This window comes from Heptranchias perlo, chromosome 33 (assembly GCF_035084215.1).
Source record: "Heptranchias perlo isolate sHepPer1 chromosome 33, sHepPer1.hap1, whole genome shotgun sequence".
Lineage (NCBI taxonomy): Eukaryota > Metazoa > Chordata > Chondrichthyes > Hexanchiformes > Hexanchidae > Heptranchias > Heptranchias perlo.
In genome coordinates, this window is record NC_090357.1 from 2,220,866 (window position 1) to 2,797,581 (window position 576,716).

The 576,716-nt window shown below is 45.3% G+C and overlaps 1 protein-coding gene and 1 long non-coding RNA gene across 3 annotated transcripts; one reads left to right on the forward strand and one right to left on the reverse strand.

The window, feature by feature from the left end:
- Positions 1–36,800: 36,800 nt before the first annotated feature.
- nectin1b (nectin cell adhesion molecule 1b) lies at positions 36,801–407,203 on the reverse strand. 2 transcript variants are annotated; one of them, XM_067970850.1, is made up of 9 exons: positions 406,700–407,203; positions 308,395–308,745; positions 296,789–297,091; positions 295,852–295,969; positions 284,416–284,567; positions 90,166–90,313; positions 81,562–81,646; positions 55,357–55,467; positions 36,801–37,340 (listed from the first exon to the last, which is right to left on the reverse strand). In XM_067970850.1, the coding sequence occupies exons 1-9, from the start codon at positions 406,800–406,802 to the stop codon at positions 37,125–37,127; spliced, it is 1,587 nt and encodes a 528-aa protein (XP_067826951.1). In that variant the 5' UTR covers positions 406,803–407,203; the 3' UTR covers positions 36,801–37,124. The 2 variants fall into 2 exon arrangements, with proteins under 2 accessions (XP_067826951.1, XP_067826952.1); XM_067970851.1 differs by lacking the exons at positions 36,801–37,340; positions 55,357–55,467; positions 81,562–81,646; positions 90,166–90,313 and adding an exon at positions 223,968–232,693.
- Positions 407,204–434,755: 27,552 nt separating this feature from the next.
- On the forward strand, positions 434,756–477,583 carry LOC137301281 (uncharacterized). Its single transcript, XR_010958255.1, has 3 exons — positions 434,756–434,922; positions 437,854–437,993; positions 477,481–477,583. It is a non-coding gene; the product is annotated as an uncharacterized lncRNA (long non-coding RNA).
- The last annotated feature ends 99,133 nt before the right edge of the window (positions 477,584–576,716 follow it).

A 576,716-nucleotide genomic window follows, 5' to 3' on the forward strand; every position in this document is an offset into this window, starting at 1 on the left:
CACCAGAATGATACTGGGGTTAAATTACGAGGACAGGTTTCATAGACTAGGCTTGTATTCCCTTGAATATAGAAGATTAAGGAGTGATCCGATTGAGGGGTTTAAGATGATTAAAGGATTTGATAGGGTAGATAGAGAGAAACTATTTCCTCTGGTGGGGGGAGTCCAGAACAAGGGGGCATAACCTTAAAATTAGAGCCAGGCCGTTCAGGGGTGATGTCAGGAAGCATTTCTTCACACAAAGGGGAGTGAGAATCTGGAACTCTCTCCCCCAAAAAGCTGTTGAGGCTGGGGGTCAATTGAAAATTTCAAAACTGAGATTGATCGATTTTTGTTAGGCGAGGGTATTAACGGTTACAGATCCAAGGCGGGTAAATGGAGTTGAGACACAGATCAGCTAATTGAATGGCGGAACAGGCTCGAGGGGCTGAATGGCCTAACTCCAATGTTCCTTTGTTCCGAGAAGCAGCAGGTCAGTCGGCATCTGCAAATTTTTCCGGTGAAATGCCTCATCAGAACTGAAAACGGAATATTGAGCAAACATTTTAGTAGAGTTAAGAAAAGAAGGTGGGGAGGATGAAACAGCAGATTACAATCATAGGGAGGCAGATAATGGGCTGAATGACCTGCAAACCAGCTAATGGATTGAATGACCTCCGAAACTGCTTAATAGAGATACAGGAAATTGTTAGATGTTAGAAAAGATCATCTCAGTGAGGCAATGAAGAGACAAAAGATGAGACTGAGCCTGAGTAGCGAAACTAACTCGCTCTTTCCCTTCCTCGGCTTCTCTCTTCATCTTTGGTAATGGGCTTTAGGCAACAACAGCAACAACTTGCATTTATACAGTGCCTTTAACGTAGTAAAACATCCCAAGGTGCTTCACAGGAGCAATTATCAAACCAAATTTGACACCAAGCCACATAAGGAGATATTAGGACAGGTGACCAAAAGCTTGGTCAAAGAGGTAGGTTTTAAGGAGTCTCTTAAAGGAGGAGAGAGAGATAGAGAGGCAGAGAGGTTTAGGGAGGGAATTCTAGAGATTAGGGCCGAGGCAGCTGAAGGCACGGCCGCCAATGGTGGAGTGATTAAAATCGGGGATGGGCAAAAGGCAAGAATTGGAGGGGGGCAGAGATCTCGGAGGATTGTAAGCAGAAACCTGTTGCAAACCCACTGACTCCCACAACTACCTAGAGAATGCTTCTTCTCACTCCACTTCTCGTAAAGACTCCAATCCCCTTTTTCCCCGTTTCCCCGTATTCTGATGTCTCCACTTTCAGCACTAGGGTTTCTGAAATGCCCTCCCTTTCTCTTCATCCGAGGATTTGGCCTCCAGAGTGGTTGGCAGGGATCCTGTGCTGCTACAAAACCCAAGAAAACACAAATGGGAAATAAACCAGAAAATACACATCAAGTCTGCCAGTGTCTGAAATAGAAAAGTGTATGGAGATGCATCACAAGAGACCTCTCAGAACCAAAGCAAAATACTGCAGATGCTGGAAATCTGAAATAAAAATAGAAAATGCTGGAGAAGCTCAGCAGGTCAGGCAGTATCTGTGGAGAAAGAAACAGAGTTAACGCTTCAGGTCGAAGACCTTTCGTCAGAACTGGAAGAAGTTAGAGATTTAACAGTTTTAAAGCAAGTACAGAGCCAGGGAAAGGGGCTTGGGAGGGGAGGGAAGAACAAATGGGAAGGTCTGTAATAGGGTGGAGAGCAGGAATGATTAAATGACAAAAGGGATGATGGCGCAAGGCAAATGGAGGTGATAATGGGACAAGTGAAGAAACAAAAGATGGGCCCAGAAGAGGTGTGAATGGTTACAGAGCGTCCAAGAGAAAATGGGAGCGGTGATTCAGATCTAAATTTGTTAAACTCAATGTTAAGGCCAGAAGGCTGGAAAGTGCCTAGTCGAAAGATGAGGTGATGTTTCTTGAGCTTCTTTGGAACAGTGTAAGAGGCCGAGGACAGGCAGACCAGAGTGGGAGTGGGATAAAGAATGAAAGTGGGAAGCGACCGGAAGCTCAGGGTCACGCTTGCGGACTGGAGGGGTTCAGAACCTTTGACAAAGAGTGCCACTTGAAACGTCTTTTCTGTCAGGTGCTGATACATCATAGAATCAGAGAAAATTTACGGCACAGAAGGAGGCCATTCGGCCCATCGTGTCTGCGCCGGCCGAAAATGAGCCATCCAGCCTAATCCCACTTTCCAGCACTTCGTCTGCGGCCCTGCAGGTTACAGCACTTCAGGTGCACGTCCAGCTACTTTTTAAATGAGTTCAGGGTTTCTGCCTCTATCACCCTCTCAGGCAGTGAGTTCCAGACCCCCACCACCCTCTGGGTAAAAAACTTTCCTCAGCTCCCCTTTAATCCTTCTACCAATCACTTTGAATCTATGCCCCCTGGTTATTGACCCCTCTGCTAAGGGAAATAGGTCCTCCCTATCCACTCTATCTAGGCCCCTCATAATTTTATACACCTCAATTAAATCTCCCCTCAGCCTCCTTTGTTCCAAAGAAAACAACCCCAGCCTATCCAATCTGTCCTCATAGCTAAAAATTTTCCAGTCCTGGCAACATCCTCATAAATCTCTGCACCCTCTCCAGTGCAATTACATCCTTCCTGTAATGTGGTGACCAGAACTGTACACAGTACTCAAGCTGTGGCCTAACCAGTGTTTTATACAGTTCCAGCATAACCTCCCTGCTCTTATATTCTATGCCTCGTCTAATAAAGGAAAGTATTCCATATGCCTTCTTAACCACCTTATCTTCTGTTCTGCTACCTTCGGGGATCTGTGGACATGCACTCCAAGGTCCCTCACTTCCGCTAAACTTTTCAGTACCCTCCCATTTATTGTGTATTCCCTTGCCTTGTTGCCCTCCCCAAATGCATTGCATCACACTTCTCCAGATTGAATTCCATTTGCCACTTTTCTGCCCACCTGACCAGGCCGTTGATATCTTCTTGCAGTCCACAGCTTTCCTCCTCACTATTAACCACATGGCCAATTTTTGTATCATCTGCAAACTTCTTAATCATGCCCCCTACGTTTAAGTCCAAATCATTAATATATATCACAAAAAGCAAGGGACCTAGAACTGAGCCCTGCGAAATCCCACTGGAAACAGCCTTCCAGTCACAAAAACACCCATCGACCATTACCCTTTGCTTCATGCCACTGAACCAATTTTGGATCCAACTTGCCACTCTCCCTTGGATCCCATGGGTTTTTACTTTTTTGACCGGTCTGCCATGTGGGACCTTGTCAAAAGCCATGCTAAAATCCATGTAGACTACATCAAATGCACTACCCTTATCGACCCTCCTTGTTACCGCCTCAAAAAATTCTATCAAGTTGGTCAGACAAGACCTTCCCTTAACAAATCCATGCTGACTGTCCTTGATTACTCTGTGCCTTTCTAAGTGATGGTTTATCCTTTCCCTCAGAATTGATTCTAATAATTTCCCACCACCGAAGTTAGACTGACTGGCCTGTAATTACTCGGTCTATCCATCTCTCCCTTTTTAAACAATGGTACAACGTTAGCAGTCCTCCATTCTTCCGGCACCGCGCCTGTATCCAGTGAGGATTGGGAAATGATGGTCAGAGCCTTTGCTATTTCCTCCCTTCTTTTAACAGCCTGGGATACATTTCATCCGGCCCTGGTGATTTATCTACTTTCAAAGATGCTAATCCCCTTAAGACTTCCTCTCTCACTAAGTTTATCCCAGCCAATATTTCACCCTCCTCTTAACTACAATCTCTGCGTCATCCCCCTCCTTTGTGGAGACAGACGCAAAGTATTCATTAAGAACCATACCCACATCTTCCGCCTCCACATAGTTTACCTTTTGGTCTCTAATAGGCCCTACTCTTTCCTTAGATCTGCAGTATATTTCCAGCGTTGTGTGTGTTTGGTTTCCTCACAGGAGGCGGGCAGACAGCAGTCATCCTTTCCTTATCAGCATTTTACAGAGAGGCATCACTCCCATGGAGTAACTCGAAGGAAGTGACAGTAAAGTTCCCTATCACACAGCTCTGCAGGCCCCTCTGAGTCACCAGCCCCAGAGACAGTTGCCTTAATGTATTTTCCAGAGTTGTTTCAATGACACTGATAAACTCTCCTTCATTCTAAACAAGGTGAAGTACACACACTAACCAGATAAAGCTGCGACTGCGGTAGTGATGTGACACCAGGCAGTTTGTTGGTGATTGATTTATAGTGGATATTCCAGCAGGTTGTGTTATTTGATAGCCCAAGAAATGTTGAACAGTTTTAGGTTAAAACGCTCACAGTGTCATTTTTCTACTCATTCTGTTAAACGACAGCTCTGTGTTGGCGATCAGCTCCCCCCCCCTTACCCCAGTGGGGCTGAATTTCCTGCCCCCTGGGATATCCTGCATCGTTCCAACCTTCTCCTGTGGTGATGATCATGGGGCTTGATTCCTGGTCCTCTCCTTTTACCAGGGTTTTCCACTGGGTAATGCTCATCCCAGTGAGTGGCACTCAAGTTCTTGAATGCTGTGAGTTACAAAATTGAGACCTGCAGGAGCTTGAGTGACAATAATGAGAGGAGATGAGCTGCTAATTTTTAAGGTGTCTGTCTAATTGATTGAATTTTCTATCATCTCAGTGAGAGGCTGTTTGTTCTTAATTTGCCATTGTAATGAATGCAGAATGTGAGGTACATCACTTACAATGTCCTCATTAACTCTCCCACTTGAAGGCCTCAATATTAACCCCCTTGCCCAGTGAGAATGGTGCGTGGGAGGGGGGTTAAGATTTGGCAGAATCCACGTACCAGCCTGAGGTCCTGTTTAACAGGTCGATGTTTAAGGGGCTGTCTGAGGGGACTCTTCACTGACCTAACCCCTGCGACATCCTGTGATTATTTACTTATTTATTAAAGCAGATGATAAGTGATGGACCTGCTGGAAGTAATTGCAATGTAAATAATTCCTCTTCAACAGGTTTCAGTTAAGACGCGAGTTGATCACTGCTCTCTATCCTACAGTTCTGGGATGTAACTGGTCTCTTCAGGCTAATGAAATTTGAAACTGCAAAGCAATTCCCTTATATAACTGTGGAACTCGAGAATGTTATATTATAGTCAATTGCCATAATAGTGGGTCCTTGTAACCTAAAGATTATTCTCATTGCTTGTAACTGGACCTCAAATCGAGAATTTTCTGTTAGAAAGTGTAACGGTAACAGTTACAAAGAGCGAGGGTCAGAAACAGTTGGAAACATCAGTGAGTATCAGAAACAACTGGAAACACGTGAGAACCAGGAACAGCTGGAAACACCAGTGAAGATCATAACAGCTAGAAACATCAGTGAGGGTCAGAAACAGCTGGAAACACCAGCACAAATCATAAACATCTGGAAACACCAGCAAACACGGGCTACAGGCAGCATCAGGCTCAACTTCACATGGTGTCTGTCAGCTGATTCAGTGGCACTCCCACGGTTTGTGACTTTGGGAATTGGGTCCTTCAGTCCAATCATTCTCTGCTGCCCAGCTCCCACTGATCGTTTCCAGCTGTTATCAATTCTCGCTGATCATTCCAGCTGTTATCAATTCACGCTGATGTTTCCAGCTCTTATCAATTGTCGCTGATGTTTCCAACTGTTATCAATTGTCACTGATGTTTCCAGCTGTTATCAATTCTCACTGATGTTTCCAGCTGTTATCAATTTTCACTGATGTTTCCAGCTGTTTATAATTTCTCACAGCTGTGATGATCTTTGCTCCCTCATTCCTAAGTGACATTATTTCTTGAGTCTTAAATAATTCTTCAACAATTTATCTCTGATTTTCAACCTGTAATCTGCCCCAAGAATGTTCCGGAATCTCACTCTCAGAATAGCTCCCATCCCTGCTGTACCAGAGTGGCATTCCCAGTTCCAATACCAGCCATCCTTGTGATATCTCGGACTGAGACTGCCAATCACTGAGACTGTGCCCGGCTCACTTCACTTGGCAACGCACCCAGCCCGCAGAAGGAGGAGACTTTAATAATCCCACCTGAGCTGGAATTGGTCCAGGTCTGGGAGGTAAAAGGTCAGTGTTATGACTACCCATGATATGCACTGCCTCTTTTACAAGCTTTATTTGATCCAGCTAAAGAACTTAAATTTATACTGCACCTTTCACATCCTCAGGTCATCGCTGAGCGATTCACGAACAATGAATTACTTTTGAAATGTAGTCACTGTTGTTTCATAGAACCTTACAACAGTGATTACACTTCAAAAGCACCTCAGTTGCTGTAAAGCGCTTTGGGACGTCCTGAGGTGGTGAAAGGCGCTATAGAAATGCAAGTCTTTCTTTCAAATACGGAAGCCATTTTGTGTAAAGGAGGATCCCACAAACACAATCTCATGGCATCAGGTCAAACATGGGCAAGGAAACCTCCTGCTGATTACCACCTACCGTCCTCCCTCAGCTGATGAATCAGTCCTCCTCCATGTTGAACACCACTTGGAGGAAGCACTGAGGGTAGCAAGGGCACAAAATGTACTCTGGGTGGGGGACTTCAATGTCCATCACCAAGAGTGGCTCGGTAGCACCACTACTGACCGAGCTGGCCGAGTCCTGAAGGACATAGCTGCCAGACTGGGCCTGCAGCAGGTGGTGAGCGAACCAACACGAGGGAAAAACTTACTTGACCTCGTCCTCACCAATCTACCTGTCGCAAATGCATCTGTCCATGACAGTATTGGTAGGAGTGACCACCGCACAGTCCTCGTGGAGATGAAATCCCGTCTTCACACTGAGGACACCATCCAACGTGTTGTGTGGCACTACCACCGTGCTAAATGGGATAGATTCAGAACGATCTAGCAGCTCAAAATTGGGCATCCATGAGGCGCTGTGGGCCATCAGCAGCAGCAGAATTGTATTCCAGCACAATCTGTAACCTCGTGGCCCGGCATATTCCTCACTCTACCATTACCAACAAGCCAGGGGATCAACCCTGGTTCAATGAGGAGTGTAGAAGAGCATGCCAGGAGCAGCGCCAGGCGTACCTAAAAATGAGGTGCCAACCTGGTGAAGCTACAACTCAGGACTACATGCATGCTAAACAGCGGAAGCAACATGCTATAGACAGAGCTAAGCGATTCCACAACCAACGGATCAGATCAAAGCTCTGCAGTCCTGCCACATCCAGTCGTGAATGGTGGTGGACAATTAAACAACTAACGGGAGGAGGAGGCTCTGCAAACATCCCCATTCTCAATGATGGCGGAGTCCAGCACGTGAGTGCAAAAGACAAGGCTGAAGCGTTTGCAACCATCTTCAGCCAGAAGTGCCGAGTGGATAATCCATCTCAGCCTCCTCCCGATATCCCCACCATCACAGAAGCCAGTCTTCGGCCAATTCGATTCACTCCACGTGATATCAAGAAACGGCTGAGTGCACTGGATACAGCAAAGGCTATGGGCCCTGACAACATCCCAGCTGTAGTGCTGAAGACTTGTGCTCCAGAACTAGCTGCGCCTCTAGCCAAGCTGTTCCAGTACAGCTACAACACTGGCATCCACCCGACAATGTGGAAAATTGCCCAGGTATGTCCTGTCCACAAAAAGCAGGACAAATCCAATCCGGCCAATTACCGCCCCATCAGTCTACTCTCAATCATCAGCAAAGTGATGGAAGGTGTCGTCGACAGTGCTATCAAGCGGCACTTACTCACCAATAACCTGCTCACCGATGCTCAGTTTGGGTTCCGCCAGGACCACTCGGCTCCAGACCTCATCACAGCCTTGGTCCAAACATGGACAAAAGAGCTGAATTCCAGAGGTGAGGTGAGAGTGACTGCCCTTGACATCAAGGCAGCATTTGACCGAGTGTGGCACCAAGGAGCCCTAGTAAAATTGAAGTCAATGGGAATCAGGGGGAAAACTCTCCAGTGGCTGGAGTCATACCTAGCACAAAGGAAGATGGTAGTGGTTGTTGGAGGCCAATCATCTCAGCCCCAGGGCATTGCTGCAGGAGTTCCTCAGGGCAGTGTCCTAGGCCCAACCATCTTCAGCTGCTTCATCAATGACCTTCCCTCCATCATAAGGTCAGAAATGGGGATGTTCGCTGATGACTGCACAGTGTTCAGTTCCATTCGCAACCCCTCAGATAATGAAGCAGTCCGAGCCTGCATGCAGCAAGACCTGGACAACATCCAGGCTTGGGCTGATAAGTGGCAAGTAACATTCGCGCCAGATAAGTGCCAGGCAATGACCATCTCCAACAAGAGAGAGTCTAACCACCTCCCCTTGACATTCAACGGCATTACCATCGCCGAATCCCCCACCATCAACATCCTGGGGGTCACCATTGACCAGAAACTTAACTGGACCAGCCATATAAATACTGTGGCTACGAGAGCAGGTCAGAGGCTGGGTATTCTGCGGCGAGTGACTCACCTCCTGACTCCCCAAAGCCTTTCCACCATTTACAAGGCACAAGTCAGGAGTGTGATGGAATACTCTCCACTTGCCTGGATGAGTGCAGCTCCAACAACACTCAAGAAGCTCGACACCATCCAAGATAAAGCAGCCCGCTTGATTGGCACCCCATCCACCACCCTAAACATTCACTCCCTTCACCACCGGCGCACTGTGGCTGCAGTGTGCACCATCCACAGGATGCACTGCAGCAACTCCCAAACCCGCGACCTCTACCACCTAGAAGGACAAGGGCAGCAGGCGCATGGGAACAACACCACCTGCACGTTCCCCTCCAAGTCACACACCATCCCGACTTGGAAATATATCGCCGTTCCTTCATTGTCGCTGGCTCAAAATCCTGGAACTCCCTTCCTAACAGCACTGTGGGAGAACCGTCACCACACGGACTGCAGCGGTTCAAGAAGGCGGCTCACCACCACCTTCTCAAGGGCAATTAGGGATGGGCAATAAATGCCGGCCTTGCCAGCGACGCCCACATCCCGTGAACGAATAAAAAAAAAACAATGTGACCAATGACAAGTTAATCTATTTTTGATGTTGGTTGAGGGATAAATATTGGCCAGGACACCAGGGAGAACTCCCCTGCTCCTCTTCAAATAGTGGCCGTGGGATCTTATACATCCACTCGCAGACGGGACCTCGATTCAACATCTCATCTGAAAGACGGCACCTCCCTCAGTCCTGCACTAGGAGTGTCGGCCTGGATTATGGGCTCAAAGCCTGGAGTGGGACTTGAACCCACTCAGAGGAGAGAGTGCTGCCCACTGAGCCAGAGGAGAGAGTGCTGCCCACTGAGCCAGAGGAGAGAGTGCTGCCCACTGAGCCAGAGGAGAGAGTGCTGCCCACTGAGCCAGAGGAGAGAGTGCTGCCCACTGAGCCAGAGGAGAGAGTGCTGCCCACTGAGCCAGAGGAGAGAGTGCTGCCCACTGAGCCAGAGGAGAGAGTGCTGCCCACTGAGCCAGAGGGGAGCGTGCTGCCCACTGAGCCAGAGGAGAGAGTGCTGCCCACTGAGCCAGAGGAGAGAGTGCTGCCCACTGAGCCATGGCTGACACTGCACCTCAGAAGTGTCTGACCCTGAAACTTAGTGTTGAATTTTAAATTTTAAAAATCATGATTGTGTTTCCCATTAGTTGAGGCACTGCTGCATAAATTACTTCACAACATGAAGCTTGGAACAGATTCCTATTATTGGTCTGTTTTCTCCCTATAAGTTCAGTAATTAATGTTCAGTAATTGCTGATTCCAAAGTAACCAAGCAAATTGTATATATTCCTTCAAGAATTATTAAGAACATCTAGGGGCTGCTCCATATTAAACACAGGAACATAATAACAGGAGAGGCCATTCAGTCCCTGGAGCCTGTTCTGCCATTCAATTAGATCATGACTGATCTGTATCTTGACTCTATCCGCCTTGGATCTGTAACCATTGATATCCTCGCCTAACAAAAATCTGTCAAACTCAGTGCTGAAATTTTCAATTGACCGGGGAGGGAGCCGATTTCATTGTTGGCTGAGGTTTCTCTTGGATTTGGCCTTGGTTTGTCCTGGGCTGGGTTTCTTTTGGGTGTGACATTTCGATTTGACCTTAGTTTCTCTAGTGTTTGGCCTGGAATTCTCGGGTTTGGTCTGAGTCTGTCTCAGGCTGATTGAAAGTATGACCACTCCTAGTTACATAGAATTTGACAGCATAGAAACAGGCCATTCGGCCCAACAGGTCTATGCCGGTGTTTATGCTCCACACGAGCCTCCTCCCTCCCTACTTCATCTCACCCTATCAGCATATCCTTCTATTCCTTTCTCCCTCATGTGTTTATCGAGCTTCCCCTTAAATGAATCTACACTATTCACCTCAACCACTCCTTGTGGGAGCGAGTTCCACATTCTCACCACTCTCTGGGTAATGAAGTTTTTCCTGAGTTCCCGATTGGATTTATTGGATTTATGACCCCTAGTTTTGGTCCTCCCCACAAGTGGAAACATCGCCACATCTACCCTATCAAACCCTTCATAATTTTAAAGACTTTTATTAGGTCACCTCTCAGCTTTCTGCACTGGAGAGGGTACAGAGGAGATTTACGAGGAAGTTGCCAGGGCTGGAGAATTTTAGCTACGAGAAAAGGCTGGGATTGTTTTCTTTGGAACAAAGGAGGCTGAGGGGAGATTTAATCGAGGTATATAAATGTATGAGGGGACTTGATAGAGTGGGTAGGGAGGACCTAGTTCCTTTAGCAGAGGGGTCAGTGACCAGGGGGCATAGATTTAAAGTAATTGGTAGAAGGATTAGAGGGGAGCTGAGGAGAATTTTTTTCACCCAGAGGGTGGTGGGGGTCTGGAACTCACTGCCTGAAAGGGTGGTAGAGGCAGAAACCCTCAATTCGTTTAAAAAGTTCCTGGATGTTCACATTAAGCGCTGTAACCTACAGGGCTATGGACCAAGTGCTGGAGAGTGGGATTAAGCTGGATAGCTCTTTTTCGGCCAGCACGGACACGATGGGCCGAATGGCCTCTTTCTGTGTCGTAACTTTCTATGGTTCTCTTTTTTAGAGAAAAGAACCCCAACCTGATTCTCGGACAATATTGAGAAATGTATCTTATGACCGCAGATGTTAAGCTGGGACTCAGCTCGCACCAGTTGTGGTGTTAATGGGGTGTGATACTCTTGTCAATATTTTGTTCAGTAATGACAACCATATCTCCTCTCCCTTGGGCAGCTTTTCTTACTGGCTGCGTTAAATATGTAAAGATTCAATCAATGGACCACCCCAATGCCTGTGTGAATGACACAGAACAAATTGCTGCAGTTTATCTAAGAATGAATAAATATATTGGCCCTGAAATTCCTGGAGCGGGACTTCCGGCCGTCAGTCTTTCCCAGCTTTGACCCCCGTCCCAAATCCTGGTCACGGGGTCATTTGCAAAAAAAGGGGCAGGCACCCCCACCGTTTACAGCTGTTCACTGGCGTTGGGCCTGTAGGGGAGGGAGAGAGACTGGGAGATTGCAGCCGCACCCTTGTGGCTGAAGATAATTTGGATGGCACAGTTGTCCCTTTCCATTGCGACTGGACGCTCGGTGAAGCCAACACCAAGCTCCATCGGTACAGCAAAAAAAGCAGCGCTGAAGAAGGGCTCCAGAAAAAGCACTGTCCAAACCCACCAAGAAAGGCGACAAAAAGTGCGAGAGGACGAGGAAGGAGAGTTGCTCGATCTACGTCTGCAAGGTGGTAAAGCAGGCTCACCCCCGACACCAGCATCTCATCCAAGGCCACGAGCATCGGGATCTCCTTTGTGAACGAGATTTTTAAGCGCATCGTGGGTGAAGTTTCCTGTCTGGCCCCGGTACAAGAGCTTGACCATCAGATCCCGGAGATCCAGACCGCAGTACGCCCGCAGCTGCCCCGGGCAGTTGGTCAAGCTCGGGCCGTCGGACAAAGGCGGTGACCCCAGTACACCAGCTCTAAGTAAAACTAGGCAATGTACTGAAAGAAAAAATGCTCCTGCTTCACGTGAGCCTGGTCTCAGAAATGGCAGATTTCATCCACCAGTCCCGTCTCGGTCAAAGAGATTGGGGCAGAAGGGGCAGAATTTCTTTCTGTTCAAATAAAGGGGCGGAATCTCGGCAGAACCGGATACTTCCCCAAATTCCGAACCCTCCTGCATTGTGGTTCCCCCCTTCCAAGCCCAGGAATTTCAGGGCCATCAATCGTGCTGAATGATTTCTGTGAAGTGTTGCTGGAAGGGGAGCCTCTGCGATCCTGTCGGTCACATGTTGGCTGGCTGGTGACGCTCTGGCTGGTGACGCTCTGGCTGGTGACGCTCTGGCTGGTGACGCTCTGGATGGTGACGCTCTGGATGGTGACGCACTGGATGGTGACGCACTGGATGGTGACGCACTGGATGGTGACGCACTGGATGGTGACACTCTGGATGGTGACGCTCTGGATGGTGACGCTCTGGATGGTGACGCACTGGATGGTGACGCACTGGATGGTGACGCACTGGATGGTGACGCTCTGGATGGTGACGCTCTGGATGGAGATGCACTGGATGATGACGCTCTGGATGTTGACGCTCTGGATGGTAACTCTCTGATTCTGGGCTGAAGGTGATCAATGTGCTGACCCAATGCAGTGAGAGCTCTCTGCTTTATTTACATTTTGTTACATAATTGTGGCCACATTGACCTGGCAGAATGTTCCAGCTCACGGTTATAGTGAACAAAACTCTGTGTGTCTTTAGTTCCCCCCGTGGGTCAGGGAGGGAGAGGTAAAACCAGCCAAAGGTTCCTGCCCCTGATCACTATCCAGTGACTGCGTGTGAACATCAGGATCGGGCTGCACCGTGATGCTGTACGGTTGAATAGCCTGTCCAGGATCACACTTGAAGAACGGGACTGGGGTGGGGGCAGTTGGTACCTGTGGAACTGGTACCCCTGCAAGAATCAGCACTGTCGGGAGGGGAGAGACCTGACAAAAAATCCCAAACTTTTAACTGGCAAATGTGACTTTGAATTCCTAGTTAAATGAATCTGACATCAGAATTAGGGAATTAGCTCTGGCATTCCATTAAAAATTTCATCATTATGTTAATTCTGAGACAAGGAGATGAGAGGACGGAGTTTGACTTTGAAGTTCCTTCAGTAAGAGAGGCAGAAGTGAGCTCTTACTCTGCTCACCTTCAAAGGCCTTAAAACCAGCGACACAAAGCATGACGTGTATTAAACATGTTTATAAATAAAGTTTAATTAGTTTTATTAATTTATTTCATGCTCGTTCTCTTGTTTTTGCTTCAAGATTTAGTTAATTTAATTCCTCTCGACATTCTACTTAATTTTTTGTGTAGAATAATTTTAAACATTATTTGGGGCATTGATCACAGGCATCTGTTGGGGAGCAGGGGCTGGGGTCACAGGTTGGGGGTCAGAGGTTGGGAGTCATGAGTTGAGGAACAAGGGTTGGGGGGTCACGGATTGGGGAGCAGGGACTGGGGGCTAGGGGTTGGGGTCACCGCTTGGGGGTTTAGGGAGCAGGGGGTTGGGGGACATGGGTTGGGGGACATGGGTTGGAGAGCAGGGGTTCAGGGTCATGGGTTGGAGAGCAGGGGTTGGGGGACATGGGTTGGGGGACATGGGTTGGGGAGCAGGGGTTGGGGGGCATGGGTTGGAGAGCAGGGGTTGGGGGGCATGGGTTGGGGGACATGGGTTGGGGAGCAGGGGTTGGGGGGCATGGGTTGGAGAGCAGGGGTTGGGGGACATGGGTTGGGGGGCATGGGTTGGGGGACATGGGTTGGGGGACATGGGTTGGGGAGCAGGGGTTGGGGGGCATGGGTTGGGGGACATGGGTTGGGGGACATGGGTTGGGGAGCAGGGGTTGGGGGGCATGGGTTGGAGAGCAGGGGTTGGGGGACATGGGTTGGAGAGCAGGGGTTGGGGGACATGGGTTGGGGAGTTAATTTATAAGCTGAAATGTACAGTGCTCTGGTCAGGTCGCAACTTGAATACTGTATTCAGTTCCGATCACTGAGACGTAAGGGAAATATCCACAGCCCTGACAGCGGTGCAGAGACAGGCCATAAGGCTAGTTCTGGGTGTAACGGGGACTGATTTATGAGGAAAGACTAAATAAACATGGACTCTTCAGCTTGGCTAGCAAAAATCCATTGATCTCAGATTTAAAATTATTAGTTGAGCTAGCATCTACTGCTTTTTTTGGGAGAGAGTTCCATCCTTTGCGTGGAGAAGTGTTTCCAAACTTCTCTCCTGAATGGCCTGGCTCTGATTTTAAGGTTATGGCCCCTTGTCCTGGACTCCCACATCAGTGGAAAAAGTTTCTCTCTCTCTCTACCCTATCAATTCCTTTCAAAATCCTAAAAACCTCAATCAAATCACCCCTTAACCTTCGATATTCCAGGGAATACGAGCCTTGTTTATGAAATCTCTCCTCATAATCTGACCCTTGGAGCCCTGGTAATGTTCTGGTGAATCTGTGCTGCACTCCTTTCAAGGCCATTATATCCTTTCTAAGGTGCAGTGCCCAGAACTGTACACAGTGCTCCAGATGTGGTCTAACCAGGGTTTTGTACAGCTGTAGCAAAACTTCTTCCCCTTTATATTCTAGTCCTCTAGTTAAAAAGACTAACATTCCATTAGCCTTTTTGATTATATTTTGTACCTGACCATTACATCTCAGTCATCTGTGTACATGGACCCCTAAATCTCTTTGGACCTCCATTATTCCGAGCTTTTCACCGTCTAAAAAATACTCGGATCTATTCTTTTTTGGTCCAAAATGGATGACCTCACACTTACCTGCGTTGAAATCCATCTGCCACAGTTTTGCCCATTCATTTAATCTATTAATGTCTCTTTGTAATGTTACGCTCCCATCTACACTACTTACTCTGCCACCAATCTTTGGATCTACGGCTCTCTATTGTGTTATTTAATGTCATTGATAAATATAGTGACTAGTTGAGGCCCAGCACAGATCCTTGTGGGACCCCACTAGTCACTTCCTTTCAATTCGAGTACCTGCCAATTATCCCTACTCTCTGTCTTCTACCGCCTAACCAATCTCCTAACCTTCAGTTCCATGAGCTTTACTTCTAGCTAATAGTCTCTTATATGGAACCTTATTGAATGCCTTCTGGAAGTCCATATAAACTACATTAAACTACATCCATATACATTCCCCTGTCTACTACTTTAGTCACTTGCTCAAAAAATTCAATTAGGTTCATTAGACATGACCTACCCTTTACAAATCCATGTTGGCTCTCTCAAATCAGCTCAAATTTCTCTAAGTCACTCTTTCCTTAATTATAGATTCCAATAACTTTCCCACAACAGATAATTTCCTGGTTTCTCTCTCTCAATTTTCTTAAATAATGGAGTTACATTTGCAATTTTCCAATCTAGAGGGACAATTCCTGAATCGAGAGAGTTTTGGAAGATTATGGCTAAAGCATCTGCAATTTCCTCACCAATTCCTGTAAAACCCTGGGGTGGAAACCATCAGGTCCTGGGGATTTATCAAGTCTTTAGTGCCATTATTTTTTCTAATACTGTTTTCTTGCTTACGTTAACTGAACAGAAAAGGTTAATCCTGTGCACCATTTCAAGTTAGCTCACGATTACAGCACAAGGAGATAAGGGTACAAACTGGTGAAAGGTGTGTTCAGGACTGATATCAAGAAGCATGTATTCATACATTGAGTGATCAATGCCTGCAGCGGTCTGTTGGCCTCCCATCCTTCACCCTCTCTCACCCGTATTCTATCCCACACAAAGTGCCATTCTCCCCCGTCCTTGTTGAACCTACTTTGGCTCCCAATCCCCCACATTTAAAATTCTTGCTCTTGTCTTTAAAGCCCTTCAAAGTCTAACCTCTCCCTATCTCCGTAACCTCCTCCAGCACCACAACTACCCCCACCTCCAAATTCTCTGACTCTGACCTCTTGTGCAACCCCCTTCCCTTTGTTGCTGGGTCTCAGTCTCTGGAATTCCTTCCCAACACCCTTCTACCTCTCCATCTCCAAAATCCTTCTTGAAACCCACTTCTGACCAAGTATTGGTTCCCATCTTCTGATCTCCCCTTCTTCTGCTCAGCGTCCATTGTCCCATGCCTCTGTGAAGCGCCTTGGGATGCTTTTCTATTTTAAAGGTGTTATATAAATACAAGTTGTTGTTATAGTGGGGGCAAAAATTCTCGAGTGATCCAAGAGGCAGTTCGATGGTGTGGTGGAGGGATTGTAGGTTTCTATGGAAGGATGGGCTGGATGGGCCTAACCTCTATTATCTTTGTGATCTTTAATGCAGCAACGCAAGTTAATAACACACTAACCAGGTCAATTACTGTAGGGTGATGCTAGCTTAATCTTAATAACACACTAACCAGGTCAATCACTGGAGGGCGAGGTATCGTTTACCGTGATGCAGCAACTGATGCATTGTATTTAGCTTTAGCGGTGGGTCACTGTTTTTTATCTTTAATAATAAAACCTTGTTGAATGTCGCTTTTGAGCCACTAGTTAACATGTGACCATTCCAAATGTTGGTGTCGCTTTCTAGCAATCCCATTGGTTGAGAACGATCATGGGCGGGTGCTTTTCCAGAGTTAACACTGTGCAGGTTCCTTTTCAGGAGCCGTGTCCTCCTTTACCTGTCTCTCCTGTTCAGGGCACTTTGAGCTCAGAATCCTCCTCCCAGTAACAGGAGGCCCATGTCTTGTGATATTGGCCTTGAACCAGCAGTGATGAAAGTAGATCTTTATGACTGATTGCTAATTATCTCCGAGTTTATTTTGGTTTGTGTTAGATTTGAAACTCCAATTCCAATTTATGGAATGTAGATACTAGAGTATGACAAACATTGGAACTCTTAATTAAAGAGATCAGTGTAGAGTGACAATATTTATATAACACGGTTGATATCTGTACAGAGGAGCATTGTTTACTCGAGTGTATTATAAATGAATGTATCGGACTCGATAGATTGGCAGTTTGGGCTGTCTCATCGCTTTGAATGTGCAAGATGAGGGACCCTCTCTTCTGTTGATGTTAGGGTTTTTTGGGGTATTACTATGACTCCTCCCTCTGTCCTTTTTGTAACGGTGTCAGCTGTGGCTCAGTGAGTATCCCTCTAACCTCTGAGACAGAAGGTTGTGGGTTCAAGTCCCACTTGAGACAAAATCTAGGCTGACACTCCAGTGCAGTACTCGAGGGAGTTCTGCACTGTCGGAGATACCATCTTTGTGATGTTAAACCGAGGCCCCGTCTGCCCTCTCAGGTGGGCATCAAAGATCCCATGCCACTATTTCAAAGAAGAGCAGGGGAGTTCTCCCTGGTATCCTGGCCAATATTTGTCACTAGAACAGATTATCTGGTCATTATCACATTGTGGGATCTTGCTTGGGCACATTCGCTGCCACATTTCCTACATTACAACAGTAACTACACTTCATTGGCTGTAAAGCACGTCCTGAGGTCATGAAAGGCACTATATCAATACAAGTCTTTCTTTTTACTTCCTCTTATGTTTGTGTTTAACGTTTGGACTCACCAATCTTTCAAAATCTCATTAAGGGATATTTTGTCCATGCCTCTGTATCCTGTTGGCCTGAGTTTTGCAGTGTCCTGGGGATGCTGGCTTGTTGTGGGTAGCCCAATGCTGTTTTATGAACCTTGCGCTAAAACTTTCCATTGTGTTCCCCTGAAGCGTAATTTGTGCGCCATTTTGAAATATTCACCAGGCCCAGAATAAGTTGTGCTTGATAACAGAAGGCTCTGGTTGTTACGGTAGTAAATGATCTGATAAGGCGATGAGGAGTGCAAATTACTGGGGTTCATTTTGAGAAGAACAGAATACAAAAGCAGGGAGGTAATGATAAATTTATATAGAGCCTTGGTTAGACCACACCTGAAGTACTGTGTGCGGTTCTGGTCCCTGAACTACAAAAAGGATATTGGAGCATTGGAGAAAAGTGCACCAAAGATTTACGAGTATGTTACCAGAATTATGGAGGGGTTCGAAAGGGTGGATGTGGAGAAACTGTTTCCACTTCTGGATGAGTCCAGAACAAGGGGGAGTGACTATAAGATAATCACTAACAGATCAATAATTTAGGAGGAATTTCTTTACAACAACAACAACTTCTTACATTTATATGGCGCCTTTAACGTAGTAAAATGTCCCAAGGCGCTTCACAGGAACGATTATCAAACAAAATTTTGAGACTGAGCCACATAAGGAGATATTAGGACAGGTGACCAAAAGCTTGGTCAATGAGGTAGGTTTTAAGGAGCGACTTAAAGGAGGAGAGAGAGGTAGAGAGACGGAGAGGTTTAGGGAGGGAATTCCAGAGCTTAGGGCCGAGGCAGCTCGAGGCACGGCCGCCAATGGTGGAGCGATTAAAATCGGGGATGTGCAAGAGGCCAGTATTGGAGGAGGGCAGAGATCTCGGAGGGTTGTAGGGCTGGAGGAGGTTACAGAGATAGGGAGGGGGGCCGAGGATGTTGCCTCCCTCTGTATTCTCATAGACACAAGGTCTGCCCACAGCCTTGCTTTTTAGCCAAGCGCGTGAAGTTTTGCAGGATGCGATACATGATTATGATTTGGTCTAGTAATCGTATTTTTTACAGAGGGATTTGAAAACAAGGATGAGAATTTTAAAATCGAGGCGTTCCCGGACTAGGGGCTAATGTAGGTCGGCGAGCACAGGGGGTGATGGGTGAGCGGGACTTGGTGCGAGTTGGGACTTGGTACACAGAGAGCGGTGAGAATATGGAACTTGCTGCCATATGGAGTGGTTAAAGCAGAGAGCATTGATACATTTAAGGGGAGGCTTGGTGCATACACGATGAAGGGGCCAGGATGGGAAGAGATAATTAGCATGGGAGGAGGCTCGTGTGGAGTATAAACACTGGCATAGGCCAGAATGGCCTGTTTCTGTGCTGTAGATTCTATGTAATTCCACGTAATCTAACTTTCCGATGGGTGATTTTACTGAGCATTGGTGGTAAATCCATGCAACAGTGCCGAGGAGATCGTATTTATTGGGTTTGTTTCCTTTGGAAGTAGGACAACTTTGGAGTCGGACTGGCCCAAGGTGACAGGTCTGGTGATGGGGATTGGAGCCGAGTTGATCCTTTGGGTGAGGCCAGTAACCCGATATCTGGGGCTGCCTGGTCCACAGACCTCCAGGGCCACTGATGACTGACCAGGTAAAATGACTTACTGATGAGACCTGGATAACATCTCACCCTGTTTCTGGCAGGGGAGGTACTGCCCACTTGGGATGGAAGTTATGCTACAGTTGTATAAAGACCCCATCTGGAGACTGTGTTCAGTTCTGGGCCCCGCCCCTCAGGACGGATATATCGGCCTTGGAGGGGGTGCAGTGCAGATTCACCAGAGTGATACTAGGGCTAAAAGGGTTAAATTATGAGGCCAGGTTGCATAGACTAGGCTTGTATTCCCTTTAATATAGAAGATTAAGGGGTGATGTAATTGAGGTGTTTAAATTAACTAAACGAATTTGATAGAAACTATTTCCTCTGATGGGAGATGCCAGAACAAGGGGGCATAACCTTAAAATTAGAGCTAGGCCATTCAGGGGTGATGTTAGAAAGCACTTCTTCACACAAAGGGTAAATGTGAGTCTAGACAGTGAGTGTCATTGGGCTATTTGACCACATGAGGCATCGCAGTCAAGTGAGAGCCTGTCCTTGCCCGGCAGTCCAGCAGGAATTATTGGGAATTATTGGATGTCGGTCTGGAGAGGGGTATCTAGCTGTTCCTATGCGTATCCATGCATAGCCTGGGCGCACTTTGAGAAGACTTAAAAATGTATGAGCACAGTGATGCTTTTCTGAGGAGGTGTTACTATGGAGACAGTGGCTGTCAGAAAGGATTGCTATGGAGACACTGAGGCATTCAAAGATGTTTCTATGGCGACACTGAAGTGTGAATAGGTGCTCCTATGGGTTTTAGAATTATTAACTTGTGTGAGATTAACCAATCATCAGCATCAATCAAGACACAAATGTATCTGCAGCATTTGTTAACCCTCTCCGATCAAAACTAGTAAATAACAGGGGCAGCAGTCCCGCAGCAAGCCTGCCGGGCAGCCTCGCAATTCTTTTAGACGTTAATCCGAGGCCCAGTCTGCCCCCTCAGGTGGACGTAAAAGATCCCACGGCCACTATTTCAAAGAACAGCCGGGGAGTTCTCCCCGGTGTCCTGGCCAATATTTGTCCCTCAACCAACATCAGTAAAAACAGATTATCTGATCATTATCACATTGCTGTTTGTGGGATCTTGCTGTGCGCAAATTGGCCGCCATGTTTCCAACATTACAACAATGACCACACTTCAAAAGTACTTTATTGGCTGTAAAGCACTTTGGGACGTCCTGAGATCATGTAAGGTGCTATAGAAATGCAAGTCTTTTCCAACCCAAAAATATTCCTTGGATAATGTTCAAAGGGACCAGCTCCTAAATCAACTGAGCGTGTGCAGTTGGTACAGTGCGTGGTGGGGAAAATGGTTGTACGTTGGGATATTTCAGCTGGAGACTAGGAATTCTGATCTATTTAGGAGAAGTGAGGACGTGTAACTCATGGGACATTTCCTAACTCCAATATTTAGACCCTTTTGCCCTGCAGTGCCCTCTCCCGTGCACAGCCCCGATCAGGGTCTGCTTGGTCAGGTGAGCAGTGCTTTCTACAGCCAGTCACCCTGTACTGAGCTCCGAGATAATCACAGCGACAGCTCGATATCACCAGGCATCGAGAGATGGAGCCAACAGCAACTAAATGAGGATGTTTTGAGATGACAATTTAATTTAAGATAATTGATTGGTGAGAATATTGAGGCTTTTCATCGGTTGAGTGGCTTCTTAATTGGGAGCAGTTCAGAGTGGCTGACACTCTGTTAACCAGTATGGATGATGATTTGGATCAACTCACTCTACGGCTGCACAACAGGTGTTGCATTGCTGCAGCAGGACTCGGTCTCAGGCTATCGACCAGCAGCTCATTGCTTGATCCATTCTTGTAGAGTCTAAATAAACAATCTCAACTGAGCAGCACAAATGGGTGGAATTTCAGCATGTGGTCTGGTCAGATCCACACGTCAGTGGGCGGTCTGGTGCACCGTCTCTCGAACAGTCTGGGCAGACGCCCTTGACCGTGTTCAGTCTGTGGGAGCAGAGTCTGCGTCTGAAACTCAGTCAGTCTGTGTCCAATGATCTAACGATTTACTAAATTCAACCTCGAGTATTGTGGCTTGTATCATCGCCAATGAGAAACACAAGTGTGCCCACTGAGACCCGGCAATGGGCATTCTCTCAGGCGTCACTAAAAGTAAAATATTAAAAATATACAGCACACCCTGGGAACAAGCAAACACTGACTAGCAGTTTAAAAGGAGCCTGACAAGTCAAGAAACAGCCCTGAATTTAGGCTTGAGACATGGATTGAAGGGGAGATTTTCTAAGTATTCGCCCACAGGGGTTTTCCTTACCCTCCAGGATGATCCTGGAAAAATGGGTGTTTTTGCCAGAGGAGAGCAAAGGGCGGTAGAGCCAGATGTGGTCAAGCCAGATGGCTGAGTCTGTGGCAGTGCCTGGAGCACTGAGTCTGCATCCCCCAGACCGAAGATTATAGAATGACACAGCACAGGAGGCCATTCGGCCCATCGTGCCTGTGCCGGCTCTTTGAAAGAGCTATCCAATTAGTCCCACTCCCCCTGCTCTTTTCCATAGCCCTGCAAATTTTCCCCTTCAAGTATTTATCCAATTCCCTTTTGAAAGTTATTATTGAATCTGCTTCCACCGCCCTTTCAGGCAGAACATTCCAGATCATAACAACTCTCATCTCATCTCCCCCATGGAATTTTTGCCAATTACCTTAAATCTGTGTCCTCTGGTTACCGACCCTCCTGCCAATGGAAAAAGTTTCCCCCAACCCCTCTATCAAAACCCTTCATGATTTTGAACACCTCTATTAAATCTCCCCTTAACCTTCTCTGCTCTAAGGAGAACATAGGAACAGGAGTAGGCCATTCAGCCCCTCGTGCCTGCTCTGCCATTTGATAAGATCATGGCTGGTCTGTGATCTAACTCCATGTACCTGCCTTTGGCCCATATCCCTTAATACCTTTGGTTGCCAAAAAGCTATCTATCTCAGATTTAAATTTAGCAATTGGGCTAGTATCAATTGCCGTTTGCGGAAGAGAGTTCCAAACTTCTATCACCCTTTGTGTGTAGAAATGTTTCTAATCTCGCTCCTGAAAGGTCTGGCTCTAATTTTTAGACTCTGTCCCCTACTCCTAGAATCCCCAACCAGCGGAAATAGTTTCTCTCTATCCACCCTATCTGTTCCCCTTAATATCTTATAAACTTCGATCAGATCACCCCTTAACCTTCGAAACTCCAATCTTTGTGTCATCGGCAAACTTAGATATGAGACTTTCTATGCCTTCATCTAAGTCGTTAGTAAATATTGTGACTAATTGAGGCCCCAAGACAGATCCCTGCGGGACTCCACTAGTCACATCCTGCCAATGTGAGTACCTACCCATTATCCCTACTCTCTGTCGCCTTTCGCTCAGTAACAAGTCCGTACTTTTCCCTCGATTCCATGGGCTTCTATCTTAGCTAACAGTCTCTTATGTGAGACCTTATCAAATGCCTTCTGGAAGTCCATATAAATAACATCCATTGACATTCCCCTGTCCACTACTTTAGTCACCTCTTCAAAAAATTCCATCAGGTTTGTCAGGCACGACCTACCTTTCACAAATCCATGCTGGCTCTTTCTGATTAACTGAAAATTCTCGAGGTGTTCAGTCACCCTATCCTTAATTATAGACTCCAGCATTTTCCCCACAACAGATGTTAGGCTAACTGGTCTATAATTCCATGGTTTCCCTCTTTCCCCTTTCTTAAAAAGCGGAGTGACATGTGCAATTTTCCAATCTAGAGGGACAGTTCCTTAATCTAGAGAACTTTGAAAGATTATAGTTAGGGCATCTGCAATGTGCTCACCTACTTCCTTTAAAACCCTGGGATGGAAACCATCTGGTCCTGGGGATTTGTCACTTTTTAGTGCTATTATTTTCTTCATTACTTCATTCAGAACAATCCCAGCTTCTCCAGTCTCTCCACATAACTGAAGTCCCACATCCCTGATAACGCAGTATACCGATCCCCGTGTAAGACAGTATACTGACCCATGTGTAACACAGTATACAGACCCCACTGTAACACAGGGTACAGATCCCACTGTAACACAGTATACAGATTCCCCTGTAACACAGTATACAGACTCCCCTGTATCACAGTATACAGACCCTCTTGTAACACAGTATACAGACTCCCCTGTATCGCAGTATACAGACTCCCCTGTATCGCAGTATACAGACTCCCCTGTTTCACAGTATACAGACTCCCCTGTTTCACAGTATACAGACTCCCCTGTTTCACAGTATACAGACTCCCCTGTTTCACAGTATACAGACTCCCCTGTTTCACAGTATACAGACTCCCCTGTTTCACAGTATACAGACTCCCGTTTCACAGTATACAGACTCCCCTGTTTCACAGTATACAGACTCCCCTGTATCGCAGTATACAGACTCCCCTGTTTCACAGTATACAGACTCCCCTGTTTCACAGTATACAGACTCCCCTGTTTCACAGTATACAGACTCCCCTGTATCACAGTATACAGACTCCCCTATAACACAGTATACAGACCCCCCCCAGTAACACAGTGTACCAGGACCCCTGTAACACAGTATACAGACCCCCCCCAGTAACACAGTGTACCAGGACCCCTGTAACACAGTATACAGACCCCTTGGAACACAGTATACAGACCCGTCTTTAACACAGTGTATGGGACCCCTGTAACACAATATACTGACCCCCTGTAACACAGTACGCAGGCCCCCCTAAGAGACCATACAGGACCCCGCTGTGACACAGTATACAGGCCCACTGTAACACATTACACAGACCACGCTGTAACACAGTATACAGACATGCCTGTAACACAGTATTCAGATCCCCCTGTAACACAGAATACAGATGCTCCTGTAACACAGTATACAGACCCCTCTGTAACACAGTATACAAATCCCCCCCTGTAACACAGTATACAGACCCCTTGGAATACAGTACATAGACTCCTTGGAACACTGTATACAAACCCCCTGTAACACAGTATACAGTCCCCTCTTTAACACAGTGTATGGGACCCCTGTAACACAATATTCTGACCCCTGTAATACAGTATGCACGCCCCTCTGTAACAGAACATACAGGACTCTGCTGTGACAGAGTATACAGGTCCACTGTAACACAGTATACTTACTCTCCTGTAACACAGTATACAGACATGCCTGTGACACAGTATTCAGATCCCCCTGTAACACAGAATACAGATGCCCCTGTAACACAGAATACAAACCCCTCTGTAACACAGCATACAGACCCCCCGTAACACTGTATTGAGACCCCCCCCGTAACACTGTATACAGACCCCCCCGTAACACTGTATACAGACCCCCCCGTAACACTGTATACAGACCCCCCCGTAACACTGTATACAGACCCCCCCGTAACACTGTATACAGACCCCCCCGTAACACTGTATACAGACCCCCCCGTAACACTGTATACAGACCCCCCCGTAACACTGTATACAGACCCCCCCGTAACACTGTATACAGACCCCCCCGTAACACTGTATACAGACCCCCCCGTAACACTGTATACAGACCCCCCCGTAACACTGTATACAGACCCCCCCGTAACACTGTATACAGACCCCCCCGTAACACTGTATACAGACCCCCCCGTAACACTGTATACAGAACACCTGTAACAGTGTACAGACCCCCTCTGTAACACAGTATACAGACCCCCACCGTAACACAGTGCAGAGGCTCCCTGTAAGACAGTATACAGACTCCCTGCAACACAGTATATAGGATCCCTGTGTCACAGAATACAGACCCCCCTGTAACACAGTATACAGACCCCCCAAAGCATAATATACATACGCCGCTGTAGCACAGTATACAGAACCCTTGTAACACAGTATAGAGAACACCTGTAACACAGCATACAGACCCCCTGTAACATAGTATACAGACCCCCCCGTAACACAGAATATTTACCCACCTGTAGCACAGTATACAGACCCTCCTGTTACACAGTATACAGATCCGCCAGTAACACAGTTCACAGACCTCCCTGTAACACGGTATACAGACTCCCCCCGGTAACTTGGTATACAGACCCCCCCCCCCCGTAACACGGTATACAGACCCCCCCGTAACACGGTATACAGACCCCCCGGTAACACAGTATACAGACCCCCCTAAAGCATAATATACAGACCCCACTGTAACACAGTATACAGGATCTCTATGAGATAAAATAGACCCCCCCCCCCACCTGTAACGCAGTACACAGACCCCCCCGTAACACAGTGTAGAGGCCCCTTGTAACACAGTATATATACCTACCTGTAGCACAGTATACAGACCCTCTTGTAGCACAGTATACAGACCCTCTTGTAGCACAGTATACAGACAGGCCTGTTACACAGTATACAGACTCGCCGGTAACACAATATACAGATCCCCCCCTGTAACACAATATACAGATCCCCCCCTGTAACACAGTATACAGATCCCCCCCTGTAACACAGTATACAGACCCCCCTGTAACACAATATACAGATCCCCCCCTGTAACACAATATACAGATCCCCCCCTGTAACACAGTATACAGATCCCCCCCTGTAACACAGTATACAGACCCCCCTGTAACACAGTATACAGACCCCCCTGTAACACAGTATACAGACCCCCCTGTAACACAGTATACAGACCCCCCTGTAACACAGTACACAGACCTCCCTGTAACACAGTACACAGACCCCCCTGTAACACAGTACACAGACCCCCCTGTAACACAGTATACAGACCCCCCTGTAACACAGTACACAGACCTCCCTGTAACACAGTACACAGACCCCCCTGTAACACAGTACACAGACCCCCCTGTAACACAGTACACAGACCCCCCTGTAACACAGTACACAGACCCCCCTGTAACACAGTACACAGACCCCCCTGTAACACAGTACACAGACCCCCCTGTAACACAGTACACAGACCCCCCTGTAACACAGTACACAGACCCCCCTGTAACACAGTACACAGACCCCCCTGTAACACAGTACACAGACCCCCCTGTAACACAGTACACAGACCCCCCTGTAACACTGTACACAGACCCCCCTGTAACACTGTACACAGACCCCCCGTAACACTGTACACAGACCCCCCGTAACACTGTACACAGACCCCCCGTAACACTGTACACAGACCCCCCGTAACACTGTACACAGACCCCCCGTAACACTGTACACAGACCCCCCGTAACACTGTACACAGACCCCCCGTAACACTGTACACAGACCCCCCGTAACACTGTATACAGAGCACCTGTAACAGTGTACAGACCCCCTCTGTAACACAGTATACAGACCCCACTGAAGCATAATATACATACGCTGCTGTAGCACAGTATACAGAACCCTTGTAACATAGTATACAGAACCCCTGTAACACAGTATACAGACCCCACCCATAACACAGAATATTTACCCACCTGTAGCACAGTATACAGGATCCCTGTAACACAGTATACTGACCCCACTGTAGCACAGTATACAGACCCTCTTGTTACACAGTATACAGATCCGCCAGTAACACGGTACACAGACCCCCCTGCAACACGGTACACAGACACCCCCGTAACACGGTATACAGACCCCCCCCGTAACACGGTATACAGACCCCCCCGTAACACGGTATACAGACCCCCCCGTAACACGGTATACAGACCCTCCCGTAACACGGTATACAGACCCCCCCCGTAACACGGTATACAGACCCTCCCGTAACACGGTATACAGACCCTCCCGTAACACGGTATACGAGACCCCTTGGTAACACAGTACACAGAACCCAGCTGTAACACGGTATACAGACTCCCATTCAATACAGAGTTTTCAAGATTTCTTGCCTGGAATATCCAGCACCTCTTGTAATAACAGCAACAACAACTTGCATTTATATAGCACCTTTAACGTAGTATAATTTACCAAGGTGTTTCACAGGAGTGTAATCAGACAAAATTTGACACCGAGTCACATAAGGAGATATTAGGACAGCTAATCAAAGACTTGGTCAAAGAGGTAGGTTTTAAGGAGCTTCTTAAAGGAGGAGAGAGAGGCGGAGAGGTTTAGGGAGGGAATTAATGCAGTGCTCAAGGCACCTCTGTAACCAGGTTTCCAGGATCTCCTATAACTTGTTTAGTTTGGTAACCTCTCTGGTACATACGCTCCCTGTGCCACATTATAAAAGCCTCTGATAGTATTTCCTGGAATCAGTATTCATGTCGTAGTTAATTTCATGTACATTAGGGGGGTAAGGGTGATGAGATCAATTTTATAAATAACAGTAATTTTTCTGGTGTGTCAAAACTATCAGGAATTAGTAGAAAGAGACGGTGAAATTCCCTCAAAGGAAAGGTCATTTCAGTCTAGCTGTCGATTGTTAGACAGTAGTCTTGAGCCTGGTGGTAAAATCTATTTACAAACATAGGCCTCCTGGTCGACATCTTCCCGAGATTTTTGATCTGCAGTGAACGTGTTTCGAGTTGAAGAGAATTAATGAAGAAGTGAGAGACTGCACCGTTAAAGATCGTCCACAAATATGGCTCATCCGTGGGTCGTCTTAATGTCAATAAGTTTGTCAACTGACCCACAGGGTCAAGGATGATAATGTAATTAGAAATGTGAGTTATCTAGTAATAACACAGAGAAAGGGAGAATCACTGAGACAGAGAGTGAGTGAGGCCGAGACGGAGGGTGAGTGAGGCCGAGTCGGAGGGTGAGTGAGGCCGAGTCGGAGGGTGAGTGAGGCCGAGTCGGAGGGTGAGTGAGGCCGAGTCGGAGGGTGAGTGAGGCCGAGTCGGAGGGTGAGTGAGGCCGAGTCGGAGGGTGAGTGAGGCCGAGTCGGAGGGTGAGTGAGGCCGAGTCGGAGGGTGAGTGAGGCCGAGTCGGAGGGTGAGTGAGGCCGAGTCGGAGGGTGAGTGAGGCCGAGTCGGAGGGTGAGTGAGGCCGAGTCGGAGGGTGAGTGAGGCCGAGTCGGAGGGTGAGTGAGGCCGAGTCGGAGGGTGAGTGAGGCCGAGTCGGAGGGTGAGTGAGGCCGAGTCGGAGGGTGAGTGAGGCCGAGTCGGAGGGTGAGTGAGGCCGAGTCGGAGGGTGAGTGAGGCCGAGTCGGAGGGTGAGTGAGGCCGAGTCGGAGGGTGAGTGAGGCCGAGTCGGAGGGTGAGTGAGGCCGAGACGGAGGGTGAGTGAGGCCGAGACGGAGGGTGAGTGAGGCCGAGACGGAGGGTGAGTGAGGCCGAGACGGAGGGTGAGTGAGGCCGAGACGGAGGGTGAGTGAGGCCGAGACGGAGGGTGAGTGAGGCCGAGACGGAGGGTGAGTGAGGCCGAGTCGGAGGGTGAGGGAGGCCAAGACGGAGGCAGAGGGTGAGGCTGAGGCAGAGGGTGAGGCTGAGGCAGAGGGTGAGGCTGATGCAGAGGGTGAGGCTGAGTGAGGCAGAGACTGATTGTGATTGTGGTTGAGTTTTTTTTTTCACAATTGATTTCACTATTCGTTTGAAAAATGCAAAAACATTTCTGCACCAAAATGTAAAGTCTGCGATAAGCCGAGTCTTATTCCCAATGAATTGAAAGCAGACTGAAAGAACAGTTGAGTTTGGATTTGTCTTTGTACTTCTACAAAAAAATTCATCATTCAAAATTTACAGAATTAATTTTACATGACAGGAGACATGCATTCAAAAGGTGTAAAAGACAGTGAATACTCAAAGAATGAAAACACATTTGCAGTACATGAGATTGAGAACAGTGTGACACCGGTTTGAACTGTTGCACCTTACAGGTCTGGTAAAAGGGGCCCAGTCTCCTTCAAACAATCAGACTGAACAAAACAAGAAAGAAATGGAATTGTTTTCAACATCTAATAATGTGAATAAAGAAGATGTTACATCAAGTGATCAATAACCAGGGTATTATGTGATCAATAACTATGTTGTATGATCCATAACATTGTTATATGATCAATAATATGATAAATAACCAAATTATGTTATTAGTAACCATGCTGTATGGTTACTATGTTTTACGATCAATAACCAGGGCATTATATCAATAAATGGTCAATGTTGTATGTTGTATGACCATATATGATCAATTACCATGCTGTATGTTATGGTCAATAACCGCGCTGTTTGATCACTAACCCTGTTGTTTGATCACTAACCGGTGGTTAACTGAATTTTTGTTAGAAGCAAGTGCCAGGGACAGTTTAATTCTGCAGTGAGAGAGACTAGTGCACCTTCTGACACTGTGTATCACACTAACTGCAGCAGTGAGAGACTAGTGCACCTTCTGACACTGTGTATCACACTAACTGCAGCAGTGAGAGAGACTAGTGCACCTTCTGACACTGTGTATCACACTAACTGCAGCAGTGAGAGACTAGTGCACCTTCTGACACTGTGTATCACACTAACTGCAGCAGTGAGAGAGACTAGTGCACCTTCTGACACTGTGTATCACACTGACTGCAGCAGTGAGAGACTAGTGCACCTTCTGACACTGTGTATCACACTAACTGCAGCAGTGAGAGAGACTAGTGCACCTTCTGACACTGTATCACACTAACTGCAGCAGTGAGAGACTAGTGCACCTTCTGACACTGTGTATCACACTAACTGCAGCAGTGAGAGAGACTAGTGCACCGTCTGACACTGTATCACACTAACTGCAGCAGTGAGAGACTAGTGCACCTTCTGACACTGTGTATCACACTAACTGCAGCAGTGAGAGAGACTAGTGCACCGTCTGACACTGTGTATCACACTAACTGCAGCAGTGAGAGAGACTAGTGCACCGTCTGACACTGTATCACACTAACTGCAGCAGTGAGAGACTAGTGCACCTTCTGACACTGTGTATCACACTAACTGCAGCAGTGAGAGAGACTAGTGCACCGTCTGACACTGTATCACACTAACTGCAGCAGTGAGAGACTAGTGCACCTTCTGACACTGTGTATCACACTAACTGCAGCAGTGAGAGAGACTAGTGCACCTTCTGACACTGTATCACACTAACTGCAGCAGTGAGAGAGACTAGTGCACCTTCTGACACTGTGTATCACACTAACTGCAGCAGTGAGAGAGACTAGTGCACCTTCTGACACTGTGTATCACACTGACTGCAGCAGTGAGAGAGACTAGTGCACCTTCTGACACTGTGTATCACACTAACTGCAGCAGTGAGAGAGACTAGTGCACCTTCTGACACTGTGTATCACACTAACTGCAGCAGTGAGAGACTAGTGCACCTTCTGACACTGTGTATCACACTAACTGCAGCAGTGAGAGAGACTAGTGCACCTTCTGACACTGTGTATCACACTGACTGCAGCAGTGAGAGACTAGTGCACCTTCTGACACTGTGTATCACACTAACTGCAGCAGTGAGAGAGACTAGTGCACCTTCTGACACTGTGTATCACACTAACTGCAGCAGTGAGAGAGACTAGTGCACCGTCTGACACTGTATCACACTAACTGCAGCAGTGAGAGACTAGTGCACCTTCTGACACTGTGTATCACACTAACTGCAGCAGTGAGAGAGACTAGTGCACCGTCTGACACTGTGTATCACACTAACTGCAGCAGTGAGAGAGACTAGTGCACCGTCTGACACTGTATCACACTAACTGCAGCAGTGAGAGACTAGTGCACCTTCTGACACTGTGTATCACACTAACTGCAGCAGTGAGAGAGACTAGTGCACCGTCTGACACTGTATCACACTAACTGCAGCAGTGAGAGACTAGTGCACCTTCTGACACTGTGTATCACACTAACTGCAGCAGTGAGAGAGACTAGTGCACCGTCTGACACTGTATCACACTAACTGCAGCAGTGAGAGACTAGTGCACCTTCTGACACTGTGTATCACACTAACTGCAGCAGTGAGAGAGACTAGTGCACCTTCTGACACTGTGTATCACACTAACTGCAGCAGTGAGAGAGACTAGTGCACCTTCTGACACTGTGTATCACACTAACTGCAGCAGTGAGAGAGACTAGTGCACCGTCTGACACTGTGGGCTCGATTTTACCACCCGCTATCGGGTGCGTTCTCGGCGGGGGGGGGGGGCCCCGAAAATCGGGAAATCCAGGAGCGGGACCGGATCCCGCCTCGATCCCGCCCACTTCCGGGTTCCCCGCTGACGCGCCGGCGTGCGCGCACAGCCCCCGCTGGTGGGAATCCCGCAGGCAATTAAAGCCAGCGGGATGCCACCTGACCATATTTATTTAGGTATTTCAGGTCATTAACTGACCTGATTAAGGGACTGTGTGGGATTTTTGAACAACATGGGACTGTTTCCCACACTGGGGGAAACACTCCCAGCTCGAATGGACGTGTGGCAGCTGCAAAGGTCCATTTGACAGGTCGGGGGGGGGGGTGGAGACCCTCAGCCATTGCAGGAGGCCACTCTGTCACTTGGGACAAAGTTTGGCCTCCACCACCCTCCTCCTGACAATCAAAGTCACCAACCTGCACACTTACCCCGGGGTCCGGAGACATGTACCTACCTTGCGGACCCCCTCAGATGTACATCTTGCGGATGGGGGCCGTCGTAGCTGCAGTCATGACCTCCTCGGAGGGCGAACAGCATCACCAGCCTCACCAGCCACCCCGTCCACCTCTGACACGTGGAGCTCCACAACAGAGTACTGTGACACATCCACCTGTACAGCAGGAGGGAGGGCTACCGCAGAGAGAGGTGCGTCGCAGAGGGCACTACCCTCGCCACAGGGTCCACAGACCGAGGCTCAGCTTCCTGGACCTCTCTGAGCACCAGTGCACACGGAGGCTCAGAGTCACTCGACATGTAGCCGTGGACATCTGCAGCCTCTTTCATGCCGAGCTCCTCCCGGCTGGCCCGAGCACCATCTTCTTACCTGTCGCTGTCAAAGTCACCACTGCCCTCCCGAACTTCTCCTCCGCATCCTTCCAGGGTGCAACCGGGGACATCGCCGATGTCTCTCAGTCGTCTGCGCAGAAGAGCCCTGCAAATACACCTACACCCACTCTGCAGTGACACAATGGGTGGCATCAGTGGTGGGTCCTCATAGTGATACCCAGGAGCGGGCATTATTGCACAAACCGGACAGGATTCGCGAAGACATGGCAGTAATGGTGCCAATATAATGTGTGATGTGAGTTGTTCTGAAATTCAATATAAGTAACAACCATGACAAACCCTTAAACACCCTTGTGCATTCCCTTCATGCTCACGACACGTTTGCCTTACGCTGCCTACTGCACGTATGTGATGCATGCCCTGTGGCTGCAGCACAGGTAGTGGCAGGTTGAGTGAGGCTGGCCGTGAAAGAGATGCACGAGAGGGTGCATATGGGATAGAGCCATGAGATTGTATGAGGATTGGGTTGCGTGTTAGTGGCGGGATGAGTACTGGCGAGGTGAGTAGGTGCAGGTAAGATGAGGATGAGGTTTGAGTGGGTATGAGGGGTGATGTGACAGAATAGTGTTGGCAGTGCCGAAGGAGATGTGGGGTGGGGTCACTGATGTGGCAGACGGAGTGTAGGGGAAGGACTACGTGTACTCACTGTGGCTGACCTACTGAGGTCATTGGAGCGCCTCCTGCACTGTATGCAGGTGGGCGATATGTTGGTGGTGCAGGTAACCCCCTCTGCCACCTCGAGCCAGGCCTTCCTGGTGGCGGAGGCGGGCTGCTTCCTCCCGCCCGCCGGGGGGAAGATCTCTGTCCTACCCCTCCTCCTCACCCCATGTATTGATACCTGGAGTGAGGCATCATTAAACTGGGAGCAGCCTTCCCCCTGGGCTGCTCCATGAAGTTATCTTTGCTACTGGTTGCAGCATCTGTCAGTGGAGGACTGCCCCTTTAAATAGAGCGCCTACAGCTGACAGATCTTACTGCGCATGTGCAGCCCGCCCGACGCCCAGATCAGCAGCGGGGAACCCGCAGGAGCAGGTAAGTGGATCCAATTAGTGGGTTGCCTGCTACGATCGCGTGGGAAACCCACTAATTTCACCGGGCGTGTTACCCACGCGCCCGCTTGCCCATCCGCCGGGAACCCGCAGCCCTGCTAAAATCGGGCCCTGTGTATAACACTAACTGCAGCAGTGAGAGAGACTAGTGCACCGTCTGACACTGTGTATCACACTAACTGCAGCAGTGAGAGACTAGTGCACCTTCTGACACTGTGTATCACACTAACTGCAGCAGTGAGAGAGACTAGTGCACCTCCTGACACTGTGTATCACACTAACTGCAGCAGTGAGAGACTAGTGCACCTTCTGACACTGTGTATCACACTAACTGCAGCAGTGAGAGAGACTAGTGCACCGTCTGACACTGTGTATCACACTGACTGCAGCAGTGAGAGAGACTAGTGCACCTTCTGACACTGTGTATCACACTAACTGCAGCAGTGAGAGAGACTAGTGCACCGTCTGACACTGTGTATCACACTAACTGCAGCAGTGAGACGAGTGCATCTCCTGCGACATTGGCCATCCAGGTACAGGGTAAATTTCCAACATACAAACAGTAAATGCTGCAGACGTGCGGCAGGTCAACCTGTGCCTACAACAGAAGAATGTCTTGGGTCTGATTTTTCATCACTTTTCTCTCATTCAGACACCGATCAGCCTAATTGTGCAATTGCAGCTTTTCATTTTCTTTCTACTCTCCTCTTTGAACCAGTTCAATGTTGATTTTTGAGCGTTCCATGAGTTGCAGATGGAAGTTTTCCTTTCCAATATCTGCAGCTCAGACGTGTAATAATTCAGTCCACAATCCAACCGGGATGTAAGAATGGACAGCAATCGGAGGGGAAGATACTGGGAATGCAGGATCTCTGGTCTCACTGAGCTGTTCGTTGCTGTAGTGTGGTCGTGTTTTATTTACTGTAACCGAAGGGCTCTCTCGGAGACTAATGTTTGCTGCAGGACCCCTCGAGGAAATACACAAGAGCATGAGTAAAGTCAGAAATGATAAAAGCCACTAGGCCCATCAAACACATCCTACTGGTACAGTAAATGTGTCACAGCGTCTCATGGTCTTGTGAATAACCCAATGTTCATCCCTTCTTTTTGCCAAACTTTCCTTGCTCTTTGAATATTTTCTTCCTGATATCTGTTCTAGATTTATTATATGCTTTGCTCCTCCTTTTTTTGGTGTATGTTCGGGATGGAGTCTGGTAATGTGAAGTACGTTCTCTGCCCATCGTTTATGGCTGAACATTAGGTTTGTTTTAAGATGTGAGCGCGAGTATTTTATCTCACCCTTTGTTTGTGTTTTTACTGAATTTGAAAACCTGCACTACAATAAGAAACAGCCAGAATCCATCAGGAGAGAGAAATTTTACATTATTGACACAAACCCGTGGCATTTTTCCTGTTCATAAAGCTTACATTTGACATAGTGCTTAGATATTGAAAACATGTTTCAGTGGAATGTGGCAGTTCAGGAATTATATATCATAGTGCAATAAGAGGAATTGGGAATTCTATCCAAAGGGAACGGGAAGGGATTTGGTCCATTGGAATTCTATCCCAATGGAGAGAATGGGAAAGGGTTGGGTCCACTGAATTGTATTCTATTGGAGTGAATGGGAAGGGATGTGGTTCACTGGGATCCTACTCTAAGGGAATGAATGGGAAAGGTTTGGGATATTGGGATTCTATACTAAGGGACAGGAGTCCTACACTAGGGACCTGGTTGCCATTTTTCCGCTTTCTCATTTTGTACATACCCAAGATGTTAAAAATAAAACAGTGCAATCGTTGTGTAGCTGAAGGACGGCTGATCTCACTAAGAAGAAAAAGAAGCAGTTCCAATGAATATACATCTCCAGGCTGCTTCACTCCGATTATCAGTCAATGTCTGTGCGCTTCTGACAATACCAGCAATCTACCTCTCCACCAGATTGGTTAAAAATAATCCAGGTACTCCTGAATTCTCTCTATAACAAATGACATTTTGAAACCCAGCCTTTGTTTAAAATAAAAATGCAGTAAACTATAAACTGTCGTATCCACAAATTCTATGTAGAGAATATTTTCATCATTAAAATAGTTCTTGACCAAGTGCTGCTACATCACCACCCAAAGACCTCGGGCTCAATCTCTGGTCTGCGTTGCATTCACTGATTAACTGGAGCGTGGGGCTACAAATAGCCTCAGTGGCCTGAGGTTGGGAGGAGGGGAAAGTCGGCCAGGGCTCCTGCTCCTGAGGACTGTCCAGCAACTCCTGCTGTATGTGTGGGCGTCAGGTGAGGGCAGGATTGGGGTTAGCTTTGATGGCCCCATGTTGAATGTCCTACTGACACTTTTTACCGTCTAGCCTCGTGCATGTGGAAGGGCTAATTGGGTGAGGTACCAGAGGCAGGAGATACCTATGGAACCTGTAACCCAGCAAGAGTCCGTGTCTTCAGACAAGGAGGGGAGAAAATTGTAGAAGAATTATTAAATTAGTTCCTGTTTGTCCATCACTAGTGACCGGTAGGAGTCACTTTACCACCTGCAGATTACATCACACCCCAATTCACAGGTCATGAAAGAAACGCATTAAGTTATATAGTCAGCTGTTACTTCATCTCATATTTCCCTTTTCCCCAGATCTCCTGTCCTCTTCATCCCTTCCCTTCTGCTCTTCTCCCCTCAGTTCTTCAGGCATTGCCTCTTCTAATCCCAACTGGGTCTCCAACACTTCGCCTCCTCCAGATACCAAGGCTGCTCTATTCCGGCCTGAGGATATTGATGACATTTGTTAATTTCTTTAACTGATCTGTTTCTAACACAAGAAAGTTTTATTCCACTAACTGATTACAGAAGGCTTCAGTTTTCAGACCGAACTCTTCTTTAGAAATTGTTAAAGGACCAATTGCATCTAATCTTTAGGCTGTTTCACCTTCCGATTCCCAGCCCCTCCCCCCACTTCCTCCTTCTGCAGAGACAGTCTGGATTGTCACCGTCAATGCAGCTTTGTGACTGAGTGAAGAGGAGGCTCCTGCAGGACAGGCCGAGATAGGTGTTGCTAACCTTTCCCCCACCTCCCAGCAGCCTCACCCCTCCCTGGGGATGGCCAATTCCACAAGTACGAAATACCCCATTCACCGAAATACCCCATTCACCGAAATACCCCATTCACCGAAATACCCCATTCACCGGTCTGGGTCTCTACAAGATCAATCTTAAAATGGAGGCTTTGCAACCAATCACTGCTCACAAACAAAAGCAGAAAAGCACCAATCGGAGAAGGGGCTGTCAGGGGGGGCGTACATGCCCCTTAGACCCGTCCCTCTGCAAATCAAGAGCTCACAATCAGACAGAGAACTTTGCTGGTTATTGATCAGCCAGTGTTAAAGGGGTGGTGTTGACAAAAAATACCTGGCTTGCAAGCAGAAATTCCTGCATGTAAACAAAGACCCAAGCCTAGTGCATCAAACACAGCAGCAGCAGCAGCAGCATTGTATACCTACCGTCACTTGCACAAGAACAATATCAAACGCCACTAACAACTTTCAACATTTCCCCCCTCCCTCATCTCCAGCCCCCCACCCCCCCGCCGGTTTACATGCAGCAGTGTCTTGTCTCGCAAGCTGACACTCCTGATAGTGTCAGTCCAAAAGCACTATCACAAGGCCTCGGGCAGGAGAGGTCTATGTGTGCTTGTGTTCACGTTTGACGCGAATACTACTCATGAAGGCAAAGTCACGGTGTTAACCCTTTTGAAACCAGCGTGGTAGAACTGTTCCCCGTTGTGTGCCACATGCGGTGTGAGAGAGGTGAAACAAAGCTTCAGTCCCATTGGTTAACAAAGGGTTAAGCAGCTTTACGGCCAAAGTCTGAAGGAGGGGTTTTGAGATGCTGAGGACTGGGCTCAGTTTCTGTGTCCTCACGGTCACTGTCAGTCAGTGACGGTCATTTACACATACTGTTCTTTGGGGTAAATGTACGGTGCCCGGGAGCCAGGCTGGGGGTGTCTGTGAGGGGCATCAGGACGGTGGGGTGGGTCCGGGGATCTATACGATAACTGATTATAAATAGGGTGCAGTTGCTCCAAGTAGTCGTCATGGTAACTGTGCTGGCCGCTCACGTATTCATCCTCATCTGACAGTTCTTCATAGCGATTCCCGTTGTACTGTGGAGATAAAGAAAGGCCGGTCAGACTTCAGAACCAGCACACCGACAACTATGTGTCTGCTTCGAGAAATCGAGCAACATTTCTCAACAGAAATCCATTAATACAATTGTTTCTTAGATTAGCCAGATTTCCCCCTCATCTCGTCTGAGGGTTGCTGGCTCTCGCTGAGATACAGATCCACAGGTGACAGACGCCCTCTGGTACCTCGCTCAAATGTCTAGTCTTCATGTGAGAACCTGATTCTGTCCTTGGGATTGGTTTACATTGGGCTTCACAGGAATGAGCAGCTCATCCGAACTATGCTGCTGTCTCCATGGCCTCGCCCCCTCCCTATCTCTGTAACCTGCTCCAGCCCTACAACCCTCCGAGATATCTACATTCCTCCAATTCTGGCCTCCTGCGCCTCCCCAATTTTAATCGCTTCCCCATTGGCGGCCGTGCCTTCAGCTGCCTCGGCCCTAAGCTCTGGAATTCCCTCTCTAAGCCTCTCTGCCTCACTTCCTCTCTCCCCTCCTTTAAGATGCTCCTTAAAACCTACCTCTTTGGCCAAGCTTTTGGTCACCTGTCCTAATATCTCCTTATGTGGCTCGGTGTCAAAGTTTGTTTGATAATCGTTGCTGTGAAGCGCCTTGGGATGTTTTACTATGTTAAAGGCGCTATATAAATGCAAGTTGTTGTTGCTGATTTAAGCAGTGGGTCAGAGAGAAAATTCTACTATAGCAAAAAGGAGACTGAATTTTTTTGTCTTGCTCACGGATGAAGCTGAGTTAGTGTCTGGGGTGGAGCAAGATCTGTGGGTGTAATTCTCCTTTAATTACTCCTTCAGGACAGAGACTGATTCTCATTTATTCACCTGAGACAGCCCAACTCCTGCCTGCATGCAAAGTGTGGGGAAGAAATTACAATCATTAGCCCATCATCTCAGGTCTAATACAAAGGATTAATTCCCTCTGCAAACCTCCTTAAATTCACTGAGAGCTTTTTTCTTGCCGCTCACATTTGTGAGTTGGGCACGATATTAATCTCATTGATCAATGGGCTTCCCCTCAGAAAACACTGGCAAGGTATTTCATAAAGAAATGGCTTTCACAGATCTTTCTCCTCCTGAAGGCGCTGACTCCTGCAAGGATGGGGTCCATGGGCACTGGTTCCCTGGAGTGTCATCTCTATACCCCAAATATTCCATTTCCCTAGTGTACCTCTGTAAACCACTGTTCCCCAGCATTTCTCCTCTGCATCCAGTTGTTCCCTGGCACAGCTCCTCTGTATCCAGCTGTGCCTCAGCACATCTCTTCTGTATCCCACTGTTCCCCAGCATATCACCTCTGTATCCAGCTGTGCCCCAGCACATCTCCTCTGTATCCCTGTTCCCCAGCATTTGGTCTATATCCAGCTGTTCCCCTGGCACATCTCTTTTGTATCTCACTGTGCCCCTGCATATCTCCTCTGTATCCTGCTGTGCCCCACCAGATCTCCTCTGTATCCCTGTTCCCAACATATCACCTCTGTATTCCACTGTTCCCCAGCACATCTCCTCTGTATCCCACTGTTACCCAGCATATCACCTCTGTATCCAGCTGTTTTCTAGGTGCCATCCAAGGGCACGTTCTTGCCCATTTATTGGGAGAAGCCAATGTCCAGTCACAAGGCAGCTCTGATGCACCTTCTGGTAACCAATCAAGCTTGACAGTATGACATCTGTCTGCTTTCCTGACTGGCAGGTGCATGGCACCAGGAGAAGGTTGGGGGGGGGGGAGATAGCAGAAAATAACTGGTCAATGGGGGATTGAGTGATGAAGAATGGGCACTGCTGATGTCTATGCTTCTCCAACACTGAATCCTTCTCCTTCTCATTGTCTATGATTTACTGATGTAAACAATCTTACAACACCAAGTTATAGTCCAACAATTTTATTTGAAAATCACAAGCTTTCGGAGGCTTCCTCCTTCGTCAGGTGAATGTCAGGAAAAGCTTGTGATTTTCAAATAAAATTGTTGGACTATAACTTGGTGTTGTAAGATTGATTACATTTGTCAACCCCAGTCCATCACCGGCATTTCCACATTATGATTTACTGACTGAGAGGGTGGATGAGAGAGTTGCTCCCAGACCCCAGTTGTTGATAGTGCAGGAGAGGGCTGCGGGCACCCACAAGTCCTGTACTTGGCACTGTAGTTGGCATGGCCATGGTGGGGGCCTCTCTCTGGGGTAATTGTGGTCAACCAGCCAAGTTCCACCATTCTGTGGATTAGTTCACTGCAATACCAATGTCAGCAAACCAGCCAATTAATGGCTGATCTTAAATATTACAGACCGATCAATCAAAGGCAGGGAATTAGACAATTAGTTCCAACATCTAGAATCAACAGCAAGAGTTAGGTGAACACATGGTATGATAATTGCCCAACGATCTCCTGCCTGGAGTTAGTTTTTGCAACACATTTTAACTACAGCACTATATATATTTTATGAGGCATTTGCTTCCAGGCTAATGGGTGAGAAGTCAAAGGTCATGCAACGTTCAGGTGAGGTTTGAGGATTACAAAGACTGAGTATCCCTTTAAGGGTCTTTGCAGATAGCATCTTGAAACCATTCCAAGTAAACTTTGCAGACAAGCTATTTTAACATAATCCCTGCATTCTCTGCGTTCCATTTCTGTTGGGGATCGACTTTTTCTTATTTTGAAGTAAAAACTGAAAATTTTGGATAGCTGGTCGATCCACACTGTTAGCGTCTCGGGGACGAGCTGCTCAGTTCATACAATTACATTGAATTTACAGCACAGAAACAGGCCATTCGGCCCAATTGGTCCATGCTGGTGTTTATGCTCCACACGAGCCTCCTCCCTCCCCTCTTCATCTAACCCCTATCACCATATCCTTCTATTCCTTTCTCCCTCATGTGTTTATCCAGCTTCCCCTTAAATGTATCTATGCTATTCGCCTCAACTACTCCTTGTGGGAGTGAGTTCCACATTCTCACCACTCTCTGGGTAAAGAAGTTTCTTCTGAATTCCCTATTGGGTTTATTAGTGACTATCTTATATTTATGGCCCCTTGTTTTGGTCTCCCCCACAAGTGGAAACATCTTCTCTACATCTACCCTATCAAACCCCTTCATAATTTTAAAGACCTCTATCAGGTCACCCCTCATCTTCTCAAAGAGAATAGAGCCCCAGCCTGTTCAGTCTTTCCTGATAGTTATAACCCCTCAGTTCTGGCATCATCCCTGTAAATCTTTTTGCACCTGATGAAGGGCCGTGCCTGGGATGTTTCAGAGACTGACTGACCTGCAATGAGTGTCCAACATCTCCGGTTTTCATTGATGGTTTCTCTCATTATCTCTCCCTAATTCTGGTATTGCCCTTCACCAAGAAGTCACCAACTATATCACCGGGCTGTGGCGCAGCTGCCTGGCACTGACCACAGGGGGACCTCTCTTCTCATGGTCTGGGACACCAGAGGGGCAGGTGCAGGGCAGTGCCGTCTTCTGCAAAGACATCGTGCAGCCACCAGGCTGGCACATCAGTCAGCCATGGACTCAGAGTATCGTAGTCGGTGCAGCACAGGAGGAGGCCATTGGGTCCATTGTGCCCGTGCAGGCTCTTTGATAGAGCTAGCCAATTAGTTCCATTCCCCCGCTCTTTCCCCATAGCCCTGTAAATATTTTCCCGTCAAGTATTTATCTAATTCCCTTTGAAAGTTATTATTGAATCTTCTTCCACCGCCCTTTCAGGCAGCTCATTCCAGATCATTACAACTCGCTGCGTAAAAAATGTTTCCTCATGTCGCCTCTGGCTCTTTTGCCGATTACCTTAAATCTGTGTCCTCTGGTTACTGACCCTTCTGCCACTGGAATCAGTTTCTCCTTATTTACTCTATCAAAACCGTTCATGATTTTGAACACCTCGATCAAATCTTCCCTTAACCTTCTCTGCTCTAGGAAGAACAATCCCAGCTTCTCCAGTCTCTCCACATAACTGAAGTCCTCTGTAACTGAAACTCTGGTTCAATTCCTTGCAGGCAAGTTACAATGCTGACCTGAGGGGAATGGTGCCATGGTGCCACCTCAGGCAGCACCACCTTCACCAGCTGCCATCAAACATGCCCTGTTCTGTCACTTGCCTGCATCCTGGATTCCCTTTCCCTAGTCCCCTGGTAGAGGTGCTTTCTGAGGCTTTCAGAATTTTTTTTGCCTTAGTGTGATATGCTCCTTTAATTGTCCACATCCCTTTAAATTTAACTTGCCTATAATTTTTCTGCTCCCACCACCAGTACGCTCCCTAGACTTATCCTAATCTGCCCTTGAAGCTACGCTGAAGGAGCTGACACAGGAAGATTGGGTATAAATAGCCCACATCATTTTAGAGAGTATAAAACCTGCCAATATCCACACTGGAGTAAGTCATGCTGAAAGAGTGTATCAGTCACTCACACAGTGCAAGGATGGGAAATGTCCTTAAAGGGATAAAAGAGCTTTTTTGCCCCCTCTGGAACTTGTTGAGAATGCTGCATTAGGTTAAAATAGAGTTCTGTCTGTCTGTCTATACTGAGATTGACCATCACGGTGAGAGTGAGCTGTGTGTATTTCCACAGTCGCTGATTATCGGTCTATAGGACCTGCGATCAGGGGATCAATAAGGACAGTCATTATTCCTTTCCCCAGAGATCCAACATCTTGTTTTGTCCCATGACCTACCTGAAATTCGCACAACTCACCCAACAAAGTGTGAATGGGTCTGAGTGACAATCAGCTCCTGAACTCACCCAACAAAGTGTGAATGGGGGTAATTCTGACTGTGTGACGGTGTAAAACGGCTGATCGTGAATCGGCAGCCTGTTTTACATCTCTCCCCGATTCTATTTCCAATGATAAATCGGGCTGCCGATTCGCTGTCACCTGTTTTACACCATCGCACAAAGTCAGAATCGAGCCCAACGAGTCTGAGCTACAGGCAGCTCTGAAACCCACCACCTTTTGGGAGGAACCTCTGGACCTGAACAGCTTTAGAGAAAGGAGAATTCAGTTTTTAGCAGTTTAGAATCATCATTCTGCACAGACCACTTAAACCAGGAATACAATTCTTTAGGTAATCCTGCTACACGTATTTATAGAAACACTTGGATTAATTCTGCAGCATGCCATGCTTAGGTGCAGCTGGTCAGAGCAGCAACCAGTGCAGTACGTTTAAACATCCCTTTTTTAAATCAAAAGCATTCAGGTGGTCCCCTTAAAGGTGTGAATAATTATTGGAATTTTTTTTCCATAAACGGGAACATGCACTATGAGGTCAATTAGTGATGGAGCCATTCCGCAAAGTGGACGGTGTGGTGGTGACATTACTTTGAGGGGACGAGATGGGGGAGTGCAGAAGTGTACCTGGAGGTCAAAGGTCTGAGGGAAAGTCCTACAAAGGCATGCTTTAGCGTAAGTTAGGCTGGATAGTTGCGTACTCGACAAGCTCTCCGCCAGCGTGAATGGAAGTCCGAGGGCTGGGGTGTGAAGAGGCCAGAGCGGCTGTGTCGAGCTCGGCATATTGGATGTCACAGTCCTTGCTGCCAGGAGTCTAGAGTCGAGAGTTACAGGAGGCAGAGAGAGGGTTCACGTCAAGAGAGGAAAGACAAGAGAGGAAACAAAAACAGATCGAGAGTCAGTAACGGAGAAAAATTTTTTAAAAAAAGAACTGATGCAGAAACAAAAATAAAATCTGCGAAACAGTAAAAATAATTAGTACAACCAGAGCTGGCAGAGGTCCAGGTTAGAGATAACCTTAACTAACAGGAGGTCACTCCCTCTGTTAAATCTGATAGCCAACATATTAAAACATGACAATTGGCTTATAAGTTAGAAACTACAAGGGCGCAATTCTCTGAATGCCAGTCACCCCGTGTGCCAGTTCTACATATTGTGGTCCACAGGCTGACTGCTTACGATTTTCTGTCCGTCAACTTAATGACTGGATAATCTTATGGAAAGAACTTGCATTTCTATAGCGCCTTTCACGACCTCAGGATGTCCTAAAGCAATTTACAGCCAATGAAGTACTTTTGAAGTGTAGCCACTGTTGTAATGCAAGAAACGTGGCAGCCAATTTATGCACAGCAAGATCCCACAAACAGCAATGTGATAATGACCAGATAATCTGTTTTAGTGATGTTGGTTGAGGGATAAATATTGGCCCCAGGACACCGAGGAGAACTCCCCTGCTCTTCTTCGAATAGTGTCGTGGGATCTTTTACATCCACCTGAGGAGGCAGACGGGGTTCCCGGTTTAAAGCCTCATCTGAAAGACGGCACCTCCGACAGTGCAGCACTCCCTCAGTACTGCCCTGGGAGTGTCCGCTTAGATTATGTGCTCAAGTCTCTGGAGTGGGACTTGAACCCACCACCTTCTGAGAGTGCTACCAACTGAGCCAAGGCTGGCATCTTGCACGTGATATCCTGATACATGCTGTCAGGGGCGAAGCTGCCCAGCAGGAGCTCTGTGTCAGGGATGGGAACTCGGAAAATCTACCCTCGGACTCCCAAATGTCGATGCCAAAGTTACAACGCTCGGCAATGATGTAGTTGGTGAAGGGGTAGGAAGCGTGTAACTGAGCCACATGGACCGGGAACTCCCAGCTACGACTCCTGGCTGCACTGAATTAGCTGCTCTCAGCTGGGGTTGGGGAGGGCACTACAATGAACCTCAGCAAACCCCCCCTCCACTCTGAGCAAGGTGAGGGGGGGGGGGGAAATCGGCCAGGCTCCTGTTCCTGATCACTATCCAACAACTCCTCGTGTGTGTGGACAGCAGATGAGGACAAGTTTGGGCTGTTATGGGTGAGATACCAGAGGGTGGCAGGTAATCATGGAACTTACACACCAGTAAAACTCAGCACCCGTTGAACTGTATCCCCAGAGTCAGTGCTCATGAAACCCGTACGCCAGTGAGAGTCAGTGCCCATGGAACCTGTACCCCAGCGAGAGTCAGTGCCCGTGGAACCTGCACCCCAGTGAGAGTCAGTGCCCATGGAACCTGTACCCCAGTGAGAGTCAGTGCCCGTGGAACCTGTACCCCAGTGAGAGTCAGTGCCCGTGGAACCTGTACCCCAGTGAGAGTCAGTGCCCATGGAACCTGTACCCCAGCGAGAGTCAGTGCCCGTGGAACCTGTACCCCAGTGAGAGTCAGTGCCCGTGGAACCTGTACCCCAGTGAGAGTCAGTGCCCATGGAACCTGAACCCCAGTGAGAGTCAGTGCCATGGAACCCATTCTCCAGTGAGAGTCAGCGCTCGTGGAACTTGTACCCCAGTGAGAGTCAGTGCCCGTGGAACTGTACCCCAGTGAGCGTCAGTGCACATGGAACCCATTCTCCAGTGAAAGTCAGTGCCCGTGGAACTTGTACCCCAGTGAGAGTCAGTGCCCGTGGAACTGTACCCCAGTGAGCGTCAGTGCCATGGAACCCATTCTCCAGTGAGAGTCAGTGCCCGTGGAACTGTACCCCAGTGAGAGTCAGTGCCTGTGGAACTGTACCCCAGTGAGAGTCAGTGCCTGTGGAACTGTACCCCAGTGAGAGTCAGTGCCCGTGGAACCTGTACCCCAGGGAGAGTCAGTGCCCGTGGAACCTGTACCCCAGTGAGAGTCAGTGCCCATGGAACCTGTACCCCAGTGAGAGTCAGTGCCCATGGAACCTGTACCCCAGGGAGAGTCAGTGCCCATGGAACCTGTACCCCAGTGAGAGTCAGTGCCCGTGGAACCCGTACCCCAGTGAGAGTCAGTGCCCGTGGAACTGTACCCCAGTGAGAGTCAGTGCCCATGTAACCTGTACCCCAGTGAGAGTCAGTGCCCGTGGAACCTGTACCCCAGTGAGAGTCAGTGCCCGTGGAACTGTACCCCAGTGAGAGTCAGTGTCTGTGGAACTGTACCCCAGTGAGAGTCAGTGTCTGTGGAACTGTACCCCAGTGAGAGTCAGTGCCTGTGGAACCTGTACCCCAGTGAGAGTCAGTGCCCGTGGAACTGTACCCCAGTGAGAGTCAGTGTCTGTGGAACTGTACCCCAGTGAGAGTCAGTGTCTGTGGAACTGTACTCCAGTGAGAGTCAGTGCCCGTGGAACTGTACCCCAGTGAGAGTCAGTGCCTGTGGAACTGTACCCCAGTGAGAGTCAGTGCCTGTGGAACTGTAGTGTACCCCAGTGAGAGTCAGTGCCTGTGGAACTGTACCCCAGTGAGAGTCAGTGTCTGTGGAACTGTCCCCTAGTGAGAGTCAGTGCCCGTGGAACTGTACCCCAGTGAGAGTCAGTGTCTGTGGAACTGTACCCCAGTGAGAGTCAGCGCTCGTGGAACTGTACCCCAGGGAGAGTCAGTGTCAGTGGAACTGTACCCCAGTGAGAGTCAGTGTCCATGGAACCTGTACCCCAGTGAGCATCAGTGCCCATGGAACCCATTCTCCAGTGAGAGTCAGTGCCCGTGGAACTGTACCCCAGTGAGAGTCAGTGCCCATGGAACCTGTACCCCAGTGAGAGTCAGTGCCCGTGGAACCTGTACCCCAGTGAGAGTCAGTGCCCATGGAACCTGTTCCCCAGTGAGAGTCAGCGCCCGCGGAACTTGTACCCCAGTGAGAGTCAGTGCCTGTGGAACCTGTACCCCAGTGAGAGTCAGTGCCCGTGGAACCTGTACCCCAGTGAGCGTCAGTGCACATGGAACCCATTCTCCAGTGAGAGTCAGTGCCCGTGGAACTGTACCCCAGTGAGAGTCAGTGCCCGTGGAACTGTACCCCAGTGAGAGTCAGTGCCCGTGGAACTGTACCCCAGTGAGAGTCAGTGCCCGTGGAACTGTACCCCAGTGAGAGTCAGTGCCCGTGGAACTGTACCCCAGTGAGAGTCAGTGCCTGTGGAACTGTACCCCAGGGAGAGTCAGTGTCTGTGGAACTGTACCCTAGTGAGAGTCAGTGCCCGTGGAACTGTACCCCAGTGAGAGTCAGTGTCTGTGGAACTGTACCCCAGTGAGAGTCAGCGCTCGTGGAACTGTACCCCAGGGAGAGTCAGTGTCTGTGGAACTGTACCCCAGTGAGAGTCAGTGCCCGTGGAACTGTACCCTAGTGAGAGTCAGTGCCCGTGGAACTGTACCCCAGTGAGAGTCAGTGCCTGTGGAAGTGTACCCTAGTGAGAGTCAGTGCCCGTGGAACTGTACCCCAGTGAGAGTCAGTGTCTGTGGAACTGTACCCCAGGGAGAGTCAGTGTCTGTGGAACTGTACCCTAGTGAGAGTCAGTGCCCGTGGAACTGTACCCCAGTGAGAGTCAGTGTCTGTGGAACTGTACCCCAGGGAGAGTCAGTGTCTGTGGAACTGTACCCCAGTGAGAGTCAGTGTCTGTGGAACTGTACCCCAATGAGAGTCAGTGTGTGTGGAACTGTACCCCAGTGAGAGTCAGTGTCTGTGGAACTGTACCCCAGTGAGAGTCAGCGCTCGTGGAACTGTACCCCAGGGAGAGTCAGTGTCTGTGGAACTGTACCCTAGTGAGAGTCAGTGCCCGTGGAACTGTACCCTAGTGAGAGTCAGTGCCCGTGGAACTGTACCCCAGTGAGAGTCAGTGCCTGTGGAAGTGTACCCTAGTGAGAGTCAGTGCCCGTGGAACTGTACCCCAGGGAGAGTCAGTGTCTGTGGAACTGTACCCCAGTGAGAGTCAGTGTGTGTGGAACTGTACCCCAGTGAGAGTCAGTGTGTGTGGAACTGTACCCCAGGGAGAGTCAGTGTCTGTGGAACTGTACCCCAGTGAGAGTAATCACCTATGGAAATTTACTCCATTGTAAAGGTTGTAACCATGGCGAGCTGGGGGAGGGGTTAATATAAACAGCTTCAGATAAGGAATTATTAAAGGTCTCACTAGTGGCTTAATGTGATAGTGGGCCCCACAGGCAGGGTGGCCCAGGTTCATCCCTGGTCTGTGCTGTCACCTGGCTCCGAAATTGAGGCCCAATAACTGACCTCAGTGGAAGGAGGGGCAGAATCAGCCAGTGTTTCTGCTCCTGATCATCATTTAGTGACGCCAGCTGGAAAGAGTGAGTGTGAGCTCGTCAGTGAAAGAATAGCAAGGAGAAAGAATGAGAGCGGAGAGTGACAAGATCACAAGGATCGGGGGAGGGGGGGGGGGGGGTCAGTGACACTGGGGGAGGTTTTCACTGGTTCCGCTGGGCAATATCACCCCGAAAACTTACCGACCTGTCCCCCCGGCTCCTGATCCAGCTGGAGTGCTGCCCCTCTTAGTCTGCAAATCGGGGTCCTACGATGCACATTGGGAGACAACTTGGCTCGTTCCGCCCAGTCTCACCCGAAGGTGACCAAAAAATACTCAATTATTTCTGTGCGACGCCAGGAGGAGCAGGAATTTCCCTGCAAGAATAATATGGGGGATCGGTACCCCCCCCCCCCCCACAACTGATCGCCCCCCCTCGAGATCGCCACCTCCCCCCTCTGATCGCCATCCCCCCCCCCCCCCTATGATCGCCACGTCCCCTCCCCCCCCTATGATTGCCACGCCCCCTCCCTTGGACCTATCAATTTGGTGCCCGATACTGCACCAGCCCAGGGCCGGCGAGCTCCAGCGAGACCCCAAATTCTCACCTGCAGCCCACTGGCAGCACAGGAACGAGGCACAGTAATCGGGTGACTGGCTGATAGCTAAAATCTACCCCATTGTGTTGAATATCATTTTACACTGGTTGGGAGTGACGGCCCCTTCAAGACGTTAGACTTTAATTTTGTTGTCTGATCTTTTTTTTTTAACCGGATTAATTTGAATGGGCTCAGACCGTGTCATTGTGCAGTGTGTCTCAGACCTCTGCCAGTATCCAGTGAGCACTCACTGATTCTAACATACTGACCCAGTCAGACTCCTCCTACTGTACATCCAATAACTAAAGCCAACCTGGTCCTCTCAGACACATTTCTTCAACATGTGCAACACCATCAAGGAATTGGCGTGACAGTGTTAATGGGTCTAATCAAATCATGGCATAATACTGCTCATAAGGAGGCCATTCAGCCCATCTCACCTGTGCCAGCTCTTCGAAAGAGTTATCCAATTAGTCCCACTCCTCCCGCTCTTTCCCCGTAGCCCTGCACATCTTTCCCCTTCAAGTATTTATCCAATTCCCTTTTGAAAGTTATTATTGAATCTGCTTCCACCGCCCTTTCAGGCAGTGAATTCCAGATCAGAACAACTCGCTGCGTAAAAAAAACTTCTCCTCATCTGCTCCCTGGTTCTTTTGCCTCGTCTAATTAATGGCCATGAAGAAACGTAATTTTGAATGAACTTTTGATGGTTCCCCCGGTGCGTTTCTCCTCTTTGCACAGGGTGTCGGGGACGAGCCGCACCCTCTGAGGTACGGCACGAACAAAATGCAGTTCAGAGCTGTTTCTACACTGCCTCATCCAGATGCTTACGTCCTAACACCCAAAGAGCAGCGGCCTCTGCACCGAGATGGCACCACTGTTAGGGTCTAAACCCCCCCCCCCACTCTGTCGGGGCTGGATTTACACCCAGTTCCAGCAGGGACAGGACAGGTTTCCACCAATGCTTTGATATTTGGTCTCCATCAGACACCCCCTCTTTCTGGGCCAGATGGGAATCCTGGTCACACAGGTAGAGGGACAAGAGGGTAAATCTTCATCTTTACCTGTCCCGGCAGTCTTTGGTGCCTGTAGTTATGGTGTGTGCTCCCTGTGAGGGAGCACTGTACCGGGAGCACGAGGGGTGAAAACTGACTTTCGTGCTCTGACTGCCACCAGTGCTCAGCGAAAACCTCAAAAGTCCGTTCCTCTCATAAATTCATAAATGTGGATATTTGTTTTACTCAAAATATTTCACAGCAGTTACCCCTCCCCCTCCCCTCCCCCTCCCCTCCATTAACAGCAGTTTCTAAGAGCAGTTCAACATCTGAATGAAATATTTTTTCTAAAGTTACAACTTACATATTTAACATGAGAGAAAGTGATATAAATGCTGAGACCATTTCATGACCCTTCACTCCCCACCCCCCCCCACCACCCCCCATTCCCATCGGTCTATCAGGCCAGTGGCGATCCCATTGTAATTGGTCACTTCTTAGTTAGAGAGAAAGAACTTGCATTTGCATTGTGCCTTTCACATCTCACCTTGCTGGTCCCAGGCAGTCCCAAGGTCTGGGTTCCCTGAGAGTAATCATTGCTGGCTAAACCTCTCCGCCTCTCTCTCCTCCTTTAAGACACTCCTTAAAACCTACCTCTTTGACCAAGCTTTTAGAGACCTGTCCTGATATCTCCTTATGTGGCTCAGTGTTAATTTTTGTCTGATAATCGCTCCTGTGAAGTGCCTTGGGATGTTTTACTACATTAAAGGCGCTATATAAATGCATGATGCGGAGATGCCGGTGATGGACTGGGGTGGACAAATGTAAGGAGTCTTACAACACCAGGTTATAGTCCAACAGCTTTAGTTGAAATCACAAGCTTTCAGAGCTTTCCTCCTTCGTCAGGTGAGTGTGCTCCGAAAGCTTGTGATTTCAAATAAAGCTGTTGGACTATAACCTGGTGTTGTAAGACTCCTTACATATATAAATGCAAGTTGTTGTTATCGTTGAGTCTTACTGAGACTGATATGCTGATAGGGTTAGATGAAGAGGGCGGGAGGAGGCTCAGATGGAGCATAAACATAGGGACAGGAGGGTAAGACCAATTGGCCGAATGGCCTGTTTCTGTGCTGTAAGTTCTATGAGACAAACCTTCACCCATTGAGCTATGGGGATTGTACCGGGGATGGTGGGTACAGAACTCCACCTGGTTTCACACAATGGCACTGTGCTGAGCTGGTGCCCATTGCACTTTGCCCTTGCTCCATGTGGCACATTGTGTAAACCACGCAGGCTCCATATTTTGTACCCAGTGAGTTCTAGGCACAGGCTCTCACCAGGCAGGGGAAGAAGGTGTTTCAATCACAAGAGGTGGTGAAGCAAATTGGGATTTAAAAAACATTTTTTTTTATTCGTTCATGGGATGTGGGCGTCACTGACAAGGCCGACATTTATTGCCCATCCCTAATTGCCCTAGAGAAGGTGGTGGTGAGCCGCCTTCTTGAATCGCTGCAGTCATTGTGGTGAAGGTTCTCCCACAGTGCTGTTAGGAAGGGAGTTCCAGGATTTTGACCCAGGAACGATGAAGGAACGGCGATATATTTCCAAGTCGGGATGGTGTGTGACTTGGAGGGGAATGTGCAGGTGGTGTTGTTCCCATGTGTCTGCTGCCCTTGTCCTTCTAGGTGGTAGAGGTCGTGGGTTTGGGAGGTGCTGTCGAAGAAGCCTTGGCGAGTTGCTGCAGTGCATCCTGTGGATGGTACACACTGCAGCCACGGTGCGCCAGTGGTGAAGGGAGTGAATGTTTAGGGTGGTGGATGGGGTGCCAATCAAGCGGGCTGCTTTGTCCTGGATGGTGTCGAGCTTCTTGGGTGTTGTTGGAGCTGCACTCATCCAGGTAAGTGGAGAGTATTCCATCACACTCCTGACTTGTCCCTTGTAGATGGTGGAAAGGCTTTGGGGAGTCAGGAGGTGAGTCACTCGCCACAGAATACCCAGCCTCTGACCTGCTCTCGTAGCCACAGTATTTATATGGCTGGTCCAGTTAAGTTTCTGGTCAGTGGTGACCCCCAAAATGTTGATGGTGGGGGATTCGGTGATGGTAATGCCATTGAATGTTAAGGGGAGGTGGTTAGACTCTCTCTTGTTGGAGATGGTCATTGCCTGGCACTTGTCTGGCGCGAATGTTATTTGCCACTTATCAGCCCAAGCCTGGATGTTGTCCAGGTCTTGCTGCATGCGGGCTCGGACTGCTTCATTATTTGAGAGGTTGCGAATGGAACTGAACACTGTGCAATCATCAGCGAACATCCCCATTTCTGACCTTATGATGGAGGGAAGATCGTTGATGAAGCAGCTGAAGATGGTTGGGCCTAGGACACTGTCCTGAGGAACTCCTGCAGCAATGTCCTGGGGCTGAGATGATTGGCCTCCAACAACCACTACCATCTTTCGTTGTGCTTCCTTTCTGCCCCCCAATATCCAGCCCCATTTGCCGGATTCATTCCGGGGGTTGATCCTGCCAGAACTGTCTGCCCTCTGCCATTGTTCACTTCTGACCCCATCAGTGAGTGTTGGCAAGGTGTCCAACCATGGGGTATCTTAATAGCTGAGCCTAGCCTGTCTCCACTCCACAACCACACGCTCACTTTCTAGGCAGAGGGTCACTGGACGGCGGTCAAGAACAGGGGACCTGGCTCATTTTGCCCTCAGGATCCCATTCCAGGAACTTGAACCCATAATCCAGGCCGACACTCCCAGTGCAGTACTGAGGGAGTGCTGCACTGTCGGAGGAGCCATCTTTTGGATGGGACATTAAACCGAGGCCCCGTCTGCCCTCTCAGGTGGACGTAAAAGATCCCATGGCCACTATTTCGAAGAAGAGCAGGGGGAGTTCTTCCCGGTGTCCTGGCCAATATTTATCCCTCAACCATCATCACTAAAAAACAGATTATCTGGTCATTATCACATTGCTATTTGTGGGATCTTGCTGTGCGCAAATTGGCTGTCGTGTTTCCTACATTACAACAGTGACTACACTTCAAAAAGTACTTCATTGGCTGTAAAGCACTTTGGGACGTCCTGAGGTTGTGAAAGGCGCTATATAAATGGAAGTTCTTTCTTTCTTTCTAAGGGGCACTGAGTCCAATTGAAGCAGGTCACTTCCTGGCTGTGCTGAGTCTGGGTGGGAGAGGGTAAGAGACAATAGGAGACAATTCATCACAACAAGGTTATGTTGTACAGATTGTTACCAATCTACTGTGATGACTACAGTCGTGTGAGAGAACTTATTTCGAGCTGGGTTCGTTGGGCTGAGGAATTTGTTCCATGAATGTTGTTATTTTTCATTGTTAAAGATCTGAGGAGGATTTTTAAATAGGATCCTGTCTGTTTTGAACCAAATTTGCTCTAATCACTGGGAAAGGAGTCACTGTTGAATAGACATTAAGGAGTTTGATAAAACGACTATATTGATTCCCGGGACATTCACAGCTGATGAGAATGGATTTGGCACAGTGAAGACTGTAACAGTCGGGGTGAGGACGAGCAGATTACAACGTAAACAACACCCACTTTCCTCACAGCTCACACCTGACTGTCCAATCAGCTCCTTCAGCAGTTATGTGATGGTCAGAATGCAAAACAGCTGGAGTTAAACTGACCAATGGAAAGGGAACTCTAGTGTGTTTTACTAATTTTCTGCCAGCTTTGATCATTAATATTATTGTAAAGGTGGCAAAACTAGGGGACTCCTCCCCTCCCTCAATCTCCCCTCCCTCAATCTCCCCTCCCTCAGTCTCCCCTTTCTCCTCCAATCTACAGGACTATAAAAACCCAAGCTTGGTAGCAGCGAGCCACTGCTCCCTGATTGACCTCATCTTCTTTCCTACTCTTTCCAACTGTGGTGGTGTGCTGCTGTGAGGACCTGATCCATCGCCCAGGATCTCAATAAAACAATCTAACACTGTTAGAAGAGGGGGAGGTTGTGCTCTGTATTGTGTTGTATCCTAACTCACACCAAGTCCCGTACACCCATCACCCCCTGTGCTCGCTGATCTACATTGGCCCCCAGTCCGGCAACGCCTCGATTTTAAAATTCTCATCCTTGTTTTCAAATCCCACCATGGCCTCGCCCCTCCCTATCTCTGTAACCTCCTCCAGCCCTACAACCCTCCGAGATCTCTGCCCTCCTCTAATTCTGGCCTCTTGCACATCCCCAATTTTAATCGCTCCACCATTGGCGGCCGTGCCTTCAGCTGCCTAGGACCTAAGCTCTGGAATTCCCTCCCTAAACCTCTCCGCCTCTCTCTCCTCATTTAAGATGCTCCTTAAAACCTACCTCTTTGACCAAGTCTTTGGTCACCTGTACTAATATCTCCTTATGTGGCTCGGTGTCAAATTTTGTTTGATAATCGATCCTGTGAAGTGCCTTGGGACGTTTTACTATGTTAAAGGCGCTATATAAATGCAGGTTGTTGTTGTTTGTATCTTATTGTACTTTGCTGCTGACTGACTGCTGCCTGGCACCTATCGAGGTGAGATCAACTGTCTCCCTTTGTGAGATGTATTAGTGTCTCAGTTGGATTGGGCTGGGTTCGGGCAAGTTTCGACATGGTGTCCGTCACTCATCTACGGGCTCACATTGGTTCATTGTTTCACCTGCACTGGAAAAACAGGTTTCTTAAAGTGGAGGGTTTTCTTTTTCTGGATTCCATTCCCTGCTCTGGGGAGACTTTCTGAGAATTCCTGCCCGCTTGTTCCAGTCCTGCGCGATCTCCCTCATCCCTCAGCCAAGTGGCCATTCATCACGTGCGAGTGTTGAGGGGGGGTATTAGACCCTGTGGGGATCTCGGCCCAGTCCGACCTGGTCCTCACCACCAGCAGGAGGCACTGAGGAGTGTGTCCCCTGGCTGCGTTTCCCCATCCTTCCCAGGGGGGTACAGAGGCCGGTTGTAGCCCCACAACTGCGGACCTGCCTGAGGTCAGCGATCTCAGCACAGACCTTCTGGGGACTGGGCGGGGACCTTTACTGACTGGTCAATAGATTTTATGCCACCGGGTGATGTCACATTGCTTTCTGCTGGCAGTCTTAAATGCGGCTGGAATTAGATGTGTTCACCCAGGCCAGGCATTTTATCGAGAGAGTTTGCCAGAAACAAGCTTTTGTTTCTTATTAGTTTTCTGTTAATGATCATTGTGCATTTCAGTGCAGAGGCCCAGTTGGAAGCTGGCAGTGTAAAATCACCTTGTGTCAAAACTCTTCTAATGATCTTGTTAACATTGGCGGCCAGGCAGGTAGGAACATGTCCTGTTTGTACCAGTCAAATGTAAACAATAGTTAGCATTAGGGACTTCATGTGGGAGGAGTGTCTGTGTGTTATCAGGACATCGCCCAGGGCCTGAAGGTTTTCTTCAGAGACATCACGTTCACACCTAAATCACAGGCTTATTCCCCATTTACAGATTACAAAGATCAGAGGGAATCAGAGAGTTTACCAATAGGAAAGAGAATGAGCAAAGGGGGACAGACAGAGAGAGAGAGAGACAGACAGAGAGTGTGAGAGAGGGTCAGAGAGAGAGAGAGGGTCAGAGAGAGAGAGGGTCAGAGAGACAGAGAGAGAGGGACAGAGAGAGAGGGACAGAGAGAGAGAGGGACAGAGAGAGAGAAGGACAGAGAGAGAGAAGGACAGAGAGAGAGAAGGACAGAGAGAGAGAAGGACAGAGAGAGAGAAGGACAGAGAGAGAGAGGGACAGAGAGAGAGACAGAGAGGGACAGAGAGAGAGAGCGAGAAACAGAGAGAGAGAGACACACAGAGACAGGGACAGAGAGAGAGAGAGAAAGAGGGACAGGGACAGAGAGAGAGAGAGAAAGAGGGACAGGGACAGAGAGAGAGAGAGAAAGAGGGACAGGGACAGAGAGAGAGAGAAAGGGGAAGAGAGAAAGAGAGAGACAGGGACAGAGAGAGACAGGGACAGAGAGAGACAGGGACAGAGAGAGAGAGGGAAACACAGAGAGTAAAAAGAGTGAGAGGACAGACAGAGATGGAATATGATCGAGACAGAGAGTGACTAAGTGAAAGAAAATGATAAACAGAAACAACTGCGACACTGAGAATGAGGTGAGGTCACAGCTTGTCAGGAATTTATCATTTGCAAATGATAAATTCCGCTGTGGTTTGGTCAGAGGGTGGGGGGAATGGGTTTGCCGCTGTGATTGATTGTGATCTGGTGAAGACCTTTACATGAATGGATTATCGTCACTGGAACTCAGACAGTCCAGATTACAATCAGGCAGCACTTTGGAGCTGCTGAAAGTGGCCCTGGTCACAGGAGTTCTTTGTAACTTTGCAATGAAGGGATCAAATCCAAGCTGTACGGGGCTGGGAAATGGTAAAATGGTTGAGGTTAGTGTGGAGTGGGGGTCTCACCGATTTCTCTGAGTAGGGAGAGGATTCTGGAGCGGCCATGTCGTAATACTGTGTCTGGAGTGGTATCTTCTGTACATCCTCCTCCTCCTTAGTGCTGTCCAGATGCACCACCTGCAGATAACGAGTGCCATGTTAGGAGAGAGAGAGACAAAACTAACTGCAAATCAGTGTGTGGGAGCAGCTCCACAACGACACGACCACAGTATTAACACTGCCTGGAGCGGCACACGGTCCCAGACTTATCCTACTGCACACTGGGGCAGGGGCCAGGGTGGGATCGTCACACTGTCCCTTGCCCACTGAGTGTGTGTGTGTGTGTGTGTGTGTGTAGGGATGGGTTGTTGTGTGGGGGGGGGGGGGTGTGAGTGAATGAGTGTGTGAGTAAGTGTATGTGAGTCTGAGTGAGTGAGTCTGTGTGTGAGTCTGAGTGTCTGTGTGAGTGTCTGTGTGAGTGTCTGTGTGAGTGTGTGTGTGAGTGTGTGTGTGAGTGAGTGTGTGAGTGTGTGTGTGAGTGAGTGTGTAGGTGTGTATATATTAGTGAGTGTGTGTGAGTTTGTAGATGTGTGTGTTAGTGAGTGTATGAGTGAATGTGTGAGTGAGTGAGTGAGTCTGTGAGTGGGTGTGTGAATGAGTGTGTAGGTGTGTGTGTGAGTAAGTGAGCCTGAGTGTGTGAGTATGTGAGTGATTGTGTGTGTGTGTGAGTGTGCAAGTGATTGTGTGTGAGTGTACAAATGATTGTGTGTGTGTGAGTGTGCGAGTGATTGTGTGTGTGTGAGTGTGCGAGTGATTGTGTGTGTGTGAGTGTGCAAATGATTGTGTGTGTGAGTGTGCAAGTGATTGTGTGTGTGTGAGTGTGCGAGTGATTGAGTGTGTGAGTGAGTCTGTGTGCCTCACCCCCAGTGTTTCCTGTGTTTTGTTCAGACTGGTCCCCATGTACCCTGTAGGTTTGAGGGGAGTCCGTGTGCTGGAGCTGGTTCCTGTCTCCCACTGTCTCTCATTCCCTGCAGTTACAAGGTGGCTCCATTGGTCCAGCACTTGCTTCTCAGGCTCTGCATCTCTAGGCAAGAAAAGTTTGGGCAGAAGGATGTGTGTGAGATGGAGTTAATGCAGCGATTCCCTCACAGTGAGGGAGCTCTGACTTCTATTTGGTGCCATGGGACAGAAGGAAGAGTTCATGTGTGTGTCTGAGCACTAAACTCACTGTTTCTGCCTCCCTTTCTCCAGAACAAAATCCGTTTAAATCAGTGCCTTGCGGGCATCATTAAACAGGATATCGCTCTGACCAGCAAGTTTTAATTTTTCAGTAAGTAAAAAGTCTCCTGTGTGGTTTCTGTAACTGAAATGTTCACAAGACTGAAGGAATCCAATTTCGCAAATTAATTACTGCAAATAAAAGCTACCTGCAAATAATAGCAAATGAGCTGTACGATCATCTCCATCAGGCCGGTATTTGGCCTCAGTGTCCCGGGTTAGGAAAGAGAAAACCAGTCAGGGATCCTGCACCCGACTGCTGTCCAACAACTCAAGCTAGAAAGTCTGTGTGTGTGTGTGTATTTTTGTGTGTATGTGTTTGTATGTGTGTGTGTATGTGTTTGTATGTGTATGTGTGTATTTGTGTATTTTTGTGTGTATGTGTGTATTTTTGCGTGTGTATTTGTATATATGTGTGTGTGTATATGTTTGTGTGTATGTGTGTGTGTTTGTGTGTGTATTTTTGTGTGTGTATATATTTGTGTGCATGTATGTTTGTGTGTGTATGTTTGTGTGTGTGTATTTGTGTGTGCGTATGTGTTTTTGTGTGCGTATGTGTTTGTGCATGTATTTGTGTGTGTGTATTTTTGTGTGTGTGTGTGTGTTTTTTTGTATATGTATATGTGTATGTATATGCGTGTGTGTGTGTTTTTGTGTGTATTTTTGTGTATGTATATGTGTATGTATATGCGTGTGTGTGTGTTTTTGTGTGTATTTTTGTGTATGTATATGTGTATGTATATGTGTGTGTGCATGTGTATGTATATGTGTATGTATATGTGTGTGTGTGTGTGTGTGTGTAAGTTGACTGAGGACAGGATGTCTCGTGTGTGATGCTCCCCACCCTAGTTGTTCAATGTCCTGGTGACCCTCATTCCCTGGGCTCACACTACAGCAATAACTGACATTTATAAAGCACTTTAACGTAGCAAAATGGCCCAAGGTGCTTCACAGGAGTGAATTTAAAAAAAAATGGATGATCAGCCAAAGAAGGAGATGTTAGAACATGTGATCAAAAGCTTAGTCAAAGAGATGGGTTTTATGGAGTGTCTTAAAAGAAGAGAGTTGGAGAGGCAGCGAGGTTTAGGGAGGGAATTCCAGAGCTTAGGGCCTTGACAGCTGAAGGCATGGCCGCCAATGGTGGAAGGAAGAAAATTGGAGATGCACAAGAGGCCAGAATTGGAGGAAGGTAGAGTTTGGGGGGAGTGTGGGGCTGGAGACGGTCACAGAGACAAAGGGCATGATTTTGACCCTGAGCCGGGAAGAGGGCGGGAGGGTCGAATTGCAGACGGGAAACCCGGAAGTACGTGTTTCTCAGACGTCCTTATGATTTTGACGTAAGGGTGTCCTTTTTTTTTGCATCGGTTTGCCGTCCGACTGGCTGGCCTGATTGACAGGCTGGTTACAATCGGACGGGAGAGCAGCCAGGGAGAGGGCGTGTTCACGTTAATCTGCAGGTAAGTCTTTGCTTGTATGGGGGGATGGAGGGACATGGATGGGCACGGGGGGCACTGGTGGGCATGGAGCTGGGGTCAGTCTTGGGGGGAGGGATTGGAGGTCAGTCACGGGGTTGGGGGGGGGGGGTCGGGATTGAGGGTCACCGCGGGGGCCCGCAATCATTGGGGGGAGGGAATCGGGGGTCATCGCGGGGGGGGCGCGCGATCATTGGGGGGGGGGGAATCGGGGGTTATCGCGGTGGGGCGCGATCATTGGGGGGGGGAATCGGGGGTCGTCGCGGTGGGGAATCGGGGGTCGTCGCGGTGGGGAATCGGGGGTCGTCGCGGTGGGGAATCGGGGGTCGTCGCGGTGGGGAATCGGGGGTCGTCGCGGTGGGGCCGCGATCGTTGGGGGGGGTTGGGGGTCATTCCGGAGGGGGGGGGCCACGATTGTTTGGGGGGTCGGGGTTCATCATGGGGGGGGGGCCGTGATTGTTGGGGGGGTGGAGATCGCGGGGGGGGGGGGGGGGGGGGCCTCCACGATCGTTGGGGGGGTCGCTGCAGGTAGGCTTTTTGGGCCTGGGGGAAGCACTCCTGCTCCTCTGGACCCACAACCTGTGTCACAAAGGCACCGACCCGTTAGTTTCGGGCCTTCTCGCCCCCTTTCCCGTGTCGTAAAAGAGAAGGCCCAGGAATTCCGGCCCGCAGGGGTTGAAACTGGAAACTCTGGAAAAATGGAGGCCCGCAGCCTCCTTGAAAGGTTTTAATCACCAACCCACCTCCTGGGAGTGGGCTGGTCACCCGTCCCTCATCCCGCCCCGGTGAAAACTGGAAATGGGCGGGTTGGAGGTGTGTCCAAAATGGTTGTGATTTTGAATGCTCCCTGCCCCCAACCCACTCGTTTCTCCCTTTTAAAATCGTGCCCGAGGAGTGACAATGCCATGAAGGGATTTAAATACAAGGAAGATCATTTTAAATGTGAAATGTTGGGGAACCAGGAGCCGATGTGGGTCAGTGAGGATGGGGGTGACGAGTGAGTGGGACCTGGTGCAGGATGGGCAGTAGGAGCTTCGGATGAGCTGAAGTTTATGGAGAATGGAGGATGGGAGACCGGCCAGGAGGGTTGAGTCTGGAGGTAACAAAGGCATGGATGAGGGTTTCAGCAGCAGATGGACTGAGGTCGGGGTGGAGACGGGCGACGTGATGGAGGTGGAAGTAGGCGGTCTTGGTGATGGAGAGGAGATGGGGTCAGAAGCTCATCTCAAGGGTCAAATAGGATGCTGAGGTTGTGAACTGTCTGGTTCAACCTGAGACAGCGGCCGGGGAGGGGACGTGGAATCGTCTGTCAGGGTATGGAGTTTGTGGCGGGGGTCGAAGACAATGGCTACAGTCTTTAACTGGAGGAAGTTGTGACTCATCCAGTCGGAAAAGCAGTCTGACAACACAGTTATTGAAGTGCCACAACAGCATCCGAGTATTACAGAACCACACCAGTACCAAGTAATGACATTACCATATCAGTAGCCAGTTAATACAGCACAAACCCAGTAACCAACTATTACAATAGCACACATGTTCCCAGTTAGTAGAGCACCACATGCATTCCCAATTATTACAGTACCACACATGATCCCACTTATTACAGTTCCACACACATTCCCTGTTATTACAGTTCCCCACACATTCCCTATTACAGTTCTACACACATTCCCAGTTAGCACATTACCACTCACATTCCCAGTTATTATAGTATCACATACGTTCTCAGTTATTACAGTACCACACACATTCCCAGTCATTACAGTTCCACACACATTTCCTGTCATTACAGTTTCACACACATTCCCAGTTAGTACAGTACCACACACATTTGCAGCCATTGCAGTACTACACACATTCCCAGTTATTACAGTTCCACGAACATGTTCCCATTTATTACAGTTCCACACACATTCTCAGTTATTACAATACTACACACATTCCCAGTTAGTACAGTTCTACACACATTCCCAGTTAGCACATTACCACTCACATTCCCAGTTATTACAGTATCACATACGTTCTCAGTTATTACAGTACCACACACATTCTCAGTTATTACAGTACCACACACATTCCCAGTCATTACACTACCACATACATTCCCAGTTATTACAGTACCACACACATCCCCAGTTATTACAGTTCCACACACATTCCCTGTCATTACAGTTTCACACACATTCCCAGTTAGTACAGTACCACACACATTCGCAGCTATTGCAGTATTACACACATTCCCAGTTATTATAGTTTCACACACATTACCTGTTATTACAGTTCCACACACATGTTCCCAATTATTACAGTTCCACACACTCCCTGTTATTACAGTTCCACACACATTCCCTATTACAGTTCCACACACATGTTCCCATTTATTACAGTTCCACACACATTCTCAGTTATTACAATACTACACACATCCCCAGTTAGTACAGTGCCACACACATTCGCAGCTATTGCAGTACTACACACATTCCCAGTTATTATAGTTTCACACACATTCCCAGATAGTACAGTTCCACACACATTCACAGTTAGTACAGTTCCACACACATTCCCAGTTATTACAGTTCCACACACATTCCCAGTTAATACAGTTCCACACACATTCCCAGTTAATACAGTTCCACACACATTCCCAGTTATTACAGTACTATACACATTCCCAGTTATTACAGTGCCACACACATTCGCAGCTATTATAGTATCACACACATTCCCAGTTATTACAGTTCCACACACATTCCCAGTTATTACAGTTCCACACACATTCCCAGTTATTACAGTTCCACACACATTCCCAGTTATTACAGTTCCACACACATTCCCAGCTATTATAGTACCACACACATTCCCAGCTATTATAGTATCACACACGTTCTCAGCTATTACAGTACCACACACATTCCCAGTTATTACAGTAACACACACATTCCCAGCTATTACAGTTCCACACAGATTCCCAGTTAGTACAGTGCCATGCACATTCCCAGCTATTACAGTACCACACATGTTCTCAGCTATTACAGTACCACACAGATTCCCAGTTAGTACAGTGCCATGCACATTCCCAGCTATTACAGTACAACACATATTCCTAGTTAGTACAGTTCCACACACATTCCCAGTTAGTACAGTTCCACACACATTCCCAATTAGTACAGTTCCACACACATTCCCAGTTATTACAGTTCCAGACACATTCCCAGTTATTACAGTTACACACACATTCCCAGTTATTACAATAACACAACATTCCCTGTTATTACAGTACCACACATGTTCCCATTTATTACAGTTCCACACACATTCCCAGTTAATACAGTTCCACACACATTCCCAGTTATTACAGTACTATACACATTCCCAGTTATTACAGTGCCACACACATTCGCAGCTATTATAGTATCACACACATTCCCAGTTATTACAGTTCCACACACATTCCCAGTTATTACAGTTCCACACACATTCCCAGTTATTACAGTTCCACACACATTCCCAGCTATTATAGTACCACACACATTCCCAGCTATTATAGTATCACACACGTTCTCAGCTATTACAGCACCACACACATTCCCAGTTATTACAGTAACACACACATTCCCAGCTATTACAGTTCCACACAGATTCCCAGTTATTACAGTACCACACACATTCCCAGTTATTACAGTGCTACACATGTTCCCAGTTATTACAGTACCACACACATTCCCAGTTATTATGGTACTACAAATGCTCCCAGTTATTACAGTAACACAACATTCCCAGTTATTACAGTACCACACACATTCCCAGTTGTTACAGTTCCACTCACATTCCCTGTCATTATAGTTCCACACACATTCCCAGTTAGTACAGTTCCACACACATTTGCAACTATTGCAGTACTACACACATTGCCAGTCATTACAGTACCACAGACATTCCCAGTTATTACAGTGCTACATGTGTTCCCAGTTATTAGAGTACCACACACATTCCGAGTTATTACAGTACTACAAATGCTCCCAGTTATTACAGTACCACACACATTCCCAGTTGTTACAGTTCCACTCACATTCCCTGTCATTATAGTTCCACACACATTCCCAGTTATTACAGTGCTACACATGTTCCCAGTTATTACAGTACCACACACATTCCCAGTTATTATGGTACTACAAATGCTCCCAGTTATTACAGTAACACAACATTCCCAGTTATTACAGTACCACACACATTCCCAGTTGTTACAGTTCCACTCACATTCCCTGTCATTATAGTTCCACACACATTTGCAACTATTGCAGTACTACACACATTGCCAGTCATTACAGTACCACAGACATTCCCAGTTATTACAGTGCTACATGTGTTCCCAGTTATTAGAGTACCACACACAATCCGAGTTATTACAGTACTACAAATGCTCCCAGTTATTACAGTACCACACACATTCACAGTTATTACGGTAAAACAACATTCCCAGTTATTACGGTAAAACAACATTCCCAATTATTACAGTACCACATACATTCCCTGTTATTACAGTACCATACATGGTCCCGGTTATTACAGTTCCACACACATTCCCAGTTATTACAAGAACACAACATTCCCTGTTTTTGCAGTACTACACATATTCCCAGTTATTACAGTTCCACACACATTCCCAGCTATTACAGTACCACACACATCCCCAGTTATTACAGTTTCACACACATTTCCAGTTAGTACAGTACCACACACATTCGCAGCTATTGCAGTATTACACACATTCCCAATTATTACAGTTCCACACACATTCCCTGTTATTACAGTTCCACACACATTCCCTATTACAGTTCCACACACATTCCCAGTTATTATAGTACCACAAACATTCCCAGTTATCACAGTAACACACACATTCCCAGTTATTACAGTTCCACATGCATTCCCAGCAATTACAGTACCACACAGATTCCCAGTTATTACAGTACCACTCACATTCCCAGTTATTACTGTACCGCACACATTCCCAGCTATTATAGTAGCACACACATTCCCAGCTATTATAGTATCACACACGTTCTCAGCTATTACAGTAACACACACATTCCCAGTTATTACAGTAACACACATATTCCCAGTTATTACAGTTCCACACACATTCCCAGCTATTACAGTACCACACAGATTCCCAGTTAGTACAGTACCATGCACATTCCCAGCTATTACAGTACAACACATATTCCCAGTTATTACAGTACCACACACATTCCCAGTTATTACAGTACCACACACATTCCCAGTTAGTACAGTTCCACACACATTCCCAGTTAGTACAGTTCCACACACATTCCCAGTTATTACAGTTCTACACACATTCCCAGTTATTACAGTACCACACACATTCCCACTTATTACAATACTACACACATTCCCAGTTAGTACAGTACCACACACATTTGCGGCTATTGCAGTACTACACACATTCCCAGTTACTACAGTTCCACACACAATTCCCAGTTATTACAGTTCCACACACATTCCCAGTTATTACAGTACCACACACGTTCCCAGCTATTACAGTACCACACACGTTCCCAGTTATTACAGTGCTACACATGTTCACAGTTATTACAGTACCACACACATTCCCAGTTATTACGGTATTACAAATGCTCCCAGTTATTACAGTACCACACACATTCCCAGTTATTACAGTAACACAACATTCCCAGTTATTACGGTACCACACACATTCCCAGTTATTACAGTTCCACACACATTCCCTGTCATTACAGTTCCACACACATTCGCAGCTATTGCAGTACTACACACATTCCCAGTTATTACAGTTGCACACACATTCCCAGCTATTACAGTACCACACACGTTCCTTGTTATTACAGTGCTACACATGTTCCCAGTTATTACAGTACCACACACATTCCCAGTTATTACAGTAACACACACACATTCCCAGTTATTACAGTAACACAACATTCCCTGTCATTATAGTTCTACACACATTCCCAGTTAGTACAGTTCCACACACATTTGCAACTATTGCAGTACGACACACATTGCCAGTCATTACAGTACCACACACATTCCCAGTTATTACAGTGCTACATGTGTTCCCAGTTATTAGAGTACCACACACATTCCGAGTTATTACGGTACTGCAAATGCTCCCAGTTATTACAGTACCACACACATTCCCAGTTAGTACGGTAAAACAACATTCCCAATTATTACAGTACCACATACATTCCCTGTTATTACAGTACCATACATGGTCCCAGTTATTACAGTTCCACACACATTCCCAGTTATTACAAGAACACAACATTCCCTGTATTGCAGTACTACACATATTCCCAGTTATTACAGTTCCACACATATTTGCAGCTATTGCAGTACTACACACATTCCCAGTTATTACAGTTCCATACACATTCCCTGTTATTACAGTTCGACACACATTCCCAGTTATTACAGTACCATACACATTGCCAGTTATTACAGTTCCACACACATTCCCAGTTATTACAATAACACAACATTCCCAGTTACTACAGTTCCACACACATTCCCAGTTATTACAGTTCCACACACATTCCCAGCTATTACAGTACCACACACGTTCCCAGTTATTACAGTGCTACACATGTTCCCAGTTATTACAGTACCACACATGTTCCCAGTTATTACAGTGCTACACACGTTCCCAGTTATTACAGTGCTACACATGTTCCCAGTTATTACAGTACCACACATGTTCCCAGTTATTACAGTACCACACATGTTCCCAGTTATTACAGTGCTACACATGTTCCCAGTTATTACAGTACCACATACTTTCCCAGTTATTACAGTAACACAACATTCCCAGTTATTATAGTACCACACACATTCCCAGTTATTACAGTAACACAACATTCCCTGTCATTATAGTTCCACACACATTCCCAGTTAGTACAGTTCCACACACATTTGCAACTATTGCAGTACTACACACATTGGCAGTCATTACAGTACCACACGCATTCCCAGTTATTAGTGCTACATGTGTTTCCAGTTATTAGAGTACCACACACATTCTGAGTTATTACGGTACTACAAATGCTCCCAGTTATTACAGTACCACACACATTCCCAGTTATTATGGTAAAACAACATTCCCAATTATTACAGTACCACATACATTCCCTGTTATTACAGTTCCACACACATTCCCAGTTATTACAAGAACACAACATTCCCTGTTATTGCAGTACTACACACATTCCCAGTTATTACAGTTCCATACACATTCCCTGTTATTACAGTTCGACACACATTCCCAGTTATTACAGTACCATACACATTGCCAGTTATTACAGTTCCACACACATTCCCAGTTATTACAATAACACAACATTCCCAGTTACTACAGTTCCACACACATTCCCAGTTATTACAGTTCCACACACATTCCCAGCTATTACAGTACCACACACGTTCCCAGTTATTACAGTGCTACACATGTTCCCAGTTATTACAGTACCACACATGTTCCCAGTTATTACAGTGCTACACACGTTCCCAGTTATTACAGTGCTACACATGTTCCCAGTTATTACAGTACCACACATGTTCCCAGTTATTACAGTACCACACATGTTCCCAGTTATTACAGTGCTACACATGTTCCCAGTTATTACAGTACCACATACTTTCCCAGTTATTACAGTAACACAACATTCCCAGTTATTATAGTACCACACACATTCCCAGTTATTACAGTAACACAACATTCCCTGTCATTATAGTTCCACACACATTCCCAGTTAGTACAGTTCCACACACATTTGCAACTATTGCAGTACTACACACATTGGCAGTCATTACAGTACCACACGCATTCCCAGTTATTACAGTGCTACATGTGTTTCCAGTTATTAGAGTACCACACACATTCCGAGTTATTACGGTACTACAAATGCTCCCAGTTATTACAGTACCACACACATTCCCAGTTATTATGGTAAAACAACATTCCCAATTATTACAGTACCACATACATTCCCTGTTATTACAGTTCCACACACATTCCCAGTTATTACAAGAACACAACATTCCCTGTTATTGCAGTACTACACATATTCCCAGTTATTACAGTTCCACACACATTCCCAGTTATTACAAGAACACAACATTCCCTGTTATTGCAGTACTACACATATTCCCAGTTATTACAGTTCCACACACATTCCCAGTTATTACAAGAACACAACATTCCCTGTTATTGCAGTACTACACATATTCCCAGTTATTACAGTTCCACACACATTTGCAGCTATTGTAGTACTACACACATTCCCAGTTATTACAGTTCCATACACATTCCCTGTTATTACAGTTTGACACACATTCCCAGTTATTACAGTACCACACATGTTCCCAGTTATTACAGTACTACACATGCTCCCAGTTATTACAGTACCATACACGTTCCCAGTTATTACAGTACCATACACATTCCCAGTTATACAGTTCCATACATGTTCCCAGTTATTACAGTTCCACACACATTCCCAGTTATAAAATAACACAACAGTCCCTGTTATTACAGTACCACACATGTTCCCATTTATTACAGTACCACACACATCCCAAGTTATTACAGTGCCACACTAACATTCAGTTATTACAGTACCACACCAGCATCCAGTTATTACAGTACTACACCAGTATTCAGTTATTACAGTACCACACCAGTATATGATTATTACAATGCTACACCAGTATCCAGTTATTACAATACCGCACTTGTTTATTGTTATTATAGCACCACACCAGTATCCAGTTATTACAATACCGCACCAATATGTGGTTATTACAATGCTACATGAGTATGCAGTTATTACAGTACCACACCAGTATCGAGTTATTACAGTACCACACCAGTACACGGTTATTACAATGCTACACCAGTATCCAGTTATTACAGTACCACACTAGTATGCGGTTATTACAATGCTACACCAGTACACGATTATTACAATGCTACACCAGTACACGATTATTACAATGCTACACCAGTACACGATTATTACAATGCCACACCAGTACACGATTATCACAATGCTATACCAGTATCCACTTATTACAGTACCACACCAGTATCCAATTACAGTACCACACCAGTATGCAATTATTACACTACCACGCCAGTACACAAGTATTACAGTACCACACCAGTATCCAGTTATTACAATAGCAGACCAGTACACAAACATTACAGTACCACACCAGTATCCAGCTGTTGCAGTACCACCCCAGTATGTGGTTATTACAGTACTGCACAATATCCAGTTATTACAGTACCACACCAGTATGCGGTTATTACAGTACCACACCAGTATGCGGTTATTACAGTACTGCACAATATCCAGTTATTACAGTACCACACCAATATGCAATTATTACAGTACCACACCAGTATCCAGTTATTACAATAGCAGACCAGTACACAAGCATTACAGTATCACACCAGTATCCAGTTATTACAGTACCACACCAATATGCAATTATTACAGTACCACACCAGTATTCAGTTATTACAATAGCAGACCAGTACACAAGCATTACAGTATCACACCAGTATCCAGTTATTACAGTACCACACCAGTACTGCTGCTGTTATTGGCTTGTACAGAGTACAATTGATTCTGTAAGATCATGGCCTGCTGACGATCAGAAGTGAACAGCCCAACATGGCCGAGTTGGTAACCAGATCACCACAAACAGGGCTGCCCACAACTCCCGCCCTCAGCGCCTGGTACCTGGTAACTTTAACCACATACCCACAACGCTAGGGAAATACAAATCTGGCTGTTTCTTCACGGTGCTTTAGGACTCAGCTCAATCACTGCTACTACCATGGTAACAGTGCTGAGCCATTGGGGAGAATTTCACTGCGTTCTCAGTGTAGTGACACCGTAAACTCATTCTTTATGGGCAAGTTTATGATTTCGATACAAAACAGCACCCAAGGGAAATCAATTGTTTATCTCACAATAGATAATGGCTCATTTGTAGTGTTTGAGATTGGAATTAATGACTCCTGGAGTGCGAAAGGCTGTGGGCCTGATTGTTCCTTATTTTCATTAATGCAACAAAGTCTAGGGAGAGATCTGTTAAGGTCAAACTCTGCAATGGCTCTGTGGTTTATAAGCACCACCTATTGTGGTTCTGAGCCTCACAGATCAAGAGGATCTAGATTTGATTCCTGGCTGTGCTGAGTCTGCTGGTCTTACTTAGGACAGCACTAGTGGCAATCCCATTAGATTTGGCGCCCCTGGGCTAGGGAGTAGGAAGAAACCCAGCTCCAGTTCCCACTGCCAACCCCCATCCCGTGCCCCTGCTGAAATATGCAAACGTATCTCCAAACTCGACTTTTTTTTTTATTCGTTCACGGGATGTGGGCGTCGCTGGCAAGGCCGGCATTTATTGCCCATCCCTAATTGCCCTCGAGAAGGTGGTGGTGAGCCGACTATTCCAATGCTCTCCTGGCCGGCCTCCCATCTTCCTCTCTTCCCTAAAAGACATACTTGCTCTCGAGGCAGTACAAAGAAGGTTCACTCGGTTAATCCCGGGGACGAGGGGGCGGACGTATGAGGAGAGGTTGAGTAGATTGGGACTCTACTCATTGGAGTTCAGAAGAATAAGAGGCGATCTTATTGAAACATATAAGATTGTGAAGGGGCTTGATCGGGTGGATGCAGTGAGGATGTTCCCAAGGATGGGTGAAACTAGAACTAGGGGGCATAATCTTAGAATAAGGGGCTGCTCTTTCAAAACTGAGATGAGGAGAAACTTCTTCACTCAGAGGGTAGTAGGTCTGTGGAATTTGCTGCCCCAGGAAGCTGTGGAAGCTACATCATTAAATCAATTTAAAACAGAAATCGACAGTTTCCTAGAAGTAAAGGGAATTAGGGGTTACGGGGAGCGGGCAGGAAATTGGACATGAATTTAGATTTGAGGTTAGGATCAGATCAGCCATGATCTTATTGAATGGCGGAGCAGGCTCGAGGGGCCAATTGGCCTACTCCTGCTCCTATTTCTCATGTTCTTATGTTCCACCCTCCATGAACTTCAGCTCATCCAAAACTCTGCTGCCCGTATCCTCACTCGCACCGAGTCCCGTTCACCCATCACCCCCCTGTGCTCGCTGACCGACATTGGCTCCCGGTCCGGCAACGCCTCGATTTTAAAATTCTCATCCTTGTTTTCAAATCCCTCCGTGGCCTCGCCCTCCTCCCTATCTCTGTAACCTCCTCCAGCCCTACAACCCTCCGAGATCTCTGCGCTCCTCCAATTCTGGCCTCTTGTGCATCCCCCGATTTTAATCACTCCACCATTGGTGGCCGTGCCTTCAGCTGCCTCAGTCCTAAGCTCTGGAATTCCCTCCCTAAACCTCTCCGCCTCTCTCTCCTCCTTTAAGATGCACCTTAAAACCTACCTCTTTGACCAAATGTTTGGTCACCTGTCCTAGTGTCTCCTTATGTGGCTCGGTGTCAATTTTTTGTTTGATAATCGCTCCCGTGAAGCACCTTGGGATGTAAAGGCGCTATATAAATGCAAGTTGTTGTTATGGACCTCAGGAGAGGACAGTTTTGAGCTCGGCTGTGATGTCCCCCATGGCTGAGTAGTTACCAAATGGCAGCGAGTCAGCACCTCCAGGAGAAACGAGGAAAAGAAACCTTTCTTGCAAGTACGTTAGCTGCCTCCAGTGACTGTATCATTGATTTCAGGCCAATGAATCTAATCAGCAGCTATTCTAATTCCCCACCTCTATTTTAAACAAGACACTTACCAGCAATTTGCTACAATTGAGGCCGGTAATTTAATTACCTGTAGTGCAGCAATTAAACGTCACAGCCACAATGCTACCACACGAGACTCCCAGTCTGGACCTGAACTACTGGTCGTTCTCTCTCTACCTCTCTTTCTGGCTCCCTTCCTCTTCCCAAAAAATTGATACAACTGCAACCAAATTCAGTTTGTGGAAATTTCACATTGTAAATCCCATGACCTTTCATTATCCTGTGTCTCACTGTCTGTGGCAGTCACTGTATCACTGAACAGTGCTGAACCTCGAGAAATCTGCTGTCAACATTGTAAATTACTCACAAGTGTGAGGAAAGACATTATCTTCTTCAAATCTATTACTTCACAATTAGAGATTTCGTTCATCTCAGTCACTGTGCAGACAGAGTAAAGAGTCCTTGCTGTGAGAGGGGATGTAGTGTGCACAGGGACTGTAGTGAGGTGTGAGAGGGGTTGTAGTGTGCATGGGGACAGTAGTGAGGTGTGAGAGGGGTTATGGTGTGCATAGGGACAGTAGTGAGGTGTGAGAGGGGTTATGGTGTGCATAGGGACAGTAGTGAGGTGTGAGGGGTTGTAGTGTGCATGGGGACAGTAGTGAGGTGTGAGGGGTTGTAGTGTGCATGGGGACAGTAGTGAGGTGTGAGGGGTTGTAGTGTGCATGGGGACAGTAGTGAGGTGTGAGAGGGGTTATGGTGTGCATAGGGACAGTAGTGAGGTGTGAGGGGTTGTAGTGTGCATGGGGACAGTAGTGAGGTGATAACAAGATTCAGAGCGTCAACTGATAATAGTGAACAGGATTCAGAGCCACACTGATAATAGTGAACCCTGACCCTCACGCAGAGCCAGATTCAAAACAGTGAGCAGAATTCAGAGCCACACTGGCACTGGGATGAAAAGAACATTCACTGATAGATTCTTCAGCCCAGATCAATACAACAGCTTTGCCATTTCCAACTACACAGTTTTCAGTGAAATAACAGGTCACTTTATCCAGTATATGAGGCACAGTTAGTTCTTATCAGACTCTGCGCTTGAGACACACGGAGACCAAATGAACAGCAGCTGGCTCAAATGGAGCATGTTTTCTCATTTACGACTCTTTCTGGTGCAAATCAATTTTCCTGACACAGAAGTAAAACATATCTCCTTGTGCCTGCGGTCTCTCCCTTTGTTTACTGTCTCTAACATACACGGAGCCTCCCACTGCAAGTCCTCTGACAGTGCTTGATCATTTGAACCCACTCTATCTTCCATTCAGAGCTGTCGAGTGAGATGTTGCAGACCTGTGGGGACAACACGGTGTCTGTCGTTCTGAGACATGGCGTTACAGAGAGAGACTGAGAGAAGCCCAGGAACGTCAGAGCAGGAAAGAGAGAAAAATAGACAAAAAATTCATCGGCTGCTCTTGTCCAGTGGCCAGACACTGGGGGAGCGCCCAGACACTGGGGGAGCGTCCAGACACAGGTACTGCCCAGACTTCCCAGACACTGGGGGTGTGCCCAGACACTGGGGGAGTGCCCAGACACTGAGGGAGTGCTCAGTCTGCCCAGACACTGAGGTAGTCCACAAAAAGCAGGACAAATCCAATCCGGCCAATTACCACCCCGTCAGTCTACTCTCAATCATCAGCAAAGTGATGGAAGGTGTCGTCGACAGTGCTATCAAGCGGCACTTACTCACCAATAACCTGCTCACTGATGCTCAGTTTGGGTTCCGCCAGAACCACTCGGCTCCAGACCTCATTACAGCCTTGGTCCAAACATGGACAAAAGAGCTGAATTCCAGAGGGGAGGTGAGAGTGACTGCCCTTGACATCAAGGCAGCATTTGACCGAGTGTGGCACCAAGGAGCCCTAGTAAAATTAATGACTTAGATGATGGCACAGTAAGTCTCAAAATTGAAGTCAATGGGAATCAGGGGGAAAACTCTCCAGTGGCTGGAGTCATACCTAGCACAAAGGAAGATGGTAGTTGTTGTTGGAGGCCAATCATCTCAGCCCCAGGACATTGCTGCAGGAGTTCCTCAAGGCAGTGTCCTAGGCCCAACCATCTTCAGCTGCTTCATCAATGACCTTCCCTCCATCATAAGGTCAGAAATGGGGATGTTTGCTGATGATTGCACAGTGTTCAGTTCCATTCGCAACCCCTCAGATACTTCACATCTTTCTCAGTGAGCTCCCCCTCCACTCCCTCCACTCCCCCCACTTCCCCATCCACCACCATATACATCCTGCCCGAGACTGAAAACTCACTGTGATGTACATCCAGGCTTGGGCTGATAAGTGGCAAGTAACATTCGCGCCAAACAAGTGCCAGGCAATGACCATCTCCAACAAGAGAGAGTCTAACCACCTCCCATTGACATTCAACGGCATTACCATCGCCGAATCCCCCACCATCAACATTCTGGGGGTCACCATTGACCAGAAACTTAACTGGACCAGCCATATAAATACTGTGGCTACGAGAGCAGGTCAGAGGCTGGGTATTCTGTGGCGAGTGACTTACCTCCTGACTCCCCAAAGCCTTTCCACCATCTACAAGGCACAAGTCAGGAGTGTGATGGAATACTCTCCACTTGCTTGGATGAGTGCAGCTCCAACAACACTCAAGAAGCTCGACACCATCCAGGACAAAGCAGCCCGCTTGATTGGCACCCCATCCACCGTCCTAAACATTCACTCCCTTCACCACCGGCGCACTGTGGCTGCAGTGTGTACCATCCACAGGATGCACTGCAGCAACTCGCCAAGGCTTCTTCGACAGCACCTCCCAAACCCACAACCTCTACCACCTAGAAGGACAAGAGCAGCAGGTACATGGGAACAACACCACCTGCACGTTCCCCTCCAAATCACACACCATCCTGACTTGGAAATATATCGCCGTTCCTTCATCGTCACTGGGTCAAAATCCTGGAACTCCCTTCCTAACAGCACTGTGGGAGAACCTTCACCACACGGACTGCAGCGGTTCAAGAAGGCGGCTCACCACCACCTTCTCAAGGGCAATTAGGGATGGGCAATAAATGCCGGCCTCGCCAGCGACGCCCACATCCCATGAACGAATAATAAAAAAACAGAGGGAGTGCCCAGACACTGCGGGAGTGCCCAGTCTGCCCAGACACTGAGGGAGTCCCTGATCCTCCAGCTCAGGAGCCGAGGGTAAAATATCATCCCTCCTTTCAGATAAATGCTTGAGTTGGTGAAGGCAGATGTCTGAGAGTGTGATGCGGCCTCTCTCCCTCGGGAGCGGGCGATACTTCACATCTTTCTCAGTGAGCTCCCCCTCCACTCCCCCCCCATCCCCATCCGCCACCATATACATCCTGTCCGAGACTGAAATCTCAATGTGATGTACACTCAGTTTGATGGATACCCAGTGCGATCTATACTCAGTGCGATCTATACTCAGTGCGATCTATACTCAGTGCGATGTTCGCCCAGTGCGATGTATGTTCAGCGTGGTGGACGCTCAGTGCGATATACACTCAGTGCAATGTACGCTCAGCGTGATGGACACCCAGTGCAATATACACTCAGTGGGGTGGACACCGCGTGCGATATACACCCAGTGCAATGTATGCTCAGCGTGATGGCCACCCAGTGTGATGATGGACACCCAATGCGATATACACTCAGTGGGGTGTACACTCAGTGCGATATACTCCCAGTGCGATATACTCCCAGTGCGATATACTCCCAGTGCGATGTACGCCCAGCGTGATGGACACCCAGCGTGATGGACACCTAGTGCGATATACACCCTGTGGGATGTACACTCAGTGTGATGGACACCCAGTGCGACGTACGCCCAGTGTGATGTACGTCAGTGCAATGTACACCCGCACCCAGAGACACCATCCCCATCAAAAATTCCCAACACACCTGCCAACAGAAATAACTGACAGCAGATGGAGATAAAGATAGACTTGTATTTATATAGCACTGTCACACCTCAGGATGTCCCAAAGCGTTTTACAGCCAATAAAGTACTTTTTGAAGTGTAGTCACTGTTATAATGTAGGAAATGCAGCAGCCAAGGGCACAGCAAGATCCCACTAACAGCAATGGGATAATGACCAGAGAATCTGTTTTACTGATGTTGCTTGAGGGATAAGTATTAGCCAGGACCCCGGGGAGCGCTCCCCCCGCTCTTCGAAATAGTGCAAACAGAAAGGTGAACAGATAAAACAACCTGTGTTGGAAATTCAGTTGGAAAATGTCGCGTGTTCTGTTTAAGTGAGAAGGAGATGTAAACATTGCTCAGTAGCTGGAACAGCCTCTGCAGGGAAATGTCTCCCTGTGACAATATTGTTCCATTAATCCTGCAAACATTACAATCAGAGGCTGTTTCCGGGCGGCTGCATTCTGCAGGGCTGATACTTTATTTAGCAGCGAGTGAAGCTTTCTGTCCGAGGTAATATCTGTTGCTGTGATTTATTTTGTTATTTCACATTACCAATCTTCCTCATCTTTTTACAGTCCCTCTGATCGAGCCTTGTTCATTTTCCACCCATCTACCTCCAGCTGGGAGGCAGGCAGCATGAAGTCAGTTCCCTGTGCTGGTCAGTCAGGCTGAACTCAGCTACTTTTCCCGCTGGAGACAGGATTCTGGATCATTCTATTGCTCCCACCATCAGATTATTTTCATAAGATGGTGGTAACTGCCAACGCCCAGTGGTGAGGAGTATATCAGAGTGCCAGTTCCATGTGACGGAGAATGAGTCAGGTGTAACCGGGGGGGCAAAGCTGGTTACAGCAGTGAGTAGATGAGCCATTTGGACCAGGAAGTGGTGTCAGCCATGGCTCAGTGGGCAGCACTCTTCCCTCTGAGTCAGAAGATCATGAGTTCATGTCCCACTCCAGAGACTTGTGCCTATAATCCAGGCTGACACTCCCAGCGCTATACTGAGGGAGTGCTGCACTGTCAGAGATGCCGTCTTTTGGATGAGACATTACACCAAAGCCTTGTCTGCCCTCTCAGGTGGACGTAAAAGATCCCATAGGACTATTTTGAAGAAGAGCAGGGGAGTTCTCCCTGGTGTCCTGGGGCTGAAATTTATCCCTCAACCAAGATCACTAAAACAGATTATCTGGTCATTATCATTATTTGTGGGATCTTGCTGTGCGCAAATTGGCTGCCGGGTTTTCTACATCACAACAGTGACTACACTTCAATAGTACTTAATTGCCTGAAAAATGCTTTGGGACATACTGAGGTCATGAAAGGCGCTATATAAATGCAAGTCTCTCTTTTACCCAGGTTCACCACCTGGTCTGTGCTGAGTTAGCTGGTTTTAGCCTGTTGTCATTAGGGTTGTGTAATTGGCTTTGAATTCGTCAATAAGGCAGCTAGAGTGTTTTGCTGGCAGAGACACAGGTTCTGACCTGCTCCTTGGCTGCAGAATGGCTCACTACCTGAATAGAGGAGATAAAAAATATTTCAAAGGAGAGTTTGCTCAAATTAAAGCACAGCACTGTTGGAAGATCCTAGAAAGCTTAGAAACACAACATAACCCAACGCAACTCAACACAACAGAACTCAACTCAACACAACGCAACTCAACACAATTCAAGTTATCACAATGCAACTCAACAAACATAACCGCAACTCAACACGACAAAACCGCAACTCAACACGACGCAACAGAACTCAAAACAACGCAACTCAACACGACGCAACACAACACAATTCAACTCATCACAACGCAACTGAACACAACGCAATGCAACTCAACACAACACAATTCAACTCAACTCAACTCAACTCGATGCAACGCAACTAAACAGCGGAAGCAACATGCTATGGACAGAGCAAAGCGATTCCACACCCAATGGATTAGAACAAAGCTCTGCAGTCCTGCCACATCCAGTCGTGAATGGTGGTGGACAATGAAACAACTAACGGGAGGAGGAGGCTCTGCAAACATCCCCATCCTCAATGATGGCGGAGTCCAGCACGTGAGTGCAAAAGACAAGACTGAAGCGTTTGCAACCATCTTCAGCCAGAAGTGCCGAGTGGATGATCCATCTCCGCCTCCTCCCAATATCCCCACCATCACAGAAGCCAGTCTTCAGCCAATTCGATTCACTCCACGTGATATCAAGAAACGGCTGAGTGCACTGGATACAGCAAAGGCTATGGGCCCCGACAACATCCCGGCTGTAGTGCTGAAGACTTGTGCTCCAGAACTAGCTGCGCCTCTAGCCAAACTGTTCCAGTACAGCTACAACACTGGCATCCACCCGACAATGTGGAAAATTGCCCAGGTATGTCCTGTCCACAAAAAGCAGGACAAATCCAATCCGGCCAATTACTGTCTCATCAGTCTACTCTCAATCATCAGCAAAGTGATGGAAGGTATCGTCGACAGTGCTATCAAGCGGCACTTACTCACCAATAACCAGCTCATCGATGCTCAGTTTGGGTTCCGCCAGGACCACTCGGCTCCTGACCTCATTACAGCCTTGGTCCAAACATGGACAAAAGAGCTGAATTCCAGAGGTGAGGTGAGAGTGAATGCCCTTGACATCAAGGCAGCATTTGACCGAGTGTGGCACCAAGGAACCCTCGTAAAATTGAAGTCAATGGGAATCAGGGGGAAATCTCTCCAGTGGCTGGAGTCATACCTAGCACAAAGGAAGATGGTAGTGGTTGTTGGAGGCCAAGCATCTCAGCCCCAGGGCATTGCTGCAGGAGTTCCTCAGGGCAGTGTCCTAGATCCAACCATCTTCAGCTGCTTCATCAATGACCTTCCCTCCATCATAAGATCAGAAATGGGGATGTTTGCTGATGATTGTAGAGTGTTCAGTTCCATTTGCAACCCCTCAAACAATGAAGCAGTCCGAGCCCGCATGCAGCAAGACCTGGACAACAGTCAGGCTTGGGCTGATAAGTTGTAAGTAACATTCACGCCAGATAAGTGCCAGGCAATGACCATCTCCAACAAGAGAGTCTAACCACCTCCCCTTGACATTCAATGGCATTATCAACGCCGAATCCCCCACCATCAACATCTTGGGGGTCACCATTGACCAGAAACTTAACTGGACCAGCCATATAAATACTGTGGCTACAACAGCAGGTCAGAGGCTGGGTATTCTGCAGCGAGTGACCCACCTCCTGACTCCCCAAAGTCTTTCCACCATCTACAAGGCACAAGTCAGGAGTGTGATGGAATACTCTCCACTTGCCTGGATGAGTGCAGCTCCAACAACACTCAAGAAGCTCGACACCATCCAGGACAAAGCAGCCCGCTTGATTGGCACCCCATCCGCCACCCTAAACACTCACTTCCCTTCACCACCGGCGCACAGTGGCTGCAGTGTGCACCATCCACAGGATGCACTGCAGCAACTCGCCAAGGCTTCTTCGACAGCACCTCCCAAACCCGCGACCTCTACCACCTAGAAGGACAAGAGCAGCAAGTACATGGGAACAACACCACCTGCACGTTCCCCTCCAAGTCACACACCATCCCGACTTGGAAATATATCGCCGTTCCTTCATCGTCGCTGGGTCAAAATCCTGGAACTCCCCTCCTAACAGCACTGTGGGAGAACCTTCACCACACGGACTGCAGCGGTTCAAGAAGGCGGCTCACCACCACCTTCTCAATGGCAATTAGGGATGGGCAATGAATGCCGGCCTCGCCAGCAACGCCCACATCCCATGAAGAAATGAAAAAAAACTCAACACAACACAACGCAACGCAACAGAACTCAATACAACTCAACTCAACAGAACTCAACACAACTCAACTTATAAGAACATAAGAAATAGGAGCAGGAGTAGGCCAATCGGCCCCTTGAGCCTGCTCCGCCATTCAATAAGATCATGGCTGATCTGATCCTAACCTCAAATCTAAATTCATGTCCAATTTCCTGCCGTAACCCCGAATTCCCTTTACTTCTAGGAAACTGTCTATTTCTGTTTTAAATTTATTTAATGATGTAGCTTCCACAGCTTCCTGGGGCAGCAAATTCCACAGACCTACTACCCTCTGAGTGAAGAAGTTTCTCCTCATCTCAGTTTTGAAAGAGCAGTCCCTTATTCTAAGATTATGCCCCCTAGTTCTAGTTTCACCCATCCTTGGGAACATCCTTACCACATCCACCCGAACAAGCCCCTTCACAATCTTATATGTTTCAATAAGATCGCCTCTCATTCTTCTGAACTCCAATGAGTAGAGTCCCAATCTACTCAACCTCTCCTCATACGTCCGCCCCCTCATCCCCGGGATTAACCAAGTGAACCTTCTTTGTACTGCCTCGAGAGCAAGTATGTCTTTTCTTAAGTACGGAGACCAAAACTGTATGCAGTATTCCAGGTGCGGTCTCACCAATACCTTATATAACTGCAGCAATACCTCCCTGTTTCTATATTCTATCCCCCGAGCAATAAAATCCAACATTCCGTTGGCCTTCTTGATCACCTGCTGCACCTGCATACTAACTTTTTGATTTTCTTGCACTAGGACCCCCAGATCCCTTTGTACTGCAGTACTTTCCAGTTTCTTGCCATTAAGATAATAACTTGCTCTCTGATTTTTCCTGCCAAAGTGCATAACCTCACATTTTCCAATATTGTATTGCATCTGCCAAATCTCCGCCCACTCACCCAGCCTGTCGATATCCCCTTTGTAGGTTTTTTATGTCCTCCTCACTCTCTACTTTCCCTCCCATCTTTGTATCATCTGCAAACTTTGATATGTTATCTTAACACAACTCTGCATGGATGAGTAATGAAGGAGTGTTATGTTCAAAGCAGATAGAGGCAACGTGGGGGCAGGGATTCATGGAGTTCATAGCCGAAAGTTCTGCTCTCAAACCGACGAGTGAAAGAAACCAGTGAGAGTCAGCGTCCACTGAACTGTACCCCAAACAAAATCAGCACCTGTGGAACTGTACCCAGTGAGAGTCAGAGTCCGTGGAACTGTACCCAGTGAGAGTCAGAGTCCGTGGAACTGTACTCCAGTGAGAGTTAGCAACTGTGGAACTGTACCCCAGTGAGAGTCAGTGCCTGCATAACCGTACCCCAGTGAAATTCAGTGACTGTGGAACTATATCCCAATGGGAGTCAGCACCTGTGGAACTGTACCCCAGAGAGAGTCAGCGTCCGTGGAATTGTACCCCAGTGAGAGTCAATGCCTGTCGAATTGTACCCCAGGGAGTGACAGCACCTTCAGTAGAGGACGGGGAAGAATTGGGAAAAATCAAAAGGAATAGTAACTATTTTGGCCGACATGTTGCTGCTCACTGACTGCCCTGTTTCTGTTTATCCTGCTGATTATTCTGACGCAGGTTTGATGCTTGTAGTTCTGTTTGTAACAAATTATTCACACTTAGCGATTTGACAAAAGCCCAGAAGGTTTACGACCCATGTCATAAATTATAAAACATTGCTTTATTAAACATTTATAGGTATTTTATGGGCAAGTTTCCTGAGTCATTAATACAGCACACCACATATACCTCAACTGTGCTGGAGACAGGCCGGACTGTGCAGTTGCATTCACCTTCAGAGCACCTGCTATGAATCAAAACACAAGCGATTCCCGAGTCCTGCAGCCTGGAGCAGGAAGTGGTGAAATAACAGAGAAAATAAAATATACCAGGTCCTGGAGAGTTACCACTGCTAAAGAGAGAACCTGAATTTATGTAGCAACTTTCACAACCTCAGGACATCCCAAAGCACTTTACAGCCAATGAATTACTCTTGAAGTGCAGTCACTGTTGTAATGTAGGGAAATGCGGCAGCCAATTTGTGCACAGCAAGATCCCACAAACAGCAAAGTGATAATGGCCAGATATTCTGTTTTTTAGTGATGTTGGTTGAGGGATAAATATTGGTCAGAAGATCAGAGAGAACTCCCTTGCTCTTCTTTGAATAGTGGCCGTGGGATCTTTTACTTCTACCTGAGATGGCAGAGGGGGCCTCGGTTTAACGTCTCATCCGAAAGACGGCACCTCCGACATTGCAGCACTCCCTCAGTACAGCACTGGGATCGTCAGCCTAGATTTTGTGCTCAAGACTCTGGAGTGGGGGGGCTCGAACCCACGATCTTCTGACTCACCCACTGAGCCAGGGTGTCCACAACCTCTCATTTAATCAGAGTCTTGTTTAAAAAAAAAATTTCACCTGAAGTAGCACGGGGAGGCTGGAGAGGCCACTTATGTAGAATGGACAAAGAACAATCAGGACATGTCCAAGGAAACCAAGCGGACAGTGAGAGTAACAAGGGAAGCCTTTAAATCTACCAACTACTCCAAGTGGTTTCTGCAGGCTGCCTGTGCCCGACCAGCTAAACGGCCCTCTGAAATATTTCTCTTTCAGTGGCTGACTGACCTATCCTGTGCTCTAAGACCTTATGTCAGATTTCCAGCACTCAGATTTTCTTTGTGTTGAATTTGTGTTCATTTTTGTTGGGTAAGGGTATTACGGGATAGGGAACCAAGGTGGGTAGATGGAGTTAAGATACAGATCAGCCATGGTCTAATTGAATGGTGGGACAGGCTCGAGGGGCTGAATGGCCTCCTCCTGTTCGCATGTTCCCATTTCCCCAGTTGCGCCCACTTCCCTTCTCCGCGCATCAGCGGTCTGCCCCAAGCCCGGCAGCCGGTGGGCTGAAACGGCCCCGGCGGGTTTGGGAGAGGGGTGGGGGCTCCTCTGATTCTCCCTCCTCCTCGTGCGGATGGTGCCTCAGGTTGAGACTGATAACTCGTGCCTGTATTCTACCCCCTTTGTGGCACAGCAACAACCACTCACGCTTCAATAAACTGCTGGCTCTCTGCGGCCTGTGAATGAAGCATACACAGATATAGAATCATACAGCACAGAAGGAGGCCATTCGGCCCATTGTGCCCGTGCCAGCTCTCTCAAAAAGCTATCCAATTATTTCCTCTCCTCCCTGCTCTTGCCCCAGAGCTCTGAAAATTTTTCCTTTTTAATTATTTATCCAATTCCCTTTTGAAAATTACTACTGAATCTGCTTCCACCGCCCTTTCAGGCAGCGCATTCCAGATCAGAACAACTCGCTGCGTAAAAAAAATTCTCCTCATCTCCCCTCTGGCTCTTTTGTCAATTATTTCAAATCTGTGTCCTCTGGTTACCGACCCTCCTGTCACTGGAATCAGTTTCTCCTTATTTATTCTATCAAAAGCCCTCATATTTTGAACACCTCCATCAAATCTCCCCATAACCGTCTCTGTTCTAAGGAGAACAACCCCAGCTTCTCCAGTCTCTCCACATAACTGAAGTCCCTGATCCCTGGGACCATTCTAGTAAATCTCCTCTGCACCCTCTCCAAGGCCTTGAGGTCCTTCCTAAAGTGTGGTGCCCAGAATTGGACACAATAACAAGTGTTACAGCTGGCTTCAGTGCTGCAATACCAAGGCAGAGGTTGCACAAATAACTCGCCCACGAAAGTCATCATTCCTCTGATTGTCCCACGTAGTCTCTTACGCCCTGGTGATCCGTTGGAAGTTTCCTGTCCCCCCCCCCCCCCCTACACCCCCACCCCCACCGCTCCCCCCTCCCCCAATCTGCTGGTTACTTGGACACGGCTTGCATTCCCCGAGGGAGAAGGCTTGACCAGTTACCAGCTTTAAATTGTTGTTTACCTGGATGTCGTCTGCTGTCAGGTGACTCTTCATCTCAGGCTTCTTTTCGGGAGGTGGAGGTTTATGGGATGGCGGCAAATCGATCCTGTTTGTGGCAGAAACAGACATTTCAGTTCAGGGGTTCAGCGGCTGTGGAAAGTCCCGAGCATTAGGAGTACGTTAAATGATTTCACACTTCACTTCATGAAACCGCCACCCTACTTTAACTTTCAAAAGGGAATTGGATAAATACTTGATAAAGTAAAACTTGCAGGGCTTTGGGGAAAGAGGAGGGAAGTGGGACTAATTGGATAGCTCTTTCAAAGAGCAAGTACAGGCACAATGGGCCGAATGGCCGCCTCCTTTGCTGTATCGTTCTATGATTGTACATTTGGTTTTATTTTTACCCTTCCCTCCTCTGCCCTCTTCTCCTGAGGACCCTCACTCTCGCTGGGGTCTAGCTCCAGCAGTCTCTCCCACCTCCTACTCCTGCCCATTTGACACGGGTAAACCTAGTTAATTTAATAAACTTCCATTCATTACTGTTAATCCTGTATGGCTGCTGTTTGTACTGAATTAATTGCTGAAATTGCCATTCAATGCCAAGAATCCCACGTCAATGCTGTTGTACCTCAACAGCCCGTGAGATGTTCCCAGAGACACAGATTGAGGATTGTAATAAATTGAACATTCCTAATGTGCTTGCAGCTGGATACTTGAATATGATCCAAGTGAATAGCCTGGGCCAAATGGGATTCATCCGGAGCATTTAGCGAACTCGAGGATGTGCCGGCAGGACCACTGGCAAAAATATTTAGGGATTTGTATGGGGGAGGGCACCATAGGATGGATGTGGGGGCATGAGGAGAACAACAGACTAGTTGGTGTCACTTCAGTACCATTGATCGTGAAGGACAAGTGGAACATTTAGGGAGATGTAAACGGTCGTCAATAGACAACTTGGATTTATGAAAGGGGAGTCAAGCCAGACCAATTTAATAGAATTTTTCGATACAGTTACAAAGAGTATGGATGAGGGTGATAATGTGGATGTGATATACATGGATTTCAGCAAAGTTTTTGATAAGATGCCGCATGGAAAACTAGCATAGAAAATGAGAAGACATGATGGCTGGGCTAATAATACAAAGCCTTACAGTGGGTGATAGGGTACAGGGTCTGTGTGAGTGGCAAGGGCTCTGAGCAGAGGGGGTGGGGAGTGGGGTAGAGGAGGGGTGAGGAGTGGGGTACAGGAGGGCTCTGAGTGGAGGGGTTGGGGAGTGGGGAACAGGAGGGCTCTGAGAAGAGGGGGCAGGGAGTGGGGTACAGGAGGGCTCTGAGAAGAGGGGGCAGGGAGTGGGGTACAGGAGGGCTCTGAGTGGAGGGGGGGGGAGTGGGGTACAGGAGGGCTCTGAGAAGAGGGAGCGGGGGGTGGGGTACAGGAGGGCTCTGAGTGGAGGGGGTGGGGAGTGGGGTACAGGAGGGCTCTGAGTGGAGGGGGGGGGAGTGGGGTACAGGAGGGCTCTGAGAAGAGGGAGCGGGGGGTGGGGTACAGGAGGGCTCTGAGTGGAGGGGGTGGGGAGTGGGGTACAGGAGGGCTCTGGATGGAGGGGTGAGGAGTGGGGTACAGGAGGGTTCTGGACGGAGGGGGCGGGGAGTGGGGTACAGGAGGGCTCTGGATGGAGGGGGCGGGGAGTGGGGTACAGGAGGGCTCTGAGAGGAGGGGGTGGGGAGTGGGGTACAGGAGGGCTCTGGATGGAGTGGGCGGGGAGTGGGGTACAGGAGGGCTCTGGATGGAGGGGTTGGGGAGTGGGGTACAGGAGGGCTCTGAGAGGAGGGGGTGGGGAGTGGGGTACAGGAGGGCTCTGGGTGGAGGGGGCGGGGAGTGGGGTACAGGAGGGCTCTGGATGGAGGGGGCGGGGAGTGGGGTACAGGAGGGCTCTGGATGGGGTACAGAATCGGAGGAGCGCAGAGATCTCAATGGGTTGTAGGGCTGGACAAGGTTACAGCACCATTCACTCATGTTTACTGTTTGGTTACAATTATCCCCCCTCGAGGAGCTGACCGTGAGAGGCTCCTAAAAGTTCCCAATGAGTCACTGTTGAAATAACAGAGGATCTGTTAGCTCTGTTCACTGGTTCTCAATCAGTAATGATTGCCATCAGGTATCTTTCACTCTGCGCTGTGCTCCCAGACGGAACAGACACCTTCCCGACTCAATCGTTTCTTAAAGTTTCCAGTTCATCGCAGCAAAGAGAAAGAGCCTCCGCCAGAGAGGCAATCACATCTCAGCTCTGTGGAGAGAGTCGGCAAACTCTTTGTAATTTAGTTAGCAATCGCTGTCCTCAGGATACAGATATGATAGTGTTACACACGGCCTCAGGACCACGGCGGCAGTCCTATCCCAGCTCTCTATCGGAAGGGTGATACATCAGAGTGATGGTAAAACTGATTCCTTTCAGATTACCAGCTGCCCTCCGCCGATAGAAACAAGCAACAGCACCAACGATTTATCAAGAGCAAGGAGCATGAAATTGATTCTTAACTTCTAATAAGTCAGCTTTAATTTGAAAGTATACTGGAAAAGAGTTACAAATAGTCTTCTCCAAGCTGTTTGGGAAAAGTGTAAGAAACTGTAGGACCTGGCGTTAACTCTCACAGTCCGGTCATTAAGTAATACAGATTATTGTGCCCACAGGAAACTCGGACAGACAGGAAATCACAGTGAATGAAACTTGCCTGTAGGCATTCAGTTAAATAAAGAGACACAGAACTTAAAAGATTCTCACTGGGCAGCAATAACTGGGCACCAATAACGGAAAACATGAGCGTAAATGATTTTGGGCATAATTTACTTACATTTTAAATTCCGCAATCTTTGGTGCTAGTTTGGATGATTCGGCCCAGTTTGCATTGATCTAACGAGCAGAAACTCGACCCCAAAATGTTTACAAAATAGATCAAATTAGCACCGACACATCTGTATCCGCAGACAGACATCGGGCTCCGAGCTCCTCATCTCTAACAAATTGGGAGTTCCCGTGGATCATCATGGAGCTCGGTATAATCCCCAACTCGGGTTCTCTTCAGAATATATTAATTGATTGTGATTTTGTCTGAAGGCAACTGCACCTGCCTGAACTGTACCCCTCTACACATTAAAGTACTAGTGTCATCCAGCTCCTCACCTGTAAGGTCGTACCTGCTCAGAAAGGTGCTCAGGATATCAGTGAGGTTCCAGCTGTCTGCGTTTACCTGTGTCTGCGTTTACCTGTGTCTGCGTTTACCTGTGTCTGCGTTTACCTGTGTCTGTGTATATGTTTGTGTTTATTTGTGCCTGTGTTTATTTGTGCCTGTGTTTATCTGTGTCTACCTTTATCTGTGCCTGTGTTTATCTGTGCCTGTGTTTATCTGTGCCTGTGTTTATCTGTGCCTGTGGTTATCTGTGTCTGTGTATATGTTTGTGTTTATCTGTGTCTGTGTTTATTTGTGCCTGTGTTTATCTGTGTCTGCATTTGTGTTTATCTGTGTCTACATTCATCTGTGTATGCATTTATCTGTTTCTGTGCTTATCTGTGTATGCGTTTATCTGCATCTGCGTTTGCGTATAAGTTTCTGTGTTTATCTGTGTCTGTGGTTTATCTGTGTCTGTGTTCATCTGTGTCTGCATATATGTTTCTGTGCTAATCGCTATGTCTGTGTTTATCTATGTATGCTGTGAATCACCACGGAGTCAAACAAGGTGAAATACGTGTGTTCCCAAACACTCTGCTCATAATGAGAGCCATGCACCGTGTCTGTCTAAGCTTTTTATTTCTATAATTAAAAAATATCAAATGAAGACAATCGGCAATTGAGGAAGATTAGCGCATAGAAGCGATTAATTACAAACTTCACCGGGCAACGATTCAGATCCCAACCCACGTTCCAAAATCTCTCAGCATCCTGTGACTCTACACAATACTATAAACCCTCTCGTAACTAAACGCACACGTTTGCTCTCGTTATATCACAGCGCTGTCTCTGGGCTCGTAGTATAACTCGGCTGGTATGCAGACACCTCAGGAAACTCCCTCGAGAGGTGAGTTTCACTCCCCTCATCCTGGGGCAAAGTGTCACTAGACTGACACCTGTCAGTCCCGCCCTGCGCCTGGACGTGCTGACCTCCGTCTGACCCTGCCGATGGTCTGCAGCCGGCAGTGGTGGTGAATACATTAGTACCGGTCACAGTGTAAACAGGTTGAGTTCGGACGCAGGTGGACATCCCACACCGTGGAATTACACAGAATGTACAGCACAGGAACAGGCCATTCGGCCCAACGGGTCTGTGCTGGTGTTAATGCTCCACACGAGCCTCCTCCCTCCCTACTTCATCTAACCCGATCACCATATCCTTCTATTCCTTTCTCCCTCATGTGTTTATCGAGCTTCCCCTTAAATCCATCTACACTATTCACCTCGACCACTCCTTGTGGGAGGGAGTTCCACATTCTCACCACCCTCTGGGGAAAGAAGTTTCTCCTCAATCCCTTATTGGATCCCTCGGTGACTACCTTCTCTACGTCCACCCAATCAAATCCATTCATAATATTAAAGGCCTCTATCAGGTCACCCCTCAGTCTGTTCAGCCTTTCCTGATAAGGATATCCTCAGTTCTGGTACCATCGTTCTGGAAGCATGGCCTCAATTTAAAGGGACATTACACCCACTGCCGCCCGAGGACAGTCTGCACAGCCACACGAATCTGGGAATTCCTTGTGGATCCGGACCGGAGCGTCGGTGGATAAGGCGGGGCGGGGCGGGGGAGAGGGGGGGGAGGTCCTGATTTCATCAGGTGAATGAGTTGCTGGTATCCTGGCTTCTTGGAGTTCCCCATTTTATGCATTCCTAATAATTTACATACTGCCCACGACCTCCAGTGACCCGAGGCCCTGAGCTGTCAGCTCCTCCCGGGGGCCTCGCATCTCAAATGGTCCCTCAAACATTTCCAGGTCACATGTACTGTACCATGTACCGAGATTGGTCCAATGGAGAAATATTAAACAGGACACTTTGAATATTGTGTCGGGTTCCGGTCACCAAGGCACAAGGAAAAATTCAAGCCCTGGAATTGTGCAGAGAAGGGTCACGAGGTTAATCCCTAGTGTCAGAGGGACTGGGTCATAAGGAAAGGTTAAAATTTTCATCCAAGTTTTCAAATCCCTCCATGGCCTCGCCCCTCCCTATCTCTGTAACCTCCTCCAGTTCTACAACCCTCCGAGATCTCTGCGCTCCTCCAATTCTGGTCTCTTGATCATCCCTGATTTTAATCGCTCCACCATTGGCGGCCGTGCCTTCAGCTGCCTCGGCCCTAAGCTCTGGAATTCCCTCCCTAAACCTCTCCGCCTCTCTCTCCTCCTTTAAGAAGCTCCTCAAAACCTCCCTCTTTGACCTGTCCTAATATCTCCTTATGTGGCTCAATGTCAAAAGTGTCAAACCTCCTGTGAAGCTCCTCGGGACGTTTTACTGCGTTAAAGGCACTGTATAAATGCAAGTTGTAGTTGTTGTTAGAAAAACAGACTCTGCAAACTCCGAAGGAGGCGATTGAAAGGGGTCCTTCCAGAGCTATATAGGGCACTGAGGTTAATCTGGAGCACTGTTTGCTCAGGATATGGGGTTAGGGATGGAAAATCACGGGCTGTGTTTCCTGAGATTTGCTCCCAGTGATGTCGCTCCCAGTTAGGAGCATTAAATCGAGGAATCAACCTGATAACACAAACTACAAAAAGGCAAGTTCAGGACTGATGTCAGGAAGCACTTCTTCATATTGAGGTGACCTGTATCATACCATGATGCTCTGTATCATCGTGATGTTCTGTGTCACATCGTGATGCTCTGTATCATGCCGTGATGCGCTGTATCATAGCATGATGTGCTGTATCATACCGTGATGCTCTGTGTCATACCGTGATGCGCTGTATCATCGTGATGCTCTGTATTATACCATGATGCGCTGTATCATCGTGATGCTCTGTATCATACCGTGATGCTCTGTATTATACCGTGATGTGCTGTATCATACCGTGATGCGCTGTATCATCGTGATGCTCTGTATTATACCGTGATGTGCTGTATCATCGTGATGCTCTGTATCATACCGTGATGCTCTGTATTATACCGTGATGTGCTGTATCATACCGTGATGCACTGTATCATCGTGATGCTCTGTATTATACCATGATGTGCTGTATCATCGTGATGCTCTGTATCATACCGTGATGTGCTGTATCATACCGTGATGCGCTGTATTATACCGTGATGCCCTGTATCATACCGTGATGCTCTGTACCATGCTGTGATGTGCTGTATTATGCCGTGATGCGCTGTATCATACCGTGATGCTCTGTATCATGCTGTGATGTGCTGTATCATGCCGTGATGCGCTGTATCATGCCGTGATGCCCTGTATCATACCGTGATGCCCTGTATCATACCGTGATGCGCTGTATTATGCCGTGATGCCCTGTATTATACCGTGATGCGCTGTACCTTGATGCATTGTATAATATACTATGTTGTGTTCTCCCTGATGTTGTTTAAAATTCCTACAAACGCAGTGTGAAATGTAATGTTCACTCACAGAGCAGGCACATCCAAACCCAACTAATGTGAAAAGGAGGCAGTATTCACACTGTGTTGTGTTACCGTGTGACTCGATGCAGTATCAAATTCACAAAGCAGTTAATAAAAACTTTCATCCATGGAAATTCAGAATGAGTAAGAAGATATACTGATTGATTCGGGGACATTTTAATAAGATCTAAACAGTTCTAATTTAATGTGCTAAATTCATCAGGAAGGGCCTGCGGCAGTAAGAAATGAAGAGCACCTTTAGTGAGTGAGTGAAAGAGATAGAGAGAGAGAGAGAGATAGATAGTAAGTAAGTACTCGGTCAGTACTGCGTGCTCGGTTAGTACTCGGTCAGTACTGTGTGCTCGGTTAGTACTCGGTCAGTACTGCGTGCTCGGTCAGTACTCCGTGCTCGGTCAGTACTCCGTGCTCGATCAGCACTCTGTGCTCGGTTAGTACTCAGTGCTCAGTCAGTACTTGGTCAATACTCCCGTGCTCGGTCAGTAGTCAGTACTCGGTACTCAGTCAGTACTCAGTACTCGGTCAGTACTCAGTACTCTGTGCTCGGTCAGTAGTCAGTACTCAGTCAGTACTCAGTACTCTGTGCTCAGTCAGTAGTCAGTACTCAGTACTCGGTCAGTACTCAGTACTCGGTCAGTACTCGGTACTCGGTACTCGGTCAGTACTCGGTACTCGGTCAGTACTCAGTACTCGGTCAGTACTCGGTACTCGGTCAGTACTCGGTACTCGGTCAGTACTCCGTACTCGGTACTCGGTCAGTACTCGGTACTCGGTCAGTACTCGGTACTCGGTACTCGGTCAGTACTCAGTACTCGGTACTCGGTCAGTACTCGGTCAGTACTCTGTACTCGGTCAGTACTCGGTACTCAGTACTCGGTCAGTACTCAGTACTCTGTACTCGGTCAGTACTCGGTACTCGGTACTCGGTCAGTACTCGGTACTCGGTACTCGGTCAGTACTCGGTACTTGGTACTCGGTCAGTACTCAGTACTCTGTACTCGGTCAGTACTCGGTACTCGGTCAGTACTCGGTACTCGGTCAGTACTCGGTACTCGGTCAGTACTCAGTACTTGGTACTCGGTCAGTACTCAGTACTCTGTACTCGGTCAGTACTCGGTACTCGGTCAGTACTCAGTACTCGGTACTCGGTCAGTACTCGGTACTCGGTCAGTACTCAGTGCTCGGTACTCGGTCAGTACTCGGTACTCGGTCAGTACTCGGTACTCGGTACTCGGTCAGTACTCAGTACTCGGTACTCGGTCAGTACTCGGTACTCGGTCAGTACTCAGTGCTCGGTACTCGGTCAGTACTCGGTACTCGGTCAGTACTCGGTACTCGGTACTCGGTCAGTACTCAGTACTCGGTACTCGGTCAGTACTCGGTCAGTACTCTGTACTCGGTCAGTACTCGGTACTCAGTACTCGGTCAGTACTCAGTACTCTGTACTCGGTCAGTACTCGGTACTCGGTCAGTACTCGGTACTCGGTCAGTACTCAGTACTCTGTACTCGGTCAGTACTCGGTACTCGGTCAGTACTCGGTACTCGGTCAGTACTCAGTACTTGGTACTCGGTCAGTACTCAGTACTTTGTACTCGGTCAGTACTCGGTACTCGGTCAGTACTCAGTACTCGGTACTCGGTCAGTACTCTGTACTCGGTCAGTACTCTGTACTCGGTACTCGGTCAGTACTCAGTACTCGGTCAGTACTCTGTACTCGGTACTCGGTCAGTACTCAGTATTCGGTCAGTACTCAGTACTCTGTACTCGGTCAGTACTCTGTACTCGGTACTCGGTCAGTACTCAGTACTCGGTCAGTACTCTGTACTCGGTCAGTACTCTGTACTCGGTACTCGGTCAGTACTCAGTACTCGGTCAGTACTCAGTACTCGGTCAGTACTCTGTACTCGGTCAGTACTCAGTACTCTGTACTCGGTCAGTACTCAGTACTCTGTACTCGGTCAGTACTCAGTACTCTGTACTCGGTCAGTACTCACAGGTCATTATCCGTGTCTGCTCGACTCTTCTGTTGCCGTCGATAAATGAAGAACACCGTCACTATGGCGCTGATGATGATAACGGCGGCGATGATTCCTCCCAGAATTCCTATTACACTTCCGGGTGCTCCCTGGGGCAGTGGCTTATCTGCAAATAGGAAACAAAGGAAGGGATTAAACTGTGTTTCTCTAAATCCCTGGGGAATAACTGGGAATTGTGTCAGGATTTCACGATCTGTTGTTGGATGTACCATCCGATGGTTAATGTGAATCCTGGGGGGAATTCTACTGTCACTCTCTGAATCTTCGACCTCTCCCTGATCTCCACACAATTCACAAACTGCTGCTAACTGAGCATCTCCCCTCCTCTCCTCTCCCCTCCTCTCCTCTCCCCTCCTCTCCTCTCCCCACACCTTTCTCTGCCTTCCTGTCTCCTCCTCTCCTGATTCTTGCTGGGATTTGAAACACAGGTGTCCATCACCCCCTAGTGGCCAGACAGTGAATATCAGCCCGGTATTTGACCGTGAGGGGCATCACAGCCCAGCTCAATCCCCCTTTTCCACCGATGCCGCACACACGGGTAATTTCCAGCAAGGTGGGGGGGTGTCACTGGATCGTGATCAGGAGCAGAAACCCAGGCTGATTTATCCCTCTTTAGTTCAGTGATGCTGAGAACAATTGTGGCCCCTAATCCTGCCCCAGCTGAGATCAGCTAACTCAGGTATTGGACCTGCTTATAAAAACATAGAAACATAGAAAATAGGAACAAGAGTAGGCCATTCGGCCCTTCGGGCCTGCTCCGCCATTCAAAATGATCATGACTGATCCTCTAACTCAGTACCCTGTTCCCGCTTTTCCCCCATATCCCTTGATCCCTTTAGCATTAAGAAATATATCTATCACCTTCTTGAATACATCTAATGACTTGGCCTCCACTGCCTTCTGTGGTGGAGAATTCCACAGGTTCACCACCCTCTGAAGAAATTTCTCCTCATCTCGGTTCTAAATGGCATACCCCGTATCCTGAGACTGTGACCCCTGGTTCTGGACTCCCCAGCCATCGGGAACATCCTCCCTGCATCTAGTCTGTCTAGTCCTGTTAGAATTTTATATGTTTTGATGAGATCACCTCATTCTTCTAAACTCTAGTGAATACAGGCCTAGTCGACCCAATCTCTCCTCATACGTCAGTCCTGCCATCCCAGGAATCAGTCTGGTAAACCTTTGTTGCACTCCCTCCATGGCAAGGACATCCTTCCTCAGATAAGGAGACCAAAACTGCACACAATACTCCAGATGTGGTCTCCTGTATAACTGCAGTAAGACATCCCTGCTCCTGTACTCAAATCCTCTTGCAATGAACACCAACATACCATTCGCCTTCCTAACTGCTTGCTGTACCTGAATGCTCGCTTTCAGCAACTGGTGTACAAGGACACCCAGGTCTCGTTGCACCTCCCCTTTTCCCAATCTATCACCATTCAGATAATAATCTGCCTTTCTGTTTTTACAACCAAAGTGGATAACCTCACATTTATCCACGTTATACTGCATTTGCCATGTTCTTGCCCACTCACCCAACTTGTCTAAATCACATTGGAGCCTCTTTGCATCCTCCTCACAGCTCACATTCCACCCCAGCTTTGTGTCGACAGCAAACTTGGAAATGTTACATTTAGCTCCCTCATCCAAATCATTGATATATATTATGAATAGCTGGGGCCCAAGCACTGATCCCTGCGGTACCCCACTAGACACTGCCTGCCACCCAGAAAAAGACCCGTTTATTCCTACTCTCTGTTTCCTGTCTGTCAACCAATTCTCAATCCATGCCAGTATATTCCCCCCAATCCTATGTGCTTTAATTTTGCACACTAACCTCTTGTGTGGGACCTGATCAAAAGCCTTCTGAAAATCCAAATACACCACATCCACTGGTTCTCCCCTATCTATTCTACTAGTTACATCCTCAAAAAACTCCAGTAGATTTGTTAAGCATGATTTCCCTTTCATAAACCCATGCTGACTTTGTCCAATCCCGTTAATGCCCTCCAAGTGTTCTGTTATCACATCCTTTATAATAGACTCTAGCATTTTCCCCACTACTGATGTTAGGCTAACTGGTCTGTAATTCCCTGTGTTTTCTCTCCCTCCTTTTTTAAATAGTGGGGTTACATTTGCCACCCTCCAATCTGTAGGAACTGTTCCAGAGTCTATAGAATTTTGGAAGATGATCACTAATGCATCCACTATTTCCAGGGCCACTTCCATTAGTACTCTGGGATGTAGTTTATCAGGCCCTCAGGATTTGTCAGCCTTTAGCCCCATTAATTTCCCCAGCACTATTTTTTTTACTAATACTGGTTTCCTTCAGTTCCTCCCTCTCACTAGACCCTTGGTTCCCTAACATTTCTGGGAGGTTATTTGTGTCCTCCTTTGTGAAGACAGAACCAAAGTATGTGTTTAATTGTTCTGCCATTTCTTTGTTCCCCATTATAATTTCCCCCATTTCTGACTGTAAGGGACCTACATTTGTCTTCACTAATCTTTTTTTCTTGACATATTTATAGAAGCTTTTACAGTCAGTTTTTATGTTCCCTGCTAGTTTACTCTCATACTCTATTTTTCCCCTCTTAATCAAACTCTTTGTCCTCTTTTGCTGAATTCTGAACTGCTCCCAATCCTCAGGCTTGCCACTTTTTCTGGCAATTTTATATGTCTTCTCTTTGGATCTGATACAATCCCTAATTTCTTTTATAAGCCACGGTTGAGCCACTATTCCTGTTTTATTTTTGAGCCAGACAGGAATGAATAATTGTTGTAATTCCTGCACACGTTCTTTAAATATTAGCCATTACCTATCCACCGTCATCCCTTTCAGTAAAGTTCCCCAATCTATCATCGCCAACTCGCACCTCATACTTTCGTAATTTCCTTTATTTAGATTCAGGACCCTGGTTTCGGATTCAACTACTTCACTCTCCATCTTAATGAGGAATTCTATCATGTTATGATCGCTCTTCCCTAAGGGACCCCGCACAACAAGATTGTTAATTAATCCTTTCTCATTGCACAATACCCAGTCTAGGATCGCCTGTTCTCTAGTTGGTTCCTCAACGCATTGGTCTGGAAAACCATCACGTACACACTCCAGGAATTCCTCCCCCACAGTATTATTGCTAATTTAAAAAAAATTTTTTTTATTCGTTCACGGGATGTGGGCGTCGCTGGCAAGGCCGGCATTTATTGCCCATCCCTAATTGCCCTTGAGAAGGTGGTGGTGAGCCGCCTTCTTGAACCGCTGCAGTCCGTGTGGTGACGGTTCTCCCACAGTGCTGTTAGGAAGGGAGTTCCAGGATTTTGACCCAGCGACACTGAAGGAACGGCGATATATTTCCAAGTCGGGATGGTGTGTGACTTGGAGGGGAACGTGCAGGTGGTGTTGTTCCCATGCGCCTGCTGCCCTTGTCCTTCTAGGTGGTAGAGGTCGCGGGTTTGGGAGGTGCTGTCGAAGAAGCCTTGGCGAGTTGCTGCAGTGCATCCTGTGGATGGTGCACACTGCAGCCACAGTGCGCCGGTGGTGAAGGGAGTGAATGTTTAGGGTGGTGGATGGGGTGCCAATCATGCGGGCTGCTTTATCTTGGATGGTGTCGAGCTTCTTGAGTGTTGTTGGAGCTGCACTCATCCAGGCAAGTGGAGAGTATTCCATCACACTCCTGACTTGTGCCTTGTAGATGGTGGAAAGGCTTTGGGGAGTCAGGAGGTGAGTCACTCGCCGCAGAATACCCAGCCTCTGACCTGCTCCCGTAGCCACAGTATTTATATGGCTGGTCCAGTTAAGTTTCTGGTCAATGGTGACCCCCAGGATGTTGATGGTGGGGGATTCGGCGATGGTAATGCCGTTGAATGTTAAGGGGAGGTGGTTAGACTCTCTCTTGTTGGAGATGGTCATTGCCTGGCACTTATCTGGCGCGAATGTTACTTGCCACTTATCAGCCCAAGCCTGGATGTTGTCCAGGTCTTGCTGCATGCGGGCTCGGACTGCTTCATTATCTGAGGGGTTGCGAATGGAACTGAACACTGTGCAGTCATCAGCGAACATCCCCATTTCTGACCTTATGATGGAGGGAAGGTCATTGATGAAGCAGCTGAAGATGGTTGGGCCTAGGACACTGCCCTGAGGAACTCCTGCAGCAATGCCCTGGGGCTGAGATGCTTGGCCTCCAACAACCACTACCATCTTCCTTTGTGCTAGGTATGACTCCAGCCACTGGAGAGTTTTCCCCCTGATTCCCATTGACTTCAATTTTACTAGGGCTCCTTGGTGCCACACTCGGTCAAATGCTGCCTTGATGTCAAGGGCAGTCACTCTCACCTCACCTCTGGAATTCAGCTCTTTTGTCCATGTTTGGACCAAGGCTGTAATGAGGTCTGGAGCGGAGTGGTCCTGGCGGAACCCAAACTGAGCATCGGTGAGCAGGTTATTGGTGAGTAAGTGCCGCTTGATAGCACTGTCGACGACACCTTCCATCACTTTGCTGATAATTGAGAGCAGACTGATGGGGCGGTAATTGGCCGGATTGGATTTGTCCTGCTTTTTGTGGACAGGACATACCTGGGCAATTTTCCACATTGTCGGGTAGATGCCAGTGTTGTAGCTGTACTGGAACAGCTTGGCTAGAGGCGCAGCTAGTTCTGGAGCACAAGTCTTCAGCACTACAGCTGGGATGTTGTCGGGGCCCATAGCCTTTGCTGTATCCAGTGCACTCAGCCGTTTCTTGATATCACGTGGAGTGAATCGAATTGGCCGAAGACTGGCTTCCGTGATGGTGGGGATATCGGGAGGAGGCTGAGATGGATCATCCACTCGGCACTTCTGGCTGAAGATGGTTGTGTAAATTAAAGTCACCCATGATTATAGTTGTACCCTTCTTGCATGCATCTCTAATTTCCTGTTTAATGCCCTCCCCTACATCTCCACTACTGTTTGGGGGCCGATAGACAACCCCCACCAACGTTTTCTGCCCCTTGGTGTTTCTTAGCTCCACCCATACAGATTCCACATCGTGATTTTCCTACTTTTTAGTCTCTTTATGCTGGGCAGGGGTCATTTACCAATCGGGGACTAGCAACTGCATGTGTGGCTGTGTGTGTGTGTGTGTGTGTGTGTGTGTGTGTGCGTGTGTGTGTGTGGCTGTGTGTATGTGTGTGTGGCTGTGTGTGTGTGTGGCTGTGTGTGTGTGTGGCTGTGTGTGTGTGTGTGTGGCTGTGTGTGTGTTTGGCTGTATGTGCGCGTGTGTGTAGCTGTGTGTGTGTGTTTGGCTGTGTGTGTTTGGCTGTGTGTGTGTAGCTGTGTGTGTGTGTGTGTGTGTGGCTGTGTGTGTTTGGCTGTGCGTGTGTGTGTGTGGCTGTGCGTGTGTGTGTTTGGCTGTGTGCGTGGCTGTGCGCGTGTGTGTGTGGCTGTGCGTGTGTGTGTTTGGCTGTGCGTGTGTGTGTTTGGCTGTGCGTGTGTGTGTGGCTGTGTGCGTGGCTGTGTGTGTGGCTGTGCGTGTGTGTGTGCGTTTTGCTGTGTGTGTGCGTGTGTGTGGCTGTGCGTGTGTGTGTTTGGCTGTGCGTGTGTGTGTTTGGCTGTGCGTGTGTGTGTGGCTGTGTGTGTGGCTGTGCGTGTGTGTGCGTTTTGCTGTGTGTGTGCGTGTGTGTGTGCGTTTTGCTGTGTGTGTGCGTGTGTGTGTGTGGCTGTGTGCGTGTGTGGCTGTGTGTGAGAGACTGTGCGCGCATTTCCTTGTTCTGTAAGGCACATTCCCCTGACGTAAATTGCTGTTAAAGTTAAGGACAAAGGTGCTGAATTGGCAGTGAATGACTGACTGATGCTGGGAGCTGCCGGAGTAGATGGTATCTGCCCTCCACAGCCCGATTCTCTGTGTATATTGAGGTCAGGCCTCTGCCCAATCTTGCTTTACGCGTGTTACTGATGCTGGTGCTTATCATGAGAGAGAAGGTAAGGACGCTGTGGTACATGCTCCCAGACCTCGATTTTATGGGTCAGTAAAACCAATCAAAGGCTTCTACTGCTTCGCCCACACAGCTGAGCTCCGGATAAATTGGAGGGAGACGAATGAGGATGATCAGAGTCTGAATGAAAAGCCACACTGATTTCCTTTATAAAGACCACCGAGTACCGCAGTCTGATTCAATTGATTTCATTCTGTGAACAGTGTCAAATCTAAAATCTAAAATGTAATCGAATCTGTTCAAACCAGCAGTGACCGTGTGAGAGCTACAATCTCACTCTAAGTATCATCTTGGTGTCAGCGTCACTCCCAGCACAGCTCCCCTGACGGCCGACTAGATAAATTATATACATAGCATTACATTGAATTTACAGCACAGAAACAGGCCATTCGGCCCGACTGGTCTGTGCCGGTGTTTATGTTCCAAACGAGCCTCCTCCCTCCCTACTTCATCTCACCCTATCAGCATATCCTTCTATTCCTTTCTCCCTCATTTACTGATCTGGCTTCCCCTTAAATGCATCTATTCTATTCACCTCAATCACTCCTTGTGGGAGTGAGTTCCACATTCTCACCACTCTCTGGGTAATGAAGTTTCTCTTGAATTCCTTATTGGATTTATTAGTGACTATCTTATATTTATGGTCCCTAGTTTTGGACTCCTCCAGAAGTGGAAATATCTTCTCTACGACTGCCCTATCGAACCCCTTCATAATTTTAAGGACCTCTATCAGGTCATCCCTCAGCCTCCTCTTTTCTAGATAAAAGAGCCCCAGCCTGTTCAGCCTCTCCTGATAGTTATGACCTCTCAGTTCTGGTATCATCCTTGTAAATCTCTTTTGCACCTTCTCCAGTGCCTCAATATCCTTTTTGTAATATGGAGGCCAGAACTGTGCACAGTGCTCCAAATGAGTTCTGGGCACACCTGAGAGGGCAGTTGGGGTCTTGCCCTGAGCATACACAGCAAGATGGTAGACAAAATGTACCAGGCTGGAGGTAAGTACCTGGTTGCCTGGTCCCGCTCAGCCACCAGAGGTATGGTGGAGTGGGATGTTCTGTTGAGTTAAGGTTATCCATTAAAAAGCAGACAATGGGTGTGCCCAATGTGTGACCTCACTGATCTATTACAGAGAGCCTCTGAATAATCACTGCTTCCATTTTGAGGTTGAGGATTTGAAATGGCTTTGAAAGCAATAAGGAGAGGATTTCATTACTTCAAGTAAAAGAAACCTTTCTAATTGGAAAGCAGTGCTGCAGTGGGGGAGAATGGATAAAAGAGACAGATCAATTAAACCAAATCACAATAATTGGTTGCTTATGCGAGACCTACATCTGAAGAACAGATTATCCCAATTTATAATCCAATTAGCAGATGTCTTACATTCAACAGTATTAAGTAAGCGGCACGGAGAACAAAATCATCCAATTATTAAGATCAAAATTGGGGGGGGGGGCCAACTGGAAACCATTGGTTATGGTTAGGATTTTAGGACTGTTTATGTAAAAGATCCCATGGCCACTATTTTGAAGAAGAGCAGGGGAGTTCTCCCCGGTGTCCTGGCAAATATTTATCCCTCAACCAACATCACTAAAACAGATTACCTGGTCGTTTATCACATCGCTGTTTGTGGGATCTTGCTGTGCGCAAATTGGCTGCCGCATTTCCTACATTACAACAGTGACTACACCTCAAAAGTACCTCATTGGCTGTAAAGTGTTTTGGGGTGTCCGGAGGTTGTGAAAGGTGATATATAAATGCTTTCTTTCATGTGGACTGGAGAACCTTGACCGTGTTTGCTGGGGTTTCAGGCAGGCTGATACACAATTACATCGAATTACACAGAACGTACAGCACACAAACAGGCCATTCGGCCCAACGGGTCTATCCTGGTGTTCATGCTCCACACGAGTCTCCTCCCTCCCTACTTCATCTCACCCTATCAGCAGATCCTTCTATTCCTTTCTCCCTCATGTGTTTATCCAGCTTCCCCTTAAATGCATCCATGCTATTCACCTCAACCACTCCTTGTGGTAGTGAGTTCCACATTCTCACCACTCTCTGGATAAAGAAGTTTCTCCTGAATTCCCTATTGGATTTATTGGTGACTATCATATATTTATGGCCCCTAGTTTTGGATTCCCCACAAGTGGAAACACCTTCTCTGTGCTTGTGGCTGTGCATTCTCACCCGCAGTTGGTCTCTCTTTCACATTTACTGAATTTGGTGTGTGTCGAGGTGCCACTTGGTTGTAGCATTACTGACTCTCAGATCAGGATACACGGAGAACTACGGACTAAAGCTCCATCCACACTGCTTTAAGCCCACTCTCAGAGCCAGTGTCAAATTTTCCATCTTCCCATTAGCCATTTGTGTGGAGTGTCAGTAACGCTGTTGTTTTATGTCAATTTGTGGGCAGTTTGCTATGAAGACCTATTGCCATTTACCCAAACTCATCACATAGGACCTCGAGCAGCCAGCAGCGAGGGAGACATTCTCGCAATCATTGTGGGCTGGACCAGCCCGCAGGTCACTCTGTGGTAACCAGCTCATTCACCCAAAGTCCGAATGTCTCTCAGTCGATGATAGCATGGGTCATGGGAAAACTGACACTGGCCTGAAGGAAAATATGTGGACACGGGAGGCCTTCAGCGAGACTGAACAGTTCTGCTTTCCTGCAGTCAATTCCACCCAGAACAACCAGCCATCTCCACCTCTTCCATCCGAGTCAATAGCTGGATAGAGAAAAAGCATAAGGTGTTCCTCGAGGTGAGGGTGGACAATGTCGCGAATGGGAGATCTGTCCCCTGCACACAGGGACTGCTCTGCTTATACTGCTCAGCAGTCCTTTCACACCTCACAACGTAGTTTAATGCTAAACTCGGAAAAATATCCCTTGATGACCAAGTGTCCTGTCTCAGGACGGTTATTTTAGAATGTGTAATTTTTTAAAATTTTTATTTTTTATTCGTTCACGGGATGTGGGCGTCGCTGGCAAGGCCGGCATTTATTGCCCATCCCTAATTGCCCTCGAGAAGGTGGTGGTGAGCCGCCTTCTTGAACCGCTGCAGTCCGTGTGGTGACGGTTCTCCCACAGTGCTGTTAGGAAGGGAGTTCCAGGATTTTGACCCAGCGACAATGAGGGAACGGCGATATATTTCCAAGTCGGGATGGTGTGTGACTTGGAGGGGAACGTGCAGGTGGTGTTGTTCCCATGCGCCTGCTGCCCTTGTCCTTCTAGGTGGTAGAGGTCGCGGGTTTGGGAGGTGCTGTCGAAGAAGCCTTAATAAAAATAAACTGCATTAACCTTAGAGTGATATTCCTGGTCAAACCATTTGTGAGTCTCTTTCCATTTGTGAGACAATTCTGTTTCTTTTAAACAATATTGGTCTCTTCATCCCTCAGTGCTTTCCAAAGACGCTTCTTCCACTATCTGTAAAATTTTCAAGTATCTTTTCCCTGAGCTGATAACAGCAACAAGAACAGTCTTTACACAAAAAACGGTTATATCAAAAAAAATCATAATGCCAGCTTGGTTCAGTGGTCGCACTCTCGCCTCTGTTTCAGGTCGTGGGTTCGAGTCCCACTCCGGGGCTCAAGCTCATAATCTGGGCTGACACTCTAGTGTAGTATTGAGGGACTGCTGCATTGTCAGAGGGGCTGTATTGAGGGAGCGCTGCACTGTCGGAGGGGCTGTATTGAGGGAGCGCTGCACTGTCGGAGGGGCTGTATTGAGGGAGCGTTGCACTGTTGGAGGGGCAGTATTGAGGGAGCGCTGCATTGTCATAGGGGCAGTATTGAGGGAGCGTTGCACTGTTGGAGGGGCAGTATTGAGGGAGTGCTGTATTGTCATAGGGGCAGTATTGAGGGAGTGCTACACTGTTGGAGGGGCTGTATTGAGGGAGTGCTGCACTGTCGGAGGGGCAGTATTGAGGGAGCGTTGCACTGTTGGAGGGGAAGTATTGAGGGAGTGCTGTATTGTCATAGGGGCAGTATTGAGGGAGTGCTGCATTGTCATAGGGGCAGTATTGAGGGAGCGCCGCACTGTTGGAGGGGCAGTATTGAGGGAGTGCTGCATTGCTGGAGTTGTCATCCTTTGAGTGAGATGTTAAACCAAGGTGCCGTCTGCTTATTCTGGTGTTTATCAGGGTCATTAAAGATCACCTGTATTGGTCAAAGATCTTCCAGTGTCCTGACCGACATCCCTCTCTCAACGATCACTGACTGATCATCCATCTCACTGCTGATTGTGGGACCTGGCTGTGTGCAAATTGCCTCCTGCATTTGCTACAAAACTACAGTGAGTGCACTTCAAAGTAACTCATTGTATGTGAAGTGCCTTGAAATGTTTCAGAGACATGTATTCAGGTGTTGTATAAATCTTTCTTTTTATTCATACAGATAGACACCCACGAATGGGTTTATTAATACAGAATCACAAACTCCATTAAAGATCATCAATTATTTTTAAAAAGACATCTGTTAAATTGGTACAAAGAGATAAACATTCTCCCACTCACAATTACAGACACAGACCGGTAAGTGATTCTTAAAATCAGCCTCACAAGAGGTGGTTGTCATAGTACCACCAGAATTATGGAACAAGAAAATACCATTCAGTCTATTAAAGGCATTCCTCCCACAGCCCCTGCACACTCTCTCCCATCATGGACTCTACCCACCCATTTCATCTCCTCCCACAGCCCCTGCACACTCTACCCCATCATGGACTCCACCCACCCATTTCATCTCCTCCTGTAGCGTTTTTCATCTGTCCCAATTTTTATTTCCATTGAAGTCAATGGGGAGAGATGTAAAACTGGCTGCTGACTCGTTATCACCCGTTTAACACCATCGCACAAAGACAAGATCTAATCCCCTGACTCCGTACAGTTACACAGTGAGTGACCCTTACTCTGAATAAACAGCGACTCTGTACAGTTACACAGTGAGTGACCCTTACCCTGAATAAACAGCGACTCTGTACAGTTACACAGTGAGTGATCCTTACCCTGAACAAACAGGGACTCTGTACAGTTACACAGTGAGTGACCCTCACCCTGAATAAACAGCGACTCTGTACAGTTACACAGTGAGTGACCCTTACCCTGAATAAACAGGGACTCTGTACAGTTACACAGTGAGTGATCCTTACCCTGAATAAACAGCGACTCTGTACAGTTACACAGTGAGTGACTATTGTCCTGCTGAATAAACAGTGACTCTGTACAGTTATAGCGAGTAATCCTTACTCTGCTGAATAAACAACTACTTCATACAATTACAGTCTTACACTGCTGGTTAATCAGCAACTCCATGTAGTACAGTTAATACAGAATGTTTAATGGGGACACTTCAGGAGTTATTTCCTAATCTTTGCAGTGATGGGACCAATAACTGTCAAGCAAAAACTTTTCGATTAGGGACCCTGCCCCTAAAGTACACTTAATTTTACTCTGTAAATTGCTGCGAATATCCAAATAACCTAATCTTGTGATTATTGTGTTCTGAAAGTGTTTTGAATGAGTTTAATATATTGCTCTGGTTTCCACAATCTAGATCCAAATTAAAGGAGTTTTGGTTTGGCATGTGTTTAATCTGTTTTTCAGACTTCTGGTTAGTGGGATTAACACTTTACTGGGTTTTGCTGGCGCACAGTTTAAAGTTTAATTTATAATTCCCAATCAAGCACTAATCCCTCTGCTCAAAATGAAGCAGTTCAGAGTTGCTTAATCCCTCACAGATTGAAGCTCCGGTCTTCCTGTTCTGAACAGCCCAGTACGCCCCGCGCTGTGGAGACAGGAGGAGCTGGATTCGGAACGGTGAGAATGTGGCAGAGCTGAGCAAGATACAGTGAAGGGAACGAGGGGATCGCATCCCCCAGGCTGATGGATCATAATAGTGAGCGAGAACAAGCTGAGAGGAGAAGAGTTAATGAGAGCTCAGCTGACAGAGATTGCAATGCTCTCCCCGCTGAAACAGGCCACATACACCGAGCAAACACTCCTGTCCCCCCACGCTTAGAGCTCATATCATTGTTTGCTAATCACAGCCTTTGCAGTGAACGATCCTTGTTAAATATGCCCGCAATGTAATTAAGGACCCGGAAAGAAGCATTTCGGACCAACAGAACATGGGCTGAAGCAAAGTTGCCCCTGTTTGAGTTGGCCCCTTCCAGACGGGTGTTTCAATGATAGCCCAGTGTTCTGTGGACAAAAGCAGCATCTCATTAATACTCAGGCCACGTTTCCTTATTGCGCTATTGCCGACACAAAGCATTAGCATCCCTTGGGGCGGGAGAACGACAGGCCCACAGTCCCTCTACACGCCGACTGAAACAGCTACAAATATTTACAAGAGCGATTTATCGAGGGAGCGTACAAGCGATCGGAACAAAGAGATGTCACCAACAGCAAAAAGACAACGGGGGTGGAAACTGGATAGCTTTCTTTTATTCTTTCTGCCTCTTTTCTCTCTCCCTCCCCTGAAGGTGCTGATCCTGATGGGCACCAGGTGACCTCACACAACTCATCCGGGGGTGGGGGCATTCTTTATGCATGAGCCTAGAGAGTGACTGTCAGCAGGATATTCAACTGTACTGGCTTCATACCTGATCCCTACGGTTTGCTCAGTGGATATCTGCTCACATACCAGTAGGACTCACTGAATAAGGCTCTGGAGCGGGAACCCCGGCTCCTTGCTATTCTCTAACCAAAGGGCACTGAGGCCAATCAGTGCAGCCCGATCTCCGCCTCGACTGAGCTCAGCTCAGCTCAACACGGACTGGGGGTCAAACCTGGAAACTTCCTGTTCCGTGGGGATAAACTCACCGAACCCTCGAGGGTCCGAGAAATCTTTTTTTTAATCTTAATTTTTCAAAATAAACGCTTTCCTTCCATCAAACAGAAAAGTTTCCAATAATTAAAATTAAAAATAACATCTAGAACCATTGAGGAAAATGAACATACCCTAATTCATGTAAATCTGGCAGTGAATTCGATTGCAACCTGTTCTGAATACTGCCAGAGCCTTGGTCAGTGACAGCCGGTTACAGCTGCATGTGACCCTATACAAGAGACCATGAGCCCTGTCCTTGAACACCAGGTTGCTACTGCCCACATCCATTCCCTTCAGTGCCCTTTGGGCTCCCATCAAAGATGAGACAACTTCATTCAGTAAGGTGAACTGATGATGTGAATGTTGCCAGGACTTCATGGACAGTGAAATAGTCCCCTTGGTCAGTCCGCAGTTAAAGAAAGAAAGACTCGCATTTATATAGCGCCTTTCACGACCTCAGGACGTCCCGAAGCGCTTTACAGCCTAGGAAGTATTTTGGAAGTGTAGTCGCTGTTGTAATGTAGGAAACGCGGCAGCCAATTTGCGCACAGCAAGATCCCACAAACAGCAATGAGATAAATTACCAGATAATCCGTTTTAGGTTTCGGTTGAGGGATAAATATTGGCCCCAGGACACCGGGGAGAACTCCCCTGCTCTTCTTCGAATAGTGCCATGGGATCTTTTACATCCACCCGAAAGGGAAGATGGGGTGGTCTTGGTTTAACATCTAATCCAACAGATGGCACCTCCGACAGTGCAGCACTCCCTCGGTACTGCGCTCCTGTTACTGTTTATCCAGGTAGATGGCCCTCCTGCGATGCAGCCTGACACTTAAGTCCCCATCAGACCACAATCTCCCGCCCTCCTGAGTCAACAACAATATCTTGCATTTATATAGCACCTTTAACGTAGTAAAACGTCCCAAGGCGCTTCACAGGACCAATTACCAAACAAAATTTGACACCAAGTCACATAAGGAGATATTAGGACAGGTGACTAAAAGCTTGGTCAAAGAGGTAGGTTTAAGGAGCGTCTTAAAGGAGGAGAGAGAGGCGGAGAGGTTTAGGGAGGGAATTCCAGAGCTTCGGGCCGAGGCAGCTGAAGGCACGGCCGCCAATGGTGGAGCGATTAAATTCGGGGGTCCGCAAGAGGCCAGAATTGGAGGAGCGCAGAGATCTCGGAGGGAAGTAGGGCTGGAGGAGGTTACAGAGATAGGGAGGGGCGAGGCCATGGAAGGATTTGAAAACAAGGATGAGAATTTTAAAATCGAGGCGTTCCCGGGTCAGGAGCCAATGTAGGTCAGCGAGCACAGGGGGTGATGGGTGACGGGACATGGTGCGAGTTAGGATACGGGCAGCAGAGTTTTGGATGTCAAGGTCTAAACTGGCTTTTCAATGAGAGAAAACACTGGGAAATTATACAGCCAGGGGGACAGAGAGAGAGATAAAAGTGTGAAAGGGAAACAAAGAAAATAAAGAGACGGGAGAAGATTACTCAAAAGTCACTCGTCAGTCCCTTGTGGCCAGTGTGACAGACACAGCCTGGGGCTCATGTTATAATTTTACTGTGAGTCAATACCTCAGGTTTGTGACTGAAAATCTCACACATGGGACTTGTCCAGCTCTGTTCTGGCCTCCGGCTTCAATCGTTATAATTTAGCACAGAGTAATAAGGCTGCAAAAGGCTGGGAGTGTTGTACTTAGTCAGTTAAATGGTCCTGTTTGGATGCCAGGGCCCTGTCCTTTGAGAGGAAGAGCTTGTGAAGCCAGGCGGAGCAGTTCTATTTATAGAGGAGGCGTTTTGTGCTGAGTGCTGTCGCCTGAGTGATCATCAGAGCCCCAGTGTTCAGGGGGAAAGTTCACTGATTCTCTGTCGATCTATTACTCACACTCAGACACTGGGCTCATACGCCCTTCACATTTAGCCTTCAGCTAGTAGAGGAACGATTCGCAAACTGCTGGGTCTGTTCATCTCTTTCAGACCCTTAATGACACCGTGAGACCCCCTCAAAATCACAGCTCGTTCCCTCACACCCTTTCCACCTTAAGACAAAACTTGCAGATTCTCATTCCTGCCAGATTCAGGTGATGTAAACTGTGCTGCGATTAAACACCGGCTCAGTCCTCAAGCTGTTCCGTTTAGATCTTCCTTAATTTTTTGTTCAAGAACGGGAGAAATGTTCGTTTCCCACAGCCATCTATAAACAGGGGACGTGTGACGATGTTTTGATAGCGACAAAAGTAAAAATAGCAGCCATGCACATCACAGCTCTGAGTCTGACCCTTTCTCACTCAGCGAACAAGCTGCTCCATCAGTTCACACGTTGCCAGTTTGTTAATCTGGCTGCAGAGTCCGCAATACCTGTGCAACATTTTTACGCAGGGAGTTGTTACGATCTGGAATGCGCTGCCTGAAAGGGCGGTGGAAGCAGATTCAACAGTAACTTTCAGAAGGAATTGGATAAATACTTGAAGGGGAAAAATTGCTGGGCTACGGGGGAAGAGCAGGGGAGTGGGGCTAATTGGAAAGCTCTTTCAAAGAGCCGGCACAAGCATGATGGGCCGAATGGCCTCCTTCTGTGCTGTATGATTCTAAAATAGTTCCTTGGCAATTGCAAAAAGCCGGCCTTAGTGACCAGGTTCTGGAGGTATTTGGAAAATTAACGTTGGAGAAACATGCGCAGATTTGTTATGTGGAGAGACTGGAGAAGCTGGGATTGTTCTCCTTAGAGCAGAGAAGGTTAAGGGGAGATTTAATAGAGGTGTTCGAAATCATGAAGGGTTTTGATAGGGTAAATAAGGAGAAACTGTTTCCACTGGCAGGAGGGTCGGTAACCAGAGGACACAGATTTAAGGCAAAAAAGACAGGGGGGAGATGAGAAGAATTTCTTTACGATCTGGAATGCGCTGCCTGAAAGGGCGGTAGAAGCAGATTCAATAATAACTTTCAAAAGGGAATTGGATAAATACTTGAAGGGCGGGGGGGAGGGCAGGGGGAATTCTGATGAAAGGTCATCGACCTGAAATGTTAACTCCGTTTCTTTCTCCACAGATGCTGCCCGACCTGCTGAGTGTTTCAGCATTTTCTGTTCCCATCAAACACTCCCAGGGCAGGTACAGCAAAGGTTAGATACAGAGTAAAGCTCCCTCTACACTGTCCCATCAAACACTCCCAGGGCAGGTACAGCAAAGGTTAGATACAGAGTAAAGCTCCCTCTACACTGTCCCATCAAACACTCCCAGGGCAGGTACAGCACAGGTTAGATACAGAGTAAAGCTCCCTCTACACTGTCCCATCAAACACTCCCAGGGCAGGTACAGCACAGGTTAGATACAGAATAAAGCTCCCTCTACACTGTCCCATCAAACACTCCCAGGGCAGGTGCAGCACGGGTTAGATACAGAGTAAAGCTCCCTCTACAATGTCCCATCAAACACTCCCAGGGCAGGTACAGCACGGGTTAGATACAGAGTAAAGCTCCCTCTACACTGTCTCATCAAACATGATGGAGTCAGTATCTGGGAGTGGGACAGACTGTGCCAGGTCAGTAATTGTGTGTCCAGTGTCTACCTGTCTCTCTTCCGCTTTCTCTCAATGTCTGTTTCTATCTCTCTTGCTGTTGCTCTATCTGTCTCTCTCTACCTGTCTTTCTCTCCAACTCTATCTCTGCTTCTACTTTTGTCTGTCTCTCTATCACTGTCTCCCTCTCTAACTCTCTCACTCCATCTCTCTCTATTTCTCTCCATCTATCGCTGTCTCTCTATTTCTGTCTCTCTATCTCTACGTCGCCATCTCTGTCTCACTCCGTCTCTATCTCTGTCTCTCTCTCTCTCCGAACAATTACAGGCAGAGTTCGGTACTGAGCCACTCTGCTCCCTGTTGGCATTTGGCCTTTTTCATTTCCATCTAGTATTAATTTCTTTTGCTTCTTTTCCACTTGTGGGAATGAGTTGGAACAATAAATACTGAGACCTCGTGATAGAATTGAATGGAATAAAATTACACAGAGAGGCTGCAGCCTGTGTATAATAGGATCAAGATGCAAACACACGCATAATTGAACAAAATCTTTTTCTAAATTAAGTTGTTTTCTTGCGAATGCCATCGAGCAGTCCTATTCATCTCAATTTACAAACAATCTGTCCACACAAGTCTCTGCAGGCCAGGGCTGCTGGCTCCAGGCAGCTGCTGAGGAGACCATTTTTTCTCTGCTGTTTATTTAACATATTATTTAGACCTAAATTTTCACTGATCCTCTCAAATCAGGTTCCTGGATCTAGTGTAGGAGTGTCCCTGGGCCCGGTGCATACGACTTTTTGCATTTTATTCATATTGCCGTGTGCATCTACCACGTCTCTCTCACACGCGCACACACACATAGACATACGCGTACACGTAGATACACGCACAGACACACACAAACAGATGCACGCATGGACACTCTCACAGAAATACGTGCACACACACACACAGGCATGTACACACAGACACACGCACGTACACACACATAGACACATGCACACAGACACACAAGACACGTGTACACACACGCACACACAGTGCTTGCAATGCTCGGTAGTCTGTCCTGGTTAAGGGGCTACGAATCTCCTGAGGCAGCGGCGAGGCTCTCCATTACTACCCGTCGAACTTGTTTTACCCTCTGTTTCTATACAGCATCAAGGAGAAGCCAGAGGCTGGACTTCCAAACAAGGACACTTCATTTACATAAGTCTTTGTTGCCTCAGGCTCTGGTGTCCAGCTCTGACGATGGCAAATGCTATCCACGCACAGGTACAGATATCGGCTCAGCCTCTACACCAGGTGGTGCTGATCTAGGAATCTCTCTCTGTGACATCCTTTCTCGTTTTTAAATGAACTATTATCCATCAAAAGTTCAGCGTGACGAGATCAAAACCCTTTCCCCAGCTCGAAACAATTCCACAAATAAACAATAAGGAATTAAATATCAAAAGTTTTTCCCTTCATAGTCCATCCAGATCTTGTCACAACTCCGTATGATCTGGATTCACCCTCGGTTCTGGGGCAGATATCCCAATCTACCTGCACTGATTTTTCACCCTTTCTTTACCTTTACCAGGAGAGTCCGAGAGGTGAGCGCAGTGTAAAAGGAGAGTCCGAGAGCTGAGCGTAGTGTAAAAGGAGAGTCCGAGAGGTGAACGCGGTGTAAAAGGAGAGTCCGAGAGGTGAGCTCAGTGTAAAAGGAGAGTCCGAGAGGTGAGCGCAGTGTAAAAGGAGAGTCCGAGAGGTGAGCGCAGTGTAACTCGAAGGCAAGTCATGGCAGCACAGCTCGCACCCGTGATTTGCTCCTCCTGCACTATGTGGGAAGTCATGGACACGACAGGTGTCCCTGGCGACCATGTGTGCAGGAAGTGTGTCCAGCTGCAGCTACTGGCTAACCGCATTTCGGAGCTGGAGCTGTGGGTGGATTCACTGTGGAGCATCCGTGATGCTGAGATTATCGTGGATAGCACGTTCAGTGAGGTGGTCACACCGCTGGTAAAGATTACGCAGGCAGAAAGGAAATGGGTGACTGCCAAACAGAGTAAAAGGACTAGGCAGGTAGAGCAGGAGTCCCCTGGGGCCATCTCCCCCTCAAACAGATATACCGCTTTGGATACTGTTGGGGGAGATGGCTTATCAGGGGAAAGCAGCAAGAGCTAAGTTTGTGGCACCACGGGTGGCTCTGCTGCACAGGAGGGGAGGAATAAGAGTGGCAGGGCTATAGTGATTGGGGATTCAATTGTAAGGGGAACAGATAGGCGTTTCTGTGGCTGCAAACGTGACTCCAGGATGGTATGTTGCCTCCCTGGGGGTCAACGATGTCACTGATTAAACCTTCCCCAACAGCACTAGCAAACACCCCCGCGAGGACATCGGTCCCGGTCCTGCTTGGGTGTAACCCGTCCCGCTTGTACAGGTCCCACCTTCCCCAGAACTGGTCCCAATGTCCCAGGAATTTAAATCCCTCCCTCCTACATCAGGAAGGCTGCAGGGCATTCTGGAGGGGGAGGGTGAACAGCCAGTAGTCGTGGTCCATATCGGTACCAATGACATAGGTTAAAAAAAAGGGATGAGGTCCTGCAAGGTGAATTTAAGGAGTTAAGAGATAAATTAAAAAGCAGGACCTCAAAGGTAGTAATCCAGTGCCACATGCTAGTGAGTATAGGAACAGGAGAATAGACAGGATGAATGCGTGGCTGCAGGGATGGTGTAGGAGGGAGGGATTTAGATTCCTGGGACATTGGGACCAGTTCTGGGGAAGGTGGGACCTGAACAAGCGGGACGGGTTACACCTGAGCAGGACCGGGACCAATGTCCTCGCGGGGGTGTTTGCTAGTGCTGTTGGGGAAGGTTTAAACTAGAATGGCAGGGGGATGGGAACCTGAGCGGGGAGTCAGAGGAGGGGGAAACAAAAGACAGAAAGGGAAGAAGCAATAGTAGAAGGCAGAGAAAACAAGGGTGAAAAACAAATAGGGCCATAGCGCAAAATAAAACTATGATGATTAGCAATCTTAAAAAGACAAGTGGGGGATGAATTCCTGGAGTGTGTACGTGATGGTTTTCTAGACCAATACGTTGAGGAACCACCTGGAGAACAGGCGATCCTAGACTGGGTATTGTGCAATGAGAAAGGATTAATTAACAATCTTGTTGTGCGGGGTCCCTTAGGGAAGAGCAACCATAACATGATAGAATTCCTCATTAAGATGGAGAGTGAAGTAGTTGAATCCGAAACTAGGGTCCTGAATCTAAATAAAGTACGAAAGTATGAGGTGCGAGTTGGCGATGATAGATTGGGGAACTTTACTGAAAGGGATGACAGTGGATAGGCAATGGCTAATATTTAAAGAACGTGTGCAGGAATCGCAACAATTATTCATTCCTGTCTGGCACAAAAATAAAACAGGAAAAGTGGCTCAACCGTGGCTCACAAAAGAAATTAGGGATAGTATTAGATCCAAAGAGGAGACGTATAAAATTGCCAGGAAAAGCAGAAAGCCTGAGGATTGGGAACAGTTTAGAATTCAGCAAAAGAGAACAAAGAGATTGATTAAGAGGGGAAAATAGAATATGAGAGTAAACTAGCAGGGAACATAAAAACTGACTTTAAAAGCTTCTATAAATATGTCAAGAGAAAAAGATTAGTGAAGACAAATGTAGGTCCCTTACAGTCAGAATTGGGGGAAATTATAATGGGGAACAAAGAAATGGCAGAACAATTAAACACATACTTTGGCTCTGTCTTCACAAAGGAGTTCACAAGCTTTCGGAGGCTTCCTCCTTCCTCAGGTGAATGCTGTGGAAAAGGAGGAAGCCTCCGAAAGCTTGTGAATTTCAAATAAAATTGCTGGACTATAACTTGGTGTTGTAAAATTGTTTACAATTGTCGACCCCAGTCCATCACCGGCATCTCCACATCTTCACAAAGGAGGACACAAATAACCTCCCAGAAATGTTAGGGAACCAAGGGTCGAGTGCAAGGGAGGAACTGAAGGAAATCAGTATTAGTAAAAAAAAATAGTGCTGGGGAAATTAATGGGGCTAAAGGCTGACAAATCCCCAGGTCCTGATAATCTACATCCCAGAGTACTAAAGGAAGTGGCCCTGGAATTAGTGGATGCATTGGTGATCATCTTCCAAAATTCTATAGACTCTGGAACAGTTCCTACAGATTGGAGGGTGGCAAATGTAACCCCACTATTTAAAAAAGGAGGGAGAAAAAAACAGGGAATTACAGACCAGTTAGCCTAACATCAGTAGTGGGGAAAATGCTAGAGTCTGTTATAAAAGATGTGATAACAGAACACTTGGAAGGCATTAACGGGACTGGATAAAGTCAGCATGGGTTTATGAAAGGGAAATCGTGCTTAACAAATCTACTGGAGTTTTTTGAGGAGGTAACTAGTAGAACAGATAGGGGAGAACCAGTGGATGTGGTGTACTTGGATTTTCAGAAGGCTTTTGATAAGATCCCACACAAGAGGTTAGTGTGCAAAATTAAAGCACATGGGATTGGGGGGAATATACTGGCATGGATTGAGAATTGCTTGACAAACAGGAAACAGAGAGTAGGAATAAATTGGTGGTCGGCAGTGACTAGTGGGGTACCGCAGGGATCAGTACTTGGGCCCCAGCTATTCACAATATATATCAATGATTTGGATGAGGGAACTAAATGTAACACTTCCAAGTTTGCAGACGACACAAAACTGGGGTGGAATGTGAGCTGTGAGGGGGATGCAAAGAGGCTCCAATGTGATTTGGACAAGTTGGGTGAATGGGCAAGAACATGGCAGATGCAGTATAACGTGGATAAATGTGAGGTTATCCACTTTGGTTGTAAAAACAGAAAGGCAGATTATTATCTGAATGGTGATAGATTGGGAAAAGGGGAGGTGCAACGAGACCTGGGTGTCCTTGTACACCAGTCGCTGAAAGCGAGCATTCAGGTGCAGCAAGCAGTTAGGAAGGCGAATGGTATGTTGGCCTTCATTGCAAGAGGATTTGAGTACAGGAGCAGGGATGTCTTACTGCAGTTATACAGGAGACCACATCTGGAGTATTGTGCGCAGTTTTGGTCTCCTTATCTGAGGAAGGATGTCCTTGCCATGGAGGGAGTGCAACAAAGGTTTACCAGACTGATTCCTGGGATGGCAGGACTGACGTATGAGGAGAGATTGGGTCGACTAGGCCTGTATTCACTAGAGTTTAGAAGAATGAGAGGTGATCTAATCAAAACATATAAAATTCTAACAGGACTAGACAGACTAGATGCAGGGAGGATGTTCCCGATGGCTGGGGAGTCCAGAACCAGGGGTCACAGTCTCAGGATACGGGGTATGCCATTTAGAACCGAGATGAGGAGAAATTTCTTCACTCAGAGGGTGGTGAACCTGTGGAATTCTCTACCACAGAAGGCAGTGGAGGCCAAGTCATTAGATGTATTCAAGAAGGAGATAGATATATTTCTTAATGCTAAAGGGATCAAGGGATATGGGGAAAAAGCAGGAACAGGGTACTGAGTTAGACGATCAGCCATGATCATTTTGAATGGCGGAGCAGGCCCAAGGGGCCGAATGGCCTACTCTTGCTCCTATTTTCTATGTTTCTATGATCTAACTGAATGGCGGAACAGGCTCGAAGGGCTGAATGGCCTACTCCTGTTCCTATGTTCCTTTGCTGTGTCTGTACTTGGCTTGAGATAGGCTGTCTAAGTATGAGTTCATTGTACCTGTGAGGTAGGATTTACGCCGCTCTCTTGCACCTGCCTTGGATGGCAATGATTTCTCATCAACACCTGTGCACCTTCTGTAAGAAGCTCATGGGATCTGATGGTTACCTGTCCTTCGAGGTTTGCTATCTTCCACCTTCACTCATAACCTATCAGCAAGCCACACCACGTCTCCCTCCATTAAAGGTTTAAGATCTCTGGCTCTACTGTTACAGTAATGAGTTTGCAGTCACAGTCTGTCAGAGTTTCTTTGGCAGTCAGTTTTGGTTTCAGTAAATTTCCTGTTGGAAGAAGTTCTTTTTGTTTTCGTTCACCAGCCTGTGCACAGGCCTCTGTCCCATTCCCAGTCTAACAGAGCAGGGCCTCTGTCCCATTCCCAGTCTAACAGAACTGGGCCTCTGTCCCATTCCCAGTCTAACAGAACTGGGCCTCTGTCCCATTCCCAGTCTAACAGAGCAGGGCCTCTGTCCCATTCCCAGTCTAACAGAGCAGGGCCTCTGTCCCATTCCCAGTCCAACAGAGCAGGGCCTCTGTCCCATTCCCAGTCTAACAGAGCAGGGCCTCTGTCCCATTCCCAGTCCAACAGAGCAGGGCCTCTGTCCCATTCCCAGTCTAACAGAGCAGGGCCTCTGTCCCATTCCCAGTCTAACAGAGCAGGGCCTCTGTCCCATTCCCAGTCTAACAGAGCAGGGCCTCTGCCCCATTCCCAGTCTAACAGAGCAGGGCCTCTGCCCCATTCCCAGTCTAACAGAGCAGGGCCTCTGCCCCATTCCCAGTCTAACAGAACTGGGCCTCTGTCCCATTCCCAGTCTAATAGAGCAGGGCCTCTGTCCCATTCCCAGTCTTACAGTTCAGGATTCAACCAACCAGAGACTGATGCTCCTGGTGCCTGTGGGACGTGCAGCCTTTGTGCACTACACAAGTTTTGAAGAATGCAGCAAAAATATAACAGCCTCAGTCCGTCTAATATCCACATTAAAAAAATTAAATGCTGCTTTTTTGGATGAGATTTTAAACCGAGGCCCTATCTGCCCTCTCAGGTAGACAAAAGATCCCATGGCACTATTTCAAAGAAGAGCAGGGGGAGTTCTCCCCGGTGTCCTGGCCAATATTTATCCCTCAACCAACATCACTAAAACAGATTATCTGGTCATTATCTCATTGCTGTTTGTGGGATCTTGCTGTGCGCAAATTGGCTGCCGCGTTTCCTACATTACAACAGTGACTACACTTCAAAAACACTTCATTGGTTGTAAAGCACTTTGGGACGTCCTGAGGTCGTGAAAGGCGCTATATAAATGCAAGTTCTTTCTTTCTTTTTATCCTTTTCTGCCCCTTATCCCCACCTGAAGGCACTGATCAGGTGAGGTTCTGCTCCAACACTTTACACAGGTGGCAGTTCCTCACACGTGGGCCGAGACAGTATGTACTGGCTGGATATTCAACCGGGGGGGGGGGGTATCACAACAAGAACAACAACTACTTGCCTTTAATGTCCCAGGGTGCTTCACAGGAGCGATTATCAGATAAAATTTGACACCGAGCCACATTAGGAGATATTAGGACAGGCGATCAAAAGCTTGGTCATAGAGGTAGGTTTTAAGGACCGTCTTAAAGGAGGAGAGAGAGGCGGAGGGGTTTAGGGAGGGAATTCCAGAGCTTAGGGCCCAGGCAGCTGAAGGCACGGCCGCCAATGGTGGAGCGAAGGAAATTGGGGATGGTCAAGGGGCCAGAATTGGAGGAGCCAGTGCCCACTCTCTCTCTCTCTCTCTAGCCCGAGTCACCAGCAGTGACCCTGGATGATCTTTCACCTCCCCTCCCCTGAGACAGCGATGGCTGAGATCAACAGGCTTAGCACGGACTGGTGATCACCCTGTTCCTCGCGGTCTGTGTGGGGCTTTAGTACGACATCAGCCCGTCTTTAGGTACTTAGTTAGCACTAACATCCTTTTATATCTATAAAAGATCAGAGGGTAATGATGTAAAAAGGGTTTATTCTGCCGCAGGCTTGGGTTCTGCAGGCAGCGAGTCAGTGCTGGGGCGCTCGATAACTGTCCTGTTAGTGCTCAAATGTAGCTCCATCATCAGGTTACACATTTGTGTGACAGGAGAAGCTGTAAGTGTTGTGTTATTAACCTGCACAATGAGGGTGGACAATCCATCAGATCCATTCACTCCCCTGACTGTCACCTCAGCTCTGCCTCTGACAGGCTGGAATCCATCTACTCCTTTCAGGCTGTTCCTCCTGCTCTTCCTCGATGGAAAGTCAGTGGGCGGCTGCAGTAAAGGTATAGAAACCAGACTGCCGTAAAACACACAGGGACACACACAAACTGACACGCACACACACACAGTGAGGCACGCAAATACACATGCATACACACGCGGGCACACACAAATACACAGAAACACATGCAAACACACAGACGTGCAAATAGATAGGGACACACAAACACACATGGACATACGCAAACACAAAGGGACACACACAAACACAGAGACACACACAAACACAGAGACACACACAAACACAGAGACACACACAAACACAGAGACACACAAGCACATGTGGATACATGCAAACATACAGGGACATACACAAACACGTGGACACACGGAAACACACAGGGACACACAAGCACACGTGGACACATGCAAACATACAGGGACACACACAAACACGTGGACACACAGGGACACACGGAAACACACAGGGACACACGGAAACACATGGACACACAAACAGACAGGGTCACATGGAAACACACAGGGACACATACAAACACACGCCGACATACAGAGACACATGCACACACACAGACACATGCAAACAGATACGGAAACACGCAAGTAATTAACTTTCAAAGAACTGAAGGGTTGTGAGTTTTTAGCTGGGTTCCTCTCCTGGGGCGGGGGGGAGGGGGGAGTGGGAGGGGACAGATCATGGTGGTCTTTACCACCTTGGTTTCTGAAACCCCCGGGAGGCCTGGCCTCCAAGTCATGGCTGGTAATGAGAACGGAGCTGGTTTCTGACCATACACAGAGCTCGCAGTAACACGTTCAACCGATCCGTTCACACCTGAGCTGTGTCCCGTCTCTCAGCCGGGCAACATCGTCTTTCAACATTCCCACAATCCTCACTGCCAACTCCGGCAGCTGAAAGGAACAGCAGGAGATTCCAGAACAGATTGCCAACATCTGGGCGAAGCAGCGGCCGATTGTGCACAGGATCAATCTCGTAACTCGTTCCACGCAAACAAACGGGACCGTCACACACAGCGAAGTCCGGGGGGGGTGGGGGCGACTTTTATTCCTGGACCTGCGGTGGCATTTCCAGCAAGACTTTAAATGAACCTCCCAGGACCCAGAGCGGAGCCTCTGCAGACCATTAATCTTCCAGGACCGGCATTTCTTCACAGTTAGTCTGCTGGGAACTCCACTCGTGCTTCTGTAGAATTTTGACATTTCGGGACTTAAAGGGAGGGTCGATGCACACTGTTAAATTAACCTTCCAGGACCCTAACCACAGATCCTGCCCCGTTTAACATTTCATCAGCGCATTTTACAGCTCGACAACAAGAGATCAGTATGGGCTGAAGGATTAGCAGGTCGGGTCAGGGGTCGGGGGCACAGGTTTCATTCCTAATGCTGTATTAGAGCCTGCACCTCCCCCCATCGGGCTGTGTGAAACTCCAGCCGTGTATGTAAACAGTGTGACACGACTGTAGGTTTACGATACAAAGTCTAGCTCTGGATCAACAACAACAACTTGCATTTATATAGCGCCTTTAACATAGTAAAGACGTCCCGAGGCGCTTCACGGGAGCGTAAATCAGACAAGAATTTGACACTGAGCCACATAAGGAGATATTAGGACAGGGAGGTGGGTTTTAAGGAGTGTCTTAAAGGAGCAGGTAGAGAGGCGGAGAGGTTTAGGGAGGGAATTCCAGAGCTTAGGGCCTAGTCAGCTGAAGGCACGGCCGCCAATGGTGGAGCGAAGGAAATCGGGGATGAATAAGGGCGACAACGTTCCAGCCTAGTCTGTGTGAAAGAACACGTGACCCATCTACAGAGTTGATTGTGTTGCTGTTCACAGTTAAAGTGTCTGCCTGGAGAATTGGTGTGTGCAATGGGACCCTAAACACAATCGAACATCAGGAGGCGAGGGCAGCTGTTATCCTTCACACTGACAGCAGCACAGCCAGACAGCTGCCCAGAGTTAATGACCTGTGCTCACTCAGCTACAGCAAAGTACTGGTCTGTTCTCTCGGTGTGTAATCCAATCTAAAGTACAAGGGCTGAGGCAGGGTGTTGTGGCTGCTCTTTCCAAGTGGGAATAATTCTGCATTGATCAGCTCGCTCTGCAGATGTGTGAGAGAGTTTGGGAGAGCATGGGAGGCTCCCACTCAGTGACAGTGTGACAGTGTGCAGTCTACAGCTGCTCTGTACGGTTTAAAAACTGAATCAGTCACCGTGCAGTGAGGTGGTTCTTTCATCGATTCTGGCCATTCCAATATCCCGGGGTGAGCAGGAATCCACGAGGACTCACGATCAGTGCCACTACTGTCATCACCAAGAGCTGCACAGAACATCTCTGGGCTCACACACTGCCCAGTGTCCAGTACAAGCCCCTCACAGTGTCTACTGACCTTTAACAGAGGTCAGACTCTCTGCTCCAATGTGTCACTGAGCAGCAGCAATGTTCATACTCTAATCCTACACCTGTAGAGACCAGACATTCAGGTGTTGACACCAAGTATCGCTGGTGAATGGGGATGTGAGGGAGCCTGTGGTGAGTTGGGTTTACTGGTGAATGGGAATGTGAGTGAGCCTGTGGTGAGTTGGGTTTACTGGTGAATGGGGATGTGAGGGAGCCTGTGGTGAGTTGGGTTTACTGGTGAATGGGAATGTGAGGGAGTCTGTGGTGAGTTGGGTTTACTGGTGAATGGGGATGTGAGGGAGCCTGTGGTGAGTTGGGTTTACTGGTGAATGGGAATGTGAGGGAGCCTGTGGTGAGTTGGGTTTACTGGTGAATGGGAATGTGAAGGAGTCTGTGGTGAATTGGGTTTACTGGTGAATGGGAATGTGAGGGAGCCTGTGGTGAGTTGGGTTTACTGGTGAATGGGAATGTGAGGGAGTCTGTGGTGAATTGGGTTTACTGGTGAATGGGAATGAGGGGCTTATCTCTCTGTCGCTAATCTCAGGGCGGTGAGGTTAACTATAGAGGCCTCGATTGCTGCCCTGCTCTCGATCACCCGTATCAACGTCTCGCCTGTGTCACAACAGCTGCACTCCTCTAATTCTGGCCTCTTGTGCAGCCCCCACTTTCTTTCCCCACTATTGGCGGCCGTGCCTTCGGCTGCCCGGGCCCTGAGCTCTGGAATTCCCTCCCTAAACCTCTCTCTCCTCCTTTAAGACGCTCCTTAAAATCTACCTCTATGACCAAGCTTTCGACCACCTGTCCTGATATCTCTGTGTGGCTCGGTGTCAATTTTATGTCTGATTACGCTCCTGTGAAGTGTCTTGGGAAGTTGTTACTACGTTAAAAAGGCGCTGTAAAAATGCAAGTTGTTGTTATGATGTTACTGAAGATTCTCACACAATGTAATGAAGCAGCTGCAGCTCATTTCAGTGCAGTTAACACTTTGAAATATTGCAATTTCAGACGGTCGGCGGTCACTATGAAATGGAGCAGATAAGCGTGAAACACCTACATCTTTCTCACTGGCGTCACTCACCCACACAACACTGGTGGCTGCAGCCCGTCAGTAATAGAGTGAATTCTAAGTGTTTCTCACACTCCGCCTCTGCGCAATCTGTCCCTAAACTGTGCTGCAATCTGGCTCCTTCCCATGATTAAAAGATCTCTTTATCCAGGGACCTGCACACTGAGCCCATTAGAGAAAGCAAAGGGACTTTACAATGCAATTGCAAAACAGGTTCTGCTCTCGAGCACACAGAAATCAATCTGCCGAGTCTGACAGGACTGGGAGCAGCATGCGGTGTGTGTGACACTGCCTGCGTCGCAATCTCCACGTCATAATGACCATCTATTGTCACTTATCTAACTGCAGTGCATAAACCCGCACTCATAACCACTGTCCGGTCCATAATCTCCGCTTTCCCATCCCAGTGTTAATCTAACAGGTTAGTGCGTTCGTATGTTAATATCGCAGACGCCACTTTACAACAGCAACTTGCATTTATATAGCGCCTTTAACGTAGTAAAATGTCCCAAGGTGCTTCACAGGAGTGTAATCGGACATAAATTGATACCGAGCCAAAGAAGGAGACATTCGGAGAGATTGGTCAATGTGGGAGATTTTAAGGAGCGCCTTAAAGGGGGAGAGGTGGAGAGGTTTAGGGAGGGAATTCCATTTACACCGTATAAGAATGAAATTGTAGAGTAAACCTTGTGGGATTGCTGGAGTTTATCTTGCAGTAAACATTAGGAAATAATGCAGCAGCTTTTTTTGAACAGAGTAACACCACCATCAAAATAGCGGACAGTTAACGTGTGCCTGTATTGCCACTAACGAAAGCACACCCAGTGTTACTATACACAGTACAGGACTGTACACAGGGTGTGTTACTATACACAGTACAGGACTGTACACAGGGTGTGTTACTATACACACAGTACAGGACTGTACACAGGGTGTGTTACTATACACACAGTACAGTACTGTACACAGGGTGTGTTCCTATACACACAGTCCAGTACTGTACACAGGGTGTGTTCCTATACACACAGTCCAGTACCGTACACACGGTGTGTTCCTATACACACAGTACACTACTGTACACAGGGTGTGTTCCTATACACACAGTGTGTTACTATACACACAGTCCAGTACTATACACACAGTCCAGTACTGTACACAGGGTGTGTTACCATACACACAGTCCAGTACTGTACACACGGTGTGTTCCTATACACACAGTCCAGTACTATACACAGGGTGTGTTACTATACACACAGTACACTACTGTACACAGGGTGTGTTCCTATACACACAGTGTGTTACTATACACACAGTCCAGTACTGTACACACAGTGTGTTCCTATACACACAGTCCAGTACTGTACACACAGTGTGTTACTATACACACAGTCCAGTACTGTACACACAGTGTGTTCCTATACACACAGTCCAGTACTGTACACACGGTGTGTTCCTATACACACAGTCCAGTACTATACACATGCTACAGCCCGTTTTCTACCTGCCGTCAGTGACAGACTCTCTATTATGGGGCAAACCAGGATGCTGAAATTAGGTTCCTGAGCGTTTGCTGTGAGCAATCCCAGGGCTCAGTCCATGCAAGGCCCTCCCTTCAGGATCTATTGACCCCTCCCACCCCCCATGTCAGGAACTCTCTTGCACAATTGGTCCATCCGATTGCAGAATTTACCCAGGTGATATCGCGTGATACACAACCTGCTGTTCAGAGAGGTACAGAGATCGCACGGTGACGGTATCTCACTGTGCAATTCTCCGAAATCCCAGAGGAACACTGTGCACATTAGGAATCCAGAGCATCTTAATCTAAAATGTTGCTAGGCAGCAAATCAGTCTGAATATTCCTTAATCTCCTGCTGCAAACCGAGCCCTTTATCATTCTAAACATTTGTTCAGAACTCACATCAATCTTATCCTTGTTTGTATAAATCAGCATTTTAAATACTTGGAAACAACTCCGGGCTCCAATAGCTCCTCCTGCCACACACACACGGACCAGATTCCATCCCCCCCCCTCTGTCCCGAGACACCTGAGCACCCCGGGTTATGGAGGGCAAAGTTCAACCAGGGTCCTGCTCCTGATCACCACCCACTGACCCCGCCGGGAAGTTCGAATGTGTGAGGACTGCGTCAGCTCATCTGTGACATTCCCACTGGTAAAATGCCCTGCTGACATTCCCTGTCTCGCCTCACATGCTGGGCTGGTCACCTGGGATGAGGTTGCGGCTCCCATGAAATGGACTCCAGCAAAGAAGCCAGCACCTCCAAGAGAGAAGGGGAGCTGCGGTGCAGTGGGCAGCACTCTCGCCTCGGAGTCTGAAGGTCGTGGGTTCAAGCCCCACTCCAGAGACTTAAGCACAAAATCCAGGCTGACACTCCCAGGGCAGTACTGAGGGAGCGCTGCACTGTCAGAGGTGCCATCTCTCGGATGAGATGTTAAACTGAGGCCCCGTCTGCCCTCTCAGGTGGGTGTAAAAGATCCCACGGCCACTGTTTCGAAGAAGAGCAGGGGAGTTCTCCCCAGTATCCTGGGCCAATATTTATCCCACAACTAACACCAAAAAACAGATTATCTGGTCACTATCACATTATTGTTTGCGGGATCTTGCTGTGCACAAATTGGCTGCCGCGTTACAACAGTGACGACACGTCAAAAAAAAGTACTTAATTGGCTATAAAGCGCTTTGGGACGTCCTGAGGTCATGAAAGGCTCTCTAGAAATGAAAGTTCTTTCTTTCAAAGAAATTGACAAGAGCTGTAGGGGAGATTTTCAATTTTCCACTTCATTGCTCCCAGTACATGATGAGTTTCAGGACTCAGCACATCATCAGGGAACCAGGGAGTAGCCTGTTTGTTGTTTGTTAATTGGACCCTCAGACGACCACTTAAACACCAGCAGAAGGACAGCCGGGGGTGAGAAAATGCCGGTTGACCAATCGAAGTTCAGGATGGTCATTACCTGGTCATTTATGTGGCGTGCGAGTCACCTACCACTGGTCAGCCCAGGTCTGGATGTTGTCCAGATCCTGCTGTAAGCGGCTTGGGCTCCTTTATTATCAGAGGAGCTGAACACTGGAATCATCAACAAGCAGCCCCACTCCTGACCTTGTGACGGAGGGAAGGTCCTTGATGAAGCAGCTGGAGATAGCTGGGCCTTGGATGCTGCCCTGAGGAATTCGTGAAGTGATGTCCTGGGGCTGTGATAATTGGCCTCCAACAACCACAACCATCTTCCTTTGTGTCAGGTATGACTCCAGACACTGGAGGGTTTTCTCTTTCATCTCCAGTTCTGTTTGGGCTCCTTGGTGCCACACTTGGTTTGAATGCTGCAATTGACATTTTATCACAACTTCTTCAGAGTAAAATGCGAGTGGACGATCCAGAGCTCAGTCTGTGGTGAGTCAGCTGACCTCAGTCTGGGCGACGGCAGAGATTAAAACTGAGCTCAGTGTCCATCGGTTAGGGGGGGGAATATCACTGTCCAGTGACCATGCTGGTAAGTGAATGCAGATATCCGTAAGGACAGGATTGGGTTCGATTCTCCTGCTGATTACCACCTACTGCCCTCCCTCGGCTGATGAATCAGTCCTCCTCCATGTTGAACACCACTTGGAGGAAGCACTGAGGGTAGCAAGGGCACAGAATGTACTCTGGGTGGGGGACTTCAATGTCCATCACCAAGAGTGGCTCGGTAGCACCACTACTGATCGAGCTGGCCGAGTCCTGAAGGACATAGCTGACAGACTGGGCCTGCGGCAGGTGGTGAGCGAACCAACACGAGGGAAAAACTTACTTGACCTCGTCCTCACCAATCTACCTGTTGCAAATGCATCTGTCCATGACAGTATTGGTAGGAGTGACCACTGCACAGTCCTTGTGAAGAAGAAGTCCCGTCTTCACACTGAGGACACCATCCAACGTGTTGTGTGGCACTACCACCGTGCTAAATGGGATAGATTCAGAACAGATCTAGCAGCTCAAAACTGGGCATCTTTGAGGCACTGTGGGCCATCAGCAGCAGCAGAATTGTATTCCAGCACAATCTGTAACCTCATGGCCCGGCATATTCCTCACTCTACCATTACCAACAAGCCAGGGGATCAACCCTGGTTCAATGAGGAGTGTAGAAGAGCATGCCAGGAGCAGCAGCAGGCGTATTTAAAAATGAGGTGCCAACCTGGTGAAGCTACAACTCAGGACTACATGCATGCTAAACAGCGGAAGCAACATGCTATAGACAGGGCTAAACGATTCCACAACCAACGGATCAGATCAAAGCTCTGCAATCCTGCCACATCCAGTCCTGAAAGGTGGTGGACAATTAAACAACTAACGGGAGGAGGAGACTCTGCAAACATCCCATCCTCAATGATGGCGGAGTCCAGCACGTGAGTGCAAAAGACAAGGTTGAAGCGTTTGCAACCATCTTCAGCCAGAAGTGCCGAGTGGATGATCCATCTCGGCCTCCTCCCGATATCCCCACCATCACAGAAGCCAGTCTTCAGCCAATTCGATTCACTCCACGTGATATCAAGAAACGGCTGAGTGCACTGGATACAGCAAAGGCTATTTGCCCCGACGACATCCCAGCTGTAGTGCTGAAGACTTGTGCTCCAGAACTAGCTGCGCCTCTAGCCAAGCTGTTCCAGTACAGCTACAACACTGGAGTGGTAAGTAGTTTTTCTTTCCTTTTTTTTCTCTTGACATTGCAGTTGTTGTTAAGCTAACTTAAGGGTTAAGTCATGGCAGGAGATCCCAGAGCCGTGTCATGTTCCTCTTGTGAGATGTGGGAATTCAGGGCTCCTTCCTGTATCCCTGATTCCTTCACCTGCGGGAAGTGTGTCCAGCTGCAGCTATTGTTTGACCGCTTGACGGCTCTGGAGCTGCGGATGGACTCACTTTGGAGCATCCGCGATGCTGAGAAAGTCGTGGATAGCACGTTCAGTGAGTTGGTCACACCGCAGATAAAAATTACTGAGGGAGATAGTGAATGGGTGACCAACAGACAGAGGAAGAGTAGGAAGGCAGTGCAGGGGTCCCCTGCGGTCATCTCCCTCCAAAACAGGTATACCGTTTTGGATACTGTTGGGGGAGATGGCTCACCAGGGGAAGGTGGCAGTGGCCAGGTTCATGGCACCGTGGCTGGCTCTGCTGCACAGGAGGGCAGGAAAAAGAGTGGCAGAGCTATAGTGATAGGGGACTCGATTGTAAGGGGAATAGACAGGCGTTTCTGCGGACGCAACCGAGACTCCAGGATGGTATGTTGCCTCCCTGGTGCAAGGGTCAAGGATGTCTCGGAGCGGCTGCAGGACATTCTGGAGGGGGAGGGTGAACAGCCAGTTGTCGTGGTGCATATAGGCACCAACGATATAGGTAAAAAACAGGATGAGGTCCTACAAGCTGAATTTAGGGAGTTAGGAGTTAAACTAAAGAGTAGGACCTCAAAGGTAGTAATCTCAGGATTGCTACCAGTGCCACGGGCAAGTCAGAGTAGGAATGACAGGATAGCTAAGATGAATACGTGGCTTGAGAGATGGTGCAAGAGGGAGGGATTCAAATTCCTGGGCCATTGGAACCGGTTCTGGGGGAGGTGGGACCAGTACAAATTGGACGGTCTGCATCTGGGCAGGACTGGAACCAATGTCCTAGGGGGAGTGTTTGCCAGTGCTGTTGGGGAGGGTTTAAACTAATGTGGCAGGGGGATGGGATCCGATGCAGGAAGTCAGTGGGAAATAAAATGGTGACAGAAACAAAAGGCAGTAAGGGAGAGTGTACAGAACATGACCGGACAGATGGTCTGAGAAAGCAGGGCAAAGACCAAGGGAAGTCTAGATTAAACTGCATTTATTTCAATGCAAGAAGTCTGATGGGCAAGGCAGATGAACTCAGGGCATGGATGGGTACATGGGACTGGGATGTTATAGCTATTACTGAAACATGGCTAAGGGAGGGGCAGGACTGGCAGCTCAATGTTCCAGGGTACAGATGCTATAGGAAAGATAGAGCAGGAGGTAAGAGAGGAGGGGGAGTTGCGTTCTTGATTAGGGAGAACATCACGGCAGTAGTGAGAGGGGATATATCCGAGGGTTCGCCCACTGAGTCTATATGGGTAGAACTGAAAAATAAGAAGGGAGAGATCACTTTGATAGGATTGTACTACAGACCCCCAAATAGTCAACGGGAAATTGAGGAGCAAATATGTAAGGAGATTACAGACAGCTGCAAGAAAAATAGGGTGGTAATAGTAGGGGACTTTAACTTTCCCAACATTGACTGGGACAGCCATAGCATTAGGGGCTTGGATGGAGAGAAATTTGTTGAGTGTATTCAGGAGGAATTTCTCATTCAGTATGTGGATGGCCCGACTAGAGAGGGGGCAAAACTTGACCTCCTCTTGGGAAATAAGGAAGGGCAGGTGACAGAAGTGTTGGTGAGGGATCACTTTGGGACAAGTGATCATAATTCCATTAGTTTTAAGATAGCTATGGAGAAGGATAGGTCTGGCCCAAAAGTTAAAATTCTAAATTGGGGAAAGGCCAATTTTGATGGTATTAGACAGGAACTTTCAGAAGTTGATTGGGAGAGTCTGTTGGCAGGCAAAGGGACGTCTGGTAAGTGGGAGGCTTTCAAAAGTGTGTTAACCAGGGTTCAGGGTAAGCACATTCCTTATAAAGTGAAGGGCAAGGCTGGTAGAAGTAGGGAACCTTGGATGACTCAGGAGATTGAGGCACTAGTCAAAAAGAAGAAGGAGGCATATGACATGCATAGGCAGCTGGGATCAAGTGGATCCCTTGAAGAGTATAGAGATTGCCGGAGTAGAGTTAAGAGAGAAATCAGGAGGGCAAAAAGGGGATATGAGATTGCTTTGGCAGATCAGGCAAAGGTGAATCCAAAGAGCTTCTACAAATACATAAAGGGCAAAAGGGTAACTAGGGAGAGAGTAGGGCCTCTTAAGGATCAACAAGGTCATCTATGTGCGGAACCACAAGAAATGGGTGAGATGCTGAATGAATATTTCACATCGGTATTTACGGTTGAGAAAGGCATGGATGTTAGGGAACTTGGGGAAATAAATAGTGATGTCTTGAGGAGTGTACATATTACAGAGAGGGAGGTGCTGGAAGTCTTAACGCGCATCAAGGTAGATAAATCTCCGGGACCTGATGAAATGTATCCCAGGACGTTATGGGAGGTTAGGGAGGAAATTGCGGGTCCCCTAGCAGAGATATTTGAATCATCCACCGCTACAGGTGAGGTGCCTGAAGATTGGAGGGTAGCAAATGTTGTGCCTTTGTTTAAGAAGGGCGGCAGGGAAAAGCCTGGGAACTACAGACCAGTGAGCCTGACATCTGTAGTGGGTAAGTTGTTAGAGGGTATTCTGAGGGACAGGATCTACAGGCATTTGGAGAGGCAGGGACTAATTAGGAACAGTCAGCATGGTTTTGTGAGAGGAAAATCATGTCTCACGAATTTGATTGAGTTTTTTGAAGGGGTAACCAAGAAGATAGATGAGGGCTGTGCAGTAGACGTGGTCTACATGGACTTCAGCAAAGCATTTGACAAGGTACCGCATGGTAGGTTGTTACATAAGGTTAAATCTCATGGGATCCAAGGTGAGGTAGCCAATTGGATACAAAATTGGCTTGACGACAGAAGACAGAGGGTGGTTGTAGAGGGTTGTTTTTCAAACTGGATGCCTGTGTCCAGCGGTGTGCCTCAGGGATCGGTGCTGGGTCCGCTGTTATTTGTTATTTATATTAATGATTTGGATGAGAATTTAGGAGGCATGGTTAGTAAGTTTGCAGATGACATCAAGATTGGTGGCATTGTGGACAGTGAAGAAGGTTATCTGGGATTGCAACGGGATCTTGATCAATTGGGCCAGTGGGCGGATGAATGGCAGATGGAGTTTAATTTAGATAAATGTGAGGTGATGCATTTTGGTAGATCGAATCGGGCCAGGACCTACTCCGTTAATGGTAGGGCGTTGGGGAGAGTTATAGAACAAAGAGATCTAGGAGTACAGATTCATAGCTCCTTGAAAGTGGAGTCACAGGTGGATAGGGTGGTGAAGAAGGCATTCGGCATGCTTGGTTTCATTGGTCAGAACATTGAATGCAGGAGTTGGGATGTCTTGTTGAAGTTGTACAGGGCATTGGTGAGGCCACACTTGGAGTACTGTGTACAGTTCTGGTCACCCTATTATAGAAAGGATATTATTAAACTAGAAAGAGTGCAGAAAAGATTTACTAGGATGCTACCGGGACTTGATGGTTTGACTTACAGGGAGAGGTTAGACAGACTGGGACTTTTTTCCCTGGAGAGTAGGAGGTTAAGGGGTGATCTTATAGAAGTCTATAAAATAATGAGGGGCATAGATAAGGTCGATAGTCAAAATCTTTTCCCAAAGGTAGGGGAGTCTACAACGAGGGGGCATAGATTTAAGGTGAGAGGGGAGAGATACAAAAGGGTCCAGAGGGGCAATTTTTTCACTCAAAGGGTGGTGAGTGCCTGGAACGAGCTGCCAGAGGCAGTAGTAGAGGCGGGTACAATTTTGTCTTTTAAAAAGCATTTGGACAGTTACATGGGTAAGATGGGTATAGAGGGATATGGGCCAAGTGCAGGAAATTGGGACTAGCTTAGTGGTATAAACTGGGCGACATGGACATGTTGGGCCGAAGGGCCTGTTTCCATGTTGTAACTTCTATGATTCTATGATTCTAATGTGGAAAATTGCCTAGGTATATCTTGTCCACAAAAAGCAGAACAAATCCAATCTGGCCAATTATCGCCCCATCAGTCTACTCTCAATCATCAGCAAAGTGATGGAAGGTGTCGTCGACAGTGCTATCAAGCGGCACTTACTCACCAATAACCTGCTCACCGATGCTCAGTTTGGGTTCCGCCAGGATCACTCGGCTCCAGACCTCATTACAGCCTTGGTCCAAACATGGACAAAAGAGCTGAATTCCAGAGGTGAGGTGAGAGTGACTGCCCTTGACATCAAGGCAGCATCTGACCGAGTGTGGCACCAAGGAGCCCGAGTAAAATTGAAGTCAATGGGAATCAGGGGGAAAACTCTCCAGTGGCTGGAGTCATACCCAGCACAAAGGAAGATGGCAGTGGTTGTTGGAGGCCAATCATCTCAGCCCCAGGACATTGCTGCAGGAGTTCCTCAGGGCAGTGTCCGAGGCCCAACCATCTTCAGCTGCTTCATCAATGACCTTCCCTCCATCATAAGATCATAGATGGGGATGTTCGCAAATGATTGCACAGTGTTCAGTTCCATTCGCAACCCCTCAGATAATGAAGCAGTCTGAGCCTGCATGCAGCAAGACCTGGACAACATCCAGGCTTGGGCTCATAAGTGGCAAGTAACATTCGCGCCAGACAAGTGCCAGGCAATGACCATCTCCAACAAGAGAGAGTCTAACCACCTCCCCTTGACATTCAACGGCATTACCATCGCCGAATCCCCCACCATCAACATCCTGGGGGTCACCATTGACCAGAAACTTAACTGGACCAGCCATATAAATACTGTGGCTACAAGAGCAGGCCAGAGGCTGGGTATTCTGCGGCGAGTGACTCACCTCCTGACTCCCCAAAGCCTTTCCACCATCTACAAGGCACAAGTCAGGAGTGTGATGGAATACTCTCCACTTGCCTGGATGAGTGCAGCTGCAACAAAACTCAAGAAGCTCGACACCATGCAGGACAAAGCAGCCCGCTTAATTGGCACCCCATCCACCACCCTAAACATTCACTCCCTTCACCACCGGCGCACAGTGGCTGCAGTGCGTACCATCCACAGGATGCACTGCAGCAACTCGCCAAGGCTTCTTCGACAGCACCTCCCAAACCCGCGACCTCTACCACCTAGAAGGACAAGAGTAGCAGGCACATGGGAACAACACAACCTGCACGTTCCCCTCCAAGTCACACACCATCCCGACTTGGAAATATATCGCCGTTCCATCATTGTCGCTGGGTCAAAATCCTGGAACTCCCTTCTTAACAGCGCTGTGGGAGAACCGTCACCACATGGACTGCAGCGGTTCAAGAAGGCGGCTCACCACCACCTTCACAAGGGCAATAAAAATGCCGGCCTCGCCAGCGACGCCCACATCCCATGAACGAATAAAAAAAAAAGATTCTCGTACTCTCTGTGATTAATACCCTGCCTTTCATGAGAGGAGAGAGGACGAGAGTTCATGAAGATGGACTGAACAGAGTGCTATTTGGGGTAAAGCTGTTCTATACATGCAACTGTTGTGCACATTAAGGAATGACTCAATGGGTTAAGACATGAGCTGGTGGGAGTGGGTTAAACAGTTAAGTGCTGTGTTGTTGACGCATTTCCCCTCTGGGCTCTGGAATCTCACTGATACAGGATAAAGGTTTCCAATTTCTGCAGTGTTGGCTCAGCAAAAATTCTTCTCCAAGGTTTAATCGTTTAACTCGGCCTTGGAACAAGAAACAGTCAGTTTCAATTGTAAACTGCAGATAAATTGTTTAATTTCTATCTCTCAGTCCCAATAGAACCAGGACCCCTGTTATCTTCAAAATAAAAAAACACGGCAAATTATTTTCTAATTTAATTAATTCCTTGTTCATTGTGTTGGAGAACATTTCTCCCCAGGATGATACAAGAGACCTTCACGTATTAAAAGCCCAGATTTGATCTTAAAACACTATATTTTGGAAGAACGTTGCTGGTAAACACGTCATTAACCCCGTGAGGCCTGGGCGATGTGGCACTGCAGCTCTTAGTGATCAGACTCGAGAAAATGAAAAGCAGCCATTTCCTTCATTGTCCCAACATTCTCCTATTATTCAGTTGCAGGCAGACTGTTCAACCCATATACCTTCCAACAGGGACACTGTGTACTGTTCATCCCATATAAGTCAGGAGTGTGATGGAATACTCTCCACTTGCCTGGATGAGTGCAGCTCCAACAACACTCAAGAAGCTCGACACCATCCAGGACGAAGCAGCCCGCTTGATTGGCACCCCATCCACCACCCTAAACATTCACTCCCTTCACCACCGGCGCACAGTGGCTGCAGTGTGCACCATCCACAGGATGCACTGCAGCAACTCGCCAAGGCTTCTTCGACAGCATCTCCCAAACCCGCGACCTCTACCACCTAAAAGGACAAGAGCAGCAGGCACATGGGAACAACACCACCTGCACGTTCCCCTCCAAGTCACACACCATCCCGACTTGGAAATATATCGCAGTTCCTTCATTGTCGCTGGGTCAAAATCCTGGAACTCCCTCCCTAACAGCACTGTGGGAGAACCTTCACCACACGGACTGCAGCGGTTCAAGAAGGCGGCTCACCACCACCTTCTCTAGGGCAATTAGGGATGGGCAATAAATGCCGGCCTCGCCAGCGACGCCCACATCCCACGAAGGAATAAAAAAAATACCCTCCAAAAGGGACACTGTGTAGTGTTCATCCCATATACTCTCCAACAGGGATATCGTGTAGTGTTCATCGCATATACTCTCCAACAGGGATACCGTGTGGTGTTCATCGCATATACTCTCCAACAGGGATACCGTGTAGTGTTCATCGCATATACTCTCCAACAGGGATACCGTGCAGTGTTCATCGCATATACTCTCCAACAGGGATACCGTGTAGTGTTCATCGCATATACTCTCCAACAGGGATACCGTGCAGTGTTCATCGCATATACTCTCCAACAGGGATACCGTGTAGTGTTCATCGCATATACCCACCAACAGGGACACTGTGTAGTGTTCATCCGATATACCCTCCAACGGGGACAGCCTCGGGCTCTCACTGGTGATGTGTTGGATACTGCTATGCAATTCAGTCCTAATATGCATTACCTCACATTCTCAGGTAGAGCCATTTCCCATTCCGCTCCCCTAGTACTGAATATCTGTTGGTCTCTCTGAATTATACCCATTTCCTTGGAACACCTTGCTTTCCCCTGCAATCTGTGTGTCATCTATAAACTTAGACTTTCTGCTTACACAACGACAAGAGAAGAATTTGCGCCTTTAAGGTAGAAAAAGGTCCCAAGGTGCTTCAGAGAGGCGTAATCAAAAAAAAAATAAAGTCATTAGTTAACATGAACTGTGACGGTCCGAGCACTGATTCCTGGACGACTCCGCTCATCCCTGACGCCCCATATTAGGCCGTCCACCTTTAGTAACTGTCCTCCGTTTAATTATTTAGCCACTCAAAGGTCGGACATACAATTCATTGTGGATTCCAAGAGCCTTCACCTTAATCATGAGTCTCCTGTGAGGGAACTTATCAAATGTTTCCTGAAAGTTTAAGATAAATGATCCCAACCAACCACAATACTTTCTTCCACTGATTCTGTGAAGCTCTCAAAGAATTCCAATAGCTTTGGTCGACATGACCTGCATATCAAAAACCTGTTGGAAACCAGTCCTTTCTCTCTTGTTAAATGGTTTCAAATTGCTTCCTGTGCAATAGACTTCAGTGTCGTCAAGCCAACAGGCCTGTCATTTCTATAATTATGTCTGTGACCCATTTTTTTCCCAAAGTGCAACGTGGCAAGAAAGGGACATGTGGATCGAGCCGCGAGGGTGTATGGTGGAAAGCAGGGGGGCGGGGAGGGGCGTGACAGGCCCGTGTGGCAGAGTCTGGAGACCAGTGGGACAAGTTGGAGTCCAGGGATAGGTACGGTTGCTGAATTAGTTTTGTAGATCAGCACGCATCTACTTTTCACAAAATCCGACTGATGTGGCGATTCCAAGAGCTGATTTATCCGATCCACGCTGGGAGCACGACCTCGGTCCAGAGAAAGAAAGACGTGCATTTCTATAGCACCTTTCATGATCTCAGGACTTCCCAAAGCGTTTTCCAGCCAATTAAGTACTTTTGAAGTGTAGTCACTGTTGTAATGTAGAAAACGTGGCAGCCGATTTGCGCACAGCAAGATCCCACAAACAGCAATATGATAATGACCAGAAAATCTTTTTAGTGATGTTGGATGAGGGATAAATATTGGCCAGGACACCGGGGAGAACTCCCCTGCTCTTCTTTAAAATAGTGGCCATGGGATTTTTAAAAATTCATTCATGGGATGTGGGCGTCGCTGGCGAGGCCGGCATTTATTGCCCATCCCTAATTGCCCTTGAGAAGGTGGTGGTGAGCCGCCTTCTTGAACCGCTGCAGTCCGTGTGGTGAAGGTTCTCCCACAGTGCTGTTAGGAGGGGAGTTCCAGGATTTTGACCCAGCGACGATGAAGGAACTGCGATATATTTCCATGTCGGGTTGGTGTGTGATTTGGAGGGGAACGTGCAGGTGGTGTTGTTCCCACGCGCCTGCTGATCTTGTCCTTCTAGGTGGTAGAGGTCGCGGGTTTGGGAGGTGTTGTCCACCTAAGAGGGCAGATGGGGCCTCGGTTTAGTGTCTTATCCAAAAAACGGCATCTCTGACAGTGCAGCACTCCCTCAGTACTGCACTGGGAGCGTCAGCCTAGATTATGGGCACGAGTCTCTGGAGTGGGACTTGAATCTGACTCAGAGGGGAGAGTGCTACTCACTGAGCCATGGCTGACAACTGGTAAATAAAAGATACTCATGATAGACAAATAGAAGCTGACTTCGATGCTCTCTTCCTCAACAGAAAAGTTGTGAAAGTCATCTTTAAACTAATATTTTTTCTATGTCTCCAATAATATATTAAAAGTCTTGCGTATTTATGCACTTCCAGTAAAGGTAACACTTATTTTTTATAACCCTTTCACTGTCCTGATTTCCTATCAGTCTATTTCCATCATGCTATGTGTCTTGATTGAATGTTCCTATTCAGCTTGAAATGTCCTATTTATTGCACTGAGCTGTAATTGAGTTCGGAATGGAGATAGAATCGTAGAATCATACAGCACAGGAGGAGGCCATTCGGCCCATCGCGCCTGTGCCGGCTTTTTGAAAGAGCTATCTGATTAGTCCCACTCCCCCTGCTCTTCCCCCATAGCCCTGCAAATTTTTCCTTTTCAAGTATTTATCCAATTCCCTTTAGGAAGTCATTATTGAATTTGCTTCCACCGCCCTTTCAGGCAGCGCATTCCAGATCATAACAACTGGCTGGGTAAAATAATTCTCCAAATTTTCCCCTGGCATTTTTGATCTGAGAGTTTTTATCGAGTCTGTTACTGTAGGGTGCTTAAGTCTGATGTGAGGCGTATGATTGTTAGTGATCATCGGTTACGGTCAGTGAGTGTGATATAGTTGGTTTGTCTTTACGCTCCTGTCTGCCATGGTTGCATAATGTGAATCCAAGACACTATTTCACAATAATAAAAGTCAAACAATTAATTTTGTTACTGTTTATCACTATATCACATCGACTGAGAGTTTAGTTATCTCCTAGTTTAAGGAATGATGTTGTCACATTGGTAAGTATCTCGATGAGGCATTTTAAACCAGCACAGGTGTTGACCTCCAGGACAGGTGATGACCTCCAGGACAGGTGTTGAGCATTATGCCATGTAACATACATGCCTGGAAATTCCATGGGGTTCTCCCAATCCCGCCGTAACGACGGTGTAACTGTAGATTCAGCCAATCTTCTGCGGGAGATCAGGAAAACGCCACTGAATTTCCAGGCATGTATGTTACGTGGCATAACACTCCTGTTCTTATAAAACAGAGTATCATCCGATTTACTGTGAGTAACGTCATAGGACATCTGCTAGATATCACACACAAATGTTGTGAGCTTGTCACAGTTCAGAAGTCACGCTCCAAAGTGTCATCAGTATTTTAAAAAAAGGGAAAGACAGCAAATCGTTCTTTGTTGTTAGGATCTGGAATGCACTGCCAGTGACTTGGATCTGGAAACTTATAAACATCTGCCATAATGCAACAATTAACCTCTAACTGACCCTGGGATCACCTGTTTACAGCAATTAGACTTCCTGGCCCTAAAGGTACAGGCCTAGACAAACACCACTGCACCTTAGCAGCAGAATCATGCACTATACAACATGCCCAACAGTATAAAATTGTGCATCGACTGACGTACTGTGAGTGCATCTGTCACACCTCTCTGGCTGTCTTAATTATCCCAGGAACACATCACTGTCTCTGAGCTCATCTTGCCCAGAACTCTTTCCAAAGTTCCACTATAAATGAGGGTTATATCATGTGAAGGTGCTTCAGCACTGGATGGGTGAGCAGAGCTGTCTTTGTAAGCTGGGGATTGAGGTCACAGACTCCATTAATGTAATACGTTTTCTGTAAGCTTTGTATTCAAACTTAGCGCTAGATTAAAAACAAAATTTCAATGGCACTAAAATCTCAGCAAAGCCGGATATTATAAATTTAAAACCCTTCGAGGGATTGGAGGAATGAAGCTGGGTTATCAGGGCTGTGTTTAACTAACACAGTGGGGTTGCCAACTCTGGTTGGATGTATTCCTGGAATTATCATTACATGACCCCCTGCCCCCACGCCCCCCGCCATTGGCTGCCCGACGCCCCCATCCTCGTGGAGTCCTGCCTTCTCCACGGCCAATTGGAAGGTGAACAGACTCTTCGTTACCCAATCGCATGATTCTTGACGGTCAGTCGTACAGCCTTTTTTACCAATTCAGATATTTTTATAACTAATAAACAAAGTGTTCAAAGACATTTTTTTAAAAACACATTTTATTTTAATCCCCTATGATTTTTCCCCTGGGTTTTAGTTGGGGCAGTGTCCTGGAGATTAATCTTTAATTCCTGGAGACTCCAAGGCAATCCTGGAAGGTTGGCGACATAACTCCACAGTGATTCTTGTACAAACACTGTGACAATGTTCCAGTGAAAGATTAATAGTATGGAGAGAGAGAGAGAGAGAGAAAGAGAACATCATGGGCCCAACCATTGTTTGCTGACTCCATTTATCACAGGATGATTTCATAGAATGTACGTCACAGAAACAGGCCATTCAGCCCAACTGGTCCATGCCGGTGTTTATGCTCCACACGAGCCTCCTCCCACCCTTCTTCATCTCACCCTATCGGCATATCCTTCTATTCCTTTCTACCTCATGTGCTTATCTAGCTGCCCCTTAAATGCATCTGTGTTATTCCCCTCAACCACTCCTTGTGGTAGCAAGTTCCACATTCTCACCACTCTCTGGGTAAAAGAGTTTCTCCTGAATTCTCTATTGGATTTATTCATGACTATTTTATATTTATGGCCCCTAGACAGATTAAACCAAGGCCCCCTCTGCCCTCTCAGGTGGATGTAAAAGATCCCACGGCTACTATTTGAAGAAGAGTTGGGGACTTCTCCCCGGTGTCCTGGCCAATGTTTATCCTTCAACCACCATCACTAAAACAGATGATCTGGTTATTATCTCATTGGTGCTTGTGGGATCTTGCTGTGCGCAAACTGCCAGCTGCGTTTCCCTACATTACAACAGTGACTAGATTTCAAAAGTACTTCATTGGCTGGAAAGCGTTTTGGGATGTCTTGAGGTTGTGATAGGCGCTAAATAAATGCACATTCCATCTTTCTTTATCCGTTTTTAAGCATCATTCTTTCTGCAAGAAGTAAACAGCCCAATAAGCTCAACAGAAACAGTCTGTTGAGATGAAAGGGAAATAGTGTTTGACAAACCAACTGGAGTTTTTTGAGGATGTAACTAGTAGAATGGATAAGGGAGAACCAGTGGATGTGGTTTATTTGGATTTTCAGAAGGCCTTTGATAAAGTCCCACATAAGAGGTTAGTGTGCAAAATTAAAGCACATGGGATTGGTGGTAATATACTGGCATGCATTGAAAATTGGTTAACAGACAGGAAACAGAGAGTAGGAATAAATGGGTCTTTTTCGGGGTAGCAGGTAGTAATTAGTGGGGTATCGCAGGGATTCACAATATATATCAATGATTTGGATGAGGGAAACAAATGTAATATTTCCAAGTTTGCTGATGACACAAAACTAGGTGGGATTGTAAGTTGTGAGGAGGATGCAAAGAGGCTTCAAGGCGATTTAGACAAGTTGAGATAGTGGGCAAATACATGGCAGATGCAGTATAATGTGGATAAATGTGAAGTTATCCACTTCGGAAGGAAAAACAGAAAGGCAGAGAATTATTTAAATAGCAATAGATTGGGAAATGTTGATGTACAAAGGGACCTGGGTGTCCTTGTACACCAGTCACTGAAAGCAAACATGCAGGTGCAGCAAGCAGTTAGGAAGGCAAATGGTATGTTGGCCTTCATTGCAAGAGGATTTGAGTACAGGAGCAAGGATGTCTTACTGCAGTTATACAGGGTCTTGGTGAGACCACACCTGGAGTATTGTGTGCAGTTTTGGTCTCCTTATCTAAGAAAGGATATACTTGCCATAGAGGGAGTGCAGCGAAGGTTCACCAGACTGAGTCCTGGGATGGCAGGACTGTCATATGAGGAGAGATTAGGTCGACTCGGCCTGTATTCAGTCGAGTTTAGAAGAATGAGAGGGGATCTCATTGAAACGTATAAAATTCTGACAGGGCTAGACAGACTGGATGCAGGGGGGATGTTTCCCCTTGCTGGGGGGGTCTGGAACCAGGGGTCACAGTCTCAGGATACGGGGTAGGACATTTAGGACTGAGATGAGGAGAAATTTCTTCACTCAAAGGGTGGTGAACCTGTGGAATTCTCTACCACAGAAGGCTGTGGAGGCCAAGTCACTGAATATATTTAAGAACCTAGATAGATTTCTAGACACAAAAGGCACCAAGGGGTATGGGGAGAGAGCGGGAATAAGGTATTGAGATAGAGGATCAGCCATGATCATATTGAATGGCGGAGCAGGCTCAAAGGGCCGAATGGCCTACTCCTGCTCCTATTTTCTATATTTCTAGTGTCTTTTGATACTGGGAAGTTGGCCTTTGTAGGAATTTATGTAATGCAGATTTTGTTCTGAAATGCTTCTTTCTGACAGACTGGAGCTGAGAACGTCACCCATGGGCTGGGTCACAACGATACTTTCCCATTTCAAGATTTTAAAGACAGTCCTCAGAAGCTCGGTCTGGGCAGCTTAAAATCAACACGACTGAAAGTTGTTGGTTAATGTGTTGAGTGGGACATGCACCAATTCTTGGAATTGAAACAATGGGCTCTGCTCGGACACTGAGACATCACCCCATCACAACCCACCTCACTGCCCGACATCACCCCATCACAACCCACCTCACTGCCCCACATCACCCCATCACAACCCACCTCACTGCCCCACATCACCCCATCACAACCCACCTCACTGCCCGACATCACCCCATCACAACCCACCTCACTGCCCCACATCACCCCATCACAACCCACCTCACTGCCCGACATCACCCCATCACAACCCACCTCACTGCCCCACATCACCCCATCACAACCCACCTCACTGCCCCACATCACCCCATCACAACCCACCTCACTGCCCCACATCACCCCATCACAACCCACCTCACTGCCCGACATCACCCCATCACAACCCACCTCACTGCCCCACATCACCCCATCACAACCCACCTCACTGCCCCACATCACCCCATCACAACCCACCTCACTGCCCGACATCACCCCATCACAACCCACCTCACTGCCCCACATCACCCCATCACAACCCACCTCACTGCCCCACATCACCCCATCACAACCCACCTCACTGCCCCACATCACCCCATCACAACCCACCTCACTGCCCCACATCACCCCATCACAACCCACCTCACTGCCCCACATCACCCCATCACAACCCACCTCACTGCCCCACATCACCCCATCACAACCCACCTCACTGCCCGACATCACCCCATCACAACCCACCTCACTGCCCCACATCACCCCATCACAACCCACCTCACTGCCCCACATCACCCCATCACAACCCACCTCACTGCCCCACATCACCCCATCACAACCCACCTCACTCCCCGACATCACCCCATCACAACCCACCTCACTGCTCGACATCACCCCATCACAACCCACCTCACTGCCCCACATCACCCCATCACAACCCACCTCACTGCCCGACATCACCCCATCACAACCCACCTCACTGCCCCACATCATCCCATCACATCCCACCTCACTGCCCGACATCACCCCATCACAACCCACCTCACTGCCCCACATCACCCCCATCACAACCCACCTCACTGCCCCACATCAGATCTCAAACTGCCTCCAATGTACCCCTCGGACACACCCAGTTATTCACCATGACACGGGATGGGCTGCTGTCAACAATCTGTTCTCTTTCAAAGAGAATTAAATAAATAAATACCAGGGCTCCAATGGTTAAATTATGAAGATTTCATAAACTAGGCTTGTACGCTCTGGAATATCGAAGGTTAAGGGGTGATTTGATTGAGGTTTTTAGGATTTTGAAAGGAATTGATAGGGTAGATAGCGAGAAACTTTTTCCGCTGGTGGGGGAGTCTAGGACAAGGGGACATAACCTTAAAATCAGAGCCAGGCCATTCTCCCACAAAAGCAATAGATGCTAGCTCAATTAATCATTTTAAATCTAAGATGGATAGATTTTTGCTAGCCAAGGGTATTAAAGGATATGGAGCCAAGGTGGGTGGATGGAGTTAGAGTACAGATCAGCCATGATCTCATTGAATGGTGGAACAGGCTCGAGGGGCTGAATGGCCTCCTCCTGTTCTTGTGTAATAGTGCTAATTTAGGATTTGGGGACTTTTTGAAGAAGGAGCTGAAAGGTGCTGCGAGGACTTTCTCTTTATATTAAAAATAAAACCACCACAAATTTCCCAAATGGTGCCAGTGATGGCTCTCAGGACAGTGGTGCTGAGCCAGACTGAGTGGGATGTCTCTGCTTCCATTACTGGTCCCTGCTGATTTCATTGATCTCGTGTTAGGGAGGGGCAATCAGCCAGGCTCCCAGCTCCCGGCTCCGGATCGCTACGCAGGGACTCCTGCTGGGAACTGTGTGAGTGTACCGGGAGGCTGGGTCAGTCTGTGAGCAGGGGGTTTTGTTTGTCCCGATGGACCTCCCTGTGGCAATGCTCGGTGCGAGTTGGAGGATGTGCTGTTTCCCAGGCTGGATTGTAATGCACAATGTATTATCAGGGCCGCTGTGATACTGGGCCCCCAGGAGGCATAGTCCCACCGTAACTCTGGTGGAAATGTAGCGGATGGGCCGGGACTGGACCTTAAGTTGGATCAATTAGAGACGGAGCCTCCATCCACGAGGTCAGTGATGCAAAGAGGGCAGGGGTCAAGAAATCGCTGGGAATCCCCGTGACCTCAGCGTAGTCGAAACTCAGAGTTTCTATGGAGGCTGGTGCACCTAATGAGAAGAGGCTTCTTCTTGGGTGGATGTGGGGACCACCTTAGGGAGGGCAGGGTCCAGGTCAGGGAAGCAGCCCGGATCACACCAGAGAACACATTTTTTTTCTGAGTGTATGCTGTCCAAACAGAATGGCTCTGGGGGAACGACAGCTGATTTCCCCCCTTCCATACCCGGGGGTCACTGGGCAGTGATCAGAAGCAAGAACCCAGGCTAATTTCCTCGCTCTCTAACCCAGGGGTCACTAGGCAGTGATCAGGTGCAGGAATCCTGGCTGATTTCCCCTCTCTCTAACCCAAGGGTCACTGGATGGTGGTCAGGAGCAGGAACCCTGGCTGATTTCCCCTCTCTAACCCAGATGTGTTTTGCCCAATTCTTATCCCAGATGAGATCATATAACTGAGAACAGGTCAGGGATGTAACCTGGGACTCCCTGGTCCGAATGGCTTGGTAACAGGGAGGCACATTCACTGACTGAGCCACTGGGGCCATTTGAAAGAATTAATCGGCTGTAAGTGCTGATGACATCAACACTGAAACTGGTCAGAAGAAGATAAATCTGCCAGTGGGAGTGAGGAGAAAGTTAACAACTTGCATTTATTTCGCGCCTTTAACGTAGTAAAACGTCCCAAGGCGCTTCACAGGAGTGTAATCAGACAAAACTTACACCAAGTCACATAAGGAGATATTAGGAGAGCTGCCCGAAAGCTTGGTCGAAGAGGTGGGTTTTAAGGAGTGTCTTAAAGGAGGAGAGAGAGGCGAAGAGGTTTAGGGAGGGAATTCCAGAGCTTCGGGCCCAGGCAGCTGAAGGCACGGCCGCCAATGGTGGAGCGATTAAAATCGGGGATGCAAAAAAGGCCAGAATTTGATGAGTGCAGAGATCTCGGAGGGTTGTAGGGCTGGAGGAGGTTACAGAGATAGGGAGGGGCGAGGGCCATGGAGGGATTTGAAAACAAGGATGAGAATTTTAAAATCGAGGCATTGCCGGACCGGGAGCCAATGTAGGTCAGCGAGCACAGGGGGTGATGGGGTGAATGGGACTTGGTGCGAGTCAGGATACGGGCAGCAGAGTCCTGATAATGGTGCAGTACATGGACTGCGCATCTATGAGCTGACACTGACACACTCACTCACCCTGCAGCACACATCAGTAAACAATAATGAGAGCCAGTGCTCTAATCTGACAGGGTTACTAACATGAATCACATATAAAAAGCCTCATTGTTAAGGGAACTGCTCTGACATTTTGCTTCATCGCTGCTGTGTGGTGTGATTGTTGTATTTATTGAGGCGACGTGTTGCGATAACAGGCACGACCCAAAACACTGAGTGCTCCACTTTCATTCCAAACAGATTTTCAGTGTGTGAAAACTTGGGATGTTTCACCATGTTAAAGGGGCCATGTTAATGCAAGTTGTTGTTGTGTGATCATGTATGAAAGACTAGCCTCCCAGGAGAACAAGTCTCCTCCTCTCCTTAAAGGCCACCTGAAACATTCCTCAGAAATAAGGCAGAGGTGCGATGTGAAAATATATTGCGGGTTTTCCACAAACTTCAATCTGCACAAACTCTGCGCACCGGATCCCACAAAGGCAAGAGCTTTGGGATATTCAAAGCTGCAATGATCTTTCTTCTTTCTCTTCGCTGGATCAGTCACTGGTTCACACTGTGCTGCAGCTCTCGCACAGTTCATTCTCTGCTGGCAACTGTCGATCTCAAGAAACTATAAACCCACTTATACTGTTGGGATATACAGTGCTCACTACTGCCAGCTCACCTCTGACACCACACAGAGCCTTTCCAAACAACCTGTTTCAGTGACTATGGGTTCAGTGGGTCGCTGACTGGGCTCAGAAACGAAACTGTGCTTCTTCAGAGGGTTGATGGCTGTTGCTATGCTGGTTAGTAAAGCTCCCTCTACACTGTCCCATCAAACACTCCCAGGGCAGGTACAGCACGGGTTAGATACAGAGTAAAGCTCCCTCTACACTGTCCCATCAAACACTCCCAGGGCAGGTACAGCACGGGTTAGATACAGAATAAAGCTCCCTCTACACTGTCCCATCAAACACTCCCAGGGCAGGTACAGCACGGGTTAGATACAGAGTAAAGCTCCCTCTACACTGTCCCATCAAACACTCCCAGGGCAGGTACAGCACGGGTTAGATACAGAGTAAAGCTCCCTCTACATTGTCCATTCAAACACTCCCAGGGCAGGTACAGCACGGGTTAGATACAGAGTAAAGCTCCCTCTACACTGTCCATTCAAACACTCCCAGGGCAGGTACAGCACGGGTTAGATACAGAGTAAAGCTCCCTCTACATTGTCCATTCAAACACTCCCAGGGCAGGTACAGCACGGGTTAGATACAGAGTAAAGCTCCCTCTACACTGTCTCACGTTGTCAGAAGGAAGAGTCCTTGCAGCTGAGAGAGTGAAATGTTTTATAAACACACTTAATCCACTTTTGTTCTGATTAATGATAAATTCCAGGAGCTCGAATATTACAAGGGTGGGGATTAGCAGGTTAAAATGTGCTGGCTGGATTTAATCCTCATTTAGCTCAGTCAGCGGTCTGGTGCCTTTGTACGTTCAAGAGAATAGATCCTAGCCTCCCGTCCTCTTTAAATCTTTCATCTGTGAAATGCCTTTTGCCCATGTAAAAATAAGCAATTCCTATATTGCAGTATCTGCAGTTAAGCTAATTTCAATGCTGAACATTACAAACGGGAATTAGAGAATTAAGAAAATATTTCAAGGAGGGATCTGTAGTAACATCACGTCCAGGCACCGTCATAATACGATGCAGGGCCCCTCCCCACTCCGATTCCCCACACAACCTTAATGAGGTTGCTCGGGGTGGGGATGAAGTGTTGAATGTGAGGGGTTTATGCAGTGGGAACGTGTGAATCATGAGATTAACTGATCCCAGGTTGCTCTGGAAACCCTCGACTGATTACAGATGTCTCATACTGGGTGGGTCCCACTCACTGTGTGGGGTCTGATACTGGGTGGGCCCCACTCACTGTGTGGGGTCTGATACTGGGTGGGGCCCACTCACTGTGTGGGGTCTGATACTGGGTGGGGCCCACTCACTGTGTGGGGTCCGATACTGGGTGGGGCCCACTCACTGTGTGGGGTCCGATACTGGGTGGGGCCCACTCACTGTGTGGGGTCTGATACTGGGTGGGCCCCACTCACTGTGTGGGGTCTGATACTGGGTGGGTCCCACTCACTGTGTGGGGTCTGATACTGGGTGGGTCCCACTCACTGTGTGGGGTCTCATAATGGGTGGGCCCCACTCACTGTGTGGGGTCCGATACTGGGTGGGGCCCACTCACTGGGTGGGGCCCACTCACTGTGTGGGGTCTTATAATGGGTGGGGCCCACTCACTGGGTGGGGCCCACTCACTGTGTGGGGTCTGATACTGGGTGGGGCCCACTCACTGGGTGGGGTCTTATATTGGGTGGGGCCCACTCACTGGGTGGGGTCTTATATTGGGTGGGGCCCACTCACTGGGTGGGGTCAGCTACTGGGTGGGGTCTGATACAACATAAAGTTAAAAAGTTGGATTTCTGTGCACAAGCTCATCACAGATAGACAAAGGTACAGATACAGATAGAGACACAGATACACACAGTCACAAACACAGGCAGAGACATAGATACAGACAGAGTCACAGATACAGAGACAAAGACACAGATACAGACAGAGACACAAACAGAGACACAGATATGGAGACCCAGGCCCAGATAGAGAGATACAGACACAGAGAATGGGACACAGACAGAGACACAGATACATTTACAGACAGTAATCGTTCCAGGATTATAAGATCCCAGCTTTTGTACAGTTGGAATAAAAACAGAAAATGCTCAGCAGACTGGTCAGTATCTGAAAGAGAAGACAGGTTAACAATTGAGGTGGAGACTCTTGAGCAGAACTCCAGCTGAAGCGAGAACCATCCTCTCCCCCAGATCCAGTGCTCCTTGCTGCAGATAGTAGTGTTCGATGGTGACAGGGTGTGTTAGGAGTTACACTCCAGCAGGTGGCAATGTTTCACTGACACTATCACCAGGGTGTGGCACTGGTGAACCAGTCACATCCCACAGTCACCGCCCCCACTACCTCTCGCACAAGTCTGGGACCTGCAATAATCATAATCACCTTATTTGCTATTGTACTCGCACATCTAGGGGTTGGAATGCTCTGCTCATACATCAAGGAGAGACCTTTGCTCTCAGACATGTTCCTGACTCTAGGCTGCAGCAGTTGATTCTGTTATACTGGTGTGTTAGTATTTAGGATCAGTGGTGAGTATTTAGGATCAGTGGTGAGTATTTAGGATCAGAGGTGAGTATTTAGGATCAGTGGTGAGTATTTAGGATCAGTGATGAGTATTTCGGATCAGTGGTGAGTATTTAGGATCAGTGATGAGTATTTAGGATCAGTGGTGTGTATTTAGGATCAGTGGTGAGTATTTAGGATCAGTGGTGAGTATTTAGGATCAGTGGTGTGTATTTAGGATCAGGAATGAGTATTTAGGATCAGTGGTGAGTATTTAGGATCAGTGGTGAGTATTTAGGATCAGTGGTGAGTATTTAGGATCGGGAATGAGTATCAGTGGTGAGTATTTAGGATCAGGAATGAGTATTTAGGATCAGTGGTGAGTATTTAGGATCAGGAGTGAGTATTTAGGATCAGTGGTGAGTATTTAGGATCAGTGGTTAGTATTTAGGATCGGGAATGAGTATTTAGGATCAGTGATGAGTATTTAGGATCAGGAATGAGGATTTAGGATCAGTGATGAGTATTTAGGATCAGTGGTGAGTATTTAGGATCAGTGGTGAGTATTTAGGATCGGGAATGAGTATTTAGAATCGGGAATGAGTATTTAGGATCGGGAATGAGTATTTAGGATCAGTGGTGAGTATTTAGGATCAGTGGTGAGTATTAAGGATCAGTGGTGAGTATTTAGGATCAGTGGTGAGTATTTAGGATCAGTGGTGAGTATTAAGGATCAGTGGTGAGTATTTAGGATCAGTGGTGAGTATTTAGGATCAGTGGTGAGTATTTAGGATCAGTGGTGAACATCCCAAACCATGCTCACCGACACCAATGACAGTCACTGGAGCAGGTCAGAGGCTGGGAATTCTGCGGCCTGTTGGTCACCTCCTGACTCCCCAAAGCCTCTCCACCACCCACAAGGTGTGAGCCGTGGCTCAGTGGGCAGCACTCTCATCTCTGAGTCAGAAGGTTGTGGGTTCAAGTCCCACTCCAGCACCGACGCACCATGGCTGCAGTGTGTACCATCCACAGGATGCACCTGCAGCAACTCGCCAAGGATTCTTCGACAGCACCTCCCAAACCCGTGACCTCTACCACCTAGAAGGACAAGGGCAGCAGGTGCATGGGAACAACACCACCTGCACGTTCCCCTCCAAGTCACACACCATCCCGACTTGGAAATATATCGCCGTTCCTTCATCATCGCTGGGTCAAAATCCTGGAACTCCCTACTTAACAGCATTGTGGGAGAACCTTCACCTCACGGACTGCAGCGGTTCAAGAAGGCGGCTCACCACCACCTTCTCAAGGGCAATTAGGGATGGGCAATAAATTCCAGCCTTGCCAGTGACGCCCACATCACGAGAATAAATAATAAAAGGAACCTCCTGTTAGTGGAGGAATTGTAGCCGCAAATATGTCCTTTTGGTCCAGATTATGCTCTACGGCCTGTGTACATCGCAGATCACACAGTCAGTCCCCAGCCTGCCTAAATAGCACATGTCACACAAATCTGCCAAAGTACAGCTGGAGATATTCACAACAGTGATACCACTTCCATTTCACAAAACCTCCATTTCTTTTAAATTGCAACAAATATTCATCCTAATGTTTCACTGTCATCTCCCGCTAACTCGCAACTAGCAAATTGTGTCTTATCAGGAAAGCCCTGCTGCTGCAAGCACGTTATTCACTGGAAGCTTCACAGATATGTCACTTTGATACCTTTGATTGTTCGTTGTCAGAGTACAGTTGGAATAAAACCAGAAAATGCCCAGCAGTGAACTTTGGAAGAGTTTGTGAAGCCTCTTCTCATTTGACAGTTTAATGAATCCTCTGCAATGCCATCATATAAACAGGCTGCGAAAACTGGGCCCTATTCTCATGCTCAAGTTAGACTCTCCCAAACTGAGCTAGCTCCCCACTGGAAAAAAAACTCCCTCCTCCCAAAATCACAACCATGCATAGATGACACACAATAAACAGGTGCCTAAAACCATGCAAAACCTGACGTTGCTGAGTAAAGGGCATTTATGCACTGTAGATCAAAGAGTTATTGCTTCTTCAGCAGGGTAAGGGTCACTCACTGTGTAACTGTACGGGAGTTACTGTTTATTCAGGGTAAGGGTCACTCACTGTGTAACTGTACGGGAGTTACTGTTTATTCAGGGTAAGGGTCACTCACTGTGTAACTGTACAGAGTCACTGTTTATTCAGGGTAAGGGTAACTCGCTGTGTAACTGTACGGAGTTACTGTTTATTCAGAGTAAGGGTAACTCGCTGTGTAACTGTACGGAGTTACTGTTTATTCAGGGTAAGGGTAACTCGCTGTGTAACTGTACGGAGTTACTGTTTATTCAGGGTAAGGGTAACTCGCTGTTTAAGAACAACTTGAATTTATTTTGTGCCTTTGATGTAGTAATACATTGCTAGGTACTTCACAGCGGTATAATCAGACAAAAATTGACACCGAGCCAAAGACGGAGATATTAGGACAGGTGACCAAACGCTTGGCCAAAGACGTAGGTTTTAAGGTGTGTGTTAACAGAGGAGAGAGAGGCGGAGAGATTTAGGAAGTCACTTCCAGAGCATAGGGACTAGGCAGCTGAAGGCACGGCCACCAATGGTGGGGCAAAGGAAGTGGGGGATGTGCAAAAGGCCAGAATTGCAGAGTTCTCGGAGGGTTGTAGGACTGAAGGAGATTACAGAGAACTGTACAGAGTTAGTGTTTACTCAGCAGTGTAATGGTTACAGTATTCACCTGACTCCCTCGATTGAAAGGATCAGTCTGTTCATACACAGGCTGCTCCTCGCAGCCCCAAGACAGCCGTCTGTTTAAAGTCTAAACAACATTACAACAAGTCAATAGTTTTAATGAATTTTCTTACCACAAGCTGATTATACTTCAGACACATTAAGCTGCTCAAGAATCCCTTGGACAAACTCGAAAACAATTTGAATCTATTTGAAGCCCCATTCCAGCTCCTGTGACAGTAGCCCCTCCTGTACCTGCTGTGATATTGTTGCATGGATTTAAAACTGTTTAGAATTATAAAGGGATGGGACAGTGCAGATAGAAACAGACCGTTTCCTGTGGTTGAGGTCTGGAAAGATGGAATATAGATGTAAGATTAAATGTAAGTGATTTAGGCCAGACGGCCGGAGAAACTTCTTTACACAGAGGGTGGTGAGGCTGTGCATTGCATTCCCAGCGTTATTGATTGAAGTAGAGACCATATCAACATTTAATACTGGCAGGCGGGTGGAGGAAAGGGGAATGAATTGCTCTGGGCACAAGGCGGGTACATGGGATTAGGATTACTGCTCATGTGGAGGATAAATGCCAGCAGGGACTGGTCGGGTCAAGCAGCTTGTTTCCGTGTGCAATTTCTGTGTGATTCTATTGGGAGATCAGCTCTTACTGCAACAAGACAATGGCCCAGAATTTGCTGTCAAAATAATGGTGAGGCTAACGGTGCTCGCCGTTATTTATGCGCAAATCGCACAGCAACTTCAGGCGAGAGCAGATCCGAGGTTAAATGTGAAAATTGGAAGTTGCTGTGTGAGATGCGCTGCTTCACACAAACAGCATCTCGCTGCCTGACTCACCATTCACATACATTGAATGGCGTGAAGTTGCTGTATTTGCATGGTAGGTACGAGCTAACTCATCTCAGAAAGTTAGGCCTTGTCCATTTCAGTCTGAATACCCTTTTTAACGGCTTGATAAGTGTTAATGACTGCTAAACAAACTCTGGCACTGAAAATTAACTTACAAGTGTGGAGTCTCATTCCTTCAGGTTGGAGATTTTAAAAACGTCAAATTTTAAATTAAAAAAAAATCTTTTCCTTTCTGTCTCTTTGTTCTCTCTCAATCCAATCTTTCTTCCCCTCTCTTTATTTTTCTTTCTGTACCTGATTTGACATTGAATTCACCCACTCTAATTTACACTTCCTTCGCAGTCCTTGCTCTGTTAATTTCACAATTTCTCAATCTGATTGTTTAAGGAGATACCCAGTTACTTGTCCTGTTCACTCAGGTCCCTGTTTCCCTCACTGCGACATTACCAGCTCACACTTTCACCAACACGCCACCCAATAAATGTAAAAACCTAAATGCGCGAGGGGAAGTCGAACTAACGACAGGTTCACCCTGATACAGCACCCAGTGTACTGTTTCCTGACCTCTGGTCCTGTGGATAACATCGTCCTCCTGGCTGGTGGTCTCATAGAATCATACAGCACAGAAGGAGGCCATTTGGCCCATCGTGCCTGTGCCGGCTCTCTGGATAGCTCTTTAGCTCTTTCAATTAGTCCCATTACCCCCACCTCCCCTGCTCTTTCCCCATAGCCCTGCAATTTTTTCCCCTTCAAGTATTTATCCAATTCCCTTTTGAAAGTTATTATTGAATCTGCTTCCACCGCCCTTTCAGGCAGCGCATTCCAGATCAGAACAACTCGCTGCGTAAAAAAATGTCTCCTCTTCTAAACACTGTTTCTTTTGCCGATTACCTTCAGCATGTCCTGACAGACTGTCCCGGTGAATTTTTGGGGATGGGGTGCACCTGAGTCCATTGATCATTCAACTCTGTTCACAAATACAGTGATTAACACAGAAAATTCCCATTCTCAGCTGCAGCTGCAAGGGTTCCGATCACATCTGGATTAGAGACCAACTGAAGTTAGAGGCTCATTTTGGCAACGACCCCAGTGGGAACCAGCTGACTGACCCCTGGGGGACCGGCTCAGGGCCTGGAGAGTATTAATGCACCAAAGCATTGGTTACATGGACCTAGCATGTGCTCCCATCTCTACCGGCCACACTCCCCTCCCCCCCCGCACTTGCTCCCTCTGTCCTGCACTCAGTTCTCCTGCTGGAGCTTCAGCAAAACCCTTATCAAGGATCCTGTGGGAATCAGTATTAGAGGAGTAATCTGGGAATGCTAATGGTCAATTATGCTGTAACAATTAATTGGAATTGTCAATCTCACTGCTCCATCTCTTGGGGGCTCCGGTAAACTGGTGTAATTCAGTGTTTGATTAAATTCCAGCTTTGGCAGAGCGATCCCTCTGGAATTTTCAAATAGATTTGCCTGTGCTGGAGAACATGTAGTGCCAGCGAGAAACGACAGCAGCCGCAGCCCTGCACTGAGTGGCAGAGCAGCAGGTCGTGGGTTCGAGTCCCACTCCAGAGACTTGAGCACAAAATCCATGCTGACACTCCCAGTGCAGTACTGAGGGAGTGCAGCTCTGTGGGAGGTGCCGTCTTTTGGATGAGACGTTAAATCAAGGCTCCGTCTGCTCTCTCAAGTGGACGTAAAAGATCCCATGACACTATTTGAAGAGCAGGGGAGTTCTCCCCGGTGTCCTGGCCCCTATTTATCCCTCAACCAACATCACTAAAAACAGATTATCTGGTCACCATCACATTGTGGGATCTTGCTGTGCACAAATTGGCTGCTGCGTTTCCTACATTACAACAGTGACTACATTTCAAAAGTACTTCACTGGCTGTAAAGCACTTTGGGATGTCCTGAGGTTGTGAAAGGCGCTATATAAATGCAAGTTCTTTCTTTTTATATGGAGACAGAAATAAAAGAATAGATACAAAACCCGCAGAGAGTAAAATACAGATATACCCCACTCGCCGAGAGAGAGAGAGAGAGAAAGTCAAAGGGGAAGGGAAAGGGAAAGAGAGAGAGAAAGTCAAAGGGGAAGGGAAAGAGAGAGAGAGAGAGAGAGAGAAAGAGTTACAGAGGAAGAAAAAGATATACAGAGTGAGAGAGAGACAGAGTGTGAGATAGAGAGTGAGAGAGAAACAAGGAATAGTTTCAAAACCTGCTGAGAATGAAACAGATAGAGCCACAGACTGAGGCCTTTCAGCCATTTACATTCACGACAAGGAGTAAAGAGCTAACAGCAGCTGCCTCCATCAGCAGCACCAGCTTGGGGGGAACAGCTGCCGATCAATTGGGGATTAACATATAGAACAGGTCGGAACTGCATCTCTACAGGGCCCGATGTCAATTCAGGCAGACTGCCCCGAAGCTGGAACGGAAAGTTCCAGGCCTGACGCTTACATCACTTCACTTTTAATTATACTGTGGCACCGAGAAGGTCCAAAGCTTGAAGCAGAGACTGAGCCGGTGCAGTGTATCCTGTGTCAGCCAGTGACCACATCCAAACTTACACTAGTTTCTTCTAAAAGTTTCCGATTTATGACTCACTAGCTGGCTCATGAGTGACCCGAGCCTCCCGGTGAGGGACCCGAGCCTCCCGGTGAGGGACCCGAGCCTCCCGGTGAGGGACCCGAGCCTCCCGGTGAGGGACCCGAGCCTCCCGGTGAGGGACTGAGCCGCAGGGAACAGGAAGGACACAGACTCCAGCCCTGCTTCATGTTGAATGAGTTGATCTCAGGGGCATTCGATTGGCCTGAGTGACCCTGGATCAGCGTTGTTGCTCTTGTTCTCTGTCCGATGACCCCTGTTAGAAAGTACGTGTGTTTCTGAACCTCGGGTGACGACAGGATTAGGTTTGGTGGTGATGCTGCCCATGGTACAATAGCCCACGGACCCTCGCGGCCGAGGCACGCACACGAAGAATGCCCACTTGGATGAAGTAATGGAAGGTGCCAGTTCCCTGTGGAACAACACTTGGAGGAAGCACTGAGGGTAGCAAGGGCACAGAATGTACTCTGGGTGGGGGACTTCAATGTCCATCACCAAGAGTGGCTCGGTAGCCCACTACTGACCGAGCTGGCCGAGTCCTGAAGGCCATAGCTGACAGACTGGGCCTGCGGCAGGTGGTGAGAGAACCAACACGAGGGAAAAACTTACTTGACCTCGTCCTCACCAATCTACTTGTTGCAATTGCATCTGTCCATGACAGGATTGGTAGGAGTGACCACCGCACAGTCCTCATGGAGACGAAGTCCCGACTTCACACTGAGGACACCATCCAACGTGTCGTGTGGCACTACCACCGTGTTAAAAGGGATAGATTCAGAACGATCTAGCAGCTCAAAACTGGGCATCAACAAGGCACTGGGGGCCATCAGCAGCAGCAGAATTGTATTCCAGCACAATCTGTAACCTCATGGCCCGGCATATTCCTCACTCTACCATTACCAACAAGCCAGGGGATCAACCCTGGTTCAATGAGGAGTGTAGAAGAGCATGCCAGGAGCAGCACCAGGCGAACCTAAAAATGAGGTGCCAACCTGGTGAAGCTACAACTCAGGACTACATGCATGCTAAACAGCGGAAGCAACATGCTATAGACGGAGCTAAGCGATTCCACAACTAACGGATCAGATCAAAGCTCTGCAGTCCTGCCACATCCAGTCGTGAATGGTGGTGGACAATTAAACAACTAACGGGAGGAGGAGGCTCTGCAAACATCCCCATTCTCAATGATGGCGGAGTCCAGCACGTGAGTGCAAAAGACAAGGCTGAAGCGTTTGCAACTATCTTCAGCCAGAAGTGCCGAGTGGATGATCCAGCTAGGCCTCCTCCCGATATCCCCACCATCACAGAAGCCAGTCTTCGGCCAATTCGATTCACTCCACGTGATATCAAGAAACGGCTGAGTGCACTGTATACAGCAAAGGCTATGGGCCCCGACAACATCCCGGCTGTAGTGCTGAAGACTTGTGCTCCAGAACTAGCTGCGCCTCTAGCCAAGCTGTTCCAGTACAGCTACAACACTGGCATCTACCCGACAATGTGGAAAATTGCCCAGGTATGTCCTGTCCACAAAAAGCAGGACAAATCCAATCCGGCCAATTACCGCCCCAACAGTCTACTCTCAATCATCAGCAAAGTGATGGAAGGTGTCGTCGACAGTGCTATCAAGCGGCACTTACTCACCAATAACCTGCTCACCGATGCTCAGTTTGGGTTCCGCCAGGACCACTCGGCTCCAGACCTCATTACAGCCTTGGTCCAAACATGGACAAAAGAGCTGAATTCCAGAGGTGAGGTGAGAGTGACTGCCCTTGACATCAAGGCAGCATTTGACCGAGTGTGGCACCAAGGAGCCCTAGTAAAATTGAAGTCCATGGGAATCAGGGGGAAAACTCTCCAGTGGCTGGAGTCATACCTAGCACAAAGGAGGATGGTAGTGGTTGTTGGAGGCTAATCATCTCAGCCCCAGGACATTGCTGAATGGCCTCCTTCTGTGCTGTATAATTCTATGATTCAGGGGACCATGATTTTATGCTAGCAAACCAAACTGTCAATGTCCTTTTGGGTAAATTCGTTGATGCAGTGGATTAGCAGGTGTTTGGATCGAGGCAATAGTGTGTTCCCATCTGGCCCAGCAAGAAAGAGATTGCTCATGACTCATGCGGCTGCTGCCAGTGGTTACGGAGTGGGCTTTGGGGATGCTGCAGGGACTGAATCCCCGCACACGTTACTGACTCAATGTTGGCCCCGGGGGCTGAGTAAAGGGAGGGGAGAAAGGGAGGCTCCACAGTGGGAATGTAAGCACCGACACATGACATCCAAACTTCCCCAGATTTTAGTACTCGGAAGGTTTAAAATGGGGTAAAATGTGGAGTGGTGCAGGTGAGAGGCTCCTCAAGGTTTAATTTGTTCTTTACAAGCTATGTTACACTTGTATAGAACCTTGGTTAGATCACACTTGGGAGCACTGTGCACAGTTCTGGTCTTCATATTACAAAAAGGATATAGAGGCACTGGAGAAGGTGCAAAAAAGATTTACAAGGATGATACCAAAACTGAGAGGTTATAACTATCAAGAAAGACTGAACAGGCTAGGGCTCTTTTCTCTAGAAAAGAGAAGGCTGGGAGGTGACCTGATAGAGGTTGTAAGATTATGAAACGGTTATAGAATCATAGAAGGTAACCGCACAGAAGGAGGCCATTCGGCCCATCGATCCGTGCCAGCTCTATGCACGAGCAATCCAGCTTGTCCCACTGCCCCACCCTATCCCCGTAGCCCTGCAAGTATTTTCGTTTCAAGTACTTATCCAGTTCCCTTTTGAAGGCCATGATTGAATCTGCCTCCACCACCCCCTCGGGCAGTGCATTCCAGATCCTAACCACTCGCTATGTAAAAAAGTTTTTCCTCATGTCACCTTTGGTTCTTTTGCCAATCACCTTAAAACTATGCCCTCTAGTTCTTGACCCTTCTGCCAATGGGAACAGTTTCTCTATATTCACTCTGTCTAGACCCTTCATGATTTTGAACACCTCTTGGTTCGATAGAGTAGAGGGAGAGATGATGTGTCCACTTGTTGGGGAGATGAAAATTAGGGCCATAAATATAAGATAGTCACTAATAAATCCAATAGGGAATTCAGGAGAAACTTCTTCACCCAGAGAATGACGAGAATGTGGAACTCGCTACCACAAGGAGTGGTTGAGGCGAAGAGCATTGATGCATTTAAGGGGATGCTAGATAAACAATTGAGGGAGAAGGGAATAGAAGGATATGCTGATCGGGTGAGATGAAGTAGGGAGGGAGGAGGCTTGTGTGGAGCATAAACACAAGCATGGACCTGTTGGGCCGAATGGCCTGTTTCTGTGCTGTACATTCTATGAAATTCATTCACACTTGAAGGGAACGCAGGAGGTGGATTTCTGCGAGGGGGGGGGGGTCTCCCGCTCGACACCGCAACTTTGGCGGAAGAGCAGTGGAAACCCTGGAAAGGAGGCCGTGGTTTGTCCAGGATTTCGGAGGCCAACTGGAAATTTTTTTTTTTTTATTATTCGTTCACGGGATGCGGGCGTCGCTGGCGAGGCCAGCATTTATTGCCCATCCCTAATTGCCCCTTGAGAAGGTGGTGGTGAGCCGCCTTCTTGAACCGCTGCAGTCCGTGTGGTGACGGTTCTCCCACAGTGCTGTTAGGAAGGGAGTTCCAGGATTTTGACCCAGCGACGATGGAGGAACGGCGATATATTTCCAAGTCGGGATGGAGTGTGACTTGGAGGGGAACGTGCAGATGGTGTTGTTCCCATGCGCCTGCTGCTCTTGTCCTTCTAGGTGGTAGAGGTCGCGGGTTTGGGAGGTGCTGTCGAAGAAGCCTTGGCGAGTTGCTGCAGTGCATCCTGTGGATGGTACACACTGCAGCCACAGTGCGCTGGTGGTGAAGGGAGTGAATGTTTAGGGTGATGGATGGGGTGCCAATCAAGCGGGCTGCTTTATCTTGGATGGTGTCGAGCTTCTTGAGTGTTGTTGGAGCTGCAATCATCCAGGCAAGTGGAGAGTATTCCATCACACTCCTGACTTGTGCCTTGTAGATGGTGGAAAATCTTTGGGGAGTCAGGAGGTGAGTCACTCGCCGCAGAACACCCAGCCTCTGACCTGCTCTCGTAGCCACAGTATTTATATGGCTGGTCCAGTTAAGTTTCTGGTCAATGGTGACCCCCAGGATGTTGATGGTGGGGGATTCGGCGATGGTAATGCCGTTGAATGTCAAGGGGAGGTGGTTAGACTTTCTCTTATTGGAGATGGTCATTGCCTGGCACTTATCTGGCGCGAATGTTACTTGCCACTTTCGAGCCCAAGCCTGGATGTTGTCCAGGTCTTGCTGCATGCGGGCTCGGACTGCTTCATTATCTGAGGGGTTGCGAATGGAACTGAACACTGTGCAGTCATCAGCGAACATCCCCATTTCTGACCTTATGATGGAGGGAAGGTCATTGATGAAGCAGCTGAAGATGGTTGGGCCTAGGATACTGCCCTGAGGAACTCCTGCAGCAATGTCCTGGGGCTGAGATGATTGGCCTCCAACAACCACTACCATCTTCCTTTGTGCTAGGTATGACTCCAGCCACTGGAGAGTTTTCCCCCTGATTCCCATGGACTTCAATTTTACTAGGGCTCCTTGGTGCCACACTCGGTCAAATGCTGCCTTGATGTCAAGGGCAGTTACTCTCACCTCACCTCTGGAATTCAGCTCTTTTGTCCATGTTTCGACCAAGGCTGTAATGAGGTCTGGAGCCGAGTGGTCCTGGCGGAACCCAAACTGAGCATCGGTGAGCAGGTTATTGGTGAGTAAGTGCCGCTTGATAGCACTGTCGACGACACCTTCCATCACTTTGCTGATGATTGAGAGTAGACTGATGGGGCGGTAATTAGCCGGATTGGATTTGTCCTGCTTTTTGTGGACAGGACACACCTGGGCAATTTTCCACATTGTCGGGTAGATGCCAGTGTTGTAGCTGTACTGGAACAGCTTGGCTAGAGGCGCAGCTAGTTCTGGAGCACAAGGCTTCAGCACTACAGCTGGGATGTTGTCGGGGCCCATAGCCTTTGCTGTATACAGTGCACTCAGCCGTTTCTTGATATCACGTGGAGTGAATCGAATTGGCCGAAGACTGGCTTCTGTGATGGTGGGGATATCGGGAGGAGGCTGAGATGGATCATCCACTCGGCACTTCTGGCTGAAGATAGTTGCAAACGCTTCAGCCTTGTCTTTTGCACTCACGTGCTGGACTCCGCCATCATTGAGAATGGGGATGTTTGCAGAGCCTCCTCCTCCCGTTAGTTGTTTAATTGTCCACCATCATTCACGACTGGATGTGGCAGGACTGCAGAGCTTTGATCTGATCCGTTGGTTGTGGAATCGTTTAGCTCTGTCTATAGCATGTTGCTTCCGCTGTTTAGCATGCATGTAGTCCTGAGTTGTAGCTTCACCAGGTTGGTACCTCATTTTTAGGTACGCCTGGTGCTGCTCCTGGCATGCTCTTCTACACTCCTCATTGAACCAGGGTTGATCCCCTGGCTTGTTGGTAATGGTAGAGTGAGGAATATGCCGGGCCATGAGGTTACAGATTGTGGTGGAATACAATTCTGCTGCTGCTGATGGCCCACAGCGCCTCATGGATGCTCAATTTTGAGCTGCTAGATCCGTTCTGAATCTATCCCATTTAGCACGGTGGTAGTGCCACACAACACGTTGGATGGTGTCCTCAGTGCGAAGACGGGACTTCATCTCCATGAGGACTGTGCGGTGGTCACTCCTACCAATACTGTCATGGACAGATGCATTTGCGACAGGGAGATTGGTGAGGACAAGGTCAAGTAAGTTTTTCCCTCGTGTTGGTTCGCTCACCACCTGCCGCAGGCCCAGTCTAGCAGCTATGTCCTTCAGGACTCGGCCAGCTCGGTCAGTAGTGGTGCTACCGAGCCACTCTTGGTGATGGACATTGAAGTCCCCCACCCAGAGTACATTTTGTGCCCTTGCTACCCTCAGTGCTTCCTCCAAGTGGTGCTCAACATGGAGGAGGACTGATTCATCAGCTGAGGGAGGACGGTAGGTGGTAATCAGCAGGAGGTTTCCTTGCCCATGTTTGACCTGATGCCATGAGATTTCATGGGGTCCAGAGTCAATGTTGAGGACTCCCAGGGCCACTCCCTCCTGACTGTATATCACTGTACCGCCACCTCTGGTGGGTCTGTCCTGCCGGTGGGACAGGACATACCCAGGGATGGTGATGGAAGAGTCTGGGACGTTGGCTGAAAGGTATGATTCTGTGAGTATGGCTATGTCAGGCTGTTGCTTGACTAGTCTGTGGGACAGCTCTCCCAATTTTGGCACAAGTCCCCAGATGTTAGTAAGGAGGACCTTGCAGGGTCGACTGGGCTTGGTGTTTTGCCGTTGTCGTGTCCGGTGCCTAGTGGTCCGATGCCGGGTGGTCCGTCCGGTTTTATTCTTATTATGACTTTTCGTAGCGAGATTTTACAACTGAGTGGCTTGCTGGGCCATTTCAGAGGGCAATTAAGAATCAACCACATTGCTGTGGGTCTGGAGTCACATATAGGCCAGACCGGGTAAGGGCGGCAGGCTTCCTTCCCTAAAGGACATTAGTGAACCAGATGGGTTTTTACGACAATCCGGTAGTTTCATGGCCATCATCACTGATACTAGTATTTTAATTCCAGATTTTTATTTAATTAATTGAATTTTAATTAATTAATTGAATTTAAATTCGCCAGCTGCCGTGGCGGGATTTGAACTCATGACTCTGAATTTTAGTCCAGGTCTCTGGATTACTCGCCCAGTAACATAACCACCCCCACTCTCTACCGCTCCCTTGCTCTTTGGTCCGAGATTCTCCAAAACATGGAATGAAGATTCCACAACATACAGTCAGCGGCTTTCGTTAGCTGCCCAATGAGAGTGGCTTCTGATAATCTCCCCATGCTGTTCTCCATAATCTCGCCAATTCAAATGTCCAATTTAAATCTTTCTCCCTTATCCCGAGAGTTTTCACTTCAGCCACCAGCCACATATGAAGGATTTATCGAGTGCTTTCTGATAATCCAACGTCCAGCATATTCTTCCTCAGGATCATGGAACTCCTCACCTCCCTCAGTCTTCCCCTCCTCCTACAGTCTTCAGGCTTTTACAACCCAAGCTTGTCGTCGCTGAATGACTACTTCCTAATTTAAATACCTTCTACTCTTGTCAATCCTGGCGGTGTCTGCACTGTGGGCACTGGACCTTCATTTATGGCTCGCAATAACAACCATCGCCCTAATCACTAACTCCGTTTCATCCTGAAAGAATCCCATAAGTCCCTGCTCATAAACGGGTGCTGACAAAATCCTGCATTTAAAACAAATTCATTCTCGGGATGTTGGCGTCACTGGTAAGACTGGCATTTATTGCCCATCCCTGGATGCTCCTTGAGAAGGTGGTGGTGAGCCGCCTTCTTGAACCGCTGCAGTCTGTGTGGTGAAGGTTCTCCCACAGTGCTGTCAGGAAGGGAGTTCCAGGATTTTGACCCAGCGACGATGAAGGAACGGCGATATATTTCCAAGTCGGGATGGTGTGTGACTTGGAGGGGAACGTGCAGGTGGTGTTGTTCCCATGTGCCTGCTGCTCTTGTCCTTCTAGGTGGTAGAGGTCGTGGGTTTGGGAGGTGCTGTCGAAGAAGCCTTGGCGAGTTGCTGCAGTGCATCCTGTACATGGTACACACTGCAGCCACGGTGCGCCGGTGGTGAAGGGAGTGAATGTTTCAGGTGGTGGATGGGCTGCCGATCAAGCGGGCTGCTTGACACTGCTCACACTGCATGCGTGAAAGTCTCATTAAGGGCCTCGACCTTTTCTAAAGACGGCAATCAAATTCACTCCATTCCAACTCTTTGTTCCCATTGTTCCACCGTGAGGTTTGTACAATTTCCAGATAAGCTCCTTGTGCCTCTTCTTCTGACTGTTATCAGATCAAGTCTTGGTAGATTCGCTGCTTTATGGAACTTTAAGTGATTTAGGTCCTACACCCATTTCTTTGTTGCTTGGAGTGGTGTTGGTACATAGAATTCCTGACCAAAAACAGTGGGGGAAGCAGAATCCATCATATTGTTTAAAAGGGAAATGGATAAATATTTGAAGAAGAAAAATTAAGAGGGTCTGGGGAAAAGTAGGGGTAATGGGACTAAGTGGATAGTACGTTCAGAGAGCCGGCACAGGCAAGATGGGGCCGAATGGTGTCTCTGTCTACTGTAAAATTCAACGATTCTATGATGCAGCCCTTGCCATTAACTAATCTTCCTTGGCAACGATATCCACAATCTCCAATAATCAAAGCTGCGGTGAGAAAAATAATCCATGGAAAGCTTTGGCAGACGATCTCTCAAATTTCAGCCTTAAAGGTCCCGCTCATTATTTAATACTTTGCGGCAATGTTCTCTTTCTGCCCCGATTACTTTATTTTCTCTGTATATTTTTCACCTTCTCCCATCCACTTATCACAATTTCTGTCTGTTCTTAATAATCGAGCCATCTTGCTAAATCAATTAAGATCCAAGTTTTGATACTAATCACCTATCCTCCTTCCTCTGTGTGTGTCAGTTTGACGCAAAACAAATTTCTAATATATCCTTCATTAGAATTTGCCTTCTGCTTTATTGGGTAATTTATTTCCCCAACTCTGCACTCATTGGCTTAAACCCACTCTTCTGAAACCTGCTCCATTTGTTTTTATATTGCTCCCTGCAGCGTTTCACAAACTTCACTCTAATGACATTCTCGATGGTGGAAATCAAGTACCCTCCAAGTTCCACATTTGCACCATCTCAGGCTCTCTATCAAACACAAGGCCAGGCCTGGCTTCATCAAATCACTTTTATTTTGAAAGATTCCCATTCTTGCCGGCTGTGGCTCAGTGGGCAGCACTTTCCCCTCTGAGTCAGAAGGTCGTGGGTTTAAGCCCCACTCCAGGATTTGAGCATATTGCCCAGCCTGACACTCCCAGTGCAGTACTGAGGGAGCGCTGCACCGTCGGAGGCGTCATGAGACGTTAAACCGAGGCCCCGTCTGTCGGTTCGGGCACTATTAAAAGAAGAGCAGGGGAGTTTGGGAAGTTCTCCTGCTCAACATTCCTTCCTCAAACAATACCATGAAAAACAGATTAACTGGTCATTCGCCGCATGGCTGTTTGTGGGATCATGCTATGCACACAATGGCTGCTGCAATTGTCTACATAACAACGGTAACTGCACTTCAAAGTAATTCCTTGTCTGTGAAGCCCTTTGGGACATTCTGAGAGACATGATAAGGCACACATACACACAGGTTCGTTCTTCCTTTGGACATTCTGTCTACATTCCTGGCTATCAACATCAGTTCCTTTGCCTGACCAGATAGTTTAAGCATCTTTCCTTCATCTGAGATTAAACAATCTGCCACAATGACTGTCATCTGCCCTTTTATCTGCATACTGACCTATCCTCCAGTCCACACCTCCATATTTTAAACCCTACTTAACCTCCGAGCTCCAACAACTTGTTCACTGTTCCTCTTATGTTGGTGTTAAACACTTAAATTTATCAATACCGTAATGATTTATGAGAGACTTGTTTATTGATTTTTATCCTCTGGTTTATTAATGTCTTGTTTCTCTCATACATCCCCTGTGGTTAAATTGCTTCTCATTCTTGGCAAGGTGTTCCCGGATTTAAACATTGCAACTACTGAAACCAGTGGAGTTCTGGCCCACTTTCCTGGTTACCTGGTTGTTTGGTTACCTGGTTATAGAACTTCAGCTCCATTTGTTCAGGTTACATAGAACTTACAGCACTGAAACAGGCCATTTGGCCCAACTAGTCTATGTCTGGTGTTTCTGCTCCACATGAGTCTCCTCCCACCCTACCTCATCTCACCCCATCAGCAGATCCTTCTTTTCCTTTCTCCCTCATGTGTTTATCCAGCTTCCCCTTAAATGCATCTATGCTATTCACCTCAATCACTCCTTGTGGTTTGACAATTGTAAACAATTTTACAACACCAAGTTATAGTCCAGCAATTTTATTTTAAATTCACAAGCTTTCGGAGACTTCCTCCTTCCTCAGGTAAATGTTTGACTACCTCCTTCCTCAGGTAAATGTCTCCGTGTTATAAAAAGGATATAGAGGCACTTTCTCCAGTGCCTCTATATCCTTTTTATAACACGGAGACCAGAACTGATGTTCAGCTCATTCACCAGGTAATGATTGAAAGTGACTGGATGTTAAGTGAGGGAATGTAATATACTTTGACCTCCTGGCAAGACAGCAGGATGTGAAGTAAGGGATTAGGAAACTGGATTTCTTCCATTAGGAGCGATGAAGTACAGTATATTCATTTGATTTTATCTAGTCTGAACTCTATTGTACAGTTTGACGATGGGGATTCATTGTTGTATGTATTCGGTAAGTTGTCATGTTGAAACTCCACCTCCCCGTCAGTCCCTGCACACAGCTGAAATGCTCGCTGTGATTTATCTGTTTGGAGGGACCTGACCAACTCACTTAATTCCCCATCTGTTTGCACTTACTTGACTCAGCCCACTCCCTTTCATTGCCAATCTACCATAACTCAGAAATACCTCACCACAGCCCTGTGCAGGCTGAGCTAAACAGAGGCTCACGGTTTGGGGGGGAAGGGGTCCCCAGCTGACACAAATCTAATTCATCTTCAGGGGCTCAGTTGGTCTCCATGCAGCAGCTTGCTGTCAGCACAGAGCCAGACTAACGTTGCATTACCCCTGTCACAGAATCACCTGATGTTCACCTGAGGAAGGAGGAAGCCTCCGAAAGCTTGTGAATTTAAAATAAAATTGCTGGACTATAACTTGGTGTTGTAAAATTGTTTACAATTGTCAACCCCAGTCCATCACCGGCATCTCCACATCACAGAATCATACAGCATAGAAGGAGGCCATTCAGCCCATCGTGTCTGTGCTGGCTCTTTGAAAGAGCTATCCAATTAGTCCCACTCCCCCCTGCTCTTTCCCCATAACCCTGCAAATTTCTCCTTTTCAAGTATTTATCCAATTCCCTTTTGAAAGTTATTATTGAATCTGCTTCCACCGCCCTTTCAGGCAGCGCATTCCAGGTCATGATGTAAAAAAAAAATTCTCATTTTCCCCCTGGATTATTTGCCTCCTGATATCTGATATATCTGGATCTCCTGTCAGCTGATATTAAACAGATCAAATAAAAGTATAATAAAAAATTTCCGCAGTTTTCATTCATGCCTATTTTCCACCAGAATTCAAACCCATTCACAAATCACTGGCGAGTCTTTACTGTGAATATAAGTACATCACACTGGGAAGGGTTAGGGAGGACATGCTACCTTGGGAGGGCTGTAGCGATCAATAACCTTTAGCCATCTTCATCTATCAGGATATAAATGTTCAATCAGCTCCCAGTTATTGACTTCCTTTTTATAGCAAGACGGTGTTTAATTTCAATGTAGGAATGTTCAGGGACTGATGCTTATGTTTTTATTCTCTTCAATGTTTGACAGTGAAAACCTTTACCAAATGTAAGTGCATCACCTCGCACTCTGTACACAAAGAAACACAGTCCAATAGCTGGCCGACTCATTGTTTCATTAACACTGAATCTTTCCATTTGTAAATTTAAACAGTATTTACTGTAATAACTGGGCTGGAAACAGATCACACCAAGGTGAGGTAGCCAATTGGATACAACATTGGCTTGACGACAGAAGACAGAGGGTGGGTGTAGAGGGTTGTTTTTCAAATTGGAGGCCTGTGACCAGCGGTGTGCCTCAGGGATCGGTGCTGGGTCCGCTGTTATTTGTTATTTATATTAATGATTTGGATGAGAATTTAGGAGGCATGGTTAGTAAGTTTGCAGATGACATCAAGATTGGTGGCATTGTGGACAGTGAAGAAGGTTATCTAGGACTGCAACGGGATCTTGATAAATTGGGCCAGTGGGCCGATGAATGGCAGATGGAGTTTAATTTAGATAAATGTGAGGTGATGCATTTTGGGAGATTGAATCGGGCCAGGACCTACTCCGTTAATGGTAGGGCGTTGGGGAGAGTTATAGAACAAAGAGATCTAGGAGTACAGGTTCATAGCTCCTTGAAAGTGGAGTCACAGGTGGATAGGGTGGTGAAGAAGGCATTCAGCTTGCTTGGTTTCATTGGTCAGAACATTGAATACAGGAGTTGGGATGTCTTGTTGAAGTTGTACAAGACATTAGTAAGGCCACACTTGGAATACTGTGTACAGTTCTGGTCACCCTATTATAGAAAGGATATTATTAAACTAGAAAGAGTGTAGAAAAGATTTACTAGGATGCTGCCGGGACTTGATGGTTTGACTTATAGGGAGAGGTTGGATAGACTGGGACTTTTTTCCCTGGAGAGTAGGAGGTTTAGGGGTGATCTTATAGAAGTCTATAAAATAATGAGGGGCATAGATAAGGTAGATAGTCAAAATCTTTTCCCAAAGGTAGGGGAGTCTATAACGAGGGGGCATAGATTTAAGGTGAGAGGGGAGAGATACAAAAGGGTCCAGAGGGGCAATTCTTTTTCACTCAAAGGGTGGTGAGTGTCTGGAACGAGCTGCCAGAGGCAGTAGTAGAGGCGGGTACAATTTTGTCTTTTAAAAAGCATTTGGACAGTTACATGGGTAAGATGGGTATAGAGGGATATGGGCCAAGTGCAGGCAATTGGGACCAGCTTAGTGGTATAAACTTGGCAACATGGACATGTTGGGCCGAAGGGCCTGTTTCCATGTTGTAAACTTCTATGATTCTATAAATCCAGAGACTTTACTCCAGGGTTTCCACTACAGCCGGCACTTTCAGAACAAACCTTCCAGCTTGAAGCTCTCATGTTTCTCATTTACTCAACAACAACAACTTGCATTTATATAGCGCCTTTAACGTAGTAAAACGTCCCAAGGCGCTTCACAGGAGCGATTATCAAACAAAATTTGACACCGAGCCACATGAGGCGATGTTAGGAGAGGTGCCCGAAAGATTGGTCAATGAGATAGGTTTTGAGGAGCATCTTAAAGGAGGAGGGAGAGATGGAGGCGGAGAGTCGTTACTGTTCAAAAAACTAACAATACCCCCCTGACTGAAAGGGGCTGGCGTTCCACCCAATATCAGTAGAGTCCCAGGTCTGTCACTATCAGAGGGCTAGCTCAGGAGAACAGGGCAATGCCCTGGAAATTATATTTCAGGGTTCTGTTGAGAGTGGGGGCCCGGAGAGTGATCGATGTAAAACCTATTTTGGAAAAGGGAGACAGATCTAATCGGGAGAATTAGAGGCCAGTGAGATTAACATCTGTGGTAGGGAAAATTTTGGAATCCTTAATTAAGTTTAATGAAAGTACTAAATATCTAGATGAAGGAAAAAATAATTAGAAGCGGCCAACATGATTTCAGAAAGCAAGACTGTGCTTGACAAACTTGATAGAGATCAATGAGGAGGCTGATTGATACGGTGGGTGGGGGAAATGCAGTGGATGTGGTTTACATGGACTTTCAGAAAGCCTTTGACAAGGTTCCACACAGGAGACTACTGGAGAAGATTAAGGGATAGGGAATTAGGGGGAGGGTAGCAAATTGGGTTAAAAACTGGTTGGAAGGGAGAGAAAAGAAAGTAAAAGTTAAGGGCAATTTCCAAGAATGATCGGAACCCAATGAGTTCCCTTCCAGGACCACTTAGAAGTGATCCTGGACCACTTCTGTTCACTGTGTACATCAATGATTGGGATCTAGGGCTTGAGGGAGTGGTGTCCAAATTCTCAGATGATACTAAAAATGGAGGCTTCGTAAACAATTCTGAGGACCAAAAGGAGCTGCAGGGGGATATTGATAAGATGGTGAAATGGGCAAAAAAGTGGTAGATGGAATTCAAGGTCAGTAAATGTGAGTTTGGTAAATCAAAGTAATAATTCTACCTGTGGGGGGGGGGGTGATGTGGAAGAGCAGAGGGATTTGGGGATTCATCTTTGTAAGACGTTAAAAACAGCACCACAAGTGAATGAGGCCAACAAAAAAGCTGATAGAATACTGGGTCTTATCAGTGGTGTAGATTATAAACAATACACCTCTCAAACTAAAAGGTTATGAGGTTGTCTGGAGTTTTCTTGTAGCAGCATTTCTCGCTACTGACTACCAACAGGTAATAGTGAACTACCAACAGAGGCGTAATGGTGAATCAATATAAAGCCTTAGTGAGACCACAGCTGGAGGACTGTGTGCAGTTTTGGGCTTCACACTATAGGAAGGATATGGAGGCACAAGAGAGGGTACAGCACAGATTCACTCACATGCTGCCTGGTATGAGGAAATACAAACAGAAAGACTTGAAAAATTGGGACTGTTTTTGTTAGAGCGGAAATTAAGGGGTGATTTGATAGAAGTATTTAAAATTATGTAGGGATGGGACAGAGTAGATAGAAGTATTTAAAATTATGTAGGGATGGAACAGAGTAGATAGAAACATATTGTTTCCAGTGATTGAAGGGTCTAGGATGAAGGGACATGGAAATAAGATTAAAGGAAAGAGGATGGAGAGCAGGAGAGACTTTTTTTTACACAGAGGGTTGTAGAATGCAACAGAGTTAGTGATTGAAGCAGAGATCATGTCAACATTTAAGAATAGGTCAGATAGGTGGTGGAAGGAAAGGGGGATAAAGGGAAAGGGTACAAGGGTTTGGGATACAGCTTGCGTGGAGGATAGACTCTAGCACGGACTGGTTGGGCCGAACGGCCTGTTTCCATGTTGTAATTCTCATCACAAGCTGCCAGGCCACAAGCAAATACTGAATTTACAAAATAGGCCAGCACCTCACCAACACCAATTTACAAGTGAGATCACATCACAACTGGGATTACCTGCTCCCCTGGTTCTGAGAAAAATCCAGAATTCCATGCCCCAGTCCACAAGTTGTAATAGCTTGGATCTTAACATAAATATACCGTCATTAATAGTGTAGCAATTCAGTGCTGTCCATAACAGCATAGCTTTTAAACTGCGTCTGATCACAGCTCTAAGAAATGCTTTGATGTCTCAGAGCACTTCACATACAACGAATTACTTTGAAGTGCATGATTATTAGGTAAATGCAACAGCTATTTTGTCCCATCAAGAGCCCATAAACAGCAATGAGATGAATAACCAGTTAATCCAAGCTAATTTCGTCCACGAAACCTACCCCCCGCTCCCTTGATCCCATTCCTCATTCAACTCTTGGACCACTCAGCTCCCTTTCCTGGCTCCCTTGATAGCTGACAATGTCAATGGTTCCCTTTCCTCAGGTACTGCTCCACTCCCCTTCAAAGCTGCTCAACTCCGTGCCTCAGATCTCACCCTAGACCCAAATATTCAGTGCTGTTGCAGCATTACTCTCCGAGGATCCCAGGAAAGGGCCTTGTTATTGCGCTGGCTTTGGCAGGAGCTCGAAGACCAAATATTTAGTCCAGAGAGAGTCGTCTGAGGCACATCATTCAGCTCGTCATTAGTGCAGAGACCTGTTGGTCAGTCAACAGCAAGAAAACTGCTACAAGAAAACTCCAGAGACAACCCATAACGCTTTAGTTTGCGAGGCGTACTTCTTGAGCTGGGGGACTATGAAGTTCCTGTCATTTTCAAATAATGCAGCACAGATTTGTTAAAGGCAAGTCATGTTTGACAAACTTAATGTAGATTTTTGAAAAAGTGACCGATTGGATAGATAAAGGGAATGCAGTAGATGTGGGTGCATATATGGATTTTCAGAAGGCGTTTGATAAAGTGTCTCACAAGAGGCTTGTTGAAAGATTCAGGCATATGGTATAAGGGAAATGTAGCAGTGCAGGTAGAAAGTTGGTTAACAGACAGAAAACAGAATTAGAGCAAATGGGTGTTTCTTAGGTTAGAAAAGGTTTGGAAGTGGTGTACCCCAGGGGTCAGTACTTGGTGTATAAAGATAATTTAGAATCGAGTATTTTTTTTTTATTCGTTCACGGGATGTGGGCGTCGCTGGCAAGGCCAGCAATTATTGCCCATCCCTAATTGCCCTCGAGAAGGTGGTGGTTAGCCGCCTTCTTGAACCGCTGCAGTCCGTGTGGTGACGGTTCTCCCACAGTGCTGTTAGGAAGGGAGTTCCAGGATTTTGACCCAGCGATGATGAAGGAACGGCGATATATTTCCAAGTCGGGTTGGTGTGTGACTTGGAGGGGAACGTGCAGGTGGTGTTGTTCCCATGTGCCTGCTGCTCTTGTCCTTCTAGATGGTAGAGGTCGCGGGTTTGGGGGGTGCTGTCGAAGAAGCCTTGGCGAGTTGCTGCAGTGCATCCTGTGGATGGTACACACTGCAGCCACTGTGCGCCGGTGGTGAAGGGAGTGAATGTTTAGGGTGGTGGATGGGGTGCCAATCAAGCGGGCTGCTTTGTCCTGGATGGTGTCGAGCTTCTTGAGTGTTGTTGGAGCTGCACTCATCCAAGCAAGTGGAGAGTATTCCATCACACTCCTGACTTGTGCCTTGTAGATGGTGGAAAGGCTTTGGGGAGTCAGGAGGTGAGTCACTCGCCGCAGAATACCCAGCCTCTGACCTGCTCTCGTAGCCACAGTATTTATATGGCTGGTCCAGTTAAGTTTCTGGTCAATGGTGACCCCCAGGATGTTGATGGTGGGGGATTCGGCGATGGTAATGCCGTTGAATGTCAAGGGGAGGTGGTTAGACTCTCTCTTGTTGGAGATGGTCATTGCCTGGCACTTATCTGGCGCAAATGTTACTTGCCACTTATGAGCCCAAGCCTGGATGTTGTCCAGGTCTTGCTGCATGCGGGCTTGGACTGCTTCATTATTTGAGGGGTTGCGAATGGAACTGAACACTCTGCAGTCATCAGCGAACATCCCCATTTCTGACCTTGTGATGGAGGGAAGGTCATTGATGAAGCAGCTGAAGATGGTTGGGCCTAGGACACTGCCCTGAGGAACTCCTGTAGCAATGTCCTGGGGCTGAGATGATTGGCCTCCAACAACCACTGCCATCTTCCTTTGTGCTAGGTATGATTCCAGCCACTGGAGAGTTTTCCCCCTGATTCCCATTGACTTCAATTTTACTAGGGCTCCTTGGTGCCACACTCGGTCAAATGCTGCCTTGATGTCAAGGGCAGTCACTCTCACCTCACCTCTGGAATTCAGCTCTTTTGTCTATGTTTGGACCAAGGCTGTAATGAGGTCTGGAGCCGAGTGGTCCTGGCGGAACCCAAACTGAGCATCGGTGAGCAGGTTATTGGTGAGTTAGTGCCGCTTGATAGCACTGTCGACGACACCTTCCATCACTTTGCTGATGATTGAGAGTAGACTGATGGGGCGGTAATTGGCCGGATTGGATTTGTCCTGCTTTTGTGGACAGGACATACCTGGGCAATTTTCCACATTGTCGGGTAGATGCCAGTGTTGTAGCTGTACTGGAACAGCTTGGCTAGAGACGCAGCTAGTTCTGGAGCACAAGGCAAACAATCTCAAAAGTGGTCACTGACACAAAATACTAGGTCTGACAAACAGTGTGGAGGACTGAAAAAGATTGTAGAAGACGTGGATGGGTTAGCAGAAAGGGCAGGCGGGGGGTAGATGCAATTTAATGCGGAGAAGTGTGAGGTAATACATTTTGCAAGAAAAAAACAAGGGACGTGGAGTATACATTTAATGGAAAGATACTGAAAGGTGTGGATGATCAGAGAGGCCGAGCTGTTCTAATACATATAATACACAAAAAGGCCAGCAGGATTTTGAGTTTTATAAATAGGGACGGAGTAAAAGAGTAAAGAGGAATTTATAAATTTATACCAAACCCATATGGAAAGGAAATTATGAAGAGAAAGAAGGAAGAATGGTTCTATTTCTGCTCTACATCCCAGCACTTCTATCCGTGTGTCACACTGAGCTGACCTGGGTTGGCTCGGGTCGGGTCGCTGTTATTTTGACCTTCTCGCTATTTTCTTTAAGCGGCTCTTGGCTACTCCTGGCTCCCGACATCTGTGTAAACGTAACAGCCAGAAGTTGGGATCAGACACGGCTCCGCTAGCATTGATTTGCACGGGTAACAAAGATCTAAAGACAAATAATCAGTGTAATTACCACACTTCAAGGATGGGTTTGTGACAGGGGATCCCCGCAGCCGACGGCTTTCACTTAGCTACACTCAGAAACAAATTAATTCTATGCTGTGTATCTGTGTAATGGAAACAATGCTAGAATGTAAAGGTGTCAGTCGTGGCTCAGTTGGTAGCACTCTCGCCTCTGAGTTAGAGAATCATGGGTGCGAGCCCCACTCCAGAGAGCTGAGCCCACAATCCAGACTGATACTCCAGTGCAGTACTGAGGGAGAGCTGCACTGTCGGAGGGTCGGTACTGAGGGAGAGCTGCACTGTCGGAGGGTCGGTACTGAGGGAGCGCTGCACTGTCGGAGGGTCGGTACTGAGGGAGCGCTGCACTGTCGGAGGGTCGGTACTGAGGGAGCGCTGCACTGTCGGAGGGTCGGTACTGAGGGAGCGCTGCACTGTCGGAGGGGCAGTACTGAGGGAGCGCTGCACTGTCGGAGGGGCAGTACTGAGGGAGCGCTGCACTGTCGGAGGGGCAGTACTGAGGGAGCGCTGCACTGTCGGAGGGGCAGTACTGAGGGAGCGCTGCACTGTCGGAGGGTCGGAACTGAGGGAGCGCTGCACTGTCGGAGGGGCAGTACTGAGGGAGTGCTGCACTGTCGGAGGGGCAGTACTGAGGGAGTGCTGCACTGTCGGAGGGGCTGTACTGAGGGAGTGCTGCACTGTCGGAGGGTCAGTACTGAGGGAGCGCTGCACTGTCGGAGGGTCAGTACTGAGGGAGTGCTGCACTGTCGGAGGGGCAGTACTGAGGGAGCGCTGCACTGTCGGAGGGGCAGTACTGAGGGAGCGCTGCACTGTCGGAGGGTCGGAACTGAGGGAGCGCTGCACTGTCGGAGGGGCAGTACTGAGGGAGTGCTGCACTGTCGGAGGGGCAGTACTGAGGGAGTGCTGCACTGTCGGAGGGGCTGTACTGAGGGAGTGCTGCACTGTCGGAGGGTCAGTACTGAGGGAGCGCTGCACTGTCGGAGGGTCAGTACTGAGGGAGCGCTGCACTGTCGGAGGGGCAGTACTGAGGGAGCGCTGCACTGTCGGAGGGTCAGTACTGAGGGAGCGCTGCACTGTCGGAGGGGCAGTACTGAGGGAGCGCTGCACTGTCGGAGGGGCTGTACTGAGGGAGCGCTGCACTGTCGGAGGGGCTGTACTGAGGGAGCGCTGCACTGTCGGAGGGGCTGTATTGAGGGAGCGCCGCACTGTCGGAGGGGCAGTACTGAGGGAGTGCTGCACTGTCAGAGGGACCGCCTATTGGATAAGACCTGCCTTGGTTTATCTGATTCCGTTGGTGGGATCTTGCTGTGCTCAAATTGGCTGCCACGTTTTCCTACATTACAACAGTGACTACACTTCAAAATAATTCATTTGACGTAAAGCGGTTTGGGATATCCTGAAGTCACGAAAGGCGCTATAAGAAATACAAGTTCTTTCTTTCTGCTTGAACTGTACATACTGGGGACGTTCCCTATCGTCTGCACGGTGCCAGCTCTCGGTCGCAGAATGCTGACTCTCTCGGTCAGGAGATTGTGCCAGTCTTTCAGTTCGGGAATGGTGCTACCCTCTCTGCTCGGGAATGATACAACTCTCTTGGTTGGAAATTATACCTCTTTTTGGTTGGTGAATGGCACCACCATATCGGTGAGAGTGTGAGTCTATCTCAATGATTCCCTCACAGAGAATGAGGCTCCTGATGATCATCTCATAAATCCCCACAGCTGAGTCAAGACCAGCAGGTCTGGTGCCTACCCCATTGGGTTCGTGGTATGAAACAGGCATTTAAAATAACACCTGTTTAAAAAAAAAGTGGGTAAATAATAAGTCTGATAATTGAGGATAAAGATTTGGGTCTTTGGTTCATGAGTACTGTTCTAGTTAAAAACCTCAAAGCTTCAGTTTGGATTCAGCTTCAATCAGTTGGGCTGAAGCCAAAATCAGGAGCAATGAGCCCTGAATGTAAAGCTGAACATTGGACTGGGATAAAACTACCAGAAAAGGAATTTAATAATCCACAAAATTAAACAGTCTGCACTGTGAAAAATAATAAACCTACTGCAGTTGGAATCCCCAAACCAAGGGAGTGGCACCGTTCCCCAAACCAAGGGAGTGGCACCGTTCCCCAAACCAAGGGAGTGGCACCGTTCCCCAAACCAAGGGAGTGGCACCGTTCCCCAAACCAAGGGAGTGGCACCGTTCCCCAAACCAAGGGAGTGGCACCGTTCCCCAAACCAAGGGAGTGGCACCGTTCCCCAAACCAAGGGAGTGGCACCGTTCCCCAAACCAAGGGAGTAACACCGTTCCCCAAACCAAGGGAGTAACACCGTTCCCCAAACCAAGGGAGTGGCACCGTTCCCCAAACCAAGGGAGTAACACCGTTCCCCAAACCAAGGGAGTGGCACCATTCCCCAAACCAAGGGAGAGTGGCACCATTCCCCAAACCAAGGGAGTGACACCATTCCCCAAACCAAAGGAGTGACACCATTCCCCAAACCAAAGGAGAGTGACTTCATTCCCCAAACCGAGGGAGAGTGGCACCATTCCCCAAACCAAGGGAGCGACACCATTCCCCAAACCAAGGGAGTGGCACCGTTCCCCAAACCAAAGGAGAGTGACTTCATTCCCCAAACCGAGGGAGAGTGGCACCATTCCCCAAACCAAGGGAGCGACACCATTCCCCAAACCAAGGGAGTGGCACCGTTCCCCAAACCAAAGGAGAGTGACTTCATTCCCCAAACTGAGGGAGAGTGGCACCATTCCCCAAACCAAAGGAGTGAGCAGGTGACTTGTTCCCGGAACGTTGGCAATGCCACTCTGAACCTGCCACAAGGAGGTGCATGTGGAGGATCTGGGGTCCCATCCTCCTCTCCTCCACCCTCCCTGTATATGTCCCTCGCTCAGGTCCGATGGCCCACCTAAAGTTAATAAACTGTTTAGCTGTACGGCAAGAAACAGCAAAGATTTAATATATTTAACACTAATATTAAAGAAAGGAATTTAATATATCCAGATTATGAGATTTCTGATTTAATGAGTTTTAAATCAGACCTTTTATATAGTCAGGTCTGAAATGAAAGATTTATAAACAGTTCCATTACAAAGAAAGGATTTACTAAATTACAACTAGCAAAATCACAGCTGAGAAATTAAACTTCATCCAGAGCAGGGCTTCTAAATCTTTAGCTAATTCCCTTCACCTGAGCTCCCAGTTTCAGTAATTCTTTCCCATTGATTAGCCCTCTCGAGCCCACACAGATATCTCACAGTGAGGAACATGCTGTCCGTACTGGGGTCCTGTCTCACGGAGCTGGCAGACACGCAGCACTGTGACACGTTGATAACACGCGTGCTTCATGCTACACACTGAGTCCTTTGAACAGACTGTGCTGACACTGTCCCACCTCCCCCACCAGCTTCAAGATCATCTGTCGCTGCATCGCAAAAAAAGAACCTTCTGGAAAATTCTTATTGAAGTGCGAGGCAGCAGGAGAGTGAGGCTATGATGCAGCCTCCTGCAGGCTCATTGTTGGAACAGGGGAAGGAGCTGATTAATGTGTGAGGCAGTGGATGTGTAGGAGCCTATAACAGAGTCTATGGCAGGGTTACCAACCCTCCAGGATTGGCCGGGAGTCTCCAGGAGTTAAAGATTAATCTCCAGGACGCTGCTGCGAACAAAAACCCGGGAGCAAAATCAATGGGGGGGGGGCGGGTTTAAAAAGCTGTGATTTAAAAAAAAAATTTTTGAACACTTTTGTTTATTAATTATAAAAATATCAGACATGGGGAGAAAAGGCTGTTTGACTGACAGTGAAGAATCATCCAATTGGGTAATGAAGAGTCTATTCGCTCTCCAATTGGCTGTGGAAAGGTGGGTATGGACATATTGGGCGACCAATGGCGGGAGTGTGTCAGGGCGGGGTGCTTGGAGGCAGGAGATCATGTGATGATACCTCCAGTAATATGTCTAACCAGGTTTGGCAACCCTAGTCTATGAGGCTGGGCAATAGCTGGACAATTTGCCTCTGGTGCCAGCCATCGGTACACAACAAGATGTCAAGATGTAAACTCTGTACCTCGGATGCCCTGAGAGTTGCCATTTGAGATGATGGGAAACATGTCCCTCCATCTGTATTGGGTCTCCAGTGGGTGGGATCAGCAGTCCACTGCAAGCAAAATCAGGGTCACCATGGCTGGTACCAGGGCTGGTCACATGCCCCAACCAACAACATAAATACAGCTCAGGCCGGGGAAGGAGAAATGTTGCAAATCCTGTTAGTAGCTGACTGCATCGTGATGAATATTCCACATCCTGTCCTTTTCCCTCTCTCTGTAGCTTCCTACAGCTCTACAATCCCCTGAGATCTCTGTGTTTGTCCAATTCTGGCCTCTTGTGCGCCTCCCACTTCCCTCATCCCAACATTGGCAGCGGTGCCATCAGCCCTCTAGGGCCTAAAATGAAATTCCCTCCCTAAACCTTTCCACCTCTCTTTCCTCCTTTAATGCTTTCCTGGCTGGTCTCCCATCTGCCACCCTCTGTAAACTTCAGCTCATCCAATACTCGTATCCTAACTCGCACCAAGTCTCTTTCACCGATCACCCCCTGTGCTCGCTGACCTACACTGGCTCCTAGTCTGGCAACGCCTCAATTTTAAAATTCTCATTCTTGTTTTCAAATCCCTCCATGGCCACGTCCCCTCCCTGTCTCTGTAACCTCCTCCAGCCCTACAACCCTCCGAGATCTCTGCGCTCCTCCAATTCTGGCCTCTTACACATCCCCGATTTTCATCGCTCCGCCATGGGCAGCTGCGCCTTCAGCCATCTTTGCCCTAAGCTCTGGAATTCCCTCCCTAAACCTCTCCGCCTCTCTCTCCTCCTTTAAGACACTCCTTAAAACCTACTTCTTTGACCAAGCTTTTGGTCACCTGTCCTAACATGGGGCTCGGAGTCAAATTTTGTCTGATAGCGTCTGTGAAACGCCTTGGGACATTTTAGGTCCGGAAATAGTGAATCATCCAGAGTTTTTTTTAAGATTGTTTTTGAACTTTTGTAAAATAATAAATACATGCATTAGAGATGAATCTAATAAGAAATACCAGCTCCCTAGAAAATTCCTCCTTTAAAACGGGCCCACAGAGAATGAAAGATGCCAGAAACAAGCTGGATTTAAACTGACGGTCTGAATCAGGACATCAAATGCACAGCGAGCTTCCAAAACAGCTGTCTCATTAGTTCTGCTGTGTGGAGACATGTCGGCATTCAGAGAACAGAATTTCAGCTCCCAGTCCAGGACGTCTAGGGTCAAGCAGCGCAGGACAGCTGGGCAGAAGCAGCTTAGTTCTTGTGCGCTTTGTTCTTCGTGCTTTTTGGCTTTGAACATTTTAAAGTTGTTTGAACTTTTTAAAGAATGAGTTCCCCCCCACTTTTGCTTCAAGCATGGGTGCAGCAAGAAGTCTTTCGCAGTTGAATCAAATTCACAGTAAGCAACAGACTTCTCTGAGACCCTTCCAACTACCTGCGGGTCAGTTTCTTATTCCAAATGTGCGTTAAATCCAGTGCAGGATCTTGTGATCGGCAGTGGTTGATTGTTTGAGACAAGAATTCGCCAGCAACTTCAGTCTTAATGTAATGAACAGGGGTGCGGGGGAAGAGTAGGGAATCACCCCCTAACCCAAAGGTTTCAGGATTGCTGAATGTCTGACCCATTTATTGGTAAGTTGTGCAGTACTTCATTAGATCCCTTAGATGTCTCCAACTTTAGTCAATAAGTGCAGTGGTGACACCCAGCGACAGGTGGTCTCAGCCCCTCCCTTACCTCTGGTGAAAGCACGTCCCAAAGCACTTCACAGAGGCAAAATGAAACATACTAGACACTGAGCAAAAGGGGGGGGGGTGTTAGGAGCAGTGACCAAAAGCTTAGTCAAAGAGGTAGGTTTTAAGGAAGGTTTTGAAAGGAGGAGAAGGTGGCGGAGAGGTGGAAGGGTTCAGGGAGGGAATTCCAGAGCGTGGGGCTTGAAGACATGGCCGCCAATGGTGAGGCGATGGTTGGGTGGGGGGGTGGGGAAAATGGACGAGACCAAAGTCAGAGAAATGGAGAATTCAGTGGGGGGTTAGGGCTGGAGGAGGTTACAGAGATAGGGAGGGGCGAGGACATGGAAGGATTTGAACACGAGGGTAAGAATGTTAAATTCGAGGCGTTGGTGGACCAGGAGCTAATGTAGGTCAGCGAGCACTGGGGTGATAGATAAATGTGATTTGGTGGATACGGGCAGCAGAGTTTTGATCGAGCTGACGTTGGCGGAGGATGGGAGGCCGGCCAGGACAGCAAACATGGAGATGTTATTCTGTTTACAAAAATGCAAAATCAGAATGCAAATTGTTTAGAAACAGGACACCCCACTCCAATATGATGTTAGGAGGGAACGGAAGTTGGGGTCAGGCCTCCTCCCTCCAATAAGATCGGAAACAATTCAGCTCAGCACTCGATGCTTGAGAAATGACCTTAATACCCCTGGACTAGAGGGGTGGAAAATTCAGCCAGGGTTCCTGCTCTTGATCACTATCCAGTGACTCCTGTTGAAAAGACTGGCCTTTGTGACTCTGCTCCATATCTCTGTTTGTTTATGAATGTCAGATGCAGGCAGCAGCAGGAACCGTGATGCATCATGTGGCCAAATAGCCTACCAACGCTCAAAGATTAGATTTTCTGATCGGTGTTGTTTTGAAACCAGCATTAACCCATTTAGAATAAATGGACTAGTACCAGCGTAAAAATAACCTTGATTGGAAGGTCTACGCATCACTGACTAGGCACAAGGAATGTGAACTTGGGGTAAGATCCAGGAGATTGCCAGCACAGTGGGGGCGGGGGGGAAATGTACCCCAGGGAGAGTCAACACCTTCAGGGGAGGAGGGGGAAAGTTAGGAGGGAAAAAAAAGAGGGGAAGGGGGAACAGAAAGCATTTTAAAAAAGAAATCCATCTCCCAAAGGGACGAGCTTGGAGTCAGTGAGCAGGGATTCCAATCAAATGTAAGTTCACATTCCCATTTATTCTGGATATTGCCGATCTTGTGCCGGTGAGTATTATGGGTTCGATAAGCTGCTAGTCTACGGATAGGAATTGAGCTGGAATTGGGTGGAAGTGAATTTCTAATAGATTTAAGTGTGAGGAGCCCCATAAGGTCACGTTTCATCTTTCAAAAAACAGCCGTTTGGGATTTTTATGAAAACATGCGTTATTTATCTCATGGGTGTGCTGTGTGTCGATAGGAATACTCTGTACATGAATTCCTGATACAGGACCTGCTGCAAACTGGGTTTCTCACCAACAAGATAATGAATCATATCAAACCTCCATCCATCACACCTCTTTATCTAGAATTCTGTGTACATCTCATCATCAGGTCCTAACTGAGCATCCCTGCATGACCTGTTACATAGGGACAGGTGGAGGCCATTCAGCCCCTCGAGCCTGTTCCGCCATTCAATTAGATCATGGCTGATCTGTATCTTAACTCCATTTACCCGCCTTGGTTCCATAAACCTTAATACCCTTACCTAACAAAAATCTATCAATCTCAGTTTTGATATTTTCAATTGGCCCCCACCCTCAACAGCTTTTTGGGGGAGAGAGTTCCAGATTTCCACTCCCCTTTGTGTGAAGAAGTGCTTCCTGACATCACCCCTGAAAGGCCTAGCTCTAATTTTAAGGTTATGCCCCCTTGTTCTGGACTCCCCCCACCAGAGGAAATAGTTTCTCTCTGTCTACTCTATCAAATCCGTTAATCATTTTAAACAGGTTTTGAGAGTGGGGATCAGGATTCTTCACCCTCTATGTTGACTGCCTCTCGCTCTCCACCTTTGAAAAGCCCTTCAGCCTTTACCTCAATCAAAAGGATAATACTATGGATGCTGGAAATCTGAAATAAAAACAGAAAATGCTGGAAAAGCTCAGCAAGTGAGGTTTGCCGAGCTTTTCCAGCTTTTCCTGTTTTTATTTCAGCCCTTACCTCTCTGATTATCCCTTCAGTTACCCCTCCCCGCCTCCCTGCTCTGTCCCGACTGCTCTCCCTGTGAAGGGGACGGGAGGAGCTGTGTAATTGCAAGTTGGTGTTACCTCTCTTCAATGAACAGGTCACAGTTGATGCCTGCTGTGTACTCACCCTCCTGCTCCTGTGCTAGGTCACCTTCACCCTCAGTTAATGATGTGCTTGTCCCACTCTCGGCTCCCTCCAGCTATTACAAAGATAATTCCAACAGCCTCTGCTGCTTGCTGACACTGGTGAAGCTACTCTCCATCTCAAGGAACATAAAACATTAAAAATAATCAAAATCACCCTGACCGCCAGTACTGAGATGATGGAACAAAATCCACTGATAACAAAGTCTAATCTTTCCATTCCCTTCTCCTCTTCATCTCGCAGTGCTGTCCCCTTCATTACGATGCGGTGTGACTGTAGGGAACTGCTGCTGTTTTGTCGGGCTTGTGTTTGGTTGTGGGATTCTCAGCTGGCTGCCTGCTGCCTATCCTCTCTGTTCGAGCTAACAGTCTGCACGTTATTCTGTAGATTTTACCAGGGCTTCGGTGAAACGCGAGTGCTGATCGTTTGCATTCTCTGTTACGACGAGAAAAGATTGGCACTGGTCTCCGGGACGAGAGACGTTAGTGAGAAGCTGCAGCGTCCTGAGCGATCGCCTTTACCCGCTGATGTGCAAACACGGATCAGAGAAAGTGTGGGAGCAGCTCGGGACGTAGCCCACGGAGGGTGCAGGAGGTCACTGTGCCCCTTGCTCTGTCACGCAGTGTTATAGCTTTTATTCTCACTGATGTGCAGTACCAGACTGATTCCTGGGATGGCAGGACTGACGTATGAGGAGAGATTGGGTCGACTAGGCCTATATTCACTCGAGTTTAGAAGAATGAGAGGTGATCTCATCGAAACATATAAAATTCTAACAGGACTAGACAGACTAGATGCAGGGAGGATGTTCCCGATGGCTGGGGAGTCCAGAACCAGGGGTCACAGTCTCAGGATACGGGGTATGCCATTTAGAACTGAGATGCGGAGAAATTTCTTCACTCAGAGGGTGGTGAACCTGTGGAATTCTCTACCACAGAAGGCAGTGGAGGCCAAGTCATTAGATGTATTCAAGAAGGAGATAGATATATTTCTTAATGCAAAAGGGATATGGGGAAAAAGCAGGAACAGGGTACTGAGTTAGACGATCAGCCATGATCATTTTGAATGGCGGAGCAGGCCCGAAGGGCCGAATGGCCCACTCTTGCTCCTATTTTCTATGTTTCTATGTATAAATAAGTCACTGGCCACCATCCCTTTCTAATCCTGAGGAGATAACCCCCCACCCAAGGGAGGAAACTCTGGAAATCTGCCAAGACAGCGACAATTTCAGACCTGCTCCCAGATCTTATTGAAGCTTTTCCACCAGGATTCCAGTCTTAGCCAGAACCACGCCTCTCCTGGAGAGTCGATGTTTCGATAGCCCAAGAATGGGGTGTGAGACCCGCGTTCTCCCCCCCCCCCCACCAAATTAATACTTAAATGGAGTGCCTGTTTGAGGTGGACACTCCCCCCATCACTGACACCGCCCACCAGCAGCTCCATGGGGGCACAAAGTGGGCGGAGGTCCAGCAGGGCGGGATGATGCCCACTTTCATTCCAGGCTTCCCGGCTACCGGCCAAAAATCGGGTGGGCTGCAGTGAGAAAGCTGGCTACTCTCTAGCTCACTCTCTCTCCCTCCCTCTACGTCTCCCTCTCCCCCTTTCTCTCTCTCGAAGATGTGAGAGTAGGGAGGGGAGCAATCCAATTTCCATAACAATCTATGGTTTTATTTAAAAGGCTGCTGTTTACTGATTAAGAATGTTGTTTTGGATTCACTTTGTGTTAAACAAATTAAAACACTACACAATGTGCGGAGGCTGATAAGAGGTTGGCCCTTCTCTTGGATAAGAGAACCTATCAGGGCAGCAGTAGCGGGGACTTGTGCCACCTGTGATTACAGGACTTGCTCCTGGGGAATGTGACAGTCAAAGAGGCAGTGATGCTGAGAGTAGGCCCAGCGGAGCTGCTAATGGAATTACAGTTAAACACAGGCGGGTTAGTGCGGGGGAGAGGCTGTAACGTGAAGTGCAGGCCATGGAATCTGTTCTGGATTGCAGTCCCTGTGTTAATTAAATCCAGCCCTTCACATTAAATAAGTTCTGATTGAGGTTAGTGCTTTCCCTCCCTCCCTCCCCCATGTTTGCTCTACACAAACAACTTTATTTAACTTTTTATACAAGGTAGAAATTGAAGTTTAGCTCGGAATCGCCCCGTTTTTCCGATAAATTGTTCTCAGGCCACTGTAACTACCTCAATAATTCCCTCAATGTGGCAAGAAGACTTTTAAAAAATACATCTGGGTCTGTGCGTGCGTGTGTGTGTGTATATAGATGCATACGTGTGTGTGTGTGTGTGTGTTTGTGTGTGCGTATAGATGCGTACATGTGTATGTGTGTGCAGGTATGTGTGTGAGGGTGTGTGTATATAGATGTGTACGTGTGTGTTTGTGTGAGAGTGTGTGTGTATAGATGCATACATGTGTGTGGGTCTGTGTGTGAGGGTGTGTGTATATAGATGCCTACGTGTGTGTGTGAGGGTGTGTGTATATAGATGCCTACGTGTGTGTGTGGGTCTGTGTGTAAGGGTGTGTGTATATAGATGCCTACATGTGTGTGTGAGGGTGTGTGTATATAGATGCCTACGTGTGTGTGTGAGGGTGTGTGTATATAGATGCCTACGTGTGTGTGTGAGGGTGTGTGTGTATAGATGCATACATGTGTGTGTATGTGAGGGTGTGTGTGTGAGGGTGTGTGTATATAGATGCCTACGTGTGTGTGTGAGGGTGTGTGTATATAGATGCCTACGTGTGTGTGTGAGGGTGTGTGTGTATAGATGCATACATGTGTGTGTATGTGAGGGTGTGTGTGTGAGGGTGTGTGTATATAGATGCCTACGTGTGTGTGTGAGGGTGTGTGTGTATAGATGCCTACGTGTGTGTGTGGGTCTGTGAGTAAGGGTGTGTGTATATAGATGCCTACGTGTGTGTGTGAGGGTGTGTGTGTATAGATGCATACATGTGTGTGGGTCTGTGTGTGAGGGTGTGTGTATATAGATGCCTACGTGTGTGTGTATGTGAGGGTGTGTGTGTGAGGGTGTGTGTATATAGATGCCTACGTGTGTGTGGGTGTGAGGTATGCACTTCAAGCATCAGAATAGAATCAGAGAAACAGGCCATTTTGCCCATCAAGTCAGTGCCAGTGTTTTTCTCCACACGAGCCACCTGCTCTAATCCCACACCCTTTAATATTCCTTATTTTCACGCATTTTGTACGTACTGTAAACAACAGCAGCTCCAACACAGACTGGTGGAACACCTTTTCCAGTCTGAGAAAGTTTCCTTTACCTCTAACTGTTGCTTCCTGCCCTACAACCATTTCTCTATCCGTGTGGCCACATTCCCCTAATTCCATGAGTCATTACCTTTATCATAAGTCTCTTATGTGGGGCCTCATTAAATGCTTTTTCAAAATTCATATAAACCACATCCACTGCATTTCCTTTACCTATCCTCTGTTATTGCTTCAAAGGATTCTCTATGGTTGATCAGGGACAACCTGTCCTTTGGGATTCGCTGCTGACTGGCCCCAATTACCCTGTGTCTCCGAGTACTCAGTAACTTCACGCCGTGCTATAAACTCAGTCGTAAGATTAGCATTTCCTGGCTTATCCCGACTCCTTTTTTGAAGGGGGGGGGGGTGGAGAGTCCCATTTCTCTCCCTCCAGTCCTCCCGCACAATTCTCCTTTCCACAGAATACTGAAAATCATAGTCAGAGCCTCTGCTGTTCCTTCCCCGGCTTCCCTCACAATCCTCCAAAATAAATCAATCCCGGAGATGTATTTTCCTCAAGCCTAATTCCACTAGTCCCTTTTCTCTTTGAACAATTACTCCCACTATCTTCTCAACATCCACCTTGTCAGAGAAAACCGACGCCCTTCATAAGCCTTTGGATTCACCTTTTATGTTTATTGCTAATTTTCTCTCACTCTCTCTTCGCCTTCCAAATTTCCCTTTTTGTAGCTTCTGATATTTCCTTGTATTTATCTTGGCTTTCATTTTATTATCTGCCCCGTAAATGCTAAATGCTCATTTTTTAGTTTCAATTTTGATCTAATCTTCCTGTTCATCCTGCTTTCAATGCTCTCACTATTTCCCTTGCTGGAGTATACTTGATTTGTACTCTTTCCACACTCTGCTTAAATATTTCCCATTGCTGATCTCGAGTTCCATTTGCCAATTTTTCCTTCTATTTAATCTGGGAAGGTCCCCTTTTAACCTGCTATATGAGTGCCTGAATTTGTATTTGTCTGTGTAAATCTGTGGGTATATGTGTGAATATGTATCTGTCAGGGTGTGTATGTATATATGCATCTGTCTGGGTATATTTGTATGTACCTACGTATCTGTCTGGGTGTATTTGTACATATCTGCCCATGTGTCTGTATGTATGTGCCTATGTGAATTATCTGAATGCGCGCAGCATTCGTAATAAGATAGATGAATTGACGGCACAAATAGAAACAAGTGGGTATGACCTCGTGGCCATTACAGAGATGTGGTTGCAAGGTGACCAAGGTTGGGAGCTAAATATTCAGGGTTATTTAACATTTCAGAAGGATAGGAAAAAAGGTAAAGGTGGTGGGGTAGCTCTGTTAATAAAGGATGAAATTGGTATAATAGTGAGAAATGATCTTGGCTCAGAAGATCAAGACGTCGAATCAATTTGGGTGGAGGCAAGAAATAGCAAGGGAAAGAAATCAGTGGTGGGCGCAGTATATAGGCACCCTAACAATAGCTATAATATAAATCAGGAAATAAGGGGGGCTTGTAAAAAAGGAAATGCAATAATCGTGGGCGATTTTAACTTTCACATAGATTGGACAAATCAAATTGGCAAAAGTAGTTCTGAGAAGGAGTTCATAGAGTGTATTAGGGACTGTTTCTTAGACCAATACGTCAGGGAACCAACCAGGGAACAGGCCATTTTGGATCTGGTGATGGGTAACGAAACAGGATTAATTAATGATCTCAAAGTAAAGGATCCCTTGGGAAGCAGTGATCATAACATGATAGAATTTCACATCCAGTTTGAGAGCAAGGATCTTGGGTCTGAAACTACTGTATTAAACTTAAATAAGGGTAATTATAAAGGAATGAGGGCGGAATTGGCTAAAAGTGGACTGGGTGAACAGATTACATGGTATGATGGTGGATAAGCAGTGGCAAACATTGAAAAAGATATTTTATGACTCGCAACAAAAATATATCCCTGTGAGGAGGAAAGACTCGACAAAAAGGGTGAACCAACAATGGCTAACTAAGGAAGTCAAGGGCGGTATCAGGTTAAAAGAAAAAGCATACAACATGGCAAAGATTACTGGTAAGCCCGAAGATTGGGAAAACTTTAAAAACCAGCAAAGGATGACTAAAAGAATAATAGAGGGAGAAAATAAATTATGAGAGTAAACTAGCAAGAAATATAAAAACTGACAGTAAAAGCTTCTACAAGTATATAAAAAGGAAGAGGGTAGCTAAAGTAAACATTGGTCCCTTAGAGGATGAGACTGGGGAAATAATAATGGAAAACAAGGAAATGGCAGAGGAATTGAACAGATATTTTGTATCTGTCTTCACAGTAGAAGACACTAATAACATACCAATAACAGTAGAAAATCAAGGGGAAAAGTGGAGGGAGGAACTAAAAACAATCACTGTCACTAGAGAAAAAGTACTAGGCAAACTAATGGGTCTAAAGGCTGACAAGTCCCCTGGACCTGATGGCTTGCATCTGAGGGTCTTAAAGGAAGTGGCTACAGAGATAGTGGATGCATTGGTTGTAATCTTCCAGAATTCACTAGATTCTGGAAAGGTCCCAGCGGATTGGAAAACTGCAAACATAATACCCCTATTCAAGAAGGGAGTGAGACAGAAAGCAGGTAACTATAGACCAGTTAGCCTAACATCTGTCACTGGGAAAATGCTAGAATCCATTATTAAGGAAGTAGTAGCAGGACATTTGGAGACTCAAAATACAATCAAGGAGAGTCAACATGGTTTTATGAAGGGGAATCACATCTGACAAATTTATTAGAGTTCTTTGAGGAAGTAACGGGCAGGGTGGATAATGGGGAACCAATGGATGCAGTATATTTGGATTTCCAAAAGGCATTCGATAAGGTGCCACATAAAAGATTACTGCACAAGATAAGAGCTCATGGTGTTGGGGGTAATATACTGGCATGGATAGAGGATTGGCTAACTAACAGAAAACTAAGAGTCGGGATAAAAGGGTCATTTTCAAAATGGCAATCTGTAACTAGTGGGGTGCCGCAGGGCTCAGTGCTGGGGCCTCAACTATTTACAATATATATCAATGACTTGGATGAAGGAACAGAGTGTCTTGTGGCCAAATTTGCCGATGATACAAAGATAGGTGGAAAAGCAAGTTGCGATGAGGACACAACGTGTCTGCAAAGGGATATCGACAGGTTAAGCGAATGGGCAAAAATTTGGCAAATGGAATATAATGTGGGAAAATGTGAAGTCATCCACTTTGAGAGGAAAAATAAAAAAGCAAAATATTATTTTAATGGAGAAATACTACAAAATGCTGCGGTACAGAGGGATCTGGGTGTCCTCGTACATGAAACACAAAAAGTCAACATACAGGTGCAGCAGGTAATCCGGAAGGCAAACGGAATATTGGCCTTTATTTCTAGGGGGATGGAGTATAAAAGCAGGGAAGTCATCCTACAACTGTACAGGGTGCTGGTGAGACCACACCTGGAGTACTGCGTACAGTTCTGGTGCCCTTATTTAAGGAAGGACATACTTGCATTGGAGGCAGTTCAGAGAAGGTTCACTAGGTTGATTCCGGGTATGGAAGGGTTGTCTTACGAGGAAAGATTGAACAGGTTGGGCTATACTCATTGGAGTTTAGGAGAATGAGAGGAGATCTTATTGAAACATACAAGATTCTGAGGGGACTCGATAGGGTAGATGCTGAGAGGATGTTACCCCTCATGGGGGAATCTAAAACTAGGGGGCATAGTCTCAGAATAAGGGGTCGCCCGTTTAAGACGGAAATGAGGAGGAATTTCTTCTCCCAGAGGGTCATGAATCTTTGGAATTCTTTACCTCAAAAAGCTGTGGAGGCTGAGTCATTGAATACATTCAAGGCTGAGTTAGACAAATTTTTGATCAGCAAGGGAGTCAAAGGATATGGGGAAAGGGCGGGAAAGTGGAGTTGAGGTAAAAATCAGATCAGCCATGATCTCATTAAATGGCGGAGCAGGCTCGAGGGGCCGAATGGCCTACTCCTGCTCCCATCTCTTATGGTCTTATGTATCTGTCTGTATATATGTATCTGCCTGGGTATATCTGTATATATGTGTCAATGTATCTGTCTGTGGGTATATCTGTACATATGTATCTGTCTGTGGGTATGTGTGTACTTAACTGTGTATCTCTCTATATCTGGTGGTGTGTCTGTTTATGTGTATCTATCTGTGGACAGGTAGATGTTTATGGATATATGTATGCAAGCACATATTCTGTAGGTATATTTGTGTAAATATTTATCTGTGGGTGTGTATCTGCGGGAGTATAATACAACAACTCTCCCCCACAATGATTTCCAAGTAGTTCAACTCACAATTGCTGGTTAAATTGATTTTCATTATCCACTGTAACACAACCGCCCTCCCCGCAGGCTTTTCAAACTGTATGACACGTTTTACAAATCTGCTCCACTTATCTGCTGCCCGAGTGAGACGGTCCTAGCAGTTTTTGCACTGACTTGTTCAGTACGGAGTAACGATCCACCCATTTCTTCTGGGGATGTGGGTGAGGCAGGTACAGCTGCGTTTATTGTCCATCTGAGGCTGCCCTGAGAACGTTGTGTTGTCCTTTTCCTGTGATTATGCAGCTTCCACGATAATATTAGGTGGGGCTCCTTGACCCACTTTAATTATTCCACATTTGACTGCTGACGTCTTTGGACCTTGAGTCATTTTCAGGTTGCAATTTTGCGATTGATTTAACGGCAGTCAGATCCTGGCCACTAAACGGGCCCGTGTGCTCATTGCTGGATTGATTTTCTCGGGGTTGTAAACATCTAAAATCAAATCCAAGTCTCATCTCACTGGGTTGAGTTTTAGTGAAAGCTGCAGGAAATGGATCTTAAAACTACAGCACCTGCTGGAGGGTGGGTGAAGCTATCACCAGTAACACAGGCACTCTATTCTCATCTACTTTATATCAAGGACAAATCTTTTCCGCTGCTGCAGATTATTACCTGAGCGCAGGAACGTCACGCGGTATCGGCGCAGCAACGTCACGCGGTATCGGCGCAGCAACGTCACGCGGTATCGGCGCAGCAACGTCACGCGGTATCGGCGCAGCAACGTCACGCGGTATCGGCGCAGAAACAACAACAAAAACTTGCACATAGCACTTTTAATGGAGTAAAACAGCCCAAGGCGTTTCAGATTGGCAGCATCTGCAGTTTTTTGCTTTTTGCTGTCCAGCTCCCAGTACACAAATCCTGAGCAAATGGCATCAAAACCAGAGTGAACTTGCCGGATTTGATAAGTCCAACTAAGGTACAAAGAAACCAGGTCTGCCTGGCAGACAGTGCCGGCCAATCGGTCAGTTTACTTTGGTTGTTGCTACTGCTCGTGCGAGATCTTTTCTTATTCATTCTCGGGATGTGTCGCTGGCGAGGCTGGCATTTATTGCCCATCCCTAGTTGCCCTTGAGAAGGTGGAGGTGGGCCTTCTTGAACCGCCCACATCCCGAGAATGAATTTGAGGGGAGTGGGAATCTACACATTGCAGCAGGTGTTTGACAGCTATTTTAGGGAGAAAGATTTACATTTATACAGCACCTCTCAGAAACGTCACAAAGTGATTCACAAACGATGAATTACTTTGAAGCGCAGTGACTTGTGCAGACAAGTGTGGCAGTCATTTGCGACAGCAAGATCAAACAAGCAGCCCTGAAATAAATAACCAGTTAAATCTCTTTCCAGCGGCGATGGTTGAGGAAGGAACGATGTTGAGCCTCCCTGTTCCACCAGGACAAGCAGGTGGGGCTCAGGTTTGATGCCTCGTCCAGTGGAGAATCAAACCCTGCCAACCGTCTGGCTCAGGTCACTGTTATAATGGTGGAAAGTGCTGGAAACACTCAGTAGGTCAGTCAGTCAGCCAGCGTGGAGAGAACAAACAAGTCAACGATTCAGGTGCGGATCCTTTGTCAGATGAAGAGGCCACATGTGAAACATAAAACTCCTCTGTTTCTCTCTCCACGGGGGTTGCCTGACGTGCTGAGGGTTTCCAGCATTTTCTGTTTTTGTTTCAGATTGGCAGCATCTGCAGTTTTTTGCTGTCCAGCTCCCAGTACACAAGTCCTGAGCAAATGGCATCAACACCAGAGTGAACTTGCGGGATTTGATAAGTCCAACTAAGGTACAAAGAAACCAGGTCTGCCTGGCAGACAGCGCTGGCCAATTGGTCAGTTTACTTTGGTTGTTGCTACTGCTCGTGCGAGATCTTTTCTTATTCATTCTCGGGATGTGTCGTTGGCGAGGCCAGCATTTATTGCCCATCCCTAGTTGCCCTTGAGAAGGTGGTGGTGGGCCTTCTTGAACCGCTGCAGCTGATTTGATAACTGCCCTCTGAAGTGGCCCAAGGAAGCTCAGAGTCAAACATGTTGGTGTGGGACTCGAGTCACATATAGACCCACATTGGGTGAGGACGGCAGGTTTCCTTCACGAAAGGGACGTTAGTGCACCAGCTGGGATTTTATGACAATCCGACAGCTTTATGGTCACTTTTACTTGTACCAGCTGTTCATTTTAAGATATTTAAACTGAATTCAAATTCTCAAAGTGCGAGGGTGGGATTTGAACTCACGTTTTCTGCATTACTAGTCCAGTAACATAACCACTACACCACTGTATTGCATCCGCACATCAGCACAACACCGAACCCCACAAAAAGCAGACTCAGAGATGACAGCGCTGCCAACCGAACCAAGCTGACAATATTTTACAGCAAAGTTTGATGCAAGTGAGGAATAATTAGCTGCCAGCGCTCTCTGCGCGATCCATGTGGACAATTATCAGGCCAGAGAGAAACAGCAGGAAACAGCAAGGTAATTCCCACAGTACAGAGATGTCCTGTCAATGTTACTGAATGTACATTTATATCTTTGGGCTTCTTGTGCCTTTTGTTATGTAGATCTCAAAGAAAACATTTGAGTACAATACAAAATGTGGCACATTAATAACACTTCCAACAAACAACAGTGGAGTGCAGGTCCCACTGTAACTCACATTATCTCAGGCAGTACCAATCCCAGTGCAACAAAACCACAATCCAACAGGCTAATGCGTTTCCTCTATAATGGGCATAAGTGCAATTAACTGTGTTCAGTACTGCGTGAGCAGAATTAATCGTGAACAGTACTGTGAGCAGAATTAATCGTGTACAGTACTGTGTGAGCGGAATTAATGTACACAGAGTTATTAATCATGTACAGTACTGAGGAATTAATCGTGTACAGTAGTGAGGAATTAACTATGTACGATGCTGTGAGAAGAATTAATCGTATACAGTAGTGAGAGGAATTAATCATGTAGAGTGCTGTGCGAGAGGACTTAATCGTGTACAGCACTAAGAATTAATCATGTACAGTACTAAGGAATTAATCGTACAGAGTAGTGAGTAATTAATAGCCATGATGTGGAGATGCCGGTGATGGACTGGGGTTGACAATTGTAAACAATTTTACAACACCAAGTTATAGTCCAGCAATTTTATTTTAAATTCACAAGCTTTCGGAGGCTTCCTCCTTCCTCAGGTGAATGTTGTGGAAATGAAATCCTCGAAATGAAATCGCATTTATAAATCACAGAACAATGCTTGGTGATTACAGACAGTCTTTTCAACTGCCCGTTGCCAAGGCAATCAGTGTGCAGACAGACAGGTGTTACCTACAAGGTCTCCGAATATACAAATCACCAAAAAAAAACAGAGATAGAGAGGTAGAAACATAGAAAAGACAGCAACTGACCCGTTATATTAAAAACAGATAACAGTTGTTCGCTGGTGGGGTAACGTGTAGAGTGACATGAACCCAAGATCCCGGTACTTCCCCGGAGCGGAGAAACTACGCCATGTTCTCCGCAGCCTTCAACATGTCATCAATGACAACGAACACCTCGCTATGGCCATCCCCACACCTCCACTACTCGCCTTTAAACAGCCACCCAACCTCAAACAGACCATCGTTCGCAGCAAATTACCTAGCTTTCAGGAGAACAGCATCCACGACACCACACAACCCTGCCACGGCAACCTCTGCCAGACATGCCAGATCATCGACACGGATACCACCATCACACGAGAGGACACCACCCACCAGGTGCATGGTTCATACTCCTGTGACTCGGCCAACGTTGTCTACCTCATACGTTGCAGGAAAGGATGCCCCAGAGCATGGTACATTGGCGAGACCATGCAGACAGCAAGGTAATTCCCACAGTACAGAGATGTCCTGTTAATGTTACTGGATGTACATTTATATCTTTGGGCTTCTTGTGCCTTTTGTTATGTAGATCTCAAAGAAAACATTTGAGTACAATACAAAATGTGGCACATTAATAACACATCCAACAAACAACAGTGGAGTGCAGGTCCCACTGTAACCCACATTATCTCAGGCAGTACCAATCCCAGTGCAACAAAACCACAATCCAACAGGCTAATGCGTTTCCTCTATAATGGGCATAAGTGCAATTAACTGTGTTCAGTACTGCGTGAGCAGAATTAATCGTGTACAGTACTGCGTGAGCAGAATTAATCGTGTACAGTACTGTGAGCAGAATTAATCGTGTACAGTACTGTGAGCGGAATTAATGTACACAGAGTTATTAATCATGTACAGTACTGAGGAATTAACTATGTACAATGCTGTGAGAGGAATTAATCGTATACAGTAGTGAGAGGAACCGCGACAACGGATGAACGGACACCGCGCAACAATCACCAAACAGGAGGGTTCCCTCCCAGTCGGGGAACACTTCAGCAGTCAAGGACATTCAGCCACCGACCTTCGGGTAAGCGTTCTCCAAGGCGGCCTTCGAGACACACGACAACGCAAAATCGCCGAGCAGAAATTGATAGCCAAGTTCCGCACCCATGAGGACGGCCTCAACCGGGATCTTGGGTTCATGTCACGCTACACGTTACCCCACCAGCGAACAAATGTTATCTGTTTTTAATATAACGGGTCAGTTGCTGTCTTTTCTATGTTTCTACCTCTCTATCTCTGTTTTTTTTTTGGTGATTTGTATATTCGGAGACCTTGTAGGTAACACCTGTCTGTCTGCACACTGATTGCCTTGGCAACGGGCAGTTGAAAAGACTGTCTGTAATCACCAAGCATTGTTCTGTGATTTATAAATGCGATTTCATTTCGAGGATTTCATTTCCACAACATTCACCTGAGGAAGGAGGAAGCCTCCGAAAGCTTGTGAATTTAAAATAAAATTGCTGGACTATAACTTGGTGTTGTAAAATTGTTTACAGTAATTAATAGTGTACTGTAATGAGAAAGGAATTAATTTTGTACAACACTGTGTGAGAGGAATTAATCGTGTACAGTGCAGTGTGAGAGGACTTAACTGTGTACATAAGCTCTCAGACTCTTGAACATAGAAAATAGGAGCAGGAGTAGGCCATTTGGCCCTTCCAGCCTGCTCCGCCATTCAATATGATCATGGCTGATCCTCTATCTCAATACCATATTCCCGCTCTCTCCCCATCCCCTTGATGCCTTTTGTGTCTAGAAATCTATCCAGTTCCTTCTTAAATATATTCAGTGACTTGGCCTCCACAGACTTCGGTGGTAGAGAATTCCACAGGTTCACCACCCTCAGTGAAGAAATTTCTCCTCATCTCAGTCCTAAATGTCCTACCCCGTATCCTGAGACTGTGACCCCTCGTTCTGGACCCCCCAGCCAGGGGAAACATCCTCCCTGCATCCAGTCTGTCTAGCCCTGTCAGAATTTTATGTTTCAATGAGATCCCCTCTCATTCTTCTAAATTCTAGTGAATACAGGCCGAGTCGACCCAATCTCTCCTCTTACGACAGTCCTGCCATCCCAGGAATCAGTCTGGTGAACCTTCGCTGCACTCCCTCTATGGCAAGTATATCCTTTCTTACGTAAGGAGACCAAAACTGCACACAATACTCCAGGTGTGGTCTCACCAAGGCCCTGTATAACTGCAGTAAGACATCCTTGCTCCTGCACTCAAATCCTCTTGCAAAGAAGGCCAACATACCATTTGCCTTTCTAACTGCTTGCTGCACCTGTATGTTTGCTTTCAGTGACTGGTGTACAAGGACACCCAGGTCCCTTTGTACATCAACATTTCCCAATCTATCACCATTTAAATAATACTCTGCCTTTCTGTTTTTCCTTCCGAAGTGGATAACTTCACATTTATCCACATTATACTGCATCTGCCATGTATTTGCCCACTCACTCAACTTGTCTAAATCGCCATGAAGCCTCTTTGCATCCTCCTCACAACTCACAATCCCACCTAGTTTTGTGTTGTCAGCAAACTTGGAAATATTACATTCGGTTCCCTCATCCAAATCATTGGTATATATTGTGAATAGCTGGGGCCCAAGCACTGATCCCTGCAGTACCCCATTAGTCACTGCCTGCAACCCCAAGAAAGACCCATTTATTCCTACTCTCTGTTTCCTGTCTGTTAACCAATTTTCAATGCATGCCAGTATATTACCTCCAATCCCATGTGCTTTAATTTTGCACACTAACCTCTTTTGTGGGACTTTATCAAAGGCTTTCCGAAAATCCAAATACACCACATCCACTGGTTCTCCCTTATCTATTCTACTAGCTACATCCTCAAAAAACTCCAGTAGGTTTGTCAAACACTATTTCCCTTTCATAAATCCATGTTGACTTTGTCTGATCCCATTGATATTTTCTAAATGTCCTGTTATCACATCCTTTATAATAGACTCTAGCATTTTCCCTACTACTGATGTTAGGCTAACCGGTCTGTAGTTCCCTGTTTTCGCTCTCCCTCCTTTTTTAAATAGTGGGGTTACATTTGCCACCCTCCAATCTGCAGGAACTGTTCCATAATCTATAGAATTTTGGAAGTTAACAACCAATGCATCCACTATTTCCATGGCTACCTCTTTCAGTACTCTGGGATGCAGATTATCAGGCCCTGGGGATTTATCGGCTTTCAGTCCCATTAATTTCTCCAGCACTATTTTTTTTATTGATACTAATTTCCTTTAATTCCTCCTTCTCACTAGACCCTTGGTTCCGTAGCATTTCTGGGAAGTTATTTGTGTCCTCTTCCGTGAAGACAGAACCAAAGTATTTGTTTAATTGCTCTGCCATTTCCTTGTTCCCCATTATAAATTCTCCCGTTTCTGACTGTAAGGGACCTACATTTGTCTTCACTAATCTTTTTCTTTTTATATACTTGTAGAAGCTTTTATAGTCCACTTTTATGTTCCTTGCAAGTTTACTCTCATCCCCCTCTTAATCAATCTCCTGGTCCTTTTTTGCTGAATTCTAAACTGCTCCCAATCCTCAGGCTTGCTACTTTTTCTGGCAACTTTATATGACTCCTCTTTGGATCTAATACTATCCTTAATTTCTTTTGTTAGCCATGGTTGGGTCACTTTTCCTTTTGTGTTTTTGCGCCAGAAAGGAATGTATAACTGTCGCAATTCATGCATTAGTTCCTTAAATGTTATCCACCGTCATGCCTTTTAATGAAGCTTCCCAATCTATCATAGCCAACTCACTCCTCATACCTTCGTAGTTTCCTTTGTTTAGATTTAGGACCCTAGTTTCTGATTGGACTACTTCACTTTCCATCTTAATGGAATTCTATCATGTTATGGTCACTCTTCCCTAAAGGACCCTGCACAGCAAGATTATTAATTAACCCCTTCTCATGGCACAATACCCAATCTAGGATAGCCTGTTCCCTAGTTGGCTTCTCAATGTACTGGTCTAAAAAACGATCTCGTACACACTCCAGGAATTCATCCTCCACAGTATTATTGCTAAGTTGGTTTGGCCAGTCTATATGTAGATTAAAGTCACCCATGATTACTGTAGTACCCTTGTTACATGCATCTCTAATTTCCTGTTTGATGCCGTCCCCTACATTACCACCACTGTTTGGAGGCAAGTTGAAACCTGCAGGGTTTGGGTGTTTCCCTTGCTGTGAAAAATACCAAAGGCTGAGTAAATATTCTTGTTTCTGGTAGATCACAGTGGAAAGTGCAGGATTTGTGTCAGCAAGATAAAGCACAGGTTTTTTGATTTTGTGATCCCAGCGGGGAGCATATTGAAAATTCGGGTGCGTGTGTCACATGATTTACCAACCACTAGTTAAAAGGTGGCAGGACAAGTCGAGAAGGTTGTTAAAAAGACATACGGGACCTATGGCTTTATAAATAGAGGCGGAGTACAAAAACAAAGAAGTTATGCTAAACCTTTTATAAAACACTGGTGAGGCCCCAGCTGGAGTATTGTGTTCAATTCTGGGCACCAGACTTCAGGAAAGATGCCAAGGCTTTAGGGAGCGTGAAGAAGAGATTTACTGGAATGGTTGTTCTCCTTGGAGCAGAGAAGGTTAAGGGGAAATTTGATAGAGGTGTTCAAAATCATGAGGGGTTTTGACAGAGTAAATAAGGAGAAACCGTTTCCAGTGGCAGGAGGGTCGGTAACCAGAGGACACAGATTTAAGGTAATTGGCAAAAGAACCAGAGGGGAGATAAGGAGACATTTTATTCACGCAGCGAGTTGTTATGATCTGGAATGCGCTGCCTGACACTGTGATGGGAGCAGATTCAATAATAACTTTCAAACGGGAATTGGAAAAATGCTTGAAGTGGAAAAATTTGCAGGGCTATAAGAGCAGGGGAGTGGGACTAATTGGGATAGCTCTTTCAAAGAGCCGGCACATGCAGGGTGGACCGAATGGCCTCCTTGTGCTGTATCGTTCAACGATTCTGTGAAAATGCTTGAAAATTCTGTGCAGCGTGCCTGAATTTCTGATCAGTGCTACCGGTGAGACGCTCCCCAGCGCACAAATTCGGACAATTACCCTGATTGAGTTCGGGACTAATAAGGTTACCATTCATTGTAGGACGTGTTAAATGGATGCTTCTCAATGGAATTGCAGTGAAGTTTAGTTGCTAACAGGCTGTGCTGGATAGTGACACAGAGACTAAAGCATCTGACTCATAACTAAGGGATGGCTGCCTCCACAAAGCCTCCATTAACACTGCCCAGTGTGTCTCCTTTAAACTATGTCTAATGTAATTTTAGAATATAATTGAAAAACCACAACTCCATTAAGCATGGCTCAATGGCGTAGGATCCAGCAGGGCTAACCACTGCATCAACAGGGGCTTGAGATGCAATCGCCCATTGCCTTGAGCAGCATGTTAACACAACATTTTGACACACTGTGTGCGTCAGACTAATGACTATCGCTCCGTTAAGCTCTTGCACCAATCCTAAGCCTCCTTTCCGTAAAATCATCTTAATTTTCAACGGAATCTTTAATTTCCTGAGCTTAACCATGGCTATGTGCTACACTTTCAACACTACTGCAAATCCAAACCACGTGTGCACAGTCTGAAAACAGTCCGTGTACAGTCTGAAGCCAGCCCCCGTGCACACGGTCTGAAGCCAGCCCCCGTGCACACGGTCTGAAGCCAGCCCCCGTGCACACGGTCTGAAGCCAGCCCCCGTGCACACGGTCTGAAGCCAGCCCCCGTGCACACGGTCTGAAGCCAGCCCCCGTGCACACGGTCTGAAGCCAGCCCCCGTGCACACGGTCTGAAGCCAGCCCCCGTGCACACGGTCTGAAGCCAGCCCCCGTGCACACGGTCTGAAGCCAGCCCCCGTGCACACGGTCTGAAGCCAGCCCCCGTGCACACGGTCTGAAGCCAGCCCCCGTGCACACGGTCTGAAGCCAGCCCCCGTGCACACGGTCTGAAGCCAGCCCCCGTGCACACGGTCTGAAGCCAGCCCCCGTGCACACGGTCTGAAGCCAGCCCCCGTGCACACGGTCTGAAGCCAGCCCCCGTGCACACGGTCTGAAGCCAGCCCCCGTGCACACGGTCTGAAGCCAGCCCCCGTGCACACGGTCTGAAGCCAGCCCCCGTGCACACGGTCTGAAGCCAGCCCCCGTGCACACAGTCTGAAGCCAGCCCCCGTGCACACAGTCTGAAGCCAGCCCCCGTGCACACAGTCTGAAGCCAGCCCCTGTGTGCTCAATGACTAATCACGGTAGGATCAGGAATGTCGCCATGTTCCAGTATGGACTGCACGGCAACAACAACAACAATTTGCATTTATATAGCGCCTTTAACGTAGTAAAACATCCCAAGGCGCTTTACAGGAGCGATCATCAGACAAAATTTGACACCGAGCCACATAGATATTAAAAGAGCTGGTTTTTGAGGATCGTCTCAAAGGAGGACAGAGAGGTACAGAGGCGGAGAGGTTTAACTGGGCTGCCTAGGAATTTAGATTGTTTTTTTAAATATGAGCCGATTTCTTTTACTTATCTCAGACTCGGGGCGCCCTATGCCGCGTGGCACTGGGTGTGAGGGACTTTAATCAATTTCATCAGTAGCAAATAGAATTGAGTCCTGATCAACCTCCTGCCCACGTTCGGATTTGCAATAGGTGACAAGCCTGGGCAGAAGTGCCTGACGTGTACAGCAGCGTGGAGCATCTATACACCATCTCGAGATAGCACGTGAATTCAGAGAGATACTGTGCCATCCTGACTGTCAAACGAGAGCGGTGCAGAACAGAACACGCACTCACTCCACCGCTTTGATGACTTGAAGTTTTACTAACTTCAAGCACGAGCACTGAAAAGCGACAGCACTGCAGTAATAAAACAGTCAGGAGTTTGAGGTAGGAAAGATCCTGGAGAGTTTGATCAACTCAGTACCACCTTCCCTGTAATTTCGTATTCACATTGGAAAATGCATTTTTGGACGTCCTGGGGGTTAATGATTAAATTACTAACAGCAGCTCTCTGCAAAGTATTGGATGTCTTCCTGTAATGTTTGGGCTGGACTTTCATGCAAACAGATGTAGGGACTTGCTGCCAGCAGCCTGCAGTTCAGTTCCCAGTACAGGTAGTTCCCATTGTTTGGCAGTCGGCCTCCACTTGAAGTATTAAAATAATCCCTCAGGGCTCCTCTGCTACTTTGAGCGCCAGGAAAAAGCGGAAAAGCAAAAAAGCCAAGACATTGGGCAAAAAAATCAATTTTAAAAGCCTGACTGCCAGGTCCTTCCCTGCTGGACGCTGTCGTTGCAGTTGCACGTGTGTCATTTAAAAGAATATTTCTTAATGTCAAACGCCTCTATCAAATCACCCCACGATTTCCTCTGTTCTAACGAAATGAGCCCCAATTTTCCAAGCCTTTCCTCCTATTTGTACTTCCTCACAAGTGAATCTGTGCTGTACCCTCTTTATTGCCTCAAGATCTCTCCTATTGTGCGGAGCCCAAAAACTGCAGAGTGCTCCAGTGTGACCTTACCTTAGGGAAAGGGGAGTTGGGAGGGGGATACCGCGGGGAGTTGGGAGGGATACTGAGCACTGTCACAGGAAATTTAAACTTTGGTCCATCACTGAGCCTCAGGGAATGTGACCAAACTGATTTGTTTTGATTTAGAGAAACGTCTAGTTTAAAGTCTGAGGGCTGGATGTTCTTGAGTGTGAAAATTATGAACCTTTGAAGGCTGCATGATAACTGCTGGCAGGGATAAAACCTCTGGGTGCTCGTTGACTCGTACCCTTGCTTTGTCAGTTCATTGCAAAGCATCTCGAGCTGGTTAATGTGCTAAAGTTGCTCAATTAACCCACTACTCCTGCAAATCTCCAACTCCAAGCAACAATGTTAATAGGCAAGTGCTTCTCATGTCATAACACGGGACCCTGAGGCTCAAACCACAGTGACTACACTGTCACAATGGCGTTCTGAGTAAGGCAGGAGGTATCACAAACAGGATGGGGTATGAAGGCATAAGTCAGGAGTGTGACGGAACACTCTCCACCTGCCTGGATGAGTGCAGCTCCAACAACACTCAAGAAGCTTTGCACCATCCAGGACAAAGCAGCCCGTTTGATTGCTACCCCATCCACCACCCTAAACATTCACTCCCTTCACCACCGGCGCACCATGGCTGCAGTGTGTACTATCCACAGGATGCACTGCAGCAACTCGCCAAGGCTTCTTCGACAGCACCTCCCAAACCCACGACCTTTACCACCTCGAAGGACAAGGGCAGCAGGCACATGGGAACAACACCACCTGCACGTTCCCCTCCAAGTCACACACCATCCCGACTTGGAAATATATCACCGTTCCTTCATCGTCGCTAGGTCAAAATCCTGGAACTCCCTCCCTAACAGCACTGTGGGAGAACCTTCATCACACGGACTGCAGTGGTTCAAGAAGGCGGCTCACCACCACCTTCTCAAGGGCAATTAGGAATGGGCAATAAATGCTGGCCTTGCCAGTGAAACCCATGAACGAATAAAAAAAAAGTGAAGTGTGAAAGTCAGATCCAATGGAATGATCTTCTCAGTAAGAGCCTGAATTATTTTAAGAATTTCCTTCAGTTGCCTCCCACAGTTTAGAGTGTCGTATAAAAGATTTAAGCAATACATGAAACTAGTTACTCTAATAGAGAATATTGGATACAGCTGGTGTTTTATTACCAGTATATTGGACTATAACCAGTTCAGGAATGCAGCACATGTGTGTAAAGTCTCTTGCTGAAAGACAGGGAAAGTGTCCAAACTTCAGTGGTGAGAATGAAGTTGGGGCCAGCGAACATGTGTAGAGCTGACTGTAGTTCGGACCAGAAACTGTGCAGAGTTGACTGTAGTTCGGGCCAGAGACTGTGCAGAGTTGACTGTAGTTCGGACCAGAGACTGTGCAGAGTTGACTGTAGTTCGGGCCAGAGACTGTAGTTCGGACCAGAGACTGTGCAGAGTTGACTGTAGTTCGGGCCAGAGACTGTAGTTCGGACCAGAGACTGTGCAGAGTTGACTGTAGTTCGGACCAGAGACTGAGCACTTGAGATGTGCCTAGCAAACACATTCAGAATTTCAGGGCGGTTGTGCACTGTGGGTCCAACGGGAAGTGAGTTAAGAAAGCCCAAACACCAGACTCTAAATAAATATCAGGAGGAGCTGAACATCTACACTTGTCTGGGCTGAAATTCAGCCCAAGTCCCAAAGGACAGATGGGGTTCAGAGAAAGAAGCCTCCATCCCATCTGTTTGGGCTGCATTTCAGCACAGGCCCAGGAGGGAGGCTTTACTGATACTAGCCAGATGTTGCTGTGTTCCGACAGGCTCCGCACTAAACATTTTCCGATTAACAGAAACTATTTAAGAAACCAGTTAATGACACCAGAAAGACAAATATTTATGTCTGATAGCAGCACCTGCCTGCGTGGGTCTGCCTTTAACTGTGTGATGTTAACTGTTGGCCTGCTTTTTAAAAAAACTCTTTGCAAGTGCTTTCCGTTGTAAGCAAGGAAGTCATGATGAACCTTTATAAAACACTGGTTTGACCACAACTGGGGTATTGTGTCCAGTTCTGGGCACCGCACTTTAGGAAAGATGTGAAGGCCTTGGAGAGGGTGCAGAAAAGATTTACTAGAATGATTCCAGGGATGAGGGACTTTAGTTACGTGGATAGATTGGAGAAGCTGGGGTTGTTCTCCCTGGAACAGAGAAGGTTGAGAGGAGATTTGATAGAGGTATTCAAAATCATGAAGGGTCCAGACAGAATAGATAGAGAGAAACTGTTCCCATTGGCGGAAGAGTCAAGAACCAGAGGGCATAGATTTAAGGTGATTGGCAAAAGAACCAAAGGTGACATGAGGAAAAACTTTTTTTACACAGCCAGTGGTTAGGATCTGGAATGCACTGCCCGAGGGGGTGGTGGAGGCAGATTCAATCATGGCCTTCAAATGGGAACTGGATAAGTACTTGAAAGGAAAGAAATTGCAGGGCTACAGGGATAGGGCGGGGGAGTGGTACTAGCTGGATTGCTGTTACATAGAGCCGGCACGGACTCGATGGGCTGAATGGCCTCCTTCCGTGCTGTAACCTTTCCATGATCCTTGTCAAACTGTTGGAATGTTGGCCTTTATCTCAAGGGGGCTGGAATACAAAGGGGTGGAAGTGATGTAACAGTTGCAAAGAGCTCTGGTCAGGCCCCCATCTGGAGACTGCACTCAGTTCTGGGCACCGCACCTCAGGAAGGATAGATTGGCCTTGGAGGGGGTGCAGTGCAGATTCACCAGAATGATACCGAGGCTAAAAGGGTTAAGTTATGAGGACGGGTTGCATGGACTAGGTTTGCATTCCCTTGAGTACAGAAGATTAAGGGGTGATCTGATTGAGGTGTTTAAGATGATTAAAGGATTTGATAGGGTAGAGAGAGAGAAACTATTTCCTCTGGTGGGGGAGTCCAGAACAAGGGGGCATAACCTTAAAATTAGAGCCAGGCCATTTAGGGGTGATGCCAGGAAGTATTTCTTCACACAAAGGATAGTAGAAATCTGGAACTCTCTTCCCCCAAAAAGTTGTTGAGGCTGGGGGTCAACTGAAAATTTCAAAACTGGGATTGATAGATTTGTGTTAGGCAAAGGGTATCGAGGTTTACAGAACCAAAGCGGGCAAATGGAGTTAAGATACAGATCAGCCACGATCTAACTGAATGGCAGAACAGGCTTGAGGGGCTGAATGGCCTCCTCCTGTTCCTATGAGCCGTGATACTTCCAATAAAACAGCAACCGTTTAGCCTAATTCTGTCGCATCTTTTTCATTTCAATGCGTTGGGGAAAAAGGACGGCAGATTGTGACGGAGCTCCCAGCGGCCTCCCCTTGTTCAGTGTTTTGTCAAAGACCCTCTGTGATGGCCATGATTCAGCTCAAGTCAAGTACCCTGGAGATCTCAGTGGCCATTTCATTTGGCATTTACAAAATTGACTTGGAAAATTGACAAGTAAATGTGGGTTTCTAAAGGCCACTGTAGTTTGAAATGTTAATCAGAGTCCACCCCCAGTAATCCTGCTGCCTGCCAGCATCTCCATCTTGTTATGTGTCATATTACTAATAATTCTCATCTTACACAGTCCTTTCATGTTGATATTTTAAAAGCATGTTTTAGACTCACTGAGAGAACCAAGTCTTTTGGGAGCATGGCACTGTTACTGAGCCGGGCATTTCAAACAGATTACACCCAAACACACACACATTACGGGAGAAACGTTATTAGACCTTCCCCCCCTCCTTCCACCACTCCCCCCCCCCTCTCCTTCCACCACTCTTCCTCCCCCCCCTCTCCTTCCACCACTCTTTCCCCCCCCCTCTCCTTCCACCACTCTTCCCCCCCCCCAACTCGCCTTCCACCACTCTTTCCCCCCTCCTCTCCTTCCACCACTCTTCCTTCCCCCCCCCCCCACTCTCCTTCCACCACTCTTCCTCCCCCCCCTCTCCTTCCACCACTCTTTCCCCCCTCCTCTCCTTCCACCACTCTTTCCCCCCTCCTCCCACTCTCCTTCCACCACTCTTCCTCCCCCCCCTCTCCTTCCACCACTCTTTCCCCCCTCCTCTCCTTCCACCACTCTTTCCCCCCTCCTCTCCTTCCACCACTCTTTCCCCCCTCCTCTCCTTCCACCACTCTTTCCCCCCTCCTCTCCTTCCACCACTCTTTCCCCCCTCCTCTCCTTCCACCACTCTTTCCCCCCTCCTCTCCTTCCACCACTCTTTCCCCCCTCCTCTCCTTCCACCACTCTTTCCCCCCTCCTCTCCTTCCACCACTCTTTCCCCCCTCCTCTCCTTCCACCACTCTTTCCCCCCTCCTCTCCTTCCACCACTCTTTCCCCCCTCCTCTCCTTCCACCACTCTTTCCCCCCTCCTCTCCTTCCACCACTCTTTCCCCCCTCCTCTCCTTCCACCACTCTTTCCCCCCTCCTCTCCTTCCACCACTCTTTCCCCCCTCCTCTCCTTCCACCACTCTTTCCCCCCTCCTCTCCTTCCACCACTCTTTCCCCCCTCCTCTCCTTCCACCACTCTTTCCCCCCCCCACTCTCCTTCCACCACTCTTCCCCCCCCCACTCTCCTTCCACCACTCTTCCCCCCCCCACTCTCCTTCCACCACTCTTCCCCCCCCCCACTCTCCTTCCACCACTCTTCTCCCCCCCCCCCCACTCTCCTTCCACCACTCTTCCCCCCCCCACTCTCCTTCCACCACTCTTCCCCCCCCCCCCGACTCTCCTTCCACCACTCTTTCCCCCCCCCCCACTCTCCTTCCACCACTCTCCTTCCACCACTCTTCCCCCCCCCACTCTCCTTCCACCACTCTTCCCCCCCCCCCCCCGACTCTCCTTCCACCACTCTTCCCCCCCCCCCCCCGACTCTCCTTCCACCACTCTTCCCCCCCCCCCCCCGACTCTCCTTCCACCACTCTTCCCCCCCCCCCCGACTCTCCTTCCACCACTCTTTCCCCCCCCCCCCCCTCCTCCTCTCCTTCCACCATTCTCCCCTCCCCTCTCCTTCCACCACGCTCCTCCATCTCCTCTCCCTCCACAAGACACATTGTGTGATGTTAAACTCTGTTGGGATCAGTTACAATTCCAAGCAGTAAAAAATGCCATTAAGCTAGGAGAGGAAAAAAAGCAGGAACATTCGCCTTCAATATGTTGGCTGCAATATTTATGAAACAAGTCTCAAGTTCTGACCCCCCTTGAAAATCTGCTGGAGGTTCTGACGGAACAAATCCCTTCCCCCGAGTCCGCTCACAGGTCTGTGTAAATGGGCAGTAGAACACGGTAAGCCATCTTTGGTTAATTGGGAGCAAAGGCACCTGGATAACTTCACACCTGATCCAAGCAACACATCTGACCCAACTACAGCATCGCGACGAGCTGCTCCCATTCACTAACATTTTATAGGGACCCACACATTGTGAATAAACAATCTCCAGGCTTTCCAGCTGCAGTCGTGTTCTGCTGAGGGAGAACAAAAGAAAACTTTAAGATAAGAAAGGATCGTTCGCTCCACTCAAACTCATTTCTCCGGCTTCCCACTCCCCCCAGCCTCGTGTCCAACTGGATTTTAAATATTCAAAGAAAGGCTGGCATTTATATAGCGCCTTTCACAATCTCAGGCTGTCCCAACACGCCTCACAGCAATTAAGTACTTTTGAAGTGTAGTCACTTGTAATGTAGGAAACGTGGCAGCCAATTTGCGCACAGCAAGCTCCCACAAACAGCAATGATATAAATGACCAGATAATCTGTTTTAGTGGTTTTGGTTGAGGGATAAATATTGGCCAGGACACGGGGGGGAACTCCCTGCTTTACTTCCAATAGTGCCCTGGAATCTTTTACATTCACCGGAACAGGCAGACAGAGGCCTCGGCTTAACGTCTCACCCAAAGGATGGCACCTCCGACAGAGCAGCACTCCCTCAGTACTGGACTGGGAGTGTCGGGCTGGATTATGAGGGAGTGGGACTTGACCTTCTGAAACAGAGCTAAGAGTGTGGAGCCAAGCTGACATAAAAGCCCACAATTTTCCGATTGTGACAAACATGGCCAGGCTTGCCTTTGTCGGGAGCTTTTTTTTGTTAGGGCTGGCGTCCCTCCTCCTAACTTGAATATGCTACTGATACAGGAAAAGCTGCCCAGACAGTTTGGCCTGTAGAGCACTTGGTTGGGGAGCAGAAAATTCAGTGAGGCAGCAGCTCCCGAAGGCCAAAGTTAGCTCTTAGAGGGGAATTCTGTGGTGGTGATAGAAAAGGTGCCTCGTTGTTCACACGCTACTTTGATGCTGAAGGGTTTGAGGACCAACAGTCATCACTCATCTCCTTGCTGCTCGAGTTACTGCAGGCTCAGAACAGCTAAAGAAAGACTTGCATTTATGTACAATCTTTTGTAACCTCAGGATGTCTCAAAGCGCTTTACAGTCACTGAAGTACTTTTGAAGTGTAGTCACTGCAGGGAAACGCGGCAGCCAATTTGTGCACAGCAAGCTCCCACAGACAGCTATGAGATAAATGTTTTTATGATGTTGGTTGAGGGGTAAATATTGGTCAGCACACTGGGAGAACTCCCTTGCTCTTCTTTGAAATAGTGCCATGGGATCTTTTACGTCCATAAGGGCAGACAGTGTTTAATGTCTCATCCAAAAGATGGCACCTCCAAGGGTGCAGCGCTCCCTCAGTACTGCACTGGGAACGTCAGCCTGGATTATGGGCTGAAATCCCTGGAGTGGGGCTCGAACACACAACCTTCTGACTCAGAGGCGACAGTGTTACCAACTGAGCCACACGGCTGACACCTTTGCCTGCATTACAGTCACAACACTTCAAAGTAATTCATTGCATATAGAGCCCTTTGGGTCACTTCTCTCAGAAGTGTTGAGGTGAAATACAAATTAAGTCTTTTTTCTTTTATAATGAAGAATGGCGAAAACAGCACCTTCAGGACAGGAAGGGAGTAAATTGGGAAAAAAACCACTATTGAATATTTTCATGTTTAGAGAATATTACCAGAACTGAACCCGAGCAGTAAAGTTAGTGCTCTCTTTATATCACTCCTTTCTCCAATTAATTAATATAATGCTAACGTTAGATCTGTAAAAATCCTAAATACAAAGAATTTTTCATACACTATAAATTAATGCAGCTGTTTCGTATTCAACCTTTACTATGTGCTCACTTATCTAGTCCTCCAGGACTGGTTGGTCATCTTTTTCCTGTAAGAGATTCAGGGATGAATTCCTTTGACCTCCTGACACTGATGTTGCAATCTTCGGTCTCCAGCGTGATTCTGGGGGAAGGGGGTAAGCAAAGACCAGGCCTTTCCTCATGTTGGGGGAGCAGTAATTGGAGCGAGAGTTACAGGTGGGCAGAATGCCTCTTGGGCACAGGGAGACCTTTCTAAAGGGGCAAGTAAGTAAAATATGGTGAGATCTGGGTTAAGAGCAGTGCTGCTGGTAAGTTTTTTATGTTCTCTAAGTTCCCTAATAGGAGCGACTTAGACCCCATGTACTCTACAGGGCAAGCGTGCCATTGGAAGCAAGCTTGGGAAGAAAGTAACACTAGTGCCATCAGGGGCCCTGAGAGTCCCCTCGAGAGGGGGGATTTTGCTCGACTCCTCCAACTGCTAGATTCCTCCACCTGCTAACATAAGCACGAGTGCCATGGGGCACTGCTGAGCTCTACATCCTTCTCCCAACATCAGGGCAGATCCCAAGCAGCCTGGCAAAGTCTAGATGCAACCTTGCACTAACTGCGCGTATAAATTTCGTACAAGTGCAGTTCTTCATTGGTGCTAAATCCACCCGCTGTATAAATGAGGCAGAGCCAGCAATGAGGGAATCTGGGTTAAATTACAGAGCTAGGTAACATTACAGAGTTATTTTATATTACAGAATCCAATTATATTATACAACCAGTTTACATTACAGGACCACTGTGCACTACAGGACATGGTTATATTACAGAATTGTATATTACAGGACATGGTTACAGTACAGAATTGGATTATATTACAGGACTGGATATTACAGGACTGGGTTTTATTATAGAATTGTATTATATTACAGGACATGGTTACATTACAGAATTGTATTATATTACAGGACATGGGTATATTACAGAATTGTATTATATTACAGGACATGGGTATATTACAGAATTGTATTATATTACAGGACATGGGTATATTACAGAATTGGATTATATTACAGGACATGGGTATATTACAGAATTGGATTAGATTACAGGACATGGGTATATTACAGAATTGGATTATATTACAGGACATGGTTATATCACATAATTGGATTATAATTCAGGGCCAGGTTATGTGACAGGACAGAGTTATATTGCAGTGTTCTAATTTAACTTGGGGCTGTATTGCAGACTGGATTCTATTATATGATTGGGTTGATTACAGATTTGGTAGTATTATAGGCCCATGTTCTATTACAGGACTGGGTTACGTTAGAGGCTGTAGCTCTCTTGGACACCACTCAACATCTCCCACAGCCTTGAGTTAACAAAACCACAGAAATCACAACCAGTTTCATTCTCCGAACCTGTGGATTGTCTCAGTAATGTTGATTATCCATGGTAAAGGTCACAGTGTGAGGGATTCTAACAAACATGCAGAATATTCCAGTGGTGAGAGAGGATTTCAACTGAGGATGACCTTTCTGGTTGAGTTACAGTGACCTTTAACCTGAGAGCGGAGGTAGTGGCAGGTATCCAAAGGAGTGCTAACTGCTTCAGAAACAAAAGAATAAAGTGGGTGTATTGGGCTTGGTGAACATGGAGCTAACAATGTTCAGTAACCCCCGACACAAACGGCCTTGTGTACAGTCACACATTCCTGTTACCAGCAGGGAGACGATCATAGTAACTCTTCACAGTCTAAGCATATCTGAATTACACACTGGCCGGTCAGGTACATGTTGTCAGATACAAGGCACATGTTGTGTCCAGGAGGTGGGTGAGCGATTACTGGAGGGATGCAAAGCTCCTTCGGTGGCTCAGTGCATAAATGCACCAGTGTGGTACTGTGTCATGCAGCCGAGCAGGTCTCCAGTTTGATTGCCAGTCTGTGCCAGGTTAGCTGAGCAACCATTGGAATGCTAAAATTGGCATCATTCCCGGGCCAGGGAGGTGACTATTAGTGGGGACCCCTTTATCCAGTGGCTCCTGCTGGGAAAGTGCCTGTGTGTGGCCAATAGGTGCGGATGGGATAGGGATTGGGCTCAGTTGTGATGCCCTTTGCAGTAGAATAGCCCATTGCCACTCATTGTCTATGCTCACATATGAATAATGGGCTATTGGGAGGACTCTGGAATGTTTGTGGAATGGCACCCCCAGTAATATTAAGTATCTTCAGGAAGTGGGGGAAAAGCATCGGAAGAAAAGCAAATACAGCTTGTGTAGGATATTGATTATTTGAGCAGGGCATTGGGAAAAGAGCAGGAGGGGGGTATAGAGAGGGGAACGAGTGGGACTAATTGGTTAATTCTTTCAAAGAGCCGGTACTCGCACGATGGGCTGAATGGCCTCCTTCCGTGCTGTATGATTCTATGAGGATCACTCGAGACACAGAGTGGGGTCTGGAACTGTCCATTTCTAAACGGAGCTCAACACTCTTGTGTCGCATGTCCTTTGAATAAACAGAAACAGCTCCAGTTTACGAGAATGCAATCTAAACCCACAAAGGGTTAAGGGAACAACGGAGGAACTGGCAGCCACTGTCCTCTAATTAAACCACCAACACAGAGCAAACGGATATCTTGAAAAGTTTCCTATGGTCTCTAAATGTCATTAATTGCGTTGTTCTTGCAACACAATGCAGCTTGCTGACGGTGAACATCTCAGACTCTGAATCTCATTTATATCCAGTCACCATGGGAATCATATCTTAACGTGTAAATTAGATACACGAGTGACGAGCACAGAAAAGGCTCAAAGCTCCAAATGTGCCAACTAGAGGTGGAAAGGTCTGGGGACAAGTCCTGGCAAGAACCACTCATAGGATCAGGAGGAGGCCATTCAGCCCCTCGTGCCTGTTCCGCCATTCAATTAGATCACGGCTGATCTGTATCTTAACTCCATTTACCCCCCTTTGCTCCATATCCCTTAATACCCTTACCCAACAAAAATCTATTGATCACAGTTTTGAAATTGTCAATCGACCTTCAGCCTCAACAGGTTTTTGGGGGAGAGAGTTCCTGATTTCCACTCCCCTTTGTGTGAAGAAGTGCTTCCTGACATCACCCCTGAACAGCCTAGCTCTAATTTTAAGGTTATTCCCCCTTGTTCTGGACTCCCCCACCAGAGGAAATAGTTTCTCTCTATCTACCCTACTGAACACCTCAATTAGATCACCCCTTAATCTTCTATACTCAAGGGAATACCAGCCTAGTCAGTCATTTAAAAATTTTTTAAAAAACATACAATTTAATCCATGATAAAACCAGAGTAACAATTTACCAATAATGCACAGCCGGAAAAAGATGCAACAACCAAGCTGCTTTTACACTGTGCTCGTTTAGTTCAACTCCAGGAGACTGATGCCCAATGAGCCTGCACCCTGCGCTTGTACTTAACAAAACTACTCTCTCCCCTGGGCAGCACCCACAAAAAAACTGGGGCTACCATTCTACCACCGGGGAAGGAGAGCCGGGTTTACAGCTAGCTGTAAACTGCATGGACACCCGACTCCCGGAGTCCAAACTAAACTAGTGTGGAGCATAAACGCTGGCATTTATCAGTTGGGCCGAATGGTCTGTTTCTGTGCTGTGGACTCTATGTAAACAAGCACCAGCTTGGTAAATGAACACCGTGTGCTCTGAGCAGAGGAATAAGGAACAGCAGACAGCCACTGACAGGAACATGTACGTCAGGAAGTAGAGAAAATAGCACACACCTCACTGAATTAGATCTTGGCAGTCAGAAACCAGCGCCTGGTTATCACAAAGGGGGAGAATATATTTGAAAGCAGTTTTAAAAATTAAATGATGAAATTGAGAATTCCTCCTGCTTAAATGTTAAAAAGTGGAAAAGAAGACATTTATGAACCGCAGAAGACTTAATACATAACTGTTTTCTCTCTGAATACAATAAAATCCAAATCTTGTTACCGGTATTATTTTGTGCAGTTCTCTGAAGTACCTGTCCTTGATATGAAATCTTGTCCCAAATCTCAGTGCTCGACGTTAGGAACTTTGTCAACACGAAAATTGATTTGCATTTTAGCTGTTTTGAGACAGATTTGTATGTATGTTTGCTCTCGGCTTTGGCATTTGTGACAATTTTGAATGGATCAAAATCAACTACAATAAAATGGCAGAAAGATGCCTTCTTCATATGAGAAATATACAGACTATATACACTCCTGAAATGGATAAATGGATGCTTATTATACACTAGCAGATCTCCTGTGTAGCTGCCAACAGGTTGATACACCACATAACGCATGTGCTGCTACAAGATTGAGTTGTGTTTAACCAGTCTGTCCCTTTCATGCCACAACGGTCAATCCTGAGGTTAATAACGGTTGTTGATAGGGCGGGCAGGAAGTTTGCAAATTGGTGCTGGTAAACGTCCAACTCCAAGTCAGAAGTAACCAGCATGAAATGACTGGCTCTGACTGTAATCATGATGTGGAGATGCCGGTGATGGACTGGGGTTGACAATTGTAAACAATTTTACAACACCAAGTTATAGTCCAGCAATTTTATTTTAAATTCACAAGCTTTCGGAGATTTTCTCCTTCCTCAGGCAAATGTTTCAAGATCTGTAATCAACAGTGCTTTACAAAGTGAACTACTATTTTCATTATATAGCATTCTAATACTTTTACTAGTGCCTTAGAGATACATTCGAACAATGACATACAGGAAAAGGCCCTCTGGTCCATCCAGCCTGTCCCACACAATTGTGACAATATATTCACTCCCCACCCCACCCAAAACCATGTGATTTCCTGGGAGAGGCGAAAAAAGAGATAAAAACCCAGGCCAATTTGGGGGAAAAAAATCTGGGAAATTCCTCTCCGACCGCCTTTGGTGATGGAAACTAGTCCAGATCATTCTGGCCCTGAATTCTATACATTACCTACCTTTTGTAAGAGATGATCTGCGCCCCAGCCAGAAACAGGTCCAGCTCTCGCTTGACGGAATTCAGCGAATCGGTGTCCACCGCACGAGCCGGCAGCCTGTTCCAGTGATCCACTATTCTCTGGGAAAAGAACCACCTCCTGACATCTAACCTCGATCTGGCCTCAAACAACTTAAAATTGTGACTCCCTGGTCCTCCCTAAACTATTTAGTTGGAACAAACTGTCAACGCGAAACAATCTATTCCCTTCATCATCTTGTAAACCTCAATCAGATCACCACCAAGTCTATGATTCTCTGAAGTGTAGAGCCTCAGCTCGTTTCGCCTGTGTTGATAACTATCTTAATGCTTTAAGCTGGGAATTAGTCTGGTGACCCTTTCCAAAGCCTCAATATCACCCACCGTGTGAGGAGACCAAAACTGGACTCAGTATTCTAACTGAGGCCCGACCAAGGTCTTGGACAAGGACAAAATAGTCTGCTTTGTCTTTTGGTCAATTGTGCTAAAAATGCACCCCAACACCCTATTTGCTCTGGCTATCACTTCATGGCATTGCTCATGAACCTTTAGAGATCTATGAACTAGAAACGCCCAGAACTCTTTCTCTCTCCACCTGCTTTAATGCTTTTCCCTGAAGGTTGTCGATATGTTGAGCATTTGCCCTGCCCACATGTGGAACACTGCACTTTTCCAAATTAAACATCATTTGCCAGTCACAAGCCCAATCCCCCAACACATCGAAATCCACCTGAATGATCTCTGACTATTATTCTATGGAATTATAAAAAGTGGATTTTATTATTACACATATTCCTTTAACTATATATTCATTATTTATCTATTAATATTTTAAAGCGGATGTTGGCCTGCATCTGTCCTCGTCAAGATCTAATGAGCGGCACAGAATCAACTTAAGATTCTTGTCCTAAACTTCCAATCCCCTCACGGCCTTGTCCCTCACTACCTCTGTGATCTTCTCCAACTATACGTCCCTGCATGCACCCTTCACACCTCACACACCAGCCGAATTTGTGTCTGCTGCTCCCTCCCTGCTTGTTTCCTTTCTCTCCTGCTCAGGTTCCACTTGTTCTCCACCTGCCGTGTAAAGTGCACGGAGATGTGTCCCTGTGCACGAGTGCTACAGGAATGTAAGGTGATGTTTAATACAAACTGAGATGTCTTGAATGCGACACTCCCAAAACTTTTACATCGACGAGCAGATCCTGTCTGATATTGCTGATAGTGAGTCAGGGGTTGTGCCAGTGCTGGGATTTGGGAGGGATGCACATCTCCACTGAAAGGATTTGGAAAGAAGTTTGCATGAGATCTGCTTAGTGATGGTGTGTTCTTCGATTCCTGAAAAATAGTTTTTCCCTTCCCCACACTGCAGGAACGTATAAATTAATTCCCCTCACAAACCACAATGACAGAAATAAATAGAACTGTACGAGTCACGAGGGGAAGCAACTCTTTACTCCGTACTCTGTCCCATCTATTTATAAAAGACAGAACTTGCATTTATATGGAGCATTATTGCATCGCAAACATTCCAAGGTGGTTCCCACAATGAATTGCGTCGAGATGCAGTCGCTGGCCAGTGTTCTCTGCTTCCGAGCCTGGCAGCCCGTGACTTCCCTTCCATTCACTCTATGGACAGAAGCGGAAAACCCAGGCACAGGTTTTAATAGCGAGGGCCAAAGAATATAAGGAAAAGATTGGAGAAGACCAGACAATGGTCTCTGCGACATATGTAGTGCTACAGAAAGGATCTGTTTAAATAAATTCAGATACCACAGACCTCCAATAGAAAATAGAAGTACATAAAATGATAGAATAAGTTAATCATTTTCTTGTAAATGACAATGTCTTTATTATATTACAAACCTTGTTTCCAGCATTATATTTTTCACCTTAATTGAGAATCCAAGAGAGCAGACAAAAAGATTTTCAAAACATATTTGGAGCAAGTTTGTTGGTTCCCCTTTTTTATTGGTAGCTGTAACACTAAAGATTAACACCAAAATGTGAGACAAAACACTTTTTCATTTATTTGTGTATATAATCAACAAAACTTCCGAGGCACTGCTTATGTTAACTTCAAGGACGTACTGTTCTCTAAGACAGGACATTACACGATGTAAAACACAATGTACTATTCTTCTGCTAAAGTTCAAGTCTGTGTTGCTTTCAGGCTACAAAGTCAAAATGTGTTCATTATTACTGTGTAAGTTCAACAAAGGTCAATTAAAAGAATGTTGACATTCTGTGTTCCTGGAGAGTTACTTTATGCTTTTTAAAAAATGTGACACAGAAGTTTGAGTATGATGAAAAGGATGATGGACACGCACACCATGATCTGTTTTTTCCATGAGATATGATTACATTCTGAGAATGCAGATTGTGCTCCCTCGTGCTGTACTCTGGTCTCCTGGGGGCTTCCCCAACTGCCTATTTAGCTCCAACTCCTATTTCTTTACCTCGCTGATTTGCTTTGCATTCTTGATGCACCTGCAGTATTCACTTCAATCCAACTGGCAATATGCCAGTTCAGTAACTGAACAGCTCAAAACCCCGATCCGCTCTCTTTCAATTTATCCCTGCCTGTTGATCTTGGTACTTGCAAAAATCTTTTGAAAATAAACAGTTAATAAAATATCAGTAGAAGTCAGACTTGGACGGAATCCAGTATCCAACTGGTTTCTTTTGCGACGTGTGTGCGAAAGCAATACATATTGCAACCACAGGCAACCTGCTCTCTGGGCCTGAGGGTGTCTAGTTCTAAATGCATTTCTTGGATTTGGTATAATCCTGAGCACTTGGATCTCACCTCCCGTGGGCTTATGTAAAGGCTCCAGGGAACCAGCTGGATACAGCAAGACATAAAATGGCAAATAAAGCTGTGCAGTCTTCTAAGTTACGTTGGACAAGCAACCGCTCACTGTTTACAGAGACACTGGATTCAAAGCTCCCTGTATCACGTCACTCCCACGTTCCCCTGAAAACACAAAAATTATGAGCAAACATCCTCTCTAACTTTGAAGGAGAAATGCTAATGCTATCACCTAGCTCTCTAACAGGCCCAGAACATTAGCTGCAGTGACTGAAGTCCGCAGACTGAGCTGAGTGCTCGTCCCAACTCGTCAATGTGGCTTTCTACTGGAGATAATGCAACGAGCACTTAGATTTATTTTCTACTGTATGACAAACTGAATATTACCGTAAATCTTTGAGTATACTACACCTCCATTAATACATCATCCTCCCACTTTGCACCACGAATCTTCAAACAAATGTAGTACTTGTATATAATATGTTCCCCACACTTTTGGCTGGTGAGAACTGTTAGAATAAATTGGATTCATTCTGATGTTTCCGAATGTCTTTCGTCAAGAAAGAACTACTAAAACAATAGAACTCAGCCAGTGACGATTCGCAGAGCCCTGAGCTGCATGTTATCTGGGCAGTGAGTTTGACGCACCCTGAGCTGCATGTTATCTGGGCAGTGAGTTTGACGCACCCTGAGCTGCATGTTATCTGGGCAGTGAGTTTGACGCACCTTGAGCTGCATGTTATCTGGGCAGTGAGTTTGACGCACCCTGAGCTGCATGTTATCTGGGCAGTGAGTTTGACGCACCCTGAGCTGCATGTTATCTGGGCAGTGAGTTTGACGCACCCTGAGCTGCATGTTATGTGGGCAGTGAGTTTGACGCACCCTGAGCTGCATGTTATGTGGACAGTGAGTTTGACGCACCCTGAGCTGCATGTTATGTGGGCAGTGAGTTTGACGCACCCTGAGCTGCATGTTACGTGGACAGTGAGTTTGACGCACCCTGAGCTGCATGTTATGTGGACAGTGAGTTTGACGCACCCTGAGCTGCATGTTACGTGGGCAGTGAGTTTGACGCACCCTGAGCTGCATGTTATGTGGACAGTGAGTTTGACGCACCCTGAGCTGCATGTTATGTGGGCAGTGAGTTTGACGCACCCTGAGCTGCATGTTACGTGGGCAGTGAGTTTGACGCACCCTGAGCTGCATGTTATGTGGACAGTGAGTTTGACGCACCCTGAGCTGCATGAAGTGTTAATTGTATCTGTGATTTATATCAATTAGTGTTAATTGTATTCAGGTGGAGGGAATCAATTGGGGAGTCTCGTATCCATTTATAGGAGGGTGTGTAATGTTGAGCTGTGTGAATAAAGGCTTGGAAGCAACTGAAAAAAAATACAATTAACATGAAGGGGGTCTTATAATGTGAGTTTTACAGTAGTTAATTCACATGTCATTCAAAAGACCCAAGAGTCTCGCACGTAATAGAAAGACACAGCAGCGTGCAGAGCTATATGGATGAATGCGGGTGTGTGGAAGGCGCAAGTTTCATGCACCAGCGTCTTTTTTTGGGATATAAACGTGCTGGGGAGGAGAAGACAAGGAGCCATTTAAATGCAAATATCTGATTGTACCATGCCTCTCTTCAGCCAGTCTCTAAAATCTGCTGCCAGTTACATGAGCCAAAAATATCTCCAAAGACCAGGAGAATGATGTCAGCAACCAGGCAGTGACGAAAACATCTGCTTTAATTATCTGCGATTCAAATGAATGCCTTTCAAAAAATTAGGTTTGAGAGGACCGAGGCACAATATCTAATCTTAAAATCAAAAGCTTGTTAGATATACAGCACAAGTAATTAGCAATGGTATGGTTTAGTACAAATGTACACAACTTCCCTGATGCTCAGTCAGGCAAATGTATCATGTAGTGTGGTAACAAGCAACACACAAGGTCCCAGGATCCACGGTCAAATAACCTGCTGACAAGGGACTGGGAGCTGTGACGCACGTGGATCTGTACAGAGCAAAGAGTCAACATCTTCAGGAGAAAATGGGAGAAATAATTGGGGGAAAAAGAGGGAGGATAGGCAAGCTAAGCATTAGTCTCACCACTTTTTCTCTGTCTCGTGGTTATGCTTTAATTATTTAATCAGTTTTAAATAGACTTACTTACAGGTCACAGGAATGACTGGAACCATCATCACTAATTGTTAGAGTGCACCATGCAGGACAGAATGGGGCGGACCACACACCCGAGTTTACAGTGCTGTAAAGGCAGTGCTATAGGGCTGGTTTGATCAGGTATTCACAAACTCATTATTTAAAACCTTTCCTTCCTTCAAAGGCAAAGCGTGCCTACACATGTGTGGCTGACAGAGAGCACGAGACGGGCGAGAGAGAGAGAGAGAGACGGGCGAGAGAGAGAGAGAGAGACGGGCGAGAGAGAGACTGGCGAGAGAGAGAGAGAGAGAGAGAGAGACTGGCGAGAGAGAGAGAGAGAGAGAGACGGGCGAGAGAGAGAGACGGGCGAGAGGGAGAGACGGGCGAGAGGGAGAGACGGGCGAGAGGGAGAGACGGGCGAGAGGGAGAGACGGGCGAGAGGGAGAGACGGGCGAGAGGGAGAGACGGGCGAGAGGGAGAGACGGGCGAGAGGGAGAGACGGGCGAGAGGGAGAGACGGGCGAGAGGGAGAGACGGGCGAGAGGGAGAGACGGGCGAGAGGGAGAGACGGGCGAGAGGGAGAGACGGGCGAGAGGGAGAGACGGGCGAGAGGGAGAGACGGGCGAGAGGGAGAGACGGGCGAGAGGGAGAGACGGGCGAGAGGGAGAGACGGGCGAGAGGGAGAGACGGGCGAGAGGGAGAGACGGGCGAGAGGGAGAGACGGGCGAGAGGGAGAGACGGGCGAGAGGGAGAGACGGGCGAGAGGGAGAGACGGGCGAGAGGGAGAGACGGGCGAGAGGGAGAGACGGGCGAGAGGGAGAGACGGGCGAGAGGGAGAGACGGGCGAGAGGGAGAGACGGGCGAAACGGGCGAGAGAGAGAGAGAGAGAGACGGGCGAGAGAGAGAGAGAGAGAGACGGGCGAGAGAGAGAGAGAGAGAGACGGGCGAGAGAGAGAGAGAGAGAGACGGGCGAGGGAGAGAGAGAGAGACGGGCGAGAGAGAGAGAGACGGGCGAGAGAGAGAGAGAGAGACGGGCGAGAGAGAGAGAGACGGGCGAAAGAGAGAGAGACGGGCGAAAGAGAGAGAGACGGGCGAAAGAGAGAGAGACGGGCGAAAGAGAGAGAGACGGGCGAGAGAGAGAGACGGGCGAGAGAGAGAGACGGGCGAGAGAGAGAGACGGGCGAGAGAGAGAGAGAGAGAGAGACGGGCGAGAGAGAGAGAGAGAGAGACGGGCGAGAGAGAGAGAGAGAGAGAGACGGGCGAGAGAGAGAGAGAGAGAGACGGGCGAGAGAGAGAGAGAGAGACGGGCGAGAGAGAGAGAGAGACGGGCGAGAGAGAGAGAGACGGGCGAGAGAGAGAGAGAGACGGGCGAGAGAGAGAGAGAGACGGGCGAGAGAGAGAGAGAGACGGGCGAGAGAGAGAGAGAGAGAGAGAGACTGGCGAGAGAGAGAGAGAGAGAGAGACTGGCGAGAGAGAGAGAGAGAGAGAGACTGGCGAGAGAGAGAGACTGGCGAGAGAGAGAGAGAGAGAGAGACTGGCGAGAGAGAGAGACTGGCGAGAGAGGGAGAGACGGGCGAGAGGGAGAGACGGGCGAGAGGGAGAGACGGGCGAGAGGGAGAGACGGGCGAGAGGGAGAGACGGGCGAGAGGGAGAGACGGGCGAGAGGGAGAGACGGGCGAGAGGGAGAGACGGGCGAGAGGGAGAGACGGGCGAGAGGGAGAGACGGGCGAGAGGGAGAGACGGGCGAGAGGGAGAGACGGGCGAGAGGGAGAGACGGGCGAGAGGGAGAGACGGGCGAGAGGGCGAGACGGGCGAGAGGGGAGAGACGGGCGAGAGGGAGAGACGGGCGAGAGGGAGAGACGGGCGAGAGGGCGAGACGGGCGAGAGGGCGAGACGGGCGAGAGGGAGAGACGGGCGAGAGGGAGAGACGGGCGGGAGGGCGAGACGGGCGAGAGGGCGAGACGGGCGAGAGGGCGAGACGGGCGAGAGGGCGAGACGGGCGAGAGGGCGAGACGGGCGAGAGGGAGAGACGGGCGAGAGGGAGAGACGGGCGAGAGGGAGAGACGGGCGAGAGGGAGAGACGGGCGAGAGGGAGAGAGGGAGAGACGGGCGAGAGGGAGAGACGGGCGAGAGGGAGAGACGGGCGAGAGGGAGAGACGGGCGAGAGGGAGAGACGGGCGAGAGGGAGAGACGGGCGAGAGGGAGAGACGGGCGAAACGGGCGAGAGAGAGAGAGAGAGAGAGACGGGCGAGAGAGAGAGAGAGAGACGGGCGAGAGAGAGAGAGAGAGACGGGCGAGAGAGAGAGAGAGAGACGGGCGAGAGAGAGAGAGAGAGAGACGGGCGAGAGAGAGAGAGAGAGAGACGGGCGAGAGAGAGAGAGAGAGACGGGCGAGAGAGAGAGAGAGAGAGACGGGCGAGAGAGAGAGAGAGAGAGACGGGCGAGAGAGAGAGAGAGAGACGGGCGAGAGAGAGAGAGAGAGACGGGCGAGAGAGAGACGGGCGAGAGAGAGAGACGGGCGAGAGAGAGAGACGGGCGAGAGAGAGACGGGCGAGAGAGAGACGGGCGAGAGAGAGACGGGCGAGAGAGAGACGGGCGAGAGAGAGAGACGGGCGAGAGAGAGAGACGGGCGAGAGAGAGAGACGGGCGAGAGAGAGAGACGGGCGAGAGAGAGAGACGGGCGAGAGAGAGACGGGCGAGAGAGAGACGGGCGAGAGACGGGCGAGCAAGAGACGGGCGAGCAAGAGACGGGCGAGAGCAAGAGACGGGCGAGCAAGAGACGGGCGAGAGCAAGAGACGGGCGAGAGCAAGAGACGGGCGAGAGCAAGAGACGGGCGAGAGCAAGAGACGGGCGAGAGAGGAGACGGGCGAGAGAGAGACGGGCGAGAGAGAGACGGGCGAGAGAGAGACGGGCGAGAGAGAGACGGGCGAGAGAGAGACGGGCGAGAGAGAGACGGGCGAGAGAGAGACGGGCGAGAGAGAGACGGGCGAGAGAGAGACGGGCGAGAGAGAGACGGGCGAGAGAGAGACGGGCGAGAGAGAGACGGGCGAGAGAGAGACGGGCGAGAGAGAGACGGGCGAGAGAGAGACGGGCGAGAGAGAGACGGGCGAGAGAGAGAGAGAGACGGGCGAGAGAGAGAGACGGGCGAGAGAGAGAGACGGGCGAGAGAGAGAGACGGGCGAGAGAGAGACGGGCGAGAGAGAGACGGGCGAGAGAGAGACGGGCGAGAGAGAGAGACGGGCGAGAGAGAGACGGGCGAGAGAGAGACGGGCGAGAGAGAGACGGGCGAGAGAGAGAGAGACGGGCGAGAGAGAGAGAGACGGGCGAGAGAGAGAGAGACGGGCGAGAGAGAGAGAGACGGGCGAGAGAGAGAGAGAGACGGGCGAGAGAGAGACGGGCGAGAGAGAGACGGGCGAGAGAGAGACGGGCGAGAGAGAGACGGGCGAGAGAGAGACGGGCGAGAGAGAGACGGGCGAGAGAGAGAGACGGGCGAGAGAGAGAGACGGGCGAGAGAGAGAGACGGGCGAGAGAGAGAGAGACGGGCGAGAGAGAGAGAGACGGGCGAGAGAGAGACGGGCGAGAGAGAGACGGGCGAGAGAGAGACGGGCGAGAGAGAGACGGGCGAGAGAGAGACGGGCGAGAGAGAGACGGGCGAGAGAGAGACGGGCGAGAGAGAGACGGGCGAGAGAGAGACGGGCGAGAGAGAGACGGGCGAGAGAGAGACGGGCGAGAGACGGGCGAGAGACGGGCGAGAGAGAGAGAGACGGGCGAGAGAGAGAGAGACGGGCGAGAGAGAGAGAGAGACGGGCGAGAGAGAGAGAGAGACGGGCGAGAGAGAGAGAGAGACGGGCGAGAGAGAGAGAGAGACGGGCGAGAGAGAGAGAGAGACGGGCGAGAGAGAGAGAGAGACGGGCGAGAGAGAGAGAGAGACGGGCGAGAGAGAGAGAGAGACGGGCGAGAGAGAGAGAGAGACGGGCGAGAGAGAGAGAGAGACGGGCGAGAGAGAGAGAGAGAGACGGGCGAGAGAGAGAGAGAGACGGGCGAGAGAGAGAGAGAGAGACGGGCGAGAGAGAGAGAGAGAGAGACGGGCGAGAGAGAGAGAGAGAGAGACGGGCGAGAGAGAGAGAGAGAGAGACGGGCGAGAGAGAGAGAGAGAGAGACGGGCGAGAGAGAGAGAGAGAGAGAGAGACGGGCGAGAGAGAGAGAGAGAGAGACGGGCGAGAGAGAGAGAGAGAGAGACGGGCGAGAGAGAGAGAGAGAGACGGGCGAGAGAGAGAGAGAGACGGGCGAGAGAGAGACGGGCGAGAGAGAGACGGGCGAGAGAGAGACGGGCGAGAGAGAGACGGGCGAGAGAGAGACGGGCGAGAGAGAGAGACGGGCGAGAGAGAGAGACGGGCGAGAGACGGGCGAGAGAGAGAGAGACGGGCGAGAGAGAGAGAGACGGGCGAGAGAGAGAGAGACGGGCGAGAGAGAGAGAGACGGGCTAGAGAGAGAGAGACGGGCTAGAGAGAGAGAGACGGGCGAGAGAGAGAGAGACGGGCGAGAGAGAGAGAGACGGGCGAGAGAGAGAGAGACGGGCGAGAGAGAGACGGGCGAGAGAGAGACGGGCGAGAGAGAGACGGGCGAGAGACGGGCGAGAGACGGGCGAGAGAGAGACGGGCGAGAGAGAGAGAGAGACGGGCGAGAGAGAGAGAGAGACGGGCGAGAGAGAGAGAGAGACGGGCGAGAGAGAGAGAGAGAGAGAGACGGGCGAGAGAGAGAGAGAGAGAGACGGGCGAGAGAGAGAGAGAGAGAGAGACGGGCGAGAGAGAGAGAGAGAGAGACGGGCGAGAGAGAGAGAGAGACGGGCGAGAGAGAGAGAGAGAGACGGGCGAGAGAGAGAGAGAGAGACGGGCGAGAGAGAGAGAGAGACGGGCGAGAGAGAGAGAGAGACGGGCGAGAGAGAGACGGGCGAGAGAGAGACGGGCGAGAGAGAGACGGGCGAGAGAGAGAGACGGGCGAGAGAGAGAGACGGGCGAGAGAGAGAGACGGGCGAGAGACGGGCGAGAGAGAGAGAGACGGGCGAGAGAGAGAGAGACGGGCGAGAGAGAGAGAGACGGGCGAGAGAGAGAGAGAGACGGGCGAGAGAGAGACGGGCGAGAGAGAGACGGGCGAGAGAGAGACGGGCGAGAGAGAGACGGGCGAGAGAGAGACGGGCGAGAGAGAGAGAGAGAGAGACGGGCGAGAGAGAGAGAGAGAGAGACGGGCGAGAGAGAGAGAGAGAGAGACGGGCGAGAGAGAGAGAGAGAGACGGGCGAGAGAGAGAGAGAGAGACGGGCGAGAGAGAGAGAGAGACGGGCGAGAGAGAGACGGGCGAGAGAGAGACGGGCGAGAGAGAGAGACGGGCGAGAGAGAGAGACGGGCGAGAGAGAGAGACGGGCGAGAGACGGGCGAGAGAGAGAGAGACGGGCGAGAGAGAGAGAGACGGGCGAGAGAGAGAGAGACGGGCGAGAGAGAGAGAGACGGGCTAGAGAGAGAGAGACGGGCTAGAGAGAGAGAGACGGGCGAGAGAGAGAGAGACGGGCGAGAGAGAGAGAGACGGGCGAGAGAGAGAGAGACGGGCGAGAGAGAGACGGGCGAGAGAGAGACGGGCGAGAGAGAGACGGGCGAGAGAGAGACGGGCGAGAGAGAGAGAGAGACGGGCGAGAGAGAGAGAGAGACGGGCGAGAGAGAGAGAGAGACGGGCGAGAGAGAGAGAGAGAGAGACGGGCGAGAGAGAGAGAGAGAGAGACGGGCGAGAGAGAGAGAGAGAGAGACGGGCGAGAGAGAGAGAGAGAGAGACGGGCGAGAGAGAGAGAGAGAGAGACGGGCGAGAGAGAGAGAGAGAGACGGGCGAGAGAGAGAGAGAGAGACGGGCGAGAGAGAGAGAGAGAGACGGGCGAGAGAGAGAGAGAGACGGGCGAGAGAGAGAGAGAGACGGGCGAGAGAGAGACGGGCGAGAGAGAGACGGGCGAGAGAGAGACGGGCGAGAGAGAGACGGGCGAGAGAGAGAGACGGGCGAGAGAGAGAGACGGGCGAGAGAGAGAGACGGGCGAGAGAGAGAGAGACGGGCGAGAGAGAGAGACGGGCGAGAGACGGGCGAGAGAGAGAGAGACGGGCGAGAGAGAGAGAGACGGGCGAGAGAGAGAGAGACGGGCGAGAGAGAGAGAGACGGGCGAGAGAGAGAGAGACGGGCGAGAGAGAGACGGGCGAGAGAGAGACGGGCGAGAGAGAGACGGGCGAGAGAGAGACGGGCGAGAGAGAGACGGGCGAGAGAGAGACGGGCGAGAGAGAGAGAGAGACGGGCGAGAGAGAGAGAGAGAGACGGGCGAGAGAGAGAGAGAGAGACGGGCGAGAGAGAGAGAGAGACGGGCGAGAGAGAGAGAGAGACGGGCGAGAGAGAGAGAGAGAGACGGGCGAGAGAGAGAGAGAGAGACGGGCGAGAGAGAGAGAGAGACGGGCGAGAGAGAGAGAGAGACGGGCGAGAGAGAGACGGGCGAGAGAGAGACGGGGCGAGAGAGACACGGGCGAGAGAGACACGGGCGAGAGAGAGACGGGCGAGAGAGAGAGAGAGACGGGCGAGAGAGAGACGGGCGAGAGAGAGACGGGCGAGAGAGAGACGGGCGAGAGAGAGACGGGCGAGAGAGAGAGACGGGCGAGAGAGAGAGACGGGCGAGAGAGAGAGACGGGCGAGAGAGAGAGACGGGCGAGAGAGAGACGGGCGAGAGAGAGAGAGACGGGCGAGAGAGAGAGAGACGGGCGAGAGAGAGAGAGACGGGCTAGAGAGAGAGAGACGGGCGAGAGAGAGAGAGACGGGCGAGAGAGAGACGGGCGAGAGAGAGACGGGCGAGAGAGAGACGGGCGAGAGAGAGACGGGCGAGAGAGAGACGGGCGAGAGAGAGACGGGCGAGAGAGAGACGGGCGAGAGAGAGAGAGAGACGGGCGAGAGAGAGAGAGACGGGCGAGAGAGAGAGAGAGAGAGACGGGCGAGAGAGAGAGAGAGAGAGACGGGCGAGAGAGAGAGAGAGAGACGGGCGAGAGAGAGAGAGAGACGGGCGAGAGAGAGAGACGGGCGAGAGAGAGACGGGCGAGAGAGAGACGGGCGAGAGAGAGACGGGCGAGAGAGAGACGGGCGAGAGAGAGAGAGACGGGCGAGAGAGAGAGACGGGCGAGAGACGGGCGAGAGAGAGAGACGGGCGAGAGAGAGAGAGAGACGGGCGAGAGAGAGAGAGACGGGCGAGAGAGAGACGGGCGAGAGAGAGACGGGCGAGAGAGAGACGGGCGAGAGAGAGACGGGCGAGAGAGAGAGAGAGACGGGCGAGAGAGAGAGAGAGAGACGGGCGAGAGAGAGAGAGAGAGACGGGCGAGAGAGAGACGGGCGAGAGAGAGACGGGCGAGAGAGAGACGGGCGAGAGAGAGACGGGCGAGAGAGAGACGGGCGAGAGAGAGACGGGCGAGAGAGAGACGGGCGAGAGAGAGAGACGGGCGAGAGAGAGACGGGCGAGAGAGAGACGGGCGAGAGAGAGACGGGCGAGAGACGGGCGAGAGAGAGAGAGACGGGCGAGAGAGAGAGAGACGGGCGAGAGAGAGAGAGACGGGCGAGAGAGAGACGGGCGAGAGAGAGAGAGAGAGAGACGGGCGAGAGAGAGACGGGCGAGAGAGAGACGGGCGAGAGAGAGACGGGCGAGAGAGAGAGACGGGCGAGAGAGAGAGGGGCGAGAGAGAGAGAGGCGAGAGAGAGAGGGGCGAGAGAGAGAGAGGGGCGAGAGAGAGAGGGGCGAGAGAGAGAGGGGCGAGAGAGAGAGGGGCGAGAGAGAGAGGGGCGATAGAGAGAGGGGCGAGAGAGAGAGGGGCGAGAGAGAGAGGGGCGCGAGAGAGAGGGGCGCGGGCGAGAGAGAGGGGCGCGGGCGAGAGAGAGGGGCGCGGGCGAGAGAGAGGGGCGCGGGCGAGAGAGAGGGGCGCGGGCGAGAGAGAGGGGCGCGGGCGAGAGAGAGGGGCGCGGGCGAGAGAGAGGGGCGCGGGCGAGAGAGAGGGGCGCGGGCGAGAGAGAGGGGCGCGGGCGAGAGAGAGGGGCGCGGGCGAGAGAGAGGGGCGCGGGCGAGAGAGAGGGGCGCGGGCGAGAGAGAGGGGCGCGGGCGAGAGAGAGGGGCGCGGGCGAGAGAGAGGGGCGCGGGCGAGAGAGAGGGGCGCGGGCGAGAGAGAGGGGCGCGGGCGAGAGAGAGGGGCGCGGGCGAGAGAGAGGGGCGCGGGCGAGAGAGAGGGGCGCGGGCGAGAGAGAGGGGCGCGGGCGAGAGAGACGGGCGCGGGCGAGAGAGACGGGCGCGGGCGAGAGAGACGGGCGCGGGCGAGAGAGACGGGCGCGGGCGAGAGAGACGGGCGCGGGCGAGAGAGACGGGCGCGGGCGAGAGAGACGGGCGCGGGCGAGAGAGACGGGCGCGGGCGAGAGAGACGGGCGCGGGCGAGAGAGACGGGCGCGGGCGAGAGAGACGGGCGCGGGCGAGAGAGACGGGCGCGGGCGAGAGAGACGGGCGCGGGCGAGAGAGACGGGCGCGGGCGAGAGAGACGGGCGCGGGCGAGAGAGACGGGCGCGGGCGAGAGAGACGGGCGCGGGCGAGAGAGACGGGCGCGGGCGAGAGAGACGGGCGCGGGCGAGAGAGACGGGCGCGGGCGAGAGAGACGGGCGCGGGCGAGAGAGACGGGCGCGGGCGAGAGAGACGGGCGCGGGCGAGAGAGACGGGCGCGGGCGAGAGAGACGGGCGCGGGCGAGAGAGACGGGCGCGGGCGAGAGAGACGGGCGCGGGCGAGAGAGACGGGCGCGGGCGAGAGAGACGGGCGCGGGCGAGAGAGACGGGCGCGGGCGAGAGAGACGGGCGCGGGCGAGAGAGACGGGCGCGGGCGAGAGAGACGGGCGCGGGCGAGAGAGACGGGCGCGGGCGAGAGAGACGGGCGCGGGCGAGAGAGACGGGCGCGGGCGAGAGAGACGGGCGCGGGCGAGAGAGACGGGCGCGGGCGAGAGAGACGGGCGCGGGCGAGAGAGACGGGCGCGGGCGAGAGAGACGGGCGCGGGCGAGAGAGACGGGCGCGGGCGAGAGAGACGGGCGCGGGCGAGAGAGACGGGCGCGGGCGAGAGAGACGGGCGCGGGCGAGAGAGACGGGCGCGGGCGAGAGAGACGGGCGCGGGAGAGAGAGACGGGCGCGGGAGAGAGAGACGGGCGCGGGAGAGAGAGACGGGCGCGGGAGAGAGAGACGGGCGCGGGAGAGAGAGACGGGCGCGGGAGAGAGAGACGGGCGCGGGAGAGAGAGACGGGCGCGGGAGAGAGAGACGGGCGCGGGAGAGAGAGACGGGCGAGGGAGAGAGAGACGGGCGAGGGAGAGAGAGACGGGCGAGGGAGAGAGAGACGGGCGAGGGAGAGAGAGACGGGCGAGGGAGAGAGAGACGGGCGAGGGAGAGAGAGACGGGCGCGAGAGAGAGAGACGGGCGCGAGAGAGAGAGACGGGCGCGAGAGAGAGAGACGGGCGCGAGAGAGAGAGACGGGCGCGAGAGAGAGAGACGGGCGCGAGAGAGAGAGACGGGCGAGGGAGAGAGACGGGCGAGGGAGAGAGAGAGAGACACTGGGAGAGAGAGGAGAGAGGGGGAGAGAGAGGAGAGAGGGGGAGAGAGAGGAGAGAGGGGGAGAGAGAGGAGAGAGAGACGGGGAAAGGGAGAAACAAGGAAAGAGAGAAATGGGTGAAAGAGATAGAGAAAGAAGAGGAGAGAGAGAGAGCGAGAGGAGGATAAATTGCATTTACTGACATTAATTTTGCAACTGATTCTCCATGGAAACGGGAATGTGTGTTTACTAAACACCTCCCTTGGAGTAAGGGCTCACAAGACTATTCTTTATTGAAGATATACGGTCGGGACAGCACCTCCTGTGGATTAAATTTGAACAGACTGAAACCTAAGACAGAATTGTGACACCCCCCCGTGCATTACCTTTCAATTGACTTATGCAAAGGATGAACAATCAAGAGCAGCAGCTCATCCTCTGGGCCTGTGGGTCACATGGTCCCAATGTCACTGACCCATTGGGACTGTGGGTCACATGGCCGTGATATCATGGTTCAAATGTCACTCTCACCTGAGCCTGTGAGCCACACAGTCCCGATATAGATTACAGTTTTATTTCCCAGTAAAGCCCTGAGTGTCCGTGCTGTCCAATCCTCACTGGTCATTGTAATCAATGGGTAGGAGTCCACCACCCATTGCAGAGAGAACACATTCACGGCCAGTGATGTGAATACAATCCCCACCCCTTAAACCATCCAGGCTTATCATGGGCCACCACCTGCAGTGGACAAATTGCGCTAACCATTTGCCATAACCATGAGTCAATTACAAAGGTGCCACTTAAACCGTATTAAGCCCACCAACTATTTTGGGTAGTTTAATAATACCCATTTGAAAGGCTGTGCTGATTTCAGCCAAGATCAGGTCTTTAAGCAGTTTCAATCAGCTGTTCGCACTTCTTTACAGTGCGATTACTTTAGTGATGAAATTCTGGATGTAACTGCTAACAAGTAGGAGAGGCAGTTGCTAAATGGAAATTGCCTGTTTTTTTTCCCAAAAGATATGTTGGTTACTTACCTTTTTGGTTTATAAGAACAGCTGCTTGAAACTGCCTGAAGACCCGACTTTGGCTGAAATCAGCAGAACTTTTTAAATGGCTACGTACAGGGTACGTATTTATTTAACTGGCCGAAATAGTTGGCACATTTAATACATCATAAGTGGCATCTTTGTGACTGACGCCTGTGGTAATGGCAATTAGCGCCATTTGCCTGATATAGGCGGCCGCTGGTGATAAGCGTGGATAGTGTCAGTGGTGGGGACTGCACTATAATACTGCAATTCAGTTAGCATTTAAAAACACACTATCACTGCTGAACACAATCATACATTTAACTAAACCACACATGGATATGAAGATTTTCTCCCACTAAGGAAATCACAATATATCTACACATAAAAGTTATCTTACTGATCAAATGGAAATGTGGGCTGTGATTGCTCTAGTCTATGGAAACCTACATTAGAGTAAAACAAGTGGGAGACGTCAGACAAATATCCTAATGAGGTAGGTAGGAAACCATAGGTCTCTAACTGCAGACAAGCCATGGAGACAGGCTAATTACAGCTGTTCTATGCTCAGTACTAGAACATGACTTTGTTCCCAAGTACAGTAAGCACTTACAGCAGGAGTGAACGAAATGGGTCAGGAATGGAATTGCATTAAATTCAACATCTTGTATATTGTACTTCAAAAAGAAGGCAAATACAGGAATGTGTACATAAAAAACATTTATGTAGCATTAACAAAAATAAAATCTTCGACTCTGCAGGAGTTACTCAAGACCCTTGACCAGTCTTTCCATCCCAATGGATACCTGTGATCTGCGTGCTACTCAACTAATGCCAGCTACAGGAGTGCCAGCTCTATAGGAAACTTTAAAGAGGAGCATCATCTCTTCCCCTGGATGCCTAACAGAGATATCTGAGGCAGGAATATTCTGTAATGGTCGATATAATCAAACATGTATTAAAACATATTTGAAACCTTTTGTTTTTTTAAAGCAGATTTGTCCGCAGCACAGTGAGAATGTCAGCACTAGCAAATCAAAAAAGTTTCATTTTTGAAACGTACTGGTCGAATACTCCTGAGGCAGGTGTAGCATGGGTTGGAGTAAAGCTCCCTCTGCACTGTCCCATCAAACATTCCAAGGGCAGGTACAGCATGGGTTAGATACAGAGTAAAGCTCCCTCTACAATGCCTCCATCTCACTCGATTGGAAATCAGGACCCAGAGATAAAACAACATTGTCATAACCTAATTGCATCACTGAGTCCTTTAATTGTACAGCATACATTGCACAAGAATGTAAAAGGACAATTATTCAGAATTTCGCTGGACATCTCTACTTATGTGAATGGAGATTAGTTAGCAGCTTGAGATGAGCTTTGCCTTTTAAAAGATCTGAATTGAAGTGAACCCTTAATAGATTGCAAAGTGAAACATTGCAGTGCAGAACAAACAATGAACATCAAGGAATTTTAGAACATGTCTTATACATCAGTGATATTAACTGTGGTCGTTATCATTTGTCAGTCATTCTCCTCAATAATCATAATACTTATATTGTGCAGGTCTGGGACTATAAATGGAATTGTTAACTGATTCAGGTGTAGTAATGAATGTGCAAACCCTGTACAGCTGTGTGCAAATCCTACGATAGTACAGACCGGAATGGTCATCAATTCATTAACTTTCAGAATCCAGAATGTGTAACATTCCTACCCCTTCCTGGTGATCAGCTGAATGTTGATATCCATATATTCGGTATACCAACAGTTTCCTTCTGTACTATTACCTTCTCACTCCAATTCTGTAGAGCACTGAGACATTAGTTCAGAGCTTGACCATGCCACATACAGGAGCCTTTTAATACAGGTGTCCTATGACTTTTGATACACAGCAAGGAAGTTACATTAAGGAAATAAAATATTCATGTACCTAGTTATTAGATATGCTTGCATAACTCCTTCCACGGTCAGGTGTGTAATGTCACTAGCCGCTGCAGCACTGAACCATGCAGACCCAGAGCCCAGATTTAATCCCTTTATGCCGAGTTGGTTGAGTGGGGTGATGGAGGTGTAGGAATTGCTCTTGGTGCTCCATTGCTTGGGGATGGTGGTGGGGGGGGGGGGGTGGAGAAAGAGAAGTATCTGGAGTATTCCCACTCCAGATTGTTACGCTTGAACACCTGCTGCAAAATGCACATGTAAATGCAGGTGAGGAGAGGACTGGGCTCTCGATGTCTAGACTTGAGTTACCAGAGGGCAGCTACCTCTTGTAACCAAACCAGAATGTGAAACAGCGGCTTCAGGAGGAGGTGGGTAGAAAACTGAAGGAAAGAAAAAATATATTCATATATTCATATCCTGAAGACCAACTCCTGGACTAATCCTCTTTGTGCTGGAAGCAAAGTGGGAAGAACCTGGATAATGAACTGGATCTAAACCAACAGGAGAATGAAAACAGCAGGCCAAAGGGATTTCCATTTGAGTTTTTATTTTAAAAAAGTACTCCCTCCCCCATAAGATTTTGAACATTTTCACACACTTGGGCACATAACAGAGCAGGTGAGATCCACCAATAGACCATCTTCAACCAGAGAACCAGTACAGAGAATCAACACGAAAGAAAGCAGTCCAATAAAACAGATTGCATCTGCAACATTGTACAAAACAATTACACAATACATTTACAAAATGGTTTTAGTTGCACAACAGTGAACAAGATTCAATGAACACAGTAAATCCCAATGCAGCACCAACCGAAACACAGGGAGATTTAAACAGAACCATGACACCTTGCAGCTCAAAACACCCAGATGCGGCTACCTTATTACTCCCCATCCCGAATTAATGCATCGTGAGGAAATGGAAATGTCATGCTAGTGCAGAATGGCAGATGATGATTGGGTTCATGGGAATGCAGAGAATTCTGTAACTGGGAGGGGAAAAGAGAGTATAATGATGTTTTAATACCCAGGGCTCAACGCACATGCAGCAGAATTCAAACAAATCATTTCCGTACATCCAAACTCAACATCCAGCAAACAAAACAAAAGCTCTGCAATCAGACTGAGCACGGGCAGGACTGGGATACTGTATCCAGAAACAAGACTGAGCAAAGGCAGGACAGGTATACTGAACCCAGGAACAAGACTGAGCAAAGGCAGGACAGGTATACTGAACCCAGGAACAAGACTGAGCAAAGGCAGGACAGGTATACTGAACCCAGGAACAAGACTGAACCCAGGAACAAGACTGAGCAAAGGCAGGATTGGGATATTGTACCCAGGAACCAGACTGAGCAAAGACAGGACTGGGATATTGTACCCAGGAACCAGACTGAGCAATGACAGGACTGGGATATTGTACCCAGGAACTAGGCTGAGCAAAGACAGCACTGGGATATTGTACCCAGGAACCAGACTGAGCAAAGGCAGGACTGGGATATTGTACCCAGGAACCAGACTGAGCAAAGGCAGGACAGGTATACTGAACCCAGGAACCAGGTTGAGCAAAGACAGGACTGGAACATTGTTGGGTTGTCTGGCTGTGATAAGATTTCCAGTGCTCAATGGATGCTCTTTGCAGGATGTAAACAAGACAATAAAAAAAAGCAAAAATATTTTGGTCAGTGCTAACAAAAATAATTTGGTGTCTGAATATCAATTTTATTTTATTATCCATCAAGTTTTACTGTGCACAGGGATTAGTGACCATTCCTGTAGAAACCCACTCTGATTTTTAAGCACTATTTAAAAATTCCAGCCAGGCTTTATACATCTTTGTCCTTTGCTATTCCACAGGCCTACAACTGAAGCATTTCCTAAGACACTTTCAGACTGACTATTTTAGAGAGTAGTGCCATCACTTTATTTCCAAATAAATATTGAATTTGAAAAGAAAGCTGGTACTTTCTGGTTAGAGAACGATCTTTCTGTTCTCAGAAATAGAGAACAGAAGCTGTAAATGTGTGACATTGCCACAATGAATTCTCTTGTGTTCTAAAACTCTCTTCCTACAGCTGACCGGCTCTGATCAAGGTCCTAAGCATTTTTCTCCATTCCAGTACCCAAGATCTTCCCTTTATTGTTCAACTGCCTGAAGTCTTAAGGATATTTGTTTAACTAAATTGGCAATCTGGTGTCAGCAACAACTGTTTACATTCACTCCAAAGGTTGCCAAATTAAAGTTATAACTCAAATCGTTTTGACTTGTTTGCCAAACTCCACTGGACTGTAGGGCGCACTGACTCATTCAAACATAGGAACACAAGGAACGGGAGTAGGTCAATCAACCTCTTGGGTCTGTTCCGCCATTCAATTAGATCATGGCTGATCTGTACCTCAACCCCATTTTCCCACCGTTGCTCCATATCCCTTGATACCCTTACCCAACACAAAAATCTATCGATCACAGACTTGAAAGCTCCAATTGTCCCAGCCATCACATCCTTTTGGGGGACAGAGTTCCAGATTTCCACTACCCTGTGTGTGAAGAAATGCTTCCTGATTTCACTCCTGAATGGCCTGGCTCTGGTGTTAAGATTATGTCCCCTTGTTCTTGACTCCTTCACCAGAGGAAATAGTTTCTCCATATCTACCCTGTCAAATTAACATTTTAAACATTTTGATCAGATCGTCACTCAATCTCCTAAACTTAAAGGAATACAAGCCAAATTTATGCACCCTGTCCTCATAATTTAACCCTCTATGCCCTGGTATCATTCTGGTGAATCTGCGCTGCAACCCCTCCAAAGCCAATATATCTTTTTTTTTTATTCGTTCACGGGATGTGGGCGTCGCTGGCAAGGCCGGCATTTATTGCCCATCCCTAATTGCCCTTGAGAAGGTGGTGGTGAGCCGCCTTCTTGAACCGCTGCAGTCCGTGTGGTGACGGTTCTCCCACAGTGCTGTTAGGAAGGGAGTTCCAGGATTTTGACCCAGCGACAATGAAGGAACGGCGATATATTTCCAAGTCGGGATGGTGTGTGACTTGGAGGGGAACGTGCAGGTGGTGTTGTCCTTAGTTACAATGCCCAGACCTGAATGAAGTACTCCAGACAGGCTCTATACAACTAAAGCATAACTTCCTCCCCTTTGTATTCTAGCCCCCTTGAAATAAAGGTCAACATTCCATTAGCTTTCTTGATTGCTTTATGTACCAGAATACTGGCTTTTAATGATTTATACTCAGACTCCCAAATCTCTCTGCTTCTCTACTAGTTTCTCATCATTTAGAAAATATTCCGAGTTATCTTTTTTGGGTCCAAAGTGGATGACTGCACACTTGCCCATACTGAACTCCATTTGCCATAGTTAAACAAACCCTAAGGCCACCTGCCACACTGACCCAAGCCCCAGGTTGCCTGCCACACTGACTCACTTGTGCAAACTCCAGGAATGCCCATCACCAAGGCTAGCACCTATAATTGTTTATGCAAATTTCTAGGATACATCCCTCATCTCAGACTCATTCACAAAAACCACAATTCAGATTTGCTGTTCTGAATCTCACTCCTGCTCATTGCTCAGACTGATTCACTCAAATCCTTCAGCACCTGTCAATCAGACCAGCTCTTCCCAGTAATGCCCAATATATGGGCTCTTTCACCCAAAGTCAGGGGAGTTTCATCTGTTCCCAGCTCGACAATAGAGGAAGCACTACATAAAGTTAATCACATCTAGCCAGCAGAGCACCAGTGGTGGCTGGGTTCACCTGCCAGCTGGGCCCGCTCCCTCAGCTGATGCACACACCAAGGGTGAGCTGCCCGTAAAGGGAAGGATACTGAAGAGCAAACGCTGTTTTTTTGAAAAGGAAAGGATGATGGGAGAGAACAGGAAACCTCAAGGACAATGGAGAAAATGACACATCATCATCTTGCTTGAGAATGTGTCAGGGAGCTATTGTCTCCCAGCAGGCAGGGGGTCTGATGCTGCTCCTCCCCCAGGCAGATGTCAAGAAAGAACACAAAGAATAAAAGACACAAGAATGTTTGGGGACATGAAAAAACCAATGCCCAACAAACTCAGCCTTTCGGATTGATCTCAACCCCACCTACCTTGCATCCCTCAACCCCTAACTTTCTCCAGAAATGCTTCCAGTTGCCACGTTTATACTGTCTGATTCAATGACCTTGCCTGGAAACTCATTACACAACTGAAAACGGTCCCCCGACTTGCCTTCTTGTTACTAACTTCCTGATTTTTTAAACTTGTGTCCCCTGATAGTGAACAACTTACCTGGATCAATTTTGTCAATTTTCTTTATGATCTTGAATACTTCTCTTGCAGTTATACCTCAAAGTCTCCTCTTTTTTTTTAATAAAAGGTCCATAAGCAGAAAGCACAGATATTGTGAGGTAATTTTCACCTTTGCTGCCTGTAAGGTAATGTGGTGGAGACTGTCTACCTATTACAGAACCCGCTCGATTTTCATCCACCATATTAACACCCAGGCGGCGAAGTTGAAGATTACACCCCGCCACCACCCCGGTCTCCAGTCTGCCCAATGTATGCACTGTTTAAAGTCCATATCGCGCTATTACATTGCACGCCGCCAGTTAAAGTTTAGAATTAAACCAAAACAAATCAGCTACAAAATGTCACCAACAATTTAGTAACATAAGAATTTTCTTTCTATCAGTTAAGAGTTTAAAAGTATCAAAGTCATTTTAAAAAATGTCCTCAAGTCACTAAAAATGCGACACTGCCATATAAACCCTTGTAGAATCCCCGATTCACACCACTGGGCAATGCCGGACTGGATGATAGGACAAAAGTGACAGAGTAAAGGGCATGTCGTGCTGCATCACTGAGTAATGGAGGGAAAGCTCACTTCACTTGCACCCATCTCCGGAGATGTGAACATGTCCTGAAATTCTCAAATTAATGAATTAATCACCTTTTGAAATTAATTTTTAAAGCCTAACATCTATAAAATGTACATAGACTACATTTGATTTTCATAATCTGGTTTTGGTGTACTTTGAACGTTAACCATCTGACACGACAAATACCATTTTCAGTTGACACAATATTCTGGGATTTTCCCCACTTTCCCTCTGCCGCCTCCATTTTCTCCCTTTGTCCACATCCTATCACGTATTCTTACAGGAGTTCAAGATCCAGAATGTTGTGGCCCACTTTAACTTTTAACAATTGATCCTTGCAAGATGGGAGCGCTCTATGCCAGATGCTTTTCCCACAACCATTATTGCCCATTCAAGGCTGATCATCGGACAGCAAGATTGAAGTGATTTGAAAACCGGCACTACTCGCTTCATATCAAACACTAACCAGTGAAACTCAACCAAACGGCGGTGATACTGGTTCTGGGATCCCCAAGTCATGAGATTTAGTGCAGGAGTCACATAGCCAATTGCTTGACCAAATGGGTGGTTATAGGAAAAATTGGCTGTGTAGAAACGTGCTTTCTGTTTTATCCTCTGTGTCCTTGTTAGAATTCTTTTAAATGTTATTGATCAAAAACTAGTTAATGTGATTTTTGGTTGGATAGGCCATTCAGTGACTGGAGGCTTAACTTGGAAAGTTTTATGAATGTGTGCTGATTACAGTTAAGTTTAATAACATTTCAACTGGCACTATACAACATGCTGTGAAGGGAGGAAGTGATGTGAGAAGGTGTGAGCACAAGACACACATTGGAATTATTCTCCATCAGGACAGATTTTCATTGGGTAACAGGAAGATGAATTAGGAATGAATCAGACATGTGCAACAAGTTATGCAATATTTGCAAAAACATTTTCAAAATCAAAGTCAAATACTTTCAATATAGAACACCTTAGTCTGAACACAGTCTGCATTTGCCATCTGCTGGCCCATGTACAAACCAGGCAGAACTAACAATGATGTGCCACTTTGAATAGCAAGTTACCCCATGACGAGCACAGGTGCAGGGCATAGAAAAGTGTGTAAGCACCTTGCATGAGCACCAGCTTTCCAATGAAACTATTGTCTGTGATGGTACAAACCATAGCAAACTGTTTAAATACTGAAAGACGCCAATAGGATTTGACTTCCCTAATTATTTTTCAAAATTCATTTTCGGGAAATGGGCGACGCAGGCAAGGCCGGCATTTATTGTCCATCTCTAGTTGCTCAAAGGTCTGATGCAACTGAGTGGCTTGCTAGACCACTTCAGAGGTCACTTAAGAGTCAGCCACATTGGTCTGAGACTGGAGTCATCTCAGAGGCCAGGTCGGGCTGGTTTCTTTCCCTAAAGGACATTAGTGAACTAGTTGGATTTTTACGATTCTGTCAGCTTCATGATAACTTTTACTGATCCCAGCTTTTCATTTCTAGATTTAAAAACTAAATTCAACTTCTCAAACTGCCACGGTGGGATTTGAACTTTCATTCTCTGGGTTATTAGTCCAGTAACATAACCAATGCACCACCGTTCCTGAATGTGGCTGTTCGACAATTCACAATTCCAATATTGTTCTGAGGAAGTGTACACACCCAAAACTGACTGATCTGTTGTGTATTTCCAGCATTTTCAGTTTTTACGACAGTTTACAAACAAGGATTAACAGAAGAACAGTACAACCCCCCCGCTCTCACTCTCTCTCAACTTGGAAGCTACTTGCAGTGCTCCTCTGATTCGCCTGCGGTTTTTTTATGCACCTGACGAGTCTCTCACTTTCAACATTATGAAACATAGTGTTTTTGTTCAGTGTGGGCTGTGTGTTCCCAATTACAGAAAGCTCAAGGCCGTGTTTGAATTGCCTGGTTGGGATGCTGGACACAGCCTCTGGGAGCCAGGGCAGTACAAGGTTACAATTTTAATTTAATAACATTTCTGCCACCCCCTTTGTAGGCGTTTTTAAACCAAGGTAACTGTTAAAGCATTAGTATTTCTGGAACAAAGAGAACGCTGTGTTTGTCCGATAGCATGTGCTGATCAGTGTGCCTGTTTGTTACTTTACATAATGCCCATGTGTTAATACTGTGGGAGGTACAGTGCTTATTGTGCAGACCCGCTGCCCACAACAGGAACAGATTGCAATTCTTTAGAAAACTAAAAGGGCAAAGAGGGCGAAAGCTGGAAGGTCTTAAATCAGTAGTTGGCCAACAGACCCCCAGGGCGTCCCACCCTGCTAGAGGGTGTAAGTGTTGCGGCTCAAGGCACAGACTTTTCAGATTATCTCTCGTTTACCTACACTGGCCACTTCCCAACACCCACTTGCAGAAACATTACCAGTTTAGCATTAGCCATGTAACCCAGCCTGCATAAGTGCAGATTTGACAGTAAATCACTGGTAAGCCTTCTAGCAGACCTACATATATACGGGTCCAACTTGGTTGGGGTTCACTCAATTCCGGTTCTGATGAAAGGTTGTCGACCTGAAATGTTAACTCTGTTTCTCTCTCCACAGATGCTGCCTGACCTGCTGAGTATTTCCTGTTTTTATTTCAGATTTCCAGCATCTGCAGTATTTGGCTTTTGTTCCCTCAATTCTTATTCATTCTTAATAATAATTGTAATCCCACACATTGAGCTGCAGTTCATATATGAACAACTACTCTATAGGGTCAAGCAGGTTTGGCGGTGACACCCACCAAATTTGGTCTCGTATAACACATGGCTAATTTTTACCAAATCATTGCAGAGATGGACCTGCAGTAAGTAGTATGAGGTAACACTATAAATCTAATGTGATGTTAAAAATACATTATTGTACATAACTGACCGTAGGCAAAATGCAGTACATTGAACATTTTTTTTAAAAAAGTGAATTTTGAAGCATGCACTGATTAGACTCAACAACTGAACCCAGATCTTTAAACGTTGTAAAAGCTTGTTAGAAATTCCGTTGTGAAGGGAAGGGTCTACAAACATCTTGGCAGCTCCACACTGCACATTGCAGAGACAATTTTGAGGTTTAAAGAAATGAGAACTCACATGCAGGAATGCTGTAAGCTGCAACCAGGACTTCATTCAGGAGGGGAAAAAAATTCTCTATGGCAGGCAAATTCATTTTACTTAGGAGCTTATAAAATTGACAGCAAAATTGTGACCCAAAAGGTACCAAGTCACTTAAGGTACCCGACAGGAACATCTGTGGCGTTAGTGTTGTGTGTGGTTTAAACAAACTTGGTATTTACAGAGATTGACATCTAATGGAACATCCAGTTCTATAACTATCAGCTGGAGCCTTAGTGAGCATCTGCTCCCCTCCACTGAATAGAATATTAACAGTTGCTATTGCATGCCATCACCAGTTGCTAACCAAGCTAAACTAACCACTCACTAGCAAAGCCAGTAAGTTATTAGCCTTGTCCAGTCCTAGTTCGTGGTTATAAATTAATGACTAAGTTAAGGTAATGCAGCCACAGAAGTGCTGACAGCCTGATCGAGTTCCAGTGTTAAGCACAAGTTACCTGATGTCTGCACAATATTTTGAAGAGACATCAGCTCTTTCAGGAAGTCCAGCTAGCATGAGAGATTCTCCTCGTGTTAGTGCTATTTGACAAGTGTTCTTTTTTGTTTGTTTTTGAAACCACTGTCTTTAGAACAATATTTATTTTTTGAATGAAATGTAAAAAATAAACCACAATGTAATCATTAAGATTTTAGCTGATGCCAAGTTCTTTACAGCAGACCACCTGTACTGGAGTCAGGGCACTTTGATTTTGCCCTGTACCACAAGAGGTCTGGCACTACACATACCACTCTTTCTTTGAAATTATGGAGCCATCGTTCTGCGACACCATGTCTTCCGTCAGATCCGGCTGATACTGGAAGCTGAGGGTCTGGTCGTCAAAGTCCTCCTGCGTGTCGCCCTCATCGACAGTGAAGTAAGGACGCTTGGAGTCCACGTCAAAATCTGCTCCGTCTCGCATAACTTTTCTCTCATTTTCATAACTTACGTTCATGGGAGACGGCTTTTTATCCTCATCAGATTCCTCCTGGTAAGGGATGTGCTGAGGAGCGGGAGGTATGATGCCAGCCTTGTTGTATCCATTGCCAAACACGTGTTTCTTTGTGTTGTAGTCCCCCTTGAAGGTTTGTTGCCTTTTGCGAAGGACGATGAAGACTATGACACCGATGAGCAAGATGAGCACCGCACCGCCCACAATTCCTCCAATCAACGGGATGTTGCTGCCGTTCCCGCTGTTGTCCAGGTCGTGTCTCACTCTCGCTTTGTCTTTGTCGGATTTTGGGATTTGAGGGGATTCTGGGTAGGAAAAGACAGATGGAAGGGACAGCGTCAGTCCCGTGATTTGAAAGATGAGGTGACAAGGGAAAAGGGAAGGGGAGACAGAGGGAAGGGAGAAAGATGCCTGAAATTAACAGTTTATATCTAAGCTGCTCTCTTGACATTGTTACATCTACAACAACACTACTATAGTGCTGCATCACCAGTATACTACACCGAGAGTGCATCTCTGCTCCCTAATGCAGCTTATTTTCATTATAAAACAAATGCAAAATACCGCAGATGCTGGAAATCTGAAATAAAAACAGGAAACACTGGAAACACTCAGCAAGTCAGGCAGAATCTGTGGCGAGAGAACTCAGTTGCGATGAAAGATCACTGACCTGAAATGTTAACTGTTTCTCTCTCCACAGATGCTGCCTGGCCTGCTGAGCATTTCCATCATTTTGTTTTTATTGCTTTTATAATATTTGTACAATATTCATTAAACACAGTGATGTCATGAGCTTCTTAAATCACAGTGTTAAGTGTCACATACAACAAAGTCCAAGTTCTCCATGTTTCTCGCAAACAGCCCCACTCTGTCTCATTCTCTCACATGTACATAGCCCCAGTCTCAATGTGCCTCTTGCACAATCACAGTCAGAGTCACACACACACACCTCACCCACAATGTTGCTCAGATTGTGCTACATACACACTATGGGAACCCCACAAACACTCTCAATTTCAACAGCTGCAATGACACACATTTCAATTTTACTTGCAACTGAGAAGGAGACAGAGTATTAAGATGCAGTAGCAAGCCAAGAGGAAATCTTTGCCCATTTAGCATGGAAAAAATGTAACTCTGCTGCAAGTGATACAAGAAATAGAATTCAAAACAGATCTCGAGTTTGAAAAGTAACTAAAAGAAATTCTAAAGATAAAATCAGGTTATAAAACCATCCTTGCTTATGTGAGAAAGGTTAGAATGGTCATGCAATCTATTGCAACCTGTGTCATCAGTGATAATTCTCTCCACTACCTGTCCTATTAGATGGACAACATTTTCTAGTACTAACTCTGCACTACATCCAAGGGCATGTTATGTGAACCAATTGCAAGACTTCCTTGAATGCTTTGTCCAAGGTGACAGGTAGTGATGTCTCCCCTTTAACCATATTTCTATAACCTATGTCTTGAGCCCCTCCAATGCTGCCTGATGAGTACTTTGCATCCAAATTTATAGTCCCTACTTTAGATTAGTCTGAAATGAGGCAACCTTCAGAAAAGGTGTATTCCCATCAGTCTCTCCTGATGCAATGTATTAATTACTGACATACACCGGAACACCTCAACACAGCACCAAACACAGAAGAAATACTGACCCATAAACACTGTCGGCAGGGCCGCAGACACAGAGTTGTTCTGCACACCCTGTAGTTTCTACAATTGGAGCTCTGCTCTGAGGAACCATGACACCACCCTCCAGAAGCCCCTTTTTCAGCTCAACTCCTCCTTACATATGCTGCAATTAAGAGCACGTTAAATTTCAACCAACATGTATTTGCATGTATTCACAGCAGACTCGAGGCCTACTCCTGCTCCTATTTCTTTCTTATGCCCAATCTATTGAGTCACCACTGCCTGTGTTCCTAGTCTCAGTATGAGTCAAAGTACAGGGGTCAAACTGGAATAAGGAAAAGGGAGAAATGGAACTGGCCAGATTTCCTGCTCCTGGTCTCTATCCAGTGACCCATGCTTGAAATTCCATGCGTGAACATCAGGTTCAACTGTAATTCCCCTGTGGTCAAATACCATGACGACAATCAGAGTCTGGGCTCACACGTGGAGTTTGTTTGAGGTACAGGAAGACAACCATGGAACCTTCTCCCAGCAAGAGTCAGCGCCTTCAGGATGAGGGGACATAATGGGAGAGGGGAAAAATTGTAAAGATCTCAGTTGACTGTGGGCAATGTCTGGATTTCATTGTGTGTAGATGCCCTATTATATTTAATGCACCCAGTGTGGCCAACTACCACTTGCACTGCCAGCTTAAGCCCAGGACAGTTGTTTAATTCCTGTTACACACAACCATTTTTACAGATAATCACTGGTAGGGACAGCTAGTTTTGCTAGTGGGCCTGGCACTTAGGTTCTGCCTCATCCCTTCAGCTCCGTGACTTGCCGCCTTCTGATAAAGATTGAAGTAAGTTGCAGTCCTTTACCCAATCTGGTCAAGGTCATGATTACGCAAGCAGAGTTTGCCAGTGCTGACAGAGAGATCACTGACTGTGTAATAATCACTGTAAATTAATCTCAGACAGCAGTTTGTGGATTATCCCTGGAGCTGGACATGCAAACATACCAGAGAAGCTCAGGGCTCATCATGTGTTTTAACTCCTGGGAGCAAGAAGGCTTTAAAGTTGCTCATCCTGCAGCCAGGAGGGAGAATAATCCAGATAGAGGCTTTTCCTTGCCTGTCAATGATATCACTCCAGTGTCAGCCAGGAACAGGGGCCAAGAAAGAGATGAGATTAGAATCTCCGATTCTTCTCTTCCACTTGACATGACCTGGCCTAAAACAATTGCCACCCGCCAACACATTCTGATGCTAGACCTAGAAGGGGCTCAGATTGGGGCTCAATGCAGGAAGCTGCTGTCAGCAAATTGAGCAGAACAAGACTCTTGGAAGCCAGAGGATGTTTACTCCCTATACTCTGATTATACACTTTTGGTTCAAACCCTTTATATACAGGCAGTGGCTCAGAATCCTCACGCCTTGACTACAAATCCACATTTGAATGCTTGAAACAAAAATGACTGCAATGGTCTGCGTTTCTCAGTGAATTTTATGTCAGTCACTGAAATGGCTCCCCAAGGTGGCAACTACAAATAGCATCAGCGCCCTTGAGCTAGGGACATTATCGAATCTCCCAGCACAATAAGGAGTCTATGCCTTTGACAGTCACGGTTTTCTTGTCATGGGGTTGGATATAAATTTGGTACTTTAAATGCTTTTTAATTGAATCATAGAATCATAGAAGTTACAACATGGAAACAGGCCCTTCGGCCCAACATGTCCATGTCGCCCAGTTTATACCACTAAGCTAGTCCCAATTGCCTGCACTTGGCCCATATCCCTCTATACCCATCTTACCCATGTAACTGTCCAAATGCTTTTTAAAAGACAAAATTGTACCCGCCTCTACTACTGCCTCTGGCAGCTCGTTCCAGACACTCACCACCCTTTGAGTGAAAAAATTGCCCCTCTGGACCCTTTTGTATCTCTCCCCTCTCACCTTAAATCTATGCCCCCTCGTTATAGACTCCCCTACCTTTGGGAAAAGATTTTGACTATCGACCTTATCTATGCCCCTCATTATTTTATAGACTTCTATAAGATCACCCCTTAACCTCCTACTCTCCAGGGAAAAAAGTCCCAGTCTGTCTAACCTCTCCCTGTAAGTCAAACCATCAAGTCCCGGTAGCATCCTAGTAAATCTTTTCTGCACTCTTTCTAGTTTAATAATATCCTTTCTATAATAGGGTGACCAGAACTGTACACAGTACTCCAAGTGTGGCCTCACCAATGCCCTGTACAACTTCAACAAGACATCCCAACTCCTGCATTCAATGTTCTGACCAATAAAACCAAGCATGCCGAATGCCTTCTTCACCACCCTATCCACCTGTGACTCCACTTTCAAGGAGCTATGAACCTGTACTCCTAGATCTCTTTGTTCTATAACTCTCCCCAACGCCCTACCATTAACGGAGTAGGTCCTGGCCCGATTCGATCTACCAAAATGCATCACCTCACATTTATCTAAATTAAACTCCATCTGCCATTCATCCGCCCACTGGCCCAATTGATCAAGATCCCGTTGCAATCCCAGATAACCTTCTTCACTGTCCACAATGCCACCAATCTTTGTGTCATCTGCAAACTTACTAACCATGCCTCCTAAATTCTCATCCAAATCATTAATATAAATAACAAATAACAGCGGACCCAGCACCGATCCCTGAGGCACACCGCTGGACACAGGCATCCAGTTTGAAAAACAACCCTCCACAACCACCCTCTGTCTTCTGTCGTCAAGCCAATTTTGTATCCAATTGGCTACCTCACCTTGGATCCCATGAGATTTAACCTTATGTAACAACCTACCATGCGGCACCTTGTCAAATGCTTTGCTGAAGTCCATGTAGACCACGTCTACTGCACAGCCCTCATCTATCTTCTTGGTTACCCCTTCAAAAAACTCAATCAAATTCGTGAGACATGATTTTCCTCTCACAAAACCATGCTGACTGTTCCTAATCAGTCCCTGCCTCTCCAAATGCCTGTAGATCCTGTCCCTCAGAATACCCTCTAACAACTTACCCACTACAGATGTCAGGCTCACTGGTCTGTAGTTCCCAGGCTTTTCCCTGCCGCCCTTCTTAAACAAAGGCACAACATTTGCTACCCTCCAATCTTCAGGCACCTCACCTGTAGCTGTCGATGATTCAAATATCTCTGCTAGGGGACCCGCAATTTCCTCCCTAACCTCCCATAACGTCCTGGGATACATTTCATCAGGTCCCGGAGATTTATCTACCTTGATGCGCGTTAAGACTTCCAGCACCTCCCTCTCTGTAATATGTATACTCCTCAAGACATCACTATTTATTTCCCCAAGTTCCCTAACATCCATGCCTTTCTCAACCGTAAATACCGATGTGAAATATTCATTCAGGATCTCACCCATTTCTTGTGGTTCTGCACATAGATGACCTTGTTGATCCTTAAGAGGCCCTACTCTCTCCCTAGTTACCCTTTTGCCCTTTATGTATTTGTAGAAGCTCTTTGGATTCACCTTTGCCTGATCTGCCAAAGCAATCTCATATCCCCTTTTTGCCCTCCTGATTTCTCTCTTAACTCTACTCCGGCAATCTCTATACTCTTCAAGGGATCCACTTGATCGCAGCTGCCTATACATGTCATATGCCTCCTTCTTCTTTTTGACAAGTGCCTCAATCTCCCGAGTCATCCAAGGTTCCCTACTTCTACCAGCCTTGCCCTTCACTTTATAAGGAATGTGCTTACCCTGAACCCTGGTTAACACACTTTTGAAAGCCTCCCACTTACCAGACGTCCCTTTGCCTGCCAACAGACTCTCCCAATCAACTTCTGAAAGTTCCTGTCTAATACCATCAAAATTGGCCTTTCCCCAATTTAGAATTTTAACTTTTGGGCCAGACCTATCCTTCTCCATAGCTATCTTAAAACTAATGGAATTATGATCACTGGTCCCAAAGTGATCCCTCACTAACACTTCTGTCACCTGCCCTTCCTTATTTCCCAAGAGGAGGTCAAGTTTTGCCCCCTCTCTAGTCGGGCCATCCACATACTGAATGAGAAATTCCTCCTGAATACTCTCAACAAATTTCTCTCCATCCAAGCCCCTAATGCTATGGCTGTCCCAGTCAATGTTGGGAAAGTTAAAGTCCCCTACTATTACCACCCTATTTTTCTTGCAGCTGTCTGTAATCTCCTTACATATTTGCTCCTCAATTTCCCGTTGACTATTTGGGGGTCTGTAGTACAATCCTATCAAAGTGATCTCTCCCTTCTTATTTTTCAGTTCTACCCATATAGACTCAGTGGGCGAACCCTCGGATATATCCCCTCTCACTACTGCCGTGATGTTCTCCCTAATCAAGAACGCAACTCCCCCTCCTCTCTTACCTCCTGCTCTATCTTTCCTTTGGCATCTGTACCCTGGAACATTGAGCTGCCAGTCCTGCCCCTCCCTTAGCCATGTTTCAGTAATAGCTATAACATCCCAGTCCCATGTACCCATCCATGCCCTGAGTTCATCTGCCTTGCCCATCAGACTTCTTGCATTGAAATAAATGCAGTTTAATCTAGACTTCCCTTGGTCTTTGCCCTGCTTTCTCAGACCATCTGTCTGGTCATGTTCTGTACACTCTCCCTTACTGCCTTTTGTTTCTGTCACCATTTTATTTCCCACTGACTTCCTGCATCGGTTCCCATCCCCCTGCCACATTAGTTTAAACCCTCCCCAACAGCACTGGCAAACACTCCCCCTAGGACATTGGTTCCAGTCCTGCCCAGATGCAGACCGTCATTGAAGAATGACATTTATCCTTACTTGAGCCAAAAGAAAGAATAAAACAGTGAGCCAAATGAGAGTGGGAAGAATCCTTGTATTATCCAGTAACTTGGCCCCTGGTCTCAGCTCATGTTCTTTGATTCCACTGATCGCTAATCTGTGACTCCTAATTGAAAGTATGTGTATGTGGGAATCTGCAATGGCTTGGCTTTGATGTCCTTTTCATTACAAAGTCTTTTGACATTCAGTACCTGGACTCACACGTGAGTAACGAGGGCAGCCAGCACCTCCGGGACGTAATGGAGAGAAGCCAAGGAAACTGGCGGGGTAAAGTCACTCAAATTTCCTGCAAAATGGGAGTTTTTCCATTTTGCAGAGATAAAAATTACTGCAGAATCAAAAAAACTGAACTGAGACTGGTGACACAAGAAATCTCCCTACTTTTATTTGGATCACTGTTGTATTGTTAACTTTAGGCTGGGTAAGGATAAATGTCATCCTTCATTTAAAAAGTATTGAAGCACCAAATAGATATCTATATACATTCAGCTACTTGACTGGTTAAGAAAACAGTGACTGTCAAAAACATAAACTCCTTAGTCTGCTGGGAGACTTGATAATGTCAGATGTGTCACCTGCAGCAGACTAATCTGTAGAAGTTGCTGAGATAGCCGCATCTCAGCAGCACTTTCCAGAGATGCTAAACATACAAAACAATTCCAGACCCACAGAGTGCGCCCCTCACCAAGCTCACAGACACTTCCAATCAGGGATCAGAGCAACTGCAGGGGTTGATTATGGATGGCCCTTAACTATAAAAACGAAATGAGGTTCCAACAATCATTTTCTATTGGAACTTGAACTCCAGACTGTTGGAACCTGCCTAGCCTGGCAATTGGGTGTGTTGGGTATTCAAGTTAACGGAAATATGAGGCAGTCTCCCGTGAATATGATTTACAAGGCAAAATCTTAGCTGTCATACAGTAACAGTTCTTCTCAGAATATAAAATCTCCCTCAGGGTGGAAAAGCCAAGGTTTTTCTTGCTGAAAAATTGTTTTTATTATACAAGAAGTGCAGCAGTCACGATTAGGATCCCTTGTGGAATAGACCTACAGGGTGAGGCATCAGTCCATGCCACAGGGTGCCTTGTGGCAAATTCTAGTAAAATGGCGACAGTCTCCCAGTGGGGCAGCCCTACAGATGGCCCATTAGTTGCTGACTAGAAGATAATACATAACTCCTAGTACAGCAGCCATATTCTTATAGGCCTCCTCCAGGCATTTACAAGCAATCTACATTCTATAGTATGTGAAAGAGAAAACTACAGGTGACTTATGCACAACAAAGGCCTTCTGAATGTTACCTGCTTTTAGTTAACATGCAGATTTTTGTTTTATGTTTCTGTGCCTCCCTTCAAAATATTTACAACTCTGCTTCATTCTGTGGCACTCACATCTTTTCCTTACTCTTGCTCTCACCCGGTCTGCCTTTCCCTTACTGTCGATTTCTGGCAACAGTGCTGTAATATAAATGAGATGGTGCCGGTGTCTCCAGCACAGAATTCCTCGGGAGATGGTTTCCCTTCCGTCAGTGGTACTGAAACGCCTTTCCACTCTCAGTCCCTCTGACACCCCTGTCCAGCATTTGGACGCACGGCTACTCTCCTTCAACACCATGTCCAGCTGTAACCTAGTATCATCAGTATTTAACCTATACCCTTTGCATGATGAGGGGCAGGGAGATGGCTGCTGCCTCCTGTAACTTCAGTCGCATACACAATGTATTCAAGAGCAGCAATACGACTGCTCATTGCATCATTAATCTGGCTTCAAACAGACATAGCTTATTTCAAAGTGCTAACAGTCTACAGACTGATCATAATGTGCAGCCATGATACAAATGGCTTCAAAGCCATACCAGTTTCCATTACAGCTTCACAAGAAAATCAAAATCAAAATTTTTTTGACAAGTGCAGTATATAAGCCACTCATAACCGATAACTCTTATATTTCATGTTGTGTATCAGATAAACATGTTCCCTAAATGCATGTACATGGTTAACAAATATTACTGATTGGAACAGCAGAGTTTTCAACCACAGAATCTGCATAACTAAGATCTCCCTGACCTTATCTAGTGAAATAATAGGGACCTAGGTGACCTAATTGGCCACAGCATTTTCCTTTCAACTCCGATCTGAGTTTTAGATGTGTGTTTGCAAGGGTAATGTGTGGCATAACTTTGGCAGTTTCAACCCAGTGGGTATGGGTCACAGAAAATCCCAACATTTAGCATTAAATGACACTAAAGTACCCAGTCTCACTCATCGAGACCACACAAATAGTTATGATGTGGAGATGCCGGTGATGGACTGGGGTTGACAATTGTAAACAATTTTACAACACCAAGTTATAGTCCAGCAATTTTATTTTAAATTCACAAGCTTTCGGAGGCTTCCTCCTTCCTCAGGTAAACATTTACCTGAGGAAGGAGGAAGCCTCCGAAAGCTTGTGAATTTAAAATAAAATTGCTGGACTATAACTTGGTGTTGTAAAATTGTTTACAATACACAAATAGTTGTGAGATGGAAAGCAAAGTCCACATTGGTGCAGTAGAAGTACACTCTTGAGGTTGGCGTAAAAACACATTAGTGGGAAGTGGAGAAAAAGCTGTACTCCGGGTCAAATTCTTACTGCGACTGATGTAAATAGAAGCCTATTTATCACTGTGCGCTTAAAATTCTCAATAAAATTAATGACCGAACATTTGGTACATTAGACAGTAATAGGATTATTATAATTTAGACAAGTGCTTAGTGTTATACATAATTATAGATTCTAGTACATTTGAGATTGTTTTGTAACTTGCATTTATATAGCTCCTTTAATGTAATAGAACAAAGTGAAAATGGACAGGGAGAATACTTAGAGGAAGTGATCGAAGGGTCAGAAAAGTAAATTATGAGGAGGCTTTTAAAGGAGGGGAGAGATAGCAAGGCAGAAGGGTTTAGGGCGATTTTTCTCAGAGTGGCCAAGATGATTGAAGGTTCTGCAGCCGAAGGTGGAGTGTAGAAAGGGGGATACAAGGAAGGCCAGCGCCAGGGAGCAAAGGGCACATGGTGGTAGGTGCGGCAGGAGCTGCACAACTATGGACAGACAAGGCCATGGAGGGACTCGTAGCTGAGAACAAGGATTTTAAATTCAGTGCACTGGAGAAAGGAGAACTAATGAAGTTTGGCAAGGACTGGTATGATAGGGGCTGAGTTGTAGGTGGAGGTGGTTCAGAGATGGAACAGGAAATCTTGGTGATGGCTTGGATGTGGAATTTGAAGGCCAGCTCAGTGTCAAAGAGTACACCACGGCTGTACATTGTAGGGTTCAGCCTGAATAAGCAGCTCTGAAGGGGGGTGGAATCTGGGGCGAAGGTACAGTTTCTGGCAGCAGCTGAACAAGATGTCTTCAGAATTACCAATATTAAGTTGAAGAGAGTTCTTGCCCATCCACAACCCAAGTTGGATACAGTTGGCCTGCACAAGGTGGTAGCAGAGAGATAGAGCTAGGTGTCTTCGGAATACATACAAGAGCTGTCCCCATGCCAACAGGTGGAGGGGGGGGGGGGGGTCAAAATTAGCAGTGGGAGCTGAAGTGGGTGAAGGGTCAGAGAAGAGAAGTTGGGACTCTGAGGGTGTTGGGAGTAAAAGGAAAAGGGTACAGTATATGTGCACTGGACTGACACCAGAAAAAATGGCCATGAAAGCTGCCGATTTGTCATAGGAACCCAGCTTCTCAAATCCCAAAATAATCTTCCCACGCCTGTGTGTGTAATATTCTATTCTGCATGTTATTGTGATACAATCTCATTGCATGTGAATGTTAGATTAGTTTTTTCCTAAATCACATCCATGATGGATGGGGTTAGTTGGTGCCCAACTTCACAACTGTGGGACTGATTCACTCAGTCACCTATCTGCAAATCAATTTACATAGAGCTGTCAGCTGGACCATTATAGTTCATAATAAGTAACTCACTACAATGTTAATGTAATCGAACTCTTAAAAATGATAAGGGGATTGGATAGGGTAAATACAGTAACTATTTCCTCTTGTGGGATAATCCAGAACAAGATAGCATAATCTTAAAATTAGAGCTAGGCCATTTAGGAGTGAAATCAGGAAGCGCTTTTTCTCACAAATCTGAAAGTCCAAAAGGCTGTGGATGCTGGGTCAATTGAAATTTTAATACTGCGACTGATAGATTTTTTAGGTAAGGGTTTCAAGGGATATGGAGCAAAGGCAGCTAAATGGAGTTGAGGTGCAGATCAGCCATGATCTAATTGAATGGCAGAACAGGCTCGAGGAGCAGAATGGCCTCCTCCAGTTCCTATGTTCCTAATGGATCACTTGCATCATGCACAGTGCAAACCCCTGGGGTAGGGACAAAAGAAAGGAGACAAGGGAGATATTCACACACGCACAGAGAAACAGAGAGGGGAGGTGGGGAAGAGACAAGATTGACGAGGAGTGACAGAAATGTGTCTTTGGTATACAGATGAAGAAAGAAAACTGAGTTTGCTTGTGTTGCTGTTGCTATCTGAGAATTAGGACTGACAGGAGACTGAATGGAACTGCTCAGCTTATTATTTCCAAATACAAGTGTTTTTCAATAGCCTACGACAATCAGTTCTCATAAAAATCTCCTCACATTGGAGCACTAAGTCCACTTTTACACAATATTAACCCAAGAGCACTACTGGGGCCTGTGCACATTCAATCTGGACTTTTTAATTGGGCTAAATTCATAGGTTTGCTGCTTTAGTAATCCCCTTTTATCCTGCTCTCATTATACAATGTTGTAATGGAAACTCAAACTCATTGTATTGTTTTATGTAATACTGGAAAGTGACCATTATTATAATAGCTTTAGTTTGAATTGAGCGGTTGTGTCGACTGGAGACTACCTCAACTTCAGTGCTGGGACCACTGCTGTTCACCATATACATAAATGATTTGGACTCAGGAATTAGAGGTACGTTGTTGAAATTTGCAGATGATACCAAATTGGGGGGTGTAGCTAATGATGTGGTTGACTGCACCAAAATACAGCAAGGCAAACAGGCTTGCAGAGTGGGTGGATTCAATACATCAAAGTATGAGATGGTTTATTTTGGTAAGAGGAATAAAGAGGCCACTTATTCCTTGGAAGTTAAGAAACTAAATGGGGTAGAGGATCAAAGATCTGGGAATACAGATACATAAATCATTAAAAGTAGTGACACAAGTTGATACGGCCATAAAGAGTACAAACAAAATGGGGTTCATTTCTAGAGGACTAGATTACAAAAGCAGGGAGGGAATGTTAAATTTATATAGAACCTTAAACCACACTGAGTACTGTGAGACGTTCTGGTTCTCTATACTACAAAAAAAATATTGAAGCACTAGGGAAAGTGCAGAAAAGATTTACAAGTTGTTACCAGAATTGAGAGGATACAACTATCAGGAAAGATTGACCAGGCTGGGGCTCTTTTCCCTGGAAAAAAGACTAAGAGGAGACCTGATAGAGATCTTTAAAATTATGGAGAGGTTCAATAGGGTGAATGTGTTACCATCTGTATCAAGGGGACACAAATACAAGATAGCCACCAATGGATCAAATAAAGAATTTAGGAGGATTTTTTAAAAAAAGGTGGTGAGAATGTGGAACTCGCTGCCACACAGAGTGGTTGAAGCAGAGAGCATGATGCATTTAAGGGGAGGCTTGATGCATACTCGAGGGAGACGAGGATAGTGGGATACGGAGGCAGGGTAGGAAGAGGTAATTAGAGTGGGAGGAAGTGTGTGAAGTATAAACATTATCAGAGAACAGTTGGGCCAAACGGCCCGTTTCTGTGCTGTAGATTCTACGTAATTTGATGCAATACTTAAAACTCCTTTCACTGAGGTAAGTTTCACACGAGTCTATTTCATCTGGTCTGTTGTCAACAATCTATCTGCCCCAAATGTTCATGCATGTCTGTTAGTGTGTACACACAGTGCCTGACACATGCAGACATTATGAAATGAGGCACATATAAAGCATACACACTTGTTGGAGAGCTGGTAGAGTGAATGGAGCAGTTTTAGCCAATTCAACCAGACCAATGAATCTCTGAGCCTCTGTGTAATGTGTGCATCAGGCTTTCTTGGTACAAAATTGACCTTTATTCTGACTTTTTCATTACAGACACAGTTTTGCTTTATGACATTTATTATATTCTGCTGGCTTGCTCCAAAATCACTGAAATTTGCTATCTTTAGGCCACTGAAGTCTGGGCTGCTTCCTGCTCTTGAACTCTGGGTTGACCAGCTATTTTGCAAGCACATTTCCTTTTATGGCAGTAGCCACATATTTGGAAAATTCTGGTGGTACCTGAATGATTTTATTTGAAAACAGAGAAAGCTCCTCATGGTAAACAGAACTTTATCTTCTGAAGGACAGAGGACTATTATCTGACAGAATAAATTCATTTATCTCAGACACCTATTCAGGACTAACTTGCACCTGTTGCACGTCACTATGTGATTCTGCTTTTACAACAGGACTGTTAATCTTAGAATCATAGAAAATTTACGGCACAGAAGGAGGCCATTCGGCCCATCGTGTCTGCGCCGGTCAAAAATGAGCCATCCAGCCTAATCCCACTTTCCAGCACCTGGTCCGTAGCCCTGTAGGTCACGGCACTTCAGGTGCACATCCAGGTACTTTTTAAATGAGCTGAAGGTTTCTGCCACTACCACCTTTTCAGGCAGTGAGTTCTAGACCCCCACCACCCTCGGTGAAAAAATATTTCCTCAGCTCCCCTCTAATCCTTCTACCAATCACTTTAAATCTATGCCTCCTGGTTACTGACCTCTCTGCGAAGGGAAATAGGTCCTTCCCATCAACACTAATGAGGCCGCTCATAATTTTGTACACCTCAATTAAATTACCCCTCAGCCTCCTCTGTTCCAGAGAGAACAACCCCAGCCTATCCAATCTTTTCTCATAGCTAAAATTCTCATAAATCTTCTCTGTACCCTCCCTAATGCAATTACATCTTTCCTATAATGCGGTGACCGGAACTGAACACTGTACTCAAGCTGTGGCCTAACCAGTGTTTTATACAGTTCCAGCATAACCTCACTGCTCTCATATTCTATGCCTCGGCTAATAAAGGAAAATATTCCTTATGCCTTCTTAATCACGTTATCTACCTGTCCTGCTACCTTCAGGGATCTGTGGACATGCACTCCAAGGTCCCTCACTTCCTCTACACCTTTCAGAATCCTCCCATTTATTGTGTACTCCCTTGCTTTGTTTGCCCTCCCCAAATGCATTACCTCACACTTCTCTGGACTGAATTCCATTTGCCACTTTTCTGCCCACCTGACCAGTCCATTGATATCTTCCTGCAGTCTACAGATTTCCTATCAACCACATGGCCAATTTTTGTATCATCTGCAAACTTCTTAATCACGCGCCCTACATTTAAGTCCAAGTCATTAATATATATCACCAAAAGCAAGGGATCTAGTACTGAGCCCTGCGGAACCCCACTGGAAACAGCCTTCCAGTCACAAAAACACCCGTCGACCATTACCCTTTGCTTCCTGCCACTCTTGATGCTGTTGTTGACTACAAAAGACAGCCCAGGGATTAAGCTGCAAGAGCACTCGTGCAATCACGGGCTCTAACCTTAGGCTCACCTAGTGTACCAATCTGCTACCAACACTTGAAGAATCAACGAATCAGGGGTCAGTCAATGGCAGGAACAAAGATCCAGTGCAAGAACCTTAATCTGCACAAACACTTCCAAAAATCCTTGTTGCATATTTTAAAGGTTTTCACTACAACCCAGATGTAACTCCTACCACTAACAGCACAACCCCTTAGCCAACCCAATTTTTATCTGTGTTGTAATCACACTCACATCTTTTAGATCTAAACTCCAGCTGTAAGTTCCTCATTTACTACCCATAGGTATATCTCTGTACCACTCTCTTGCACAAGCCTGGTAGATCTAGGAGTATAGGCATTGGCCAGTGGCGCTCGCAGTAGAGTATTGGATTGGATTACTCTAGTGCTACTTTGGACCCCTTTTCAATGTCCCTGAAGCTCCAGCAGGATTATTTTCTAGAGGTCTTGGTTTATCTCTTAAGAATCTCTTTTGATGGGTTTCCCAGCTTCTTTATAAAGAATTAGAGAACAGAAAAAGCAGATTTGACAATAGCTTTGGGAGGATTCATTTGTTCACCTACATACGTAGGACATCATCATTCAGTTTTCTAACCATGAAAATGGAAAGTGATTTTATTCCCTTTTCACCCAATTAAGATGTGAATACTGGTCGGTATTTTATAAGAGCTTCACTGTTATTACACCAATACAGCAACAGCAGTGGCTGTCAGTTCCAATTTACTGTAAAAAAAAAAGGCAATATTTGAAGATTCTTGCAGTAACGAAAAACTATCTTCCACACCAAGGGTAATTTAATCATGAAGGTCTTGTTCTGGCTCAGAGGATTATCCATCTTCTCTGGAAGGATCACTTGAATAACAAGTTTTGGAAATTGGACAATTTGACTGAGGCAGCTTCCCTCTGAGATGAAGGACCACAGTTTAAATGGATCCCCACTGGAGGCAATAACTGATCCAGCATTGGTGCAGAGTGCACAAAAGGATAAGGACGCTGATGGGGAAACATAAGAATTTTGAGAACACAAAAAGGCCATTAGGCCCAACAAGCTTGTCCTCTTACATACAGCAATTCCATCTAACCACCTTATATCTCCTCTCTCAAATCCATCTAATTGATCCCATTTATATCGCCAACACCATTGTCCTTTCCTGGTAACTTGTTTTACAACTCTACTTTGCCTGACTTACCTTCTGACTGCTAACTTCCTAATTTTTAATTTGCGTCCCCAGAGATTTGCACTTCGCACTATACGAAACAACTTCCCTTTGTCATTTCCTTTCATAATCCTAAAGAGGAAAAGTGAGATAAATGTGCTAACATATCACTGAGATAGATACTTGGTGGTGAGATGTTTTTAAATTGCTATTGTGTTCGCTCAGATCCGGGAGCCTGCTCCACCATTTACACTGCTAAATTTGGCTCCTTTCTTTATTTTTTTATTCGTTCATGGGATGTGGGCGTCGCTGGCGAGGCCAGTATTTATTGCCAATCCTTAATTGCCCTCGAGAAGGTGGTGGTGAGCCGCCTTCTTGAACCACTGCAGTCCGTGTGGTGAAGGTTCTCCCACAGTGCTGTTAGGAAGGGAGTTCCAGGATTTTGACCCAGCGACGATGAAGGAACGGCGATATATTTCCAAGTCTGGATGGTGTGTGACTTGGAGGGGAACGTGCAGGTGGCGCTGTTCCCATGTGCCTGCTGCTCTTGTCCTTCTAGGTAGTAGAGGTCGCGGGTTTGGGAGGTGCTGTCGAAGAAGCCTTGGCGAGTTGCTGCAGTGCATCCTGTGGTTGGTACACACTGCAGCCACGGTGTGCCGGTAGTGAAGGGAGTGAATGTTTAGGGTGGTGGATGGGGTGCCAATCAAGTGGGCTGCTTTGTCTTGGTTAGTGGCAGGCTTGTAGAACCAGTTTTCCATAGGTCCACAAAACTGCTGCTGGAATAAGTAATAAAAATGCCTAACAGACCTCAATCTCCTGGGATCTGAAACAAATTAGCAGCAGCATAAAAATGGCATTATGGTGAGATGCTCTTCCCTATGCAGAGATCCTTAGAGTCCACACTGCTTCTCTTTCTATACTGGTGCTATTTAATAATGTATTTCAATAATTGGAATGTTTATTAAGCACCATACAAGGAGGGTGTTGTCTATTGAATATAAAGGGTTGTAAAAAATAAATTATGAATCGGTAACTTATCTACTGTTAGAACCTTGGCTGCTGGCATCTGCAGACAGCTGGCAGTCGGGTACTACGCTGATTACTAAATTATCTAGGAAATATCACAAAGTGTAATTGTACTGTGTGCATGACTGCAAGAAGGGAAAGGGCATGTATCCAATATTTACACAGCACTTCTGATAAGGTGAGACAGTTTGTTATTTACTTCAAGTCATGGGGAGCTGGACCGTGAAGGATTACTACAGCTTTTTGGACAAATGTTCTACTTTCCATTCATACACTAGAGAACAATATCATTGAGAGGAACAATGCCACCTGAGCTGATTTTAGATTGCTCCTGGGCCACCACGTTCTGTAGCAGTCTCCTGCAGTCAATGACCAAATCAGAATAAACATTGGTGGCTGCACTTTCAGCCACTACACTGCTGTGATCTAGAATTCCCTCTCTAAAGCCACCCTGCTTTCACGAGCCCTATAAAAACCCTTCTCTCACACCAGGCTTTAGCCCCCATCCCAACTTCTTTTCTGCCTTCGCTATTCCCTTTCTGCTTAGCAGCCACAGTTTTTCACCACTCTGTAAAGTATTTTGGTACATCTGCAGAAAGAAACTGTTCTTACTCTGGGAATAAATACTGTTTCTAATCTCCAGTTTGGTGACACTGACCACATTCATACTTCCCCTTTGCTCTGCAAACATGGTTTAAATTGAATATCCCCTACAAAACCCATGCCGAGCATTTTAAAGACCTAGACCATATCCCTCTCAATCTTCTTTTCACCAATGAAAACAAGTCTAATTCCGTAAGCCTCCCCTCATAACAGAGTATGTCACAAATTCACAGGCTTCACACACATCTTTTAAATTGGGGACTGGAATCAGTCTCACATTGTGCTGCTGTATAAACAGATACTGAAAAACACAAGAACAAACAAACAGAAGACCATTACGCCCAACCAGTCTGTCCCTTCTTCAGGGATCAATCCTACCTACCTTCTCACCATAACCCTCAATCCCTTTCGCTCCAGAAATATATCCAAAGATCTCCTGAACACATTCATATTGTCTATTTCAATGGCTTTTCCAGATACCCTATTCCACATTTTCTATGGGAGAAGAATTTCCACCTGACTTCTTTCCTTTCTCCTAACAGCAAAGGCTATGGGCCCCGACAACATCCCAGCTGTAGTGCTGAAAACTTGCGCTCCAGAACTAGCTGTGCCTCTAGCCAAGCAGTTCCAGTACAGCTACAACACTGGCATCTACCCGACAATGTGGAAAATTGCCCAGGTGTCCTGTCCACAAAAAGCAGGACAAATCCAATCCGGCCAATTACTGCCCCATCAGTCCACTCTCAATCATCAGCAAAGTGGTGGAAGGTGTCGTCGACAGTGCTATCAAGCGGCACTTACTCACCAATAACCTGCTCACCGATGCTCAGTTTGGGTTCCGCCAGAACCACTCGGCTCCAGACCTCATTACAGCCTTGGTCCAAACATGGACAAAAGAGCTGAATTCCAGAGGTGAGGTGAGAGTGACTGCCTTTGACATCAAGGCAGCATTTGACCGAGTGTGGCACCAAGGAGCCCCAGTAAAATTGAAGTCAATGGGAATCAGGGGGAAAACTCTCCAGTGGCTGCAGTCATACCTAGCACAAAGGAAGATGGTAGTGGTTGTTGGAGGCCAATCATCTCAGCCCCAGGACACTGCTGGAGGAGTTCCTCAGGGCAGTGTACTAGGCCCAACCATCTTCAGCTGCTTCATCAATGACCTTCCCTCCATCATAAGGTCAGAAATGGGGATGTTCGCTGATGACTGCACAGTGTTCAGTTCCATTCGCAACCCCTCAAATAATGAAGCAGTCCGAGCCCGCATGCAGCAAGACCTGGACAACATCCAGGCTTGGACTCATAAGTGGCAAGTAACATTCGCGCCAGATAAGTGCCAGGCAATGACCATCTCCAACAAGAGTGAGTCTAACCACCTCCCCTTGACATTCAACGGCATTACCATCGCCAAATCCCCCACCATCAACATCCTGGGGGTCACCATTGACCAGAAACTTAACTGGACCAGCCATATAAATACTGTGGCTACAACAGCAGGTCAGAGGATGGGTATTCTGCGGCAAGTGACTCACCTCCTGACTCCCCAAAGCCTTTCCACCATCTACAAGGCACAAGTCAGGAGTGTGATGGAATACTCTCCACTTGCTTGGATGAGTGCAGCTCTAACAACACTCAAGAGTCGCGACACCATCCAAGATAAAGCAGCCCGCTTGATTGGCACCCCATCCACCACCGTAAACATTCACTCCCTTCTCCACCGGCACACTGTGGCTGCAGTGTGCACCATCCACAGGATGCACTGCAGCAACTCGCCAAGGCTTCTTCGACAGCACCTCACAAACCCGCGACCTCTACCATCTAGAAGGACAAGAGCAGCAGGCACATGGGAACACCACCACCTGCACGTTCCCCTCCAAGTCACACACCATCCCGACTTGGAAATATATCGCCGTTCCTTCATTGTCGCTGGGTCAAAATCCTGGAACTCCCTTCCTAACAGCACTGTGGGAGAACCGTCACCACACGGACTGCAGCGGTTCAAGAAGGCGGCTCACCACCACCTTCTCGAGGGCAATTAGGGATGGGCAATAAATGCTGGCCTCGCCAGCGACGCCCACATCCCGTGAACGAATAAAAAAAAAACTTCCTCACCTGAGACCACACCTGGAGTACTGTGCACAGTTCTGGTTTCTTTATCTATGGAAGGATATACTTGCCCTAGAGGTGGCCAAACAAAGATTCACTGGATTGTCCTATGAGGAGAGATTGAGTAGAATGGGGCTATACCCTCTGGAGTTTAGAAGAATGAGAGGTGATCTCATTGAAAAATAAAATTCTGAGGCGACTTGACAGGGTAGATGCTGAGAGATTGTTTTCCCCCGGATGGAGAGTCTAGAACTAGAGGGTATAGTCTCAGGATAAGGGGTCGGCCATTTAAGACCGAGGTGAGGAGGAATTTTTTCACTCGGAGAGTTGTGAATCTTTGGAATTCTCTACCCCCAGTGGATGCTGAGTCGTTGAATATATTCAAGGCTGAGATAGATAGATTTTTGGACTCTAGGGGAATCAAGGGATATGGGGATTGGGAGGAAAAGTGGAGTTGAGGTCGAAGACCAGCCATGATCTTATGAAACGGTGGAGCAGGCTCGAGGGGCCGTTTGGCCTCCTCCTGCTCCTATTTCTTATGTTCACTTTTAACTTGCGATCCCCAGTGTTTGGACTATTAAAGAATCTACCTGCACTAGGTTTTGTCAATTCCCTTCATTATCTTGAAAACTTTAAGTCACCATTCCAAGAACGAAAACAGCACATTTCTCTCCAACTTCTCTCAAAATTCCAGTTCTCATTGTTGTTTGTCTCTGCAACCTCTTTAGGGCTATAACAAGGTTCTTATTTAGGCTCCTGTCCAATTCTGGGTTAGAAATGGTTTGAATCACAGAGGTTTATGTTGCCACGGCTCCTGAGGTTTCAAGTACATAATCCCTAAAATGAGGGTAATTTAATCTATAATTCAATCACCTGATTAAACACTGCCCAGTGCTGTTCCAGTGTGTAGGATGCAGCTTAAATCAAACCTGCTTTTGGGACAGAGGCATCTTTTCCTTGTCCCCATATCTCTCTGCAGTCAGGGATATACTGGCTAAAATGTCTGCATCTGTGGATGAAAGGAGCCTACTAGAACAATCGCAATCACATTTGGCACAAGTTTTCCATATTCCTTGGCAATATTGCTGTTTCTCAAGGAACCAGACTCATGTTTTTCAAATCACATTTTTTATTAGAAAGATCATAGCACATGCACACTTGCATTGCTCTGACACTAGACGTCATTTCAATAGCTGGCTATAGATTCTCTAAGTGACAAGCGTTGCCATAATCAGGGGTCCCCAACAAAACTGACCAGAGCATCCTAATACTACCCTTCACTTGCTTATCACAAGAGTCAACAAAAACACTCAGAACCCAGCAAGAGGAGCTATGTTATGTTGATCAACTCCTTAAAAAAATAATGGCCAAGTATGTGCAGAGCTAAATGTTTGCAGGCTTCTATTTATTGGGTTAAGAGTGGATAGGGATACAGGGGTACAGCTGAAATTGCATTGGGATGTTTATACCATGTTTGTTAGCTTATATTCATAGTGCGCTCAATATCAACATTTATTTATACTGTCAACCTTTTCTTTTGTGGTTAGGGGTTTAATTTAAGTTACTTTTATTCAACTACCAAACTGAGGATTTTAATCTGATTTCTGAAATGATAGCTGCTAAGTTTAATTCTGGCTGCTGACTAGGTTTTGTGTTTTTATAAATTTAAGTACTGGTCGTTCTCAACACTGCAGCACACAGTATTAGGTGTGCACATTCTGGCATCAGGTGTATTATCCACAGATCTCTGGCATGTGAAACCGAACATTGTGTTTGCTGTTCAAGGAAAACACGCCTCTGTCCCAACAGTCAGTCTCACTGAAGCCACATCATAAAAACAGGAAATCATTGGCAAAGGGAAAGGGCCACTCAAATTCATGCTCATGACCAAACTCATGTGCCGAGAGCAGATCTCTGATGGACTCCTTTCCATTTTAGTAAATGTGATTAGAACACAACAGAACTGCAACTTCCACTGGATTTTATTCTGCACTTTTATTTCCAATTTCCCTTTTCTCAAGTCTACGTTCAGAGACAGTTTCTTCATGTCCCTTACACGTCTAACCAACAGCTTCCATGTCTTACCTCTGATGGCTCCACACTTACAGCTTCATCTGTTAACATTCTTGCCCCCCCTCTAAGCTCAAATGGACTCCCTCATCTCATCATTGCTAAAGCTGCCTCCAGGAAGCTAATTTTCCATTTATGCGAAGCACCTTTTCCCTTGACAATTCTCAACTCTCTGTAAAGCCCGAGTTTGCTCAGCATTTGAATACTGCTCCTATATCTGGAGCCCCATTCTAGCGCATTCAATTCTGAACAAGGATACAAGAAAAAGTCTTGCGACATACTCCTCCCAACTCTGGCCTCCAATCTCTCTCTCCATTGCAACCTTTCTTATACTTATCAATACTGCAATGGTCAATGCTCCAAGCTCTAAATATAACCCCTACACTCTTCTTCCTCATCATTGTGTTGTAATCAACCTATGTAATTATGCCTCCCAATCAAACTCAATCTTTCCCAGGACCTCAAACTAGGAACTTCTCACTTCCTTCCCCATCCCTTTTAAAGCTCAAGCTTGGCATCACTTAAAAGTACATCCTGATATACCTCACCTTCTCTCCTACTCTTATCAACTTCAGTGGTGTTTGTACCATGGGTCTAAGCCCTTTAGCCGGGTATTGCAATGAAGAAAATTCACAACGTGAAGTAGTCGAAAAACAAAATAGGATTTTTAAGATGTAATATTGTTTGATAGAATAGAAAAAAGACAAAACCACGTTAGAGACCCTGTGAGTGGGGGCATTGCTCAGTAACAACCCCATGCCTTCAATATTTAATTCGGCATAATGAAAAACAAGGCATGCGCACATCTGGGTTTATACCGACACCTGTATTTGGCACAAGAGAAAGAAAATTAACTAATCGTATACTGAACTGGAGAAACAGCATGCATTGTCCTTCTTGGTCTTAACCTTTTGTCACTGCGCTTTCTAATTACTTTTCTATTTCTGGGTCCAGTTGTGTCTGCACAGCTTCTTACTGGTCAGGAGTGGTTGTGAAGCACACATTTACATTTTGCATTGTTAGCTTCCCAGAGACTGTATGAGGCACTCATTTAAAGTAGAATTGTTTTTAAAAAAAAAAATCTATCACAGTTTGAAACTACTTCACTACAGATTAACTGAATAATGTATAAATTAAATTAGTTAACAGTGGAGTGAAACTTTAAGATGTAAATGTGAAGCAGTCACTATATTATAGAAACTAGAGGAGAGACATGCTGAAGGAAGACAGGCCGCAAGACAAAGCACGCAGCAGATGCTTCTCAAAGTATTCCCAAGGTGCACATAGCTCCAAGTATCTCAGATTAGCTGGACACATGCCCGAGTTTTAGAATTCTGAGCTCCTGCCAATGCAAAACCAAAACAGTGAAGCCAGTCTGCATCAGTCCGCTACCCAGAGAGGGTTACGTCACAGCCAAGGGAAGAAGTGGGTCAGCAGCAGCAGCACACTGTCAGCAGAGGAGCAGAAATATTCTCACCACCTCAATCCAATATCGTCATCAGGCTTATTTACCATCTAGGCCCAATACCATACACGCAGAAAAAAAAATCAATTTTAATCTAATAATGTTGCCACCTCCATTACCACCCTCAGTGAAGACCTGTACCCACATGTACTTCTTCATATTTAAAACAGCTCAAAATGCTCCCACCAGACATAACCCAAGTTTGGAAGTCTGAATCTATAAATGTCCTGCTGGCTTCAAGTGGACACGTTATTAACATTTTAGCCGTCCATTAGAATGCTTTATGGAAATCCTAGTAACATTGAAATCTATTGCTTTAACTTTTCAAACATAGAATGCACCTAGCATTGTACTATGAACTACTATAAGTCACATCTTTACCAGGTGCAATGGTCACTTGCTTCTTACGCAACCATCTTCAGTTTGGAAAGTTAAAAAAATTAATCAAATCCATATTCAAAGTACTGCGTGCCAGGGTCGCTACATCTGCAGTGCTGGCTGAATTAAAACAAGCTTACCTCATTGTTCATACTGAGCGCACTGCAAATAAGAGTAACACATGATTTCTTAGCACCTGGTATAAAGATGTTGGGTCCCACTGGCTAGTCACGTGCTGATTAGGAAAGTTTTGGGACATAAAGTGAACACATGTGCCACAGCCTCCTTGCATACATTTGTAAATTAAATTAGACTAAATACAGCATCAGAATGAAAGCCATTTTAATATACTTTGTACAAAAAGGATACCACAGACACCTGAGGAGAGTTCAAGCTGTTCCTCACCACTGGGAACCGTGAGGTTGTGTTGGACTATGCAAGATCTCTACAAGGTTGCATTGGACCGTTCAAGGCCTGTGCAAGTCTGTAATGGACTGTGTAGGTCTGTGCAGTTCTGGGTTGGTCTGTACAGGATTAAAGGACAACTTTGCCAGAGATTTTAATCTATTTGTGATCAATTAGTAAGTGGTGAAATACTGGAGAGGCGATCTGCTAAGCACTCACCAGCGGCTGGTGTGTTTGCCTACATAACAAAAGTTCCTGGACTTCAAAGCTATTCATTATATGTGAAGTGCCTTGAGACATTACTGAGACTGATAAATGCACCTCTCTTTCTTTTTCATTCTACCGGATGCTGCTACTTAGTTTTGAAAGGAGACGACTGTAGATCTTTTATCGCAGGTCAAACCATCAGTGGACAAGATGTCAGCAATGTCATGTGACAGAACTCCCTCTTCTATTTACTGCTCAGCCCTCGATACAGCCCTGGGTTCTGATACCCGACTCTGCCCGAGTACTGCTCAGCACTAAGCCGTTTGCTGTGCCAAGTTCTGTTTACAGTTCCCTTTTGTTTGTGTCATCACTGATTTATTTTCATTTCTTTGAAGCTTTTGCTGAGCTGCACTGTGTTCAAGTTGTCTTTCTTCACAGATGAGACAGTGCATTCACTTCACTGAGGGCAGCTGCAGTACAGCTTCTGAATCCTCAGCTATGCTACCACAGTTTAGGACAGGGAGTGGCCTATTTTGACTGTTGTCAGTTCAGCATGATGACAATTAATGTAACTGTTGGCAGAGTTTACGACGAACATACTCAGCTCTATTAGGATGATCACCGTAGCCAGGTTTTAATAAGCACTAAACATGAACCTAGCAAAGCCCTGTAATGCCTTCAAAAAGCAATTTTACCATTTTGCACTACCACAGCATTTTTCTTTTTAATTTGCTCTCTGTCCTATCCATTTTCCCTTCTTGTAGGGGTTTGCTCACTGGTCTGCATCCTCAGCTAGAAAGCCTTGATAATCTGAGCAATACACCCGCCTTGGCCATTATCAAACACCACTCTACAATCAGCCACAATAAATACAGAGACAACAAGCATAACACGAGCATATTGGTGGTGATGGTTTTGGGGGGTGTGGGGGGGGTGGGATGGGAGAAACAGATCTGTACACCTGATCTGGAACACTTATCATAGCCTCGGAGTTCAATTTCCACTCCTATATGACACTATGGGGCCTATAATGTGTCCCGGGGCTACCGGTGCTGGCTTGCTGCATTATCTGAGGCACAGGGCTGAAGCTTGCTCTGCTTCCGCTGTGGATGGGTGACGTAATATGGTGAGAAAATGTGCTTATGATGGTGAGGTGCTGTGCACCACTCGTGCAAATCTCATTAAGGCCTTAGGTTTCACACAAAAATATTTCGAAGAGCACACAGCGCACTAATGCAGTATTTATGCAGCTTTGCTCGTCTTTCCTTTTGCGCCCGAGGTGCAGGAGCCCTTAAAGTGGCAAAATGTTTGTCTCCCGTTTTCAATGTGTTTGGCATATTTTTAATGCACTGTTGCTGTTAATACAGATTTTCCCATATTTTTGGAATTTCAATTTTTTATATTTTAGAATTTTTTTGGGAAGGCCAGTTTTATTTCACTCTGAGGTAAGTTTGTTGTTAAAGTGCCTTAACCGCAGTATTCCATGGTTTAGGTGGTACAAGAAACAAGGAGGATGCTGGGAACAGCAGGCCCCAGATCATATGTGCAGAGCTGGCCACACCCACCTATCAATGACTGTGGACAACGGCCTCAACTGCCCATGGATCAGCAGGGTATTCACTTCAGACCGTTACCATCTGCAGTAAGCATACCTAGAATCATACAGCACAGAAGTCGTCCATTTGGCCCATCGTGCCTGTGCCGGCTCTTTGAAAGATCTATCCAGTTAGTCCCACTCTCCTGCTCTTTCTCCACTAGCCCTGTAAATTTTTCCTATTCAAGTATTTATCCAATAAGTATTCAAGTATCTTTTAAAAGTTACTATTGAATCTGCTTTCACCGCCCTTTCAGGCAGCGCATTCCAGATCATAACAATTCACTGCCTAAAAAATTTCCTCTATCTCCCCTCTGGTTCTTATGCCAATTATCTTAAATTTGTGTCCTCTGGTTACCGACTCTTCTGCCAGTGGAAACAGTTTCTCCCTACCTACTCTATCAAAACCCCTCATAATTCTGAACACCTCTAGTAAGTCTCCCCTTAACCTTCTCTTTTCTAAGGAAAACAATCCCAGCTTCTCCAGTATCTCCACATAACTGAAGTCCCTCATCCCTGGTACTATTCTAGTAAATGTCCTCTGCACCCTCTCCAATGCCTTTGGGCAAATTGCAACAGAGGGACAACACTTCTCTCATTGCTGGCTCTTCGCAGATCAAGCAGGTGTCTGATACATCAGCCAGCATTTTCATCTCTTTCCCCCACTGAATAGCTGATGCAGCTGCCCAACGTCACAGCAATGCTGTGGTTCCCAAAGTATAAGAGGTGAAGGTACAAATGTACAAACCTGAAGCCCATCCTGTGTGTCCATAAGTGACTACATTTGTGTTACAATGTTTGATGTGTGAAGCCCTCAGAAGAAGAGAGTGGAAAGGCTTTCCATTGTAAGTTGCAGGTTGAATGTGTTCCCTGCTTAAATATGTATATGCATGCGATGCAATGAAACAGCTTTTTGACGAAAATATTCAATTTTGTCCCCCCCATCTTTTTGACTCCCTCCCATTAGGCACCCTTTGGAAAGGCTGAGAAATGTTAACAAAAACACTAAAAGATAGCAAAAGATTAAAAAATTAAAATATATTCAAAGTTAAAATCAAGGGCCACCAGGTAATCCAGCCCCCTCAATAATTTGGTCACAGCCTGTAAATGGTAGGAGCCAGGAACACCTTGTGCAGCTGGGATTGGTCATCAGTCCCCACATATTGTACCAACAGCTTCATATCTACCATAACAGCAGATACTGTGTATACCTGCAGTGGGTGTACCCACAGTCCAATAACGGCAGATACTGTGTATACCTGCAGCGGGTGTACCCACAGTCCAATAACAGCAGATACTATTGTACATCAGCAATATCCACAATCCAATCTGATATGAACTGGCAAAATGCGGAACAAATCCAAATAATTCCTGATGGGGCCTACAGAGTGATGTTGCAAGCACAAATCTAAACCAGATGCAGTAATTCAAAAACTGCACTGGAGCCACAGCGCACATGGGTCTGCGGTCCAAGTGATTGACCTCTTGAAACATCACATCTCCACAGTGAACGCTGGCATTCTTGCACCCAAAGTCTACAACACAGTTTCGGCTCCATCACTTATAAAAATACCAGGTCCTCATGGCTCCCTATTGGTTATCCACTCTCACTATCAGTCAAGAGGACGCAGAACATCAAACAGATTTCTTCAGAGAAACAGCCACTGGTATTCCACGTTGCCCAACGAGAAGTGGGTTTCGGTATATTGAGGGGTTTCTCTTCTCACATCACCCCTCCCATAGAATGGAGCTTAAAGGCTGTACTAGTCAGGGTTAGGTGCAAAATCAATGGAACGCACCCTGCCTGGTAGGTAGGCAACTTCAAACACCAGCAAAAACTAGGAATTTCAATTTCTATATTCCAGCAAAAATATCCAACTGTCAAGTTGTCTTAATTAAAATACGGCAAGTGTTTGAGAAGATTAACAGCAGTTCTATGAAAAAGCCATTGAAAAAAAATCAGTTTGTGAGCAGCAGCGAAGTAAGTAAAATCAATTCATGTGTACCCACTCCTCCCACTGTTCAAAACAGCTCAACAACGACCTTGCTAGACGTAACCAGTGAAATGTGTTATCTTTGAATTGACCCTAACAACTGGCAAAAGGCTCTTACAAAAATAATAGCCTTATCTGCTGACCTAAGAGCATGAAAGGGACTGATGTTACCCACCACACCCCTGACTCCTGAATACTCCCAATCTAAACTGATACCAAAGAAAATGTGTGTCTGGAGGATAAACTAAACAAATAAGTTCAATTAACTGACATTCATTCAGGATGCTCCTACAGTGTTCATGATCAGTGCAGGGAGCAATCAAGACCCATTCCTACACTTAAAAACAGGTCGCTCTCTATTATGGTCCCATAACGGGAAAAGGAAGGGCATCCAAAGCTAGAGCTCCCTGGATGACTAAAGATATAGAGATTAAAATGAAACAGAAAAAGGAGGCTTATGATGAATGTAAGGTTTATAATACAGTACAGAACCAGGCTGAATATAGAAAGTACAGAAGAGATCTAAAAAAGGGAATAAGAGGGGCAAAGAGAGAGTAGAAGAACAGATTAGCGGCTAACATAAAAAGGAACCCAAAAGTCTTTTATAAACATATAAATAGCAAAACGGTAGTCAAAGGAAAGTTGGGGCAGATTAGAGACCAAAAAGGAGATTTTCTTGTGGAGGCTGAGGTACTGAATTAGTACTCTGCATCTGTCCTCATTAAAGAGGATGCTGCCAATATCACAGAAGAAGTAGTAGAGAAATTGGATAGGATAAAGATAGATAAAGAAGAGGTACTTAAAAGGTTGGCAGCGCTCAAAGTCATTCGGTCCGGATGGGATACATAGGTTACTGACAGAAGTAAGGGTGGAAATTGCAGAGGCTCTGGTCAAAATCTTCCAATCCTCCTTAGATATGGGGATGGTACCGGAGAACTGGAGGATTGCAAATGTTCAAAAAAGGGGGAATAAACCCAGCAACTGCAGGCCAGTCAGCCTAATGTCGATGGTGGGAAACTGTTAAGAGACAATAATCCAGGAAAAAATTAATTGACACTTGGAAAAATATGGGTCAGTAAATGAAAGCCAGCACAGATTTGTTAAAGGCAAATAGTGTTTGACTAACCTAATTGAGTTCTTTGATGAAGTAACGGAGAAGGTTGATGAGGGTAGTGCGGTTGATGTTGTATATGTGGACTTTCAAAAGGCACTTATAAAGTACCACATAATAGACTTGTTAGCAATATTGAAGCCCATGGCATTAAAAGGACGGTGGGTGCAAGATACGAAATTGGCTAAGGGACAAAGAGCCGAGTGGTAGTTTTCCAGGCTGGAGGGAAGTGTGCCGTGATGTCCCCCAGAGGTCAGTGTTGGGACCATTGCTCTTTTTGACACACATCAATGAGCTGGATCTGGGTATACACGGCATAATTTCAAAGTTTGCAGATGACACAAAACTCGGAAATGTAGTAAACAGTGAGGAGAATAGTAACAGACTTAAGGAAGACATGGACAGATTGGTGGAATGGGCAGACACATGGCACATGAAATTTAACACAGAGAAGTGTGAAGTGATTCATTTTGGTAAGAAGAATGAGGAGAGGCATTATAAACTAAATGGTACAATTTTAAAGGAGGTGCAAGAACAGAGTGACTTGGGGGTGCACATACACGAATCTTTGAAGACGGCAGGACAAGTTGAGAAGACTGTTAAAATGGCATATGGGATCCTGGGCTTTATTAATAGCGGCATGAAGTACAAAAGCAAGAAAGTTATGCTAAATCTTTATAAAACACTGGTTAGGCCCCAGCTGGAGTATTGTGGCTGATTTTGGGCACCACTTTAGGAAGGATGTCAAGGCCTTAGAGAGGGTGCAGAGGAGATTTACTAGAATGGTACCAGGTATGAAAGACTTCAGTCACGTGGAGAGACTAGAGAAACTGAGGTTGTTCTCCTTACAGCAGAGAAGGTTAAGGGGAGATTTGATAGAGGTGTTCAAAATCATGAAGGGTTTCGACAGCGTAAATAAGGAGAAACTGTTTCCAGTGGCAGAACGGTCGGTAACCAGAGGACACAGATATAAGGTAATTTGCAAAGAACCAGAGGCGACATGAGGAAAACATTTTTTATGCAGTGAGTTGTTATGATCTGGAATGCACTTCCTGAAAGGGTGGTGGAAGCAGATTCAATAACAACTTTCAAAAGGGAATTGGATAAATAGTTGGAGGGAAAATTTGCAGGGCTATGGGGAAAGAGCAGGGGGAGTGGGACTAATTGGATCACTCTTTCAAAGAGCCGGCATATACACAATGGGCTAAATGGCCTCCTCTGTGCTGTATTATTCTATGTTAGTGTAAGTTTGTACAAACTCCTGTGTAGAATAGCCAGTTTGTGGGGGTGAAGGATACCATTGCACAAGGGGACAGAATATACACTGCGAGGTGGATTTCAATGTCCACCACCAAGCACGACTCAGCAGTACCATCACTGACCAAGCCCTGAAGGGCATGGCTGCCAGACGGGGCCTGCAAAGCTCGGGTGCTCCAGGTTATTCCACTGATCCACCAGTCCACAACAGCTTCTACCTTACGATTCTTAAAGTGGCCACTAGCTCACAAGTTTGAAATGGCCTATCACAATGCCCCCTGTAACTGTGAAAGTGACTGAACATTTCCTCAAATGATTTATCAACTTGCTCTCAAACCTCATCTAAGTCTTAGGCATGGGTTTATTGATCAACACCATTGTCAGGTTTAGCAGCTCTCACAGATACTCTCCCCTACAATCAAACCTTTAGAAACAAAGAACTTCCATTAAATATCACATCACATCCATCAGGGTGATCCAAACTGCTTCACAGGAACTACTTAAAAGTGCAATTAATGTTATGTAGGCAAATGCAGCAGCCATTTTGTGTACAGCGAGGACCCACAAACAGCAATGAAATTACTAACCATTAATCTACAGAAACACAGAAGCTTACAGCACAGGAGGCGGCAATTTGGCCCATTGTGTCTGTGCTGGCTCTTTTGCTAGAGCAATCCAAAACTAATCCCATTGCTCCGCACTCACCCCATAACCTTGTATCTAAGGGAACAAAATGCATCAATGTTGAAACACAAAGTACGACAGACTCGGCAGCTCCAACTGATAACACAACCAATGCCAGAATTCTCTGTTATGAGTCTGTTATAATCAGAATAATGAGTGGAAATCTAAAAATTCTATTTCACATAGCATGGTCTTAGGGCACCAATACACAGTTTCCAAGTCTTGTCCCAGACCCATCAACTTCCTGCGTGTGATGGTTGACATAGGATAATTATCCTGGGAATAACTGACCCTCTGCCGAAACAATGCCGCCTATAACTAAAGTAGTTACACATAGTGCTGCTGAACCTGCTCTATCCCAGAACACGCAAATCTTCAAGGTCAGGCCACTATAAGTATGAATGCGTTGGTGGGTCAGTGCAAATTCAGGCCAGAGTCCGAATACTGTGCGTGGACTGCTGTGATAGCTTGTCAAAATCACCATGCTACAACCACACTGCAACAAAACCAGAAATCTTTTGCTCTCTACACACTTGGGCTCGAAGTAGCGCAGTTGATTTCTGTTGTCTACACTGAGCAATTTTGAAAAACTAATTTTACATTTAGTCTTTATCATTTAAAAAAAATAAAAACTATAAAAATGTTAATTTAAAAACTAAGCGTGCCAGCCTAACAGCCTGAATACCTTCTTTACCCATCGTGCTCCAAGGCAGATGAAACTGTCAGCTGAAGTACACAATTTATGAAGCTCAAAGACAATTTTATGAAAATTGAAATTTCATTCCAAGTCCATCAAAGCCAGCTGCATTCTTTATTTCCATTAAGTCGGTTGAATTATTAACAGAAGCATAGGCGCCAAGAAGAAACCTGCAAACCACTTGCTGTAAATCTGCAGGGCTGAGAGCAATTTCACTCTATAGCTTGCCTCTACATCTTTCTGCTTGTTTCTTGAAAACCTCTGCTCCTTAGTTTTTCAGCTTTGCATCATGCATGGGATGGCACCCCTCAACATTATGCATCCAGATGTAGCACTCATGACATCATTAATGTGGGTTGATCAAGAAATAGATTGCAGGCAGTTACCAGGAAACACTATAGCCAGTAAGATGCCCATCTGCACTTCACCGTCACTGTTCTCTCTACCATTCATCCTCTCAACCACTTTTCTTTCAGAAAATCTCTTTACTCAATCTGTTCTTCAGTTTCTCTTTTCCATAAGAATGTAAGAACTAGAAGTGGGAGTAGGCCATACGCCCCCTTGAGCCTGCTCCGCCATTCAATAAGATCATGACTGATCTTTGATCTCAACTCCACTTTCCCGCCCGATCCCCATATCCCTCGATTCCCCTAGAGTCAGAAATGGGGATATTCGCTGATGATTGCACAGTGTTCAGTTCCATTTGCCACCCCTCAGATAATGAACCAGTCCGAGCCCGCATGCAGCAAGACCTGGACAATATTCAGGCTTGGGCTGATAAGTGGCAAGTAACATTCGCACCAGACAAGTGCCAGGTAATGACCATCTCCAACAAGAGAGAGAGTCCAACCACCTCCCCTTGACATTCAATTACCATCGCCAAATCCCCCATCAACATCCTGGGGGTCACCACTGACCAGAAACTTAACTGGACCAGCCACATAAATACTGTGGCTACAAGAGTAGGTCAGAGGCTGGGTATTCTGCAGCGAGTAACTCACCTCCCGACTCCCCAAAGCCTTTCCACCATCTACAAGGCACAAGTCAGGAGTGTGATGGAATACTCTCCACTTGCATGGATGAGTGCAGCTCCAAGAACACTCAAGAAGCTCGACACTATCCAGGACAAAGCAGCCCGCTTGATGGTCACCCCATCCACCACCCTAAACATTCACTCCCTTCACCACTGGCACACTGTGGCTGCAGTGTGTACCATCTACAGGATGCACTGCAGCAACTCGCCAAGGCTTCTTCGACAGCACCTCCCAAACCCGCGACCTCTACCACCTGGAAGGACAAGGGCAGCAGGCACATGGGAACAGCACCACCTGCATGTTCCCCTCCAAGTCACACTCCATCCCGACTTGGAAATATATCGCCGTTCCTTCATTGTCGCTGGATCAAAATCCTGGAACTGCCTACCTAACAGCACTGTGGGAGAACCTTCACCACACGGACTGCAGCGGTTCAAGAAGGAGGCTCACCACCACCTTCTCAAGGGCAATAAATGCTGGCCTTGCCAGCGACGCCCATACCACATGAACGAATAATTTTAAAAAAGCAGGGTTACATTTGCTACTTTCCAGTCCACTCGGACGTTCTAGAATGTAGGGAATTTTGGAAGATCACAGCCAATGCATCCACTGTCTCTGCAGCCAACCCTTTTAGAACCCTAGGATGGAGGCCATCAGGTCTGTCGGCTTTAGTTTCTCCAGTACTTTTTCTCCACTGATATTAATTACTTTAAGTTCCCCACTCTCATTAGCCCTTTGGTTCCCCACTATTTCTGTTATGCTTTTTGTGTCTTCTACTGTGACGTCTCTGCTTAACGTCTCTGCCATTTCCTTATTCCCCATTATAATTTCTCCTGTCTCAGTCTCCAAGGGACCAACGTTTACTTTTGCTACTTTCTTCCTTTTTACATACCTTGTAGAAGCTCTTACAATCTATTTTTATATTTCTCGTTAGTTTACTCTATTCTGTTTTCTCCCTTATCATTTTTTTGGTCATATTTTGCTGGTTTCTAAAACTCTCCCAATCCTTGGGCTTACTACTATTCTTCGCAACTTCGAAATTGGAAATTGGACATGAAGCTGAGTTCGGATCGGTCAATGCCCTGTGGGTGGCGGAGAGGGCCCAGGGGCTATGTGGCCGGGTCCTGCTCCGACTTCTTGTGTTCTTTAGATTTGTGGTTGGGATCAGATCAGCCATGATCTTATTGAATGGCAGAGCAGGCTCGAGGGGCCGATTGGCCTACTCCTGCTCCAATTTCTTATGTTCTTATACGCCTTTTCTTTTAATCTAATACTATTCTTAACTTCTTTAGTTAGCCACGGATGGATCACTTTTCCCGTGGAGCTTTTATTTCTCAATGGAATGTACATTCGTTGAAAATTTTGAAATATTTCTTTAAATGTCTGCCACTGCTTTCTACCATCAAAACTTTTAATCTAATTTCCCAATCTACCTTAGCCAACTCGTCCCTGATACCTATGTAATTGGCTTTATTTAAGTTTAAGACTCTAGTTTCGGACTTAGGTATGTCATTCTCAAACTCAATGTGAAATTCTATCATATTATGATCACTCTTTCTCGGAGGATCCCTTACTATGAGATTACTAATTAATCCTGTCTCATTACACAATACAAGATCTAAAATAGCCTGTTCCCTGATTGGTTCCACAAAGTGTTCCTGCCTATCCTGCAGCTATCTTTCACTGCCTTCTGCTCCCTCATTCATGCTATCTGTCCATGTTTATGCTCCTTTTACTTTCTACATTCTGCACATAGTACATATACTCATCTCCCTAAAGTCTTTCCTTCCTCTGACAAATTTTTTTTTTTTTAAAACTTGAGCCCAACATCACCTAATCACTAATTCCTCAGTTACCTGCTTTTCTTTCCTATTCCTTTCAGTCTCGCTGGTGTCTGGCACTTTGGGCATCAGCCCTTCACCAAGAGTTCTCAATAAAGGGAAAAAAATAAGTCTCTTTCACCACCTGTCTCTGGCCAGTCACTCCTCATCATTCAAGTTAACATTCTCTTTGACTGACAGCTCCTAACCATGTAATTTCCAGCAAAGTGTTCTGATTCCAAGCATCAAATTCTCACTAACAATATTTGTGAGCATGATTTGTTTCGATCAGTGCCTGCAGATAGTGTTGCAAAGTGCTACTCATAAAGGACTTTCCATGCTGTACTTACTCATCCAATCATTCTCACAGCACCATCTCACTCAGGCCCATCCTATTACCTCCTTATACGCTTCAAGCTCCATCTTCCTCAGTCCATCGATTAATTCTTTCAGCACTGTCTCATTATCCCTCATCATAGCCAATCTTAGGAACAGACCTCTTCTCCCCCATTAGTAACTAGTGTGTGAATCAGCCCCTGCATATCACCTCCATCCCTCTTAGTCTACGAAAAAACTCCTGATATCTATTTACTCATCACTGCTTGACTGTGTACCCACAGTACAATATCAGCCACAATCCAGTACAAACTGGTACTACATTGCCAATGTATCAGGGACATGCCTTGCAACTCTCCTACATTCAGGAGGAATTTCGCACACTCCTATCTTGACTGACACAATCGCCTGCTAATGGCTGCCCCATTTCCCACAATACAGAGCAGCACAGAAAAGGACCCATTAAATGTGCTGTTCTATACCAGGGAAAATTTGTTTTGCACATAAGGATCCAATCACCTGCAGCAGAGCTAGGGGAAAGATCAAGAATCACAGAAGATTTATGGCACAGAAGGAGGCCATTCGGCCCATCGTGTCCACGTCGGCCGAAATTGAGCCACCCGGTCTAATTCCACTTTTCAGCACTTGGTCTGTAGCCTTGCAGGTCACGGCACTTCAAGTGCACATCCAGGTAGTTTTTAAAATGAGTTGAGGGGTTTCTGCCTCTACCAGTGACTTCCAGACCCCCACCACCCTTTGGGCCCCTCAAAATTTTGTACACCTCAATTAAATCACCCCTCAGCCTCCTCTGTTCCAAAGAGAACAATCCCAGCTGATCCAATCTTTCCTCATAGCTAAAATTCTCCAGTCCTGGCAACATCCTCATAAATCTCCTCTGTACCCTCTCTAGTGCAATTACATCCTTCCTGTAACGTGGTGACCAGAACTGTATACAGCTGTGGCCTAACCAGTGTTTTATACAGTTTCAGCATAACCTCCCTGCTCTTATGTTCTGTGCCTCGGCTAATAAAGGAAAGTATTCCATATGCCTTCTTAACCACCTTATCTAACTGTCCTGCTACCTTCAGGGATCTGTGAACATGCACTCCAAGGTCCCTCACTTCCTCTACACCTTTCAGTATCCTCCCATTTATTGTGTACTCCCTTGCCTTATTTGCCCTCCTCAATTGCATTACCTCACACTTCTCCGGATTGAAATCCATTTGCTACTTTTCTGCCCACCTGACCAGTCCATTGATATCCAGTCACGAATGGTGGTGGATAATTAAACAACTAATTGGAGGAGGCTTTGTAAACATCCCCATCCTCAATGATGGCGGAATCCAGCACGTGAGTGCAAAAGACTAGGCTGAAGAGTTTGCAACCATCTTCAGCCAGATGTGCCGAGTGGATGATCCATCTCTGCCTCCTCCCGATATCCCCACCATCACAGAAGCCAGTCTTCAGCCAATTCGATTCACTCCACGTGATATCAAGAAACAGCTGAGTGCACTGGATACAACAAAGGCTATGGGCCCCGACAAAATCCCGGCTGTAGTGCTGAAGACTTGCGCTCCAGAACTAGCTGCGCCTCTAGCCAAAATGTTCCAGTACAGCAACAACACTGGCATCTACCCGACAATGTGGAAAATTGCCCGGGTATGTCCTGTCCACAAAAAGCAGGACAAATCCAATCCGGCCAATTACCGCCCCATCAGTCTGCTCTCAATCATCAGCAAAGTGATGGAAGGTGTCGTCGACAGTGCTATCAAGCGGCACTTACTCACCAATAACCTGCTCATCGATGCTCAGTTTGGGTTCCGCCAGGACCTCTCAGCTCCAGAACTCATTACAGCCTTGGTCCAAACATGGACAAAAGAGCTGAATTCCAGAGGTGAGGCGAGAATGACTGCCCTTGACAGCAAGGCAGCATTTGACCGAGTGTGGCACCAAGGAGCCCTAGTAAAATTGAAGTCAATGGGAATCAGGGGGAAAACTCTCCAGTGGCTGCAGTCATACCTAGCACAAAGGAAGATGGTAGTGGTTGTTGGAAGCCAAACATCTCAGCCCTTGGACATTGCTGCAGGAGTTCCTCAGGGCAGTGTCCTAGGCCCAAACATCTTCAGCTGCTTCATCAATGACCTTCCCTCCATCATAAGGTCAGAAATGGGGATGTTCGCTGATGATTGCAGTGTTCAGTTCCAATCGCAACGCCTCAGATAATGAAGCAGTCCGTGCCCGTATGCAGCAAGACCTGGACAACATCCAGGCTTAGGCTGATAAGTGGCAAGTAACTTTCGCGCCAGACAAGTGCCAGGCAATGACCATCTCCAACAAGAGACAGTCTAACCACCTCCCCTTGACATTCAACGGCATTACCATCGCTGAATCCCCCACCATCAACATCCTGGGGGTCACCATTGACCAGAAACTTAACTGGACCAGCCATATAAATACTGTGGCTGCAAGAGCAGGTCAGAGGCTGGGTATTCTGCGGCGAGTGACTCACCTCCTGACTCCCCAAATCCTTTCCACCATCTACAAGGCACAAGTCAGGAGTGTGATGGAATACTCTCCACTTGCCTGGATGAGTGCAGCTCCAACAACGCTCAAAAAGCTCGATACCATCCAGGACAAAGCAGCCCGCTTGATTGGCACCCCATCCACCACCCTAAACATTCACTCCCTTCACCACCGGCGCACCGTGGCTGCAGTGTGTACCATCCACAGGATGCACTGCAGCAACTCGCCAAGGCTTCTTCGACAGCACCTCACAAACCCGCGACCTCTACCACCTAGAAGGACAAGGGCAGCAGGCACATGAGAACAACACCACCTGCACGTTCCCCTCCCAGTCACACACCATCCCAACTTGGAAATATATCGCCATTCCTTCATCGTTGCTGGGTCAAAATCCTGGAACTCCCTACCTAACAGAACTGTGGAGAACCTTCACCACATGGACTGCAGCGGTTCAAAAAGGCGGTTCACCACCACCTTCTCAAGGGCAATTAGGGATCGGCAATAAATGCTGGCCTTGTCAGCGACGCCCACATCCCATGAATGAATAAATAAAAAAAATCTTCCTGCAGCCTCCAGCTTTCCTCCTCACTATCAACCACATGGCCAATTTTTGTGTCATCTGCAAATTTCTTAATCATGCCCCCTACATTTAAGTCCAAATCATTAATATGTATCACAAAAAGCAAGGGACCTAGCACTGAGCCCTGCGGAACCCCACTGGAAACAGCCTTCCAGTTACAAAAACACCCATTGACCATTATCCTTTGCTTTCTGCCACTGAGCCAATTTTGGATCCAACTTGCCACTCTCCCTTGGATCGGCTTGTACTTTTTTGACCAGTCTGCCACGTGGGACCTTGTCAAAAGCCTTGCGAAAATCCATGTGGATTACATCAAATGTACTACCCTCATCGACCCCCCTTGTTACCTCCTCAAAAAATCCAATCAAGTTAGTCAAACATGACCTTCCCTTAACAAATCCATGCTGACTGTCCTTGATTACCCGTGCCTTTCTAAGTGACGGTTTCCCCTGTCCCTCAGAATTTGCCCACCACCGAGGTTAGACTGACTGGCCTGTAATTACTCCGAAGAAGAGGGACGTGCACATATGCAGGAAATACATTGGACGTGCTATCCGTCTGAAATCATGTACACTAAAGTGTATTCAAGGAGGCCAGTGATAGATTGGTTTAAGCTACATCCAAGGTTAAAACTGAGCATTCAGCAATAATAATTATCCAGTCAGAAAATATGCATCATGTTCACAGATAGACAGTGCACACTGAACCTAAAAAAGGAATGTATCCTGCAGGAGGGCACAGAGGAGTATCCTTTCCAAAGTCTCTCAAAATATATTACTGTTGCTTATTTATGTAGTATTCTCCAATAACTTACAGGAAATGTTACACAGTATTTTAGAAATACTGTATGTAGAAAGTAAGAGACAACTAGAATGTGGTGCAAAGCTGTAATCTCACTCGAGGGCCCTATAGTACAAACACAGCTTCTCACTGCAGCTGAGGCCAACTCAAAGGCCTTCCACCATCAGTTTTAATGAGTGAAAGTAGCTGAAACGGACAAAATGTGAATAGTAGCACTCCAGGCTCCCAGAAATATATTTTTAAATCACATTTTTGGTGGGCTTCACACTAACCATTTATATGCTACAGACAATGCCTATCTTTAAGTAATTATTACTGGCAGATGTGACTGGACCCCTCTCGTAATTGAAGAACATTAGTGACAGAGCAGTGTTTGCACGATAGCAGACTTGGGTTTTAGCATGGATAGGACATCTTGTCAGAGTACAGCTGGCCTCTTTTAGTCATGTTTCTGTTTGATGTAAGCTAAGGTTTCGGGTACGTAGCATGCGATTAAAATTGGCAGCCCTGCACCATGACTGGTGTGGTAATCGGGGAAAATTCACACTAATACATTTGCCGATGCTCTTCAAAAGGTTAGACACGGTTTTGGGCAGAGTGAAAGGAGTTTTATTCAGCATTGAGCCATGCTATACCTGAGCTGGGACAGCTTAATCCTGCCACTGGTTCATAGCGGGGGAAATATTCCTTTTCCCAAAATTTACATCCTTCATTTTAATAATCTGGGGAAAAATATCAAAAAAAGAGGTATAACCATTAGCTGATCTCACAGGGGGAAGGAACAGTACAAGCAGCCTGAGCGCGTTCTAGTTAGGGAAGGAAAAATCAGCCAGAGTTACCATTCCTGAATGCTATTCAGTATCTGCTGTTGGAAAGTATGCTTGCTTGGACGTCATGAAGGGACAAGATCGGCATTGATGCATCTCAGTTGAATATCTTGCTAACTGGGCTCAAAGATGAAGAACGGCCATTTGGATGAGGTCAGGGGTCAGGAGAGGAGAAAGGAAGGTGAAAAAATTGGCACAAAAATTGAAAAAAAACTAGTTTTTTTTATTTCTAATTTTGGTCTAGAATCCGTTAACAGCACCTGAACCTAGGAGGAGGCTCCATTCTATTTAGAAACCACAAGATTAATGGTGTTCGACGTTGCTGTGCAGAAGCCGTTATTACTAACAGATCAGGATTTTTTTTTATAAAACAATTATTGAACTGACAGAAAACCACATCATGACATCCTCGTTCCCCAGCTGTCATCCCTCACCTTGATAAGCACAAAATAACCCAATTTAGATGGAACCAGCTTTCTGCCTTGGTCATGTTGAAAAGCTCGAACTGATGCATTAAGGCCGTAGCCTGAGGGATTCTTCCTAAAATTGGAATTTCGTCAGAAAGACTGAACATGGATTAATAATCTTCAATTATTAATTCAATTTGGATGGTATTTTATAATCAGAATTCTTATTAAGCTGCAGCGGACAAAATGTCACACACCCTGCAAGCTCTTCGAACGCCAATTAACACCCAGGCAAAGATTTTTTCCAGCTCATCAATAACTGTGACGAGGGTTAGCATTCGGCAACTGCCTCCCAGTACATTAATAATCTAAATTTTCTCTCCATCCACTTTGAAATATTCCAGAATATCAGCGATTTGTTTCGCTTTCTGTCCTCTTGAAAGAGATTAAGCTTAACGGGCACTTCGAGCCATGTTACTTGGGTATACCTTCATCAGGAGCTTACCTGGATGTTCAAGCAAAGCTCCAGGAACATAGCGTGATCCCATGAGAATGATTACAGCCGTGAAATGTGCTACAGCGTCTTTCCATTTCACAGAATATATATGATATCTAGCCATGTGCAATTTACCGAAGTTCTATTCAGGTGGTAGGAATGTGGACCTCACCGTGAGCAGGAGTGATTGGAGAGAGTGCGAGTCAAAAGGAGGATACCATAAGTGAATTGTACAAGCGACTCATAGTATTACACCCTTTCCCTGCTGGCTAACAGTGGAGACGCAACAGATTTTTCTTTTACTTTTGCAGTATCTAATAGATATAGCTCCAAGGTCAGGCGTTATTCAAGTTGGACTCCCTTGCCATATACTCCATATCTGCCACACAACATATCACAGGCCCGCATCAGCTACTGATTTCCAATCCAGCTCTCAACTGAAAGGCCAAAGTGCTTATTCAATTCTAAGCTTCACTTTTTAAAATAGCTTTTTATTTCCCAGCTGAGAGGTGTTCAAAGAATTCCCTTCCAGGCTTTTGCTTTAGAACCATATATGTTTGCAGCACAAGAGGTGGCCATTCGGCTCATTGTGTCTGTGCCGGCTTCTTGCTAGAGCAATTCAAAAACTAATCCCACTGCCCCGCTCTCTCTTCACAGCCTTGCATCTTCCTCTGTTTCAAATGTGTAATTACCCTCCAGGAAGTGTATGAGAATTGCCCAGTTTGACTGGTCCTATAATCTCTGCTCCTGCCATGTAGGATGATACCCAATCTCTACTTGCCCGGCACCACAGGTGAAATTATGAGATTACTGCATGGCAACTTGCATGCCCCAACCCACACCCCTCTTCAGTGTCACTCTTCACACATCTCATTCCCTGATGTTTGGAGCTTGTGCTGTGGTATGCACACTGGAGTGCCCACACACTTCTCTACCCCCTCAACGTAACTTTTAAAATTATTAATTCATTCTCTGGATGTTGGCATTGCTGGCGAGGCTGGCATCTATTGCCCATCCCTAGTTGCCCTTGAGGAGGTGGTGGTGGGCCTTCTTGAAATGCTCCAGTCCGTGTGGTGAAGGTGCTCCCACAATGCTGTTAGGTAGCAAGTTACAGGATTTTGACCCAGTGACGATGAAGGAATGGCGATATATGTCAGGATGGTGTGTGTCTTAGAGGTGATGGTGTTCCCATGCACCTGCTGCCTTTGTCCTTCTAGGTGGTGGAGGTCGTGGGTTTGGGAGGTACTGCCGAAGAAGCCTTGGCGTCTTGCTGCAGTGCACACTGCAGCCACAGTATTCCAGCGATGGAGGGGAGGACATTTATACTAGTGGATGAGGTGCCAATCTGCGGATGGTGTCGCACTTCTTGAGTTTTGCTGCAGCTGTATCCATCCAGGTGTGGTGAATATTCCATCATGTTCTTTGTGGGGGGTGGAGTAGTTTTCGGGAGTCAGAAGGTGAGCCACTTGCTGCAGAATACTCAGCTGTCACTTATCATAAATGGATAGCCTTACCCAGGACAGGAGTCAGATCATTCAAGAGTGAAGATCAGGGAGTGAGTGGACCGTATGCCACCTGGAACTCCAACCTCAGCTATGGGTAATACATGGCACCATTTTACTAATGTAAATTGGCAGTCCTTGTCCCAGAGGAAAATACTGACTCCTTCTGATTAAATTTCTTGTAAATGATTGTATCCTACAACATGTGTCACAAACAGAGTAGGAATCCCTTCCAAACCTGTCTGGCGATGGATACTGGGTTAACCATGTTTCAGGTTTCTATACTTTACCGTTTCACAAGTCACAGTGCTTTCTGACTCCAGGATTCCAGTTTCCAACCTGACCCATGATGTCCAGACAACTGTCCACTCTGGGCCTTGGCCTTTCCTCAGGTTTCTCAACTAAAAAAAAATATTCTCTCAGGCCAACTGCAGCAATTTAAGAATTCAAACTGGCACAAAGCAACTGAAAAGCAGCCACGTCCAAAACAAGATATGGGAAGGTGGGATTCCTGTTACTCTTTCTGCTAGTTTGCTGCCTACAACTTGTAGGACTTGCTGCATACGGTATCTGAGAACACATGCATATGGAAAATAAAAATAAAATTGGAATGAGCGACAGAATATTAAACTGCAATAACTTTAAACACCACATTCCAATGCTGCTTATTTGAATCATAAATAATTAAAATGTTATTTAACTTTTATACGTATTATAGCATTATATGATTTTAATACTTAAAGCACTACAACCTTCTGGAGGTCAGTCTGTTCTAGATAATGAGTGCTTATGAAATAACATCCAGATTCTGTCACTGCTGTCAGACCCTGAGCCATGTCTCTCAATCCCATGAGTGTCTGCCCATTGAGGGCTGACTAAATTCCCACATCAATCATATGTTTACACTAACACATTACAGGCCCTACTCCCACATCTACTACTGGGTCAAACTATCCCCATTGCAATGCAGCATCAGACCAATGTCCAGGGTGTCACACAGTGGTCTCAAATCACAGTACCTCTTCCCCATAACATCTCACACTACAGGAGAATACAAGGCCACACTGACCTTAGACTGCCACTCCACCATCCATCCTGCAGCCTAACCCCTATGGTGGTGCCGAGCTAAGGCGATATTCTACTGTGATCTTGGGATGCTTTACTACATTAAAGGTGCTATATAAATGCAAGTTGTTGTTGTTGTTTTTGCTGGTGTCCCAGTCATTGAAGCAACACAGGAGACAACAAAAATCGGATGAAATCAGCAACTGTAGGATTCAAATTGGTTTGAATAAAAAAAGCTTTTGAGGCGCTAGGGGCTGTCCTGTTATTCATTTAAGTACTTAACTTAATTATAACATAACAAGGATTAAACTGACTGTGTGCGCTAACTAAACGCTATACTTGGAACAAAGATATTACCATCTTCAATTTAAATCTTAAGAACAAATTTAAATTAAACCAGTGACAAATACTGGAGTCTAGACTGTCAGAGCAAAGCCAGTCACAATAGCTATTTGTCTGACTGAAGTGACAAACAGCACCAGTCTTGATCCTCCGTTACAACACAAACACTGCAAGATTTGAGTCACTGAATGCAGGACAAGCTGGATTGTACAGATGGAATATTGTGCGGCTCCACTTTACCATCTCAGGCTTAAAAACAAATCCCGATATTGAAACACTATCACCAATCAGAGCGTGCGATTGGTGACCACTCTAGTTGAATTGCTCTCTCAACTCATTGAACCTGGATCTGTTCCCGTCTTCCAGCACGAGAAACAGAAACCAGCAAATGCGTCACAAAGAATCTGTCATTGATTAGTCATTTGCTAGATTATCAGTGCAAAATTGGGTACATTATATGATTACACTCTGTTTACATGCTTCTTTATGCCCATTTAAAATATCGTTACCATGACAACTCCTCTTTAAATCAAGCTTACTGGCTTCAGTAACCATTTATGAAATATTCTGATGTAGCTTACACAGACTGAATTCAGGAAGAGTAATAATCTGTTAACATACCTCACTATGTTCATCAACTGAATTGTAGGGCAGCATCCAGGAATAGTATAGCTATCCATCAGAGATAACCCACAGATTCAATGGTGGGCATTCTCAAGCAGCGAGTTATGTACGGACATCCTCTATGCACAGGGATTGTAACAGAATCCCCACCCAGGTTTACAGGGAATGAATGACACATCCAAAGGAACCCATTTATTTAATAGCACTCTGAGGCAATTCAGTCTGTACATAGCATCACACTGAGCGCTCAGGATCAAGCTCTATACACAGGCCCACCGATAAATATATAGCACTGTCCAGCAACTCAGCTTATGCATAATAGCAAAAACAATTTACCAGGTTTATAGGCAAGAAAGAGAGGGAAAGGGGAAGAAAGACATACAAATGTAGATAGATGATCCTAATTGATTAAACTTAATAATCGATACAGTTTTATATCCTATACCTAACATGCACAATATAAAGATCGGAAATCACACAAAGAATCGAAAATCAAACTCCCCATCTTGTCTCCCTATCCAATGCCCCATCTTGCGTTCCCACTTTACACATCAGTACTGTTACTATGGATACATCTGCATTGACCCTCTAAGGCATGATGTGGAGATGCCGGTGATGGACTGGGGTTGACAATTGTAAACAATTTTACAACACCAAGTTATAGTCCAACAATTTTATTTGAAAATCACAAGCTTTCGGAGGCTTCCTCCTTCCTCAGGTGAATGTCAAGAAATCCTCGAACCTTTCGCATTTATAAATCACAGAACAATACCTGGTGATTACAGATAATCTTTCCAACTGTCCGTTGCCAAGGCAATCAAAGTGTTCAGACAGAGAGGTGTTATCTACAGGACCACCGAATATACAAACAAACAAAAAAAAAGAGGCAGCAACATAGAAACATCCGGAAGGAAGAGAAAGACAGCAAATGATCCGGTATATTAAAAACAGATAACTTTTGTTCGCTGGTGGGGTTACGTGTAGTGTGACATGAACCCAAGATCCCGGTTGAGGCCGTCCTCATGGGTGCAGAACTTGGCTATCAATTTCTGCTCGACGATTTTGCGTTGTCGTGTGTCTCGAAGGCCGCCTTGGAGTACGCTTACCCGAAGGTCGGTGGATGAATGTCCTTGACTGCTGAAGTGTTCCCCGACTGGGAGGGAACCCTCCTGTCTGGCGATTGTTGCGCGGTGTCCGTTCATCCGTTGTCGCAGTGTCTGCATGGTCTCGCCAATGTACCATGCTCTGGGGCATCCTTTCCTGCAACGTATGAGGTAGACAACGTTGGCCGAGTCACAGGAGTATGAACCATGTACCTGGTGGGTGGTGTCCTCTCGTGTGATGGTGGTACCTGTGTCGATGATCTGGCATGTCTTGCAGAGGTTACCGTGGCAGGGTTGTGTGGTGTTGTGGATGCTGTTCTCCTGAAAGCTGGGTAATTTGCTGCGAACGATGGTCTGTTTGAGGTTGGGTGGCTGTTTGAAGGCGAGTAGTGGAGGTGTGGGGATGGCCATAACGAGGTGTTCGTCGTCATCGATGACATGTTGAAGGCTGCGGAGAACATGGCGCAGTTTCTCCGCTCCGGTGAAGTACTGGACAACTAAAGGTACTCTGTTGGTTGTGTCCCGTGTTTGTCTTCTGAGGAGGTCTATGCGATTTTTCGCTGTGGCCCGTCGGAACTGTCGATCGATGAGTCGAGCGTCATATCCCGTTCTTACGAGGGCGTCTTTCAGCGTCTGTAGGTGTCCATCGCGTTCCTCCTCGTCTGAGCAGACCCTGTGTATTCGCAGGGCCTGTCCATAGGGGATGGCCTCTTTGATGTGGTTAGGGTGGAAGCTGGAAAAGTGGAGCATCGTGAGGTTGTCCGTGGGCTTGCGGTAGAGTGAGGTGCTGAGGTGCCTGTCTTTGATGGAGATTCGTGTGTCCAAGAAAGGTTTGGACCCCTCTAAGACAGAGGGGTCCAAACCTCTGGTCTTCATGGGCCTTACAGATGAGTACCTTGGAGCCTTGAGGGGGCACATATAAAGTTTAAACCCAAGGTCCCATTCATTTTCAAACATCTCAAGCTGTTACTAACATATCTTTGTGTTCTGATTTAGCATTTATTCACCAATGAGGCAACAGCACTAAGGATCGGCCATTTTCAAATTCCACACCCACAAAATTCAAACAGAAGAAACCAACAAGAGATACAAGATAATATAGGGCTGAGTTGCCTGGGCTTTGTGGGTGAAGACATGAGACTGTGTGTGGCCCACAGGCAGCAATTTGAACACCCTGCTCTAGGACCACACAGTGGCAATTCATACCACCTGTTGATGTCCACAATAGAAAATAGCGTCAGGCATCAAATAACCATCTCCTAATAATTACACACCCATTATCTATCAATTTCCCTCCATTGCCATTAATGATAACCATATAGAACTATGAGGGACTGGTACTAAAATGTGGAACCAGAACTACAACTTTCCAATAATGATAAAAATGGGCTGAGCTGCCTTCTGGTGGTGATAAAGATAGAGAGAGCTGGGAGGAGAGAGCACAAGAGAGAAGAGGAGAGACAGAAAGAAAAAGGGAGAGATGGGAAGTGAATAAGAAAATCATGCCTGTGCCGGCTCTTTGAAAGAGCTATCCAATTAGTCCCATTCCCCTGCTCTTTTCCCATAGCCCTGCAATTTTTTCTTTTCAAGTATTTATCCAATTCCCTTTTGAAAGTTACTATTGAATCGGTTTCCTTTCAGGCAGCGCATTCATAATAACTCGCAGTGTAAAAAAACAATTCTCATTACCCCCTGGTTCTTTTGCCAATTATCTTAAATTGGTCAGTGGAAACAGTTTATCTCTATCTAGTCTAATTTTAAACAGCTCTATTAAATCTCCTCGTAACCTCCTTTGCTCTCAGAAGAACAATCCCAGCCTCTAGTCTCTCCACATAGCCGAAGCCCCTCATCCCTGGTTCCATTCCGGTAAATCTCTTCTGCATCCTCTCAAAGGCTTTCACATCCTTCCTATAGGGTGGTGCCCAAGGTTTAGCATAATTTCTTTGCTTTTGCACTCTATACCTCTATTTATAAAGTCCAGGATCCCGTACTTTTTTTTAAACAGGAGAGAGAGATTGCTAAAAAGAGCGATAAAGACCTCAGGACATCTCAAAGTACTTAACAGCCAATGCACTTTTGAAGCATAGCCACTGTTGAAGTGTAGGAAAAAGAAAAAAAGCAAAAAAGAGTAAGAAGTGAGAGAAAGAAAGGAGACAGAGAGAAAGAAAAAAAGAGCCCTTAAGGTTTCAGAAAATAATAGGAAGTCCAACAGAACAAAGTCAATTGCCGAGATAAGTTTTAAAAAAATTATTCTAAAAATCCAGCACATTATGAACTTGTGCGTCCTACACAACATCTGCCCTGTATTAACATTAAATTTCCTTTCCTAATGATCTAGTGGGTAAACACACGGGTGTAATACTGAGTAATATGGAATATCTGGAAATCCGCAGCCCTTCGTCCTAGTCTTTCATGCCTCCGAGTCTGGATTATTACCGTCCCCTGCTCCCTCCTTTCCCCACTGGTGACTGATTACTGTCCCAGCTCCCTCTCTCCCTGCCTTCAAAAGTCTACATGATCTGAAAGTGAAATGGATTTAGAATGCAATGAAGAACGTAACAACAGTATGTATGTATTTAATACACAAATGAATCACAAACATATTGCACCCTAAAATTATAAATTAACTAAAAATGGAGATGCAGAGTGAAAGGTTGAGCGGCCCCCACTTCAGTAAGTCCAACATTCAAAAACATTACAGGATTTGACCTAGAGTACATTATCTGGAAGCTGATCAATAAATCCCATCAATTTATTTTGCACATATAGCAGCCCTAGGGATTATCTGCTCATTCAGGGTCATCGACTCGATGACAATCTGCTTTAGTTTGTTCAAAATATCTTAATCTTAAAATTGTGAAAGTTTGCTGATGAGATGGAATATTTAAGATTCCACTGCTAGTTACCTTTGTCTTAAGAAATAATCAGCTCCTACCTGTAACTTTTCTTCCTCTCTCCTACAGGTGTATGACTGATTTTGATCTTATTTATATTGCAATTGTGCATGTGCAAATATGAGCATGTGAAAAAGGATAGATACATCATTTGGTCCATCAATCCTTCCTCATCCAGACACAATGCAGCCTCATGTACCATAAACCCATCCAACCCCTTAAGGCAGTCGTGCAAGTTCCAGGAGACCACAGTAATTCATGAATATCCCTATTTCTAGCTACCCCACCACACATCTTTTCCAATTTGAAACATGCAATGTGTAAAGGATCACAACAGTGTAAAAGAGTGCATGTGAGGAAAACCATGTGTGGGACTATGGCAGAAAGTGTGACAGTATGTTGGTGTTAAAAATGCTCCCTAGTTGGTTACTAACATATGGACAATAAGTCAGCAACAGACTACCCTTCCACTCAATGGCTGAAGCAGATCATCTTGACCTCATTCATACCCTTCAATGAGCAAAGATATCTTCAATAAAACATAAAATGCTACAGCAGCCAGATAGCGTCTATAAAAAGAGACAGATTAACATTTTGGATGTGGACCCTTCGTAAGACCTGTTTATTTAATGGAACCAAATAAAATAAGTGTGGTGGAGGGGGCTAGGGAGATGCCCAAATGGGTGAAGGTGAAAACTGGTGAATGATGTATGGAGTTCATAGCAGTGAGAAGGTTTTTAAAATTACGGAGGGTTTTGATAAAGTGAATAGAGAAAGGTCATTTCCTCTGGTTGGGGAGTTAGTGGCGAGGGGTCATTGATTTCATCTGGTCACAGAGTGAGGACTGGGGCAGGAGGAATTTTTTTTTTAAGCAGATAGTTGCTGGAACATGGAATGCTTTGCCACTGGAAATGACCGATGCAGAGACCATGACATAATTTAAGGGAAAATTAAATAAATATTTAAAGCAGAGGAAGATACAGGGCTATGGGGAGTGTGCGAGGCAGCAGGATTAGTTTTGGATTGATACAGGGCTATGAGGAGGAAGCGGGGCAATGGGATTAGTTTTGGATTGAACCAGCAAAGAGCCAGCACAGACATGATGGGATGACTGGCCTCCTTCTGCTCTGAAAACTCCTACGGTTTTAAGAAAGACAATGAAAAAGTAAAAGGGCATGAAAGTAGCCGAATAAGGTGATGAAAACAAAGGGGGAAAATAAAAGAAAAAAATGGCATTTACAGGAAATCTGAAATAAAAACACAATGTGTTGGAGACATACAGTCAGCTCGCTAGCCTCCGAAAAAATGAGGTCAGCAGCCCTGGTAAAGCCATCCACCAGTTTCTTTATATCTCTCAAGTCCAGCTAATAGTTCTCATCTATTATCTTTGATAGCTCTGCTCTTTTATCCCAAAATACTTTTCCCCTCAACAGCTTTCAACTTTCATTAGTCTATCCAAGCTTTGAATAATGATCCCATAGATCTATTCTAATGCCTCTCCCACACTCCTGAATAGTATACAAGAAAAAAACTTGCCACCTGATGGGCAATCCTCTCTCATCTCCAGCCTCCAACATCTCTCTACCCCATCGCAATATTGCTTGTCTATTTCATCAGTACTACCGTGCTCAGTGCTCCTTTAAACTTAGACGAAACAGAGCGAGATTCTCAGCTACACTTTTGTCCCACATTCTCTGCACATCAACCGTGCAACTTGATTCAGCCAGTAACAACAGAAACAGTCAAGAACAGAAATATCACCGTAACTTCCACTAATGTTAATGTTGGACCAGCAAGCATGATTACTGCAGAGCTGAACAAAAATCAGCTGCTATCTCTGCCAGCTGACCCCACAAGTTTAATGTAAATTCAAGGCCCAACCAAATATTTTCAAAGTTCTGACTCAAAGTATCATAGTAGGTACAGCACAGGAGGAGGCCATTCAGCCCATCGTGCCTGTGCCAGCTCTTTCAAACAGCTATCCAATTAGTCCCATTCCCCCGCAATGTTTTTCACTTCAAGTATTTATCTAATTCCCTTTTGAAAGTTACTACTGAATCTGCTTCCACCACCCTTTCAGGCAGTACATTCCAGATCATTACAACTCACTACGTAAATAAATGTTTCCTCATGTCGCCTCTGGCTCTTTTCCCGATCACCTTAAATCTGCGTCCTCTGGTTACCGACCCTTCTGCCACTGGAAACAGTTTCTCCTTATTTACTCTGTCAAAACCCCACAGAACCTCTATCAAATCTCCCCTTAGCCTTCTCTGCTCTAAGTAGAACAACCCCAGCTTCTCCAGTCTATCCAATTAAAAGCAAAAGTTGTCACCTCTAGTTTAATGTCTGAACAATGATGCTTCCTTTCTTTCAGACAAAATGCATGAGTGGATAGTGTGATGATACCATGAGCAGCATGACTCACACCCAGTCATCGCATCAGCTGTGGACCAGAGCAGCAAGAGCTGGGCTAGCAGCATAAACAGTGCAATAAAACTGAAGGTACAATTCATTCAGGCTTTTGAACCTTTGGTTGTATTCATTTTAGGAATGGATCCATCACTGGAAAGAATTGTTGCATCTGCTGTTAATGATTTTGTGCGGAACTGATTCAATTGTCCTGTTTGCATGTGATGTGACAAATAGCCGAGGCAGAACTTGTCAAAACACATTCCAACACCATGCCCTGAATCCTGAGCTTACAAGCAAGTACTCTGCCAAATTCACAATGCCAACAGGAGCCTCCCCCAGGGCTGGCTTGCTAGCCAGATGCAGCCACATATGGACTAAAAACTACTCCTGTGCAGTTCTTGATATAAAAGCAAGATTTGATATTACTAACTCTAAAACATGACATACGAAACTGAGATGTTTCACCTGGATGAACTGGTAAGAACGTAAGAACGACAGTGCTGCATTTCCGACATCTCCCTTTAGGGGTCGCTAAGAATCACCAGGGCTCACTGGCAACATACAATAGCAAACAGGAAGTACTGCAACTGCACAGATCAAAACGTGAAGCAAATCCTATTGCACTAAGACACAAGCATTTAGAGAAAGTCAGGCTCCAGGTTCATTTCAACACAAGAAAAAAATACTACATCAGAAATAACCAGCAAGTCTTCCAGCAACTTGTACAGGAGGGGGCAGTCCCAAGTTACCCAGCACGAGTGCAGGCAGGGGTGCTTTTGTCTTTCATTTTATTCACTGACACACTTCAACAATCTGCAAGATCCGTTGCCCCAGCTCAGACACTTTCAAACACACCTTGAAATAAACTATACCCATTGTTAGTTACACTCAACATTGCACTCATTCGCTAACACAGCGTCATGTCATGAAATTGCCATCAATAGGCAAGCTTTCCGGAGCAGCAGATTTCATACTATCGGCTAGACTTAAGTATTACAGCATTTTTTGCCTCAGTAGTTAATCTGTATACTGTTGGTTAGGATGGAGGAAAGCGGGATAATAACCCCTTACCCTGGTCAACAAACAGCAATTCCATACAGTTATACAAAGAATAACCAAGATAACTGAGCAGTTACACAGTGAGTAACCTTTAGCCTGCAGAAGAGTGATTCTGTACAGTTAAACAATGAATATCCCTTCCTTTGCTGAACAAACACAAACTCCACAGTGAGAGTGAATTGAGTAACCGTTAGCCCGTTGAATAAACAGATTCTGCAGTTATGCACAGATGCAGTGACCACAACCCTAACCTTTACTCTGCTGAATGGACAAGAAAGGGGATTTACAGTCAGCATCTTTTTACAATGTGGAATAGGAAGGAACTGGAAATATAATCTTTGTTGAGTTTTACAGAGCTGATATTGAGTGCGATGGAGTTAAAACTTTTTTTTTACGCTACAATAATTGGAGATAAATTTGTACACAAAGTGATGTTCACATCTTGGGTGGACCCACAGAATATTGGAAATATGAAAATAAATAGATTCTATTTAAAAAGTACATGCTGGCTCCCTCCCTTTCTCTGCATGAGGTAATCTAACATTCCACATCCCTCAATAATTAACACGCCAGTCCCTGGTAATCTCACAGACCAGGCTCTGGAAGTTAGACGTGCCATCTCTTTCCCTCCCCTTGATACATGATGATACACCAATAATCCTGACATGTCAGTTCCCTCCCCTTACGAATCATGCAGAACAGCTCGGTCGCTCTCTCTAGTTCTTGGCTCTTCAGTGATCTGATAAATCAGCTCTCTCTCCCCTTGATAATCTGATAGTCCAGCTAAAATCGGGATCTGTGTGGGGAATCCCAATTTTTAACTTGCATCTAATTCCTTGAATGCAGCACACCGAAACGGCGCATCATCATGCCCTTTTCCCTTATCCCAATCCTTAATACAATCAAAAGATGGAGACCAATGGTCACATTACCTAGTTTACCATTTAGCATGGCAACTGACTGGAAATGAAATACGTGTCCCTGCCAGAGCTGCAAGAGCTCAGACAGCTATAATCTGTACAAGGCAAAGTGTCTCAAACCACTTTTCATTTCTGATAGTTACAGTCTTGTCCTCTTCTATCTACTAGTAAACCATGAGTCGATGACACGTTCTAAATACTATGTATTGTGTATGACAGATGGTTTCATAAAAATAGACCAAGGTGAGAACTGCTCACTGACAAACTGCGAGGCGAGAACAGTGAGGTGCTTAGAATCAGCGAGCAAGCATTGAGAACACCGTCCCACATACCAATCATGCAATTACAGTTGCTGCAAAGTTAGCAAGTTACAGATCAGCAAAGCTTTTGTTAATAAAGATTCTTCCGCAGGCTCTGTCCTACCTGTAATGTTGACCTCCACTAGGCCCGACCGTGTGCCAATTGCATTCGTAGCTTCACAGATGTATGTCCCAGCAAGGTCATAGGTCACAGTCCCTTTGAAGAGCAGGGTGGTGTTCTGCGGTTCCACATTTACAGGGAGCGATCCATTTAACCTATAAAAATAAATACACTGTAATTTCAACAAAGATCAGAGCTCTTGAAGCATTAGAGCAGTGACTTTTCTCTGAGACACTTGGTTTCAAATTCAGCTCAGACTGAGGGGATTAATGTCGCCTCCCTCCGATAGTGGCACAGAGGGGTGAATCGCATTGATACAGTGATCCATCCCTGTGGCACCTGGACTTTAACCCTGAAAAGATGGTTTGCTCCTCAATCCAGGATTTACCATTAAGAAGTGATGCAATAGTCAAAACAACAAGCACGTTGTGAGAGGACCATAATAGTGCATTACAATGGCACCATCACAGAAAGACACCATGCCACAGCGGTATCATCACATATAAGTTTCAATTTTATATACATTTTTACTCCTTATATTTCTGAATTGTCTTGTGTCTTTTAATGCCTTCATTAAAGTTTTTACTTGAAGGCCTCAGCCTCTCCCAAAACCTGGGCATGGACTCGATATTTTTGCACAGAACTGTGACGTTGAGCGGAATTACGGATTTTGCAGTCTGAGCATGTGCAGTGTAGCGTTCAGTCAGCTGTACTGAGGAAATATTGTCCTTAGCTTCTAGTAGTTTGTATTCAGTTGTTTTTCAAAATTATTTTTAAAAAAATTAGAGGACAAACTTCAAATGCTTTATTAATATTCTCATTATATATTAAAGTAAATTTATAATGAGTTTTTTTTTAAGAGGCTGTGTTTGTGAGTTTAAAAAAAGTGTAGTGATTACACACCTGTTGTAGCAAATGTTTTGTATTCTATAAACTTCAGAACGTGTTTTATGCTGAGAAAGTTTTCAAAAATGAGATCAATTTTGAAGCCAAGTAATTATGATACCAGTGTTTTGCTGACAGAAATTAGAAACGTTTATATCGAAAGAGATTGTAATTACCAACAGGCGTACACGTGAGAGAGAGCGCACTTCGTTTTAAGGTGCTAACTGATCCGAATTAATTCCCTTCTCTGGGAGTTTGTTCTACATATTGACTGTCTTGGGTGGGGGGGGGGGGTGGGGGAGAGATGTCTTTCTAAACTCTAGCCTTGCTCTAGACTTTTGTGTTTCTCCCAATTTTTAAAATTTATTTCCAAGAGTTTACATTTCTATACTTATTTAGTGGAGCCATTTAGTGCTGCCTCCCTCCCCAGTTCAGGCTGTAACCACAGGTGTGTAGCCTCTGCATCCTATTCAACTCTAAACTGAACATCAATCCCCACATACAGTCAATCACAAACACTAGTAATTTTCACCTCCTCAACATAGCCCCCCCACCATCTCTCCAACAGGATAGCCTCACCTATGACAGTGTGGTATGCAGCTGGTACACAGTATTTCTGCCACCAAAGGACATAAAGGATCTGAACACACTCTCGGAAAAGCCTGCCGTAACCCCTGTTTGAACCAAGCGTACTGATAGAACACAAAAACAGACTAACATTTTCAGACTGGAGGAAGGTATGCAGTGGTGTTCCCTAGGGGTCGGTACTGGGACCACTGCTTTTCTTGATATATATTAATGACTTTGACTTGGGTGTACAGGGCACAATTTCAAAATTTGCAGATGACACAAAACTTGGAAGTGTAGTAAACAGTGAGGAGGATAGTGATAGACTTCAAGAGGACATAGACAGGCTGATAGAATGGGCAGACACGTGACAGATGAAATTTAACGTTGAGAAGTGCGAGATGATACATTTTGGTAGGAAGAACGAGGAGAGGCAATATAAACCACAGGGTACAACTCTAAAGGGGGTGCAGGAACAGAGAGACCTGGGGGTATATGTGCACAGGTCGTTGAAGGTGGCAGGACAGGTTGAGAAAGCAGTGAAGAAAACATACTGATCCTAAGCTTTATAAATAGAGGCATAGAGTACAAAAGCGAGGATGTTATGTTGAACCTCTATAAAATACTGGTTCGGCCACAACTGGAGTATTGTGTCCAATTCTGGGCACCACACTTTAGGAAGGATGTGAAGGCCTTAGAGAGAATGCAGAAAAGATTTACTAGAATGGTTCCAGGGATGAGGGACCTCAGTTACGTGGATAGACTGGAAAAGCTGGGATTGTTCTCCTTGGAGCAGAGAAGGTTAAGAGGAGATTTGATAGAGGTGTTCAAAATCATGAAGGGTCTAGACAAAGTAAATAAAGAAAAACTGTTCCCACTGGCGGAAGGGTCGCGAACCAGACGGCACAGGTTTACAGTGACTGACAAAAGAACCAAAGGCAACATGAAGAAAAACTTTTTTACGCAGCGAGTGGTTAGGATCTAGAATGCGCTGCCTGAAAGGGTGGTGGAAGCAGGGTCAATTGTGGCTTTCAAAAAGGAATTAGATAGGTAGCTGAAGGAGAAAAATTTGCAGGGCCACGTGGAAAGAGCCGGGGAATGGGACTAGCTGGATTGCTCTTGCAGATAGCCGGCACAGGCTTGATGGGCCAAAAGGCCTCCTTCTATGCCGTAACCATTCTATGATTCTATTTATATACACACACTCTGAGACTTGTAGACGCATTCATACATAGGTATACAGACATGTACACATATTTTTCTCCCCACTTCCCCCAGATTCTTGCTGGGATGTGGTTCCACAGGCATCCCTAATCCTTGTGTGAGTGTGGGTGCAAGTGTCAGCAGGCTATTTTACAGTGGAAGGCATCAGAGTGGAGACCAATTCTGTCACCACCCAATGTCCACATGCACACTTCCCAGCAGAGCCACTGGATGATCAGAATCAGGAATCCTGGCTAATTTTCTCCGTGCCTAGCCTATGGGCACTGAGATCAATTGCAGTGTCCCAATTAAAAACAACTAATTTAGCACAGACCATTATTTGAACCCGAGACATTCTGATCTGTACAGCTCTGTACAACAGCACATGGTGCTTTGAACAACTAGATATACACTCCTAATCCCAAACTACAAAACATGTGCTGCAACTTCTCTATTTTGCATCCGTGAATCAAGAGGTGAAAGGGAGGGAGGAACTTAAAACATTTACAATCACCAGAGAAAGGGTTCCGGAAAAATTATTAGAACTAAAAGCTGACAAGTCCCCCAGGTCCTGACGGACTTCATCCTCGGGTCTTAAAAGAAGTGGCTGCAGAGATAGTAGATGCAATGGTATTAATTTTCCAAAATTCCCTAGATTCTGGAAGGGTCCCATCAGATTGGAAAATAGCAAATGTAACTCCTCTTTCAAGAAAGGAGGGAGACAGAAAGCAGGAAACTACAGGCCAGTTAGCTTAACATCTGTCATAGGGAAAATGCTAGAATATATTTTTAAGGCGGTTATAGCAGGGCACTTAGAAAATCTCAATGCAATCAGCAGAGTCAACATGGCTTTGTGAAAGGGAAATTGTGTTTGACTAATTTATTAGAGTTCTTTGAGGAAGTAACAAGCAACGTGGATCAAGGGGATCCTGTGGATGTGGTGTACTTGGATTTCCAGAAGGCTTTTGACAAGGTGCCACATCAAAGGCTACTACACAAAATAAGAGCTCATGGTGTAGGGGGTAACATATTAGCATGGACAAAGGATTGGTTAGCTAACAGGAAACAGAGAGTAGGAATAAATGGGTCATTTTCAGGTTAGCAAGATGTAACGAGTGGAGTGCCACAGGGATCAGTGCTGGGGGCTCAACTATTTACAATCTATATCAATGACTTGGATGAAGGGACCGAATGTATGGTTGCTAAATTTGCTGATGACACAAAGGTAGGTAGGAAAGTAAGTTGTGAAGAGGACATAAGGAGTCTGCAAAGGGATATAGATAGGTTAAGTGAGTGGGCAAAAATTTGGCAGATGGAGTATAATGTGGGAAAATGTGAACTTGTCCACTTCGGCAGGAGGAATAGAAAAGCAGTATATTATTTAAATGGATAGAGATTGCAGAACTCTGAGGTACAGAGGGATCTGGGTGTCCTACTACATGAATCACAAAAAGTTAGTATGCAGGTAGAGCAAGTGATTAGGAAGGCAAATGGAATGGTTGTCATTTATTGCAAGGGGAATGGAATATAAAAGTAGAGATGTTTTGCTACAGTTGTACAGGGCTTTGGTGAGACCACATCTAGGATATTGTGTGCAGTTTTGGTCTTATTTAAGAAAGGACATAACTGCTTTAGAGGCAGTTCAGAGAAGGTTCACTCAACTGATTCCTGGGATGAGGGGGTCATCTTATGAGGAAAGGTTGGACAAGTTGGGCCTGTATACACTGGAGTTTAGCATAAGGACATGTGATCTTATTGAAACATATAAGATCCTGAGGGGATTTGAAGGGGTAGATGCTGAGAGGATGTTTCTCCTTGTGGTAGAGACTAGAACTAGGGGCCACAGTTTAAAAATAAGGGGTCTCCCATTTAAGAGGGAGATGAGGAGAATTTTTTTCTCTTAGAGGGTCGTGAGTCTATGGAACTCCCTTCCCCAGAGAGTGGTGGAGGCAGGGTCATTGAATATTTTTAAGGCTGAGTTAGATAGATTCCTGATTAACAAGGGAGTCAAAGGTTATAGTCGGTAGACAGGAAAGTAGGGTTGAGGTCACAGTCAAATCAGCCATGATCTTATCAAATGGCAGAGCAGGCTCGAGGGGCCGAATGGCCTACTCCTGCTCTTAATTCGTATGTTCGTATTTCCAGCCTCCACTGCGACCAGCCATGCAGTGAAAGAAATTACAGTATCCTAAAAGATAAAAGTGCATCAAGGCGTAGTGTTGTTCCTCTAAAGACAGGACCTTCTACTAAAAGGTAACAGTTTATTGCTCTACCGATGGCAACTGCTGATTGGCAATGACTGCAGGTGTCTCTGAGCTCCTAAAACTCAAACACTTTAACACTGCTGGGCTGTGTTCTGCCTGTTGTTATTGTGTTTAGCTCTGCACTGACAGGCGAGTGATGAATCGGCTCAGAGCACTGAAAAGCCGATTAGTTGTCAGAGTAAATTCTGTTTCTCCCATCATCACAATCACAGTTAAATCCTGTCCAATCACTCACAGCCTGACATCTGGACTGGCTGCAGTCGAAGATATTAAACTCGAGGTTTGTACAGAAACTGTTCTGAAAGGTTTCTAGCACGGTCTGTTAAACTTGAGCGTAAGAGATAGACAGAACAATACTCGCCAAAAACAAAAAGGTCATGCGAGGTCAGTGCTTAGGTAACATTTCTTTACCTATGTACACCCAAAAAAATTATCCTGCATCCCTTCAGTACATATTGCGCCATAACTGAATGTGCACAGACCATTTATTCATGATGTAACATTAGTCTTAGAACAAGGAGGGCTCCTCAAGAATCAAACTTAAGACTCCTGGTCGAGATTCCAGCATTTGTGTAGTTACAGTTTAATGCAGCATGTGTTTATTTACATATAAAACTGCTGACATCATGAGGGCATCGCACCTAGTCAGAAGGGCGAGACTGCAGTAAAATGGGGCTCAGTCTCCATACTGGAAATTTAATTCTGATCATCAAGGAAGTACTACTTGTAACAGACTTACATGCTGCAAATGCATCATTATAAGCACGCTAAATTTACAAACACTGCATCTTTTTCTAAGTTAATAGCGGAAAACTGAGTAGGGAGCAACAAGAACTGTGAGATTGCCTTTAGCCTCAGAGACAACAGTAAGTGGAACCAGTCTGTGAGCAGACAAGCAACAACTGGCCCATTTTATTACTAGCTTACAATACAATATAGATAGGCATAAATCACCAGCATGTACAGGGTCCAGAGTTGCTTTGGGAGTATGTGATGATACATTCACAGTCCCAACCCCAAGGAACCCCATCCCCCAAACATCTGAAGTTCCTGCCTGACATATCTATTAGTATAATATCTACACAGATAATTTGCTGCCATTGTTTCCATTATAAACAATGAGAATGTATCAGCTCACTGAATGGAGAATGCAGCTGTGGGAATGCAGACTCAGTTTTTAATATTGCAACAGCCACCTGATCTCAGAGATACAAAGTCATGGGACACAATCAACGGGTACAGACATAATAGCATGCATTTTAAATAAGCGTAATTATCAAATAATAGAGGAATATAGGGACAGAAACCTCTCCCCTTCTCTGCCCTGACGCAGTCACCAGCTGATTCACCAGCAGACCAGAGAAATCTCCAATCATCCTCAATATGCAGGACAACCATATACAGCAGAGACAGGGCTTTGTATGTATTATAAATACAGAGATACAGTGCCACTCACATTATAAATACAGGGAGACACAGTCGCACTGTCTCTTGCCTCTAGTCACTATAAACAGGCATCATTTTTCACTTTGTAATCCACCCTCTAATACTCAGCTGAATAAATGCGTTTACCAAATTAAAGGTTCCACATTGTATTTAAAAAAAAATGGAAGGACGGACTGGTAATAATGGATTGAACACATGATCCTTTCACGTCTAAGGCCTGGCCTTAAAATCAGCACAGAGAAAAAGGGTGAATGTCTCCTCTCTCAAAGATGTCAGTGTCCCTAAATGAAATGGTTTGGGCATTTCAACCAAGCACAAAACTGTCCACATTCAGCACAAAATAGCACTCAACTGGCAATCTTGCTCACAGACACTCCAAGACAAATGGTGTGGAAATTGGAAATGTCACACGAGTGCAAAAGTGAGTACTCTGAGGTTAGAATTAAGGCGCACTGATGGAGCACAGTACGGTGCATTTAACCTGTGTATAACTCAACCCGAGCGTGCTGACACTGGGTGAAATAACTGGGGAACTGTTCCCTTCCCCTGCACTGGCATTCCTCACTCCGATGAGCAAAAAAATAAGAAAATTAAACCTGGATGAGGAAAGAGGCTAGGGAAGGTGCACCAACCACAGCACTTGCCTGCTTTTCTGATACTGCTCTCAGTAATAGCCCCATGCTGAACTGAGCCTTCTGTGCAGTTTCCAATGACTGACAATTAGCTCAGTCTTGCAGCCAGTCCAAAAGGGTAGCGAGCGGAATCATTTCAATTAATTTGTACTATCCATTAATGGAGTCCGTTATCAAGGCAAGCCAACCATACTTTAATTTGTGATGAGTAATTTGTTTCTTTTGTCCAGCTGACTCACTTCATCACAACATTTGTAATTTGCTTATCTAAAAACTTTAATAAACCACAGCAGTAAAAAAAATGAATGAGAAATTAGTGCACTAATGGCACTGGACGAAGTACAGAATCATAGAAAGGTTACAGCATGGAAGGAGGCTATTCGGCCCATCGAGTCCATGCTGGCTCTATGCAAGAACAATCCAGCTTGTCCCACTCCCCTGCCCTGCCCTGTCCTGTCCTGTCCTGTCCCCGTAGCCCTGCAAATTTTTTCCTTTCAAGTACTGATCCAGTTCCCTTTTGAAGGCCATGACTGAATCTGCCTCCACCACCCCCTCGGGCAGTGCATTCCAGATCATAACCACTTGCTGTGTGAAAAAGTTTTTCCTTAAAAATGTCACCTTTGGTTCTTTTGCCAATCACCTTAAATCTATGTCCTCTGGTTCTTGACCCTTCTGCCAATGGCACAGTTTCTCTCTATCTACTCTGTCTGGACCCCTCATGATTTTGAATACCTCGATCAAATCTTCTCTCAACCTTCTCTGTTCCAAGGAGAACCCCAGCTTCTCCAGTCTATCACATAACTAAAGTCCCTCATCCCTGGAATCATTCTAGAAAATCTCTTCCGCATCCTTTCGTAGGCCTTCACATCTTTCCTGAAGTGCGGTGCCCAGAACTGTTCCCAATACGCCAGTTGTGGCCGTACCAGTGTTTTATAAAGGCTCATCATGACTTCCATACTTTTGTACTCTATGTCTCTATTTATAAAGCCCAGGATCCCATATGCTTTTTTTAAAATCGCTTTCTCAACCTGCCCTGCCACCTTCAACGATTTGTACACATTTACCCCCAAATCTCTCTGTTCTTGTACCCCTTTTACAGTTGTACCCTCTAGTTTATATTGCCTCTCCTCATTCTTCCTACCGAAATGTATCACTTTGCATTTTTCTGCATTAAATTTCATCTGCGACGTGTCCGCCCATGCCACCAGCCTGTCTATATCCTCTTGAAGTCTATCACTATCCTCCTCACTGTTTACTACCCTTCCAAGTTTTGTGTCATCTGCAAATTTTGAAGTTGTGCCCTGTACACCCAGTAAACAGGATAACTCACATTGCCAACTGTTGAACAAGTAATAAAAATTTAGAAATGACTTCAAAAAGGTCAATGCCCAACGACCCCTGTAAAAGGGATCAACATTGGCAGATAAATTCTGGGCCAGGTAAACACAGACCAAGAGCACAATGCTGGGAATGTCTGCTATTTTACTGAAGCATGCTGATTTATGTGAATAGTTGGAGGTGGGGGTTGCAGTTTTATTACCACAGTTCTTAGCACTAGTGGGGTGACTGATCCAGTGTTGGACGAACAGCTAAAGTGAGACTAATATAACATTCAGATCCTTGCCAGAAATGGCCATTTGGAATCAATTTAGGCTCACCGGGAACTGGATCAAACTGCCAACTCTAGTTAGATCACACTGACATGCTCTGACCAAACCCAGCTCACACAGAATCCAACCCCGCATGCCACATCTGCCACTGAATCCATCCATTAAATCCTCATTTAGTCAAGCTCAATATAAACAGCTATTGAATCACAGAGAAAAACAACAACACTCTCTCTCTCTAACCGCCCACCCCCAAGACCCAATATTTTTCCATCCACAACAGTTAAGATCCTGGATGCTTTGATTTTCGAACAAACAAGCTATTTTACCTTGCTCTAAATTGTAATTTATTTTCATTGTGTGTTGGAACAGATGGGACTCCAGGGGGTTAGAAGCTGATTAAAATGTACTTGACCTGCCGTCCACCTGCCCAGGCACATCCTAAGCTGAAAGTTCTTTGCATGGTTTAATAAATTTTACCGTAACAATTAGTTAAGCTGCGACATGAGATCACAACAGCTGATTAAAGTAACCGACAGGCCTTGCCGTCTGACCCAGAATCATATGCAAAACCTAAACAACTGCTCTAAAGACTTGTAGTAATAGGTGACCCATTATAGCAGGATCTGTTTGGGCATGAGTAGGCTTTAGTTTCAGTTAAAAACATATGCTAATGTGTCCTCCCACTGCCACTCAATGCCCCCGAGCAGCTAACTCTTCATAATGCATTTGTTTTCAGTAAACAGTGAAACTGCTGTGAAGGTGACATTGCCCAGTGAAAACCAATGTTGCTCAAGTGAAACCCAAATGTGTTGCAACACAAGTTTTGAGTTCCACGGTAGATGATACTTCAACATAAAACAAACAAAATCTGGGTGCAATTCAGAAGTTGGAGGGAACAGTGAAGAGTGTGCACGCTTGTTCATCCAATCATGTTGAGGCATTGTTTAATTACTTCATTAAATAATCATTTTTACTTTATTAATCATTTCTGCACAGTGCCCACACTTTCTCACTATGCTTCCTTCAAGCGCGCCCCACGCTCTGGGCCCAGCCGGCGCCCCACGCTCTGGGCCCAGCCGGCGCCCCACGCTCTGGGCCCAGCCGGCGCCCCACGCTCTGGGCCCAGCCGGCGCCCCACGCTCTGGGCCCAGCCGGCGCCCCACGCTCTGGGCCCAGCCGGCGCCCCACGCTCTGGGCCCAGCCGGCGCCCCACGCTCTGGGCCCAGCCGGCGCCCCACGCTCTGGGCCCAGCCGGCGCCCCACGCTCTGGGCCCAGCCGGCGCCCCACGCTCTGGGCCCAGCCGGCGCCCCACGCTCTGGGCCCAGCCGGCGCCCCACGCTCTGGGCCCAGCCGGCGCCCCACGCTCTGGGCCCAGCCGGCGCCCCACGCTCTGGGCCCAGCCGGCGCCCCACGCTCTGGGCCCAGCCGGCGCCCCACGCTCTGGGCCCAGCCGGCGCCCCACGCTCTGGGCCCAGCCGGCGCCAATTGAGCCAAGTATACACAGAAAGGATCAGATAATTTGAACTGGGTGCTGCGCCCTATCAACGTTGTGATGACTGCCATTCTAACCACTACCACCACCAGCACCTGTAAGAATGCATTAAAACAACCATTAAAATAGAACTTCACTCCTAACCAATCCTCAGGACAGTGAATCACTGAAGAAAATCTAGTTGGGGGACTGGGTAACGTAGTCACATACAACATGATCTCTCACCTGTGAGTCCCAGCCCTGAATCTAGACCAGAATCTGACAGCTGTAAATGTCTGAAGTTAAGTGAGTTTTAGCAGCCTCAGTCCATTTCTTTGGGCATTCACCCAAAGTACAGAACAACCCACCAATGAACTCTAATGGTACTGAAATTACCAGTTTCACAGAGAGTGTTCAAGGACGGCTGTGAAGGAAAAGGAATTTCCCAAGTGATACAATGGTCTGAGGCTGGGGTTAGTCATTGTTTTCAGAGTGGAGAAAGCAACAAGTAGGTGCAAACACAGGAAAATGTTCCATTCCTCAGTACTGACATCCCTTACCACGATGACCTCTGTCTCACAAACGTTCAATCAAAAGGGTTAAAAGTAAAGAAAGGATATTTAACAATTTCACAAACAGGTTCAGCTAAAAATTGATGGCCCTCATCCCAACTGCAGTGGATGGGTCAGTGTGAATGAATCAAAGATTCAATCATACTCTGAGGACGCTGGAAGCACTGCCTATGCCAGACAACAACAACTTGAATTTATATAGCGCCTTTAAGGTAATAAAACATCCCAAGGCGCCTCACAGGAACATTATCAGACAAAATTTGACACCCAGCCACATAGAGATATTAGGATACGTAACCAAAAGCTTGGTCAAAAAGGTAGGTTTTAAGGAGCTTCTTAAAAGAGGAGAGCAAGCTAGAGGGGTTTACGGAGGGTATCCAAAGCTTAGGACTTAGGCAGCTGAAGGCACAGCCACCAATGGTGGGGCGAGGGAAATCGGGGATACAAATAAGGCCAGAATTGGAAGAGCGTGGAGATCCCGGAGGGTACAGAGATAGGGACGGTCATCTCTTTAGATGGTCACCCCGGCAAAGGATAAAGAAAACAGCTGAGATAAAAAGAAAATCCGTAAACACTGGAAATTCACAACAGGCGCTTTAGCACCTGAAAAGAGAAAAAAAACAGGCCAATGTTGTGGGTTGAGTCACTGTCAGAAGAGCTTGGTTCTGATGAAGGTTCTCCATCCAAGACATTAACCAATTGTTACCATTTTCAAATGCTGATAGGCCTGCTACGTATTTTCAGCAGTATCAATTTTCATCAGCAAACAGAGGGCTACAAGTACTTACATCTTCCAGTTATACTTTGTTGCGGGTGGGTTCCCATCTGCCTTGCACGTCAGCCGCACACCTTCTCTGTTCAAGTACCAATTCCCATCGAATCCTTCCACTGTAACCTCTGGTTCATCTGCACGGATAAGTAATGTCACCAACAGAGAGAATTCAGACAATACCACCTGTAATCTTACCCAAGACCTAAACATTGCACTTCATTTAACATGTGTGTTAAATAACTTGTTTATTACTGAGCCTACAGTATTAATCACATTGTTCTGTTGATATGTAACACACATAACTTTGTCGTTAAAGGCCCACTCTGTTTATAGATGATCTTCTATGGTTTCCCTACTAATGAGGAACCTATGAACAAGCTATAATGGAGGCCAGGAGAGACCAGTATGTTACGCTGAGTGTTGGTTAGTTTACAGGGTGTGAGGTATATTAGAGCACATTATAGTGAGTGTCCTTGTCCTCTGCTCCATCATTGGTAGCCACTAGCGCAGCACTACACTCATGTCCTCTGGAATTTCCTGCCTCTTTCCTTCTGCCATGCTTTCAAAAACCTCTTCAAAATCCTTGTTTTCAACCATGCTTTTTGCTCCCATCCCCACCCTAACCGCTTTCCCCACTGTTTTTTCCTCTGTGTAAAGTGCTTTGCGACAACTTCCTGTGCATGAGGAGCACCATAGGAATTCAACTTGTTTTAGAGGTGCGTTGAGAATATAAGACAGCCACAGCGAGGGCTCTGTCCAAAGGCGTAACAGTGTGGGTACATCAGAAAGTGATACAGTGATGGTTGTGGGTATATCAGAGAGTTCAACAATGATAGGTGTGGGGATACACATGCAGATAGCCAGATCAGAGTCCCATGCATTATTCGCAGTAGAACATTATGATCTAGCTCGGTTTTTAGACAATTAATAACAATGATGTAGCTGATACTCACACTGCACATTTAACATCAGCACTTTGGTGGTCCGGTCCATTTGGTAATTCACGACACATGTCAGTGGTTGCCTGTGAGCCTCTCTGGATGGAACCAGCAGGTATTGGCTGGTCACTGTGATGGTGCCATTTTGGTTTCGAGATTCTTTAACAACTGTCTCCCCATTGACTTTCGTCTCCCAGGTGATGATGCCTGGTGGTTTCCCATTGGCTGATGTACAAGTTGCTACAACAATCTTTCCTGGATGACCAGTCCTTGCTATGATGGGGCTTGGGCTGAGATCAGCGTCAATCACCGGCTTGGCTACAAGGAAATTAGAGAGCGGTCAGTGAAAAATAAAACATCATGATGACAAACTGTGTGTGACTGAACCTCATCATCATCCTGTACATAACCAAACTGTGATTGCACCGTGCCCCAACCTCAGATTTGTACTTGGTAATGAAATAACAAGAGTGTTCCGGCACGATTGTTGCACACTTGATAACTTCTCCAATCCTACATTATCACACATATATTGTTCAATGTGTCCCCATAAACAAGTATTATATTAAATGAATGCTTTTCTTGCAGATAAAACAGTTATGACACATAATAAAATGTCTCAAAAGCCCTCAGCGGCAAGAGTGACATGACCAAGCAGCAGCAGATTTAGTGGAGGTAATTGAAACTGCCTCCCGAAACTCCTCCATCTCATTACATCTCTTCCCACTCTCAAAAGCCTCCTTAAAATCTAACTCTTCAACAACGCCTTCAGGCACCTTCTCTAACAGCCCTCCTGTTCTTGCTTGGGTCTGACCCACATTTATAAAGAATCTCGAGATGTTTTAAAGATGCAATATAAATGCTAAATGGTGATGTTGCTGCTAGCTGTAAGGGATCTATTTGGTCTGTCTTAACCCAGTTCCTGATTGTGACCTAAGACACAATCTAGGTTGCCACTCCAATGCAGTACTGAGGGATGCTGCACCACTGGAGGTGCTATCCTTCTGATGAAATTTTAAACCGTTCTGTTGTGTTAACTGTATCTATGTGATTTATATCAATTAGTGTTAAATTGTATTCAGGTGTTGTATATCAATTCAGAACTCTCTTGTATCCATTTATAAAACAGCTGATTCTAGCATGTGGTGCGGGTGTAATGTGGAGCTCTGTGAATAAAGGCTTGGAAACAACTGAAGACCAAGCTCCAGTATTCTATCCTTCACCACCTGACTATCCAATTTATAACATGTTGGACACATGTTGGCACAATTTCAAAGAAGAACTCCCGATGTTCTGGCCAATATTCCTCCCTCAACATGAGCAGGCGAGAGAGAAAAAGCATGTGCGAGAGAAAACGCGCGAGAGAAAACGCGCGAGAGAACATGCGAGAAAATGAAAGATTGAGACAGAGACAGAGAGAGAGGCAAAGAGGAAGAGAGACGGAGAAAGAGACAGTGAGAGAAAAAGAGAGAGAGAGCGCTCATGTGTGCACTACTGTGTACACAGAGAGGCTGTTTTTATATTGCTCCTTCCCAGTGCCATTGCTGACAGCCCCCTAACAGCATGGGTCTCAGGCAGCCCCACAGTAAAGAGGGAAAAAACTGCTAATGCAGGAAACCTGAAATAGAAGCACAAAATTCTGGAAACCCATAGTCAGTCAGTCATTTAGTATCTGTAAATAGAAAACAGGTATGATATTTCAGGCACGTAACCTTTGAAAGATACCCATCTGAAATCTCAACCTGTCTTTTTCCAAAGACAGGTTTACTAAGGCAGACGGCTGGGAAGACTTGGTAAAAACAAGTCTCTGGGATTATCAATATCTATTCCTGCATCATTGATATAACCATAACACTTAATCCAATGTAAAACCAGTTAGACAGAAGAGAATAAGGGACAGAGATAGACGGAAGTGATTAGATTGTGTTCCTCTACTTCTCTCTGCATGAGAGAGCAATAGAGAAAGACACAGTCACAAAGAAAGACAGCAAGAGTACACAAGAGAGAGTGATGATGTGGAGATGCCGGTGATGGACTGGGGTTGACAATTGTAAACAATTTTACAACACCAAGTTATAGTCCAGCAATTTTATTTTAAATTCACAAGCTTTCGGAGGCTTCCTCCTTCCTCAGGTGAACGTTGTTGTTCCAAGGAGGAAGCCTCCGAAAGCTTGTGAATTTAAAATAAAATTGCTGGACTATAACTTGGTGTTGTAAAATTGTTTACAAGAGAGAGTGAAACAAACACACACACATGTATTAGCAGAAAAAGACCAACATGAATCAGTAGGAGTCACAGAAAGAGAGCGAAGGAGTAGAGGCACAACTAAGATATAAATCTTGTGTATGCATGCAATTCCTATCCTGAAAACATAACTTTAAATGAACATTTATAATGGTAATTCCCCATTTACCTCTGTCAATAGTTGTATGCCATCATTCGGACCGTAAATATTTCAGAGGTAACAGATTGGATGTGGGGTGGAAGCTGAGATTAGTGTTCAGAAAACACCAAGTGAACTGTGAATGTTTCTGTGGTGTAGAACACTGGACTATTTCTGTCACTTGTTCAATTAATGGATCACATCACTGTAAATGATCATCAACTCAGGATTAACACAATTGTTAATACAAAGTGCTTCAATGTTGTGAGTAAGCTGTGGTGCTTTACATTTATTGTTATGTTCGCTCTTTGAAAAGTACAATCATAAATAAGTGTTAAAATACATCAGGCAATTAGAAATTAATATTCTTTAGTCGTTTACTGTCAAGGATAGATATTACCTGAGCTAGCCACATGCCAAATAAAATCATTTTACTCTGGCGCTTCAAAATTGTGCTCTCCAACAAAATTGGGTATACCCACTCTCCTCCATCCTCCACACACTAAATAGCAGGGGGTGGGGGGGGATAGATCGATCGATCGATAGATAGAGAGAGAGAGACAACAACACGCAGCTCATTGGCAAAGCGGGATGGAAGATAGGGCCGCTTTTCGCAAGCAGTGGCCCCCAGGTAAGTGATTAAAGGGCGTGATCAGGAAGGGAGACAATCAGATTGGGCCGGGCGGGCCGACCGAGCTGGGCAGTAGCGGGCGGGCCGACCGAGCCGGGCGGTAGCTGATCGAGTTGGGTGGGTGGGGGTTTGCAAGGACACGGTGACCAGCAGTGGCCCATGTTCTTTGAATGTGGGGACGGCAGGAGCAGGCTCCACATTCAGGTAAGTATATTTTAAAATCTTACCTTGTTGGTTGCAGCATGCAATGGTCCCATTAAAGACCATATTATAGGAAAACCATGATGTGGAGATGCCAGGCAAACCAGGCTCACATGCGGCCTGAGTTCAGCTGGCACCAGCATCAGCTGCCTCAGGGCAAACAATCTTAGAGGGGGCTTCAACAGGGGTATGGCACCATACTTGCATATGCATAGGGTCTAACGCCTGGTTCCAGAGTGGGCACTGCAACCCGATTTTTGGGCTTTACCAATATGGCGGACGGTGCACTTCTAGCTCATAGTGAGCTTCCTGCCAATCTTTTGGAGGCTTTGGTTGCTGTACGGCCAAATTTTTAGGTGCAGTGTTTAAAGAGAGGAGCAAAGGGACCTAGGGGTACAGATACGCAAATCACAAAGTAGTGACGGAGGTTAATAAGGCCATAATAAAGGCAAATCAAGCACTGGGGTTTATTTCTAGAGGGACAGAATTGAAAAGCAAAGAAGTTATGTTAAACTTGTATAGAACCTTAGTTAGACCACACTTGGAGTACTGTGCACAGCTCTGGTCTCCATGTTATAGAAAAGATATAGAGGTATTGGGGAGGGCGCAAAAAAGATTCACAAGGATGATACCAGACCGGAGAGGATATCCTTATCGTTGAGTATGTTAAAGGCTGAGGTAGACAGATTTTTGGACTCTAGGGAAATCAAGGAATATGGGGATCAGGCAGGAAAGTGGAGTTGAGATGCAGATCAGCCATGATCTGATTGAATGAGAGCAGGCTCAAGGGGCTGTATGGCCTACTCCTGCTCCTATTTCTTATGTTCCTATCAGGAAAGGCTGAACAGGCTGGGGCTCTTTCCTCTAGAAAAGATAAGGCTGAGGGGTGACCTGATTGAGTTCTTTAAGATAATGATAGGGTTTGGTAGGGTAGACACAGAGAAAATGTTTCCACTTGTGGGGATGTCCAAAACAAGAGGTCATAACTATAAAATAGTCGCTGATAAATCCAATAGGGAATTCAGGAGAAACGTCTTTAACCAGAGAGTGGTTAGAATGTGGAACTCACTACCACAAGGAGTAGTTGAGGCAAATAGCATGGATGCATTTAAGGGGAAGCTAGATAAGCACGAGGGAGAAAGGAATAGAAGGATATACTGATAGGGTTAGATGAAGTAGGAAGGGAGGAGGCTCGTGTGCAGCATAAACATTGGCATAGACCAGTTGGCCCGACTGGCTTGTTTCTGTGATGTAGTTTTAATGTAACTTGATGTAATTACCACTGGCAAGCTCTGACTGTCAAATTTTATTTTTGCTACACTGTCCGCTAATCAAGTTGAAAATAAACAATGCTGTCACAAAGTGAAGATAATCAACACTCCAAAACGATACTGATGCCAATAAGAAAAGTCAATGTGATAGAGTAATGTGACGGATTTTATAAACAGGATAAAGATTGCGATGTTGGTGCGGGAATTTTTTTTATTAAATACATTTGAAACAATCTCCAAGATCTAATCTGCATGTGCAGTACAAACGAGGAGTTTTGAAGCCATGAGACTCAACCCCAACCCGTCCCATTGCTTTGGGATGCAAAGCAAATGATTTATGGCTACCAGTTTCCTAATGGAAGACTAAATGCACTTCTGTCCTCTGACTGAATGGACATCAGGGCTGCACTCTTCCGTGGATTATCCGTGCTTTGTCCTTGGCCACACTGCTGAGATGATTTGCTGCTATGCTTCAACCAAGAGAGGCAATGTATCCTTATTTTGGTAAATGTCAGATGTTGTTTGAAGTGCAGGCCCTTAATCAGGGGGTGATGCAGACAGCTGCTTCCTTTCACTTGGCTCCGGTGGTTATATAGGTGACTTGTGAACACTATCTACCCACAAAGAAATATTCAGATACTGTATCTGCAGCTGGTTGTATAGATATATTTTCATTACACCAGGATTTGTAGACCAAATTAAGGTGGTAAAACTCTGCTGCCCGTATCCTAACATGCAACAAGCTCCACTCTCCCATCATCACTGAGCTCACTGACCTACATTGGCTCCAGATCCAGGAACGCCTCGATTTTAAAATTCTCATCTTGTTTTCAAATCCCTCCATGGCCACGCCCCTCTCTATCTCTGTAACCTCCTGCAACCCTCCGAGATCTCTGTGCTCCTCCAATTCTTGCCTCTTGCGCATCCTCGATTTTAATCGCTCCACCATTGCCTTCAGCTGCCTAACTCTGGAATTCCCTCCCTAAACCTCTCCGCCTCTCTACCCCTTTAAGATGCTCCATAAAATCTTCCACTTTGACCAAGCTTTTGGTCACCTCGGTGTCAAATTTTGATTGATAATCGTTACTGTAAAGCACCTTGGGACGTTTTACTACGTTGAAGGTGCTATATAATTGCAAGTTGTTGTTGGTAATCTGGAGCAGACACAGCACCAAAGTGCATAATGCTGCATATAGAAGGCGCCCTTGGCTTAAGCACTGTTGTAAGTCCATACCTGCCATTAGGTAGATGGCATACCAGATATAACATGCTTTGTCAAGACCGCACGGGGGTCGAGGCACTTCAGCTGGCTCTTAGAACTTGGGAGTGTAAGTGGATGTGCCGATGCAATGCTGCCTGGAGTTCAAGAAAATGCCAATGTACTCAGCCAGTTTAGCTTGGTCAGTATGTGTGAGGTGATGCTATTTAAATGCTTTTCAGTCACAATGGTCAGCTTAGTTTAACAAAGGCATCACACAGACACTGAGATCTGTTCCAGCTCCATCCATCAAGATGAATTCACCAACAGAAAATATGAATTCAAGTGCCCTATTGCTCCCCTATTGAGTTTCGTGTGAAAAAGAAACAGAGCAATAACAGATTCCTGACCTGCATAATGTTAGGAACCGGAGGCACTTCATGATCTGAATGAACAACACGGTATAGTTCACCTACAATGCACATGAAACCTCTACACATTAGACTGGTCAATGATCAACACAAGTGAATTCTGAATACAAATGTGGTACATTTGGTTAGATTATGGCCACTTCTAATCTATCCACCTAAATAGTTTCACAAAATGCGTCCCTTCCGTAAGAAAGTGTGCAATGATTAAAGACCATTAAGTTCATTCAGACCCTTGTTGTTCAATACATTAGCCACTAGTTACATGTGGCTAATTGCATTTATGATTAGTAAATAAAAAGTGAGTAATAGGCACCGTTGTTGGGCATGTGATCTCAATTCGCAGAGTGTTTGTGTGAACGTTAACCATTTTGTTGATAAACTGATAAGACAAAAAGCAGAATATGTGAGTGTTTTTGATCTTTGAGAGTTTTACTTTCTTAGTTACTGAATGGTGGGAGACATTAGTTAGGTAAATCTACATGTGAAGCATATTTACCTGTAATGTGTATAAGGTGTTTTCTATTAAAATTAGTGCACGTGGCTAAAATAATATTGCCGTCGCCACACATGTACCTAATCAGCAATTTCTATGGGACAAGACTGATTTAGTCCACTTTCTCAGTTTACACCAGACTATGCAAATTGATCTCAAGAAACGTGCACAACGGCAGTTGAAACTGCCACAGTAATACTTCTCTCTGAAAATGGAGGATATGAACCGAACATCACAATCTACATTCTCACGTTCCCTACAGCAGTTACCACAGTGCTCTGTAAAGGATCTAACATAGGCATACGCAGCAGCCACAAAGCACAAATAAGTGATTGTCTGTGTGCGATGAGAGAGGGAGAGAGGGAGAGAGAGAGAGAGAGAGAGAGAGAGAGAGAGAGAGATTCAGCAGGAATCTCAGTTGACAACCAAGCACAGTATAATCAATCAATCAGAATACAGGATGAGGCAACACTAGTGACGTGATCTCACTCAGCGTGCAGACTAGTGTCACCACAAAAGTAATCTTGATGGGGAGAATTTTAGGTCGTACATTGGCTAAGAGATCCAAAAAGAGGATAAACAAGTTTATGAAGCACTTTATTCAGATTCCATGGAGGAAGCAGAGGAGGGTACAGACGATTAATCTTCCAAATCTCTCTCATCAATGAGACTAGAGATGGCGCTCAAGACATCCACAGGGAAGAACATCATAGGAAACAACTCTTGCTGTGACATGGACACAGACTGTAACCGCATTGTTACATGGTGTTGATATTCTAGCACCGGGAAGACACTGCAGGAAGGCTACACTGTTTAAAAGATCAATGGACAGACTTTTTCCCTCTTGTACATTGCACGCTCTATTTGTGGAGGATCTAATGCTGAAGACATCGGTCTAGGAAACATCTTCTAATAGCCAGATTGTCAAATGGATGCTAGCTGAGTCTGGATGTAGGACTCAGGCTGACAGTTGCAGAACAAGGTTGCACCTGTAGGAAAATGAGATGAGGAGACACTGTTGAATGGAAGGATTTTGGGTCTCCAAGATACGCATCCTTTCCGTTAGTTAATAGCTGTAGCAAAGTTGTGTGCTGGTAATTAATGTATGACATAATAACAACATGTTATAGTCAGAGGATGTTTCAGATAAGACCAGTTTGTCAGTTAAAGAATAATTGTAACCTTTAGTGAAATGATTTACTTAGCACAGCTTCCCAACTAATACACAGATACAGTCAGTTAGACCATCAGTGTGCATCCCTTTGAAATTTATTAGTCAATATCACCAATGTCCTGATTCACTTCTGCCATGTACATTGTGAACTACTTCCACGCTGATCTGACACTCAGGTATTAAGTGTTACAGGTGTAACAATAATCGGCATATTCCAGTTCCAGGTATTTCTATCCTGGATTATTGCAGTAGAGAGAAATGACCCTGGAATTGCAAATAGACACGGCCTCATTTTATGTTAATAGACAACAATTAAACATTAAGCAGTTTTTAAATGTCTAATTGTGCATAAATCTAACAAACCATAAATTATCTATTTCCCGCTGCTCAGGTCCTGTGTTTATTCAGAATCACTGAATGCAGCACAGGTCACTGCACACAGCTAATTAGTAAAACAAGCTCCTAATAGCAGCATTTTCACATCTCATCATAAGGACTCCAAGCTCAGTAAAATAACTATACATAGTAAACATCAGCTATAAAGGATTGAGTAGTTCAGGGCAGATGCTAGATCAATATGTCCCCTTGTGGGTACATACATGTGCCTTTGGCTGTATACTTGTTCTGTTCAGTTATGTGTGTGTTTGTATGTCTAATTATAGGTGTGGTCTGTGTGCCTGATTGTCTGTACCCCAACTCCACGTGAGCTCAACTCTGCCAATCGGGGAGTTTAAGAACACATTCATCTGCTTCTGTTTTGAAGTCAGATCAACTTCTTCAGCATGGATATGGGTATTTCAGTTGAACAATGCTGCTGAGAGCGTGTTTTGGTGTTCCTGCAGATCTCGATCAGAAGACAAAATTCTCAGGAAAAAACACGACTCACCTTTCTTAAAACTTCAGCATCTGAGCTTAAGGGCAGTTAAAAGTCAACAACATTGGTGTGGGCCTGGAGTCACATATAGGCCCAGACTGGGTAAAGACAGCAGATTTCCTTCCCTAAAGGATATTACATAAGGACACAAGAAAAAGGAACAGGAGTAGGCCATAAGGCCCCTAGAGCCTGTTCCACCATTCAATAAGATCGTGGCTGATCTTCCACCTCAACTCCACTTTCCTGCCCTATCCCCATATCCCTTGATTCTGTTAGTGACCAAAAATCTATTAATCTCAATCTTGAATAGACTCAACGATTGGGCATCCACAGCCCTCTGGGGATTTCTAAGATTCACAACTCTCTGAGTGAAGAAATTTTCACTCATCTCGGTCCTAAATGGCCGACCTCTTATCTTGAGACTATGACCCCTAGTTCTAGACTCTCCAGCCAGGGGAAACAGTCTCTCAGCATCTACCCTATCAAGACGTCTAAGAATTTTATATGTTTCAATGAGATCATCTCTCATTCTTCCAAACTTCAGAGAATATAGGCCTGTTTATTCAACCTCTCCTCATAGGGCAACCCTCTCATCCCAGGAATCAATCTAGTGAACCTTTGTTGCACCCCCTCTAAGGCAAGTATATCCTTCCTTAGGTAAGGAGACCAAAACTGTACACAGTACACCTGGTGTGGTCTCACCAGAGCCCTATTTAATTGCAGCAAGACCTCCTTACTCTTATACTCCAACCCCCTTGCAATCATGGCTAACATACCCTTTGCTTTCCTAATTGCTTGCTATACCTGCATGTTAACTTACTGTGATTCGTGTGCAAGGACACCCAAATCCTTCTGAATACCAACATCTTAGTCTCTCATCTTTTAAAAAATATTCTGCTCTTCTATTCTTCCTACCAAAGTGGATAATTTCACATTTCCCCACGTTGTACTCCGTCTGCCACCTTCTCGCCCACTCACTTAATCTGTCTACATCCCTTTGAAGCCTCTCTGCGTCCTCATCATAGCTTACTTTCCCACCTAGCTTCGTGTTGTCAGCAAATTTGGATACATTACACTCAGTCCCCTCACCTAAGTCATTGATATATATTGTAAACAGCTGAGTCCCAAGCGCTGATCCTTGCGGCACCCCACTGGTTACAGGCTGCCAACCCGAAAGTGACCCGTTTATTCCTACTCTCGGTTTTCTGTACTGTAACCAATCCTCAATCCATGCTATTTTATTACTCCCAATCCTATGAGCCCTAATCTTGTGTAACAACCTCATGTGGCATCTTATCAAATGCCTTTTGAAAGTCCAAATATACAACATCCACTGGTTCCCCCTTATCTACCCTGCGAGTTACACCCACAAAAAACCCTAATAGATTGGTTAAATACTATTTCCCTTTCATAAAATCTCGATGACTCTGCCTAATCATATGATTTTCTAAGTGCACAGTTACTATGTCCTTAATAATAGATTCCAGCATTTTCTCTACTGCTGATGTCAGGCTAACTGGCCTGTAGTTCCCTGTTTTTTCTCCCTCCCTTTTTGAGTAGTGGGGTTATATTTGCTACCTTCCAATCCACGGGGAACGTTCTAGAATCTAGGGAATTTTGGAAGTTCACAGCTAATGCATCCACTATCTCTGCAGCCACCTCTTTTAAAACCCTAGGGCACAGGCCATCAGGTCCAGGGGATTTGTCAGCTTTTAGTCCTATTCATTTCTCCAGTACTTTTTCTTTACTAATCTTAATTACTTTAAGTTCCTCACTCTCATTAGACCCTTAATTCCCACTATTTCCGATGTGTTTGTGTCTTCTACTGTGAATACAGATACAAAATATTTGTTTGACGACTCTGCCATTTCCTTATTCCCCATTATAATTTCTCCTATCTCTGCCTCTAAGGGTCCCACGTTTACTTTCGCTAATCTCTTCCTTTTTACATACTTGTAGAAGCTCTTACAATCTTTATATTTCTTGCTAGTTTACTCTCATATTCAATTTTCTCCCTCTTCATCAATTTCTTGGTCATCCGTTGCTGATTTCTAAAACCCTCCCAATCCTTAGGCTTACTACTCTTTTTGACAACAGTGTAAGCATCTTCTTTTAATCTAATACTATCCTTAACTTCTTTAGTTAGCCACGGTTGGATAATTTTTCTCGTGGAGTTTTTATTCTTCAAGGGAATGTATATTCGTTGAGAATTATGAAATATTTCTTTAAATGTTTGCCATTGCTTATGTACAGTCATATCTTTTAAATCTAATTTCCCAATCTACCATAGCCAACTCACCCTTATACCAATGTAATTGGCTTTGTTTAAATTTAAGATCCTAGTTTCGGACTTAACTACATCACTCTCAAACTCTATGAAATTCTAACGTATTATGATCACTCTGCCCCAGAGGATCCTTAACTATGAGATTACTAATTAACCCTCTCATTACACAATAATAGATCTAAAATAGCCTGTTCTCTAGTTGGTTCCTTGACATATTGTTCTCGAAAACTGTCTCGAATGCATTCCATGAACTCGTCCTCGTACTTTTGCCAATTTGGTTTGCCTAGTCTTCATGAAGATTAAAGTCTCCCACAATTATTGCATTACCCTTGTTACATGCTCCTCTAAATTCCTGATTTATACCCTGTCCAACACTATAACTTCTGTTAGAATCAGAAATGAAGGCCCCCTAAGACATTAGTGAACCAGCTGGGTTTTTACCACAATCAGATAGTTTCATGGTCACTTTTACTGATACCTGCTTTTTATTTCAGGCTTTTAAAAAAAAAACTGAATTCAAATTCTCAAACCACCAGGGTTGGATTTCAACTCATGATCTCTGGATTGCTAGTCCAGTAACATAACCACTGCAGCAGCATGCCCATAGCTGCACACACGCTATTACTCACAGGTTGGGACATTATATTACAGTTTATCTGATTTAAATAAGCACTTACCAAAGACAGTGAGGTTAACCTGGCTCTCTCGGTTTCCTGTTGGAAAGGTTGCGAACTCACAGATGTACACACCTTCATCCAGCAACTCCAAATTGGTCAGCTGGATTGTGGCATCATCCAGAGATGGATTCTTGAAAGACACTCTATCTTGGTATGGTGGCAGGACAGAGACCCCCATTGATGGATGAAAAATAGCAATATTTTGCTTCGACCCATTGGTTGCCTTTTGCCATGTCACCTGAGTGATTTTGATGTTCGGATTGTTGTTTACGAATGTGCAACTCAAAATCACATCGGTGCTGATAAATCCAGACACGCTATCATCCACGGTCACTGTTTGAGCCTGAAAAACTACAACAAAATTTTCTTATTAGAAATTAGTCGGAATAATATGAAGAAGCATATTAGATGCATACTATCGCTCATATCACCATAGCACATGCAAAAGAAAGAACTTGTTTCTATTTAGCACCTTGCACATCCTCAGGATGTCCTAAAGTGCTTCACAACCAATGAATTACCATGAAGTGTAGACACTGTTATTTAGACAGCCACTTCTATCCACAGCAAAATCCCGTAACCAGAAATGAAGGACCAAGTATTCTGTTTTTGGTGGTGTTGGTTGCGGGATGAATGTTGGCCAGGGCAATGGGAAAACTCCACTGCTCCTCTTCAAAAGTGCCATGGGATCTTTAACATCCACCTGTACAGGCAGACAGAGCCTCAATTTCAACCAAAAGACAGCATCTCTGACAGTGCTGCATTCCCCTCAATACTGCACTAAAGTCTCAGCCTACATTTTGCACTCAACCCCTAGAATAGGGCTTCAACCCACAGTCTTCTGACTTACCCACTGAGCCAAAGAGACACTTGCCATGATCAGACAATTATTTCACAAAATGCTCTCGATTAGTGAGGGAGCTCTAAATAACATGCATGGGCACAGGATATAGATAGAATGCGACACATTACAGAAATGGGAGTGGCATACAGATGACTACAGACAAGGGCATAGTGTAGGAAACAGTGTGCAACTATTTCCATTTCAGCAACTATCTTGTCAAGACAAGTCCATCAAATGACAATACAAGGCACTATTTTCAGTCCTAGGAACTAATGTCCATTCTCATGGAGAAGCACATATTTCTGGTAATTATATACTTGATGATTAGAATAAGTTCCTTTGGCATTCTTACATTTCCCAACAACCAACCTGAAAAACCCAAATGACCACAAACCAGAAATCTATTTCCCATTGATCACGGTCCATGTCATTCACTCCTCTTAGTTGAATCCATTCAGCTGTAGACTCCTGATCACTGAATATTAATTCATTCAATTATACTTCGAACGGAGAATTACACCTCAACGACATGTTGCCAATCACTGCACACAGCTGCAACTTGCTTAACGCACATGCTCAATTTTCTGCTAAGATTCATTCTGCACCAGTGGATGTGTAACAATAGTTGCAGCTACTTGGACACATAACCGAAGCAGGCAGTGTACAATGTGTGCCTCCTCAGTTTTCTCCTTTCATACGATATATATATATCTACCTCACAGATGCTGTCTGTATCAGGTGGGCCTCGTCAGAAAAGCCGAAACGATTCCAAATAATACGATTGCCTAATCCAAGAGGTTCACGCAGGCGTGTAGACTAACTGGAGTTACTCAATGAAAATCAACACTCTTGTTCAAAAATAACAAGCCCCTTGAGGAATATCACGTTAATTAGCCATCAGCCTACCTCAGGGTCCAGTAATGAAAATCTCGCATCAACGTGTACACTCACAGACAACATTAATCTATTCTTGGAGCTTTGTGGCTGCTTTTCCGCGTTTCCAGATAATTTTTCAAGCCAAGAGTTTCCTTATTACAGTGCACAGTAGCAGTCCCTCACAGGACCGGGCCTGAATTCTTAAATGTACTAAACCAATTACTGAGCAAATATCAATTTTCCAGGAGTTACATGGACAGGTTTTGCAGGTTGCACCAATTTTATGGCTTGGGCCAGTTCAGTTTTAGTTTGTATGTGGGTTCCTGTGCCGACTTAGACTCTGGGCATGTACTGTTCAGATTCACTGCGCGGGTACAGATCTGTTTGCAGTGTCACTTTCATCTAAGTTTTTATGATTGTACTCTTCTTACAACGTAAGTATTTCACAGAAAGTAAGAGTTTTTAAATTTAGAAGAGTCATCAATAAACCCAGTACTACCATCAGTGCGATTGCAAACTGTCCCACTGTAATAAGCCTAGCTCTACACAAATAAGTGGGTTTGCAATCTGTCTCCGTGCAATAAACCCAGCTCTCCTGTCAGTGGGGTTGCAATCTGTCCCACTGTAATAAGCCTAGCTCTACACAAATAAGTGGGTTTGCAATCTGTTTCAGTGCAATAAACCCAGCTCTACATCAATGATTGGGTTTATAGCCTTTTCTCTTTTGGTACTGTCATGTATTCGCCCTTTTCTGTTGATTACTACTTGTATCATTTTGGGATCATCTCCCCGTTTTTCAACTCACTAGCTCAATGGTCTGCACATTGGCCATTTCATCAATTGTGGGCTCACACCATTAATTCAGAACTTGAGTAAATTTACACAGTAACAACTTCCTGCACGAATACGAAGAGGTCACTCACTGCAGGGTGATCAAAACTGAATTGCCAAAACATGACTGAGGCAGAATTTCACTAGAGGTCAGTGAAAACCTTGATTTACATTTCTCCGCCACTTCTTCCACTTTTCCATGCCTCAGGCCAGTGACGGTCAAGGTCAACAAAATAATGGAGACCAACGATGTCCTGATTGCCACCGAAAGCATGAAAGTGTCATTGTACCCTCAACAGTTCACTGGATAGCAAAAAGAATCTCAACAGCATTGAACATCACAGAATCCTAGAAATTTACGGCACAGAAGGAGGCCATTCGGCCAATCGTGTCTGTGCTGGCCAAAAAAGATCTATCCAGCCTAATCCCCCATTCCAGCCTATCCACACTGCACAGAGAAAGGATGTTTCTTGCAGCTCTGTTGTGTGAAATTATATTCTATGTCCTGGCCACACAACGACTGAATGCATCTGATTCTTCATTCTGTATAGCCTTTACAGTCAATTATCCAAATTAAACAGTAGATCTTTGGCTGTCATGCACAAGACATTTCAACAGTAAAGGGGAATCATTGCTAAACACCGAGAGGATTATCAATATTGAGCAAGTAGAAACATACATCCCCCTCACCCCCACAAAATGTTCACATTCTCTGTTCTCCTGCAGCACTCGAGTGATAACACTGCTCATTCCAGTCCGAACACGATTTATGTGAAGCAGATAAGCATCGGAATCATTTTTGTCCTTGAAAACAGAGGAAATTTCTACTCATCAGCAAAGCAAATTTTCACTAGACCCATTCCAAAACTATTATCTGTTGTCAAAGAAAATCATCTCTGATGAGAGAATATAAACATGCTCACCACTTCAAAAAAACTCTGCAAGGATCAATGTGACACTAATTTAGGGTGAGGGATGGGCTTGCACTTGCATGCCTGTGGGCCTATGTGCGTGCTTAGGGTGCTTTGGTGCAGGGCGGCTGTATGTTTGTGTAGCCATGAGGTGGACGTGCATGTCTGTGCAGGTCAGATCCGTGCATCTCTGTTTTTATGGGTTAGATGTATGTGCATCAGATGGGCAATAGGTACACGTGCTTCTACGTTTCCAAGGAAACGTTGGAAACCCCATTTTCTAGAACACTGAATATTAGCCAGTCAATTAAACCATCCAAATTCTGAGTCAAGGGGAAAAAAATATATACACTTCTAGGCAGCAACTCACCGTTTAGTCCTAATTTTCAGGCTCAAAACTTTCAGTCCTCCAGAAGATATGAAAATTCTTGGCCAGACATTGGACTAATATTTTATTCTGAATTCCTAGTAAGTTGTTGTTTCAGATAAAACACAACAATTGAAACAGACATATTCAACTTAAAAGGTCCTGTGATTCAGAGATGTTCCAAGAAACTCAATTTGCATCTCAGCCAGAGAGTAAACGGGACGTTGCGAGAACGGCCCAAGCCTGCTCCCAGTAATATAATTACAGCTCTCTGTTTGATATGATCGTTCATGTAGCAGCCAAGGGTTCGAAACTTCCAACAATGAGAATCAACACACTGTGACATACTGCACTCCAATCCCATCACCTCCCCTCTACCATCTGGAGGGGGAGGGTGAACAGCCAGTAGTCGTGGTCCATATTGGAACCAACGACATAGGTTAAAAAAAGGGATGGGGTCCTGCAAGGTGAATTTAAGGAGTTAGGAGATAAATTAAAAAGCAGGACTTCAAAGGTAGTGATCTCAGGATTGCTACCAGTGCCACGTGCTAGTGAGTATAGGAACAGGAGAATAGACAGGATGAATGAGTGGCTGCAGGGATGGTGTAGGAGGGAGGGATTTAGATTCCTGGGGCATTGGGACCGGTTCTGGGGAAGGTGGGACCTGTACAAGCGTGACGAGTTACACCCGAGCAGGACCGGGACCAATGTCCTCGCGGGGGTGTTTGCTAGTGCTGTTGGGGAAAGTTTAAACTAGAGTGGCAGGTGGATGGGAACCTGAGCGGGGAGTCAGAAGGGAGTAAAGTTGAGAGCAGCAAGAGAGGGGAAGACCCAGGGGAAATCTACAATACAAATAGGACAAACAGTTGTTCAAGAACAAGTGAAAGGGAAAAGCGTAGAGCAGCGGAAAGAAAGTGTACTTTAGGCACGACAGATAAAATAAAAACTAGAAGGCATAAGGCGATTAACCCAGCATCAAAGCTGTGGCAGGGGGTTGGGAACCTGAGCAGGGAGACAGAGGAAAGTGTGTCAGGAAGGGACAGAAGGTATGGAGTAAAAGGTAAAGTGTTAAAAAAGGAAAAAGCAGGAACTAGGTGTCACAAAACATATTTGAAAGTTCTTTATCTGAATGCACGTAGCATTCGTAACAAAATGGACAAGTTAACGGCACAAATAATTACGTATGGGTATGATCTTGTGGCCATTACAGAAACATGGCTGCAGGGTGACAACGACTGGGAATTAAATATGCCAGGGTATTTAACAATCAGGAAGGACAGGCAGGAAGGAAGGGGAGGTGCGGTGGCTATGTTAATAAAGGAAGGAATCACTGTAATACAGAGAAATGATATTGGGACAAAGGATCAGGATAATGAAACAGTTTGGGTAGAGATAAGGAATAATAAGGGGAAAAAAACACTAGTGGGCGTAGTATATAGGCCTCCTAATAGTTGCAACTCTGCTGGAAGAAGTATTAATCAGGAAATAGCCGGGGCATGTAATAAGGGAACAGCTATAATTACGGGGGATTTTAACTATCATATTAACTGGACAAATCAAATTGGGCAGGGCAGCCTTGAGGAAGAGTTTATTGAGTGTATCAGGGATGGATTTCTTGAGCAGTATGTAACTGATCCTACAAGGGGGCAAGCAACCTTGGACCTGGTCCTGTGTAATGAGCCAGGATTAATTAATAATGTCCTAGTTAAGGATCCCCTTGGAATGAGTGACCATAACATGGTTAAATTCCATATCCAATTAGAGGGTGAGAAGGTTGGTTCTCAAACAAGCGTACTGAGCTTGAATAAAGGAGACTATGATGGTATGAGAGCGGAATTGATTAAAGTGGACTGGGAAAATAGATTAAAGGGTAAGACGGTACATGAACAGTGGTGTTCATTTAAGGAGTTATTTACAACTTTCAAAAAATATATATTCCACTGAGGAAAAAAGGGTGTAAAAGAAATGACAACCATCCGTGGCTAAGTAAAGAAATTAAGGATAGTATCCGACTAAAAACAAGGACATATAAGGTAGCCAAACTTAGTGGGAGGATAGAAGATTGGGAAGTCTTCAAAAGACAGCAAAAAGTAACTAAAGGATTGATTAAGAAAGGGAAGATAGATTATGAAAATAAATTAGCAAAAAATATAAAAACAGATAGCAAGAGTTTCTATAGTTATATAAAAAGAAAAAGGGTGGCTAAGGCAAACGTAGGTCCCTTAGAGGATGAGACCGGGAAATTAAATGGTGGGAAACATAGAGATGGCAAAAATGCTGAACAAATATTTTGTTTCAGTCTTTACGGTAGAGGACACTAAGAATATCCCAGCACTGGACAAACAGGGGGCTCCAGGGGGGGAGGAGCTAAATAAAATTAAAATTACTAAGGAATTGGTACTCAGTAAATTAATGGGACTCAAGGCGGATAAATCACCTGGACCTGATGGCTTGCATCCTAGGGTCTTGAGGGAAGTGGCAGTCGGGATTGTGGATGCTTTGGTAATAATTTTCCAAAATTCTCTGGACTCGGCAAAGGTCCCAGCAGATTGGAAAACTGCTAATGTAACACCGTTATTTAAAAAGGGTAGTAGGCAGAAGGCTGGAAATTATAGACCAGTTAGCTTAACATCTGTGGTGGGTAAAATTTTGGAGTCTGTTATTAAGGAGACAGTAGCGGAACATTTGGATAAACATAATTTAATAGGACAAAGTCAGCATGGCTTTACGAAGGGGAAGTCATGTCTGACAAATTTGCTCGAGTTCTTTGAGGACATAACGTACAGGGTGGATAAAGGGGAACCAGTGGACGTAGTGTATTTGGACTTCCAGAAGGCATTCGACAAGGTGCCACATAAAAGATTATTGCTCAAGATAAAGAATCACTGGATTGGGGGTAATATTCTGGCATGGGTGGAGGATTGGTTATCTAACAGGAAGCAGAGAGTTGGGATAAATGGTTCATTCTCGGACTGGCAACCAGTGGCCAGTGGTGTTCCGCAGGGGTTGGTGCTGGGTCCCCAGCTCTTTACAATCTATATTAATGATTTAGAGGAGGGGACCGAGTGTAACATATCAAAGTTTGCAGATGATACAAAGATGGGAGGGAAAGTAGAGAGTGAGGAGGACATAAAAAACCTACAAGGGGATATAGACAGGCTGGGTGAGTGGGCGGAGATTTGGCAGATGCAATACAATATTGGAAAATGTGAGGTTATGCACTTTGGCAGGAAAAATCAGAGAGCAAGTTATTATCTTAATGGCAAGAAACTGGAAAGTACTGCAGTACAAATGGATCTGGGGGTCCCAGTGCAAGAAAATCAAAAAGTTAGTATGCAGGTGCAGCAGGTGATCAAGGCGGCCAACGGAATGTTGGCGTTTATTGCTCGGGGGATAGAATATAAAAACAGGGAGGTATTGCTGCAGTTATATAAGGTACTGGTGAGACCGCACCTGGAATACTGCATACAGTTTTGGTCTCCGTACTTAAGAAAAGACATACTTGCTCTCGAGGCAGTACAAAGAAGGTTCACTCGGTTAATCCCGGGGATGAGGGGGCAGACGTATGAGGAGAGGTTGAGTAGATTGGGACTCTACTCATTGGAGTTCAGAAGAATGAGAGGCGATCTTATTGAAACATATAAGATTGTGAAGGGACTTGAGCGGGTGGATGCGGTAAGGATGTTCCCAAGGATGGGTGAAACTAGAACTAGGGGGCATAATCTTAGAATAAGGGGCTGCTCTTTCAAAACTGAGATGAGGAGAAACTTCTTCACTCAGAGGGTAGTAGGTCTGTGGAATTTGCTGCCCCAGGAAGCTGTGGAAGCTACATCATTAAATAAATTTAAAACAGAAATAGACAGTTTCCTAGAAGTAAAGGGAATTCGGGGTTACGGGGAGCGGGCAGGAAATTGGACATGAATTTAGATTTGAGGTTAGGATCAGATCAGCCATGATCTTATTGAATGGCGGAGCAGGCTCGAGGGGCCGATTGGCCTACTCCTGCTCCTATTTCTTATGTTCTTATCTGAATTGGGTTTCTCGATTCCCCCCTAGCCCCCTCGCCCCAGCTCTTTTTGAATGCTGTTTGCATGCCAGTCATGCCTGCAGGGTATATTTTATTATTTTTTTGTCATTCCGTTAAAGGTTAATAAGACAATGCTCCTTATGATGCTGTTTACTCTCTTCAATCTCTATCTTTAAATTATTCATGACAACAAATTATTTATGTATCAGAAGATGTTGCAATGCAGCAACCTGGAACAGAAAGCAACTATCAGATCCACAAAGTGTTTCAGACACAGTAACAGCAGTAGGCTCACTGTCCATTACTCCCTTATTTCTACCTCTAAAAAGGAGGCTCTTTCAGGCAATTTCCTAATCTGGACCCATTAAAAGGTAGGCTATTAATCAGAACCCCTTTAAACAGGTTGTGTCTCAAAGACCTAGTCTCATGACTTGACCCCTTTTAAAGAAAACAGAACCTCAATAAATGTTGAACAGCTCAGAAGAACTTGGATCAATGCTGATAATTCAATTCTCTCTATTTTGGTTGATATCAAATACACTCCATAGACTTTCCGCACCATTGCTAGTGGGTGGTCCAGGACCTGGGGTGCGGGTTCTGATGTTAACTGCAGTCTTGGGATAGTATTTCCTCCTTTACTGTAATACAGGAAATTTACTAAAGCAGTATACCCAATACTGGCATGAAGCAAATATCACATACCTTAGTGATGCTGAAAAGATTCAGGCCTCAGATATAATACTTATAACATTATTTACCTATCAGAAGTTATTTACTCAAAGTCAGAAGTGGGGATGGTTGCTGATGATTGCACATTGTTCAGTTCCATTTGCAACCCCTCAGATAATGAAGCAGTCCGTGCCTGCATGCAGCAAGACCTGGACAATATTCAGGCTTGGGCTGATAAGTGGCAAGTAACATTCGCGCCAGACAAGTGCCAGGCAATGACCATCTCCAACAAGAGTCTAACCACCTCCCCTTGACATTCAACGGAATTACCATCATCAAATCCCCCACCATCAACATCCTGGGGGTCACCATTGACCAGAAACTTAACTGGACCAGGCACATAAATACTGTGGCTACAAGAGCATGTCAGAGGCTGGGTTTTCTGTGGCGAGTGACTCACCTCCTGACTCCCCAAAGCCTTTCCACCATCTACAAGGCATAACTCAGGAGTATGATGGAATACTCTCCACTTGCCTGGATGAGTGCAGCTACAACACCACTCAAAAAGCTCGACACCATCCAGGACAAAGCAGCCCACTTGATTGGCACCCCATCCACTACCTTAAACATTCACTCCCTCCACCACCGGCGCACTGTGGCTGCAGTGTGCACCATCCACAGGATGCACTGCAGCAACTCGCCAAGGCTTCTTCGACAGCACCGCCCAAACCCGCGACCTCTACCACCTAGAAGGACAAGGGAAGCAGGTACATGGTAACATCACCACCTGCACGTTCCCCTCCAAGTCACACACCATCCTGACTTGGAAATATATCGCCATTCCTTCATCATCGCTGGGTCAAAATCCTGGAACTCCCTACTTAACAGCATTGTGGGAGAACCTTCACCACACGGACTGCAGCGGTTCAAGAAGGCGACTCACCAACACTTTCTCAAGGGCAATTAGGGATAGGCAATAAATGCCGGCCTCGCCAGTGACGCCCACATCCCAGGAATGATTTTAAAAAAAGTTACTAACCTTGCTTAAATGCAAGTAACTTTGTTCTTCCCTCCTTAAAACCTCTTATTCTTAGTTATGTACATTATAGAATATTTTTTGCACATTTCAAAATTGACATTCTTTTCATCAAACCTTCGCAAAAATCATTTTCTGTGGATTTCTAATTATAAAAGTGGAATTGGAGAAACAAACAAGAAATGACTTAACTCAGCACTGTATTCATTGAATAGGCGAAAGAAAATCAGCCACCTAAATAGCTCATCAAGTATATGCACGAGTAGCTGAGTCCGATCCCTGGTCTGTGCTGAGTCAGCTGATATCAGGTGAATGGTAGTTGAAGTTACAATTAGCTTCAGTTCCCTGGACTAGGGAGGAGAAGTCCTGATCGCTGGTTTAGTGACTCCTTTGGAAAGTGCATCCTCGTGCATGTGGGCAAGGTAGGAATCTGGATTGGCTGTGGACACACCCCCCCCCCCCCCAACACAGTCAAATACCCTGTCGATATTCAGTCAATACTTGTGAAAAGTCACCACTTGAGATAGGAACAGAATCGCGATCATCACCCATGGAGCCATTCCTTGCAAGGAGTCATTGCCTTCAGGAGTGGGGTGGGGGGGGCAGAAGAATAGGTTTAAAAGATAACGAATGATCCTGTAGGGCTCTGAGGATTTACCCAAGTTTATAACCATGATGGAAGAATGTTGTTCATACCTATACCTAACTGTGTATATTCTACAGAAGAATTAGTCACAATTACAGGGAGCTTGTATATTCTGCATTCATTTCCAGTCACCCATCCAGCTATCGTCGTGCCCAAAACACATTGTTATCTCATGATATATGGAGCAGACACATGGGCCCCTACAGTGTGTGACTATTCAAGGTTGGATACATTTGACTAAAGGTACCTCCGATGAATACTTGGGAGTCCTCTGGTACAACTACGTCAGGAACAAAGATCACAAAGTGCACGGCACAACCCACTGCCTCCAAAACCATCAGTCTCCGGCTACTGCAACTATTCAGGCATATTCCCCCAATCAGATGAGAACTTTGTTGTGAAGCGAGCCCTGCAGGTATCCCAATCAAGGTTCTCTCCAGATTAGCGAAGACCTCAAGGTCGACCAAAAAACACTTGGACCCATGTAGTCATGTAGGACCTAAAAAGCTCAACTTAGGCTTCCACAATGCACGGCATTACACACAAGACCGACAAGGCTGGAAATGTCGCACACACATGGCCATACTCCCATTGGTGGAGTAGGCGATCAGTAATAGTAGTAGTGTTACCTTGACTATGCTCGCAGATGGATGTGGAAACCAGGTACAGGTTCCAGTACAGCACCTTACTGATAAGCATCCTGCTATTGTACTTGTGACTGTGGTCATGAGGGCAAACATCTGCTGCATCTTAAACAGCTTCTAATAAACTCAATTAGAAACCCAGGTCATCAGGAAAGGATATTCACCTATCGCAGCCAGTCAGATGGAAGGGGAGCTAGTATCCACTGCAGTTTGCATAACCTTCAGGAAACAGCACGGAATGGGAGGTTTACAAGAAGACCCAACCGCACAGGCAATACATGTTAGTGTACAGTGGGACAATGTATGGTTAATTTAAAGCCACTGTTTTGGGGCAATTCAGAGAATATACCAATGTTGTCTCAAGACTACTTAAAACTGCAGAAAAGTTTTTTATCCCCCTTTCTTTAACTTTGCTTATGTCCTCCTGAAGTTGTTGACTATTGGCTGGGTATGGGCACCAGTTACCCTCCAGTACCACACCTCAAGCCATTCTTCACGTATGAGCGTTAGAGGGCCATTCAACCAAGTGCCGGGGACCTTTCTAGTCTATATGGCTCAGTTACATACTGAGCAGTCAAGAAACTAGTTGCAGATATGTGACAAATTTCCATTGAAACTTTTCCAACTTGAAACAGGTTAGTCTTTCTATGGTGACAGATGGTGCTGGTTCTGATTCTTGCCCATTTCTGGTGGGATGCAACAGTTTGCATTCCCAAATATGTTGATTTCAACGGGACCAACTTTTTTCTTATATTTGTTCTTGGGATATAGGAAACATTGGCATGGCATTATTTACTGCCCATCCCTACTTGTCCTGAGGGACTGGAGTCACATGTAGGCCAGATTAGATAGGGGTGCCAGGTTCCCTTCTCTGAAGGACATTAAGTGAGCCAGTTGAGTTTTTACAACAATCCAGCAGCTTCCATAGTCACTTTCGTGGTGCTAGACGAGAAATGACCAGATTTATTGAATTCAGTTTTATAACTTGCCATGGTAGGATTTGAACTCAAGCTCTTGGTGGCTAGTCCACTACGATAATCACTAGACTATTGTTCCCACTTCACACAGACTCTGGACTCATGGGCATTCTCCTTCCGGTGAACAGCAAGCTGGAACCATGGGCAACATGGCTTCAAATGCTGCTACAAGAACCACAAATCTACAGACTTACTCAGTAAATCTGTAAAGTACCCAAGAAATAAATCAATAGTCAGTGAAATTCCACGCTCGCATTATGTTGGGATATACTCTGTAAAACATCAAGAACATCACAATCACAGCAGTCAACAGATTTACAACATCCCCAAGACCAGGGGACATAGATCCCCAGCTTCTTAAACACATGACAGAAATGAGACATCAGCTGCAGCTGGAGTAAACAAAATCTAGAAGCAGAAAATAGGAACGTAAAAGGATGAGCAAAAAGTTTACAGTGAGAAAAGGGCAGGAGATCTGAACAGAGAAATGTAAACATACCTGAAGAGATACAAAGTTAGACTGAAAATTAGACAGAAAAGTCAAACTACCAAAGGATTATGCAACAGCAATTTGACACCGAGCCATATAAGATATTAGGACAGGTGATTAAAGATCTTGGTCAAAGAGGTAGGTTTTAAGGAGCGACTTAAAGGAGGAGAGAAAGGCACAGAGGCGGAGAGGTTTAGGGAGGGAATTCCAGAACTTAGGGCCGAGATAGCTGAAGGCACCAATGGAGGGGTGAAGGAAATTGGGAACGCACGAGGTCAGAATTGGAGGAACACATTGGAGGAGGTTACAGAGATAGGGAGGGGCGAGGCCATGGAGGGATTTGAACACAAGGATGATATTTTTTAATTTGAGGCTGGACTGGGAGCCAATGTAGGTCAGCAAGTACAGGCGTGATGGGTGAACAGGACTTGGTGCGAGTCAGGATACGGGCAGCAGAGCTTTGGATGAGCTGGGACCGTGGGAGGGCAGACCGTGGGAGGGCAGCCATGTGAGCATCGGAATGGTCAAGTCTGGAGGTAACAAAAGCACGGATGAGTGTTTCAGCAGCAGATGCGTTAACGCAGGGGCGGAGACGGGCGATATGACAGAAGTGGAAGTAGATGGTCTTGGTGATAGAGAGGATATGAGGTCGGAAAGTCAGCTCTGGATCAAATAGGATGCCGAGGTTGCAAACAGTCTGGTTCAGCCTCAGACAATGGCCAGGGAGAGGATGGAATCGGTGGCTTGGGAACGGAGTATGCGGCGGGGATCGGCGACAATGGTTGCTGTCTTCCCAATATTTAATTGGAGGAAATTTCTGCTCAGCCAATATTGGGTGTTGGACAAGCAGCGTGACAAATCATATACAGTAGAGGGGTTGAAAGAGGTGGTGGTGATCAAAGTTCCACCACAAGCAAAAGGGTCATCAGTAAAATAAAACAAGGCAGTGTAAAGAGTATAAAGGGGGAAGGATGAGTTGGTTGATTTGGTGACCAGCACAAGGCAGACACTTCCACCCATCAATCAAAAGGATCTAATGTCCTTCAGGGAAGGTAAACCTGCCGTCCTTACCCGGTCTGGCCTATATGTGACTCCTGACCCACAGCAATGTGGTTGATTCTTAATTGCGCAGCAAGCCACTCAGTTGTAAAATCTCGCTACGAAAAGTCACAAGAATAAAACCAGACGGACCACCCGGCATCGGACCACTAGGCACCGGACACGACAACGGCAAACCAAGCCCAGTCGACCCTGCAAGGTCCTCCTTACTAACATCTGGGGACTTGTGCCAAAATTGGGAGAGCTGTCCCACAGACTAATCAAGCAACAGCCTGACATAGCCATACTCACAGAATCATACCTTTCAGTCAACATCCCAGACTCTTCCATCACCATCCCTGGGTATGTCTTGTCCCACCGGCAGGACAGACCCACCAGAGGTGGCGGTACAGTGATATACAGTCAGGAGGGAGTGGCCCTGGGAGTCCTCAACATTGACTCCAGACCCCATGAAATCTCATGGCATCAGGTCAAACATGGGCAAGGAAATCTCCTGCTGATTACCACCTACCGTCCTCCCTCAGCTGATGAATCAGTACTCCTCCATGTTGAGCACCACTTGGAGGAAGCACTAAGGGTAGCAAGGGCACAAAATGTACTCTGGGTGGGGGACTTCAATGTCCATCACCAAGAGTGGCTTGGTAGCACCACTGCTGACCGAGCTGGCCAAGTCCCGAAGGACATAGCTGCCAGACTGGGCCTGCGGCAGGTGGTGAGCGAACCAACACGAGGGAAAAACTTACTTGACCTCGTCCTCACCAATCTACCTGTCGCAATTGCATCTGTCCATGACAGGATTGGTAGGAGTGATCACTGCACAGTCCTCGTGGAGATGAAGTCCCGTCTTTGCACTGAGGACACCATCCAACGTGTTGTGTGGCACTACCACCATGCTAAATGGGATAGATTCAGAACAGATCTTGCAGCTCAAAACTGGGCATCCATGAGGCGCTGTGGGCCATCAGCAGCAGCAGAATTGTATTCCAGCACAATCTGTAACCTCATGGCCCGGCATATTCCTCACTCTACCATTACCAACAAGCCAGGGGATCAACCCTGGTTCAATGAGGAGTGTAGAAGAGCATGCCAGGAGCAGCACCAGGCATACCGAAAAATGAGGTGCCAACCTGGTGAAGCTGCAACTCAGGACTACATGCGTGCTAAACAGTGGAAGCAACATGCTATAGACAGAGCTAAGCGATTCCACAACCAACGGATCAGATCAAAGCTCTGTAGTCCTGCCACATCCAGTCCTGAAAGGTGGTGGACAATTAAACTACTAACGGGAGGAGGAGGCTCTGCAAACATCACCATCCTCAATGATGGCGGAGTCCAGCACGTGAGTGCAAAAGACAAGGCTGAAGCGTTTGCAACCATCTTCAGCCAGAAGTGCCGAGTGGATGATCCATCTCCGCCTCCTCCCAATATCCCCACCATCACAGAAGCCAGTCTTCAGCCAATTCGATTCACTCCACGTGATATCAAGAAACGGCTGAGTGCACTGGATACAGCAAAGGCTATGGGCCCCGACAACATCCCGGCTGTAGTGCTAAAGACTTGTGCTCCAGAACTAGCTGCGCCTCTAGCCAAACTGTTCCAGTACAGCTACAACACTGGCATCCACCCGACAATGTGGAAAATTGCCCAGGTATGTCCTGTCCACAAAAAGCAGGACAAATCCAACCCGGCCAATTACCGCCCCATCAGTCTGCTCTCAATCATCAGCAAAGTGAAGGAAGGTGTCGTCGACAGTGCTATCAAGCGGCACTTACTCACCAATAACCTGCTCATCGATGCTCAGTTTGGGTTCCGCCAGGACCACTCGGCTCCAGACCTCATTACAGCCTTGGTCCAAACATGGACAAAAGAGCTGAATTCCAGAGGTGAGGTGAGAGTGACTGCCCTTGACATCAAGGCAGCATTTGACCGAGTGTGGCACCAAGGAACCGGAGTAAAAATAAAGTCAATGGGAATCAGGGGGAAAACTCTCCAGTGGCTGCAGTCATACCTAGCACAAAGGAAGATGGCAGTGGTTGTTGGAGGCCAATCATCTCAGCCCCAGGACATTGCTGCAGGAGTTCCTCAGGGCAGTGTCCTAGGCCCAACCATCTTCAGCTGCTTCATCAATGACCTTCCCTCCATCATAAGGTCAGAAATGGGAATGTTCGCTGATGATTGCAGTGTTCAGTTCCATTCGCAACCCCTCAGATAACGAAGCAGTCCGAGCCCGCATTCAGCAAGACCTGGACAACATCCAGGCTTGGGCTCATAAGTGGCAAGTAACATTCGCGCCAGGTAAGTGCCAGGCAATGACCATCTCCAACAAGAGAGAGTCTAACTACCTCCCCTTGACATTCAACAGCATTACCATCGCCGAATCCCCCACCATCAACATCCTGGGGGTCACCATTGACCAGAAACTTAACTGGACCAGCCATATAAATACCGTGGCTACGAGAGCAGGTCAAAGGATGGGTATTCTGCAGCGAGTGACTCACCTCCTGACTCCCCAAAGCCTTTCCACCATCTACAAGGCACAAGTCAGGAGTGTGATGGAATATTCTCCACTTGCCTGGATGAGTGCAGCTCCAACAACACTCAAGAAGCTCGACACCATCCAAGATAAAGCAGCCCGCTTGATTGGCACCCCATCCACCACCCTAAACATTCACTCCCTTCACCACCGGCGCACTGTGGCTGCAGTGTGTACCATCCACAGGATGCACTGCAGCAACTCGCCAAGGCTTCTTCGACAGCACCTCCCAAACCCATGACCTCTACTACCTAGAAGGACAAGAGCAGCAGGCACATGGGAACAACACCACCTGCACGTTCTCCTCCAAGTCACACACCATCCCGACTTGGAAATATATCGCCGTTCCTTCATCGTCGCTGGGTCAAAATCCTGGAACTCCCTTCCTAACAGCACTGTGGGAGAACAGTCACCACACGGACTGCTGCGGTTCAAGAAGGCGGCTCACCACCTCCTTCTCAAGGGCAATTAGGGATGGGCAATAAATGCCGGCCTCGCCAGCGATGCCCACATCCCATGAACAAATAACAAAAAAGGGATGCTTTCATAATGTAATCAAACCCTCCTACATTTGGATTCACTGGGAGTGGCCCTACGACCTGCAGTTAATCCAAAGTGTGGGCTGATCATATTCATATGGCAAGCAATCAATAAGAACTGCCCAATTCTAAATGACAAGCAGAGTGGCTCACTCAAGTCAGAACAGTGTGTTCAGTTTCACCAGCGCCAGAAAAGCCTTCACTGACAAGAGGCATTGTGCCATTCCAGGATACCAGTAAACACCTGTGTGCATATGGCACCCAACAGCCAGCTGTAACATCACTTCTCATCCAGGAGCTAGCCGAAATGCAGCACTAGAAATCTCGGCCAGGTGACATCCCATACTCTTACGGTACCCACCTATCACCAAATCCAAAATGGTAAAGGGGATGGCAGCAGATGGAATCATGGCTGTCGTTCTGAGATTGTTGTGCTGATGAAAATTCATCAAAAGCCCCATTACCTCTATAACTAATGCCTCTAAATCATGAGACATAAAAATGAGGGAAAAATTAACTTTCATTTTACCACCCAAGCTTTTAGTGCCCACTTTACAGGTGAGCAATTTCTGGAAAACCTAAAACAAAAGTGGACAAGTCGCATCCCAACACCAGAATCCCTGGTGATATGCCACGATGGAAAAGCATCTTCTATTCTCGGACAATATCATGTTTTACTTTTACAAAATGCCTTTCATTAATTAATGCTCGTTCAGGCTATCGATGTGCTTAGCGTATATCGGGGTGGCAGCTGGGAGAGGGTGACCCGGCGCTCCTTTGAAATGTGTAGTGTAGAGAAAGCATGCTCCCAGCTGCTTTTGTCTCCTGCTCTTTATGCATTTGTTCAAGTTGGATGTTTAATGTGGCTTGTATTGTAATGCTGTCAGCTCGCCATTGTAATCCATGTCTGCAGTCATTGTTCTCAAACACACCTCCAGTCCGTCGGGGAGTGCAGGTAACAATACAGCAAGAGAGGAAAGAAAAAGTGCTGGAGTGGAAGGGAGACACAAAACTAGTAATAGCACGCCAAATGCTGAAAAATCAAAGGATAGAAATGCTGATTACCTGAGGCCAAATGTACAGCCGAGGTTCCTTATATACCTGTGATGAGGCTCAGTTATTGCAAGTGGTAGGACAGTGGACATACAACATAACCAAACAAAAAAACAAAGGATAGAATTGTTTTGTTATTAAGAAACGTAGGTGAGGGGCCACGGTCCACAGTAGAGGAGGTCTAGACCACCAAGGGGGAAACGATTAAAGGAGAAGTTGCCAGTTGAGGTAACTCAGGTAATGGCAAATTGGCGACACAGAGCTTATGTAACGAGTGCAGAGTGAGACTGCACTCATCCCACTGCTCTGACTCCATGGGATGGCCACAGAACTGGATCTGCTCCAATCACAATATCCCCAGTAGTTATAATTGGATCCTCTGTCTGACTTGGCATGGCTAGAATACTCCTTGTATGGGAGGATGACTGTGACTTCCTGGGGTGTGTGAATGGCGAGTACATCCTCTGTTATCCAGGCTTCAACATACTCTCAAACAAAATTCTGTTGAAAAGAAAATCAGTAAAAATAACCACCACAAGAGGAAAAGCTGACAATTTGAAACCTCAAAGCCACACCATGGGGAGGCAATAAAAGCAGGAGTCGTCTCACACACAACTGAGAAAATCCTGAAACAGATATTGAAGTATAGTAATGGTATGAGGGCCATTGTTTACAATGGAATTCCAAACAAACAATTCACACCAGAGGGCATCCGTCAAAATTAATACAGATTTAAAACACACTATCTGAAGCTGAGTGCAAATTGAGTCTCTGATTAGTTATAATCGCCCAAAGTGATTTAACCCAGAGTCAAAAAGGCCTACAGTTAATGGAATCAGAGTGCAGGAAATAGTTGGCATGTTAGCTATTTCAGGAGAATGCAGATTACTATATGAACTGGCTTTCTGTGGCAACTCAAAATAGGGACACAGCCTTACCCCTCAGATACTGCACTAAGTGATAAATAAAACTATTCTTCGACAGATGAAACCTACAATTCCCAGTCTAGCAGAACATGTGGTCTGCAATGGCATCATTTACCCATAGTCATTCAGAACAAGATCGTATGCAAAACCAAACGACCAAAGTCAGTGAGCTCAGAATGCTCTGAGCAGAGGAGGGAGAAACATTCAGAGAAATGAAATAGAGAAATGAAATGGAGAACAGCATGAGTGACGGATTGAAAGAGCTGACTTCTCCGCTGAAGTAATTCATGCACGTGCACTTGGTACAAACAGCAGCTAGTCCACGAATATCAACGATGGAGGCCGACAGGACTTCACCACAACGTAGAGACTAAAAAACATTATGGGCCTGTTTGAAATAACTAGTAACCATCCAAACACAGCTTGGTTACAAGAGTGCTGGCAGACTCTCACATCTCCATCACTGTTTTATACCAAGCATACTTTGCAGACAGGAACTTTTCATTTTGAAGTGGAAATTGTAATTGTTCTGCTCAATGAATTAGGTAACTTTAAAAAAGGTGAATAAAACAGCAGCATTCCTGTTAAAAATGACTAAAGACATCACTTTAGGAACTACATTGAGAAGTAACTCAGTTATCAATAATTAACCACTCACTTTCTCACGTATTCAGTCGCAACAGAATTAGTTTAATTATATTTCTGGTTTTTCAAATCAATCAATCTGTAACATATGGCCCACAGCCAGCAGAAAACAGAAAATAAAAATGTACTATCACCGCCAACAAACTGATTAATGATAATAATAATGGATGAAATTCAAAAGCTTGTGGGACAGAACGTGGTGGCCCGATATGCAGCAGCAGGAAGTGGCTCCAGGCGACAATGACAGGCCAGACAGATCCCACTCGTACACAGCAGGTTTACAGCCAGTGCATCTAGTTCGTGATTAAAACTCTCAAATCACTGCATTGTGCAATAGGGTTAATATAGTATCTGGAATAGCTATTCCTCTGCCCTGGGGGAAAGAGGGCTGGTTATTATGTTGCTGACCTATTTTATGCTGATCCATCACAATTATGACAGCAGGAATAAAATAGCACTTTGGAATGGGTTTATATTATCAGAGACTGGTACAAGAAATGGTTACTTGGCATTTTGCCAACTACCAAATTGCAATTTAGTGCACCCATAAACCAAACAACTCCTTTCTTTAGTTTACAGCTATGCAGGATCACCTTCAAATGCACTGCCTTACTACTGCATGGCTGGTTGTCATTGTACCAGTCGTTAAACTGTGATGAAGCTGAGAGTGCTTCAGTCAAAGTCAGTCATGGCAAAGAGTATATTCACAATGGATTACAGAACTTTTTAAACACAAAAAAGTTAGCAAATTTTAATCAAGCAATACCAGAAGGAATGATCTATGGGTTTGGACATTTCTCAAATTCAGCTGCAAAATATTCAGTAATGGGAAGTGACTGCAGATCATTACAATAGGTTTATAAGATCATCATGAGGGGTCGATGAAAGGTTCCCTTAATCAGAGGTGTTTAATATACTGTTTAAATTAAACTTCAACACTAATCAAAATGAGAGCCGAGCTAAAAGACCATGCGTCCTGATGGGCCCTTGGCCACATGGATTACCGTGCCCTCTACTGAGTAATTTACTCCCGTCTCAAGGAATGTGTAAATCACACTGTGTACTTTCCCCCGTAATGTGAGCAATTACAGAACCAGAGATAGTTTAGCACGAGGCAGTCATTGGCCCATTGTGCTTGTGCCAGTATGAGCTATCCATCAGATCTACGGGGGCTCCATTTTATGTTTCTTTCCTTGGACACTTTAATATTTATCCTCTTTGAGTTTATTTAACTCCCTCTTAAATGTTGTGATTCCCTTGCTTTCAATAGCCCCCTGTGGTAATGCACAACATACCCTAATAACCCTTTGCATGAAATTTCCTATTATCTAAATCCCATGCTGCTATATTCAAACTGTGGGGTGAGCTTGGAGTTGGGACACTTGGGCATCCAGTTGGAGTCACTGATGTTTCAGAGAGTCTGTGATCCTGCTAATAGATATCTGCTTCCTACCGTTGATGCTGATGGCTCCAATTGCAGTGCTAATGAGCTTCTATTTTTAGAAAATGACAAGTCCTCTACAAGACCGTCCCCACCTGCACCAATTATTTGTATTTCAAGCTTTCTGCTTTTCCGATTGAAGTTGAAATTCCTGTTTCCATTGACATACACAAGCTTCTTTATTCCATGGTGGATGGGTTTTAAAACTTACATTTCAGCACCTATGTAACATGAACAGAAACTTTATTGAGGGGTCAGCATAAAGAACAATTCTGATTTTTAAAGGAAACTAAAATCATTCGGAAATAGAATAAATAGATCGGAACAGGTCCGGGTTGAATAATTGTTTTTGCCTCCAGTCTGCCATCTTGTTCTGTATGTTCTTACTCAGTTGGCAGTAGCTCTTGGCACCACACCCTGGTGGCCATGCTTTTGTGTGAATGCCTATGCTGCTTCAATATTGCAGGCCAGTTTTTGGGAGAGCGAACTCACTGCATCATTTTCCCAGTTACCTTTCTAATGTGAGCTGCACTGTAGGGTCCAACGCTGCGTGCTGGCACAGATCGTAAGGACATTTTAGCCAGTGCACAAGCACAGACTGGTGACGTCACTGTCCCCATAATCACGCAGCTGCCGCAGGAATGGTGCACTTCTGGCCGCAAGAAACCGACGCACTCAGGTGGACTGGCGAAAAGCTGATCTTCCTGCCTGCCAGTCTTTTTCCAGCAGATTTACATTAATGTGACTGCCGGCTGTCCCATGGGAGTCACAGCAGTGATTCAACATTAAAGTAGCTCTAAAACAGTGTATGTTGGCAGATTATAAGGGGGAGCACAATTGTAATAATGAGATCATAGTGTACACAATCTGCACTGTATTGCTGTGAACTGCCTGCTGGAATTTGTGTCCTTTTACTTGAACTGTGTGTATTTTTAAATTTTACGAAGTAATGTATATTTTGAAATTTTAAAAAAAAGGGGACCATCACAGTAGTCCCCAGTATCGTCTTCCCTCAGTAGTACTTCATGTTAGTGTTACACAGATCAAAATGTTCTCCTGGCACAACCCAAAATCTGGCAGCACAAAAATCTATAATTGAGTGTGTTTAAAGTGGACACAGTATGAAAGTTTCACCCCCCCAACATTGCACTTACAACACTGAAATCTGAGTGACAACACTGCCCGCCCTCGTCCAGGGCCACTGAGCCCAGTTGTACTGGCCCTGCCACCCTGAGAAATTAGCTTAAACTAGAGAAGGAGCCCCAAGACCTTATTAGCTCATACAGCTCCATACTGCATCACACTGTGTCCCAATCCACAGGCATTGGGGGTGACCAATGAAGCTTGTTTTAATTTTTATTCCTCACTTTTAGTTACTTACTCACTCCATTCCCAAAGTGCAGGCAGAGACCTTTGACACAACCCCATAAGAACATTTTCTGACAGCAGAGATAGTGAAAGCTCAGCAGAATAGTTTTGTAAATCTGGAAAAACAAGATAAAGCCACAGCCAGACTAAGGTGTGTTCAAAAACAAAACCATCATTGATTAACCACATCAGTTGTTTTCTAAACTCAAGTGAAATGTTCTCTCTCACTGTTAAACTTCCTCTTAAATTCAATGGTTGGATCGGGAAACGACACTCTCAAACACTAACATTACACAAAAGGCAGGGGTGAGAACATTGGGTGAGGACATTCACATTTGCATCAGTTACAGAGGAACAATGACACTCCTTGCAGGCCAAAACAAGGGCAGGGCATGCAGAGGGCACTCCTCAATGCCTGAGCAGTCAGATACCAAATACGATTTCCTTTTCCAAGAGGGATGTTTGTAACTTAGTTTTTAAATCAACAAGTCAAAGTAATATAGATCCAAAAAAGTCACAACTTCTATCCCAACACTGGTTCGATAAAGGTGCTTTTCAGCCCACGCGACTTCATCCTTCCATAAAACCAACCCCATCATCTCCCCGGACAGCATCTAGTTGTTTCTTAAATGACCCCAGTGTTCTAACCTCAAACTTCTTTCTGGCAACCCATTCCAGCTGTTGATGTCCTTTCATTTAGGTCAAATGATAATTTAAAATCCAAACATTTTTTCTGCATTTTACACCAAACCTGTATCACCCTTCCCGAAATCATTTTTGATGTTGGCCAACCAAAAGCATATGGACTGGCTCCCATGGTTGGCCAACTTTACAAAAAAAAATTACATTTGCCTTTGCTAGGCTCTTTGACCACAGGGTCATCACAGTTGATCCCAATCTGGTCCCAAACCCAGCTTCCACACACATGCACACTTTTCCAACACCAGATAGTGGCCAATTTTTCTCCCCCAGAGGCAGAGGTTAATTTAAATTTGCCACCACCACCAACCTCTCCCCAGCCGAGATTAGTCGACTCGGCAGAGATTGGAGCCCGGAACATTTGAGAAACCCACTGAAAGTTTCACGTGGCACTAACTGGAGTTGAGAAGCATGAGTGAGAAATGAAGCTTCAAGTCCCGTACCAATCAGCTGCCGAAATTCAAAGTCACAGAATAAAGCCATCAATTCGTAGGAAACAATTTCCCATTTCACTTCAATGAAATGTTACTGCTCTGGAAACACATTAAAACTGGAGAATAAAAAGTGTGTTATTAAAAGCTTTTTAAGTAGGTAAATTTGTCCATGTGGTGTAGCACGGAACCACAGACTAGGAGGTCCACACTCAATCCCTGGGCTGCAGTTATGGTTCCACAATTGGCCACAATGTCCCTGGGTTAGGGAGGGACAAAACTAACCAGTGTTCCTGCTCTTGATCATGGTCTAGTGATCCCTGCTGATAAGTGATGGTTATGAACATCACGTGAGGTCAGGGTAAGTCTCAACTGTGATAGTCAAATAGCCCATGGCGCTCACACATGAAGAATGGTCATTTGGACACGATACAAACGGCAGCCACGCCTGCAGGGCGGCACCATAACAGGAGGGGGCATCTTCAGGGAGGAGGGGAGAAAAGGGGTAGAAATTAGAAAACTAATTTTTTTTTAAAATGAGAAGTGTCCGGGAGGATTTGTTCCTGTTCACACACAAAGCCTGTGTGGTTGAATGATCTCATCGTGTGCAAATTACCCGTGGATATTGTGTAACTGGACAGCTGCCAGGAGCAGTGGTTATTCTTTCCCACCCATTACTGGATTTTAATGAAACATACACAGTGGTTTGTTATTCCACTTTCACCTCAGGCCAAATGAAGAGTTTGTTTTCCCATGAAGGAGTTTGGATTGAAAACAACCTGGAAACTCTGTCATCACAGAAGTAAACCATAGCAGGACAATAAGCCCTTATACAGCCATTCAGTCTATCCTCAAACATTAGTAAAGCACAGGTGCCAGAACTGTACTAAACACACACACAAACCAAAGCCTGAAATAATCAGACTCAAATCCCAAGTGCAGAATATGTAATCAGCTGTGAATTGAGCACTTGGTTTCAGAACCTCTCTTAACTACATTTACTTCCCCAGTGATCTATAGAATGTCGCCATTACGGAATGTGATAACTGGCAGTTACAGTGTATTCTGTACTGTGCGGAGAGAGGTGTTCATTGCTACAATTGGCCTCAGTATCTCCAGGTAAGGAGGATTGAGGAGGGGGGGGGGCGCGTTGGGGGAGGGGGAGAAAGAGAAAGAGAGACACACAGAGAAAGAAAGAAAAAGAAAGAATCAGCCATAGTTCCCATTCTGCCTTTACTATTCCATGACGCCTACTGCAAAATGCACACATGGGGAGAGAAGGCACTGACTCCACTGTGAAGTCAAACAGCCTCCGAATACTCAGTGCCTGGGGTCATACGTGAGTAATGGCCAGTGGAAGGAGTTCCTGTGAAAACTTATTTCAGCAAGTGTCAGAGTTGTCAGGAGAGGAGGGGGGAAAAGTGCAGCCAAATAATAAACATCACATTAGCGACGCATGGTTCCCATTCACACCTACAACAGCTGCAACTGAACTCCAGCCCCAGATTGTGTTCATCACAATCTACATCATTTCACTGCCAGGGAGTTGAACCAACATCTGAAATAAATACAATGATTTACTATATTCAATCCTCAATTCATGAGTTAATTCTAGAGCCCATTTAATGCTCGACCACAGGTGCAGTAATCTGAAAGATATATAGAATTCACCACCTTCAACCAATGCGAGTAATGGAGCATCCACGTGATGCTGTAACCTAAACTCATTACCCTCTTTCTGGGAAACTTACTACGGAAAATAACAATAAAAGTCTTTATGTAGTCACTCCTTCAAAATACACAGCAGTGCTCGCAACACAAGTCACCCATCACTCCATCTGAATCACCATTCATACTTGGTATATAGCGGGGTACTCTAGTTCTTCACTTCAACTAACCCCCAACCAAGTGGAGACAAGAGCGCATGAGGTCAATTATGACGCCATTGAGTCTCAGGTCCATTGGTTGAGAGTCCAATGCCCCAGAGCAATTCTGTACAGCGAGATTCAGTCAAGGCACTGAGTATGGCCTCTGCATGTTCCTCGTTGTAGAGAAATGTGAGGATTTCTAAAGCTAAAAAGCAAATGTATAATCGCAGAGTTGTAAGGAAGGGACAGAAATGAGACACGACAAATACTGCCAGCAGCAAGATGAACAGCAAAGGGTGTAGGTGTAAAGGAAGGGGCTCTGTATAATAATCATTGAAAGGTTACAGCACGGAAGAAGGCCATTCGGCCCATCAAATCCACGTTGGCTCCATGCAAGAGCAATCCAGCTAGTCCCACTCCCCCGCCCTATCCCCGTACCCCTGCAATTTCTTTCCTTTCAAGTACTTATCCAGTTCCCTTTTGAAGGCCATGATTGAATCTGCCTCACTACTCCCTTGGGCAGTGCATTCCGGATCCTAACCACTCGCTGTGTGAAAAAGATTTTCCTCATGTCACCTTTAGTTCTTTTGCTAATCACCTTAAATCTATGTTATCTGGTTCTTGAGCCTTCTGCCGATGAGAACAGTTTCTCTCTATCGACTCTGTCTAGACCATTCATGATTTTGAATACCTCAATCAAATCTCCTCGCAACATTTTCTGCTCCAAGTAGAACAACCCCAGCTTCTCCAGTCTATCCATGTAACTAAAGTCCCTCATCCCTGGAATCATTTTAGTAAATCTCTAGAATGCCTAGAATTGGACACAATACTCCAGTTGTGGCCGAACCAGTGTTTTATAAAGGTTCATCATGATTTCCATTCTTTTGTACTCTATGCCTCTATTTATAATGCCCAGGATCCCGTATGCTTTTTTAACTGCTTTCTCAACCTGCCCTGCCACCTTCAATGATTTGTGCACATATACCCCCAGATCTCTCTGTTCCTGTACCCTTTTTGGAGCTGTGCCCTCTAGTTTATATTGCCTCTCTTCGTTCTTCCTGCCGAAATGTATCACGTCGCATTTTTCCGCGTTAAATTTCATCTGCCACTTGTCCGCCCATGCCACCATTCTGTCTATATCCTCTTGATGTCTATCACTATCCTCCTCACTGTTTACTACCCTTCCAAGTTTTGTGTCATCTGCAAATTTTGAAATTGTGTCCTGCACACTCAAGTCCAAGTCATTAATATATATCAAGAAAAGCAGTGGTCCTAATACCGACCCCTGGGGAACATCACTGTACAACTCCTTCCAATCTGAAAAACAACCGTTCAACACTACTCTCTGTTTCCTGTCACTTAGCCAATTCTGTATCCATGTTGCTATTACCCCCTTTATTCCATGGGCCGCAATCTTGTTGATAAGTCTACCGTGCGGCACTTTATCAAACGCCTTTTGAAAGTCCATATACACCACATCAACTGCATTGCCCTCATCTACCCTCTCTGTTACCTCATCAAAAAACTCTATCAAGTTAATTAAACAAGATTTGCCTTTAACAAATCCATGCTGGCTTTCCCTAATCAATCCACACTCCTCCAAATGACTGTTAATTCACTGTTAATAAAATAGAGCCCACACTGATCTGGGTGTTGGCAGCTGCAGAGAAAACTTTACAGTGCCAAGTGTTAGCCTCCTCTGGAAGTTGAGAAAGAAGAACACTGAAGGATATTTGTTCAGCTCCGTTTCCACCCATTTGTTCTGAATGTTTGGCACAGCAAAGCACATAGTTAGAAAGAGATTAAAATTCAGGAAAATTACACATTATTACTGCTGTACCTGACAGCTGATTATTTTGGTACGGTAATTATTACACATTAAGATTAATCAAATATTCAGATCCACTAAACCGACAAACAGAGACAAGTCTGTTCAGCATCTCATAATAGTGATGCCACACTGGGATGCCTCAGCTTGCTCCCATTCCACTGTGATAATCCATTGGTCTCCTACCTGGCTGACAGAACCAAAAATACTTCTCACAATTTTTTACTGCTCTTTTTTCCCCCAAATTCTTTCCTCTCTTACCCAAAAGTGTTGCCTCTTGTCAAATTGTACCCCAACATGTGTGGGCACTTCCTAGTACTTCACCTAAGTGGTCATACTTCATGTTTGAACCTCAACAGTGAATATTGACAAGGTATTGGATTGTGCAGGCTGCCATAGCCAAGTCCAATCCTATTCTCACCCGAAGTCCATACATCCACACTTTCCAGGAGGGGCCACTGTACATAAATTCAGACCAGAACCCTGGCTGGTTTCCCCACTTCCCAGCCCAGAAGCACTAAGGCCATCTGTTTCCCTAGCTGAGATCAACAAACATAGCACAGAACAGGGATGGAACCCCATGACCTTCCTGGAGTGCACTGTTCAGTTTCACATCATAAGCTGAATTTATACACTACTGAGGAGTTCTGTTCTGCATTTGCTCCTATTATCATCAGTCATATGTAGAACATGATCTGCAGGGACAGAATCAGTTGAGGGTCGTGAATCTTTGGAATTCTCTACCCCAGAGGGCAGTGGATGCTCAGTCGTTGAGTATATTCAAGCCTGAGATGGATAGATTTTTGGGCTCTAAGGGAATCAAGGGATTTGGGGATCGGGCGTAAAAGTGGAGTTGAGGTTAAAGATCAGCCATGATCTATTGAATGGCGGAGCAGGCTTGAGGGGCCGAATGGCCTACTCCTGCTCCTATTTCTTCTGAGGATGCAGGGCAAGGTTATGCCTTGCTAGGCTGGACTGTCCATTCATTGATTAATGTTTGTAACTGATTTAATTATTAAAATCACGTGTCTTCACAATTGTCCCATTTTTACACTTACAGGCAACATCGAAGGCTGCCACCTGTGAGAAAAACACATCACTGCATCATTAGTTATTTAGGTACTTTGCAGTGTACATCAATTTTATTGTGTAGCTTACATACATGTGGCCGATCTCAAGGCATCCCTGCTCTGAGTGAAGTGTATAAATCAGTGGTGTGAAAATATGAACTGTACATCACCAGTATCAATCCCTACTCTACGAAAACTTCATAAATGATCTAGAACTGTGTGTGGCACCATGTTCTCTTCCTTTGTAATACATTTTACTGAACATTGGGTTCCATTACTTGGAACATTATTCATTTTGGAATGGATCCTATGGTGGGAGGTACTTACTGTATTGTAGAATCTGATAAAGTTCACATTGATCTCAAATTCTACAAATGATTGCAGTAAACAGACCTGAATAAAAATTTTGTAAGAATCTGAAGATAATCCAAAATTCTCTTTCCCCAAGAGGTGTTGGCACTCAAACTTACGGTCCAATACCCATGAAAGGCAGCACCATTCACAGTGCTGAAGTAGTGCCCTTTATGGCTCACCATAGCTAGGGAATTCTTGGCGTTTCTTCACTGCTGCTATGCGGCAACAGAAAAAATAGTATTTATACTTATCTATCCAGTTTGCCCATTGTCTCTGAGGACGTTGACTATTCTCAATATGCTAAAGCACAGACAATACCAGCAACGCAAGATCACAACATGACCACTGGTATTGTAAACACAATGTCACAATTTGAACATGAGCGCTGCTGTAAGCACATGGACATAATATAAATTTCAGTACCAACACAGTCTGAAGAAGAGCTTTCACACTCTAGACACGTTACATTAACAATGCCAACTGTTTCAAAATAAAGGCTTCAGGAGACTGTTAAAGGTGTCTAGTAGCAAAACTCTCTGTTCTGCAGGGTATTAAGGACGTGCACTTCATTGGCTGTTAAGCACTTTGGGATGTCATAAGGTTGTGAAAGGCGTTATACAAATACAAGTTCTTTCGTTCCTGAGGCACAAGCCGTGCTCTCATGGCTTCCATAATTAATAGATTTAAACTTATAAGTTGTAAATGTAATTGTGAAACACTCCATCCAATTCCATAAGCAAACCCTTACCTTCTCAGATTTCCATAAACCATTTAAACTGAAAGGTTAAGGAGAAAATAAGTCAAGTATTCCCATCCCTGAGGGGACTCAAAGTTCCCTCTACATAACTTATGCAAAGTTGAAGTTGAGTAAACAAAATTCAACACACACACACAGTTAAAACCACACAATGTGAGAATGGTGTGTGCATACAAAATGTATTCTGCTAGCCCCGTTTGCTTTGCTGGCAATCTGGCCTCAAGGGACAGTTAATAGTGTAACGCACCTGCCCTTCCAGAGTGCATTAGCCAAGCTCAACAGAAAGGAGCAGAATAGATTGAAAGCAGAATAATCTAATTTCAAATTACAACATGATGAGTTTGCACATTAACACCATCACCTTCAAGAGTGAGCAAACAATTCCCATCCTACATGGAGAGTCCATCCATCGCCTATGTCAAAGCCAAACAAGTGATATCACATGACCTAAGATTTAAAATGATTCGAATGATACTTATTTCAATCGATTATGTTTAGACTTTACATTAATCAAAGAACAGGGACAAAGATCCACGCTGTGAGGGCAAGTTCTCCAAAGTCACTCATGAAACTTTCCTGTATACTCAGTGATCCTCAGTTATTCTAGTAACATAGGTCACAGTCTCCAAATGAAGTACCATGTTGGTTGCATTTTCTCAACTGGTAAATGGTCCAAACACATTTCAAATGTACAGTATATTAGAATGGGCAATAAATACCGGCCTTGCCAGTGACACCCACATCCCGAGAATGAATAAGCTCTCCTAGAATTTGTAAGTACACAGACACTGCTTGGCCTCTTATTACAAATTGCTAAAGTTTCATTCCATAAAGCCACCCTACAACCCTGAGCAACAGGACTAATCTGTAAAGTATTTGAGTCAAGCTTGGGAGTGCTGTAATTATGGAGAAATCATTTCTTATCCAATCCCAAAACACTGTCCCTCAAATTAACAAAACTCTTCCTGCTATTGTGACAGCTAAAGCCAGCCCTCTGGGACAAATGGAAATAGCATTCCTGTATCAAAATGAAGCCCAGCAAAATCCATCTCTGCAAACCTGATCATACTGACTATCTGAAATAATCAAATCCATTCAACAGGGTCAGGAGCTTCAGAACAGGGACACTCCAAACATCAAATCAATAACACTTCATATACCCAAGGTCAATGGGCGTATTGGTACAATACATTGAAGGAAAAGTAACACTTGAGACAATGGAGTTCATTGTTGTACCAATATACTTGTGTTACCCCTAATTTACTGCCATAGATTTATCTCAATACCACCACCAGTAACAGACTTGCACTCACCGATACTTCACATGATATTCAGTGACAAACCTGTACCCACCAGTACTTCATTCTTCAACAACATACATTTATATAGTACCTTTAATGTGGGAAAAGAAATCACAAGGTATTTCAGAGGTGCAATAAAAAATGGGGTGTACGTGATAACAAGTTAACTTCTGCACACATTAGGGAAAATGTGATTTTTTAAATCTCCAATCAGCATTTGAAAAGGTTAAATGACTGACAACTGACCTGTTCTAAACCAAAGGAAAGACTGTAGTATCACCCTGAGTGCTTCTATCATCAACAATTTTTAGGAATCAGAATCGGTTTCCATGATCAATACCTGAATTTTTTAGTGCGGTGAATCAGTAAAAAACCTCCCTAAAATTTCCATTGTTCCCTTACCAAAAATCAAGTCCAGAAATGCATACACATTGCATCAGCATGCAAGCTGCGTGCTGACATCATAGATGTGATGCATGCAACTCTGCCCCAACTTTCGGCAGGAAAAGAAATGAAGGTTGTGCAAGGGAACCTGGATCATCTTAAGGTACTGCCTGAGAGGACCATATTCCTTATACTGCATCAAACGTCAGTGTTTCATTCATGGTTGGGTAGGGAACAAGGACATCACTGCATTAACAGTCCCCAGAAGACTGAGGTGATCAATTGAAGGCTGACTTTGGTCACACACCAAAGCACTGTTTGCTAAAAGCAAGATTACAACTCTTCCCCTGCACAGAAGCTCCAACAATCTTTATTATCCCACATCACGGTGGCAGATAAACAGCTATAGCCAAAGAATAAAAACATAGATTCTTCAATTCTACTCCATTTAAAAAAGCCATCTAGGGTTAAGTGAGAGTCTGATGGAGAGCCTAAAAAAAGTACTGTGAACTGTGTAAATAACTGTGGGTTGCCATTTAGCTTAACGATACTTAAAAAAAAGTCTTTGCTAATATTCAAGAAAATAAGCGATGTTCAAATTAAAACCTGCTTTTTACTCATTTTCTTTGAATTTACCCCGATTTCTCCAATTTCTGCCCTTCTGATTTTCTCCCTTTTTAAAAGAAACTAAACTTAAAAACTGACTAACTATTCTGCTGAACTTCAGGACACACACCACATAAAATGGTTCCTCCTCTGAGTTAAATATGCAGCAAGTATTGCACAGAGCAATGTGCTGATCTGAAGATGAATGGGAATGAGATCATTAAGATCACTCTTACTTGTTTAACTTGGCACTAGGGTAATCAGCTAAAGACACCTCAGTGATTGTTCCCATTACTATGATGTGCAGATATCTGGGTGTGGACATCACTTGATTCAGACAGGGACTGAAAGCTGAATCATCCCATTAGACAAGTATTACCTCATCTTTATTTAAATTATACTCTAACTTCCTTATCCCTCCTGAGCATTTTGTTTTAAAATCAGTTGCTTTTGATAGTGTGCTTCCTCAATCAGGCCAGTCAAATCTTTGCTCACTGCATTAGAGACCTGAGTACATCTGCCCCGTAAGTTTCCGCCACCTGACCCACATAATGGGAAAGATCCAGGAGTGCAACTGTGTGTTTGATTTTTTTTTAAAAAGGCTTTCTCTCTCAAAATTAACATGCAGCTCCCCCCAATGGGAAATTTGTTGCCAAGTGCAGAACTGAGACATACAGAGCAAAGAAGTTGAGTTATCTCACAGCTGGAACGGGAGAGGTAGAAGTCGGAGTGGGAGGGGACAGAGATTGCAGGGATGTATTCTCTTGAAAAGCCTGACACAGTACTAAAAGAATTTGAGTTCCTGTTGTTGGACTTTCCTTCAAAGCTAAAGGACCAAGAAAAGCCAGCGGTGTTTCAATCTGCTGCAGACAGCAACTCTACCTCCACGCCAGATCAGATATGGTGACCGTCAGCCCCCAGATCCTCACCATCAACACAAATAATTAATACTCAAACGTCTCCGGAATTACTAATAATCTTCTTCCTTCAATTATCAGCTGTGTGCGCTCAAGTCTTTGATCAGATGAAGTTCTGATGTCAGTTCTCTGTCCCATGATCCTCAGCACTCTGCTGTACCATCACTTTGCACTGTCAGCAGTGCTACCTACTGACTGGCATCTTCCTGTACACCTACTGACTGGCATCTTCCTGTACACCTGTTACTGTGGTAACTTCCATCTCCCAGCATGCATTTTTCACAGTGCACACAAATCTCCGGTACACAAGACACTTCAATACATCAAAAATGACAGATGGTATACAGTACTAGCTTCTTGCTTGGTATACAGCAAGTCCACAATGAACAAATATTCTACACATACAAGTTATGTAGGTTAATTGGCCCATTTTCCTCCCATCTCGGTCAGTATGACAATAGCCTTTTTCATGCAGTGGAACTTTTAAGACGAAAGCACTCATCTGCCAGAGTTGAAAGATGCAGAGGTTTAATTACAAGATTAGACCATAGTTATTGGCTAGAAAGAATCTAAATGGCATTAGACACAGTGCCATCCCGTGGCACTGGGAGATGACAATTAAATGTGATGAGTTCCCTTTCAAATTCCTGACCCTTCCACTGTGAAAGGTAGCGGGGAGTTATTCCCAAACTGTTAACAGAACTGTCAGGCCTTGACTGTGAACACATCTCACATACAGAGCACTCTGTGGCCGAAAACATTTCTAACTTTCAATTCACACCCCCCTCCCCCACACCTCCAAAGCAGCCAGAGGTAGCAGGATGTGCTGACTTATGTATGGCCTTTACGTACAGGAGCCCCACACTACGAGTCCTTTAAGTCTCAGTCGCACCCACATTAGGAGATGCTAATAGACAAACATGATATTGAAAATATGAATTTAAAAGATATTTTTAACAAAATGCAATGAATGATATTTTGTGCCTAGGCTAGCAGGTCCATCTATAATTTCCTTCCCACCTAACTCCATTTGTTATCTACAATTCTCTTAATGCCCAAAACATATACCGAAGGGCTATTTACAACAGGCACAATACTTTCACACTAAACCCAGTGGCTCCCACCTAAAAATAAAGCCATGGTGCTTATTGGTGTGATGTATAGTGCAATAATAGCAAGTGGCTTTCAAAAGGGACTGTGCCTTTCTGTATGGTGGGAGGAAAATGGCAGTAGAAATTACACATTGTAATTGAGAATGTTAAATACAGAAGAGTGTCCAATCTCAGCTGATGCAGCAATTCAAGAAAGCTCGACAATCTGGACACCCATTTGAAATTTAAAGATAAAAAAACCACTCAGTCCATGCAGCACGGTTGGATCTTGCACCATAAACCTTAGTCCAGATTGCCAGCTCTGATTCTCACGATTCACAGACAAACTACAATGCCAACAATCTATTTCTCAAGTAAGTATAAGTCAATATACTTACTGAAGTGATACGAACATTTATTGTGAGAACAGCACCAGCATTAGATTTTATTACATTAATAGTCTGTCCAGTTGGATATCTTGGATTCATTCTAAAGCATTAAATAAGAGATTCAGTATAACTTAAGAAGCTAACACATGAAAAAGCAAGGTGGTTTGGCCCATCGACACTCATCCCATCTCCTCCACCACATTATCTATCCTATCAAAGCCCATCCCTCTAGTATATTCCCTCTATCACTGAAACCATCCCTCTAGTCTATTTCTGCTCACAGGTATTTTACCTCAATTATTTTTCTTGGTAGATCATTCCAAATATTCCTCGCTCAGTAAAGAAGATTTTCCCTATAACTGTTCTACATTCACTCCGATTACCAGACAATACCAGGACGTGTTGTTATAATAGTTCAGGGGATACAAATTGTCCAGCTGAGTGAGTTAGGTGCAGATAGACATGATCCACACTGCGTAGGGAGGTGTCCATTATTAAAACATTTGCCCATTACTCCATGTCTCAGTCTGATTAAGAGAAACCTCAACACATTTTTCCTTAATTCCAATCCACATCCGCTGGGCTGACTTTCTTTCCAAAGTTAGCTATTGCTGCTTTGCACAGTTCCCCCATGCACTTACTCCGAGAACAGACTTTAGTCACCTGCTTGTCTCTATACAGCCGATCTAAATGTATTCTGCATTTATTACTGTGTTGATGCAGATTGAAAAGTAACTAGTAGTTCCCCCAATGGCTTTGTAGATCAAACTGAGGTACCCAGGCCCTAAGGGGCCAGAGTAATTAGATTTCATATTTCTTGAGTTACTAGCACATTGTTTCTGTTGATGTGTACTAAGTTAAAATGCTTTCCTCAATGATGGGACTATTTTTATTTTATTACCCATTCTTGATTTCCCTGAAAAATCTAGGCCACTTCAGAGAATATTAAAAATCAATGCATGGACCAGAATCATGTGTAGGGCAGACTGGGTAGGGCCAATAGGTTTCTTCCCTGAAGGAAAGTAGTGAACCTGTTGGGTTTTTACAACAATCCATCAACTTTCATAGTCATTTTTCTGGTGTTAAATTTACTGAATTCAATTTCACAACATGCCATGGTGGGATTTGAACTCTCAACCTTCAGGTTGTTCGCCCAGTACCAGTAAAAGAAAGCCTTGCATTTATATAGTGCCTTTCACAACTTCAGGATGTCCCAAAGCACTTTGCAACCAACAAAGTACTTCAGAAGTGAAGTCACTGTTGTAATGTAGGAAACACAGCAGCACATAGTAAGTTTCCACAAACAGCAATGTGATAATGACCAGATAATCCGTTTTAGTGATGTTGGTTGAGGGATAAATATTGACTAGGGCACTGGGGAGAACTCCCATGCTCTTCTTGGAAATAGTGCCTTACGATCTTTTACGTCCACCTGAGATGGCAGATGGGGTCTCGATTTAACGACTCATCCGAAAGATGGCACCTCCGACAGTGCAGCACTCCCTCAGTACTGCCTGCACTGGAGCGTCAGCCTAGATTTTTTTTTGCTCAAGCCTCTGAAGTGGGATTTGAGCCTCCAACAATCTCTGACTTGGAGGTGAGAATGCTAGCCACTGAGCCACGGTTGACACCATACTATAACGACTACATTACAAAGTTTGTGTCAGTGTTTGAAATTGAAAAATCTGACAACACTGCCCAGTGAGCAAAATTACCACGTGGTGCAACACACAGGCGTACAGACCCACACCGCAAGTCTGTTAATGCCTAGTTACTGAACACATTTTCTTATTTGATCACCAGGACTGCATTGGGAGATATTGGTAGAAACCTTTTTGTTTTAATTTCATAGTAGATTTTTTTAAACACAGTTTTTATTTTTGCTAGGGTTTAAATAGCAGAACTCACCACACAGGTGACGTGTGCATATTATGGCTCTCAATCTGGTGTAACCTGGGAAAAATAAGTTTCACTTAAAAGTGAACAGCTGCCAGGAATTAACAGGTTGGGGTAAGCAAGGAACAGATTTGGATTATCAATCTATTCATTTGTCAGATGTTTATTCAATTGAAGTAAACTGGATTCATCAGTTTGTCACAGAGGTGAATAACAAAATCCCTTTGCTGTCTCCATGAATAAAACAAATGTATGTTCAGGACGTGTTTGAACAGGAATAGAAATGGGCATGAGAAAAAAAACTGTCCTGAAGACAACACCTCCTTGGAACAGCCTACAGCTGACATTCTACAGGGTGCATTGTACTCCCACTGTAGACAACTGGGCAGGAAGGTGGGTTAATGCAAAAGCTGTGTATGCTCACCCAGAGTATGGGAATATAAAAACCACCAATAAAAACGTCCTTACATTGGCTGACATGTAATTTCCTCTCCACGACCTCCTGACTCAGTGATTCACCTTTACAAGCAATCCAACACCACATAGAGGGTGTGGCTCCTGTAGGACCCAGCAGGTCTGCACCTGTCTCAGGACTGGTTTCATCTTGATGGGATTACACCTCATAGGACACACCACACCTGGTCCTGCAACAATCACACACCAGCTGCTCCTACTGTAATAATCACACCCACATTGGATGCTGCCTTCATTTACATTTCAAAAGGTCTCTTTAAATTATTATTCCCTTTCTTTACTTATCTCTCATTTGATTTCTCACTGTTGTATAGTATTTTTCAAATCCGTGTTTCTCAGAGGGTTACACCCAAGAGAATGTTGTGAAAAAACAGATTAAGGGAGTGGAGCTGCAGAATTATCTCTGCACTGACGAGTTATCAAACATATTGCAGGTCGCGACTGCATAGAAAGACCAACAAGTGGGTTCTCACATCGCAGTCTGCCATTACTCGGGATCGTCGAGAGAGAGACAGCACAGAACCACAGGTTCAGTGTGGAGCAGCACAGAACCACAGGTTCAGTGTGGAGCAGCACAGAACCACAGGTTCAGTGTGGAGCAGCACAGAACCACAGGTTCAGTGTGGAGCAGCACAGAACCACAGGTTCAGTGTGGAGCAGCACAGAACCACAGGTTCAGTGTGGAGCAGCACAGAACCACAGGTTCAGTGTGGAGCAGCACAGAACCACAGGTTCAGTGTGGAGCAGCACAGAACCACAGGTTCAGTGTGGAGCAGCACAGAACCACAGGTTCAGTGTACAGCAACACAGAACAGATTCAGTATACTGCTACATAGAACCACAGATTGAGTATAAAACACAAAAGAAACAAATAATTATGCTTGCTTAACAGGAACATTTCTTTCTCCTTTTCTCCATTTGTTTATTTTCAGTGAGTGAAGCAGGTCAGTGTTGCTGATTCAGTGTTCTGTTCCATTTTGAAGCACCCAGTGTCAGCATCAAAGATTCTCAGGCTAGTTCCATGTATAGTAAAGCTTCATCTATTCTGCACCAGTAGTATACTTCCATTTGTCACATTAACGTTTCTTATACCGCCTTGGTGTACGGTTACCAATTTGGTGGTAATTTGTGTTGAACTATGGGCAGTTTTGCTCTGTGAACCTGGAGCTACAAAGAAGTGGATTCAGACTCCCAAACGACCGTTGCAGTCTGAGATAACCTCAAGCTGCCCTCTCAGATCCATCCTGCACCAATGCCAAGGTAATGGGTTCGTGCCCTACTCCAGGAATTTGAGCACATAATCTAGAATGACACTTCAGTGCAGTAACGAGGGAGTGCTGCACTGTCGGAGGTGTCGTCTTTTAAGTGAGACGTTAAACCGAGGCCCTGCCTGCCCTCTCAGGTAGATGTAAAAGATCCCATGGCATTATTTGAAAAGCTGGGGAGTTCTCCCGGTATCCTGGCCAATATTTATCCCTCAAGCAACATCACAAACAGATTATCTGGTCATTTATCTCATTGCTGTTTGTGGGACCTTCTTGGCCTCACTCTAGCCTACCTATGCAATCTTCTCTAGCCCTATAGAACCGTTGCTCTTCTGACTATTTGGTCCACTCTCCCTCTCCTCCACCAATCCTGCAATCCCTTGCCTAAATCTGTCATTTACATACCTCTATGACCGTGTTTTTGGCCACCTCCCCTAACTTCTCCCCAATTACCAGTATCTACTCCATCTCTTGTCAAACATCTTGAAGCGTTAAACTGCATAATAGGTTCTATAAAAATCCAAGTTGTCACATCAGTCTGACCTGAATATGCACCCAAATCCCATGGCTGAAAGGATAGTGTGCTGACCCACTATATTACCTGGTTTCCACCTCACTTTTCACCCACAAGGTGAAAATTAGTGTAAATGGTATGAATATACCTTACTGGAAAAGAGAGGAGTTGGTTAGTCTGATACATGGTTCCATCCACTTATAACGTGTGCAACACTATACTCACTTGGGCCGGCTTGTGATCGGTACCTTTAAAAGCTAGAACAAGTGTAAACAGCAATGAAGGACTGAGGATTGATACTGCTATAACAATCTTTACAGGTACATCTGGTTCTGGGCCTATGCCTAGTACCAATACAAGCTGTGTGTATAAGCACTGCTCGAATAATTGAATTATCTGCTTCCCTGAAAATCTGACAAGCCTATGGGCAAGTAATGATTTAACAAGAAATATAAATAAAAACTGAAAAATTAATTCTGAATTAAAGCCCAGAGGACAAATCCTGATTCATTTACAGCCACCTCCCTCCCCTTCGAGAACACATTCTGAAACATTTTATTGACAATCATTTAAAGCAGGAAGTCTCAAGGGACCAGCGACCAATCAGAAAAGATTTCCTCACAACATGGAGAATGAAGATTAATGTGGAAGCTACAGTCTGGCAACAGTCAACTTCACCGAGGTGGCAGTCAGAACCTTCACAACTGAGGCAGGTTTAGAGCACGTGCAGCATCAAGACCAACAATCGCAATATCAGAGTTAAATAGGTAAATAAAGTGGATTCTCTAATATCAACACACCGCCTCCAGCACCTGGCACGATGCCCAAATGAAATACACTGGTTCAGTGGGGCATCTTCACCTGGACAGCTCTCTGTGCACTGTGCAGATCACCACAGGTGTATGTGATTAGTTTAATGAAACCGCTCATTAACTATTTATTGGACCCTCCAAGCAAACCATATGTCTGTTCCAAATGAAGGTAGTGCCACAGAAGAGATGGTCAGGGCTAATCTCTGTGTCCCTCAGGAAAACAGGGGTAAAGTTGATAAACAGCAAACATGATAAGTTGGCATTCTAGCTCATCAAGCTGCACACACACGGACAGCTGAAGTAGATATCAGGATGCCCTTGGGTCTTTTACAAAATGAGACCAAGAAAAAACACAAAAAACTGATAACTGAGAACACTACATGCCTTCTTAATCACTTCTTGGGTTTACAGCTCGAGATTTTTTTTCACTCATTCCAGCTCTAAAAGGCAACCACTTTATTGCCTGAAACCGTATTTTTAATAAAGCAATTTAATGCTTCATTTTGAGAAAAACTAATATAGTGCAACCGGTCACCAATCAGTGCAAAACAACTGAAGCTGCCCCATCAACTTAGTCAGTCCCGAAGGTACGAAGTGAAAGACGTGCCTCCACAGCAGAGACAAACAAGAGGAGAAACTCAACTGCACACAAAGCAGACACACCTTGGGAGGGGGAGAAAACATTCAATTGTAAGAAAAAAATCTTTGGGGATGAAGATTAAACTAGCGAAGCTTTTAATAAAAGACAGATTTACTTATCCTGTAGGGTTGTCGTAATTCTTTGAATGATATGCACTCTCCTCACAGTTAGCTCACGGTCCAAAGTGATAGAGACCATGTGCTGAAGAGATACACAAAATGTCATGTTGTTGAAGATAGGTGGTGTCGCGCGTAATCTACTCCTGCAAAAAGCCCCAGCACCTGCTCTATCACACCCGCTTGTTTGACCTGGACTTAAACAGCAACCAACTACACAGTTAACATTAACGCACTTGTGACCCATTCCCCCACAAGCTACAGTCCAAGGGAATAGATGGGATTATGGTGTATGAAGACAACATATGAAAAATAAAGGCCATCTTACTAGATAGGTAATCGACTTTCCTTCTTGATTCTGCTTTCTGCACACACCACAGAAGCATACTGAAGTTCTATCTATTTAGGAGTGGAAAGATCCAGTATCAATCTCCCAAAGGTGTTGCATGCTGCAGTTATTTCTGGACGGTTATGTTTAGTAAATGTGTGAGGATTGGTCCAAGTGGAAGCCTTACATAATGCATTTGAAATATGCCAACAACCATGGAACAGGTGGCATGAGCCTTAACTTGCCACCTAGGCTTCTTCCCTGCAAGACTGTAGCCATAGGATAAACCCAACCATCCCTTTAGCTACCCCCTACATCACCATTGGTTTGCCTGAGGCCCTTGCACCATAGGAAATGAGCATCTGTCAAGACTGCCTAAATTGGTCTGTGTGGAGATAATAACTTTACTCATCATCATAGCAGAGATAATGCTCCAGTTCCAAACTGCTAAAATAGGGCAAAGATTTTGATACAAATGTAACTGAGAGTGACCTTTGGTTAAAAACTCCCAGTGTCTGAAAACTGTCCTGTCAGGATTGCAAATTAAGTGCACTAATGTACAATAAGGGCTTTCAGTTCACAACTTCTGTGAGCCACAGCTAACGTTAACAAAGAAATTTTCCACGTAAGACACCTATTTACATGTTCTGAGTGGTGCGCACATTAGCTTGTGTAGAACTGAATTAAGAACCTCACTGGGCAGTTTCTAAATAATTTAAATTAGAAGCATACCAATGCGTGATCCCCATACAATCCAAATGCAAATGGCCACATGAATCTGAACAGAACTTGGCTTTAATGCAATGTTAAAAAAAGTGCTCGAGATACTCCACAATATGGAAGACACCATGAAATGAGTGTAACAAACTTAGCAGAACACCATTACACAAACTATTATTTTCATTTTGTCGTTTTGAGCTCTACTAGCGGATGCCCAGAGGGAAATAATCATGGTGTCTATTCCCAGGGACAGGAGACTCTGACCTCATTGTTGCCATATTTCCATAACCAGATCACCAGAATGTCACCATTTTTGAATTTAATATTTGATTTTGCCTATTGGGAGAGACGATCCCTTCTGCAAGGCAGTGGGAACCTGCCTCTGCTTATTGCCATTTAGTAGGAACAAAGAAACAAACTCAGAAACCCGTGTGTCTGGGAGAGACACCATCCATTCTCCAGATTGACATCTTCCTCAAACGGAAACAGGGAAACTCAAAGTTGTCCAAGAGGAGCAAACCAGTCTAGCCTCCTAAATCCTGGAAACATCTTGATCTACTCCAGGATGGATCTTTTGATTATGAAGGTGCACTGTGAGGTGACAGCATTTACCACCATACTGTGTGCCCAAGATAAATGCGGAGCCAGGAGAGTACTTTCATGATCCAGACACCAGCACTTGAACAGGATTGTATCTTGGCAAAGGGAGCAGGAGCAAAATCCCACCTCCCACACCTGTTGATATTGCAGGACAGCATAGCATTATCTGACCACATACACACACACACACACACACACACACACACACACATCAATTTGCCCTGGATAATGATCTGAGCTGGGGAACAGAGGGAAGGCCATGACTCCTACCAGGAGGGAGGAAAAATTGAACAGCGTAGTGCAATTTGGGTGCTGACTCGTGCCTCTTAATTGCCAGGCAAAGGGGGCATTAAGGCAGATCCCGGAACAAGCTGTCCTCTTGGCAGTAAAGGCAGACTGAAGAACAGGGACAACACCTTGGAAATCAAATCATCAATAGATAAAACTTTGAAATTAGCCTAAAAAAAACAAACTGCCATCACCTGTTGTCCCTTTAGAGCTGTGGTGCATCCCTCAAAAGGAAGTAGAAATTCATTTTTTTCTCCCTCGTATCTAGCTACTAAGCTGTGGCACCATCCTGAATGTCAATCATTCGTCTGAAAGCAGGAGGTTAATTTGAAAGAATTGTGTTTTATTCTTCCTATAAAAGCCATAAAGGGAGTTGCCAACCGCAGTTTAAGCAAATGTGGCAATTTGACTAGAGCTTGTCGACGGTGTGCCCGAGAGACAGGATCGGTAAGAACTGAAATGAACCCCAGAGGAACAAAGCCATTTAAAGCCTTTGTAATAGGTGCAGCTCTTTTGTTCTTTAGGACACCTGGGGAGTATCATAAAATGGAGGTAGAAGGAAAGGAGACTGCACAAAAGCAAGAAGTCCATAATTCAAACTGTTTGAGGAATAATGATATTAGAATTTTTTTTTACATTCTGCAGTAGTCCTTGAAGCACTAAGGAAATAGAGGGGTAAAAGCAATACAATTATACCATAAAGGTTTCCAATGTTCTGGAGTTTTAGTCTGAAGCAGAAATTCTGGTTTGCCAATATGCTTGAGCCACTATCTCATTCTGGTGATTTAAGCACAAGTTCAGTTACCCACCATCACTCAAATTTCCCCAAAGACACATGACATTTGGTCCATAAAGACTGTGCCTGTGATTTTTCTCCTTGAGCCACCCAAATCTAATCCCACTCGCCTGCTTTCTCCCCATACTCACCCAGTCTAATCTCACTCACCTACTCTCTCCCCATACTCACCCAGTCTAATCCCACTCGCCTGCTTTCTCCCCTTACTCACCCAGTCTAATCCCACTCGCCTACTCTCTCCCCATACTCACCCAGTCTAATTCCACTCGCCTACTCTCTCCCCATACTCACCCAGTCTAATCCCACTCTCCTACTCTCTCCCCATACTCACCCAGTCTAATCCCACTCACCTACTCTCTCCCCATACTCACCCAGTCCAATCCCACTCACCTACTCTCTCCCCATACTCACCCAGTCTAATCCCACTCACCTACTCTCTCCCCATACTCACCCAGTCTAATCCCACTCACCTACTCTCTCCCCATACTCACCCAGTCTAATCCCACTCACCTACTCTCTCCCCATACTCACCCAGTCTAATCCCACTCGCCTACTCTCTCCCCATACTTACCCAGTCTAATTCCACTTGCCTACTCTCTCCCAGTCTAATCCCATTCTCAATTGTCTAATCTGTTTGAATTTCTGTGGGACAAAGCTCTGCACCAGCCATAGTTTCACTGCACAGCCCAGTAACATCCACCTGTGCAGCATAAATCAATCTCACAGCCCAAATAATTTTAAATTCAGTTTGTTATTTGTATTGTACTTGTTTTCACTGCTGTGGTAACAGTATTGCTGTACCAGACATACAAGACAGAAATCCAAAAATTTCAATTATCCAACAGAGAGACAGTCCTCTCCATTCTGACAGGTAATAGAGATAGCACTACATTCACTATTGACCTCAATGTACGTATTATAAGTAGAATGTGCAAGTTTTCAGATGATCAGAGGCCAGGCCCCGCCACCCACCCACCCACCCAGAGGCCAGGCCCCGCCACCCACCCAGAGGCCAGGCCCCGCCACCCACCCAGAGGCCAGGCCCCGCCACCCACCCAGAGGCCAGGCCCCGCCACCCACCCACCCACCCACCCAGAGGCCAGGCCCCGCCACCCACCCACCCAGAGGCCAGGCGCCTATACATTGAGGCAGCCAAAACTAACGCGACCAGCAAGATGTACAATTGGAATGCAATAATTTGTTAAATTCGACTGAGGATTCCATAGGAGGGGGGTGGGGGAGAGGGGAAAGAGCTTTAATTAAACTGTTCCCTATCCCCAAATTCACACTGACTGACTTGACAGCTGTTTTGTATTTCTGACTCAATTTAAAAATTGATTGATTCAAACAGAAATAAATTGTGTGCAGAGTCATTAAGCTGATTAGAATTGTTCCCATCAGATAACTTTTAATAAAATATAACTAGACTGGTCTGCTCAATCCTAGTGCAACTTAAGAAACCCATTTCATAAACTATATAAACTTATCAGCTAATATTATCCATTATTTTGTACATTTGTTCTGTTTGTTATTTACCCTGAATAATGTGTTCTAAAAAAGATGTTTTATTTAAAGTTGCGATTTTTTTTTTAAATGGTGGCGCACACAGCCTTTATATCTGTGCACAAACCCAAATTCATTCCGCACATAGCCGAAAAAAATTAGAAGGAACCTTGCAGGTCAGTATAGTGATTCAACAATAAGACCTAGGCTTAACAGTTGACCAAACGCTGATTGGATTAATCACAGTGTATGACAGATGTTGCAGAAATAAATCAAATAATAAAGTATATAAACTGATCTACACAACAGAAGCCCAGAGAAGCAATGTTGCAGTCTATAAACAATTAGTGAGACCATTTGTGGAATTTTAAGTAGTGACTACAACTGGACACATGACTAATATACACAGATGGTGGAAAAGATTGACAGGAGGGTAACAAGATGGCTCCTGGTTTCAGATTATAAAGCAATAAAGGGGAGGCTGACAAAGCTGATTCTGTTCTCTTTGACAAAGAACGTAAAGCTTTTTAAAACTGAAGCTTTTGAAATAATGAGGGGAATTGAAAACGTGGATTTAGAGGGGCATTTTGTGCTCAACCAGGGTAGGAAAGCAAGGAAGCATGAATTGGTAGAAGAACTGGCCGTGAGCATCCAAGTGCACGAGACAGATCTTTCTAGGTTACAAAGTCAAATATTCAGCACAGGTCAAATATAAATTATTTTCCTGAGTAACTAGGATGTGAAGTAGAGATCCAACCACCTTGAGTACTCTCAGTTGCATTGAAAATGGAAATCGACAGATTCCTGATTTTGTGCGTTAGCCATGGCTCAGTGGGTAGTACTCTCGCCTCGGAGTCAGAAGGTTGCGGGTTCAAGCCCCACTCTGGAGACTTGAGTGAAAAATCTAAGCTGACACTTCAGCACAGTACTGAGGGAGTGCTGCACTGTCGGAGGTGCCATCTTTCAGATGAGACGTTAAACCGAGGCCCTCCTTTGCCCTCTCAGGTGGACGTTAAGGATCCCATGTCACTATTCAAAGAGCAGGTGAGTTCCCCTCTGTGTCCTGGCCAATATTTATCCCTCAATCAACATCACTAGAACAGATTATCTGGTCATTATCGCATTGCTGGTTGTGGGATCTTGCTGTGTGCCACATCTGCCATGTTTCCTACATTATGACAGTGACTACACTTCAAAAGTACTTCATCGGCTGTAAAGCACTTTGGGACTTACTGAGGTACAAAAGGCGCTATATAATTGCAAGTTCTAGTGAAAAATAGTATGAAAGGTGATAAACAATTGAGCAGGGGGTAGCAGAGGAAAAGTGTCCTAGTTGGTTCTGGTTTATACTTCAGCCTCAACAACAGGGCAAGCAGTGTTGATCTTTCGCACTAATTATTTACACACACAGGGGTACATATGTGCAGAGGGCTGATATCCAGGATCCTCCAGCTACTAATTCCAACCTGAAGAAATCCTTCAGTCACTAACAGCCAGCTGCCATGGAGCCTCTCCTTTTATGGCCACACTCCAAGAACCAAAGAACAATTTCACAAGAAAAAAAATCTCAAATGCCCAGTTTATTTCCCTTTAATGTAGAAATAACGTCCATAATAATCTGAGAGAAGCAAGCTGCAAGTGGAACTGGATAGCTACCATCTACCACTGAGATCTGCAGTACATCACTGTTGACACAATTACATAGAATTTACAGCACAGAAACAGGCCATTTGGCCCATATGGTCCATGCCGGTGTTTATGCTCCACACGAGCTTCCTCCCACCCTACTTCATCTCATTACAGAATTACTTCTGTAACAACAGATCCCCCGAGGAGGAGGAGGGTGGGCTCCTAAAATGTCTCAGCTGGGTTATCAGTGAGTAGCTGACCTGTACAATCGGAAGGTTGCACATTTATCCTCTGGTCAGTTAACTTAGTTGGAACAGCAATTAGTCTCAGCACCCTTGGTGTACATGGAGAGTCCCACTGCCACTACTGATCATTATCTAGCAACCTTTACTGGAAGTGTGTGTATTTAAATGTAAGGTGAGGAAAGGATCAGGATCAGGATCAGGCTCAGGCTCAGGCTCAGGCAGGATGTCCTCGCGAATTGCTTGCCGATGATATTTGTCAAACATCCTACATGAATATTAGAGCAACCGGAGGGCAAATGCCACCCACTGAATCCTGCTGCAGCAATATATCAATGATTTGGGGGAGTAATTGGTAAAAAAAAAGCATGGCCTTTACCTAACTTCACCTCTTTGAGGCAACAGGAAATATAACTATACTCTCCCAGAAATGTACCCAACGACAATCTCAGAACAGCACCTATTATTGTATCAATTCTATTTCCCACAACAGCAATCCACAGGGCTTTCTCAGAGCAATATTGACAATTTAGGCTAGTTCAGGCCCTTACAGCCATGTAGAATGGGAAGACCATCATCCCATCGTTCTGAACTGGATTTTTTTTTATTTGTTCATGGGATGTGAGCGTCACTGGCAAGGCCAGCATTTATTGCCCATCACTAATTGCCCTTGAGAAGGTGGCGATGAGCCGCCTTCTTGAACCGCTGCAGTCCATGTGGTGAAGGTTCTCCCACAGGGCTGTTAGGTAGGGAGTTCCAGGATTTTGACCCAGCGACGATATATTTCCAAGTCGGGATGGTGTGTGACTTGGGGGGTAAACGTGCAGGTGGTGCTGTTCCCATGTGCCTGCTGCCCTTGTCCTTCTAGGTGGTAGAGGTCACAAGTTTGGGAGGTGCTGTCGAAGAAGCCTTGGCACGTAGCTGCAGTGCATCCTGTAGATTTATGCACAGGTCCTGAATGAAAGAATAGTGTTCTTTAAAAAAAATACTAGGTTTTCAAACTAGGATTCCTGGGATCATTAGATTTCTGTCTGTCACACCAGATTTTTGATTTTTTTTCCTGCATTTACTGGCATATTATTTCTGATGCTTGGTATCAATAAAACACATTTTGTGTAATTATAGAACTGTTTTTTTTGGGTAGTTAACACAGTTTTTACGATATCAAGACACAAAGGGCCCCCCCACAGAGTAGTAATATTTACAAGGGAATCGATCGTGTGCATACTGCTGTCCTTTGGATAAGACATTAAACTGAGACCCCATCTGCTTGTTCTGGTGAACATCAAGGATCCTATGGCACTATTCAAAGAGAAGCAGCTAGTTCACCTGGTGTGCTAGCCAACATACCTCCTTGAACCAACAGATTAACTGGTAATTCATCTCATTGGTATTTGTACTGTACATGCAGCATTGCGGGATATTTGAGACACAGAAGATGCTCCATAAATGCAAGCCTTTCTTCTGGTGGTGTCATGCACAATGGGCCTTTGCCCTTCATCTAGATTTTTCAATACAACAGAGCTCTGTTGCAGCCAGACGGATTTTCTCTAAGAACTGCTCCCTATACATAAGAGCTACATCATCACAGTGGATATAAATTTTCAGGAGAATCGAATCTGGATTAGTGGAAACCGTGCAATTATTTACCTCCATTGGATTTCACAGTAGAAACTCCTACTATCCCTCCCCTGGAGACAGTGGAAGCAATGAAGCGGCAGATTAGTGGGAGGTTGAAACGATAAGCTGATCCTTCACATTTCCACAGCTTTTTTTTTAAAAAAGGGAGCAACATCAGCACTATTGATTTTCTGTGGGTTTTGCCCTGAACTTGAGGCAGACAGAAATAAATCGCAATGCTGTCCAACCACTACTTCATTTACCTTTCAACTTTGGTGCAGGTCAGCTTGGCTCAGTTGGCATCATTCTCACCTCCAAGTCAGAAAATTCACATTTTTTTTACATTAGTATTTATTATTGCATTGGGTGGGGGGGGGTGTGGAAATACTTCAGTACTCCAAACACTTTTGAAAATTATCCAAAACCAGATCCCGAACTCCTCAGAGATCGTGATGTGGAGATGCCGGTGATGGACTGGGGTTGACAAATGTAAGGGATCTTAACAACATCAGGTTATAGTCCAACAGTTTTATTTGAAAATCACAAGCTTTCGGAGGCTTTCTCCTTCGTCAGGTGAAGTGTGGGATTCCTTGAAGGTTACCGCATTTATAGTCAGAGAACAATACCAGGTATTGTTCTCTGACTATAAATGCGGTAACCTTCAAGGAATGCCACACTTCACCTGACGAAGGAGAAAGCCTCCGAAAGCTTGTGATTTTCAAATAAAACTGTTGGACTATAACCTGGTGTTGTTAAGATTCCTTACATCCTTAGAGATCAGTCTGGTTTGAGTGAGGGGTGAAGTGGCTAAGTTTTCTCAAACTCTGAACAATTTTAAAATCCATGCAAACAAAGCTCTTCAGGATCTTTTCAATGCCACTCAAATGGTATAGACACTAATGTAGGTTTCAGGCTGAGACATTCAAACCCCTTCTTCATTATGTTATACTGAACTAATCCCTCCTCTCTCCCACCAACCTCTTTTAGGCCACAGCTGCAAATTTGCATTTGAATTAGCACAAACGCCTTGTACTAACGGTGTGTATTGATTTCCTGTCGTCACGCTCCATCACCAGTACCAACAGCGCAGTCATCTCCTCCAGTCACACTCGCCAGTACCGCCTGCTATACACATCAGAGATGCAAAGAAACACAAGCCAACTGTGCTCGGTATAAACAGTGGAGATTGCATTCAGTTCAGGTCATGCCAGTTCCTCTCCATCCCCTCACCAAACACAATCTGTCGAAGGCCATCAGAATAAACCAGTCTCTTGCATTTATGTGCTCTGGCAGTCTCCATGCTGCTCCTTCAAGGACATCATTGCTTCTTCACACAATTCTATTATTAATTTGGCTCTCTGACTGCTTTGAAAGAATGAATAACATACAATTAAAATAAATCTGAAGTTCCGTTTTATCCTTTCTCAAGAAAAAGGAGAAAAATCTAATATATTCAGAAAAACACAGCTGTGCTTCAATTGGCAACTCAGTCTGTGGCAGCCTCAAAACGCCAACAAATTGAGTTTATTCATTTATTCCCCACCCCTTTCTTTTTAGAAAAGGTCCCAACTGCCACATACACTTCTGGTGATTGGCAGATGACTGTTCAAGATTTTGCCAATATCACTTTTGAGCCAGCAGCTAGGCAGTGTGCAAATGGAACTGGCAGATATACTTTCCGTCCTGCTACGTATCTGTTGTTCCATCGCAGCTCTTCAAAACTGCTGTGGCAGAGATGGGGAACTCCACGTAGCGAGAGTCACCCGGTGGAGGGAGAGAAAGTGCAACCCATTCGCTTTAGCATGTGATAGTTAATACTGTTGCATTTCCAGACATGCAGCTCCACTTTGTAAATCATTCACTAACATCACCCTGCAATTAGTAAAAAAAGGATGGATAGGTCAGACACTTTAGGCTATTGCAATGTTAATTTTACAGTGAGAACACAGTATTAGGGTCTGTCCATAAAAGTCAGTGCCACAATTGCACAGGTCTTTATATTCACACCGCCCTCCTCACAAAACACTCAGTTTTACTTCCTCTGCATGTTTTCTTTGCCTTCTATTATTCTGTGTCTTCCACTAACAAACTTTTTCTCCTCCCTTAAACAGGCCTTGCCTGCTTTTGTCTGTAAAATGTTAGCATTGATTCCATCTCTCTGCCGTTTCCATTTATGCCCTTCATCATCTTCCTCTGTCTTTGCAAGATCACAGCACTTAGTCTAATTTACGAGGTACTCAACAGGACAAGGCCTGTCCATCTCTTGGGGGCTCACCTTTCGAGAATATCACCAAATTTTTGAAAGAGGAGGAGCTCAATAATGCAGCAGTCTGGAGGATCAACATTGTACCCAGGCAGTAGTAGGAAGGAACAAATGAAAATACATGGAAGAGTTCCCTGGGGCCGCGCTTATGTACCTTCTAGTAACTAGTCATTGGCAGGGGCCTGCAAACGCTTCACCCACCCACCCACCCACCCCTACTGTTTTGTGGTTTTGGGTAGATGATGGGTCAAACGAGATCTTCAAAAAAGGGGAAGAAACTATGTATTTGACAGTGCTCCAGCTCTCCATTCTCTTTTGTAATTGTAAAATACAGAAGTTTGTGAAAATCTCATTGGGCTCAGCATCAATCATCATACAGGGGCTCAGCTGAACATCCAGAAGTCGATTGTTTTTCTATGGAGCTAATTCTGAAATAGGTGAAAGAGGGGAACCATCCTCATCCAGCAACGAAAGCTCACAGATTAAACGGAGAGCCTGTCAGTATGTTTGCACCTCGATCAAACCTGTCCCTCTGTGTGTCTTATGATCCTGCAAAACCCAACTAACTGGCTTGCCTTGACAACTCTGAAGTCAAGTACAGACTTGTTTTGTTCTAAAGCTTGATCCACTACTGAGCCTGGAAGTAATGGTGTTTTGTCACATATTCAGTGGTATAACAGTCTGCATCCACAGACATCATCACACATTCCCCAGAACCCAATACATGCTTCAACAAGCATGTGATCTTCATCTATGTTTGAGGCACTGCATTCAATGGACAGAGTTCCATCCAACAACACTGTCTGGGATAGACATCCACAAATAAGAAACGGAGTGTTTTAAGCTTCACAACTGGCATCCTGTAGAGACATTTTAGACTGCTGGAGAATGTTCAGGTGCAGCTTGAGTTCTTGAAACAGACAGGCATCTGGTTTAAGTGCCAGCAACTCTCATGGTGTAACTCATTATAACTGATAGCCTGGCGCATTTCACTGATGTTGTAAAGGATTCTGGCACGAGTTAGGCCATTCTCATTGAACTCCATGGTCTCCATGGCTTTAGATGGTACAGAGAACAGAAGCTAGAATTGGCTATTCTCTGCAGCCTGCTAGTTAGCACTACAGAATTCAACCACTGGCTGATAAAAGCTTTACAGAATGTACTGAGGTTGCCGAAGATGAGTAGAGCAGAGCTGAACCAAGCTTGCAGGAGCGTTACACTTCCATTAGCTTTTTAGCTTTTCGGCACTTTGCACGTCTAATATATTTCAGTTAGGAGAACTCTGCATCCTACTGTCTGAATACAAATACTGTCCACCTCCAAATATCCACTGAAATATTTCAGCATAACTCCCAACACTTGTCCAATTCACTCTACTGTCAAGCTTATTAGCATTGAACAGGGGCGATAACAGCAAGTCAAGGAAACAGCAAACCTTTCAAATTTTGTGAAATTATCCCTTAACCTGCTGAATCCACAGGAATTCCATACAGTTAGTAATCCTTGCCCTACTGAATAAACAGCAACTCCATAAAAAGGTCCCACAGCCAGTAACCCTCTGCTAAATAAACAAATGTAAGGAATCTTACAACACCAGGTTATAATCCAACTGTTTTATTTGAAAATCACAAGTTTTCGGAGGCTTTCTCCTTCGTCAGGTGAGTGTGGAGGCTTTCTCCTTCGTCATCCCACACTCACCTGACGAAGGAGAAAGCCTCCGAAAGCTTGTGATTTTCAAATAAAACAGTTGGACTATAACCTGGTGTTGTAAGATTCCTTACATTTGTCAACCCCAGTCCATCACCGGCATCTCCACATCATGGCTAAATAAACAAGATTTCTGTACTTCTGAGCCTAGATATTTTGTAAGTTTGATACATAAGCTAGAGAACGATCCCAAAGATCCAATTCATTTAAAGTGGCAGATATGTTTAAAATAACATTTTAAAGTATAGACTTCTTAAAATGCATGTTTTCATTTTAAAAGGCCATGGGAAGCTATCACAAAGAGCCTCTATACTCTCTTGCTCTCTCCAGTAAAAAGCCATGTGTGTGGGGCTTTACATCAAAAGATAAATTATATTCCAACATGTACTGCATTGAACAGCTCTGATATTTCATTAGAAATTGTCATATTAGACTGTCATAGTGGGAACGAGTCTAACACTGTGTACAGCTCCCCAATAGTGGCTTTTCAAATTCTTTATTCAAAGAATTGTTAATCCACCTCCCAAAATCCCACTTAGCTCAGCAGGCAATTATGTCTCTGTATTGTGGAGGATGAAGCTCTCCACCCCCACATCTCACGGGAACTAACAATGCACTGGCAGTTGGAGTTTAAAAATCACAGCTTCACATTGCGATTTTTCTCTCATCTGCTCAAATCTATCAAAATATACATGTCTAGTATCATGGCCTGCACAGCTCCAAACAGCCAGAGTCATCCAATCAATGCTATTATCCAAATCCAGCACCAATTCTATCAGTGCAACAGAGAGATGCTGTAAGAAAAAAATTCCAGCTTCTTCCGCTGGGAAGCAAAAAGATAAGACTGGCTATATGACAAGAGTTGCTCTGACAGGCTGAAATCCTATAGAAAGATTCAGTGTTATGACATAAACAGGAATGCTTTGTTACACTGAAACCCAGTGTCCACCAAGTACCAGGAGTTTGCAAAATAATTGCGTGTCTATTAAAAGACGTTGAAATGTTCGTTTATTCAACAGAGACTGCAACACAGCACAGCAGCTATATGGCTTTATTAATCCAGTGCTCTCAGAAGGGATTATTCCACATGGTGTAATGTTCAAATGCATGGATATTACACAGATGCAGCTGACAAATCACATAAAGCTGGAGGTTATGCTGAAGGCGAAATAAATCAGATAACCTTCCAGCATTTTTACAACAAAATGGTGGCTGTCACAAACTCTGGCAACTGGGCACAACTATAGAACCATGGAAGTGTACAGCACAGAAGTGGGCCATTTGGCCCATCGTGTCTATGTTGGCTCTTAGCTAGAGAAATCCAAAAAGTAATCCCACTGCCCTGTTCTCTCCCTATAGCCATGTACCTTCTGCTGCTTCAAATAGTTATCCCGCTTTCCCTTAAAAGATGCAATGATCTCTCTCTCAACTATTCAAGCATTCCATGTGTCAACAATCCTCTGCACAAAGAAATTTCTCTTAACCTCTCCTCACTGGTGAAAGATTTATCAATTTAAAATTGTCACTGATTCCCCAACCATCATTCCTATTCACTCTATCAAAACCCTTCATAATTTTAAACATCTATTATAAATCTCTTCTTAGCCTTCTCTGTCGTATTGAAAATGGTCCCAGTGTCTCAATTCTCTCCTCATAACTATAGTGTCCCAAACCTAGCACCACCTTGGTGAATCTATGCTGTACACTCTCTCTGACTTTAATGTCCTTTCTGTAATGGGGTGCCCAAAGCTGCATTCGATACTCTAGTCATTGTCTTATATAAATGTATTATCTCTTTAATCTTGCATTCTGTTGTCTATTTATAATATCCAAAATACTATTGGCTTTAAGTATTTGATTCCCTAAGTTTCAATGTTCATCCTTTAGTGTCTTTCCATCGAGTGTATACTCCCATTCCTTTACCAGTTTGTACCTATGTCCCTTTGTTCTGCAATCGTAATTCAAGCTGAAATAGCACTCAGGATTCCATTTAGTATCTTCTATATCTTTCATTTACCAACTTAAGAATACTAGGTTTTTCTAACCTCTTCTTGTAACTCAATCCTCTGACATCAAGAATCAGCCTCATATTCCTTCTCTGCACCACTTTCAGAACTTGAATGCCACAGTTCTGCCCACTAGCAAATATTGTCTAGGTCCTCATGTAACCCCTTCCTACAATAAGCCAAATACTCAGATGCAATCAGACACCCTTTTAATTTTTTATTGCAACTCTTTTGCCCACTCAGTATAAACTGCTTTATCCTTTGGTCTCAAATTCAACACTTTCAGTCCTTCAATTTCACCTTATTCAACAACCCTATCACAAACTATTCTACAAACTGAGACCAGTCAGTCTCTCCCTCAACCCTACCAGTCATCAAAAGTTACCTAGGAACATATAAAGTTAGGGACAATGCCCAACAGTTGACAAGTTGGTGTCAAAACATTAAACATTAATTGTAGGATTGATTAATTAGATCCAGGGACAGAACCTTCATTCCCCCATCTGGTCATCGGATCCACAGGCAGAAACCCTATTGTCATGCTGCCCAGTCATAATCAGACTTGCACATGAAACTCAATTGTGAATGAGATGAAAGGGTTGATGTGTCCGGACACACCACAGTTCAGAACAATGCTGTGATCGCCTTAATCCTTTTCAATACAATGACTTCAATTTCAAAGTAATTCTCAAGCACAGGAATCAATTGGCAATGTTGGCCCCTTCTCAGAGGGACTGCCCTTGCAGCAGTCCATCAGTTGTCCAAAACTAGCAGTGAGATCTTAGAGACCCAAAAGAAACTACCCAAGCTGACGATCCTTCATGCCACCTATACAAAAGGCAAGTGCCCCAAGTACACCAACTAAGTGGTATTTCCTTTCAAAGAAAGAAACACAAAATATCAGGTAAAACTTTGGCATTGTGATTTGCCAAGACAAGCGATACACATAATCTAGGGCAAAAGGAAGGAAAGGAAAATTAGCAAACAAGATGGATCTATCAACACATGCAGATTGCTGACCCTCCATGTGTTGGTAAACTTGCAGGCTTTGCTACAGTCCAGCAGGTGCACAACCAGGCAGAGCAGTGTACCTCTAGTTATAACTTATCCTGTCAACCCTGCCTTATACCCAGAAGTAACATGATGCAGCACTCCAAGATCATCATTGGGCACATCAAAATTACAAGTGCTGACATGATGAGTGTCAAAAGAATGAATGATTAGGGCAAAAGTAATGGGCAAGATCTTCCGATTCACCCCACAAATAGCACATGCCACTTTGCCAAAATGGTAGAACCTTCACTTTACATGTTTCAATTTTTTTTCTCTTTATGTTCTTTTTCTCCGCTCGTCCTGTTCTATTGAAGGCGATGACTCTAGCTGGGATACTTTCATCACGTCATTGGTAGGAACAGAACTGCATAAAGGAAGCTCCCCAGATAGTTCAGCAAGCTTATCCAGTGAGTAGATAAGGTACAAAGACCTGTGAGTCCCAAATTCAATCCCAGCTTGTGTCAAGTTAGCAGATCTCAGTCAAGGTAGTGGTGAAGGTGCTAAAATTAACCTAAGGAGGGGAAAAGAAAATAACTGAGCCAAAATGTTCACACCTAATCACTAAACAGGAACCCTTTCTAGAATTGCTCCAGTGTGCATGTCAAGTAAGGATATGATTAAGCTTGGCTGTGATGTCCCTATGGTACAACAACCTGCACTGAGACTCACAGATGAATAATCGAAGAGTGCCAGAGAGAATCATACCCCTCAGAGTCAATATCTCCAAGAGGAAGAAAACTGGATTTTTTTAAAAAGGTAAAAAAGACTTTGAACAGAAGAGTTGTTTTAAAATCAATGCCATAAATTATATCCTAATTAAGACTGAAGTAGTAAAACTGTACTGATTTTATCCAGGTAGCTCCCACGTGGTAGCAACTCTACTCAGGACTGCGAGCTGGATCATCTTATCCCACTCACATTTAGATCATGATGTGGAGATGCCAGTGATGGACTGGGGTTGACAATTGTAAACAATTTTACAACACCAAGTTATAGTCCAGCAATTTTATTTTAAATTCACAAGCTTTCGGAGGCTTCCCCCTTCGTCAGGTGAACGATGTGAAAAATCGTTCACCTGACGAAGGGGGAAGCCCTTCGTCAGGTGAACGATTTTCGTCAGGTGAACGATTTTCACATCGTCAGGTGAACGATTTTCACATCGTTCACCTGACGAAGGGGGAAGCCTCCGAAAGCTTGTGAATTTAAAATAAAATTGCTGGACTATAACTTGGTGTTGTAAAATTGTTTACATTTAGATCAGTAAAAGGGTTCAAGCTACGCAGCTGAGAATTAGAATCTTCATTCCTATAAAGCAACAAATATTGAATAATTCAGAATAAATCCAGAATGGTATTCATCCCGTTAAAACCCCTATAACAGTATGATATTATCGAAGTTCAGCCAAGAAAGGAGGGGATTCCTTCAACCCAACCCTAACCTGACTGAAATCTATCCAGGAATTCTCATCATGACGCTCATAGGCAGTCTTTGAAACAGCCAGAAATGCAGCTTGTACCTATCATCTGTGAAACTTACAGCTTAAGATAAGCCAGCTACTCATTAATAATTGGTACAGTTTCTGCCCCAGTCTCCCCTGGATGGGATATGTCAGTTTCACACTTTGTTCCTATCCTCAGAAATCTCCCCACGAAGGAACCGGACTATCCTCGACCAGGGCTCCGAGCCTTTTGTCTTACTAAGGTAGCCTCAGGCTGTTGCAAGATAGTTTTTTTAATCTTGTCAAAGAATTCTTCAGAGCAATTAGAATGAAAGGCATCATAATTATCACAAGGCATCGACCGAGACACGAGAAATGGTTTAACATCAATTATTCATTTATTGCATTTATTTTTCATGTAAAGTATATAAAGACAGGTTTTTTGGTAGCAACTTGTGCAACACAAATACAGAAGTGACAACGCTGCCCGCAAGATATATTGCTTCCAATTGGGATCAATCCTTTGGAGTGCGTGAATGCTGGGAACTAATGCAAATGGAGTTGATCACGGTTCAACTACTTACCTGTACATATCGGAGTCTACTAGGCTGAAGGCAAGAGGCATTGAAGAGAAGCAAACTGTTCTTGTCCCAGTCTATACCAAAGATGAGTTTGTTTTTGATATTTTAGACTGTTTGATAACAGAATACAGTCAAAGGAAACTGCAACAAGTAAAGATCGCACAAATTTCATGACGGCAACTGCTGGGACCACAGAATACTTGGAGGGATTGTACTGAAGGCATAAACAGACACCTTACAACCTAGATAAAAACTTGATCAGTTTAGAGAGAAGACAATTAAGAGGGACCCACTGAAGTATAGTCCGCAGCACATAGAGAAGGCACATTGCTAATAACACTATGCGCATCATCTCCCGTCCCCTGCAACGACCAGGAGCTCAACAAGCTACTGGGTGGTATCGCCATCACCCAGGGCGATATGATGCCCAATATCCAGGGCGTGCTCCTGCCAAAGAAATGTGGCTCTAACCCGGCCATCGATAACAGCAAGTCAACCGACAAAAAGGGACTGGAGACAGCGGAGCTGCCTGCTCCACGTCGCAGAAATCATGAAAAGGACAAAAAAAAATTAAAGTCACTATTTACATACAGTTACATCACTAAGGAAATCGCACTTTAATGAGATGCAAACAGCTGACTGAAGCACCTTGAACTGCCCAAAATAGTCGGCGCGCTTAATACGTTATAATCGGCGTCTTTGTAATTGACTCCTATGGTAATGGCAAATGGTTAGCGCATTTGCCTGATATAGGCAGCTGCCCGTGTTAAGAGTGGACGGTGTAAGTGGTGGGCACTGCAAATAAAATATTAAATGGCTTAGAAAAATAAATTCTGAACATTACTTTAAAATTTGGCAGGTTAGTAGGACTAGTATAAATTAATGATGAGCAATCTTAGATCAGACATCAGGAGGAGCCTCTTCATACAAATAACTGGCTGAGTAAGTTTGCAATACTCAGTCAGGCCAGGTAGCAAAGATGCCGTCATTAAGAGCATTCTAGCTGCAGTTGAATGCTGGGCTGAAAGAGTTGGAATATATGGGGGGGGGGGGGGGGGGCGAGAAAGAGGAGGAGATGAGAAATCTTTGGTAGGATATCTTGGGATGTTAAAGGTGCTATATAAATGCAAGTTGTTGTTTGGTGAACAGCTTGTTCAATCTTTTGACTTTTTCAATGTTCAGGAACTCATTGTTTAACTATGTTTGAACTTCTGCTTACTAAGCACATTGCATGGCAAAAGCAGAGTGTGAAACTTTGCTGTTGATGCTTGGTGGTTTTAGATCAATACACACTGCTAAGGCGAAGCTGCTGCAGCTCTTACGATCATAAACCAAAAGCTACTGTTGCTGTGCTGCTCAGGTAACTGCTCATTGCAATTGCTGCTTCAGGACAGCTGAAACTTTCCAGACCAACACTTTCAACAGCGTCAGTGTTTATTTTCACTTGCTATTTTATAAAAGGATCTTGTAAGGGCTGATTCAGCAATTCCAGCTAAAAAGCCACTGGGACCTCTGCGCAAGACCCAAGTCGTGTGGTGGCAGAGTGCTGAGCTGGCCTTACGGATGCTGTGAAGTGTTTGTGATCATTTAAAGGTAAGTGGTCACGTATGGGGATATAAAGATTTAAAAGGTTAATAACTGCTTCAGCTAAGTTTACAGCCTTTGCAAAAGCTGCATTGGGGAGAGAAGTAACAACGAAAAGAGAAGAGATGGCCAAGAGCTAAAGGTCAAGAAACCAAGTGTGGAGGCACGAAAGATTCTGTGGACAAGTGGTAGAGCAGAGCTGCTGCAATTCCCTGCTTGGTAGCTGGCAAAGTGGACATCCTGTTGCACAAGGTAGGCGTAAGGAGGATTACTCTGTTTGGACAGCAAGCCTGGCAGTTAGCAGCAACCTGGCTTAATGCTGTGTACAGTACCTGCAGAACATGGGAACAGGTCCAGGTACCTGAAAAGGTGGTAGAAGCAGTAGCCAGTACGTGACAAGCCCAACAAAAGGGGATGCAAGTCTAGATTTAGTCATGGGAAATGAAGTTGGGTAAGTGGGTGAAATGACAGTGGGTGACCATATTGAGAATAGTGACCACAATTCAGTTAGTTTTAGCATTATTATGGAAAAGGACAGTGTTAAATCAGGAGCAAACATTTTAAATTGGGGGACGGCAAATTTTACAGAACTAAGAGGTGATTTGGCAGAAGTGGACTGGACAGAACTACTTGAGGAGAAATCCGTGGCAAGCCAGTGAGAGGCACTAAAAAGTGAAATTCTACAGGTACAATGCAGTTACATTCCCTCAAAGAAGAAGGATGGCACTGCCAAATTTAGAGCTCCCTGGTCGTCTAGAAGTACATGGGGCAAGATAAAGCAGAAAAAGAAAGCTTATGACTGTCACAGAAAACTAAATACTGCAGAAAGTCTAGAGGAGTATAGAAAGTACAGGGATGACGTAAAAAAGGAAATAAGGAAAGCAAACAGAGGGCATGAAAAAATATTAGCTAGTAAGAGTAAAGAAAACCCAAAAGATGTTTTATCAGTACATTAAGAACAAGAGAATAGCTAAGGAAAAGGTGGGACCTATCAGGGATGATAAGGGTAACTTGCATGTAGAAGCAGAGGATGTGGGTAGGGTTTTAAATGAATGTTTTGTCTTCGCATTCACAAAGGAAAGGGATGATCTGGACGTAGTAGTTAAAGAGGAGGTGTGAAACATTGGATAAGGTAAACATAACAAGAGAGGAAGTACTAGAGGGATTGGAATCCTTGAAAGTTGATAAGTCACCAGGGCCGGATGGATTATTTCCTAGGCTATTGAAGGAAGCCAGGGAGGAAATAGCAGATGCTCTGAGGATCATTTTCCAATCCTCACTAGATACAGGGGAGGTACCTGAGAACTGGACGACTGCAAACATAGTACCATTGTTTGAAAAGGGTACGAGGGAAAGGCCGAACAATTATAGGCCAGTCAGTCTTACCTTGGTGGTGGGCAAACTATCAGAATCAATACTGAGAGATAGGATAAACTGTCACTTGGAAAGGCATGGTTTAATCAGGGATAGTCAGCATGGATTTGTTCAGGGAAGGTCATGCCTTACAAATCTGATTGAATTCTTTGAGGAGGTGACAAGGAGGATTGACGAGGGTTGTGCAGTGGATGTTGTCTACATGGATTTTAGTAAGGCATTTGACAAGGTCCCACATGGCAGACTGGTCAGAAAGGTAAAAGCCAATGGGATACAGAGAAATGTGGCGAATTGGATCCAAAATTGGCTCAGTAACAGGAAACAAAGGGTAAAAGTCGATGGATGTCTTTGCGAATGGAAATCCGTTTCCAGTGGTGTGCCACAGGGCTCAGAGTTGGGTCCCTTGCTGTTTGTGGTATATATTAATGATTTGGACTTGAATGTAGGGGGCATGATTGGCAAATTTGCAGACAACACAAAAATTGTCCTTGTAGTTGCTAGTGAAGAGGATAGCTGTAGACTCCAAGAAGATATCAATGAGTTGGTGGAATGGGCGGAAAAGTGGCAATTGGAGTTCAACCCGGAGAAGTGTGAGGTAATGCACTTAGGGAGGGCAAACAGTAAAAGGGAATACGCAGTAAATGGGAATATATTGAGAGGGGTAGAGGAAGTGAGAGACCTTGGAGTGCACGTGCACAGGTCCCTGAAGGTGGCCGTACAGGTAGATATGGTTGTGAAGAAGGCATACGGAATGCTCTCCGTTATTAGCCGAGGTATAGAATATAAAAGCAGGGATGTAATGAAGGAACTGTATAAAACGCTGTTAAGGCCACAGCTGAAGTATTGTGCACAGTTCTGGTCATCTCATTACAGGTAGGACATAATTGCTCTGGAGGGAGTGCAGAGAAGATTTACAAGAATGATGCCAGGGCTTGAAAATTGTAGCCACAAGGAGAGATTGAATAGGCTGGGGTTGTTTTTCTTGGAGCAGAGGTGGCTGAGGGGTGACTTGATTGAGGTGTACAAAATTATGAGGGGCCCAGATAGAGTAGACAGGAAGTACCTGTTTCCCCTAGCGGAGAGTTCAAGAACTAGAGGACATAGATTTAAGCTGATTGGTGGAAGGATTAGAGGGGACATGAGGAAAAACTTTTTTACCCAGAGGGTGCTGGGTGTATGGAATTCGCTGCCTGAATTGGTGGTAGAGACAGGGACCCTCAATTCTTTTACAAAGTACCTGGGCCTGCACCTAAAGTGCTGTAAGCTGCAGGGCTACAGATCGGGTGCTGGAAGGTGGGATTAGAATGGGCACCTGGTTGTTCTTCAAGCCGGCGCAGATACGATGGGCCGAATGGCCCCCTTCTGTGGTGTATCTTTTCTATGGTGCTAAGCAGATTCAATAGTAACTTTCAAATAGGAATTGGATAAATACTTGAAGGGGGGAAAATTGCAGGGCTATGGGGAAAGAGCAGGGTCGTGGGACTAATTCGATAGCTCTTTCAAAGAGTCGGCACAGGCACGAATGGCCTCCTTCTGGTGCTACAAGATTCTAATATTGAATGCACTAAAGAATGATGTGGTAAGACTACCGAACAGCACCATATACCAGGTAAATGGCCACAAAGTTATGCTTTTACAACTTAGCTAAGTCAACAGTTGCCCTGTCACTGGCTCATGATCTGCCACCTCAACCATGAAATATTGTATTTGTGGCATCAAAATAAACCTACTGCAGTAAAATCAATTGGCCTGCAAAAATTTCAGATTAAAAAAGTCAAGATTGTGGAAAAATACAACGTACTGAACTAAAAATGCGCTGTAAATATTGCAAAAAACACAGAAAAGCAACTGAAGAACTCACGTGTATGGAGCACTCCCTACTCCCATTCCAAATTGTGTGGAGATGCCGGTGATGGACTGGGGTTAACAATTGTAAACAATTTTACAACACCAAGTTATAGTCCAACGATTTAATTTTTAATCCCACAAGCTTTCGGGGGCTTTCCCCTTCCTCAGGCGGTGTGGTACTTCCACACCGCCTGAGGAAGGGGAAAGCCCCCGAAAGCTTGTGGGATTAAAAATTAAATCGTTGGACTATAACTTGGTGTTGTAAAATTGTTTATCATTCCAAATTGTGTTAGATGATCGCTTAAATATTTCTGATTCAAACAAAGGCCCCTAATGAAGTTAGTGCAGGAAATAGACACAGGCTCACTAAAAGTAGAAGGCTTGGAATCCAATTCAGTGAAGATACCCAATACAGAGGACTGACAGCCTAGCTCCAACTCTCCGATGTTTTGGGGGGTGGAGGGAAGTGGAATTTAGCATGCAATTGGCCTTACTGATCACATTCAAGCTATGACTTTGGACTGCACTATCCAATCATTTAGGCTTTATAACGCACTACAAATAGAAAAAAGTCATAAGCAGGGTAACTGGCAGTAATGAACAGCCTTTTTTTTATATTCCTTCAAGGAATGTGGGTGTCACTTGCGAGGCCAGCATTTATTGCCCATCCCTAATTGCCCTTGAGAAGGTGGTGGTGAGCCGCCTTCTTGAACCGCTGCAGTCCATGTGGTGAAGGTTCTCACACAGTGCTGTTAGGAAGGGAGTTCCAGGATTTTGACCCAGCGACGATGAAGGAACGGCGATATATTTCCAAGTCGGGATGGTGTGTGACTTGGAGGGGAACGTGCAGGTGGTGTTGTTCCCATGTACCTGCTGCTCTTGTCCTTCTAGGTGGTAGAGGTCGTGGGTTTGGGAGGTGTTGTCGAAGAAGCCTTGGCGAGTTGCTGCAGTGCATTCTGTGGATGGTACATACTGCAGCCACTGTGCGACGGTGGTGAAGGGAGTGAATGTTTAGGACGGTGGATGGGGTGCCAATCAAGCGGGCTGCTTTGTCCTGGTTGGTGTCGAGCTCCTTGAGTGTTGTTGGAGCTGCACTCATCCAGGCAAGTGGAGAGTATTCCATCACACTCCTGACTTGTGCCTTGTAGATGGTGGAAAGGCTTTGGGGAGTCAGGAGGTGAGTCACTCGCCGCAGAATACCCAGCCTCTGACCTGCTCTCGTAGCCACAGTATTTATATGGCTGGTCCAGTTAAGTTTCTGGTCAATGGTGACCCCCAGGATGTTGATGGTGGGGGGATTTGGTGATGGTAATGCCGTTGAATGTCAAGGGGAGGCGGTTAGATTCTCTCTTGTTGGAGATGGTCATTGCCTGGCACTTGTCTGGCGCGAATGTTACTTGCCACTTATGAGCCCAAGCCTGGATGCTGTCCAGGTTTTGCTGCATGCGGGCTCGGACTGCTTCATTATTTGAGGGGTTGCGAATGGAACTGAACACTGTGCAATCATCAGCGAACATCCCCATTTCTGACCTTATGATGGAGGGAAGATCATTGATGAAGCAGCTGAAGATGGTTGGGCCGAGGACACTGCCTTGAGGAACTCCTGCAGCAATGCCCTGGGGCTGAGATGATAGGCCTCCAACAATCACTACCATCTTCCTTTGTGCTAGGTATGACTCCAGCCACTGGAGAGTTTTCCCCGATTCCCATTGCCTTCAATTTTACGAGGGCTCCTTGGTGCCACATTCAGTCAAATGCTGCCTTGATGTCAAGGGCAGTCACTCTTACCTCACCTCTGGAATTCAGCTCTTTTGTCCATGTTTGGACCAAGGCTGTAATGAGGCTGTTTTAGCATGTCTGTAAACATCAGTATACAAGTAAAGCTACAAGAGGACTGTGTGCTGGGTCATAGGGGGCACAGTTCTGACAAATGTGGCTGAGTCTCTTGGAAATCACCTCCTTTCTGCTTTGAAATAAGTCAGTTTTATATAGAATTGTATTATTTTGCAGTACGTAACATTGAGAAATTCTATTACTTGTGAAAAACCAGAAATAAGGATAATACTATTGCACAGATGTACAATTCAAGGAGGCTATCAATGAAACAAGATAAGCCTACCAGTTAAACCCATCGAAGGATAGAAACATAGACACATAGAAAGTAGGAGCAAGAGTAGGCCCTTTGGGCCTGCTCCGCCATTCAAAATGATCATGGCTGATCGTCTAACTCAGTACCCTAGTCCCACTTTTTCTCCATATCCCTGTTCCCTTTAGCATTAAGAAATATATCTATCTCCTTCTTGAATACATCTAATGACTTGGCTTCCACTGCCTTCTGTGATAGAGTGGATGGACTAGCTGCTATCACCACCTGCACTGCATGTCCACTCCCAACCTCTCCCTCCTGAACTGGTTTCTCTCACCTATGTCACTGCCAGAAACAGCTCAGATAGGAGGCAGGATGTGAAACAGGCCACTCTGCACATCATTTTAGGAATGGGCTTGATGTAATTGAGCACCTTTGCCCTGGTGCTTATGGGTGATTTGATCTTTAAAGAATCTGAATCTTACTCTGAATGTTAACACAAGATCAGCAAACAGAACAGACCATTTGCTGCAAGAATCAGCATACTGAGACAGTCAATGAAATCATGCTCTATTTGCAAAGGCTGGGCTGGCCAATGGTTCAGGCATCTACAGCTTCAAGTCTGCAGGCTCACAGATCCTTCTCTTTTCCTTTTATGCCGTCTGTCAAAATAATATAAACGCTCCTTGAAAATTCTAAAATTGACACAGCACACCTTGCACTTACACTACCATCACACGCTGAATACCTGGAATCAAACAAACATCACTAAATAGCTCATTTCAAAATATAAACTTCAACAAAAAAATCAATAGGCATGCCAGGCTACCTAATAAAAAACTGTCCAGAGTTACTGCTATACAGAACTCAGGGGCCCAGGCCTTCAGAGTCTTCATTTCAATCATATGTTTAATATTTTAACAATGAAGCACAAGGCCCTCGAAGAATCAAATCCGTTGATGCAGAACCACACATACAGATTGTACTATTAACTGAAATCCTACATCAAAACCGTAGGCTGCATTTACTTACACTAATGCCACTGAAGGTAGAACTATAAACAGCTGCACCTTGTAGAACTATAAACAGCTGCACCTTTGCTTCCAGAGGCTCAGAGATTGAATCAGAATACCATTATTGCAGAATCTGAACTTGTTAGCAATAGGGTTAAAGGTGCTGTAGAAATGTTTCATGGCAGAGCAATTTGTACCTTAACTAAAATGGAGTTTGTAACAAGCCTTTTAACCCTTCCCCCACTCAAACAGCAACTACATTACCAAACAATGCACTTTAGAAGGCCACCAGATTAGGCTTCTGTACAGTCAAACACAAGTCATCACCAAAGTGGTACGGAATAATCACAGAGACTGCCCATCACCGTGGAAATGGTCTAAAAACAAAAACTCCAGCTAAGATGGATTTTTTTTTTAAATGATACTCATCACAGTACTTCTAGTGAGTACCTCTCTCCCCATCCCTTTATCACAGTAATTCCAGGTTAGCATACCTCGCCTCATCCCTTTATTACAGTAATTCCAGCAAGCATATCTCCCCCGCCCCACCCCCGCACAGAAGCTTTACATTGTGTCCTTGCAGAGGTTACATCTAACAAACACAAGCTTTGTTGCCGTCTTCTATACTATTCAGCCCTTGACCTGACCCAATTACCTGCTCAATCTCCCAGCCACAGTGCAGTCTCTCAGCCACTCAAATATGATAGGTCCTACTTTAGATTTGCAACATGCCCCAAGAAACAGGCTTCCAAGCTCATTGCTGCAAAGTCCTTTTATGAACGTTCTGGAGAGGGAGAGGAATTAAAAAAGGCCAAAAACCTTCTTCCTTCTCTGTCCCTCCCCCACACCCAACTTCTTCCATCCCCCACTGTATCTCTGTTTTTATCAACCTTTGCCACTACCCTACCACCTCTCCTGCCCCAAATGCCCATACAAGAACAGCAACAGCAACCTGCATTTAAAGTTCATAACTTGAGGGACCATTCAAAAATATCTTTCTTATAAGCATAACCCCTAGTGTATATAACAAGGTTAGAGCAGGTCGAACCAGACAGCAGCATCAACCGCCACGTCCTTGAGTACACCATTTTGTAGGCTTTTCAAAATGCTTATTATGTGCAGTCCCCAACACTCAAATGAACAGGACTTGGAGCATGACATTTTTTACACCGCCTCCTAAACATGGCATTTCACACATTAAATTAGTTTGGTGTTTTGTTTCAGGATTTGAATCTGCTTTACTTACAAAGCACAAGCTACAGAACAAACACAGGTGAGGCTCAATAGCTCACTTATAATACAAGAGATATTTATATACCAAATTAAAAATGTTATACATCTTGGACAAAGACAAAAGGTTTTCCATCCTCCAGTTCGGACCAGTGTCAAACTTCATAAATTTTACTGGTTCGACCTGCTCTAACCTTGTTATATACACTAGGGGTTATGCTTATAAGAAAGATATTTTTGAATGGTCCATCAAGTTATGAACTTTAAATGCAGGTTGCTGTTGCTGTTCTTGTATGGGCATTTGGGGCAGGAGAGGTGGTAGGGTAGTGGCAAAGGTAGCCAATTGGATACAAAATTGGCTTGACGACAGAAGACAGAGGGTGGTTGTCGAGGGTTGTTTTTCAAACTGGATGCCTGTGTCCAGCGGTGTGCCTCAGGGATCGGTGCTGGGTCCGCTGTTATTTGTTATTTATATTAATGATTTGGATGAGAATTTAGGAGGCATGGTTAGTAAGTTTGCAGATGACACCAAGATTGGTGGCATTGTGGACAGTGAAGAAGGTTATCTAGGATTGCAACGGGATCTTGATAAATTGGGCCAGTGGGCCGATGAATGGCAGATGGAGTTTAATTTAGATAAATGTGAGGTGATGCATTTTGGTAGATCGAATCGGGCCAGGACCTACTCCGTTAATGGTAGGGCGTTGGGGAGAGTTATAGAACAAAGAGATCTAGGAGTACAGGTTCATAGCTCCTTAAAAGTGGAGTCACAGGTGGATAGGGTGGTGAAGAAAGCATTCAGCATGCTTGGTTTCATTGGTCAGAACATTGAATGCAGGAGTTGGGATGTCTTGTTGAAGTTGTACAGGGCATTGGTGAGGCCACACTTGGAGTACTGTGTACAGTTCTGGTCACCCTATTATAGAAAGGATATTATTAAACTAGAAAGAGTGCAGAAAAGATTTACTAGGATGCTACCGGGACTTGATGGTTTGACTTACAGGGAGAGGTTAGACAGACTGGGACTTTTTTCCCTGGAGAGTAGGAGGTTAAGGGGTGATCTTATAGAAGTCTATAAAATAATGAGGGGCATAGATAAGGTCGATAGTCAAAATCTTTTCCCAAAGGTAGGGGAGTCTATAACGAGGGGGCACAGATTTAAGGTGAGAGGGGAGAGATACAAAAGGATCCAGAGGGGCAATTTTTTCACTCAAAGGGTGGTGAGTGTCTGGAACGAGCTGCCAGAGGCAGTCGTAGAGGCGGGTACAATTTTGTCTTTTAAAAAGCATTTGGACAGTTACATGGGGAAGATGGGTATCGAGGGATATGGGCCAAGTGCAGGCAATTGGGACTAGCTTAGTGGTATAAACTGGGCGACATGGACATGTTGGGCCGAAGGGCCTGTTTCCATGTTGTAACTTCTATGATTCTATGATCATGAATCGCTCAAATATAGGTAATAATATGCAGTCAAAAACCACACAGTACCAGGAGCTCCCTCGTTGCCCCCTGTACAAGGCTCTTCCAGCCACCACCACCCCGTACCAGGCTCCTTTTATTCCGAGTCTGAGCCACTGGGTCCCAGTCAGAATGGTTCATTTAGCAGTGCAGTGGAATTCCTAATAAAGCTTCATTCCATTTCCTTTCCACTTCATGTTCTCAATCCTTTTCACCTCCTACCCTCCCCAAACAATTTATTGCTAATTCCCATTAAACTAGTTGGCATCCTAAATAAAAAATAAGCTGCAAATCTGAAATAAAAGTCTCTCCCACTCCCATATTCCTAACCTTACTAACATACCTGTTCATCTTTCAAACTGCAGTTCTCATGAAGGATCATACAACCAAAACATCACAACTTGCCTTTTTTCTTTACAGATGCTGACTGACCTGCAACCTCCATGCCTGGTCCATTACTGCAAACTGCTATTCTGCTGTACGTGACGGCAGCTGACATTGTACACACCGTAGGACGACAAGCACTAGCATCACTCAGAGCAAGAATAAACTAAAGCTGACTCTCACTACTTATACCAGACAGCTGCAAGATTTTGCATATTGTAGCATTAGCTGCAGACCAGGCACAGAACGTTCAATCACAGAAGCTGACCATTCGGCCCATCAAATCAATTTCCTTCATTGTCGCTGGGTCAAAATCCTGGCACTCCTACCTAACAGCATTGTGGGAGCACCTTGACCACACGGACTGCAGAGGTTCAAGGCGGCGGTTCACCACTACCTTCTCAAGGGAAACTACACATGGGCAATAAACGGCAGCCTTGCCAGCGACACCCACATCCTGAGAATTAATTAAAAATGTCTGACCCATTGTTTTCCTTATGAGCCACCTAATCTAGTCCCACTCTTCTGCTCTCTCCCCACATCCTTTAATATTCCCTTTTCAAGCAACTATCAAATTCCCTTTTAATCGAATTTACTGACTTTGCTTCAACAGCAGTTTGTGGCAGAGTTCCAGATTCTAACCACCCTCATGTCAAGAAATATTTTCCTAACCACTCTAATTCTTTGTGATTATCCTAAACATATACCCTCACCACCTTGCAAATGGAAAGGTGCAAGAGCTACTTTTCTTCTATAAGAGTTTTGTTCCCCTGCACGAGTGGGAAGGACAGGATGCTTTGCCTTCCTTCCTGCTGACTGAAATGAGCAGTAATTTCTATTCCTGCCAGTCCTCCGCGACTCCCCACTGCTCCAGAGGATGCAGGAACTAGATTCCCAGAACAACTGATAGATAGTTAGCTGTCAAACCCTCGGGCAATGGTAACCTTCTGAGAGTCAGAAGCAATGTAATGGCTGTTAGACCAAGTTTTTGTGACATTCTGCAAACAGTTATTAATGTTGACAGTTCATATAATGATTATTTATTCGCCATGAACGGAAAGATGACAGCAAGTCACCAAGTTACACAAATATCAGGAAGCACACATATTCACATAATTCTGCCATTTCCAATAAACTGCTGAGAATATTTCTGTCAATACAAAATGGGAGGGAAAAAAAAAAATTGCAAGAACAAGCATTCTGCTTCTGTCCATTGAATCTATGGCTGTCTTCAGCTCAATGCTGAACAGATCACAGATGGCATTGCTCTCTGCCACCGTCCTGTATTTTGCAAACATTCTTATTAGGATTTTTCTCCCCTTCTTTCCTGAAGACGTCAACTCTTGAAGTCCTCTGGTAAATCATCCAATTCCCCATTTTTTATATGTGAGTCTAGATACAAAGGCTAAAAAGTGGCAGGTCAGCGTGAACTGAGCACAGGAAATGACCCCTGCACGGAATGGGTAGGCCTGATGCCCATCTGATATTTACAATACCAGTGAGCTGCAGGCGCCTGCTGGGTGTCCCCAGGCAGATCGCCGGCCAAGAGGATTTCAATTTTTGTGTCCTGGCAGTGGCGATTAGGAGACGGTTGAGTGGAGGGCAGCAGCGGTCTTCGACACTCCTGCACCGCCCAGCTCCACGTTGCTGTTTGTGGGACCTTACTACGCGCAATGTGATAATGAACAAATAATTTGTTTTAGTGATATTGGTTGAGGGATAAATATTGGCCAGCACACCGGGGAGAACTCTGCTGCTCTTCTTTGAAATAGTGCCCTGGGATCTTTTACGTCCACCTCAGACGGCAGACGGGGCCTCGGTTTAACGTCTCATCCGAACATTAAAAAAATTATCTGGTCATTGTCATATTACTGTTTGTGGGACTTTGCTGTGTGCAAATTAGCTGCCGCATTTCCTACATTTTCCTACAATAGCGATATTTCAAAAAAGTACTTCATTGGCTGTAAAAAGATTTGGGACTTTGAGGTCGTGAAAGGCACTATATAAATGCAAGTCTTTCTATTTTTCAAACATGAGATGTTTCACCGAGATTCACGTCCTGTTGCACTCCATCCGTTTCAACAAATCAAATCAGGATTCCACTGAGGCTTTCATAGTTCTGCTGTTGCAAGGATGTTTCGATTCTCACTTTGGTCTCTTGATTTGTTTACAATTTTTTTTGTTAAACCCATTGAATCATTTTCTTTTCAGGTGAATTACAGTGAGCACAACTGGTGCTGGTGTGACAGGCCACAGATTATCAAACAAGGACATTCATAAAAGTTGTGTGGGGGTTATTTCCTGCAAATAAGCTATTTTCTTGTAAAGCCTTAATCAATAATGTTACAGGGAGCCTCAATGAATGCGGCAGTGTTCTTGAAAATTGCTCAAAACTCAAATTCTGACAGAAACCGCTGAACTGTCAAATCAATACACAGCTTGAAGAGTTAAATCACAGAATCACAACACAGAAGGCGGCTATTCAGCCCATCGTGTATGTGCTGGCTCTTTGAAAGTTATCCGATTAGTCTCACTCCCCTGCTCTTTCCCCATAGCCCTGCAAATTTTTTCTTTTTAAGTATATATCCAATACTACTGAATCTGCTTCCACCACCCTCTCAGGCAGTGCGTTCCAGATCATAACTCACTACGTAAAAAAAAAATTCTCATCTCTTCTCTGGATCTTTTGCCAATTATCTTAAATCTGTGTCTTGTGGTTACCAACCCTCTTGCCAGTGGAAACAGTTTCTCCCTATCTACTCTATCAAAACCCCTCGTAATTTTGAACACCTCTATTAAATCTCCCCTTAACCTTCTTTGTTCCAACGAGAACAATCCCAGCTTCTCCAGTCTCGCCACATAACTGAAGTCCCTCAACTCTGGTATCATTGTAGTAAATCTCCTCTGCACCCTCCCCAAGACCTTCACATCCTTCTTGAAGTGTGGTGCCCAGAATTGGACACAATACTCCAGCTGAGACCTAACCAGTGATTTATAAAGGTTTGCATAACTTTCTTGCTAAGCCCAGGATCCTGTATGCTTTTTTAAAAAAACTTGTCCTGTCACCTTGAAAAATGTGTGTACGTATACCCCCATGTCTCTCTGCTCCTGCACCCCAATTAAAATTGCACCATTTAGTTTATATTGCCTCTCCTTGTTCTTCCTTCCAAAAGGCATCACTTCATACTTCTCTGCATTAAATTTCATCTGCAATGTGTCTGCCCATTTAACCAGTCGATGTCCTCCTGAAGTCTGCTACCATCCTCCTCACTGCTTATGTTTGCAAGTTTTGCGTCCTCTGCAAACTTTGAAATTATGCCCTTTATCCCCATCTAGGTCATTAATACATATCAAAAAAAGCAGTGGTCCCAATACCAACCCCTGGGGACACCACTGCATACTTCCCTCCAGTCTAATGCCGTTCACCACTACCCTCTGCTTTCTGAAATAAAAACAGAAAATGCTGGAAAAGCTCAGCAAGCGAGGCAGCTTCTGTGGAGAAAGAAACAGAGTTAACGTTTCAGGTCGAAGACCTATCGTCAGAACATTTAGTCAGTTCTGATGAAAAGTCTTCGACCTGAAACGTTAACTTTGTTTCTTTCTCCACAGATGCCACCTCACTTGCTGAGCTTTTCCAGCATTTTCTGTTTTTATTTCAGATTTCCAGCATCTGCAATATTTTGCTTTTGACCCTCGGCTTTCTGTCTCTTAGCTAATTTTCCACCCTCGCTACCACTGCCCCTTTAATCCCATGGGCTTCAAATGCTGGAACATAACTTCAAAGTTCAGGTCCACTTCATAATATGCAACATACGTCATCTGAGGCACAAAATCAGCACAACAATCCTTCTCTGCTGTTGCTTACTCTGTGCTCAGTTGTTGGTACCATTTCTTTTCATTCCTGAAACACAGGAAACTCAATCAGGTTCTTGTGTATCCGACACACAGATCCACTCCTCCCAGGCAGGTATATAATGGTTTGATGCTGAATATTGCAATGAAAGATAGAGGCATAAAAATACAAGTTAGTATTGTCCATTATGCAATTTCTTTACTCCACAGTCATGGCTTGTGTGGGTGCTGTTAATCATAAAATATCAAACTAAAATTAGTTATCAAAATCCCCAAAACCATCTGATGTCAACTGTCAAGTGGCACACACTTATCAATTTTCAACACTTTAACCATTGCAAGCAAAGAAAAATAAATCTTCCATAGGGCAGTCAATATGGCTGTAAACTTCAAATGTAACCAAACAACCACAGTAATAACATAGGATGTGGAAAAAGCACCGCCTGCAACTCTTCTGGTTCAAAGTATTTGATTTTATTTCCAACGTGTACATTACTTGAATTGGAAATTAAAATAACAGCTTGTTTTTCATTAATCAATGAGATTCACTTTTCAGTATAGGGCTTTCAAGTGCAGTACTCTGATAATTCATCTTTAGATGTGCAAGTTCAGTATTCCACATCACGTTCCTGAGATTTTTCATATAGACCAGAGCCCAGAAACAAAGACCCCTTTAAACAGTGACCTGGCTATGTTGCAAATGGCTGCTTAATCCAGGTGCAGTTTCCAAAAGGCTAATGATCCTGCAGTGACAAACCCACACATAAATACCACACAGAAACGGAAGGCAGTTGAGACAGTAAGGGAATCTTTACTGTTCTCAAAGTAACTCCAGAAGCATTTTGAATTTGAAACCTTCCTATATCAAGCTAACATTGCAATTTGCAAAGTGCAACAAGAAGCTAGAATATTAGCAGATTAACCTGGCTTTGTTCTCAAAAATCATTTTGAATATGAATTCCCAGATACCTGAACATCTTGTACTCTCTCATGAACATTCTTGTATCTACATATGGTGAAAAAGTTAATGAAACTGAAAGAATTTAAATGACAATTTTTGTTTTACCTGCTGTGTAAAAAAAATCTGGATCACACCAAGAGAACGTCTGAACACAGTAAAGTATGGGATTATAGGAAAGGGTGAAGTCTTTGACTGTAATCTACAGGCAGAAGCAAAACGGCGGCTTGATTTAATAAGTGTCTAACACCTTAAAGATGATGTTAATTCTGCCTAAAACCTAGTGAATAATGAGGCAGTAAAATGGGCCAGTGTTGATGATGTATGAATTCAAACATACAAAGCGGAGACTGGGAACATTAACTTGCTGCTTCTGTTTGCATCAGATTAACACGCTGCAAGATTACATGCTGATTACTGTACACTTAGTGCAAGTAGACAGACCTCAACAAGGCTAGTCACCATCTCAAGCTTTAAAACACTACACATCTGCTGAGCTAGGTGATTTTGGCTGAGGCAGCAGTAGAACCACAACAATTGGCTGGGTTGGGGAAGCAAAAAAAATAACTCCATGGCTCTTCCCCCTGATCTCTACCTAAAGGTCCTGGTGGAAATCGGGGGAGGATAGCATCGACCTTGCCCGTAATGCCCCTACGATAAAATAGCCTGCTGAAGAATCACCACTCGAGAAAGTTACGAGGAATGATAGCAGTTCATGGACTATCCTCAGAGGCATTGGCTTGGGCAAAAAGTATCATCAATGGTAAGTAAGTGCAATATTCACAAACAGAATTTGCAAATGAGGAGAGCTTCTGTTAAGCATTCAGACAGTTGTTTCCTTCGATTGCAGGGGACTAATGACTCCTAGTAAATAGGACATTTTAAGAAAATTGATAGGTGCCATTAATTGAACGTGCCCACCTCTCAGCCCTCTCCCTCCCATGTCCCACATGTAAATAATGATTGGAGCCTGATTAGCCAGGTGCAATCACCTAGCTCCGGCATGCAGCAGCAACTATTGCAATCAATCAAGGGCTAAAGTAGAAAGCCAGAAGAAACGACCTTTCCAGTGCCTTGTCAGCCTGCTCACTAACAAGACTTAAAAGTTTAGCCTCCGAACTGCAAAAGGTTTTGCAGTGAACCGTTGAACTGCTGGTCAGTGTGATTATTAAATCATTAGCACATCTCAGACTGCTGGATCCAGTGTCTGATTAGGTCATTGCACTGGGCCAGAAAAATCAAGTTTTTCTGTATTTATCATTTACTGCTGATCTGGCACTAAGACCTAGATGAGGAAGATGTTTTCCAATTTACCAGTGGCAAAACCAAAGCCGTCCTCTTTGGCTCCCACAAACTCCGACATGCCTTGGGACACAACTCCTTCCCCTACTGCCATCTCAGAATTAGCCCACAAGTGCGTACTGCTCAGCCCAAATTCAGTCACCAAGACAGCTGGCCTGCAACCGTCACCACATTGCCTGCCTCCGTCACTGAATCTTTAATCTGTGCTTTTATCACACTGCAGCTGCACTTCTCCAATGCTTTTCTTGCCAGCCTCACTGCTTCTACCATTCAAACTATAAGTCATCCAAAATACTGAGGCCAGAGTCCTCGCCACACGAAGGCCTGCATCCCCTGTCCTCAAACTCCACTGCTTCCTGTGGCTTAGACAATTAAAGATTCTTGCACTCACCTTGAAATCCCTCCATGGCCTAATAGTTCCCTACTTCTATCATCTCCTCCAGCCCTATCCCTGTGTGCACTCTTTGGTACTCCAACACCAACCTATTTCTCATTCTCCACTCTAGCATCAGTGGCTGCAACTTCAATCATCTTGCATCTGCCCTCTGGAACTCCCAACCTCAGCATTAACAACTCGCCATCTCTCTCCCTGCCTTCAAAAATCTACTGAGGAAGATCCTCACAGACCATAGCTTTCCCATCTATCTTATTTGCCTCACTCCAATTGGTGTCCACTTGCTTACCATCTTATAAGTTGTCCTTTGCACATAATAAGCACTATAGAATTAAGTAAATTGTTGCACTGTTCCCAACAGCTGAGCAAGTAACAGCACTGCATGGTATGGCATTAAGCTGCAAAGAGGAGGAAAGTCCCAGGTTCAGTCCCTGGTCTGTGGTGGGACCACCCCCCACCTCCCCCAGATAATGGTTGGGAAGACTGCCCATAGGGTACAATAAACCCTCTTCCCCTCCCCACCCCCCCCCACCCCCAACCCAAGGTCCAGGCTCATACATGATGAATGTTCACCTGGGTGCAGTACTGCAGCACTCTCTCCACTGCCCATGTTCTTTCAGCAGACAGTTAGACAAACAATTTAAAAACAGCTTTAATTTGATTTGGGTCCTGCAAAATTTGTTCTGGTCACCAGATTTCAGATGCTGGTGGCCATACTAGTCAGGTGGTGTGAAATTGACCTACATATGCCATGAACAGTTGAAACAGTTAAAGACCCAGCTGATCAAACAGCTGCATGGCAGTAGAGAGCTGAATATTTCAGTCCAACGATTCCAGCTATTTATCACCTGCAGTAAGCCAGTCTTGTGCATCGGTATGATTGTAAGCTCGAAGCAGCAAAGATCAACGATGGCATTTTCCTACCACATCTAAAAATTTCACCTCATTATTTCTCAATCAATTGAATGCACGCTGGTTATGATTTATTGCAATAAACTGCTCCATACATTACAGAGCTCAGTTGGAATTCCAGTACTGCAGAGTTTTCATTGGTGGGAATTTCAAGAGTTGACGGCACCGTTCAAAAATCTTGTGTCAATGTTTTGGGGAAGGAAAGGGCGGCAATCCAACACATAGCTCTGACCCTCATGTTTCCCCAACAGGTGAAACACAGCCCAGTTTAAGTGCAAAAATCCCACGTCTACAGAAGCTTTCAAATCCAACCATTCCACAACTAGAGCACGTGGTTCAAACATCAGAGTAGAGTCTCAATTGCTGCGGGCAGGTTTAATTTTAAACAGGTACCACTGACTGCTACTTGGTTCCATCTGCTCCAGACTACAAGTTAACAGAAACAGCAGGTTCCAATAAAGCTGACCTTTGGCTCAATCACCAGGCACTTCCTCATCATGCACACCGAGGTACGAATATCTAACCAATCTGCGGCAGACACCAATTCTGAAATCTGTAATTAGCAGTACAACTTAGTGTCATAAATTGTGTGACCATACACTTTATACAGTTCCTGCTTCATTTATGTCAATATGAATATTACTGCAGAATTAGCAGAAAACAAATAATGTACACTTAGAAAACGGCAGCAGCTTTAAACAGGCTTAGACTACCCAAATTACAACAGTGACTAAAGGCACTATATAAATCCAAGCACATTTGCTTTCTTTATTTATGGCAAGCATGACTTGAGTAGATAGACTTGCTGCAGATGGAAGCAAGCGGTTGATATTTGCAGCAGTAAACATGTGTGGCTACTAATCATATCCAGTTAGTGCAAGTGGCGCACGCGCACGCACGCACACGTCAAGACTTGACAACTGAAATGGGAAACATTACAGGCTTGTCGTAAACCATGGATAGAGCTACAAGATCTCCAAGAAAAATGGATAACTTGAGGCTGATGGATGGCATGGTATCAAATTCACAGTCAAGTGCAAGCTTTAATCCTGAAGATATCAGTCAACTCTCAAATCTACTAGTGTTCCCTGAAAGGGATAGTTGTTCTGTCAGGCCACTAGGAATAGTAGCTTGCAACACAGGAATATTCATTTGCCAGCAGCCAACCAGGGACTGGCAATGCCAATGGAAAAGAGCACAATGAGGCATGTCTACATGAATTTCTGCCCAAGAGTCAGCAATTTTGTATAATATTTTCTGTTCCAGTGGTATGAAGTTACTTCCTCAACTGAAAGCAACATCCTCTTCAAATCCCAGAGTAGATACAAACTTCAACACTTGTGGTACCACATCATCTCCAGCAGATCCATGCAAAGGAGTCTGCCTCACAAACAAGCTGGACACCACTATGCAACATGGAATTTAGCAATTCTTCAAATGGCTTTAGCACATATTATAAGCTCAGGGAAACCCTGTGCCGCCAGCTATGAAGCAGGATGGATTACCCAATGCAGTGCACTCAGCCAAAACAACTGAACTCAAGAGCACCAAATGCCAGCGAGGCCTTCAGAACGAATGTCAGGTTTCAGTCGACTCTGTGAATCAAAAGTATAATCTCTCTCACACACACATATACACTAGGAAAAGCAATCAGAATACAAACGCTCATTGATAATTTCCATGGAAACCACCGCCAATCTGGCATTTTGCCAGACCATTTTTTTTTAATATAATGGCCGAGTGAAATGAAAGCAGATCCTTGGATCAGTGAGCTAAACTTACAAACCAGTGGGGATAGAAAGGTGATTTCTCCAGGTGTTGGCTGTGGAAGACACCCTAAAAGTCAACAACCTCAATGAAGGCAAGAGAAGGAGGAGAGCAAATGACAGTGAGGTGACCTCTATAAAAAGGTCAAAATTTCCCACAATCTGGAACATGCAGGGAGAAACGAAGTGTTGCATCACTTCAATAAACACCCCATCTGGAAAAAGATGCCACTAATGTGCACACGGTAGATAAGCCACCTGTTACTTCAGTTTTACTCCAAAGGCAGAGCACAGTTCCACTGAGTTAGAAATTGCAACAAATAAATACCATTCCCAATAACAAAAACTGAAGGATCACCATGGACTAAGTTGACAGTAGGTTGGGTCTTTTACTCATGAATTAAAAATTAGACTGGCACAACTAGGAGTAATGGGGGGAAAAAAAAGAGTAGAGAGAACCAAAACAATAAAAGCTGACCTGGACAGATAGGAGAGAGTGTAGACCACCAAGAATTCAGCAAAGTAGACTGCTGGAACTAACGAGGGTTAAGGGCAATTGATTATATGGTGAACACACAAGACTTTAGTTACTCTAGGATACTTCTAAAATCGATCTTTTACTGCCCTCTTTAAAAAAACTCAATTACTGTTACTAACGAAAGCGATAACAAACACACTGTGGCGTAGCTACATGCTGAATCCCCAAGTCCTACATCTCACAATGAGCAATGGCTCCTATGTCTCTCATTAACACAGGAATCCAGATTGGTAGAGTTCACGCAGAACGAGACAAAGGAATGTTTCAGTTAAATGAGAAAGCTACAATTCTCTGGGGATACCATAGGAGGCATTTAAACCTTTCTGGAGGGATTGATGGATATACTTCACCTCAATGGCCAAGAAAATTAAGAATGCAAAATTTGCGCAATTGGAAAAGGTAAAAATACAAGAGCCAAATTCTGTGCGAAATGGGAAACTGCAAACCAAGCAGAAATTGCTAGACTAAATGTGGCTTAAATGCTTGGATATCCAGTCAGGCAGAAGGTACTTGCTCTCAGACAAAGATAATGTTCTGGGAAATTACTGAGTTGGCAACTGGGGGGGAAAAAAAAAATGGAGACAAAAAAATGATTACGCATACTGAGCTAGATGGGACAGTAGGGTGGCTAGATTAATATGGCATTACAGCAAGATTATGGAAAAATATATCAAATATGACAACAAATGAGGGACTATGAGAAAGGATTCGATACCTATCAATTTAATATTTTTAAAGAAATCTTTCAAAAAACGAAGGCTCCTACAGAAGCCAATCACAGTGATCGAAAAATAATTTTGTCACGGTATCAGGGAGATCATGGGGTAGTGACAAATTGACTTCCTGTAAAGTTACATTGTTAATCTCAGCGACTGTGCCATGAATGCTGGCTACATTTGAGAAAGCTAATAGTGGAGCAGCTGCATTAGTCATTTAACTGTGCTAATTCCTGTAATTGTTAGAACCAGGGAAGTACAATAATATTAGGCTCACATTCTCCTGCAGTTTAATGGTCAAATTTTAATAGCCTGGCGTTAGCAGCCTAACTGCAAGATAATATTTAAGCTATAGTGACGTTTGTGTTATGTTTCTCACCCTCACCCCCTCCCTCCACACACACCCTGCTCAGTGCCAGTGGCAAAATGAGTTGCTCACCACCAATCAATTATCCATGAGCACACTAGCAACTAAATATTGATGCTGCAGAAATTGAGACCCGAGCAGAGTGAAAACTGGAGCAATTATTCTACTCCTATCAATACAGCAGACTGCCATTATCAGACCCTAGCTTCTTTTAAAAACATCCATGGTCTTCTGTAACAACTGGGAACATTGCCCCACAACAAATGAAATACATAATAATCAGCAGCATTAATGCTTCAAGGCAATTTCTTTGATCGTCGTCTCCAATCTCCTCCTATCCCCTCTGGTCACTTTGTGGAGAACGCTACATCACATGTAATATGGACACAGGTAGTTTGATGTCCTGCTGCTTCTCGGATAGATTAGTGCTCCTAGTTCACTTTGATGTGTGCCTAGACATCACAGTGCTGATCAAGCATTTAAGGCACCAATGGTATGATCAGATGAACTTTCAAAGATAGGAGGCCAGAACAGGAAGAGAACATGAGCGTCACGCTTCAGAGAAGGAACAAACGAAAGTCAACGTTTCTGCCAAAAAAAAAATCACAGGCCACTTGGAAAGGAAAAGGATTAACTAAATCTAAATTTTACCAAGAGTCAGAACTGACATTGTGCAAGCAACTAAAACTGGGAACATAGGAAAAGAACACTGCCGACCTTGGGTTACAATACAGAGTTTCATTTTAATTTCCTGAGTGTTGAAAGGTTTCTGCCCACGGTATACACGCTCAGCATAAAAGTCTTTGGACAAGGAGACATGTGTGCTTCTATTCTGCGCTGAAGCAGCGAGGTAGATACCTTACCAGTAATCCAGTGAGTATTGGAGTTTCAGGCAGGTCACAAGGATTAGAATAATTCTCAGCATCTCATTAGTGCTGAATTTTCCAGAGATTTTTTTAAACTTAACGAGGACAGAACTCTGTGCAAAGTTTAGGCAGTTTGTCAACCATGTGAGTGGATCACTCCTTTACTCCCGATAATGCTACAGTATTCACTGAAGTTAAAAGTGTTATAATCCAAAACATGCGTGTGGAATTTTTCTGCAATCCCTGGATAATTATTTTACTGCAAATCCCTTCAACAAAGGTCATTCAATAACCAAATGTTCCCTAAAATGGCATCAAACTCAAAATATTCTCCAAAAAATCAAATTGTAATATTCCAAAGCCAGTACATGACCACATAAACAACCACCTGTATTTATATAGCGCCTTTAACATAGTAAAACATCCCAAGCTGCTTCATAGGAGCATTAATAGACAAAATTTGATAACAAGCTACATAGAAATATTAGGACAGGTGACCAAAAGCTTGGTCAAAGAGGTAGGTTTTAAGAAGCGACTTAAAAGAGGACAGAGAGGTAGAGACACGGAGAGGTTTAGGGAGGGAAATCCAGAGCTTAGGGCCTAGGCAGCTGAAGGCACGGCCACCAATGGTGGAAAGATACCTGGTAAGATATTGTGACCTGTAACCTAATCTCAGGTTTGGGTGGCATTTCTAAACTGATGCAGCAATTTATATCTGCCATCTGAACCCCAAAGCTCAATCATGTGGTTGCTCTTTTTTTAATAAAACACTGCAAAGTTCTGGGAGGCATCTATTTTCAATCTTTTCTTTGGTTGGCAAGTGGGTGTCATGGCATAGAATATTCCGTGTTGTTTAACGTCAGGATCCTCACTGAAGAATCAATGACTGCAGCTTAAATCACTTCACATTTTTCAAGTGCTAATCTACAATTGATTACTGGAAACAGTCTGTATGTAATACAGCCGAGCAATCACTCCTAGGTATAAAGTCCATTCCCAAGGCGTTATACTCCCAAGGGGAGGCAAGACAAAGTGCAGTCTTCAGGTGAAGCAGGGTTTGAGGGTGACAGAATAATTGGGCCTTGGTACACAAACATAATTCAATTTCCATATTAAACTCTCACATCCTGCCCTTATTTTTGTATAATATTTAAATTTTGCATTATTAAATCATAGTTAAAATCACAAAAGGAAATGCGGCCCAACCATGGCTAACGAAAGAAATTAAGGATAGTATTAGATCCAAAGAGGAGTCATATAAAGTTGCCAGAAAAAGTATCAAGCTTGAGGATTGGGAGCATTTTAGAATTCAGCAAAAAAAAAGGACCAAGAGATTGATTAAGAGGGGAAAAATAGAGGAACATTGCAAGGAACATAAAAATGGACTGTAAAAGCTTAGACAAGTATGTAAAAAGAAAAAGATTAGTGAAGGCAAATGTAGGTCCTTTACAAACAGAAACGGGAGAATTTATAATGGGGAACAGGGAAATGGCAGAGCAATTAAACAAATACTTCGGTTCTGTCTCCACGGAAGAGGACACAAATAACTTCCCAGAAATGTTACGGAACCAAGGGACTAGTGAGAAGGAGGAATTAAAGGAAATTCGTATTAGTAAAAAAAAAGTGCTGGAGAAATTAATGGGACTGAAAGCCAATAAATCCCCAGAGCCTGATAATCTGCATCCCAGAGTACTAAAAGAGGTAGCCATGGAAATAGTGGGATACATTAGTTGTCATCTTTCAAAATTCTATAGATTATGGAACAGTTCCTGCAGATTGGAGGGTGGCAAATGTAACCCCACTATTTTAAAAAAAGGAGGGAGAGCGAAAACAGGGAACTACAGACCGGTTAGCCTAACATCAGTAGTAGGGAAAATGCTAGAGTCTATTATAAAGGATCTGATAACAGAACATTTAGAAAATATCAATGGGATCAGACAAAGTCAACATGGATTTATGAAAGGGAAATCATGTTTGACAAACCTACTGGAGTTTTTTTTTTTGAGGATGTAACTGGTAGAATAGATAAGGGAGAACCAGTGGATGTGGTTTATTTGGATTTTCAGAAGGCCTTTGATAAAGTCCCACATAAGAAGTTAGTGTGCAAAATTAAAGCACATGGGATTGGGGGGGGGGGGGGAAATACACTGGCAAGCATTGAAAATTGGTTAATAGAGAGGAAAGAGAGAGTAGGAATAAATGGGTCTTTTTCGGGGTGGCAGGCGGTGACTAGTGGGGTACCGCAGGGATCAGTGCTTGGGCCTCAGCTAGTCACAATATATATCAATGATTTGGATGAGGGAACCAAATGTAATATTTTCAAGTTTGCTGATGACACAAAACTAGGTGGGATTGTGAGTTGTGAGGAGGATGCAAAGAGGCTTCATGGCGATTTAGAAAAGTTGAGATAGTAGGCAAATACATGGCAGATGCAGTATAATGTGGATAAATGTGAAGTTATCCACTTCGGAAGGAAAAACAGAAAAGCAGAGTATTATTTAAATGGTGATAGATTGGGGAATGTTGATGTACAAAGGGACCTGGGTGTCCTTGTACACCAGTCACTGAAGCAAACATGCAGGTGCAGCAAGCAGTTAGGAAGGCAAATGGTATGTTGGCCTTCATTGCAAGAGGATTTGAGCATAGGAGCAAGGATGTCTTACTGCAGTTATACAGGGTCTTGGTGAGACCACACCTGGAGTATTGTGTGCAGTTTTGGTCTCCTTACCAAAGAAAGGATATACTTGCCATAGAGGGAGTGCAGCTAAGGTTCACCAGACTGATCCCTGGGATGGCAGGACTGTCATATGAGGAGAGATTGGGTCGACTCAGCCTGTATTCACTCGAGTTTAGATGAGAAGGGATCTCATTGATACATAAAAGTCTGACAGGGCTAGACAGACTGGATGTTTCCCCTGGCTGGGGGGGGGGGTCCAGAACACGGGGTAGGACATTTAGGACTGAGATGAGGAGAAATTTCATCGCACAGAGGGTGGTGAACCTGTGGAATTCTCTACCACCGAATGCTGTGGAGGCCAAGTCACTGAACATATTTAAGATGGAGCTAGATAGATTTCTAGACACAAAAGGCATCAAGGGGTATGGGGAGAGAGCGGGAATATGGTATGGAGATAGAGGCTCAGCCATGATCATATTGAATAGCGGAGCAGGCTCGAAGGGCCAAATGGCCTACTCCTGCTCCTATTTTCTATGTTTCTATAAAACATAAGAATTTGGGAAGCTGATTTGGTTGGAGTAGAGGAGTTTTTCTACAGTACAGACCAAGGAGATGAGGAATGTAAGAGTGAGGTGCTACAGCACCACCATTGGCAGAAGTGAGTAATTACATGTTTACATAGGCAGTTTCTATTATAAGCGAGGATATAGGAATTTATAATGGAAAAGATGACAACGCTGTGCCAAAAACATGAGAACAGGAAGTACGGTTTTGTAGCTAGAGTGCATGCAGATGCAAGATTATTAATAAATATATAAACTATATATAATACTGCATTTCCTCTATCACAATTCAGATGTGACATGCTGTCTCATTCAAATTTCTGTGCAACACCTGGGGGAAAAAGTGTAAGAATCAAAGGCAGTCAGCTTTGAATGTACAAAATCTATGAATCTCTGTCTTGAAAATTTAAATTGACCTAGCATCCACAGCCTTTTGGGAGAGAGAGTTCCAGATTTCCACTACCCTTTGTATGAAAAAGTGCTTCCTGGTTTCACTCATGAATAGCCTAGCTCCAATTTTAAGAGTGTGGCCCTTTGTTCTGGATTCCTCCACATCCCTATAGAATCTCGTTATCATTTTAAAGACCTTGGTTAGATCACCCCTCAACCTTCTAAACTCAATGGAATAAAAGCCATGTTTATGCAATCTGTCCTCATAATTTAACCCTTTAATCTCTGGTATCATTCTGGTGAATCTGTGCTGCACCCCTTCTGAGCCCAGTATCTCTGTTCTGAGGTACAGTGCCCAGAACTGAATGCAGTAATTGAGATGGGGTCTGACCAAGGTTCTGTACAATTGAAGCATAATTTCCTCACTTTTGTATTCCAACCCCATTGAGATAAAGGCCAACATTCCATTAGCCTTTTTGATTACTTTTTGTATCTGTGCACTAGCTTTTAGTCATTTGTACACCTGGACACCTAAATCCCTTTGATCCTCCACAGCTCCTAGTCTCTTGCCATTAAGAAAATATTCTGATTTGTGTTTCTCAGATCCAAAGTGGATGACCTCACACTTTCCCACATTGAACTCCATCTGACATAGTTTTGCCCATTCACTTAATCTGTCTATTTCCCTTCGTAACTTACTGATCCCACAACTTCCTGATCTACACAAATTACTGTGAAAAGAACAGAGCAACATTATAAGTCAGAGGAAATCAAACCATAAAGTATGCTAGTCAGATCACACATTACTTTCTGTTTCCAGTTCTGGGCATTGGAACATAAGCAATGGAAGCAGAACAGAGCCACGACATTGATCCCTGGTAACATCCATATGAGTTATGAGGAAAGACAGGAGAAACACGACTTTTCAACTTGGAAAGGAGGCATACAAAAGATGATCTTAGAGGTGAGCAAGATAGTAAACTGCATAGAAAAGGTAAATTCAGAATATTACTTCAAACTGCAACGGTACACAGGTTCAACTAGCAAAATGCACATTTAAGACGGATTTCAGGAAGTTTTTCACACAAAGAATAATTGTCACTGACACCAAGCCAATAGAGGGAATATCAGGGGGCCAAGAGCTTGATCAAAGAGGTGGGTTTTAAGAGGGTTTTTAAAAGCGAAGGAGGTGAAGAAGCAGGTGGGTTCAAAGAGGGAGTTTCAGAGTGTGGGACCTAGGTGGCTGAAGGCACAACCACCAATGGTGGAGCGTAAGGGAGGAGAGATGAATAGGAGGCTACAATCAAAGGAACAAAGAGTTCAGAGTAGGGACTGTAGTGCTGGAGGAAGTTAGAGATAGGGAAAACAATTAAAAACAATGAGAATTTTAAATTTGAGGCATTGGAGGATCAAAACAATTAAACTCTATTGACTACCGCGTTGAGTTAACAGCAATTAGACTATTGCCTTAAAAGAGCACAACTTCACATTAGCAAAATAATACATTGTGCATTACACAGTCATTGCATATCTGTCCTTATAAACAGCAGCGCAGCATTTGACTTACCATGAGCAATGCCACTGGATATCCTCTTATTATCATAAAGGCAGTATGGAATATGCAGAACTCTAGTCCTTTGCATCATACTTTCTGTGTCACAATTATAAAGAAAGAACTTGCATTTATATAGCGCCTTTCACAACCTCAGGACATCCCAAAGTGCTTTACAGCCAATGAAGTACTTTTGAAGTGTAGTCACTGTTGTATTGTAGGAAACACAGCAGCCAATTTGCACACAGCAAGATCCCACAAACAGCAATGAGATGAATGACCAGGTAATCATTTTTTTTTAAAAAGTGATGTTGGTTGAGGGATATTATAGGCAAATTTACTCTAGGCAAATCTCTTGCACTTGATTGGATTAGAAGCAAATTTCTTCCAACAATCTTGTTTTAAAAAAGAGAAACTTCCCCAACCAACACAAAATACCTTATTAACATTAGCCAGAATGTCTATAACCTGTTGCTCAAAAAAAACATAGCAACCACACTGAAGGGAAAAAGCCAGACATTCTTTCTTGGCTTCCGACCTGAATCCTGAAGAACAATTCAACTCTGATCTTACTCTCCAAAGTTCCCTCCAAAACAATGAAACCTTAATATTGAATGTATGATTTAAATCAGAGTGTTAATTGTATTCAGGTGGCAGGTATCAATTGGGGACTTTCTTGCATCCTTTTTATAGGAGAGCTTAGCTAGGGTGTGGTGTGTGTGTATAAGGGGAATCGCTATGAATAAAGGCTTGGAAACAACTAAAGACCAGGCTCTAGTATTCTATCCTTCAGCACATGGCTATCCAATTTTAGTACTTAATTAGACCTTGTTACCTTAAAAAGAACACAGCTCCATCTTAAGGAGAAAAATACATTTTAGATTTCATGGGTATAACACTAACGACTGTTCTAATCTGACCAGCAGTGAGCAATATCATAGGAGTTCCACTGTTATATACGAAAATAAGCTGTATCTAGCTCATGCCTGTCACACATGCAAATTTGAACAAAAAGTAGAAAAAAGCCAGTCTGACCTCAGTGTCCCGAGCAGAATACTGCGTTACACTTTACAGTGCACTTATGATATCCAACTTTCAGATACAAAACAATCGATCTACAATATATCAAAAATCTTATACAGGTGTGCACTTATCAACTTTCTCAATAATACGTGTCCCCATTCATTATGGAAATTTCCTATGTATACTTGTCACACAGTAATTGAACCCACCTGCCAGTGATGGCACTTTGCCGCCTCAGTTTTGTCTCTCCTCGCTTTTATGTTCCAACCAACTCTACTTCTCTGCTTTGCAAATTGACCTACATTTTGCTATTTAACTATAAAACCAAAGTATTATATAAAAGTAAGGACAGAATGTATAACTTTAAAATAGGCACTATTAAATCTGCATGCTCTGGTCAATTATGCCTCGCCCTCTAACCCAAATTCACCTGAAAACTACACTTGGGCTTGATTGCATGAGCAATGCCATGGGTGATCGACTAGTAATACATTAAAATCAGTACGCATATGGCACACCTGATTTTAGAAATGGATAGACATCTCCTGAGGGTTTCTGCTGTCTGTTCAGATGTCTGATAGATGTCACCATTCCCTGGCATGCCTCTAGGCTGCGCCTCAGTAAAATTCCTCGTCGTTAAGCGAGCAACTATTAGCTGTCACAGGCTTCAGTCACACCAGAAGTTCCACTTCCACCACTAGCTGGAGCTTCAGAAGCTTCAGTTCGCCACAGCACTTTTACCTTCATACAGTTTCAGAGTCTACACACACCAAGGGCAACAGCCAGCATTCCAACCGTCCTCCTCGATACCTACTGCCTACTAACTTCACCTCTTTTTAAAATAAAAAATACATTTTTGCCTTTCTTTTAAGTCACAAATAATTAAATATTAGAGATCAAGCCTCCCAGCCCACCCTGTCTCCATTCTTGCTGCATTCTTATCCCCCAAGACCAATGGGTCCCTCACTGTTGCCTGATACTTTCTCAGTGTTTTAAAAAGTCTTATCCCGATATCTTTAATCACAATTGAAAAGTAAAAATAATCAATATTCATAATTTTTTTTTAAAGCTCCCCTCCCCCTTCTCCTATTCTCCAACCCCTGCTCTATCCAATTCCACTCAGCCACACTCATCATACTGGAGTCACTGCTTCCAGCAACACAGCCACTTCCTCTGAGCTCCAGAGCCCAGTATGCACATCCTCCACCACTTTAAATTTTCTACTTAGCCTCTAACTCCTCTTACTATGCTCTGCCTTCCTCCTCTCCCCTCTCCCACCCAGCCGCTAACCTCCTCTATCTTTCCCTCCAACTCACTTTACCCCTTTAGCCTCTTCTTACCTCCAATGTTGCAGGCCTCCCTCAGCCCTGCCTTCTAACCCCGCTTGACCCGAGGACTGCACTTGCTCTTGACTCTCCGTGTGCAATGCCACAGAAGATCGACCAGAGCCTGAAATTAACAAGCACCTTCCAATCGGCAATTAAGTCCAATGTATACTTATAAGCTATTAAACGTTGTGGCCTTATCACGATCAGCTAGTCCCATAATTAAACAGTGACTAGAATCCAACTTGTAACTCACTGCCATATAGCCAGTACTTTATATATAACTATTGTTTAGATTGCAGCCTCTAGCTCAAAATTAATAGTCCCTATTATTCTATATGTCAAACAGTCCCTAATCTTTAGTTAGTGAGATTATATAATTAATTTACAATGACAAATCAGACCAAAGTGATCCCTTACCTTTGTTGGGAGGGGAGCGTGCAGATAATTTGTACTCCATAATATTAAGCATTTCAATAATTAACCACCTTCCATCAAACTGTCAGTGTTACATGGGTTAAATTTAATGAATAATAACAGTTTAACATTATTTACTATGAAGCTAGATGTGAGCAGACAGGGACATTTTTAGACAATTTTCATTATCTGATTAGGGCTCTCCAATACTGCCTTGGGGACCTGGTGTGTCAAATGGCCCTTTTATTGTGGAGCAGTTTCCACAGCAGCCAAAAGACATGGACAATTGCATAAGTGCAAGGCTTTTTAACAAAACATGCAGTTTTGTAATTTAGCTGCCATTCCTTCTCCAAAGCTGACACCATTGAGGTGGCTGGCATTACACAAGCTGCCCACTGTAGGTCCTTTCACCACACTGAAGGCAGATCATGTCCATCATGTAGTTGCTAAGGAAACTCAGACTTGGGACAACAATTGCTGGAAAGCGTTATCTGAAGACAGGTACGAAAATACAAGCTATATCCAGAAGTTGGTGTCTACCACGATTAAGTTGCAGACAGGTACGCAGCAAATGCTGAAGCTCCACGCCTTCAGTTGGTGGAACCACTGCTCTGTGGGGTATAGTGCATGTCCAAGCTGTGATCGATAGTGACAATGTGCTCACATTTTATGGCGAGTTGCGCTGCTTGTGAGAAGCTCCGGTTGCCCACCTAGCAAGGACTCAATCCTGCACCAGTCGTCTATCAACTAAGTGACTACACTCCTTGAGTGGGCGATAAGCAGGATCCCTTTGGAATAGAGGTGGCTCCAAGATGACACACAAAACAGTGCCTGCAGTACTCCAGGGCACTATTATTGATTTTAATGAGACTGTCTCTCATCAAAAGGAACCTGGTGCAGGAAACCAGTCGCTGGGTGGGGGAAATAAGATTCTTCCCACTCAGCTCCAGATAACCAAAACTCCACTGGATAAATTGGTCCTAGCCAGACAGGCAGCAAGGAGCTTACCAATGTCATGTGCTGATAAGCTGCTCAGTTTCAGCTGGTTAAACTCCAGCAGTACCTCAAGGCACCTTGCTCTGCCAACCTGAGCCTAAGACCTTTGAATTTAGGTAAATGGGCTGTGCAGCTCTGTGGAGAGAATGTGCACTCCAGACCAAGCAATCAGAGACATTTTGGTGACCTACATTTCTCAGCAGCTCTGTTTAGAGACTTGCTGATGGGTTTCCAAGCATGTCAGACATCAAGCTGGCCAAAACAAAACAATGGTTGGTGAAATGTACCAGGCAACCAGGAACAAAATAAAGCTGCCTTCACCAATACTCATACGACTGTCATTGTACATAACCTGTGAAATTTTTAGATCTGTTTTGTTCAACAAACACATTAAATCCATTTCTTCCATGGTGCTAAACACAGAGGAGATAGCTGGGAACAAATTACCCTGACCTTGACCTCAACCCTTCAATTAGTTCCAAGCATTTTATTTTAAAATTCCACAGGATCTATAGACCCACAGGGAACGTATTCACTTTATGTGACCAGGACTGGCCTGTTAGCCTATATGCCCAACTATGAAACAAATCTACAGGTGGCAAGTAGTCTGTGAATTCTAGTAAAATAGCCCCTATTCCAGGTCCCTTTGAAAGGTAGTCCATATTCTTTAGTAAGCGAATCAGTGGTCTCACTGAGGTTCCTATAGATTAAACGATTTTAAAAGCAAACCTGTTAATGACCATTACAATCTGATTTCACCACTTCCTATTATAAATTAAACTGAACATTCAGCTTCCTGCCGCTGCACTGGCAGCATAATGAGGTCTTCAATCTACCTCTGCAACCATTTATTTTTAAAGGGACATTGTTAGGTGGTGACCATGGCTGCAGCTACTGGTGGGGCAGGCAGATGAATTCTCTATAATCATAAACTACTGTATCCATGTGAGAACTCTTCCACCACACCATCAGTCTGAGAAACAGAAAACTTTCAATTCTGCCAAACAGTTGGTACTATGCTTCAGCAGGAATATCAGAAAGACAAAGCTGCAGTCAGCCTGCATGATGGAGTTTACAGGCCACACCAGTAATTGTTATTCGGTTTCAACTGCTGAGTAAACAGCCACACACAGAAGCCATAAACACGGCACCCACCTATACAATTTTTTAAAAAAAGAGAAGCCCCACAACACAACAGATGTAATCACTGTCAGCTGCTAAGATCCAGGATGGACCTAAGTGTTGCGTGTGTTGTCTGTAACTTTCTCATATATGTTCATGATTCACTTGTGTCTGTCCCTTTTGCATTTATGCTTGCTTTTCAGGCAACTATTACTTCTTTCTGTGGGAGTGTTCAGTCCCTAACAACATTAGCAATCTGTGTATATCTCTTGGGTGTCCGTGCGTCTGCAGCCACTGTATATCTGGAGTGTACTCTTGTCTACGCTTCTATTGTTGGCCTATACACCACTCCGATGCCTGTTGCGTATCAATTAATCTGTCCCTGCATTAGAGGACTGGGAGGGTGAACACAGTCTCACATTGTGCAGTCTCTAATGAAGAAACAACAGTTTGTTTTTAAGCTTCCAACTGCAGTTCGCCAGGGAGATGATAACATTCCTTATGCCTCAATGGAGTTTAGTCATTTGCTGACCTGGATGCTTGTTTACACGCCATTTCCTCTCAATAACTGCACTAATTGGAATGATGTAGTGCCTTAGAGACTCTGTATTTTTTATAGTGCAGTGGCCATTTCCCAAAGGACAGCAAACAGCAAAGGGTGGTATAATGCTACACTCAAATATAAAAAGTTATATAAAATTACAGAATAGGGAAAAAATAGCTTCAAAATCTCATTCAAGTGCTTTGACTTAAGGTTACCTGTTCACCTGCATTGCATTGAAAAATGCAGTTACATCTACAATTCAGAAATCAGAAGTGTACTTATACATAGTGAGAGGATTCTGAAGTAAGAAATCCAATTGGACTTGGATCTAGGATTCTGAAACCAGTAGCCCAGATAATGATACAATAGGAAATCCACCCAATTATTAGGAACCCAATATTGGATTTAAATAGTTAAAGTGAAAAAAGATCAGTGCATTGGTCTTAATCTGTCCTTGATACATTCTGTAAATTAGTATAAAAAGTAAAAAAAGAAAAAGGGAAAATTAAAGGAAAAAAGAAAAAAACAACTTACATTTATACAATGTATTGCACAACCTCAGGACACTTCACAGCCATTAAGTACTTTTGAAATCTGGTCACTGTGTAATGTAGGGAAATGCGACAGCCAACTTGGTCACAGCAAGGTCCTACAAACACCAATGAGATAAATGACCAGATAATCTGCTTTTTGGGATATTGGTGCTCGTGGCCAAGCCTCCTGGCTGCACCCAACTTACTTCATTTTATTGGCAACTTGTCCAGTTTAGATTCTATTTGTACTCAATAAGGACATCCGCTGTCCAATCTATTACCACAAATGCTTGAATGTCTTATCCCACAAATACAAGCATGTTAGTTTGAAGGATTTCTTCATGTGTAGAGCTCTCCGATCGCTCAAATGCAGAGATGGAAGATCCAAAATTTGATCTATGAACTGTGCTACCATAGGCAATTTCGTAAGTGGCAGTGAGGAGAGGAAGAAGGGCTTGCTTCATTTGGCCTTAGCGCCTCTAGGCTACAGAAGAGGGGAAAAAATAGCAGGGTTTCCACTGCTGATTACTAAATAGCAACTGTGTGCATGGAAACACCAGATAAGGACAGGACCAGGTTCAACTGTAACGAACCGCACAACTGAATCTGTCAGCACTCACTACCAAACCTGAGTCATGAAGAACCTGAAGTATTCATTGGGCCATGACAAGCACCTTCAGTAAAGGAGGAATAAGGCACAAAAGCAGCAAGCGGGTAGAGGGGGAAATGGTGACAGAACCATGTATCTACCATAGCAAAGATAAATGGAACTCCAGAAATCAATCTCTGTAAAAGGGCAATGTTGTCACTGGTCAAGGCCCATAGTACAGGACATCAAGATTGAAGAGTAAGAGATCAGGTAAGTCATAAAACAGGTGAATAGATGCTGAAAGCCTGAATATTGTAGGAGCCTTATACTGAGAGATAGGAGATGTGAGGAGAAATAATTTCAACATTAGACAGCGGGAGAGGAGGTAGAAGAGCCTCCCCAGATATGGGAGCAGTAAGGATGGACTTGTGAATTCGAGGAGATGGTACGAGTACAAAAAAGTATTTGGCATGAAAGAGGAAACCAAGCTCCCCAGAGGCAGTTTTGATAAATGGAGAAGACGTGGGTGATAAGGCCAATGGATGAAGGAGGACTCTGGGTCCCCACATGTCCTGTGGCCCATGTTAGCTATGAAAACGATGAGGAAAATTTTAAGAAAATTTGCAAACGTCATTCCTTGGACACTTTCATACTCTGAGCAGACAACTCTTGAGCTACATTAGCAAAGACCTGGAAGTACTTTGGCTGCTCATTGTACGTGAATGTTACATGCTGTGTCCAGATAACAAATTAAAAAAATTAAAAGGAAGATTTTAAAAAAAGACGTTACAAATAAAATTTTTTTAAAAACTGAACTACCAGTGGTTTTAATCCCCAAGTACAAAGAATGATTTAATCCACCAGTTCTATTTAGAAGATGCTTAAAAAGAGAAGTGATGCACATCGGAATTTACAAGATGCAGATCTGAAGTGTTACAGCCACTCTAGCCAGAGGCTGTAAAACTGCCACTAGATGACTGCAATCCAAGAGCATGGTGTAAAAAGGAGAATTGTTTCTTTTGTTCATATGGTACCACAATCTGTCAGTAAGCATGGCTGACTGAATTGCGCTGAGTGCATTTTGTCGCAGACTTGAATAGCTAACAAGGGTGGTTGATGGCGAAGATAGATTGTAGTCAGTGAAAGATGGACATCAGACTTATTCAGATCAAAAGCAGATTTGCATCACCTCCCCATTGTGCGTTATGTATATGTAATTATATATATCCTCTTTCATCTAGCGTGCATCAATCACTTCATTACAGATGTATAACAATCTATGTTTTCTTTACAAGCAGGTACAAGTGAACTCAGAAATTGGCAAGCAGTTACAGTTAGCTGGACTTTCTTACTTACACCACTTATCGACACAAAGTACTTGAGCAGAAGCCTTAGAAGCACAATGGGCCAAATGGCTTCCTTCTGTAATGTAATTTCTATGATTCTAGCTTAGCAGCTGAACATCACAGCTGTAACCAAACCACTGCTACCCACGAGCAATGCCACTGGAGAACTTCAGGTTAAATATAGAATTTCTAGAAAAACATATTCCTTTTGCTCACACTTACAATAGCAATATGGCAGGTAGCTAAACCAGTGCTGCCCTTCTCTTGTAGGCATTGTGTCCTGTGCCACTTCACCCGTCCTTGCCCGAATTCAAATGTTTCCCCAGGCAGAAATTGAATTTGTTAAAAAACACTAAACAAGCACTCGCCTACCCATTACCTGTACCCAAGACAAGAACGTCAGAACTGAATTACTCAATTCTCATCGTACTAGATGACAAAGGATTGAAAATTGGCTCAATTAGGACATGAGACATCAACAAGCCGACTTATGAAACTGCTCTGTATCTCACAACTGACAACATCTCAGTGGCACCTCAGACAGGCTGAGATTAACTGGGGCAAGGCAGGATTTCCCATGAGCTGTTCCAGGGAGAACTGTGCTTTTCAAAACAGCTTTGCCACTGTTGCAAGGCTGCTATTCTCCTCCTTCTCTCCTCTTACCAGGATAGCATGAAGTTTATAAAAAGGTAAGTATTAAAGATATAATGACAGCATGTTTCACTTACAGGACAGCGAATGTAAACATGATTATATAAATCTACCCAACACACTGTTCCTATGTAGGCTGTTAAAATGCTGTTATTGTTAACACATTGTACAGAGACACACTAATTGTTACTTCAGATAGCATAAGCTGCTGTGAACATTTTCACTTTTATAAAATGGAATAGACATTGTGGCATGCAACTCTCAAGTTAATTTATATTAACTATCTAAACAGATTTCCTGGTTGGTGACTATTTTACAGCAGTGATCACGGGCATTCTGTGGGAAACACATTATTCACCAAGAAGCCAGGAGTCGGGCTATGAAAGAGAATAGGGAGGGGGTATAAATCAGAAGCCTGCTACACAAGACCCTATAAGCCCGCTTTGCTTTATCTCTTTAGAAGCAAACATTCCTCATTGTTGAGCAGCTTAATCATCAGGGTGAGACTACAGAACAGTGTTCCAACATGTTTGACAGTTAATCACACATTTAAGAAGCTAAGAAATAGGAGCAAGAGTAGGCCATTTGCCCCTTGAGCCTGTTCCGCCATTCGATAGGATCATGGCTGATCTTTGACCTCAACTCCACTTTCCTGCCCGATGCCCATATCCCTTGATTCCCTTAGATCGATTTTTGGCTCTATCTCAGCCTCGAATGTACTCAATGACCCAGTATCCACAGCCGTCTGGGGTAGAGATTTCCAAAGATTCACAACCCTCTGAGTGAAGAAATTCCTCCTCATCTCAGTCTTAAATGGCCAACCCCTTAGCCTGAGACTATGCCCCCTGGTTCTAGACTCTCCAACCAAAGGAAACAACCTCTCAGCTTCTACCCTGTCAAGCATGCTCAGAATCTTATGTTTCAATGAGATCACCTCTCATTCTTCCAAACTCCAGAGAGTGTAGGCCCATTTCTACTCAAACTCTCCTAATAGGACAACCCTCTCATCCCAGGAATCAATCTAGTGAACCTTCATTGCACCGCCTCTAAGGCAAGTATATCCTTCCTTAGGTAAGGAGACCAAAACTGTACACAGTATGCCAGGCATGGTCGCACCAAAGCCCTGTACAATTTGTTACAAGCTGGATAGCCCGGTGGTGAAGGATGGAATACTAGAGACTGGTCTTCAGTTGCTTCCAACCCTTTATTCACAGAGCTCCACATTACCTACACCACACCCTAGATAAGCTCTCATATATGAATACAAGAGCCCAAATTGATACACACCACCTGAATACAATTAACACAATTGCAGCAAGACTTCCTTACTCTTATTCTCCAATCCCTTTGCAATAAAGGCCAACATACCATTTGCCTTCCTAATTGCTTGCTCTACCTGCATGATCCAAATCCCTCTGAATATTAACGTTTAATAGTTTCTCACCATTTGAAAAATATTCTGTTTTTCTATTCTTCCTACCAAAGTAAATAACCTCACATTTCCCCACATTATACTCCATCTGCCACCTTCTTGCCCACCTACTTAACCTGTCTATATTGCTTTGCAGATTCCGTGTCCTCCTCACAGCTTACTTTCCCACCTAGCTTTGTATCATCAGCAAACTTGGATACATCATACTCAGTCCCTTCATCTAAATCATTGATATAGATTGTAAACAGCTGAGGCCCAAACACTGATCCTTGTAGCACCCACTAGTTACAGCCTGCCAACCCGAAAATGACCCGTTTATTCCTACTCTGTCCATTAATCCATGCCAATATTTTACCCCCAACCCCACGAGCCCTTATGCCCTTACCTTGTGCAACTACCTTTCGTGTGGCACCTTATTGAATACCTTTTGCAAATCCAAATATACTACATCCACTGGTTCTCCTTTATCTATCCGGATAGTTACGTCCTCAAAAAACTTTAATAAGTTTGTCAAACACGATTTCCCGGTCATAAAACCATGTTGACTCTGCCTAATCATATTATGATTTTCTAAGTGCTCTATTACCACGCCCTTAATAATGGATTCCAGCATTTTCCCAACAACTGATGTCAGGCTAAATGGCCTGTAGTTCCCTGTTTTCTCTCTCCCTTCTTTCATGAATAGCGGAGTTACATTTGCTACCTTCCAATCCACTCAGACCGTTCTAGAATGTAAAGAATTTTGGAAGATCACAACCAATGCAGCCAGTATCTCTGCAGCCACCTCTTTTACAACCCTAGGGTGTAGGCCATCAGGTCCAGGAGATTTTAGTCCCATTCATTTCTCCAGTACTTTTTCTCTAATGATATTAATTACTTTAAGTTCCTCATTAGCCCCTTGGTTCCTGACTATTTCTGGTATGTTTTTTGTGTCTTCTACTGTGAAGACAGATACAAAATATTTATTTAATGTCTCTGCCATTTCCTTATTCCCCATTATAATTTCTCCTGTCTCAGCCTCCAAGGGACCCACGTTTACTTTTGCTACGCTCTTCCTTTTTACATACTTGTAGAAACTCTTACAATCTGTTTTTATATTTCTTGCTAGTTTACTCTCATTCTATTTTCTCCCTTTTTATCAGTTTTTTGGTCATCCTTTGTTGGTTTCTAAATCTCTGCCAATCCTCAGACTTACTACTCTTCTTGGCAACATTATAAGCCTCTTCTTTTAATCTAGTACTATTCTTAATTTCTTTAGTTAGCCACGGATGGATCACTTTTCCTGTGAAGTTTTTATTTCTCAATGGAATGTCTAATTGTTGAGAATTCTGAAATATTTCTTTAAATGTTTGCCATTGCTTATCTACAGTCATATCTTTTAATCTAATTTCCCAATCAACCTTAACCAACTCACCCCTCATACCTACGTAATTGGATTTTAGTTTAAGACTCTAGTTTCAGATTTAAATGCGTCACCCTCAAACTCAATGTGAAATTCTATCATGTTATGATCACTCTTCCCTAGGGGATCCCTTACTATGAGATTACTAATTAACCCTGTCTCATTACATAAAACAAGATCGAAAATAACCTGTTCCCTGGTTAGTTCCACGCGTATTGTTCTAGGAAACTGTTTCGAATACACTCCATGAACTTGTCCTCCAAACTACTTTTGTCAATTTGATTTGTCCAGTCTATATGAAGATTAAAAGCCCCCACGATTATTGCATTACTTTTGTTACAAGTTCCTCTTATTTCTTGATTAATACTCTGTCCAACAGTATAACTACTGTTAGGGGCAGCCTATAAACTACTCTCACCAGTGTCTTCTGCTCCTTCTTGTTTCTTATACCAATGCCTTTTTATAAAACAAACTTGTTCTTTTTTACGTCGGCTGCTAATTAATGAACTGTGTCAATGCAATGTAAATCCTCCAAAAACATGCAAGAGAAAAGAATTAAGACAATACTCTCTGCAGCGATTGCACACTATCAACATAGAATTATCACATCTCTCCCAGTATACCATACTGCAATGTAAATCCTTTAATAACAGACAGTGGCAAATCTCTGCTCTCAACTGACCTTACAGTGGATCTGGGAGAAGTAGAATTCTACTCCCATTTCTCAGGCAATTACCATTGGGTTCTCAAAACTTAAACGAATATAAATCTGGAACTGAAGCAGAACATTTCCATGTGGAATCCAAATCACCTGTGCAACCCTGGCTGTCATGTTGATTTCTTATGAACTACCAGTAATACAAATGTATACATTTTACCAAATTGATGGTTCCAGAATCCTTCACTAGTAACATGCACAGCTTAGCAGTGGTAACATAACAATCAAATGCGACGGAGAATGACCCAGGCTTTATATAATCACTGGCCGATTGTATCACACAAAAGAACTTGTTCTTCTTGTGCATTTTCAGAATCTTACAGCTTGTGTCAGTTGCTTGTTCTGATGCCAGTTACATTGAATCTCATTCGAAGTGCACACCACCACGATGACCATGCTGACCTGCACAGCACAAAAAAATGCAGTCCAACTCCAGCTTCACCTCAAGGCCTGAGGCCAGTATATCAGCAACAAACTGATCAAATTCCAAAGTCACAAAATGGCCCACAATGCTTATGGTCTCCATACATCCATGGTACCGATCACAGATTCTGATAGAGAGCTCAACAATTTCTAATGACAAGAAAAAAATACCAATAATCTAGTCCACTACCTGAAAATTCAATGAAAAATTCAATTAATTCACAGCCTATGTAACATTCACAACATAAACCACATCATAGAATCTTGCAGCACAGAATCTACGGCACTCCACCAATCCATTAAGTTATACTCATGCAGTACAGAAGAGACCCCCAGTGCAATTACGAAAACACGGCAGCCAGTTAATAATCTCAACTAGAAAAATTCAAATCCCAAAAACGAAAACGGGCTTCAAACAGCATTTTCAGTAATGTAGTTTCATTCAACATAAAATGAAAGGACCTTTTTCTTATACACGGTTCAAATAATTAGCGTACCGAAATAAATGTTTTTGGAAGGGTCACTGTTTGTAAATGTAGCAATGAGACACAAATATAAGTAAAGGGCTCAATTTACCATTGCTTTTTTCAGGAATCACAGATCAGAAAGCTTTGAGCACTGAGAAAGAACATGTAAAACAGTCACTGCTCTACATCTAAAAGAACTGTCTATGAAAACTATGGGATCAAAAATTAGAATTGCAAAACATCTGACTTTGGCAAGAAACATCACTAAAAGATATGTAACATATTTTATTAACATTTATTTAATGAATTTCACAAACTGAGGAGAGATTCATCATTAATTCTATCTGAAAACAGAAATAAAAGTATAAAAAATAAAGAGGAAAAATAAAATGTTACCATATATAAAGAAAAAGGTGCATGAGAAACTGGAGATCAGGGGAGGGAGACACTCGCACGGAGTGACAGGAATTTGCAATCTGAATTTCTACTGCCTTTCCTCGAAGTACCTTCATTCATGTTTGGATTCATTTCAGGAGATGGGATCGGAGGAATCTCACGTATAAAAAATGTAGCTACAATCCTGGCAAGATTCTCAGTCTGATCCCTGAATTGACATACAGCTCTTCCCCAGCCACCAACTCTTGGTAGGGCTGCAACAGAATCCAGGATTCCAATTGCAGAGAAAAGGATAGAAATATGCAGTTTAGAGAAAGATGGGGCCGAAACTCTCAAAGCGGAGTTTGGAAGCGGGATCAAGGAGCTGGATCCCAATGGATGGACTGTCTCCACATCAGAATGTATTTAATCAATCTCTGATCCGAGACTATCAGAGTGGTTTCAGTGGCACAAAGTAATTTTAGTTACTTGTATTTATATATGTAACGTTAGTTATTTAGATGCAGCAATCAAAGATATAATTAGTTTTTGTTAGATGATTCATTATTGAATAATGAAAACTATATAGTGCTGAAAAATATTTTGTTTTAGTTTCCTTCTACTTAAATGCAATTGCAATACATATTTTTCCATTAACAATTTTAGTTAGCCTCATCGTTGACGAAAATGCGCTGACAAATGAACCTGCTGCACCCAAATAGTTAAATAGATCCCATTCAAAGGGATAGATCCCATTCAAAGGGATCAATCCCAGTCAGAAATGCAGCGCCTGACTTGGCTACAAACCCCTGAAAGTGCCAAGACTTCAAATGATGCCCCAACTCACTGCCCCTTTCATCCTTCACTTTCCCATTCCCGATACCGCCAGCAACATTCTTCCTACAGCATTGCTGAAGATCTTTTCCCTCTCCATGTCCATCCTTTCTTTCGTGCCCCTCTGCATGCCCCCCGACTCCTAGTTTCAGTTCCCAGCCTCTCAGCCCGTTTCTTGATGCGCTTCCCTCGACTCCGCTAGTTTCCTACCTGGTAAGACCGCCGCGACCAGCAGCAGAAGCCGAGCCGTCCTCTCAGCGCACAATCCCGAATCCATCCTCACTCCAACCCGGGAAGAAACTGCATACAACATCCGCCACCCGAGCAGCCCCTCCACCGCTCGTCCGATAAATGTTAAAAAGGCAGAAGCCGACGCAGAGCAGCCGCCCCGAGTGTGTAAGTTCCCCGCTCGGGGTTCCCGAGAGGCCGCCTCCCGTCTGCACAAATCCACTAAATCCAGCCGCGCTACCCGCTCCTGGTCCCGGCGATGTGATGGAGCGTTTCCGCTGTGATGCGAAGAGAAAGTGCAGGAGAGCCGGGGCACACTCGCACTGCGCTGCGCCGATGCTGGGCGAGTTCTCCGGCGGCGATGCGCTCTCCTGTCTCCCCGACTCCAGCTTCCTTCTCCCGCTCTCTCTCTCCACCGTCAGCCTCCGCAAATTGGACCAAACTCCTCCTGTCAATCACTTCCCAACGTCAAAGCGGGAGGGGCGGAATTTCCACACACGGTGATGTCACAACTAGGCGGGAATAATCCTTAAATGTGGGCGGGAATAATCCTTAAATGTTGGTTATTAACCGGTTGCGGCCATGGCAACTGCTAGCATGATTAGTTGTAGATCTTGGGTTTGAGGGTGACATTGTGGGTAATTATTCACCCCACTACTGCTAAAAAGAAAGACTTTCATTTATATAGCGTCTTTCAGGATGTCCCAAAGCGATTTACAGCCAATGAAATACTTTTTTTTGAAGTATCGTCATTGTTGTAAAGTAGGTAATGTGGCAGCCAATTTGCACACAGCAAGATCCCACAAACAGCAGTGAGATAAGTGACCAGATCATCTGTTTTTTCAGTTGTTGGTTGAGGGATATATTTGGCCAGAATACCAGGGAGAGCTCCCCTGCTCTTTGAAATAGTGCAGTGGGATCTTTTACGTCCACCTTAGAGGGCAGACGGGACCTCAGTTTAACACCTCATCCGAACAACTGCACCTTTGGCAGTGCAGCACTCCCTCAGTCTGAATTATGGGCTCAGGGCTCAGGGCTCAGGGCTCAAGCCTCAAGTGGGGCTTGAACCCACAACCTTCTGACACAGAAACAAGAGTGCTACCACTGAGCCACGGCTGATACTCTCAGAAGGCTCAGTAATAGCATTTGGACCAATGGGTGAGAAGATTGTGATTCAAGACCCATCCCTTCTCCACAAAACATAGGTGAAAAAAAGAAATAGAAAGGGAGAAAGAAAGGGAAAAATAAAAGGAAAGAACCTTAGACGACCAGGAAATCCCAAAGAGCTTTACAGCTGATAAAGTACTTTTGAAGCAGTCATTTGTTGTAATGTAGGGCAACACAAATTAATACTTAAGTTACTTAAGTCAATACTTAAGTGCAGCATTGAGGGAATGCTGCATTGTTGGAGATGCCACCATTCCAATAAGGCATTAAACCAAGGTCACACCTGCCTGTTAGATGGATGCAGACCATGTGATACTATTCAAGGGAGATTAACTGATTATTTGTCTTTTTTGCAATTTGTGGGTCCACGCTGTGCATAAATTGACTGCCATATTTACCTGAAAAAAACAAGTGGCTATACTCCAAGAATAGTTCATTTTGGGGACATACTGAGGACATAAAAGGTGACATATAAATGTAAGTTCTTTTTCTTTTTCTCAATTCCACTAGTACTTTAATAGTTCAGAAACAGTCACATGATGATATTGTTTAATTTCATCACAATGTAATCCAAATACCACTAACACAAAATAGAACTATAGGACAGGTGGCCATTTGGCTTAGTGTCTATAGCGACTCTTTGCTACAGCAATCCAAAATTAATCCCACTGCCCTGCTCTCTCCTTGTATCTTCCTCTGCTTCAAAAGTTTATCTACTTTTCCCTTAAGACTTAAGGCGCAATGGTCTCTGCCTCAACTACTCCCTGTGGTAAAGCGTCGCATGCTCTAACAGCCCTCTGCATGTAGAAATTTCTCCTAACCTCTTTCCTCATCCTCAGTGACTATTTTAAATTGATGACCCTTGATCACTATCTCGCTAAGCAGAAAACATAGGCTTTCTTTACTCATCCCATCAAAACCCTTCATAAATTTTAAATCCTCTAAAAATGTTAAGCATTTTCTCCAAGAATAATAAAGAGAGCAACAAAAATCAGATGAATTCAGCATGTTCTGGAACACTCCAAAAAGATTGCAAGTCACAAGAATATCTGAGCAAAAGTATACACATATGCATTATAACAAGCATTGCCATCCAGAAACAAAGCCCTTAAGGCACAATCACATCCAGGTATACAAGATAGGAGGGAGAAAAGAAGCCAATAATTTTACTTCAAATTAAACCAGAAAAGTAGGACCAGGCATTAAAGTGGAAGTAAATATGAAACAGATATTACAAATTTCTTTACTGAGAGAAATAAATATTTGAAATAATCTGCCAGACAGCTGGATTCTACAATGGAAGAGTTAGGATACTAGAGGGATGTGCTTCAGGGGCCAAATGGCCTTTTCTGATGATCTCATATTGACACAGAAATGCATTCTAGCAAAAGTATGCATTATTTTTCCAGTAAAACACTCTCTGCCATTGGCTATTATTACAAGTCTGCCAAGAACATGAGCTCTTGGGAAAAGGGAAAGGCCATTAAAGAAAGAACTTGCATTTATAGTGACTCATAGAATCATAAAGTTACAGCACAGAAGGAGGCCAGTCGGCCCATCGTGTCCGTGCCGGCCGAAAAAGAACTATCCCGCTTAATCCCACTTTCCAGCACTTGGTCCCTGTAGGTTACGGCATTTCAAGTGCACATCCAAGTGCTTTTTAAATGAGTTGAGGGTTTCTGCCTCTACCACCCTTTCAGGCAGTGAGTTCCAGACCCCCACCACCCTCTGGGTGAAAACATTTCTCCTCCGCTCCCGTCTAATCCTTCTACCAATTACTTTAAATCTATGCCCTCTGGTCACTGACTCCTCTGCTAAGGGAAATAGGTCCTCCCTGTCCACTTTATCTGGTCCTGTCATAATTATATACACCTTAATTACATCTCCCCTCAGCCTCATTTGTTCCAAAGAAAACAACCCCAGCCTTTCCAATCTTTTCTCATACCTAAAATTCTCCAGCCCCGGCAGCAGCCTCATAAATCTCCTCTGTACCCTCTCTAGTGCAATCATATCTTTCCTGTAATGTGGTGACCAGAACTGTACACAGTACTCAAGCTGTGTCCTAATCAATGTTTTAGACAGTTATGGCATAACCTCCCTGCTATTATATTCTGTGCCTCGGCTAATAAAGGAAAGTTTCCGTATCACCTTTTTAACCACCTTATTTACCTGTCCTGCTACCTTCAGGGATTTATGGACATGCACTCAACGTCCCTCTGTTCCTCTACACCTCTCAGTATCCTCCCATTTATTGTGTACTTCCTTGCCTTGTTTGCCCTCCCCAAATGCATTACCTCACACTTCTCTGGATCGAATTCCATTTGCCATTTTCTGCCCACCTGACCAGTCCATTGATATCTTCCTGCAGTCTACAGTTTTCCTCCTCACTACCAACCACATGGCCAATTTCTTGATCAAGCCCCCCACATTCAAGTCCAAATCATTGATATATACCACAAAAAGCAAGGGACCTAGTGCTGAGCCTTGTGGGACCCCACTGGAAACAGTCTTCCAGCCGCAAAAACACCCATCAACCATTACCCTTTGCTTTCTGCCACTGAGCCAATTTTGGATCCAACTAGCCACTTTCCCTTGGATCCCATGGATTTTTACTTTTCTAACCAGTCTTCCATGTGGGACCTCGTCAAAATCCATGCTAAAATCCATGTACACTACATCAAACGCGTTACCCTCTTGACCCTCCTTGTTACCTGCTCAAAAAATTCATTCAAGTTAGTCAGACACGACCTTCCCGTAACAAATCCACGCTGACTGTCCTTGATTAACCCATACCTTTCTAAATGACGATTTATGCTGTCCCTCAGAATCAATTCCAATAATTTGCTCACCACCGAGGTTAGACTGACTGGCCTATAATTATTTGGTTTATCTCTTTCTCCCTTTTTAAACAATGGTACAACGTTAGCAGTCCTCCAATCTTCCAGCACCACGCCTGTAGCCAGGGAGGAAAATGATGGTCAGAGCCTCCACTATTTCCTCCATTGCTTCTCTTAGCAGCCTGTGATACATTTCATCTGGGCCTAGCGATTTATCTACTTTCAAAGATGCTAAATCCCTTAATACTTCCTCTCTCACTATGTTCATCCCATCCAATATTTCACACACCTCCTCCTTAACTACAATCTCTGCATCATCCCCCTCTTTTGTGAAGACAAATGCAAAGTATTCACTAAGAATCTTACCCACATCTTCTGCCTCCACCTTTTTGGTCTCTAATAGGCCCTACTCTTTCCTTAATTATCCTCTAGCTCTTTCTGTATTTATAAAACATTTTTGGGTTTTCCTTAATTTTACTTGCCAGTAATTTTTCATGCCCTCCCTTTGCTTTCCTAATTTCCTTTTTAATTTCACCTCTGCACTTTCTATATTCCTCTAGGCTTTCTGCAGTATTGAGCTCTTGGTGTCTGAAATAAGCTTCCCTTTATTGCCTTATCTTACCCTGTATGCTCCTTGTCATCCAGGGGGCTCTAGATTTGGCAGTCCCACCCTTTTTCTTTGTGGAAACATGTTTACTCTGAACCCCTTGAATGCCTCCCACTCATGTCCTCGGGACATCCCAAGGTCAACTAATTTGTTTTGAAATTGTTTTGTAAGTAAATGCAGTAGCCAATTTGTGTAGAGCAAAGTCCCAGAAATAGCAAATGAGATAAATGGCCAGTTTACCTATTCTGGTAGTGGTGGACAAATGTTGGCCAGGAAACCAAGAAACTTCCTGCTCTTTCTCAAAAAAAGTGCTATGAATCTTTTTGATCAAATGAATACACAGACATGGCCTCAGCTTAAAGCTTCCCCCGAAGGACTACACTCAATTAGCCCACCAATTTTTGCCTGTCCATTTTTCATTCACCTAAATTTAGAACCATCTGTACATGTGTGATGGGCCAAATGGCCTCCTTCCATGCTGTGATTTCTATAATACATAAACAAAATAGGATGTCGTCACACACTTCTTGCCCATCATTCTTTGGGCATCACACTTGGCACAGACAAATAATATACAAATTTCTTGCAGTTCATTGACTCACATTTCATATACATAAGAGCAACAAATGAGAATTCTATGAGGAGTAACACATAGCAATAAAAGGAGCAGAATCTGAACCAATCAAATCATAAATTTCTTTTTCAAAATCCTACTGCCGTGCTCTCCCCGTAGCCTGTATCTTCCTTTGCTTCAAATATTTATCCAATTTTCCCTTGAAAGATGCAATTTCTGCCTTACCTACTCCCTCTAGCAAAGCATTCCATGTTCCAAAAACTCTCTGCATAAAGAAATTTCTCCTAACCTCTCTCCTCATTCTCTAACAATTTTAAATTGTTGCTGACTCCCCAACCAGAGGAAATAGCCTTCCCTACTCACCCTTTATAATTTTAAAAACTTCTATTAAATCTCATCTTGACTACCTCTTGTTCCGTGTACAGTTTAAGTATCTCCTCAAAACTATAATTTCCCCACTAAGAATTTATTTTTCTCAATGGTAAAGTCTAAGAGGATTTCAGTTCAACCTAGCTGGAAGGTGAATCTGAATTATTAATTCCTCCTGGTTTGCTGCTGTCCATGTCAACCATAGCAAACCCTAGTCGTACATTTCGGCTCCAAATTTATGTTTATTAATGGCTGTATAATTTGGCAAACACACTAAGTGCTTTAAGGCAGGAACCATTTGACAACAGGGAAAGTGGTGGGGAGGTGTCCAACTGCCCAAAAGGAGCTGCAACCAGGTTCCAGGGGAGGATGCTAACTGGCAGAAAAATGGAGGGATGATGTGGTTGATGGTCTAAAAGAGGCCAACAGCAATAATACAACAAGAAAAATAACTTGCATTTATGTAGTGCCTTTCATTAAGAAAAACATTCCAAAGCACTCCACAGAGGCATAATAACAAAAAAATGGGCCCTGAGCCAGAGGAGGAGAAATTAGGCAGGGTAACCTAAAGCTTAATCAAAGAGGTGGATTTTATGAATGGTCTTAAAGAAGGAGAGGGAGGTGGAGAGATGTAAGGGTTTAGAGAGGGAATTCCAGAGTGTGGGGCTAAACCTGCCAATAATGGGGCAAACGGAAAAGGAAATGCCTGAAGTGTGAGAGTCAGAGGAATGCAGAGTTTGGGGGTAGATTGTATGTCTGGAGGAGATAGGGAGGGGCAAAGCCATGAAGGGATTTAAACACAAAGACGACAATTTTAAATTTGGGGTGTTGGGGGACCAGAAGCCAATGAAGGTCAGTAAGGACAGAGTGATGGGCAAGCAGAACTTGCTGCAAAATAGGATAGGTGCAGCAAAATTTTGGATGAGGTGAAGTTGACAGAGGGAGGAGGATGGGAGGCCAGCCAGAGGAGCATGGGAATAGTCAAGTCTGGAGGTGACAAAGGAATGAATGAGGGTTTCAGCAGCGGATGGGCTGAGGTAGGGACAGAGGTGAGTGATTTTAAACAGGTGAAAGTAGGCAGTTTTTCTGATGGAGAGTAAAGGAACAGGAGTGAGCCGTTCAGCCCCTTGAGCTTGTTCGATCATTCAATTAGACCATGGCTGATCTGTACCTCAAATCCATTTACCTGCCTTTGCTCCATATCCCTTAATACCCTTACCCAACAAAAATCTATCAATCTCAGTCTTGAAAAATTCTATTAACCCAACATCCATCCATAACCTTTTGGGGAGCAGAGTTTCAGATTTTTACTACCCTTCACATGAAAAAGTGCTTCATGATTGGCCTAGTTCTAATTTTAAGATTATGCCCTCTTGTTCAGGATTCTCCCACCAGAGGATATGGGATCGCAAGCTCTCTTTGGTGTCAAATAGGAATTAGAGGTTACCAAAAGTCTGGTTCAGTGCGAGACCATGGTGCGGAGGTGGGTGGGAAGAAGTCTTTAGCCATGATGGTCCAGCCACCATGGTGTGGGACATACTTGATGGACCAGCTGGTCTTTTCCTGTCCATCAATTTCGTATGAGACAGTAGCCGGGAAAGGGGATGGAGTCAGTGGTACGGGTACAGATTTTGTGGCAGGGCTGGTGGTTTTGGTCTTTCTGATGATTAGCTGGAAGAAAATGTAGCTCATCCAAGACTGGATGTTGGACAGAAGCAGTGGTTGAGAGAGGTAAACCTGGGTATCATCAGCATACACATAAAAGCTGACTTTCCCAAGTTTGCAGATAATGTTACCAAGGGGCTGCATGCAGAAGAGGAGGCCTGGTCGGGGCAGGGGGGAGGGGGGTTGGGTACTAGGATGAGAAGACACTGCTAGAAATGCTCTGGCTATGCTCAAATAGACTAGAGTGAAACTAAATGTGGGCAGTCCCACCGAACTAGACAATGGAGAAGAGGTATTGGAGGAGGATGGTGTGGTCGACTATATCAAAGGCTGCAGAGCGGTTGAGCAGGGATAATGCACCATGCTTATAGTAACAGAGAATGTCATGACTTTGGTTGGGGCCATTTTAGTGCTGTGGGAAAGACGTAAACCGAACTAGACAATGGAGAAGAGGTATTGGAGGAGGATGGTATGGTCGACCATATCAAAGGCTGCAGAGAGGTTGAGCTTGGATAATGCACCATGCTTATAGTAACAGAGAATGTCATGACTTTGGTTGGGACCATTTTAGTGCTGTGGGAAAGACGTAAACCTGATTTGCGAGAATCAAATGGGGTGTTGTGGGAATGATGGGCCATGGATTGGAAGGCAACAATGTGTTTGAGAACTTTGAAGAGGAAAGGGAGTTTAGAGATAGGACTGTAGTTTACAAGGACAGAAGGGACAAAGGTGTTTTTTTTGAGGATGGGGACTATGCCCAAAGAGGGAGAAAGCATTTACAATGTTGCTAGCATCGGGACAAGGAGGAAGTTGGGTGGTCAGCAGTTTAGTGGGAATGGGGTCAAGAGAGCAGGGGGTGGGTCTCACGGACAAAGTGAGCTGAGAGATAGCATGGAACCACTCCAGTGCTGATAAATTAGTGTCCCTGTTCTTATAAAACCCCCAACTCATTATGAGCAATGCCAAGGGACAGCTATCACAATAAAAATATTAAGTAAATGAGAGTACATTTCCTGTCCCTCACACTTCTCCATGACAATTGAAATAAAAGTATAAAGAAACAAATTCCCAGCCATTGAAAATACCTTAATTGGTGCAGGAGTCAGAATGTCTTTAATCTCTGACTAACATCAATCACACTTAAAAAGACAAAGTAAGTCAGAATTCTGAAGAAAAGATGCCGAACCATAGTGGGAGAGTTAGGAGAGGTGACCAAATACTTGGCTGAAATCATGGGTTTTGTAAAGGTTTTAAAGTTGTAGAGGGAAATGATGAGACAGAGGTATTTAGTAGAGGAATTATAGAGTAGGAACGAGGCAGCTGAAGGCTCCTCCACTGTAACATACAAACTTGTCACACTTTCATTTCATTCACAAATTTCACATTCATAAAACTGCAACGGATCACAGTGGGAGACAGAAAATAAATTAATCAGCAAGCAATGATCAAAATGAAAAGCACCAATATGAAATTGAAAAAACTACAAATCATAAATGGGCGGTCAGCAATAGCTACAAATAAGTAGTCAACTTATTAAATCGCTGCAAGTAATTCCTTCAGTTTTAATCTGACACTTTTCTTCACTGAGGCAAGAAATGGCTAGAAATAACATCCTAGAATTTTCACAAGGTGAGTTGCACCACTTTTACACCAATGGAAAATGAGTTGCGCCCAATGATGGTCTGGAGATGTACTTTACAGCAGAATTTCGCGGGTCAGCTTATTTGCATATCCACTGTAGTAGTGATTGGCGTAAAACCTGTGTAAAATAGGAGTAATGTGCTGGGTGCATGGAAATTTGAGTGCAGCCTTTAAAAACTCAGTTCCGGATGAAGATTGCAGCAGCAGGTAAGTGAAGAACAGCACTTGGCTTACTCTCTGGACAGTCAGCTAGCTAGACTGCATGTCTCATTGTTGCTTCTGTACCATTTTACAAGAATGTCTAGCAAAGAATAACCTGGCAGAGCAGGTAGCTACAACAGCATGACAGTGGCAGAAAAGATGTCATAATTTCATGGAGTCTGACCTGAAAGCCCTCCTCAATGAAACAGAATACAGGAGAGACACAGTGTTGGGTGTCCATGCCACGACACCTGCCAAAAAAGTCACTTGTGCCATGTGAACAGAAATGGCAACTCTCTGACCCTCAGGACTGGAGACCAGTTCTGCAAAAAGTTCAATGACCTGATCAGAGCAGGCAAGGTTATGCCCATAGGGAGAGAAGCCATCACTGTGGGAGTGTGGGGGGGCAGGGTGAAAATTTCTCAGTAGTCTCACACTGTCAGAAGCAGCGAAAAGTAAGCCCAGCTCTATGTACGCAGAATGTAAAAAAAAACTGCTGCAAAATCTAATTTCCAGCTACAGAAATCACTATTGAATCCCTCCACACTTTTCAGGCTCAGAAACTCCTCATTGCCGCATGCCTCAGGCTGATCCAGGCAACAGCTATGCCTTATAATTCGCAGTCTAACTTAACCCAAGTGCATTGAGAGTGTAAAAACAGAAAACTGGCCCTCATTATAATGTGTAAATGAGCACGACTCAATAGGACCATCACGGGAAGGACCAAAAAGCATGAGGGAATTTAGGGAGGGAACTGATTTTGGAGAAGAAAACTGGCTTCCGCCATATCTTGAAGCTTATAAACGTTACTTGCCCCAATTATATACTGAAATTACACCACAGCAGTGTTGACTTTCTATTTATTAGCATAACTAAAGATGGCACAATTCTGAATAGAAATGACTATACTTCTGAAAGAAGTTTCCCTCAGAGGCTTGTTCTTCTGTCTAAATTTTCACCTGAGCCTACGTGTTAGAATTTCTAGCTGTTATGGACAAAAAATGAGAGAAACATAGATATATGCAAGCAAGTTGTTTTCACCCGCTCCTGTGAAACTGCAATACGAGGACAACCCACATCACATGACAATGCAATCAGATTGGATAGCTCCAGTTGAAGAATTAGCACTGGCACAGGTGCAATGGGCCAAATGGTCTCCTCCTATGCTGTAATATCCATGATTCTATGACAAGTGGATAAAAAGCACCAGAGAGTTCTTGTTCAAGTGGAGACAATTTGTGAGAAGAAAATATGCATGATGTGAATTGCAATTGTCACCCTATGCCTGTAGATCTACCATATTCAAGTATAGTGATCTAGGCAGAAAATTTACAACCAGCTGTGAGACACAGCAGCAGACAAAAAATAGAAAATTTAAGACTTAAAAGAGACAGTACTGTGACAGATTAAAATGACTCCGAAAACTGCATTTTTGAGAAATTCTCTGCTGACTTAATTTCACTTTATTGGAGGAAATCCACATCACTGGCTAGTATGCAGACTGCCACTTCAAAGGCAAATGGGTCACCTCTGTATAGGTGGATTGCTTAACGTGTTGCAGAGGTAGAGTCCATCCAGATGATAAAAACAATTAATATTTATTACTGAGCTATTGACTATTTACAACCATCTATTCGCTTTGCAATTGTCCTGCAAGCAAGGCTCTGAGCTTGACTGTCCTGAAAGGGCTTGAGACAGGTTTCTGGGAGACTACCATGATGCTTTTGAACACTATTTTGATTGTGATTGATACCATCGTCTTCCTTTGCAAATGGGACTTCAAAAGGTAGAGAATCATAACACAGGCTAGTAGTTTAGATTCCCAAATTCCCTTTCTGCTGTAATATCTTGCAGACAGAGCCAAATGGAAGAGTTCAGTTTTGTAAACCTTTGCATCGCTGACATTGGTCCATACTAAAAGTGCTGCTTCAGACATATTAACAAACCTGATTTGTAGGTGTAGCCCAAGATATATGGAGGGAAAAATTAGTTAAGGGTCGTTTTCGGGCGAGGGTAGCATGATGCGCTAGTACCCTGCGCCTGATGGACCTTACGCAGGCAGCACGTGAACTTCGTGCTGCCTGCTAATTATCAAGATATCTCCGTGCAGCCAGCACTACCCGCACTGCTGAGAGGCTGCACGGAGAATGAGGAAGTTGGAAATGGGGTGTGCACAGCGCACGGCATCTGCAGCATGTACCTCTTAAAGGTGCAGGTGCACATTTCAAATGGCAGGTACACAGCTTACTTGGAGGAGGGAAAGATGGCCACAGGGATAGTAGGACCGGCACGAGAGAGGGCTCCACGTTTCTCCAATGATACTCTGCAGGCCCTGATGGAAGGCGTGGACGAAAGGAGGGCCAACATGTACCCACAGGGTGGCCAGAGACCCTCCAGACTGCAGCTCCACAGGCATTGGCAGGCTTTGGCGCAGGAAATAAACACAAGGAGCATTGCACCACATATGCGGGTGCAGTGCCGAAAGAAGTTCAATGATTTAACACAAGTGGTCAAGGTGAGTGAATACAAGTGTTAAGTGGCACATCCTACCAACTGCTCCACGCATCACAGTCCCCCGTCACCCACCCACCAACAAACACTGCCATTCCATACGCAATGCTGCACTCGGCATCTCACCCGCACATAGTACCACACATGCAGGCCACACAACCACCACTCAAGTCACACAAACTGGCAGCTATTCGACCATGACAGGCACATCACCCACACACCTTGCAGGAGACTCACTGACACACTGTCCTCTGTCTTGCAGAAGGTGGGGAACAACAGCTGACAGCAGGAGGGACCTGAGGGTGGACGGGCACGTTTACACCTCCTCATCCCCCTAGAGGTGACAGTGCTTAGGATCATTGGGCGGTACGTCGCTACAGCCGTCACAACATGCTGAGTTGAAGGTCCCGATGAAGGGGGGTCTCTGCATATCTAATGCTCCTTCTCCTTTTACACATCTCCCTCCACCCATAATCTTTTCTGACTCACGTGCTACAGATACTGTCAACACGCACGTCTTACTTGCTCCTCTCCCTACTCCACAACTCAACCTGTTTCCCTTTGTCATTGCAGATGCCCAAGAACATGTGGAGGAGGAGGAGGACACTGAAGCCACACCGTCACTCGATCTGACACTTGCTTCCACCAGCTCAGAGACTGACACTGCGCCTCCTTTAGAGGCTAGGTTGGAGGAGGGATCTGCATGTGGTGAAAGACTGAGCAAAAGTGCGGAGGAGCCGGGGGGGGAGGGGGGGGAACGGATACCACAGGTGCCAGCTCGCCGAAGGGTAAGGTCGCTCACTAGTTCCGCTGCAGAGGAGTCAGATGAGTACTTCGATGGGCCTGGCTACAGAAGACGGCTGATGGGCGGACACCACCAAATGCTTGGGACACTGGAAAACCTGCCAGAAAGCCATTTTTTAATTCGTTTATGGGATGTGGGCATCGCTGGCGAGGCCAGCATTTATTGCCCATCCCTAATTGCCCTCAAGAAGGTGGAAGTGAGCCGCCGCCTTGAACCGCTGCAGTCCGTGTGGTGAAGGTTCTCCCACAGTGCTGTTAGGAAAGGAGTTCCAGGATTTTGACCCAGCGACGATGAAAAATCGGCGGTATATTTCCAAGTCGGGATGGTGTGTGACTGGGAGGGGAACGTGCAGGTGGTGTTGTTCCCACGTGCCTGCTGCCCTTGTCCTTCTAGGTGGTAGAGGTCGTGGGTTTAGGAGTTGCTGCAGTGCATCCTGTGGATGGCACACAATGCAGCCACAGTGCGCCGGTGGTGAAGGGAGTGAATGTTTACGGTTGGTGGATGGGATGCCAATCAACCGGGTTGCTTTGTCCTGGATGGTGTCGAGCTTCTTGAGTGTTGTTGGAGCTGCACTCATCCAGGCAAGTGGAGAGTATTCCATCACACTCCTGACTTGTGCCTTGCAGATGGTGGAAAGGCTTTGGGGAGTCAGGAGGTGAGTCACTCGCTGCAGAATACCCAGCCTCTGACCTGCTCTTGTTGCCACAGTATTTATATGGCTGGTCCAGTTAAGTTTCTGGTCAATGGTGACCCCCAGGATGTTGCCTGCACCCAATGAGAAGGGGCACGGAGGAGTCCAGCTCCAACTTGGCACCAGGCTTTGCGCAGAGCTTGTGCCCATCCTTTCCAACATGGAACGAGTGGTCACCTCCATCAGCGCACCTGTGGAACCCACCATGATGCAGCATCCGATGACTGATATCACAGCTTCCACTGCAGCACAAACATCTGCCATCCAGGTCTGACTGCTGCATTTGGAGCTCAGACTGCTGCTATTGTGGGTCTGGGGCTTCCAGGGCATCACAGCACTCCAGCAATCCGTTCTCCAGCTGATCACCAGGATTGCTGAGGCGCCGCCCCGGGACAGTGGCAGTGGCGCCATGGTAGTCGGACCTGCTGTTCTCTCTCAGGACGACAGCCTTCCTGATTCCACCCCTGCCACTCCGCCTGTTGTTGCCTATCGGCCAGCCAGGCCAGATTGCTGCAGCCTATGCTGCGATGGTGCAGTCTGAAGCCGGGCCCTCCCGGCCCAGGGATGCTCGATGTCATCCTCCAAGGCCATCTGCGCGCTCCTCCATTGAAGGCCAGCAGCCTCCCACCACCTATGCTCCAGCCAGTGGGGAAGCAACTCGTAGGAGCACTAGGATAGGTAAAGGCACACGAACAAAAGGCACTAAAGGAATGCACAAGGGTGAATAGTTCTGTTAGGTTTGCATAATTTCATTTATTCATTGTTAAATGTGACTTTGATTTTACATTTGGTGGTGGTTTTTATTTACGCAATGAGCTGAGAGGGACACCAATGTGTAATCAGATGGAGGGCAATGGGAGCGGAAAGTGGGGAGTGTCGGACTGTTGGTGAGTTGGGGGATGTAGTTCAAATTGATAGCGGGCACGGATCAGGCGAGCAAGCAGAGCCCTTGCAGACAAGGTGTGTGGTTCCTGTTGCACCCTTGCGTCTTCCTCTACTTCCTCTTCCAACTCCACCCCTGCCTCCTCCTTCTCCTCAGGGTTTTCTCCAATCATTGGTAGCAAAGGCTGGTGTCTCATTATGGCGAGGATGTACAGCATGCAGCATACCACCACAAATCTGTCCACCGGCTCAGGGGAGTACTGCAGGGCTCCTCCAGACCGGTTCAGGCAGAGGAAGGATAGTTTGAGGAGGCCTATGGTATGCTCCACGATGTTGAGCTGGAGGAAGTTCTGGCCCATCCAGGGCTTCATGCCAAACAGGCAGTCAGACTACACAATGATGTGTGGTGACCTTTACCTCCATCTCCTCATCTCACTACATTCTCTTTCCAGAAACACATCCTGTTTGCCTCATTTGTTTTGCATGGTAGTATATTCCACAACTCTATCCTTTGCATAAAAAAAACCTCCGTCCGATTTTCCTTCTTGCTCATTTTTAAACTTGTGTCCCAGGTGTTGAACATTTAACCATAATGAACTGTTTCTTTGTATCAGTTTTGTCAGTACTCTTTATACTCTCAAAATCTCCTCTTTATACCTCAAAATCTCTTTTCCAAAGAGGACAAGCCCAACTTCCTTAATCTTTCTTCATACCTTATAATCTGGATACCAAGAACTATTTTGGTTGCTACTTTCTGTACTCTTTCAAAAGCAATATTGTTACTATGATTTGATAACCAGAACTGTACACACGGTTACTCAATATGACACCAGACCAATATCTTAAAATGTAACCTCTTGATTTTTACACAGTTCCACTGTTAATGAAAGCCATATGGAGTGAATGGTTGACGCAGACAGCATTGACACATTTAAGGGGAGGCTTGATGCATACGTGAGGCAAAAGGGACTAGAAGGATATGGGGGCAGAATAACAAGAGGTAATTAGAGTGGGAGGAGACTCAAGTCGCCTTTCCAGCGACACCCATATCCCATGAATGAATTTTAAAAAAAGAGATCAGATGGGCTGAATTCCATGTGCTGTAGATTCTATGTAACTATGTAAAACCAATACATTATTGCCATTTTTCAGTGCAGTTGAAAGTTTCATTGATTTATCCAAGTTTGCTGACTATACAAAGCTAGGTGGGAAAGTAAGCTGTGAGAGAGTCTGCAAAAGAATATAGGCAGGTTAAGTAGGTGGGCAAGAAGGTGGCAGATGGAGTATAATGTGGGGAAATGTGAGGTTATTTACTTTGGTAGGAAGAATAGAAAAACAGAATATTTTTCAAATGGTGAGAAACTATTAAACGTTAATATTCAGAGGGATTTGGATCATGCAGGTAGAGCAAGCAATTAGGAAGGCAAATGGCATGTTGGCCTTTATTGCAAGGGGGTTGGAGTACAAGAGTAAGGAAGTCTTGCTACAATTGTATAGGGCTTTGGTGAGACCTCATCTGAATTACTGTGTACAATTCTGGTCTCCTTATCTAAGGAAGGATATACTTGCCTTAGAGGTAGTGCAACGAAGGTTCACTAGATTGATTCCTGGGATGAGAGGGTTGTCCTATGAGGAGAGATTGAGTAGAATGGGCCTATACTCTCTGGAGTTTAAAAGAATGAGAGGTGGCCTCATTTCAACATATAAGATTTGGAGGACTTGACAGGGTAGATGCTGAGAGGTTATTTCCCCTGGCAGGAGAGTCTAGAACTAGGGGGCATAGTCGCAGGATATGGGGTCGGCCATTTAAGACTGAGATGAGGAGGAATTTCTTCACTCAGAATCTTTGGAATTCTCGAACGAGGGATGTGGATGCTCATTGAGTATATTCAAGACTGAGATAGATAGATTTTTGGACTCTATGGGGAATCAAGGGATATGGGGATCAGGCAGGAAAGTGGAGTTGAGGTTGAAGATCAGCCATGATCGAATGGGATGGCAGAACAGGCTCGAGGAGCCGTACGGCCTATTCCTGCTCCTATTTCTTATGTTCTTATCCACAACAGTCCCTAGATATCTTTCCTGATTAGTCATCTCTGCTGTAAAGTATGATGTAGAGATGCCGGTGATGGACTGGGGTTGACAATTGTAAACAATTTTACAACACCAAGTTATAGTCCAGCAATTTTATTTTAAATTCACAAGCTTTCGGAGGCTTCCTCCTTCGTCAGGTGAACGATGTGAACACATCGTTCACCTGACGAAGGAGGAAGCCTCCGAAAGCTTGTGAATTTAAAATAAAATTGCTGGACTATAACTTGGTGTTGTAAAATTGTTTACAGCTGTAAAGTATGTGATAGCAGGTGAAGACAGCATATGACTTCCATAGTCAACTGACAAGGCTCACATAAATGGACACTTGAGAGGGGTCCCTCAGAGCTCCCAGCACCCACAGAACTGTACCCCCCAAAAAAGGGCAGAACATGAACAAAAGCACTGTCATTTTCCTTGGTTTCTTACTCCAACACAAGTATTTTACATTTATCTACATTGGATTGCCTCTGCCACCTACTGCCCAGTTAGCTAAGATATCTAAATTCTTCTGAATTCTAAAAATGCTTTGTTCCTCATTATTTGCTCTGCCTCCTATTTAGGTATCATCTATAGATCTGGAAAATTTGCTCGTACTCTTGTCCAAATTATACAGCAAACAATCCAAGATCCTGTTGATAATCCTTTTCAAACATTAAGTTTCTCTTTATGGCTACCTTTTGCTTCTGGTTCCTAAGCCAAAAATATGAGAATCATTCTTGTAATTAACAAAACCTAATGTTACATGAAATACCAAATGGGGACATTGGCAGAAATAATGGAAATTATTTTTTAGAAATATGTATTGAATAATTTTTAAGAAAATGGCTGGCTGCATAGATTTAAACACTCTCTGGATTAGGGGGATATTCCCAAACCATTTGAGCTTCACTTGCTCAGTTTATGATAGCATCCAAGTATATCAGCCTTGTAACACACCCTTGGCCAACTATTACATCTTTTAATGAAAAATGAGGAATATAATACAAGGCTGTAACACATGTAACACTGCCTTGTAACAAACCGCAAGAGTAAAGTTGCTCAACATAATCCCATTCTAGGGTAAAGTTCATGTACCATAAAACTTAAGTGTGTATGCCCACCTTTCAGTTTGCTTTATTCCCTGTAAATACAGGGGTGTTACTTTCGTACACCCCATAGTTAAAGAATCTGGCTACTTTCTTTATTTGTACCCTAATTTAATCTTTTCTGTCTTGGTAAAAGATGCCCAGTGACATGGGTAAAAACATCCAGATAAGAAGGTCTAATCTCTGGTCTGTGACGAGTTAACCGATTGTGGCCTCAATGTTGCTCGGCTAGCAAGTGGGGATTAGCTAGTGTCCTTCTGAATATATTGAGCAGCGTCTGCTGCAAGTTATGGTGAAAATAGGCATGTGATACCCTCAACTGTTGAATAACCTGCCAACATTCACTGTAAAAACTCACATCTGAACAATTGCCTGTTCGGCAGGATACTGGAAGGCTGCGAGGTGCCATGAAAGCTTGCCCTAGCATGTTTCAGGAAAGGAAAGATAAAAGGAGGAAAATAACAAACCAAAAACAGTGGGGGGGATGGGGGGAGTTAACTTTAAAACTGGATTTTATGGCGTGTTGCTCACTGGTGCTATTATCACAGTTACTCTGAGTTACAGTGTCTATGTGCTAATTTGTTAGTTTTATGCTTGCTTTCTTGAATTTAAAATGTGTACTCAATCATCAAAAAAATAAAACTGTTTATTCTCCTTCATCCATTTCCATGGCAGTTCTTGTTATTTTTCTAGACGACTGCTCCTCCACACCATTTCACAATAATTGTGCCCAAAATAATGAGTCAACAGGACTCTTTATTGGTAGTGATAAATAAGAGGTTCATGAACTACAGGAATGCCCTGGGATAAGGGACTACAATGCCCATATCCTTGAGCAGTGATGCAGGAAAAAGAAATCCCCCATTGCTATTTAAAACATTTTTTTTCCATAGCAAGGTTGGAGAACGATTTTTCCTTCTCCAGTATTCTTCCCGCCTCACATGGAACCACCAATATATATTGGGGTATAGACGTAGGTCAACTGCCCTCCAACTATTGCTGGGGTACAGCTCATAGGTTCCCGCTGGTACCTTGCGGAAGTGGCACATTCTTCTTGCATAGGCCTAGTTAGAAATAAGTATTAGGAGGGTATTTTACTGAAGAAAGTAATGCATCCTAGCCCAGTCCTGTATTCCACCATACCCACACCCCTGTACTTCACAGCAAAGGGTCAAAGGACAGCAATTAGCAGCAAGAACTCTGGCTATTTTCTTTCTCTATTCTTGGGTGCTGAGGAAAATTGCAGTGCCTAATTGCTGCTCTACATACAATCTGCTAACTCAGCACTGGCCAGACATTAAACCAGGGACCTTCTGGTCTGTGTGGCGCTGTTATATACTGACTTTACCAACTGAGCCATTGGGGAAGCTTTAACAGAAAAAAGCTATTTCTAAGTTAAGGTTGAATCTGGAGTGCTGAAACACAATAATAAAATATGGCAGGCTGAATGGAAAAACATCACTTTTCAGCATCCCTAGCCTTAGAAATAGCAAAAGGTCAGCAGCCCCAAGCAGCAGGACGGTGTTCATGTAGGTTTTTAAAAAAAGCTTATAACTTTTTTTCCAAAATGAAATAAATGTGTGGAAGTTTTTAAAAAAATACTCCAGGACAGTATCCTGTTTTGTATCTTGGATTATTCAAACAACTCTCACATATTAAACTAAACAATGATGAGCCCTCACACACCCTCAATGTAACATGAACACCAACACACTTTCAATATAACATCATTTGCTTGATAATCTAAGGAATTAGTGCTGAGACCTGAATTTTTATTTTGCCAAGCAGTTACTCTACAAACATCAGCAAAATTTACAACTGAAAACAAAATGAATCAACCCTTTGGCTGTAGACTCTTCCGAAGATTTGATTGTTTATTATTTGCTTATTATCCACAAATTTATTATTTTAATTGTATGATAGGAATAAACTCTTTATATAATATTACAGATGTACTATGCACATCATCATTCATTATTTTAAACTGGGTTTCTGCTCATTTCATTTGAGGGTGTCTGGAAGCCCCCCGCTGAGTGTTGAGTCCTTGCTGGGGTACAGTACCATGGGCACCAGCTGCCCTCCAGTATTTTGTCCAGGTGGTTGTTCTCCATGTTGGAGCCTGGACTGTGAGCCAAGACAGGCGACATCACAGCTGAGCTCAATCGTGCCCTCATGACACCCACAGACATCCATTTCCATCAAGGGTTGCTGGTTAGTGATTGGAAGCTGATTTTTCCCTTCCTAACCCAGGGGCACTCCAACTGCTGAGATCAGCTAACTCAGCAACACCAATGATTGAACCTTGGCCTGTCCGGCTTAATGCTACAGCAGGCACTGCCTTTAGCCATGGAGGTTATTGGTAGAATTTGGAAGCATTTTAAAATGTTCCCTTTTGTGGATATCCCAGGCAACTGTTATAGGAACATAGGAATTGCTGGACGAAAAAAGACCAAGGTCTATCTAGTTCGCTTTCTACCAGCCTGGAAGCCACATGACAACAATATTGTTCACTAATCATGGCAATCAATTTCTATCAATTAGTCTACAACAGACCCAGACGTGAGGTGAGGAAACCCCCAGTGGTGGAGAGCTTTGGGAAGGTCCAAATTTATGTCTTCCTCCCAAGCACGTTACACTTGCCACATGTCACGTCTCAATTTAGTCATATACTGTATTCCAAAATACACCTTTTTTTCAATATAAAGTTTTAAAACTGATTTAAAATGGGTTTGAGGTGGCCTTAACAAAATCACTTTTCTCTGAGACAAATAATACCTGTAAACAAGGGACCTCCATCCAAACAGGACAAGTGAACTAGCCTATGAAATTTCTATTCTAAGGGAATTCTTCTAAAAATTTCTGGGGAAAGTTCCATAACTTACTACCACTTAACCTGAGCACAGGACTAATAGTGGACTCAGCACTCCTTTATACTCAGAGCAACAATTATAACACAATTTGCCTATGGAGCTACAAATGTCCCCTACCAAAGAAACAATAAATATTAAGTTGCAAACTAAGATAACAATTTATATCAGTCCCACAGTACCTTCCAAAATGTCACAGGGTCACTTTTCCCATCGACTTCTTACAATTACTAGTTACAACATTGCAAAGATCAAAACACGCAAAAACAGATAAGCAGAATTATTGCACACTTAAATGCTGCAATCCATTGTAAAGGCACGACATCACTAGTCTGACTGCTACACTAATGAAGCCACCTCGCTCCAAAGCATTGCGTGATGTAAAGCATGATAAGTCACTTGTTCTCACAATTTGTAGTACATGATGTTTGATATCTAGCATCCCGGTCTTTCATGATGTGTAAAGTCGCTAAACTGTTAATTGCATTACGGCTATACAAATCAAGCTCTTATAATGCTGTTAACTGCCTTGGGCTATAAGTCCAGTGAACAGAATTAAAGATGTGATAAACATTCAATATTAAAGTGTTTGTGTGCTAGATTTAAGGTGTAATTAAAGAGGAAAGCAAGTCTACAGAAAGCATTTTTTTGTTCAAATCAGTTATCATTTTATGTAATAATTTATCTTTTAATAATATAAAGTACATCTAATGCATCTGCTCGAATTTCTTTTCATGTGAGCATCACACTTCAGCATCATAGGCTAATTATATGCACATTTTTTACATCCAAATTGCTTATAGTTGATTAGCTGATATGCAAATTTATTAAACAAAAAGCAAAACAATGCAGACAGTGGAAATCAAACAAACAGAAAATACTGGAAACATTCAGATCAGTAAGCATCTGTGAAGAGTACAGATATAACATTTTAGATGCAGACCCTTCTATCAGACGAAGGAAAGGGTTGAGCTGCTTCCTCTCCCCTCAACTTCGAAGGAGTCAACAGCAAAAGGATTAATTAATTTTGTTTCCAGTTGAAAATTTTGACGATGTTGCTGGGTACCTGCTTTGAAGAACCTTGATTCCCCTGCCGTCACCAGCAATGGTCCCAGACACCACAACCCCCTCCCAGTGCTGCCATACCCCAGGACCCCTCTCCTACTGTTCCCAGATTCAACGATCCAGCCTTCCCAGTACTCCCAGCTCATAGACTCCAGGATCTGGGAACCCATTTCTCATATCGGAGTACCAAAGTACTCCTAGACTCCAGAAAACCTGGGATCCCAAGACTAACCTGTATGCCCAAATCCCAGATCCCAACCCAATGCATCCCCTTTCCCAGCACTTCCAGATGTTATGTTCAAGTATTTCTGGACTCCTCACTGCTGTCACACCCTAGGACCTCCCCCCGCTACCTGAACTGTGCTACCCATGCTCCAGAGCCCCACCTACTCCTCTCAGACCCAAGAACCTCCTCCCAGTGCCGGCAGACCACGGCCCTCCCTCTCAGTCAACGGGATACCACTCCCAATTTTCCTAGATCTGCCTCACAGTGCTTCCAGACATCAGGCACCATGATCCACTATTCCCAGATTCTAGTATCCTGTCCCTATACTTACAACCCCAGGAACCATCTCCTCCTACCCTCCTCCGTTGCTGCTCTTACAGTACTCAAAGACCCAGACAACCTCTTCCAGTACTCCCAAGCCATTGCTGCCAAGCTGTCCCTTCTCACTCTTGTCAGATTCCAAATCCACATTTACCAAACCTTAAATTCCCCCTCTATAGTACTACCATACCCAAGAACCACCACCGTTGCAACCAAAGCCCAGCACCTTCTAGAATTTATACCAAACCATGCAATCTCCACTACGACACACTCTACAAACCTACCTCCAATCTGCTATATTTTTCCCAGCATCTACCAATGTATCCTGGGCTGCAAATAAGGCAAGAAAGAAAAATTTAGATACCATAGGTAAAGAAACAAAACATCATAATAGTATTGAAGGTTGCTCGTTTCCAGTTTTCACAGAAAAAATGTTTCAGAATTCAATCGGCCAATTCATCAGTAAAAATCCCAGAACACTATGCAATAACCATGGAATGCAACTTATTCAGTCACCGGAAACCAGTGACCCTGACAACATATCATAGAAAGCATAACATCACAATTGTTATAAAATTAGCATATCCTCCGACTCAACATGACCATGGAAGAGCTACTGGTGATATTACAAAAACAGTATGTTCTTGGGATGTGGGCGACACTAGCAAGGCAGCATTTCTTGTCAATACCTAGTTGCTGAGGTCATCAAGAGTTAACCACATAGGATGGGACTGGAGTCCAAGCAAGAGTGGCAGGTTCCTTTCCCTGAAGGATATTAGTGAACCAATTGGGTTTTTACAACAATCCAGCATGGTAATTTCTTTTCTGTGCCAGTCACAAATTACCTCTGGGTTGCTAGTCCAGTAACCACTAGGCTACCGTACTGTGCATTTTTGTTGATCACACTTCAAATGTCACGCTCAAATTTGAGTCAAACTTCAAAAGTATAAAGAAATAAAGAAATTCTTCAGGAATAAAAATACCAGAGCCAGAATACATGCAGCCTCTTAACTGATCTGTGTGAATTCATCCAGTGTTTACTTAATAGAAAACACACCAACACTTTAAATTGCATAATCTTCCTGGCCTTTTAAAATAATACATCCTCTGACTTACTGTGATCAGCACAACAGAATTTATGCTACATGTATTTAAAAAATCCCTTGCAGATTTTTCCAGGCCTTGTGTCTCTATATGCAAGAAAGCATTTGTGTGGCCTTCTTCCAGGCCACCAGCAATGCTCTATTTCACAAGCCATCAAGGACACTCTCTACCTTCTGGTATGCCAAAGCAAAGCACCACCACTGAATCAACCAAGTTATTGTTTTACCTCATTAATAAAAAAAACACTATATATCAGATTGTGTTCAAATCAATTCTTGAATTAACTCCAAGGAGGGGTTGGTTCAGGTACAGAGTAGACACATCCCTATGAGGGGGAAGGAAGGGCATCCAAAGCTAGAGCTCCCTAGATGACTAAAGATATAGAGATTAAAATAAAACAGAAAAAGGAGGCTTATGACAAATGTACAGTTCATAATACAATACAGAACCATGCTGATTACAGCAAGTACAGAGGAGATCTAAACAAAGGGAATAAGAGGGGCAAAGAGAGAGTATGAGAATAGATTGGCGGCTAACATAAAAGGGAACCCAAAAGTCTTTTAGAAACATATAAATAGTAAAAGGACAGTCAAAGGAAGCGTGGGACCGATTAGAGACAAAAAAGGAGATCTTCTTGTGGAGGCAGAGGGCATGGCTGAGACACTAAATGAATACTTCTCTTCCATCTTCACTAGAGAAGAGGATGCTGCCAATCTAGCAATAAAGAGGTGGTAGTGATATTGGATAAAAATAGATAGAGAAGGCACTTAAAAGGTTGGCAGTACTCAAAGTAAAAAAGTCACCTGGTCCAGATGGGATGCATCCAAGGTTACTGAGGGAAGTAAGAGTGGAAATTGCGGATGCTCTAGCCACAATCTTCCAATCCTCCTTCGATATTGAGATGGTGCAGGACTGCAAATGTTACACCCCTGTTCAAAAAAGGGGAGAGGGATAAACTCAGCAATTACAGGCCAGTCAGCCGAACATCGGTGGTGAGGAAACTTTTAGAGACAATAATCCAGGACATAATAAATTGACACTTGGAAAAGTATGGGCTAATAAATGAAAATCAGCACGGATTTATTAAAGGGAAATCATGTTTGACTAACTTGATTTGGAGTTCTTTGATGAAGTAACGGACAGGATTGATGAGGGTAATGCGGTTGATATTGTGTATATTGGCATTCGATAAAGTACTACATAATAAACTTGTTGGTAAAATTAAAGCCCATGGGATTAAAGGGACAGTGGCAGCATGGATACAAAATTGGCTAAGGGACAGGAACCAGAGAGTAGTGGTGAACGGTTGATTTTTAGTCTGAAGGGAAGTATACAGTGGTGTTCCCCCGGGGTCAGTATTAGGATCACTGCTCTTTTTGATATATATTAATGACCTGGACTTGGGTAATGAGGGTATAACTTCAAAGTTTGCAGATGACATAAAACTCAGAAATATAGTAAACAATGTGGAGGTTAACAATAGACTTCAGGACGACATAGACAGACTGGTGAAATGGGCAGACACATGGCAGATGAAATTTAACAGAGAGAAGTATGAAGTGATGCATTTTGGTAGGAAGAATGAGGAGAGGCAATATAAACTAAATGGTACAATTTTAAAGGGGGTGCAGGAACAGAGAGACTGGGGATGCACAGACCAAAATCTGAAGGTAGTAGGAAAGTCGAGAAGGCTGTTAAAAAAGCATATGGGATCCTGGGCTTTATTAAAAGAGGCATAGAGTACAAAAGCAAGGAAGCTATGCTAAACCTTTAGAAAACACAGATTAGGCCTCAGCTCGAGTATTGTGTTCAATTCTGGGCACCACACTTCAGGACGATGTCAAGGCCTTAGAGAGGATGCAGAAGAGATTTACTAGCAATGTATAAGGGATGAGGGACTTCAGTTATGTGCAGAGATTGGAGAAGCTGGGATTGTTCTCCTTAGAACAAAGATGGTTTGATAGGGGTGTTCAAAATCATGAACAGTTTTGACAGAGTAAACAAGGAGAAACTGTTTCCAGTGGCAGATGGGTTGTTAACCAGAGGACACAGATTTAAGGTGATCGGCAAAAGAGTGACACGAGGAAACATTTTTTTAATGCAGCGAGTTGTAATAGTCTTGAATGCACTGCCTGAAAGGGTGGTGGAAGCAGATTCAATAGTATCTTTCAAAAGGGAACTGGATAAATACTCCAAGGGAAAAAATTTAACAGGGTTATGGGGAAAGAGCAGGGGAATGGGACTAATTGGATAGCTCTTTCAAAGACTTAGCACGGGCACAATGGCCTCCTGTGCGGTACCTACCATGATATGATACTATGATTAAACATATTGAACAAACAGGGGAAAAAAAACACAAAAATTTACACATCCACTATGGTCACATTCATGTGGAATCCTTGACTGACTGTATGCAAGTGTTAATATTCCCTGCAGTCTCCCTGGTTCTACCCAGGCCACACGCACATCTGCCACATGGTTGATCACTAATCATACACGATTTCTGCTCCCAACCGTTTTCAACATAACTTCCAAGCATGGTCATTCAATGTCACTTTTTTGAAGTTTCTGTTAAGTAGTTAGCAAATTAATTATTGTCACCATATACTTTTTTTTTAAATGATTAAACAATTGGATTTAAAATGTCAGCACCATTTCCCAGCTCCCATGTCCTATGAATGTATGAGTCTCCCCAATACTACATTCATAATGTGGCCTTGCTATTGAGATAGCAATCAAAACAAACATTAATCAGTGCAGAGGTAATGTGAGACAACCACAACTATCTGGAGATGCCTAGAAGAATAGTTGATAGCTAAATCGCCCTGTTTATACCCACTATTGTTAGAATGTGAAAGGAAAGCAAGTAGATGCTGCACCTCATGGACCAACACAATCCGTTTAAACCTGTCATGAAGAAACTGGCATTTCGAATGTGTAATCAAATTAAAGAGGCTAACAATGCTTCACCTGCACCTCTGTAGCAGGTTCATAATGAGACTAGAATTGCTTTCTCCACACTTTGCTCACAACTGACTGACCTTGTGCTATACTGATGCAGTGGAGAATGAAAATAAACTGCAGCGCAAAACAAAGAACTGAAACAGAATTGTGATGCCTATGTGACAGAATCCCAGTACACTAAAACTAGCCCTGTCCAAACAGATCAGGTCATTGTCGACACTACAAACATTTCCAGCATGAGTCCAAAGCAAGTCCACATGTTCAGATCTCATTTATACCCCCTTTATATTAAAAAAAACACAAGTTAAAGCAGACCTGCAATACCTCACCTACGTGGTCATTGCTTATATGTAACCTGGCAGTGAGCATCCCTATAACAACAACTTGCATTACATAGCGCCTTTAACACAGTAAAACATCCCAAGGTGCTTCACAGCAGCATTATCAAACAATTTGACACTGAGCAACATGAGATATTAGGACAGTCAAAGAGGTAGGTTTTAAGGAGCTTGTTAAAGGTGGAGAGGTAGTATACATGGCTTTGGTAAGACCTCACCTGGAGAACTGCATACAGTTTTGGCAAATCTTATCTAAGGATAAACCTACCTTAGAGGCGGTGCAACAAAGGTTCACTAGATTGACTGCTAGGATGAGAGGGTTGTTCCATAAGGAGAGGTTGAGTAGAATGGGCCTATAGTCTCTGGTGTTTAGAAGAAAGAGAGGTGATCTCATTGAAACATAAGATTCTGAGGGGGCTTGACAAGATAGAGGCTGAGAGGTTGTTTCCCCAGGCTGGAAGGTCTACAGCTAGAGGGCATAGTCATAAGATAAGGGGTCAGCCATTTAAGACTGAGATGAGGAGGAATTTCTTCACTCAGAGGGTTGTGAATCTTTGGAATTCTCTATCCCAGAGGGCTGTGGATGCTGAGTCACTGAATACATTCAAGGCGGAGATAGATGGATTTTTGGACTCTAGGGGAAATCAAGGGATATAGGGATCAGGCAGGAAAGTAGAGTTAAGGTTGAAAATCAACCATGATCTGATTGAATGGTGGAGCAGGCTCGAGGTGCCTTATGGCCGATTCCTGCTCCTATTTCTTATGTTCTTACTTGGTGCGAGTTAGGATACAAACAGCAAAGTGTTGGATGAACTCAAGTTTATGGAGAGTGCAAGGTGGAAGGCCGGCCAGTAGACCATTGGAATAGTCAAGTCTAGAGACAACAAAGGCGTGGAAGAGGGTTTCAGGAGCAGTTGAGCTGAGGAAGGGACGGAGACTAGCAACGTTATGAAGGTAGACGGCCTTGATGATGAACAGCATATGGGGTCGGAAGCTCAGGTCAGGGTCAAATAGGACACCAAGGTTGCCAACGGTCTGGTTCAGCCTCAGATAGTGGCCGAGGAGAGGGATGGAGTCGGTGGCTAGGGAACGAAGTTTGAGTCACTGGGAAACACTGGCCAATTTTTAACATCTCTAGTTTAGGGAAGCAGAGCTGCCTCATCTGAGGTTGGCTAAATGAATACAGACCTAGATTAAATTGTTCAATACCACATTATTCTGCACATGTTTCCAATGAACTATCAAAAGAGTTGTTTCAGATTCTGTATAAATTGAGATAACTCCAGATGATCAGGACCACACGAACAAAATGAATACAAATCCTAAGTTCCCTGCAATGATTATCCATCAATCGTTCACTCATATTGAAGCCAATTATGCTGTACAAAATTTTAAAGCTTTATAGTACAATATGCTGACATTGAGGCTGTTTTAATTAGAACAAAGGTTACAATAAGATCTGATAGAGGTGTTCAAAATTCTAAGGGGTTCTGATAAGGTAAATCTGGGAAACTATCCTCACTGGTCGGTGAGTCAGAAACTAGACGGCACAAATAGACGATCACCGCGAGGAGGGAGGGGGGGAATGGTTGAGGTAAAAAATGCCTCAGTTCAATACCATGAGCAGAGCAGTTAAAGGCGGGAAACAGGCCCTGTACGGAGAATGCAAAAATCAAATATACAATCAGAGAGAAGGGGCAGCCGGAGACCCGAGTGGAAGCACAGAGCCAGCTGCAGGCGCCAGATCGCAGGCCTCAGGCTAACGGTTTCCGCGCGCGCTCACCTGGCCGCCGAACGCCTCGCGCGCCAACCCCGCCCTCAGCAACTCGGCATGCGCAGTCGGAACCAACCAATCAGAATGCAGAGGGTGGGAGTCCAAGCACTGACTCATGGTAGGATTGGATTACATGAAAGTGATCGACAGCTATACTACCCAATTAAAAACCAGGAATGATAATATACCGCGCTGATATCCGGCCGGCGGTAATTTGGCGGTAAGTTCTGGTGCGGCTGCCGAGGAGATGCGCAGGTGGCACAGGCAAATGGTAATAATCGGGTGCTCTGCCAGCTGTGTGATTAAAGGTCGCGACCACATTTCTTTTTCAGCTGGACGCGTCTAGTGACGATGTCAATAATAAAATATTAACTCTAACCCTAAACTGTGTCGTCGCGATGTAGGACCAGGTGCAGTGTAAGTATCTACCAATTATCTATAATATTGAAAAATCCTATAGCTATATGCACAATTCCTGTCATTGATTTCCATTATGGATTCCCAGGTGCATATTTAGAAGAAACTGCTTTGTTAACCCATAATGCTGTAATTACACCCTCCTGCCAATGGAGTGCTGCGGTGCCATCACTGCTGGGAGGGTGTAATTAGAACATGACAAGTTTACATTGGCAGTTTCCATTATAATGTGATTCTAGGAATTTATAATGGAATATTAAAAAAGTGACAGAATGTACACCTTTAAAATGGGTACTGAATTACATAAGCATATCCAGTTCAAATTATCCCTTGCTGCGGAAAGGTCAGGGGAGTGAGACGAAATGGATAGTCCTTTCCTAGTGCTAGTACAGGCATGATGGGCCAGATGGCCACCTGCATTGTAAAATTCTATGTTTCTACATATAGGCTATATATAGAGAGCCAGATATATATGTATCTGTGAGTGTTGTGTGATCCTATATGTGGTACAGTTTACAATATGTAAAATGTACAGAGCACAATAAAGTCCTATTGAAGTAACCACCAATGCATAGGAGGGAAATGGAGAGGTAGTCAGCCTAGGCTGCTATCATGCTCCATCTAATAGCTGCCTATAATAAAATGGCAGTGTAGCCTTGGGAGTAGGTCTCTATTGAAAGTATGTGGAGTAGAGAGGCTGTAGGAAGGGGGAACAGGAGAAAATAAAACAGTTGACAAAAAGAAGCTGCTGAAAACGTGAAATAAAAACACTGGCGGTCCATCAACATAATGAAAACAAAAGAACGATAGAATAATGTTCAGCAAGCCCTATACCCAAAATGTCAGCCAATCTTTTTAAATAATAATGTTGTATTTTTAGTTAAAGGTGAAGGTCAAATAAAAGCTATCTTCCTGATTTTTTTTTTGTTACAAATTTTTTCAATAATAGGATCAAACTGACAACAGTGCCCAGTGTAACAGACTGGTATTATTGTGAGACGTTAGTGGATGCTCACAAATGTAACAAGCATGCAGCAGAGGGGCAGGCCTAAGCTCAATTGATTTGTAGCAGCCAGTATTTATGCATTCTCCATCCCTTTACAGAAGTGGTGTATGAATAATGACAGATGCTTTCTGTTGAATTTAGACAGGCAAACAAATACGTGTTACCAAGGCAACGAGAAACCTAGATAAATTTCCCATTGTCTAAGTGCACAAACCTTGAAATGAAGTTTGTGTTGGAGCTTGCAGCAGGAGCTAGTCAGCAGGGTAATAACAGACTGCATTCAACTAGAGATTAACCATTAAGGAGACAGCAACCCTTCTTCCCCCCAGCCTATAAGGGGCAGATTAAACCTGCTGTAGGTCAAAACACAATATTTGACTTTTTATTCCATTGTGCTGTGTAGAAAGATGTTTGTCTCTTCATTCTTTGTTTCCTAAAACATTCCAATCACTAACTAAAAAAGCCTTTAAGCTTGCAAACATTCTGATACAATTCAACTTAAGATAATTCATGATGGAGGCAGAATTGCTTGGGATTTTCTGATCGGGCAGAATTTGCATCTGCCTGTCTCCCTGTGCCCTGATCCTGATGGGGTCTTGCTGATTTGCATATTGTTGATGGGTTTCCTGGCAGTATTTCCATTGCCACTTGTTTCCCCGCCTCAGGTGGGGGGATGAAATGGCTGCAGGGCCTGCCACACACTAGCGTGGCCAGTGGTGCCAGCTGAAAATAAAACAAAAAAGCTTTCAATGTATTGTCAGGACTGTTCTGTGATCGATTGCGCTAGACAATGCGACCCTTTAATTTTTAAAAGCCCTCTCTACTACCTTAGCAACACTGGATGACACTAATATATTCCCATTATTACCTATTATTTGAATGTGCCCACCCAAACCTGGGTGAGCATATTCAACAATTGTTACATCCGGCAGAAAGTTCAGGGAGTGCTAGGGAAGGCTGGATACTGGCTCCCAGTCACCTGCCTCCCCTCCGCCCAAAATGGGTGATTAAAAACTTAGGTCTGCTTGCCGGTTCATGAAGATTTCCTCCAACAGATGTTTCTGAAAGTTCCATGTTTACAATTTTGATACAGAGAATCAAGACCACAGTGGTGTAGCCCTGTCAGCAACCCATGTTCCCTATGAGCACATTCAATCAAGCAAGGGATTGCAGAATTTATCCCATAAGTTCCTGTTTCGCACTGGTTATAACTATGTTGCCCTTTTGGCAATTGTGTGTTGAAAATATCAGGCTGATTCTGATGCTATGTATACTATTAATGCCCTTCAGAGATATAGAGGGGGCACCAAAGAAGACTCCTGGGATTAGATTTTTGTCTTTACTGCCTGGGCATTGAACAAGGCCTGGGTGGAGTGCAGAAAGGAAAAGCTGGTGGGGAGGATTGCAAACTGCTTACAACAGTCAAAAAAAAATCTAACAAAGACTTGCATTTATATAGTGCCTTTCATGACCTCAGGACCTCCCAAAGAGCCTTATAGCCAATGGAGTACTTTTGAAGTGTAGTAGTCACTGTTGTTTTCTTTGAAAAAAATTGGAGACTTCAAAGTGGTACAATTGAAGTTTTCAAGATTATGAAGGGAATTGGCAAAATTGACCCAGGCAAATTGTTCACTGGTGACTGGTTTAAATCCCAGGGGACACAAGTCAAAAATGTGGAATTAAGAGTAGGATGGGAAGCCAGGTGATACTTTTTCACCAAGAGGGTAATAGAGTTATGGAATAAGTTACCAGGGAAGGACATTGAAGCGACGTTATAAATGGAGTCGAGACAATTTGATGTGTTGCAGGAAAGAGGGATTTAGCAAGAAGATGGGTAGGGGTTGAGATAATTTAAAGATGGATTGGTTTGTTTGGCCCAATGGCCTTTCTCTGATCATAAAAATTCTTATGTTGTATAATTTCAGCTAGCTGTGCAATATGTAGTCTGGGAGTGCTTGATGCTGATACTGGACGCCCAAAGTGGAAATGTGTTAGTGCTCCCAACGCTGACATCCTTCATCTGGATCAGCACCAAAATTCATCAAAAACAGTGCCAGCCCATAAGGTAGGAACCTTCATTAGTGCTGAGCCATACACTCACAGCCTACTTGAAGTAAGTACAATCACTCCAGTAAGGAAACTGAGAGTGTTCACATATGTTTAATGGAGTTGACACTAATCGGATTTAGAAAGAGGAAAGAAGTGAATAGATACAAAATAAATATAATTAGTCACGAGAAGGAACAACTTTCCTTGGCAATCTTTTTCCACTGTCACTTATATTAAACAAAACATTAATCTGCAGTCTTTAAACTGCTTAGAATAATCAGTTGGTAATTACTGTGGGGAAGGATGGAGCCATAAAGAACAATCTGTATAACAAAAAGGAACTATTAAACAATGGGAGAATATTATAATTGATTTTTTTAAAATAAAGGTTATATTCTAAAGTTTAAGTTATCCATGAATCAGAGTTATGTTAATTTAAAATCTTTAAATAGATCAGAGTTAGAATCTCACCTTAGTGCATTATTTCAGAGCTTCATCTAATAATTCCATTGCCCAGAACAGCAAAGATAGCATTGACAAGTCTGTATCACAGGGGAGTGCAGAAACATCGGTGAAGAGCCAGTGCCATTCCAGTGTATAGGGCACTGCAGCAACATCAGTGAGAAGCCAGTGCCAGCCCAGTATCACAGGGCACTGTAGAAACTCCAGTAATTAGAGCAGTGAGGAACCAGTGCCAGCCCAGTACTCGGGGCACTGCAGAAACCTCAGTGAGAAGACTGTGCCAGCCCACTACCACAGGGCACTGCAGCCACTCCAGTGATTACAGCAGTAAGGAGGCAGTGCCAGCCCAGTACTTGGGGCACTGCAGCAACATCAGTGAAGAACCAGTGCCAGCCCAGTGCTCAGGACACTGCAGCAACATCAGTAATTAAAGCAGTGAGGTGCCAGTGTCGGATCAGTACTCTGGACACTGCAGCATAATCAGTGAGGAGTCAGTGCCAGCCTGGGGCACTGCAGCAATTTAACTGGAGCAACGAGGAACTGTTGCTAGCCTAGCAGCCATAGGGGACTGCAGTGATTCAGGTAGCTGTCTGGTAGATATCAGAACTCCTGGCCCTGTGCTTGTGCACACGGCAATCTTTTCATTGTTATTGACAACTGCAGCATTAGCAGTTGATGGAGCCAGGAGGAAGAGGGAATAATTTAAAAACCTGTTGAAGTTTTCATTACTATTATTCTGCAGTATTACAACTCGCTGAAGACACAAAAATAGAGGGTTTAGCAAACGGGTGAGGAGAATATTGTAAAAGACTTCAGGAGGACTTAGATGGGTTAACAGAATGAGCAGACAGGTGGCAGATGCAATTCAATGTGAAGAAGTTTGACTTAATATATTTTGTGGAAAAACAAGGAATGGGGAGTATACACTCAGCAGTAACATTCCTTTCTGCCGCAAAAACACAAAAGGAAAAGCGGCCCAGCAATGGCTAACAAAAGAAATTAAGGATAGTATTAGATCCAAAGAGGAGCCATATAATGTTGCCAGAAAAAGTAGTAGGGAAAATGCTAGAGTCTATTATAAAGGATCTGATAACAGGACATTTAGAAAATATCAATGGGATTAGACAAAGTCAACATGGATTTATGAAAGGGAAATCATGTTTGACAAACCTACTGGAGTTTTTTTGAGAATGTAACTGGTAGAATAGATAAGGGAGAACCAGTGGATGTGGTTTATTTGGATTTTCAGAAGGCTTTTGATAAAGTCCCACATAAGAAGTTAGTGTGCAAAATTAAAGCACATGGGATTGGTGGTAATATACTGGCATGCATTGAAAATTGATTAACAGAGAGGAAAGAGAGAGTAGGAATAAATGGGTCTTTTTCGGGGTGGCAGGCGGTGCCTAGTGGGGTACCACAGGGATCAGTGCTTGGGCCCCAGCTATTCACAATATATACCAATGATTTGGATGAGGGAACCGAATGTAATATTTCCAAGTTTGCTGACAACACAAAACTAGGTGAGATCGTGAGTTGTGAAGAGGATGCAAAGAGGCTTCAAGGCGATTTAGACAAGTTGAGATAGTGGGCAAATACATGGCAGATGCAGTATAATGTGGATAAATGTGAAGTTATCCACTTCGGAAGGAAAAACAGAAAGGCAGAGTATTATTTAAATGATGATAGATTGGGGAATGTTGATGTACAAAGGGACCTGGGTGTCCTTGTACACCAGTCACTGAAAGCAAACATGCAGATGCAGCAAGCAGTTAGGAAGGCAAATGGTATGTTGGCCTTCATTGCAAGAGGATTTGAGTATAGAAGCAAGGATGTCTTACTGCAGTTATACAGGGCCTTGGTGAGACCACATCTGGAGTATTGTGTACAGTTTTGGTCTCCTTACCAAAGAAAGGATATACTTGCCATAGAGGGAGTGCAGCTAAGGTTCACCAGACTGATTCCTGGGATGGCAGGACTGTCGTATGAGGAGAGATTGGGTCGACTCAGCCTGTATTCACTCGAGTTTAGAAGAATGAGAGGGGATCTCATTGAAACATATAAAATTCTGACAGGGCAAGACAGACTGGATGCAGGGAGGATGTTTCCCCTGGCTGGGGGGGTCCAGAACGAAGGGTCACGGTCTCAGGATACGGGGTAGGACATTTAGGACTGAGATGAGGAGAAATTTCTTCACTCAGAGGGTGGTGAACCTGTGGAATTCTCTACCACAGAAGACTGTGGAGGCCAAGTCACTGAATATGTTTAAGATGGAGCTGGATAGATTTCTGGACACAAAAGGCATCAAGGGATATGGGGAGAGAGTGGGAATATGGTATTGAGATAGAGGATCAGCCATGATCATATTGAATGGCGGAGCAGGCTCAAAGGGCCGAATGGCCTACTCCTGCTTCTATTTTCTATGTTTCTAAGGTGCTGCAAGATGTGGATGAACAGAGAGACCCAGGGATTCAAATACATAATTTCCTTAAAGTCTGAGTGCAGGTAGATAAAGCCATAAAAAAAAAGGTCACCGGCATTTTGGGTTTTGTGAATGGGGAATAAAAGAGTAAAGAAGCAGTGCTAAATTTGTACAAATCAATGGCTTGGCCACAGTCAAAGAACTATGTGTGCTTTTATAAGCCCATTATATAAAGGACATTAAAGCCATAGAGATTATAGCACAGATGCACCATGATGATGTAGGGATGAGAAAATGTAGTTACGAGGAAAGACTGTATACAGGGATTATTTACACTGGAGTAGAGAAGACTAAGAGGAAATTTAATGGAGGTTTTTAAAATTATGAAGGGTTTTGATACAGTTTCCATTGCTTGTGAGTCAGGGACAAGGGGTCATCAATTAAAAATTGTCACTGAGAGTGAGGAGAGAGGTTAGGAGAAATTTCTTTACAAAAAAGAGTTGTTGGAGCATAAAGTGCTTTACCACAGGGAGTGGTTAAGGTAAAGACCATTGCATCTTTTAAGGGAATATTTGAAGCAAAGGAAGGTACAGAGCTATGGGGAGACCAGGGCAGTCGGATTAATTTTGGTTTGATCTAGAAAAGAGACAAAATGGGTCAAATGGGCTCCTTCTATGTGTAACTGCTGGTTCTGTGGGTTATAGGAGTAGCTGTGACATTTGACTTACAGATTCAAGTGCTTGAAACTTTCACTATGCAATATTATTGAGCCAACAACAACTTGCATTTTAATGTTTAAAAAAATTCTACCGCGTTTCACAAATGGAAATAGACAAGGAAACGGACACAAAGCTACCGAGGGAGACATTAGGAGGGGTGACTGAAATCTTTATAGCATTCATATCAAATTCCTCTGTCCACTATTTTAACAGAGGCATTAACTTGTTTATTTTAAATAGGTTGCTGCCTCCATTAAAATGGTGATGATGTGGAGATGCCAGTGATGGACTGGGGTGGACAAATGTAAGGAATCTTACAACACCAGGTTATAGTCCAACAGTTTTATTTGAAAATCACAGGCTTTCGGAGCTTACCTCCTTCGTCAGGTGAGCGATGAAGGAGGTAAGCTCCGAAAGCTTGTGATTTTCAAATAAAACTGTTGGACTATAACCTGGTGTTGTAAGATTCCTTACATTTGTCCATTAAAATGGTGGATGAAGGAGTTGATGCACACACGCTACATGTTTGTATGAGCAAGTTACAGGCTGAGGTGTACGTAGACAGACAGAATCTTTGTAATAGTCACCCTTACAGATATATCGAAAATCTCTTGAGTGTATGCTCCTTCCATTCACATTGCATTGCAGATCGCCATTTTCCACTACAGCAGGATTTTCCATAACAAGTAAATTATCGATTGAACTTTTTAATTTAAGAGGCTAAGTTCCCAGGAGCCTCTGCCACTTACCCATACAGAGCTCTTATGTGACAAAGCTCCGAAGGGAGTCTAAATAATGCAACTGCTACATTTCTGCTCCAGGCTCACACGACTCTTATTAAACTTACAAAATGAATATTAAGATCGTTGTTGATCAACACTTTCTCCTTGGAGGCAAAAACAGCCTTCAACGGCACTAGAAAATATTTATTTTAATTATTGGAAACATGTTGAGTAGCATTGTATGATATTACAGAATCAATCATTCAGGCTCTGGCTAAAAGTTATTTTTAAAATGTTGGTTTTTGAACTTAGAAATTGTGCTTGTAAATGAGAGCTTCAAAACTCTGAAGAATGCAGATCCTAAGTCAAGCAGAACGGTTTTATCCAGGGAGCCTAGTAATTTAAACTGGTAAATCATTTACTTAAATGTAAGCACGTGAAGTATGAGTAAACATGTTATGGAGCAAGAGAAAGGGCTAACAAAATGGAAAAATCAATCGACCGTAGAAAGAAAGTGAAAGACCCCCTGGTAATCCCTGATAGTGTGTGTATAAATATGATGGAGTACTTATTACAGAGATTCCTTTATGCCACATATTGTATGTTTTGGCTTGAAACATCAAGCATGATTGGAGGAAAAGCCTTCATATGCAATAGAAGAGTTCTCTCCATCACTTGCTAATTGGTGTCAGCGAGAGGAATAGTAGAAGCTCTGTTAAAGTCCCCGAGCATGAGTGTAGGCTGTCCAAACCAGATAGAAATAAGCCCTGTTATTGAAATAATTTTAGTCCAGAGGTTCAGTAAAACAAGTGTTAACACTATTTTCCGGGTCACGGTGGAAACTGTTGCCCCCATGGGGCTTCAGAAGTTACCTCAAGTGTGCAATAGTGACCTCAGCCTTTGGCGCAAGGCTCAGAAAGATTAACTATCTCTGGGTGCTTGCTGTCATATCAGTGGTTGCAATTGCCCCATCATTTCTAGTTTGCCCCTAGCTGCAGTTGACCATTGTATGAATTACTCTGAATCATGGTCAGAAATAAAATAGTTTCACTAGTTCCCCTGATGGCTCAATGGGCAGATCCACTGCCATGAAGTGGGATTAAACCATATAGACTGAGAAGGTCCCCAGTTCAACATGCGATCAGACTGAGTAAGCTGATTTCAGCTCACGACAGGTGGGGCAATGCAATTGGCCTCAGCACCACTGGATTGGGAGAGGAGAGGTGTATGCGTGTGTGCGCGCCACAGCGGAGATAGCTTGCTTACCTTCGTTCAGTAGGTTCATATTTGAAGAATGTCCACTTGATCGAGGCACCAGAGGGTGGACACATAAAACCAACCAACCCCAGCCAAAACTGACACCTACCTACACGAGTAGGGGATAACAAAATTCCGAAAACCAAGAAGGGAAGAGTACTTGTGTCAGCCTAGATTATGCGCTCAAGTCCCTGGTATGAGACTTGAACCCACAACCTTCTGACTCAGAGGCGAGGGTGCTGCCACTGAGCCAAGGCTGACCAGCGACGCGAAACCCAAGAGAATATCTAATGCAGACACAAAATTTGTAACTCCATCATATCTCTCCTAGAGCAGTGGGAGCACAAGGAAGTATTTCGTTATCATTTACACTCAGTACAATTTATTAATTTTGTCAAGTACTAAAGTACAGAAGGATTTTACACAAACTATTGACAGGGCAGTCTCTTTCAGAAAGCAGGCATGCTTTTCCTCCCCTGACTTACCCAGTCAAAAGGTCAAACAATGTATGAGGAGGAGAAATTGTTCTCAGCTTGTAATTAGTTTTACATTATACAAAGAAATGTAAGATAATAGGACACATTCTGTACAACAAGTGAAATGTACAATTTGAAGGTTCAAATAGATGGGGCTCCTTCCAACAGAGTTCTTGTGCCAGTGAAGCAAGGCACACTGAGGCCATCTAGACTGCAGCCTCCAGTCAGAGAGTAGCCAGTCAAATCTGCACAGATTCCAACAGCATTCAAAGCAGGACAGTTTGTGGGTCCAAACGACAGACTCCCTCAGCCTCCAAGGCAGGTTGAGGATATTCAGATTGCAGCCATTTTTACCTTACCCGGGACCGGGGTCCAAGCTATAAACTTTCTTCCTATTATTTATTGTCCCTGCCTGTGGTGTTCCTTAGATTTTTGCCCTGAAGGCATGCTCACACTATGGTAGACAAGGAACATCATTTTGTTTTCCTTCTTGCCATCCCATTACTTCTGACAAGCAAGGTGATAGGCTCAACTTGCTCCAACTGGCCCAATGGATGGAACATTTTCTCTATGCAAAATGCAATGAAATCGTAAACTGGTTTGCAAAGAACTGGTTTATGAAATCACCATACATACATAGTGCACACAGGAATCCTAAACCTTTGCCGAACTGTTGAAACATATCAATGTGCAGCCCAGTAAGTTGAACACAGTGAGCTCTTTCACTTAACACACATAGTATTTAAAACTATTGTAAACACAGACAGCTAAAGAGGATTAGCACTCTCAACACTTGCCCAAAAAAGTGAATTATATTTATAATCTTATCTCAGATTTTCTTTAATTATGTGTAACATGCGATATATTTTCTAATGATAATCTGTCATCCCTGATTTCCTGCTGCCAATAACATCTCAGAACAGCAAAAGAATTGCAGATATAAAATAATAAAGCAGTGATGGAACAAAAAATATATTCCACTGAGGAAAAAAGGTTGTAAAAGAAATGACAGCCATCCGTAGCTAAGTAAAGAAATTAAGGATAGTATCCGACTAAAAACAAGGACATATAAAGTAGCCAAACTTAGTGGGAGGATAGAAGATTGGGACGTCTTCAAAAGACAGCAAAAAGTAACTAAAGGATTGATTAAGAAAGGGAAGATAGATTATGAAAATAAATTAGCAAAAAATATAAAAACAGATAGCAAGAGTTTCTATAGTTATATAAAAAGAAAAAGGGTGGCTAAGGCAAACGTAGGTCCCTTAGAGGATGAGACCGGGAAATTAATGGTGGGAAACATGGAGATGGCAAAAATGCTGAACAAATATTTTGTTCCAATCTTTACGGTAGAGGACACTAAGAATATCCCAACACTGGACAAACAGGGGGCTCTAGGGGGGGGAGGAGCTAAATACGATTAAAATCACTAAGGAATTGGTACTCAGTAAATTAATGGGACTCAAGGCGGATAAATCCCCTGGACCTGATGGCTTACATCCTAGGGTCTTGAGGGAAGTGGCAGTCGGGATTGTGGATGCTTTGATAATAATTTTCCAAAATTCTCTGGACTCGGCAAAGGTCCCGGCAGATTGGAAAGCTGCTAATGTAACACCGTTATTTAAAAAGGGTAGTAGGCAGAAGGCTGGAAATTATAGACCAGTTAGCCTAACATCTGTGGTGGGTAAAATTTTGGAGTCTGTTATTAAGGAGACAGTAGCGGAACATTTGGATAAACATAATTTAATAGGACAAAGTCAGCATGGCTTTACGAAGGGGAAGTCATGTCTGACAAATTTGCTTGAGTTCTTTGAGGACACAACGTACAGGGTGGATAAAGGGGAACCAGTGGACGTAGTGTATTTGGACTTCCAGAAGGCATTCGACAAGGTGCCACATAAAAGATTATTGCTCAAGATAAAGAATCACTGGATTGGGGGTAATATTCTGGCATGGGTGGAGGATTGGTTATCTAACAGGAAGCAGAGAGTTGGGATAAATGGTTCATTCTCGGACTGGCAACCAGTGGCCAGTGGTGTTCCGCAGGGGTCGGTGCTGGGTCCCCAGCTCTTTACAATCTATATTAATGATTTAGAGGAGGGGACCGAGTGTAACATATCAAAGTTTGCAGATGATACAAAGATGGGAGGGAAAGTAGAGAGTGAGGAGGACATAAAAAACCTACAAGGGGATATAGACAGGCTGGGTGAGTGGGCGGAGATTTGGCAGATGCAATACAATATTGGAAAATGTGAGGTTATGCACTTTGGCAGGAAAAATCAGAGAGCAAGTTATTATCTTAATGGCGAGAAACTGGAAAGTACTGCAGTACAAAGGGATCTGGGGGTCCCAGTGCAAGAAAATCAAAAAGTTAGTATGCAGGTGCAGCAGGTGATCAAGAAGGCCAACGGAATGTTGGCGTTTATTGCTAGGGGGATAGAATATAAAAACAGGGAGGTATTGCTGCAGTTATATAAGGTATTGGTGAGACCGCACCTGGAATACTGCATACAGTTTTGGTTCCGTACTTAAGAAAAGACATACTTGCTCTCGAGGCAGTACAAAGAAGGTTCACTCGGTTAATCCCGGGGATGAGGGGGCGGACGTATGAGGAGAGGTTGAGTAGATTGGGACTCTACTCATTGGAGTTCAGAAGAATGAGAGGCGATCTTATTGAAACATACAAGATTGTGAAGGGGCTTGATCGGGTGGATGCGGTAAGGATGTTCCCAAGGATGGGTGAAACTAGAACTAGGGAGCATAATCTTAGAATAAGGGGCTGCTCTTTCAAAACTGAAATGAGGAGAAACTTCTTCACTCAGAGGGTAGTAGGTCTGTGGAATTTGCTGCCCCAGGAAGCTGTGGAAGCTACATCATTAAATAAATTTAAAACCGAAATCGACAGTTTCCTAGAAGTAAAGGGAATTAGGGGTTACGGGGAGCGGGCAGGAAATTGGACATGAATTTAGATTTGAGGTTAGGATCAGATCAGCCATGATCTTATTGAATGGCGGAGCAGGCTCGAGGGGCCGATTGGCCTACTCCTGCTCCTATTTCCTATGTTCTTATGAGCTATGGGGTCGATAGTGTGATCTCGGTCCCCAGAGTGCTGCTGTGCAACAGGCACTGGCTCCCTGCGTTATGAGGCCTGAAGTCTACAGAGCACCCCATGCACACAGCACTGTATAATGTGACCCGGAAGTGTTTCAAGAGCATGAAGTCTGCTCACTAATGTGCGTGCCTGATTCCAATGCAAATTAGGGGAGGTCGCCATAATGCGATTCACATGCCTGAATTAACGTTACATAGGCCTATATAAAACGGGCACAGCAAGGAAGGCCTCTTCTGTTCAGTTGGATCTTTGCTGTTAATGGTACATTATGGTTTTTGGTATATTTCTTTCTCTGCTGTCATTGGGCAAAGCAATGTAGGGAAGATTCTTGTAGCCTTCTTGTCAGCATCTAAAAGCTATAGTGCACCCGTCATCTGTTCCTGTTTGACAGTGAACGCTGTTAGTGTGCTGATTTGAGAGGAGCTATGGATGTACCTCTGTATTCACAGGATTTGGAAGAGGAGGATCAGAGGAAGGTGTGTTTTCAACTTAAATACTCCATTAGAATCTTCCTGACTACTCCACACATGTGTACAAGGCAGACTCTTCAATGCTACTTTCTATTATCTTAGATGATCTTTTACATCATCTAACTATCTCCCGTTTTTCTTTTAAGCAGCTTGCAGGTCATTCAATCGATTAACTTCCACTCTGCTCGAGTACCTGTTTGTTTTTTTACCTTCCGTCTTACTCTTTTATCTGATTCTATAAAAATGCTTTCTTATCTTTCAGTTTTTAGTCCTGAAGAAGGACCCTGGCTAAAACGTCATCCTGTCTTTTCTCCCCACAGATGCTGACTGACCTGCTGTGTGTTTCCTGCAGTTTCTGATTTTATTTCAGATTTCCAGCATTTGCAGTTGTTTTTTGCTTTTTATCTCCAATCCAGTTGTGTCCTGCACAACTTTGCTCTGCATAGTCACATGGACATAGCCATGGAATGGGCAGAAGAAGAAAGAAAGCAGCAAGAAGAGGAAGAAGGTGAACCCAACTATGAGGTAGATTTGCCTAAGCAAAGAACAGTCAGCAAGGGTTATCAGGTAGGGTTTATTAGACCAATCATTTAGTTAAGTGCTTTATACCTGCACTAGGCAAAAGCCATCGCCACGTGCTCAATATCGCTGTCATTAGGCCCAACCATACATCAAGACCCATCAATGCTGCATTATTTCTCCCCAACAACCATATTCTGCGTCATGCCAAAAGAAATGTCAGGACACATTCCGGTATCAGTCAACCCAACTTTTATTAATCTGTGTGTGGTACAGGTGCGTTCAGAGTGTTTTGTCCCAATGTTTTCCCTGAGTGAAAGTGTAGTGTGCTTCTTCTATTGTGCTGCTTCAGAGTTCCCCCAGTGGGAGAAGGGTGGAGACAGGCAATGATAAAGAGGTGGAAGAAAACATGTGCTGGAGATAGCACAGGAATTTGCCGGGTTAAAGGGTATATACTTCAATGCAAGGAGTATTACAAACAAAGCAGATGAGCTAAGGGCACAGATAGACACATGTCAGCATGATATCATTGCTATAACGGAAACCTGGCTTAAAGAGGGGGATAATTAGCAGCTCAATATCCCTGGATATAGAGTTTTTAGGCAGGATAGAATGGGTGATAAAAAAGGAGGAGGAATAGCATTATTGGTTAAAGAATCAATTACAGTTGTGAGAAGGGATAATATGCTAAATGGATCATCAATCGAGGCCATATGGGTTGAGCTAAGAAATAAAAAAGGGGCAGTCACACTACTAGAAGTGCATTATAGACCTCCGAATAGCGAAAGGGAGATAGAAGAACAAATATGTCGGCAAATTTCTGAGTGCAAAAATAAGAGGGCAATAATAGTAGGGGACTTAACTACCCTAACATCAACTGGGATTCAAACAGTGTGAGGGGCACAGAGGGTGCAAAATTCTCGATCGGTGTCCAGGAGAACTTTTTTACCAGTACGTGACAAGCCCAACAAGAGGGGATGCAATTCTAGATTTAGTCCTGGGAAATGAAGATGGGCAAGTGGGTGAAGTGATAGTGAGTGACCATATTGGTGATAGTGCCCACAATTCAGTTAGTTTTAGCGTTATTATGGAAAAGGACAGAGTTAAATCAGGAGTAAATGTTTTAAATTGGGGGAAGGCAAATTTTACAGAACTAAGAGGTGATTCAGCAAAAGTGGACTGGACATAACTACTTGAGGAGAAATCAGTGGCAAGCCAGTGGGAGGCACTAAAAATTGAAATTCTACGGGTACAATGCAGACACGTCCCCTCAAAGAAAAAGGATGGCACTGCCAAATCTAGAGCCCCCTGGTTGTCTCGAAGTATACGGGGCAAGATAAAGCAGAAAAAGAAAGCTTATGACTGTCACAGAAAACTAAATACTGCAGAAAGCCTAGAGGAGTATAGAAAGTACAGGCATGATGTAAAAAAGGAAATAAGGAGAGCAAAGAGAGGGCATGAAAAAATATTGGCTAGTAAGATTAAAGAAAACCCAAAGATGTTTTATCAGTACATTAAGAACAAGAGGATAGTTAAGGAAAAGGTGGGACCTATCAGGGTTGATAAGGGTAACTTGTGTGTAGAAGCAGAGGATGTGGGTAGGATTTTAAATGATTATTTTGTCTCTGTATTCACAAAGGAAAGGGATGATTTGGACGTAGTAGTTAAAGAGGAGAGGTGTGAAATATTGGATACGGTAAACATAACGAGAGAGGAAGTACTAGAGGGACTGGAATCCTTAAAAGTTGATAAGCCACCAGGGCCGGATGGATTGTTTTCTAGGCTATTGAAGGAAGCCAGGGAGGAAATAGCGGATGCTCTGAGGATCATTTTCCAATCCTCACTAGATACAGGGGCGGTACCGGAGGACTGGAAGACTGCAAACGTAGTACCATTTTTTAAAAAGGGTACGAGGGAAAGGCCGAACAATTATAGGCCAGTGGTGCCTCTGTGGTTGGCAAACTATTAGAATCAATACTGATAAGATAAACTGTCACTTGGAAAGGCATGGTTTAATCAGGGATAGTCAGCATGGATTTGTTCAGGGAAGGTCATGCCTTACAAATCTGATTAAGGCCAGGTGAAGCCTTCGAAAGCTTGTGATTTCAAATAAAGCTGTTGGACTATAACCTGGTGTTGTAAGACTCCTTACATTTGTCCACCCCAGTCCATCACCGGCATCTCTACATCATAAATTCTTTGAGGAAGTGACAAGGAGGATTGATGAGGGTAGTGCAGTGGATGTTGTCTACATCGGTTTTAGTAAGGCATTTGACAAGGTCCCACATGGCAGACTGGTCAGATAGGTAAAAGCCCATGGGATACAGGGAAATGTGGCGAATTGGATCCAAAATTGGTTCAGTAACAGGAAACAAAGGGTAAAAGTCAATGGATGTCTTTGCAAATGGAAATCCGTTTCCAGCGGTGTGCCACAGGGTTCAGTGTTGGGTCCCTTGCTGTTTGTGGTATACATTAATGATTTGGACTTGAATGTAGGGGGCATGATTGGCAAATTTGCAGACAACACAAAAATTGTCCTTGTAGTTGATAATGAAGAGGATAACTGTTGACTCCAAGAAGATAGCAATGGGTTGGTGGAGTGGGCGGAAAAGTGGCAAATGGAGTTCAACCCGGAGAAGTGTGAGGTAATGCACTTAAGGAGGGCAAACAGTAAAAGGGAATATGCAGTAAACGGGAATATATTGAGAGGGGTAGAGGAAGTGAGAGACCTTGGAGAGCATGTGCACGGGTCCCTGAATGTGGCAGTACAAGTAGATAAGGTTGTGAAGAAGGCATACGGAATGCTCTCCATTATTAGCCGAGGTATAGAATACAAAAGCAGGGATGTAATGATGGAACTGTATAAAACGCTGGTAAGGCTACAGCTGGAGTATTGTGTGCAGTTCTGGTCACCACATTACAGGAAGGACGTAATTGCCCTGGAGGGAGTGCAGAGAAGATTTACAAGAATGTTGCCAGGGCTTAAAAATTGCAGCCACGAGGAGAGATTGAATAGGCTGGTGTTGTTTTTCTTGGAGCAGAGGTGGCTGAGGGGTGACTTGATTGAGGTATACAAAATTATGAGGGGCCCAGATCGAGTAGACAGGAAGTACCTGTTTCCCCAGCAGAGAGCTCAAGAACTAGAGGACATAGATTTAAGCTGATTGGTGGAAGGATTAGAGGGGACGAGGAAAAACTTTTTTACCCAGAGGGTGGTGGGTGCATGGAATTCGCTGCCCGAATTGATGGTAGAGGCAGGGACCCTCAACTCTTTGAAAAAGTGCCTGGGCCTGCACCTAAAGCTGTAAGCTGCAGGGCTACGGACCGGGCGTTGGGAGGTGGGATTAGAATGGGCACCTGGTTGTTCTTCAAGCCGGCATGGACACGATGGGCCGAATGGCCCCCTTCTGTGCTGTATCTTTTCTATGGTTCTACAAGCTCAGCTTGGGGTCAGGCATTGTGCTGAGGTTATGCATCTCATGACAGCTTGAGGTGACACTTGGGGAGCTTGATGGAGCTGAGGCCAGAAGTAAATGAAGCAGAGGAAGATACAGGGAGAATGCAGGGTAGTGAGATTAGTTTTGGATTGTTCTCGCAAAGAGTTGACACAGACATGATGGGCCAAATGGCCTGTTTCTTTGTTGTAAACTTCTATGGTTCTAAGCTCATGGATGAGTTACAACTTCCTACACTGAACATCAGGAAGACCGAAGCCATCATTATCAATCCCCACCATAAGCTCTGCTTCCCTACCACTGACTCCAACCCCCTTCTCTCTCTCGAATGACACCTAATAAGGTTTGAAGATTTGTTAAACTGTCGGCCTTTGTGTGGAGTCAGTGTATAATGAGGGGACGATCTTTCTAGCCAATGCCAGGCACCTTTTATAGCTCTTGACTAATTGCACCTGACAGTGATAGCTGTCTTGGAGCCATCTACGCCCAGAATTTCCCATCCTCCCAGCTTCATGACACTCAGCTGAAGCACAAAACTTTGTGAGAAACAAAAATAAAATCAGAAAAACGTGAGGCACAAAGATAAATAAATAAGACTTAAAAGTTCAAAACCATCATATCAAGGACGGTACCCCTTGAAAGGTTTTTCTTACCTGGCGGCTGGTACTTAAGGCTGGATTTCAAGGGCATGTTGGCCTCTTGGTTTCAAACCTCATGTTGCATTATAGGCTTCATTTATATTAACCCCTATGGCTAGCAGATGGTCACAATGCAGATCAAAACATTACAAATCCTTAATTTGTCACTTCCTTAGAAGAAAAGACATGCCCCAGTTTTCAGAACAATGAGTGTTGGAGTGTGTCCCCATGATTTGATGTAACAAGCTATTAGCAGGTCATATGATCAAACATCGGCAAAGTGATTGACCTGAATTTGACCCGATGAGGATTAATTTTACGTCTGTATTTCATTTCCATTAAAACTTCAATTACTATCGGCATGAAAGGTAATTACTGGGCGACATTAAATCATCACAGACTCTGAATTATTGAAGCAGAGAGCTCCAAAATAATCAGAATTTCATTATCATTTATACACAGAGGATTAAAAAATTGCAAATGTATTTTTTTCTTAAGAAGCAAATTCCCTTTAAGTTTTTTATGATTTCAATTCGTCTATTTTCTCTAAGATGACTGTTTTTCTAGGAAGCACAGAGAATAGCTTCATTGAGTTAATCAGTGCATGAAGTGAGCTTTGAAGTTCATCATTACTTTAGTTTTCCTTTTCTGTGAGCTGTGCGCTTATCCACCACCCCAAGTTGTTCCACTGGAGGCTCTGTCTATCCATCAGGAAACTTCTTCAGCTGGTAGGAAAGGACCATAGGGTTGCTTGCAACTCTGTTCCCCATTTTCTAAGTTGACAAACTAAGATGAAGGGTTACGGCCCTTTGTGCAGCCCAGCACCATGATTTAAAGGAGCATAGATATAAGCACAGGGAGGAGGGGATGAGGGAACATGTATCACCGGTTTTTTAGTATTGGTTACGTTCCTTCCTATCCCTTGCTCCCAATCTTCATTCTCTCTTTTAGTATGCAGCAGCAGAGGGTGTGTGGGGGTGTTACTGGAGAACCAGTGCATATTACTAAGGGGTAGAGAGGTGCAACCTCCTACACGCCACTGATTCCTTGATCTTAGCCATACTGCAGCGGGAAGCATCAAACAAAGATCAGGGGGGTAATTTTAACCCCCAAGAACAGGTGGATTGGGGGCGGGTGGGCAGTAATAACAGTTTGTTTTTGGAGCGGGACAGCATCCTGGCTCCAACGCACCCACGTACGCATCAGTAACACGGATGTCCCGTCTCTACTTAAAGCCGGCGGGCTGATATTTAAAGGGGCAATGTACCTCATTGTGATAGTTGAGGCACTTCATTTTTTGGGTATTAGAAATGTCAAACAAATTTAACCTTTCCTGTCTGGGTTTCCTATTGCTTCTGATTCACGTCAGGTAAAAGCAGGCGAGAAGGGCCGGATGAGTGTGAGTGCCTTTATCGCAGTGCTTGTGGGCCAGGAGGAGCAGGAGTGCTTCATCCAGGCCCAGCAAGCTCACCCGGCGTGATCGGACCCCTGCGATCAGCTGCCGCCCCCCTCCCCATGGTAGATACACCCCCCCCCCCCCCCCCCCCCCGATTGTCTCCAAGGTCCACCCAATGTTGTGCACCTTCCCCCGACCCCCCCAGCTTCAATTTCTTCTACGGTCCACGATTGATCTCTCTCTCCCACCCACCCCTCGCTGATTCGCGGCTCCTTTTCCTTCCAACAGGCAGCCAACCTGGCAATCTGGCTGCCTGGCATGTGGGAAATCCGGAAGCACAAATACTTACCTTCAGTTGAGTTGTGATTGTAGGTTGCGACGCACTCACTTGACTTCCGGGTTCCCCACACATATATCTACACATGCGCTGAGTTCCCGGCTCCAAGCTAAAATCATGCCCCAGGAGTGAGAGGTTCGTGTAGGAAAAAATGGATGGAATGTCTCCATTGGGGTGCCCTTGTGAACCCTCTGGTGACTGGCTAGGACTGGATTTGGCAGTGGGTCAGGAGTAGGCATGACCTTCGGGGTAATGGTGAAAGGAGAAAAATGAAAAAATATAAAGCCTCAAAAAAAACCAGGAGAATTTGTTGGACTGGTGACACGAAGAGTAAAATACCAGAGTTTAATATTCATATGAAATCAAAGATGCTTTGACTGTTGGTCTTCATTTTGAATTACATTAACCATCAGGGATGACTGAGTTGGCGCAGATTAGGAGTTCGGTTCTGTTTTAATTCAAACTGGCCAAAACCCAGCAATGGTGAGTGCCACCTTGCCTCAGTAGGTAGCAATCTGAAATAGAAAGCTGTGGCACACAATTTAGGCTGGATTCCAGTGCAGTGCTAAGACAGCACTGTGTGGTGTTTCAGCCAGCAGCCAGTGGGAGATTCAAATGCTTATTTGACAGATGGGGAGAAAAGGTCACTTATTGCAGCAGGGCACTCTGTTATTTCAGACAAAGTTTTGGCTGCAAGATCTTTGTGTTTGCACTGAAAATTCTTACTTGCCACTCAAAATTCTGCTGTGCAAATATATTTAACTACTTTGCGGACCCCGTCAAACTCACACCATCAGGATGGGGGGGCGCCATGGCTGCATTCACCGCTACATCCGAGGACGAACAACATCACCAGACTCACCAGGCACTGCGTCCACCTCCGCCATGTGGAGCTCCACAAGACAGTGCTGCACCACAGGCACCTGCACAAGAGCACAGAGGGCAACAACAGAGAGGGGTGCCACTTGAGGAGGCCCCATCCATATGGAGATGGAGCAGGAACAGGAACAGGAGCAGGAGCAACCCATGGGCAGAGCAGCGGCTCATCTGCTGGAGAGGCCAGGGAGTGACTGATATGTGAACAGTTCTCCTAACACCAGACAGTGTGAAGAGTCCAGTCCTCACACCACCTGGATAGAGCAGCGCCCACACCAGCCCCCCCGCCCCCCATCCCTCCTTGCACAGAACAGGCCTGCAACTACACATACACCCACTGTAGAGTGACCCATTGGGTGGCATCAAGTGTCGCAGTTCATGGTGAACCTCATGAAAGGGCCCTATCACAGAAGCCAGGTAAGACTGACCAAGACGTGGCAGTAGTGGTGACAATAATAATATTTAATTATTTTAAGATTAAGAGTTTAACAAAAAGTTAATATAAATAAAAAACATGACCAACCGTCAAGCAACTTGTGCATGCCCTTTGTGCTTACAAAACCTTTGCCTTTCTCTTCCGACTACTTCTACATGGTGCATCCCCTGTGGCTGCAGCAGAGGTAGTGGCAGGTTGTTCTTGTTCATGCCCTGACCGATTAGATGCTTTGGGCTTACGCCCTCTGGGTTTTGGTGGCCGTGAGGGCCCCACCAAAGACTGCTCCACCTGCCCCTATGCAGGGGCAGACTCGGCCACCTGGAATGGAGGCAGCATTGCGGGTACTGGTTGAGATGGGGGCAACGGGACTAGGACGCACTGAGGTGTGAGTATCTGCGCTGGTGGATGGCTCGCTCAGATGTGACGGTGCACCCTCAGAGGCCGGTAGGTCCTCCTGAGGAATCGCCCTCTGCCGTTACAGTGGTCGCTGAAGGCCCTGGAAGGGAACAGAAGGCAATATTAAGCAGGATCACAGATATGTCATGTTCCGTTGAGCATACTGAGGTGCTGAAGATGGCAAGGCATGTTAACATCAAGTCATATTGTGTGTGCTGATGTTAAAGTTATGTCACCAGACGTTTGTCGGTTGCCAGTCTCGGCATCCCCGAGGAACAGGCACTCGGTTCGGCTGAGCTCCAGCGCCTTCTGCTCCGCGTCTGTGAGGATGATGATTTGTTGCGGCCCTCCTCCGGTCCTTGCCCTCTCCCGTGCATTCTGGGCTCTCTTCCCCTATAAGGGGAGAAAGTACAGACGAGTGAGTGATGGTGACGTGGCCAACCGATGAATGCATTGGTTTGGGTGTGGCTGACCGTGAAAGAGATGCATCAGAAGGTGAGTATGAGACAGAGCCATGACATGAGGATTGAGTTGAGTGGTAGTGATGGGGTGACTAATGGGGAGGTGAGGAAGTGCAGGTAAGTTGAGGATGAGCCTTAAGTGCGTGTGGGGAGTGATATGATGGAGTAGTGTTGGCAGTGCAGAATGAGTTGGGGGATGGGGGCGGTGATGTGGAAGTTAGAAAGTAGGAGAATCAGTAAGTGTAATTACTTTGGCTGACCTAGTTAGGTCATTGAAGCGCTTCCTGCACTGGACCCAGATGCAGGAAATGTTGCTGCTGCTGGTGACCTCCTCGACCACCTCGAGCCAGGCCGCCTTGGTGGCAGAGGCAGGCCACTTCCTCCCGTCCGCTGGGTAGAACATATCCCTCCTCCTCACCCCATCCAGTAGCACCTGGAGTGAGGCATCGCTGAATCTTGGAACAGCCTTGCTCCTGTGCTGCTCCATTGTGGTGTGTGGGTGTTTGCTCCAGGAGCAGCCATTGGAGGACTGCCCCTTTAAATAGAGCTCCTCCAGCTGACAGCCTGTGAGGCAGGTGCGCAGTCCGCCCGCTGCGCAGCTTTCGGACGGCAAACCCAGAAGGCATATTAAGTGGCTCCAATTGACTCGCAATCGCGTGGGCAACGGACATTTTTTATTGGGCTTTGGATGTCTTTTGGATGAAATGTTAAACCAAGGTCTGTCTGTTTGTTCTGGTGGACATGAAAGATCTCACGGCACAATTGGGTTGTCTCAGTGTTCTCCCTCAACCAACACTATACACTGGTCATTCACCCCCAAAAAGAGATTAACTGGTCATTCAACCCTCGGTAATTGAGGGATTTTGCTGTGTGCAAATTGGTTACCACATTTACCTACATAACAAAAGTAATTGATTGCCTGTGAAGTGCCAGAGATGTGATAAGGTGCTTTGTAAATATAAGCGAAAAAAAGTTATCTGTTTTTAACACAACGGGTCATTCTCTGTCTTTCTCTTCCTTTCGGATGTTTCTCTCCCTCTCTCTCTCTGTTTTGTGTTCTGGCCGTTTGTGTATTCGGTGGTCCTGTAGGTAACATCACTCTGTCTGAACACTTTGATTGCCTTGACAACAGGCAGTTGGAAAGATTATCTGTAATCACCAGGTATTGTTCTCTGACTATAAATGCGGTAACCTTCCATGGAATCCCACACTCGCTCACCTGACGAAGGAGAAAGCCTCCGAAAGCTTGTGATTTTCAAATAAAACAGTTGGACTATAACCTGGTGTTGTAAGATTCCTTACATTTGTTGGAGATGGTCATTGCCTGGCACTTGTCTGGCGCAAATGTTATTTGCCACTTATGAGCCCAAGCCTGGATGTTGTCCAGGTCTTGCTGCATGCGGGCTCGGACTGCTTCATTATTTGAGAGGTTGCAAATGGAACTGTGCAATCATCAGCGAACATCCCCATTTCTGACCTTATGATGAAGGGAAGGTCATTGATGAAGCAACTGAAGATGGTTGGGCCTAGGACACTGCCCTGAGGAACTCCTGCAGCAATGTCCTGGGGCTGAGATGATTGGCCTCCAACAACCACTACCATCTTCCTTTGTGCTAGTAATGACTGCAGCCACTGGAGAGTTTTCCCCCTGATTCCCATTGACTTCAGTTTTACGAGAGCTTCTTGGTGCCATACTCGGTCAAATGCTGCCTTAATGTCAAGGGCAGTCACTCCCACCTCACCTCACCTCACCTCTGAATTCAGCTCTTTTGTCCATGTTTGGACCAAGGCTGTAATGAGGTCTGGAGCCGAGTGGTCCTGGCGGAACCCAAACTGAGCATCGGTGAGCAGGTTATTGGTGAGTAAGTGCCGCTTGATAGCACTGTCGACGACACCTTCCATCACTTTGATGATTGAGGGTAGACTGATGGGGCGGTAATTGGCCGGATTGGATTTGTCCTGCTTTTTGTGGACAGGACATACCTGGGCAATTTTCCACATTGTCGGGTAGATGCCAGTGCTGTAGCTGTACTGGAACAGCTTGGCTAGAGGCGCAGCTAGTTCTGGAGCACAAGTCTTTAGCACTACAGCCAGGATGTTGTCCGGGCCCATAGCCTTTGCTGTATCCAGTGCACTCAGCTGTTTCTTGATATCACATGGAGTGAATCGAATTGGCTGAAGACTGGCTTCTGTTGTGGTGGGGATATCGGGAGGAGGCCGAGATGGATCATCCACTCGGCACTTCTGGCTGAAGATGATTGCAAACGCTTCAGCCTTGTCTTTTGCACTCACGTGCTGGACTCCGCCATCATTGAGGATGGGGATGTTTGCAGAGCCTCCTCCTCCTGTTAGTTGTTTAATTGTCCACCACCATTCATGACTGGATGTGGAAGGACTGCAGAGCTTTGATCTGATCCGTTGGTTGTGGAATCGCTTAGCTCTGTCTATAGCATGTTGCTTCCGCTGTTTAGCATGCATGTAGTCCTGAGTTGTAGCTTCACCAGGTTGGCACCTCATTTTTCGGTACGCCTGGTGCTGCTCCTGGCATGCTCTTCTACACTCCTCATTGAACCAGGGTTGATCCCCTGGCTTGTTGGTAATGGTAGAGTGAGGAATATGCTGCTGCCTAGACAGTGAAATCACTATTGCTCACTGTGACATGCAATACATGTTGGCATCTCAACAGTCTCCAGTTTCTGATGTCATTACTCCTCCATTTCTTTCTCCTTCAACTACTGTGTCTCTGAAGCTAACTGTCCTTCCTGCTATAGGCCGTGTGAATTGATGATCGAGATTTTATCTCTCTGATGTTCCTTGCTTCCTAGATTGACCCTCAAGATTTATTGGATTAATGATTCAGTTAAAATAAGATAAATTGGAATGCTTCATTTATAAATACATTGCCAATCAATAGGATGGTAACTCTACAGGGAAATAAGACCAATAGGATGCCCACCCTATGGGTAAATACATAATTGATTGGAAGGACAGTAACTCTATGAGTAATTACATCACGAATTGATAGGATAGTGGTCGCAGTAGTGGACTAGCAACTCAGAGATGAATTCCAAATCATACCAGGGCAATTTGTAAAATTGAATTCAATAAGACTGATCATTTGTGGGCTAGCATCAGGAAGAATGACCATAAAAGCTTCCAGATTATTGGTTCACCAGTGTCCTTTTAGGCAGAGATGTGCCACTGATCTGGTCAACATGTGATTCCAGACCTCAGAGTAACGAGGGATGGGCAATAAACATTGTCTTGTCAGTGGTGCCCACATCCCAAGAATAAATTTACAAAAACTCTGGGTAAATACCTATCTGATCGATAGGATAACTCTTGTCAGTTCTGAAATGTGATTGTAATCCTTTGTACTCAAAAATAATGACCCTTGTTGGAAAGAGAATCAGTCTTGTTGATTGCACTGATGGATATTAAGGTCAGTACGAGAGATGTAAGATGTCTTCTAACCTTCAGGGACTGAAACAGCCTGTCTTGGGCAACTCAGTGGTAACTCTTGTTTGGTTAATATTTTCTGGTGTGAATGTGAGATTACGTAGAATTTTACAGCACAGAAACAGGCCATTTGGCCTAACGGGTCTATGCCAGTGTCTCTGCTCCACATGAGCCTCCTCCCACCGTTACTTCAACTCACCCTATCAATATAGCCTTCTATTCCTTTCTTGCTCATGTACGTATCTAGCTTCCCCTGCAATGCATCTATGCTATGAGCGAGTTCCATATTCTCACCACTCCCTGAGTAAAGAAGTTTTTACTGAATTTTTTATTGGATTTATCAGTGACTATCTTGTATTTATGGCTTCTAGTTTTGGATTTTTAAATAATAAAAAACTATCATAATAAATTACTTCAGTGAAGTATAAAGTAAAATAAATCCACTTGTCTGTGCTTTCTTTGCATCAAATTGGAATAAAGCACTGACCAACATCAGTACTACAATTACGTTGATATAGTATGTTGATAAATTAATGTTTGCCACCACAGTTCCCGATATAGCGAGTTCTCAATCTCAGCTGGCATTTTTGGGAAAGGCACTGGCTGGGAGGAAGGACTTTCCAAAGGGAGGGCAGTAAAATTGGAGGATAAGTCACTCCTTGAGAATCTTGCATACCTCCTTGTGGCCAGTTATAGGGCTGAATTCTGATGAGAGCTCCAACAGATTGCTTGCTGGACTAATCATATGAACTCAAGAATTTTTAAGAAGAGAAAACAACCATCAGGCCCAACAAGCCCATCCCTTTTTCAGAGTTGAATCCACAGATCTACCTTCTCACCATTTGAATCTCTTCTCTTTCCAGAAACCGATCTAATTATCTCCTGAACCAATTGAAACTGTCCACTGCCTGAGGGAAATGGTGCATAGCTGGCAAGGGAATGTAAAGGTTGGGGAATGTCACTTTCAAAAATAAGGGAGGATTTAGTTCTTTAAAAAATAGTAATATATCTATATCATGTGCAGACATAAGAACATAAACTACAGGGTGGAAAAGCTGTTTTGCCCCTGAAAAATCATATCTCTTAAGCCCTAACTCCCCATCAAACTTCAGCCTTCTAGCGCCCTAACTCTCCCATTGAACCCCATCCCTCTGGTACCCTAACTCTCCTAGTACCCTCTAGTACCCAGGCTCCCCCATTGAAGCTCATTCCTCCTGTACCCTAATTCCCCCATTGAATTTTCTCCCTTTAGTACTCTAAATCTTTGATTGAAGCTTATTCATATAATGTCCTAATTCTACTACTGAAGCACATCTAGTACCTTTTTGTGTTAAAGCTCCTTCCACTAATGCCCTAACTCTTCCATGGAAGCTCTTCCATAAGAGAGATCATAACTACCACCCATGACATTCAATGACATTACCATTTGAGTGTAGCTCCTTGCTGTTATTTCAGGGTCAGTGAATTTAGGCTTTGAAATGATGCAAAACAAAACTGCAGTGAACATTTAACTGAAAGATGGCTTGATGGTCCAGATGTGCAAGTAGAATAAGCAATGATAGATTTATAAAGACTCTTAGCCATTCTGATGCAGAAGGAGCAAGACTACGAGGAAGACAGTGAAAATGCTGTGGTAAGGACCAAGAAGAAACTTGGTCTTGTGAGAAGCAGTATGTTGCCATCTGATAGAAAATGCAGACATAGTTTTATTCATGCACAACTTATCCATTGATCTGCTAGCAAAAATCATCCGGCCTCATGGATTTCCTTTTGTAAACTGATGGAAGCTTCCAGTTAGAATTTTTTATTTATATCCTCCGGCTGCCTTTGAAGTAACAAGCTTTTCAATAAATTACTTTATATTATTTAATATTTTATACACGCAACATTAGAATTTTAAAAGTACACATTCAGCTTGGATCTTGATTTATACATTAAAGACTGTTTGCAAATCTCTGTCCCAGTTCATCTTTAATCACCAATCAGAAATTCAGTGTAAACAGACATTCAGCGGGATTAGACGAAGTACCTCCTGCTACCGAGAGGAGTTATGGTCTTTAGTGTTGTGCATTAAAGACCAGATAATTGAACAATATTTTATATCAGGAATTCAACACAATGGGAATAGGCTGGTCTATTGAAATTGAATACAACAGGAATTAACTAGAATTCTATGTTTGTGCCAGGAATACAATTTGGGCCTTTCACTATTTGGAAATACTTCCGTTAAATTGCACCTTTAGAATTGATAGCTGAGATAGGGACATAAATGAATGATATTGGGGGGAAATTTTCCTAGCCGCCTTCTGCCCTAGGGCCAGCAGGAGTCTAGCTCCACCTACCCCCGCTTCCCTGTAAGCCATGAATTCACAGGAAACATAAAGGAGGCAGAGACTTGGCAAAATGGTTTCCTGCCCCTTGGGCACAGGAAAATGAACATTCTTGGTGGCAAAGGTAAGAAAAATTATACTGGTGGTTTATATATAGAATAACATACCCAGGAGTGAGTTGCAGGCTGAAATATAATCGAGGGGTTCGGGTGACACATATACAGAATAACAGATAACCCTGATTGAGCAGCAGGCTAGAATCTAATCGAGGGGTTTGGGTGGTCTCTGTATAGAATAACAGATAACTGCGATTGAGCAACAGGCTGGAATCTAATTGAGGGATTTGGGTGGTTTATATATAGAATACCAGATACCCGGGAGTGAGTTACAGGCTGGAATCTAATCGAGGGGTTTGAGTGGTTTATAAATAGAATAATGGTTACCTGGGATTGAATTACAGACTGGAATCTAATTGAGGGGTTTGGGTGTTCTCTATATAGAATAACAGATAACTGCGATTGAGCAACAGGCTGGAATCTAATTGAGGGGTTTGGGTGGTTTATATATGGAATAACAGATACACGGGAGTGAATTACAGGCTGGAATCTAATGGAGGGGTTTGGGTGGTTTATATATGGAATAACAGATACCCGGGAGTGAGTTACAGGCTGGAATCTAATGGAGGGGTTCGGAGGTTTATGTGTAGAATAGAAGATACCTGAGAGTGAGTTACAGACTGGAATTTAATCAGGGAGTTTATAAATGGAATAACGGATACCCGGGAGTGAGTTACAGGCTGGATAAATTCATAAACCACAAATATGACAGCGTAGCAGCTTACAGCCACTGTCAGATGAGATCATTGTCTGGTACCTGCTCCTTGATACCAATTGTTTTTAATAATAAATTCCATTTGCCCATTGAGTGATAGATTTATTCTGTTGTGGTCATTGCTTGTGCTGGCAGATTGTGCCCCTACAGTCCGTGTCCTTCATCTATAGGAAAATTAAAGATGTTGTAACCATGGTAACAAGCCCTTTTAATACTATTTCCCCTGTTGTGCACAGAGCAGGGACACTGAGGTTAGTAGCGAAATGGTGATATCATTCTCACTGATTGTGTCTTTGTATACAAATTGTTTTATTGAGCTACATGGATTAAAAATACATGAAAGCCATATTGAACCCATTTGCCCCTTAGCAGATGGAGCATCTGTTGCAGCAAGGGATTTGCACCATGCTAAAGGACTTTTTGGCCAAATTATCAGATTTGGTTGGTCGAGGACTATGAGGAGAAAGGCATCGAGTTCTCCTAAATTCATGGCAGCTTTTTGTTTCTCCTGATCATACCTGGCTCTGTTCTGACTCTCACCTGGCCATTCTTGCAGCCCAGCAAATTAAGGTCAGAACTGGGCTTGGATCTTGGAACCACACCTGTGTGAATTGGAGCAAAAAGCTGCCCAGCTGACATTACGTTAATGAACTGATACCAGCACTGTCCACAAGTCCCAGAGAGAAGGTAGTTAGTAAGCCAGAGGTTAAAGATGCAGTTTGCAGGTCTCGGGGATTGTAATCGTAGGCAACTTTTTGCTTAAAAAAATAAATACTTGCATTTATATAGCGCCTTTCACAACATCAGGACATCCCAAAACGCTTCACAGCCAACTAAGTACTTTTGAAGTGTAGTCACTGTTGTAGAGAAACACGGCAGCCAATTTGGGAAAAGCAAGATCCCTCAAACTGCAATGTTTTTTGTGATGTTGATTGAGGGATAAATATTGGCCAGGATACCAGGGAGAACACTCCTGCACTTGTTTGAAATAGTGGTGTGGGATCTAATGATAAAAATAAAGGAGGTAATGATCAATCTGTATTGTGCTCTGGTCAGACCGCATTTTAAACATTGCATGTAGTTCTGATTGCCAATTAACAAGAGAGACATTCAAGCACTAGAGGCAGTGCAGAGAAGAGCCACGAGGTTGATCCTCAGTGTCAGGGGTCTGAGTTATGAGGAAAGACTGGAGCAACTTGGTGGCGCTTGAGAGGTGAACTTATAGCGGTTTATAAAACTGTTAAGGGTATAGAAAAAGCCAACTGGGAATATTACTTCAACTTTAACTGCTTAAATAGAATCAGGGGACACAAGTTCAAACTAGTAAAAGTTAGCTTTGAGACAGATATTAGGAAATTCGTTACACTAGAGTGATCAATGTGTAAAGAGTAGTGGAGGGAAAAACCCTGGAATCATTTAAGAAATAGTTGGATGCTACATTGTGGGAGGGAATGCGTTAGAACATAAGAACATAAGAAATTGGAGCAGGAGTAGGCCAATCGGCCCCTCGAGCCTGCTCCGCCATTCAATAAGATCATGGCTGATCTGATCCCAACCACAAATCTAAAGAACACAAGAAGTAGGAGCAGGACCCGGCCACACAGCCCCTGGGCCCTCTGCGCCACCCACAGGGCATTGACCGATCCGAACTCAGCTTCATGTCCAATTTCCTGCCCGCTCCCCATAACCCCTAATTCCCTTTACTTTTAGAAAACTGTCTATTTCTGTTTTAAATTTATCTAATGATGTAGCTTCCACAGCTTCCTGGGGCAGCAAATTCCACAGACCGACCACCCTCTGAGTGAAGAAGTTTCTCCTCATCTCAGTTTTGAAAGAGCAGCCCCTTATTCTAAGATTATGCCCCCTAGTTCTAGTTTCACCCATCTTTGGGAACATCCTTACTGCATCCACCCGATCAAGCCCCTTCACAATCTTATATGTTTCAATAAGATCGCCTCTCATTCTTCTGAACTCCAATGTAAACAATTTTACAACACCAAGTTATAGTCCAGCAATTTTATTTTAAATTCACAAGCTTTCGGAGGCTACCTCCTTCCTCAGGTGAACGATGTGGAAATTTCCACATCGTTCACCTGAGGAAGGAGGTAGCCTCCGAAAGCTTGTGAATTTAAAATAAAATTGCTGGACTATAACTTGGTGTTGTAAAATTGTTTACAATTGTCAACCCCAGTCCATCACCGGCATCTCCACATCAGAACTCCAATGAGTAGAGTCCCAGAGGACCTCTCTGGATGGAAGATGGGCCGAATGGTCTTCCTGATCCGTAATTATCTTGTCATCTTGTGAAAGCCACAAGGAGTGGAAACCACAGCCAGCTTGCCATGCTTACTGTGCTGCTGAGCCAGCTAGCCGCACTGCTCTGTGATCTGCGCACCGTGCGACCGTACTGTAATGAGGAGAACAGTCCATTCCCTGCAGAACAGAGCAAGGGGTGGGGAAATCACCCAACGTGAAGGGTTATGGGCCAAGCATTCATTTGTTTTTTTATGTTATTCCCTGTGTTCATAAGGAATTCCCCTCAATTATTCAGTGATGTGTAACTTACATTCCAAGCGACAGCATCTTTTTACTTCATTCACTAATTGAACAGAACAATTTTAATTACAAAAAAGAGAAAAACGTCCATTATTGTTCTACTCGACAATGTCTGATTCAGTGTGAGTGGCAGCTTGGCGCTGGCTTCTTCTGCAACCTCTTGAGCTTGGGACCAGAATATATGACTAATGTTTGACTGTTGCTGTATTATATGAAAATGTTTTCAATTTGATAATTCCTCAGTTGCTGGGTTTGAATCTCGAGCCGGCCTTCTGAATTCATGCCAGCTGGACTGTCACTTCTATGGCATTAGATTCTAGTTGCTGTGCCAATTTCACATTCCTAAAATTCCTATTGTCCTTCAATGATGAATCACAAATCTGGCCAACAGTCTGTGGAAGGAAGGAGTGAGAGAGAGAGTGACAGTGAGAGGCAAGAGGAAGAAACAGAAAGGGGCAGAGTGAAAAAGCAGAAACAAGAGAAAGAAAGACAGAAATAAACAGAAAGAAAGGGATGGTGAGAGAAAGAAACAAGAAAGACAAAAACATTGGGAAAAAGGAGTGAAAAAACAGACCAAAAAAGCAGAGAAAAAGAGACAACAACTTACATTTATATAGCCCCTTTCTATAGAGAATGTCTCATGGCACTTAAAGAGGATGTGAGATACAGAAAGAGGCAGAGAGACATTTAGGGTAATAAATCTGTCAGCGGACACACAATGTCGTGGTTTGGATGAATAAGCCATGTTTCCCAGTTAATAAACATGCAGACATTCAGCTGTTTTATTATTTCAAACAGCTTTGGAGTTTACTGGGACCATAAGGAAATTTACATCAAAATTTCATGATGTGATTTTTAAGGAGCTCTTTTGGACAGTGATGTGATTAATTGCGGAATTATCTCCTTGGGACGTCTCTCTGGAATACCAGCTAAGCTGCTTCTTTCCTTATGTTGCTGTTTGCGAGAAGGAAGCTCTAAGACACAGTGCAGTTAGTTGGTAATTAGCCCTGTACTTTTTCCTTCCTCTTCAGCTGCTCAGTATCCTCTGAAAACCTGCCTCCAAAATCAAATCTCCAATTCTTCATGTGGCCTAATTCCAAGATGGGTCACTCTCATCTTTAGGTAAATATCTTAGCTCTGCAAATGGCTAAAATGTTAAACGCACCGCCTAGTGAGGTAACCAACATTGCAGACCAGAAGATCCGAGGTTCCCTCCTCAGTCTATGGTATGTTAGCTGAATTCAGCCAGGGTGCTAATAAGGACACTACAATTGTGGTTGAATCTTCCTCTCCGGCAGCATCAGGTGTGGCAGGGTGGGACTTCAACCATCGACATGAACTGCCCCTACAGAAGTTCTCCTCAGCTAGGTTCAGGGGAGGGGCAAGGCAAGATGCCCCTGGCCATCTCCACAACTCCTCACTACTTGGTATGCAAGAAGTTTAGCAACCGTACCAAGTCAGCCAAGGTATGAAGAGTCAGACCCAACCTCCAGGAATGCACTGCACAAAATTGTTTGGCATTTGCAGCCTCCTTCCCCTCACTGTGCTGCACTGCTTGAAGAGCTTTCCATTACTGTCCTGGAGAAGCCATCGTCTCTACACCCCAAGCCTACACCTCCAATCGCACTTTCACTCACTGCAGCAGCTTGTATCATGCAGTTGTCATCTTATTATGGTCTACCTGCTGACATCTGGTTTAAGCTGAATCTAATGGCAATCAAAGAGCACTTACACTGTCCGCCGCCTTCTTCAAGAGAAAACAGTCCATAAACACCTAGAGATTGGTCAGAGGTTGTGGACCCCATAATCTCCTCCCTTTCAACCCATTCGAGGAGGAAGCCTTGAAGCTTCTGAGCAAGCACACGGGAGAGGATATAGGAGACAGAAGTTGGAGGGCAGGTGCCATCTGCAGGTTTGTCATTACATTCAGCTCCTCATATTGCTGGAGTACACACGACATGACAGTGAATGAGATAATAAAACCTTGATGCCACTCCTTTTACTGCAAGCCACATGTCTACCCAACTCCTTAGGAGCCCATTCTGATCTCTCATCTTGTCCTTTTCTAGATATTCCACTTCACCAGCGAGTAGAGCAGGAAGATGATAAACATTCAGACCCCTCTGCTTCAGGCCCTACCTGCACTTCTTCACATGAGCTCTCATTCACCCTGTGCCTCCAAAGCACCAGCCAGAGTCATGCACAGGGGAGAGGGAGCATTAGGCAGCAAGCCAGTGGGGAATGGATCAGGATGACACACAGCACAAATGCGCACAGGATCTGGGGGTGGAAGATGAAGAACGAAAGAACTTGCATTTATATAGTGCCTTTCATGACTGCAAGACATTCCAACATGCTTTACAGCCAATGAAATACTTTTGAAGTATAGGCACTGTTGTAATGTGGCAAAACACGAGAGCCAATTTATGCATAAACAGCTGTGAGATAAATAATCGGATAATCTAGGTTCTTTTTGGTGGTGTTGGTTGAGAGATAAATGTTAGCCAAGATTTCGGAGAACTTTCTGTTCTTAGAATAGTACCATGGGATCTTTTACATCCACCTGAGAGGACTTGGTTTCACATCTCATCCAAAAGACAGCACTTCCGCCAGTGTAGCACTCCCTCAGTACTGCACTGAAGTGTCAGCCTGGATCATGTGCTCATGTCTCTAAAGTGGGACTTGAACTCACAACTTTCTGGCTCAGAGGTGAGAGAGCTATCACTAAGCCAAAGCTGATGGTTGAGGAGGGAGGTCTTTGTTGGCCTGAGGGACTGGAGCTCATTGGGTGAAGCTCCTCAGGACCTATGCCTCAGAGGTCCTGCTTTTAAAATAGAATGTTTGAAGGGCATTGAATATATGTGGAGAACCCAGAGGTGGTCTATTCGAATGACAATGGCTTTGTTGGAGGAGTCCCCTATCCATATCTACAGTATCATGATGGATGTGTGTGCATCAAAAGAAAACAAGCACAAAACAAGAACACAGCACTCGAGTGTAACACAAGTGACTTAGTGAAATGCTGGTAGATATTTTGACATCCAACATTCTAATTACCAGCAGATTGCTTGCCAGGAAAGGTCACAACTGACTCCCGCAGCATCAGAAATTGCCATCTTTTGGGGCGGGAAGAAAGATAAAAGAAAACAAAAAAAAGCATAACTTTAGCCAATGACAAAGTGCAAGTTCCAGACCAGTCTGCAGCAGATTTCCCCACAGCAGGGCCCTATGGCCAGTCTTAGCCTCTGCCATGAGAATTTGAATTCAGATTTTTTTTTTTAAATCTAGAAATAAAAGGGTTGTATGAGTTAAAAGTGACCATGAAGCTGTCGGATTATCGTAAAAACCCAACTGGTTCACTAATGTCCTTTAGGGAATGTAGCTGCCGTCCTAACCCAGTCTGACCTACATGTGACTCCAGTCCCCAAAGATGAGGTTGACTGTTGTATCAGACCGCTAAACAGCACTGTGGGAGCGCCTTCACGACGATGGCTGCAGTGGTTCAAGGAGAGGTCCACCACCGCCTTCTCAGCAACGAGGAATGGACCCACATTCTAAGAATGAATTAAAAAAATAAGGATGCTCCAGCTAACCAATGATTTTGGAAGTGTCTTTGATTGTTGCAGACAAGTTTCTGTGCACGAGTGCATCTTTCTGGTGGGAAGGTGGAGATGTAGACCTGACTTCATGTAATGGGTAGAATTGAAAGTTGGGCAATGGTCTCCTGCATCAGACTGGCCTGAATGTTTCTTGCAGCTGGCAATGGGCTGCCCTCGGCATCCTCTTCATGCTGCTGCTGACCACTCAACTCCCTTCTCCCTTTAGGGACGGTTTCCTAAAGGACATGAGTGAACCAGTTAGGTTTTTACGATAATCCGACAGCTTCATGGTCACTTTTACTCATACAACCTTTTTATTTCCAGATTCCAAAAAAATCTGAATTCAAATTCTCATGGCAGAAGCTAAGACTGGCCATAGGGCCCTGCTGTGGGAAAATCTGCTACAGATTGGTCTGGAGCTGCCACTTTGTCACTGGCTAAAGTTATACTTCCTCTTCAGCTTCTTCCTCCAGGGTCTCCGTGAGAAAGCCTCTTTGCAAGGCTAAGTTGTGGAGCATGCAGCACCCCACCACTATCCTTGAGACCCTAGGCACACTGTATTGCAGGACACCCCAGACCAATCCAGGCACTTGACGCATGCCCTCAGAATTCCAATAGCTTTAAGATCAGGTGGCAGAATGGACCTTGTTATAACTGCTCAACTGCTGTCATGGGAAAGCACACAGATTGTGGAGAGCAGTCTTAACCTCCAAGAATCCACTTGCCTTTCTGGCCAGAAGAAGGTTTTGCAGCATCTTTGACTGTACCTATTTCACCCTTTGCAGTCACTTCCAGCTTTATGTTGCTACATGGCAATGCTGGTTTTATATCAGTGGTTCTTGGCATTGGGCGGTACAGAGGAGAAAAATGTGTCCCTGCCCAATTTTACGCCACAGCCTGCCCCAGAACTTCCTGAAAATCAAACCCATTGTAAAAAATTATTTTTGGTATGTGGGTGATGCTGGCAAGGCAATATTTATTGCTCATCCTTGGCTGCCCTGAGGGCATTAAGAGTCATCCACATAATGTGGGACTGGAGTCACATGAAGGCCAGACCAGGTAGGGGTGGCAGGTTCCCCCCATGAAGGACATTAGTGAACCAGTTGGGTTTTTACAACAATCGGCAGCTTTCATGGTAATTTTTCTGGTGCTAGCCACAAATTACCAGATTTATTGAATTAAATTTCACAACTTGCCATAGTAGGGTTTGAACTCACAATTCCTGGGTTGCTAGTTAAGCACCATAACCACCAGGCTACTGTACCCTTGGTCTCTGCCTCTGGGCTCAAAAGGAGAGAAATCAGCCAGGATCCTGATCTCTGTTCAGTGATCCCTGCTGGAAAATGTGCATTGACATTGGGTGTGGACAGGAGCTGTAATGCTCTATTCGGGTGAATAGCTTGCCAACACTCACTGTCTGGGCTCACACCTCAAGAATGGTCAATTGGGTGAAGCCACAGTGGCTGCCCTTTACCCCTGGTCGGTCCCATACCCTAGCGAGAGAAGGGTGAAAAAATTAACTTCTTTAGGACATTCAGACCTGCAGTTTAATGCTGTCCACCGCCACCCCGCCCCCCCCCCCCCCCCCCCCCATTGATGCAATTAGCTCCTTTGATCCAAGTAAGGGCATTCTGAACTTGAAGTATGTTTTGTAACGGTTTAGTAGATAATGATGGAGCTGTAAGTGAAATCAGTGTTACTTTACAAGGTCTTCATGGTCTTGGTCTGCCTTAGAATCAATCCCAGCTGCAGAACATGAGAGTAAATGTGGACACTGCTGTGTGTGCTTAAGGATACTGCAACATAATTTTAACAAAAATATAAACAAGCATAGTCCATCCCTTCAGATGGAGAGGTGAAACTAGGCTTTGGATTTGTTTTTTGGTTTTTCCTCTCCCCTTCCTGAAGGTGCTAACTCATACTGGGGTACTTTTCTAGAGCCCGAGATACCGTCAGGCCCCTCGCCCTGGACAGTGAGTGTTGACTGACTCTTCTATCAGCCGAGGCTGGTCCTTCCCCCACTTTGCTGCTCCTGGTCACTAGCCTTGCAGCTAGTGACCAGGAGCAGCAATCCTGGCTGATCTTCCCGTTCCTGTCCAGGGGCACTGAACAAAAAGAAAGAAAGATTTGCATTTATATAGCGCCTTTCACGACCTCAGGACGTCCCAAAGCGCTTCACAGTCAATTAAGTACTTTTGAAGTGTAGTCACCGTTGTAATGTAGGAAATGTGGCAGCCAATTTGCACACAGCAAGGTCCCACTAACAGCAATGTGATAATGACCAGGTAATCTGTTTTAGTGATGTCGGTTGAGGAATAAATATTGACCAGGATACCGGGGAGAACTTCCATACTGTTCTTCGAAATAGTGCCGTGGGATCTTTTACGTCCATCTGAGAGGGCAGTCGGGGCCTCTGTTTAATGTCTCATCCTAAAGACGACACCTCCGACATTGCAGCACTCCCTCAGTACTGCACTGGGGGAGCTGTTGTGATCAGACTGTTGGAACCTGGGACTTTCCTGCCTCATACCGTGCAGTGCTGTTATCCACAGACACGTCCGGGGGGCTTTGCTGGACTACATTAAACCGAAATGGTAACACTGAGCCGTTTTTCACGGACCCTCACTCCCCCTCCCCCACCTTTAACATTGCTACAGGGACTGCACAGACTTCAACCATGTGAATAAAAACACAATTTTTCTGTGACAGTAAAAAATACAAATTGGAATGCAAGCTGCTTCCCTTAGTTTGTAGCCTGCCTGATGAGATAGGTTTGCTGCTGATGAAAGTTCCAATTTTTACAGTGCTGAATGGAAAACGTAGATGAAAAGAAGCATAAGAGGGCAGTTCCTGGCAAGAAGTATCACAGAGCCAAATATTTCAGAGCAGCCTCCGACTCTGATGAGGTCGACCAGTTATTTTGTCAAAGAAGAGTTGATATATTGGGTAGAAACTGATACAATATCCAGTTCACTTAAACCAGCTCCAGCGATAAAAGTTCTTATCTTCAAATTGCGTTACTGCATTAAACATGTAAGTTCTACAAACAGCTCAGTTATTAGGTGCTGGGCCAGCATAGGATTGAGCAGTACCGACCAGGTGGTCGTAGATTTGATCCTTGGCCTATGTCGAGTTAGGTGATGTTGGCTGGAGCTGAAAGCAGGGACGTTACAATTGGCCTCAGTGCCTCTGCTACCACTCCTGATCACTATTCAATGTCCCCTTGTGGTGATGCACGTGTGGACATCAAGTGAGGACAGGCTTGGGTCAGCTGAGATGCTCTCCACGGTTGAATGTCCTGCAGCCACTCAGGCTCCCTACGCACCTGGGGAATGCTCAGTTCCCAGATGCAAAGGAGAGAAAAAAGTGCAGATGTTGCCCCAGGACTTCTGGGACTTTCACCAAGGGGGAAGGGCTTGGAGATATGTACTTCCAACAGAAGCAGGCACTGTAACAGTATGGTAATGAGGGGGGGGGGGGGGGGAGAGGCCTAATGACGCTCCAATGGTTCTATAGCCCCATTTGGTGGGGCGCCCAAAAAAGCTAGCCCTTGTGCCCGCCCTCCCTCAGGTTAGAGAATGTGAGAGGCAGCATGCGTCAAGGCCACAGAGGTCTGTAAAGACAAGTGGCCTTTTTTCCCCAGGTTTGACACCCGGGACCGGCGGCACCTGGCTGTTGATTTTGGACAGAAGGCTGAAGACCCCACAACCTGTGGCCATTCCCGCTGCCATGGGCCTGTGACGAGGGTACTTGAGGACCATGTTAACGACTTGAACCCACAAATCCAGGAGGGTTCAGGTCACATTAGACGTAGCACACTTCAGGCGCTGTGCCTGACCTAGGCCTAGGTGGAGCAGGGCGAATATGGGGCCTCAGTGTTTAGACTCACCTGTAAAGATTGGGTACTGGAGGACAGTCGGTGTCCTGGAGCTATACCACAGCAAGAGTCGGCGCCTTGAGAAGAGCGGAAGGATAGTATAAGTATGGTTGTGTGAATTTTGTAAAGTGTGATTCTGTTGCAGTAAAGTCTTTAAGGATATCTACAAGAGTTTATGCAACTCAGTGCACTCACACTCCTTATTCAGACTTTCTGCACACTCCCTGTGCAGACTCCTTGCTCAGACTCCCTGTGCAGACCCCTTGGTCAGACTCTCTGTGCACACTCCTTGCTCAGACTCCCTGTGCAGACCCCTTGGTCAGACTCTCTGTGCACACTCCTTGCTCAGACTCCCTGTGCAGACCCCTTGGTCAGACTCTCTGTGCACACTCCTTGCTCAGTCTCCCTGTGCAGTCTCCTTGTTCAGATTTTCTGTGCATACTCCTTGCTCAGACTCCTTGTTCAGACTCCCTGTGCACACTCCTTGCTCAGATTCCCTGAATCGATTGATATCTTACATTGAAATGCAGATAAAATAGACTGAACATTGTGTGTGCTTTATATGCACTGTGGGAGAACCTTCACCACACGGACTGCAGCAGTTCAAGAAGTGGGCTCACCACCACCTTCTCAAGGGCAATTAGGGATGGGCAATAAATGCTGGCCTTGCCAGCGATACCCACATCCCATGAACGAATAAAAAAAATGTTTTACTGTATGAGGGTTATGTGCTTTGTATTATGTTGTTGGACTGGAGTCATGTGTAGGCCAGATTAGGTAGATGAACAAGTTGGATTTTTACAAGAATCCATCAGTCAATTTTTTAATTTTATTCTTTTTTATTTTTGGGGGGTGGGCATCGTTGACAAGGCCAGAATTTATTGCCCATTCCTAGTTGCCTTTGAGAAGGTGGTGGTGAGCCTTCTTCCTGAACCGCTTCAGTCCGTGTGGTGAAGGTTCTCATACATCACTGTTAATTAGAGTTTTTCAGGATTTTGACTCAATGACAATGAAGGACCGGCGATATATATCCAATGCAGGATGGTTTGTGACTTGGAGGGGAACCTGGAGATGATGGTGTACCCATTCGCCTTCTGCCTTTGTCCTTCTGGGTGGTGGAGGTCGTGGGTTTGGGAGGTGCCGTCAAAGAAGCTAGTTGTTGCAGTGCATTCTGTAGATAGTGCAAACTGCAGCCATAGTATGCTAGTGGTGGAGGGACGTTTCAGCTGGTGGATGAGGAGCTGATCATGTGGATTGCTTTTTCCTGGATGGTGTCTTGAGTGTTGCAGCTGCACCCACCCAGGCAAGTGGAGAGTATTCCATCACACTCCACTTGTGCCTTGTAGGTAGTGGAGAGGCTTTGGGGAGTGAGGAGGTGAGTCACTTGCCACAGAATACCCAGCCTCTGACCTGCTCTAGTAGCCATGGCATTAATGAGACTGGTCCAGTTGAGCTTCTGATCAATGGTGATGCCCAGAATGTTGATGGTGGGGAATTTTGCAATGGTAATGCTATTGAATGTCATGGGGAGGTGGTTAGGCTCTCTCTTGTTCTAGATAGTTATTGCCTGGCATTTGTGTGGCGTGAATGTTACTTGCCACTTATCAGCCCAAGCTTGGATGTTGTCTAGCTCTTGCTGCATGAAGGTATGGGCTGCTTCAATACCTGAGGAATTGCAAATGGACCTGAACACTGTGCAATCATCAGCAAACAGCCTTACTTCTGACCTCACGATGAAGGGAGGTCATTGATGAAGCAGCTGAAGATAATTGGGCCTAGGACACTGCCCTAAGAAACTCCTGCAGCAATGTCCTGGGGCTGAGATGATTGGCCTCCAATATCCACAGCCATCTTCCTTTGTGCCAGATATGATTCCAGCCACTGAAGAGTTTTCCCCCTGATTCCCATTGACTTCAGTCTTACTAGAACTCCTTGGTGCCACACTCGATCAATGCTGCCTTGATGCCAAAGGCAGTCATTCTCACCTCACCTTTGGAATTCAGATCTTGTGTCAATGTTTGGACCAAGGCTGCAATGAGGTCTGGAACTGAGTGGCCCTGGCAGAATCCAAACTGAGCATCAGCGAGCAGGTTATTGGTGGGTAATTGCCACTTGATATCACTGTTGCCGACTCCTTCCATCACTTTGCTGATGATTGAGAGTAGGCTGATAGGGCGGTAATTGGCCAGATTGGATTTGTCCTGCTTTTTGTGGACAAGACATCCTGGGTAATTTTCTACATTGTTGGGTATATTCCAGTGTTGTAGCTGTACTGGAACAGCTTGGCTAGAGGCACGGTTAGTTCTGGAACACAGGTCTTCAGCACTACATCTGTCATGTTGTTGGGGCCCCTGGCCTTTGCTGTGTTCAGTGCACTCAGCCGTTTCTTGATATTACGTTTAATGACTCGAATTGGCTGAAGACTGGCATTTGTGAAGTTGGGGACCTCAGGAGGAGGACTGCTAACTAACATTTTTTATAAATATATTAAGAGAAAGGGAGTGGCTAAAGGAAATGTGGGCCCACTAAAGACAGATGCAGGTCATACTGTAATCAACAATAAGGAAATGGTAGACTTGTTAAATGAGCACTTTGCATCTGTCTTCACAATAGAAGAATAGGACAAAATACCAGCGGTACAAGGGAAACTAAAAATAAATCAAAGGGAGGAACTTATTGGATTTAATATCTAAAAAAATGGTAATGGAGAAAGTAATGAGACTTAATATAGACAAATCTTCAGGACCTCATGGTTTCCATCCCAGGGTATTAAAAGAAGTAGGTGAGGAAATTGCAGATGCGTTAGTAATAATCTCCTAAAGCTCTTTTGATTCAGGAATTATGCTGTTGGATTGGAAAATTGCGAATATCTCTCCATTATTTAAGAAACTACAGACCTATCAGTCTAAACATCAGTTGTGGGGAAATTACTAGAATCTGTCATTAGGGACAAAGTAACTGAGCTTGGAAAAATTTGAGCTGATCAGAGAGGGTTAGAGTTGATTTGAGATGGGTAAGTCATGTCTGACTAATTTAGTTGAATTTTTTGAGGAGGTTACTAACAAGGTGGATAAGGGAGTGTCTATATCGACTTTCAGAAGGCATTTGATAAGATTCTGCACAAGAGATTATTAGCTAAAATGAGAGCTTATGGAATTGGAGGCAACCTTGCGGCATGGGTTGGAAATTGGTTGGGAGGTAGGAGACAGAGAGTAGGGATAAAGGGAATGTACTCTGATTGGCAGGATGTGACAAGTAGTGTTCCTTAGGGATCTGTACGGGGGCCTCAGCTTTTCATCATATTTATCAATAACTTGGATGAAGGAATAGAGTTGTATATCGAATTTTGCAGATGACACTAAGTTGGGAGCACAGTAAGTAATGCAGATGGGAGCAGGAAGTTACAAAGGGACATAGATAGATTAAGTGAGTGGGTAAATGTGGCAAATGGAGTCAATGTGGGAAAGTGTGAGGTCATTCACTTTGGATCCAAGAAAGATAAGTCAGAGTATTTTCTAAATGGTGAGAAACTGGGAACTGTGGAGGAGTAAAGAGATTTGGGTGTCCATGTGCACAATCACTAAATGCTAGTGGACAGGTACGAAAAGCAATTACTAAGGCTAATGGAATGTTGGCCTTTAACTCAAGGGGGCTAGAATACAAAGGGAGGAAGTTATGCTTAGTTGTATGGAGCCTTGATCAGACCTCACTTGGAGTACCTCATTCAGTTCTGGGTTCAGATGCTGAGTCAGTTGGAGTTTTCAAAACTGAAATCGATAGATTTCTGTTAGGTAAGGGTACCAAGCGATATGGAGCAAAAGTGGGTAAATGAATTTGAGGTGTAGATCAGCCACGATATAATTGAATGGCGGCACAGGTTTAATTTGCTGAACGGCCTACTCCTGTCACTATGTTTCTATTATCCACTTGGCACTTCTAGCTGAAGATGGTTGCAAATGCTTCAGCTTTTTCTTTTGCACTCACATGCTGAACTCCACCATCATTGAGGATGGGATGTTCATGGAACTTTCTCCTCCTGTTAGTTGCTTAATTGTCCAACACCATTCGCGACTGGACGTGGCAGCACCTGAGAGCTTTGAGCTATTGTGCCAGTGCAGAAATTATGAAATTCACTGAATTCAATTTCACAGCATACAATGGTGAAATTTGACCTCAAAACCTTTGGGTTATTAGTTCAGTACTATAAGCATTACACTACTGTATCCTAATATAAAACACATACTCTGAAACAGTGGGGCTGAGTGTCAATTTTGGTTTTGGTGCCAATTTGAATTGGTACCATTTTGAGGGGTTGCATCAGTTTTGGTTTTGGTGCTATCTTTGGTTTTGGGTGCCTGTTTTGGGTTTGGTGCCATTTTACATTAATTGCCAACTTGTTGCCAAAAGTCAAGGGTTTTATTTGTCATTGTTCAGATACTAAGTTTGTTTTATTGCATTTTACTTTCCATTGGGTGGATTGAGAAACCTCTAGTAGTAATTTAACAAACAACGGTGTGCTTAATTGAAAGCCATGTGTGGTAACCATGCCTAATATCCAGCTGCAACAAACGCAGAAAGGATGATGGAATTTGATGACTTAAACGTTCATGTGCTTAAAAACCTTTGGCACAAATGAAGTGACTTGCAACAGTACCCAGCTGGAAATGTTTTCCAAACGGCTCATTGTTTCTTTATATTTACAGATACAAGACATCTTGTGTCTGATTTCATGATCTAACCTTCACAGATACGGATTGACGCCGCATTTAGGAAAATAAATCCTTGAGAGGGTCTGCTGGAATAAACTGGTTGGATAAAAATTACATCATTTTGTGTCTATTTTGTTCTGAGGTCAGAATGTCATTGTGGTGGGAGTACTGACCATGAAATAAGAATAACGACTTCTTCAGATGGCACAAGCGCCTTTTGCCCTATGAGGCACTGCCAGCACTCCAGTCTCTCAGCTTTACTTGGATAAAGTTCCCATCCCTGAAGTCAGTTACTTTTAATGAAAGCCACACACACACAACCATGTCACAGGTGATCAACCCTCAAGAGGGACGATATTTACAGATACGCTGCTCCATTAACAGACGTTGTCTAAATTCAATGTCATTGATGTCAGAGAATAACTAGAGAAGATAAATTATTGTTATCAGGGAGGAGAGTGGTTGCTGTCTGCTTGTACAAGGTTTTCAATGTAGTGTTTTTTGTAGTGAGCGTCACACTGTGCTGACAGTGATAAATTGAGGATGGTTTGGATATTTTTTTAATGTTCTGTTGATATTCATGCAACACTTGAGAAGACAGAAGCAGAAAGAAAAAGACAGACAAAAAGAATCGACAAAGATGAATGAGTGTCTATAGAAATGAGAAATAAATACAGAAGTGGAACTGATAAAATGACAAGGAGATAAAAAGACTGGATGGAACAGAAAGAGAAAAGGCATCTAAATAAAGCAATGGAAAACAAAATTAAAGCCAAAAAAAGGAAGGAAAAAGCTGGTGGGAAAAATTCCTTTCAAAAAGCACCCCTTCCCACCCATTCTTTCCCTTTAATAAATATGAAGTTCATTTTTTGTGAATTTTGTACTTATCAAGTTCAGGGATATCAGTGCGGGAGGAAGGAAACACTTTTCCCATTTTGTGAATCATTGTCAGCGTCAAACACTCCCAGGGCAAGTACAGCACGGGTTAGATACAGAGTAAGGGGGAAGCTAGATAAAAGCATGAGGGAGAAAGGAATAGAAGGATACGTTGATGGGGTTAGATGAAGAAAGGTGGGATGAGGCTCGTGTGGAGCATAAACACTGACATAGTCCTGTTGGGCCGAAGGGCCTGTTTCTGTGCTGTACATTCTATGTAAAAAGCTCCATCTACACTGTCCCATCAAACACTTCAGGTACAGGACGGGTTAGATACAGAGTAAAGCTCCCACAACACTGTCCCATTAATAAGTGGAACTAGAGAGGTAAAGACGAAGGGAGATGGAACAGTGACAGCAATGAAAACCTAGTGTAAATCACACAAAGTGGGGTGACTGAAAGGAGCCAGCAAGGGTCCAGGTATCCCCTGGACTACATTTCCCCATCAGTTGACCCTTTAAGAAAGGACTTGTGGATAGTAGTAAATGGGTGCTCAATATGTTCATATGATACCCTCCTGTCTGTTACTTTAATGGTGTAGAAACCATAGTTTTGTAATGTAAGTGTTCATCGAGTAATAGTCTAATTTTCATTTTAACTCTGTTCCCATTCCTCTCTGGAAAAAAAGACAAGTGGCGCTGTTAATAACTCAATAACCGTCCAGACATATTGGGAACAGGGGAACTGTGTGGTGCATGGGGTTAGAAACTAGATCCTGGGATATGGGTTCAAACCTAACCTTCGCTAATGGAATAAGGGTCTGTATGGGTCCTATGCTGGCACAAAACTGTCCCTAATTTTGCACCAATTGGCAATTTCATCGGGTGTGAGAAATAGAAACAAATGCCGCTCTAAGCAGTAGGGGTTATTGCTCAGAGGTTGAAGCTGAAGCTTATTGTTGGGTCAGTGTAGAGGGAGTTTTACTCTGCATATGGCTGTGTTACATCTGACCTTGGGGTGCTTGATGCTGACTGATTGATTGAGTTCCATTCCCCAGCACTAATATACCCCATTTTGATGAACAAAAAACCCTAGGAAATGACAGAAATGGATTGCATGCCAGCTATAGCTGTGTAGCCCAGAGTCAAATTGATAATAAACAGTGTGTTTAACAGGTTGAATTATAAACAGAACCTGTCACATCTTTTCCAGGTCAGAGAGATCCCTTCTCTATGACCTTATATCACTCTCTGTCCCTCCCTCTTTGCCTAATTTCTCCTCCCTTCTAAAATGTAACAACAGTGACTACATTTCAAAAGTTATTCTTGGTTATAAAGCAGTCTGGGACCTCCTGAGGATGTGAACGGCGCTATATAAATGCTTGCTCTTTTCTTACTTTCAATCCCTCTTTTTTATCTCTCCACTGTGTATCTGTATCCTGCTCTATGTCAGCTGGGGCCCCTAAATTCAAGGTTCAGCAAAGTAAATTTACCTGGAGCAGCATACATAAGTGGGTGTGATAAATATGCTGCTGTATTTCTATTCAGTGCATAAGACCAGCCTGTGCGTCCCTGTCCCTTTCAAACTCTCTCATCGTCGCTCTTCATTAGGTTGAAATCTGCTACACTATATAGAGAGTCAAAGTAACATGCACGGTAATTAGAGATTTCAAATTAATAATGCTGTAGGTCTATTGGCTGTGGCACAACTCAGGAAATCCCCTTTTCATAACTGCTCACTCCATTAAATACCACCATCATTTGATGAGATCAACAAGGAGATCCAGGACACCAATACAGTGCCTTGCTTTCTGCAGGTAATGAGTTTCAGCAATGGGGCTTTCTAACAAACACATCCAATTTGGGGAAACCCCAATCTCCTAATGATAAACCAACACCTTCTGTTATGGTTTTGGGTTTTCCACTAGATGTTTTACTTGGGTTCAGTGTCATCACTCCTGTAAGTGGACTTCATGTCCCCTAGGATCTGGAGCGTGCTTTTACTTGCCCAATATCTAGGAAAATGATCGCGAGATGCAGAGATGAAACAGAGAAGCTTTGCCACTGTCGGCCAGCGTACTGAAATGTGTCATATGCTGTCAAGTGATTCTCCTCATGTGCAGTAGGTGGATCCAATACACACTACACTGAGGCCCAGGCTATAAACAAAACTAAAAACATCTAGTAGAACAGGTAAATGAACAGTACTCAATGCAAAACAATTTCTCTTTAGCCTCTGGGCATAAAGCATCACCAGGGAGGAGTGCATAGAGGAGAATTGGGCCGTGAGATTTTCAAACCACCAACAGATCCCATCCCAATTCTCCATCTGTTCATTTAAAGACCTTTTCAAAGTACAGCGACACATCTTTACAGAAATTAAACAGAAACAATGTTTTATTGTGTTGCTGATCTATAAAAAAGCAGAGAAGGAGCAGGACTCCGTTTCAATCCCACAACAGTAAGGACATTTTATTTCTCTACTTTTTCTCCCTGATTCACACTCTGCTGCAGTGATGATCTTGTTAAAACCCTCATACAATAAATAAATTGGAACCGACAAATCTCAGCTCTGTACACATTCATTACCGTCACTATTAGTAGAATTTTTAATTATGAATCCTTTGTAGGTAACAGAGAAAAAAAACATCTGTCAAGGGGACAAGTGCAAAAAAATAAAGCTAATGTTCTCAGCCCGCCTCCTCCTTTAGAGAGAGTCACAATCACTGGGGGACTGTGCAAGAAGCTGAATAAAAACTCCAAACAGTTTGTACATTTTGGGCCTGGTAAAGGCCTGAAAGAATAAGACACATTATCATCAATTATCCATTGTAAGGGAGTCAGCTTGCTCAATCAGAATAGAATTCATCCTTTTGTGAAAGCTGAGGCATTGAGTGAAAAAGGAGCTAAAACATAAATTATAATCGAGCGCTAATTACAGACATTAGCAACAAGCGTAGAAAATGGATGTTTAGAATGTAATTGAATGGTGAGTTTCAGAGGAATTCCTGTTAAATGTGCGAGACGGCGGATCTCTATTAAGAGCGTCAGTGAGTGATGGGGATACAACAGCTGTTTTACTTTTTGTAATTAGAGACTGAGTAGAAGGATGTTAATGAAAATGGATTCGAACCAAAATAAGTGTTGGGGAATGGGCTTTCTGCTGATTCACTGCAGAGCGGGTAGGTATGCTGCAGCACTGGATATGACAGCAATATGGAATGAGGAGTGGAAGACCAATGCCCTCAAGTGCCTTTTGCAGTAAATCTGATGGGATTATGGAAATGCCTCACAGCCTCTCACAGATTCTATAAATCACAGTGAAATGTTAACATTTTCATAATTTGTCCCATAGCAACATTTCCGTGTGAGAGTTTCACAGGAAAGAAGTTTAGTTGTTGTGTGGGAAGTATTAGCCGGGAGCGGACTGTGTGTACCAGTGATGAGGAAGTCCTGGACAGCACAATGGGCCACCCAAGGGTTGCGAACATTTCTTATCTCACCTTTTTTACAAAGTCTAATTATTGGCTTCCCAATCCAATTATTCAATAACATGTCCCATAAAATTTTTACAGAGAATTCACAGCACAGAAATAGGTCATTCAGCCCAACTGGTCCATGCCGGCATTTATGGTCCAACAAGCCTCCTCCCACCCCTCTTCATCTAACCCTATCAGCATATCCTTCTATTCCTTTCTCCCTCATGTGTTTATCTAGCTTCCCCTTAAATACATCTAAGCTATTCGTCCCAATTATTCCTTGTGATAGCGAGTTCCACATTGGCACCACTCTTTTATGAGGAACAGTGCTAATGCAGAGCAATTGTTACTTCAGGTTGTCTGTCTGGTCCAAACCTTTGGCCAGTTCTTCTGAGGATTCTCAGACTAGGGCTGCTTTTACAGGCTAATCTGCATCTGTCTGTCCTAGTTCAGAGCCTCACACTGCAGGATTGACAGCTGAAATATGAAAATGATGGCTGTAGAATCTCAACGGAAAGCCTTCTGTACTTTGTGATTCTACTTTCATTTTCTCGAAGCCAATAAAATGCAGCATGGGCACTGATCGGTGCGAGATATTGCAGGCATAATGAAGTCAGAGTGCTTTATAAATCTGAGAGGATTGTGAATGAGCTGAGCCAACCAGAGGCTAGTTCAACAACACCTTGCATTTACATAATGCCTTTAACATTGTAAAACGTTCCAAGGTGCTTCACAGGAGCGCAATCAGACTAAAGAATTGATACTGAGCCAAAGAAGGAGACATTAGTTGTACAAGACATTAGTAAGGCCACACTTGGAATACTGTGTACAGTTCTGGTCACCCTATTATAGAAAGGATATTATTAAATTAGAAAGAGTGCAGAAAAGATTTACTAGGATGCTACCGGGACTTGATGGTTTGACTTATAGGGAGAGGTTGGATAGACTGAGACTTTTTTCCCTGGAGAGTAGGAGGTTTAGGGGTGATCTTATAGAAGTCTATAAAATAATGAGGGGCATAGATAAGGTAGATAGTCAAAATCTTTTCCCAAAGGTAGGGGAGTCTATAACGAGTGGGCATAGATTTAAGGTGAGAGGGGAGAGATACAAAAGGGTCCAGAGGGGCAATTTTTTCACTCAAAGGGTGGTGAGTGTCTGGAACGAGCTGCCAGAGGCAGTAGTAGAGGCGGGTACAATTTTGTCTTTTAAAAAAAGCATTTGGACAGTTACATGGGTAAGATGGGTATAGAGGGATATGGGCCAAGTGCAGGCAATTGGGACTAGCTTAGTGGTATAAACTGGGCGACATGGACATGTTGGGCCGAAGGGCCTGTTTCCATGTTGTAAACTTCTATGATTCTATTAGGACAGGTGACCAAAAGCTTGGTCAAAGAAGTAGATTTTAAGTACTGAGCCAAGTCAACCAGACACCAACCACCACACCTTCCCCAAGGAAGGAATTCTAGGAAAATCATCGCATGTCTCATTGGTTCTCACTGCAATCCGAGATTTTGTTCAGTGGGAATTTGGTTGATGCTCAATATTTTGCCCCATTGGAATGAGGCTTCATTGCAGCACCTGGGGGAATGTAGGTAGGAATACTGAGAGTATTTGAGCAAACACATCTGCCATCTCTTAATGGGTAATGAGGCAGTGCGTAAACTCTAATAACTACCCTAATGGAAAACCAATATTAATACAGTGGCAGCAGCAAGATAATATAAAAAATTAATAGAGGAAATAATGCATCAAATACAGGTTATTGACTATTCTCATAAATTCGGGTGGTTGTACTGTCCTAAAATAGATTTACTGGGATTTGGTCTATGCCCGGTTAGTGTGCTGTCCTTTAACCTCTGGGAACTACATTGAAAACCAAGTGAGCTAGATGAATTAAACTGTCCCCTCTGCTGGTGTCTGAATTAGAATGACATTGGGCAGTCTTGACACAGTTTCAAATCAGCACCCACCCACAGCACTAAACAGCTCACAGCTCATCACATTGTTAGGGTACGGTAAAGAAAGCCTTACTCCACATAAACACCAAATCTGTCAGTGCTTCATGTCCAGTGTAGAGGGAGCTTTACTCTGTATCTAACCCATGCTGTACCAGCCCTGGAGTGTTTGATGGGACAGTGTAGAGGGAGCTTTACTCTGTATCTAACCCATGCTGTACCAGCCCTGGAGTGTTTGATGGGACAGTGTAGAGGGAGCTTTACTCTGTATCTAACCTATGCTGTACCAGCCCTGGAGTGTTTGATGGGACAGTGTAGAGGGAGCTTTACTCTGTATCTAACCCATACTCTATCTGCCTTTGGAGTGTTTGATGGGACAGGGTAGAGGGAGCTTTACTCTGGATATAATAAACACTGTAGTCTGACCCTCAATGCTTGATGCTGGTGTAACAAGTGATAAAATGTCCCATTTCCTGGACATGATTTCCCTCACCCTGATAAAAACAATAAAAATTACAAAAATAAATGGAAGAAAATAATTTATACAGAGGTCCCGCCCCTCTGATCCTGATTCAGGGCACGCGATGTGTTCCTGATATACCTCATATACCTCCAATTTCCCACGTACCTCTATAACACCTCCAGTTTCTCATATACCTTTAAGATGCCCAGTTTATCATAGACAATAACAACTTGCATTTATATAGTGCCTTAATGTAGTAAAACATCCCAAGGCGCTTCACAGGAGCGTTACACCGAGCCACATAAGGAGATATTAGGACAGGTGACCAGAAGCTTGGTCAAAAAGGTAGTTTTACGGAGGAGAGAGAGGTGGAGAGGTTTAGGGAAGAGACAGTTGCGAGGAGATTTGATAGAGGTATTCAAAATCATGAAGGGTCTAGACAGAGTAGATAGAGAGAAACTGTTCCCATTGGCGGAAGGGTCAAGAACCAGAGGACATGGATTTAAGGTGATTGGCAAAAGAACCAAAGTTGACATGAGGAAAAATATTTTTGCACAGCGAGTGGTTAGGATCTGGAATGCACTGCCCGAGGGAGTAGTGGAGGCAGATTCAATCATGGCCTTCAAAAGGGAACTGGATAAGTACTTGAAAGGAAAAAATTTGCAGGGCAATAGGGATAGGGTGGGGGAGTGGGACTAGCTGGATTGCTCTTGCATAGAGTCGGCACGGACTCGATGGGCCGAATGGTCTCCTTCCGTGCTGTAACCTTTCTATGATTCTGTGAAGGAATTCCAGAGCTTAGGGCCTAGGCAGCTGAAGGCACGGCCACCTATGGTGGAGCGATTAAATCGGGGATATGCAAGAGGCAAGAATTGGATGAGCGCAGAGATCTCGGAGGGCTGGATGATGTTGCAGAGATAGGGAGGAGAGAGGCCATGGAGGGATTTGAAAACAAGGATGAGAATTTTAAAATCGAGGCGTTCCCGGACCGGGAGCCAATGTAGCACAGTTTATCATATACCCCTATGATCCCCAATTTATCATATATCTCTATGATTCCCAGTTTATCATATATCTCTGATTCCCAGTTTATCATATACCTCTATGATACCTTTATAAGATCCCCTCTCATTTTCCTCCTTTCAAGCTGAAAAGTTATTTCTTCAAAACTCAACCCTCTGACACTGGGATCAAATTCATGGCCCTTCTCTGCACCACCTACAGGGTTTGTCGGTGGCTAGAACTAAATGCAGTGTTCAAGGTGTAGCCTACCCTGTATTGTACAGCGTCAGCACGACAGCTTCAGAGCTGATTTGACAATATAGCTCAGCATCCTGTTTCTTTGTTAACTGCTCTCCTGCAGTGACTGCACACGATCAGTGTAGGACAAAAACAGACAATGCTGGAAGCACCCAGCAGGTCAGACAGCATCTAAGCAAACAAGACGAGTTAATGTTTAGGATGTGGACCCTTCTTCCCACACACTAACTGGTCTGTTCTCTCTCCACGGATGTTGCCCGACCTGCTGAGTGTTCCTAGCATATTCTGTTTTGTTTCAGATTTCCAGCACCTGCAGTTTTTTGCTTTTTGATCAGTGTAGTGTCTGTTACCATTCCCAGATCTCTTTCCGCCTCTCCCCTTGCTAGTTCAACACAACTGTGTAAGATCTTGCATTTATCTGCAATGAATGTTATCTCCTGTATTTCTGCCACTTGTAAGTATTGTCTAGGTCCTTCTGTAATTCTTCAGCTGTTTCATCGAGGCTTTACTGCCCTTATAATTTTAGTATCATCTATAAATTTGACTGACTTGCACTGAGTTTCTGAATCCTGGGTCATTTATGTAGATCAGAAACAGGAGGTGGTCATCACTCCTCCTGGTGCACTTCACTCAGTTACATCTCCCCTAATTAACACCTGCTGCTTCCTTCACCTCCAAGTTTTACCTAGAATATCCAATGCCATAAGCTTGTGTAGCTGCCTTTCTTGTGGAATTTTATCTGAGGCTTTCTGGAAATCTTGAAGCTTTTGAACATCTATTTCAATCCCTCGAAAAGACAGACAGGATCTATCCCTTCTGAACCCGTGTGGGCTGTCAGTCACTAGGTTAGTTGCATCTGGGTAACCCTCAGCCCTTTCCCCTTCTATGTCTGTTTACTCTGTGGAGGTAATTTTCGATTCTACGCTCCAATGGGGAGCTGCACCCACTTGTAGCACATATTAGGAATTGGGGCATTTTGCATCCTCTGAAAATGAATGGACGGAAAGTCACGGGCAACAGCATCTGAATTTCTGATGTGTGGTACCCGAGGGCGAGATCTCCCTGGTGGGAGCACAAACTCAGATAATGATTCCCTGTGCTCTTTATCTGTCTAAAACTGATGGGCCAGAGAAGTGTCTGGTCACTGCCATTGAAGCAAAAGGGCTTGTTCTCCAGAGTTTGATTCTATTGAGTGGAGGTCCAGCCAGGATTTATTTGAACTTTGGATTGTGAATGGAAATATACTTTCTTGAAGTAAGGATGAGAAATACCCAGAATGCGCAGGCATAGTTATTTTAAAAACTTTATCCAGATGTTTCTCCTCCCCACTCTGGAGGTGCAGTTGTTGATAAGAGAGATTGTGATGTGAAGGAGCAAGTGTGCATGTGTGGTGTCTAGGAGTAATTTTTGGGTTCTGTTTGCCTTTTTAACATAAAAATAGATTTTAAAATTTAGCATTTGCTGGGGTTTTATCAGTTAAACCCAAAAACCTGGAGCTGTAGAAATACTCGAATGTTTAAGCGACATTAACTGGAATTCTCCCCTTTAGGTGAAGGAATGCATGTCGCAAGCTGCTCTGCATTAGTCACGCTCTCTATGTACAGTCCGCACAAGGCGACCATTATAACCATCAGTAAACTTCTGTGAACTCAGCACGAGACTGCTGTTCACCCTCCATTCCCTCAATTGTGCTCTCTTAAACAATGCGAGTTTCATCTTTAAAGAAAGAATTTGCATTTATATGGCGCTTTTCACAACTTCAGGACATCTTTCCGGCAATGAAGTACTTTTGAAATGTAGTCACAGTTGTAATGTAGGAAATACGGCAGCCAATTTGCACACTGCAAGGTCCCACAATGTGATAATCTGTTTTAGTGATGTTGATTGAGGGATAAATATTGGCCAGGACACCAGGGACCACCCTGTTCATCTTTGAATAGTACCATGGGATCTTTTACATCCACCTGAGACAGCAGACAGGGGCTTGGTTTAACATCTCATCTGAAAGACAGCACCTCCAACAGTGCAGCACTCCCTCAGTACTGCACTGAAGTGTCAGCCTAGATTTTGTGCTCAAGTCTCTGGAGTGGGTCTGTGAACCCACCACCTTCTGACATGGAGGCGAGAGTGCTACCAACTAAGCCACAGCTGACACCATGCTGTCTAATGTGCTTTGTAATTACAGCACTGTCTGTCAATATATTTTATTAGTCCAGAGAGTGACTGAAGCTCTCCCACTCTTACATCTTTCCTTCTCGTGCCCCAGCTTGCTGCATTCTTTTCAAATAAGTTTCTGATACAAGGGTGGGTCAGCACATTCTTACAGCAAGAGGAGTGTGAACTGTCTCCTAATGTCGCCCAGAGACAATAACTAATAACCTGTTACATGTCCCACATACAAACCAGATCTGGGTGTGTTAAGCAGAGTTTGGCTTTACTTCACTGTTTCAGTATGCAGTGCTCCTGATCCCAGGGAACCAACGGAGACAATGTCTGGGATAGAAAAGCAATAATTATTTACTCCTGGATTTGTGCTCAGTAAAAATGCATGGAGAATTTCACTATCAAATACAATGAGCCGTGTGAACTCTCAGTCACATCTAGTGCAGTCTTTCATCCAGCTCTCAGACCAGTTCTTCCAGTTCTGCCGAAGGGTCATCAACCTGAAACGTTAACTCACTTTCTTTCTCCACAGATGCTGCCTGGTTTGCTGAGTATTTCCAGCATTTTCTGTTTTTATTTCAGATTTCCATCATTCGCAGTATTTTGCTTTTGTCTCAGACCAGGGGTTCTGAAGAAGGGTCTCCACCCAAATTGACAGCCTCTCATTACTTTTTACAGATGCTGGTGGTCCTGCTATGTGTTTCTGGAATTTTCTGCTTTAGTTTCAGCACCATACACCTCTTTAAAATCACAGCTAGCTGAGGAATCTGTCCTCAGAAATTTGCTAATTATTTTGAGGATCTGTGACATGACTTGGTCATAAAGGAGTTAGTGTAGGTTAGCGTGGGTTAGTGTAAGTTAGCATGAGTTACTGGGAGTTTGTGAGAGTTAGTGTGGGGTAGTGTGAATTAGCGTGGGTTAGAGCAGGAGACAGTGCGATGAGACAGCGAGAATACAGAGTCTGATTTTAGTGAATGTTCTGAACCATAATGGTGCTGCACTCACTCCAGGCCAGAGTTAATTTGACAAATTCTTTGATGTTTCGACTCTCTATTTTAAGCTAGTTCTGATCTGGGCCTGTGTATTTTTTCTAATCAGGATTGCAGCCTGTATAAATATAACATTTTTAGTGATAGGACTTGGGGTGATCAGCTGTTCACCTGCCATGGAACTACTGACGCTCGTGGCCTAGTTCCTGCATAAGGCACAGATTCCTGACTTTTATTTGTAATAATATTTTTCAATTTGTTTTGCTGTGTTTACTTACCTGTACGTTTATTTCCATCTTTCCCAGGAGTTCAGCATATTTCTGATTCTTTGTTTAACAGCAGATCTCACGCCTGTCTCTCAGTTCTACAGCTAGTCGTTCTCTGTCAGATGCACAGATAGATAACACCATACCCAATTACTTTGTGACTCTTCCTGATTCCCAATCTGAGTTCATCAGTCTGTTGGACTTAGCAGGGGAGGAATTGGACCTCATTACACCCGTTTTTCAGGTGTGAAACGAGAACAGAAAGGTTCCAATTTACAGGGCTATGTCCCGCACCCCAAGGGTGCCTTAAACAGGCATTAGGCCTCTTGTGATGTTAATGAGGGGCTTACGGCCTGTTTAAGGACCCCTCTTGGAAACTGGTCAGTGCTGAGAGGATCCTGGGCTGAGCTTGTTCTTCCTGTGGCCCAAACCAGCGGGACCGCTGGAGGCCGCCAACAGAAAGGGAAGCTTTTTAACTTAACCTTCATGTGGAGCCAGGAGGAGAAGGGGTTCTCTCCCTAGATCCGCTAAACTCCTGAAAGCCGTTGCCGACCCACACTCACCCCATCGCCTCACCCATTCTCCTTCCCTCCCCCCACCCCCTACCTACCTGAGGGCCGCTGTGGGCCCACCCTCACCCCCTCCCCCACCCACTCTCCTTCCCCCCCTCCCATGGCCTGTCCCAAATCGGTGAAGAGCTGACCGCCGAGCTGCCTCTAGACGTCCGATTGGCATCCGCAGCTCAGCGGAATATGAAATTGGGCCTCGGGCCCCTGGCTTCTAACACATGCTCCTACGCATTGCCTGTTTCATCCCGAAAGCTGGCCTAAACCAATTTCTAGCCCAGTGACACTCACAAGAATGTAGTCAAATTAAAGTCGTCTCGTTTTTCTTGTAGTTAGATAGTAATACTGCTATCTCTCTGTTTCCTTCTGTCTTTTGTCTCTGTCTCTCTGACTGCCTCTTTCCCTCTGCCTCTGCATCTTTCTCTCTCTCTCTCTGACTCTATTTCTGCCTCTATCTCCCTATCACTCTTTCTGTCTCTCTCTGTCTTAATATCTCTGTCTCTCTATCTGACTATCTCTGTCTCTCTATCTCTCTCTCTCTCCCTCCCTGTCTCTCTCTCTCTCTCTCTTTGTCGCTGTTTTTCTCTTCTGTCTCTGTCTCTCGCTCTCTGATCTCTCTTTTTCTCCCTGTCTTTGTCTGACTCTCTGTCTATCTCTCTCTGTGATACCTGGAAGGCTCGTCAAGAAATGGTTTCAAAACAAATCTTGATATTCTAATATGCACTGTGACACATTCACTCTCTGATCTTTGGATGTTTAAACCACAGTCTGAAAGTTACAGCAACAGGGTTGATAAACACATCAACAGGCAAATTTATTGCTAAACTTTATAATAAGATAATTGGCACACAAAACCAAATGAATAAAGGTTAAATGTTTGAACTTCCCACACTCTGTTGCTCCCTGACTCTGCCTCCCCTTCAGGAAGAAAGACACAATCCGGCTGCTCTATTTGAGGTTAAGGGGAATCCTCACTGTCAATCACAGGCCTCCGCTCAACAGGACAATGCTTGTCTGACACGTATTTAATGTGTAATTTGCCCTTTGCTGCATGCAGCTCCCTGAACAGTGGCAGAAGTTGTTGGAAATGAAATCCTCGAAAATGGGATTTCCAACAACGTTCACCTGAGGAAGGAGGAAGCCTCCGAAAGCTTGTGAATTTAAAATAAAATTGCTGGACTATATCTTGGTGTCGTAAAATTGTTTACAGTTGTCAACCCCAGTCCATCACCGGCATCTCCACATCAGTGGCAGAAGCACAGACATCGGCAGCTGTCCAAACTGCATGCACACTAGTTATTGTTCAGTATTTCTGTGACTGGGAGTAACACAGGGTAATAATATGGAAGATGTTCCTGGGGCTCAATGTATTTAACCAGTGAGCATCACAGACCAGGGTGATCCCAGATTGCACCCCTGCTCTGTGCTGAATTACTGATCTGAGCAAGATCCAGTGGTTGGGACGATACAATTGGCCTGGATTAGAGAGGGAAAAATGAGCCTGTGTTCCATCAGGCATCTGGAGGGGGATCCCTGACTGAGTTTTCCCCCCTCCCTAGGTCTTTGATATTGAGACCAGTTGTACAGCCCTACCATCAACCCAGCTGAGATCAGCACAGACTGCTATCAAACCATGGCTCAGTGGGTAGCACTCTTGCCTCTGAGTCAGAAGGTTGTGTGGTTCAAGCCCCACTCCAGAGACTTGTAGCAGATAATACAGGCTGCAGCACTGAGGGAATGCTGCACTGTCGGAGCTGCCATCTTTTGGGTGAGATTTAAACCGAGGCCTGTCTACCCTCTCAGTTGGACATAAAAGATCCCATGATATTATTTTGAAGAAGAGCAGGGGAGTCCTTCCTAATGTTCTGGCCAATATTTATCCCTCAACCAACTTCACTAAAAGAAAACATTATCTGGTCATTGCTGTTTGTGGGACCTTGCTGTGTGCAAATTGGCTGCCATGTTTCCTACATTACAACAGTGATTACACTTCAAAAGTACTTCATTGCCTGTAAAGCATTTTGGGATGTCGTGAAAGGTGCTTTATAAATTCATGGCCTAAATTTTAACACCGAGCCGGGATGACAGCGAGAGCGGGGCGAGGGATTTCCTGACGTCCTTACGATTTTGATTGAAAGGCTGGCTGTCGGTCGGATGGGAGAATAGGAAGGAAGCGGATGTGAGAAGGTAAGTCTTAGATTGCGGGGGCGGGGGGCGGTTATAGGAGGCCGGGGCTCATCGGAGGGTCGGGAGTCATCGGGGAGGTAGGGAGTCATTGGGAGGTCGGGGTCGGGAGTCATCGGGGGTCGGGAATCATCAGGGGGGTCGGAGATCGTGGTGGGGGGGTGGTGGTCGCTGTAGGTAGGCCTGTTGGGCCTGGGGGTAGCAGTCCTGCTCTTCTGGGCCCACAAACAGTGCAGTAATGGCACTTATCTGCTGTTTCGGGTCTTCTCGCCTCCTCACATGGTGTGAAGTAGAAGGCCCGGGAATCCCAGCCCCCAGAGGTTAAAAATAAAAAAGCTGTGAAAATGAACACCCACAGCCGCCTTGAAGGCTTTCAGTGACCGACCTGCCTCCTGAGAGCGGGTTGGACCCTGATCCTCGTCCCGCCTCCGTTAAAACTGGAAGTGGGCGGGTTGGGGTCGGGTTTTAGATATTTTAAATTTTTACTGCCCCCCGCCTCCAACCCTCCAGTTCTTCTGGGTTAAAATTTAGGCCCATGTCTTTCCTTCTTTCTTTCCAGGACTGAGAAAAGGACTGAACCATCTGGGGAGGGAGTCCTCAGCAACGCCCCCTGCAATGTCCCTCTCAGGGTGTAAGATTAGAATCCTGTGTGTTGAGAACTGAGTGCAGAACAGAGTGAGTTACACATTAAATACGTCTCAGACAAGCTCTGTCCTGTTGAGTGGAGGCCTATGATTGACAGTGTTGATAAGTGAGGACTAATGGGCATTCTGGTAGTTTTAGAGAGAGCCTGAGGATCTAAGCAACACCACAGTTAACCTAGAGATGGAATGAAAATCAACAACGTTACTTAATAGAGAAAATACATTCGGACCACATCCCCTCAAAGGGCTGTTTGTATCGTCACATTCCTCCAGATTACTGTTTGACTCTGGCATTCGTATCCTTCCACTCTGCTCACTGTGGGTCAGCTGCACTGTTGCTCTCCTGAGAATAACTCCATCAAACTCACAATGGCTGTGAGATTAGAAAAGTTTCGTTTTAAAGTTCGGTTTTATTGATGTTGCTGGAATATCCTTTATTGTAAAATGATTTTCACCAGTCTGTGACAACTTACCCACAATCTGTGCTGGGACTGTGTATCTGGGTACAGTACTGGTCTGTCCGGGGCCTGTATAACTGGGTACAGTACTGGTCTGTCCAGGGCCTGTATAATTGGGTACAGTACTGGTCTGTCCAGGGCCTGTATAATTGGGTACAGTACTGGTCTGTCCAGGGCCTGTATAATTGGGTACAGTACTGGTCTGTCCGGGGCCTGTATAACTGGGTACAGTACTGGGTTCCACGATAGGGGAGAGTATACATGGACTGTGGAAGGAGATTAAATGGGTGGGTGGAGTCCATGATAAGGGAGAGTATTCATGGATTGGGATTCTCCTTTCAGGTTTTGCTATGCTTTTATTTTTCTAGATGGATGCTTCTGAAAGAAAATTCCCTCCCCCCCACCATTTTTCTTCCCCTCCCCGGTCTGGGTGCAGGTCAAGTGGAGCGCGCCTGGTGCCCCGAGCCTAATGTAACCTGAACCCAGCTGGATTTATGGCTTCCGGCTCTATGATGCCCTGGTAAAGGCATGCCCCTGGAAGGGAGTAACACCTTAAGCCCTGAGTTGACTTTCAACCCCAAGGATCTTCCTGCTTACCTTCTGGCCAACCGTGGCTCAGTGGTAGCACTCTCGCCTCTGAGTCAAAAGGTTGTGGATTCAAGTCCCACTCCAGAGACTTGAGCTCATAATCCAGGCTGACACTCCAGTGCAGTACTGAGGGAGTGCTGCATTGTCGGAGGGGCAGTACTGAGGGAGTGCTGCACTGTCAGAGGTGTCGTCTTTCAGATGAGATGTTAAACTGAGGCCTCGTCTACCCTCTCAGGTGGACATAAAAGATCCCATGGCACTATTTCGAAGAGGAGCAGGGGACTTCTCCCCAGTGTCCTGGCCAATATTTATCCCTCAACTAACATCACTTTAAACAGATTATTTGGTCATTATCACATTGCTGTTTGTGGGACTTTGCAGTGTTTCCTACAATACAACAGTGATTACACTTCAAAAGCATTTCATTGATTGTAAAGCACTTTGGGACATCCTGAGGCCATGAAAGGCACTATATAAATGCAAATTTGTTCTTTCTTTTCATGATGGCACTCAGGTCCTGCTCAGATCCTTTGATCATCTAGGGTTGACACAAGAACTAACATCAATTTCTTCTGGGCACCCGCTCAGTGAATGCGAAGGAAAATGAGGTGGAAGTCCCTTTCAGGAGAATCCCAGAAAATACCTGGTAAATGGGAAGGAGACTCAGAGCCATGGGTCTTTGCCCCTTTTTCCTCTCTGCCCCAGGGAACTGAGCATTTTCCCAGGAGAGGAAAACTGGCCCCAATAACGTATTATTCCATGGCATGTCTGGTGATATCAGCAAAACAACATTTCAAGCCTTTGTAAATGAGCCAGTATAGTATTACAGCATCGGGAGATTGCTGGGAAGGGATACGGTGGTTAATTGTCTGAGAGTTGCACTGGCTTAGCCAATGTTTTGCCTCCTCACAATTACTTTATTTAGAATTATTTGCTGCAGCTGATGGTTTGTACTGAATTTATACAGTGAAGACTGAGGGGTGACCTAATAGAGGTCTTCAAATTTATGATGGGATTCGATGGGTGGATGTAGAGAAAATATTTCCGCTTGTGGGGGGATCCAAAACTAGGGGTCATACATATAAGAAAGTTACTACTAAATCTAATAAGGAATTCAGGAGAAACTTCTTTACCATCGAATTATAGAAATTTGCAGCACATAAGGAGGCCATTCGGCCCATCGTGTCTGTGCCGGCCGAAAAAGAGCTATCCAACCTAATCCCACTTTCCAGCTCTTCGTTTGTAGCCTTGTAGATTACTGCACTTCAAGTGCATATCCAAGTACTTTTTAAATACGATGAGGGTTTCTGCCTCTACCACCATTTCAGGCAGTGAGTTCCAGACCCCCACCACCCTCTGGGTGAAAAGATTGCTCCTGAACACCCCTCTAATCCTTCTACCAATTACTTTAAATCTTTGCCCCCTAGTTATTGACCTCTCTGCTAAGGGAAATAGGTCCTTCCTGTCCACTCTATCTAGGCCCTCATAGTTTTATACACCTCAATTAAATCTCCCCTCAGCTTCCTCTGTTCCAAAGAAAACAACCCCAGCCTATTAAATCTTTCCTCATAGCTAAAATTCTCCAGTCTTGGCTACATCCTTGTAAATCTTCTCTGTACCCTCTCTAGTGCAATCACATCTTTCCTGTAATGTGGTAACCAGAAATGTACGCAGTACTCAAGCTGCGGCCTAACTAGTGTTTTATACAGTTCTAACATAACCTCCCTGCTCTTATATTCTATGCCTCATCTAATAAAGAAAGGTATCCCCTATGCCTTCTTAACCACCTTATCTACCTGTCCTGCTACCTTCAGGGATCTGTGGACATGCACTCCATGGTCCTTCTGTTCCTCTACACTTCTCAGTATCCTCCCATTTATTGTGTATTCCCTTGCCTTGTTTGCCCTCCCCAATTGCATTACCTCACGGATTGAATTCCATTTGCTACTTTTCTGCCCACCTGACCAGTCCATTGATATCTTCCTGCAGTCTACAGCTTTCTTCCTTACTATCAACCACACAGCCAATTTTTGTATCATAGAATCATAGAAAGTTGCAGCACAGAAGGCGGCCAGTCGGCCCAGTGTGTCAATGCTGGCAGAAAAAGAGCTATCCAGCTTAATCCCACTTTCCAGCACTTGGTCCGTAGCCCTGTAGGTTACGGCACTTCAAGCGCTCATCCAAGTACTTTTTAAATGAGTTGAGGGTTTCTGCCCCGACCACCCTTTCAGGCAGTGAGTTCCAGACCCCCACCACCCTCTGGGTGAAAAAAATTCTTCTCAGCTCCCCTCTAATCCTTTTATCAATTACTTTAAATCTGTGCCTCCCTGGCCCCCAGCGATGCCCACATCCCATGAACGAATATAAAAAAAAATGTGGGACCTTGTCAAAAGCCTTGCTAAAATCCATGTAGACTACATTGAATGCGTCACCCTCATCGACCCTCCTTGTTACCTGCTCAAAAATTTCAATCGAGTTAGTCAGACACATCATCTGCAAACTTCTTAATCATGTCCCCTACATTTAAGTGTTAATCATTGATATATACCATAAAAAGCAAGGGACTTACGACTGAGCCCTGCAGAACCCCACTGGAAACAGCCTTCCAGCCACAAAAACACCCGTTGACCATTACTTCTTTACTCAGAGAGTGGTGAGAATGTGGAACTTGCTACACATGGAGCAGTTGAGGTGAATAGCATAGAAGCATTTAAGGGGAAGCTGGATAAACATATGAAGGAGAAAAGAATAGACAGTTATGCTGATTGGGTTAGATGAAGTAGAGTGGGAGGAGCTTTATGTGGCGTATAAACACCGGTATAGGACCTGTTGGGCCAAAGAGGCCTGAGTTTGTGCTGTAAATTCTATGAATTCATGCAGATTGAACCTTATTTCACCTCCCATATTAATGAGCTGGGTTTACAGAGCATTAGGAGGCTCAAGGCAGGTTTACATAGTGACAAACTGACTCCACATTGCAGTAGCATGTTTTGAGATATTTTGAGGTGAACTGTTTGCAATCTGTCCAATACTTGCCGGGCATGTAGACATTATTGATTCTGTCTGAAATACTTTGTCAGAATTTACCATCCAAACAGGACATGTTCTTGTATTCCTCAAACAAAAAAATTATAAGATCTGATAATTTATGAAAACCCAATAAAACTGAAGGCGGCTTTTACTGCACAATCTTCAATTAATCTCAAACATCTGTGGAAAACAGCCAAATGTAAAAATAGTTTTAAAAATGAACTAGGAAAAATCGTCTTTTACTAATTTTATCAATTGTAAACAATTTTACAACACCAAGTTATAGTCCAGCAATTTTATTTTAAATTCACAAGCTTTCGGAGATTTTCTCCTTCCTCAGGCAAATGTTTCAAGATCTTGAAACATTTGCCTGAGGAAGGAGAAAATCTCCGAAAGCTTGTGAATTTAAAATAAAATTGCTGGACTATAACTTGGTGTTGTAAAATTGTTTACAATTGTCAACCCCAGTCCATCACCGGCATCTCCACATCATAATTTTATCAAAACAGTCAATAGATGTTGGAGACAGCAGCAAGATCTTTAAAAAAAGAAAATTCACACACTGCAAAGTCACACTACACACTCACACACTGCACACACTTACACTTTGCACACACACATACTGCACACACTCACATTGGACACACTCACACATTGCACACACTCACATGCTGACACAATGTACACACATATGGTGGTGACGAGAGGGTTAAATTTTAAATCCCCTGAAAAGAGTGGGATCGATCGTTGGTTGCTAAGATTAACTGCCCTTCCCCACAATTTGTAAACAATTTTCAAAAAAAAACTCTGCCTTGGTCAGCTGCCAATCATGTTACACTGGCACAGACAAAGAAGTTTGTGCATCTTCTCCGACGCTTGGACGGAGGCCAGGGAGTGTGCCAAAATTATTTAAATGACTCTGACCGCAGAAACTCAGCCAGGATCATTACTGCCATTATAGCCAAGAGGAAGATCCAGGCCCAACATTGCAGGCAGTGAATAATCAGTGCCGCACTGAATAATCAGTGCGACACCAAACAATCAGTGCGGCACTGAACAATCAGCTCGGCAGTGCACAATCAACATGGCAGTGTACAATCAATGCGGCAGCGCACAATTAACACGGCACTGAATAATCAGAACAACGGTGCGTAATCAGCATGAGGACTGAATAATCAACATGGACATTGAATAATCATTGTAGGCATTCACTAATCACTGTGGAGAATGAATAATCAGCGGAGGCACTGAATGATGTAATCAGAATATCTTTGAATTATTGTAATGAGCTGTTCAGTTGGAGTGTGCACTTAATACATAATCAGTAGGGTCCCAGTGCTGAGCAGCAGATTGCTGTTGATATGAACTTTGACTCACAGAGAAACCACTTCAATTTAATACCTGTTGAAGGGCAGAAGGTGACATCAAGAGGAAAACAACCACCTCCCCCATCCAAAAAACCGCTCCATCCTGGCAGGGTCAGGGGTCAGTAATCTGTGTGACATTGTCCTGGGATTCAATTGTCAGCCCATAGCTGTATGAATCACAGAACTCTGATTTCCTTTCTTGATCCCTGTCAGAAAGGATAAGCAGGAGAAAGAGTTAAATATAAAATTACTTTATTTGAATTAAAACTATTGGATTCTGTGCCTGTGGGGTCACTGAATAAATCTAGACCATTGTGAGCTCAAAGCAAATTGAAATCTCTCTCCACTTTGCCTCAACTCTGCTTCTCATTCTTTCATGTTTTACCTCACTGCCAAACTCATCAAAATCGATACTTCCATTATACCCGCAGAATTATCTAAACCCAAGTTTTAAGCAAAGGAATTAAATCTGCGTGAGTTTTGTGTGCAGCTGCACATCCTCATTCTAAAATCATCAACAGCTTCCGTTTACAGCCCCCCAGCGACAGAGACCTCACAGTGCAGTTACAGACAGTGGCACAAGAGGGGATATTGAGCAGGAGGGAAAAGAGGGCCAGGGTGAGTCCTGAAGAGGCCGGGGTGGGGGTGGGGCGGTGGGGGTGGGTGGGTGACAGGGCAGGTCTGCTGAGGGAGGGAGTTCCACAGGGTGGCTGCACTCTGGCTGATGGATCAGCCATCGAGGGTGGAGCAGAGGTCGTGAGAAACAAGAAGTGGGCCGAAGTCGGAGGAGTAGCAGGTGCTTGAGGATATAGGACTGGAGGATATACGGCCACCTACAAGGGAACAAATCTGGGGTGTGATGGAATACTCTCTACTTGCCTGGATGAGTGCAGCTGCAACAACACTCGAGTCGCTTGATACCATCCAGGACAAAGCAGTCCACTTGACCGGCAGCCCATCCATCAGCTTAAACATCCACTCCCTCCACCACTGCCGCACCGGTGGACTATGTACAGGATGCGCTGTAGCAACTCACCAAGGTTTCTTCGGCAGCATCTCCACCACCTAGAAGGTCATGGGCAACAGGTGCATGGGAACACCAACAAGTTCTCCTCTGAGTCACACAGCATCCCCACTTGGACATGTTACCGTCACTGTCCCTGACTAATTATGATGTGGAGATGCCGGTGATGGACTGGGGTTGACAATTGTAAACAATTTTACAACACCAAGTTATAGTCCAACAATTTGTGAATTTGTGATTGTGAATTTCAAATAAAATTGTTGGACTATAACTTGGTGTTGTAAAATTGTTTACACCTGACTAATTATTCAGTGTTACAGTCACTGTTCCTCACTAATTACTCAGTGTTACAGTCACTCTCACTAGTTATTCAATGTTACAGTCACTGTCACTCACTAATTACTCAATGTTACAGTCACTGTCACTCACTAGTAACACAATATTACAGTCACTGTCACTCACTAATTACTTAATGTTACAGTCTTTATCCCTCACTAATTATTCAATGTTACAGCCACTGTACTTCACTAATACTCAGTGATACAGTCACTGTCACTCACTAATTACTCAGTGTTATTGTCACTGTCCCTCACTAATTACTGGGTTATAGTCACTGTCTCTCACCAATTAATGAATATTATAATGTTTGTCACTCAGTAATTACTCAGTGTTACAGTCACTGTCACTCACTAATTACTCAGTGTTATCTTCACTGTCTCTCACTCGTTAATCTTTTTCTTTTCCCGACCCCCTCTCTCTGCCTACTCCCTCCCTATCGCTCGCTGTTTCCTCCTCTGTCCCCATCTTCCTCTCTCCATCTACTCCTCTGCCTCTCACATTCTCTCCCGCTCTGTCTCTTTCCTCTTCTGTCAGTTTCTCTCTCTTTCCCCCTCCATCACTCTTTCTCCCTTCCTTTCTCCTGATCTCTCCCTTCCTCTTTATTTCTCACTCTTTCATTCTGTCTCTCTCCATACTCTTCTCTCTCACCATATCCTTCTCTCTCTGTAGTGATGTATGGAGGTCTCTGCCACACATCTCCCTGCCTGATGGATTATATAAGACCCATTTCACACCTTGCTGCACCTCTGCATGATCTGATATGCACCTCCTGTGCTTAGCACATGTTCCTCATCAAGTCAAACTGTGACCCTCAGTTCCATTGTAATCAGACCCAGCTGAGAGTCTGGATTCCTGACATCAGACAAACTACTGGAGAGGGGGTGATGGTGGTGACTGAGGAGCTCCTTCTGTGTCAGGAGGTGAGGTGCTCGGTTCCCTCCTCTCAATCTGGCAGCAGCAAAATCTAAGATGATTAATTGAATCTCAATGGTACCTGAATAGGCAGCACACAGCGACCAGAATTGGAGCCTTTGTGCTGGGTAAGAATCTTTACCTGACGCACACTGTGGACGAGACTCTCTGTCACATCTCCTCTGATCCCATTTCTGCCATTTATACAGGCAAACAGTCTTTTCCCCCACAATTTAAGTAACAGCACTTCATTTATAAATAGAATATCACACAAGACTGCCTGTGAAACTATTGTAATTAAACCCTCAGCTGTTTCACTCCCTCTCTCCTCAGTAATGGATCAATCTAATTCTGGAGCTCACAGTAACTCCAGCATACTTGATGCTCGGCCCTTCAGTGATGACTTGAAATCGGGAGAGTTTCTGAAGGTCTCCTAGCAACGCCAGCAGTGGCAAAACCTCAAGGGGTTAGAGTTTCCACTTTGAGAAATTGTGCCCAAAATGCACATGAAATTGTGCTGATTAGATTGGGCTTCAAGTTTCCGCTAAAATTCATTTGCATAATCACAAACGTAAAATCTTCCCTGACCCAACGTAATCAGTCAGCGTAATAGAACGTAATCGTTTCTTTTTTTCTTTCCATTAAAAAGTATTCCTCATTGTATTTAAGAGTGGTAACCTGGTGCAATTTTATTAATACAGCAAAAGTAAGCATTTTTAATAAGGGTGTCCAGTCTTCCACCCGTGAGTAACCTGATTTAAAATCACTGAAAATGACTTTAAAAAACTATACTGAACCATTTAATAGTTTCATTGGTGAACACTAGTCAGTTTCTTACTAAATTAAATATTTTTTGATGTGAAAAAGCTTTTAAAACATGCCTTTGCGCCTAAGAAAATGAGCCCAATTTGAAGAGCTTTGCCGAACCAGCGCAATCGTGGAATCTCCCAATTTCAACCTGGGGGCGTGTTCAGTTTTGTGGGCAGGACCTGATGCGGGCAAATTGAATCTTGAACCAGCGGAAAAGATCGCTGAAAACACGAGCTAAGTGGTTTTGAGTGTAACTCACTCACATTTTAAATTCCCTGAGAGGAGAAAAACTATGGTTTGAAAGCTGCTGAAGTTTCATCTTTTCCCCGTCGATTGTACTCGACGCGAAGGAAATCACGTCTCACATCACCAGACAGATATGGGTAAGCACGATTAAAACCAGGGTTACAGAGCAATGTTTGTTGTTTAATAGATGGTACATCATGCGGGAAAATGATACACATCCCTTTATTTACAATTACTGTGTAACAAAGTTGGAGCTGCCAGAGGCAGTAGTAGAGGCGGGTACAATTTTGTCTTTTAAAAAGCATTTGGACAGTTACATGGGTAAGATGGGTATAGAGGGATATGGGCCAAGTGCAGGCAACTGGGACTAGCTTAGTGGTATAAACTGGGCAACATGGACCTGTTGGGCTGAAGGGCCTGTTTCCATGTTGTAAGCTTCTATGATTCTATCTCTTGCGCTGGTTCGGCCAATTCAGCCCGGATTGCGCTAATCTAACAAGCGGAAACACTATCCCAAGATGTAAAACCTGGTGCCAAAGGTGGGCGTTAGGGTGGGGCACAGCGGTGAGCAGCACATCTCCAGATATTGGGCACAGGTCTCAGCAGGGCAGGTTGCAGCCTCTAATTCTGCTCTTTAAGCATCAGGGCAAGGGTTGGAGGTCAGCTGTGAATTGCATGTGTATATCACGAGACACAGAAGTGAATGTAAAACAGGGAGATGCGACTTTAAAAGCCAGCCTTTCGATGTCCAGCTTACATTATAGAGACTTTTTGGCAACCATCACAAACCGGATGGATAGTAACTCATTGGCAGCTTGGCATTCTGTTATAATGCTACTATGAATCTTGGAATAGATCTGGCTTTATGAATCCTGAGATAGACCCGGCTCTATGGATCCTGACACAGATCCGGTTCTATAAATCCTGGGACAGACTCAGCTCTATGTATCCAGAGACAGACCCGGCTCTATGGATCCTGAGACATACAAACATACGCATTAAGAGCAGGAGTAGGCTATTCGCCCCCTCGAGCCTGCTCTGCCATTTGATAAGATCATGGCTGATCTGATTGCCACCTCAACCCTACTTTCCTGCCTACCGACTATAACCTTTGACTCCCTTGTTAATCAGGAATCTATCTAACTCAGCCTTAAAAATATTCAATGACCCTGCCTCCACTGCTCTCTGGGGAAGGAATTCCACAGACTCACGACCCTCTGAGAGAAAAAATTTCTCCTCATCTCCGACTTAAATGGGAGACCCCTTATTTTTAAACTATGGCCCCTAGTTCTAGTCTCTCCCACAAGGGGAAACATCCCCATAGCATCTACCCCTTCAAGTCCCCTCAAGATCTTATATGTTTCAATAAGATCACCTGTCATTCTTCTAAACTCCAGTGTATACAGGCCCAACTTGTCCAACCTTTCCTCATAAGATGACCCCCTCATCCCAGGAGTGAACCTTCTCTGAACCGCCTCCAAAGCAATTATGTCCTTTCTTAAATAAGGAGACGAAAACTGCACGCAGTATTCTAGATATGGTCTCACCAATGCCCTGTACAACTGTAGCAAAACATCTCTACTTTTATATTCCATTCCCCTTGCAATAAATGACAACATTCCATTTGCCTTCCTAATCACTTGCTCTACCTGCATACTAACTTTTTGTGATTCATGTAGTAGGACACCCAGATCCCTCTGTCCTCAGAGTTCTGCAATCTCTCTCCATTTAAATAATATATTTCTTTTCTATTCCTCCTGCCAAAGTGGACAAGTTCACGTTTTCCCACATTATACTTACTCCATCTGCCAAATTTTTGCCCACTCACTTAACCTATCTATATCCCTTTGCAGACTCCTTATGTCCTCTTCACAACTTACTTTCCTACCTACCTTTGTGTCATCAGCAAATTTAGCAACCATACATTCGGTCCCTTCATCCAAGTCATTGATATAGATTGTAAATAGTTGAGCCCCCAGCACTGATCCCTGTGGCACTCCACTCGTTACATCTTGCTAACCTGAAAATGACCCATTTATTCCTACTCTCTGTTTCCTGTTAGCTAACCAATCCTTTGTCCATGCTAATATGTTACCCCCTACACCATGAGCTCTTATTTTGTGTAGTAGCCTTTGATGTGGCACCTTGTCAAAAGCCTTCTGGAAATCCAAGTACACCAATTCCACAGGATCCCCTTTATCCACGTTGCTTGTTACTTTCTCAGAGAACTCTAATAAATTAGTCAAACACAATTTCCCTTTCACAAAGCCATGTTGACTCTGCCTGATTGCATTGAGATTTTCTAAGTGCCCTGCTATAACTGCCTTAAAAATAGATTCTAGCATTTTCCCTATGACAGATGTTAAGCTAATTGGCCTGTAGTTTCCTGCTTTTTGTCTCCCTCCTTTCTTGAATAGAGGAGTTACATTCACTATTTTCCAATCTGTTGGGACCCTTCCAGAATCTAGGGAATTTTGGAAAATTAATACCAATGCATCTACTATCTCTGCAGCCACTTCTTTTAAGACCCTAGGATGAAGTCCGTCAGGACCTGGGGGACTTGTCAGCTTTTAGTTCTAATATTTTTTTGAAAACCCTTTCCCTGGTGATTGTAAGTGTTTTAAGTTCCTCCCTTTCACCTCTTGATTCACAATTATTTCTGGCATGTTATTTGTATCCTCTACAGTGAAGACAGAAGCAAAATATCTGTTCAATTAATCCGCCACTTTCTTATTCTCCATTATTAATTCCCCAGACTCACTCTCTAGGGGACCAACGGTCACTTTACTTACTCTTTTCCTTTTTAAATACCTGTAGAAACTCTTACTATCTGTTTTTATATTTCTAGCTAGCTTTGTCTCATACTCTAATTTCTCCCTCATTATTCTTTTAATCATTCTTTGCTATTTTTTATATTCTGTCCAATCTTCTGACCTGCCACTAATCTTCGCAGAATTATATGCTTTTTCTTTCAATTTTATACTATCTTTAACTTTCTTAGTTAGCCACGGATGGTACGTCCTTCCCCTGGAGTCATTCTTTCTCACTGGAATGTATCTTTGCTGAGTGTTGTGAAATATCTCATTAAATGTCTGCCACTGCATCTCTACTGACCTATCCCTTAACCTAAGTGCCCAGTTCACTTTAGCCAGCTCTGTCTTCATGCCCTCATAATTGCCCTTATTTAAATTTAAAACACTAGTCTTAGACTTACTCTTCTCTCCCTGAAACTAAATGCAAAATTCAATCATATTGTGATCACTGCTACCTAGAGGTCATTAATTAATCCTGTCTCATTACACATTACCAGATCTAGCATAGCCTGCTCTCTGGCTCTAGAACATGCTGGTTGGCTCTAGAACGCGCTGCTCCAAGAAACTGCCCCAAAAGCACTCCATGAACTCATCTTCCAGGTTACCATTGCCAATCAGATTCTTCCAATCTATGTGTAGATTAAAATCACCCATGATTATCGCTGTTCCTTTCTCACAAGCCCCCATTATTTCTTCGAGACAGACCCGGCTGTATGGATCCTGAGACAGACCTGGCTCTATGGATCCTGAGGCAGACACAGCTGTATGGATTCTGAGATAGACCCGGCTCTATGGATCCTGGGACCCGGCTGTATGGATCCTGAGACAGAACCGGCTCTATGGATCCTGGGATTGACCCGGCTCTATGGATCCTGGGACTGACCCGACTCTATGGATCCTGGGACTGACCTGGCTCTATGGATCCTGGGACTGACCCGGCTCTATGGATCCTGGGACTGACCCGGCTCTATGGATCCTGGGACAGACCCGGCTGTATGGATCCTGGGACTGACCCGGCTCTATGGATCCTGGGACAGACCCGGCTCTATGGATCCTGGGACTGACCCGGCTCTATGGATCCTGGGACTGACCCGGCTCTATGGATCCTGGGACAGACCCGGCTCTATGGATCCTGGGATTGACCCGGCTCTATGGATCCTGGGATTGACCCGGCTGTATGGATCCTGGGATTGACCCGGCTCTATGGATCCTGGGATTGACCCGGCTGTATGGATCCTGGGATTGACCCGGCTCTATGGATCCTGGGATTGACCCGGCTCTATGGATCCTGGGATTGACCCGGCTCTATGGATCCTGGGATTGACCCGGCTGTATGGATCCTGGGACTGACCCGGCTCTATGGATCCTGGGATAGACCCGGCTCTATGGATCCTGGGATTGACCCGGCTCTATGGATCCTGGGATTGACCCGGCTCTATGGATCCTGGGATTGACCCGGCTCTATGGATCCTGGGATTGACCCGGCTCTATGGATCCTGGGATTGACCCGGCTCTATGGATCCTGGGATTGACCCGGCTCTATGCCTGTTTGTTGCTCTCCATCCAAAGAGAAACCTTCACAAATCTCAGCTAGGGGAGTGGCTGTGAAGAGAATAAAAGGAATACAGAAAAAGGATGATAGAGAAGAAATGGAAAGGAGAGCAGATGAACACATTCCTACCTATTCCTAGCTATGGTTTTTGGCAGTCAGCAGCTCGGGGTCTGTTGAGTATTGGCTGCTCTCTGGATTAGTTGGCAGTCACCCTGAGCATACAGGGAACATGAGAGCAGGGAACTGGACAAGCAGGCTGAAAGATCAGAGACAGTGGAAGGGTCGGGAGAGGTGGTGGTGAGGTAGAGCTGGGTGTCATCAGCGTACATGTGGAACCTGACATTGTGTTTTTAGATGAAGTCGCCAAGGGAGGCAGCATGCAGATGAGAAATAGGAGGGGGCCAAGGATAGATCCTTGGGGGACTCCAGACATAACGGTGTGGGAGCAGGAAGAGAAGACATTGCAGGTGATTCTCTGGCTATGACTGGATAGACGGAAATGAAACCAGGCGAGTGCAGTCCCACCCAGCTGAACAACGGAGGAGAGGTGTTGGAGGAGGATGGCGTGGTTAACTGTGTCAAAGGCTGCAGACAGGTCAAGAAGGATGAGGAGGAATAGTTTGCCACAGTCACATATGATGTCATTTGTGACTTTGATAAGGGCTGTTTCAGTGCTAAGATTTGATGTACCTAAGATAAAGCATATGTTTAGCTGAATAATCCTCTAACACTGCCTCTTCACTCATCACTCACAACACATCTATCCCATTCATAGATCCCTCAATCGGGTAGTTTGCTCAATAAACTAAAGCTGACTAGCCACTAGGGAATAATTCTTGGAGCCGGTGGTGTAAAGCTAATTAATTTGCAGTCATTTGTGTGTTTTCTTGGCCAGAATGGAGATCATTCAGATTTAATTAGGTACAGGTGATCACTATACGGATAATTTAACCAGTCTGGCCACAAGCAGAGATAGACAAGAGCCACAATCGGATACTCAGCATTCCAATGTAAAGAAACTGCGTGCAAATTGCTGCAGGGGTTTCTAATCTGCTCCACATGGACTGTATCCTTTGCCCTTTGGTTGCTTGACAACACTTGAGGAGATGGAGTGGTTTGGAGCTGAGCTGTGTGTTACAGCAGGTCAGGGAGTCACGCTGTCCAAAACATCTAAAGCTTGTCTAAACATGCCTGTTACAGAAAAATTCTTGGCATCAGATGCCTGCCTGAGACACTGTAAACATGGTAACTGGCCAACCAGTAGCAGCCAGCAGTGGCTGTGATACTCAGCATTACACTCAAGACCTCTGTGGGCATTACATCTATTTAATTTTTTGCTTGGCACCCCTTGTCCCTCTCCCCGTTCAGCCCTGGCAATGGCTGCCAAAAGGTTCAGCTGCACTTTCAAGTCTTTCCAAAGTCTTTTTCAGAACTTTTGTCACTGTCACTTCTCTTTAATTTTCTGCCATTTCACTTTAAATGTCCCTATCCCTTTAAATTCTACTCCCACCACTGGTATGCTGCCTGCATCCCTCCAAATCTGGACCTGGAGCTCCGCTAATAAGTTACCTCACCTTTCAGCCTAGATTTTCTGACTGGCATTATTTTAACACCAGTACTGTTTGGATAACCACTGTCAGCAGGCAGTATTCACCACTACTAGCACATACTCAGAATATTACTCCCATTGTGCTTGTCTTTATCTGTCTGTATTAACTCATTTATTCTCTGTGTCTGTCTGTATATTTATCTGTGTTGTACACATATCTCTTTGTGTGTGTTTAACTCTGTGTCTGTCATATTTATCTGCATTTCTTTATCTTTGTGTCTGTCTATACATTTATCACTGTGCCTGTTTATTTATCGTTCTGTATATTTATGTGTATCTGCCCATATATTTATCTCTGCATTTGTTGGGTAATCAGCCCAGTGAAAGATTAGAACCCAGAGATTTATTCTGATTATACATTGTTGGAGAATAAACTTATTCCATATATCTCTGAGGGCAGTTTATGACTGAATGGGGAGCTGACCTAGATCACCTCTCTGAGGACTGCAAACTACTGCTAGAATGCTCAGTCCATCCAGGAGTGTAGATTTTCTTCCCACTCTATAAACTATGATCAGCAGCAAGAAAGAAAAAACAGACTTTGGAAATCTGAAATAAAAACCCCTGAGGTGGTGATTCCGCATCTCCCCATCAAATAGTAACTTCTCTCAGATGCTAACTGACCTGGTGCATGTTTATAGTCATTCTCTTTTTAAAAATTCCTCTAATATATAATTGCCAGAAGCCAAGCCTTGCTCTCCAGCTGAGTAGTTGGTTTTTCTACTCTCCAGGGTGCATCTTTCTGCCTTTCTGCCATTTGGGTACTGGGCCTGAAATGGTTAACAGTCACATGAAAGGAGTGCAAATGGGCCCTTACATTTAGGTACCCTGCGGTAAAAAGGGAGTGAGCTCTGCCGCCTTATTCCAGCTGTGGTACTCTTTGTCCAGCACAGCGAGTACACGTGCAACTCTGCTTCTCTCACCTGGCTTCAGAAAATAATCTCCTCTTACAATCAGCGTGGTTTGTATTTGCTGAGATTACTTTTTTAGGTTAGATGAATGATAACCAGCATTATTCAAGGCAGACTCTTTGTAATTGATGCCCATCATTAACATTCTGAGTAATTGATCCATCTCGATCATTCAGTCATTCAGTTGAGAAGTCGAGTTCTATTTCAAATAGAAACACTTCATTTACAACATAAGAGAATAGTGCTGATTCATTCTCTACTCCCCAACCCTCACAGTGGCTGATGCTGTGCACTTATGTGGTAGAGTCAGTTGCTCAACCTATAGACTAGAAGGCTCTGTATGTTGTATCAACATGTTAGCTAGTTGTAGCTGTTTCAGCATAGGAATTCACCTGACTAACTATTGATCCTAATGGAATATACCTGGATTACGCCTCATTTCACTGAACTGGAGTGGGGGACAAAGCGAGGGGGGGAACAGAGGCTAAAGAAAATGTGGGGGAAACCCTAACCCAGAAAAGAAACTCAAGGGACAATTAGTTGTGTTTCTGGAGAGAGATGGGTGGAGGGATATGGTGAGAAGATGGATGAGGGGGGTTGAGAGATATGGTGGGTAGGTGAAGTTGATGGATTATGGTGAGTAGGTGGGGTTGGAGGATATGGTGAGAAGGTGGGTAGTTGAAGTGGAGGGATTGTGGTGAGTAGGTGGGGTTGGAGGATATGGTGAGAAGGTGGGTAGTTGAAGTGGAGGGATTATGGTGAGAAGATGCTGGTGAGTGGACAGGTTCTGGCTGGCCATGTCCTCAGGTGAGTGGACAGGTTCTGGCTGGCCATGTCCTCAGGTGAGTGGACAGGTTCTGGCTGGCCATGTCCTCAGGTGAGTGGACAGGTTCTGGCTGACCATGTCCTCAGGTGAGTGGACAGGTTCTGGCTGGCCATGTCCTCAGGTGAGTGGACAGGTTCTGGCTGGCCATGTCCTCAGGTGAGTGGACAGCTGCTGGTGAGCAATTTGTCATCCCGGCCCAGTAATCAATAAATTCCTCACATTCGTTGTATTGGGAAGTCTCTGGTACAGGACACGTGGCAGGGGGTTTATTTGGCTGCTCTTCCCTGTCAACATAAGCGTAAAAATAGAGATGGAAACATAAGTTGGCAGTCAGGGTTTTAATCAGAAGCGTTGAGAATGGGCTTTCGCTAGATTCAGAAGGAGAGTAGGAGTTATTTTATTTAAGTCAAGCAAAATGACCAATTGATGTGCGGAACCATTGGCGTGCTCATTATTTTTGTACTCTTAAATGAAAAGAAATTTTCCTGATTGGATCAACTGAGTCCGATAATAACTGATCTATATGTCCACTTGCTGTGAAATAAAGCAGCTTGAGGAATTCTTTTTTACACAGTGAGTTTTTATGATCTGGAAACCACTGCCTGAAAGGGCGGTGGAAGCAGATTCAATAGTAACTTTCAAAAGGAGTTGGATAAATACTTGAAGGGGAAAAAATTGCAGAGCTATGGGGCAAGCACAAGGGAGTGGGAATAATTGGATAGCTCTTTCAAAGAGCCAGCACAGGCATGATGGACAGAATGGCCTCCTTCTGAGCTGTATGATTTTATCGTTTGTATTTGTCATCATCTGACCAGGTGTTTTCTCAATATGCGTTTGAAAAGATTGGAGACCCATACGTGCGAAAAACATGAATATCCTGTTTGAATCACAAGGGAGGACCATTGTTACACCCCTGGGTTATGCTACTGTATCGTTAGATATTGGGAGCTACGGGCACGCTATTAAATTTAAGACATCAGACAGCTTAAGGGAGTGACCAGCAATGAGGCTCCTGTCAGAGTACGTACAGCAAGACCCTAAACTCCGAACAGGCGCATGGAGCAAAGTAACTGACCAACCCAACTGGTTGAGAAATGGCTGACATCCTATATCTAATACAAGCCCACCGACTCCCACAGCTACCTTGATTACACTTCCTCCCACCCCACTCCCTGTAAGGACTCTATTCCCTTCTCCCAGTTTCGATTAGGCACTTTACAACTTTCCGGACTCAACATTGATTTCAATAGCTTCAGATGATAACCACTGTTCCCATTTTTTCGGACAACAGGTGCTGGTAATGGTTCTGCTGTTGCCATTTACTGCTACTCCTGATCAATTTTTTGTTTCTTTACTTGTTCCATTACCACCATCCTTGCCTTGCATCATCATCCCTTTTGTCACTAAATCACTTTTGCCCTCTCCCCTATCACAGACCTTCCCTTTTGTTCTTTCCTCCCCTCCCCCCACCCTTTCCCGGCTCTGTACTTGCTTAAAAACTTTAACTCTTTAACATCTTCCAGTTCTGACGAAAGGTCTTTGACCTGAGACGTTAATTCTGTTTCTTTCTCCACAGATGCTGCCTGACCTGCTGAGCTTTTCCAGCATTTTCTGTTTTTATTTATGAAAGTGTTAACCGCAGCTGGGTTTGAAATGCAGAGAGAAGATGGAAAGGTCTAAGTGTGCTCACTCCCAATGCTCGTCATGTTCTAAAGGCTCACCATATCAAGGTCAGTTTTCCCAACGTATTATCAAGGGCAGTATACAGGGTGTTTTGGAGAAGTGAAGAGACATTATGCTTCGCAACATGCTTTATTTATTCTTTTTAATTTATTAGGAAACCTGCTCTTTTACATTTCCAATAAAATGACAGTGTGACACCGATCAGAGCTCTAAGTGACCTTTCACAGACTGGTGAGGGTGTGTCTGTGACGTGAAACCTTTTATCCATCATCGGTTGTCGCTTTCTGTCCCATCAACCCACACTCAGCTAGAGAGGAATTCACTGATATAAGCGGGGTTGTTTATTTCCCATTTTCTCCGGCCCGTTGCTGTGCTGAAGGCCCGACCCTCAGGGATCCCTTGGGTTCCAGGAGTTTCTCATCTTCAGGGGCTCTGAGACCAATGGCAGCGCCCCCTGCTGGCGCCGTGGCTGAGCTTAGCGAACTCAGCGCGGACCTGGGCCTTCTGGTTGGAATGGCTCAGTGCCACATTGGGTTCTGCATTAACCGAGGGAGACAGCCTGAGAGCTCCCAGAATTGTTCGCTCGTACTCGTTCCTCTTTTGTATTTTCGATTATCTGCTCCTCAGCTGCCATGGCAGTGGCCACAGATATAATGTCCGTCTGCACAGCCTCTGCGTTGCTCAGCCATCATGTGAAGCAGTTTGAATCTTTAGCACCCAGCTAATGAGCAACAAGAGAATCCAGATCCCTTCATTAGAGCTGTGATCTCCCAAACTGACAAATGTGACCGTCGTCATGGTAGCAGCAATTCACTGTAATAATCGTCATGTTATAATCAGGCTCCAAATTATATTGTAGCGCAGAGAGGCACATTTCGCACAGCAGTGAGAACCATTTTCAATAGCACTGTATCTGCTTTAAAACAGAAATGATAATCTTGAGCTCCTTTTGCCCGGTCAGTAGTGCAACATGTTGCATCGAACGGGCCCCGTACTGTTCTGTTAAGATTCTGTTTGATCTTGTTCCTGTACAGAAGCTGCCTCACAGATACTGAGCAGCACCTAAACTGCGTGCAATGTAGGGTTGCCAACCCTCCAGGATTGTCCTGGAGTCTCCAGGAATTAAAAATTAATCTCCAGGACACCACTGCAAGCAAAACCGAGGAGAAAAATGAGGGCGTTAAAAAAATTGTGTTTCTTCATTTTTGTCAGTTATAAAATATATTTCGAAATGCGTAAAAATGGCTGTTTGACCAACAGTCAAGATTCATTCAGTCGGGTAACGAAGGCTCCCTTCTTTTTCCAATCGACTTGGGAAGGCCCCAAAGGATGAGCGTGTCGGACGGCCAATGGCAGGAGTGCGGGGAAGGCCGTTTTAGGTCATGCGTTGAAACCTCCTGGAACATGGTCAAGCAGAGTTGGTAACCCTAGTGCAATGGAAGGGGATATCTGGGGATTAGCAACAGCAGTTTGGTTGGGTTCTTACCCACCCTTCAGTCATTTCCCTGGTCCCTTACGTTAGGGGTTCACAGGAACACACAGTTTTCCCGGGTTCAGTTTACAACCATTGTAAACATAGGACCGATTTTAAAATTCCCGGCTAGAGGGGAGGGCAATCTCACGCGGGAGTCTTCATAGGAGGCCTGTCGGATTATAATGACCGGGCCTCGTTTGAATGCCGCCAGTCAGCTTCTCACACGTTTTGGGTGGAAGGCAGCAGCTGGCCGGTGGGCGGGCAACGAAGATCGGGGCCAGAGGGATCAAGAGAAGGCATGCCCATCAAATTCTCCTGCGCTCGTCTCTGCAGCTGCTTCAGTTCATCTGCTACTGAAACCCTCATCCATGTTTTTGTTATGATGTGGAGATGCCGGTGATGGACTGGGGTTGACAATTGTAAACAATTTTACAACACCAAGTTATAGTCCAGCAATTTTATTTGAAATTCACAAGCTTTCGGAGGCTTCCTCCTTCCTCAGGTGAATGTGGAAATGAAATCCTTTCCACATTAACCTGAGGAAGGAGGAAGCCTCCGAAAGCTTGTGAATTTCAAATAAAATTGCTGGACTATAACTTGGTGTTGTAAAATTGTTTACAAATGTTTTTGTTACTTCTAGACTCGACTATTCCAATGCTCTCCTGGCCGGCCTCCCGCCTTGCACCCTCCATAAACTTGAATTCATCCAAAACTCTGCTGCCCATATCCTAACTCGCACCAAGTTCCGTTCACCCCTCACCCCAATGACCTACATTGGCTCCCAGCCCTGCAACGCCTCAATTTTAAAATTCTCATTCTTATTTTCAAATCCCTCCATGGCCTCGGCCCTCCCAATCTCTGTAACCTCCTCCAGCCCTACAACCCTCTGAGATCTCTGCGCTCCTACAATTCTGGCCTCTTGTCCATCCCTGATTTTCATTGTTCAACCATTGGCGGCCGTGCATTCAGCTGCCTAGGCCCTAAGGTCTGGAACTCCCTCCTTAAACCTCTCCGCCTCCCCACCTCTCTCTCCTCCTTAAAACCTACTTCTTTGACCAAGCTTTCGCTCACCAGTCCTAATGTCTCCTTATGCGGCTCGGTGTCAAATTTTGTTTGAATATGCTCCTGCAAAACACCTTGGGATGTTTTATTGCATTAAGGGTGCTATATAAATGCAAATTGTTGTTGTTCTTGTTCTCTGAAAGATGATAAATATCGCCTTGTCAAACCAATGTTCCGACTAAAGCAATAATTTATTTACAAGTAAGATAAGTATACAGACGTAGTAAGACGCGGCAACTGGGATGTTCGTCTCAGGTAGCACTGCTGCCTAAAATGTGGCCTGGCGGGGCTTCCACCTACAGGTGAGACCCGTCACTGACCCTAGCAAAGTTTCCAGGATCAGCCATTTTTGAATCTTTCAGCGGGCTCCCAGTAGGATTCCGTGCCTGTACTGGGGAGCTCCCTGCCGGGGGGGGGGGGGGGGGGAGGGGAGGCAGGAGTCACATGTCTGCGGCAGCTAAAAGGGAAGGCAAGTGAACAGTTTAAAAGATTTTGCTCACTTAGAGCGACTACCTGAAATCTACTGATGTGCAAGCTTAGACAGAAACTATTACCTCCAGTGGGGAAAGTCCAGAACAAGGGGGCATAACCTTAAAAGTAGAACTAGGCCGTTCAGTGATGTCTGGGAGTACTTCGGCACACAAAGGATAGTGGAAATCTGGAATTCTCTTCCTCAAAAGGCCGTGGATGTTGGAGGTCAATTGAAAATTTAAAAACTGAGATCAATAGATTTTTGTAATGGTAGGCTATCAAGAAATATGGATCCAACGCGGGTAAATAGAGTTAAGATGCAGATCAGCCATGATCTAATTGAATGGTGGAACAGGCTCGAGGAGCTGAATAGCCTCCTCCTGTTCCTATGAGTTTTCAACGATGGTCCATCCATCAATTCAACTCCCTGTTCTGTGCAATTAAAGTATTTGATCTGTTCTAGCATTTCTGGTGCGCAGCATAGAAAATCAGTGTATTGTATGATGTCACTCTGTCGCTATCGCCTCATTTCAATAACTCTGCCCATATTACAGGGTCTTATGTGACCATCAGGAAGGCTCTGCTGAAGCTCTCGCTGCTATCCGTCCTCGTATTTAGTGAAGCTCCACACTGGCAGCCAGGGCCCACAAAATTACTCCCCTAATGCCAAGTAGTAAAAGAATTGGGAGGGCTGCACCAATGTCTCAGTGAGTAAATGCACTGTAACTGTCTCTGCTGAGTTAGCTGCAGTGTGGTGGGCAGTGAAAGAGATGCTACAATTGGCAACAGCACCCTAGACTAAAAATCAGCCAGAGTTCCTGCTCTTGATCGCTGTTCAGTGACTCCTATTGGGAAGAACGTGTGTGGCCATTGAGCAAGGATCAGACTCGGCTATGACACATCCTGTGTTTGAATGTCCTGTCACCGCTCACTGTCCAGGCCACACATGAAGAATAGCCAATTGGATGTGGTACTAGAAGGTTGTTAGCATCCACAAAACTGTAGCCCAGCAAGGGTCGGTGCCCTCAGGAAAGTCGGGGGTTGGGGGGGGGACAGGGTGAAAGGAATTGACAAATGTTACAAGTCTAAAGAACAGCAGAAAAGAAACATCTTTTTGTTTGAATAATATCATCTGTTTGAAGCGTTTCTGGGTTTTTTTGGATTCTGTAGAAAGCTTGTGTTAACCCAAACACCAATGAACTGCAGCACCCAGGATCAAAACTGATAGCGAGGGACGTGGGAGATTGTAATGAATTTTAATGAGAGTTTGTGTCATTATTCAAACCTTGTAAGTTAATGTGGAGCAACTGTGAGGTGCAGAGGTAAGAAGAGCACTTTGCAGTGGCATCAGAGAGAGATTTATTTTGGAATGTGAGAAAATCACTCTTAGCTGTGTCAAAACAATTTATATCATATGACATCTTAAGCAGGGTATAGAGGGCGGCATTGCACCCTCTTGCTGCAAGATGCTATATCTGGAACTCCCTGCAGCATTCAGAGAGGGACGTGGGCTTCAGAAACACAACCGTCTGCTAACTCCTCAGGGGGTTGTGAACAGCATCATTCAGGACAACGGGTGTGTGTCTGTGCAACATTCAAAGACGGGCATTGGTTTCGTCCAGCGAGGAAAATCGGTTCGGACTTCAGTTAAGAACATAAGAAGTAGAATCAGAAGTAGGCCACATGGCCCCTCGAGCCTGCTCTGCCATTCAATCAGTTGCTGACTTGGCTGTAAATCCAATAGCAGAAGTTAAACCGAGGCCCCATCTGCCCTTTCAGGTGGATGTAAAAGGTCCCACGGCACTATTCGAAGAAGAGCAGGAGAGTTCTCCCAGTGTCCTGGCCAATATTTATCCCTCAAACAATGTGGTCATTGTCATGTTGCTGTTTGTGGGACTTTGCTGTGCGCAAATTGGCTGCCGCATTTTCTATATTATAACAGTGACTACACTTCAAAAAGTACTTAATTGGCTGTAAAGTGCTTTGGGACATCCTAAGGTTGTGAAAGATACTATATAACTCAAGTCTTTCTTTCTTTAAGAACATAAGAAATAGGAGCAGGAGTAGGCCATACGGCCCCTCGAGCCTGCTCCGCCATTCATTAAGATCGCAGTTGATCTTTGGCCTCAACTCCACTTTCCCGCCCAATCCCCATATCCCTTGATTCCCCTGGAGTCCTAAAATCTATCTATCTCAGCCTTGAATATAGTCAATGACTCAGCAGCCACAGCCCTCTGGGGTAGAGAATTCCAAAGATTTACAACCCTCTGAGTGAAGAAATTCCTCCTCATCTCAGTCTTAAATGTCCGACTCCTTATCCTGAGACTATGCCCACTCGTTCTAGACTCTCCAGCCAGAGGAAACAGCCTCTCAGCACCTACCCTGTCAAGTCCTCTCAGAATCTTATATGTTTCAATGAGATATTCTCATGAAGTTGTCTCCTTTTCCATTGCCCAAAAATACTCCTTAACCCCAAGTACATCCAAACCAGCACAAGCCCAGGATCAAGGTTACAATTCAGCCCATAAGTTTCTTCTCCCCGGTGGACTGCAAAGGTCTTAAATCTGGGTCTTGGTGGGTATCATGGGTGTGGAATATGACCAATTCATTTATTATAATTAAAGTTCTGAATGTGCTGATCCCTCAAGGGTTAAACATGATATCTTGCAAAACATGAAAGTAGTTCATTTCAGTGACTGACGAATGATTGATGGGGAGGTATTCAGGTGTTTGCAAATGCAAGTAGAAACAAGTTGTAGAACAAGGGGTGATTTATGAGTGGGCTTTTTATGTGAATCAAAAGAGTTTTTATGCACTGGAATATTTGTCACTGTTCTATGTCAAATGGTTTTTCACTGTTCATTGTATCTTTGAAATGCATGTTCATTGTTTGTAAGTCTGACTTCAAAGGAAATCTCAGTTTAGAAACAGTCTGCAGCACTTTAATCTAAAATTGGAACTCCGACACAAAAGCTGTGATTATGTGAATCACAACTGAAATTCCAGTCAACACCAAGACCACAATGAGTTCAAAAGGATAGAGTTAGGCAGAACTCGTCCTCGGTTGTGGTAGCATAGTGGTTATGTTACTGGACTAGTAATTTAGGGCCCGGACTAGTAATCCAGAGAACGTGAGTTAAAATCCCACCATGGGCCATTTGAGAATTTGAATTCATTTAAAAAAAAAATTGGAAATAAAAAGCTGGTATCAGTAAAAGTGACCATGAAGCTGTCGGATTGTCATAAAAACCCAACTGGTTCACTAATATCCTTTAGAGAAGGAAACCTGCCATCCTTACCCTGTTTGGCCTATATGTGACTCCAGTCCCACGCCATTGTGGTTCACTCTTAACTGCCCTCTGAAGTGCACTGGACATAACAAAGTCTCTGAGCCCTGACAACATCCTGGCTGTAGTGCTGAAGACCTGCGCTCCAGAACTAATCATGCCCTTAGCTAAGCTGTTCCAGTACAGCTACAACACTGGCATCTTCCCAGGTTTGTCCTGTCCACAAAAAGCAGGACAAATCCAACCCTATCAGCCTATTCCTAATAATCAGCAAAGTGATGGAAGGAGTCGTCAATAGTGCTATCAAGCGGCACTTACTCACCAATAACCTGCTCACCGATGCTCAGTTTGGGTTCTGCCAGGACCGCTCGGCTCCAGACCTCATTATAGCCTTGGTCCAAATATGGACAAAAGAGCTGAATTCCAGATGTGAGGTGAGAATGACTGCCCTTGACACCAAGGCAGCATTCGATCGAGTGTGGCACCAAGGAGCCCTAGTAAAACTGAAGTCAGTGGCAATCAGGAAGAAAATTCACCAATGGCTGGAGTCATACTTTGCAAGAAAGGAAGGTGGTTGTTTTTGTTGGAGGCCAATTATCTCATCCCCAGGACATAATTGCAAGAGTTCCTTAGGGCAAGGTCCGAGGTCCAACTATCTTCAGCTGCTTCATCAATTACCTTCCCCCCATTGTAAGGTCAGAAGTGGTGCTACCTACTGAGCCATCGCTAATATTTATGTGATTGCTGTAGAAGTGTTGAGAGAGAAATGGAACTTTAAAAAACCCAAACGGTGACTATACGCACCTGAAAAACAGGCACAGTGCCATCGAGTTTATAGGCCTATCTCTCAGTGTCCACACCATGTTACACCTGGCCTCACAGCGCCCGACACTGGGTGCCAAAGTCGACACATGTTCCCCAGCATTGGCATCCAGCGGATTAATGAGCACAAAATGTCCCCAATATGTTTTTTGCAAACAATCCTACATTACAATCTGACAAACAGCTGCTTGGGAAATAGTCAGGGACCAGCACAAAATAAAAATGACAATTTAACTTGGATAATGATGTCACGCAGCATTTTTCATGTTTATGTTCCCTGTGAACGGGGTGGTTAGAAAGGCCAGCTGCTGCTCCCTAATCTGCCTGTTGCTGTGTTTTAGGCCATTACCTTCTGATGACCCCATGTACTGATGTGATGATGGTTTCCAAACTGAATAATTCATTGCCTTTGAGATTGTCACAAGGGCATTTTCCTGTTAGTTTCTCATAATTAGCACCAATCGGATGACGTGACATTGCGCAGGAGCAGATGCTCACTAACGTTGGTTCGATTTGAATTTTATTCATTAATTTGACTTTAAGGTTCCGAGTCTTCATGCGCCGTTGGGATTTTCAAAAGCCAAATTCTACATGGATTCATCCTGTCTGGATGTTTCAAAGCTTTAATTTGTGGTAAGTGTGGCAATTAAACCCAACTCCTAGGATTTCCTTTCCTGATTTTTACAATGGAATTTACATTTGTTGATCCATTAATCCAGAACTGAGAGGTTATACTTATCAGGAAAGGCTGAACAGGCTGGGGCTCTAGAAAAGAGAAAGCTGAGGGGGTGACCTGATAGAGTCTTTAAAATTATGAAGGGGTTTGATAGGGTAAACATGGAGACGATGTTTCCACTTATGAGGTAGATCAAAACTAGGGGCCATAAATATAAATATAAGATAGTCACCATAAATATAAGATAGTCACCAATAAATCCAATAGGGAATTCAGGAGAAACTTCTTTACCCAAAGAGTGATGAGAATGTGGAACACATTTCCATAAGGAGTAGATGAGGCAAATAACAGATGCATTTAAGAGGAAGCTAGATATGCACGTGAGGGAGAAAGGATTAGAAGGTTACGCTGATAGGGTTAGATGAAGAGGGGTGGGAGGAGGCTCGTGTGGAGCATAAACAGCGGCATAGACCAGTTGGGCCAAATGGCCTGTTTCTGTGCTGTAAATTCTATGTAATTAAATTAATAATTTAGGCTGACATCCCAGTGTAGCAATGAGGGAGTGCTACATCGGCCTTTGCATATGACATTAAACTGAAAACCCGTCAGCCTCTTCTAGAAAGAAAGACTTGCATTTATATAGCGCCTTTCACAACCTCAAGACATCCCAAAGCGCTTTACAACCGATGAAGTACTTTTGAAGTGTGGTCACTATTGTATCATTGCAGTACGGAGTCGTACATCACCAGGTTATAGTCCAACAGCTTTATTTGAAATCACAAGCTTTCGAAGCTTTGCTCCTTCGTCAGGTGAGTGAAGGGTTCCATAAAGGCACCGCATATATAGTCAGAGAACAATGCCTGGTGATTACAGATAATCTTTCCAACTGCCCGTTATCACACTTCGGCAGAGAGATAATCACAGCAATCAAAGGAGTGGATGGTGTTCAGACAGGTTAGTCAGGGACACATTACATCCAAGAATACTGAATACACAAGGGGTGAGATAACAAAGACAGAGAGAGAAATAGAGAGAACCGAAAGGCAGAGAGAGAGAGAGAGAGAGAGAATGACCAGTTGTATTAAAAACAAATAACTTTTTTTCGCTGGAGGGGTTACATGTAGCGTGACATGAACCCAAGATCCCGGTTGAGGCCGTCCTCATGAGTGCGGAACTTGGCTATCAATTTCTGCTCGACGATTTTGCGTTGTCGTGTGTCTCGAAGGCCGCCTTGGAGAACCCTTACCCGAAGATCGGAGGCTGAATGTCCTTGACTGCTGAAGTGTTCCCCGACTGGGAGGGAACACTTCTGTCTGGCGATTGTTGTGCGGTGTCCGTTCATCCGTTCGTTCATCCGTTGTCGCAGTGTTTGCATGGTCTCGCCGATGTACCATGCTCCGGGGCATCCTTTCCTGCAACGTATGAGGTAGACAACGTTGGCCGAGTCATAGGAGTATGAACCATGTACCTGGTGGGTGGTGTCCTCTTGTGTGATGGTGGTATCTGAGTCGATGATCTGGCATGTCTTGCAGAGGTTGCCGTGGCAGGGTTGTGTGGTGTCGTGGATGCTGTTCTCCTGAAAGCTGGGTAATTTGCTGCGAACGATGGTCTGTTTGAGGTTAGGTGGCTGTTTGAAGGCGAGTAGTGGAGGCGTGGGGATGGCCTTAGCGAGGTGTTCGTCGTCATCGATGACATGTTGAAGGCTGCGAAGAACATGGCGTAGTTTCTCCGCTCCGGGGAAGTACTGGACAACGAAAGGTATTCTGATGGTTGTGTCCCGTGTTAGTCTTCTGAGGAGGTCTATGCGATTTTTCGCTGTGGCCCGTCGGAACTGTCGATCGACGAGTCGAGCGTCATATCCGGTTCTTACGAGGGTGTCTTTCAGCGTCTGTAGGTGTCCATCGCGTTCCTCCTCGTCTGAGCAGATCCTGTGTATTCGCAGGGCCTGTCCATAGGGGATGGCCTCTTTGACGTTGTTAGGGTGGAAGCTGGAAAAGTGAAGCATCGTGAGGTTGTTCGTGGGCTTGCGGTAGAGTGAGGTGCTGAGGTGCCCGTCTTTGATGGAGATTCGTGTGTCCAAGAATGAAACCGATTCTGAGGAGTAGTCCATGGTGAGTTTGATGGTGGGATGGAACTTGTTGATGTTATCGTGTAGTCTCTTCAGTGATTCTTCGCCGTGGGTCCATAGGAAGAAAATGTCGTCGATGTATCTGGTGTATAGCGTTGGTTGGAGGTCCTGTGCAGTGAAGAAGTCACGCTCGAACTTGTGCATGAAAATGTTGGCGTATTGGGGTGCGAATTTGGTCCCCATGGCTGTTCCGTGTGTTTGGGTAAAGAACTGGTTATCGAAGGTGAAGACATTGTATATCCAGGATGAAGCGGATGAGTTGTAGGATGGCGTCTGGAGATGGGCTGTTGTTGGTGTTGAGTACTGAGGCTGTCGCAGCAATGCCGTCATCGTGGAGGATACTGGTGTAGAGTGCCGAGACGTCCATCGTGGTCCATCGCGCTCTCATCCCACGTACTCCACGCGTGGGAGACTTCTACTGCCTCCCAAAGATACACAAAGCCAACACACCCGGACGTCCTATCGTATCAGGCAACGGAACCCTGTGTGAGAACCTCTCTGGATATGTCGAGGGCATCCTGAAACCCATCGTACAGGGAACCCCCAGCTTCTGTCGCGACATCACAGACTTCCTACAAAAACTCAGCACCGACGGACCAGTTGAACCAGGAACACTTCTCACCACGATGGACGTCTCGGCACTCTACACCAGTATCCCCTGGTGCTATATAAATGCATGTCTTTCTCAAGTACTGGAATGAATCCCATGGCCCTCTGATTCAGAGACATGAGTGCTACCAGAGCCATGCCAAAAATCATGTTGATAATATATTACCGTAACAAAAGAATTAAGTCAGATTGCATATGTGAGATGCAGCAGAACTTAAACACAATATACAAGTAGGGATTGTGCCTATCGTAGATTCAGATGGAACTAGTGATTCCTAGCATGACTGCATGAACTGGAAACCCTCATAGGTTATGAGAGTGGAACAGCTGGAGGTTTGGGGTGAGATCTGCAGCAGCTGCTGAAACTGGGTAATGTACATTTGACGAGCGTTTTCCTTGTCTGTTGATGATTTGGACAGTGTGATTCTACACAATGAGACTATGTAGGCGAGCACTTTGAGAATGAAATGATCCCTGTGTCATTCATAAACCTGGAAAACAGAATTCTAATGGCCTATGTTCATTTTGAACCCAATTTCTGTAATGGGGAATGCAGCTCCAGATACATTTCCTTCAGGATCTTTCGTATTACTATAGGATTGAGGGAGAGCTAACGGGTGGGGGGTGATCATTATAGTTGTGAGACTTGTTTGTAGAGGTGATGTGTGTTGGAAATGTAAAGGGGGCAGCAATTTGAAGTGAGAAACAAGGCTTGAATTGAAGCAAATTTTTCTCTTCATTAGTTGCTGCAAAATTCTGCCAAACCAAATTATGAGGAACACAATGTCCCATGGTCTTTCCCTCACACACACACACACCCACAGAGTCAGAGACACACATGCACACACAGACAGACAGACACACACACACATACATTGCCCTCTCTGCCCATAGTCCATTGAGGTGAAATTGCTCTCCAAATTTGATCCTTGATTGATTTATTTTATTTCCAATTCATGGCTTAGTGAGTACTTGGTGATCCATGAACCATTACTGTGCCTTCCCTCACTGGAGTAGAATCACTCTAGCGGATGTTGGTGGGTATTGGCTGCCAGTGATCCATTCACACGTAACAAAACAGGTCTACTGAGAGTCCAGAGTGCTCGTCCATGTGCAGACTGACATGCTCTCACTGGGAAAAGCAAAGCAGGCTCCAGCTGAGATTCCTGAATCATTGCTGATGCCTGGGCTCGGGACTGCTGCAAACTCTCGCAGTCGTCCAACAATCCCAGCCGGCTAACCCCTGGGGACCAACCCCTGGCTGTCGTGTGCTGAAATGACAGGCCAGGTCACTAGGATTCAACAAGGTCCAATACCCAACATCCAATACCCAACACCCAATACCCAACACCCAACATCCAATACCCAACACCCAATACCAATACCAATACCCAACATCTAACGGACATCCCAGCTTTAATCGGAGTTGGCAACAGTTTATATAGGAAAATGGGGCATGATTTAAAAAAAAGAATTAAACTTTAAATTCATGTCTGGATACTTTTGATACATTTTTCTCAGATTTTCCAGGATGTTCATACACTCAGTAGAGAGTAGTACAGAAACTCTTACTGAGGGTCAGTGAGTCATAGGTCCAGAGAGAGTAACAGGCTACAATCTAATTGAGAAATTCAAAGGAGATGGAAAGTTGAATGGTTTATATCTGTTACCTAAATTCCAAGATTAAACTACAGCTTTGACATTGATTTCCTTGAACCATTGATCCAGGGATTAACAATTGTGATGTCAATATTGCAGGTTTATCTTATTGATTACCTGGCAAGTTCATATCCAGCAAATACCTGGATTAGGTTACGTAGAAAGTAATCAGTGAATGTCAGACATACACAGCAGGGCTGTCAACATCTGGAGACGGGTTAAAATTTTGGATGTCCCCCTTCGTCAGAACTGCCATGGGCAGACTGGAGAGACACAGCGCAGATCCATCAGGCTGTGTCATCAACAGTAGGTTGGAGAGGCGCTCCTTCGGGGCACTGATTAAAAGACAAGCAGGTCAGGTGGTCCTTCATAATGAGAGACGAAACCTGAAGAGAACCAACAAGGCTCTTAAACACCCCCCTTCAGCAGAGTAGAGTAGGCCAGCGCTGGCACAGGCCTAGGATCAGGTCTGCAGCCCCTTCTCTACGATCATACTATCAAATGTGTAAAGGAAGTAATATCTCATGAGTGTAGCTGGCAGGGTCATCTGCACAACAAGGCATGTTGTTGGAGGGAGCTTTACTCTATGTCTAATCCGTGCTGTACCAGCCCTGGGAGCATTTGATGGGACAGTGCAGAGGGAGCTTTACTCTGTATCTAACCCGTGCTGTACCAGTCCTGGGAGTGTTTGATGAGACAGTGTAGAGGGAGCTTTACTCTGTACCTAACCTGTGCCGCACCTACCCAGGGAGTGTTTGACGAGATAGTATAGAGGGAGCTTTACTCTGTACCTAACCTGTGCTGTACCAGTCCTGGGAGTGTTTGATGAGACAGTACAAAGGCCCAGTTTCCTTGTATCTCTGCCTGAGACTGGGAACCCGAGATGATGCTTAGCCTCTGCCTGCCTACTCCTTGAATGAAAGTGACTATGATTGCACTGAAGAGGATCACAGTGCCACTTGTTCTCATCTCAATGCTGTTTTTATGAGTCTTGATATTTATTTACCAATGGGGGGGAATGAGCACTTGTTGAGACATTGAAACTCACATTGTCACTAATGCGCCTTCTGAGTTTTACTGTCGTAACATGGCACATGAGACTTGAATCCTTGTGGCTGTGGAGCTATTTTCATTGAATAAATCACAGAAGATCAGATTTCTCATCATTTCCTGTTTGAATCATGTCCTACATGTTTTATATTCAATGCTCAGAATTACAAACCTCTCCACATATCTCCCCCCCACTCCCTCTCAGAAGGCAGGCCTATGAATGTCGGGGTTAATTTAGCTTAATCTGTCCTTCAGCATTCTCTCAGCTATGTAAAATGAGTTGTCTCCCTGCCGCCTGTCACTGAAAGTTTATACTTCCTGTCGTCCAGCTGCACGTTAACCCTGGCATTACTGTCCTGGAAACGCAATGCCACCAATGCAAAGTCTGTTTGCTTCCATCTATCTCACTCTTTCTACCTCTTGTTCTATATCCCCTCTTGCTGCTTTCTGTATTTCTGTGTCTGTTTCCCTGTTCTCTGTCTACCTTGCTGTCCCTTTCACTTGCACACAGGCCTGACTCACCTTGGGTTGGGTTCACCCAGCTGACAGACGTGTGCGATGCATTGTCCCCGATTTTAACTGCCCCCACCTGGCAGAAACCGGGCAGGGGAGGCCGTTAAAATGAGGCCAGTCACTTACCTCCTCTGATCCCGCTGCCTTCCCGCCATGTCCCGATGTTAACCTGCTCTTTTGAGCAGGTGAGCGGGACACCCGCAGGAAGGAAGAAAGGTCCTCTTTAAAAATGCAGATTGGGACGCGATGAGGCCATCAGTACCCGATCTACAATTTTAGTTGAAGGGGTGAATGGGAGGGGGCAGTGTCGGCTCCCCCGTCAGGCAAACCTATCAAGAGCCCGATGCTGAGCCAGAAGTGCCCAGAAGGTAAGTTTAAAAGTTTTATTTTAGGAGCCCGATGCTGGGCCAGAAGAGGCCCAGAAGGTAAGTTTAAAAGATTTATTTTAGATTTCCTTGTGAGCCAGGAGGGGAAGGGGTACTCTGCGGCTCACAAGGAAGCCTTGGGTCTCCCTTGTGCCACGTTACCTCCCACCCGATCGTGGCTAGAGCCTCCCCTGCCCCAACCCATTGACTGCTGGGAACCGTTCTCACCGGTCCCGGACTACAGCCTCCTGTGACTGGAAGCTCCCTACCGCCTGCCGACCAGGTAGTCAATCTGGCTGGGTGTCGGATGGCACTCTGCATTGTTTTATTTAAATAAGGCCTTGCCATTATGATTGATGCGGCCTCCATGTCCCCAACCTTGCCGGGTTCATCACCCGTTATCGGTCTCCTGTGCACCCTTCCGCTCCGCCCCCGTAAAAATCGATGCCATTGAGTCAGCAGTATGGGGAAATGGCAGGAAAAGGAGACTGAGTAATAGCTCTTTAAAAGAGTTGATATCGATGTGATGGGCTGAATGGCCTCTTTTTGTGCTGTATTTTTACACTTCTATAGCCTTTGAAGGGTTGGCAATGACATGGATTCATGGTTGGAGCTTATCATGAGTTCCTCTGTGCTGTAAAGAGACAGTCTGTCAAACAATCCCCAGGGTCTCTGTTCCAGACTTATGCCCTAAGAATGACATTGGATATCGGAGGCAGAATGGAGACTTGAAGGTGCAGAGTTGAGGAAAACTGTGCTTGTCATAGAGGACTTTAAGTAGGGACTAGAGCGTGGGAGAGGATGTACACATAAAGAAAGAGCTTGCATTTATATAGCGCCTTTCCTCAGGACATCCCAAAGCACTTTATAGCCAATTAAGTACTTTTCAAGTGTAGTCACTTGTAGGTGTTGTAGTGTAGGAAACACAGCAACCAATTTGCACACTGCAAGCTCCCACAAACAGCAATGAGGTAATGACCAGATAATCTGTTTAGTGATGTTGGTTGAGGGATAAATGTTGGTCAGGACACCCGGGAGAACTCCACTGCTCTTCTTCAAAATAGTGCCATGGGATCTTTTACATCCGCCTGAAAGGGCAGATGGGGCCTCGGTTTAACGCCTCATCCAAAAGACAGCATCTCCAACAGTGCAGCGCTCCCTCAGTACCGCACAGAAGTGTTGGCCTAGATTTTGTGCTTGAGTCTCTGGAGTGGGACTTTGAACCAACGACCTTCTGGGGTCACGAGGTGAGAGTGCTACCCACTGAGCCACCACCACACTATCACTAATATGGGAGAGGGTGTATGCAAGCATGCGGGGAAATCTGCAGTTCCCTGGGTAACCTGTAGGCCTGGGGCTGTCACTGTTAGAAATGACGCAGCTAACATGCAAGCGGAAGTTATTCTGGAGCAAGTTACTCCTCCCTCGCTGATTACACAAATTGGGTTGTATTCTCTAGAGTTTCGAAGGTTAAGGGATGATTTGATCGAAGTTTATAAGATATTAAGGGGAACAGATAGGATGGATAGAGAGAAACAATTTCTGCTGGTTGGGGATTCTAGGAGTAGGGGGCACAGTCTAAAAATTAGAGCCAGATCTTTCAGGAGTGAGATTAGAAAACATTTCTACACACAAAGGGTGGTAGAAGTTTGGAACTCTCTTCCGCAAACGGCAATTGATACTAGCTCAATTGCTAAATTTAAATCTGAGATAGATAGCTTTTTAGCAACCAAAGGTATTAAGGGATATGGGCCAAAGGCAGGTATATGGAGTTAGATCACAGATCAGCCATGATCTTATAAAATGGCGGAGCAGGCACGAGGGGCTGAATGGCCTCCTCCTGTTCCTATGTTCCTATATTTCTCTGCTGGCTACAGAAACGTTCATGTTGAGGGTTACAATTCAGATTACAGTCTGACCTTCATGTACAAATGAGATTCTCAGTATTTCAAAATAAATATCATCTCTACTCCCAGCTTGTATCCCCTCTCTCTGTATCCCCTCTCACTATAACCTCCTCTCTCTGTATCCCCTATCTTGTATCCCTCTCTATCCCCCCTCCCCCCATCCGCCTCACTCTATATCCCTCTCTCTGTATCCCCCTATCTTGTATCGCACTCTCTGCATCCCCCTTACCTCTGTACCAGTCCTTCCCTGCTTTCCTCAGTATGTGGCTGCTCCTGGACTATGTTAGACTCAGTTTAATCCGGCTGTTTGTGTTTCACATGTACACATGTCACAGTCTAAGATTAAGATCACATCTTAGAGCAGTGACCTTCTGCCTCCGGACCTGGATTCAAATCCAGCCTAGACAGAGGCCACAAATGTCTCTATCTGAAAGGATCCAAAGTGTTTCTGTCACTGTTAATTAGCAGGGGGCCTTTTTCAGTGTCGTAGGGAATGTGGCAATTCAGCAGTGCGAAGAGCGGATGTCTTTATTTCTCTGGTTAATTGAGACACTGCACTGTTGATTTAAAACCTTCAGGTTTATGATATATCAATTTTATCCTGCACTTCAATCAAACATTTATCGTTCCACTGTTTGTGAAAAGTTTTGTGTTTAATTTATGAACAAACTCTTGATTACTCTGCCCATTCTATTATCTTTTCCTTCTCTCTTTTGCAATGTGGGTTTTGATGTAAATCTCCCTCCCGCTCAGTTGAATATAATCCTCGTTTAAAGTCATTCTAACAGGACGAAGGTTCTTTATGTGTTAATCTGAAAACGGACAGACTGATTAGTAATGATTACGGTGCCAGGTTTTGCTCAAATCTTTTTTGTTTGAATTTGTTTAACATCAATCGTTAGGCCTGAACTCCAACCCTGTCACTGTAATCAAGAATTGAGGGATGATCTTTATGTCATTGGTCAGTCTGTAACTTGGTTACAGTCAGTATCAGATTGGAATGTACATATCACCCAGTTCCTGACCTGCTGTTCTGTTTCTATTCTGTATTAATTCATTAATATTTCCATCTAAATTTAATTTTAAATGCAAATCATAGGAACAGGAGTAGACCATTTAGCCCCTCGAGCCTGTTCCGCCATTCAATGAGATCATGACTAATCTGTGACCTAAATCCATATACCCGCTTTAGCCCCATATCCCTTAATACCTTTGGTTAACAAAAATCTCTCAATCTCAGATTTAAAATTAATAAAATATTTAAAGCACAATCAGGCCCACACCATCCAGTCTATCCTACCCTGGGCCCTGTCCTACCATTTAATCTCTCAATACAACATTATGTTTAAATATACCCTGATCCGCAAAGTTAATCAAACTAAATTCCAGAGTATTAAAGAAAGACTTGCATTTGTATAGCGCCTTTCTCAATCCCAGGATGTCCTAAAGCTAATGAAGTACTTTTGAAGTGTAATCACTGTTGTAATGTAGAAAACGCAGCAGCCAATTCGTGCAGAGCAAGATCCCACGAACAGCAATAAGATAATGACCAGATAATCTGTTCTGGTGATGTTGGTTGAGGGATAAATATTGGCCAGGACACCGGGGAGAACTCCCCTGCTCTTCTTCGAGATAGTGCCATGGGATCTTCTGCGTCCACCTGAGAGGGCAGACAGGGTCTCGGTTTAATGTCTCATCCAAAAGACGGCACCTCTGACTGTGCAGCACTCCCTCAGAAACACTGGGAGTGTCAGCTTAGTTTATGTGTTTAAGTCTCTGGAGTGGGACTTAAACCTACAACCTTCTGACTCAAGGCAAACGTACTACCCACAGCCACGGCTGGCACCATTAATCCACCCTCACATCTGGAAGTCTGGTGCAAGATGATACAGTGTGCCTAGGCTTCCAGAAAGCCTTTGATAAAGTTCCACCTGAAAGGCTGTTACGTAACTTAAGGATATATCCTAGGTATAACTTACTGGTGGGTAAGGAATTTTCTGAAACAGAGGGAGCAGTAGGTAGTAATTTGGGGAGAGATGACTGGTCGGGAGTGTCATTAATGCAGTGTCCCAGGGATCGGTGCTGGGCCCTGACTGTATCCAATCTATATAAATGATCTGGATTCAGGAACGCAAAGTATATTGGTCCTTTTCGTAAATGTTACTATGCTGGAGGGGGAAGGGCTGTATTGTCTGATGAAGTAGCCAAGGACATAAGACATTATTTACAAATGGACAGAACTTTGGCAGATGAAATTCTATACAGACAAGTGTGAGATGTTAAACATTGGAACAAAAAGTAGATGTTCTCACACTCACCTCTGGGCAAGGCTGTGTTCGCACACTTGCCTCGGTGCAGGACTGTGTTCTCACACTCACCTCTGCGCAGGACCGTGTTCTCACACTCACCTCTGTGCAGAACCATATTCTCACACTCACCTCTGTGCAGAACTGTGTTCTCACGCTGACCTCTGTGCAGAACGGTGTTCTCACACTCACTTCTGTGCAAGGCTGTGTTCTCACCCTCGCCTCGGTGCAGGGCCGTATTGTCACACTCACCTCTGTGCAGGACCGTGTTCTCACACTCACCTCTGTGTAGGACCTGTTCTTACACTCACCTGTGCAGGACCATGTTCTCACACGCACCTCTGTGCAGGGCTGTGTTCTCACACTCACCTCTGTGCAGAACGGTGTTCTCACACTCACCTCTGTGCAGAACGGTGTTCTCACACTCACCTCTGTGCAGAACGGTGTTCTCACACTCACCTCTGTGCAGGACCGTGTCCTCACAGTTGACTCGTTGCAGAACTGTGTTCTCACACTCACCTCTGTACAGGACCGTGTTCTCAAACTGGCCTCAGTGCAGAACCGTGTTCTCACACTCAGGTCGGTGCACGATCATGTTCTCACACACATCTCTGTGCAGGACCGTGTTCTCACACTTGGCTCGGTGCAGGACTGTGGTCTCACACTTGGCTCGGTGCAGGACTGTGGTCTCACACTTGGCTCGGTGCAGGACTGTGGTCTCACACTTGCCGCAGTGCAGAACCATGTTCTCACATTCGCCTCGATGCAGGATTGTGTTCTCACACTCGGCTCGGTGCAGGGCCTTGTTCACACACTCACCTCTGTGCAGGGCTGTGTTCTCACACTCACCTCTGTGCAGGGCCATGTTCTCACACTCAGCTCTGTGCAGGACCGTGTTCTCACACTCACTTCTGTGCATGACCATGTTCTCACACTCGGCTTGGTGCAGGGCTGTGTTCTCACACTCAGCCGTGCAGGACCGTGTTCTCACACTCATCTCTGTGCAGGACCGTGTTCTCACACGCGGCTCGGTGCAGAGCCGTGTTCTCACACTCACCTCTGTGCAGGGCCGTGTTCTCACACTCAGCTTGGTGCAGGGCCCTGTTCTCACACTCGCCTCGGTGCAGGGTCGTGTTCTCACACTCACCTCTGTGCAGGGTCATATTTTCACACTCACCTCTGTGCAGGGCCATTGTTCCCACACTCACTTCTGTGCAGAGCTGTGTTCTCACACTCGACTTGGTGCAGGGCCGTGTTCTCACACTCACCTCTGTGCAGGGCCATATTTTCACACTCACCTCTGTGCAGGGCCATTGTTCCCACACTCACTTCTGTGCAGGACCGTGTTCTCACACTCACCTCTGTGCAGGGCTGTGTTCTCACACTCACCTCTGTGCAGGACCGTGTTCTCACACTCACCTCTGTGCAGGACCGTGTTCTCACACTGGCCTCGGAGCAGAATGGTGTTCTCACACTTGGCTCGGTGCAGGACTGTGGTCTCACACTTGGCTCGGTGCAGGACTGTGGTCTCACACTTGCCGCAGTGCAGAACCATGTTCTCACATTCGCCTCGATGCAGGATTGTGTTCTCACACTCGGCTCGGTGCAGGGCCTTGTTCACACACTCACCTCTGTGCAGGGCTGTGTTCTCACACTCACCTCTGTGCAGGGCCATGTTCTCACACTCAGCTCTGTGCAGGACCGTGTTCTCACACTCACTTCTGTGCATGACCATGTTCTCACACTCGGCTTGGTGCAGGGCTGTGTTCTCACACTCAGCCGTGCAGGACCGTGTTCTCACACTCATCTCTGTGCAGGACCGTGTTCTCACACGCGGCTCGGTGCAGAGCCGTGTTCTCACACTCACCTCTGTGCAGGGCCGTGTTCTCACACTCAGCTTGGTGCAGGGCCCTGTTCTCACACTCGCCTCGGTGCAGGGTCGTGTTCTCACACTCACCTCTGTGCAGGGTCATATTTTCACACTCACCTCTGTGCAGGGCCATTGTTCCCACACTCACTTCTGTGCAGAGCTGTGTTCTCACACTCGACTTGGTGCAGGGCCGTGTTCTCACACTCACCTCTGTGCAGGGCCATATTTTCACACTCACCTCTGTGCAGGGCCATTGTTCCCACACTCACTTCTGTGCAGGACCGTGTTCTCACACTCACCTCTGTGCAGGGCTGTGTTCTCACACTCACCTCTGTGCAGGACCGTGTTCTCACACTCACCTCTGTGCAGGACCGTGTTCTCACACTGGCCTCGGAGCAGAATGGTGTTCTCACACTTGGCTCGGTGCAGGACTGTGGTCTCACACTCACCTCTGTGCAGGACCGTGTTCTCACACTCACCTCTGTGCAGGACCGTGTTCTCACACTGGCCTCGGAGCAGAATGGTGTTCTCACACTCAGGTCGGTGCAAGACCATGTTGTCACACTCACCTCTGTGCAGGGCCGTGTTCTCACACTCGCCTCGGTGCAGGGCCGTGTTCTCACACTCACCTCGGTGCAGGACCATGTTCTCAAACTCACTTCTGTACAGAGCCGTGTTCTCACACTCACCTCTGTGCATGGCCGTGTTCTCACACTCACCTCTGTACAGGGCCATGTTCTCACACTCTCCTCAGAGTAAGAACATGGAGCAGATTTTCTTCTCTTGCATTGGACGTAAATAATCGTCTGGACAGAACGAACGGAGGAAAATCAGGCGTGCAATCTTCCATCCCCAATTTTCATGTACAGCCTGTTCAGGCAATTATTTACACCCTAGTGCGAAAGAAGAAAATCTGAGCAGAAGTCAGTGTGTGTAACGCACCGGAAAGCCTATCGCTCTGCTTCGTATTGGGCGGGAGCAGAGCCCCAGTGCAACACTGGACCTCAGCAAATAGGAAGAGGCCCTGCCGTTTGTCTCCTAGCTGCGACAAGCGTGTGCAGTGCATGGTCAGATGGAGCTGACAACTTGAATAACATCATCCTCATCTGTTATGCTCATGGCAGTCGGTGACCTTGAGACGGAATTGATGCTGCAGGAAAGCTCTCGATGGAATTTCGAAACATGTTGGTGACTGTCAGGCACAGAGTGATCTCCGGCCCTAGTTTTAGAAATTGAGAACATCTTCCTTCTAAAATGTACTTTACTCATGAATACTGCTGAGAATAAATAAATAATGCTCCATTTATGCAGTGCCATGTCATGTGAAATTTCTCAAAGTGCTTCCCACAGTGAGTTATTTTTGATGTGCAGTGACAGTTGTATCCGCAAACACACCAGACACTCTGTAATGGCAAAGCCCCAAAACATAAATGGAATGAGTAACCAGCTAAACCATTTTTGGTCATCTTGGTTGTGAAAGGACTGTTGATCAGGAAAGATAAAAAGAACTTGCATTTATATAGTGCCTTTCACAACCTCAGGAGTGCTTTACAGCCAATGAAGTACTTTTAAAGTGTAGTCACTGTTGTAACGTAGGAATCGTGGCAGCCAATTTGTGCACAGCAAGATCCTAAACAGCAATGAGATAATGACCAGATATTTTTATTTAGTCGTTGGTTGAGGGATAAATATTGGCCAGGACACCGGGAGAAATCCCCTGCTCTTCTTCGAAATTGTGCCATGGGATCTTTAGGTCCACCTGAGAAGATGGTGAAGTGAACGTACGCAACATATCTGAGTTGTTAAAAACAGAATGTGGGCTGCCTCCCTTCATCAGGATTGACCTTTTCATTACAGAAAGACTTTGGACACCCAACTCACCTGCCTCAAGGGAGAGGAAAATACAAGGAGCAGCCTCCAAGAGGTAAAAAATATAGGAGGATAATCAGAACAAAGGACAAAAGCATGCAATCAGAAATCTTCCAGCATTTTATAATTAATATAACATCTTTGCCGAATATTTTGTCTTCACTTTAATCATCTTCACCATAATTTATTCATGTCTTCATTATAATCCATCATAATTCATTCATTGTATTCATTATGACTTGTTAATCATTTTCTTCAGTGATCCGATACTCAGACCTGTGACTTTGCCTTTCAATAGCAGCTCTTGTCTAGCATGTTCATTACAGATTAGAGTGTGGTTGTCACTGAGCTCAGGGGCTTTCACAATCCCCATCTCATGCTGATGACAGCTGTTCAGGAAGGATATAATCAATGTTCCCTGCAACAGATTTATCAATATTCATAACTCAACACTTTCCAGGAATAGATCCCATCACCATCCCTACAGACAAGACAATTATAGTGCAACCAGTGCAAAGTAAAAGGTTCTACTAAATGTTCTTTCAAGAAAATTACATACAACATTTAGAGATTTTTTTAAAGTAGAATTGGGACATTTCCAATTTAACCTCCATAGAACTGTTGTAAAAATATAACATCTAAAGTGTTGATGCTGAATTTTGTACTTTTCTAAAAACGACTCATAGAAGCTTGGGATTTAATTTTTTTCCGTCAGCAGAAGGTGTTATTGAAAAGGGTAAGTGAGATGGAGATTTCTGCTCCCGTGATGCATTCAAGGACAGGCATGCTGAAACTCAAATCGATGTCTAATCGACATCTAGACATCAATGTTAGATGTCTAATGAAGGGGCCCACCTGAAACATTAGATGGGCCCCTTCATTAGATGTTTCAGGTGGGCCCCTTCATTAGATGTTTCAGGTGGGCCCCTTCATTAGACGGTTTCAGGTGGGCCCCTTCATTAGACGGTTTCAAGTGGGCCCCTTCATTAGATGTTTCAGGTGGGCCTCTTCATTAGACCGTTTCTAGTGGGTCCCTTCATTAGATGTTTCAGGTGGACCCCTTCATTGAACGGTTTCAGGTGGGCCCCTTCATCAGGAGGTTTTGGGTCAGACTATTCATCAGAATTACTTCTAGCAGCCTCTGTTTATAATATGGGAATCAGGAATGTTTTCACTTCTTGACTATTTTGCTAATTGATATATTTTTTAATTTCCACACTCTGCAACAGCAATTGACATTGTATAGTGCCTTTAATGTTAAAAAAGGCCCCAACATAGAAACAGTTAGAGGAGCAGATGCCAGGAGATATTAGAAGGGGTAAAAAAAATGTGAGTTTTTGAGAAGGTTTTTATCGTATGCTCAACAGAAACTTTGTGATTGTCCCGAATATGCAGTTTCACTAACCCTTAGACTGATGCCAGGTTCAGGGAAGTGACTTTCTGTTTAGACCGACCAGTTTTATAAGATTTCAGCTCACATACTGTGACACTGAAACAAAAAATAATCGTACAGTAATAAATTTACACAGATATCAGTGGGAGCTGTAATACTGGATTATTAACATTGACACCAGCCCCTATTCTCTGACCCAATGCTCCCTTAAAGCTTATGAAAGCGAGTGATTGGTAAATTTACAAGATTTGGTTTTAGTTTGCATAAAATACAGACTAAAACCAATTTTAAATAAATTTTACCCATCTGGTCTTCCCTTTCCTCCCACTAGTATCTTCTTTCCATTATTTTCTCTCTCTTATCTTTTTTAAACTTTATTTTTTGAACCTCACCGAACCCAATCTGTATTTTCTGCAGCTTTTCTCCAATCCATTCTATCACCAAAACCTCTGATTCTGGTTAAAACTGCTATTTCTGATAAAGCTTCAGACAGATTTGCTTGCCCTTCCTGGGCAGCAATGGGTTATCTGAGTGCTATGTGGGGTTTTGAACACCCGCACTGTGAACACCCAAAAATGCCTGAGTGTGGACTCGCTCAGACTCACCGCTGTCAGTAAGCATTAGGACTAGATGGAGCCCTGGGTACCAAGAGCAGAGCAGCAACTCTAGTTAAGCCTAAAGTTAAATAATGAATGATGCAATTCCTTCAGGTAAAAAAAATGTCAGGCAATGTTTGGTAAGAAACATGTCATCAATGTAACCAATCAGGAAAAGATATCTCAAAGAAAATACTTAGACAAGGAAACAAGGAGAACTCATCAGTAAATTCAGCAATTTTAACTCTTGCAAAGAAAGAAACCCTTGCATTTATATTGGCTGATAACACTCCTGTGAAGCACTTTGGAAGGTACTTCATAGGAGCATTATCAGCCAAAACTGACACCAAGTCACATAGGGAGATGAGATATTAGGACAGGTAACCAAAAGCTTGGTCAAAGGGGTAGATTTTAAGGAGCGACTTAAAAGAAGAGGAGAGAGAGGCGGAGAGGTTTAGGGAGGGAATTCCAGTGCTTAGGGCCTAGGTAACTGAAGGCACGGCCGACAATGGTGAAGCGATGGAAATCAGGTTTGCGCAAGAGGCCAGAATTGGAGGAGTGCAGAGATCTCGTAGGGTTGTAGGGCTGAAGGAGGTGACAGAGATAGGGAGGGAAGAGGCCACGGAGGGCTTTGAACACAAGAATGAGAATTTTAAAATCGAGATGTTGCTGGCCCAGGAGCCAATGTAGGTCAGCGAGCACAGGGGTGATGGGTGAACGGGACTTGGTGTCAACAGGTCTCGCGTCCCAATGTCTGGTACTGCCCAGAGAGTGGGGGTGGGGGGGGGGTTAGTCACTGCAGCTAGAATGCATGTTTGAGCTCTGCTGGTTCCATGTCTGGGATAAATCCCCTATACTGATATTCTGATTGTAGATATTCCATTTCACTGCAGTTGCTCTTGAGGATTTGAGCTCAGCAGATTTTTTCTTCTTGGTATCTGGCAGTGATCTCATTGTGTATGAAGTAATTACTGTTAAAACCATTCCCTTTTATTGCTCATAAGACAGGAATTTTATTTTTACACTGAAATGAAACATTTTTTTCTGGATGAGGAATTTAAGCCTGTAACAAAGTCCTGCCGACATGGAACGGCAGGGCATGTGTTGCACATTGTTTAATTTCAGCAGCGGATAACACCAGGTATTTCATCAGCTTTAGAATAATATTACTGAAGGCCAATTAGACGCGGCTTACTTTAGTCTTTTAAGCAATCCTTAATCAAAAAAGATTTACAAGGATGAAACCAGAATTGAGAGGTTATAACTGTCAGGAAAGAGTGAACATGCTGAGGCTCTTTTCTCTAGAAAAGAGAAGGCTCTTCAAAGATAGAGGTCTTTAAAATTATGAAAGGGTTCGATATGGTAGACATAGAGAAGATGTTTCCACTTGTGGGGGAGTCCAAAACTAGGGGCCATAAATATAAGAGAGTCACCTGTAAATCCAATAGGGAATTCAGGAGAAACTTCTTTACACAGAAAGAGATTAGAATGTGGAACTCACTACCTCATGAAGTGGTTGAGGCGAATAGCATAGATGCCTTTAAGAGGAAGCTAGATAAGTACATGAGGGAGAAAGGAATAGAAGGATATACTGATATGTTTAGAGGAAGTAGGGTGGGAGCAGGCACGTGTGGAGCATATCACCAGCACAGACCATTTGGGCCGAATGGCCTGTTTCTGTTCTGTAAATTCTATGGTAATCTCTCAAAAAAAGGTCAGACTCTTGTGTCATACAGAAATATTGACATGTTATCCTCCAGCCAAGTTAATATAACCTGCAGCCTCCAAAGTCCATTCTCGTCTTTCTACAGCCAGTGCTCACTCTAAACCTACCTCGCTTGTTCCTTCTGGGACCAATACTTCAGTCCACACCCAGCAGCACTATGATCGCCTGCTCTTCAAGTGCTGTGTGAGGCTGTCTGCACTAAAATTGCTGGGCTATGCAAGGTTGCCCAGGTAACCGCATTCACACTTTGTATGGTTTAACTGTGTTCTTACAAGGCATCTTAGACGCTAAATTGGGCCGTGTAGCGCTTGGTGTTTCAGTGCGACACGGCCTCTTCGACACCCAAGATGCCATCTTGGATGCGCACGCACGTTTCCAGCGTGACATGCGCCAGACGCCATTTTGGTATAGGAGTTAGCGCAGGTGCAGATAACGAACACTAGAATCATGTAAAGTAGGGAGAAAATGCTTCAATCAGTGTACAACGCTGATTTAAAGTGATAGACATCATTTTGGGACTCAGCGCTCAACTCAACGCACAGTCTTAACCCCGACCATCTGAACGTGTCTTAGAGTGCCCGGAGGACCCCCCCACCAGGGCTATTTAAAGGGACCATGCAGGATTTACAGATTAGTGGCTGGATTATTGCTCCTGGCTGCCCAGACATTTGTAACTGTTTTTGGAGGTCTGCTACACTTGAATACTAGGATGCAGGGACATAGCCTAACATTTAGAGCCAGGACATGCAGGAGTGACGTTAGGAAATGCTTCTAAGCGCAAAGGGTGGGAGAAGTTTGGAACGCTCTTCTGCAAATGGCAGTTGATGCTAGCTTAATTGAGAATTCTAAATCTGAGATTGATAGATTTCTGTGAACCAAGAATATTAATGGATATGGGGTCAAGGTTGGTAAATGGAGTTAGGTCACAGGTCCACCCTGATCTGATCAAATGGTGCTACAGGCTCGAGGGGCAAAATGCCACCGCCACTTGCTGCCTCCTGACATGTACCAGCTTCTCCTGCAAGAAAGCAGGACATGTGTCTGGGTGATGTGCCCATCATGGTTGAATAGCTGCCAGTGTATGTAGCCTGTGAGTTGTGGGTGGGCGGCTTGCAACGGTGGTAATGTGTAAGGGTGAGAGGGTTGAGTACTGATGGAAAGAGTTTGTTGGTATGTGGGTGATGGGGGTTGTAGTGCATGGAGCACGGGATGCGGCTAGTGGTGTAGTTGGTAGGAGATGCCACTTGACAGTTGACCTCACTCACCTTGACCACTCATGTCAAAGCATTGAACTTCTTCCTGCACTGCATCCATGTTCATGATGCTGTGCGCCTGGCATTGACTTCATCCCCGACTGCCTCCCACTACCTTTTGGATGTATGTCTGGAGGGCCTCTTGCACACCCCCCTCCAATGCGGATAAAGGATGTCCCTCCTTCTGTCCACCTCTTGCACCAAGGCCTCTGGTGTATCAGCAGAGAACCTTGGTGCACAGACTCTCAGATCGGCAGATTGTTGAGGTCTGGCATGCAGATTGGAGGATGTGGGATTTAGTGGTGTGCAACTGTTATTCAATGTTTTAACATAACTCATCAGTATGTAAAAATAGGGATGGGACCTGCATCTGTGCTTTACTTGTGCGATGTCTGATCTCCATTCAGACTCCGTGCAGACAGCAGGCTGTTATATTCAGCAAATAACAGGTACCAGCTACCTATAAGAGATTTCTAACAGACAGCCTGCCTTTAAGAGATTGGAACTTCCCCCTGCTGGTGGAAAGTGCAAATTGCATGGAATTCTCGTTCAACGCTGATTTCCAACGTAGATTGCAGGTAAGTCCTCAGACCTGACAAAAATCTCATCCTGCCTGCGCAGGGACCACTGGGCGCGGGGTAATAGCGGATCGTGCTACTCCCGCCCATAAACAGGCCCTATCTAATTTTTCCCCCCTTGAGTTTGGTGCTGCAGCACCAAGGGAGAACACAGTGTTCTCTAGTAACTGTTCCCAAAAATAAAAGAAAGAACTTGTATTTATACAGCGCCTTTTACGACCTTAGGATATCCCAAAGCATTTTATAGCCAATGAAGTACTTTTGAAGTGTAGTCGTTGTTGTAATGTAGGAAATGCGGCAGTCACTTTGCACACAGCAGTGTCCCATAACCAGCAATGAGATAATGACCAGATAGTCTGTTTTAGTGATATTGATTGAGAAATAAATATTGACCTGGACACCAGGGAGAACTCCCCTGCTCTTCAAAATAGTGCCATGGGAACTTTTACGTCCACCTGAGAGGTAGATGGGGCCTCAATTTAACGTCTCATCCAAAAGACGGATGAGAGGGCCTTGGAAATTCTAGGCACGGAAGCAACAGATGGAGTGGGGGAAGGGGAGGTCAGAAGTTTTTTTTTAATTCGTTCATGGGATGTGGGCGTCACTGGCAAGGCCAGCATTTATTGCCCATCCCTAATTGCCCTTGAGAAGGTGGTGGTGAGCCGCCTTCTTGAACCGCTGCAGTCCGTGTGGTGATGGTTCTCCCACAGTGCTGTTAGGTAGGGAGTTCCAGGATTTTTACCCAGTGATGATGAAGGAACGGCGATATATTTCCAAGTCCGGATGGTGTGTGACTTGGAGGGGAATGTGTAGGTGGTATTGTTCCCATGTGCCTGCTGCCCTTGTTCTTCTAGCTGGTAGAGGTTGCGGGTTTGGGAAGTGCTGACAAAGCCTTGGCGAGTTGCTGCAGTGCATCATGGTACACACTGCAGCCACGGTGCACTGGTGGTGAAGGGAGTGAATGTTTAGGGTTTAATTGTCTATAACTCAGCAGGTTAGGATCATCTGGGCATCTTCACTGACCTTTAATGGAGGACTCTCCCTGATCGGCCCAGGCAGCTGAACCTTGTCAATGGTGTGCTTGCCCGAGAGACTGATATTGCACGCCCCTAATTCTATCAAACTTCTCCTCTTGTCTTTGGGTTCCTAAATTGGGTTATCAGCCCGTGGCTGCAGTGGATATCCTGGGTCTCCCATTAGCCATCCATCCAGTCTTCCGGGCCCTTCAGATATTGTTGGATTGCCGTAAAGTTGAGGAATCATGGCAACTGCCAGAGAATGATTCAGTACCAGCTGCACATTGATCGAGTGCAACCCCTTTCTGTTCAAGGAAGAAATTTCTGTATCCCTTAGTAAAACTTTAATTGTAGGTTACACCTTGACTGTGCCCTGCTGAGGTATGAGTAAGCATGAGACGCGATGAACAAGCTGTAAGTTGAGCAAAGCTCGGTATAGGCAACTGATAAATGTGGAACAAGTTGCAGGCAACACTTTACAGCATGTGCCATCGAGCTATTCCATGTACTGTTGGCTAGTCTTACCTTACCAGATTTCTTAAAGTGTGCCGTCTTCACTTGCATCTGTTTCCAGGTAGTGTTGACAGCATTCAGTCTGGATGTCATCTCCTGCCAGGCGTGGTGCATTGCCATCCTCTGGGGAGAGTGACCTGCAGAGGTAATTAGGGCGAGCCTCTACAAACCCATCTCATGCACCAACATGTTCACTTTGCCAGCCAGCTAACAGGTGAAGAGGTGACACACAGCTCTATCACTTGCCCATGGAGTTAATTTTGTACCAGTAAACTGGATTCACTACCCTCCCCCTAACACCTATCCACATTCTTGGCCTCATTGTCGCCTCTGATCTCAACTGAGACTCCTCATCTTCTTCATTGCTATATCTGCCTCCCAAGAAGTTCAGTTTCCTCTTGTGACAAACATTTCTTTCCCTTCAAGAAATCTTAACTTTCTATAAAGCCAAATGCTGTCCATGGACTGAACATTGGTCCCAAGATCTGGGAGGCTGTGCTCACATCTTTCTGACTTGTGGCCAGGATTCAAGACAAATCTCGTGTTCTGATAGGTGACCTCTCTCTCTTCTCCAGCCTCACCCTCTCCCTGCCCAGGATGGTCATTACTGTCCTTCCTTGTTCCACTCTCTAATCCCTCTAATGACTGCCCTTCACCTCAAAAAGTATCCAAATTCATCCCCTCCGAAGAAAAAGGACTAACCTGAGAAGAAGACAAGCCCTGGAATATTCAGTACAGATCTTTCCTGATGAAGATGGTGCTGTGAAGAGCATTCATTGTTCAAAAGGTTAAATGAGCTAATGGGAAATAAACGGAAACTAATTTCACACAATTGCTTCTCATGTTCCACCGAGTTCCAGCTTTCTTACTCATCTCCATTTCCACGAAGGGAGTTTGATAATATCGGACAGGCCCTGGGGGCCAAGTGCCTTTGTTGAGAGACAAAATGACCTTCCTTCAAAATCATTCTGCAACACACAGTTACCTGTAGGAACTCTACAGGTTGGGGTTTCTACAGTGGATTGAAGGAGAGTTTTTGCTTGTGGTTTGTTGACTAGCCTGTCTGAGGGCTGCAGGTCGTATGAGGTCTCACTTGTGTCTGTTGCGGAATGTCTTGTTTTGGCAGCTGGGAACCTGAGTATTTTCTTTTTGCCTGTTACAGTGAGAGGGCAGACAATTCAAAGATTCCGCTACTGAAGTTATTCCTCAACATCAGCATCGTCAGGTTAGATGAGAATGAGCGCTGCAGACCTTTAAATGCTGCTGCTGCCCATTAGACCATCCCCCCACCCCACCCAAACCACAGGCAAACTGCAAGTCAGTGGCATTCCTGAAGCCTGGAGCTCACCTAGAATATATTAATTAGGGTAACCCTGGAAACTACAGCTGATACAGATGTGATTTGCGCTGTGCCGTACATCTGCTCAAGATTTCACAGGAAATGGAAAATCTAGGATTCCGAGCTGGATTTGAAACGGGTCTCAGGAGCAGACAGGCAGCTGTGTCACTTCACTAATGTATAACGTACAATCACAATTGTGAGAAAAGAATCGATGGTTAATTACAGACATTTAGATCTATTTCTAGAATTAAAAAGAAAGAAAGAGCATGTCAGGCTGATGTGATTTGTATTCTGTGCCCTCACGCTTTGCTTTATGACAGTAATTTTACACAGCAGAATCTTTATTAAGTTGCTGCATTAGGATTCTTTGTTGCAAGATGCAAATGAAATCTTAGGACCGGAAAAACATTCAGTATTCATTACTACTTCACTGAAGTCTATCTGCGACTCTGCAATTTCTGCTCAATACATTCCTCGATAACACAGAGCAAGCTCAATTCCATGAAATTACCTTTGAATAGAATATTAACGAGCTAACAGTTTTACAATTTCATGCATTAACTGATAGCAGATCTAATAGAATTCCTACTTTTCTCATTAGGAAACTTGGAGTCCAAAGGCTTAATCGTATACCTGGGATGTGTTGTGCTAATTCCTTTTTCTATCTACAATGTAAAAATTTTTGACAGAACAATTTTAAGAAGATTCATAATTTCATGGTGTTTGCAACAGACGCAGGATAAATAAGCACCAGAGTCAAATGTGGGATCCCAGTGTAGCATCTCTCATTCTCTATACTGCATTGGGAGAGAGTGATAGTCCATGCCCCTGAGAGGGGTGTGTTTGGTGCCAGGAGACTGACCTAGTCTAGGCCTGGGTGAGCCAGGTGGTGTGTGGCCAGGATAGTAAGATAGCCCATGACTGGGATAGTGGGGTGGTATAGATCAGGGAGAGCTGGGTAGTCCCAGGGGCTGGGATAGCAGGTGGACTAGACCAGGGAGAGCTGTGTGGTCCTAGGGGTTGTATAGCGGGGTGGAATAGAGGTGGGGTGGTCCAAGGGGCTGCGATAGCAGGGTGGAACAGACCAGGGAGAGCTGGTGGTCCCAGAGGCAGGGATAGGGGGTGGAACAGACCAGGGAGAGCTGGGTGGTCCTATGGGTTGGGATAGCGGGGTGGAACAGAGCTGGGGTGATCCAAGGGGCTGCGATAGCAGGGTGGAACAGACCAGGGAGAGCTTGGTGGTCCCAGAGGCTGGGATAGGGGGTGGAACAGACCGGAGAGAGCTGGGTGGTCCTAGGGACTGGGATAGGGGGTGGTCAATGACTGGAACAGTGCAGGAGGTCCAGGTCTCTCCATGATCAGTGCTACCTTGTGATCTTTGTAATTGAGATGAGCAAGACTAGTTTCCCCTCTGTACTGTAGGCTTACCCAGCATTCCATTTAGAGAACCTATACTTCTGTAATAAATATCGGTGGAAAATAAGAAGGAAATGAGCATTCACCCCACACACTGATAGATATGGGGAAATTCATCTGAGTTGCTTGTCATTCGCTTGAGCATCTGGGTCCCTTGACCCACACCTGATGCTGTACAGAACAGTGTGTGACGGGACATTCAGCGGCAGCATTGAGAAGCCCAGGTTTGATGCGGCGAATTCTGACTGGATATAGACCTCCTCCTGTGTCATGTTTTCACACAGTAGGGTAACGACCTCCAACAGGTGCTAGGCCCCTTCTACGCAAAGGGCCTGATGCCTCTTTCTGGCGCTAGCCCTGGACGCTTAGTTTATTGCCTACACCAATATGGCGGCTGGTGCACTTCCTGCATGTAATGAGCGCCCACTTCCTGCCCACCATATTGGAGGCTTGGGTGCTCATTTAGCACTCAAAAAATGGGCACTGTGCCATCGAATTTCTAGGCCACTACCTCTGGAGAGGAGGACATCTAAAAACAGGAAGCATATTGTGGTAACTCCTCCTTGTGATGCACTCAGCGGCCGTGTTTCTAATACCACTAATATCACTTTTGCAAATAATCTGTTGTGTGGAACCTTATCAAATGCCTTCTGGAAGTACATATAGATAACATCCATAGAAACTCCCTTGTCTACCTTATTAGTGACTTCAAAAAATTCAACGAGAGGGTTTGGTACAGTGCGTGTCAGTATTAGAGACTCCAGATTGCCAGGGTTTTATAGAGAGAGCTGAAGCAGGGTGGGCAGCGACAGAGGTACAGGGACACATTCAAAAACAACATGTAGTTACCTAATAACAATGTCAACAGCTGGGAAAATCTATTGGCTGATTGCACAAACCAGGAGGTAGCGAGGTAGGGCAGTATCAGCCAACACGAGCAGTAGCATGTAGATCTCCACAACAGGAACATGGACAGCAGTGTCTTGTCACCCCCAGACGGACCATTTGGGTCTCAGAAACGTGCAGCAGAGTTTGTCTCAAGATTACCAACATCACACTCGCTCTCTTCTGCACTCTTTCTGCCACTGTCTTTCTCTCTATCTCTGTCTCTCTATCAGTCTTCCTCTCTCTGTCCCTCTCTCTCTCTGTCTTCCTCTCTATCTCTGTCCTCTCTCTGTCTCTCTCCCTCTCTGCCCCTCTCTATCTATGCCTCTGTCCTTCTCTCTCTCTCTGCCCCTTTGTATTTCAGTTATCTCCTACTTCAGTTTTCTATCTCTTTGGTTCTCTCTCTCTCTCTCTCTCTCTCGCTGTCCCTTCCTCTCTCCTCTCTTTTCCTTTCTGTCTCTCTCGGTCTCTCTCTCTTCTCCTCTGTCTCTCTCTCTCTCAGCATTTCAGTTATCTCCTGTTCCAGTTTTCTATCCCTCTGGTTCTCTCTCATTCGCTTCAATCTCAATTCTATCTTCCGTCTCACAACTTTTTCTCTTGTTGCTTTGTTTTTGTGAGGTGACTAACATATTCCTGGATATAAATCTGACATTATATTGGAAGGCTGACTGTAATGAGGCATTTTATGTTCACTGAGACAGTAATAGCACAATAGGAGCTGTATTTAAACCACGAGGTTATTACTGGTTGCGAAGAATGGAGTCCGAGGAGCCTAATGCAGAAATTTCTTGTTCAATCACGAGGAATGGTTTCTACTTGTCCCCCCATTGAAGCTTAATCCTGTGTGGTGATGGGTCGGCTGATACAGTTGTAAAACCCAATGAACTCCAGGTTTGCCATAACATCTACATCCTCCTTCAGTGAGGAGGCATTAGCATATTTGTCATTATCTCTTCCTGCTGAACCATTTAATAGTTTGCTGCTGATACTCCTGCTGCCTCACTCAATACGCAGAAACTCTTCTTATATCAGACCCAATTTACACAGCCAGACCTCAGATCAAACTGGTGATGAATGAAGTCAGAAATTCAACAAAATGGGAAACAAAAACCCCAAGCAATGGGAAGCCCAGCTGGCACTGCCTGGGATGTGATGGTGTTGGATGAGTGATGGGGCAGGGCTGTCTGAGAATTGTGCCGATGGAGCCTGAGCTGGAAATGGCTCAAGCTCTTGGGAACTGATTCTTTCACCTCGGGTGAAAGCCACGGGTCCATCACCCTCAAGGCTGGTGCTGCGATAGAGGACACTTCAGGTCTTTAGGCTCCTGCAAAGCCTCCATCTCATCAACTAGACCAGTGTATTGGTCTGTTCTGCACCCTCACACACTCTATGTCTTTCTGTCTGTCTCTCTGTGTCTCTTTCTCTCTCTGTTTCTCAGTCTCTGCCTTTCACTCTCTTTTTCTGTCTCTCAGTTTCTCTTTATCTTCCTCTCTACATTGTTTCTCCATCCACCTCAGTCTCTGTCTGTCTGTCTCTCAGTCTCTCTATCTATCTTTCACGTCCTCAACCCACCAAATCTTTCCTCCACTTCCGTTTCCACCTCCACAAGTAATACTGTCTTTACTTCCTTACATTGTCCTTACATTGAGTAGAATGGGTCTATACTCTCTAGAGTTTAGGAGAATGAGCGGTGATCTCATTGAAGCATATAAGATTCTGAGGGGGCTTGACAGGGTAGATGCTGAGAAGTTGTTTCCCCTGGCTGGAGAGTCTAGAACTAGGGGGCGTAGTCGCAGGATAAGTGATCGGCCATTTAAGACTGAGATGAGGAGGGATTTCTTCACTCAGAGGGTTGTGAATCTTTGGAATTCTCTACCCCAGAGGGCTGTAGATGCTGAGTCATTGAATATATTCAAAGCTGAGATAGTTAGATTTTTGGACTCTAAGGGAATCAAGGGATATGGGGATCGGGCAGGAAAGTGGAGTTGAGGTCGAAGATCAGCCATGATCTTATTGAATGGTAGAGCAGACTCGAAGGGTCGTATGGCCTAACTCCTGCTCCTATTTCTTACGTTCTTATGTTCTTCTCCTTGGCAAGATCCTCCCGCTACCCCGGGATCATTTGCCAACCTCCTTAAGCCAGCTGCAACCCCACAAAACTCTGCCATCCCCTTTCTCACCTCTAGGCTCAACATCTCCAGTACTCTCTTTGGTAATTTCCACCCTGCAAAAACGGCAACTCATCCAAAACTCCATCATCCACATCCAATCCTGTACTAAATCTCTCACTTACCAACCCTGTCCACACTGACCTCCACCATCATTTCCAAACACATTGACTTTAAAATCTCACTTGGCCTCACTACACCAACCACTGTAATCTCCTCCAGCCCTGAGTTCCAGCTCAAGCCATCCAATCTTTTGACCCTGTGCACCCATCATTTTGCACCACCATCAGTGGCACATCCTACAATCACTATGTCTATCACTCTGGGATTCTCTCCCCAAACCCCTCGCCCTCTCTCCACCTGCAAAAAACTTCCTCAAAACCTACTCTTCAAACTCACCTTCAGTCAACTCCCCAGCTCTTCCTCTACTTCAGTTAGGTGTCTATTTGCCCCCTTTTTGTGGAGTGCCTCAGGAAGTTTGCTGCATTAAAGCTGCTGTATAACTCAAATTCTCTCTTTATCTCACAGCAATTTGGAAACAGACCTACGTATGTGGGCAAGAGTGGGTTAAAGGGCTTGCACATGGATGTATGTAGGATCCATGCCTATGGGTGTGAAAGTGTTAAGGGGCTTGCATGTGGGTGTGAGAAGGGTAAAGATTTTGCACGTGGACTCTGGGGGGAAGACTCACCAGAAAGTTGCCATATCGTCTTTCTCATGCAAGGCACCTTGAGTGAAATGATGTGGACAAACGGCAGTTCTGAACCAGCCCACAGTGCGTTCAGAGCAGCAAGGGAGAGGATTATAAATATTAATCAATATTAATTAACCATACCCTGGAAAAAAATAATGAATCAAATATTAAAAAAAGTTTAGAAACATCAACAACTCTTTGGAAACGAAACGACCTTTGAAGGGCCAAGTGTAAAATTATTATGTTGCTGCTCTTTATTCTGCCGCGTGACTGTAATTAATATTGTACTGAAATTATTTTACTTACAGAATTATTTCCCAAGTCGCCCAGAGTGACAAGGTCATAAATTGATGAATTTGTATTAACCTCCGGTATTAATCTTAACACATGAAAGCTGCTGTGTAATTAATATTATTGGATTAACCCTTTGGGTCCTATTAATATTCATGCAATTAACCCCACTGGTAAGTGACGGTTTGTGGCAGCCACCGACAGCTGGGAATTTAGATAAACATTTCAAAAGGAAGAAAATACAGGAAAAGGGACTGGGCGGGGGATTAGAGCAGACAGCTCCAGCTCAAGAGGTAGCACCGGCATAGGCAAGATGAGTCAAATTGCCTCCTACTGTGCTCCAGGTTTTATGCTTCGATAATTTTATGTGCCTCTCAGTAGAAATGAACAGTGAAAAGAAGATTAAACTAAGATGTGTTCTACCGTTTGCTCATTTTAGTGAAAATGTAGCTGTGAGTGTTGAAGTGGGAGCATTCTTAGGATAATAAGCAAAATTTTATGTCCCTGGACTGGAGCCTAGAAATTCGATTTTACTGGCATTAAATGGGCGCCCAAGGGTCTAATATGGCGGGCGGTGCGCACACGCTCATTCCATGCTGAAAATGCACCAACCACCATATTGGATCGGGCTGCTTAGTAGGTGTTCAGGACATAAAAAAGATAGAATCATAGAAAAGATACAGCAAAGAAGGGGGCCATTCTGCCCATCGTGTCCGTGCCGGCATAAAGCCTGAAACTGCCGTTAGGCCCATCGCATATGCAAATTGGGGACCTAACCCCTGTTTCAGGCCTGTGAAAGCTGTTCTACTGAGCTTGGGCTAAGGTACATTCTGGGAATGTTTGATGGGGCAGTGCAGAGGGAGCTTCACACTGTATCTAATCCGTGCTGTACCTGTCCTGGGAGTGTTTGATGGGGCAGTGCAGAGGGAGCTTCACACTGTATCTAATCCGTGCTGTACCTGTCCTGGGAGTGTTTGATGGGACAGTGTAGAGAGAGATTTACTTTGTATCTAACCTGTGCTATACCTGCCCTGGGAGTTTTTGATGGGACAGTGCAGAGGAAGCTTTACTCTGTACCTAACCTGTGCTGCAACTGTCCTGGGAGTGTTTGATGGGACAGGCAGGACACTGACAGGCTTGCATGCCAAGAGCAAGCAGGCGTACTAGTCTACCCATTGGCAGAAGTGGGACACACCTGAAGATCCATGCCTGGAAACATGAAACATCTCCTTTGACTATTTACAAAGGGGGACAATGGGCGCACTCCTGCAGTGTCTCTGTGGGAGTGCACCAGCAGACCCGTCTCTGGGCCTAGCACCTTCCACCAGGATTCCCAGGCACCTTCTGCGGGCAGGCACCTGAGATTTTCCCCTAACGGTGTGGGTGTTGACCACCATTATTTAAATTACGTGACCTACCTTGACCCCAGAAACTTTGGTGGCGTCAGTGCCAAAGGTCGCCAGCGGGTGACTCTTGACTGAGATCAAGGGCCCGCTTTCGGGTCTCTGCGTACATTTTCAATAGAATGGAGGAGATTGCGGGGTGATTTTATGGAGATGTTTAAAATTATGAAGGAATGGAACAGAGTAGATAGAAACAGTTTGATTCCAGTGATTGAGGAGTCTAGAACGAGGCGACATAGATATAACATATGCACATACGAACATATGAAATTGACGGGCAGGAAAAGACCAGCTGCTCCATCAGGCCTGCCCCACACACATGATGGTTGGATTGAAAATTAAATGTAAGAGAGCAGGAGAGACTTTTTACACAGAGGGTTGTGAGGCAGTGGAATGCACTCCTGGAGTTAATGATTGAAGCAGAGACCATGTCAACATTTAAGAATAGGTTGGATGGGTGGGTGAAGGAAAAGGTAATGAAGGGATATGGGAAAAGGGCGGGAACATGGGATTAGGCCCACAGCTCGTGTGCAGGATAAGCACCAGCACAGACTGGTCGGGCCGAAGAGCCTGTTTCTGTGTTGTAATTTCTGTATAATTGTGTCCTTTTCAGAGTGTTCCTTTATGTAAATCAAACTTGCCCCACTGCCTTGCCATCCGATGTTTGTACTGCCTGAGACAAAGATTTACATCAGATTTACACACTAGTGAGTAAGACAATGAAATGATTCCCATGAAATGAAGAAAATTTTGCTGTAGGCTGCCTCCCACAAACCATGACACACATCTCAATGCAGACATTTCAATAAAATTCCCATCTTCCTTCATTATCGGATTTGGGACAGTTGTGAAGAGATTTGGGCCGGTGGCTTAGTCACACTCTGGTGATTTTTAATATGAACACAGTGCGTGTAGCTCCTAAGGGAGGTTTCTTAGGTGCAGGTTGTGTTTAGCGAGTGCTGGATCCGCATGATTGTTTTTGTGTCATTGTGCCCGTGCTCTGTTGGGGCTGCTAACAGGAGCCGTGAGTAATAGCCAATTTCAGGACCAAACAACAGCAATAACATCTATGGAATAAAGAATCAATGATACAGGAAGTTTTAGAACAAAAGGTGGATAATTTCGGGAGATAGTCACGGTGCATTGAGCAGGGAAGGGATCTTTATTCCTTCCACCGACCGAATTGTAATTGCAGGGGAGTTATCCCTGGTGTCCTGGCCAACATTTGTCCCCTAACCAACACCACAAAAACAGGCAAGTGGAGAGTATTCCATCATACTCCTGACTTGTGCCTTGTAGATTTTGGAAAGGCTTAGGGGAGTCAGGAAGTGAGTCATTCGCCACAGAATACCCAGCCTCTGACCTGCTCTTATAGCCACAGTATTTATGCGGTTGATCCAGTTTAGTTTCCCAGTCAATGAAGTAATTTTGAAGTGCAGTCGCTGTTGTAATGTAGGAAACACGGCAGCCAATTTGCGCACAGCAAGGTTCCGCAAACAGCAGGGCGATAAATGATCAGTTAGTCTGTTTTCATTGGTGTGAGTTGAGGGATAAATGTTGTCCAGGACACCTGTGTCCCACTTGCTCCATCATCTACCTTCATCTCTAAAAGTTGCGTGTCACTCTGCACACTTTCCATATGCTCATGGACCCATGAAGTACTCCTGTCTGGTAATTGACAATAATTGCCTCAGATGATTTCTCGAACGTTTATGCTGTTCCATCACTCAGTTGAGTAGGAGCAGCATCTTCACCAACTAACTATGCAGGGCATTGCCAACCACTTCCTCCCCTCGGAACTCATTGTTTCTTCAATGATCTCAACCATGTTCACTGCGACTGTTTACAGGACTGTTGGCATCAATGCAAGCGGACAATACAACAAATAAACATGCCCAGTATACAAGACACATTAGAGGGAGAGAGAAATGGAGAGAGATGCAGAGAGACAGAGAGACAGAGAGAGAGATCCTGGCACCATGCTTAATTTTGGGCTGGCTCTCCAGACGTTTCCTGCAGTGAGACAGTGGTACCCGTTCCGTCCAGCAGGGCTCACAGATGATGTGTTGAACCTTGGATTACAGAAAGATGGCTCAGCCTAGAATATGGGAGGGAACTCACTGTGCAGGGATATGGGTTATTCATGGAGGATACAACATACAGGAGAGGAACATAGGAACAGGAGTAGGCCATTCAGCCCCTCAAGTCTGCTCCACCATTCAATTAGATCACAGCTGATCTGTATCTTAACTCCATTTACCTGCCTTAGCTTCATGTCCCTTGATACCCTTACCCAACAAAAATCTATCAATCTTTGAACAGTGGTAACTCTATACATTCAGGATAATTGAAAATTAAGGAATGTGAATTGAAACTCAGGAAGACAGAAAATAAAATAATTTGGCTTAAATTAATGAGCAGGTGGAGGACCGGACTAACAATTGGGGTCTACAAGAAAGACCAGGATGATGCGACGTACTGTGGGGTCGATCGTGTGGTCCCTGCCCAGTGATGGCGGGACCATTGCTCTTTGGGTGTGCTGTGCACTTGTTGCTTTCAGCTGACCTTGTGCTATAATGGTTACATAACATTACAGCACTCCCAGCGTACAATGGATTGCACACTGAGAGTGTGCAGGACTTAAAGCCAGCAGGACTTAAAATCAGGTTTATCCTAGGCCAGCAGCTCTTAAAGGGCTGCTGTTTGCCCTTTACACTATTCTGCTACTGAGGAAGTGAAATGGCCGCAGAAAGCAACAAAGCAGCTTTGGAGATCCTACTTCAGGGGATCCTGGAAAAGTTATGGTCTTTTTGGGAGTGAGGGCCAGTTTTCCCTTAGTGTTCTTCATCTGTCTATGGCTTAATTCTGGATAATTTTGATGTCTATTTGTTTTCCTTTCCCTAAACTTTAAATTCTAACCCAATGTGGAGAAGGCAGAATTCAGATCCATTTGTAAATACTGATATTTAGAAATTATTTATGACTTCTGCCAAAACAGATCATGAGATTATAATTTCAGAAAATATCAAAAAGAATATGACCAGTTTCTATAATATATTCTAGGAAAATAAGAGACAGTGAGATCCCCAAGGAGTCCGCTGGTTCCTTTCTCCACAATTGTTTTCCTACAATACATTATAGAAACTGTTAAAATTCTGTTTGTTTTTTTTCTGCAATTGTAATCTCAAGAACTGTTTTGGCTCCTAATCGATTTCTTCACCTCTTTTACCCTTTTCCTTTCAATTAGGCCTGTGTTAAATACGTAATGTTATTCCTTAGCGCCTGCATTACTTCTCTTGTTGCCCAAATTGTCTTCCTACCTCCTCTGCTGCACTTTATACGGGATGGAATCTGCAGTCCCCCAATTATGTCTCTAAATACATTCTATTTACTCCCTGTCCCTAACTCATCTAACAGTGTACATCAATCCATCAATCTAAGGGGGCAATATCTGTCTCACTACCATGCTCCTCCACCCTCCCCCCCCATTTTTCAGTGTGAATGGAGTGGTAGAAAGACAAAATTTACATAGAATTACGTATAAAATACAGCACAGAAGCAGGAAATTTGGCCCAAATGGTCTATGCCAGTGTTTATGCTCCACACAAGTCTCTTCCCACCCCTCTTCATATATAGTGTTATATATTCTTCTATTTCTTCTATTTCTTTCTCCCTCATTTGTTTGTGGAGCTTCCCCTTAAATGCATCCATGTTATTCGCCTCAACTACTACTCTTATGGTAGCGCGTTCCACATTCTAACCGCTGTTTGGGTAAAGAAATTTCTCCTGAATTCCCTATTGGATTTATTAGTGACTATTTTATATTTATGGCCCCTAGTTTTGGACTCTTCCACAAGTGGAAACATTTTCTCTACGACTACCCTATCAAACCTTTCCATAATCTTAAAGCCCTCTATTAGGTCACCCCTCTGCCTTCTCTTCTCTAGAGAAAAGAGCCCCAGCCTGTTCAGTCTTTCCTGATAGGAATAACCTCTAAGTTCTGATATCATCCTTATGAATCTATTTTGCACCTTCTCCAGTGCCTCTATATCCTTTTTATAATATGGAGACCGGAACTGTGCACAGTACTCCAAGTGTGGTCTAACCAAGGTACAAAACAGAAAAACGTACTCACCGCAGACACTGCAGAGCTGTGCCTGATGCAGATTTTTGAGCAAGCTTCAAGTTAGGTAGGAGCCCCGTTAATCTATACAAATTGGGGTCCTGTGGCATATATAGGACCCCAATGCAATTTTAGTCTTTGAACAGGAAGCAAGCAGACTGCATGAGCCCTGCCCAGTGGAACTCTACGTAGAGCAGCCTAACTAGAGGTTCTTAACTGCTGAAGATGTTCTGGGTAAGCTGAATGCTCCTCCTAGCCCCACAAAAATTGTTCCACCCATTGTTGGACCATCACCTGCCCAGTTGGCACCCAAAATGAAAATCGACCCCTTCCTCATTCCCTCAAAGTCTGCCTTCCTTAAGTGCCAGCCATGGCTCAGTGGGAAGTACTTCTGAGTCAGAAGGTCGTGGGTTCAAGTCCCACTCCAGAGACAAGCACATAATCTAGGCTGACACTCCAATGCAGTTCTGAGGGAGCACTGCACTGTTGGAGGTGCCACCTTTCAGATGAGGTATTAAACCAAAGCCCCATCTGCCCTCTCAGGTGGATGTAAAAGATCCCATGGCACTATTTTAAAGAAGAACAGGGGAGGTGTCCTGGCCAATAATTATCCCTCAACCAACATCACTAAAGCAGATTGTCCGGTCATTATCATATTGCAGTTTGTGGGACCTTCTGGGCACAAATTGGCTGCTGCATTTCCTACATTACAACACTTCAAAAGTATTTACTTGGCTGTAAAGTGCTTTGGGATGTCCTGAGGTTGTGAAAGGTGTTTTATAAATTTAAGTCTTGCTTTCTCTCCTGAAGTTAAGAGTCATTGCTAAACTCTTTTTTATTTTATATTGCGAGTCTTGTTTCAAACTCTTATCATACTGTGGTCACTGTTAGCTTGCTGCTGTGTAACTCTGACCAGATCCTGCCATTGCAAAATAGCATATCCAATATTGTTTCCCATTTGTAGTTTTCACAACCATTGGAGTTATGTAGCAACCCAAAATCATGATCAGAAAGAGAAATTCACTTTTCTTAGTCCCACTATAATCTTCTTAATGTATCCCTGGCAAATTGAAATCCCGAGTACAGTTGTAATATTTTTCTTACATCATCCGATTAGAGGATAAAGTGGCCTATCTATTTCCTCTACCCAGTTTGGTATTCCATAACTGATTCCCAAAACAGACTTGTATAACTAGTTTCAAAGATCTTCTATACAAGAACTCTAGCTTCCATCTGAGTTATCACGGCCTCATCTTCAATATACTTAGACACTCCATCTCCCTTTAGAACAATCCCCAACCTTGTAACTTTAGGTCCATCTGCTTATTATATTATATAGCGAAGGAGAGGGCCAATGCAAGGTTTTAAATTAAATTAGATATCTTAGTAAGGGGAGAAAAACTTAGTGACACAGAAATAGCAGAAAGAGGAAATGGAGCAGAATTTGACCAAGATGGGATTGTAGTAAAATTTGTGTTCATTAAGAAGTGCTGGCAAAAAGAGCTCTTTCCATTTCAGCGTCGTCATCAAGCACTCCCGTGTCAGGTACAGCAAAGCCAGATGCAGAGTAAAATGTCCCCTACTCTACCCCAACAACGTTTCTCTGTCCCATCCTCAGAGGAAGGTCCTCATTCACTGCACTGATGGTGACATCTTTTTCCATTTCCCACACCAGCCATCCTGTGGCCTCTGAGTGAGATTGCCAATGGTACCATGTTAGGGGCAGTACGTGCTGTAGGCCCATGCCCACTACGAGCCGGATGAGATGACCCAAACTTATTCCTGTAAGACCCTTAGAGAATCATAGAATTTTACAGCACAATAGGAGGCCATGTGGCCCATCATGCCTGTGCCGGCTCTTTGATTGAGCTATCCAATTATCCCACTCAGCCTGCTCTTTTCCCATAGCCTTGCAAATTCTTCTTTTTAAGTATATATCCAGTTCCCTTTTGAAAGTTATTATTGAATCTGCTTCCACCACCTTTTCAGGCACTGCATTCCAGATCGTAACAACTCACGTAAATAAATTTCTCCTCATTTCCCCCCTGGATTTTTTTGCCAATTATCTTAAATCTGTTTCCTCTGGTTACTGACCCTCCTGACAGTGGAAATAGTTTCTCCCTATCCTCTCTGTTTGAAATGGGCATTAGTTTGCGGAGGATCAAAGGTCGATGACAGTGTGATTGTTGGGAAAGGCACGGTAATGTCTGTCAAGTATGATCTCCATATGGAGTGTTTTACATTACAAAATTGAAACTGGACTCCCAACACGACACCATCTGCAATGTTCACCACTCTCATCCATGTTACTACAGTAACAGCTTCCACTCCGTTCCTATAGTTACACTGGATTATCACCACTGCTGCAGAAAGACAGGTGGATCTTAAACTGCATCATTTCCAGCCCCGGACAGAGGGGATGAAAGGGGGAACTCAGTGGGTCAAACACTGTCCTTTCACCCTCTGGGACCTGAGGTCAAATCCACTTTGTACAAAATCAACATATCACAACAACAATCGTTTAAAAACTACAGAAAAAGAGAAAGAAAGCCAGTCATTTCGGGCTGCTTTTTCTGACCTTGGGATAATCTGGAGATATTGTTAAGAAAACCAAACATCTGCCAATCTAGAAAAAGTTCAAACAACAATAATTATTAGCCTTTAATTGACCTCAGGACCTACTTAGACCACTTCCCCACAGGGAACCCTTAAAGGGACAGTCCGAGTTAGGAGCTGAACCTCACACCCGTGCTCCAGAGCTCAGACCACCTATGAGCAATGCCACAGGAACTCAGCTAATGCTAATAAAATCAGAGATTTAATACAACCTCATTATTGCAGGACTTTTTACATCACAACAACAGCTCAGTGCTTTACGGAGAGAAGAAAAAAGACACAAAGTAGTGGAATGGATTTGGAGATACGGTCAAAGAACAATTCAAGAGAAAAATCCTTAAAGATTGTTGAAAGCGAAGGGAGTATTGGCACCACTGTGTCCGCCAATGAGTCAGAGGCGGGGCGGGATTTACGGCAGGACCCACAGCAAACAGTCTATTTTACAGCAACAAAGTCTATTTATTCAGCAAACAGAATCTATTTAAACAGCACATTACAGCAAACAATCTATTTACTCAGCAAACAGAATCTATTTAAAAAGAGTCTCTATGAACTACAGCAAACAAAACTCATGACCGAAACTACAACAATGTCTCCCGATAACAGCAGGATTATTTCTCCAGCAAAATGCAGAGAGTGGAGAATAGTTACATAATACAAATTATGTGCGTAAAATCAATCCCAGTCACTTACAAGCAGTGCGATCTCCAGGCATGATTGACGAGGGAATACCCAATCATTTCCATTCTGGCCGGGATTTGTGGTGTCATAGAAACATAGAAAATAGGAGCAGGAGTAGGCCATTCGGCCCTTCAAGCCTGCTCACCATTCAGTATGATCATGGCTGATCCTCTATCTCAATACCACATTCCCGCTCTCTCCCCATACCCCTTGATACCCCTTGTGTCACTACATGCAGCTTATTGAAAGCGGGAAGGGAGGGGATGAGGCAGTGGAATCTTGGGATAGGTAATTATTTTAAAGTTCCTGTCTGCTCTTATATTTCATTCAGTGCTCTGAATGCTGTCTGGTGAGTGTTGGTGACTGATCTCTGAGGCATCTGCTGTACTTCACCAGACAAGGCACAGGGAGATTGAGCCAGAACAATGGTGTGAGCAGAATTTGAGTCTGTGTAATGCCTCCTTGATGGATTAGAGCTTACGGATGTTGGGCAGCCCTCACTGTGCTCTGAACAAATTACTGGCATGCAAAAATCAGTAGCTCATCATCTGTTCAACGAGGCTTTGCTGAATTCATCCCAGGATCTGTATCTTCAATTAAAATGGATGAAAACATTAAATAAAGAGAAACAGCAGTGTTTAGATTAATCTGGATTCAGGACTCGACTAATGCTTTATCATTCAAAGAGATTTGTTGACCTCATTTGACATCACTCATCAGTATAACAGGGGACATTCTCCTGGTGTTCGGTTCTCACCAGTGAAAACTCACCTTCATAACACCCCCAAACTATAGAGAGCCACTGCCAGGGACACAAGTACAGCATCAACAGGAAGATATCCAAGGGAGAATAAAAACCAGAGGCGGATCATCGCATATGAGGCCTTTAACTGGTGGATGCGGGGTAATGACCATCAATTACTGCTCCAGTGCTAACCCACAAACTTCTGCTCTTTATTTCAATGCCTAAAGAGACAAAAATATATTGGCCTATAAATTCGATGACACTGCGTCCATTGATCGGGTGCTGAATGGGCACCCAAGCCACCAATATGGCAGGCAGGGAGTGCACGCTCATTACAAGCTGGAAGTGCGCCATCCGCCATATTGGTATCATCAAAAAAATAGGCGTCCAAGGCCTGTGCCTGGAACAGGTGCTAGTCCCTTGCTTATGCAAATAAGGGGCCTAACGCCTGATTGAGGCCCCCTCTGCAATATTGGGTTGCCCTGAACGCAGCTGCATTCTTCTTAGCTTCATTTTCTCAGTGAGAATGGCTGCAGGACTTAAAATTCTTATGGGGATCGCTGAGGTGCTGTGGCGATGTTCACGTAGAACCAGGAGAAGGGAGCTAAAGAACATGCTAATAAATTGAGGGCATCTAGAGCTAAACTTGAGTGTGAAGTAGCCACTTAGAATGAATGTAGACTCAGTTGAAGCATTCAAAGAGGACAGTGATAGATCCCAGATTGAACAGAGAGTAGACAGGTGAAGCTTGGGACCAATGTTGATAGAAAATAGATGTGATTTAAACAGGTTCTGTATATGGACCAAATGACAAGTCAAACTGGATGGCTGTTCCTTTGTCTGCTCCTTCCAATGTTCTCATGTTTCATCAACTCACCTGGATGTCAGAGACACAATCTAAAGCTTTTGTTTTTGATCCAGAGTCTTCACTGTGAATGAAACAAAGGATGAAGGGGAGGAGGTGCTCATTAGGTGATCAAGTGTCTGCAGCTCAAGGAACTTCGGCTCCGAGTTGAGGAGCTGGAGTCCGAGCTGCAGACATTGCGAGGCATCAGGGAGGGAGGAAGTTACCTGGACACTTTGATTCAGGAGGCAGTCACGCCCCTTAGACTAAATACTGTAGAATTGGCACATGGTCATGGACAGGAGGGTGTGACTGCGAGTGAGGCAGGTACGGGGTTCCAGGAGGTAGCATTGCAGGAGCGTTAGCCTCTGCACTTGTGCAATAGATACGAGGTTCTTGCTGTCCTTATGGACGAGCGCAGGGACTGCAGGGAGGATTTGAGAAAGAACTTTTTCACCCAGAGGGTGGTTGGAGTCTGGAACTCACTGCCTGAAAGGGTTGTGGAGGCAGGAACCCTCACAACATTCAAGAAGCATTTGGATGAGCACTTGAAATGCCATAGCATACAAGGCTACGGACCAAATGCTGGAATATGGGATTAGAGTAGACAGGGCTGATGGCCGGCGCGGACACGATGGGCCGAAGGGCCTCTATCCATGCTGTATAACTCTATGACTCTATGAGCAAACTGGCAAAGGCACCGTGGTTCAGGGGGCCATTCAAGTGGGGGGAGTAAAAAGGAATGTGGTTGTAGTAGGCGACAGTATAGTTGGAGGGGTAGACACTGTTCTCTGCAGCCAAGAGCGAGAGTCCCGAAGGCTGTGTTGCCTATCCGGCGCCAGGGTTAAGGACATCTCCTGAGGGCTGGAGAAAAACTTGGAGGGGGAGGATCCAGTTGTCATAGTCCACGTAGGTACCAAAGACATAGGTAGGACGAAGAAAGAGGTTCTGCTGAGGGAGTTTGAGCAGCTAGGGACTAAATTAAAAAGCAGAACCACAAAGGTGATAATCTCTGGATTATTACCTGAGCCACAAGCAAATTGGCACAGGGTAAATCAGATCAGAGAGATGAATGCGTGGCTCAAAGATTGGTGTGGGAGAAGTGGGTTTCGATTCATGGGGCACTGGCACCAGTACTGGGGAAAGAGGGAGCTGTTCTGTTGGGATGGGCTTCACCTGAACCATGCTGGGACCAGAGTTCTGGCGAACCGAATAACTAAGGCGATAGGGAAGGCTTTAAACTAAATAGAGTGGGGGAGGGCTCAGGTGGAGCGAAGTTTAGATTGATAGAGAAAAGACAAGGAAGTAGTGCAGGAAAGTGATGGGGGTAATGATAAACAGAGTGTGTCAGGAAGGGACAGAGCATACAAACATAAGAATGCACTAGCAAATGGGGCTGGGGTAGGAAAGAATGGTTAAAAAGACAAAATTTAAGGTTCTTTATCTGAATGCGCGCAGCATTCGTAATAAGATAGATGAATCGACGGCACAAATAGAAACAAATGGGTATGATCTCGTGGCCATTACAGAGATGTGGTTGCAAGGTGACCAAGGTTGGGAGCTAAATATTCAGGGTTATTTAACATTTCGGAAGGATAGGAGAAAAGGTAAAGGTGGTGGGGTAGCTCTGTTAATAAAGGATGAAATTGGTATAATAGTGAGAAATGATCTTGGCTCAGAAGATCAAGATGTCGAATCAATTTGGATGGAGATAAGAAATAGCAAGGGAAAGAAGTCACTAGCGGGAGTAGTATATAGGCCCCCTAACAGTAGCTACACTGTAGGGCAAAATATAAATCAGGAAATAAGGGGGGCTTGTAGAAAAGGTAATGCGATAATCATGGCCAATTTTAACTTTCACATAGATTGGACAAATCAAATTGGCAAAAATAGCCCTGAGGAGGAGTTCATAGAGTGTATTAGGGACTGTTTCTTAGACCAATACGTCGGGAACCAACCAGGGAACGGGCCATTTTGGATCTGGTAATGGGTAACGAAACAGGATTAATTAATGATCTCAAAGTAAAGGATCCCTTGGGAAGCAGTGATCATAACATGATAGAATTTCACATCCAGTTTGAGAGCGAGGATCTTGGGTCTGAAACTACTGTATTAAACTTAAATAAGGGCAATTATAAAGGAATGAGGGCGGAATTGACTAAAATGGACTGGGTAAACAGATTACATGGTATGATGGTGGATAAGCAGTGGCAAACATTTAAAAAGATATTTTATGACTCGCAACAAAAATATATCCCTGTGAGGAGGAAAGACTCCACAAAAAGGGTGAACCAACCATGGCTAACTAAGGAAGTCAAGGATGGCATCAGGTTGAAAGAAAAAGCATACAACATGGCAAAGATTACTGGTAAGCCCGAAGATTGGGAAAACTTTAAAAACCAGCAAAGGATGACTAAAAGAATAATAAAGAGGGAGAAAATAAATTATGAGAGTAAACTAGCAAGAAATATAAAAACTGACAGTAAAAGCTTCTACAAGTATATAAAAAGGAAGAGGGTAGCTAAAGTAAACATTGGCCCCTTAGAGGATGAGACTGGGGAAATAATAATGGAAAACAAGGAAATGGCAGAGGAATTGAACAGATATTTTGTATCTGTCTTCACAGTAGAAGACACTAATAACATACCAATAATAGTAGAAAATCAAGGGGCAAAGGGGAGCGAGGAACTAAAAGCAATCACTATCACTAGAGAAAAAGTACTAGGCAAACTAATGGGTCTAAAGGCTGACAAGTCCCCTGGACCTGATGGCTTGCATCCAAGGGTCTTAAAGGAAGTGGCTACAGAGATAGTGGATACATTGATTGTAATCTTCCAGAATTCACTAGATTCTGGAAAGGTCCCAGCGGATTGGAAAACCGCAAACGTAACACCCCTATTCAAGAAGGGAGTGAGACAGAAAGCAGGTAACTATAGACCAGTTAGCCTAACATCTGTCACTGGGAAAATGCTAGAATCCATTATTAAGGAAATAGTAGCAGGACATTTGGAGACTCATAATACAATCAAGGAGAGTCAATATGGTTTTATGAAGGGGAAATCATGTCTGACAAATTTATTAGAGTTCTTTGAGGAAGTAACGGGCAGGGTGGATAAAGGGGAACCAATGGATGCAGTATATTTGGATTTCCAAAAGGCATTCGATAAGGTGCCTCATAAAAGATTACTGCACAAGATAAGAGCTCATGGTGTTGGGGTAATATACTGGCATGGATAGAGGATTGGCTAACTAACAGAAAACAGAGTCGGGATAAAAGGGTCATTTTCAAAATGGCAATCTGTAACTAGCGGGGTGCCGCAGGGATCAGTGCTGGGGCCTCAACTATTTACAATATATATCAATGACTTGGATGAAGGAACAGAGTGTCTTGTGGCCAAATTTGCCGATGACACAAAGATAGGTGGAAAAGCAAGTTGCGATGAGGACACAAAGTGTCTGCAAAGGGATATTGACAGGTTAAGCGAATGGGCAAAAATTTGGCAGATGGAATATAATGTGGGAAAATGTGAAGTCATCCACTTTGGGAAGAAAAATAAAAAAGCAAAATATTATTTTAATGGAGAAATACTACAAAATGCTGCGGTACAGAGGGATCTGGGTGTCCTCGTACATGAAACACAAAAAGTCAACATACAGGTGCAGCAGGTAATCCAGAAGGCAAACGGAATATTGGCCTTTATTTCAAGGGGGATGGAGTATAAAAGCAGGGAAGTCATGCTACAACTGTACAGGGTGCTGGTGAGACCACATCTGGAGTACTGCGTACAGTTCGGGTGCCCTTATTTAAGGAAGGACATACTTGCGTTGGAGGCAGTTCAGAGAAGGTGCACTCGGTTGATTCCGGGCATTGAAGGGTTGTCTTATGAGGAAAGATTGAACAGGTTGGGTCTATACTCAATGGAGTTTAGAAGAATGAGAGGCGATCTTATTGAAACATACAAGATTCTGAGGGGACTCGATAGGGTAGATGCTGAGAGGATGTTACCCCTCATGGGGGAATCTAAAACTAGGGGGCATAGTCTCAGAATAAGGGGTCGCCCGTTTAAGACGGAAATGAGGAGGAATTTCTTTTCCCAGAGGGTTGTGAATCTTTGGAATTCTTTACCCCAAAAAGCTGTGGAGGCTGAGTCATTGAATACATTCAAGGCTGAGTTAGACAAATTTTTGATCAGCAAAGGAGTCAAAGGATATGGGGAAAAGGCGGGTAAGTGGAGTTGAGGTAAAAATCAGATCAGCCATGATATCATTAAATGGCGGAGCAGGCTCGAGGGGCCGAATGGCCTACTCCTGCTCCTATCTCTTATGGTCTTAAGAGCACCTCCAGTGGAAAGGAAACTCATTTATAAGAGAAACAGTTTGTTTTCAACAGGAATTCAGTGCCATAGAAGTGATTGAGGAAAGTCTTAACGTGAATCGGCAATGCTCTTAAGCGTTCTCAGGCTTGTAACGCACTGGGACAGCCTGCACAAGATAGCATGAAGACTTTTAACAAGCAGTGAAACTACCGTCTCTGCTGCTATTATAGTCAGTGTATTTCTATTGATCTAAAGTGAATTGAGCCTTGTACCCCACTTACACAGCGCCTTATGTCTGATACAGGACATATGTCAACCTGTACCATATTAGTGACGGAAACATGCTTTGTGACAAGGGGACAGAAAATCGGTGGGTGAGTTAAATCTGACTGTCTGCACACACCTGACATGAATCTGCAATGAGACTCCTATTGTATTTTTCCATGGGCCTGATCACTGTCACTGATATTGGGACTCCTATTGGGAATTTTGCATGAGACTGACTGTGGCTCGATTGCTGATTGTTTTGTTACTGACTCTGTGCGCTGTCCTAGTTACATTGATCATAGAGTTAAATTTCCAGAGTTAGACTGCATTTTTATGTAGAACATCTGCAAATATACAGCAGGGCTGATGCATCAGCTGTCTTTTGATGGACTTCAAAGGTCCTCACAGGCGAGATACTCAGAGCCGATAGTTATTAGGCAGAAAATAATTGACGGCTTTGTGTCAGTGTGACTGGTAGCAAATTGATGAGTGAGTGAGAATGTAATTGACTGGGGGGTGAGAAAGTAATGGATGGGGGAGAGTGAGAATGTAATGGATGGGGGGTTGAGAATGTAATGCATGAGGGAGTGAGAATGTAATGCATGAGGGAGTGAGAATGTAATTGATTGGGGGGGGGTGAGAATGTAATGGATGAGGGAGTGAGAATGTAATGGATGAGGGGGTGAGAACATAAAAGGGAATCCAGAAGTCTTCTATGGGCATGTAAACAGTAAACAGGTAGTAAGAGGAGGGGTGGGGCCGATTAGGGACCAAAAAGGAGATCTACTCATGGAGACAGAGGGGATTGTCGAGGTACTAAATGAGTACTTTGCATCTGTCTTTACCAAGGAAGAAGATGCTGCCAGAGTCTCAGTAAAGGGAGATATAGTTGAGATACTGGATAAGCTAAAAATTGAGAAAGAGGAGGTACTAGAAAGGCTAGCTGTACTTAAAGTAGATAAGTCACCTGGTCTGGATGGGATGCATCCTAGGTTGCTGAGGGAAGTAAGGGTAGAAATTGCGGAGGTACTGGCCATAATCTTCCAAACATCCTTAGATATGGTGGTGGTGCCAAAGGACTGGAGAATTGCAAATGTTACACCCTTGTTCAAAAAAGGGTGTAAGGATAAACCCAGCAACTATAGGCCAGTCAATTTAACCTCGGTGGTGGGGAAACTTTTAGAAACGATAATCTGGGACAGAATTAGCAGTCACTTGGAAAAGTGTGGATTGATTAGGGAAAGCCAGCATGGATTTCTTAAAGGCAAATCGTATTTAACCAACTTGATAGTGTTTTTTGATGAGGTAACAGAGAGGGTAGATGAGGGTAATCTCGTTGACGTGGTGTATATGGACTTCAAAAGGCGTTTGATAAAGTGCCGCATAATAGGCTTGTCATCAAGATTGAAGCCTATGGAATAAAAGGGGCAGTAGCAGCATGGATACAGAATTGGCTAAGTAATAGCAAACAGAGAGTAGTGGTGAATGGTTGTTTTTCGGACTGGAGGGAGGTGTAAAGTGGTGTTCCCCAGGGGTCAGTGCTGGGACCACTGCTTTTCTTGATATATTTTAACGACTTGGACTTGGGTGTACAGGGTACAACTTCCAAATTTGCAGATGACACAAAACTTGGAAGTGTAGTGAACAGTGAGGAGGATAGTGATAGACTTCAAGAGGACATAGACAGGCTGGTGGCATGAGCGGACACGTGGCAGATGAAATTTAACGCAGAAAAATGCGAGGTGATACATTTCGGTAGGAAGAATGAGGAGCGGCAATATAAACTAAAGGGTACAACTCTAAAAGGGGTACAGAAACAGAGAGATCTGGGGGTGTATGTGCACAAATCGTTGAACGTGGCAGGGCAGGTTGAGAAAGCGGTTAAAAAAGCACACGGGATCTTGGGCTTTATAAATAGAGGCATAGAGTACAAAAGCAAGGATGTCATGATGAACCTTTATAAAACACTGGTTTGGCCACAACTGGAGTATTGTGTCCAGTTCTGGACACCGTACTTTAGGAAAGATGTGAAGGCCTTAGAGACGATGCAGAAGAGATTTACTAGAATGATTCCAGGGATGAGGGACTTTAGTTACATGGATAGGCCGGAGAAGCTGGAGTTGTTCTCTTTGGAACAGAGAAGGTTGAGAGTAGATTTGATAGAGGTATTTAAAATCATGAAGGGTCCAGACAGAGAAGATAGAGAGAAACTATTCCCATTGGCGGAAGGGTCAAGAACCAGAGAACATAGATTTAAGGTGATTGGCAAAAGAACCAAGGGTGATATGAGAAGGAACTTTTTTATACAGCAAGTGGTTAGGATCTGGAATGCACTGCCCAAGGGGGTGGTGGAGGCAGATTCAATCATGGCCTTCAAAAGGGAACTGGATAAGTACTTGAAAGGAAAAAATTTGCAGGGCGGGGAGTGGGACTAGCTGAATTGCTCTTCCATGCTGTAACCTTTCTAAGATTCTATGATTCTAACAGAATGTAATGGATGAGGGAGTGAGAATGTAATGGATGAGGGAGTGAAAACTTGGTGGTAATGGATTTCCCACGATGCTACAGTTCTGCACCAGCCTGTCTTGTGAATGAAGGCCATGAAGCACGGCCGTCCTCTTGCGTGTCTGGGTACGTGTGGCGAGGTCTGTTAACGCCACAAGGATAGTGGAGGTCCAGATAAAAAAGCCTCGGGTATCATTCAATCTTCTTCTGTAACTCGCTCATGAACTTACCTTTCTTATCTCAATCATCCAGCACAATCAGAACCCCCAAAGGAATCCCTTATGTTGCTAACAAAATAGCAGTCGCATCAACCAAGAAAAAACTAAAAACAAATCAGAAATAGCGCACCACCTTAAACAAAGAGCTTATGAATAGAGCAAAACACAGCAGAATCTGATAGCAAATACTAACAAAAATCAAAGGTGCGGTGTTGCTACAACTTAAACCTATGCAACTGGCCATGAGAATCATTCATGGTCCCATTGTTTATGGTGAACTCAGCACCAGAGGAGAAGACCTCTGGAGAAATGTAATTAATAATTGGAATTAAAAGGAAAGGCTTTTTTGTCTGGGAAAGAGAAAGCTGAGGGGTGACCTAATAGAGGTCTTTAAAATTATGAATGAGTTCGATAGGGTAGACGTAGAAAAGATGTTTCCATTTGTGGGGAGACCAAAACTAGGAGCCATAAATATACAATAGTCACTAATAAATCCAATAAGGAATTCAGGAGAAACTTCTTTACTCAGATAGTGATTAGAATACAGAACTCGCTGGCACAAGGAGTAGTTGAGCAAGATAAATACAATGAGGGAAAAAGGAATAGAAGGATATGCTGATAAGGTTAGATAAAGTAGGGTGGGAAGAGGCTCGTGTGGAGCATAAACACTGGCATATTCCTGTAGGGCTGAATGGCCTGTTTCTGTTCTGTAAATTTTATGTAATATGTAACCTGCAGCCAGGTACTAATGTGAGTAATTTCTGAGCCTCTGGGAAGGCTTTAGTGGGCCCACAGTGCAGGTACCCCCACTGCCAAAAGTCAACGTTTGTGGTGCCTCATCCACGGTGCTTGGGCCTGAGGATCCGACCTTGTGAGGGATTCTGACTTCCCACTGAAGCTCTTGTGGTGCTGAGAAACCTCGTAAACCTGACACTATGATCCCCATAATATTTGTCCAACTGATTCGCTTTCCAGCAACCCAAGCTCATCGGCCCAAGTTTGCTGGGATCACTTCCCTTTAATCTAAACAGTCAGTCTGTGCAGTACCATGCTGGCTCCAGATTTATCCCAGAACACAATCACGTTGCTTGTAAGACTCAAGATCAGAACATTAGTTTTGAGCTTTAATGGATTTCTGCCTGAATAAGTTGAACAAATTCCCTTTATGGATTTAATCCTTCTCTTCAGTCGTTGCAGCAGTTGAGTGAGTCGGGACTTCTCCCCAGGAATTACAGCTTTCTGTCACCATGACAACTTCATGGCGAGCTGTGACCCCCTTAAGAGGTGCTGCTTCGCTGGAACATTAGGAACAGGGGGAGGATGTTCAGCCCCTCGAGCCTGTTCCGCCATTCAATTAAATCATGGCTGACCTGCACCTCAACTTAATTTATACGCCTTTGCTCCATTTCCCTTGATACCCTTACCCAACAAAAATCTTTCGATCTCACTCTTGAAAGCTCCAACTGTCCTCCAGCATCCACAGCCTTTAGGTGTTCCCCAGCTATGTATGCTACAGCTCAAGCTTTACCTGTGCCAGTAACGAGTCAAATTAGGGAGCAGGGTCAGTAGAGGTCTTTAAAATTATGAAGGGGTTCGATAGCTTAAACGTAGAGGAGATGTTTCCACTTGTGGGGGAGTCCAAAACCAGGGGCCATAAATATGATAGTCACTAATAAATCCAATAGGGAATTCAGGAGAAACTCCTTTACCCAGAGAGTGGTTAGAATGTGGAACTCGCTACCATATGGATTAGTTGAGGCGAATAGCATTGATGCCTTTAACGAGAAGCTAGATAAACACACGAGGGAGAAAGGAATCAGAAGATATGCTGATAGGTTTAGATGAAGTAGGGTGGGAGGAGACTCATGTGGAGCATAAACATCAGCACAGACCAGTTGGGCCGAATGGCCTGTTTCTTTGCTCTAAATTCTGTGTAATTCTATTTTGGAAAATTCAGTGTGACATGCCCCTTGAGCTACAAGCAGAGGACTACATGCAAATTGGGCCGGCAACACTCCATTTTTGCTGGGATCACAAAATCAGACCTAAGTGTCTGCAGTATGGGGGCAGAGAACAGAGAAATCTCAACCAAACTGAATGGGAGAAGGAGCCCGACAGATCCTTACATCTGGGCCATAATTCATAACATTGCAGGACTGATTTCCTTGGACCCCGCTGCCTGGTGCTGGTCAGCTGCAGTCCCTGAAGCTCACTGTGCTTCTCTAGGCCTGTCTGCTCCCAAATCTGGTGGCCCATGCCATTTACATGGTTGCACCCTCAGTGCAGGCCTAGCCCCTGCAGCGACTTGTCTGTCTGTGGGCCTCTCTCTCTCCCTTATGCTGTTTGTTTCTGTCTCTCAGAAGTGGGTCAGTTGATAGCGCACTCGCCTCTCAGTCAGAAGTTTGTTATCCCCCGTGTCTTGGCCAATGTTTATCGCTCAACCAACATCACTAAAAACAGATTATCTGGCCATTATCACATTGCTGTTTGTGGGATCTTGCTGTGCGTAAATTGGCTGCTCGCTTCCTACATTACAATAGTGACTACACTTCAAAAATACTTCATTGGCTGTAAAGCACTTTGGGACGTCCTGAGGTTGTTCAAGGCATTATATAAATGTAAGTTGTTGTTGATATCTCTCTTTTTGTCTGTCTCCCTTTCTTGCTTCTTATCTGTCTCCCTCTCTTGCTCCCTTTCTTGCTTCCTATCTTCATTCTCTCTCCTTCAGACTCTTCTTTTACCATCCTCTCTCCTGCTCTGTCTTTTGTGCGATTCTCTAGTTCAATCTCCTTCTCCCGCTACCGGTTTTCTCTCTTTGTATTTCGCTCTGCTGTGCGTAGTTCTGTTTCTCTGCCGTCATGGTTCGGAATCCTGTTCAGCGATGCTTCTAAAGGAGGATTGATCGTGTGTTGGTTGATTCTGACTCCAACTTGTCATCTTCCCCTCATATAATCAATGGTAAAAATCTAGTCAAAGATGAACAGCTTGAGAATAATTAATAGCAGTTCCATCAGGTTTCAGGAATAGAGCTCTCTGTAATTGGCTTTATTTACAGATGAGAATGTTGACAAATAGTTGGCGATGATTCAGCCCGGGGCAACCGTGTGACACCATCCATGGAGAAAAAAATACAAGTCTCACTCTCAGCAATTCTATTCCAGGTAACAGTGCACTCTCTACTCTCTCTCTCACTCTCTCTCATGTTTTAAAATGTATTCGGATATTTCAGCATTTCATTATTTTAGCACCAGAAAATTAAATAATTGTTGCTGAGCCAGAAGGTGACTCGAAAACCCAGCCTGTGGACCCGAGGGAGTAGGTCGCACCGAGAACCTCCTTCCCCCTTTCACAATCCTGCTGCATCACCGCTACGCACAGACCTCTCGCCCCATCTCACACCTCTCGGCCAGTGTTCCCGCACGCAGTGAGTGGCCTGAGACAGGATGACAGTGGCTTGGGACAGTGGTCTGGGATAGCTTGTGCTGGTATTCTGCTTTTGGTAGAGAAGTCTCTGGACTTTGTTCGATGCCTCAATCTTCACCAGGCGGGGTGTTCACGGCCGGGTGATTCTGAGATCAGGCACAAATCCCGGTCCTGTGGAGAGCTACTGCTTCATTCCAACTGGTCACAGGCTCGGGCAGAGGAGGTTATTTTGTCCCATCAACAAGATGAAAACTATCCATAAGTAACTTTAGTAACTTGTGAGACCAGCATGCCGAGCTCATCGCTGCATCCATGTTAATTGCCCATGTTTTTCTCTGTGTCTCACTCACACATTCCCACTGCGCTCTCCAAGCCTTTCTGTTTCAATCAAACTCCTGTCAGGGCTGATGAATGAATTCACCACATTCGGCCTGAGCTGCTGTTGGACCTGTTCCTGGCGGTGAAGGTGTGTGTTGTCAGTCACCTGTCCAACTTTGATTGATAACTGACACAGTTTGAAATCAAATCCAGGTTCAGAGAAGCAATGGACAAAAGGAGGTGAACCCTACTGACAGTGCAGAAATTTAAAGGGACTCTCCCCATCTCAGCTATTTTCATATAGCCCAGTTTAAACTGTTATGTCACAGAATTTATTGTGTAATTGTACAAAGTTACTGTTTATTCAGGGTAAGGGTCACTCACTTTGTAACTGTACAGAATTTTACAACACCAAGTTATAGTCCAACAATTTTATTTTTAATCCCACAAGCTTTCGGGGGCTTCCCCCTTCCTCAGGCTGAGGAAGGGGGAAGCCCCCGAAAGCTTGTGGGATTAAAAATAAAATTGTTGGACTATAACTTGGTGTTGTAAAATTGTTTACAATTGTCAACCCCAGTCCATCACCGGCATCTCCACATCATAACTGTACAGAGTCACTGTTTACTCAGGGTAAGGGTTACTCTGTGTAACTGTACAGAGTTTCTGTTTATTCACTCCTGTCTTTATTCCCCTATTAACCTCAGTCCCCCTTCCACCATTAACCCCCATCCCTGTTCCCCTATTATCACCAGTCCCTGTTCCCCTATTAACCCCAGTCACTGTTCCCCCATTAACCTCAGTCCCTGTGCCCCATTAACCTCAGTCCCTGTTCCCCTATTATCCCCAGTCCCTGTTCCCCTATTAACCCCAGCCCCATTCTCCCATTAACCTCAGTCCCTGTTCCCCCATTAACCCCAGTCCCTGTTCCCCTGTTATCCTCAGTCCCTGTTCCCCTATAAACTCCCGTCCCTGATCCACTATTAACTCCAGTCCCTGTTTCCCGATTATCCCCAGTCCCTGTTCCCCTATAAACTCCCGTCCTTGTTCCCCTATTATCCCCAGTCCCTGTTCCCCTATAAACACCCGTCCTTGTTCCCCTATTAGCCCCAGTCCCTGTTCCCCTATTAACCCCAGTCCCTGTTCCCCTATTAACCTCATTCCCTGTTCCCCTATTATCCCCAGTCCCTGTTCCCCTATAAACTCCCGTCCCTGTTCCCCTATTATCCCCAGTCCCTGTTCCCCTATAAACTCCCGTCCCTGTTCCCCTATTAGCCCCAGTCCCTGTTCCCCTATTAGCCCCAGTCCCTGTTCCCCTATTAACCTCATTCCCTGTTCCCCTATTAATCCCAGTCCCTGTTCCCTTATTAACCCCTATTCCTGTTCCCTTATTTACCCCAGTCCCTGTTCCCCCTATTAACCTCAGTCCCTGTGGGCCCTGCACTGTAAACTCTAAAATAAATTCTGTTTTTTTTCCAGGACACCTCAGGTTTCAATAACTGAACAATTTCAAACTCTTTATAAGTGTCAGACCGAAGGAATCAGGTAAATGTTTATTGCCTCCACCTAACACTTTCTGGTCAGTGGATTTGTCTAATCTGAAGTAACGAGAGATACTACAAGTGCAGACATTTGTAGGCATGAGCTTGACTCTGGGTAGAACCCCTGGTCCAGTCTGTCAGATCTTCCTGCCCTACCTGAATCCTTTGTTTAATTGTCCAGATGCGGATTCTCCACATGTCCGAGCTTAGCGGATTCCTGTTGCTCTAAGTGTTGGATGTGCTTCTTGGTGTTAATTCAGGTTCACGAGACTGAATGTGCCTCTGATGGTGTTGCTCAGGGTCACAACTGCCAGGCAGCAGCAAGTTACAACCTCACAAAAGAAAATTAACGAGAGTACACGCTAATGAGAATGAACGGAACTGATGAAGACCATTTCTCTTACTAATTTGAGTGCAAGATTATCTATTACAGACTATAGATTCATCAAAGGAAATTTAGCATGAGTCTAATTAAAAACGAATCAGTTACTCAGATAATTAAACACTGAAATGACCACAAGCCTCCGACTTGTCTTCCAATGACGCTGCTCTTTCTCAGTTGCCAGTCCCTCTCCCTGTACCATTACATGGGGTAATCCTGTGCCTCACCCAATAGCAGCACAAAAATGTGGTCAGAAAATTTGTGGACAGCGCAAGGTCAAATTTCAATCTGCACTTCAGCAGCTCCGACTCCTAAAATGACCCCTCATATCTCAACAACAACTTGCACTGAGGTAAGGTGGTGAAACACCCCAAAGTGTTTCCCAGCGAGTGCAGATGCCACAAAGGTGTTAGGAGGACTGGGGAGGTGACCGAAGACGAGGTCAAAGATGCAGGTTTCAATAAGATGCAGTGAGATGGAGTGACGAGGAGTGGTTTAGGGGGAGAATTCCAGAGCATGGGAGGGTGATGACCACCGATGGGAGGGGGGATGCACAGTGAGAAGCAGAGTGAAGGGTGCGAGGTTGGATTGAGGAGGTCGGGTTGGATTAAGGCATGGAGAGACGTACACAAGAACAAGGATTTGGAAATCAATCTGCTGGGCAATGGGGAGCCTGGAGAGGGCAGGGGAAATGGAGCTTGGGAGGCAGGCGAAGAGAGAGTTGGTCAGGTTGAGTCTGGAGATGATGATGTGGAGGAAAATTTCAACAGATGTGATAGGCATGAGTTAGGGACATGGCGACAGAGAGTGATACAGGTGGAAATGGGTTATCCTGCCAATGGATAGAATGTGGATTTCAGCTCAGGGCATTGAGGTTGCACACTAGGATCTCAATGCGATCTCAGTCCGATCTCGGTGCGCTCTCAGTACAATCTGAGTATGATCATACAGCCCAGGCTGCCCTCTGTATTAATCCGGATTCAGCACAAGTCACATAAATGCTACAAATAGCCTCCGTCTCTGAATGAGGGAAGGGAAGAATTAACCAAGGTCATGCTCCTGATCTTTATCCAGTGACTATGCTGGAAAGTATGTGTATGTGAACATCAGGTGAAGATGGGTCAAGGCTTCGCTGAGGTGCAACTCCTCTCCCCACAGTCATAGAATCATAGAAATGATACAGCATGGAAGGAGGCCATTCGGCCCATCGAGTCCGTGCTGGCTCTATGCAAGAGCAATCCAGCGAGTCCCACTCCCCCACCTTATCCCCGTAGCCCTGCAATTTTTTTCCTTTCAAGTACTTATCCAGTTCCCTTGTGAAGGCCATGATTGAATCTGCCTCCACTCACCCCCTCGGGCAGGGCATTCCAGATCCTAACTACTCGCTGCGTAAAAAAGTTTTTCCTCTTGTCACCTTTGGTTCTTTTGCCAATTACCTTAAATCTATGAATCATAGAATCATAGAATCATAGAAGTTTACAACATGAAAACAGGCCCTTCGGCCCAACATGTCCATGTCGCCCAGTTTATACCACTAAGCTAGTCCCAATTGCCTGCACTTGGCCCATATCCCTCTATACCCATGTTACCCATGTAACTGTCCAAATGCTTTTTAAAAGACAAAATTGTACCCGCCTCTACTACTGCCTCTGGCAGCTCATTCCAGACACTCACCACCCTTTGAGTGAAAAAATTGCCCCTCTGGACCCTTTTGTATCTCTGCCCTCTCACCTTAAATCTATGCCCCCTCGTTATAGACTCCCCTACCTTTGGGAAAAGATTTTGACTATCTACCTTATCTATGCCCCTCATTATTTTACAGACTTCTATAAGATCACCCCTAAACCTCCTACTCTCCAGGGAAAAAAGTCTCAGTCTATCCAACCTCTCCCTATAAGTCAAACCATCAAGTCCCGGTAGCATCCTAGTAAATCTTTTCTGCACTCTTTCTAGTTTAATAATATCCTTTCTATAATAGGGTGACCAGAACTGTACACAGTATTCCAAGTGTGGCCTTACTAATGTCTTGTACAACTTCAACAAGACATCCCAACTCCTGTATTCAGTGTTCTGACCAATGAAACCAAGCATGCTGAATGCCTTCTTCACCACCCTATCCACCTGTGACTCCACTTTCAAGGACCTATGAACCTGTACTCCTAGATCTCTTTGTTCTGTAACTCTCCCCAACGCCCTACCATTAACGGAGTAGGTCCTGGACCGATTCGATCTACCAAAATGCATCACCTCACATTTATCTAAATTAAACTCCATCTGCCATTCATCGGCCCACTGGCCCAATTTATCAAGATCCCGTTGCAATCCTAGATAACCTTCTTCACTGTCCACAATGCCACCAATCTTGGTGTCATCTGCAAACTTACTAACCATGCCTCCTAAATTCTCATCCAAATCATTAATATAAATAACAAATAACAGCGGACCCAGCACCGATCCCTGAGGCACACCGCTGGTCACAGGCCTCCAGTTTGAAAAACAACCCTCTACAACCACCCTCTGTCTTCTGTCGTCAATCCAATTTTGTATCCAATTGGCTACCTCACCTTGGATCCCGTGAGATTTAACCTTATGTAACAACCTACCATGCGGTACCTTGTCAAAGGCTTTGCTAAAGTCCATGTAGACCACGTCTACTGCACAGCCCTCATCTACTTGGTTACCCCTTCAAAAAACTCAATCAAATTTGTGAGACATGATTTTCCTCTCACAAAACCATGCTGACTGTTCCTAATCAGTCCCTGCCTCTCCAAATGCCTGTAGATCCTGTCTCTCAGAATACCCTCTAACAACTTACCCACTACAGATGTCAGGCTCACCGGTCTGTAGTTCCCAGGCTTTTCCCTGCTGCCCTTCTTAAACAAAGGCACAACATTTGCTACCCTCCAATCTTCAGGCACCTCACCTGTAGCTGTCGATGATTCAAATATCTCTGCTAGGGGACCCGCAATTTCCTCCCTAACCTCCCATAACATCCTGGGATACATTTCATCAGGTCCCGGAGATTTATCTACCTTGATGCGCGTTAAGACTTCCAGCACCTCCCTCTCTGTAATATGTACACTCCTCAAGACATCACTATTTATTTCCCCAAGTTCCTTAACATCCATGCCTTTCTCAACTGTAAATACCGATGCGAAATATTCGTTTAGGATCTCACCCATCTCTTGTGGTTCTGCACATAGATGACCTTGTTGATCCTTAAGAGGCCCTACTCTCTCCCTAGTTACTCTTTTGCCCTTTATGTGTTTGTAGAAGCTCTTTGGATTCTCCTTTGCCTTATCTGCCAAAGCAATCTCATGTCCCCTTTTTGCCCTCCTGATTTCTCTCTTAAATCTACTCCGGCAATCACTATACTCTTCAAGGGATCCACTTGATCCCAGCTGCCTATGCAGGTCATATGCCTCCTTTTTTTTGACTCGGGCCTCAATCTCCCGAGTCATCCAAGGTTCCCTACTTCTACCAGCCTTGCCCTTCACTTTATAAGGAATGTGCTTACCCTGAACCCTGGTCAACACACTTTTGAAAGCCTCCCACTTACCAGATGTCCCTTTGCCTGCCAACAGACTCTCCCAATCAACTTCTGAAAGTTCCTGTCTAATACCATCAAAATTGGCCTTTCCCCAATTTAGAATTTTAACTTTTGGGCCAGACCTATCATTCTCCATAGCTATCTTAAAACTAATGGAATTATGATCACTAGTCCCAAAGTGATCCCTCACTAACACTTCTGTCACCTGCCCTTCCTTATTTCCCAAGAGGAGGTCAAGTTTTGCCCCCTCTCTAGTCGGGCCATCCACATACTGAATGAGAAATTCCTCCTGAATACTCTCAACAAATTTCTCTCCATCCAAGCCCCTAATGCTATGGCTGTCCCAGTCAATGTTGGGAAAGTTAAAGTCCCCTACTATTACCACCCTATTTTTCTTGCAGCTGTCTGTAATCTCCTTACATATTTGCTCCTCAATTTCCCGTTGACTATTTGGGGGTCTGTAGTACAATCCTATCAAAGTGATCTCTCCCTTCTTATTTTTCAGTTCTACCCATATAGACTCAGTGGGCGAACCCTCGGATATATCCCCTCTCACTACTGCCGTGATGTTCTCCCTAATCAAGAACGCAACTCCCCCTCCTCTCTTACCTCCTGCTCTATCTTTCCTATAGCATCTGTACCCTGGAACATTGAGCTGCCAGTCCTGCCCCTCCCTTAGCCATGTTTCAGTAATAGCTATAACATCCCAGTCCCATGTACCCATCCATGCCCTGAGTTCATCTGCCTTGCCCATCAGACTTCTTGCATTGAAATAAATGCAGTTTAATCTAGACTTCCCTTGGTCTTTGCCCTGCTTTCTCAGACCATCTGTCCGGTCATGTTTTGTACACTCTCCCTTACTGCCTTTTGTTTCTGTCACCACTTTACTTCCCACTGACTTCCTGCATCGGTTCCCATCCCCCTGCCACATTAGTTTAAACCTTCCCCAACAGCACTAGCAAACACTCCCCCTAGGACATTTGGTTCCAGTCCTGCCCAGATGCAGACCGTCCAATTTGTACTGGTCCCATCTCCCCCAGAACCGGTTCCAATGGCCCAGGAATTTGAATCCCTCCCTCTTGCACCATCTCTCAAGCCACGTATTCATCCTAGCTATCCTGTCATTCCTACTCTGACTAGCCCGTGGCACTGGTAGCAATCCTGAGATTACTACCTTTGAGGTCCTACTTTTTAGTTTAACTCCTAACTCCCTAAATTCAGCTTGTAGGACCTCATCCCGTTTTTTACCTATATCGTTGGTACCTATATGCACCACGACAACTGGCTGTTCACCCTCCCCCTCCAGAATGTCTTGCAGCCGCTCCGAGACATCCCTGACCCTTGCACCAGGGAGGCAACATACCATCCTGGAGTCTCGGTTGCGTCCGCAGAAATGCCTGTCTATTCCCCTTACAATCGAGTCCCCTATCACTTTAGCTCTGCCACTCTTTTTCCTGCCCTCCTGTGCAGCAGAGCCAGCCACGGTGCCATGAACCTGGCCGCTGTCACCTTCCCCTGGTGAGCCATCTCCCCCAACAGTTTTCAAAACGGTATACCTGTTTTGGAGGGAGATGACCGCAGGGGACCCCTGCACTGCCTTCCTACTCTTCCTCTGTCTGTTGGTCACCCATTCACTATCTCCCTCAGTAATTTTTATCTGTGGTGTGACCAACTCACTGAACGTGCTATCCACGACTTCCTCAGCATCGTGGATGCTCCAAAGTGAGTCCATCCGCAGCTCCAGAGCCGTCAAGCGGTCAAACAGTAGCTGCAGCTGGACACACTTCCCGCAGGTGAAGGAACCAGGGACACAGGAAGGATCCCTGAATTCCCACATCCCACAAGAGGAACATGACACGGGTCTGGGATCTCCTGCCATGACTTAACCCTTAAGCTAGCTTAACAACAACTACAATGTCAAGAGAAAAAAAAAGGCAAGAAAAACTACTTACCAGTCACCAGCCAACCACTTACCTGTTGGCTGTGACTTCGTGCCTCCAGCAGCTGCAGCTGAAATAAACTAAAGACTTAAAAAATAGACGGTAAAAGAAACCCTCACTAGCTAGCAGCCAATCAGCTCCTCCCCTTGTGCTGACGTCACTTTTGATTGTCTTACCTCGCTCCTTGAAGCCCTGAACTCTTTATCGCTGATCCGGCGCTCCGACACACTGCCCCCGACTCCGACACACTGCCCCCGACTCCGACACACTGCCCCCGACTCCGACACACTGCCCCCGACTCCGACACACTGCCCCCGACTCCGACACACGGCCCCCGACTCCGACACACGGCCCCCGACTCCGACACACGGCCCCCGACTCCGACACACGGCCCCCGACTCCGACACACGGCCCCCGACTCCGACACACGGCCCCCGACTCCGACACACTGCCCCCGACTCCGACACACGGCCCCCGACTCCGACACACGGCCCCCGACTCCGACACACTGCCCCCGACTCCGACACACGGCCCCCGACTCCGACACACTGCCCCCGACTCCGACACACGGCCCCCGACTCCGACACACGGCCCCCGACTCCGACACACGGCCCCCGACTCCGACACACGGCCCCCGACTCCGACACACGGCCCCCGACTCCGACACACGGCCCCCGACTCCGAACAGGTCCGCTCCTTACCTCAGGGGCTCCGACACACGGCCCCCGACTCCGACACACTGCCCCCGACTCCGAACAAGTCCGCTCCTTACCTCTGGCGCTCCGGTTCTTCACCCTTCTGCCAATGGAAACAGTTTCTCTCTATCTATTCTGTCTGGACCCTTCATGATTTTAAATACCTCTATCAAATCTCCTCTCAACCTTCTCTGTTCGAAGGAGAATAACCCCAGTTTCTCCAGTCTATCCACGTAACTAAAGTCCCTAATCCCTGGACTGATTCTAGTAAATCTTTTCTGCACCCTCTCTAATGCCTTCACTTCTTTCCTAAAGTGCAGTGCCCAGAACTGGACACGATACTCCAGTTGTGGTTGAACCAGTGTTTTATAAAGGTTCATCATGACTTCCTTGCTCACTGTCACTGTCTCGGCTCACGCATGAAGAATGGGCATATAATGATGTATCTGATAGCTAGCAGTTCCCAGCAAGAGTCAGCACCTTTACAAGAGGAGGAGAGAAAAACTAATTGTAGCCCAGCAAGAGTTAGCACCTTCAGGAGAGGAGGGGACCCGTACCCCTGTGAGAGTCAGCACCTTCAGGGTAGATGCGGACCTGAACCCCAGTGAGAGTCAGCACCTTCAGAAGAGCTGGGGACCCGTAACCCAGTGAGAGTCAGCACCTTCAGGAGAGGAGGGGACCTGAACCCCAGTGAGAGTCAGCACCTTCAGGAGAG

Bases quoted from the DNA above. Each gene is read 5' to 3' on its own strand.
- nectin1b (XM_067970850.1), bottom strand. From the start codon at position 406,802: ATGTTGTATGCAGTTTCTTCCCGGGTTGGAGTGAGGATGGATTCGGGA. The intron at 284,568-295,851 runs GTAAGTACTTGT...TTATTTTTATAG, and splicing joins ACAAAGTATAACTGGAAGAT to GTTAAATGGATCGCTCCCTG. The intron at 81,647-90,165 runs GTGAGTACTGAC...TGCCACAAACAG, and splicing joins GCAGACACGGATAATGACCT to GATCGATTTGCCGCCATCCC.